Source organism: Gnatocerus cornutus, chromosome 4, assembly GCF_029298725.1.
Source record: "Gnatocerus cornutus isolate USDA-ARS CGAHR chromosome 4, icGnaCorn1.1, whole genome shotgun sequence".
NCBI lineage: Eukaryota > Metazoa > Arthropoda > Insecta > Coleoptera > Tenebrionidae > Gnatocerus > Gnatocerus cornutus.
Genome location: NC_142236.1, coordinates 1,134,475 through 1,611,586, shown reverse-complemented (window position 1 = coordinate 1,611,586; position 477,112 = coordinate 1,134,475). Strand labels below are relative to the sequence as shown.

The following is a 477,112-nucleotide window of genomic DNA, read 5'->3' as shown; positions in this document are numbered from 1 at the left end:
AATAAAAGTAATTGAACCTACGATGATTTAAAATATGACTTTTTTGGAAAATGCATTGTTGGTTTTCGTTTTCATGAGCAAATTTTTTTCGAATAAAATTCTCTTCCGCCGAACTTAGTGGACATGACAACGTTTTCAAAGTAGAAGGAAAGTGCAGAGCGTGTGTGAAAAATTAAACACGCTAAAAATCGTTTCTGTTTTAATCTAATCTCAATTAAGCAACAAACGCGAAAAGGGCCGTTAATGGGGGCACGATAAATCCGCGTCGGAGCATTTTTTTTATTGATATTTAATTAGATAAGTGCTTGATCATTTTTCCTTTTATTGCTCCCTTCGCTATAAATATGTAACTCGTATTATTGAAATTCTTTCTCGGAGCGAAATCGTCAATTTAGCGTTGAGTTGGGCTCCTTCGAGACATGTTTATCTGACAAAGCCGATGAAATTCAGCACGGACGCAGAAGTCTGTTTGATAAACGAGACACGTACGAACTGCAAAGGCGTCTAAGGGTTGAACATGCGGTGCTGGATATCGAGAATAGCGTCGACCAAATATCAACAGATCCAATTTACATGCGAAGTGGTTAAGACCTGGAGCGTCTTAATGACGATAAAATTCAACTGAGGTCAATTAAGTATAAACTCTCAGTAGTAAATTCCTTTTAATAAGTAGCCCCTGCGGGCGCGGGCGTAAATACGTACCTCTATTTAAGAGCTTACACTCTCCCCCATTCGTTATAATCGATGGTCGCTCCTAAATGACCCGATGAAAGAGAATACGATAATTTATGCAAGAATGTAACCTCGCAAATCAAAGGGGTGGACTTAATAAGTTTTCTGACGCAAAATCAAACTTCCCGTTATCGAGTTCTTTTTATTTTCCATCGAGAGATTGTTAACTCAACATTGATTCGGCAACAAACAAGCCGACAAGAACACACTAACTTGCGGATGCGAACTAGTGTTTGCAAACTATCTAGCAACAACTGCTATGCAAACTGTTTTTGCGTCCATTATCCCTCGGGATCCGTACATATTGGAAAGCCACCGTGAGGGGGGAATAAGCGAATTTGCTAACTCGGGTTGTTTAATCCGAGCGGTGAAACTCTGAGTTTCAATAACAGGGACAGAGAAATTTACTTTGGTGGAGATGTCGAGGGATCGACGAAGGGGTGAGAGACCAAAGTGGAAACCGACATATAAAGAAGTTTCGGAAATCCAAATTCACGAAATTAGTGGATCTAGGAAAATCTAGAACAAAAAAATTCCTGGGTCTATTGATGCTGAGTTTATTTTAATTCACGTGGATGAAAATCTAGCGTTTTTTTCTTTTAGAGTTTTAGATTAATAAAGTTAAAAAGCAGATGGAAACTCGAACTCAACAAAGGCCTCCAATTCGTACCAATTCCAGCAAAAACTTCCTTTTTAATAAACCAACCATGTTTCGTTGAAACGTCTATTTTTCTTAGCTGCTAGCAAAAAATTCGAATTGTTTCTTCGAAACTCCAACCTCCTCGAAACTTCTCTTATTTACTCGTGACAGCAACGACTTCCATATTGGACTTTCACCTCTGACGTCTCCAACAAAGAAGCCACTTGTCTGAAATATGCACAATATTCGTTGTGACTTATTTCCAATTTTCTCGGATATCGAAAATAGCTTCAATCATATCGGAGACGGCGAAAAATAATGTATCTATTTATCAAGTTGAGAAACTTGACACTTGTTTTTCTCTGTAGGTTTATTTAGGTCTGCGCAAATAGTTACCCTAATTTCAAATTCAGAGGGTTGCTTTATAATTCAAAGCTGGGATTCTGTTATTACAGTCATATTTATTTTCTGACTGGGATCACCTAGTTTAGCTGGGCATTTATCATTATTGTTTTATTCGCTGGAGTTGTATGTGTGGGGGTAATTAGTTAATAATAATTGTATTCTCGTCGTTTTTTCTTTGTTTGTCCCAGTTTTGCGGCGTAATCTAATGAAAAATGTAGCGACCAAATTTAAGGAACAAGGAAACGCTGGTTGCTTAATTAAACAAATTTAGCCCAGATTCTGAAACAAAGCGTCTTTCTCAACATGTCAACGACTGTTTTTTAACCCTGGAATCTTCTTATCTATTCCAATTCCATTACGATTTCCCAAATCAGGTATTCAGCCCATAATTTCCATCCAAGTTTCTATTCACATAGAGATAAGGTTTGATCAAGATAATTATAAGCGTCAGGTATTACATCCAGCTCTGTTAGCGCCATTTTGATTAAAGCTGATATTCCCCATTCTAATCCACCCTTTAGCTCATTGTTAATTGATGAAAATAGCACATTACATTTACGTCAATCACTCCTTGATGGGATTACATACTCTGGCGCTGGCTCAAAATATTTGTCATGTAACAAGGGAAATAAATAACTCTCAAATCTAGTTAATTATTGATATTAACTAAAATTGTCGCGTCGAATTTTACAATTACACCTTATCGTGTTTTCAATCTCGAAAATTCCAGTCTGGGGACTTTGGGAAAATCTTAAATAAATACTCTCTAGGTTTCAACCCTCGCCTGAACTGAAATTTTATTAGTATCATCTTGATTGGTCTCGCAACAATAAGCGTATTATTGGATTTATTGGAAAATTGGGGCGTGAACAAATATTACTTTTTATACTCGCCGACATTTGATATTTTCGTGTAACAAACACTTTTCCGCCGTGGAAATTGTAACGGATATCAAATTTTGTTTTTCTAGTTTCCAAAGAGAATTTGGAAAATCTGGTAAATGGATAAAATATGAAGAATTAAAAGGATTTAAAAAAACAGTTTAGTGACTAATTCCCAATCGGTTACCCACAGCAAACCAATCGCCGAAAAACCTATTAAATCAATTTAAAACGTTTGTATTTGTAATTGAGATGAACCCTCATTGTGGCTGATACGCTTTGGAGCATATTTGTTACATGAGAATAGTTCGGAGAGGAAATTACCATCACACTCCATATTTTACACTTTGTGTGGAAAAAACACACAAAGGAAAGCCAACAAAAGCATTAACAAATAAAAAAATGCACCCACCTTCAGGATTATGTAAAGAAAAACAACTTGTTGTTGACTAGTCTATATAATTAAATGATAAGACCGCCGCTAATGTGGTATGAGTCATATTCTTCGTCATTAATTGCATTTTTCGTGTTTTCAACAATTTCGCCGTCATAACTGTGGGATCATCAATCATAACGTCGGAAATCCTAACTGGGTCAACAAACTTAACCTTAGATGCAACAAAATCGCAATATTTACCTGCGTGTACTACGCCGTGTTATTAGGCATATTTCACAGTATAATGAGCCATTATTACACTATTTATCTGATATCAACTAATGCAACACTTCAAACAATTTATTGCTTTCTAACTACAATCAACCTTGTTGAAAAATTTAGTTAGCGCTACCGAAGCGTTGAAGACACCCGAAAATGAGGTAATTTCTTACATTTTAGTGGTCAATGACATAATTTTACTTTGATTTATAAATGTGAGGAGGCGAGACTAGACACAAAGTCGGAAGTGGCGAAAATTAATGCCTTCTTTCGAGCTTGTGAGCGTCGCTAATCTAACTATTAAGACCGGATTTTGCTGACAAAAATGATGAAGAACTGTTTTTACACTTGTTGGTAAGTTCGCTCGGTTTTTACAATTACGAGGATTCTACTAGTTCTTTTTTTGAACTCGTTGTAATTAGAGTCGGATGGAAATCCGTCGATAATATCTTCATCTGGCGTCTAATTTCCAATCTGCTTGCCGGAGCTTTATCCAAGAGGTTTTTAGTTTTAGATTAAGAAAATCCGACGTGTAATTGGAAGACAATGCTAATTTTAGACTGAATTTAATAGGCATAAATACTATTAGCTCGGTAATCACAAATAACGGTACATTAAAAATTAAATCATTAAAAAAAAAACGTTCGTGTTTAAGTGCTGGATGACTATGCAGTGTAAATGACCCTCTTCCGCGCTATAACAACAAAATAACACTTTATTTGACCCGAAGTCCTTAACGGTTGAAAATTTGAGCAAATAAAAATGAACCCAAGTGTTACATTTAACACAACCTTGTCCCAGGGTCTCATCAATTTTCGAATTTGACATTGACCGAGCTTAATTTGCCGTAGCAGCAACAAAAAGCTAATGTACCCGAATTATTTGACACAATTGTTAATCTCCACCAAAATTTCTCACTTGTCCTTGTTATTTCTTAACGTAGTCATCACTTTGTGCATTGGCCACGACCACACGCGTCAAACTTAACCAAAAATTAACTTGAGCAAGAAATAATAGTCCATTTCCCGGATTGAGTTGACATGTGTTTTAGGCGTATCGTTTCTTGGTATTCCACCGTCTAATTAGCGTCCAAAAAACGATTTTATTGCAGGTTGTTGCTGTGGGGAATTAATCCAATTATCGGACGGTAAAGATTCGAAGAATTTCAGTGCGAAAAGCTTTTTTGTAAGGTCACATGTGGTGTCAAATTAATCGGGCAATGGACGGACGCGTTTGCTTTGTCCGGATGTGTGGCTTCAAACCGTGACGTATCCGGTAAAAATGACCACAAAGTGCCCACCGAATATCTGCTGGACTTTATCTATTTCCCAAGGTTCGATGCTACTTGTTACCATAAACAATAAATATTTCACCTTCTAACATCAAACGCATCCATGTACTTGTCATTATGAAGGATAGTGCTGTTGGTTTTTATCTTAGGTATTGTGGAAAAATCTCGGTTATATAACATGAAAAATTGCGATTTGTTGGCGAAATGAATATTCCGAAAATTTGTGGGAAAATGCAGATTTTACATGGGGCCAACTCGAGAACAACAAAAATGAGGTAATGCCGGAGGAAATCGCATACATTTAAAATCATTAATCACGTAACTCGACGTTTGGACGCAGAACGATTTCGGAAAATTCCACAAAAGAATCCTAGATAATCTAGAGAAACCAGAAAATTGCAACAAAATTCTAGAAAAACCTGTCGTGGAAAACAATTTGGCAGCAAAACGTGTGGAAATATTCCATCGCATTTGTTTCCGTTTTCTCACAATTATTGCAACAAAATAATCAAACTCAACCTTAAAACTGATTGGGTAAATTGCGTGTCCTAACAATAAACTATAATTACCGAAAAAGTAGCACAAATTTTATTTGTTAAAACTCCGCAAAAATGGATCGCAACATACACGTTATAATTATCCAGCCAAATGTGTTTATCATGTCCGGAATATCTTTTTTCCATTTACTGTTATATTATGCACGTAAAGGACGAATTTTAAGCAAATTAATTAACTTTAAATCCGAAGCAAAAGCACGTTTTTTGTACAGTTAGATTTAATGAATTTTTTGCGCTCTTTTGAAAATTATGTTCCAATTAGTTCATTATAGGAAAAAATGGTTCTGACGGATAAAGAGATTTAAGCCGGCAAAGAAGTTTTCAGCTGCTAAACTTGAGATAAATGAATTTCATCAAGTTCTCGAGTTGTAAACAATGTTATAATTAAAACATTATTTACGTTGTTCAGTTTTACTGTAATTAGACTACGTTTCGCTGCGATTTAGTAATTTTTAATTGCTAGAGATTACTGGCTTCTTAAATGATGAAACACGAAAAACAGACTCTTAATTAAATGACTCCATCTTGTAATGCAAAGGATTGTTAACAAATCGCCCCATTATCCGATTAATTTAAAAAAAAAACTGGATTTTGTGAGTCACACGAGTTTGATATTTCCAAGACTTCTTTCCTTCATAAAAATGTTTTACAGATAATTGCTTCCTTTGACGCCGAACCATACATTTTATCGTTTCATCGCTAAGTCGTCCTTTTAAAGGATAGCAATTTCTTTGTATATCTTACAATGTACTCTGTGGCTCTGTATAAACCTTCCACTTTTATTAAATCGATTTGGAACTTTATTGTAAAATTTGAAAAGCGCTTTTTTTGTTGGGAGTCATCGTGCAGTGCACCAACAATGGTCCCATTATCCGCGTCTCCATCTCTTCTACCATGACAAGGTTACCAACGCTGACCCATGGGCAGGCGATACGCCGTATAAATCACAGACAATAACTTACCATATCCACTCGATGGTAGTCCACACTTGTGATCTCGTGGTAGTTGCTGTAGTTCGTCCAAATAGTTTACAGTGGGTGAATGTTTCTCTGATATCTTCACCATGAGGTGGCAAGTAAGTACCTGGAAAATTAAATTCATTATTATTAGTAATTATAATTCAAACATGTTTCAGAGGATTTTTTAACAAGTTATTGTTTAATTAAAATAGCGCTGCTGCGACCTTCCCATCTTCATTTACATATTTTCATTAAAAACTGTTTTGAATATTAATGGCTTAGTTTGAAATTTTGCATTGTAGCAACATTGTTGAGATAAAATTTCCTAAAAGCTCGTCCCAGTAATAAAATTCCTCTTACAATAAAAGTCGATATTTTTCAGTTTTTTGTTAATTTAAATGTATCATTTTAGTTCAACGCTCTTTTTGTTAAACAAATCTCGCATAGTTGAAAAAACATAATAGTACACTTACAAATTGTTGGATTAAAACAGAATTTAATTTCCGTATCCGGTTTCACCGCCGCTCACGGTTATTAAATATTCCGAATGCCATGCAGAATTTTATTGTGTATTTATTTAATGATATGTTAAAAAATACAGTTTTTAAAATTGAAATCGTGGAAGCGGATTGCATGAAAATTATTTCTTTAATTGGAATTTTGTTGCGGTTTCATTGTTTAAAGGACAATATGAAATGTACAAACTAAATAAACAATAGGCGAATTTTGTTCACTCGCTAGACACATTTGGGTGCCCGAGGACATTAGTTCTACCTGATTCTCACTTAAAATTTTCCAACTTCTCGTGGAATCATTGATCTGAGTTTTAAAAATTCGGAGTTAGTTTGGTACACGTGTTTCTACGTCTAATTTAAGTTAATTTTATTAGTTCTGCAGTAGTTTTAGTTGGGAAGAAAAATTTAATGTTCACATTGAAACCACTTTTAGCTCTAAAATATATTTTTTTAATATAAAATGATGGGTAGAACGCTTCTGTTAGATTTATGTCAATTAATTTCACCTACAATCAGCGCAACAATTAAAATTTGAATTTCACAGAATATAGACCAAATGTGGAAATCAATCATCCATTATTTGTTAATTAAATTTCAATGAAAACATAAAATCTACTTCGTTTTTTCATTGACGAATTAGCCGACGTTAATTAAAACGGAAATTATCGAACTACCTGATTCAAATATTAACATTTGATAATTTTCAGCACAGCTTCCTCCGTCTTTCGACGATTTCGCTCTTGTTCCTCCTACCATCAACCAACAGCGCCTCTGTCAAAGACGTCTTTACCTCCAATCCTCTCTCATCTCGTATACCGAGAGACAACAAATATTACCCCGGTCGCTACAGTTCCAGTACATCGAACCTCGGCTCCCTGAACAGAGCCATCAAACCCGAGGATTCCCCTGAGGCGCACGAAGCCACACAAAATCCCGTCGAAAAGAGATGTACTCGGTGTGATTCGACATATTCGGACGGCCGATATCCTGCCGATTATCGGGCGAGATATGATGAACGGAGATATCAAAGTCGACCTTATGAGTATGATGACAGGAGGTCATACGATCGGTATGATAGAGATCGGTTTGATGATCGGAGGTATGATGATCGAAGATATGAAGAACGGAGACCATACGATCGGTATGATAGAGATCGCTACTATGATAGAGATCGGTACGATCAAGGGAGGTACGATCGGGATAGATATGATAGATACGATCGTGATCGGTATGATAGATATGATCGCGATTATGATCGCGGGTTTGGGTATGATAACAGGGGGTATGATTACAGGGATCGGGGGTATGGGGATTATCAAGGGTTTTCTAGTGGGGGGTATGATGGGTACAGAGGTGGAGGAGGAGCAGCAGGTGGAGCGAGACCGGAAGCGGGAGGCTATTGGGGAGGGACGGGAGGATATGCTAGTGGATGGAACTATGGAGGTGGCAGAGACGATGGCAGAGATCGGTGAGTGTTCCTTTAAAAAAGGCATACCAACAGAAATGAATTCTCCTGAATAATTTGATTTCCCACTTTCCTCCGACTGATGAGGTATTTAATTCCATCCCTCAGTTTATTAAAATTCGATGATACGTGCTCGTTGCAAATGACACTGTTAAACTCGCCTGTCGCAATCGTTAAATTCAAACCATTTATGCAGTTGGCAAATTTTGCAATTAAACGGATATCGACTCTGATGCGAAAAGCAATTCATTTTTATTATAGGCGTGGTGTTGACCACATTGAAACCACTTGTGTTTTTATTCGAGATCTTTACCCCCCCGAAGGTAATTATCCGTGAGTTAACCCCAAGATTATTACATCTCTATAGGATATTCAATTAGGGGTGCGTGCAATGCATTAAAATTGATTTATTCTATTAGTGTGCACCCTCCTTATCAGTAAAGGGGTGCGATCAGAGATAACGTGCTTGTAGGACGTACGATTATGATGGATTCAAGCCATGGGATGAGACGTATAGAGGCTTAGCCGGATGGGATGAGCAAGGAAGAGGATTTTATTTTGCAACGGGAATCCCCGAAGTTGGGGCCGAACATTGGGGGAGTAAAGGATATGTGGATAGAGGAAAGGATAGGGACAGGTCAGTGAGGATGACCTTTAGTAGAGGGAGTTAGGGTGCTAACACAACATTAACCTAGTTTGTAATTTGGTGGAGTACGTAGAGATGGATGGGGGGATTCACTGGAGATTTATTTATGATGTTATAGGGTGTGTTGGGGTAAGAATGGTAGAGAATTAATATTTAACAAGATTCGGAGAGATGTTTGATAAATTTATATCAAGTCAAGATAAAGTTTACTGCGACGCCAAAACGACTCAATTTTATTTATCCCAGAACTACGCTATGAAACTAATTAATTAGACGACGTTTTAGTTAGTCCAATTTGCATTGGTTTCCTCCAATTATTAACCACAATTAAGTTTTAATGTTTTAAATGGAATTCCTATGTTCACGACGAGTTGTATCTCAATTTTAATATAAATTGAGGACTCTAATCTGATTGCAACTATATTCGTTCCAAGTTGACAGAACTTCCCTTATAAATTCGTGGTGAATCAGCACGTGAACTCACTTCCGTCCATGTTAAAAATGACCGGAAACCCAATAAAAATAAAATCGTTGATTTCACTTTCAGCTTACATATTCCTCATTTGCATTTCAATCCTCGGGATTTCGCAACAGAAATTCCATTTTTGTCCAAATTACGTTATGATAATTCTACCCGAAAATCAATCAAATTGCACTCGTTTTTCTGGGTCAGAAGTTCAATCTGAGAAACATTCCTGTTTTATTGTATTTCCTGTCATTTCCGTTCGAACTATCTAAATTGAAACGATACTGAATTTATACCGAGTGTCTAGTTTTCAATTCTTTCTCTGTTACTTTCTCCCTTTAACCCTGACACAGATCTATTTATTTTTTCACGCAGAACTCGATGTAAGAAAGTGATGTCATTTCCGGTGTTGTTGAATCATTTATATCGGCGCTTTTAGCTTCAATAATTTTGCTGAAATTTGTATAAACTCATTTTAGGAGTGTTGGAGTCTGTTGGGGAGACCTTAAATTGCGAATAAGCTCAGGATTGTAAAGTTGTTCCGGTAAAGATATATCGGCGATAAAAGCTCCTGCATAGCGGCTTAAGTGCGCCGCGCTATTATGTTCAGCCAGAGCTTGAGGATGCTGCATTTTTAGTTCTGGAGAGATGTTTAATGAGGGAAGTTCTGAGAGCGCGCGCTTGGAAAATGGGTCAAAATTTTGAAAGAAAATAGAAAAATTATTATAAATTCCTTTTCAATAAAAAGAGATTTAGAGAAAAGGAAATTGAAACAGCCTGAAAAAGAGAAAAAAACAATTCTCGAAACATCAAAATGATCTGAAGAGAAAGAGAAGCCCGAGAAATTAAGGGATCAATAGAATACAAGAAAAAGAGGAGTCAAGGGAATAATACAAGAATTTAAAGCATCGAAGAACAAAAAACCTGGAAACTTAGAAATGGTGTAAACAACAAAATATGAAAAATTCACGTTACTTATCTAAAAAAGGATCTAAAAACAACAACAAATTTAAATTTAGAAAGCCGAATATTTAGAGGATTTAAAGAATCTGCGGATGCAAAGAATTTCAAGAATTGTAAAACATACCAATTCAAAAGCAATTTAAAAAAAGTAAAAAAACTTTAATATAAAATTTTTTAGCACTGCGGAAGTCTGTATTCTGCATACCACTTTACTAATTTGAAGTTTCATCGTTTTTACCATTAAAACAGACCAAAACACTTTTCCCCACATTTTTTTAAATTTTGTCCTTCCTGAAAATGAGTTTTCCTCGCAACATCGTGTCATTTTAGACATGAATAACTGTGGCCAATTGCGAAACATTAAAACTCTTGCACCTACAATTTCCATCACTAATTTCCATTTTCCTCCATTTACATACAATGAAAACACAGCAACGAAATTACTCAACGCATACGAACATGAAAATCCAATCTGCCACTCTAGCGTTAAAAGCAAAAATTGTCCTCTAAATTTCGTAATTTTTGACTGTTATGATTATCGTGTTGTTTCGCAGTTATGGTGGTGGTGGAGGTGGAGGAGGAGCAGCAGCAGGAGGAGGAGGAGGAGATTATTACCGCCGTACCGGTCCGTATGACGGCTACAGAAGTACAAGTTATTTGTATGCAAGACCTTCGTCGACGACTACTGACAGACCTTCCAGTTCTGGAAATAATGATTCTGCTACTCAGAGTTCGCAACAGGAAAACACTTCTGGTTAGAAAGGAGAGTGCAATTTAAGTTATTCTATTTTTAAAAACTGCCTTGTTTAGTTTGTATTTTTGTAATTTAATCACGGATTAGTCAACCAAAGATTTTGACTAGGATTCAGGTTATTATTTAATGTCGATTTTATAATAAAGGTACTTCAGAAAGAGTCTTTTATTTCCGTCTCTCCCGCTAACAAACCTTTGAGTCTTTGAAACCAACCAGTTTTCATTTGTAAAGTGCAGTCTCTGAAAGATTTTAACTTTGCAGTTTTTGATAAATAGTGCTCTGAAAAATATGATCTTTGTAAATAATACATCAACCGTTTCAGACAGAAAGATAGCAAAAGATTAATGATTTGTTCCGACTGAAAATAATGCAAACTAAACAAAATCAAACAGATTTTGCTCGTTTCCGAACTGATAGCGCAACCGGAGCCATTTTAACAGTAATGGCTACTTAGCCACCTCACTGGAATGAATTCAAACAAAGAAAACGAGTCCATTTGGCGTAATCTTTAGTACAAAAGAGTTGAAATTTCAGAGACTTGCTTAAAATATAACATCAATCAAGGCCTTGTCGCTGTTAGGATGGAAAAGTTTTAAGAAATTACAGCAGAGATAAGAAGTTATTCGTGGCGTGCATGTGGCGAAGTTAGGAAGTTTGGCTATTTATAAAAAAATGAAAGAAAAATGAATTGGATCAGGCAAAGTTGTAATCTCAATCGTTGACAAGTTTACACGTTCTCTGGTCGGATTTGAAACGCACCCCTCTGTACATTATTGGTTGCCTATCCTGCGATTCCACAATGATAATAATAAAAAAAGTACATTTTTCCGTTGTGCTGAAATTCCTCTATAAAATGCCCTCTTCGCGTCTAACGAACCTGTTAGATCAAAGAGCGTCTCCTAACCAACTCGAAATCTCGTAGATCCCGTAACGAATTGCCCGTCGTCTATTTTCTCATCCTTGTTCTTGAAATAGTCTTCCGTCGCGTGTTACGAACTCATGAGCTCTCGAAACGACCGACAAATATATGTGCATAGATTACCACGGTTGCAATTTGCACAACTAGTCTTATTCATTCGTTATCCCTGAAAGATTGTCTCGCCGAACAGAAAGAGACAAGATCCTCGTTACGGCTGTGATTTAAATTGAACGAAATTCTTTTGTGGCACATCTGCCACCTTCCGTGGTAACTAAACAAACTCCGAATTACTTTCGCTATTCCGTATCTATCATTTTGTTGCCCTCTGTTGTGTGCAAACAGTATATTTGAATCCCTGCAGCAATTCCTCTCCACTTCAATAAACCGATTATCGTTCAGCCACTTATCGAACCAAGTTCGCCCGTCGATAAGTTAACTTCAATTTGGTTCCAGTTTCTGATTTACAGTTTCTATCGGAGCCAGGAAATGAGCAAATACGCTACATTTCATTTTTGCCCCAAAATCAATAAATTGATTCAGTTCCATACAAGTTGATACGGTCCCGTCAAAAAAAACTCGTTTTTCTCCAACACCGAAGTAATTAAATAAAAAGTGTCATAAATTAGCGCGGGGACACAACGACTACTCTAAAATTACTGCAGGTGGTGGATACATTTATTATGAAAGTTGTTTAATGTTCCAGACTTCGACTTTCAACTTTATTGCGCACTTTTTTTATTGATTTATGGATTTAATTATAGTTGGACGCTCAAAATTGCGGGACTTTTTATGGACGATGCCGTTTATGGTTGGGATTGAATTTTGCGAATTTTAAAGCTCTCAAGCTCGCGGGCTTCAAGTACTAAAGTTATTATGCCCTCAAATTTTTAGATTTCTAGATAATACGCTACTCAAAAGAATCTTGAATTCAAATCAAATCACAGGAAACAGATACAAACTTGTAAGAAATTGAACTTGGTAGTCAAAATAATTAGTGTCGATATGAGAAACAGCAAAATCAAGTGTTAACTTCCCGACTTCTCTATACAACTCGGAAGTGGCTTGAAAGCTTTCAGAAGTGGCGCAATTTCAGCGATGGAATCTATTAATAGCTCTGGAATATTAAAGTCGTACTTAGTTTTGAGCTAAACCTCCAAGCACAAATTAGTAGTTGAAAATACCACACCTACCGAAATTAAACCCATCGTAAAGAAATTTCATTTACTGTCTCGTTATTGTTTCCTTGAGTTAAAAGATCTTGTTAAATCCAGACATTCATCATAAAGCTACATTTTTTACGTCTTTAAAAGCTGCTCGCGACAAGACCGAAAATTATGGTTATTGATCTCTTTCCGTTTTTCTTTTATTACACAAAGAACACCAAATTCCCTGTAGTCGATATATTTACTGGGAATTTACAGCCTCCTCACTGCGAAGAGAAATAAATCCTTTTAACCAATAATAAACGTAAAAGTAACCGCGAAACGTATCGATTCGGTAACCAAAAAAAATTTCAAATTTACGTGGAGCAAACAGCAACAATTTCGTGAAATTTAGGTCGCTTCTGAAATACATTACGTTCTCGAAATCTCCATCATATGTACGGCGACGTTTGAGTAATTTATGGCAAACAACACAGAGACCGAGCTTGCAACTTGCCATGAAAACTTAAAATGTCATCTATCCTCGTCGAAGGTTCCAGCTGTGGTTCTCCTTAATGCATTTCGCGGTAATAAAACCAAATCGTGGTCTATGATTAAAAGAAAACAAGAAAGAAGAGTTTTTCCAGTCTAGACGCAAATCGAGAAAATGAAAATTTACAGGGACGAAGATATTTATTCCGGGAAATTTATGTGACATCCTCCGGCAATTACATGCAGCTTTAAGTAAATCCTTCAATTAGGAGTCGCACGTAAATCGTATTTAAATTTGCCTTTCGGTTTTAGTGTTGGATCTAATTCGACCGCTCAGGAACAAGCAATAAAGCCAGGAAAACAGCGGTAGAAAAATAGTTCTAAAACAACCAAATCATTGAAAACACCAACTGAAAACTACCTAATTCTTCTTTTTTCTCTACCTCGTTAATTCCTTCTTCGTTTTTAATGGAATTTAAACCGCGACTAAATACATAACAAAGTTCCCCCGTAAATTGCAACTCTCTCCATCAACAATTTAATTACCCTTGCTTAATTTTATTTCATTTAAGTCCGAATGCTGGAAGTTGTTGTTTAGTGTCACGAGTATAAATTGTCACCGGTGGGGTTAAGGGTGAATGGTTACATGCAAAGTTTGCAAGTTGCTACCTGTCATGTCAGAAGTTGAAGGAGGAATTAATCTCGGCGTAAGTAGAGGCGTTTATTACGCTCGTCTCCGTAATTAAATGTTAAAGTTAAATTCAGAATTGTAATAACAGAGTTTTTTAGCGACCTTCCGGGGGTTGTACTTTGTTTTTATCACCCCAAACGGAGAAAACACCAAAGAGGACATTTGACTTTGCAGAAAAATTCGACATTGTCATCAATCGCAGAATTCCACAAAAAATCATGACAAATACCGCAGAGAAAGTCAATTAAAAAAATAAAAAATAATAAAAAATGGTGGATGCGCCGGGTCTTTTTTTCACTTCAGCCGTGTTATCCCGCATAATTACACTCGTGTTCTACATTTGTTTAAACGATTTTTCTAGGGGATGATTTCACGGTTTATCGCCGCTTCCATCCCGGAAAGCATTTAAAAATCTGTCCATTTCCGTGGTCACAATCTCCCATGCCGAGCACACGCTATCCTGTAATATCATCTTGTAATCCTGTCCGTTGCGCCATTAGACTCCATTTAGCCGATGTCGGGCCAATATCGAGCCAGTTCTTGTTCTGAATACGGAACGCATTTTATTCGACGACCGGCAACTATTCGAGAAACCACGTAAATGAAAAATTCTTTTCGTACTTATGACTCTATGCTTTATATAGCTTAAAAGCACGACTTTCGTTTCAGTCTCAGTGCATTTGTCAAAGTCGCTTTCGTGCGAAAGCTCTCTCTTTCGGATTTTAATCAGCTTGGAGTTGTGATGAATGAGGATTATGCAAATAATAAGAGGTTTTTTCTTTTTCGGGGATTTACCGACGGATCTGTTCGGAATTGTGAATTTATAAATGAGAGCTATAAGCTAGTCGATAAAAATGGAATTTACTGGTTGGACTAATAGCTTTTAGCGCAAAGTAATCACAGGTTTGTTTATTGGTTCAGTTGTCAATTTTTTACAAGATTAAAGCCGAAAACGCTCGTTCCGTCCCTGTAATTCACATGTACTTCACTCGGCTCGTTCCACCAGACATCATCTGGTTATAACTAAGTTCTCGAACTCAACCTATAACTAATAGCTAACGCTAACCCGTAACACCCAAAATGTCTAATGAAACTCCTCAACATCTCCAATACCCAACAGCTCTTTATTAACAAATTACCGCTCGAGGCTTTTTCTTTGGATTGGAACGAGGAGACACTCATTCTTTTTTATTTTCTCGAGAGTGTACAATATTCATGGGAACGGCGTCGTTTGGAGAAAGTTTCCCGTTTTGTCAGCAGAAAAAGGTCTAGCACTTAGCTTTTGTAATAAATAAGATTAAAAGAACGTCACGCACTAACAAAAAATCCAAAACTTAAAATTCACCCATGTTTTGAATAATAAACTGAAACGAGTTTCATGAACCTGAAAATCGTCGTCTACACAGATTGCGCTTTATTGGGGTCGGGGTAACGTAATTGTGCTTACATGCGCTCTCTGAGAAAAATGAGCTGGATTTCGATGGGATTTTTTCCCCGTGGCGTTTTACAAAGTCGTCATTAATAATAAAAAGGTTCAAATCCAAATGGAAAATTAATAATGTTGAGCTTGCAGAGACAAGTCATTATGTGGTGTAATTGGATTATTACACAGAAACTATTCCCAAGTTTGAAATTATGGAGGATTGAACATCCATTTTAATTGTGTGGTATTGTCGGTTGCAAGATGTCTGATTATGTAGAGCGTGCGAATTGAGCAAAGGCTAATTTATGTAGTGGAGGCTAATGGGGACATCAGACGGCGCAAACTTTACCATTGCAAATTCATCATTTTATTGTTAAATCGTCACACTTTGGTCTAGAGAAAACAGTTTCAAACTTGAAGCCTGAAGAAGAAAATATTCAAAACGAGATAAATATGATCATATCTTCGTAGATACTGTAGCATATTTTCCGCTGCTTAGTCGTCTCTCATATTTATGAATTCTAAGGCAAGAACTGGTGCAGATGATTTAGCTCTCCTCGGAGTTAAAATAAAAGCTGCATATTTCCTGCAGATCGTAAATAATTAAATATCCTTCCAAACGAACAACTTATATTTTCCTTCGAATTGTTTCACAAAGTACACTGCAGCAATTGCTGAATCTTTTAAAATAACGCGAGTTTCGAACTGAACATGTAAGTCTCCAGGATTGTTATCCGGGACTCGAATTCTAAGTGCAGGAGGTGAGAACGCCACGTAAATATAGAGCTTTTAAAGGAAATACGAGTGGAGGGGAAATTTTATTGCGGATTTTCTTAGAAGGATTTCGGAGGTAATTTTCCTTAAAGATAAAGTGCGTCCTGGAGATTCATTAAGAAACAAAAAGAACTCTAAAAACAGTTACATTGGTCGGTCGGAAAAACTTGCTTGTGAAAAAATTTGACCTATAGGAGAATTTTCTCTACAGCTTCTAATTAAAGTTAATTAAAAGTTACGACGCCACCAGCTTCCTTCTTTAATATTTCAATATTTTCTTACTACGGTAGTTCATTGTCCCGAGTCGTATACATCTTAATTTACCCTCTATTACGGGGGTTCAATGAAGATAAACGGAAAACCAAGAAAACCAACCTTTATAATTTCCCGACTTTTTTTTCCTTGGAATCTTTTCCGCATCAACGACAGTTTTTTCGTCTTTTATGTGGCGTTTTTATTGACGAAACATTTATTTAAGGAAACATCAAACACGCACACAAGAATGTTCTTAACTGAATGTGTTACGATCCTATAAAGTCACATCGGAAAATAGGGAAAGTTGTTCAATTATACACCAGCATAAAAACTTGGAAATTTTCCGACGGGAAATACGATCCCCGACTTTAAATTAAACGGAATTCCTGACTCCAAAAACAAACAAGTTTGTGTCGATACTGTGGTAATTATTCGCTTTTTAAGCTGAAATTGTTAATAAGAGATTCATTTTAATTGCAAATGGCGTGGAAGAACGTAGCGACTGAAATATCAAGAATTAGTTAAGGAAAACGAAATGTTTCTCATCAACACCACCTTGTGGAGGCTTTAATACGGCGTTTAATTGAACACCACGTACAATCCTGAGATTAAAAATCAATTTCGGGCCAAAAATGAGTTCCTTCTTTAATCATCTTCATCATAATGACTTGTCAGAATTCTTCGCAATAATTAACACTCAGCAAAGCAGCGAAACACATAATGAAAATCATTTAGCAAACTTGGAAGTAATTTAAAACTTTTATTAGGTAGATAAGTGGCGCTTTCAGATGGAATTCGTTTATGTCAAGTTCGATAACTTATAAATTGATAAAGTTGTCGAGTCTTTTTATCGCAAAGTTAATAACAATTTGTCACGTGTTCGGGAAACTCATAAATGTTGACACTATAAATATGTATGAGTGTTTTAATGACCGGAATTCGTGTCCTAACAATTAATTTTGTAATAATAACTAATACGTGATTAATAGAGGTGGTACGCTACATTTAGTAATTATTTTATAGGGTAACGTGACAATGGCATGTGTTGTGGAATAATGCGGAATCACGGGTTGCGGAATTTGAATAATCGCAGATAAATTGTTATTAATAATGTATGAAAAAGGGTGCTAAATTCACGTGGCTAAAATGTGCGTACGTGAAATTTCTTCAATTTCTTTACCTGAATGCAATTGGTGACTTAAATTTCTCATTATTCTCCTCCCCGAAATTAGCAATCAATGCCCTTGTTTATCCATGTTAACAATACCTTTAATTTGCACACGTGCATTGTAAACTGATCCAAAGTCCGTTGAGCTGTGATATTTACCAAGAGGTTAATTCATGCATTGCCCGTTTGAGCAAACACGTAAATATACAGAATGATCTAAAATATTGACCCAAGCTCCGCTGCATAATTAATTAAACACAAAAGCTGCAACACTTGAAGCGCAGTTTTTGCATATGACCTGTTTTTAGAATTTTCCAGTAAGTTTGAGCTTTAGAACGGAGCTTTTAAGACCGTGCTTTAATTAACGACTTCATCAATATTCACGTGCACTTTCTGAAACCGGTAATAAAGAAAAACGAATGAAATTAATTCGAGCCACAAAGAAAAAAAAATCGTTCTGGAGAATAATGGTAGTTTCTTTGCCACTCCACAATGATAATTCACTCTTACAAACTTCAACAGCAAAAGCTTATAATTCAGTTCAGACCATCCAGAGCGGGATTATAAGTGAAATTAAAGTTAATGAAATCATATACTTAAAGATTTCGAGAGAAACGCTGAAAATTTAGATCTCGCCCTCCGTTTCTCGGGGAAATTTGTAGGATTCTAATTAAAGTTCTGTCCGATCCAGAACAATTCCTCTCATTAAACATCTCCTTCCTTGGTAACAACTTAATTACTTTCTGAATGTTGGTACGCACCTACTTTTGGACGCTTTTAATGCTTTTGCTATGTTTGCGACCAGAATTCTCTTGTTCGGCGTTTTATACAATAATCTCATAAAAGATAGAGACAATTTAAACGACGTCGACTCCGGCAGTGTTTAATTAAACAAATTTCAAACGAAACGGAAATATTTTTATTGGCACGAACGGAATTAAAGCTGTACCTTCCAATAATTGTTGGAATGCAACGAAAAATTTAAGCAATGCGAAAGACAGTTAACCCTCGCTATCCCCGTCATTACCCCATTTCCTTAACACAATAAAAAATTCACAAGTTCAACAAAGATTAAAACTGTTCATTTGTAAAGTCCCTCTTGAGTTAGAATGGAGAATTAAGACTATATCTGCTTTATTTCCAAGAGTTTAGCGCCATGGGAGACCGACAGTGATAAAAAATTCAAATTCGGCTCCTCCTCCCGTCAAAATATGTATTGTCTGATTCAGAGCCAGATTTTTTAGGTTTGAATTTTTAACTTTCTTTTGAGATATTGAGACACAGTTTTTTTTAATTTTAACTATTCAACTATTCAAAGCGGCATCCGTGATTGGAATCCCTCTTAATCAGAAAATGCAATTAGATCAAATCTCCACACGGTGAAATAGTGAAATAAAACTTGTCTCCCTCTCCTCGGATAAAGAAAAGCCACATTTCAGCCAACGACGTTTCCTGACGATCAATTCAAATTAAGTAAAGTTTCAATTGAAATCTCGATTGGAAAGCTGTGTACATTTTCTTCTTTTCAATTAAAGTAGATCGAAAATTCTCTCAACGTCACCGTAAATTATTCACTTTAACAGTGGTAGATAAAATCCCAACTTTATTTAGATAAATAATTCCAAGGTAAAGAATGTGCACAAGAGACTGTCGTTAGTAATTTAAGTTGAGCTTTCTTATTATAGTAAGTGGGTGCTAAGTAATTGCGCAACGTTAATCTACAAAACACGAGCTTTATTATCCACTTTGCAAATTAGATACTTTTAAAACTCTAATTATAATAAATGTATTTTTTTCTCGATGATTCACTGACTCTTGATTAAAATCATAGTGGCTTTATTAGTTAAATCAAAATTATACGGGTCACGTTTGGTAATAAACCGATACGGGTGCCACGTTTTTACCACGTGGGGGTGTTCAACCCTCGAATACAACCACCATCTAACCATAATTCCATTGATGAAATAAAAGCGCTGTTTTTCTACACAAACGTCTTATTAAATTTGTCACGTTTTCTTCTTCTTCTCTCGTTTTATGCTTTAACGCTCTCGGGTTTTGGTTGCTTTGAGGCGTTTTCACATGTAAAAAAAAACGCGAATTCGACGGATGCAAATAATAAATTACATAAAATGCTTGCTCAGCTTGAAAGAATTGGAATTGGGTTTAATGTGAGCAAACTTCTTTTGCGTATGTCAACATCATTATTATTCTTGTGATGTTAACGTTAATTGAGGTAGAAATCTAATTTGTGGTACATTCACAAGTTGTGCACTTCGAGTTAGTAATTGCATATCAAATTAGCTCGGATTTTCCAAACATGACATGTGCCGGCACAAGAAATAGTTGCTAGTTTACATTCACACGAAATTCGGAAAGTTAGGGCAGAGATTTAATTTGAAAATTCAATGGGAAATTACAACAAAATTCAAGGACAATTTTGCAATAAAAACCGAAACTCCCTTTCTTACCGTCGCGTCGGAATTCCGTTGAAAAATTTTTGCATAACTCGTAACTTTCGACCACGGAATCACTTCCCATCCGCAACAACGGCAAAGTTCGGCTCATTTGGTAAATCCCTTAATATGGCCGACTCTGCCGTTATCCGTATGAGTGAACATTAGAACCTCTTGATGTTCATTTCAAATATTCCGGTTGGTGTAACCGTATTCTCTTCGAAATTATTTAGTACGTTATCCTGGGAGCCGGACAGGATTCATCCTGGGGGAGTCCATCTTGGCGAACTGGTTTCTCAGGTGAAGACCCGTGGGAAATATGACTATCCGACAAGATCGATTAACATTGCATAACGCTCTGTTATTGTGAATCAACTCTCTATCTGATAAGAATATTAATAATGATAACAATTTTCCGGGAATCCTCATCGAAATAACTTGCATAAATCTTAAGAACACGTGCCATGAAGCGACCAGCTGCGCAAGCAAGATTTCAAAATCAAAAATACAATCGAAGAAGGGAGACTTATAATACGTCTTTCATATCACCTGAGGTAGAAGCACGGGCCACCGATGGGACAGCTGCACTTCAGCTTCTAAAGGAACTCATTCTTTGCCAAAGATTTACGCTGGTTAGCGTCTTTTGGGGTTACTCATGTGATGAGGAAGGGTGCGGAAAAGAAAGCGACAAAGAGGGGAAGAAAAGTTGATAATTTTCTGCACGCATGGAACTTTCTCGTCTTTTCCAAGTTCGATGCTAATAAACCGAAAATGAGGAAATAGGAATAATTTATGGTAACGGTTACTGGGAGTGCATATGCTCATTTAACTTCATTATAAATTTACAATCCTTTATCCACGATCGCATTTAGCAATTACAAGCTTAGTTAATGGTACACTTATGGTATAATGCGCTTAAACGTTATCGATACCAATTATGACGAAAGTTTTTGAAAATTCTAAAGAGAAGAAAAAACGAAATTTTACAGTTTCGATTTTTTATAACGTACAACCACTTCAATAATTCAGTAAGTTTTACAGTTCGTTTCCAATAAAACTGCATTCTAAAAACAACAAACTCTGCATAATAAATAAATAGCACTCGCCCTACAACTTTAGCTTTCCTAAAAAATTGAAATTTCCCATTCGAGCTATTCACAGCATGAAGATCAATAAAAAATGTGGAACCACACTTTTCCATTTTACGCCAGAAAAAGTCTATCCCCAAATTTTTTGTACCTAAAACCCATTCCATAAAAGATTCAACCCAATTGTTAACCCTCTCCCGATATTATTTATTCGATTCGACCCGACTCAATACGGAAATTTTAGCTCCATTATGGCATCCAACGCTTTCAACCCTCTCACTATTTTGTTTTTTATTATTAAAGGAATTGTCAGTGACGCATTAATGTAACCGACATTTTCATCAATCATGTTGACCAAAAGCGGCTCCGCTATTAGCGGTTTTATTGTTTATTGCAAGTCGATAATTGCGTCAAAAATCCAGATTGGCATGGGAAAATTAGATTGTGTATTGAGTAAGGGTAGATTTCAGACTCAAGGTGTTGCTTAAAGCCGTGGGAAAGTCGATGTGTGAGGGAATGTGACCAGGGGTAGCCCGTTCAGGTGCTGTGGGGTCGTATTGTGAGAAATTAAATTACTGGGATCCGAGAAATGCAAATTTTGCTCTACTTCTGATGGATTCAGTTTACAATTAAGCCAAATAATAATCAGAGATTTAATGAAAATTGACCAAATCAAGTTTTCTCGCAGGAAATATAAAAGTCCTTAAGGATTTAAGAACAGGTTTTAAATGAAGATCTAGTCTAGAAAGTTCTAAAACCGCTCAAACATGTCCTGAATTCAAAAAATATGTCTCGAAATCTAATTCGGTCGATATCTCGCTTATTTACAAAGCAATCTTACTTTATTGGCGCTTATAAGTTTTCATAAGGTTTTCACCATCGTTTTTCTCGGCTTTTGTTACATAAGAATAAAGTCCTAACTCAAATTCGAAAAATTTTACCAAAAATTTTAAAACCAAAGGTAGCTTACCTTATGGTTTTCGAGACTTTTTTTTCGATTTTTGGACCTAAATATCTCCGGAACCATGACAGATATTAAGATGCGGTTTTCACCATCGATTTTCTCGCGTCTTTTTACATAAGAATAAAATCCTAACTCAAATTCAAAAAATTTTATCAAAAAGTTTAAAACCAAAGGTAGTTAACTACCTTTCGAGACTTTTTTTTTTCATTTTTGAACCTAAATATCTCCGGAACCACAACAGATATTAGGATGCGGTTTTCACCATCGATTTTCTCGCGTTTTTTACATAAGAATAAAGTCCTAACTCAAATTCAAAAAATTTTACCAAAATTGTCCAAAATTTTTGTTTTTTTGAGGATGAGGATTTCAACTTTCAAAAACTTCTTGACCGCCTTCTAAAATATCTTTGCAATTTTGTAGAATTACAGAAGTAAGATAATTGCAACGCGTAATTGGATTTGAAATCATTACAAGAATAACAAAACTGATGTAATTCTTTACCAAATAGATTCATATTCCGAAAAATAAAAGTTTCAAAATTTTCAAATCTAATTCGGTCGATATCTCGCTTATTTACGGAAAAGCTTTTAAAAAATGAAAACTCTTACGACTCTAAAGACGTAAAAATATAGAATCTGACTTTCTAACAATTGAAATTAATTTCTGAGCGTTTACCTAAATTATTCTTTGTCGATTACAACCGACATTACGTACCTCCCAAGATTAATTTAAACCCTTATTACAAATCCAACCTACCCTAATTAAATCACGTAGGACAAATCTTCTAGAAACCCTCCAGCTGCCATCCCAATCTCAACCTGTCCTTTTCTCCATGGGAAGATTTCTTTACACCAAGGGTCGCAATGTTTGTCAGTAAGGGGGTCTTTTGTATGACAATAGTCAATTGTACGCCTTGAACCCGTTTCAAAATCGTAGTAGGGGACCGAACCCCACCTCCATGCCCTTAATCATATAAAAACCCTCCGAATTCACCAAAAACCATCATTCGCTTACTTGTTGCTGTTACGTCGAGTTGCCCTTTAAGGGCTCCTCTGAAGTTGTTTGTTATTTTGGTGTCGTGAACGCAACGCAAGGTACGTTTTCTCTACTTAAATTTATTTCGACCATTCGAATTCAGCCAAGTTGAAGTTGTGATTCTTTCTGCTCTAAAAATCTTATAGTCAAATCGAGTTAGTTTCAATCACTTGGCAGGATTTCAAAAATTGTAACAGATAAAAAGATTCCTGCAGCACTAAACGTTTTATATTGTTTCAGATGACACGGAGAGCGACACAATTGTTACGTTACGTTAAGTTTAAGGAGTCTATCTTCTATCATCACCGACACGAATTAAGGTACGTTCACATGATTTTATTCCAACGCAAGCTGACGTTAGTTTTTTACAGATGACGTTGAGTTTTTGTTTTGTTGCACCAATGACGTTAAGTTTTTGTTTACGCCTCCGTCGAGCTTTAAGTCTCACGTTACGTTAAGTTTCTGTTGATTTTGTTGTTATGCCGCATAGAAGAAAACAGACTTTGTTACGATTGTTTTGTTAAGTTTGTTGAAAAATCTCGTTACTGGACATCGCATCAAAAGTTTATTTCATTGTTGTTAAGTTTACAACCACGTTACGTTTAAGTTTATGTTAAGTTTCATTGTTTGTTGTTGTTTTATTTTCATTTTTCTTTTTTTTTTTTAATTTCCGTTTTTTACCAAAAGAACCCCAATTGTAAAAAAACACAAAAAAAAATTGTAAAACACAAACATTTAGAAAACTCACAAAATTTCCGTTACAAATAATAACGAAATGTAGTAGTTAAGAGCGTGTTGTAGACTTAATTAGTGCCTTAGTTTGTAATTAATTGTAGGGATTAGTTATAATTAGTGTGCCCACCTAATTTAAGTGTACTTTTGGTTACCTTACGTGCCTTAATTTGTAATAATTTTAGTTTGAATATTCAGTTGTTTGAGCCACTTTACTCAGATTCCCTGGAATTTGTACGACTCCCAGGAAACTTAAGTACCTCTCAAACAACCGAATGTCGCTCCATTCGACTGTTTTTAGGGGACAGTACACTTGGTTGAGTACAATGCTGAAACAAAACTAATTTTGACAGGTTTGCTTTTGTACTATGCTGCTACTTTTTGTTTTATTTTTGTTGAGTTTTAGTTTCCTTTTTATTTTTATTCCCCATGTAAATATGTACATAAATGAATAAAATGCTTCATTTTTGCAGTTGAGATTTTAATTCCGCTCCTAACACAAACTATAAAATTAAGTTAATAAAATGGAGTGAATTCGACAAGTTTAATGCGTTTTTCATTAAAAGTTGGACATAAAAAGTCGTTTGCTGTACACGTATTTCAGGAGTTATTGCGGTGGGAACTAAGTAATAAAGAATCTCGGACTAGCACAAAATAAATTTAGTTGTTGGGGAGAAGTAGAGAAAAAGCAAAAGAAAGAAACCGGGAATATTGGGCGAAGTTGTTGTTGCTAAGTTGCACCTTTCGTTGATGTTTATTTACACCACAAATGGGGAAACGTGCACTTTATCTCCCAGCGAAAAATTCGATGTTCTTTTCAGTGAATCATAAAGATATTTTTTAAATAAATAGTGAAACCGTAAAATCGACCGTAAAACTATAAGATACGAAGATAAAGAATGTTCGATCATTTATCACGAGATTGAGCAGATAAATTTCGGTCTTGAAACGCCCTCTATGCATCAATGGCGACATTAATTGCAGGAGTCTGCAGGAAAACAAGATTTCTGTCTATTTCAAAAATAGTTGAAAATTTTCACTTTTTAGTCTAATCTCCCATTTTTTAACCATGAAATTAACGTTCAAAGCAAAGTGATTTTAATCGCACGTGTAAATTATCAAATGTCAAATGTTAGAAGAGGAATAAAAAGAGAAAGGAAGCAAACATAAACATGTGCTGAGCGGTATTGATCAAAAGACGCGACGCCGTTGCCACATCCTCCAAATTTCCTTATTTTCCACCGTCAAGAAGTAGATTTTCCGTTCAGCCCGAAAAAAGAACCTTTTCGCTCGTTTTTTTTGGCGACGCGACAACGTGGCCCTCGCGCATGAACCGCCACAATAATGGCGCCCCGAGTCTTCTGTTTCCTTCAAATTTCTTTGCCCAGCTTAGTCTCCACGTTGTTCTCTCATCATTAAAACGACAACATCCTATTTGTCAATTCCGTTGCGTAAACTCCACCGTGATGTCATCCAGTGTTTTAAAACGAATGCCATAACTTTCACCGGTGCTTTTAAACAAACCGTTTGACAAATGATTAAATGAGGCGACGGTGAGTAGTCGAAGGTGTGTCGCGGAAAATGCGAAAAATTTATGCTAATTTGTAATAAATGTCACGATTATTCCGAATGAGATGATTAGAATTGGAGTTGAGGTTTGGGCAGAGGGAGTGTTAATGGCTGGTTGTGGCCTAAAGGTTTGTTTTCGCTCATGTTGTGGCCTTTGGATGAGGGACAGTGTGATTTTTTAGATTAGCGACTGTCGCAACATGTGGTGATTTTATGTGCTGCGCCAGTCCATTACACTCGGTGGGTTTTATGGCTGTTTGTAGTTTATGAAGGCTTTGTTCGTTCTAATTTGATGGAACTTGATAAAAATGAAGGACAATCACTTGTCGCTTATATCGGTTTTTAGCAAATACAATCGCGCTAAAAAATGAAATCAATTTTTTTCTATTCCTTATCAAATTAGAGTAAAAAAAAAATTGAGAAAATCTAGAGCTTAAAAACTGGACTAAGCACTCCCAGAAACTGCAACTTTAAAAAAACGAAAGTGACTTCAATGTGAACAATGCGAAATAAATCTCCCAGTCAAAATGTTTTCCTTCCACTTGGAGATGCCTTGTTTTGAAACGATGCTAAGGTTAACTCGTTTCAAGACAAAATTAGCCTCGAGTGTTATTAATCAGATAATTCTAGTAGCTGAAGAAGAAGATCCATGCCGTATAAATTTAGCATCGCGTTTCACAACCTACAAATGTAAACACGAATTTTAATGTTCTGTTGAAATAAAACATAAAGCTGCTGTCTCTTCTATGACCACAAAGTTCGTTTTTGAAACAAAACCATAACTCAAAAAAAATCTCATTAAATGCAGCCGCTACAGTCGCTAATAACTCACAAAGAGTTATAGCTGCTACAAAAACACTTTCATTGTAAAACCATTAATTTTAAGTAAGGAAACTTAGACCAAAGCAGCGATAATCACTTAATCTGTGTTTTCTCATAACGGAAATTAAGCGCTTGAAGATTCCCATAAAAATCACATGAGCTGAGTTAATTTCAGGTTGCTGCTGCGAAATTACTGCAATTAATGCAATCTGGATAGCAACCTTGAAATCGGCACATTTTCATTCATAATTTAATTACAGGTAGCGAAGATTGTGGGGAAATCGATTCCCGCCTAATCAAATTAAAAGATGAGCGTGGAAAATGAAGGAAATTCAGTTTCTAGCTGAGGATAATTTACAATATTGCAATATAAATATAAATAAGTATCGTTGCGTTCGGTTTTGCATCAGAACTATAATTATTTCACAATTTATGTGCTTGCATGCCAGGTTTGACTCTAATCGTTTTATCACCTGCTGTTAATCGGAATAAATATCTTTTACCAGCCTTTTGTTGTAAGCAATTTTATTTCGAGATTTCCGCAATTTTTCGACCGGCGCCTCCGCCAAAAATGTCACCAAGCAAAACAGATTTTTGTCTCTTACAAAAACCATTTCCCCATAAATCCCCATTTGAGATTGTAATAAATGCACGTATTTCAATTTCAGCACTGAATAAAATGCCAAAGCAGATCCTGATCAATACTGCATGCAAGTCCGAGCTCGGCGAAAGCCGTTATCTATAGCTTTCAGCAGGAAACTTTAATACCCCGACAGGATTTTCTTTGTACGAAATTTCAACAATTAAAATTACGACTTGTCACGATTAGCGACAAAGTCATGAAAATCGTGATTGAATAACAATGCGATCGGCGTTTTGAGATATTCATCACGTTTTCTGCTGACGTAGCAACGGTTTTAATTGACACTGGGAATATTAGTTAATTTAGCTGCAATGAAAACTGAATTTGAAAGTTGATATTCCTGTTATGTTTAATTTATTGACAGGTGGCGTTTGTTTTGTTTTAATTTATTTCGACAAAACAAAAGTCTATTCAGTTAGCACCCTTTTCTCATTACAATGCTGCCAACTTAAACTTTGCGTGCTTTATGGGCTGTCCGTTTAATTAACATTCATTTAAATTGCAAATTGAAATTGTTCTCTAGCACTCTAGTACCAGATGATCGTGTACATCTCCCAATCACATTTTACCTTTTTCTGTCGCGAATCAGAGTGGATTTTTCATTTTAGTTGCAAAAATGCAAACAGACTGTACAATAGAATTTTAGATTGAATGTTTACAATTCGATTTCTTCGGATTGGACTGATTTCCAGGCATTCTGTCTAAGTGGATTGAATGTGAACAATGCGAACAAATGAAAATGTATATTTTTGGTTTCACGGCCGCTTCATTGCGAATAGCTCTCAGAAGACGTAACATTTTTATCGAATCAATGTCACGTTTTTGCCAACCCAAAACCCCAACAGTTATTTTTAAATCCTTGGCACTCACAGCATTTCTACCTCTTCTCGGAAAATTCCGACTAATCCACCCAGCAGCCATCAACCTCCAAGTTTACTTTCATCGTAATTCCATAAGCAAAACGTGTCACCCACTATAAATTATTGTTGCGAAAGCACAGGATCTCCTCTAGCATTATTTTTGTTTTATGATTTTGAACCAACGAATTTATGCACACCTTGAACTGGAGTTTATGGACATATTTAGAGGTAAATTTTAAATTTTGATGAGGTCACTAGAATTCTGGACGTAATTTTTTTTATTTTTAGGTGCGCGGTTAGTCTGAAAAACTTCAAGTGCATCTGCTGTTATGATTGTGAAAATTCCAAGTATGAGCGCGCAAGTCGATCGCGTGTCTCTAATTCTACTTCAGTTCCTCTAGTGACCAACAAACGACGCGTAGGAGTAGAACCATGCTCTAAACGGTGTTAAGTTTGCGGCTTTTATGAAATATTGTGACTAAACTTCATAACTACCTGTGAGATTTTCAGTGGGTGAACGTTTCGGTAGGTAAAATGGGAAAAAATTTGAAAATTATTCACGTAATTCATGCTAATGAAAATTCATATAATTTGCAAATTATTATTTCCACAAACCAGTCACGAATTGCGCTTCGTTTTTTCCGAATTTCTAAGTGGTTGCACAGATCCCTGAAAATCTAGACAAACTAATGCCAATATTTGGGTAGTCTACATAATTTGTCAGGCAGAATTTGTTTGTATTTACAAAATGTTTACACTGAAATTAACAACAAACAATGGGTCTTCACAGTTTGACACGTTTCTTCGCAAATTTTAACGAAATAAATGCTAATATTTCGTCTCCGAGCTTTTACATTATTGGGGAAGTTCAAAGACAGAAAGGTCCAAGCTTTGCACAACAAAGGAACAACATAGATGATAAACAGAATTATTAATAGGATGTTTGAAAATGACATAAAAAAGTGATGAAAGAGGAAACGCGAACGTGCAGCTAATAGCATAGCACTAAAATGAATAATAATACTCCTAATATTTAACTATTGTTTAAACATTGATTTGTTAAAAACGAGTTCAATTTTAGTTACAAAATGACAAATCAGAGAGGAACAAATCCTGTTTTTTACAACGTGAAAAAAATCATTTTGCTGCACGTCATGTTCCATTCTGAGACAGCAATAATTTAATCAATCATTGCCATTTCAGCCACCTCTCCATCATTCTCTTTTCACACTTCACTAATAAAACTCGAAAATTTCATTAACCCTTAAAAACTTTTCTCTGTATGAAGACCCTCGTCAGCATCAATTTTCCACAAGCGTGTGATGATGAACTTTGAAAAGCTGTTCCAACCAAACACAATATTATTCAGAGTAAATGAAACTTCCAAAAATCAATCCGACAGGAGTCCTTTGAAAGCACGAATTCCTTAATGAAGCGGTAATTAAGTCCAGCAATTATTCTTGTATCGCGGCAGCAAAACAGACGTTTTCCCATGTCCATTTAGCTCACATCTTTTTTATTTTCCAGCTGTCATCAATTAAATTCAATTACCGCCGTTCCGAAAACCAGTGGCGTGCACCTCCATGCGTCCGTCTATTTTGATCGATGATCGTATTTCGTCGCATCATCGTGGATTGTGCGAGTGATCGTGTTGGCTTCGGCCCAACTGGCGTCGCGACGCCGCCGATGTCCACGAAGCCATGACAACTCGCGAAGTTGTCTTGGACGGAGGTTCTCCGTGGGGGTTTCGGTTGCACGGAGGCGCCGACGTCCATCAACCACTGCGAATTTCGAGGGTAAGTCTCCCCTCGTGATCTTAGCCAGCTCTTGCTTTATTTTAAGAAGTGTTTACTGACACGTGACAATTAATGCGTGGATTGTTTATGTCTGACGCTGCGCGGTATTTGGTGGGAAATTGATGGGAGCTGAGCGTTTTGAGATTCGTGTCGGGGAAGTTGTGGCCATTTGTTGGTTTGAGGGGAAAAATGCGTTTGTGCAATTTTCGGACGGTGGGATCTAAAGTTAGATCGATGTCATCTGAATGCTTGTGGAATTTCTTTTTTTAGGTGTTGCTAAAAACAATCTTTCTAGTTTCTTGTATTTTCCAAACTAAATACGCATAAAATACGAATAATGATGACATTTTTCATTTCCGTTGAATAAACAGATAAATCATAAATCCAAGCACACCTGACATGATATTATTATTCTGTATGGAATTTGACACTGGCATTAAACCGGCAGTCATAATTCCAATAGTAGCAACACCTCTGGAATAAATTCCCCGAGGGAATTAGTTTCCTGGATCTGAACTTGAATCTACCACCAAACTCCTCTGCATTAACCTTTTCCGTCAATTCCAAACATTTACACTTGAAAATTTACAACCGCGAATGCTGATTACACTCTGCAAATATTGAATTTTGTTTGCGAAAAGTAACCAGACAAATATTGATCGATATGAACTACCATGAATTTGTTTTGTTAATTCTGTGGGTAAGTAGGTAAAGAGTGCGAGTCTTAATTTAGCGGTGTTCATACAGTTTGGACGCCAACAATAAAAATTGCGGATTTCTTGGCACGTTACCACCGGGGAACAAAGTGAAAAAAGTGACTTTTCACTAAACCCCGTCTCCATTTTTCCGCCGTTAATGAAACCGACAAAATCACATGTGATAAATCCTGTCACGATAATATAACGTTTTCATTTCCCCTCTTTCCACAAACGTCATCAATCAAAGACCAGATTACATGTAAAAGCGGCTAATTTCGCTGAAATACGACATCTGGACGTATTAATCCTGCAGGATAACGTCAAACGTTTGTTTCACGTCTAAACATATCCGTTCCTGCGGAATTTTTCTTTAATTAATCTCGGAGGAAAATTCTCTTTGTGTTATTTAAACGACTCTCTTGTTTCGCTGCCAGGTGCTTTTTGTACGAGGATTAAGCCACATTGTTGAAGAAAGAACACTCATGTTTCATTCAGAGCTCGGACAAGAACTGTTTGTTCAAAATACGAATTAAAATTTATGAGAAATGTGTAACGACTAATAAAATTAAAACACTTTATGGAGTTGTAAATATATTGACTTAACTGTGAAACCGGAGATAAAACTCTCGAGTGGTTTTAAAAAGTACATAAAAACTAATTAATAGACCGAAATAACTCTCGAACTAGTTCAAATTTTTGTTCTCTCTAGTTTAAAAGTTGCCTTGACACCAGTTATTGCCGATTTTTTGCAATAAATTTTAAAACCAAAGCGGTCAAATTGCCCAACCAATTCGTTGTAAATTATAATTAATTTAAACGTTCTTTTCCCGGGGTCAAAAAGTGCTAATTACAACGTGCACGTTTACGTGATTAAACGCGATTCTAATATCTTATGAAAATCTGGAATTCATTACATTTGCCTTTCTTACAGCTGTTTTGCATAGAAATCGCATCCTAGCAGGTCAACTTTTAAATGGAGTGTAATAAAGTTGAGCGAAATGCTAATCGTTGCAATAAATGGCCTGTTCATTTTTAGATAATTAAAAAAATGGTATGTTAATTGGTTTAGAAATTAGATTTTTTGGAAATTTTTCGGGTTACTGCACTTAATATTTCCTCATCGTATAATTAATGTCACAATGCTGCTATAAATGGTAAGTGGCTTGAATGTAAAAATTCGAATCTTCTTATTTTAAATTTGCTCCCCAAAGCGAAACTTTCCTCGGTAAATCTAAATTTTCTCTCCCAATGTAAAACACATTCTTAATTCATGTTTATGGAGTGTAAAGCGAGTCCCGTAAATAATAGTAGGAAAAGACGGGAAATGATTTAAGTGCAGAATTATTCACTTAAATAAAATTCAAAGATTGTCCTTAATGACCATTTGGCCATTTGGAAGGGAAACCACGTACTAAAAAACTGTAGTTAGTGTTACCAACAGCGCCTAATTTCACATTACTTGAAGTAACCTCACGTTTTGACCTTCTCAACGTCGATGAAGAAAAAATGATCGTTATAAACAGTCACCATTCATCGTCGGTTTTATCTGATTCAATGGGATTTATTCATACAAATTACACTCTCGAAGAAGTAAACAACTTTCATTCATGTTGATCAGTGATGTAATGTGTGATTAATGTGGATTTGATTAACTGGACGATGGTATTAATTAAAGATGTGATTTCCATGATGGGTTTTTGTTAATTAAGCAGAATTTTAAATGTCGGGGACGATTTCAATCGCAATTCTTCTCGAGTTTAAGTTAATTAGAGACGATAATCAAATGCAGACGTGGGTAAAAAATTCGGGTCCAAATTCAATTTACCCACCGCCTGAAACTCACCTTTGAAGATGTCATATTTATGGTAATAAATGTACAGGAGCAGCATGTAATGGAAATTCAAATTAGTTTAGAAATGTCACGAACATTTTGAAGGTTACACTGCAGTTTTTTAATGTCTGTGATATTTACTACAGGAGGGTAAAATTCACCATAAACGTTCCAAATCCAAAGAAACTCTTCTAACGCCCATTGTTTCAATTTAAACAATTCTCCCTTTGTTCACTACGTCGTATAATTGAATTGAGAGCTTGAACTTAATCTGACGGAAATAAAGCTGAAATTAAATAACTCTGGCTGTAATAATAGCTCTCGGTAGTCGGAACAAATTGTTTTGAATTGAGGTTAATTTTGAAAGACAGGTACTGAAATTAGAAGGTGGATTTCGAATCGTAGAGAGGATTTAAATTAATTTTCCTTCGTGTCAAAATCTGTCAAACATTCATTCTTATCCAGAGAGAAACTCCAAAGTATGATTTAATGTCAAAATTACACGAATTTAATTGATACTTTGATTGTGATAAAGCGGTGACTAATCAATCATGCCAAATTACCGATAATTATTAATCATAAACATAATTAATTACGAAATATCTACTTTTAAAAAGGTTGCGATGATTTATTAAAAAACGTGTTTGGTAATCACCAATTGATGATCATAATAATTGATACTCAAATAAAAAGAGATCGATTGATGTTTCTAACTAAAAATAACGGAAAATTACGTTATTTAAAAAAAATATGTAGAATATAAAGTATAAAAGTGCTAGATTTTTAATATTCGGTTCCATTAAGCTGACTGCAATTTTTGGACCAAAATAAATTCATGGAAATATGCAAATCGATAACGGAGCTGCAACAATATTATTTTACATTAGGATAATATCTACAATTAATTTCCAAAATCAATAGTGCAGTTAATTAATTCTGTAACATAAACACATAATTGCAAAATTGCCCTTTTACGCAAAATCAATAAACAAGCTTTTGTTGCACTTCTAAACAGTTAACTTCACTTAATTAGAGCAAGACCGATAAAAAAGCTCTTCGGCCAGAACAATAAGTTCCACGGTTCCAATCAATTAACAAAACAATAATCGCAATAAATCCTCGTTTTATACTTACACAAAACAATAAACTCTACATTTAACGTCTACTTCAAGTACTTTAACGACGTAAAAAGCGCCCTTATCTCCCATAATCACTCTAATACTTTCCTCCTATCGTTTTATTCCCAGTAATTATCTGACAAAGTGCAGCCCCCAGAAAACCAGACCATGAGGGCGTCTCCTATCAAATATCACCATAAAAATGAGCGTTTGAGTTGTCGTGATAATTCAACTTGTGTTTGTCCAAGAGACCGAGTGCATACTAATGCTGTGTTAATATTAACATTCTTAAGCACCCTCTGTGATAGTAGAAAGAGGGCTCTGAATGTTAATGAACTGTGGGCAGTGGTAGAAGCGGCAGTTTTTTCGAGAAACAACACCGAGCGGTTGTCGATCGATCAATATTTATGGTGATTGCGAGAAATCGGAAGTGATGTTGAAGTTCTGTTCGCCTCAGAGACAGAAGGAGTTTGGGGTTCAAGTAAATTTACTTTATTTTAGATAAGGGGTGTGTGAGGAAATGAGAGGGAAGTGCGAAAAGAATTGGTCTTTTTGAAATTTTTGCAAGAAAAATGCGCAATAAGATTGCATTTCGAGATAGGCAACTTTCTACACAGACGTGTTTTGATATAGGTAAACCCGGGCAGCAAAGCGGCGCTTCGAGGCATCAGAGAAGGAGATTTCATCACATCGATTAACAACCAATCCACAAAAGACATCTCCAACGCTGAAGCTCATGCTTTATTGAGGAATTCAGGAGATACCCTCAAGCTCGGATTAAATGAGTGAGTAACTTTGTGGTCAATTCTTCGCGTCTGCAGATGGCGCGCTTGTAATTCAACTACAAAAATTACGCGGTAATTCATTAATAATCCTCGACTGTTGATTAACCATTGTTCTTACATTACTGTCATCAAATTCATATCGACAGCAGCTAAAAATACCAAACAATGAACTTCAAATAATGCCCATGACATCACAACATGCAAATATCGACAACAACCAATAATTTACTAATTATCTGCTTCAATCTCATTATCGAATCGGTTTTCTAGCCCTTTTCGTCGTAAAAATAAATAAGGTGGCATCGTCATGTGCCCACATGTTATTGCCTCGCCTTGTCCGTCACTCCCGATGACCCTAAAACTTTCCAAGCAGAAATCCTCTGCTCTGAGTGACATGACAATGTCCGACAGAGTAACAGAACGAAATAACAATTACGATTGACAGGGTATCGATTACATAATGTGAATTTTGCAGGGACGGCGGATCGCCCAAGAGGAGACAATATAGGACGGTCCATCAGGAGACGCATTCGGAAACTGTCAGAAGTGAGTGGCCAAAAATAGTAACCTATTAATGTAACAGTAATAATTTTTTGCCGACTTTTTTATTAGCATTCAGAATATTAAGTTTTGGATGAAATTTATTCTGGAGCAATAGAAAGTTATTTTTAATGTAGAGTTATTGTCTTCTTATTCTAAATGATGGAGTTTTGCTCCATTAAGTCAGGGACGGATTTAAGAAATTTTTATTTTCAAGGCGGTCTAAAAGTTTCCAATATTTTGCATTTGGACCTGTAATTTTAGTAGATTTGAATGAAATTTAAAGAGATTACCGGTTGTTGAGTATCTAGCCCAAATCTCAAATTTTTTTAGTAACAGGAACGGATTTTAGAAATTTTTATTTTCAAGACAGGCCAAAAAATGAAAATATTTTTAATTCGGACCTGTAACTTTAGTAGTTTTACCGTTAGCGCAATAAAATTTGGTGAGGTTACTGTTTCTAACTTGCTGACTGTACCAAATCTCAAATTTTTTGAACAACAGAGACGGATATTTCAGAAATTTTCATTTTCAAGACAAACTAAAAAATGCAAATATTTTCATTTCGGACTTGTAACTTTAGTAGTTTTGACACTATTTCTAATTTGAGCCATTTGAAACTGAAACGACTTTCACCTAATTTGAGCACATTGAAACCACTTTTCCGCACTAAAAACCGAATTAAACATAATAATAACTACAAGATTTTAGCCAACTAACAAAAATTTCAATTCAATAGCAATTTTTATGTCTTCATGGCAAAGCACTTCACAATTGGCTTCCATAAAACCTGTCGCCGCAACAACGTTTCTGCAATACCAACCATTATCCACACTTCACCACGTCATGCATTCCTGAAAAATCCCGCTTCAATCAAAAGAAATTCCTTCTCACTCTGGAGAAAAATCTCTTCACGGTTCACCAACCTTCATTCTTAACACCGTTCGTTCGAAAATCATCTCTTTCAAGAAGATTCCGCAAACGCCGCTTATACACTTCTCAGTGTGACGGAAAAATTACAAGACAATTCGTTTCACTGGGGAAACTTTACAATTCGGTTTTTTACAGGATCGAGCACCACTTCTTACACGACAGTAACTTCATCGAAAACTATTGACACGTCCAACGAACTGGCATCGAAAGTTAACGGAAGTACGAGAAATTTGAACGGTGAGTGAAAAAAAAAAGGGAAACGCACCCTTTCATTATGGTTTTAATTAATATCCCATTACGCTGTGTGCTTTATGGAAGGCGAATAATTTAAAGCAAACATCGCCTCGTTATTTTCGTTTTCGAAAGCTTGAATATTCTCAAGCCGCAACGTCTCTATAAATCCAATCAAACCAGTGAAAAACAATAAAACGAAGGTGTGTCAGACACATTAGTTCCACCAACTTCACTAAGTTATTAGAAACGATCCGGGCACAGGAAAAATCCATACTAGTGTTTGATCAGTTTCTTAGTGCAATGAAATTCCGGTGGTTGGTCTGTTTTGATAAGCTCGCCGAAAAAGGGACTTGGAGGAAACGGCAAAAGAGACGTAAGTTTAACAAAAGGTTAGCGTTACATCCTGAGTTATTGATTTTAACAAAACTCTTTTGATTTTATAATTCAGCATGTTTCCACGTTTCAAGGTTCGAATTGAGGACTTTTCGTTCAGTTTCATCATTTCCTATTAATTTTTCAGAGGATCCATTATGCATGAAATCGATAGCTTTGGAAAAACTGTAATTAAGTTCAAAGTTCAAGCTATTTGTACAATTTTTATTGGTGGTCCTCGTTAATTTTTACGAGCTTTTTTTAATTACATCGCCCACGCATTACTACAGAATATCCTTTGCGTAACCCGTTACTTCCCTTTATTGTTACTACCTGAACAATCAATCGGATTACGCAGATTGTGTAACATTAGGGGGTTATTATGCAAAACACGTTGTTATTGTCAAATTTTAAGGAGCGGACTCCGGATACGCTCCGGTGCTTGGCGCTCCCTCTCCGGAGCCGGAAGAGTAGTGGGACATATCCTATGATCTGTTTTGATCGACGACCAGATAGTTTACCACATCCAGCGTCGGCATGGGTTGGTAATTACCGTGGTCGTGGTAGTGTTACAAAGGATTGTATTCTAACACCGCGAAAGTCTGTAAGTTGAGCTTTTTTATATTAAAGGGATGAAAAATGAATAGATTATTATTATCAAGAAAGCTATAAATACACCTCCCATTGTGTTCCTTTGCAAAAATTGGCGGTGATGCTTCTATTGTTGGAGTTCTGACCTCAAAGAGTTTAATAAAACTACTTTTTAAGACCGACTGATAACATTTTACAGCCGGAATAACAAATATTTAAATATGTAATTATACGATAAGACCACTTTGACTATTAAGTTTTATTTAATTAAGTGTTCCAACGATAATGGAGAGCTGTAAGTAGTAACTGATTACAAATTAAAATAGTAAATTCTGAATATTCTACTCTCATTGTTAGAATTCCAGGGACGTAAATAATACAGTGTACTTTCGACATCAAATGTTTGGGTCCTGAAATTAACACATTCCTTGGATGTTAGTATTTGAAATATTTCGCTAATTTCTTTGTCCGTTGATTTGGATGTGTACACTAAATACCAACACTGAGAAACGCGTGCTTACAAAGAACGTTGTGTCTTCTAGAGATATATGTTAACACATGTGTTGTCTTGACAATTTGTTTTTATTATAGAGGTATTATTGTGCTGGACAATGGAATGAGTAGTAGGTATTCAAAACATTCACGAGATTTCCGAGCTATCAGAAATTAATACTAGGAGCGTTTAAACAAGTCTAGATATCATAAATTTCTACTCCAATTTTTTAAGCCTTTAGAAACCTAAAAACACTAAAAATTTGAGGTTTTTTTTATTAAAATTTGCATATAAAGTCGATTACGATTTTTTTTAAATTTGAATTTCCAATAAAAGAACCAAAAAAAGTAAAACTCTGGGAAATAAATCTCGCGGAATTAGAACATCAAAGAACACCAAAGTGAGTTTTGTCAAAACACTTCCAGAACCTTCAATTTCAGTTATTTAATATTGTCAATTAGTACCCTAAAACAACAATTACATGGTTACATAATTGAATTAAATTTATAATTAATTTGGATAGTTTACTTTACCGCATTTCCATTAAGAGCTACCGTGAGATTAACCGACAAAGCCTTGATCATATTTGTATACAGAGATAATTGCAGCTTAAATTAAAACAGCAAAGAAACCTGACATTGTCCGTATTTAACACTTTTTACATCTATTTCAGACCTGTCAGTTGAAGGTAAAAAAAAATGCAAATTCTTTCCCCATTATTGCAAACCGCGCGCCACTCTGCTGTTTCATTAAATTCCTGGCGAATTTTAATTTTAACAACACAATTTTGCAAAAAACTAGTGCAGAACCATCTCCATGACCCTCGCAAGTTTCTGGTAACCACCTTGACACCGACAATTCCGCGGAAACAAGTTAATTAACTTCAATAATGATGGAACGCATTATTCAATCGCTGCACTTGACAACCGTTATAATCGTGTATTTCAGTGAAATGAAACGTTACCAAATTACCGAAAACAATCGACCTCGTTATGCTGGGAATTTATGTTACAGTGCGATTTACATAAGTAAACAATATGCGCGGTTACGTAACATTGTAACAAATTTCCAGGTGAGCCCCCCAACACCCCAGCAGTCCCCCACAGGTCCCCATTATCATTGTCGTCGAGCTCATCAACATCAACATATACATCGTTGACGTCACCATCAGGTAAGTCGCAATATCGCTACATTAACCGTAATTAGCTACATGCGAGTTCAAGTGGACTCAGCTCGGTCGTAATCAGTGGCGTTTTACTCCTTCCGATTATTAAAATTTCCTTATCATTGTTAACGCAGTGTTCTCACAGTAAATTGTTAAAATTCCCGCTTGCGTTCCCTCAGTGTTGTGTTTGTGTCAGTGCAAAACAGACTAACGTGTTACGTGAGTGGTTTCTAACACTTCCTGTTGTCTTCTCCTGTCCTGTAATGTCTCCGTCCGTCTCGTTTAGGAACTGATATGGCTGATAACGCAAGGTCGCGCCGGAAAAGAGGTCGCAACAGGAGAAAAGCGAAAGTGAACGCCACTGAGGTAATCATTGAAGAAACCGAACGTTGCGACTCTCCAGGCGACAAGAAGGAATACCGGGTGGAGTCACCTCAGCGAGTTAAATCTCCAGAAGGCAAAAAGCCCGTTAAGAGTAGAAGTTTGGATGATGATGACGTCAAAATCCAAGAACTCTCAGAAGTCAGCGAGAGCGAGGATAAATCCGAGTGTAAAGCGATAGTGTCGGAAGCAGAATCAGACGTAGAATGGGAAGTCACAACCACCATGGAGGACCCCCTTGTCCAAACCGGTACTATAAGTACTCTCTCCTTGAACTTAGACCTTTGTACCACCCAGGAAGTCTCTTTAATCTCACCAGAAGAAGAACTCACCCTCCGCAACTTCCTCGAGGGTTTAAACTTGGTCAATTCTCCGGAGGACGCATTCAGACAAATCAACGAAATCAGTACTATGGAAAGTGTGAAAAAACGACGTGCCCGAAAACGAGCCGCCATAGAACAGTACTTTTCTCCCATGGTACAAAACCCGCGATTCCTCGACGTCATCAGCGAGGAAACGAGCGATTTAAGTGACCGCGAGCAGTCTTTCACCCACCATTTAAAACAAGGTACTCCAGAACCAGACGTTCCACAGTCACGACCAAAAAAAACTAGACGTGTGGTGGCAAATCCAACCATTCTAGTTGGCACGAAAATCATCGATGTCCCTGCAGTCACCCATGAAATTTCCACAAGCAATTTACCGCAATCCACAGCTGAAGTCGTCTTCTTGGATGACAGCTCCAACAGTACCACGCCGGACCCCAAATCAGAAGACGACGAGAAGATTACCACTGATGATCTCTTATCAAGTGCACATTCAAGTTTCGCAGACATCCGCGAGTCGGAGACTGCCGAAGAGAAGAAACAAGTGACATTTGTGGTGAAGAAAGACGACGTGTTGGTTTCAGAGGGTCAGAGCGTGGAGTGGAACGAAGAAAAAGCGATCGGAGCAGAACTTACACCTCCTCCAACTCCTGACGACGTTTCTCCAAGAAACGAAACGAAATGTCAGGAGGATCCTCAAATTCAGAATAGAGTAGTGAATATAACAGTGGAGAGAAGAGATGCTCAAGACAAAGAAGAGATGTCCATTGATCAACCAAGGTCAGAAGAAATTGAAACTACAACCTTCAAATCAGAAGTTTCGTTTTCAAGTGCACCAAAAAGCTCAAAAAGTACGCGGGAAAACGAAGAAAAAACGAGAAAGGCAGAAATAAAAGCCGAAGAAGAGAAACAGTCCAGTTCTTCCGCGGATCATAGTGATTTTTCGGAATCTTCTTACAAAAGTTTTGAGACTGAAAGAATAATACCAATTAGTATAGAAAATAGACATAACATTGCTCAAAACGAAACAACTAAAGAAAAAACAAAAAGAATCATACCAGTTACAGTAGAAAAAGAAGAAAAGAAAGCTCAAGAAGTAGATCACGAACTTAAGGAGAAATTTTTGTCTTCACCTTCTACTAATCCGAGATCTAACGTCGAAAGAATAATCCCAATCACCACAGAAGGTGAAAAGAAAAATACTCAAACTTCGGGTGAACTCGGTTCAAAAAAACTAGAAGAAACCAAAGAAAGAATAGATAAGTTTTTTACCTCAGTATCCGAAACACCAAGACCTTTAACAAGCAATGCAGAAATAATAATACCAATCACAATAGAAACAGAAGAGAAATCTACTCAAAATAAACTTAAAATTATTTCAAAGAAACTCGAAGAAACGAAAGAAAAGTTATTTGAAAAACAATCTCAAGTACCAATAAATTCAGCAGACTCTTCAAGACCTAAGACAGAAAGAATAATTTTGATTACGCTAGAAAACGACCAGAAAACTAATCTACACGATAAAGATGTTGCTTCAAAGAAGGTAGAAGTAACTAAAGAAAGGGCGGATCAAAATTTTTTATCATCTACATCTGAAGCACATATAAATTCAACTGTTGAAAGAATAATTCCAGTCACAGTCGAAAGAGAAGAGAAAATTGCTCAAAATGATGAACTAATGTCCAACAAACTAGAAGAAACGAAAGATAAAATTGTTGACGCTCCAAGTCCTAAAGACTCAAGATCTACGACTGAAAGAATAATACCATTTACGGTAAAGAAAGATGAAAAAACTAGTTTATATAAAAAACTAGAAGAAACCAAAGAAAGGATAAATCAAAAATTTTTATCGTCCAAATCTGAAGCACCTGTTGAAAAAATAATAACAGTTACAAAAGAAGATATCACCTCAAGCAAAATAGATAAAACTAAAGAAAAGCTAGCTGGTGATAATTCTTTTTCATACTCTGATTATTCTAAATTTTCGGAAAATGCAGAAAGAATTATACCCGTTGCACGAGAAAACAAATTAGAAGAAGCCAAAGAACGCATAATAAACATAAAAATTGAGAAAGAAACTGAAACTCAACCAAACAACTTTGCTCAAACTGTTCCCAAAAAGTTAGAGGACAGAGTGATAAACGTAGAAGTTGATAAAGATTGGAAACCAAAGGCTGATGCAAAAGAGAATCCAAGCAAGGAAAAAATAGTACCTGTGAGAATAGAGGAGAAAAGCTCCACAGATACTCAAATTTTCAGGCAAAGCTCATATGAAAAATCAGAGTATAGTTCTTTTTCTCATGGTTCTTCTATCGAATCAGCCGCCAATCAGGTTCCCAAAGAAAAAATAATAAATGTAGAAGTAGAACCTAGATCTAAAAAACTAGAGGAAAAAAATGTTAAACCAACAAAGCAAGATAAAAGAATAAAAATCACTAAAGAAATAAGAATACCAGTCGAAATAAACGTGAAACCTAAACCGACACTTTACGATTACACCAAGAAATCTGAGGGCAGCAAGGAAACAATAATACACGTTGAATTGGAAAAATCACCTCCCAAATCCGACAAATTCAAAAATGAAGAAATTAGCGAAACACAAGACACGAAAGATTGTCCGGAAATTGTTAAACTGGATGACATGAAGCCACCTGTGGTTGTAACCCCTTCCAGTCCCAACCCCTTTTCAAAATTGCTCACATCAGAACCAGAATATAAACAGTTCAACCCTGCCGACAGTGAAAAAAAAATAGAACAAAAAAATAACGCAAGACAAGATGATCAAGATTTAAAAGTAGAGCATGAGTCAACACTGAAGCGTTTTTTAGATGAGGAAAATGTTCAAAGCAGTTTATTAGATCAGAAAACTGAAGAAAAAGAATCTCCGTCCAAAGAAGTCGAGTCAATTTGTGGTGTCCCTCGTCCAACAACCCTCTTCTACTCGAATGTTCTGAGCCCACCGGCACCCTCGCCGTCTCCGTCTCACAGCAGTGGAAGTTCTTCTCGCGCCACCTCTCTCTGTACTGTAAAAAACAGCTCCACTGCTGATTTAACTTCAATAGACGAAGAACCTACGAAAAAGGAATATCCGTTGTCTCTTCGCGAAATCTGTGTCAACTTCCTAGCGACTCAACCGTTCGGAACGGACATCTTGCAAGAACTAGCTGATGTGTCTTCAAGCATTGAACATTTAACCCAAAATCTCCTAACCCCAACCCCTAATCTGCCGGCTTTCATGAAAAAATCGAATGATAGTGTTGAAATTCCAGCAATGTCTAAAGATTGGGTTGGTCTTCCCACTGAAGAAGATCCTCGAGTTCTGGTATGTCTCTCACCCACGCAGAAGCTTCAATTGGATAAGAGCAGGAAAATGAGCGATGAAGCGGCCAAATTGCTTGATTTGCACGAGAAGTTTATTTATAGGACGACTTATCACGACGCGGTTGAAAGACAAGTTAAAAATGAAGTCGAAATTACCGCGATTAAGCCCGATGTGAGTAACAGATTGTTGGCAATCATCCGAGATGCACAAGAACCGAAATTTCGGAAGTTCAGTACGCTACCACTCAACATGGACAGTGCGCGATTGAAAGCGAAGGACCTGTCAGAGTGGCTAAAACTCGCCAGAAGTAAAAGCACCGACGACGAAAATAACCAAAACGTTGGAAATGCGCAGAGGCGGAACTCTTTACCACAGGAATTGTACAAACAACAGATGGAATACTTGCAGGAGAAAGAGAGGGAGATCCAGCGGGAATTGGAGATTTTGGAGGAGGAAAAACGAAACCTGGACATGTCGAGGAAATTCCGACCTGAAGATTACCACATCTCCAAAAAGGGCGACTTTGCAACGAGGAAAACGCGACCGGTGTCTATGCCAGTGGCGACAGAGTTCTTCCGACAACAAATGTACGAGGAGTACCTGGACCAGATCGCCGCGAGAGAAGAACGAAAACAACACAAAGTCATCAAAGTGTCGATGGTGGAAACCTCTCCAATCATCAAAGCCTCCACTGGAATCGAAGACGAATTCATGAACAAAGTGAAACAGAAGCAGGAATTGGGGAAACTGAACCGGGAAGACAACACTGACGATGAGTCAGACGACAAAGTCCCCAAACACTTGCAGGAATTCCTGGACATTGCGAAAATAGATGCCGATGGTGAGTGATGTGTTGTCACCCCATTGTTGCTTGGCTTTTGTGCTCATACGTGTTGTGACGTCTAAATTTAAACAGTGGGAATTAGGTTGCGCGTGCTAGGGGAACCCGGGGAAATCACCTATAATCCCCAAGTTCCCCTACATTTTACATAATATCGCATGACCTTTAGGTGCGCCGCCTTGCATATGTCACCGGAAGTGTTGTAAGGATGCAAGAAGGATTAACAGGGTCCTCAGCAAAAACCGACCGCATAAAAACACCAGTTTACTACACGAAATTGATTCGGAACTCGTTGTAGCAAAAGGGTTTTTGCTTTGTAGAGGTTGGTGATGCATCTAATTCAAATTAAGGACTGTAATTACGCCTGCACTAACCAGCGATGTCTGATAATGGAATGCTAAATTTTGTCTTAACATCATGAATGAACATGTGGTAATAAAATAACAGATGACTAACGGCACGTTATTTGTTCGGTGTAAACACCGCATCGTCCATTTTACAATTCATGGCGGGTTCAAAAGGAATTTTGTTGTAAATTAGACGATTTGGCACGCCTTTTGTTTGTTGATTTTAAAAATTCGAAGGGAATTGGCAGTTCTGTCGATGATTCTGATTTAGAACAAAAAAAGAACAGTTTCTCTATTTGTACTATTAGCGCGCAGGAAGTTTAAATGGTTGCCTACAAGCCTACTTCCTCCGTACTCACTCAATTAACCTTGAAACAAAGCAAGTTAAATTTAGCACCCTAAGGTAAGACTTTGTATCTCTTACCCAGGTCAGACTGATTACCTGTGAGGTCAATGAAACATTAAAAGAGTTAATTCCCACATTTCCGCGCCCAATCAATAATCCTCCAGTCTCAGTCTCTCATTCTCATTAAAAATGAATCCTCTTGTCGGACAAACGAGCTTTTATGCTCCTCCGCTCATAAATCCCTAGCTTCTTTCTTTTAGCCCTCCCTGCCGATTTTTTTAGCATCAAATTAGCATAAACACATCCGCTGATTAATCGTAACACGTCCATCAAAACGTCAAATAAACAGTCCTAAATCGATTCGTCAAATTTAGTCGGTCAATCGGTAGAAACGACGACTTGGCGAGATCTAAATCCGTAGCGTCCCGACGCTACTGGTGGTTGTCGACGTCGGTGCCAAGACTCCGTGCAGTTAGCCACAGACCCTGTGCCGTAGCACGTGTGTTATGCAGTGATGTAGTGAACATTTTGGAAAATGATAGCACCAGCGCCTACTTTCAAGGCCACAGCGCCGTCACCAAGTAGGTCCCTAACTTCACCCCAAATTGTTTCTTTTTCTTCATTGTAACTCCACGATTAAGCTTTGATTGAATTATTGTGAACAGTGTGTAGCAAATTTTGATGATTGCTTAAAAATAAGTCCGGAAAGTCAAGGTTTTAAAGCTGATCTAAGTTACTTTAAATAAGTCGAGTGGCCGCTCAATTAAATTTTATTTTCGGTTTTGTATTGCGTGGAGTTTGTTATTGTTCGAATGAGTAATAAGTTAATTTATATTTTGATAAATAATTTGTCAGCAGGCAATTAGGATCCGAATACAAATTATTTTAAGAATGATGTTAATAACCGAAGCTGTCACACGAAATTTACATCTGGTTTCGAAAATTTAAATCAAGTATTTTTGGATTGATTCTAAATATAATTAATAGGAACTAATTCATGGTAAGTTGAAACAGAACAAAATTTATGACACAATGGAAATTTTTATTGAAACGGCCAGAAGTCAATTTTAATTGCGCGATTAACTAATCACAGGTTAATTTTTAGAATAAAGTCGAAAGGATTTTTTTTTTATTAAATTGTCGAGTAATTATTACCGAACGACAAACATTACTCATAGAATACCACTAAAAATAGCCACACTTTATAACAGTATTAACTATCTGACATAACGACCGAACGTAAACAAAAATTGTTTTGAAGTTTCGACGTTTTAGCTCGTTTTAGCTGAATTTTCATACACAAACTAGCAAAACCTAACTAAAAATAATTTTCGCGGCGAAATGATTTATGACTGTTTCTTTTCGTCACTCCTCCCCTCTTGTAATTAAACGAAATTTCGTCCGATTTGTTGCCTCCGTTGGTATCGGATTTCGTAATTTTCCTGTCCGCAAAAGTCTCGTTTCGTAAGTCCGCTAATTTTAAAATTAATTTCGCAGGTAAAATACGAGCGAGTTATCAAAATGTGGTTCTTTGATCTTTAATTCCTCGCTGAGTCAATCTTGAGGTTCGTTATTTAATATTTGAAAATGAAGTTTCTTAATTTCCACCGACTTGGCAAGCGACATAAGCGCACAGTTATTTCGGGTTAAATTAAAAATGGACTTGCACAACACCGGAAGTGGCTCTATGATATAAGCGGAACAGCGTTATTTTGCAAACTCCGTCACAAAAGTTTTGTTAAATTCTAAAATAAGTTTGATGGTTCCGTTTCGACAGGAAGACAACAGATTTGTCCACATGGTGTTTATAACGAATTTGTCCGAGTTTCTATTTTTACCTGTCCCTCTTCAGTGACTCATCTTAGTAGGAGTATCTAAATTAAAAGTGGAACTAAAATACGGAATTAAAAACACGCCCTACAACTCCACCCACATGGTCCATTACTAGAATCATTCAAATAGACCATCAAGGTCTCATCAATGAAATGAAAATTCTGTCCTAGATCTCACTCTAAAATTATCTGCAGGTGTGTGGTCGCCTGGCCAAAAACAAGACGCTCGACCCGAAGAAGTGTCCCGCTCCAAACAGGGCAATAATGAGCCTATTTCGCCCGTTTGGACTCCCAAAAGTGCCACTTCAAGTCCCACAGTCGAACGAAAGGAGTTTCGACCGGTCAAATTCGAATCTCCGGTTCTGAGCAGAAAAGGTTACAGAAACGACGAAAGCGATTCCTCCCAAGAACCCCCGTGGAGAGTACCAGACACCAGCAGCGATACTGGAGTCGTCCTGTCATCTACCCTTGAAAAACGTCTTCCGACTAGTCACTCTTCGCCGGCTTCTGGATTCAGTGATTTTTCAACGACACGATTGCCGAGGGTTCAGAATCCGACGATAACTCTTCTCCAAAAGGCTAGAGGTACGTTTTATTATTCCGTTGCGGTTTTATGGGGGCTAAAAATATTCTCCCGAATTTTTCGAGTGTTTGACTTTCAAAGCTTCGTTTCACAGAAGCGCTATTTTCAGGAGGTCTAATCGCCCAAATTATGAATTTATCGCGGTAGATTAAAAGACACCGTTTGATATGTCAGTTTACGATCAACATTTGAATTTAGCATGCATTAAAGTAGAGAGAGTTTTAACGTGGCAGTTTATAACCGTTTTATGGAGATTACACGTTTCGGGGAGTATGGAAAAAGCACATATCTACAAACATCTTTCACGTTTTGGGGATAAATTTTTCATGATTATTGTACTTCTGTTGGTTTTTAATTTAGTTCAGCCAACGGAAAACGAGTTAGTTTTCCGCGAGTTTCACCACATTTTAATAAACAACATAAAAACAGACCTCGAACTTAATGAATAGATACTAAAAAGTAAAACACACGCATATAGAAAAATAAACACGTAAATAAAAAGTATCTGCAACACCTTATTAGGGGCCACAAAAGTAGATAAAAACCACGGAAAATCCAGATAAACCCGCCCCCCGAATTCTCGATGATTTATGAATCCCAATCGTGCTCTATCTACCTACAATCGCATTAAAATACTTTATCTCGCTGATAAACCTGAGAGCATCCTCTCAGATCACGCCGGAATTCTATGAACCCCAATTTGTTACAGAAGGTCAGCTACCGAAAGGCGCGCTGTACATAGAACAGGACCAAAGCGTGAAAAGGACAAAACATGAGAAGCCAGGATTCGTAGGACCCGGAGAAATTTGTACGTTTTTTTCCTTTTTTCTTAATTTATTTTCAAGACTCGTCTTTCAGTGTACAAAATTAAAAACGAATACACCAGCGAATCCGACAGCGAAAGGCCCCGAAAAATGGCGGATCTGGGCCCCAGGAAGTTCGAAGGAATCGGACCAACTACAAGAGATGGCATGCCGATGATCCTCAGATCGGTTAGTATCAAGGTTATCGCCGAGTGATAACCAAAATAGTACAGAATGTGTACTTACAAGTGTTTTAACAGGAAGTGAAAGACGCCAACCAATCAAAATGGTACAAGAAGATGTACGATACCATCCACAAGCAGCGACCCCATCGAGGTAAGACGTGGTTTCTACCTTTAACACTGCTAATGTTTATGTTCCAGACGAGTTTGTTACCGTGCGATACAAGCAAAAGAGAGGTAATTTCCATTAGTTAAAAATAGCTCGTTTGCTTCGAGTTTATCGTTAAATTTTAATAGTAGCCTTCGCTTGCCCCTTCTACTGATAAGATAACGCTTAGTAGTTGTCGTGTGTTTGTTTAACACCCTGTCAAATCCGTGTTCCAGGACAATATCCATACACTTCCGGCTATTTGTCGGAACCGGAACCCGGAGCGTATGACAGCGACTTCACCGATTACAAATACGCAACGTTAGATCGAAGACGGATTAGGGATAACGAAATGTCTTCTACGATGCCGAGAAATGCACCAGATAAGTAAGTAGATCCGGTGTCCGTCAATCAAGATTTGATTGGGGGTTACAGGGTCGGCGCGAGCGTAATCAAGCACGGCCACGACCCTTATAAGAATCAGCCAGGTCGGATCGAAAACTACATTCCTGGCCATTCGTCCATTTCCGAGAAAGAAGCCAAAGAGGTAACTAATTTTTTTTAATGTAGGAATCCAAAGCTGAGCTTTCATCAGTGGTTAAAAACGTGTAACGCATGATCACAGTTACCAGATTTTGCTTGTAGACGCTGTCTTACTAAAATGTTTTCCATTTTTAGTGGTGGGACGAAGTCATGGACATATTCGACGGGGTAGGATATTTTTTGATTATCATTTTTGGTTAGATTTCACCTTATTGTTAACCACAAAGCGTCTCGTTGTGTTAATTTCCTCCAACGACACGTTTTTCTCATTGGTGTTGGGTTTGTCACTAACATTCTTTTTTAACAAAAGTGGTTGGACGACAATTCGGCACTACCAAGCTATGACTATATGTTCTCCAGAGCTCTAGCCAGATCTGTAAGGACAATCTTTCTTTTACACGACACAGAGACCGCATGATGCATGAGCATGTTACACTCTTTCACGACACTCGGACTAATTTTGATTTTTTCTAGCACTTGGAGCAACAAAAGAGAGTCCCCCAGACGAAGAGCTTCATCAATCAGTAAGTATGAGTTTTCTTCCCTCCTCCAGGTGTAACAGTTTTTCTTCAGAGCTCTCAAAGAATCCGGGTATGAAAGCGACTCCACTCTTGTTTTCCGACGAAGGGACGACACCGCTCAACTTCTCAGTCCTACTGAGCAAAAAGAAGCGTACAAGGCAATCCAAAAAGGAGGAGATGTCCCTCTGTATGGACTCCGAAAACCCGCACCTGAACGTCCTAAAGGTCAGTATGTCCACAGCCCATGAAGTCTTCTTAAAACAAACTAATAGAGGTAATGGTGATGCATGCACTACTCATTAACACGGTGTTGGAAAAAGGTTTGTTTCATTGTCACCAAAAGTGTTTGAACTATCTCTTCCCCACACAACACACTTCGTTTCTGGAGCACACGTTACACTTCTTCTTGAAGATGCTAATGGTGAAGAATTTCCAGAGGAACCAGAAGTGGAGTTCTTTCCCATATCGCCGACCCTGACACGTATACGAGTACACAAAACCGTGAAACCACAAAAAGAAATTCTCTGTTATCCCGTCACTGTCCACCCACACCCATCGACAGTTTTCGCCCATTACAAAAGAACAGCACCTTCCGCTGTCACTCCCAAACCCCCATCTCCTCCAAGGAGACGATCGTCGCGGAATAACTCAACTTTACGATTGATTTCGACCATGAAAGTCAAAAGCGAAAAATCACCGATTTGTAGACGCCACGAAACGTGTTTCACCACAACCTCAAACGTCGACAACACCAAAGTGAAGTACTTGAGGGACAAAATCACTTGCAAACTATCACCAGCGCGCGGCAAAGACACCAAACCCAAAATTCGAGTGTCCAAAGTGGTCACCGCGTCTCCAGAATTGCGATCTAGAATCGTCTCAACTTTGACCACAAGCAAAGATGCAAAGACTAGAATCCAAAGTCGTACCAACATCAAAAACATATGCTGCCGCGCTGGAGCCAAAAAGTGCAAGAAATGCGCTAGTAGAGCAGAAACAAAGATCGCACCTCCGCAGACAAAGACTTTCGGTACGGAAAAAAGAAAAGTCGACCTCACTCTTCCGAAAATCCGAAGAACCACAATTGTGAGTTCTCCCGACTTACTCTCACCAACTGAAGTGAAGAAAGCTGTGGAGACGCAGAGCCGAACTCTACCATCCGGTGCTGTTTTCAAGAGGACCACGGCGGTGTTGACCAACTCCAAGGACGCCGTCTTACCGATCAAAGTCGGAATAACCGATAAAGGAAAGAGTCTCCTCAGGAGTACCATTTATAAACCACCGAGTCCCTCACTAAAACTGCGCGCAAAATCACTCTCACCAGTTCTGAGCGAGAAGCCACAACACAAAATATCCCTAGAATCTCTACGATCTCCACTCGGTACCAAGAGAGTTATCTCGACGACCGGACGAGCTCCCTTGACTAAAACCTCGAAAATCACCAAGCCTAAGACAGTATCCAGTACGGATTTAAAGAGAGTCAAGTCGACAAAAGAGCAAATCAACGGTGACATCAAAAAGAGTACCAAAACCAAAGACACCAAGTGCGCAGGTCGTGCTGCAGGCACTGAAATAGCAAAGAAACTCCGCGAAATGTCCGACGAATTTGGATCAGCGGACCTTACAGAAATCCAAAAGCAGAAAGAAGCGATCCAAACCGACTACTTCTTTCAGCATCTTTTCTTACGCGATTTACCATCACCAACGCCATCGATGGCTAGTCGCAGCTCTTGGCTACTAGAAAGAGCGTACCAACTCCAGAAACGGAGATCGTCAACTGAACCAACGATAAGCGCCATGAAAGTGTACTTGAGTCACACCAGACCGGTGAGCGACTCCAAGTTCCGTAGTCTTGACTTGGCGTTATCACGTTCAAGATCAGCGAGTCCAAGAAGCGTCACTTGGGAGGTTCCTCCAGTTCACCATGTGGAAAAAAGAAGTTCGAGTCTTCCTCCGAAATTGGTGTTTTCACAAACCAGTCGCCCTGTATCGCCGAAAGTCGAGAGAAGATTCAAATCGCCAACGCCACCACCGTCACCGCGATTGATTCGTTCTCCGTCATCGCGAAGAATCATGCAGATGAAGAATCAAATTGAGAGAATCAGTGAAGGGTCCGAGAGCCCAAAGAACGAACTCTCGATTTACACGTGTCCGAGTATTTGCCACAGTACTAGTTCTATTGATTCGTACGACAGAAAAGAGTACCAGAACTACGTCAAAGAGCTGTTGAGATCAAGTACCAGAAGCAGCAAATTCAAGGATTTAAACGACTTTTATTCAGCGATTGAAAAGTTCGGACGTTTGGAACAAACGGCGTCTTCGTACAGTTTGAAACCCAGAGGACGCTTCGAGGATGAGATAATCGACTACGACAGATGGCGCGAGGTTCGTACCAGAGAACGCGCGGAGAAAGAGCTCAAGAGTTTAATAACGCAGCTCAAGAAAGACGCCAAAGAAAAAGGTTTCGTGTTCAGTCCAAAAGAGGTTGATTCGTATCGATGGAAAAAAGAGTACGACCGAGGGTTACGAATCAAAGAAAAATCCGTCGATAATATTAAAGAAGAGTTTGAAAAGTTGAAAGACGAAGAATCAGAACGTGAGAACGCAAAAAGACGCGAACTTGCGAGTCTGAAGGACACTTACAAACCTCTGTGGAGAGGAGATTCTGTCTTGAGCTTGGCTAACAAGATGGTGGAACGCCGATCGCAATCAGAAGGCCGCGTGTCTTCGGCTCGCCAAAAGATAATCGATTCTGAAGCAATGCTAACTCATGGGATTGGAAGTAGAATCTGGAGCAGTTTATCCAGCGAACAAGTCAACATTCTCAAGAACCAGTTGTCGGAGATCTACAGTCAAAACTTGCCAAAGAAAGAGACTCTGGACTACTCCATTCAAGTCCCAGAGGAGAGTGTCTACAGATCGCCTCTTACAGTACGTCGCAACTCGGACTCCCCACCTAAGAGTTTATCCGAGAACGACAAGAAGGTGTTGTCCCACTCTATAAGCAAAGAAGTGTTGGAACGGCGACCGGTCCTACTTGCCAAAGAAACCAGAGGTGCTATAGCGGCAGCGATGTCCAAATCCTGCCCTCCAGAGTTCCACGAAGAACCTTGCAAAGCGTTGGTAAAAACCGACGCAACAACCTCAAAGCTCGTTTCCGCTAGTGAAACAGAAAGTGGAAGCACCGACGAGTCCACAAAGACAGTCATCCAAGTCAAAGACGAGATTAAGAAGAAAGTGGAGTACTTTGAAACCGTGGCCGAACAAGAAAAGTTTGCACCGACCATCTACAAACCCGCTGAAGATTTCGACGACGCGTCTTCGATTCAATCACCCACGTTCAAGCGTCGCTCCATCACCTCCCAGAGTTACCAGAATCTGAAGGAGTTCTTCGGTGAACAAGAACTCATGAAGTTTGCAACGGTTCCGTTGTCAGCGACAAGAAAAGAAGTTTACGTTTCGCCCCAGCGCCCGCAAGCGCTGGGTTCTTCGGCTTCAGAAGCTACCATGAACGGTAGCATCTCCAGAAGTCGGAGTCTTTCACCCGAGCCATTGACTGTGGTAAAAAGCGGCGAAGTTCGGAGATTGAAAACTCAATTCGAGTCCCCCGAACGTCCGTATCCTCCGAGAATGACGTTTTTGAAACCCAGAAGATGTCGTAGCGACCCCAGTTTGTACAAATACAGTCAGATTTGTATCCCCGGACAGAATCACGGGGACGTGGAGTTGTTGAGGTGTAAGTATGAATACCCCGCGCATGCAGGAAGAGGGCGCAGTCGTCATAGACGTGGGGGAGTAGTCTCGCCTACGTTTCTACGCGCGGAAGACCGATTCATGCCCCACATCAACATTATAAGCAAAATCGCGAATTTGTACGCGAAGAAACACAATCCTGAAGAGAAATCGCAGAGCATGGAAGAATTGGCGAACATTCTCGGTTGCCCTGTCGGTGAAGTCGAGAAACTCCGCCAAAAGTTCGACGCGTACGGTGGTAATATTTCTCTTCTTGGCCACATGTTCACCTCATCCCCCAATATCAAAGAACTTCGCGACATAGCTCCGTATCTTGCAGCCTCTTGGATGGCGCATCGTTACCCGAAATCTGAAGACAACACGCGTTCTTTGTCGTCTCCGGAGAGTTCCTTAGCCTCTCGTGACACTAGTTTAGTCCGTCGCCAAAGACCCAAATCCTGTTCTCCTCCACCGAAAAAGACGATCCTTAAAGACGAGAAGTTTGATGCGAAGAATCGGTACCAGCCTGAACCACTAAGGTACAAATCGTGGTGGAGTTCCACACATACCAGACCCTCAGTTTCATTTAAAGGTGTTGTATTTAAGTTAAGGAAGACACATCATAGTGTTAACGGGCACACATTTTAAATAGTTCAAATGCTTTTTCATTGCATGCAGCTTCATTTTTTTACAATGTTCTTGGGAGTGTCTCGAAACATTGAGTTTTATTAATGTCATGCTCATGTTTGCGATGTTACGTGTAGAACCAGAGCCGCCACTGCCACCTCCAAAGGGACACCACGACGTAAGACATCTTCAGCAAGGTAGAGTGTAGAGTTACGAGTGTTAACCCAACGTTGGGCATTTTTAAGGCAAATTTGCTATCACAAAACCAACAAAACCGCCTTTCTCATATTTGCATAATCTCTTATCGCGTTTCTCACATCGTTTATCGATCTGGGTATTGTCTAACGACACCACTTAAAACCCCGCAGTCACATTTCGCGGTGCCACATTCCAATACCATCGACGCATGACCTAACTGTAACCACAAATCACAAATATATCAATCAATATAATGATAACGTCATGGTAATCACATCAGTTACGCGTTTTTTGTGCACAAGTGCGTTAGTGAATCATGAGCACTGCAGTGAATCTCCGCAGGAAAACGCCGGGGCAGCTTGCACGGCAGGAAACGGCCTTGTATCGACACACCATAGCTAATCTTCCGATGGTTTACGGGCCCATACCGTACAGTTAGTACCATAAAAAATTTTGCTTTCACACTGATTATTTATGCATCAATGATTATTTCATTTGAATGTGGGAAAAGCTCTTTCACTAGGACCCGGGGCTACGTTACAACCTGTTTCGCGGAGGTTTCACTTTAGTTCGTTTCCACACTAATCCGCTAAATTAGCGTTATCAGCGGTGTCGGTGCAGTGATAAAGAGGGAATTCCTGCGATATTCGCTCAGATTTTTTAATTTTTTTATTTGCTTTCCATGTAAGGGACAATGCTGGGCGTTACGACATTTTACACTTAAGTGACTCACTAACACAAGAATAATATCGCCCATGACATTGTACGATGTAATAAAATGTAACACAACAATTGCGGCGACCTTTAACCACACCATATGGGTACAATTTCACCTGCTGTCGCGACCATCTCCTATACGTCTTCCCTACTATGGTCAGTGGGGACTCCTAAAGACCGCCGGAGTCAACAAACGCGCTCAGTTGATAAAATGAAAATGGTGCGAGCGCGCGGAACGGAAATGAGAAACCAAAAATAAAAAAAAAGTGGCAACTTCGGTCTCCGCGTTACAAATTTAAATCAAATTCGATGGATTTCGGTGAGTATGATTTTCCAACTTCCGCTTCGTGTTATTGACCACGTTCTGATTGTCTTCGTTACGATTTTATGGCTCGCTTCAGGTGTCACTAACACGAAGAAGGTTAGTGTGTTCTTTAAACGGTTTATCAGTCGCTGTGCTGAATTTAAAGTAGTTTTTTGAAATTGCCTTGGAAATGCCCGGAATACCCGTATAACACAAAACCCCACATAACGGTCGGCGTTATTGACTTTAACTCTCAAATCTCCTCGTATTTACGCATCTAAAACGATTTTCCGCTTCCAGAATCGCCAAGAAAATATGTGGAAAACGAAGTGACAATCCATTACAAAACTCCCGTTCGCCAAGAAATCAAAGAGTACCTGAGCGAAGACGAACTCGCGTATCGACAGGCGGAAGCAATGAAGAAAATCTACCAAGAAGAACGGCGACGAAAATACCTTCAGGTTAGCAAGTCGTTACAAGTAAGTCGATTATAGAATATACAGAGTGGCGCTGGAACTGTAACGCTTGTACGTATTTAACACAGTGCGAATTAAAGAACAAACGAAATTGTTTTCCGACCTTCGAGAAATTATTATTACCTACACGGCCTTGGATAATTTTATCTCCGATTGCTCATTAAATTTATAACTACGCAATGAACATTTTTATTTAGTGGAGCCGCTTCTGTATTTTTGCCATGTTGCCATTATGCTCATTTACATATCACGACTTGCAATTTGCATATTTCCGTTGTGCTGTAAGTGGTTTCAATGTGATAAGTATGAATAGAAATATGAATTTATTATAACCACACTTAACAAAAAACGAAATTTCTAAAATATCTCCAGAGAAAATCATTTCAATCAGATTTTTTTTCTAAATTTGCATATTTTTTTTGATCGTGCTAATTGGCGATCTTGTGGAACGTAAATATGTACATATTCATGAATTTTGGCGTCTTGGCTATTTTAATTCATGGAGCTAAAAATAGCGTTCGTACTAACATTGTTTGAGAAAATTAACACTGAGCTCCATTCATCTTTTGCTCTTTGCTTGTTGTAAACGCAATGCTGTTGTTACTTTAGGAGCTCCAAGACTTGAACAATCGCCGCCACACCGACAACTTTATTCCTTCGCAAAAGTCGCCAATCCCCCTGAATCGTTACGACGACTTCGACGATCTCGCCCCCCCGGTGAAGCCCCGGCCCCGATCCCCCGAACCCCGCCTAATGGCGAGAGCTCTCTACAATTTCGTCGGGCAAACAGCACGCGAACTGACCTTCCGCAAGGGAGATCTCATCTACGTCAGAAGACAGGTGGACAAGAACTGGTATGAAGGAGAGTTGAATGCCATGGTCGGACTTTTCCCCGTCAACTATGTCGAGGTTAGTAGGTTACGCGCGCGGAAATTGGAGAAAGTTCCATTTTTATGGGTTACATCATTCCAGATCGTCACGTACGACACTGCCAAAGCCACCCCTCGAAAGTCCCATGAAGGCCAAGCCAGAGCCAAATATAATTTCGTAGCCCAAACTCATCTAGAGCTGTCTCTTGCGAAAGGAGAATTGGTTGTCGTAACCCGGCGGGTTGATGACAATTGGTTCGAAGGGAAAATCGGAGGTCGTAAAGGAATTTTCCCCGTTTCGTACGTGGATATTTTGATTGATCCCAGCGATCCGCCGTCTCCTAGTGCTAAACCAGTGGCGGCGCCGGCGGCACACTCTCTCTTACTAAACGGTTCATCCGGAGGCAAAGAATCAATGGGAAGTCACAGCTACACACCAAATCTCTCATCAAATCAACTCACTTCAAGTTACCACGCCAAACCTGTACAAATCAGCGGAAGTTACGGATCGCTGAATCGGGGGGCCAAAAATCCTGTTAATCAAACCCTGCATATCGAGACACAGGCTGAACCCATCCCGTAAGTAAACCGCCAGGTGTTGGAAAGTCGCAATTATCTCCGTTTTCTAATTAATCTCTCTGAGATGACCTACAGACACTCCATCCGAAGATGCACAACTCTTATCAATATAAATATTGCATGTTTACTTTTGCAAGTCATGTTTGAATCTGACGCAAGTTCTTTTCCAGATACCGAGCGTTGTACAAGTATCTCCCGCAAAACGACGATGAATTGGAGCTTCTTGAAGGAGACACCGTATACGTCCTGGAGAAATGCGACGACGGTTGGTACGTCGGGTCCAGCGATCGAACAGGAGCTTTTGGGACGTTTCCCGGAAACTACGTCGAGAAGATTTAGCGATTCGACTAATTTCTGTACAAAACGGTGTGAATCGGAGACGCACAGATGATATTGAATCCGTCAGAAAATTGCAACAGAAATACAACACAACTGAGCTAACTATAAACTACATTGCCATACCAAAAAAATCTCTAATAATAAGGTTTCTGATTACGTATCTACATTGCAGTTGCAATTTTCGATTCTAGTAGCGCTTCTAGATTGTAAAAACGATAGGTTAGTTAAGCATCTAGTCATTAGCCAAATAATCTACTTTAGGGTCATACGATTGCACCATCAATATCATCATCATTGTTCTTCCAAAATCTAAAATTTTAACTTCCTTCTCGTCACGAATTGTAGACCTAACGTGTTTATGCGTAACCCCTCTATTATAAGACTTGAATATAGGAGTGCCTTTGAATACAATACCTTAACCTGTTATTATTTACTGCATCAAATAGTTATATTTACACTTAGACCAAGTGATATTGCTTTGACAGAGCGCGTATATTGATGTTCACTTAAGTTTATTTATAACATTGTTTTACAATAAATGTCACGTTACAAAAACACTCTTTTTCGTACCCCACAATAAAAAAGACAGTATTACATCAGAAGAACCGACGGAGGTCATCTTTTATCCGGTTACTTATCGCAGAATGTGCAATCGCGCGAGGAAACTGGACACAGACATGTTCAAAACAATTTTTTTTAGGGCTTTGGGGCGTTAAATTTATACTTTTTCATCAACTTAGCGAAAGTTTCTTAACAAAGTACATAAGAAATCTATGAAAATTCAAGAGAATAATAAATTAGTGAAATTAAATACAAAATTCACAACCAAAAATGTTAAAGGAGGCGTTGGAATCAAATCAACCTCAACTCCCAGCGCTGCCAACATGACAAACAATCAAAGCCTCTTATACTTCGTTTGGAATTTTCTAAAAAAATGATTTAAGTTATCAGTATTATGTAGAAATTAATTTATAAAGTTTATCTCTACGTCACCCATTTCATAGACATTTTTAGGGCTAATTAGTTCAAGTTAACTGAGCTTTTTGTTAGAAAGCTAATCAAAAGTGGTCACATTGAACAAAAAACGCCAACTAGATGAATTTACAGTAATGTTAAAATCTGGAAATTCAATTAAAAAATCGCGAGTTCGTGAGCGTATTGGATAAGAGCTTACTCGCTTCCGGTGGTTTCAAAAGCTAGTTTTTCATACTTTGGGAGTTAAATACTGTTTTAATTTACACAGAAAACACGCCACTACGCCATTTTCAATTATCACGGTTGCTTTTACCTTTTCATAGGTGGCTTTGGAAAAATAATTTTAGCAAAAAATTTCGTGATTTCAAGGAAATTACAGTTAAGTAACTCAGCAGAAGCCCTGATATTTGAGCTTCTTGTCAGAAAACTCCAAGAATAGTCCAAATTCGCCAAAAAACGCAAAAAAATTTGAATTTAGAGTCACGCCATTTCTTGAAAATTATAGTCAAAAAATAGCGCGCTTCCATGCGAATTATATATGAAAAGAAAGCTTACCAGTTCCGGTTTCCGGTTTTGAGCACCAACAAAGACAGTTTTTCACTTTTTGGGCACAAACTCACTTTTTCACTTCACAAAAAACACGCCACCAACACCAAATGTCACTTTCAATTGTCACCGCCGCCGCCTTCACTTTTGGAGTTGGTGGCATCGCAAAAAAAAATAATTAGGCTACAGAATTTTGAGGTTTTGTGTAAAAACGAAGAAAACTGTTTAATAAGAGCAATGAAAATTAATTCCAACAGGTGCGTTCGCAGATTTAATTTTAATCGGGTTTTCTAGGATTTTGAAGACTAGGGGATTTTGGTGATGTAAGTTGGTGTGCATAGTGTCCCTAAAGGGTGTCAAAAAAGTTTAAAAGTGTTTAATTTTTACGATTTTTTTGTTAAAAATACAGGAAAACTCGCGAGTTCTGTTGGTTTTTTATGAAAATGTAAACAGAAGGCTCACATTGGGATCACTTGAGTACAGATTTTGGGGTTTTTGGTGCGGCGAAAGTGAGGTTATATTAACGCTTTGTCGTTTGAATTTTTTTCGAAATTCTGACTGAAAACAGTCAATTCAGACTGTTTAGGTGGTAAAAGAGGTAAAAAGATAACATGTGGTTAATTTTCTCTTATTTTTTAATTCATGTTAGATAAAAGAAGTGCCCCCAGGGAGCTCCTTTGGACAAGACCCCTCCTTTTATAAGGAGACGCAACGGAAATTCTCTTCTGATCCAGAAACTCGGATGTAGTTAGAGTTCCAATTTGGAATATTGGAGTTGGGGCTTCTGTTTCTTCAGAGCTCTGAGGCAACACACTGAGTCGTAGGGGACTCTCTTTGTTTGCTCGAAGAGGAGAGAAACCAGAGTAAGATTCTAAGCTTTAACCTGAAGGGATCGCAATTTTGGGGCAATTTTGAACGTTCAGAAATTCGTAGATTCTGAAAATCTGGTTCATAAAGTTATAAATAAAATATTATCGCTATTGTTACAACAGAGCCGAAATTTTACCATTGACCTTGGCAAAGAGTATGTTGACCACTTGCTGCCAACGGACTACAAAACAACAAACTTGACGTGATTTAGGGCTCCATAAAATGTTGTTCACAAGCACAAAAAAGTCAAATTTTTATTCAGAAAGGCAACCAAAGGCACTTTCCTACCGGATCACCTCATAATTGTTTGCTCATTGTTACCACACAAAAGTAATCAGAAATGTTTTGGAGATCATTGCACAATTACTTACAAAATATAGCAATTTCGTGAATCTGGAATGTACCAATTGATATCCTCCAGAAAGGTCAGTAAAAACCGATTTGCTATTAAAACAGAAAACAAAAATTGTGAAATAGAGAACCAATAAGTGCATGGAAACAGTGAGGTAACCAAAAATCCAACATCTTAGCGCGTCAGTGATTGAGAATCGATTTGAAAAACAACTTAAGACAGTACCGAAATAGCGTGTTAGCTACGTCGCATTGTGCCCCATTTGTCTCCATTTTTGCAATTGAAATACGTTTATTTTTACAGCTTTACCACAATCAGTTAAGCACAACAAAACCAAGTCTTTCATCATCTCTAGATGAAATATAAAAAGCCGCGATAAGCTCACCCTTTGCGACATTCCAACACAAGAGCTCGCTCACGCTCTACGCTCCAACGTTCTAATTAGTGACCAGTGATTCGTCGAAGAAGCGATAACCGAATCTGCTAAGTTCTGCAAAAACTTTGAGTAAGAGAAAATTACCTCTTCTTTCTACATTTAACATTTGATTGGGGACTTAATTTCAAAATTTTATTTCGAAAAAAATTCTGCGAGTTTTGGCTTGTAACGAACCCTCTAGTGTCTTCGCTTCTTTTTTCCTATGAGTGACCAAAGTGGTTACCGGCGAAAAAGAACCAGCTTCTACCGGTAATCACTTGGAAGTTCATGACCTCCAAACTTTTCGGTGGATAACCCCAAAGGTCGGATTTTTTTTAAAACCAATTTATTTCGAAAATATTAATGTAAAATATATTATGTGATGTAATGTAAAAACGTACAGTGATAACCGAATGGTTAAGAAACCAACGATAAACGGAAGTCCGATAGCCTTTGAAGGTGATAAAAATTTTGAACACTACTTGCAGCCATGAATGTAAATAAATTGATATCTTGAGCGTTTGAGGACGAATTTTTGAATTTTTGCCGAGTCATTTGTTGACTGCAAGAGTTAGAAAATGTGTTAGAAGAGATAACACTATCTAGTTTTAGTTTCTACAGTGTTTTTTGCTGTATAATTCTGTAATTTGACACAAATGTTAAACGTTTTTTGTCTTTTCCTTCAATGAAAAAGTTGCGCAACAAATTCGTTGCTACATTTCGTTTGTTTTGTGTGTTTTCGTTATTAGCGTCCAATAATTGATTCTTTTTTGTTCGTGACTTAATTAGCGTAGAAATGTGTCCAATCAGCATTTGGGAGTTCTAGCCAATAAACAAAAAGTTACGCTGGAGTTGGGTGTGTGTGAGCATTTGTTTGTTATAAAAACTACTTTAATAAGAACGGAGCCAGCCAATGAATAATTGTTTTTTGAGTTTTAATTCGATTTCAATGAGATTCTCCATTTTGTTGTGAAGAAAGGGAGGATCTTTGAATAAAAAATTCTAAAATTTGCCTCTTCTGTCCATTTTTAATTCTGCGAGTGCAAAGATACCAAACTTGAGCTTCATTGCTATTAAAATTTTTTACTTTTAGATTACATTGCTAAATTTTTGTGTTATTTGGATTATTTCTATCAATCAATCAACAGGCATTTTGCGCCATAAGTGTGGATAATCAAATCTCACGAATTAAAGTGAGTAAAATTTAAAAATGACCATAAAAAGTTTCTATTGGTTACTGTTGGTTACAACATCAAAAAGCACATCAAACCTACATCAAACCTAATTCATACAAATTGTGAAGCTACACATGCCGAAACTGCAAATGTAAATAAAGAAAATATGCACTCTTCTGAAGGATTTATAAATATTTAGAATTATTCAGTTGTTATAAATGATTAAATCAATAAATCATAAATAAAAATTAATTAACTTGTAAATTTAATATCGCCTAAAAAATCTTGTGTGTGATCACGGCCAAAAAGTGCCATTTTGCCCTCGCCTTCTTTCTGGCCTCGGCCATTAAAAAAAGGCTCGGCCAAAAAAGAAATACTTTTTGGCCTTGGTACACAAATAACTATTTTAGTGGCATACATTTACCAATGTTAAAAAAAAATCTTTTTCAATTATTTCAAAAACCGATACCAATTTGGCATTTTTGTTATCATAACTGTAGATTAAGCCAACTCAGCTTAACTAGAAATGATGCAAATTACTAATGGCAGAGAAAATTATTTTGAAATTGTTGCCCAGTGTTATTTAAATTTTAAGTTCTTTATTTAGTGTTTTTTCCATCTTTTCTCATGAACTAAATTATTGATTTTTGTTGTATTTAGAACTAGGAAACGATTTCGAAGGTTTGAGCGCATGAATCACATTTATCAGCATGTAAACAGAGATATTAGGTACTTTTTGCTTGGAACAACAAAATATGAAATCCTTCGTTGCAGATTTTTCCATTTTTATTATTTGTGTTTATCTGCCATTGTTCCATTTTTCAAAGTCATCGCATTTTTCCGCGATTGTGGCATCAGCAAGTCCTAGAAACCGTTTGCATTGAACTATATTTTCTGATGAAAGGTCAATTAACCCCCGTTTCCCCAAACCCAAACAAACACCCTCCGCGCATCCCTCTCACGCACAATATCGATCCACCTCCACCCCTAATTTCCCGTCCAAACAAACCATACATCACCACCGACTGAACTCTCTAAATTTCAGATTTCCCGCTGGTTTCAACCAACCAGATCGATCGTCAAGACCACGTGAAGACGCACGAGTTATAAAAGTACCCAACTCCCTCCATCGCGTTCTCTTTTCCACAAAAGTTGTAGTAGGTTGTGTCAGTGTTGGACCAAGGTTCAGTTTAGTGCAAGAAATGCCGGAAACGTCGTTGACCAACGGTTATACCAACGGGCATAACAGCATGTACGAATTGGAAGATGGCTCGAATTTCCTTTTCACATCCGAATCCGTGGGCGAAGGCCATCCAGGTTGGTATATTTTTGTTTTCAAAGAACATGGCTACCGGCATGCACGCTTTGCGCAGAGGCCGTTTCAACACTTTTCCGGACCCAAAAAGGGGAGAAACAACGTTGCGAAACAATAACAAACTGATCCGGCGGAATCCGGACTGGCCTTACCCAATATTAGACAGAGTTGCGAAACACCGCGTGGGGTTGGCGCGTCCATGGCGGCGCTTCCACCACGTGGAAAATAAAAAAAACAATTTTTTGCAACTACGCATTAACCTAATCGTACGTAAGTGCGGTTACTTCCTTTTATGTAATTGTGGGGAGGTTGCCAGGGGGGGGGTGTTGCCCCCAACCCTTAATAGCTATGACTCCGTTAGGAGGCCCCCATGGTTTTTCACTCGTGTAATTATAAGTTTTGCGGTTTTCTTCATATTTAGGAAACATGTGGTCGTCTCATGTTTCTGGGGTTATACTGTAATGATGTATTGTGGGTTGCATACGCAGAGGGGGTTTCATGTTAGAATTTGAGATTTTTAACCGATTTCAAACCAGTTGCGCAGGTTCTAACACGTTCAGAAATGTGTTGTTATTAACAAAAGATTTTGCTCATTGTAAAAAAACTTGTTCGGTCTTGTCCAAACAAGTTTTATGCAGAACCGGAAATGAAAAAACGATCGGAAATTCCACAATTTTCGTTGTTAGAAATTGTATTTTGTTGTTTGTTAATATTATCATTGCGGATATTTTACGATTGTCCTAGATAGAGGATTATCGCCGCTTTGCTCGCGAGATTTTAGGTCAATATCGGGCTATATCATGTGATTTTAATTAGTTTATTGTCTTTGATCACATTGAAACCACTTTTTGATTTTCTTGTATCCACGCAGTTAACTTATTTTGTTTTTTTTATCCGAAAAAATTAACAGTGGCAGCCTAAATCAAGCGGGACATTTTTTCAAAAATTGAGCTGTGTAAAACGAGCTTTCAAAGAAGGGATAATGTTAATTATCGCAGTTTTAACAATGACATAAATAAATCAAATGAAAAAAATGACAATTATGCATACTTCAGTTGTACTTATTCAGTGATTTGCTTATTTTCTTTTACTTTTTTAAATGCATGCTAAATTTACAAAACACCTTTCCATTGTAGGCACAGATCACCTCTTGTAGGTTAATAATTATCAAGTGTCTATTATTGGTAGTTCTAACGTCCTATTAGTAGTTCAACAGTTTAATTTTTGGATTACCATGTCGTTCAATAGCACCACTTTATATTGGCCGTCACTGTATAAGCCCAAGTTTGGAAATAATGAAAATTCGCACATTTTCTTTTTTTTTTTCCTATTTATTATGACCTTTTGACGTCTACAAATTGGTGAAACTGACGAACCTGGACCATTTTGAGTTTTCAATTTCATTTTCAAAACATTCTAGTCATGAAGAGTCACGTATTTAATTGTTCTTCAAATTTGTCAAGCTTGTGGAACTTGACGACTTTTTTGAGTCATAAAAGGCCAAAAAATTTAAAACAGTTCATTATTTCTTCTCTAGACTTACCTGCGACCTTTAGATTTTTTTAAATCGATGAAATTGACTTCATTTTGTTTTTATGGGCACAAAATTCGCAAATGCGTTAATTAATTTCTTCTAAAATTGTCTCCGTCTTTCAGATAAATTCAAATTTTTGAACTAACAGAAGATTTAGATTGAAATGTTATGATTGGCCACATTTTAAACAACGCAAAAGTTGCGCAACAAAACTACGGCTCAATTTATTTTTTTTTCGTACCCTTCTTGTCATAAGCATCCAATGATTGTTTTTTGTGCATAACTTAATTAGCTCAGAAATTTTTCCAATAAACGAGCATTTTCAACATCTAGCCAATGAGAGAACAGTGGGAATGGAGTTGGTTATGCGGGAGCGTTTTTTGTTATAAAAAGTGTTGATAGAGACGAGGCGAAGCAATCAATTAATTCTTTTTGGGATTTTAATCAGATTCTCAATTTTGTTGTAAGGAATGGGTGGATCTTCCAATAAAAATTCCAAAACTTTTGTTTATTTCGCCCTAGAATTTTGTGAGTGGGCACGAAAAACTCATTCTCTTATCAGTTCACGGATTACGTTTATTATTGTTGCCCCAAAACGTTATCACAGGTATCAAATAATCTAAAATATTCACGATGCCACTCTAATTAGCGAGGTAGTAATAACAATTTCATTCATTATTTACCGAGACACTGCTAAATCAATCGATTAGACAATTATTTATTGCGTCTCGGCGTTTAAACAACGTAAATTGTTCGATTGATTCTCATTTCACACACTATTTCGGCCGATACTTGCATAGCGCCAGTATCCTTGGAAATATTTTTACTGTAATACTGACCAGAAGAGTGCCAAAGGCACTGTGCCAATGATGAGAAACCGTTGCACCCACTGCTATTTTCGTATCGGCGATGGAATGAATGTCGGTCAAAAAACACCATGGAAAATGAACCATCAGACTCACTTTCTTTGTTTTTGCAGATAAAATGTGCGATCAAATCAGTGACGCGATCCTGGATGCCCATTTGCAGCAGGATCCTGACGCCAAAGTCGCTTGTGGTAAGTTGAGGGACTCCCAGCTTTGACTTTTTTCTTAATTTTCGTTTTGTAGAAACGGTGACCAAGACCGGTATGATCCTCCTCTGTGGAGAAATCACCTCGAAGGCAGTCGTGGATTACCAGAAGGTCGTCCGGGACACTGTTGAACACATCGGCTATGATGATTCCTCCAAAGGTAAGTACTCTCTCCTGTCTTCTAACTGCCTCTTCCCTTGTAACTCCTATAAACGCTAACGAGATGCATGTGTGAAATTCTCGAGAAAAGATGATTAGTTTCCACTTGATTAGGCTTGGACTGGCGAACTCTCAATGTTCTGGTGGCAATAGAACAGCAGTCTCCAAACATAGCAATCGGTGTTTTCCAAAACAGAGAAGAACTAGATCTCGGTGCGGGTGATCAGGTATACCAACTCAAAATTTGGAAATTAGGGGAAATCATGACTGCTTCTCATGCATGTTTGGCTTGTTCGCTTCGTGTAATTTTCCATGTTCTGTACTAATTTCGACTGCAAGACGGTTTCCATTAATGCATGCCCGGTTTTACGCAGGTTTTGATTACAAGACGTGCAATGTGTTGTTGGCCCTGCAGCAGCAGTCCCCAAATATAGCAGCAGGTGTTCACGAAAACCGAAGAGAAGAAGAAGTCGGCGCTGGTGACCAGGTGAATTTCCCTTGCAGTCATGTAGATTTAGATCGGGTTTGGAATAATAACAGCATGTTACGCAGTAAAGTCGGATTTGTCCGAACAAAACGATTTTATTGGGGCTTCATGTGACAGTCGTCTTAAGTTGAAAAGACCAGCTAGCATTCCAGCTTATCTCATGCGATTGTCAGCTCAACATAGGTTATCGTTTTGCACATATCAATGTCCACATTCCTGTGCTCTCGATGCGCAGGAATGTACTTTAAGTGTGCAAAATTAACTCGGTGGCAATAGGCGTTCCTATCTAAACGATTTTAGACAAGGGCAATGCTCATCGGACATCATCACCATCGTTAACTCCCCCAGCTAACTCTCTTTTCGCTAGGGCTTGATGTTCGGTTACGCCACAGACGAAACGGAAGAATGCATGCCGTTGACGGTCGTTTTAGCGCACAGACTTAACCACAAGATCGCCGAGCTGCGAAGAAACGGACAGTTTTGGTGGGCGCGTCCGGATTCCAAGACACAAGTACGTTTCTGGAGGTCTTTCGATGCACGTCTCACCATTAGTTTCTAGGTTACTTGCGAGTACTCCTTTGACCACGGCGCCTGCATCCCCCAAAGAGTCCACACAGTGGTAGTCTCAGTACAACACAGCGAAAAGATCTCCCTCAACGAGCTCCGCGAGGAAATCCTCAACAAAGTCATCAAATCGGTCATTCCTGAGCAGTACCTGGACAACCAAACAGTAGTGCATATCAATCCATGCGGCGTCTTCATCATCGGAGGTCCCCAGGTCTGTATCTCCCCACTTCTCTTCTATTGTTACCATCAGATGATGTTCTTAAGTATTTGCTACTCTTGACTGCGATGATGTCAACACCAATCTGATGCGTCTGGTCAACTTCAATCCTCACCTTTGTGTGTCTTCGTGTCCTCAAATTTGATTGTTTCAGAGTGACGCGGGCCTCACCGGTCGCAAGATCATCGTCGATACTTACGGGGGTTGGGGTGCCCATGGTGGTGGCGCGTTCTCCGGAAAAGACTTCACCAAAGTTGACAGATCTGCGGCGTACGCGGCTCGCTGGGTCGCCAAATCTCTCGTCAAAGCCGGACTTTGCAAAAGATGCCTAGTTCAAGTCGCTTACGCCATCGGAGTCGCTGAACCTTTGTCGATCACTGTCTTTGATTACGGAACTTCCAAACTGACGCAGAAACAGTTGCTCTCTGTCGTGAAGAACAACTTCGACCTCCGACCAGGGAAAATCGTCAAGTAAGTTCACGTTTATTTCCGAGTGTTTTAACTCGCCTATGATGCTCTTTTATTTGCTACTTTTGATTGCTTGTGATGTTAACACACCATTCTGAGGTGTCGTCGTGTGAAGTCACGTCTTTTGTGGTTTGATTAGGGATTAAGACGGTTTTTCTTGCAGGGAGTTGAACCTTCGGCAGCCAATCTACCAGAAGACGAGCACGTATGGTCATTTCGGCCGCGACGACTTCACCTGGGAGAAGCCCAAGGTTCTCCGCCTCGATTGACGGCCTTCGACCTAACCTTCCTCCCTTAACCGTTCTTTCTCTGTTGTAGCTCTCCTTAATTCTGTAGTTCCTCCAGTCCAGAACCTGTTGCGGGTGCTATTGGAAGTGGCACTTGTTTAAGGATACGGCGGTTACGGTCAGCCTGTACAGATCACAGTAGTGACCTCAGTTGGTACTACTGCAATATTGTGTAGAGTGAAAGGTTCTGTTCCCGCTAGACTTGTTTTCACTCGACACCTTGTGTTGTGTTTACGAAAAAGAATCTATTTGGAAAAGAGCATTTGCGAAAACACTCCGATCTGTGCATGTCTGACCTGGGGTGCGATTGGTTTATGTTTTCAACTAAATTAAAACATAGTACATGACTTAGGCATTTATCAAGCTGCCACTGAACTTTCTTCTTTTATAGTGTTCTAATTGTTAATTGACCATAGATGTAGATCTGTAGATTTAGATTATTGTATAGACTTAAAGTGAATATTTAAATTATTTATAAAATGTAATAATGAAGTCATTTTTATGATGTCTTTGTTTCTACAGGTTCCATTTGTTATGTTAATTGCGATTTCATGAAGCTTTTGTCTTTATTTTAAACAGTAAATATTAGAAAATACTTTCAGGGTTTTACGTCAAACCTGTCTTGATCCTACTCCTATTGACGTCAGAACAAGTCAATGATCCTTTGAATTCCAAGAGATTACGTCGGAATCAAATTTCCTATGACGTCCAAATTTGGAAAGAGCTCAGTAAGTTACTGTTGCGTAAAACCGAAACGAGCTCAAGGTTTTTCATTTTTAGAATGAAATACAAGATTTTGGAAAGTTACGAACACAACTTTTTCTACTAGCTGTGTTGCAGAGTTGGGAAGGAGCTGCGCCGGTAAGTACAAACTTTTAAGTCGATATCTCGCCTATTTACGTGTTAACCGGAAACTATTGGTGCTCATTTTGCACAGATTTAAAATCTGTGCTTGAAATTCACATCCGGTAACAAATAACCGAGTTGAGAGCGTTTAAAGCTTCGACTATGTGATTTTCATTTTTCGAATATTTAAAGCTCGATATCTTCGAAACTACAACAGATGAATAGAAATGGTTTTCGACATCGTTTTTCCCGCGATTTTTCAGCTAAGAACTCGTTTTTAGGTTTTCCAAAAGTCAAAAGTTGGAATTTTTTTGAAAAATTGATTACTATGTTCAAATTCCGAAATAGCTATATCTCTTACTTTTGGAGCAATATTAAAGTATAAAAAAGTAAAATTCGTTAAGATCGGTCCAAAAATAACTGAGTTGTGAGCGATAAAAATTACTACAAAAGATTTTTTGAAACGGTTTCACCAGCGTTTTTGTCGGTGCATTTTACTGTAGAATCCGCCCTCAAAAGTCGAAAATTCGATGGTCAATTTTTTGGGCAAAAAAAAATGTTCGACTCAATCGATGAAAAATTTTAATATTTTTGTTTTTCGATCGCCCCTCGTACACTATTTGCCCTATCGATCTGATATTTGGCCAGTTGATAGATCTCAAGCTCCTCTTTCGAAATTTTATTTTTTTAGTATTGAAGTCCAGTAATTCCTCTAAATTTTATTGTTCTAGAGTTAAAAGTACCAACATTACAATTTTTGATAAAGAAAGTTAAAATTTCAGTTCCCCCTATAAACAAAATAGACAACAAATTTACAAAATAATTAAACGAATATAGTATCAAAGTATCAAAGTATTACTCGCGGTATTTAAAAGCTTTTTAATTATGGAAAAAATAAGCAATTGAAATGTACCTTCCTATAAGTAGCAGCACTACTAGGTACTAAGGTACTAAGGAAAATACTAAGTTTCTGCCTTTTTGGTTAATTTACGTATCTTCTCAAGAAACTTTGCTTTTTGTTCTATAAATTTGTATGTTGGCACAGTGGAAAAACAAGTAAAAAAGTAACTCCCTTAAATTTCATTGTACTGGCGCTTAAACTACAAAAATTACTAATTAAAAAAGTGGCAAAATTTTGACTAGTCTTCAAAATATTTTTATTATTTCAATTTAGAACTTAGCTGCCTTGCGGTCTCTAATTCAGACACGGTCACTATCTCGCTTAATTATGCAGCAATATTAAAGTATGGTGCTTATTTTACGCAGAATTTTACGTGGTTTCCAAAACTGGGCGAAATTTTGCCGTACGCCAATAAATAAGTGAAGTAGAAGCGTTTAGACTTCCGGAAAGTGAATTTTCAGTTCTGAAATTTTTAATTCTGCTTTAACACCTAGAGTTTGAAATTTAGAGTTGCTGAAGCCGATTCCAAGAAGAATCTCAAACATTCAAAGGATCGATGAAGACCAGTTTTCCAGTTTTTCTTGTCAACTTTCCCTTTCCGGAATTAGTGGAAAGTGCAATAAAATCGCAGCTATACGGGTGGAAATAAAATTGTCGCATCATGTTGGTTCCGAGTGAAAAGACCGCTCTGAAGTAGGCCTATAAAACAGACTCGTTTGAGATGATTAATTCATGCTCTTCGAACTATAATTAGAAATGTCGCCTCTTCCGAATTTCTCCATTTTCCGCTCACTTGCAACAACAAATGTAAGAATTTAATACGTTATTAACGCGATAATAAGCCCATCTCAGCAGCCATTCACTCATCAGTCACATAATATCGAACGATAAATCTGAAATTGTTTAGAAACCGAGGGAAAGTAAAAAAATTGAAAAATGTTGGCATCTTAGTTATGAAATTCTCAGTTTGTAGAAAGTAAAGCGGGCGATTTATCATGCTATTGTTATTAATACAGATATGATTGTAAAAAGTAGTTTAACTGGTTGCCTACTTACCTAAATATTTCAGTGCGATTTTTCCTGCTGTGCGAATGAAAAATGACTAACCCAAATACTCAGTACTTACTTACGCAAACTAACACCTGTCCAAAATGTATTATTCCACTTCAAGCGTAAAATTTCTCCCCAAACTCGCTGCAATTAAACAGCAATTGCTTAACCATTTTGAGAGTAACTAATCATCTCTCTGGCAGTAATTAAATCCACTTTTTTAGCTTCTAATGAGGCAATATCTCAATTTGCACTCCGATTGACCCAATTTCGGAGTGACTTTTGTCGATTTTTCCGACACGAAACGAGTTCGAATAGACCTGATTTTTCTACAGGTGTATGTTTAGAATTTCAATTGAACAATCGCGAACCTACGCGTCGATTGGGTAATGTTCAATACGATTCCTCGTGCCCCAGTTGTGTGTCTGGTTGGCACTTTTGCAGGCACACCTACAAGTTTTGTAATGGAACGAATTAGGGCCGATAATTCCACCCGAAAAGGAGAACGAAGTTTCCGCGGAATTTCAATTCTTGGCTTGAGTTAATCCATTGTTACAACGTGTGGGATATTCATTTCTTGTGCAAGAATAATTAGAAGCTAGTTCTTGAATCCAGAATCTCGATTTACACTTTCACTGTTTTATGTGCGGCTCGGATAATTGCCAAACGTGCGAAATCGATCTTGGGGGGTTTGCGAAAAATGCGTGCGTTTCTGGGTCAATTGCATGGGCTTGAGAAGAATGCAGAAATAACAAAACCAAAAATATCGAATGAACCACCTACGTGTCTCTTCTAGTTTCGTGGTGAAATTCCGAGATGAGAGAGTGACCGGAAATCGTCGCTCGAAAGCCATATGTTTCGGAATCTGATGTAATTTTTGCGGATTGCGCCAAACTCTCTTGCAACGCTTTTTACAATAATTAGAAGTGATTTTCAGAGGATCCTTGCGTAATTATCATAATTGTAGAGTGTTATTTGAGACCATGAAGATTTTAATTACTCCTTGAGTCAGCTCTTGGTCAAATTCCTCCAAGCACAGTTATATAAGAATTTACCCTCCGGAATCTGGCGCAATGGAGTCTCATTGTTTTACATTAAGAAATCTAACAGCACACGCCGTTTACTAGTTTCACATCCTTAAGGCTCAGAATGCCCATTTTGTGACATAATCCCAGGGCGTATCACAGTTGCCTTCTCAGAAGTCCGGTTGTCGAGGCCAGCCGACGTAACACCGGATTTTTACGTCCACGGAATGATTTATTTATAAAAAATCAACATTTCGTAGACTCTCCGCGTTCTGCATTTTAAAGGTTATACGGTGCATTTTGTAATCGTTATGTAAAGTGGACCGAAATGTGGAGATTTGATGGTTCTTTTGATAATAATTTATTGGACAATTATCTTCCGATAAGATTTTTACTTGTCATTTATATGGCGCATCACGAGCGAACTCCTTTCACTCTTTTCCATCATGTGATTCACAAACGGTGCACGTTGCACCATTTATTGAGCAGCTATTCCGGTTGTAATTTAACGAGAATGTGGAATAATTATGTTGTTGCTGGAGGAGAATTGAAAAAATCGCATTGTGGATTATCAAATTCGGAGCAATCGATTATCATAAATTTGCAATTTTAGTGCTTTGGCTCAGTTTTCTTGGTTTTACTGCAGTTACATTTTTAATTAGTGTAGGTATTAAGTATAATTAATTTATTAATCACGACTAGTTTTATAGAAATCAATTCGAGATATTGCGGCAACAAGAATATTATCAAACGCGTATTATGCAATTGTCACATTTCTTTGAAATTTTGCTGTTTTATTTCAAATAGTCATGACCACATTGAAGCCACTTAAAATTGTTTTTGAAGATTCGTTGGAGATTTTTCCTGGATTACTTGGAAATCCCTCGCTTTCGTAAAAAATGTTTTATAGGTTTTCTAATCCTGTGGAAACTGAAAATTTTTTATTTCTTAGAAATTTTTCTGCAAATTTTCTAGAACTTATTTAAGGTTTTATACGATTTTTTAATTCTTTGAAGTATTTTTGGAGATTTTTCATAAATTCCTTGAAAATTATTTGCGGATCCAGAGATTTTCTGGAGGTTTTTTGAAATTCCTTGAAGATTCTTTGGAGATTCTTCCAAAATTTTCACAGATTTCTTCTAAACTTTTTAGGCATCCTTTAAAGATTTATTTCTTGGAGCTTTTTTAGTCTTGTGAAGATTTTTTGTGGATAACTTTGCTTGTTGATTTTTTTTATACATTCTTTTATACATTCTGGAGGTTTTCTTATTCTGTGGAAATTCTTTAAAGAAATCTTTTGGCATATTTTGTAGAAATTTTTTACTTTTTGTCTACGATTTTTTAATTTCTTGAAGAGTATTTTGAGATTTTTCTTAAATTACTTGGAAATTCTTTATAAAATTTTTACAAATTCTTTTTAAACTTCTTAGGCATCTTTTGAAGATTTATTTCTTGAATTTTCAGTTCCATGAAGATTTTTTGTGGATAACTTTGCTTGCCGATTTTTTTGTGCATTGTCTGGAGGTTTTTTAGTCTTGTGGAAATCTTTTGAAGATTTTTTAATCCTTAAAATTGCCCTCCAGGTTTCTTAGAAATTTTTTACCTGTTCTCTACGATTTTTTAATTCCTTGAAGTAAATTCGGAGATTTTTCATAGATTTCTTGGAAATTATTTGCTGATCTTTATATAAATCCTGGAGGTTGTTGAAATTCCGTGAAGATTTTTTGGAAATTTTTCCTGGATTATGTACTTGGAAATTTCTTATAATTTCTTTGGAAAATTTTTTTTTGCGGATAAATTTGCTTGCCGATTTTTTATACATTTTCTCTAGGTTTTCTCATTCTGTGGAAATTCTTGGATGATTTTTTATTTTTTAGAAATTTTTTTGCAGATTTTTTAGAAATTTTTTACTTGTTCTCTACGACTTTTTATTTCCTTGAAGAAAATTCGGAGATTTTTCATTGATTTTTTGGAAATTATTGATGATCCTTACAGATTTCCTGGAAATTTTAATTTCTTGAAGTGTTTTCGGAGATTTTTTTTTAATTTCTTAATGATTCTTTGAAGATTTTTCCTGGATTACTTGGAGATTCCTCTTAAAATTTTCTGATTTCTCAGCTATCTTTGGAAGAATTATTCTTTTAGTTTTTTTCGAATAAATTTACTTTACATTTTCTGAAGGGTTTTTAATTCTGTGAAAATTCTTTGAAATTTTTTTTTTTTTGTAGAAATTCTTTGGAAATTCTGTAGAATTTATTTTTTATTCTTCGGAGATTTTTATTCCTTGAAAATTATTTGCTGATTCTTACAGATTATCTGCAGCAGGTATGTTTAAAATTCTTTGGAGTTCTTGAAAATTTCTTACAGATTCCTTGGAATTGATTTACAGATTCTCTGGAGGTTTAATTTTTAATTTTTTAGAGATTCTTTGGAATTTTTTTGTCCAGTACATTTTTGGAAATAATTCACTGAAGATTCTTTGGAGGTTTTTCAGATTTTTTTTAATCAAACTCCAGATTTTTGGACGTTTCATTCAATGAAAATTTCTCACAAATTCCACAAATCTCACCAATTTTACAACAAAAATCGCACTTTACAAAAATTTTCAGTGGCTCCAACGTGATCATCGCGCTTTTCGCTCATAAATTTAAATATATCTCAATTTTAGAACACGCACGATTAAAGTTAAGTGTCTGAGAAAATAATTAATTATTACCTGAAGTGTTTACTTTTTTTGCTACATAATTAAGTCAATGTTGCGCCCACGGGACATAAATTCTTGATGAGTTAATGCGTGTTTTAAAAATATGCTAATAGATCTTTTCAGACAATTAAAATTTAAATAAAACAAAGAAAAAAATTAACGACTACATTCGCAGTGCTGATGTTTACTATCAATGCGTATCTTACGTAAATGGCCGTAAAATCACATTCTAACATTTAGATTTATCTCAAACCCATTAGATAAAGCTGTTAAATAAATTTATACCCTACATAACTTACGAAATTCTCAATTACTTCGAATTGATATAATATTTCATATCCAACCGCGTGGTCAAATTAATAGTCATAACCACCATGTGGAAACAGCTAAATTTCTAATCGTACGTCTTGGCGGAATGTAGGAAAATCAGCTTCACAGGATGAAAAATATTTTAGATCATCCTCTCGCTTTCTCCGAGATTGGACGAGTCCTTTCTTTGTTCTTCAGCTTGTAGTTTAATTGAACAAGATTGTATAGAAAGTAGAAAAATTGTGGAAACCGCATTTTATTGAAAAAGACCGGTCAGACGAAAAATTTGATTCATTGCAGGCTTTCTAATTGTACTTTATGACTCCGATTCTTGTAGTCATAACTGTCTTAAAAGCTCGACCTTATTTTTACTCTCTATCGACATCAATCAATTCCGCCGAAAAAATTAATTATTAGATTCATTTAAAGTAGCTACAACAATGACACTGCACTTGTCCTTCCGCCCAAACCGACAAAATTAGCATTTATGCAAATTCTTCGCAAATATTCCAAATAAATTAAGCTGTTTAATCATGTGTGTCAATGTTACCTCAAACTTCGCCTTGATTAAATCGCGAAAAATTATCATAAATTACAAAATCATCAACGTCAAATTTAGCTCAGTGAAAGAATTTAACTTCCTGGGAGTTTCAACCATCAGAAATATGTTATTGTTTTTCATCACAGTTCCGTTTCCGTGCAACTTTTGAGTGAATGTTCTTTTAATTGGATTGCACCGCCGATGTTGTAAGACTAATTGTTCTTTGATCGGGACCGAAATGGAAAAAAATTTAAATTATCTCGTAGACAAGCCTTTAATCACCTACAACACGTGTTCCCAATTACATAATCCGCTATAAAAATTAATAATAATCACAAATATTATAATGATCGCCCGATACGGATCATATACTGCCAAATTCGTTGCACCATTTACATTTAAATGATATTATTTCGCAAGTGTATGAAAAATGCGCAATTTCTTTTGCAAGAAATATTTTATTTATTGTAACACAACACGCATGGAACTTATTGCCTTCATTACAAACGACAGGACATAACGAGAGGCGATTTCGCAAGGTTCGAGCGTGTTTTAGGGAATACTGTCATTAATTATTTTAAAAGGAAATCGATATCGACTCGATTAGTGTTCAAGTTAGCGACTCTCCTTGTAATTTCTTCTCTTAGTTATGTAGTCTTCAAGTTTTCTTTATAGTTTTTTAAATATTTTCCTTGGTTTGTTTAAATTTTTATTGATTTTTTTATTTTTAAAGATATTTTTTTAGAATTTTGAAATCTTAGAGGCTCGTCCAAAAAATAAAAATTTCTAAAAGCCGAGTCTTTTGGACCAAAATTTTGAAATTTGGCACAATTAATAAATGAGTTAAGAGTAGCAACCCCCCCAAATTTCAACGCAGTGAGACTAACACACCCAAAGATACAATTTTTTTATCAAATTATGAAACTTTTGGGTTCCTCCCAAAAATGAAAATTTCAAAAATTCAAGTTTGTAGCTCGAAAATTTTGAAATTTGGCGCAGTTAATAAATGAGTTAAGAGTAGCAACCTTCCTAAATTTTGACCCTGTGGCATTAACTCACCTAAAGTTACAAATTTTTATTTAGAATTTTGAATCTTTTTGGATTCGTCCTACAAATTAAAATTTTTAAAATTCGACGCTTTTTCTCTAGAATTTTGAAATTTTGCACAGGTAATAAATGAGTTAAGAATAGCAACCTCCCCAAATTTCAACGCGGTGGTACCAACAAAACCAAAATTACATTTTTTTTTGAATTTTAAAACTTTTGAAGTCGTTCGAAAAATAAAAAAGAAATTTAAAATCTGAGTCTCTTGATCCAAAATTTCGAAATTTGGCACAGTTAATAAATGAGCTAAAAATAGCAATCTCCCCAAATTTTATCGCAGTGGAATCAACACAATCAAAAATACTATTTTTTTTTATCAAATTTTGAAACTTTTGGGTTCGTTCAAAAAATGAAAATTTTTATAATCTGAGTCTCTTGCTCCAGAATTTTGAAATTTGGCACAGTTAATAAATGAATTAAGAGTAGCAACCTCCCCAAATTTCATCGCTATGGCACCAACACAACCAAAGATACAATTTTTTTTTAGATTTTTGAAACTTTTTTTCAATACTGCAGATTCTTGGAGCTTTCTTACATTGACAGAACATAACGAGGTTTGCTTTCGTAACACACAAGCGCGTTTTCGGGGAATACTATCATTAATAACATCTACAAGGAAACCGATATCAACTTTTCTCTACTCGATTAGTTTTTAATTTATTGATTCCACTCGATTTTGTAACGAGTTTTAATTAAAGCAATCATCACTACGGATTAATGTTGTTGGTATTAATAAAATTAGATTAATTAATCGAGTTTCTAGATATGTCGTTGACTTATGTAGGTGGCAGTTATTATTATTCCTATAAAAAAATTAGGGCTCTTGAAATGTCGAAATGATCACATTGAAGCCACTGACAGTATTGCGTCACATCCTATTTTCCAAAGATTTTTTTTCTACGAAAATCAAGTCCTTATAAAAATGCAAATTGGCTCCTTTTGCGCATTTACATAAAGCCCCCTTCACAGAGGTGTGTCTGCATCCTGCACACCAAATGAAGATAATTGACAGCTTCTCCACTGAACAAGAACCTCTCATTAAAATTTCGAAAGCAAGGACAATCCTCAACAAAACCTTTTTTCTTGCCATCCTTGCATATCCCGGAATTCTTGACAATGTTGGCGCACTAATTGACCAATTTAGAGCACGATTAAATAACACTTTGGTATTTAAGACAAGTGGTCTCCGAGCGCCTACATGGAAGAATTTCACAATTCAGACAATAGCGTAATGGCTCATAAAATCCTTCGACTTGGGATCGTGTTCATCGTCGCACTTGTCGCCCAAAATTTTTCAAACAAATCAAATTCCGATCTATTAAAGTTGCAACACCGATCAATAATGATTTCCCCATTCTCTGTGAAGATTTCGCATTCACACGTGAAATGTATCCAAATCCGAAAAGTTTACTTTCCAATTACCTTGATTAGTACCACTCTCAAGGTAGTACTCTACGTAATTGTAATAACACGTGACAACGTAACCTCTTTAAATGTCATCCGAATCCAACTCAAATTTGGAATCATAACTGAGCTAATCAAAGTGCAATTAGCTGATTTTTCTGTGGCGCAACCTTGTCTGGTTAGAAACTTCGCCTCGAGGAATCTTAGACAATAGATTTAAAGTGGTACTTGCGATTTTAATAAAACCGCAGAAAAAGAAATGGATGCGTGTTTCGACTGCGATCATTATGAAGTTTAGTGCCTTGAGGTGTAGAGATTGAGATGTTCGGGCCGCATAAATATTATGATTATGACTGTGGGAAGACGCAAAAATTAATAAAAACGCAGCGCGACTTTCTAAGAAAAATTCTAAGTGGCTTCAATGTGATCAGAAGTGTTAACAATAGCGTCCTTTAAACTTGACCTTTAAAAAGAAAGGGAAGACGCGAAAGAAAGTCTATTTTTCACGATCAAATTTGTTATTGTGGATCGTTAAATAAATCTGAACGTTTCTCTTTGGAATATGATGCGTCGATTTTACCTTAAACTTTGTCTCGACATGTTAACCTTGTCAGAATTTCTTTTTTTGAATAAATTGTGCAATTCGAAGAGATTTATGTTTCACGTGACGGAATTAGGGCGCTATTGTTCCACATCTTGTCTTCGTAAATTCACTTCGGATAGAATTTCACACCCATTTTATTAGTTTTGGAAAAAATGGGACAAGGTTCGATTTTATTAAGGAGTTGTCAAATTTATTAATTTCGTTTTGTTTCGGCGCGTTGTGTAAAACTGATTTTATCGTTTAAACGATTCGTGTAAGTGATTCGATTCGAGTTAAAATGTTTTTTTTTAACCCCAATTAACCTCGCGTTTGATTGTTTTTGAGATAAATTAATGAGAGCTACACGTTTTGGTTTATTGCAATTTTTAATTTGCGGTTTTCGTATTAACTTTTTGGGTGTGGAAGCTAATAGAATTTTTGTTGGCAACCCTGCGCGTCAAATCTTTGTTTGCATTTTCCCATAACTTGCAAATAATTGTCCTAATCTTTATCACATGACGAGGAGAAAGTTTTCGAGATGATTTGAACGGCAAATAAAAACGCATTTTCATTAACAATTGCGGATCACATAACTAGAATCGAAAGTCTTTTAAATGACACTAAACAACTAATCATTTGATATTATTTGATTTGCGCTCGTAAAACAATGCTAATTTATGGCGGTCTTTAACCGAAATTACAAAATGCCACATTTTTCAGTTGTGAAAGATGAAAAATGGTCAATTAAAAAATCACCAAACAAGACAGAAGGTGTCGGATCGGCCTTGTCCAAATGGCAAGATAATTTAGTGTCCGTTGCGCCAATTCGCATTGTAAATGTGTCGCAGATACCAAAGTGAAGTCTGAGATTAATCAAAGAACTGGTTAGAAATTACCCAACTCCCATTTCCGCTCAAGATTCGTGAATTTCCAACGAAAATCTCCACAATCTTCATGCGAATGATTGTTTCTAAATGACTTTCACTGATACAATTAACGTAAAAATTGAACATGTTAAGTGACGACAGATGTTGCGAATACAATTAGGGGAATTCTCGGTTTCAACATTGGCGTTTGCACCATCAGATTCGAATCTGTGCGTGGGCGGAACACGAAATTTAGCCCTAATCGATTAAAATCAATACTTGAAATAAAAAACGAATGATCTAATAGTAGCGCTCGTGGGCAGAAAAAGCTCTAGACACCCCAAAATTTCCTCATTCACTTTCACCTCCACCAAAACATCCATTGCTGTGTCTAATTAGCCCAATTTCGCAAGATGGTCTCTATATTTTGATGTAGGCCCTGACCGAGTACAAATGGAGGGGTGCTTCTTTCTCTTCAAACTACTGATAGTCTCTAGTGGAATAAGTGACAGTGCAAGCGATTGACCCTACCACATCCGACCTGGTTGGTCTGTCGCGAAAGAAGTACCTCCTGAGTGCGGGTGTTGTGTTGTGTGGTGATTAACTATTTATTCAAAGTGTGTGTGCCATATTAGCGTTTTATGATGGGCTGCAAAAGGTAGGGTGGATTTTTTGGTTTTATTTAAAGGGCTAATCTGCGGCAAAATTTTGCTTTTGGATTGGCTCTGAAATTTTCTTGGCTTTCTGTACTTTCTCGCCTGTTTGTGCGCTTTTTAATGTTCTCTGCAGTGTCAGAAAAATTATTGCATAGGCAAATTCAAATCTTACCTCTAAATCTAATTTTTAATTTCTTATTTTCGTTTTGTATTAATTTTTATTAAAAATTTAAGATTTGAAACTATAAATTTTAAGTCAATAATGTCTTTGGGACTAAAATCTGTTTTTGTATTCTCTGCCGAATTTTTCACTTACTCATCTTTTCTATTGCTGCCTAATTTTATTATGTTCTCTTTTTTACAATTTTCTATTGTTTTTTGTATGACCTACGGATTCTGTTTTTCTCTTCTGATTTTTTAATTCTATTTTTTATTATTTTTTATTTCTCGATTAGTTTCTATAGGTTGCATCGCAAAACTAGATTTTTCAGAAATTTTTATTTTCGGAGATCTAAAAATTTCAGATAAAACAGTAAAATTTAGACAAGTTACTACTCCAGACCGGTTTCATAACTGTGCTAAGTTAGAAAATTTTAGAACAATTATGTGAATTTTTAGAATGTTTTATTTTTTGGGTGAACAAAAAGTTTTGACTGTTTTATATTAAATTACGTAACGTTGGCAGTTTTGAGTTTAAAGCAATAAGATTTGGCGGCGTTACTACTATAGACCTGTTTACCTACTGTGTTAAATTATAAATTTTTAGATCAAGAAATGAAATTTTTTAAAGGGTCGATTTAAAAATTCTTAATTTTTATCTACTAAATTCTATACCTTTTGCAATTTTGATCACAAAACAGTGAAATTGGGAGGAGTTACTACTTTAGACTAGTTTTATACGTGTGCTAAATTACAAAATTTTAGAACGAAAATGTCAATTTTTAGAAATTTTTATTTTTTAGATGAACGAAAAATTTCAACCGGTTTTCACTAAATTTCGTAACTTTTGCAATTTTGACTCTAAATTAGTAAAATTTGGCGCAGTTACTATTTTAGAGCTGTTTATCTTACTGCGTTAAATTACAAAATTTTAAACCAAGAAATATGATTTATAGATTTTTTTTACGGGGCGATCTAAAAATTTTCAATTTTTTTCTTTAAAATTTTATAACTTTGCCAGTTTTTATTATAAAACGGTAAAATTTGCAGGAGTTTCTTCTGTAGCCTAGTTTTATACCTGCGGTCAGTTTAAAAATTTGAGAACAATTTTGTGAATTTTAGAAATTTTTAATTTTTGCATGAACAAAAAATTTTGACTGTTTTATATTAAATGACGTAACGTTGGTAATTTTGAGTCTAAAGCAATAAGATTTGGCGGCATTACTACTTTAGACCTGTTTATCTAATGCGCTAAATTACAAAACTTTAGACTGAGAAATATAATTTTTTTTAATTTTTAAGGGGCGATCTAAAAATTTCTATAAAATTTTATAACTTTGGCAGTTTTGATTATAAAACAGTAAAATTTGAAGGAGTTCTACTTTGGACTAGTTTCATAACTTTGCTAATTTACAAAATTTTAGAATAATTATGTGAATATTTAGAAATTTTTATTTTTTGGACGAACAAAAAATTTCAACCCATTTCAATTAAATTTCGTAACTTTGGCAATTTTGGCTCTAAAGCAGTAAGATTTGGCGGTATTATTATTTTAGACCTGTTTATCTACTGCGTTAAATCACAAAATTTTGGACCAAGAAATAGAATTTTTAGATTTTTTTTACGGATCGATTTAATCTATTTTTTTTTCTACAAAGTTTATTAATTTTTATTTTAATTTTTGGACGAACAACAAATTAACTTCTAATTTTGGCAATTTTAATTCTAAAGCGGCGTTACAAAATTTTAGGGCAATAAATAGAATTTTTAAATTTTCAATAATTTACAGGTTTTTCTCCTAAATTTCCAAACATTTTTTTGGTTTTTTTATTTTATACTAAGGTTTTATTTCTCGTTTCTTATTTTCTAAGCAACGCGTCGCTTTTTTTATAAGAAAATATTATTTTTTGAAATCTTTGACTTATTTCAAAATTCTAAATCAGAAATTCTATGGTTTGAAATTTCGTGTTTTAATTCTGAGGCAATTCTTAGGTTCTTTAAAGAAATAGAAAACGCCAAAGCTCGATAAATTAGAATCGTAACAAAGAGGAATTTAAGGAAAACAGCAAAACTGAAAGACAAAAAATGCAATAACGGAATACTAAGAAGCAAACCCCAGAAACGGAAAAATTGAATTAAAAACAATTGAAGAAATTTTGCTTACAAAAAAATCTTTTTCTTTTAATTTTGATTGTAGAAGAACAAAAACAGGAAATTTAGAAACAGAAATAGAAACCGGAATACTCGAAGAAAAAGAAATTAAAGTGATCGAAATTGGAGGAGGAAATAATCCGAAAATTGTTATTTTTTTTGGACCGCTGGCGCCAGATACAATCAGTTCCACTTTTTTCTCTTTTTTTACACCGCTTTTTCCGACATTCAAAATTTATGTCTCTTTTTTATGTACCATGACTGATAAAATCAGCTAACAGCAGCCTCTGGTCGATTCCTATCTTGTCAACGACTTTATTCTCCCCAAGCAATCAAAAATAAGCCTATAATTGGTCAATCACGACAAAGTGATTGTTTTCTTTCATTCCACCTGAAAGGTCTGAACGTAATTAAGCCAAGATCAAATTTGATTCAAGCCTCGACATTGACTTAACAATAGCAATTAATTTTTGTCTAATCACGCCGTTTTTTACGCTCTGAAAGTTGACGTTTATATGTGTTAAGAGACTTTTCACGTTCTGTAATCACGAACAATTTCGCATTTTTACTTCCTTGCTCATCCAGTGTGTGACATTCGAACTGAGGTAGCAATTTTCTTCTTTTTGTGCGGCGAAAGTAGGAATGGAACAATTTGAAGAGGAAAGGAACTTGAACCGGTTGTTTTGGTGCTCTAGTAACATTTACTTAATTACGTTAGATTTACGCAAAGTGAGACGTTTTAACGTGACATAAGAGCTATGAAAAAACTCGATGGTTAAGGTCACAGTTGATTTTTCCTCTTTATGTAACTTTGGTAGGTTGCGAAAGCCCAATTAGAACTATTTTAATTAATGGGAACAACTGTTACTAAAAGCCACAATTGATATGGATGTATGCACAGGCAATTTATTTTGTTGAAAACGGCTGCGGTTAATGTGTCGATAGTTGCTAATTTTCTTAATAAATTATTAGTGCTAATAATATCATTTATAATAATTACACCAAGCATTCTGCACCGACTTCCGCAAATTTTAGGAAAGGGAAAAACTGCGAAAAAACTGTCCACCGTCTCTCTGTTTAATTTATTTATAATAATTTCATTTTATAAATTACTCCAAGTAATTGCGGCTGATGCAATTACCTTTCTTTGAATATATTATTCCGAGCTTTGTTGTTTCCGACTCCAGAAAGTCTTCTGACCCAATTTATCCAGAAGAATTACATAACCGAAGATAAAATTCTTGGTTGTCACTTCAGACAAAGACTTGCCTTATTTACTTTTGCCTAACTAAACATTCCAAACAATGCCTCAATTAATCAATCATTCTGAAACCCGAACAATACACAAAAGAAGTGAGCACCAAATAAAACCTCCAGGAAGCTTCACTTCACCGATTTTTCTCTAGCCTTCAATTTATCATCGTATTTCCTACATGTAAATTCCACGGTGGATAAGGTTACGGTAGTTTGATGGGTTATGCTGGTGACCATTTCCGCGGATTCCTATAAATATTTATTAGAGTTGGGGTGATTGGTTAACATTATGAAGAGCGAAAGGAAGACTTTCACTCCGTGACCGCATCTCTACACTGTTTCTTTGACCTGAAGAAGCAGATGACCATGTCATGGGTTAAGTAGGTGTGCGAAAAGCACACTACCGAAATTTCTGGGTCGAAGGAAAGTTTCATGGAAAAATCTCCGGTTTTGTTCATACATATTTATGACACTTGTTGAAAAACTATTGAACGGTAAATGCTGATGCAAATTATATAATGTTTACTTGTTTTTATAAATGCCATAAGGTGTACTCAATTAATCGAGCATCGAGCACGACGTGTGAAAGTATTTTTGTTGTTCGATATAATAAAAATGTGAAAGCAAATTAATAGTTTGTTTTCGTCTTTTCATTTAAAATTGTACTTTGAATACTTATTAGTTTTTGTGATGTATTACCTACTGACCCCCATCGGGGATTGAAATGACCACGTGTAGCCACGTGGCCCACAAAGAACTGCATTCTTTGGAGGTCACACGAATTTTACATAAAGCTAACTTATAAAACGAATTGGTAGTATTGGTAATTAACAGACTTCTTGGCAATTTTCACTGGATAATTGAAATAATCGGTGCTTAAGTAGTGACGTTTTCACTTCCTAGGAAGCTTGTTTTCGGCCGTGAAGAGGAATTTTACATGTGTCGGATTATCACTGTGTTTCTTACATAATTTTTATTGCTTGATAATTTTCGGTTTTAGTTTTATTTTTCCTTTGGCATAGAAGCTGATTTATAGAAGCACGTATAAGAAATTTTAATCGTTTTCTATTAAATTTTGTAACCTTGGCAATTTTGATTTTCACACAGTCAAATTTAGCGACATTACTACTTTAGACTTGGTTATCAACTGTGCTAAAGATCCAAATTTTAGGACAAGAAATACATTTTTTAGAAATTTTTGTTTTTGGGGTTCTAAATATGTTTAGACTTTTTTCTAGTAAATTTTACAATTTAGGCTGTTGTAATCTTAAAACTGTAGGAGTGATTTCTTTAAACTAATTTTATAATTGTGCAAAATTACAAAATTTTAGAACAAAAATCTGAATTTTTAGATTTTTTTTAACTCGACGAACAAAAAATTTCAACCGATTTCCACTAAATATCGTAACTTGGACAATTTTGACTCTAAATTAGTACAATTTGTCAGAGTTACTACGTACTTTATACCTGTTTATTTATACTGTGCTAAAGAACAAAAGTTTCGAACAAGAAATAGATTTTTTAGAAATTTTTTTCTTCTAAATTCTAAATATTTCTAGATTTTTCTACCAAATTTCGTAACTTTGGCAATTTTATCTCTAAAGCAGTAAGTTTTGGTGACGTTACTACATTAGACCTGTTTGTCTATTGCGCTAAATTATAAAATTTTAAAACAAGAAGTAGAATTTTTAGAATTTATTCATGAATCGTCCCAAAAGTTTTTTTTCTATCAAATTTTATAACTTTAGCAATTTTAACCCTAAAACTGTAGAATTCGTAGGAGTTTTTACTTTCTACTATTGTTATAATTGTGCGAAATTACAAAATTTTAAAACCAAAATGTGAATTTTTAGAATTTTTTTTAACTAGATGAACGAAAAATTTTAAGCGGTTTCTATTAAATGTCGTAACTTTGTCAATTTTGTCTCTAAAGTATAGTAAAATTTGGTGAAGTTTCTTCTTTAAACCTGATTATTTACTGTGCTATAGAACAAAATTTTAGAACAAGAAATAGATTTTTTAGAAATTTTTATCTTTAAAATTCTAAATATTTCTATACTTTTTCTACTTTATTTTATAACTTTGGCAATTTTACTAGTTACTACTTTATATTATTTTGATAACTGTGCAAAATTACAAATTTTTAGAAGCAGAAATAGAATTTTTAGAATTTTTTTTGCGAAACGATCTAAAATTTTCCAGTTTTTTTTTTCCGAATTTAACTTAAAATAAAAATTTTGAGGAGTTACTACATTAGATTCAAATTCCAATTTTTAGAAATTTTTATTTTTTAGACGAACAAAAAATTTCAACCGATTTCTACTAAATTTTGCAACTTTGGTAATTTTGACTCTGGCGCAGTAAAATTTTGCGGCGTTACTACTTTAGATCTGTTTATTTACTGCGCAAAATTACACACTTTTAGAACAAGAAATTAATTTTTTTTAATTTTTTTTACTGAACAAAGTAAAATTTTTCGATTTTTTTTACTAAATTTTATAACTTTGCCAATTTTGATCACACAACTGTAAAATTTTAAGGAGTTACTGCTTTAGCCTAGTTTCATAAGTGTCATAAGTTACAATATTTTAGAACAAAAACGTCAATTTTTAGAAATTTTTATTTTTTGGAGGGACGAAAAATTTCAACCGATTTCCACTAAATTTTATAACTTTCGCAATTTTGACTCTAAATTAATTAATCTTGGTGTATTTACTACTTGAAATCTGTTTATCTACTGTGCAAAATTACAAACTTTTAGGGCAGGAAATATAGTTCTTAGATATTTTTACGGAACGATCTAAAATTTTTCATATTTTTTCCACTAAATTGAATAACTTTAGCAATTCTGATCATACAATTGTAAAATTTGGAGGAGTTATTACTTTAGACTAGTTTTATAAGTGTACTAAGTTACTAAATTTTAGAACAAAAACGCGAATTTTTAGATTTTTTTATTTTCTAAACGAACAAAAAATATCAACCGATTTTTTACTAAATTTGGCAATTTGGTCCTGAAAACTAAGAAAAGTAGAGAATCTAAAGAAAATGCAAACTGAATTTTTTTTAGTTAAGTATCTCAAATTGAGCCGCAACGACCAAAACTTTGAAAGTGGCTTAAACGTGATCATTAATTTTTCTCTCCCATTCCCCGATTCTCCCAATAATTCGCCATAGAAAGTCCCTCTAAAACTCAGCTCGAATCGATCCGAAAATCGATAAATCAAACCTCTGCAGCAGGTGGTAATTATCTTCTTCCTCCAACACGAGAAGTTCCATATAATCCAAACGCCGCTTTCTAATCTTTTTGTCAACAAGTGCGTATGTTATTTCTCGAAAAAAACTCGTTCTCAGTTTCCATTTCATCTAGACAGAAATTTATATTCTTCGTATTGCACACCATTTGCTCAAGCGTAAACAAACATGGTACAGTTACCTAGATATGTCAATGAATTCTAGATAGTACCGATACGATAACCCAATAGAAAAACGATTTGTAACCCACGTAGACACCCATGTCTGGTACTACCGTTGTGGTGCTAATTCCGGTACGACCTTGCCTCTCCTGAAATAACGGGAAAATCGCTTTTCCTTGTAGGATCAATCAAGGCTGAATAACTGACGTAACGGGATTTTAGTTTGTTTTGGGCGGAAGTGATGGGATTACTTCAGGGGTTATGTAACAACACTTTGACTATTGTATAAGCGAAAGAAGCTCTATGAGAAGATTGTCTGTTACTTTTACTTTCGTAATATGCTAATAAGAGTACTAAAGTTAAGTCAATATTTACAATGCGAATAAAACGTGATCTTTATATAAAAAAACTGCACTTGTTACGGTAAAGTCAAGAACGAATTCGCGCGTTTATTTCGACATCTGCTTTTTATCGTTTCCGTGTGCAAATCTTATTTACCAAAAACAGGCAGATTTCTTACGAGCTGGTTAACACAATCAGTTGGCATTATTGCGGTGAAAGTTGCGATTTTGTGTTCTAATCATAGTTATTTAGCAAGTTGATCGAAACGAAAACTCAAAATTTGAAAAGTGGCTTCAATGGGATCACTGCGCCCGTTTCTCCTTTGTTCTCACATTTTTCTTCTTGGGATCGATTTAACTACTCTATTAGAATCAACTAATAAATTTTCTAATTACTTTGTTAGCTTTGAATTAAATTAGTCTTTCTCCGCATCACGGGTTTATTGACATCATCATCATTAAATTTTCAAATTCATTCACATGCTTCCATGGAAGGCCAACCACTATTGTTATCCTCATTAGCAAATTCATTCGACAATTATTCAAATGATCGTTTCATTCATAGATTTTTGACACCTGTAATCGGTCCATTTAGAACCGAATTAAACCGTGAAATCGCCTAAGTAGTTCTCTGAAGCAAAAACTAATTCAATTACTTGAGCTGTCAAACGCTTTTCATTATCCTGAACAAGTGGACCATCGCGAATTGTAAAAATGCAACAACATTGCGTAATTGAAAGTGTCTCATTCTTGCATAATTTTCGATATGTCTTTTTGTAATAATTTGAAATTAAATTGTAGTAAATAAAACGGCTTGTTTACGGTTTACCAGACCGTGAAGGACGTGAAATGGAAGGCGTTACGTCGAAATTCGGCCCGGAAAAGTTCCTCATCTCGCTTGTAATTAACATTTTCATCGGCCAAGTAAAAGGAGTGTCTACGGCATTGCCCTATTTATTACATGTATGCGAGTATTGTGTAATTCCTGCAGCTCTTTGTACCTCGAGGTGAAATGCAGAAACTGCAGTTGTTATGGTTGTTCAGAGATCTTGTCTCTTACTTAAGTCATATTGACACAAATATCGAAGTGACCATCAACATGGTTTTCCATTTGTTCGTTGCGTTATTAATTGTGCAAAACTACTAATTGAATTTCCTTGTTTGGAAAGGATTTCAAGTCACGGATGTAACAGCCAACAAAATTCTTCCGGTTCACGGTCGCTAAACCTTGACACTTTCAAATCGGGGCTAATCCATCAATTAAAACAGTGCTAAAAGAAATGTTGCGCAAACAGCTCCAAATCGATTACAGTTTCTAGGTGATCTCTGATTATTCCACTTTCGTCAATGTCAAATGTGTAGATTTCAGACGGATAAATTATGAAATTTCGTTGAGTTAAACATTAATAACATCCTGTCAGGATCTAGACAAAGATTTACATTCACTTGGCTGTGTTATCAATTTATTGGTGCACGATTTTGTATTAATAGCGCGCTGTGTAAATCTGTTTGATTTGTATCGGTGTGAAGTTAGAATATGAGATGTTGAAACTGCAGAAGGCGCGCGGTGTGCAGTTCCGGCTCGAAGGACACGTTGGAACAAAGGCAATTTCAACGTCTTTTATTTCTCTATTTCCTTTTGTTCTTTCTTTCGTCCAATTACCATACCAGGCAAATTTGGTCACATTACTACTTTGCTTATCAACTGTGCTAAAAGACAAAATTTTAGGACAAAAAATAGATTTTTAAAAAAATTTATGTTGGAAATCTAAAAATTTCCAGATTTTTTCTACTAAATTTTATAACTTTGGCAACTTTTATCATAAAACAGTAAAAATACTTCTTTAGACTAGTTTCATAGATTTGCAAGTTACAAAACTTTAGAACAAAAATGTCAATTTTTAGATTTTTTTTTCTAGACGAATGAAAAAATTTCCATACCTCGACGATTCTGCTAGACAGAGCATGAAAAATAAAAATTAGCGTTCACTTTGGATGCTTGCAAATAATCCTTCGGTGTAATTGTACCTCTTGAGGTCAACTACTCGCATTTCACCGAGATGAGTTGCTGAAACCGTTTTTCTTGTTGATATTTTCCCTAATTTGGCTAATTAATCCGCGAGCTTAATTACCGCGAACTCTGAATTAGGAGAATGTCACCGGAGCGCGTAATGTAAATTAATAGAAAAGCGTTTCCTGTCCAAAAATCAATCAAAAGAAAGCCAAACTCAAAATTGATTTATATCCCGACAACTCCCTTCTAAATTATTCACGCTGACATAATCGTTGGTAATAACCTTTGAGAACATTGCAAAAGCCCCCAATAGATCTCCACGGAAAATGCAAATTTTTTCTCGCGAAACAATCCACGGAATCTCATTAACTCTTGCTCTACATTGTGTAATTGTCGCCCTAGTTTGGACAATACGTAATTGTAACCACACGTGTCGAAACTACTCATATCAAACTAATTAACGACCGTCTTAATTTTCGTTTTCTCGCCTCATCGCGCGTCGAAGTCTCCGAACGCCACGTTCACTTGGACAATACCAAAGGCGCCAAGGTCGCTGAAATTAGAAAGTTGCAACAAGATGAGCAGAAATATCAACTCGGCTTTCTTAATTAGCGGAAAATCGGTAGATAACGCGAAACTCTCACCGAAAATCGCGCAACTTCTCAAGATTTCGATCATGGGAGCGCGTTTGATTAATGTTGTGTTTACTTTAGGCGTATAATTAAATAGTGTTGTTACGTGGGCTATTTCAAAACGTTTTTAGGTCTTGAGATGAGATGGTTTTACGTAACTAGAGTTGCGGTTAGTGCGAGAAAATCGCAAATTCAAGTTGACTTGCGTCACCGCTAATAAAATTTAATTGCGGCTCTTATCCGAGATATCAAATTACCGTTATAATTCCCCATTATCGTTATCAATGTTGCAAGAACTGCACTAACTTAGTCAAGAACCCTTGAAACACACCCAAGACTTTCTTTGGCGCAAAGACATAATTTACCCCGAACTAGATTCAACAGGGAGAAAGTGCAGGTCGCCTATAAATTAGCTAAAATAAGGTTTAGTGAGACAAAAATAACCCATAAAAAGAAAAGTTTCCTGTTGTTCCAGAGCCATAGTCTCTTTGTTCTGGTGGCTGGCGGCGACGTTCTTGCACCAGATCGACCTAAATTGCGCTATTCAGTACACACCGGTGGATCTCGCGGACCAAGGTCATGGACAATGTGCGCTGCTCCTCAACGGACCGGCGAAGAGCAGTCAGTTTGATTACACCTTGAACTTGCTGAGAGGGTCTTCGTTGTAAGTGACGTGGTGGACACTACTTAGAAGAGCTAATTTTGCGTTGCAGGGACTACAATGGAGCTCAGACTTGTATTACCTTTGATGCCGTTAATGCCGCTTACCTGGACGCTCGCAAACGAATCCGTAAGTTTATAATCTTCGTAGCTTCAAAAATTAAGCTAATGTCTTTAGATGTCGCCGAACCCCACGGAGATTGGAAACCTGAACAAGTGGCCACAGTTGGGGAACTCCTTTTGGACATTTCCATCAACTTAGCAAGAACGTGAGTTTGTCACCGAACTCCTCCACGTCGTTCTTCTAATTTTCGTCTTCTAGGTACGGTTTGAGTTATGAAGAAATCGAGAAGGGCTTGCCCTTGATCGACACCAGCAAGACTCTAATCCGCGAAGTGTGCCCGCCTTACTTAGCAAACGTAGAATGTAGAGCAGGAAAATACAGGAGATTCGACGGTCTTTGCACCAACCTGGAGCACCCGACCTGGGGGGCCGTCAATACTCCATTTACAAGGTAAAAACAATTCATTGGCGGTAATGAGTAAGTCACGATCAATTAAAACGCCGCTGGACTCGTGCAAGGTCGGAATGGTTGGTTCGTCTCCGACAGTTTGCCCCCGACAATTCGTCCCCCGGTCAATTTGTCCCCGGCTTTTTCGTCTCCCGGTCAATTCGTCCCGAGTTCTTTCGTCCCTAAGGCAATTTGCCCCAAGTTTAATTCATTCCGGTGCGATCTTTGATAATAATTGAAGAAGTAAGAATTTTAGAATTTTTAATATATGGGACCAACTCAAAATCAAAATTTGTCTATTAAATTTCGTAACTTCGACAGTTTTAAAGTTAGAACAACCAAATTTGGTATATTTACTACTTTCAGGATGCTTATTTACTGTATTGAATTATAGAAGTTTGAAACAAGAATTAAGAATTTATTAGATTTTTTTTTATATGTAGAAAGGACAAACTCAAAATTTGTAACTTAAATTCCTTAACAAAACTCTTAATTCTTTAAGGGACGAACTGTCGTAATCAAAAGCAAATTGTAATGGTTGGTTTTTCAGACTGATTGGTCCTCTGTTTGCCGACGGGATGAACGCCCCTAGGATCAGTGTGACCGGAAAACCTCTACCTCTGTCCCGCGTGGTCTCTCGCACCATGCACCCTGACGAAGGTTACCACGACCACGCCGGTACCGTCATGGTCATCGCTTGGGGACAATTCATGGATCATGATTACACTCTCACCGGCACCCCGTTAGATCCGATTAACAGAAACGACCCTGAAGAGTGTTGCCACCGGCCTCCCCATCTCAAGCATCCTTATTGTAACGAGATCCACATCCCCGAAGACGACTATTTTTACAGATTGTGGAATGTTAGATGTCTTGATTTCGTGCGGGCGTTCCCTGCGGCGAGACCTGGGTGTCGGTTGGGCTCCAGAGTACCATTTAACACCTTAACTGGAGTTTTGGACGGGAATACCGTGTACGGCACCAACGAGAAGTTCTCCAGGAAGCTACGAAGCGGCTTCGGCGGGTTGTTGAGGATGAACCCCGCGTTTGAACAGTACGGACTCAAAGACCTCTTACCTCTGAAGTTGGACATCCCTGATGAAGGTTGCACGAGACCTAACAGCTCCATGTACTGTTTTGAAGCTGGTGAAATCAGAGTGAACGAGCAGTTGGTGCTCACCTGCATGCACACTTTGATGGCTCGCGAGCACAACAGAGTCGCGCGAGGACTTGCTCAGGTAAACCCTCACTGGGACGACGAGACGCTCTTTCAAGAAGCCAGACGCATCAACATCGCCGAGATCCAACACATAACTTACAACGAGTTTCTTCCGATTCTTCTGGGAAAAGATGTCATGGAGAAGTTTGGACTTCTTCTCCAGAAAGACGGGTACTGGGATGGGTACGACTCCAACGTCAACCCCAACGTGATCGACGCGTTCGCTTCTGCTGCCTTCCGGTTCGGCCACTCTCTCCTCCCGACGGCGGTAGAGCGGTGGAGCAAAGCCCACAAATTCATCGGTAATCAATCCTCTCCTCTTATCACTAACTGGATTGATTCTTGCAGCTTCCAAGCGTCTCTCTGATTTGATCCGCCGCCCGTACGACCTCTACCGCGCGGGCGTCTTCGACGAGTATCTCATGGGTCTAATGAACCAAGTAGCCCAAGCCATGGACGACTCCATCACTCAAGAAGTAACCAACCACCTCTTTAAAAAATCCGGCGCTCGCTTCGGCATGGACTTGGTCAGTTTGAACATGCAAAGAGGTCGCGAGTTTGGAATCCCCGGCTACATGGAGTTCCGCAAATTCTGCGGACTCCCCGGAGCCAACTCCTTTGAGGAACTCTTCGGTGCCATGCCCAACGACACCGTCCGCAAATACACCACAATTTTCGAGTGAGTCGCGTTGTACAATTGCGTCCAAAAATAATGCACCATAGTATGAATTTTATTTACAACACACTCGGCAACTCATGAAGATTGAGTCGACTAAACATCATGGTTTGAAGAACATTGAAAGATATTTTGAATCAATGTTCGTATTAAGATGTAATTTTTCATTTCTATTTTATTTCTTAAAATTATTGATTATTTTAACGTTCATTTTTCTTCATACAATTCTCTTTCGTTGCTAAAAAGTAAATTTTAAAACAATTGATTTTTAATTCTGATCAAATTACAACAAAAAATAACACTAGTGCTAACATTTGGCAACAATTCTAGTGTTGTAAAATGCGTCTTTTCATAACTTCTTGATTTTGCTAAGCTGGTCACATCATGAATACTTCTTAGTTATGGCCAACTAGCATTTATAATTTTTAAAGGACCAATTTATACATTTTCTCGAGTTTTTGTTTTTTCAAACATAGTTTTTCAGATGTAAAAAATCCCTAATAACGTTATTTGGTTTTTGCAAAAAATTTTTATTTAAATTCAGGATTTAATTTTGTTTCTGTAAACCGGGTGTATAATTTTTTTTAATTATTTTGCTCTAGCTATAAAATATTCTTTTTCCAACTTTGACATAAAAATACATTTTCTGTCATTGTTTGAGACCTACGAAACTCAAATTTTCTTAATTTTTTCACTAGTAATTAACTTATGTTTCTACTAACTAGTAAGTGAAAAAGTTATAAAACAAATGCAGCGGTTTGACATGTCAAAATTGACAATTTCTACAGTAATGAAATTTGGGAAAAGTACTTGTTTTAGTTTCTTTAATGACTGTACGAAGAGCCGACCAAACAATTTTTGGAATTTTTTATTTTTAGAACGCACCAATTGTTTTCTGTATTTTATGTTATAGGCAGTAATTTTAGTAATTATAATTATACTGCAATCAAATTTGGGGAAATTACTTCTTTTAGTTCCTGTACTGACAGTACGAAATTACAAAATTTTAAAGCCGACCAAACAATTTGTGGGATTTTTTATTTTTAGGTCGTACCAAAATTTTTCAATGTTTTACGTTAACGGCCGTAATTTTATTAATTTTAATGCAACAACAATGGAATTTGGGAAACTTACTTATTTTAGTTCCTTTATTGACTGTACAAAATTACAAAATTGTGCAGCCGACCAAACAATTTTTGGAATTTTTTATTTCTAGGACGGTTCAAAATTTTTCAGTGTTTTATGTCAAAGGCCGTAATTTGAAATTATTTCTTTTAGTTTCTTTATTGACTGTACAAAATTACAAACTTTTGAAGCCGACCAAACATTTTTTGGAATTTTTTATTTTTAGGTCGCACCAAAATTTTATTGATTTTAATGCTATATCAATGAAATTTGGAGAAATTACTTCTTTTAGTTCCTTTATTGACGATACAAAATAACAAGATTTTGGAGCCGACCAAACAATTTTTGAAATTTTTCGTTTTGTGGATGCACCAAATTTTTCAATGTTTTACACAAGAGGCCGCAACTCTAGTAATTTTAATGCTACTACAATAAAATTGGGGGACATTACTTGTTTCAGTTCCTTTATTGACTGTAGAAAATTACAAAATTGTAGAGCCGACCAAACAATTCTTGGAATTTTTTATTTTTTGGACGGTTAATAATTTTTCTTTGTTTTACGTTAACGGCCGTAATATTAGTAATTTTAATTCTACAGCAATGAAATTTAGGGAAATTACTTTTTTTAGTTTCTTTATTGACGGTACAGAATTGTAAAGCCGACCAAACATTTTTTGGAATTTTTTATTTCTAGGACGGTTCAAAATTTTTGAGTGTTTTATGTTAAACGCCGTAATTTTAGTAATTGTAATTCTACAGCAAAGAAATTTTGGGAAATTATTTCTTTTAGTTTCTTTATTGACTGTACAAAATTACAAAATTTTGAAGCCGACCAAACAATTTTTGGAATTTTTTATGTCACACCAAAATTTTTTAGTGTTTTACGTTAACGGCCGTAATTTCAGTAATTTTAATGCTACAACAATGAAATTTGGGGAACTTACTTATTTTAGTTCCTTTATTGACTGTACATAATTACAAAATTGTAGAGCCGACCAAACAATTTTTGTAATTTTTATTTTTACAACGGTCCAAAATTTTTCAGTCTTTATGTTAATGGCCGTAATTTTAGTAATTGTAATTCTACAGCAAAGAAATTTTGGGAAATTACTTCTTTTAGTTCCTTTATTGACTGTACAAAATTACAAAATTTTGAAGCCGAATAAAACAATTTTTGAATTTTTTATTTTTAGGTCGCACCAAAATTTTTCAGTGTTTTACGTTGACCGCCGTAATTTTATTGATTTTAATGCTACAACAATGAAATTTGGGGAAATTACTTGTACTAGTTCCTTTATTGACTGTACAAAATTACAAAATTGTAGAGCCGACCAATAAATTTTTGGAATTTTTTATTTTTAGGACGGTCCAAAATTTTTCAGTCTTTTATGTTAAAGGGTGTAATTTTAGTAATTGTAATTCTACAGCAAAGAAATTTGGGAAAATTACTTCTTTTGGTTCTTTTATTGACTGTACAAAATTACAAAATTGTAGAGCCGACCAAACAATTTTTGGAATTTTTCATTTTGTGGATACACCAAATTTTTCAATGTCTTATGTAAGAGGTCGTAATTCTAGTAATTTTAATGCTACTACAAAATTGACAATTATATTTTTATTTAATTTAAGCGAAATTTGAAAAATTTTATACTGCACTTTTAAGATAATTAAAATTTTAATCATTCGTCGACTCTATTTAAAACAAAACTCAACTTCAGACGTTGAGTAATCTACTATTGTATTTGTCTGTATGTCCTGAAACTTTATTTCCAAATATTTTTATTATTATTTTGAATTCTAGTAAAGTGAATCAACAAAAAGCCTGTAATTTATTGGGGATCAATTCTGGTCATCAGACAAGACCCACCACTTGAGGGTGATTATGTTTATAGGGTCTTGCAGTAAGTTTGGTGGAAACTGTTTAAAAAGTTAAAGCCATAAACGTACTACAGCATTTATACGTTTCTTTTACCATCACAGCACAGCAAAATAAGATCTAAATAATTTAGGGTTTTGCAAATATTGAAGAATAACCATTTTATGATTTTTTCGATGGTGCATTATTTTGAACCAAATTGTACCAAAACGAACGAACTTAACACTTCTTTGTAGTCACCCCAGCGACGTCGATCTGTGGTCCGGCGGCGTCTCCGAGCGTCCTCTTCCCGGTAGCATGTTAGGACCAACTTTCGCCTGCGTCATCGCCACTCAATTCAGCTACTCGCGACGTGGTGACCGCTTCTGGTACGAACTCCCGAACCAACCGTCGTCGTTCACTCCGGAGCAGCTCCAGGAAGTGAGAAAAGCGAGATTAGCCCGGATTATTTGCGACAACACGGATTTGATCGACACCATTCAGTTGTATCCGATGGTTTTGCCGGATCACGAAATGTAAGGACGATTTAGTTGGAGGTTTTATCTAAGTTTGGTTTTTAGCAATCCGAGAGTTCCTTGTCGCAGCGGTGTTATTCCCGGAATCGACTTCAGCAAATGGGCGGAATTTCCGGATGTCCGGAGCAACACGTTTTACAATCACAACGCGTACGAACCTTTAGTGGGGAAAAAATAATTTAAGTGTATAGATGCCATTATATTTATTAATGCCAACCGGATCAACATAAATTGTGTAAATATTTTAAGTCATATCTCATCTATTTAATTAGTTTTGTATATTTCTACTTTTTTGTATTACTAACTGCATGAGGACACTTTCATACGCTCTAAAATGGAAATCATCGTAATTTTATAAGTTGTTTAAATTTTAGAGGATTGAAATTATTTTGTATATATTTTTGTTGTAATTTATTGAAAGCTCATGTAAAATTTCTTTCTTCTTTATTATATATTTTGAAATACATGCGTGTTTTATTAAGTGTCGTCCGTTCCAAAAAAATGGAATTAAAGTCGCCTTAGCCACATTGAAGTAGGTCGGTGATAAGTGTTACTAGTGACACTCACCAAACATTGGTGACATCTACGACATAAGTTTGGGAGCCACAGCTGACTCAATCTCTTTTTTTGCAAAAAGGTAACAATTTAGATGAAATTCTAAAAAACTTCTAGTCTGGAAATATATGTATAAATAATATAAAGTTATAAATTATGAAATGAATCAATTGGAAAGTTATAACAATGTCATAATAAATGGATTAGCAATTTATATAAAATTTTATTTGCTTTTTATTGACAGGGGTGCCATTTGAAGTGGCTGGAGAATCTTTAGGGCGTTTTGTTAATGACAAGACAGTGCCAAAATTTATTCATTTGGAGCCAATTCTCTAGTTATTTGTTGTTTTTCGCATGTTTTTTACATTCTTCTTTATCTTTAAAAAGGGCAATACGTAAAGCCTCAAAATTTTTCAAATAAAAATAAAAATTTTTAATGTTTTTTGTTCTAAAACTTTGAAATTTGGTACAATTTATAATCAAATCAAAAATAGTAAAATCTCCAAATTTTATTGTTTTACAACTAAAATTGCTAAAGTTGAAAAATTTAATAGAAAGATGTGATAATTTTGGGTGTCTTCAAAATGAAATTTTTTTAAAACTTTTGTTTCTTGTTCAAAAATTTTGAAATTTGTCACAGTTGATAATCAAGTCAAAGATAATAAAATCTCCAAATTGTACTGTTTTATGACAAAAATTGCTAAAGTTACGAAATTTAATAAAAAGAGGTAACAATTTTTTGTGTCTTTAAAATAATTTTTTTTTAAACTTTTGTTTCTTGTTCTAAAATTTTGAAATTTGGTACAATTAATAGTCAAGTTGATAGTGATATTTTCAAATTGTACTTTTCTACGACTGAAATTGCCAAAGTTACGAAATTTAATAGAAATATGTGAAAATTTTTGGTGTCTTTAAAATAAAATTTTTTAAAACTTTTGTTTTTTGTTCTGAAATTTTGAAATTTGGTACAATTGATATTCAAGTCCATAGTAGTAAAATTTCCTAATTGTGCGGTTTTAGGACTGACATTGCCAAAGTTGCAAAATTTAATAGAAAGAGATAATAATTTTTGAGAGGTCTTCAAAATAAATTTTTTTTAAAACTTTTGTATTTTGTTTTAAAATTTTGAAATTTGGTACAATTGATAGTCAAGTCGGTAGTGGTAAAATCTTTAAATTTTATTGTTTTGCTACTAAAATTGCCAAAGTTATAAGATTTATTAAAAAGAGGTAAATATTTTTGGTGTCTTCATGATCAACATCTTCGCTCTCTTGGCTCCCTTGCGCTCCGGTAACCTCAAAACGTCACACCTGTCAAACTGACATTGGATTTGGCTACTTCGAATTTTTTTCCCGAACATTTTGCAAATGCCAACTACCCTAAAATTCCCTAGATTTCGAAATCAAGTTTTTTCGTTTAAAATAAGGCGAAATAGAAAAAATAGCGTATGATACTTGTTCATAATGCATTTTGCCGCACTTACTACTTTAAAACGTTAAAACTTTAAAACGTTAAAAACGTGCGTGCGGCAAAATGTTCATTATGAAACGCGTTTCATCATATACTATTTTTAAACTTCTTTTTTTCGTTCAATCATGTTATACTTAAACAGTTGAAAAACAAGTAAAAAAAAAGTAGTTTCCATTGCTTTATTTAACGATTTAAAGCATAAACTATCTTTATCACAAAGTGAAACTTTGATTATCACAGAAGTTAAATTGCTGTTGAAAAGAAAAAAACTTTTTATTAATGTAGTCTGAAAAATGCAACAATTATGGGTATAGATAAAAGTAAAACACAGATCCGCCTCGCAAATCTTTTATTTATAATTGCCACCATTATCATAGCTTTCATATTATAATTCAGTCAAATCCTTGTCGAATCTCGAATTCTCAATCACATTGATTTTAAAGAAAATCTCGTTTTAAATATTCGAGATTCGCTGTTCCTTATTAAATTATAAAATTATATTATAAACGGTTCATTAAAATTGCCACTTTACATCTCTTCAGAGCGTTTTTTAACATCCAATAATTTATGTTCCACCCTTAGATCTGTAAAACTCTTCAAACTGTCTTCGCTGACTTCAGTCTTACCTAGCATATCTAAACTTTTAACACCCAAAAAAATAGTTGATGGAGTCCTTACCAGAAGGTCCAGAAGAACGAAGAAATTCCAGATAACCGCAACCTTTGCACAAGTATAAACAGCAGAAAATGCAGAAAACGGCACTCAAAAGTACAACGCCAAAGAAAAAACTTTCGTAGTTTTTCATTCTTACCAGTGGAATTGGTGGATGCGCCGGGTAAAAGCAACTTCTTTTGTCTGCATCTCGGCACATGCATCTGAGCCTGCGTCATTTCTACGATTATTTTAGAGACTTTAGAAGTTTGCAGCTGTTGACACAATCCCGTCAAACTTCGAACATGTGTCAATAAAATCTCACCAAATTATGGATTTCCACATAAAAATTACCAGTTAACAATACAAAAATGAAACTAATTTTACTCCTCCTCAGCGCACTTCTCCTCCTAGGTAAACCACCGAAGTGTTAACGCAATTGATCGTTTTTTCAGGTACTGTAACATCTTTTTCTGTGAAAGTAAAAATGTTAAGTGAAGACGAAGACGAACTTCCTATGGAGACCACCATCGACAACCTCTCGTTTAATTGCAAAGTCGATCAACTGAGGACGAGAATTTCTGTGGCTTTCGGGATACATTCAGAAGATGCACACACTGTTTTAATTCACGACAGAAAGACGATGCTTGATGGCAAAAATCTTGGGTTTTATGGGATTGGTGAGGGATCTACTGTTATTGCAGAACAGGTTCAAATAAACTGATGAGTTTTAAGTTACTTGTATTACGGGCTGCCTAGCTCAATCCACGTTGCTTTCCACTTCACTGAGCTGCTTTGTTCATCTTTTTTACTTCAAATTTCCCCCCTCGGAAATCTCCACCACTGCAGAGACCCACCACTCCCATATCTACTTCTCCAAGTTCTTCTCTTTCAAACACCAGCAGAAAAACCAACTCTTTGTATAAGGCAGTGGAGTCCCCTAATTGCGCAGTGGTGCCAGTTATTGCACCAACTGCCAGAGTCCACAATCTACAACCGCGCATTTAACGTACAGAAGTGGTGGCGTAGACCTCATACCCTCGGTGGTAAAGACACGTGTTTCGATCGGAAATATTTGTGTACGACATTCAGCGATAAAGTGAAGAAATATGATCAGTTTTTAGTTGCAACCTCAAGTGTAAGTGGAATTCTTCCGTTTCAGCAGATGTTTCGTGCTCGTTTATCTTCTAAGAATTTGTATTTGGGGACGACGGAAGTATGCGTTGTCATGGTAACGGTTAGAGGGATTACCGGTGTAATAGCACATGTGCTTTTTTATTATTCGTGTGTTTTATTTATTCGCTGATTTTTGAGGAAAAAGTGTTTGCAGGCTTATCTTTGCCTGTCGGTCGCCGATAATTGCGTTTTGTTTATTTTCGATTATTTTTGCAAATAAATGACTCGTTTTTATTCAATATTTATGCACGGCACCGTATTATTATTTTATATTTATGTTGAAATGTTTTCTTATCATCAAGATTTATAGTTTTGAAAAGAAATGCTGTTATAACTGTATCGAATTGTGTATTGTGCATTTTTCTGCATTGACATTGACATTCTTCACGTGTAGATAAAACAAATAAAAATATTTAGAAACATAAATAAAGGTCAAGACTGCCTTATCAAGTGACCTATTTAGATCACGTTTTGCTAGGTGCAGTTCGTGCAAAAATATAATTTCTGTTTAATTTTTAGTTTCGAAATGTTTAATGCTTGATATCATGGAAACTAAGTCGAAAGTTTGAGTTTTTCGGAAAAAAATGTGACTAAAACTTTGTCAAAGTTCTTAAATTGATATCTCACTTATTTGCAGAGCAATAGTAAAGTATGTGTGCTCATTTTACGCAGAATTTCTCGTAGAATCCAAAAAAGTGAGATTCGTTAAAATCGGTCTAAACATAACTGAGTTATGAGCGATCAAAGTTTCGGATTTTGATTTTTGGGTTGGAAAATTTTTAAAGCTCGATATCTCCTAAACTACAAGAGATTTTTGGAAACGGTTTTCACCAGCGTTTTTCTCGGCTCATTTTACTTTAGAATACGCCCTCAAAAGTCGAAAATTTGATGGTCAATTTTTTTAACAAAAAAATTTTGCACAATCGATGAAAAATTTTCAGCTTTTTGTTTTTCGATCGCTCCTTTTGAACTACTTGCCCTATCGATCTGACATTTGGCCAGTTGATAGATCTCGACCTCCTCTTCCGATCGACATATAATTCAATGGTACTAAATGCAGTTTTTGCCCCGAAACAGCTTCTTGAAAATGATCGCCAGAGTCAAAATTTTGGAGGTTCGAAAACGATTTTGCTCGATATCTCCGGAATTAAACCAAATATTAAGAAACTGTTTCCGGAATCGTTTTTCCCGAGATTTTTTAGCTTAGAAATCGATCTTCGATAGTTCGAATTCGAAATTTTATTTATTTTAATGTGGAAGCTGCTTTTTGGTCTCTAATTCAGACACGGCCGATATCTCGCTTATTTATAAAGCAATATTATAGTATTTGTACTCATTTTACGTATAATTTTACGTAGAATCCAAAAATGTAAGATTTGTTAAGATCGGTCCAAAAATAACTGAGTTATAAGCGATCAAAGTTTCGGATCTTGAATTTTGGGTTAGAAAATTTTCAAAGCCGATATCTCCGAAACTACAAAAGATTTTTTTAAACGGTTTTCACTAGCTTTTTTTTCGGCTCATTTTACTTTAGAATACGCCCTCAAAAGCCGAAAATTTGATGGTAAATTTTTTGAGCAAAAAAATTTTGCGACTCAATTGATGAAAAATTTTCAATTTTTCGTTTTGCGATCGCCCCTCGTAAACTACTTACTGTATCGATCTGAGATTTGGCAAGTTGATAGATCTCGAACTGCTTTTTCGATCGATATATAATTTAATGGTACTAAATGCAGTTTTCGGCCCGAAACAGCTTCTTGAAAATGATCTTAAAAAAACCCTCTGTAAATCTAATTCGGTCGATATTTCGGTTATTTGTTAAGGAAATTTGAGTTGCATGGTCTAATTTTACGCAGAATTTCGCGCTGAATTCAAAACTACCCTTATTTTTGTCGGCAGTCAACAAAGAACTGAATTAGAGGCGTTTGAAATTTTGGGTTGTCGCCAGAAGGCCAAATTTTTGAAGGTGAAACAATCTGTGATCAATAGCCCGGAAACTACAAAAGATCGATAAAAACTGTTTTCGCCATCGTTTTTCTCGCGAGTTTTTAACTTAAACGTTTTTAGATTTTTCAAAAGTCTAAAATTGGGGTTTTTCGGAAAAATTTATGATTAAAACTATATCAAAGTTCTGAAACCGATATCTCGCTTATTTTTTCAGTAAACTTGCGTTATTATAGCTCATTTTACGCAGAATTTTGCGAAGATTCCAAATCTGGGCTTGAAATTCACATCTGACGACAAATAACTGAGTTATGACCGATCAATGTTTCGGATATTAAATTTTCAGTTCCGACATATTTAATCTTCAATATCTTCGAAACTACGACAAATATAAAGAAACGGTCACACCATCGTTTTTCTAGCGCTTTATTTTTATTTAGAATTTGCTCTTAAAAATGCAAAATATAATTTCCATCCCAGATAGGCCGTGCATTTTAAACGTGTGTCGACTTCTTACCCGAAAACCCTCAAATCTCTCACAAAATTCAGTTTTCGAACATCATTGGTTCTAGTCACGACATGCATTTTTTCCCCAACCAACTGCAAATCGAAATTTAAATCCTCAGAAATTGAACCTCGATATTAGCAAGAGAAAGTTCGTAAAGGTTAATTGTTATAATCACAAAGCAGTGCAATTAGAATGGAAATATTCCAATCGAAAAAACAGGTTCTTTGGAATATTTTTAGCTACTTTGAACTTTGACGTTGCAATAGAAGTTCTATTTTAATCTCCTCTAAACTGATAAGATTTAGCCACTTCCTCTACTTTCGCACTGATTCCGCTAATCCGTATCTACCAGGATTTCAGCTTTTGTGCGAACTTCCTCGAGTTTTGTTAAGTCATCGATTTTTTTTACACCTCAACAGTTAAAAATAACTCAGCTAGATAAAAATCAGAGATTTATTTTGATTCCTGATAAAACTGTGGGGAGTTTAATCTTAATCCAGTTTGTGATAATGAGTGGGGTATATTTCCCTTATTTTGACGGTTTCCCTGTAGAATTGACGACAGTGTCGGTGGTGACAGTTCGCTGTGAAGCTAGACAGGAAGTGAGTTTGAGAAAATTCGCGCCTTTTCACTTCGCAGTTTTTAGTAGATCCGGTTCGGAATTTTACAGCCTTTCAAATCAGATTCTCATAATCTCAGACTCGCAGGTTCAAGTTTAAGTTCAAGGATTTCAAGTTCTCAGGTTTCTGAGTATCGAAATTAACAATTCGGGGATCTCAAAACTCTTCGTGGAAGTTCTTACTTCCTTCTAGTTTAAAATCGAAATCTACTGAAGAGTTTCTTCCAGTTTCCGCCATGCCTGAACGCAACGGAGGCTCCACCGTCCCGCGCCAAGACGACGACGATGTCGTCGAGCTCCGCAACCTCTCAGGCGACGACAAAAGAACCCGCTTCCAAGTCAACAGAGTGCGGAGCGAAAGCCAAAACGCTGACGGCAAAGATACTCATTCTGAAGACGACCACACGGATGACGATGATCTGCATTCGGTCACTGACAGGACGCGGCTCAACTCGGAGCATGTTAAGAGCTTCAGGTGAGAACGAAAATTATTCCAACCAGGTTACTGACTTCGGGCTGGAGATAACGGCAGTAACCAGGCTAACTGTAACGCGTTTGGATAATTCTATTAATAGAATTTCGTGGATTTCAAGCGGATCAAAATTAATAATCTCATTGTTTTCAATCATGCGAAAGATTGCATAACGTGGGTGCATCGATTGATTGATTGATCGATCACCGGTTTATGCGGTTAAACCCACGGATAATCATCTGGGAATTTTTTTTAGGCACTTGACCAGGGAGGCTCTGCCAAGATTGGACAATTACAGGAATATCATGTCGCTACAAGCCGCCAATAGGCCAACATTGGATGATTTGCATAATGCCACTCTTCCTAGTAAGGTAAAACCGAATTTTAAACAACTTTCATTTCGTTGACAAACTGGGCTTGTCTCTCATTGTTCGGATGACAATGATATGAATGCACAACTACGAATTAGATTGGGAAAGTCACGAGGGAAATTCGAGGAAACGTTTACAAGGTCAGGAGTGCATTCGGAAAATTGCGTATTGTTTAATGTGACTGGTTGTGTTAAATAAATGTTTAGAGTTGGTCGGAGCGCTTTGATTTGAAAGGTGTTAAGTTTATAATGTTTACAAATTCTTAAGAGATTTAACATGCTAAACATGCTCCCAAAAATCTTAAATCTTTAACAAGGATGCTCTGGCATTAGTAGAAACATGTCTGATTTTTTTTAAGTAATTTCTCGACTTCAACTATGTAAATATGCGCCGGTTAATAACCGGCTTATTTTGGGAGCAAATTTGCGTTATTTGGTCTCATTTTACGCAGAATTTCACGTAGAATTCAAAAAGGTAAGATTCGTTAAGATCGGTCTAAAAATAACTGAGTTATGAGCGATCAAAATTTTGGGTATTGAATTTTGGGTTGGAAATTTTTTAAAGCTCGATATCTTAGAAAATACATGAGATTTTTTGAAACGGTTTTTACCAGCGTTTTTCTCGGCTAATTTTACTTTAGAATTCGTTCTTAAAAGTCGAAAATTCGATGGTCAATATTTTGGGCAAAAAAATTTTGCGACTTAGTCGATGAAAATTTTTCAATTTTTCGTTTTTCGATTGCCCCTGGTAAACTATTTGCTCTATCGATCTGAGATTTGGCCAGTTGATAGATCTTGAGCTCCTCTTTTGATCGATATATAATTCAATAATACTAAATGCAGTTTTCATTTCGAACTAGCGTCTTGAAAATGACCTTAAAAAAATCCTCTGAAAATCTATTTTGGTCGATATCTCGTTAATTCGTTCAATAAATTTGAGCTGCATGCGCTCATTTTACGCAGAATTTCGCGCTGAATCCAAAAATACCCTTATTTTTCTTATCGGTCAATAAATAACAGAGTTAGACTCGTTTGAAATTTCGGGTAACCGCCAGAGGGCCAAAATTTTGATGGTTCGAAAACGATTTTTCTCGATATCTCCGGAATTAAGCCAAATATTAGGAAACTCTTGTCGGAATCGTGTTTCCCGCGTTTTTTTAACTTAGAAATCAATCTTCGATAATTCGAATTCGAAATTTTCATTTTTTCGATGTTAGGAGTTAGCTGCCTTTCGGTCTCTAATTTAGACACGATCGATATCTCGCTTATTTTTGGAGTAAACTTGCGCTATTATAGCTCATTTTACGCAGAATTTCACGTAGAATTCAAAAACGTAAGATTCGTTAAGATCGGTCTAAAAATAACTGAGTTATGAGCGATCAAAATTTTGGATATTGAATTTTGGGTTGGAAATTTTTTAAAGCTCGATATCTCAGAAAATACATGAGATTTTTTGAAACGGTTTTTACCAGCGTTTGTCTCGACTAATTTTACTTTAGAATTCGTCCTTAAAAGTCGAAAATTCGATGGTCAAAATTTTGGGCAAAAAAATTTTGCGACTCAATCGATGAAAAATTTTCAATTTTTCGTTTGTCGATCGCCCCTCGTGAACTATTTGTCCTATCGATCTGAGATTTGGCCAGTTGATAGATCTCGAGCTCCTCTTTTGATCGATATACAATTCAATAATACTCAATGCAGTTTTCACCTCGAAATAGCGTCTTGAAAATGGCCCTAAAAACATCCACTGAAAATCTATTTCGGTCGATATCTCGTTTATTCGTTCAATAAATTTGAGCTGCATGGGCTTATTTTACGCAGAATTTCGCGCTGAATCCAAAAATACCCCTATTTTTCTCATGGGTTAATAAATAACAGAGTTAGACTCGTTTGAAATTTCGGGTAGCCGCCAGAGGGCCAAAATTTTGATGGTTTGAAAACGATTTTTCTTCATATCGTCGGAATTAAGCCAGATATTAGGAAACTCTTGTCGGAATCGTTTTTCCCGCGTTTTTTAACTTAGAAATCGATCTTCGATAATTCGAATTCGAGATTTTCATTTTTTCGATGTTAGGAGTTGGCTGCCTTTCGGTCTCTAATTTAGACTCGATTGCTATCTCGGTTGTTTATAAAGCAATCTTTTCGTATTAGGGCTCATTTTACGCAGAATTTCAAGTAGAATCCAAAAAAGTAAGATTCGTTAAGATCGGTCTAAAAATAACTATGTTATGAGTAATCAAAATTTTGGATATTGAATTTTGGGTTTGAAAATTTTCAAAGCTCGATATCTCAGAAACTACAAGAGATTTTTTGAAACGGTTTTCACCAGCGTTTTTCTCGGCTCATTTTACTTTCGAATCCGTCCTTAAAAGTCGAAAATTGGATGGTCAATATTTTGGGCAAAAAAATTTTGCGACTCAATCGATGAAAAATTTTCAATTTTTCGTTTGTCGATCGCCCCTCGTGAACTATTTGTCCTATCGATCTGAGATTTGGCCAGTTGATAGATCTCGAGCTCCTCTTTTGATCGATATACAATTCAATAATACTCAATGCAGTTTTCACCTCGAAATAGCGTCTTGAAAATGGCCCTAAAAACATCCACTGAAAATCTATTTCGGTCGATATCTCGTTTATTCGTTCAATAAATTTGAGCTGCATGGGCTTATTTTACGCAGAATTTCGCGCTGAATCCAAAAATACCCCTATTTTTCTCATGGGTTAATAAATAACAGAGTTAGACTCGTTTGAAATTTCGGGTAGCCGCCAGAGGGCCAAAATTTTGATGGTTTGAAAACGATTTTTCTTCATATCGTCGGAATTAAGCCAGATATTAGGAAACTCTTGTCGGAATCGTTTTTCCCGCGTTTTTTAACTTAGAAATCGATCTTCGATAATTCGAATTCGAAATTTTCATTTTTTCAATGTTAGGAGTTAGCTGCCTTTCGGTCTCTAATTTAGACTCGATTGCTATCTCGGTTGTTTATAAAGCAATCTTTTCGTATTAGTGCTCATTTTACGCAGAATTTCACGTAGAATCCAAAAAAGTAAGATTTGTTAAGATCGGTCTAAAAATAACTAAGTTATGAGTAATCAAAATTTTGGATATTGAATTTTGGGTTTGAAAATTTTCAAAGCTCGATATCTCTGAAACTACAAGAGATTTTTTGAAACGGTTTTTACCAGCGTTTTTCTCGGCTCATTGTACTTTCGAATCCGTCCTTAAAAGTCGAAAATTCGATGGTCAATATTTTGGGCAAAAAAATTTTGCGACTCAATCGATGAAAAATTTTCAATTTTTCGTTTGTCGATCGCCCCTCGTGAACTATTTGTCCTATCGATCTGAGATTTGGCCAGTTGATAGATCTCGAGCTCCTCTTTTGATCGATATACAATTCAATAATACTCAATGCAGTTTTCACCTCGAAATAGCGTCTTGAAAATGACCCTAAAAACATCCTCTGAAAATCTATTTCGGTCGATATCTCGTTTATTCGGTTAATAAATTTGAGCTGCATGGGCTTATTTTACGCAGAATTTCGCGCTGAATCCAAAAATACCCCTATTTTTCTCATGGGTTAATAAATAACAGAGTTAGACTCGTTTGAAATTTCGGGTAGCCGCCAGAAGGCCAAAATTTTGATGGTTCGAAAACGATTTTTCTCGATATCTCCGGAATTAAGCTAAATATTATGAAACTCTTGTCGGAATCGTTTTTCCCGCGTTTTTTTAACTTAGAAATCGATCTTCGATAGTTCGAATTCGATATTTTCATTTTTTCAATGTAGAAGTTAGCTACCTTTCAGTCTCTAATTTAGACTCGGTTGCTATCTCGGTTGTTTATGAAGCAATCTTAACGTGTTAGTGCTTATTTTACGCAGAATTTCACGTAAAATCGGAAAAGGTAAGACTCGTTAAGATCGGACCAAAAATAACTGCGTTATGAGCGATCAAAGTTTCGGATATTGAATTTTGAGTTGGAAAATTTTCAAAGCTCGATATCTCCGAAACTACAAGAGATTTTTTGAAACGGTTTTCACCAGCGTTTTTCTCGGCCAATTTTACTTTAGAATACGCCTTTAAAAGTCGAAAATTCGATGGTCAATTTTTTGGGCAAAAAAATTTTGCGACTCAATCGATGTAAAATTTTTAACTTTTCGTTTTTCGATCGCCCCTCGTAAACTATTCAACCTATTGATCTGAGATTTATCCAGTTGATAGATCTCGAACTTCTCTTTCGATCGATATGTAATTCAATAATAATAAACGAAGATTTCACCCCGAAATAGCGTTTTGAAAATGACCTTAAAAACATCCGCTGAAAATCTATTTCGGTCGATATCTCGTTTATTCGGTTAATAAATTTGAGCTGCATGGGCTTATTTTACGCAGAATTTCGCGCTGAATCCAAAAATACCCTTATTTTTCTCATGGGTCAATAAATAACAGAGTCAGACTCGTTTGAAATTTCGGGTAGCCGCCAGAGGGCCAAAATTTTGATGGTTCGAAGACGATTTTTCTCGATATCTCCGGAATTAAGCTAAATATTATGAAACTCTTGTCGGAATCGTTTTTCCTGCGTTTTTTTAACTCAGAAATCGATCTTCGATAGTTCGAATTCAAAATTTCCTTTTTCATATCTCGCTTATTTTGGAGTAAACTTGCTCATTTTATAGCTCATTTTACTCAGAATTTCACGTAGAATCCAAAACTGACCCAATTTTTTTCACACGTCAACAAATAACTCAATTAGAAGCGATTGAATTTTCCGATAGTCACCAAATACCTAAAATTCGTAAAGTTCCGGAAGTTTCCCAGCTCGATATTTCCGGAACTTGAGCAAATAAAAAGACGCTATTTTCACCATTGTTTTAATAACACACGATAATAACTCCCACCACCATAAAGAAAAATTCAGAGCCGTCATTTAAACCAGCAATTCCAACAGTCCAGCGATTATTGAAACATTCAATTTATTGTAATATAATTAAAAATAAACAACTCAATCCTCTCTAATTGATCTAAATTATAACAATTTGACCTTTCACACTAAAATTTCAGTCATGATCCCTCTAATTGCGCAGTCTTTCATTTAGTCCCCTTATCTTATGCAAAATTTCACTGCTCTACTTCACACCTTGTAATTTACGTGCCCAAGCTGCGAGTATCCTTGTACCAATAAGTTCAATACATAAATTAAAGGCAACCAATGCTACCAACCTAAAATAATAATAAGACTTAAGTATGATGTATTGCACAATTTACCAATTGTCTGTCTTTATTGCTATTGCTATTAGATAACTTTTGCTGGAGCTGGAGCTGGACAGGGATTTAATTGGATCTAAATTTAGAGCGCGATCTAATTTTAGAAGAGCTTCTAAAAATAATCAGAGACTGATCACTGAGATGGAAACAAATCAATCGTTTGCGATAAGAATTACCTAAAAACGTGTCTTAATTTCGATACCTTTTACGCGATAATTACCACATTAAGAGCTGTTAACCTCGAGAACCGCTCCAATAAACTAATTGACCTAGGAATTAGTCATCGCTTTGAAATTTCGTTAATTACAGCGATCTAAATCTCTTAATTGCAGACCACCTCCAACCAAAACCTCAACGGAAAGCCTGAAGAAGTCGAAGGCCAACTAAAATTCGGATGGATCCAAGGAGTCCTCATGCGATGTCTCCTCAACATCTGGGGAGTAATGCTCTTCCTCCGCCTGTCCTGGGTCGTGGCGCAGACTGGAATTGGCGAAACCATCCTCTTGATTATCACCACGACCATTGTCACCTCCATAACATCTCTATCAATGTCTGCAATTAGTACCAATGGGGTTATTAAAGGGGGTGGAACTTACTACATGATCTCTCGGAGTTTGGGGCCGGAATTCGGGGGCTCCATCGGTCTGATTTTCTCCCTAGCCAACGCGGTGGCTTGTGCGATGTACGTCGTCGGTTTCTGCGAGTCTTTGGGCGCGCTGTTAACCGCCAACGGGTTGAGTATCATCGATGGAGGCGTCCAAGACGTGCGCATCGTGGGATCCATCACCATTGTCGTGTTAACAATAGTGGTCGTCGTGGGCATGGAGTGGGAAGCCAAGGTACAAATCCTAAGATCTTAAGACGATCATAAGACGTTTTCTTACAGGCACAGGTGGGTCTTTTAATAATCCTCCTCGCGGCAATTGGAGACTTCTTCATCGGTAGTTTCATCACACCAAGCGAAGATAAGAAATCCAAAGGTTTCGTCGGTTATAACTGTAACTTGGTAACAAAGGAGAAGAGCAAAAGTCAATGTTTTGCTTTCAGTAACTGTGTTAAAAGAGAACTTCTATCCGGACTATAGAAAGTCCCAAGGTGTTGACCACGACTTCTTCACAGTCTTCGCGGTGTTCTTCCCTGCAGCTACCGGAATTCTTGCAGGGGCCAACATCTCCGGCGACCTCAAAGACCCCCAGAAAGCCATCCCCAAAGGAACCCTCCTCGCGATTGTTATCACCTCGGCATCGTACATCTTGATGGCGTTCGTTTGCGGCTTCACTGTGATGAGAGACGCCACTGGGATCATCCCCGACTTTAACACCTCTTTGGAAGCGAACTCCACGAATCTAACACTTGCTAATGCGACGAAAATCTCGTACCCCTATGGTCTCCACAACGACTTCCAAGTCGTGGAGTTGGTGTCTTGGGTAGGACCTCTTATCTATGCCGGGTGCTTCGCCGCAACTTTATCTTCAGCGCTGGCATCGCTCGTCTCCGCTCCCAAAGTCTTCCAGGCGCTGTGCAAAGACAAGTTGTACCCTGGGATTGAATGGTTTGCCAAAGGCTACGGGAAGAACAACGAGCCTTTGAGGGGTTACGTCCTCACGTTCATCATCGCCGTCGCTTTCATTCTCATCGGAGAGCTCAATGTGATCGCGCCGTTGATCTCCAACTTCTTCCTCGCTGCGTACACTCTCATCAACTTCTCCACGTTCCACGCATCGCTGGCCAAGCCCGTGGGGTGGAGGCCCACTTTCAAGGTACAATTTCGTCCAAAAATAATGCACCATGTCGTTTCGTCGACTCAATCTTCATGAGTTATCGAATGAGTTGCAAATAAAATTTGGCTGTCCATACCATGGTGCATTATTTTTGGATTGTACCTCAACTCCTTAGTTGCCGCAGAATCTCACTTTTCTTGTAGTACTACAACATGTGGCTGAGCCTCCTCGGCGCCATCATGTGCGTCCTCGTCATGTTCTTGATCTCCTGGTGGACCGCCCTGGTGACGTTCGCCGCCGTACTCGCTCTCTACGTTATCGTCTCCGTCCGAAAGCCTGACGTGAATTGGGGTTCCACCACGCAAGCTCAGATCTACAAGAACGCCCTCCAGGCGGTCCACCAGTTGAACAACGTGGAGGAGCACGTGAAGAACTACAGACCGCAGATTTTAGTGTTGTCGGGGATGCCGAGCGCACGTCCGGCTCTAGTGGACTTCGCGCATTTGATCACGAAGAACCAATCGATGTTAGTTTGTGGTCACATCAACACAGTGAGTACGAATTGCGGAGTTTTCGGTGGTAACTGGAGGTTTTAGAGTCGCCTCCCTCAAAGAGTCCGTAATGTCTTGAGCTACAAAGCCAACAGTTGGTTGCGGGCGTACAAACTACGCGCGTTTTACATGCAAGTCGATGGATTGAACTTCGAGGATGGTTGCACAGCGCTGTTGAAAGCCTGTGGGATTGGGAAGTTGCGCCCCAACATCTTGCTTCTGGGGTACAAGTCCGACTGGCAGAAATGTTCCAAGGAGGATCTCGACGAGTACTTCGGAGTCTTACAGTACGTCTTCCCTTCTTTCTTCTAGAAACTAACGAGGATTTGCAGCAAAGCCTTCGACTTACATCTAAGTGTTGGGATTCTACGACTCCAGGAAGGATTGGACTTTAGCCAACAAGAAGTCGCGTCCAAGATTAAGAACAGCACCGAGTCATTACCTCGAAACCAATCTTATAGTCAGATGTCGCAAGCCAGCAGCGCCAGTGATGATATTTCCGTCCCCAACACCCCAATCTCTAGAAACAGAGAAGTGGTCAACATCTGTCCGAGCGCTGAAGACACCGCGAAGAAACCCAAGTCTCTAGGAGGCTCTATAAGCGAAGTGGGAATCGACGAGTCGTTCGAAGTCCCCAAACACCGAATGAGCCAAATGTTCCTCTTCCAGAAGAAGCAGAAGCGAGGAGTGATCGACGTCTGGTGGCTGTACGACGACGGAGGCTTAACTCTTCTCCTTCCGTACATCATCAGCACGCGCCGCAACTGGAGCCACTGCAAACTCCGCGTCTTTGCCTTGGCGAATAAAAGAGACGAGTTGGAATTAGAACAACGAAACATGGCCGGTCTTCTGGCGAAATTCCGAATCGATTACTCCGATCTTGAGGTCGTCTCTGACTTTACCAGTAAACCCTCGGATGCGAGCTTGCGGTTCTTCGAGGATTTGATTGCAGAGTTCCGGAAACCGGAGAATGACGAGAATCCCGATTCCGGTAAGTTACACGACTGAAAAATGAGAATTTATTGGTTGTTTTCAGCGCAAATTATCGATGCGGAGCTTCTTGCGGTGAAAGACAAGACCCATCGGCATCTACGTCTTCGGGAGTTGTTGTACGAGCATTCTTCTGAAGCGAACATGGTGGTGATGACTTTGCCTATTCCGAGGAAGAGTATCGTTTCGGCGCCGCTTTATCTGGCTTGGTTGGAGGTTCTCACGAGAGATATGCCGCCGATGTTGCTGGTTCGAGGAAACCAGACTTCCGTCCTTACTTTTTATTCTTAATTTTGTACAATACTCGGGTGCGAGGCATCGAAGAAAGACGAGCTTTATATTTTTGTATTCGGTGGAGATAAGGAGGAATTTTATACACTTGACGATGAAGTATTATTATGTCTTAACACTGAAGTATTATGTTTAGGTACTAAGTTTTATTTAAACTGTATTTGTCAATAAAATGTCCGTTTTTTATTAATCTAGCTCTTCAACACCCCCAAACTACATAATTTTTATAGATCGGTGAATTTCCAAGGGGTTGTAGACTGTTTCTTTGCTTCCAGAAGGTGTTGAAAATCTTTTTAAATATTCTTATTTTGGCGCCTGTTAGGTAGGCAACACACAATACGATCAGTTTTTATTACTTTTTGTTGAAAATCCTTGTCAAAAAACAAAAAAAGTTTTGCAAGTTAATAAAGAATTAAAAAAGCGTCTAATTATAAAATTGTCAATAGATTCTAAATTTTAAATTAATTAATTGTGGTAAAAGTCTTAACTAATTAATATCCAAGTTTCAAACCAGACTACTAGCGTACCTCTTCAAATGGCCACGGAAATTAATTTGTGACCGAATTTGGCACTTTTAAGTCAATTTCTGCCGTTTGTTTTTTAACTATCTACAATATTTTCCAAAAAAATCTATTTTAACAAATGACAAGCACGTGACAGAAGATCGAAGTGAAGTGCGTCATATAAACTAAAAATTTAAAAAAAAATGATAAAAAAATTGATAAAAAAATAACAAAGCGCTCAATCAATAAATACTCAACTGATTCTTGTTCCTGAGGTCCGAATTGATAAAAATAGAACTACCAATTTTAAATTTAAATTATTTTTATGTGTGTATTATTGGTTGCCCATATAATTTTAAAATTATTTATTATTTTGAGGCATTTGAACAAAATTAGTAAAATTTATAAACTAAAGTTAAAAGCCCTAAAATTTCAAATCTGATTAAAATCCTTTAATATGAGAAAATTTTGATATTTCTCTCGTGTGAAACCGGGTTGAAGTTCCAAGGTCTACCGCAATATGACCACCAAAATGGCGCTTCGATCAGTCCAAAAAAGCTACAAAAAACTGCAAACCGTCAATTTTGTAGTGTTTTGTGGTTTTTAAGCAGTTGTAAAAGTTGTAAGTTATAGAAAATAGTATTTATAAAAGCGCAAGGACCGAATTTCTTGGTTTCCTAGTCAAAACTTCTTCACAGGTGAGCTGGAATCTATTTTATCAATTTTTCTGATAACTTGAAAATTTTAGGTTATGTTGATTCTAGAAACAGTTTTGGGTCTACCGAACCCCTCAATGCAACAAGAAGCGTAGGGTCACATTACAACACAAGAAAGTATGACAAAAAGATCACTTTATTCTCAGAGGTTTAAATTTTTGTGTTTACAACTCCAGCTAACTACATTCCAAACACTTTTAAATGACTCGCGGCTGCTGCATTAATTCCTGCCATAACAGGACCCACTTTGGAAAGGACCGCTGAGCCTTCTTCAAATTCCCAAAAGTACTTTTAACTTCCAAGTTCCAAACTCTTTTGTAAGCGCAGTTTTGTAGGAGCAGTCCATGCGGGATCTGTGGATGAAAGCCGTAAAACCGCATCTTGGCAAAGGAAGAACCACTCGAAAAATCTTGTATGTTTGCGAGTTACACTTTAAACCCGAACAAATCGAGAAATACTTTGTCACGAATTTAATAGACGGATCTGTGAGCAAAATTTTGCGAGGGAGATTTCGTCTCGCTCCGTCGAGTATTCCCAGTATTTTTACTGTAAGGGGGCTGTAGTACCTAGAAGCGAACTTATGTTGTATTTTTAGAAGAAACTTCCAAGAGTTTCAGTGAGAACAGATCTTGGAATTATTGAAAATGAGGTGGAAGTTGTCAAGTCAGAAAATCCCAAGACTGCGGTGCTACCTGGAGATGTAGTCATCAAAACGAACACGTTTGAAGTTAGGTTTCCTTCGGAGACTCCAGGGACTGTTATAGTGAGTCCCGATTTCCGTCTTTATGGGAAATAAAGAAAATTTTACAGATCAATGAAGAAAAACCGTACGATTTCGACGACTTGAAGTCCGATCTTCGAAAATTGCCCCCAGGGAGCCTTCCTATTAATTGGGGGTTTGCCGAGGCTCCCCACGCCATCTTCTTTCTATATTTAGACCAGAATTTCACCAAAGCGATTGTAGTCAAAACGGACTTGCACACAGAGGTGTTGACACGAATTTGTCGATTTTTTTATACCGAGTGTTTTCAGGTCCGGGCTAAGGGAAACCTCGTCGAAGTAGAGGTGGTGAAACCGTTCATTCGTAACTTCGAGGACGTTTTATCATCGATAAAGAATCTTAATAAGATGTCGTTTTGTCAAGGTGTGGATAATAAACCTTGTTCTCGGGGGTTTTTTCACTCGAAATTTGGTTGGAAGGTGGGGCGGTGCCCCACTTGCCGGGTTCAGCGAAAACGGGAACAGGATCGCGCTGCGAAGAGTCAGAAAAGGGCGAATATCAGGGAGAAACATGCGCTAGTCAAAGATCGGGAGAGACGGAGGGAGTTGAAGAACTTGAGGAGGTGTTACTTGCGGCTGAAGAAGAATGTGAGTCCTTTAAGACACTTTGGGGGTTCTCACATTTATTTCAGTTCTTCAGAGAGATTATTTTACTCTTAATCCGATTTCTTTGCAGTTGGAAGCCGCGAAAGCAAACATAGAACAACTGAAACAAAGTCTTGCGACAGCCTCTGAAGACGCCGTCGCCGAAGCAACCAGAGACTTCCCCCGACCCCAACAACAAGCTTTCAACGCCTGCATAACCGCCGCCAAATGCCACAGCTCCAAAGGAATGCGCTACTCGAATGCTTGGATTCTAGAATGCATACTAATTCGAATCCAAAGTCGCCGAACTTACCTCCACTTACGCAACCACGAGATTCTACCTCTCCCCACCTTAAGTACCCTGAAAAACCACATGAAGAAGTTAAAGCCGTCTTTTGGTTTCAACGAAGAAGCATTTTCGTTGCTGCAAAGGAAGGCGGGGGATTTGCAGCCTCAGGAGAAACGCGGCGTGCTGGTGGTGGACGAGCCAACCTCCCCTGAAGACTCTTCCTCCTTTTTCTTCCAACCATTCCAGGGAAATTGGGGGGAGGACCTCGGACCACTTGTAAAAAACCGCGACGTTCTCCATAAAGTAATCCTGGAGTGCGTCATTCTCCTGGAACATTCAGGAGTTCACGTGGACGTGGTAACGACGACGTGGAACAGCACCACGTGGAAATACTTCGGATTGCGGGAAAACGAAAATAGCTGCGAACATCCTTGTCACGTTGAAGATGTCAAGAAGAAGAAGAAGCGGCGGTTGTGGTTTTGCTGCGACTTTGCGCACCTCGAGAGGAATCTCAGGAGTTTTGTTCTGGCGGCTGAAGAGACTTGGGTACTTGTCATTTCTGGGGTTTCTTTAATCTGAGGGTTTTTGTAGACTCCTGATGGTGTGATCAATTTGAAGCATTTTCGACCCATCGTAGGTTGTGGGGACCATGACCACGTTTACACTAAACAAAACGAGTTGCCGCAAGTACGAATCTAATGTTTCTAGATCGTCCTCTGATTACTTTTTTTTAGATCTTCTCAAAGGAAGTAGCCACAGCGATGGAACTGAATAGAATTTTTCACAAGGATCTCCGCGATTGTGATACATCACTGAAGTTTGTTCAACGGATTCACAACTTCCTGGAAACGATGAATTCGAGGACGCTTTTAGCTTATGATACTGAGAATTTTGCGGTTTGTTTTGTCGAATTTTGTATCAGCATATTCATTTCATTTTTCAGCTGTTGAAGGAGTTTATTCAATATCTCCATGATTGGTACCATGGAGCTGCGAATGTGGGAGCTCGCGTGATGCCTGAGAATACTTTTTTGGGTTTTCGTATGTCTTTAAAGACGTTTGTTGAAGTTATGGGATTTTTGGCGCAAGTGGCTGAGTTTGATGGTTTGATGACGTATCGTTTAAATCGAATTGTTTAGGTATAAGGGCTGTGTTGGCAATTTTGCTAGACTATAACGTTTTTAGTTACAGAATTGAACATTTTTCTGATGTTTCTTGCTGTTCAACACTAACAAAAACAGTTTTTATTCATGTTTTTGAGTTTTACTTCCACGAATATGTGTCGTTAGATGGCGCTGGTGCGTCTGATAGGCAACCAACAATACACACAGTTGTCATTTGGATTTGTTTAAAATACTCTTCTCTGATTGGTCAACTTGCATGATTGAGCCGAGTTTCAAACCAAACGAAAGTAATTTTTCTGTTATTTTCGTTTTAGGACGATTTAAAGTGAGTTTTTCAGCTAAAATGAACATCTTTTCCTTCTTTTATAACCTTGTTGTAGCGTCTGCAGGTGAGTTAAATGTTAAAAGTTTCAAATGTAAGTTTACTCTTTTTTTTAGGTTATGCTGGAAAGAAGAAGAATATTCGGCGTTTCGACAGAAAAGAAGAGTTATTTCATGGTCTTCATGTATCTCCATGTGTTACGGGACACTTTTGTCAACAGCATCACCGCTGAAAGAAGAAAAATTGTTTCATACATGTTTATGCCAATTCCTACGACATGTTTTAATAGGATAATTTTACGTTATTTAGGTAATTTATTCAATTTTTAATATTTTGGTTTGTTAAACTGGAGTCCTGATTTTAGTAAAGGTTTGGAAATTTCAAATTATTGTCATTACGCGATTTAAATTTCCCTCCAGTTTTTCAAATTCCACTAAACTTATTATAGGCGAATAAAACTTGCTTCTGATTGGCTCTTTCGAGGTCACAAGTCGCTGGTAACACGGGTGTATTGTTGGTTGTCTACATTCTGAATTTAGGCGCACATTTTATTAAATCTTTTGTGTTACTAGGGAGAAGAATTAATTGGTGACTGTTACTCAAATTTGAAAACTTTCAACTCAGGGAATTTTTGGAGAAGAACATCTTGCAGTTAAGTTGAGAGACCATAAATTCTAAAATGGAAGTTTCTGGGAAATGAGAACTACTTGCAGCAATAATTGTTTTCTTTGGTAATTACCAAACATGTGAGTCACTTAAATGCAAAACCTGACATCTGCATTCAACTATATTTTTTGGAGAAATAGAAATAACTATACTAGCCCTTCTAGTTTTAATTGTTGGAAGATCAAATTTTGTCCGTTTGTGGTAAAAAGCTTAGAAATTACGAAGGTGAACTCTTTCACAATCGGTATAGAAGCAATTAGTCACAATTACAAAATTTATATTGTATCAAATTTCGGTCTGAATTGCATTTAGGCGACTGATGTGTTCAGTTATGTAAGTTTAGAATTGAGCACAAACTTTGCTAACTTTTCTGTTTTTGCAGACAATTTATTAATGTGGATGAGGGTAATAAGAGAATTCTTATCGTTTTTGTGGAATCTCAACGTCCATGCATCTCGTGTATCGACAATTACGCGGAAATTCGGACCCTTCTGACTACAGCATCACTTCTTGTGCAAGAACATTAGAATTGTTTGACGTTTGTTTATGTTATGTCTTGCAACATCGTTGGATTTTTTTGTTTGGCAAACTGGTGGAAAGATTAGTTACTAGTTTTAGCTAGAACATGCCGAGCAGGTGGGCGAGGAGCCCCCATGGTACTTACAGAGGTAGAATTTAAACTTTGGGGCTCATGAAAGTTACACAACTTTGTTACAGGTGCACTGTAAGCTCACAGAACTGATGCTATGAAATCTTACATCACTTTCCTTTCTGAATTTGCTTTTGCCGTCTTATTAATGCACTTCTCAGTTCACTAGGAAATGACAATTGGTGATTTATCTTCATCGCGTGAAACATCTCTTTGCCACAGGTAAAAGTTGTTTCCTTGTGAAAACTAGTTTTTTAGCAAAAAGGGAGTTTTTTCTTTTTACTTGTTAGGGAAAGTTCTGGCTTGAAACAAGAAATGGGTGTCGTGAGTTTGTCTACATGGAACAAAATGCTGTTTCTACAATCAAGTTCTGGCTGAGGGCGTTTAATACAAGGTTTGTCTCTAATCAATGTATTTTCATTGGGTTTATCTCGTTTTTTAGATGTTGGAGGAACATGAAGCTGGGAATATGGGGATACACTTCTCAGAGAAATACCGTTGTACGATTTTTATTGCAACAGAATGGATTTTAGTGCTTGATGACATTTCAATCAAAATCTTTAGGTAAACAGGCTGTTATTAATTTTGCGGGATCTCAGCGCGTCTAATTAGATACTAAATTACTTCACAGCCAATTTTTATTACTAAAAATCGATAAAATTGATTTTTTTATTGTATTTTGAACTTGTAATTTTCTATAGATGGATTTGTGCTTGTTATAGGCAACCAACAATATAGGCATTTAAATTTTCGGGTTTTACATTGGCGCAGCTAACTTCTCTTACTTCATTTGAATACTCACTTTTGATTGGTTGTTTTAATTTTTGAAATTCTTTGTTGCGATTGGTTGATTTGAATTTTAGAAATCCTTGTTTTTGATTGGCTGTGAATTGTTGGTTGCCTACATTTTCTTATTACAAGAAACTTTCGTTTTTTCATTTTCATTCCAATTTCAGAGGAAACTGAAAGCACCAAACACCGCCACTGTCACTGCCAGCTCCGGGAACAGGAGAAATTGGAGTTGTTTCCAGATGAGTTCCAGTTTGCATTACCTCTGAAGAGGTTCTCCAGGAGCTCCACGGGACCTGTTTTAAAAGCAAGTCGAATACACTGGCAGGTGAACAAGCTTCCTCTGGTCTTGGTGGAGGTTTCCTACGTCCCACGGGAACCGTCTGTAAGGTTTCAAGAATGGTTGAAGTCATCCTCGTGAAGGTGAAGAATCCTACAAGGACACGATACTGGCACGCTTTCATCATTCCGAGACAAACTGCAACATTAAACTGCACTACGTGAAGTGTGTAGGGGAGCTGTTTTCATTACAAAATGTTTATGAATTGTAAAGTCTAATTCTCATCCTCATTCAATAAATTGTTGAATTTGTAGTTTCTTTTTTTTTCTTAATTTCCGAGTCTTTGGAACAAATTATAAAATTTTAATTTAATTGTTTTGATTATTAAAAAATTACTACTACCTTAAACATTTTCTGTTGGACATATTTATTACAGAAAAATGTAACAAGGAAAAATTATGAGAATTCAACGAAAATTTTTGTTAAAAAAATTAAATAAAAATACGATTGTGGCGCCATCTATCAACGGGTAGCAAAAGCTCAAAAAGAAAACTGTAAAACATCAATAATATAATAGACACTTTCGTGTCTATTATATTATTAACATTATAGATAATAAACACTCTCTATTATTATATCTCTCATATTAACATCACAAAGAATAGACACTTTCTTATTGAAGCTTGTCGGATAGTGGAGGTTGGGGTCCGGTCCCCACCACCCTTTCCCCATTTTTTTTAGCACTCTTTTATAGTTTTGGAGGAGTCAAGTGTTCGGAAGAGGTAACAATTAGCGCCATCTATTATCGACTTTATTAATTAACCAGGTACAAAAATTAATTCAAATTTTAACAATTTTCAATAGTTTCTCGCCGCGGTTTTGAAGAAGAACACCAACTGCTGCGAACGACGAACTCCTCTACAGAGCGGCACACTCCAGGTCCCAGTTCTCAAAGCAAAAAACAAGTTTTTGAGACACTGAAACAAAATACATAAATTAGAATTAATTTATGGACTTTTTCGGAAAATTTTTCAATTATTTGATTCTGCGGCTCGCGATAGACAAATTGCGACACTTTTTAGATTAAAACAATGTGACAAAAGCGCGAATTTCGTCAATTTCAAATTGACAAAAGCGAAGTTAGCGATTTAGACTAAAAGCAGCGATAGAGCGATGCAAAAAAAGAGACAAGGGCGCGAATTCGAGGATTTTAAGTTTAGAAACGCGAAGTTAGCGATTTAGACTAAAAACAGCGACAGAGCGATGCAAAAAAAAAGGGACAAGAACGCAATTTCGAGGATTTTAATTTGACTAAAGTCAAGTTTGTGATTTAAACTATAAACAGCGACAGAACAATGCGACAAAAGAGACAAAAGCGCGATTTCGAGAATTTTAAAATTTCAAACGCGAAGTTAGCGATTTAAACAAAAAACAGTGACAGATTGATGTGAAAAAAGGGACAAGAGCTCGAATTCTAGGATTTTCAATTTACAAACGCGAAGTTAGCGATTTAGACTAAAAACAACGACAGAGCGATGCAAAAAAAAGGGATAAGAGCGCGAATTCTAGGATTTTCAATTTACAAACGCGAAGTTAGCGATTTACACTAAAAACAGCGACAGAGCGAAGCAAAAAAAAGGGACAAGAGCGCGAATTCCGGGATTTTAAATTTAGAAACGCGAAGTTAGCGACTGAAACTAAAAACAGCGACAGAGCGATGCAAAAAAAGGGACAAGGGCGCGAATTCTAGGATTTTCAATTTACAAACGCGAAGTTAGCGATTAGACTAAAAACAACGACACAGCGACGCAAAAAAAAGGGACAAGAGCGCGAATTTCGAGGATTTTAAATTTAGAAACGCGAAGTTAGCGATTTAAACAAAAAACAGTGACAGAACGATGTGAAAAAAGGGACAAGAGCGCGAATTTCGAGGATTTCAGATTCACAAACGTGAAGTTAGCAATTTAGACTAAAAACAACGACAGAACGATGCAAAAAAGGGACAAGAGCGCGAATTCTAGGATTTTCAATTTACAAACGGGAAGTTAGCGATTTACACTAAAAACAGCGACAGAGCGAAGCAAAAAAAAAGGGACAAGAGTGCGAATTCCAGGATTTTAAATTTAGAAACGCGAAGTTAGCGACTGAAACAAAAAACAGCGACAGAGCGATGCAAAAAAAGGGACAAGGGCGCGAATTCTAGGATTTTCAATTTACAAACGCGAAGTTAGCGATTAGACTAAAAACAGCGACAGAGCCACGCAAAAAAATTAGAAAAAAAAGTTTACCATTTAGTATCTTTTTGCCGCTCTAACAACGGTTTCTTTAACAACTGGATTCCTGTTATTTCCACATTGAAAACAAATTTCGCTGAAGCTATCCATCCACCATCGTTTAACTCTTGCCAATCTGTCCGTCAATGCACTTGGTAATTCCCAATCCACTCATCAAGTTCCTGAAGGTAATCTGGAATAGAACCATTTGAATTAATAAATACCTAATAAACATTTGTTGGAATTTTGTAACTTTGATTTAACTCCAGCTACTTTTTGGACCTGTACAGTTTTTGTTGCAAATCTGATTGACTTTACCACTTTTTTCTAATCTGTTAATATTTGTTAGCAGTCAGATGAGAAATGTCAGTTAATGTTCACAAGTTTTTTTCTGATATCTAAAATGAAAACAATGCAATTTATTCTTACTTTTGTCAATTACTGGTGTTGCATTTCCGAAAAGTTGATACAGAAATCAACCGTAAACGCATTTCCCAACCATTTTCCAAAGTAATAAATTCACGAATGTCACAAACGTCAAAATTTTTAAATGCAACAAAATGCCTAAAAGTCCATAGTAGGTACAATTTCTGGTAGGCACAAAAGTACGTTTTTCACTGAACCAATCAAATGCAAGAATTTTTGCCTATTGTACAAGTCCAGTGGAAATTTATTTGTGCAACATGGAGGAAAAAAAAAATCATTTTATTAATAGCAATTACTTGAAATTTGCAATTTTAATGTCTTCCCTCCAGTTTGACAAACAAAAATTAAAGAAAATTTGCAAATTACCTAATAAAGGAATACAAATCTTCCAATAAAGAGATGGCAGAAGACGACATCTAAAACATTTGCATTAAATTGATCAGTGTTCACGTTATCAGTGATATCTCTTTAACTTATTAAGCATTTATTTAAAAAAATGGCAGGATCTATTAAAATCATTTCGGCTTGTTAAAATATTAACTCACTTCTTTTTTATACATGATAGAAGATGTTTAAAAAAATCGCAAATCAAACAATTTAAATTTTCACAAAAAATCACTTAGAACCTTATAATTCTCACGTCGCGACATATTGATAAGACCCTGGTAATTTTTATCATGTTAAATTGGTGATTTGGAAAAATTTCGTTCAACTAATCAAAAGCAAGCATTTTTTGGCTATCTGAAAAGCAGTGAAAATTGAAAAACCGAGGGAAATTCAAAATCGAAAATTCACTAAGAAACCTCAACTCAACTCTGTCCAAAATATGTCTGACAACAATCTTAAAAATCCACTTCAACATTCTCTAATTGCTTTCAAATGGCCAGTCCATACAGCTACTTCAAGCCTTCCCAAACGATTTCAACAAATTATACCAAATATACACTTTTAACAAGTATGTTGGCCATACCACTGTGCCCCAAAGTTGATTTCCCACCTCCACGTCCGACATTCTTAGATTTCTTCATGCCCTTGTAGATATCCAACATCTGCACAAAGTCCAATTGAATTCAAATTCAAACAGCTGCACTACAAGTGTTTGTTCTTCTCCTCCGTCGCGATTTTTGTCTTCTACACCATGAGATTCTTGCTTTCTTGTAAACAAATGCATTCATGTTCTTCCTAGAAACACAGTTTTTTAATAGATCACCTAATTCACATTCACAACAAATTTGACTACACAAGCGCCAAAGAACAAAAGCACACCTCAAACAATAGTCAAATCTCAGCCCATACTTTAACTGTTAAATTACTTTCCATCTTAAAAAACATGACAAGATCGCAAAAGCTAAAAAAATCCTGACTTACAGAATGCTCACTTCCTGACCAAATTTGAGAATCCGCTTGGTAATCCTCCATGTGGCATCTCTTCAGTGCACTTCTCCTCCCTGAAAAAACATTCAAAAATCAATGAAAAGTTGAGACAGCAGCAGTAGCAACTTCTAAATTAAAAAAACTAAAAACTAACCCCATCGCTTAGGCTAGCAGCTATGAAGGTGTTTCTTCACTTCTTGATGATGGGTTAAAAACTCCTTCATTAGCAAATTAAGAAGTTGGTCCGCTGCACAACTCCAAAATCCGCGAAGTACAATATCTAGTTGCTTTCTGAGCGATCAGCTTGGCTACAAAAGTCTTAGACTTGGTTTCTTTTACTCCAGATAACTTCACAACATCCATTTCCTGAAACATTTAAAGAATTAGTTGATAATCAACGACAATACAGATCAGATTTCAGTTTTTTTCTTACAATTGTACTAAACAAATAATACCTGTGGCACTCATTGGTAACTTTTGTTTTCTTAGGTTGACAATCTGTACACACTATTCACGCAACCAATGAGAAAAAAGGATTTTTTTTGATTGACACAACCAATCAGAAAAAATTGTTTCTTTCTAAATTTTAATTTCAAAAGGAATCAAATTAAAGTTTCACCTGTTCAGACAACCTAATTTACTTCATAGAGGGCCCCAATTCACGATGTTAAAACCGCATTACCTCAATGTTTTCAGTCTTTGAAGTTTCAACTTTCTCCAATTCCCTTCACTTTCAAATTACAGCTTCTTACAGTCATGTACTTGAAGCCTGCATCCACATTTTCATCAGATTAAGCGAAAAATAGCTCTTAGGACTTGGTAAAACATGAAAATCTTCCACTTGCAACACATTGCCTAAAATTGTACAAAACATACCAAAACTATGTTTTAAAGACTTGTTCGCATACTTGGGTTATCCAAAAGTAGCTGATTGTCCCAATAACAGCATAATTATCAATTGAAACCGTTTTTTCGACACTAAACACCATCAAACACAATTTACTTCGAGTGAAGTTAGCTGCAAATTGTATTGACATTACAGGAATTGTATGTACCGACTATGTGTAGAGATGGGCTCACTACGAAACATTTGCTGGTTATTTAACTTACAGAAAAATAACAAGCGTTACTAGCGAGTTGTTCAGACACAGGCAGTAACTTTGCCTTTATTTAATAATTACTTGCAAAAAATTATAAAGTGACATTTGAAATGTATTACTGGTGGCCTACCTAATTTTTAATTATTTATTAAAATATTTTGCAGATAATTAAAAAAAAACGTAATATGCCAAAATTGATAGACTAAACTAGAACTCGTAAAGCTTCAATTTTTTTTTAAATCTCTTAAAAAAGGAGAATTTTGATTTCTCTTGTGTGAAACCGGCTGCAAGTTTGATAGTTTACCGCAAAAAAACAGCCAAATTAGCGCTGCAATCAGACCAACAAAACCGCGCGAAATTCAAACAATTTAAATCATAATAAGAGTTTTCGTGTTTTTTATTTCTGAATTAAGAGCATAAAGAAGTAACAGTGTTGAGAATAATAATGTCAACACAAACAGAATTTATTAATAAATTACTTTACATATCAAATTAAATTACTTCGTGGGTTTCTCAGGGCTGCTCGGTGTCGCTTGCAACAAATTCTGTATTTCACTATTCGACAACACCGAAGAAACTCCTTCATTCGTCCACTTTACAACATCTCTTGGTAACTCACTCAAGAACTTAAAAGTTGCAATTACTCCTTTATTCCAATACAAGCTAAGAGTATCAGAGGGGCGGCCAGAAATCGAAGTTTCAGGTAACTAAAATCACAACAATAAACAAGGAAATTTAGCCTCTCCACTTACTTCAATCGGAATCTGATTAGAAACTTCCTTAACATAGGGCCCCAGGACTGTATTTAGCCGATCGTACACCTTCAGGGACTCCTGACTGTCTTTCCAAACCCCTTCCTTATTCAGATAGTAGACAGCAGTACCGGCAATCCCTGCTTTGATAGCAAATCTAAAAAAGTTATGTAACATAACCTCACTTGCGTGGGGGCTGCCGCAGCCAAAGTATCAGACGGAGAAGTCTTACCTGAACATGTTTGTGTTGTTGTAACACCGAAAAACTCGAGGAATGAGGGGAGGAACTGCTCGAAACGAGTAATTTTGAATTTGTGTTGTCGTAAAAAGTTTTGACAATTGACAGGTTGTAATTTGATTCTTCAAGGAGCGGGAGATTTAAAAAAAAATGTTTATTTGTGGATCTGGAGGGAAAAGTGCGAGATATTTTAAATATACTTTATTTTTAAAATACATTGTAATATCGCATTCATTCAAGCGTACAAAAATATATTATTAACACATTTACACTTTTTTTTATTTAAATATAATTTACAATATGAGTTGCAATAACAGTATCTAATACAAGTGAATTTTATCTGTGGGACTTGACCATTCGTTGTTGAGAAAATATCACGAAACTGAGTATAACTGAAAGAAGGTGTCAGTTTATTGCTAATTTAGTAAAGAAAAGTGTAGAATTAAGTACTTGATGAATATCCCACAGCGAAAATTCCGTAAAGAAGTCTGTTGGCTACAAAATTTAAACTAGCAGCCTCTCACATCAGACTTTTCGGTAAAATAAAATATTAAATAATATCGGATGGACATACAATATATTTCATAGTCAAAGATAAAGCAACTAAACGAACTAAAATGCCCTGAGACATAACATAAATATTATATATTAGGAAAATACTTAAATTACTGTAACATTATAAGTGAGGTAGATTTAAATGCATATAATAACTATTTGAACAACTTGGCTTTAATGAATGAGGGTCTATTGCTATAATTTGGAATGTAAAAACGGTAACCTAACATATGTTAGCTGTTTCCATAATACTTAATATTGTCTGGAGGAATGTGTTCCGTTTTTAAGGTGCAAAAACATAACAAAAATAGGTAACTCTAAAATAACCTTAAGACAATATGTACAGCAAAAAAAGATCGTTGTTTTGTACAATATAAAGGCACAAACCACATAGCGTTGTGACTGAATAAAGAATAATTTTATAAACAATTTTGTACAACAATGGAATATTCATCTTTGGGTATATAAATAATAAATACGCTTTGTTGGTAACGTCGATAAAGAACAGTTAACATTGTAGAACCATCTAACATATATTAAAACACTGTAACAACCAGACATAAACACGCATTCATTCTCAATCACACTGTATATGCTGTACAATAACATTTCATTATACCTAAGCTATTATATGTAAACGTTGTCAGGTACCTGTTGTAACTATAATGCTAATTAAAAATTACAAAACTCCCCCACCGACGCCCCAATTTTGAAAAGTCGTCAAATCAAACTCGTCCGAACTGATAAGTAAAAAATTAAGTCGCGTCGGTGCGGTCAAATAAAGTTAAAGGTATTGAGCAATTGAGTTCTTAAAAACCGTAGCCTATTGCGATACTGTCGTCAAATCAAGCGTAATACTTCAACTATTGTCGAGGAACTCTAAGAAAAACCTGTCGGATCAAATAAATTAAACTAAACGAGAGTGTCTAGAATCTTCAGTCATCCATTATTGAACTTGAATAACAATTTTCAGTTAAAACGGGATTGGTCGTGGTATTTCCTATATTATATTGACTAAAACATCGACCGGTTTATCCATTAGGTCTAACATCTTTAAAGTTGGAGTTTTGGAACTCGCGGTTGAATTTTCCGGGGTTTTTCAACTGAAAATTGCACTGGTGGTTCGGTTCGGAAACTGTGACTATTTTTGAATTCTCTAAAAGACTGTGCAAGTCGTGGAGTTTGGAGGTCTTCAAATTCGAATTCGAATCCTCTTCGTAAGGCTTCCCGTTGCATTCCAGCGCATAATACTACAAAAACACTCATAGAAAACTCATCGAAACCCTCAAATCTCTTACTCGAGGATTCTCAGTGATGTGAACAACTCCGTTCGCCACGTGGCCGTTCATGTAGGGCTTCGCAGAGCCGTTTATGTGCCCATTTGGAAACCCGTCACTCCCCTGAACAAACAAAACGTGAAATCAACGAGCGAAACTCCCCAACTATACTCACTTTGGTATCTAAATGCGCTGATGGATCCGGTGGGATATTCGAGCCATCATCAGTCACCAAGTGCTCGACTTCGTGGACGGCGGGGTTCTCCAGTCGCACTTGCACTGAACTCCCCTCGGAGGCGTACTGCGCCACCGCCGGGTAGTAGTTGTTCGCCGCCGCCATCCGCGCGCGAGAAAACGCCCGCGAAAACGCCCTCTTCCGCATGAGAATGGTGAAACTCACGCAGAGGATTATGCAGAGGAGGGTGATGGTGGCACCGGTGATGATGCCTAAATTTTGATTGTAGTCCTCGTTTTGTGACTCTGATTGTTGTTCCACGTTTTTGATGTTCTTTGTGTTGATTTTGATCGGATAAATGGGGTTGCCGAGGCCCACTTCAGACGCCGCTCGGACGTACACGGTGTACTCTGTTCCGGGCTGCAGGTCCAGGAGGAGGGTGGAGAAGATCTGGTCGTCGGAGGCGCCCGACCAACAATCCTGGAAGAAAACCACAGTCAAAATCTGGATTTTCTTTAGGAAAACTTACCTTTAACTTGTCATGGGTGGTTGACACCGACTTGTTGAACCAGTCATCCAAAGGCCAATTTGCATTCGGCGTATAAAGAATCAAATAACCCGTCAATCTCCCGTTTTTGTGTAAAGGCGCACGCCAATGTAAACAAGCTGTAGTTTCGTTAACAACCTGATAATTCAAGTTTAAAACCTTTGAAGGCACTAAAACCACAAATCTTCAGTTTTTACCACACTAATAAGATCAGACTCACCATCAGCAGGAGTGCGAATTGTGGTAAATTGAGAAAATGGACCAAAATTCCCGTAAAAATTGTGAGCTCGCACTTTAAAATCGTACGAGCAATTGGGTTGTAAATCAGTGATCACTAAATAATTGAAAGCACTGCAAGAAAATCGTCAGGAGGTGTCTCCTCCGGCTATACGAACCTTTTGAGTAAATCCTTCTCGTCGCAGTCTAAAACCTTCTTACTCTCCACCATACAAATCGAATAAAATCGAACATTCTCGCTGTTATCACCCCACGTCAAGTTAAGATAAGTGGGGGCGATGTGGTCCGCCTGCACCCCTTCCACCGCCAGGGGGATGGAATTCGTCGTATTCTCACTATTCCGATTGTGGTTCTTCGGAACGAACGCCACCCATGGAGACCCATCGGATTTCGCCCACGCTGGTATCACCCTAAACTCGTACTCCACCGAGGGACTCAACCCGGAAATAATGTGTGAAAATTCTTCGGAATGCTCCGAGTGTACCGAAGACCGTCCTTGGCGTCTCCACTGTACTTTGTAAAATTGTTTTGTACCATCGCAAGGAACATCTGTGCTTATTTTAGACCATGATAATTCGATGGAAGTTTCGTTCACTGGGATTACTTGGAGGTTGCGTCGGCCTTTTGTGCCTAAAACGGGGTTGGTTAAATAAAGAGGGGACGGTAGAAAAGGCTTACCTGTCTTGCAGGTGACTTTCTCGGACTGGTCGCTTGCTACGCGTGAATATAGGCGAATGTAACACGTGTAATTTGTACTACCGTTAAGACCAGATGCTAGATACTGCGTTTTGTTTGTGACGTAGTCGGCACCTGGAAATTCACGTCCCATTGCTAGAAAAAACAAAAGAATTGATTGGTTTTCTGGAAAAATTCAATAGATTTCAGCTTCTCAATTAGTCAGACTCTCACTTTTCAGGCCCTTTAGCTTAAAGTGAGCTTACATCTCAATTTGTGAGATTCTCACTTTTCAGACTCTTCTAACTTCTTAATCCGTCAGAATCTCACTTTTTAGACTCTTTTAGCATCTCATTTTGTCAGATTCTCACTTTTCATACGCTTTTACCTTCTCAATTTGTCAGATTCTCATTTTACAAACGTTTTTAACTTCTCAATTTGTAAGATTCTCACTTTTCAGACCCTTTTAGCTTCTTAATCTGTCAGATTCTCACTTTTCAGATACTTTTACCTCTTCATTTGATTACATTCTTACTTTTCAGACATTTTTAGCTCTCCTTTTTTCGGATTCTCATTTTTAAAATGCTTTTAACTTCTCACTTTTCAAATATTTTTAGCTCTTCAATTTATGACATTCCAAACATTATTTCAGGCATTTTCAGCTCCCATTTTGTGAAATTCTCACTTTTCAGACACTTTTTTACTTCTCAATTTGTCAGATTTTCACTTTTCAGAGCCTTTTAGCTTCTCAATTTGTCACATTCTCACTTTTCAGACACTTTTAACTTCTCACTTTGTCAGATTTTCACTTTTCAGAGCCTTTAAGCTTCTCAATTTGTTAGATTCTCACTTTTCGGACCCTTTTGTCTTCTCAATTTAACAGATTCTCAGTTTACAAACGTTTTTACCTTCACATTCTGTCAGTTTCTCAGTTTTCAAACATTTTTAGTATTTGATCAGATTTGAACTCTTTAGACGTTTTTAGGGTCTCACTTTGTCAGATTCTTAGTTTTCGGACTCTTTTAGCTTCTTAACCTGTCAGATTCTCACTTCTCCTCATTTTATTACATTCTAACTGTTCATAAGTTTTTAGTTCTCATTTTGTCAAAATCTTATTTTGCAGATGCTTTTAACTTCTCATTTAGTCTAATTCTCACTTTCCAGACAATTTTAGCTCTTTATTTTATGACATTCCAACTTTTATTTTGTCAAATTCTCACTTTTTAGACCCTTGTAACTTCTCACTTTGTCTGATTCTCACTTTTCAGACACTTCGCTCGTCATTTTATGATATTCCAACCTAATCAGGCGTTTTCAGCTCCCATTTTGTAAAATTCTCAGTTTTCAGATGACTTTAACTTATCCATCTGTCAGATTCTCACTTTCCAAACTATTTTGACTTCTTTCTTTGTCAGATTTTCACTTTTCAGACATTTTTAGCTTCATAATCTGTCACATTCTCACTTTTCAGACCCTTTTAGCAGCTCAATTTGTCAAATTCTCACTTTTAAAACGCTTTTACTTTCTCGATTTGTCAGTTTCTCACTTGTCAGACATGCTTTTAACTTCTCATTTCGTCTGATTCTTACTTTTTAGACACTTTTAGCTCTTCATTTTATGAAATTCTAACCTTTTCAGGCATTTTCAGCTCCCATTTTGTCACCTTCTCAATTTTCAGAAGACTTACTTCTCATTTTGTTAAATTCTCATTTTTCAAACGCTTTTATCTTCTCATTTTGTCAGAGTCTCACTTTTCAGACATTTTTAGTTCTTTATTTCATCACATTCAAACTTTTGCAACATTTTTATCTCTCATTTTGGCAAATTTTCACTTTTTAGATGCTTTTAACTTTGTCAGACCTTTTTAGCTTCTTTATCTGCCAGATTCTCATTTTCACACTTTTAGTTCTTCATTTCATGACATTCAACCTCTTCAGGTTTTTCAGGAATTTTCAGAAGACTTAACTTCTCATTTTGTTAAATTCTCACTTTTCAGACGTTTTTAGTTCTTTATTTTATCAGTTTTCAGATGTTTTTAGAGCTCATTTTGTCAAATTCTCACTTTTCAGACCCATCTAACTACTCAATTTGTCATATTTTCACTTTTCAGACGCCTTTAACTTATTTTGTCAGACCCGCTTTTCAAACACTTCTAGCATCTCACTTTCTTAACCCTTTTAGCTTCGTAATTTATCAGATTCTCGCTTTTCAGGCGGTTCGAGCTTTTTATTCCGTCAGTGTCCTACTTTTGAAGTTTTCAATTTATCTTAATTTTCACCAAACCCCAAATCACACAACTAAACTCCAAAACCCGGCGTGTGCACGACAGTACAAAAACCTCGCTACCAACATAAAAAAATCCCAAAGCCTCCAAACTTTCGCCACCGAAAAAACCCAACAAACTTTCGAAACTAAATTTCCCAAACTCCGATATCTTTTATATCGAGTTATTACTTCCTCCTTGCATAATTCACCAACTTACTCCAAGTTTAATGTAATCGATTTCACGCCCAATTTTTCCCACCAACCTGTATAATAGCAGTAGATGCTGTAGGCCGTAACGGACACATTCCTGGGCGACTCCCAACTAAGACAAATACTCGTGTCGTCAAAAACGCGACATTGTACATTTTCAGGGGGACTAGGAGTGTCGAGAAAACTGTTCACCAACTGAGCTGCCGCCCAAACTCTACCCGCCGCATTGACAGCGATGCACTGGTAGATTCCTATGAAGAAAATCGTTAGTTTTGGTGGAGGCGCCAAGGAGGTACCGACCTGAATCTGAAGTAAAAGTGTGACTAATGACCAATCCTGTGGGATTCTTCTTTAGTCTAGCCTCGTTGGGAAGTGGTTCTCCGTTTTTTAACCAGTAAATTTTTGGTTTGGGTGTCCCCAACGCCTGACAATCAAGTCTGATTGTCTTGGCAGGGGGGTACGTTGTAGAAATTGGTGTAATGTTGAAATATGGTTTTTGTTGTACGTCTAAGGTGTAGATTTTGGTGGTGCGTCCACCAGAATTGTAAGCTATACAAGTGTAGTTGCCGGCGTCACGAAAACTTACATTATGGATTTGTAAAACACTCGAGTTACTTATAACAATACTATTACCTGGAACCGAAGATTAAGGGAGGAAATTCAACGGAGCGACTTACTATTAAGCCATTGTACTGTAGGAATAGGCCATCCATTCACAGCGCAATATAAATTTATGTTGTCTCCAATCAAAACTGTGGTATTCGGTAAAATATCAAGAGGTAGAAACGTCGGTTGAACAGTCTGCATCGGAGCTGTAGAAACCGTTAGCTGAACTATCTTACTATGTTTAGTCTTTTTAAGTAAATTATTGGTTGCAATACATCTGAAAATTCGTTTAAATTTCAGACAACTGAAGGATGTTAATTAAAACAGGGTTTTACCTATATGATCCTGCGTCTGAGGAATGAGTTTCTGTAATTAATAGAGCTCCCGTCGGGAGAGGAACGTATCTAGAAAAAAACTTGTATTAAATCCATGAAAACTGACCACTAGCTCACCTTTTATTATGAGGTAGAGGTTTGGTATTCTGCTCCCACTTAATTTGTGCAGCAGGAACAGCACTAATCTTGCAGAAAATGACTGCGGGTTGAGATTCTGGAACACTCAGATTACTTGGTTGCTTGTCGAAATCGCCCAAATCTGCAAACAAACACAACTGAGGTCAACCCGCTGCTTTGTTTATCCAATTAAGAAGAAGAGGAAACGGACTAAAAACTGATGACTGATAAATTATGACGGAAAAACAAACAAATTCAAGTTCATTCTTATTTAGTCTACTTACAGACGATTTTTAATTTGGCAGGATTAGAGAGCATCGAAACATTTTGAGCGGACGCTCGACATCGATATTCTCCACTGAAGTGGTTCTTTTTGCTACCACCGACTTTGGGGAAGTACAGAGACCCATCGCTCTGTATGTATCGTTTGGTGTCGTTGATTTTGATTTGTATGTCATTGTGAAACCAAGTTATTTGGAGGCCAGGTGTTAAGGACTTTGCATCGCATCGCAGGGTGGCCGATTGTCCTCTACTCACTGTTACATCTTTTGGGTCTTTTAGTTGAATCGAGAGAGGGATTTTTGGGGGGTCCACGGCTCCTGCAAGCGCTGAAACAAACACAATTATAATTACGATTATATCAATTTAGAAGTTTTTTGTTTTGTGCAGCAATAAAAAACTGGGATTCAAAAAAAAGTTTCTGAGATATGACAATAGAGCATTTTTATAACAGTATAACTCTGGTCATTTTAACGCATTCAAATTTGAGCGAAATAATAATATAGACTTGGTTATTATATTCGCAAAATTTCAAAATTATAGAGCAAAAGAGACAAGTTTTGAAATTTTTTATTTCGAGGATAAACCCAAAATACACTTTTTTATCAAAAAACGTGTGACACAGGTAATTTTAACATCACAGCAATTAAATTTGGGGAGGTTAGTAATTTAAACTCGGTTATTAACTGTGCCAAATTTCAAAAAAGTAGAGCAAAGAAAACAAATGTTAGAATTTTTTATTTTACAGATTAGCCCAAAATACATTTTGTTTCTATCAAAAAACGTGTAACTTTAGTAATTTTAACGCCACAGCAACGAAATTTGGGAAGATTACTAATTTAAACTTGGTTATTAATTGTACCAAATTTCAAAATTATAGAGCAACAGAAACAGATTTTGGAATTTTTTTATTTAGCGGATTAGCCAAAAAATACATTTTTTTTTCTATCAAAAAACGTGTAACTTTAGTAATTTTAACGCCACAGCAACGAAATTTGGGAAGATTACTAACTTAAGCTTGGTTATTAACTGTACCGAATTTCAAAATTCTAGAGCAAAGCAAGCAGATTTTAAAAATTTTTATTTTGCGGATTAGCCCAAAATACACTTTTTTTTATCAAAAAACGTGTAACTGAAGTAATTTTAACGCCACAGCAATAAAATTTAGGAAGGTCACTAATTTAGACTTGGTTATTAACTGTGCTTAAATTCAAAATTATAGAGCAACGGAAACAGATTTTGGAATTTTTTATTTTGCGGATTATCCCAAAATACATTTTTTTTAATAAAAAAAAACGTGTAATTTTCGTAATTTTACCGCCACATCAACGAAATTTGAGGAGATTACTAATATGGGGTTAGTTATTAACTGTACCAAATTTCAAAATTATAGAGCAATAGAGACAAATTTTAAAATTTTTTATTTTGCGGATCAGCCCAAAATACATTTTTTCTCTATCAAAAAGCGTGTAACTTTAGTAATTTTAACGCCACAGCAACGAAATTTGGGAATATTACTAATTTAGAGTTGGTTATTAACTGTGCAAAATTTCAAAATTATAGAGCAGAGGAAACAGATTTTGGAATTTTTTATTTTGCGGATTAGCCCAAAATACACTTTTTTTTATCAAAAAACGTGTAACTGAAGTAATTTTAACGCCACAGCAATAAAATTTAGGAAGGTTACTAATTTAGACTTGGTTATTAACTGTGCTTAAATTCAAAATTATAGAGCAACGGAAACAAATTTTGGAATTTTTTATTTTGCGGATTAGCCCAAAATACATTTTTTCTCTATCAAAACGCGTGTAACTTTAGTAATTTTAACGCCACAGCAACGAAATTTGGGAATATTACTAATTTAGAGTTGGTTATTAACTGTGCAAAATTTCAAAATTATAGAGCAAAGGAAACAGATTTTGGAATTTTTTATTTTGCGGATTAGCCCAAAATACACTTTTTTTATCAAAAAACGTGTAACTTAAGTAATTTTACCGCCACAGCAATAAAATTTAGGGAGGTTACTAATTTAGACTTGGTTATTAACTGTGCTTAAATTCAAAATTATAGAGCAACGGAAACAGATTTTGGAATTTTTTATTTTGCGGATTAGCCCAAAATACATTTTTTTTATAAAAAAACGTGTAATTTTCGTAATTTTACCGCCACATCAACGAAATTTGAGGAGATTACTAATATGGGGTTAGTTATTAACTGTGCCAAATTTCAAAATTATAGAGCAATAGAGACAAATTTTAAAAATTTTTATTTTGCGGATCAGCCCAAAATACATTTTTTCTCTATCAAAAAGCGTGTAACTTTAGTAATTTTAACGCCACAGCAACGAAATTTGGGAATATTACTAATTTAGAGTTGGTTATTAACTGTGCCAAATTTCAAAATTGTAGCGCAAAGAAGACAAATTTTAGAATTTTTTATTTTGGGGATTAACCCAATATGCATTTTTTTCTATCAAAAAACGTGTAAATTTAGTAATTTAAACGCCACAGCAACGAAATTTGGGAAGGTTACTAATTCAGACTTGATTATTAACTGTGCCAAATTTCAAAATTGTAGATCAAAAGAGAAAAATTTTGGAATTTTTATTTCGAAGATGAACCATAAATACCCCTTTTTTTATCAAAAAACGTGTAACTCTAGTAATTTGAACCCCACAGCAATCAAATTTGGGGTGGCAACCGTAAATTTGCCAGTTTTCCATCGCAATTTCTGCAGTCCTGCCAACACGTGAAAAAATTCAGGCCTCCTACCCGCGTCGAACATCTTGGAATTATTCTAAAATTTTCCATATTTCCAGGTTCATGACCTCCAATAAAAAACAAACAATGAAATATTAATTTTTTCCAACCGAATTGCTCAGAGCACGCTCATTTAACTTCTTGTTTACAAACACCAGTGCACATTTTTTTTTTCTAAAAACGAAAGACAATAAAAATCCAGGATTTAGCCCAGTCTGCGCATGAGCTGCCAAAGAAAAGAATCAAGTATCTGTTATTAAGTAAGAGGTGAGCCTAAAGGGGCCTCCATCGGCCTTGAACGTCAACGCATTACCGAAATTAGCGCTACGCACCAAATACCCGACTTCCTACGCATTGCCAACCGCAAAACAACAAAGTGCGTGACCGTTCATACTTTGAATTGTATTAATTTGACACTACAATGGGACACACATTCATTGTACGACCTAAATGAAGAGGACGATCTTTTACGAAGTTGTTGGCTACAAATAGCACCAGAATGCGGACATCGACAGGTGCTGGAATTGTTCTTCCGATCAACGCCTTCAGGCGGTGGAAAAATAAGTGGAAAGTTTCAATTATGGAAATGGATTGCTAATTAATTGGAAATGATGTAACCCTTTTCATGGGTCCAATAATAAATTGATAAGGGCACAATTTTTTAGTTTTAGTTAATTACGTAATCGAGGTTCGTAAGGTTTTTAATTTTTAAAACCAGTTTTTACAGTTTCGACAAAACTTGAAGAAAATTAATTAACAGTTTCCTCGACGACAATCAAAGAAAATAATTGTCTTCCAAACGAATAAAAACAGACACTTAATCGTGCGTCCAGCATATGAACTGTTAGAAAATTACAGAATTATTCGAAATGCGCCTTCCACGAATGCACTCGGTGCATTGAACTCACTGCAGTATGTCCTAGTGAAAAAGCAATAGAAGTTCAAGTCGATATTACTCATTGTTTCATCCCAACCCAACAACACAAAACGACAAAAAATTCGACAAAACTCCAAACTTCTGAAGAAATGAAGTCATGTCCGCAGTGCAACTACCTGTTTGACTTCTTGCATTTCATTCACCTCAATTTTCTCACCATTCAAAAACGTTTTTATGAATGTAGATAAACATAAATAAAAGTAGTAAACAAACTAAATATGACAGGAGAAATTATTATGATTGTCGCTTTACCACATGGTGTGTGGATTTTTTTTTAAATTTCCACTTTGAATTTGTAAATCGTAATTTATGATAAAGCTTGATGAAATTCCGCCCACGTGAGATGGTGCCAACAAACCGCAGTTTGAAAACAGTGATGAACGAAAATATCATCCAATAAAATGGTTGGAGGCGATCTGCAGACTTCACTTGCGCAATCTTCGCATAAATGACGTCCAATGGAAGATTTGATGCGTTTGCTTCTGGTTTCTGTCTTATGGGGGCGATTTTTATTTTATTTTTTTGTAATTGAACAATCAAATTTAGGAGGATTACTAATCGAGACTTCCTTGTTAACTGGCCCAAATTGTAAAATTTTAGCGCAAAAGAGACAGATTTTACAATTTTTTATTTCGCAGATTAACCCAAAATATCAAAAATCGTGTAACTTTAGTAATTTTAAAGCCAAAGCAACGAAATTTAGGGAGATTACTAATTTATGGTTGGTTATTAACTGTGCCTAATTTCAAAATTATAGAGCTAAGAAGACCGATTTTAGAATTTTTTATTTTGCGGATTAGCCCAAAATACATTTTTTTTCTATCAAAAAACGTGTAACTTTAGTAATTTTAACGCCACAGCAACGAAATTTGAGGAAATTACTAATTCAAAATTGTTTATTAACTGTGCCAAATTTGAAATTTGTAGAGCAAAGAAGACAGATTTTAGATTTTTTTATTTTTCTGATTAACCCAAAATGCATTTTTTTCTATTAAAAAACGTGTAACTTTAGTAATTTTAACATCACAGCAACAAAATTTGCGGAGGTTACTAATTTAAACTTGGTTATTAACTATACCAAATTTAAAAAATGTAGAGCAAATGAGACAAATTTTAGAATTTTTTATTTTACGGATTAACCAAAAATGCATTTTTTTTTATCAAAAAAACGTGTAACTTTATTAATTTTGAGGCCACAGCAACGAAATTTGGGGATTTTACTAATCAAGACTTCATTATTGACTGTCCCACATTTCAAAATTGTAGAGCAAAGAAGACAGATTTAAGAATTTTTTATTTTGCGCATTAACCCAAAATAGATTTTTTTCTATAAAAAAACGTATAACTTGAGTAATTTTAACGCGATAGCAATGAAATTTAGGGAGGTTACTAATTTAGACTTAATTATTAACTGTCCCATATTTCAAAATTGTAGAGCAAAAAAGACAGATTTAAGAATTTTTCATTTTGCGCATTAACCCAAAATGGATTTTTTTCTATAAAAAAACGTGTAACTTTGGGAGGTTACTAATTTAGACTTAATTATTAACTGTGCCAAATTTCAAAATTGTAGAGCAAAAATAACAGATTTTAGATTTATTTATTTTGCGGATTAACCCAAAATGGAATTTTTTTCTATCAAAAAACGTGTAACTGTAGTAATTTTGACGCCACAGTAACGAAATTTGGGGAGTTTTCTAACTAAGACTATCAAATGTACCAAATTTCAAAATTGTAGAGCAAAGAAGACAGATTTTAGAATTTTTAATTTTGCGCATTAACCTAAAATGGATTTTTTTTTATCAAAAAATGTGTAACTTTAGAAATTTTAACGCCACAACAGCGAAATTTATAAAGATTACTAATTAAACTTGGTTATCAACTGTGCCAAATTTTAAAATTATAGAGCAAAGAAGGCTAATTTTAATTTTTTTTATTTTTGCGGATAAACTCAAAATGAAATTTTTCCTATCAAAAAACGTGTAACTTTAGTAAATTTAACGCTACAGCAACGAAATTTGGGGAGATTACTAATTTAGGGTTGGTTATTAAGTGTGCTAAATTTTAAAATTATAGAGCAAAGGAGACAGATTTTAGAATTTTTTATTTTGCGGACTAGCCCAAAATACATTTTTTTCTATTAAAAAACGTGTAATTTTAGTAATTTTAACGCCACAGCAATGAAATTTGAGGAAGTTACTAACTTAGACTTGTTCATTAACTGTGCTAAATTTCAAATTTGTAGAGCAAAGGAGACAGATTTTCTAATTTTTTATTTTGCGGATTAACCCGAAATGCATTTTTTTTTATCAAAAAACGTGTAACTTTAGTAATTTTAAAGCCATATCAATGACATTTGGGAAGATTTTTCAGTTGGACTTGCTTAATAACTGTACTAAATTTCAATATTATAGAGCGAAAGAGACCAAGACTATTTACCATATTAAGGATCGTATGCACTGATTTTCTAAAAGTCTAAGTTTTCATCATTTTTTTAGAGTCCTTCAGGATGTTCAGCAACGTTTTCCAGAGATTCTTTAAGATTCGTTTCGCAGGATTATCTAGGACTAAAATATCAAAATCAATAACAGTTCTACCAACATCCCGCCCAAAAGCAGAGCCAGTCAAAAGCAGAGCAAAGTGCGGTAGTGACCACGAAAATTAGTGGGCAACTAGATATTAGAACCTAAAGATCATTATTGAATGGCACTTTAGTCTTAGCGTATCATATGTAGTAGAATAAGTTAGACCAAAATTGCTTATTGATCACATCTATGATCAGATTGTAATTTTATAAACACTGGCAATGGTGTTTATTTAATAAAAAAAAAAAAATCCCGCCCAAGACCAAGGCCTCCTCGATAATTAACAAATTCGCGATTCTTTCCGAACTTATCTGATCCGAATCAGCAAAAGCAAGAACGTGCAATGGCATTCAATTACAATTCGGCATTCAAGATTGAATAAGGTGGCACCGCATCGTATTTCCAGACGTAAATGTGCAACGGTTTGCAGTAACTGACCTCCTCTTTATATTTTGGGTTTCGTTACTGACCCAGACACTACATTATTGTTACAGGGGGGTCACGTATTCTAAACACACACAACCAAGCTTGTCGGGGACCAACGAATGCAACATTGGATCGTCTCAAGGACTTGACTAAAACTGTTAAGTTACGAAATGTTTATATGCAAAAAATGGCACAAAAAACGGAACACCAAACGAGATTCTAGTGTTGACATCACATCTGGGTTTCTTTCCGCTTTAATCCTAGCGACTAAAGTTATTGTTGGGGCATTCAAGTGGTCGAGACAATTATAGATGAAGCTGCGGAAGTTTTTTTAGCCACGTTATGTAAGATAACATTTTGAGTTATCGGGAAATTTTACTTGCTAATTGTAAGAAAACTAGGGAAAAGCTTTTACGAGCTCTCCGAATATTTGCTTCAAGGCTAGGAATGTGATTAATTAGTCGAGAATGCTGATCCTCGGCCAAGAATCTCTCTAGCAGGCCTCGAATTATATCAACGTGTTGGTAACACTGGCCAACTGTCAAATTCCCGAGCCTACTTTAGTTATTTACTCTTCTATTTCGAAAGCTTTAAGTGGTTATTATCACTCAAATCCGTTACCTCAACAACAAATAAATTAACAGAAAAGATAAAGTTTGAAAATTCGAACGAATTTTCCACGCCAACACAGAACAAACAGTATTTTACGACTACAGCCCACAAAAACGTTTTTGTGTAGTTGCAAAAATTATATAATGCCGAAGGTGCGGTGTGACCGTCATAAAACGAAACTCTTTGTTGGCGGAGACGCCAAAGGAGCTGTCAAACGGACGAAGAAAACGTGGCCGGAAATCACATAAAATTGCAATAAAAATATTAATTAACCCTTTAACTGTTGAAAACATATATATACGGTTTGCCATTTTTCTCAGAAAATGCAATACAAAGAATTTGAAATTTTAGGGACAAAAATAAGCAGATAAAACGAATAGAATAAATAGATCCACAACTTGCTTATTTTAAATGAAACATCCTATATTTTTTTTGCATTTTTGAATTCTACATAGTATGTGTTTGCAATTGCTATACCTTAATTGTATCATTTCTCAAAAATCTTAATTTTTCAAAAAAAAAAATTAAATTTGCATTACAAAAAAAATATTTACACAAAATTTTTAGAGATTTTTTATTTCTATTAGACCACCAAATTTGTTTATAAAAAATCTATATAAAATTGAATTGTAACTATTCCAAAGCATGCTTAAAAAATTGGAAACTTCTTTTTTCCATACTTTTAGTAGGAAACATGTGTCCAATACATAAAGTTTAACAAAAAATTTTATTGTACGTTTGTATTGTGATTATTTTCCTATTAACGTGTCACTTTTGAAATAAATCATAGGCTGCTTGTCTCGGAAAAAAAATTTTACTTCTGTTGAGCAATTGTTTTTTAGAAAAATCAAGATATCTCTGAAATGGTTCAATTAAAGTATAGCATATTATATCGAGAGATCAAATAAAAACTCATCCTTCCGCTTTGAAATTTCAAGTCATGTCTTTGATTGAACAAACAGGTTTTATTTCTGTCAAGTAATTTGACGTCAAACTGGAAATTTTATAAAAATGTTAATGAACGATTTTGACAACGTTGTCATGTTTAATTCACATTACAAAAAGTTCTCTTATGAAAAACTAATCAGAACACGAACTTTTGCTTTTCAATTTTTGCATTTCAAGACAGTTTTCATCTTATAACCTCAAAATTGGCAGCTGTCAAAGTGGCAATTAAGAACAAGCTGTCGAATTCCAAAGGTAACTGAGGATGAATTTTTATTTGATCTCTTGATACATAAAGTTAATTTGAATCTGAAAATGCAATAATATATGGGGTGAAAAAATGTCAAAACGTATAGTTTATACGTTTACAACAGTTAAAGGGTTAATAACAGACAAAAGACATGTTGGTAGCACTGTCATTACGTTGAAATTGGTGCTTAGCAGGGATACCAACATAAAACTGCAAGTCTAGGCCGCCCAGTATAAGATGTGTGCCAACGCTTATTAATTCATGAGAATGTTGAAACTGATACACCCTGTATATGTCGCTGTCGAAACGTCGATTGAAATGACTTTCCCACGAAATGTATCAATTTCGCTTCTACGCACCAGGAAATTCGGCGTTTTAAAGAAAGTCACGGTCACGTATTTATATAGGCGACGTTTCGATGGTGCCATCCTCAGGAATTAGCTGGTAAAAGTGGGTAAAAACGGTAGCGATATTTGATAGCGTCCCAGGAAATCGATTTAGCAAATAGGGTAAAAAATGTGCATAACAGGTAGATCGAATAAAACGTAATATGACAGTGTGACAGTAAGCATGGCCTCACGTTTTGTCATTGTCAGTATCACTGCGTATAATTTCCGGCATGGCCAACGTGATGCATTATCAGTGAAAAGTGATACTTTTCGTATCATGTGGAAATCTTAAGAGACAATCTAAACACCCGCCATATTGGTACACAATGTTTTCGATGTTTTCGTGAGGAAAGTGGATTTGTCGATACTTACGCGATGCAGGGCCGAGAAAATATCCTATTGCAAACACAATGCCGAATTGAAGTATTCGTAACGCCATAAATAAGTACTCATTTGGGAACTTTGTACACTCAAGACACAGTCCTTAACACAACACTTTGCGAGAACTATCAAAGCACATCGACGTGAACGATGTTTTCTAGTCAGCTCGTTCCATACAGACGAATAACCAACCATTTAGCATATACGTTGTCGTCATGCGCACTCCTTTGCGATTCTTCATTAAAAAAAGTCATCATGGCAAATAATAAACCTCTTCGGAAATCAAGATTTATTACATCATTATGTTATGTTATGTCACTACCCTTCTGATCGCAATGCACCAATGCACCCTATTTATCATTCTATCGAGGGGTACTTACTATTACGTTATCATCATAGTGGGCTAGGACTGTGGTAGTAAACAAACTTTATGAATGAAAAACCACTCGCTTTAGATAATTTACAAAATAATCACACGAGTACTAAATATCTTATCACGAGTGTTATTATTATTGTTTATAAATTAATTTAGTTACGACATTCCGAGATAAAAAAATTCACACGATTAACTGTTACACTCACTATAAATAGATAAGCAAAAATTATGGTGATACTGGAGGCTCTACATTTTCTACAAGTTGGTAAAACTACCCTATATCTCCCGCAACTTCTTTTTTTTTATTTTTTCTGCGGATTGGAGTGGGAAAATTTGACAAGTGAAGCTCTAGTAATACAAGGGTGTGTTCATAAAGTAAGACGTCAGTTGGAGCGTGTGACGTCAGAGTGATGTGATTAACACTCTGAGATTCGCCAGAGTGTTGTTGCGTTTAAGAACGGTTTCCGTGGTTATTAAATGTTCGACAAATAGGTACATCACCTACATACAAAACGCAATTTTCGCGAAAATTCATGACAAAAACTATACCAAACTTCTGATATCGACATCTCGCTTATTTTTTCGAGTAAACTTGAGTTATTATACATCAGTGTACGCAGAATTTTACGCAGATTCCAAATCTGGGATTTAAATTCAGATCCGACAACAAATAACTGAGTTATGGCCGATCAAAGTTTCGGATAGTTGATTTTCATTTTTTCTCATTTTTCCCAATTTTCAAAGTTAAATATCTCGGAAACTATTAGAGATATTGAGATGCGGTTTGCGCCATCGTTTTTCTCGGCTCATTTTACGTTAGAAAATGTGCTTAAAAGCCCAAAATTCGATAGTCGATTTTTCGCGAAAAAAAATTGCGACTCAAACGATAAAAATTTTTCAATTTTTTTAATTTTTGGCCATAACTCGCAAACTATTTGTCTTATAGATCTCAAATTTGGCCAGTAGATAGATTTTGAGCTCCGCTTTCGACTGATGTATAATTCAATGCTATTAAACGTCATTTTCATTTTGAAAACATTGATTGAAAATCGCCCTAAAATGATGTTTTTAAAACAGTTTTTGGCCAATACCTCGTTTATTTATTAAGTAAACTCAACAAATATGGCCTCATTTTACGCAGAATTTTACGCTGAATCCAAAAATATAATAATTTTTTAATATTTGTCAATAAATAACCGAGTTATGGCCGTTTGAAATTTTGGGTTGTCGCCAGAGGGTCAAATTTTCGAAGGTTCGAAACAATTCATGCTCGATATCTCGAAAACTATTTGAGATATTGGAATGCGGTTTGCGGCATCGTTTTTCTCGCAATTTTTTACATAAGAAATCGTTTTTATATTTTCCAATAGTCGAAATTTGCAAATTTTCGCGAAAATTCATGATCATATAACTATACCAAATTTCTCATATCGATATCTCGCTTATTTTTTAGAGTAAACTTGAGTTATTATACATCAGTGTACGCAGAATTTTACGCAGATTCCAAATCTGGGATTTAAATTCAGATCCGACAACAAATAACTGAGTTATGGCCGATCAAAGTTTCGGATAGTTGATTTTCATTTTTCCCAATTTTCAAAGTTAAATATCTCGGAAACTATTAGAGATATTGAGATGCGGTTTGCGCCATCGTTTTTCTCGGCTCATTTTACGTTAGAAAATGTGCTTAAAAGCCCAAAATTTGATAGTCGATTTTTCGCGAAAAAAAATTGCGACTCAAACGATGAAAATTTTTCAATTTTTTTAATTTTTGGCCATAACTCGCAAACTATTTGTCCTATAGATCTCAAATTTGGCCAGTAGATAGATTTTGAGCTCCTCTTTCGACTGATGTATAATTCAATGCTATTAAACGTTATTTTCATTTTGAAAACATTGATTGAAAATCGCCCTAAAATGATGTTTTTAAAACAGTTTTTGGCCAATACCTCGTTTATTTATTAAGTAAACTCAACAAATATGGGTCTCATTTTACGCAGAATTTCACGTTGAATCCAAAAATATGATAATTTTTTAATATTTATCAATAAATAACCGAGTTATGGCCGTTTGAAATTTTGGGTTGTCGCCAGAGGGTCAAATTTTCGAAGGTTCGAAACAATTCATGCTCGATATCTCGGAAACTATTGCAGATATTGAGATGCGGTTTGCGCCATTGTTTTTCTCGCGATTTTTTACATAAGAAATCGTTTTTAGATTTTCCAATAGTCAAAATTTGCAAATTTTCGCGAAAATTCATGATTAAAACTATACCAAATTTCTCATATCGATATCTCGCTTATTTTTAAGAGTAAACTTGAGTTATTATACATCAGTGTACGCAGAATTTTACGCAGATTCCAAATCTGGGATTTAAATTCAGATACGACAACAAATAACTGAGTTATGGCCGATCAAAGTTTCGGATAGTTGATTTTCATTTTTTCTCATTTTTCTCAATTTTCAAAGTTAAATATTTCGGAAACTATTAGAGATATTGAGATGCGGTTTGCGCCATCGTTTTTCTCGGCTCATTTTACGTTAGAAAATGTGCTTAAAAGCCCAAAATTCGATAGTCGATTTTTCGCAAAAAAAAATTGCGACTCAAACGATGAAAATTTTTCAATTTTTTTAATTTTTGTCCATAACTCGCAAACTATTTGTCTTATGGATCTCAAATTTGGCCAGTAGATAGATTTTGAGCTCCGCTTTCGACTGATGTATAATTCAATGCTATTAAACGTCATTTTCATTTTGAAAACATTGATTGAAAATCGCCCTAAAATGATGTTTTTAAAACAGTTTTTGGCCAATACCTCGTTTATTTATTAAGTAAACTCAACAAATATGGGCCTCATTTTACGCAGAATTTTACGCTGAATCCAAAAATATGATAATTTTTTAATATTTGTCAATAAATAACCGAGTTATGGCCGTTTGAAATTTTGGGTTGTCGCCAGAGGGTCAAATTTTCGAAGGTTCGAAACAATTCATGCTCGATATCTCGAAAACTATTTGAGATATTGGAATGCGCTTTGCGGCATCGTTTTTCTCGCAATTTTTTACATAAGAAATCGTTTTTATATTTTCCAATAGTCGAAATTTGCAAATTTTCGCGAAAATTCATGATCATATAACTATACCAAATTTCTCATATCGATATCTCGCTTATTTTTTAGAGTAAACTTGAGTTATTATACATCAGTGTACGCAGAATTTTACGCAGATTCCAAATCTGGGATTTAAATTCAGATCCGACAACAAATAACTGAGTTATGGCCGATCAAAGTTTCGGATAGTTGATTTTCATTTTTCCCAATTTTCAAAGTTAAATATCTCGGAAACTATTAGAGATATTGAGATGCGGTTTGCGCCATCGTTTTTCTCGGCTCATTTTACGTTAGAAAATGTGCTTAAAAGCCCAAAATTTGATAGTCGATTTTTCGCGAAAAAAAATTGCGACTCAAACGATGAAAATTTTTCAATTTTTTTAATTTTTGGCCATAACTCGCAAACTATTTGTCCTATAGATCTCAAATTTGGCCAGTAGATAGATTTTGAGCTCCTCTTTCGACTGATGTATAATTCAATGCTATTAAACGTTATTTTCATTTTGAAAACATTGATTGAAAATCGCCCTAAAATGATGTTTTTAAAACAGTTTTTGGCCAATACCTCGTTTATTTATTAAGTAAACTCAACAAATATGGGTCTCATTTTACGCAGAATTTCACGTTGAATCCAAAAATATGATAATTTTTTAATATTTATCAATAAATAACCGAGTTATGGCCGTTTGAAATTTTGGGTTGTCGCCAGAGGGTCAAATTTTCGAAGGTTCGAAACAATTCATGCTCGATATCTCGGAAACTATTGCAGATATTGAGATGCGGTTTGCGCCATTGTTTTTCTCGCGATTTTTTACATAAGAAATCGTTTTTAGATTTTCCAATAGTCAAAATTTGCAAATTTTCGCGAAAATTCATGATTAAAACTATACCAAATTTCTCATATCGATATCTCGCTTATTTTTAAGAGTAAACTTGAGTTATTATACATCAGTGTACGCAGAATTTTACGCAGATTCCAAATCTGGGATTTAAATTCAGATACGACAACAAATAACTGAGTTATGGCCGATCAAAGTTTCGGATAGTTGATTTTCATTTTTTCTCATTTTTCTCAATTTTCAAAGTTAAATATTTCGGAAACTATTAGAGATATTGAGATGCGGTTTGCGCCATCGTTTTTCTCGGCTCATTTTACGTTAGAAAATGTGCTTAAAAGCCCAAAATTCGATAGTCGATTTTTCGCAAAAAAAAATTGCGACTCAAACGATGAAAATTTTTCAATTTTTTTAATTTTTGTCCATAACTCGCAAACTATTTGTCTTATGGATCTCAAATTTGGCCAGTAGATAGATTTTGAGCTCCGCTTTCGACTGATGTATAATTCAATGCTATTAAACGTCATTTTCATTTTGAAAACATTGATTGAAAATCGCCCTAAAATGATGTTTTTAAAACAGTTTTTGGCCAATACCTCGTTTATTTATTAAGTAAACTCAACAAATATGGGCCTCATTTTACGCAGAATTTTACGCTGAATCCAAAAATATGATAATTTTTTAATATTTGTCAATAAATAACCGAGTTATGGCCGTTTGAAATTTTGGGTTGTCGCCAGAGGGTCAAATTTTCGAAGGTTCGAAACAATTCATGCTCGATATCTCGAAAACTATTTGAGATATTGGAATGCGGTTTGCGGCATCGTTTTTCTCGCAATTTTTTACATAAGAAATCGTTTTTAGATTTTCCAATAGTCGAAATTTGCAAATTTTCGCGAAAATTCATGATCATATAACTATACCAAATTTCTCATATCGATATCTCGCTTATTTTTTAAAGTAAACTTGAGTTATTATACATCAGTGTACGCAGAATTTTACGCAGATTCCAAATCTGGGATTTAAATTCAGATCCGACAATAAATAACTGAGTTATGGCCGATCAAAGTTTCGGATAGTTGATTTTCATTTTTTCTCATTTTTCCCAATTTTCAAAGTTAAATATCTCGGAAACTGTTAGAGATATTGAGATGCGGTTTGCGCCATCGTTTTTCTCGGCTCATTTTACGTTAGAAAATGTGCTTAAAAGCCCAAAATTCGATAGTCGATTTTTCGCGAAAAAAAATTGCGACTCAAACGATGAAAATTTTTCATTTTTTTTAATTTTTGGCCATAACTCGCAAACTATTTGTCCTATAAATCTCAAATTTGGCCAGTAGATAGATTTTGAGCTCCTCTTTCGACTGATGTATAATTCAATGCTATTAAACTTCATTTTCATTTTGAAAACATTGATTGAAAATCGCCCTAAAATGATGTTTTTAAAACAGTTTTTGGCCAATACCTCGTTTATTTATTAAGTAAACTCAACAAATTTGGGTCTCATTTTACGCAGAATTTCACGCTGAATCCAAAAATATGATAATTTTTTAATATTTGTCAATAAATAACCGAGTTATGGCCGTTTGAAGTTTTGGGTTGTCGCCAGAGGGTCAAATTTTTGAAGGTTCGAAACAATTCATGCTCGATATCTCGAAAACTATTTGAGATATTGGAATGCGGTTTGCGGCATCGTTTTTCTCGCGATTTTTTACATAAGAAATCGTTTTTAGATTTTCCAATAGTCAAAATTTGCAAATTTTCGCGAAAATTCATGATTAAAACTATACCAAATTTCTCATATCGATATCTCGCTTATTTTTAAGAGTAAACTTGAGTTATTATACATCAGTGTACGCAGAATTTTACGCAGATTCCAAATCTGGGATTTAAATTCAGATCCGACAACAAATAACTGAGTTATGGCCGATCAAAGTTTCGGATAGTTGATTTTCATTTTTTCTCATTTTTCTCAATTTTCAAAGTTAAATATTTCGGAAACTATTAGAGATATTGAGATGCGGTTTGCGCCATCGTTTTTCTCGGCTCATTTTACGTTAGAAAATGTGCTTAAAAGCCCAAAATTCGATAGTCGATTTTTCGCAAAAAAAAATTGCGACTCAAACGATGAAAATTTTTCAATTTTTTTAATTTTTGGCCATAACTCGCAAACTATTTGTCTTATGGATCTCAAATTTGGCCAGTAGATAGATTTTGAGCTCCGCTTTCGACTGATGTATAATTCAATGCTATTAAACGTCATTTTCATTTTGAAAACATTGATTGAAAATCGCCCTAAAATGATGTTTTTAAAACAGTTTTTGGCCAATACCTCGTTTATTTATTAAGTAAACTCAACAAATATGGGCCTCATTTTACGCAGAATTTTACGCTGAATCCAAAAATATGATAATTTTTTAATATTTGTCAATAAATAACCGAGTTATGGCCGTTTGAAATTTTGGGTTGTCGCCAGAGGGTCAAATTTTCGAAGGTTCGAAACAATTCATGCTCGATATCTCGAAAACTATTTGAGATATTGGAATGCGGTTTGCGGCATCGTTTTTCTCGCAATTTTTTACATAAGAAATCGTTTTTAGATTTTCCAATAGTCGAAATTTGCAAATTTTCGCGAAAATTCATGATCATATAACTATACCAAATTTCTCATATCGATATCTCGCTTATTTTTTAGAGTAAACTTGAGTTATTATACATCAGTGTACGCAGAATTTTACGCAGATTCCAAATCTGGGATTTAAATTCAGATCCGACAACAAATAACTGAGTTATGGCCGATCAAAGTTTCGGATAGTTGATTTTCATTTTTTTCTCATTTTTCCCAATTTTCAAAGTTAAATATCTCGGAAACTGTTAGAGATATTGAGATGCGGTTTGCGCCATCGTTTTTCTCGGCTCATTTTACGTTAGAAAATGTGCTTAAAAGCCCAAAATTCGATAGTCGATTTTTCGCGAAAAAAAATTGCGACTCAAACGATGAAAATTTTTCATTTTTTTTAATTTTTGGCCATAACTCGCAAACTATTTGTCCTATAAATCTCAAATTTGGCCAGTAGATAGATTTTGAGCTCCGCTTTCGACTGATGTATAATTCAATGCTATTAAACGTCATTTTCATTTTGAAAACATTGATTGAAAATCGCCCTAAAATGATGTTTTTAAAACAGTTTTTGGCCAATACCTCGTTTATTTATTAAGTAAACTCAACAAATTTGGGCCTCATTTTACGCAGAATTTTACGCTGAATCCAAAAATATGATAATTTTTTAATATTTGTCAATAAATAACCGAGTTATGGCCGTTTGAAGTTTTGGGTTTTCGCCAGAGGGTCAAATTTTCGAAGGTTCGAAACAATTCATGCTCGATATCTCGGAAACTATTGCAGATATTGAGATGCGGTTTGCGCCATTGTTTTTCTCGCAATTTTTTACATAAGAAATAGTTTTTAGATTTTCCAATAGTCGAAAGTTGCAAATTTTCGCGAAAATTCATGATTAAAACTATACCAAATTTCTCATATCGATATCTCGCTTATTTTTTCGAGTAAACTTGAGTTATACAGGGCTAGTCACGAGAAGATTACTTCTGAAAATTATATTTCCGCAACCCAAAATACAAATACCCTGAACTACTCGATACTGCCAGAATTAGAAATAAAATGCTAAATCCACGATTGCTTTGGGGTCATTTGGGGTGGTCAATGTCACTTTGACATTATTTATTTTAATTTCGTCTTTATTCTTAATTCCGTTCCTTTAGAGCCCCATTAGTTCGAAGTACCTTTATTAATCTGTCCTATACCGAAGCTGTAAGTGCTCGACCAATAATTTTTCTCCTTAACACGCATGGTATGTTAGGTTGAGTTGAGAAACCCGTCACAAAGTCTTATTCAAATGATGAGAAAACTGACATGATTCTCATCTACGGAGAATGCCAAATAATGCTGTAGCTGCTGCGGACCTTTATCGTAAAGATATCCACATCGAAACTGAACTGGGTTGTCTATGGACACTCACGTAACCTCTTTTTCCGTAATTGTCAAAGTGAGACTGTCAAAGCCTAAGCAATCGTGGATTCAGCATTTCATTTCTGATTCGGGTTGTATCAAGTGACTCAAGAAATTAGTATTTTGGGTTGCGAAAAAATCATTTTCAGAAGTAATCTTCTCGTGACTAGCCCTGTATGTTACATATTATGTAGATCGAAAAAATAAGATTTTTGGAGTGAATAATTTATCCTTACACTCGAATACAATACTAGATTTTATCCCAACCTCTGAAACGTGGCATAATTTTCTTTCAAATGTTTAGAGAGTAAAAGAGTACTTTATTTGTCTAAAGTGAGTGAATAAAGTACTACTTTATTAGTGCATTTTGGATACATTTTTTAAATATTTCGCTGTTTTGCTTCAACTTTCAAAATTACCGCGTCTCGTTAATAAAAAAGTTCTGGGGTCTTTAACCTTGATCTTGCCACAAACTTATCTGCATCTTTTTTATCTATCGCCGAAAATGACATATCATGACATCACTGACGTTTGTTGTCATCAAACGTCAACAATGACAGAAACTTTTGTAATATCATGAAACATAAATTAATACGTAATTATTCGAGACGACAATGTGGTTTCTAACTTATATTAGTTATTTAGCAATAATAGTTCAATTGATCTTCATCACGATAGCCATAGGTAAGCCACAATCTCAATTTTCTTATTCTAACCTCAAAACATGTAGCCGCTGGACTTTACTATCTCGCCGAATTAGTAGAAGAGTATTCCAGTGTTGCGAAAAAATGCATTTGGTGGATGAACGCGGTAAGTTCTTTAAATTTTTCTTCTAGATCTTTAGTGGTAAGTTTCAGGTGGTGACGGTGCTCTACGTCTTCTTGTGGTTATTTGAAGATTTTCCGACGACCCTCATCGCGTTTGGGGTTCTTGCTCAAGTCTCCCACTTCTTCATTCTAAGACATTTCCCTTCGGTAGCTCTGACGTCGCTGGAGTTCATAGCAGCTGTGGTTCTTCTGGTTTTGAACCACTATTTTGCCTTCCAGTTCTTTGCAGAGGTTCATTATGCGTTCTCAGAAGTGATGGCGTACTTTGTGTTGTGGCTCTGGCTCGTACCTTTTGCTCTCTTCATTTCATTGTCGGCAAACGACAGTGTTTTACCCACAGTAACTGAACAGAGTGGTAAGTTTAAGATGTGGGGGCTCCTGAATTTATTCTCTGCTTCTAGATGGTGATGTTATATCAAATTACTTCTCCAAGAAGAAGAAGTATGGATTGCTCACTTTCTTCAATTACGCGAAGGAGTCGATACTGCCTATGAGGACAAAGAAGATTTTTTAATCGCCCCAAAGAAATGTTACGTAATTTATACCCAATTTTTTATTGAGTTTGAATCCAACTGTTAATACATTGATAACATCTAACATTGTAAATAATTAAAACTTGTAAATATTTAATCTTGTACAGTAAGTCGCTTGCTGGCTTGATGCGCCTGTAAAACCGCCACGGCCTCTTCCACTTTCGCCTTTAACGAGTCCTGATTGTTGACCAAAGCCTTCAGCTCACTAATATCAATCTCTAAAAGCATCCCAGTGATCTTCCCGGCGATTTCCGGGTACGTTTCCTGGATCACTTTGTACATTCGTTCCCCCAGGACCCTCTTATCATCGTTGCACACATCCTCAGTGTCGCCCCCATTGCCCACAGACACATTCACCGGTCTTACCATATTGGTGTTGGTAGTATATTTACTATTAGGCCTTGAAATGGGGATTTGTGCCCCCGTAATGGGCCTCGCCAGCACGTTGTTCCTCGCGTTGTTAATCTGAATCGCCGGTCTCGAATTGGACCTATAAGCAGTAGTTGGGAGAAGAGGCATATTGTAGGTACCATTCATCCGTGGTAAATTCTGGGTGCTCCATCGAGGAGTCGGCCGGATCTGCGCCATGTGGTTGTAAAACCTCGGACCTTGCGGGAGACTAGGGATGAGAAACTGGGGCGTGGTCAAAGGCGGAGATAACGTCTGATGGCGAATCCGCTGCATGCATTGCGCGCTGAGATAGGCGCGGCGGTCTTCGTACCTCTGCGCCAAAGCGACGTAGATTGGCTTGTTACCAATCATACGCCCGTCCATCTCGGAAATCGCCTTAGCCGCCTCCTCGGGGGTGGTGTAACACACGAAGCCAAACCCCTTGCTCCGCCCAGCTTCCATCATGACCTTCGCGGAGGTGATGGTACCAAACGGAGTGAACTCCTTCCTGAGCCGCTCGTTGTCGAACGAATCATCGAGATTTTTAATGTAGACGTTAGCGCCTTGGATGCGGTTGTATCGCTCTAATTTCATCTGTTCATAACACTTCTTGAGTTCTTTAACGCGCTCGGATTTCTTCTGCGCGCGACCGACGTAGAGGTTCGAGCCACTCCACTCATAATTGTTCATTTCAATGACCGCCTTCTCCGCAGAGTGGGGGTCTTCAAAGGCTATGAACCCGAAGCCTTTGGAGCTCCCGTCGGGGTTCTTCATGATGACACAAGACGTGATTTTACCAAACTTCGAAAACAAGTCGTGGAGCTGCTCCTGGGTGAGGTTCCTCCCGAAGTTCTTCACGTACACGTTGGTGTACTTCTTCGTTTTTTCCCCGATTTCCTTCTCGCGCTCCGCGCGCGGAATGAACTTCCCCACGTAGACTTTCTTACCGTTGAGCAACATCCCGTTTACTTTCTCTATGGCTTTGTTGGCCGCCTCTATATTCTCGAAGTGGACAAACCCGTGGCCTTTGGAGAAGCCGTCTTCGTCCGTGGCCACTTTACAGGATAAAATATTCCCGAAAGCGGAGAAAGTGTCGTACATGGCTTTATTATCGATGCTCTTGTCCAAGTTTTTAATGAAGACATTCCCAACTCCTGACTTACGTAGAGAGGGGTCCCTCTGACTCCACATGATTCGGATCGGCTTGCCTTTCAGCAAGTCGAAATTCATCGTGTCCAGAACTCTTTCAGCCTCCACGGTGTTGCTGAAGTTAACGTAGGCGTAACCGAGCGACTGTTTGGTGCGGGAGTCTCGGCATACTCGCAGCGAGAGGATTTGACCTGCTGCAGAAAACTTCTCGTATAACAGGGCTTCGGTCACATCGGGGTGCAGGTCACCCACGTACAGGGATGTTAAGGGGAAGAGAATTCCTTGGCGGGTAGTCATTCGTCACGATTTTACTTTTACACGGTTCAACTTAAAATATCAATACTTAAAGACTATGCGAATTTTTTTATTTTTTCAGAAATAAAAGTTGTTGTTTGGCACCTTAGTAACGCGATTTTCATGGAAGGACTGATTTGTTAGAAACCGCCAAAGGAATTATTTACCCACAAAGTTGGAGAAACTCAAAATAATTAACTTGAGGACCTAAAAATATAACATAACTACATTTATTTAACTAAATTATACACGTGAGAATTAGTCCCCACGAATTGATTGCAGGTAATCGTAAGCTTCACGTGATATTCTGTGATATTTTGCCATAACAGGTTGGTAATAATACGCCTGATAATCCAGTCTGTCCCGCATAAGCGCCTTAATCTTCTTCTCTAATTTCCTGATCTCCTTTTTCTCGTTTTCCATAAAAAGATAACTCAAATACTTCTCATATTCTTGTTGGGGGTTAGTTAGAAAGTATCTTGCAATAAAACGCGTGATGGGGCTCTACAAAAAACAAATAATAAGAGCAGCAACACTCTTCCCCCCTACCTTGTAGTACTCCCAATATTTAGGCGTGTACCCTTCTGGTATTTCAGAAAGAGTTGCAGGACCCACAAAAATGTTGGCATAGAGAGTTACAAGACTCAAAGGAATGATCCCTAGCATCGCATAGAAGTGAAACATGTCCTTAAATTTGTTCCATTGCCACCTTGAGGGTTGTAAGGGGAAAACGCGGTGATCCGACATGGTTCTTAACCCTAGGGCTACCAAAACAATGTTATGTAATAAGGCTCCGCAATGTTACCTGTAGGGGATCTCGTTAGTAAGGGGGTGAGCTTGCTTAGGATCATCGTGGGGCCTCGGGTGGTACTGCAAAAGCTATTTTAGCTGTATTGTGCCCCCAGGAACTGAACTTGTGGTTATTGACAGGTGACACTGTTGACCTCTGTTGACAGCACGAAATATTGACAGATGAGAATTTAGTTAATTTACTGTACAGTATTGTATTACTGGTTGCATATAAAACCTGTAACAACAAAAAAACTGCTAGAATATTGAGTTTGCTACATGATGTATAGTATAAATAAAATAAGATATTATGCAGAATAATAAAAAAAAATAGTTTTAAAATCGGCCTATTATTACCTTTACAAAAATTGCATTTAAAGCAGGCAATCAACAATACAGTTGTCTATTATACAAGTTACAGTCGAATTTCGATACGTCGTCTCACATTAGTCAAAATTCCTTCGAGAAATAGGATTTCGCACGTTTATTTAAATTTTCGCGCAAAAATAATGACAACAATGTGGCGGTCTTAATTCACCGACGAATAAACGCGAAGGGCAGTTTTTACCGAGGTTTCGTAATTACTTTATCCCTTTGTTTAATTAGTTGAACGCTGCGACTTGGATGAGTCGGATGTGTTTGTGTATGTGAAGTGAAATTGTGCCGTTTTAGGATTTGAATTAAAAGGTCGGTGGTAAATGAGTTTATTTGAGTACAACGCAGTGCTGAAACATTTTGTGGGACTTTTCATAAATGAGTTTTAAAATTCTACTATTGTTTAAACTAAGACGTGCTTAAGTATACTTTAATGCGCAGCTTAGTTGATATAGCTTTAACTTAACTTCTTTTTCTTAGCTTTAAGATTTATCTTTTGCGATCGTATTTAATTTCGCGCTTTTGAAATTGAACAGTTGCAGGGTATAGTACTAGCAGATAATTTACTTAGAACCGTTTCAATTTAGACATTTCCATTTCGCATTAATTTCTTCGAACTTTTTGTTTAATAGTTTAAACAATATTGCTTTTGTTGAAAAGTGGATAGTTACAGTAATTTCCACGAAACATTCGGTTTATTTCCTTTTAAATTTCATGATTTTAGGAGTGCAGTCGTGCCTTAGCGAACAATTTTTTGTGCAATAAGAAAAACAGTTAGATAATCACGAAATCCCATTTAACTAGTTGATCGGGTGTCCGGGGCTTTGTCTGCATCAATTAATTTTTTGGGAATCACGTAATCGCACCTATTTATTTATATGAGAGGGCAGTTGTGCAGTGGCTCTCATCGAAGACACACGTGTTTGTAAATTGTTTCCAGAGCAGAAACTGCAGGAGTTCGAGGATCTCTCAAGAGGTTCGTGGATTCCGAAGTTTCCGAAGATGTGCCTACAAATAAAGCGATAAGTTTCTAACCATTTCTCTTTTAGGTTTGGAAAGGTTGAGTGCTGCACCCAATTGTACCATTTTTTCTAATTATTGTTGATTTGTTTTGTGTTGTGTTATTTTGTTTCAGATGGCAGAGTTCTGCAGGGTTCCCTTGGTCACTTGTGGAGCGCTTGCGCCCACTACACCAGGGCCGGCCGGTTAACAGATGACAACAGTTCGAGCCTCTCATGCATCGTCTACAGCTAGGGGGTAGAGACCCCCGGTGAGTGTACATTTCTTTTCTTCTCCGTCACAGATGAAACACGTGTTGTTCTCTTTAGTTTCGAGTCAATATCATCGCGAATACAATGCTGGAGGACCCGGTTAGGCGGATTAGACGATTCTTCTTCCTACTCTTGGATTCAAAAGTTTGTTCAAGGGCGACAGTGTTTAACATTGTAAAATTGTAAGATTGTAAAGTGTATTATCATAATTAAGTAATTTTTAAATTATACTATGAATGCAACTCTCTCCGAGTTAATAAAATGTGAACACAAATTTACAAATTTTGTTTTATTTCCTTTACGTTAAAATTAAAATTACAGTAGAATCTCGAAACAGAAAACACTAAACTAAAAATTTATAAAAGTCTCAAAATAATTTTAAACTTTATAGCATTTTTCGCGTTTTTTTACATAAGCTGCTGAAAAATTGTAATTTATGTATTCCCAAAAAATTGCTTTAGAGGCAAAGTTGTCTAAAGACAAATAATTTTTATAGGCTTGCTCAAGAGTAAATTTTATAAATTACTTATGAAAAATGGTGAATGCGCCGGGAAATTCAACATTTTATTCCTGTATTTTTTTAAATTGTGCGCCAACTATAAAGTGTCCTCCCCATGATAGACAGTGCTACCAACCAAAATTAATCACACTAAAGTTACGCGGTTTTTACAGAATTCCTGTAGAATTAAGTCCCAAAGTGAAAAAGACGCGGAGTTTTAATAAAACGAAATCAAAATATTTCTGTAACTTAACGTTTTGTTATGAAAATAGTGTATTGGTACTTAAAAACTCCCTAGTTCTAGTAACTTTAGTTTTGCAGTTTACTCTTCCGCCATCTTGTTTGGTGCTTGTATCCAGCGCCCAAACTTGGCATTTTTGTTTTGAAAACTTTCCAATTACAGTTCTGTGAGTGTCTCTTGTGTTCCAACAATCTCTGATTCCTCTCTTGTAGCTACCATGTCGATTAGCGACCACGATGAAGGCTACATCGTGAAACTGAGGGGCTTACCGTGGTCGGCGACCACCGAGGAAATCCTCAAGTTCTTCAAAAACTGTAAAGTTCAAAATGGGAAGCACGGAATTCACATGACTTCCTCCAGAGAAGGGCGTCCGAGTGGTGAAGCGTTTGTGGAGTTTGAGTCTGAAGATGATTTGAATTTTGCGTTGAATAAAGATCGGGAGCACATCGGAAGTCGATATATTGAAGGTAAGATTAAGGGGGTTTTCACGTTGGTTTTAACTGTTTTTTTTAGTGTTTAAAGTGAACAAGGCTGAGATGGATTGGGTTATAAAGAGATCAGGCCCCACTTATGGAATCAATGATGATGGGTGTGTGAGGTTGAGAGGTCTGCCTTTTGGGTGCTCAAAAGAGGAAATTGCGCAGTTTTTCACAGGTATGGGCTTACATTTTCAGCGAGATAACTACATGTTTTAGTAACAATACCTCGGAAATGTCGCAGTTGCACCAACTGACATTTTTAGGTATTAAAACCTTAAAGCAACAGGAAATAATTGATGTTGAATATTGTGTGTTATTAGAGGTACAATAATTTTCTGTTGATAAGGGTGATTCACTTTAGAATGTTTGAGATACTATAAGAAACTGTTGAGTTCAAGGGTTGATTGGGTTATTTGGGTAGGGTTGGAGATAGTGCCCAACGGAATTACTCTACTGACTGACTACTCAGGGCGGAGTTCTGGGGAGGCTTACGTTCAGTTTGTTAACAAAGAAGTGGCAGAGAAAGCTCTGCTGAAACATCGGGAAAAAATTGGACACAGGTGGGGCATGGGAGGGAAAGGGTGATCCTCCTTTTCTTGAAATGATTTATTTTTATACTGTTCACTTTCTGTTGCATTCTTATTGTTCAACAATAAGAATGCAACAGCTCCCAAGGTAAGTTGTTCTTTTTGACCTCAGCAACTCAACTTCTTGGGTTGCTGACAGTATTAAACAGATGAGAAGATGCCCTGATCTTGGCAGAATTCACAAGTGTTGGTTTTAAGATTCAACATTTTAAAACCACGTAGTAACGTTTTCATTTTTTGAGCACTTTCAGATCCATCTTGCATCACAGGCGACACGCGGGACGAATCAAATTGTCAAATTCCCCATAAAAAATCGATTTCTCCCGAGTGTCACCTTTCGTTAGCTCTTCCCCTCGTCCCCATATTACTTTTGTGTTGCTTTTCCCCGCAGATACATTGAAATATTCAGAAGCAGCCTCTCTGAAGTGAACAGTGTCTTGGGCTACTCCGGCCGAAGAGGCGCTGCCAACTCTGGCATGTACAATTCCCGGCCAAGTCCCTACGACCGCGGCGACAGATTCGGGAACTCCAACCGGTTCCAATCCCGCAATTCCCGGAATTTCAAAGGAGCCAACTTCTCCAACTCGGATTATAACAGTTACGACAGATCTTCGAATTGGATGAGCAACAACCACAACGGGAGTGACTCCCGTGGGGGGCGCAGCCCTTACGAGATTGATTCGTGGGGCGAGTCTAATCAGTCGACGGGTGATCGGAGCGGCATGCATTGCGTCCATATGAGGGGGCTGCCGTTCAAAGCGACTACTTCCGATATCGCTGATGTAAGTTGTGGGACGTGGTGGTGTGGTAACGTCTTTGTAGTTTTTCAAGCCTTTGGTTCCGGTTAATGTGAGGTTGCTCCAAGACCATACTGGAAGAGCCTCTGGGGAAGCCGATGTGGAGTTTGCTTCGCACGATGATGCCATGCGAGCTATGAGTAAAGACAAGGGGCACATGCAACATCGGTACATCGAATTGTTTTTGAATTCCGCTGATAATGGAGGGACCGGTTTCGGGAGGAGAAGAATGTAATTCGGTTTTTTCTCAGGTTCTGTTCAGTAGAGTGCCACTAGCTATAATTTTCTACCGTATGTTAACAAAGACTTAAAGTATTTATGTAGGTATATATTTTTTTACTTAAAATCTTATTTTTGTATTGTTTTCAATGAAACGTACAATGTTGAGGACCGGCCACTGAATGTTTGAGTTGATTTTTGTTTTGAATGATAGAGTTGTGAGATACCCTCCAGTTTTAATTTATATAATGGACTGTGAATTACGCAGTAATAAACGAGTTACTTCTGGTTGTTTGTGATGGTTTTTCGAACGAAACACGCCAAGAATTGCGGAAGAAGTTTATTAATTCTGAGGTCAAACATCAATACAAAGGTCTGGCATTATGAACGTGTATATTGATTCTAAAAATACTCTTTTATAAATATACATGATTCTACGTCTACAAAGGGTAGTTTCGATCGATGAAGCAAGCTGACAAAATTCGGGCAGTAACGTATAAAAAGAGGCTCTCAGGCCGACTAGAAATAAATCCAATAAATGTTTTATTGTCAATAAAATACAAAAAGTCCCAACCTAACTTTAGGCTTAAAACAGGGAAATAAATAGAAAAATTGAAGCCTCATACAAGTGCGTACAAAATTAACAAACACTGATAAACATTGAAACAATAAACACGCTTGATACTTATATTTTAAAACTATTTGCTTAATCATGTTGCCTACATATGGTTAAGTGCAATAAATAAGTTACTTAAGTACAAACAGCGCCACAAATCGTCATTCCGTTAAAACATACCCTGTGCGCATCCTATGCTTTGTGGCGCCATCTGCACGTTGTTATTGCCTTGTCTGAAAAAAATACAAGCACTAAAGAGATACATAAAAGCACAGACGTGCGTGTTCATCGGGCTTCTTTCGCTGTTAGTTTGTCGATCAATTCTTGAAGAGGAGCCTGCTCTCGTCTTTCTATTAAACTAAATTCCTACAAAAACGAGTCATTTTGTCTCTTAACCATCATCATTATTATTACCTGAACAAAAAATATGAAGTGTTTGAAGGAGGTATTGAGATGCGCTTCCTCTCCTAATTGCACAACTTGACTAAAGTGCTGGTGGTAGATATGTGCGTACACTCTAAACAATCTCTTCAGAATGGTCTTGGCTATTGATAGAAAGTTTTTTGGAAAAGGAACCCCTAAAACCAAAATTGAGCACCTCAAACTAGCACCACTCCTCCAATTACCAATTTTTGAAGGGAAGAGAGTCTCATCATCTAATTGATCCTGCACCCACGTCATTAAATAATCAATATATTTAGGAGCCGAGCACTTGATGGGTTTTTTGACCGTGTGTCCGTCAGCCCAATGGTACTCGTATTTGGGGCCCGCGGACATGATGGGACAACTTTCTTCTGTACAAAATTCCGTAATAGTGCCATACAACATGTTGATTTGATTAAAGAAATCAACCGCTAGAAAAATCAATCAGTTTGGGGGTGGATAAGGGGTGGTACGTACTATTCACCGCCACCCACTCGTTCAGATCTTCTCCCTCTGGTAACATAACAGCGAGACGTAAATTTCCAGAGCCCAAAGTCGCTGCTGCATGTTTCATCAACTCATATTGATGGGTGCCTTCAGGGATGTTCTTCTTTGGTTTAAATGTTTTGGAAGAACGGCTACCACTGTAAGGTGATGGTAATTATACAAAGAGGAGAGAAATTTCAGTTTGTACTTACAACAGGAAACTCATATCAAATGCCAGGATTCACAACAAAAATAAACAATGGTAATATCCAGGGAAGTGGGTCTAAGGCTCAGAGGATGCAGATCACAGACTTTTTTTCAAAATAGGACACAATCACAGTGCATAAACCCATAATCTATAGAGCATAAAGAAATTATTCACAAGAAAGTTCTTATCGGTTCCACACCATTTTCGATGACCTCTAAACATCAGCTGTCAAAATATACACCAACCAGAAGCGCGCACGCCGCGGGAAATTCAAACCTACCGACAACAAACCCAATTTTCTCCGACAAACAACACAGAACCACATCCTCACCCCTTGGAACTCCTTCAAGAACCTAATAGCACCACTTTCCGCAGTTTTTCCCTTCAAGACACGACGTGATACGAAAATACAATATCCCTGGTTCCTCAGCGCGGTGGTTGGCAGCTCTACATTTGATTTTGTTTTGTTGGCACGACAACTAACCTTACTTTTTGTCCATATTTTAAAAAAAGTGCCGTGTCTTGCATTGTTAACTTAAAATGTGTATGTAGGTCTGTATTAAAACCCGGAAATGGCATCGGAGTCTGGTTTAAAGTTTGTGTCGAAATTCGTGGTTTGCCCCCCGGACTCGGAGCTCAACAGTCTCATAGAGGAAATGAATGAATGCAACAGCGATTCTGGCCATAAGAATTTAATTGATAAGATTGTAAGTTTTGCAGGGGCTTGTCTACGCTTAAAAGTGTATTTTTCTCGCAATATTCACAATTTTTGTTTTTGTAGCTCGTCAGGTACATCCAGGACTTTGCGGGGCCGAGCGGCATCTACGTCCGCAACATTTTAATTGAACTTTTTATAAGAACCGGCCATCGGAAGAACCTGAGGAAGTACATGTATGAAAAACTGAACCTGCCGTCTGTTCAGAACACAATTCTGTTTGAGTACATCATCAATAGCTTAACTAATGAAATCCAAGAGAATATCAACAATCTAAATATTTTTAAGATCCGGCAATGTCACAGAATATTAAGTTTTCTCTCCGCTTTTATCGATCATTTAAGTACTAAAGAAAAGTACGTTTATTTGTTGGAGAGGACGTTTTCTTTTTACCTGTGTATTTTGGAAGTTTGTACTAGTCAGTTATTGTAAGTAATCTGAGCATCTTTCGACATTCTTATTGTTGTTTTTGTAGTAATAGTAGTTTTTGTCGCGATGGTTGTGAAGGAAGAACTATTTTAGAATATGAAGATTGTTATACAGTATTACATATGGTTTTAGAACAGTTGTCTCAAACCCTACCAAAGGCACAATTCGTTAAAACTTTAATTTGTTACTCCGTGAAGATGGTCGTAATGACCCACGAAGTTCTCCAGTGCCACCAAAAGCTCAAATTCGATACCATAATGAAATGTGCAATCGTCTTCTCCTACTTTTCGGTCTGTCTCCCCCGAGAGGAGCGCCCCTTTTTGGTAAGATCGCCCCAACGAAACCCTTTAATTATCCCCAGAGTTGCAGAAACATCAAGACCACCCCGTTCTAGACTTCATCGACAACCCCCAGAACAACTTCTGCATGGTTTTGAAGACCAAAAGACTCACGAATTTATTCAACACCGACACCATGGAAATCATCCTTAATCTCACGGCGTATTACTCAGTGGATCAGGACAAACTCTACGTCATCGAAATCATGGGAAAACCCCTGTTGGAGTTGCTATACCTCAATCTGATCGAACTCGGGATAAAGTAAGATCCCGTGGGAACTCCCCAAAACTCACGATTTTCATTGCAGGAAGACGAGCTGTCCAGATCACGTCACTCCGATTACGCGAACTCTGAACGCCATAGCTCAGTATTTAGGGAAACTGAAAAACTACGATAAGATCTTTGAGCGCGGAATGGATTTTGCCTGGTTGCATCTCGACCACTTTGTCGAGCAAGTCGTGATTAGTACAAAGTCGTTTCTTTCCATTTTGACCCGGGAGGCGATGTGTCGTTACGAAAACGGCGAAAAGCACCACATTGAGAAGTTCCTCCAGATACTTAACACTCAGAGTGTCTTCGGGAAGATGCGTCTGAACGCGCTTCTTTCAACTTGCGACATTATTAACACCAACTTAATCTTAATCAGTTGTCCTCAAGTTCAGAGTCAGTTGTTGACTGTTGCTGGAGTCTCTCCGGATCGAGACGCTGTTAGTAATGGTTTGTTAAGTCTTCTAATCTCTCAACTGTCTTTTGTTAGGCCGGTCATATCTATGTGAACTTAATGATGGCGCATTTTCGCTCGTCCGTTTCCGAGGAGGAGATTATAAGGATTTGGCTGCGCCCCGTGTTGCTCACACTTAAGAACCCCAATGTTAAATACCACACTGTTCTTCAGGGGATCATAATCCTGGCGTTCCAGAAGAGACCCACGATTTTCCGGAAGTTGTTCAGTCCGAGAACCGCCTCCGTGGCGGAAACTGAGTGTATCGTCATTTTGAAATGTGTTCACTTTGCCCGGATGCATGGAATTGAGCTGCCGATTGAAGACAACGAGAACGTCGATGAGTACTGGAGGACTCTGATCATGAAGGCAAAGTTGGACTTGTATATGATCCACCAGGATGACGAAGTGAGTAAAATGGTGGATGCGCCGGGACACTTTTTATTGTCGTAGGTGCGCCTGAACGTCCTCCAAGTGGTGACGGAGTGTCAGAAGCCCAGTGAAGAGTTCACGGAGTGGGAGCTTGTCTTCTTGATTAAATACTTTGAGTACAACGTCGCCCCCCAACTCACTTCGACGCGAAATAAGATTTTTAATTTCTACAAGAAAATTCTTGTTCGTTACCAGTCCACACATTCCAACTTGGTGAAGAAAATGAGCGCCATCCAAAAACTCCTGGAGGCGGAACCGGAAACCCAAGCTCACAAAAAACGACAGAAGGAAGCCAACGAGGAACTGAAGAAATTCATCTATATTTTGGACTACTACAACAATTTCTTACTCCACTTGTTGCAGCTACTGATTTTGTATCTCAGTCCAGACGCCAACTTCTCCAGGAAGTCGATTTGTTTGGAGCTGCTTCTCTTCCTCCAGGCGTACATTGATGAAAACGACTGGCAGTGGTGAGTTTCCAAAGGGGTGACTCCAAAACAACCCTTTATTTCCAGCATGTTTTCACAAGACGAAATCAAAAACCTCAAGCGAATTCTCCATGATAACTACGAATCTAATAAGGCGATGGCGGTGGCTCTTCTTCGCACGTTGTCTTCAGAAGCTGTCGGTTTCAAAGATGAGAGAAGCGCGTGTCAGTTCTTCCAAACGTGTCTCTCCATGGCTTGCGATATCCGACCGAGTCAAAGTTTGACTGCTAGTTATATGTTTCAAGTTCTTTTCGTTTCGGAGCACAACTTCGGAGTGCGCCAAGTCTCCAACCTCGCCTTAACTAATAAGAACCAGTGTCTAGTTCTAGTCGGGATAACTAAAAGATTGCAGAGCATGTTTTCGGAGAATAAAGGAAATGTAATCGAAGCAGCGAAATCGACGCCACTGTATGGCCTTCTGTTGAGCTGTCGAAACCTCCTCCAGAACAGGGACGTGCGGTACGTGCGACTTTTAATGAAACACTCTGTATAACGTCTTTACAGGGATGATAACGAGACGTTTTCGATGTTGTTCCGGAAGTTGGCAGAACTGTGTCTCCAAATACAGACACACATCATGCCGGTGGTGTGTAGTCCCTCACCTGAAGGCCACGTCCCCGATGGTGAAGACTCCGATGACAGTTTCGAAGAGACTGATCAATCCTCCAAAGCCCAACAAATCATGGTCTACTCCTGGAAAACCATGAAAGAAATAATGTTACTACTCGCCGAACTCGCCAACCAAACAATCACTCTAGAGAACATCTGTTTAATGCTGCCACAAGACTACCTCTTACGAATCGGGGAGTTCTTCATGGATGTCTTCATCCGCAGTAAACACCGAGGAGTCTTTGAACAAGCTCATGCCGCCTTTACCACAGTCTGCAGGAGTTTCACTCAGTGAGTATCATCTTTTATTGATTGAAACACCTTTCAGGAGACTCTTCCAGTTCAAAGTACGAGACTCTTAACAATTTGACGGTGAAGTGGCTGCTGGAAGGAGTCGGTTTCTGCACCGGAAGTAACAACCACGCGGAGTTGTCCCCCACGCGCCGCAGCGCCGGGTTGCCCTTCCTCATTCTGGTACGTTAAATCCCCTTCATCCAGGTCAGGACGAGTTTTTCTTCCAGAGTATAGTCCCGGTGCTCGCCGAAATCAACACCGACTACGTCCATCGCACTGTGGATCTCCTCATCAAAGCCGCGAATCAAATCGAGAAACTCCGCATGCACTCTCTTAATGTCCTCCGGTTTCTCTTCAAGAACTCCAAGTTGAGCGAACACACGAAGCCGTTTATTGAACGTGGGACTTTGGCGGCGTTGGAAGGGTACAGGAGTCGGATGTGGGGGGTCCGAAACTCCTCCACTCTTTTGTTGTCCACCATGATCAATCGGATTTTCGGGATTCCTAATAAAACGACCTCGGATCCTCACCCGGAAGAGAACCGGCTTCCGGTGGCGGTGTTCTACTTGCGGTACCAAAAGCTGTTCCACTTTCTGTTGAAAACTGTTAAAGATGAGTGTGAGAAGAACGATAGTCTTATTCTTCATCCGGTTCTTGTGATATTGTCCCGGTTGAAACCATCGCACGATGAAGATATTAATAAGAAGATTAGAGACCATATTCCGTTTATAAATGTCTGTATCAAAAATCCTTCATATCCGACGAGGGATTTGGCGGCGAAGGCGTCGGTTTCGCTGATCGGAGAACATTGTCATCGAGAGCAACTTCATAGGAATTTCACGAGGATTCAAAGTGACAACTTGAAGGATACGGAGTGCCAAGGGTTGCTGCTCCAGGTAGGGGAGTCTCCACAAATCCACACCTTTTGACGTGTTTTTCGTAGATTTGCCACATTCTCCATTACGCGAGCATCACCGAGGATGACATCACCGAATTCATGAAGAAGAGCCTGCATTTATTGCTGGGAGTCGGTCGGAATTACAGCCATCTCACTGTTACTTTGTTTATGGAGATCGTCTTCATGATTCTTACTAGGCACCGCAGCTACAAGAACCTCAGCATTCTCAAGCACCTCGTGTGCTTCCTCAGTTCCAACCAGCCAACAAACCGGATTACAACCTGCCAAACGTCCTTCTCCTACAGTCGCTTCCAGTTACTAGTCTATGTTCTTCTTAACACGTTCCAACACGTCGCTCAAACCTACGAAATTGTTAACTCTATCATACTCACTCATTTGTACAGTGACGACACCGAAATGAAGAAAAAGTGTCTTCACTTCTTAATCTACTTAAACCAAGAGTACAGTTTGGATCGGTACAAAGAACACCCTCTAATCACTTCCGGGGACGTCGAAATTTGTCCACAAATCAAAACACTTGTCCATTCCCTCGACTTTAAGAGCAAAAAGGAGTTGTTGACGTACACTCACCCTCACTTGATTGCGTTTTTCCGCGTTGAACTCCAGGGCAAGAGTAAAAGTGATGCGGTTTTGATCTTCTTGCTGCTGAGGTTCTACCCGTGCTTCTTTAGTAGTCACACCAACAGAAGTACCCAGCAAGTGTTGGATTGGTTGTTGAGATTACCAGAGGGTGCCAACGAAGAACTTGCCGCAACAATTATTTCTTGCGTGAAGACTTTTATAACCACGCTAGCGATCGCCGAGTTGAAAGAACTAGACTATGGAGGTCTAATCCGGCTGTTGATGGAGTCAGCATCACCGAACTCTGCGGATTACCGAAGACTTACAGTGGCGCAGTTCTTGATCAGTACTCAGGTGTTGTTTAAGAATAAGATTCTTACAGGTGAGGCTCCACTGTTGATGGTTTCTTCTAATTGTTGTTTCCAGAGTTTGATAGGTATAATGTCTTGAATGTTATCATGGTACTGTTGGAGGACGACGAGCCCATCGTCCGGAACACCATGAGTCAATTCCCTACAAAACAAAACAGAGTCACTCTGAGTCTCTGGAACGTCATTCCGCACAAAGCTCGCGCCACACTTCTCGTCACCAGCATTTCGGACTTCAGGAATGACATCGGGGTGTGTTGTTTGGCGTCCTGGGCGCTGCGACGTCTTCCCGAAGTCTCCAAGGATACTTCAGAGGTGAGGCGAGGTTGCTTTGGGGAGATTTCAACGAGAGTTTGCAGGTTTACGAAAGAGGGGAGTTGAACACGTTTTCGGAAAACATCCCCATAACGGAATCCGCCAGTAGTGTGCTTCATGCCGTGCTGTGGAGGCTAAGCAAGTCGTTGAGTTACGAAGATAAGAGTATTTTCTTAGAGGAACAGACTCTTCTCGTCACGACGATTGTTCTTGACTCGCTGATTAAAGTTCCGTCGCCGATGATGGACAAGGAGACTAAATATGCTGTGATTAGTGTTTTTCGTTGTATATCCAAATTTTTAGAAGAATGTACAATAGGCAATGACTTCCGGAAGAACTTTACCACGTTTTTTCACTCGAGGGTTTTGAGGTTCTTGAGGAGTAGCGTGGATGTTGATTATTCGGCCGCGAAGGCGTTCTTGATGTACTTGTACAATCCGTTGTTAAACGCACGATTTAGGTTTCCCGAATAGTTTTCTTTTCTAAATAAAGTCTATTTTGCAGTACCTTGGCTTGTTTGGGACGAGGGAGACTTGAGGATAAAAGAGCGATCTTAGAACCACTAAAATATTTTTATTTTGACCAAATGAAGGTAAATCCTATAAAGACGAATATTAAAAAAAAAACACAAACACTACAATTTGGTTTGTACAAGATCAGTCGATACCAAACTGAATTATCATATGAAATAATCGTCATGTACCTAATTAAATTGATAAAAAGAATATTGTAAATACATCGTATTATGGAGATATAGTGTGTTTGTAAGAAAATATTTTAGCGGCGATCTCTGGAATCTGATCGGCTTCTTCTGTCCCTGCTGCGTGACCTTGATCTTGGAGACCTGGACCGTCTTGGTGACCTAGACCTAAAAAAATAAACATGTTTTGAATGAAAATCAGTCGCAAACACGGGAAAACAACCAAAAAACCGTTTGCCCACTACCGCGTAACGAAAAAACAAAACAAAAGAAAGTGTTATCTATAATACAAACTTCTGGGAATAATTTGTTTCAGGCACAAACATCTCTCGTCGTTAGACAATGAAAAAAGTGACTAAAAGTGACATACACTGATATACTGGGATGTTCGAAAATGATTGACTGCCACGCTGTGTAAATATAAGTGATACTTTACCGGCCAATCATTTTGCGACACTCCGTATATACTCGAACGGAAAAAATGTTTCAATTATCCCACCAATAGAATGAAGAGACGTTTTTGGAAGGAGAAATTATAGTTGGTTTTGCGCCTTGCTATGTTGCATGTTGTTTTGAAACTTTGAGCTGGAATTTTTTCAACCACACGTTGATTTTTAATTGTAAAATGCAGCTGGTGAGTAGTCGCGCGGTCTCGTTATTAGAGTTGATTGAGGAGGGCGGTCACCACAGATGGTGGATGTAGCTGTAGTTGGGTGTGTCGATGTAAGATGAGATGTGTGGCCGGGGAGGGGGTGGGTCTCAGTCGGGGAGAGAAAACAACAGCAGTGGCGCTGCCCTGCAACGTGCGCCAAAGCACTTTAACTGCTGCCGCCGAAAACTTTCACTGTATTATTAACTCATAACAGAAAAATCTACGCTCCTCGAGGCTTTGCAATCTCAACTATGCTCCTACCAACACACATACTTCAAATTGCAAAGCTCTAACACTGCCCCACCTGTTCTAAATTCTGCCTTGATCAGTTATTTAAGAGCGGTCGCACCCTAGCCTCCGCTGCAGATTTAGGTTTCGGCAGTGAGCTGTCACAAAAATGGGTCTAATAACCGCCACAAAACAATCTGCTTAACATAATCAATTTTTCATAGCAAATTGTAGAACCTAGAAATGTAATTTCTTATTTGTTTCTTTGGCATTAAAAAATACCGGAATTTTTTATAAAGTAAGATGCATTTTAACATGAGAGCACAAAATTGCCTAATTTATACACTAGTTTTGGCGTATAATAGCCAAATATAGTCTCTGGGTTTTTATTATCTCGATATTCAACCTACCCGTCCTTGTCACCCCAAACGTGACAATATCAATAAAAAAAACGTTTTTGAGTTACGATCATTCCAGTTTACATTGCATTCCCCATAAGCATTTTAGGGTGCGATCGCTCTTAAGCTCCTAATACAATCTATAACTTTGTCCCCCGCTATATCCACCTGTCGCTCGACCTTTAGATACTTGACCACCCCGCGCAACTTTACTCCCTTTCAACGTAAAATACTGTTCAGCGCCGAGACAACCGATGCAATTTCCATACATTTCCCCGTCTGAAACGTATAAAAACGCACCACAGTTCCCTTATGAGTTAACAATACATCAGCTTTAAAATCGTCTAAAATTCTTCATTCCACGTCTTTACCACAGTCCTCGTACAAACCTCGAGTATCTCATGGGGCCTCTACGTCCGCCTCCTCGTCTTGACCGTCCATTGGACATCTCCACCCGTACACGTGTCCCACAGCAACGTCTAAACAGAGTAAACAGAACCCCCGTAAGACTTTAGCCCAACAATCTCAACGAACTTACGTTCCATCTAGTCCCCTCACTGCGTCTTCGGCGTCTCTGGGGTCTTCGAATTCCACGAAAGCGAAGCCGGGGGGGTTCCGGGCCACCCACACGTTTCTCAGGGGGCCGTACTTACTAAAGGCGCTCTCGATTTCGTGCTTGCTGGCAGAGGAGCCCAGGTTTCCCACGTAGACTTTGCAGGATAGATCCCATTCACGGTAACGCGACATTTTCTGTGGAAAGGTGCCCCCAATAAAAACGAGCGGTTTGGGGGTGTAATACTCACTTTTGAATCCTAAAGAACTGTAGCAACTTTCACAATTTATGCTTATTTAGTTTAAAATGTAAATTTCACGCTGATAACGCAAGAGCGTCTGCACTTCACAAGATGGCTGTCTGGCGGCGAAAGACGGACCTGCAACGCGCAGGCGCGCTGACATTTAACCCGGCGGGAAATTCAAACACCACTTCAACTTCTTATTACTTATTATAATTTTAATACAAAACTTAGATTTAACACGTCTACACATCAACGGGGGCGTTCGAGACCTCAGCTAGATCTTGTTTCTCCTTTAGTTTCTCCCGGATGAGCTCCGCCATGGCTTTCTGAGTCCTCCTCGCTAATTTCTCCAGTTTCTTCTCAACGTCACGTTTCAAGTCCCAGTCTGGCTGTCTCGGCGCCAGCGATGAAATGTCTAATTGATCAATAACAGTGTTACTCTTGGCAAGCTGTAATAAGTCCTTCACTTCGTTTTGAGCGTCTGCAATGTCCGGTTTCTTCAGAACGAAGTCTCCGAGGCCCTTATCCTGGGGTTTGTAACTTCGAAATTTGGGCCTGAAACGTATGTGCAGATTGAGGGGCTTGAAAGGGGTTCGTACCTGGGGAGCGTCGCCTGGGGCTCTTCGGTGGTCGCATTCTCACCGGTTTTCTCCTCCCGTTTGCGCTTAAGGGATTTGAGTCTTTCTTGGCGTTTTTTTGCTTCTTCTTCAAGACTTGTTTCGCTCATATTTGTTTATTATTCTCGGCAAACTAACCTAAAAATGATAACAGTTGGCACCTGAAATTCCCCCAGGTGGTGTCAGTTCTTCACTTGTCTTTTTATTAAAATCTAGCAATTGTGGTTGTATGTTAGTTGGATAATAACTGCAGAAATTGCTGTTTTTGTACGAAAATCCCGACCATTAATCCAACATGGATAAATTTGATATTTCGAAAAACTTCTCGTCAAACTAACCTAAAAATGTAAACAGTTGGTACCTGAAATTCCCCCAGAGAGTGTCATTTCTTCACTTGTCTTTTTATTTAGCAATGGCGGTTGTGTTAGTTGGATAAATAACTGCAGAATTTGCTGTTTTTGTACGAAAATCCCGAGATAATCCATTAATCCACCATGGATAACGCCGGAACTAGCGATGAGGGTAAGTTTTACTATAAAAATCAATTTTGAGAGTCATTGGTTTCTCTTAGAATATTCCTCCAAGTCCAATTCGAAGCAGAGCAACGTTTTACCCTTATGGGGCAACGAGAGGACGATGAACTTGAATCCCCTGATTCTGACAAACATACAGAGCTCGCATTATTTTAAGGGTAAGTCAAAATTGTGCCCAAACAGATGTTTGGTTTTTGGGGTCGAGTTTCCGTTTTTTTTTGGGGTTTTGGTTGATGAGATTTGCTTCCAGTAAACCTGTACGAGCTGAAGACTTACCACGAAGTCGTCGACGAAATCTATTACAAAGTGAACCACTTGGAACCGTGGGAAAAGGGGTCCCGCCGCACGTCCGGCCAAACCGGGATGTGTGGGGGCGTCCGTGGGGTCGGCGCCGGGGGTATTGTATCCACAGCGTATTGCCTTCTTTACAAACTTTTTACATTGAAACTGACCAGAAAACAAGTCAACGGCCTTATCAACCACTGCGATTCCCCATACATCCGCGCTCTAGGATTCATGTACATCAGATATACTCTTCCGCCCAAAGACTTACTGGAATGGTACGAAGACTACTTAGAAGATGAAGAGGTGCGTAGAAACAGGTAGAGTGCTACTATCGTAACTTTCGGGGGTTTTCTTGTAATATTGATGATGGTAATAACGAGAGTGTTGCAGGAACTTGATGTGAAAGCAGGTGGCGGCCAAGTGATGAATATCGGGGCGATGTTGCGGCAATGGTTGGTTAAATTGGAATGGTTTTCGACGTTGTTTCCTAGGATTCCGGTGCCTATCCAGCAGAAGATTCAAAAGCATTTAGAAGTTCGTATTAGTACGATAATTCCTGACACTTCAATATCGCCTCTTTTACAGGAAAGATTTCCACCTCACACCATGCAAGCAGCGGCTGCAGCGGCGGCGGCAGCCGCAGCTGCCGCCGCCACAAATGAGCGACCTCAACGGAACGTCGAACGAGAAAGAAAAGAATGGCCGCGTGAAAGGGAACGTCACGTCAGAGAGGACGTAAGAAGAGAGTTCCTGCGGGATAACGAACGCGACAGGAGGAATGATCGGGAGAGGAGAGACAGATATAGGGAGGAAGGGTCTAGACATGAGAAGTTCAACGAACGTAGTCGGGACAGGGAGAGGTACCGGGAACGGGAACGAAGTCCGCACAGAGATAGGAAACCCCAGACTAGTTCTGAAAGAGAATACAGTAGTAAACATAGGAAGGGCCATCATAGATGAACGAATTTGGGTTTTTCACTTTCACAATAGCTTACACGAGTCCAATTTGCAGATTTATTTTTGTTTGTGTTTCTAATAAAGTTTTTTTCGTACTTCGGCGTTTTATTCTTACCAATCCTTCCCCTGAGAGTTAGGCAACTCATTATACATCTCTACTTCTTCTATTTTAGGGATTTTTATAGTAACGATTGGCACCATACTTTTTAATCAAATGCCGGAATTAATAATCATTTTTGGGGTCTCCACCTCAAACCCGAGGACTCCTAATTCAAACAGATTTAAGACAACGTAAAGTTTGGCCTTCACTGATTTAATAGGCGGGTTTGAAAACTCGGTACGGCGTGGTTGGCAGCCTTGCAGCATTTGTGTTTGTGGTGACAGCGCCCTCTATCTTTGTTCAAGGTGTCACCAGTTAAAAATGTCGTTAATTTTGAAAGCATTGGCTGTAGTGGTGCAATTTTCCCGTGAATTTTGAATAAACCTCCTTAGTTTGACGCTCCTAAAGTGAAGCCCCCCATCTCTTCCCCAATTTCGCGTTTTCTCGCTCCGAAACTCTAGCCTAAAATTCGACATTAGGTTTGGCGCGCTTTGAACAAACAGTTGTTTTAATGGCCGCAAATGTAATCGCTCTCGATGGATTCCACTGAGTTCCACAGGTAACCCCATCTTTCCGTACTCATAACTCGTCAATTTCCCAGTACAACGCTCGTGTTCCAGTGAGGAGGGCCCTCAGCTTGAGGGGTTTGCGCCAATCCTCGCGTCGGGGGCGATGTAGGAAGCCCGTGACCTGGCGGCACAAGTTGGATGTCCACGATGACGTCCATGAAGGCCAAGGGCAGAAGGAGCAACGCGGACCTCGAAGAAACCGCCGTGCCTGATTCGACCACAAAAGAAGCAGAGTTCTGCCCTGGTCAAGATGTCTTGCTTAAACAGAAGGACGGCAGGTATTATCTGGGGACGGTGGTGGAGGTGGACGGCATCAGAGAGCAGTGTTTGGTTAAGTTTGGGGACAACACAGACAGTTGGTCCAGCTTCAAAGACTTGACCAAGTTGTCAACGCCACAACAAGAGGATTTGCTTTGTGTGGTCTGCAAGAAGTCAGCGCCCAAAAACAAGAAGGAGATCACAGTTTGCGATAAATGTGGACGGGGGTATCATCAGAAGTGCCACCATCCCGAAATTCCACCAGAATGCCAAAAAGAAGGTGACTACATTTATTAACATTGAGAATTTGAGTCTTTCTATAGCACCTTTTACCCTTTTCTTGGTTCTGCAAGACTGACCATCACTTCTTGTTTCTGTTAGTTGAACGGAGACAAAAAGAGGAAATTCACGCCTCACTGATTTCCCTGAGTTGCCCATAAAATATCATTGTTTGAACCAGTTGGAGGGTTGGGGATGAACCCACCGCTTTTAGAAGGGTTATAATGACATATTATTACTTTAATAACGGGTTAGATGCACCGGGTGTTCCACCATTGAAATTTTGCACTTCCGCTTCTTAATTTCCGTTTGTTCAACAGATCTGATCTGGATGTGCAGAAGATGTCTAACCAGCGAACCACATAGACTGAAAAAAAGTGATTCAAAGCATCTCAAACGAGAGCCTCCTCGAAATACAGCTTCATCAAGTAGTGATAGTTCATTTACAGCCCCCATTACAAAAGTATTACCTTACGATGTAAGTCTTTTTTGAGTACGAGTCCCAAAAAACAAGTTTTTTTTTCCAGTTGAACTCGCTCAGTTGGGATACATATCACCGAGTCAACAGTGAGCACACGTATTGTTACTGTGGAGAGAACGGCGAATGGTACAAACAAATGTTGCAATGTGGAAGGTGCAAGCAGTGGTACCACGAGCGCTGCTTGGACTGCTTACAATTCCCGTTGTACTGTGGCGACAGGTAAAGCCCCATTTATTGTACCTTCCTCTTAACACTCTTCTGCAGGTTCTACGTCTTCGTTTGTTCCGTCTGCAACCACGGCAAGGAGTTCCTGCGCCGCTTGGAGATGAAATGGGTTGACCTCGTTCACTTGATGTTGTTCAACCTGACTGCCTACAATAGTAAGAAGTATTATGATCTGGACACCATCGTCATACCGTACATAAATGACAACTGGCACGCCTTACAGCTTCCACCAAAGGTTCGTCGTTCGCGTCTTCGAACGTGTTTTAATGTCCCGTTTCCAGATCGCATCAGTGAGTAAAACCGAGCGCCGCGACAATATCCTCTCAATCTTGACCAACAACCGCAATCGCTTCAAATGCGGTCGCGAAATTAAGAAACGCACAACAATTTGGGGCCTCCGCGTGCGTCTTCCACCGCCCGCTCCTACAGTAACGCTCAATTTTACCGGACGAGTGTCCGACGAAGAGCTTCGTGAAATGTGGCAGGGTAATCGTCGCCTCCAGTTTCTTTCCGCAAGTAGTGGAATCGTTCCCTGTGATAACCACATGCGTGGGCTCATGATGGGGCTCGCTTATCAACAGAGTAGTAACCCGTCAGAGACCGACTCGCCTTGTCCCAGTCCGGAAGTGGAGGAACCGCCCCATATTCTCACCGGTTGTGTGAAGAAATCAGTTCCGTTCTCCAACATCAGCGTGCAGAGAAGGAAGAGGTTGTTGTCTGCAAGCGGCCGCGATAGAGAACGGGGCCGTCCGAAGCGAAGGAACACCAACGATGGGGTTTGTCGGAATGAGGCAGAGGGCGGGTACCTCACAAGACTCAGTTTAGATAATAAGAATTATAAAAATAGCGAGTCACTGCCATTGACTCCACCGACGTCCGTTTCGGCGCCGCCAACCCCACCGGCTTCAGGGTCGAATTCTTTGTTATCTGACGATTTCTCGGAGCATACAGGGGTGAAAAAAGCGAAAGAGAACGGTGGAGAAAACACCCCCTGCGACACGTCAGGGGATGAAACCTCCTCGAAGAGCACTCTGGATTTGATTATACCACCACCGAAAGACTTTGAGGGGAAGAACAACCCGTTCTTGGCGTTATTAAGAGGAGGCGGAGAGGAGAGAACGAAGAGAAAGAGTAAAGATTCAATCACTTTACCATTACCTTTAACTGCTGTGATACCGGGCAAACCTCTAATGAGACCGACCAAACGTCAATTGAGTGAAAAAGACATTTTTATTGGACCAAACGGAGAGGTGAAGAGGAGGAGATTGAGGAGAAACAACAGGTGTCATCAGGTGTATGTCGCCGGACAGACGGCGAGCAAGACAGCCGCGGTGGTACCGGTGAAGACCGACGCGAAAGAATGGGGGCAGAGAGGAATGCAGCCGGGGACCAGCCAGCTCAACGGATGTGTGGACTACGCCTTGAACGGCAGAAGGTACCAAGAAACTCTCTTCGAATAATTAAACTAGTGTTAATTCGCAGATTGCGTCAGCGCCCGGAGAAGCCGTCGGACAAGGAGAAGCAGCCCCCGCCGCCGCCTTCAAAGCCCAGTCCGGTGAAACAAGAGCCGGACATCAACATGGACGACCTGAAGAGCTCAGTGAACATCTATTTCGGCGCCGCCAATAGGATCGCCGCCGGGGAGCGGTTCGCCGTCAAAGCCAAGCGCATCGGACCTTCAGGAAAACTCGAGTTTTTAATAGAATGGGAAGGAGCAGGGAACGGAATGACTTGATGTAACTGATTTTTTTTTTATTGTGTTCATGTGACCATTTTTATATTTTTGTCTCATGGTCAAAACGAACTTTATTTATTTTTGTTTAGGCGTAAAGAGCGGCCATCTACTGGTTATTGTTGTAGAGAGAATTGTTGTTGGTGGAAAAACTGTGGTGCTTTGTAAATAAAAACGTGGACGGACGGCTACTTGTATTGAGGCGAGTCCACTTTTAGTTCCTCAGATTTGAAATAGTTGGACTACATTAAATTAATGTTGCCAAAGATGGAGATATGGCGGCCGTTGTTTTTTTTTGTTTAGTTGCATAGCTAAAAATCAAATGTATATAGTCGTTTACCGTAACTTTAACTACTGCCAAACTATATTATGAGTCACTGCCATTGTTAATAAACAACATAATTGAGTCCTAAATGTCATTAATTTGGTGTTTTCTTTAATTGACACTCGTGTCGACAACTGGAAAGTGTATCTGTGTAGATTGACGATGTACATAAGAGACACTTTAGTGTAATCCAACTGAAGTTGTGATATAAAAACGTTAGGAAATTTTTATTTAAACTCGCCATGAATCTACAATGCTGCAACATGGCCTTATTTCTATACAAATTACGAATAATCTTAGTTGGGACATTATATTATGTTCGCCACCTCTTATATTAAGTATGTAGTTAATGAGACTGAACTTCTTTTATTAGTTTTTATCCGGCATGGAGACACTCCTTTGTATAAAACTTTTTGTATATAATTTGGCTTACGCCTGTCTGTATTTTTTGGAGTGTGCGTATGACGCCACCTTCTTCAGTCAAAATTTGTATTTTTATTAATAACAATAATTGTTAATAAAGAAAATTGTATTAACTTTCATTTTTCTTACAACACCGTCCCTCCCTTTCCGACGCCACTGCTTTTTCTTTAAATTTACATTTCCAATTGGCTACAAAAAGTCATGTCGTAGCTAACACCATCTCAACCGTTTTCGAACAACAAGCCGACATGCTCGAAATGCATAGCCTGCTTAGAATCACAAAAAAACTAGAGATCCGTCTTTTCTCCAAAACAAAATGGAGGACGTGACTGCGATCGGTGAAAACGCAAAAAAAGGAAGCTCTCTGATTGGCCCACGTTATCTTTATCAGAGCTGCCTTTAAAACAAAAAACGCACAAACCTTTTAATTGGTTAAACCCGCCCAACTGTTACAATCCTAATCAAATTAGTTCAAAAAACAATCAATTTATTGGCTGGGACTGATAACAAAAACTTAGCAAAACAATCCCACTCGAGCTCTAGATTTGCTGTACGATTTTTAATTGGTTCTGCGTAAACAGCTTGTTTCAACACCCGAAGATTTAGTTTCTCTTTGGCGGCAATCGAACATTCTTCCTCCTCGACTTCGCCTCGGTTATTAATTGAGCTTGCCGCTTCAAATACGTCCGAGAAGGAACTTCTTCTTCGTCTTCGGAACCTGGAGGAGGTGGCGGAGCTGGTGATCCTCCAGGTTGAGGGAGAGGAGTGCGCCGCACTAAACCACTGTACGGCGCCGGCAGCCATTTCTCCTCTAATCCTTCGACCGGAACGCTTTCCTCAATGTTATCATTGCTAATTTTCTCGAGGACAATCCCCAGGTCGCGTTTGATCGCACCAACCAGGTCCAGGATCTTCTTCTCGGGCATCGCCAGAGGGTTAATACAGACGTGGAGGTCTTGAAGCGCCGCTAAAATCGTCTTGATTGTCTTGTCTTTCATGGCTTTGATGGTCTTGACGTCTCCAGAGCGTCTGTGCTCTTCGTCGATCAAATTCTGGAGGTGCTCCATCCGGGAGGATTTCCTAAAAACTAGTGAGAAACGTGGATTTCAACACAAGAACTGACTTCTCGCTGTCTTTAACTTCGGCGTATTTGAAGAACTCGAGCTGCGAGGTGAGGTCCTCCAACTCCTCCTCCAGAGTTTTCTTCTCTTCTTCCGAGGAGACTCTCAGCGCGATGAGGCGATCAAGCGTCTCCTTCTGCATGCTGAACTTCTGCAACACCTCGCCGGTGTTCGTCGCCCCCGTCGCCTGCTTTAACACTTCGAAAGCCCTCGAAAGCACGTTCTCCGGAGGCGAAGGTGTCTCAGGAGCTTCATCATCAGTCGCTTGAATCTCATCAGTCGCCCCAGTGGACGGCCGCAGCGTCGTTTTACTAACTTGAAAGATTCGTTTTTCTAACAATTCCAACTCGTGTCGCCGCTTCGTCACAAGACGACGGCCCTCAAGAGTCTGGCGATCGCGCGAGTTGGCTTTCGACATCGCCATTTTCTCTTCGCGGAGGAGGTGACCGCGCGCGGTACCTCGCTTTTGGGTGGCTTCGCTCATGACCTGAAAGAATGAAAATTACGCACTTCCGGCCTCTTTACTTACTTCATGCAGAGCGTTGATGTCGCTTTTTTGCTCTTGAAGGTCTTCTTCGATTTTTTTAATGTTGCTCTCGAATCGTGCAGAGTCCTTCATCAGCGACTTTTTTATGTCTTTGTAACGGGCCGAGATGTGATTTGCTTCACGCAATTGGACCTCGACGGCATGGATGCTGTTTTGTAAGTCGCAAGTCGCCTGAAACTAATCTGTACCAAATTGCTCTTAATGAGGAAAATTGGGGACTTTTCGTGTCGGTTTGTCCACTTTTTCCACGACTTCCTGGAGGGTTTTTTCCGACGTAAGAAGTTGATACTCTTTCCCGAGCTTCCCCAAGAGATGTTGCCTCTGGAAAAAAAAAGAATAAAACTAAGTTACCACCGCGTTCCTCACCTTGGTAATCCGGTAATTGATGAGATTCAACGCCTTCGATTTGTCGATAATTTGCAAATCTAACAGTTCTTGTATCTGCGCGATGGTTTTTTCGTCGCAGGGCCCCACTGTGCGCTCCAAGTTCTTCAGAAATTTCACTCCAGCAGTTGGTTGCGTTTTGTTTTTTAGTTCTTTAACCAGTTCCGTTAAATCTTTTTTTAGCTTGTGGATTTCTTCAATGTTTGCCTTTCTCTCCGTTTCGCAGTCTTCGAAAGCTGCTTTTCTTTGGCCTTCTGCAAAAAGACGAAACTCCGGTTCTTATCAATTCGTTTCATTGCATTGAGACAATATTTGCATAGCTTTTAACGCAACAACCACGCCTTTTCCTGTGTGGATATTAGACGAGTTTTGACGCTTACCAGACAGCTGAATTTTCTTTTTGATTTCCAACATTTGTTTGTTAATGTTGGCAGTGATTGGAATTGACTGTTCTTGGTCGGTTTTCATTTTGCCTGGAGGACAATGCCGGCGGTATTGATCAAACGAAATCGTTTCTATGACAAGTGACCCTGCATTTTGAACAAACTGATTTTGCGTAAAAAGTCAATAAGGCGCTTTGTGATGACAGATACTGCTACCAACCGACAAAAAATTCTAAAGCCTCCTCGGTCACTTGTCTTAGATATTAGTTTGACAAAAAGGAGTTTTGTGAAGCTAGACAGTGCTACCAAAGGATATAAAAATTTTAAAGCCACTCCGAATACTTCAAAGCCTTATTTTACATATTAGTTTGACAGAGAGGCATTTCGTGAAGACGGACAGTGCTACCAACGAACATAAAAGTTCTAAAGCCTCCTCGGACACTTCAAAGTATCTTAGATAGGTACCTATTAGTTTGACGAAAAGGCACTTTGTGAAGACAGACAGTGCTACCAACAGACATAAAAAATCTAAAGCCTCCTCGAACACTTCAAAGCTTTATCTTAGATATAAATTTAACTGACTACAGTCAGTGCTACCAACGGGCATAAAAATTCTAAAGCCACCTCGGACTCTTCAAAGCTTTTTTTTAGATGTTAGTCTAACAAAGAGGCGTTTTGTGAAGACAGGCAGTGCTGCCAACGCACATAAATTTCTAAAGCCATCTCGGACGCTAATTTCGTCAGATTAGTTTGATTAATTATCCACGTCATTCATTCAAATGATATGCGGCCCAGGAGATGGAAAACGGGTCAATTATCCTCAAGTTATGCTAAATTCTTGCATAAAAATGCGGAACGCTACATTAGAATGCTTTAAAGAACTATAATAAATCGCGAAAACGTTCAATTTTTGAATAGTTTGATATAAATACTTTTTTATTGATTAATGTGGAATTGATTTCCGTAACTCAAGATCCATTAGAAAGGACATAATTAGCTGGAATTTAGACAGAAGAGAGCAAAACATTTCCAACATTTCTTGTTGCAGTTGAATTGTGTTGACAACGTAGAAAGTCGGTAGATGTCACTGCTGCCAACACGCGGAAGACAAATAAAGCCTATTTTTATTTTTTCACTCTAATTCAATACCAAAAATAGATTTTATCATTAAAACACTTCATTGATAACACAGTTGAGTGTTTATTTATTGCAACCAAATATTTACCGCGATTTTAATCTTTTCCGCGCTTTTTATTATTAATTTTAGTTTGATCTCTGGGTAAGGCCAAAGCAAATATTCTCAGGAGTCTAGATAAATATTTTTTTTGTTAAAAGCCTCAAGATTTCGATGATGTTATACTTTCAATTCTCTCTCCATTAGAGGGTGTCGAAGAAAAAGTGCTCTTATTATGAATAAATCTGTCAGACGACAAAACATCTTTCACTTCTTGATACTCCATTTATTTCTTCCCCCTCTTTAACGGTACCGATAACCTGAAGACAAAACATGTTAGCGATCCGGAGGTGAGCGACGTGCTCTTGTTTTCCAATTGATTTGACCCATCATTGACATCACCGCGATATCTAATCATCATCAATAAATTATTAGAAAATGATCAACTTATCACGAAATTATCAATTGATAATGACTTTGTTTTGATAAATACAGTTGCAATGAAACTAATTCTTCTCTCCTATTGGTAGTTCGGGAACCACCGGTGGGGTTGCATTCCAACATGTTGCAGCGAAAAGTAGTTCCATATTAATTTTCTCACGAAAGTTTCTCAGTTCGTGGAGCTTTTTACGCAACGGAACGGCAGTTGGTGGATTGTTGGTGTTGAAACGAAGAATTGTGATCAAATTTGGAGTATTTAATAACCGAATTGTGGAGATATTCGCGAGATGAGCCGCGTAGGAATACAAGAACAGGTTGGCTGCCATCTTGGCGCGTCTTAAACAAAGCCCCCTCTTCAGAGCGGAGTGTGCTGTGGACGGTTGTGTACGAGTGCGGATTTCAGCGCTGAAAACTGCTTTTTTTCAATGAAAAACACAGAAAAGTGCTAAATTTTCACGGAAAATGTGTTCTTCTTAGTGTCTTCTAGTGCTTTTAAGTGATTTGAGTGATTCAGATGAGATGTGTTGAGTGCCCCATGAGGGAAGTTACACTAAAATGTGGATTACTAACAGGAAGGATTATGGTTTTCGGATTATAGTGACTTCCTTGGGACTTCTCTTCTTGGTGCACACAGCAACAGGTGAGGCTACTTGTTGAGGAGCCATTGCTCCAACTTCTTAAGGTCTTCACCTAACACCGGTTGAAAGACGAGATTTTCGAGGGTTGCGACCGCAATAACGGAAATCCTTCGGGAACTCCTTCAACAGTTGACAAAGCACGTTCTGTTGTCATTTTCAAAAGGCTTTTCCTTCGCAGTAGGCCGAGATTTTCAAATTCTGACGTTTAACCAGATCAAAATGGCGCCGCACGATTAACTCGGAGCTTTCGGCTCACAAATTTTTAATAGGGGGCTGTGATCAATTGACAGTAAAAAAAAATTCTAAAACTGTTTGCAGCCACTTCTTCCTTGTCATTTTTAATGTCAAAATGCGTTCAAACAAAAAAAAAAAACAGTTGTGCGCTGAGGGGAATTGCCAAAAACAGTCAAAATGACAGACTCAGCCAACTTAGTTTTGATAATTTGATAACGATCAGTTGAACTTTGCGCTCATTTTTTAGGTTTGTACAGTTGCGAGCGATAAAAGTCGGACACCAATAATTGGAGTTCTTCGAAATTCTAAATGAGCTTTTGTTGATTGACAAAGATAAATAACAGGATTGAGCTACAAACAAACTCTTCTCTGTGTGATATTCGCAGAAATGCCCCACATGTGAACTGTCACAGTGACAACAGAGCTGCCAACACACCCACATTTCAAAGCCTCCTTGGACGCTTTTACTCATATCTAAGTTTATACAGTTGCGGGCAATAAATCTCGGACTAGCATAATTGTTTTAGTTTTTACGGGCGTCAAATGTATGATGTTCGAAATTTATTGCCCGCAACTGTGTGGTTGTTTTGGTTGTTACCATGAGCGATGAGCATCAAACTGTCAAACGGCTAACTGAATTACTAACACACTATTCATAACTGTCAAATTGGCATATCAAAAGTTAACCTCAAACTGTCAAATATACGCCAGAGCTACCAACACGATATAGTTTTCAAAGCCTCGTGGGAGCAATGATTTTAAACTGTTTAATGATTCAGTCGTAAAATGCTTAAATGTGTGTTATTTCTTAAAAGATGACGAAATTTATTGTTTTTTAGGGTGAACGGCCTTGTACAGTGTTACCAACACACTTCTGGTTTTCAAAGCTTGATTTGATTCCCTCGTTCGATCACGCAATGGCGAGCTATAAATTTTCGACACGTTTTAGTGCTCTGCCTTTGTTTACATCCAACGTGACATTTGGATTTGTAACATTTTCCACGCTTGACATTTCTAATACCAAAACAATCGTAAAATGATGCAAGTACGTCTAAAATTGACGTTATTGGGCTTAATCTCACATTGTGAATCAGGGTTGCCAACCCTCTTTAAAATTTTAGGCCTGTTTTGATTGTTTCGATTTAGATTTGAGAATCATGTTGACCAATATAAACAATCAGGTGGCGCGAAATTTGAACTGTTAAACGCGAGATAAAACGTGCAATTCTTCCACAATCTAATCATCAGTGTGTACAGCTGCAAACGTGACGTCACAACCTCTCATCCCCCTCCTTTTTGTTCGTAACGGTTGTGACATGACAGGTGGTGCTCCGCCACTGCCCTACACACAAATAGGGGAGAAACAAGTCCCCGCCAAGTCCAAACGAAACCGTTTTTTTTTACTCTGAAATTACCGAAGACTTGAAGACAATAATTTCTATTAAAATTATGGTATTATTCCCTAGAGAAACTCCACGAAATCTTCGCTGGAAACAAAGTTGAGTAAAAGCTCTGGGAATATGAGACACTAGATGCAGATTGCGTGAACTAAATAACTGGTTTCATGCAAGTTCTGAGAACTCGACTAATTAATAAATATTTTATAGTTTATTGGTTCCGGAGCTGGGAGAAATTGTTGCACACACTTTGTTAGTTTGAATTTTTACGACGAAATCAAAGGCCCAAAGTCGCCAGAAAAACAATGGTAACCTACGTTATGTCATACCTTAATTGGTATGCGTTCTCACCGATCGTTGAAATCTTTCAGCAAAAATAATGCTCGTTTCACACACAACAGCGCGGAAATACAACCTGTTCGTTACAGTTAGCAGTGCACGTCATCTTATAAACTTGCTTAATTACCGAGATCTTATTCAATTAGCATTCGAATTTAACGCAGTTGTCCCCAGTCCTACCAATTCATTCCAATTTCTAATAACTCGCCAATTAAATGTAATCAAGCATCTTGTTCGAACTTTTACGAATTTCGTGTTGTATTGAATTGAACATGATTATATAAGTGACCTAGGAATAAACACATCCCGGATGAATTCATTAAGAGTCCATGGCGTGTTGCCGAGAGTTTCTGACACTTGTACTGACTAGGATTAATATCAATTGAGCGGCGTACATTTTTCATTTCGCCTAATCCAAGTCGTGGAAACAACGATTAAACTTAACCATGCGTTAATTACGGATTACCGCCCCTTCTAGCGGAGCGTGGAAGAGATATGTATATACAGGGGGCCATTTTCGAATTTCGCGCTTCTGTCAGTTCATTGCTACCAACTGTGGTAAAAAATCAAGGCCTCCTCCAGGAAGTGGCGTATTATAACTTTTTCTTTGTTCCAGCCTTCGTGTCTTGTTCTCCAAGCCCTTGCAAGAACGGCGGAGCATGTGTGTCATCACTGAAAGGAGACTCCTACTGCAAGTAAGTGTATAGTGCATTAATTTGATTAATTTATCTCCACTTGTCCGCATCGGATCAATTGTATTTCCCTAAACTAACAATAAGGTCCTTTGGGATCGTCGGGATCATAACATGTGCACCCCCTTAATCATCATATTGTTCGCATTTCCTATAAAACCCCTCGTGACATTGTTACCTTTTTTACTCAAAGGGTGTTCTGTTTGTTCACTTGCCCACATGTTCACACCGAAAAAACGTTTTATCAAACATGTGGTGTAATCGTCACATGGCGCTCTTACAAAAACAATTTCTTGTAATGTTTGTAACATGGGAAGTCGGTGATTTTATCACGTCAAAATCTTCAATTAGAAATAATTATCCATTAAGCGTATAGTTCATGACTTGCAGAATCTTCGCGTTGGAAACAAAAGATACCGATCTCTTATCATGACTCCTCAGTTCAATTTTTACAATTAATTGCTAATTGGAGTGAAGCAGCATAAGTGCACTTAATTGAAACACGCCCAAAGTGCGGTGTTTATTTTTGTTGGCGCGAGAAGTGTTGTTACTTCTGATTATTTGTTCGCGGTTTTGTTTAACATTCTTTTGATACAACAGGAAGTCCGGATAGGGCGAAGATTGCACAATTTTGTTTCACTTCACATAGATATCAGCTGTCTAAACGCCTTCGGTGTTTGGGGGCAATCTTATCTTTTGTTTACGTTCAAATAGTTGTTCAAATGAATCGTAAGTTGACACTGTTTTTGTAGATATCACGTCTTGGAAAAATCTGGCGTTGGCGTCACGTTTTTTTGGTCTACGGGGCTTGGATTTTCGCAGAGCTGTTTGAATCGATTCTTTCTGGAGTATTTAGATTGTTCCCTTCTTGGTTCACTTATAACTTAATGGGTCGTCTTTCTTTAGTTTTAGATTCTCTACTTTTTTTAGGGTCAAAATCGCCAAATTTATAAAATTCAGTTGAAAAAAATCTCAATATTTTTACATCGTTTCGAAGAAGAAATATCTAAAAATTATATTTCTTGTCCTAGATCTTTGTAATCTAGCAAATTCTACAGACTTTCGATCAAAATTGCTAAAGTTACAACAATTGGTTGAAAAAATCTGAAAATTTTTAGGTCCTTTCAAAGAAAAAAATTCTAAAAATTCTGTTTCTCGCCCTAGAATTTTGTAATTTAGCACACTTATTAAACTAGTCCCAAGTAGTAATGTCTCTAAGTGTTATAGGCTTTCAATCAAAATTTCCAAAATTACAACATTTATTTGAAAAAATGTGAATATTTTTAGAAAGTTCTGAAGAAAAAGTTGTAAAAATTCTATTTCTTGTCCTAGAATTTTGTAATTTTGCATGATTATTAAACTAGTTAGAAGTCGTAGCACCTGTAAATTCTACCGAGTTTGGATAAAAATTGCCAAAGTTAGAAACATTTATTTGAAAATTTCTCAATTATTTTAGATCGTTCTCCAGAAATAAAATTCTAACAATTCTATTTCTTGTCCTAGACTATTGTAATTTAGTACAATTATTAAACTAGTCCGAAGTAGTACCGTTGCCAAGTTTTATAGACTTTTAATCAAGATTGCTAAAGTTACAACAATTAGTTGAAAAAATGTGGAAATTTTTAGATTGTTCTGAAGAAAAAAATTCTAAAAATTCTATTTATTGTCATAGAATTTTGTAATTTAGCACAGTTATTAAACTGGTCGGAAGTAGTAACGTCTCTAAATTCTACAGACTTTCGAGCAAAATGCCAATGTTACAACAATTAGATTAAAAAATCTAGAAATTTTTAGATCGCACCGATGAAAAAATTCTAAAAATTCTATTTCTTGTCCCAGAATTTTGTAATTTTGCATAGTCATTAAACTAGATGTAAGTCGTAACGCCTGTAAATTCTACTGAATTTGGATAAAAATTGCTAAACTTAGAAACATTTAGTTAAAAAAATACGAAATATTTTAGATGACCCTTCAGAAAAAATTTCTAAAACCTCTATTTCTTGTCTTAGGATTTTGTAATTTAGCACAGTTAGTAAACTAGTCGGTGGTAGTAACATCTCCAAATTCTACAGACTTTCTGTCAAAACTGCCAAAGTTACAACATTTGGTTGAAAAAATCTAAAAATTCTATTTCTTGTCCTAGAGTTTTGTAATTTTGTACAGTTATTAAACTGGTCGGAAGCAGTAATGCTTCCAAATTCAATAGACTTCTGATTAAAATTGCCAAAGTTAGAAACATTTAGTTAAAAAAAACTCAAATATTTTAGATCGTCTTCAAGAAAAAAATTCTAAAGTTTTTATTTCTTGTCCTACAATTCTTTAATTTAGCACAGTTATGAAACTAGCTGTAGTAACGCTTCCAAATTCTACACATTTTTGATCCAAATTGCCAAAGTTACAACAATTAATTGAAAAATATAGAAATTTTTAGACCGTTCCGAAGAAAAAAAATTTAAAAATTCCATTTCTTGTCGTAGACTTTTGTAATTTAGTATAATTATTAAACTAGTCGGAAGTTAACGCCTCGAAATTTTACAGACTTTCGAACAAAATTGCTAAAGCTACGATAATTAGTTGAAAAAATCAAAAATTTTTAGATTATTTTGGAGACAAAATTTTTAAAAATTCTAGTTTTTATTCTAGAATTTTCCAATTTAGCACAATAGTTTAAAATAGTGAGGCCGACAAATCTTTTTATTTTAGGTTCTCAAAGCTACCAGTGAATAAGAAGATTAAAGACGATTGAAATTTTTTATTCGACTATATGTAGATGAGTCTAGAATTCCTTCTAGATTCTTTTTAAATTTACTTTGGTCTCAAAATTGTCTTCATCTTTCGCGTGGATTTTTGCTAAAACCTCTAGATAGTCTTCAGATCTTCCTTTTGATTCTTTTTGCACACCTTTCTCTAGATGTCTGTTTAGGATCCACTTTCCAAATGTCTATTCCATCAGCAATTCTCCCATTAGCTGGCTCATTCTTCTCGGTACCAGCTCCATGACTCACAAAAATTCTCCTCCCGTGTCACTCCGCAGCAAGCAACCCAACGCTCCTAAATCAATGGTTAGAACCGCAGGTATATAATGGGTCGAGTCGAACGTGGGCAGGATGGGTTATCTATTATCTGATACCATGGCATCGCTCGGAGCACGAGCGGCACACCCAGCCTCTCTCTTCCACAGAATTTTTTCCCTCTAATATGACATGTTGCACGTTTCATCCTGAAAAACACATGCCCCATCGAAACCGTACAAAAAGCACACACAGAAAAAAATAACATACAAACCAGTGGCAGCGGCAACGTCGCACCGCATGCTGGAAAGTGGATTGCACTCTTTCATCTCGCTCTATCACGTTGAAATGTTTATGTAGAAAAGCGGAAATAACGTCGAGAAGTTTGTGAACATTGTATGAGCGTTCCCACGAAATGAATCCGCTTCTGGCAATGCTGCAAAAAGGTTCGACTCTACCACGCGATATCTTCATTTCGTGTGTGTGGAACGGACGACCTTCGCTGGAGAATTTCGGATGATTGACGGGTTTTGGATTCAAAGTACGCGCCTAATTGATCTGCGAGGGCGGGAGGTTTGAAATGGCCTTAGTACCAAATTTCCCATGGGAGTTTCCGACCAACGCAACGGTACCTTTTCCTGATAAGGAGCTTTTTTGCCTGCCTTTGATTAATCTTTCGTTGAAAGCTTCGCTTGAACAAAGGAAACCGTCTTTTATTCCGTTCATAATAAATTCCCCAGCATCTGTTTTGCACATGGACGTTATCTGTGAAGAGTTATTAACATTTATAACCATGAAATTATTCGTTGCCATTAAAAGTCTCGAGTTTACGAACTCGCGCGTATTGTTCCACCAAAACTGATCGTGAAAGATCAAATAACTCATTTCCGAAATTATGAAACCACTTTGAATAAAATTCGCTGAAAAGTGAGAGTATGAAAATAAAAGTGTTCAATAACTTGAAATCAGTTTTCTTATCGTGACACCAGATCTCTGTGGGAAGCTTGTTTCGTTCAGATCATCTTTCGCTCTTCACCAATCAAGCTTCAATGGACCCACATTTAAAGAGTTTTATTCAAGATGGCCGTCTTATTATAAACACGTTAACCTGAGCTGACTCTTGAACTTTCTATGAAGTAATCAAATAAGAACACTCAATTAATTATTGCACTCGGACATGTGCTCACAATAACTTAACCTTTGCCTGATGAGATGATCGAGGGAACGTGGAGATTTTTTATGATTTTCGCATCTTACCCATGACAGGAAATGCTCTCTTTCTTCGGATTCTATTAAATTTCAACAGTTTAGACCGTTTCGAAGAAAACAAATTGTAAAAATTTTATTCTTGTCCTAGAATTTTGCCATTTAGCACAGATACAAAACTAGTCCTTAAATTCTACAGACTTTCGATCAAAATTGCTTAAGTTACAACAATTTGTTGATCTAAAAATTTTAAGACCATTTCGAAGAACAAATTCTAAAAATTCTATTTTTTGTCCCAGGATTTTGTAATTTAGCACAGTTATAAAACTAGTCCGAATTAGTAACGTCTCTAAATTTTACAGACTTTCGATCAAAATTGCCAAAGTTTCAACAATTAGTTGCAATAATGTGGAAATTTTTAGACCGTTCCGAAGAAAAAAATTCTAAAAATTGTATTTTTTATCCTACAATTTTGTCATTTAGTATAGTTATTAATCTAGTCGGAAGTCGTAACGCCTCTAAATTTCACTAGTTTTGGATCAAAATTACAAAAGTTATAACATTTATTTGAAAAAATCTCAACATTTTTAAATCTTTACGAAGAAAACATTTCTAAAAAATGTATTTCTTGTTCTAAATATTTGTCATTTAGCACAATTATTAAACTAGTCCGATGTCGTAACGCCTTTAAATTCTACTGGGTTTGGATAAATGGTCAAAGTTATAAAATTTTATTAAAAAAACTTAAAAAACCAATTTTAGATCGTTACGAAGAACAAATTTCTAAAAACATTATTTTTTATCCTAGAATTTTGTAATTTAGCACAGTCCGAAGTAGTAACGTGTCTGAATTTTGCACACTTTCGATCAAAATTGCCAAAGTTACAATTAGTTGAAATAATGTGAAAATTTTTAACCTTTCTGAAGAGAAAAATTCTAAAAATTGTATTTCTTCTTCTAGAATTTTAAATTTTTGCATAGTTATTAATCTTGTCGGAAGCCGCATCGCCTCTAAAATCCACTGATTTTGGATCAAAATTGGCAAAGTTACAACAATTAGTTGAAAAAATCTGAGAATTTTTTGACAGTTCCGAAGAAAAAAATTCTAAAAATTGTATTTCTTGTCCTAGAATTTTACAATTTTGCATAGTTATTAAACTAATCGGAAGTGGTAACGTCTGTAAATTTTACTTTATTAAGTTGGAAGTCGTATCGCTTTAAAATTCCACTGATTTTGGATCTAAATTGGCAAAGTTACAACAATTAGTTGAAAAAATCTGAAAATTTTTAAACGGTCACAAAGAAAAAAATTCTAAAAAATGTATTACTTGTCTTGGAATTTTGCAATGTTGTATAGTTATTAAACTAATCGGAAGTGGTAACGTCTGTAAATTTTACTGATTTTGGATAAAAATTGCCAAAGTTAGAAACATTCAGTCTAAAAAATCTGAAATATTTTAGTTCGTTCCGAAGAAAAATTTAAAAAAAATTCGATTTCTTGTCTTCGAATTTTGTAATTTCGCACAATTATAAAACTAGTCTGAAGTAGTAACGTCTCTAAATTTTATAGACTTTCCATCAAAATTGCCAAAGTTAGAACAAATAGTTGAAAAAAGTGGGAATTTTTAGATCGTTCCGAAGAAAAAAAAATCCAAAAATTCTATTTTTTGTCCTAGAATTTTTTAATTTAGTACAGTTATTGAACTAATCAGAAGTTGGAATGCTTCTACATTCTACACACTTTCGATCAGAATTGACAACGTAACAACAATTAGTTCAAAAAATCTGGAAATTTTTACATCCGAAGAAAAAATTCTAAAAAATGTAAGTTTTCTTGTTCTAGAATTTTGTCAATTATCACTAGTCGTAACGCCTCTAAATTGCAATGGCTTTGTATAAAAATGCTCACAATAACTTAACCTTAGCCTAATGAGACGATCGAGGGAACGTGAAGATTTTTCCTGATTTTCCGCGACAGGAAATGCTCTCTTTCTCCGGATTTTCTCAGTCATTTAGTGCGTATCCGTGTAAATACCATCATCGAGTTACCCACATTGTTGTGATGCTTGTTATTCCCAACTCTGAAATCGTTGAAAAGAAAAAAACTCCAATCAAATCCGGTTTGGCGAGATAAGTTCCATATCAGTTCTTCTCGCCAACATTTCATTAATCACCATCCGAATAATATCTAGAAATACAGCTGATCATAAATCATCAATTTGTAATAATTCTTTTGTTTCAGCTGCACCTCGAAGTACGTGGGCGAGTACTGTCAGCACCTCAACCCCTGCCACACCGGACCGGGACCCCGCTGCCAAAACGGCGGTTCCTGTTTAGTGCGCGTTTCTCCCGGAGTTTCCCCTAGTTTTACGTGTCGGTGTCCTCTGGGATTTAGTGCGTCGTTGTGTGAAATACCTATCGCGAACTCCTGTGATCGTCGACCATGTTTGAACGGAGGGACGTGTTCTTTATTGTCATCTTTAGACGCGTACCAATGCTCTTGTGCCCCAGGATATACGGGTAAAATTTTGTACTAATTTGAACACCTGCTTTGGAGAAATTCGCGCAGAAATTATAATTGGGGACCACAAACTGTGATTTAAGCACTCAATCACGACGTCTTTTTATCAGGATTTGAGCGTAATTTATGTAATTCGTTATCTATCCGAAATTTCTAAACTTGGCCGAACTTTCCATAAATAACGCTCGCTGTAATGGCGCAATTCCACGATGGCAAATCTACACAATAATTATAGGCTTAAGACGATGTCCTCGGGCGCACAACTGTAGTGTCAAAGAACATTTCTAGCGGCCGATTTCTTCGCTCAATTTGAGATTTTCTTAAATATTTGTTGTTGTGATTGATTAATGAAACACTCGGTATACGTGGGTGGTCTTATCTAATGATATTAGACTACTAACACTGAGCTCATCCGTCATTTTTGGTTCAACAGGATGTAATCGAACGACTGCAATTTTAATTTGAATATCGGGATGGGAGTTCTTCGAAGACAAATGGAATGTCTTGGATTTATAATTGTCGTTTGATTGAGTGAGAAAGTCATGGATTTATTTCAAGTATTTTTGTTCTTAATTAGTTCATTCTGGCCTTCGTTAGAAATCTTGATGGTAAATAAATTAATGCATTAAAAATGGCGAGCGTGAGAAAAAAGAAACTTGGCGGATATATTGTAATTTAATTAGTTTATTAATTGCTTTTGTTTGGTTTATAAAAGTCTTGGTGCTGTTATTTTGGTGCTTGCTTACCACAATTCAATCTTTAGGAATCTTCGTCGCTGGCGGTTTTGAGTACAATTTTTTTTTCCTTTGGGTCTATAATTTCGTAGTTTGGCACAGAAGAAAGGCAAAGAGATTGAATTTCAAAAATTTTAAATCCTTATTTTTAAAACTTTCTTTTATAAAAAGTACTGTTGAATTTTGCTCCATTTAAAACATGAAAATTTCTAAAAAAAAATTGGTAGGCTCTATAATTTTGAGATTTGGAAGAGTTCATAAGATAGCCGAAAAGGGTAAACTTTTAAAATTTCATTGCTCCATCATTAAAATTACTAAAATTACAGCGTTTTATAAAAAATTGTAAAAATTTTGCTTGACAGCAACAGAAATTTCTAAAATTTGTCTCTTCGGCTTTAGAATTTGGTGGTTTCTTACAATTAAAGGGAAGGTCAAGAGTACCAACTTTTAAAAATTTTATTGCTTTAGTGTCAAAAGTACTAAAATTACTTTATTTATTTTATTTACTTAATACTTACTTACTTTTTATATACATTATTTAATTATTTTTTTTTAAAGTAGGGATCGTTTTTGGTTGACTCTAAGAAAAAAAAAATTCTAAAATTTGTTTTATTGGCTCTATTAATTTGTAATTTGCTACAATTAATAAGAAAGGCGAAGAGGATAATTTCCCAAAATTTTATTGTTCTAGTATCAAAATTCTCAAGGTTACAGCGTTTATTAAAAATTTCTGTCAAATTCATTCGAAAGATGAAAATTTCTAAAAAAAAAAATTGTTAGGCTCTATAATTTTGAAATTTAGCACACATAATATGAGAGCCGAAGAGGCAAAACTCTCAAAAGTTTAAAACTCTACTATTAAAATTATTAAAATTACAGTTTTATAAAAAAAATGGTTACATTTTGGTTGGTATTAAAACAGAAATTTCTAAAATTTTGCCTTTTGGCTTTAAAATTTCGTTGTTTGACACGATTAATGGCAAGGTCAAAAGTACCAACGTTTGAAAATTGTATTGCCCTAGCGTTAAAAGTACAATAAATACAGTTTTTTTTAAATGAAGGAAATTTTTGGTTGATATGAAAAATAAAAATTTCTAAAATTTGTTTCATTGGCTCTATTATTTTGAAATTTGGCACAGTTAATAAAAAAACCGAAAAGAATAAACTCCTAGAAATTTATTACGCTACCAATAAAATTACCAAAATTACAGCGTTTTATTAAAAAATTGATGAAATTTTGGTTGGCATCAAAATCAAAAATTCCTAAAATTTGTCTTTTTGGCTTTAAAATTTAGTGATTTTACACAGTTAATGGAGAGGCTAAGACTACCAACGTCAAAAAATTTTATTGCTCAAGCTTTAAAAGTACAAAAAGTTCAGTTGTTTTTAAAAAGATCTGAAAAATAAAAATTTCTAAAATTCGTTTTGTTGGCTCTATTATTTTGTAATTCGGCGCAGTTAATAAAAAAGCTGAAGAGGATAAACTTTTAAAATTTCAATGCTCTTTCATGAAAACTACCAAAATTACAGCGTTTTATTAAAAAATTGGTAAAATTTTGGTTGGCATCAAAATAAAAATTCCTAAAATTTGTGTTTTCATCTTTAAATTTAAGTGATTTCACACAGTTAATGGAGAGGCCAAGACTACAAACGTCAAAAAATTTCATTGCTTTAGCGTTAAAAGTACCAAAATTACACCTTTTTTTTAAACTGGAAGAAATTTTTGGTTGATCTGAAGAACAAAAATTTTTAAAGTGGGTTTGGTTAGCTCTATTATTTTGTAATTTGGCACAGTTAATAAGAAAGCCGAAGAGGATAAACTGTCAAAATTTGAATGCTCTATTATTAAAACTACCAAAAGTCCAGCGTTTTATCAAAAATTTGCTAAAATTCCGGTTGGCACCAAAATAAAAAAAAAATAAAATTTGGCTTTTTGACTTTAAAATTTAGTGATTTCCCACAGTTAATGGGAAGGTCAAGAGTACCAACTTAAAGAAATGTTGATGCTCCAGCGATAATAGTACCAAACTTACAGCTTTTTTATAACAACGTGTCAAATTTTTCGTTGCTTCGAGAAATTTCTAAAATTTGTTTCATTGACTGAATTTTTTTGTACAATTTCACCGATTTTGTGGTCTCCAAAATAAACTATTTTTGAACCTCACAGATCTTAAATCTCTAATTTTCCAGGCAAACACTGCGAAAAGGAAGACCACTGCGCCTCCCAACCCTGCAGAAACGGCGCCGAATGCACCTCAGTAGGAGACTCTTACAAATGCACATGTGCCCCAGGATTCACAGGTCTCGCTTGCAAAGATGACAAAGACGAATGCCGCCACAAGCCTTGCGTCAACGGCAAGTGCCACAACACACACGGCAGCTACACGTAAGTTGGATTTTGTAGTACCCATAATTGACAATTTGATTGATGAATGAGACGTAATTTGCAACGTGAAGGAGAACCGCTGCGGTTCCAGTGATTGGGTTACATTCGATATTGTGTGGTACCAAAAGTTTGGGGTAATTGCGTGGTACTCTAATGAAAGGCAAGGACAGGAAAAAAAAGCTTGCATGTGTGTATAACGGGTTTAATTAACAAGAAACAATCAGGCTATTGTATATTGATCACTATATATCCTCCGGGAAGGTCGTACCAATTCATAACAATTTTTCCAGTAGCCTCGAGTATGATTATTTACTTAACCGGATCTTTATTAGTGTATTTCTTTGAATAAACCCGTTATGAATGACTTTCGCTCGTTGCAATATTACATACAAATATAGAAAACAAGAGATTTGCTCATACATGGAACATAGATCGTAATCAATCTGGCAGAAGATTTGTACAAGCCACAATTGAATGCCACAGAGGTTAAAATCATTTGTTGGTCGTGATCGCGATCGTCGTCCGCTTTTGAGGCGCTCCCGAGGATGAATTCTTTTTTATTTCGACAATGCTGAGTTGGAACTCGTCCGGCCGCCATGAATCCTGGCTGGATTTTTAGCCAAATTGACCCAATTGAGCGATGAGAGGCCAAAACGCGACTACAGACAACCGGTTGTTTTAACTCCGAACCGGAACTATTAGATGGGGCAAGATGACCTTTGGGGTCAGAATGGGACTGGTGTGGTCCGAGCGAATTTTGGGGTCGTTGCACTGCACAAAAGACAATCTGAAGAGAACTCGGTGTTGGTACCACCGAGACGTTACATTTTTGTAGACCCGGGTCTATGTTTGTCGTACTTATTTAGTGTTCCTAAGCTTTTGTGTTTGGCTTGACAATTATACCTCTTGAGATACCATCGAACAGGTTTGACCAGCGAACCATGTTTCTGCTTTTTACTGTAATCATGTTGGGAAGACGTCGGGGATTTGTCATTTAACATTTTACATTTTTTGGTGGAATCGACGCAAAGAAACCCAAAGAAAAAATGTCAGAAATTCGATTTCAGTTCGTACAAACATGCAGAGGTGTGTCTAAGCTTATTCACTTTGACAGCTGCTTAAACTGGCTGATTGAGGTGTGGACAGACTCTCAATTACTCTTCAACAAATTTCTATAACATTCCCACGGTTGACATTTCTTGATTCCTCATCATCTCATCAGCGACTAATTAATTGAATTCTTGTTTTAGGTGCACCTGCGATGAAGGCTACACAGGTCAAAACTGCGAAAGTGAATATATACCATGCGATCCAAGTCCATGTCTGAATGGTGGACAGTGTCGACAACGTGACAAACATACATATACCTGTGACTGCCCAACCGGTAAGTCATTTCTTCGTCGCTTAATTAATGGGCGAGGAAAAAATGGAATAATCTCTCGGTACACAAGATTTCTGCAAGAGTCAGATGTAGAGTTAATTGGTTTTTTCGGGCAAGTTTCCGTGTCGGAATTCAAACAGATTGGTTCGTTTTTATAACACTTTCTATTGAAATTCTATGAGAATAAAACCACAGTTGAGTTGTGAGAAGTATTTGGTTATCCAATGATATCGCCGCGAGCCAATACTGGACTAATTAATTAATAAAGGGATGTTTATGTAATGACTTTATGGGCAGTAATTGTCTATCTGAAACCAGTAAAAGTTTATAGCTACACGTTACAATCATTTTGTGCAACTGCAAATTAATTGGAAATGCATTTTATTCTCATTTTTTCTTAGAACTTTATAGTTAAAAAATGTGGTAACGATGTTTCAGCTTATAACGTTCAATAATTCAATTCGATTTCGATCGATATCTCGCTTACTTGTGGAGTAATCCTAAAATATTGGTAATTATTTTACGCAGAATTTCACGTAGAATCTAAAAAAGTAAGACTCGTTAAGATCGACCCAAAAATAACTGAGTTATGAGCGATCAAAGTTTCGGATATTGAATTTTAGGTTGAAAATTTTTTAAAGGTCGATATTTCCGAAACTACAAAAGATTTTTTGAAATGGTTTTCACCAGCGTTTTTCTCGGCTCATTTTACTTTCGAATTTGCCCTTAAAAGTCGAAAATTCGACGGTCAATTTTTTGGGCAAAAAAATTTTGCGACCCAATCGATGAAAAATTTTCAATTTTTTGTTTTTCGATCGCCCCTCGTAAACTATTTGCTCTATTGACCTGAGATTTGGCTAGTTGATAGATCTCGAGTTCCTCTTTCGATCGATGTATGATTTAATAATACTAAACGCAGTTTTCACCCCGAAACAGCGTCTTGAAAATGACCTTAAAAGTACCCCCTGAAAATGTAATTTGGTCGATATCTCGTTAATTTCTTCAGGAAATTTGAGCTACATGGACTCATTTTACGCAGAATTTCGCGCTGAATCAAAAAATACCTTTATTTTTCTCGTCGGTTAACAAGTAACCAAATTAGAGGGGTTTGAAATTTCGGGTAGTCGCCAGAGGGTCAAAATTTTGGAGGTTCGATAACGATTTTGCTCGATCTCTCCGGAATTAAGCCAAATATTAAGAAACTATTCGGAATCGTTTTTTTCGCGATTTTTTAAGCTTAGAAATCGATGTTCGATAGATCGAATTCGAAATTTTTATTTTTTTAATGTAGAAGTTTCGGTCTCTAATTCAGACTCGATCGCTTGTTTATGAAGCAATCTTAACGTATTGGTGCTCATTTTACGCAGAATTTCACGTAGAATCCAAAAATGTAAGAGTCGTTAAGATCGGTCCTCAAATAACTGAGCCAGAAGAAGAAGAATTTTTAGTTCTTGTATGAATAAACCTCGATAACTCCGAAACTGTTGCGTTTATTACCATCGTTTTTCCGATCTAGTTAATCAATATAGGGTTGTTCAAATAACGACTGTGTGAGCAATAATTGTCAATCTGAAACCAGTAAAACTTTATAGCCACACATTACAATAATTTTGTCCAACTGCAAATTTATTGGAAATGCATTTCACTCTTATTTTTCTTTTAACCTTTATGGTTAAAAATTGTTGTAACGATGCTTCGGCTTAAAACGTTGTAAGACTCATTATTCAAGCAGTAATAAAATTTTATTGGTTGACGTTTTTGTTAAGGTAGATTAAGTTAGTTATCCGCCGCGGCCATCACAACTAGTACTGTAATTTTCTAGTTTATTGCGATATAAACTTGGAGTGGAAAAATCGCATGTGACATTTTTAAGAACTGTCCCGTTGCAGGTCGGGTGATAAAATCTTCACGACTTCATCTTTGTGGCTTTCTAATGCTCACCCTGTAGAAACTGCGTAGTAGAGAGACAATAAATTCCCAAATTATTAGCTTGAGCTCCTTCAAAATCGTCTCTACTTTCTAAAAGTGTTTACATGCAAACCCACCCTTTGCCAGTGCCCCAGTTTCGCCCAGCGATTTCCATAATTTCGCTTTTGGGTGCCAGCAGTATTTCACCCAACCAATAATTATAATAATTGGCCAGTATCCACGAAACTGTGACCAGATAATGACCGTATCGGCAGTTTATTGACTGGTCGGCGCGGTGTTATAAATTGGTCGTGGTGTGCTCAATTGAAATTGAATTAAAAGATTGGACTTCCTGGATCATGGCAAAACATGTTTTGTTAACTGGTTATGACAAGAAAATTATAGGCGCACCGATCGAGGAATGTTTGCCGTGATAAATTGGCTGAAATTAATTAACTCGGTAATGAGTTTAATTTCGAATTTGGCGCGTCACGGCGACGTGTGGGGCGGGAAATTTGAACGGCGCCGACTATAACTCTTGCACGTTTTTTCTTCTTGGGTTGTTGGAGTGGTAATCAGAGGATTTTCTTCAGCAGCTATCAAAACACGTGGTTGTCATCAGTCATTGCAACAAGTGCTCCTGCTGTGGTGCGCGCGTTCGTCGAGTGCCGCAAGGTGAAGAAGCACGACTGTGGGAAGGTTTTCCACTTCTTCATATCCCCGCCATCTTCTTTATTATCCTCGACTGCACAATAAAATACATATCTGTATAATTGTGTTTTGGCGGAGACTCTGTCCCTTTTGGCTCTCAAGTTCAAATTGACTATTAACTCATCTAATCTGTATGTCAGATGGTAATGGTTTGAAGAGGTGTTTTGCCATAGTTTCGTTTTGCGCTGTATCTGGAGCGATTCGCTTTTCCCACGGTTACTATCTGCAGCCCACGCTCTCTTTCTCTCTCGCTATCGCTTATCGAGAGATATTCTTTGTGGTCTGGTTTCCGGACGTTTTTCAAATGAAGATACTCACCTAGATGGACAACACTTTTCGCTCTGCGTTCATTTTTTCGACTCCAAAGTCGCCAATTTGTACAGTTGAATTATGAAAATCTTCGAACCCATCAATAATGAAGGAATGTCGGAGTTGTGATGTTGTATTGTGCGGGAACCACCCGGGGATAGCACGCTTCGTATACGGTTATTGAGTAACCGTTTGACCCCGATCACTTTTTCTAAGCATTTGCAACAACTCGAGGAGGTACTTTTTTAAAGCAACTTGCTATTTGAAAGGTTCTTTGTATGGAAAAGGTGGAGCAAAAAGAGCCACAGTTTAGACAGGAAGTTTCTACGATTATGTGGGAACAATTGGCGGATTATTGGAGCTAATTGAGGGACAGTTTTGTTGGACAGTTTCCGGGTTTATTATTTATGGGATTGTTTAATTTTTCGTCCGGTTCAAAGCAATGCTCAACAAACCCCGAGCTCGCACTCAAAGCCAATTTGTTTTACCTTCAAAATTTTGAAGGTCTGGAAAGGATTTTTCTCGATATCTCCGCCAAATATTAATATTAGTATTCAATTTACAATAGAAATCCATCTTCGATAGTTCGAATTTGAAATTTTTATTTTTTTAATGTAGAAGTAGCTGCCTTTCCGTCTCTAATTCAGGCTCGGTCTATATCTCGCTTATTTATGGAGCAACCCTAAAGTATTGGTACTCATTTTACGCAGAATTTCATGGGGATTCTAAAAAGTAAGATTCGTCAAAATCGGTCTAAAAATAACTGAGTTATGAGCGATCACAGTTTCGGATATTGAATTTTGGGTTGGAAAATTTTCAAAGCTCAATTTCTCCGAAACTAGGAAAGATTTTGAGAAACGGTTTTTACCAGCGGATTTTTCGGCTCATTTTACTTTAGAATACGCCCTCAAAAGTCGAAAATTCGATGGTCAATTTTTTGGGCAAAAAAATTTCGCGACTCAATCGATGAAAATTTTTCAATTTTTTGTTTTTCGATCGCTCCTCGTAAACTACTTAGTCCATCGATCTGAGATTTGGCCAGTTGATAGATCTCGAGCTCCTCTTTCGATCGCTGTATAATTTAATAATACTAAACGTAGTTTTCACCCTGAAGCAGCGTCTTGAAAATGACCCTTAAAACACCCTTTGAAAATCTATTTCGGTCGATATCTCGATTATTTGTCAAGGACATTTGAGCTACATGGGCTCATTGTACGCAGAATTTTGCGCTGAATTCAAAAATATCTTTATTTTTCTTGTCGGTCAAGAAATAACTGAGTTACAGGCGTTTGAAATATTGGGTAGTCGCCAGAGGGCCAAAATTTTGGAGGTTCGAAAATGATTTTGCTCGATATCTTTGGAATTAAGGCGAATATTAAGAAACCCTTTTCGAAATCGTTTTTCTCGCGATTTTTTAGCTTAAGAATCGATCTTCGATAGTTCGAATTCGAAATTTTATTTATTTTAGTATGGAAGTTGGCTGCTTTTTGGTCTCTAATTCGGACACCGTCGATATCTTCCTTATTTATGCAGCAACATTAAAGTATTGGTACTCATTTTACGCAGAATTTCACGTAGAATCTAAAAAAGTAAAAGTCGTTATGATCAGTCCAAAATTTACTGAGTAATGAGCAATCAAAGTTTCGGATGTTGAATTTTGGGTTGAAAAATTTTCAAAGCTCGATATCTCCGAAACTACAAGAGATTTTTTGAAACGGTTTTCACCAGCGTTTTTCTCGTCTCATTCTACTATAGAATACGTCCTCAAAAGTCGAAAATTCGATGGTTGATTTTTTGGACAAAAAAAATTGCGACTCAATCGATGAAAATTTTTCAATTTTTCGATTTTCGATCGCTCCTCGTAAACTACTTGACTTATCGATCTGAGATTTGGCCAGTTGATAGATCTCGAGTTCCTTTTTGGATCGCTGTATAATTCAATAATACTAAACGTAGTTTTCACCCTGAAGCAGCGTCTTGAAAATGACCCTAAAAACACCCTTTGAAAATCTATTTCGGTCGATATCTCGGTTATTTGTTAAGGACATTTGAGCTACATGGGCTCATTTTACGCAGATTTTCTCGCTGAATCCAAAAATACCCTTATTTTTCTTGTCGGTCAATTAATAACCGAGTTAGAGGCGTTTGAAATTTTGGGTAGTCGCCAGAGGGCCAAAATTTTGGAGGTTCGAAAACGATTTTTCTCGATATCTCCGGAATTAAGCCAAATATTAAGAAACCCGCGATTTTTTAGCTTAGGAATCGATCTAGAATAGTTCGAATTCGAAATTTTCAATTTTTTAATGTAGAATTTAGCTGCCTTTCGGTCGATATCTCGCTTATTTACTAACCCATTAAAGTATTGGTGCTCATTTTACGCAGAATTTCGCACAAATTCCAAAACTGGGCGATATTTTCACTTACGTCGACAAATAGCCGAATTAGAAACAGTTAAAGTTGCGGATAGTGAAATTTTAGTTCCTTTTTGTATAAACCTCGATAACTCTAAAACTAAAAGACATATGAAGATGGGGTTTATACCATCGTTTTTCTCGTTCTTTTGCCCATAAGAATCCTGTTTCAAAGTTTATTATTAATAAGATTCTTCAATTTTTCCTCCGGTTCGAAGCCGTGCAATGCTAAACAAACTTCGAGCTCGCACTTAAAGCGAACGAACTAATTAATTTTACCTCACTTAATTACCTGCGAAATTTATCCAATAACCACACTAGACTTCAAACCAATTGTTTTGTGCGTTTTTTGTCATAAAAACCTCACTGATAAACCCAATTCAAGCCAATCGAACGAATTCTTTTTGGGTTCGTTCAAATTCTCCATTTTACCACGAAAATTTGACTCATCTGAAACCCCAGAAGCCTCGTTGCACTTTCTCCGCGTTCTTCTGCTTTTTCCCTAAGTAAATCTCTCCACATTCTGTACCCGTTTCGCGTTTCGTGGTGCGTTTTTCTCCCTGCCAGGGAAAGTGGTGATTAAATGAAAAATGCGTGTTTGTTGCAGGTTTCCGCGGGACCAACTGTGAAGAAAACATCGACGATTGTCCAGGCCATCAATGTCGGAACGGCGGTACTTGCATCGATGGCATGAACTCATACACATGCCAATGCCCCCCAACCTACACAGGTCGATACTGCACCCAAGATGTAGACGAGTGCTCCTTGCGGCCTTCTGTATGTCAAAATGGTGCCACTTGTACCAACAGCGTCGGAGGATTTTCTTGTATCTGTGTTAATGGATGGACGGGCGCTGATTGTTCAGTTAACATCGATGATTGTGCTGAAGCTGCTTGTTTCAACGGAGCCACTTGCATTGATAGAGTTGGGAGTTTTTACTGCCGATGTACACCAGGAAAAACAGGTAATTGGCTCGTTGACCCGCCATAATTATTGTTTGTACCGAAAGGTGCAATTTAAATTAATTTCAAAGGCAGAATTAGTTTTATACAAGCGCGCTCATGTTGAGGAATCTAATGGATTGATTAGATTTATGGCACTCTTTTGTAGATTTATACTTATGGTACCTTACGTGCGATGGATCTCATAAATTTTCCAATGGTAAAAACGAGCGTTTGTTACAGGTCTACTTTGCCATCTCGATGACGCATGTACCAGCAATCCTTGCCATGCTGATGCCATATGTGATACAAGTCCCATCAATGGATCGTACACCTGCAGTTGTGCTTCAGGGTACAAGGGAATCGATTGTTCCGAAGACATCGATGAGTGCGAGCAAGGTAAGTCTTTGTCCGGACTTTTTTACCATTTTACTATTTAATCAGAGATAACAAAAACGTCCAGTGCCATTGCAAAAGCACGGATCATTGACCTGGTCACGTATTAAAATTCGTTGCGCTATTGTGGGCATGAATCTAAAATAAATCAATGCACTATTTGCTCAAGCCCATCAGCTCTCGACGTTAATTCAGGAAAAAACATCTCCATGACAGTGTACAATTGACTAGAGCAATCTACTATGTAATTTATAGACGTTTCTCTGAAATTTTATAGAAGGTGAAAGCCGAAGCGTGATTTCTTGGATCAGATTCTTCTCTGTTTTGACTTTGAACAGAATCAGCTTCGCCTTGTAATCCAAGTCACACAAGCACATAATTAAATAAATTTTCACACATCTGATTGCCGCTATGCATAATTTGAACTTAAGAATAGCAGCCTGACCTTCTCCATCATCATTAAATGTCAGTAAAACCAATCTCGCGATTAAAATAATCCATTTTTTGCAAAAATCTCTCCGCGCTCCGCCGCTCAACAAACATCCGCTCTCTTTCGTTCGAACAATTTTCGACACTTCTTCTAAGTACTTGCGGCACTTTTTTAATGTTATTAGCTCTCACGATTATGTACCACCTTGTCAATGACCGTAATTTTTCCGTTAGCGGACGAGTTATTCAGAATCGGCGCCTGCAAAAGATGTTGAGTCAACCACGTCTATGCAAATTAGTGTCAGCTTCTGGACAAAAGGAGTTATCGGCGCGTCTCCCTGATTTGACACCGATTGCTAAACAAGTCCACCTACGTCGCATCAGAAACGCGCCTCAGCCGGATGCAAATTAGTCTCAAATTCGAAATTTTAGTCATTTCCGGATGGCAATTAGCTGCTTTTCGGTCTCTAATTCAGACACGGTCGATATCTCGCTTGTTTATGAGGCAACATTGAAGTATTGGTACTTATTTTACGCAGAATTTTACGTAGAATCCAAAAAAGTAAGATTTGTTAAAATCGGTCCAAAAATAACTGAGTTATGAACGATCAAAGTTTCGGATATTAAATTTTGAGTTGGAAAATTTTCAAAGCTCGATATCTCCGAAACTACAAGAGATTTTTTGAAACGGTTTTTACCAGCGTTTTTCTCGGCTCATTCTACTATAGAATACGTCCTCAAAAGTCAAAAATTCGATGGTTGATTTTTTGGGCAAAAAAATTTTGCGACCCAATCGATGAAAAATTTTCAATTTTTTTGTTTATTGATCGCCCCCCGTAAACTATTTGCTCTATCGACCTGAGATTTGGCCAGTTGATAGATCTCGAGCTCCTCTTTCGATCGATATATAATTCAATAATATTAAACGCAGTTTTCACCCCGAAATAGCGCCTTGAAAATGTCCCTAAAAACACCCTCTGAAAATCTATTTCGGTCGATATTTCATTTATTTGTTATGGAAGTTGGAGCTACATAAGCTCATTTTACGCAGAATTTGGCGCTGAATCCAAAAACATCTTTATTTTTCTCGTCAGTCAATAAATAACCGAGTTAGAGACGTTTGAAATATTGGGTAGTTGCCAGAGGGCCAAAATTTTGGAGGTTCGAAACTGATTTTTCTCGATATCTCCGGAATTAAAGCGAATATTAAGAAACCCTTTTCGGAATCGTTTTTCCCGCGATTTTTTAGCTTTGAAATAGAGCTTCCACAGTTCGAATTCGAAATTTTATTTTTTTCAGTATGGAAGTTAGCTGCCGTTCGGTCTCTAGTTCAGACACGGTCGATATTTCGCTTATCTATGCGACAATATTGAAGTATTGGTGCTCATTTTACGCAGAATTTCACGTAGAATCCAAAAAAGTAAGATTCGTTATGATCGGTCTAAAAATAACTGAGTTATGAGCGATCAAGGTTTCGGATATTGAATTTTGGGTTGGAAAATTTTTAAAGCTCGATATTTCCGAAACTACAAGAGATTTTTTGAAACGGTTTTCACCAGCGTTTTTCTCGTCTCATTCCACTATAGAATACGTCCTCAAAAGTGGAAAATTCAATGGTTGATTTTTTGGGCAAAAAAATTTTGCGACTCAATCGATGAAAATTTTTCAATTTTTCGTTTTTTGATCGGCCCTCGTACACTATTTGCTCTATCGACCTGGGATTTGGCCAGTTGATAGATCTCGAGCTCTTCTTTCGATCGATATATGATTTAGTAATACTAAATGCAGTTTTTACCCCGAAACAGCGTCTTGAAAATGACCTTCAAATCACCGTCTGAAAATGTAATTCGGTCGATATTTCGTTTATCTGTTACGGAAATTTGAGCTACATGGGCTTATTTTACGCAGATTTTCGCGCTGAATCCAAAAATATCTCAATTTTTCTCGTCGGTCAATGAATAACCGAGTTAGAGACGTTTGAAATTTCGGATAGTCGCCAGAGGGCCAAAATTTTGGAGGTTCAAAATCTATTTTTCTCGATATCTTCAGAATTAAGCCAAATATTAAGAAAGTCTTTGCGGAATCGTTTTCCCGCGATTTTTTAGCTTAGAAATCGATCTTCCATAGTTCGAATTCGAAATTTTTATTTTTTCAATTTAGAAGTTAGCCTTTCGGTCGATATGTCACTTATTTGCAAGACAATCTTAAAGTATTGGTGCTCATTTTACGCAGAATTTCGCACAGAATCTAAAACTGGGCGATATTTTTACTTGCGTCGATAAATAACCGAATTATTAGAAGCTTTTAAAGTTGCGGATAGTGAAATTTTAGTTCTTTTTTGTATAAACCTCGATAACTCTGGAACTAAAAGACATATAAAGATGGGGTTTATACCATCGTTTTTCTCTTTCTTTTGCCCATAAGAATCCTATGTTTCCAAGTTTATTATTTATAATATTCAATTTTTCCTCCGGTTCAAAGCAGTGCAAAACTAAACAAACTTCGAGCTCGCACTTATAGCCAATGAACTAATTAATTTTACCTGACTTAATCACCTGAGAAATTTATCCAATAACCACACTAGAGTTCAAACCAATGAAATTATGCATAGGAAATACGCTCCGGGTTGGTTGTTTTGTGCGTTTTTGTCATAAAAACCTCACTGATAAAGACAATTCGAGCCAATCGAACGAATTCTTTTTGGGTTCGTTCACATCCTCCATTTTACCACGAAAAATGTGTGGATTTGACTCCTCTAAAACCCCAGAAGACCGATTGTAATTGTAACCGTCGCGTCTCCCAGATTTGACACCGATTGCTAAACAAGTCCACCTACGTCGCATCAGAACCGCGCCTCAGCCGGATGCAGATTATCCCCAAATATCATTGCGCAACGCGAAAGAATCTGAAATGGCAATCTATCACTATTATAGAATGATTAATGGTATTCAAATCGTGGATATTCGTTCAAGTTTGTAATTCCAATAAGAAGAGAAAGTCGCTACTAACTAAATCCCGAACGAGTCCCGTCTTTATTACAATATTATTCATAGGATTCGTTACAATTTACGTAATGATTTAAGTCATTTCCACTGCTTCGCGTAATAACTGGTTACTCGAGCTAATAACACGATCAAGAATATTTAAACTCACCATAACATCATCCTGAAAGATCCTATTAACTTAGAAATAGCCACACAGCCACGCTACCGATCATTGTCCTGCGCCAACAATGCTGAGAAATTGAAACAGGGTTTCGTCTGATTGCGACAACTCGTGCGTTAAATTTCCCTGATTGTACAAATTTATTGTTGCTATTAGTTATTAGGACTAATCTGGACAAGTCCCCATATTTCCGCACCGCACGTTTCCAGCTAGAAGTTATTGTCCACGCGATTGCGATTACATTTTTCCGTCGTGAGAACCGCTAAAATCTTCAATAAATTAAAATAATCTCTGCAGTAATCCTCAGTTTCTTTTAATTAATTTCGATGGTTTTTAATCCTCCTGATTTAAGGGAGATAACGCCAATTTTCAGCTTAGACACCGCTCAAATTACCAGTTTAGATTACAAGAAGCCACGACCTGTAACTTCATTTTTTTTTAAGGTTCCCCGTGCGAGCATGATGGCATCTGCGTCAACACTCCTGGCAGCTTCGCCTGTAACTGCACCCAGGGCTTCACAGGGCCCCGTTGCGAGACCAACGTCAATGAATGCGAGTCACATCCGTGCCACAACGATGGATCCTGCTTGGACGATCCTGGAACGTTCCGCTGCGTCTGTATGCCTGGTAAGTGGAGACTTTTTCCGCAAGAACCCAATTAAACGAGGTGGAAGTCGCTCGGCGAGTTAATATTCCATTTATGGCACTGGTTCGGGAGCACCTTTTCTCGATTTCTCAATCTAAACAGCGACGTTTTGTCGATGGTAACTTTGGAGAGGGAAAAACTCGTCGTCGGGCGGGTTTTTGGTGGAAAAATGTCGCACTCGGGCGATAATTAAACCGTTTTAATGGCCCAGAACCGGTGTCAGTGTGCAATGCGTGCGTTTGAAAATCTTCATTTTAATTACCGCGAGATGCATATTCGCATACAATTTCAGTTATGCTGAGAATGGGGCAAATTACTATCCAGACTAAAAACACCCCCTGAAAATACATTTCGGTCGATATCTCGTTTATTTGTTAAGGAAATTTGAGCTTTGTGGGCTCATTTTACGCAGAATTTCACGTGGAATCCAAAAAAGTAAGATTCGTTAAGATCAGTCTAAAAATAACTGAGTTATGAGCGATCAAAGTTTCGGATATTGAATTTTGGGTTTGAAAATTTTTTAAGCTCGATATCTTCGAAACTATAAAAGATTTTTGCTATTTGCTATTTGCTCTATCGATCTGAGATTTAGTCAGTTGATAGATCTCGAGCTTCTCTTTCGATCGATATATAATTCAATGGTACTAAATACAATTTTCACCCCGAAATAGCGTCTTGAAAATGAACTTAAAAACACCATCTAAAAATCTATTTTAGTCGATATTTCGTTTATTTGTTAAGGACATTGAAGCTTCATGGGCTCATTTTACGCAGAATTTCGCGCTGAATCTAAAATACCTTTATTTTTCTCGTCCGTCAACAAATAACTGCGTTAGAGGCGTTTGAAATTTCGGGTAGTCGCCAGAGGGTCAAAATTTTGGAGGTTCGAAAACGATTTTGCTCGATATTTCCGGAATTAAGCCAAATATTAAAGAACCGTTTTCGACATCGTTTTTCTCGCAATTTTTTACATTAGAAATCGATCTTAAATAGTTTGAATTCGAAAATTTCAATTTTTCAATCTGGAAGTTAGCTGCCTTTCGGTCTCTAATTCAGACTTAGTCGATATCTCGCTTATTTATGGAGCAATATTGAAGAATTCGTACTCATTTCACGCAGAATTTCACGTAGAATCAAAAAAAGTAAGATTCGTTAAGATCGGTTTAAAAATAGCTGCGTTATGTGCGATCAAAGTTTCGGATATTGAATTTTGAGTTGGAAAATTTTCAAAGCTCGATATCTCTGAAACTACAAGAGCTTTTTTGAAACGGTTTTTACCAGCGTTTTTCTCGTCTCATTCTACTATAGAATACGTCCTCAAAAGTCGAAAATTCGATGGTTGATTTTTTGGACAAAAAAAAATTGCGACTCAATCGATGAAAAATTTTCAATTTTTCGTTTTTCGATCGCTCCTCGCAAACTACTTGACTTATCGATCTGAAATTTGGCCAGTTGATAGATCTCGAGCTCCTCTTTCGATCGATATATAATTCAATAATACTAAACGCAGTTTTCACCCTGAAACAGCGTCTTGAAAATGACCTTAAAATTACCCTCTGAAAATGTAATTCGGTCGATATCTCATTTATGTCTTAAGGAAATTTGAGTTACATGGGCTCATTTTACGCAGAATTTTGCGCTGAATCCGAAAATACCCTTATTTTTTTCGTCGGTCAATAAATAACCGAGGTAGGGCCGTTTGAAATATTGGGTAGTCGCCAGAGGGCCAAAATTTTGGAAGTTCGAAAATGATTTTTCTCGATATCTCCGGAATTAAGCCAAATATTAAGGAACCGTTTTCGACATCGTTTTTCTCGCAATTTTTTACATTAGAAATCGATCTTAAATAGTTTCGAAATTCGAAAATTTCAATTTTTCAATCTGGAAGTTAGCTGCCTTTCGGTCTCTACTTCAGACTTAGTCGATATCTCGCTTATTTATGGAGCAATATTGAAGAATTCGTACTCATTTCACGCAGAATTTCACGTAGAATCCAAAAAAGTAAGATTCGTTAAGATCGGTTTAAAAATAGCTGCGTTATGTGCGATCAAAGTTTCGGATATTGAATTTTGAGTTGGAAAATTTTCAAAGCTCGATATCTCTGAAACTACAAGAGTTTTTTTGAAACGGTTTTTACCAGCGTTTTTTTCGTCTCATTCTACTATAGAATACGCCCTCAAAAGTCGAAAATTCGATGGTTGATTTTTTGGACAAAAAAAAATTGCGACTCAATCGATGAAAAATTTTCAATTTTTCGTTTTTCGATCGCTCCTCGTAAACTACTTAACTTATCGATCTGAAATTTGGCCAGTTGACAGATCTCGAGCTCCTCTTTCGATCGATATATAATTCAATAATACTAAACGCAGTTTTCACCCTGAAACAGCGTCTTGAAAATGACCTTAAAATTACCCTCTGAAAATGTAATTCGGTCGATATCTCATTTATGTCTTAAGGAAATTTGAGTTACATGGGCTCATTTTACGCAGAATTTTGCGCTGAATCCGAAAATACCCTTATTTTTTTCGTCGGTCAATAAATAACCGAGGTAGGGCCGTTTGAAATATTGGGTAGTCGCCAGAGGGCCAAAATTTTGGAAGTTCGAAAATGATTTTTCTCGATATCTCCGGAATTAAGCCAAATATTAAGGAACCGTTTTCGACATCGTTTTTCTCGCAATTTTTTACATTAGAAATCGATCTTAAATAGTTTGAATTCGAAAATTTCAATTTTTCAATCTGGAAGTTAGCTGCCTTTCGGTCTCTAATTCAGACTTAGTCGATATCTCGCTTATTTATGGAGCAATATTGAAGAATTCGTACACATTTGACGCAGAATTTCACGTAGAATCCAAAAAAGTAAAATTCGTTAAGATCGGTTTAAAAACAGCTGCGTTATGTGCGATCAAAGTTTCGGATATTGAATTTTGAGTTGGAAAATTTTCAAAGCTCGATATCTCTGAAACTACAAGAGTTTTTTTGAAACGGTTTTTACCAGCGCTTTTCCCGGCTCATTTTACTTTAGAAAACGCCTTCAAAAGTCGAAAACTCGATGGTCAATTTTTTGGGCAAAAAATGTTTGCGACTCAATCGATGAAAAATTTTTGATTTTTTGTTTTTTGATCTGCCCTTGTAAACTATTTGCTCTATCGATCTGAGATTTGGTCAGTTGATAGATCTCGAGCTCTTCTTTCGATCGATATAAAATTCACTATTGCTAAACGCAGTTTTTATCCCGAAACAGCGTCTTGAAAATGACCCTAAAAACACCCTCTGAAAATCTAATTCGGTCGATATCGGGTTTATTTGTTAAAGAAATTTGAGCTATATGGGTTCTTTTTACGCAGAATTTCGCGCTGAATTCAAAAATGTCTTTATTTTTCTCGTCCGTCAACAAATAACTGAGGTAGAGGCGTTTGAAATTTTCGGTAGTCACCAGAGGGTCAAAATTTTGGAGGTTCGAAAACGATTTTGCTCGATCTCCGGAATTAAGCCAAATATTAAGAAACGGTTTCCGAAATTGTTTTTCTCGCGATTTTTTAGTTTGGAAATAGATCTTCCATAGTTCGAATTAGAAATTTTCATTTTTTCAATGGAGCTCATTTAACGCAGAATTTCACGTGTGATTCGGTGTCCGTTGCACATCAGTATGCAATGCATGCGTTTGAAAATCTCCATTTTAATTACTGCGAGATACATATTCAATACCCATCCAATTTCAGTGGAAAAGATCGCACCGTTATGCTGAGAATGGGGCCAATTACTATCCAGACTTGTTACAAAAGTAAAAAACCATCAGCGCTATGGCCACAGAAAACCACTATGCAAATGAATTCGCTCTACGGAATTCGCCATGAGATGATTTTTATTATTTTTCGTAAGCTCACTTTTCTGCGCAAAGACTGTAATTTCGCCGACGATTTAAAGACGTTTCTATGTCATTGAACGCGGATTCTAAGCGGCAACTTATTCAATTACAGGTTACAATGCTTGTGCGTTTGATTGTGTTTTAGGCGGCGTCATCTTGTCTTGAACACAGCGAGATGCATATTAATTATTCATTTATAACGTGATGAAGCATTTCTTCGCTCTTCATTTTTATCTACCATCTAATTCGCTTGATATTCAAGCACAAAGCGGTTTTGTATATTTCGGACGTTTCAATTTGTCTAGTAATGTGAACATGCTTAGAGTTAACGTGGGAGTCTTTGAAAAACATACCAGAAGGTGTACCTATACCGTGAAAGCTTCGCTATGGGCGTGTTTACAAGAGACTTGGTTGCACAACAACCGTTACCGATATATTGTAAAGGTTTATACCTAATTCATAAGGCGGTTGCGGTCTGCATGCGAGATCGACTCAAGTTCGAATGGAATGGGCACGAGCAAATGTTAACATAGATAAAAGTCGGAGGTTCACACAAATTGGACTTCAAATAACCATTTCCGTTGCAAGAGGAAAAAACGAAACGATTCGGCTGTGGAAAGTGAGATTGAAAGGCGGCGGTTATGTAAAGATTCTTGGGCTTTCTGCTTCGTTCTTTACATAGTAATTTTAATTCTTCGTCCATAATTAATACAGGTGTTCCAGAGAAAAAAGGCTTATGAATGCAACAATTTTTAGTCAAAATTTCAAAAGAAAAAGTTTCTAGCTCAAAAACTAAGACAAAAACCAGTAGCCAATACGGAAGCTGAACAGAATTTGAAAATCGGTAACTATGGACACATGCTATCGTCCATTGGTCAGATTCTCGTTGCCTAGGAAATTGGGATGGCCTTTTACTCCACCTCTAGAATAAGCTTTTGGTATTGGTTGTTAATTTTGTATCCTTTCTCGATATCTCCGAAAGTACAAGAGATTTTTTGAAACGCACGAGCAAATGCTAACATAGATAAAAGTCGGAAGTTCACACAAATTGGATTTTTGGGCTTCGTTTTCACATGATAATTTTAATTGAATCTTCGTTCTTCGTCCATACTTAATATAACGGCGAACTTCTTATCACCGCCTTGAAAAAGTGGCTTTATCGAGAAATCGCGCATTCTCAGCGTCACTTGCATCTCTGCTAATTGCATAAATTATGTCTCGGCAACCGAAAAAAGTGCATCATGCATTTCGTGTCACTCAACGTTTCCGTTACACCATAATAAATCCAAACCGGACAAATGCGGAATGGTAATGTTGCCACGGTCCTTTTATTGGCTATTAGTGTAATTGCAACTCATCCTAGTTAGATGGACTTGAATGTGGTCAATGATTTCGTTGTGTGGTAGTCTATGGTATGTGACCCGCCCCAGCCATTAAGTGGCTAAGGTCACATATGTGGGCTAAGCGCTCAACGTCCATCGCTGACCCACGTAGGAGTGGAAAGAACGAGTTAGTTCTCTACTAAAAGTAATTTTTCCCCAGGTTTCACCGGGCTCCAATGCGAAATCGACATCGACGAATGCACCGACAAACCCTGCCTCAACGGCGGCGTCTGCCACGACCTCATCAACTCCTTCAAATGCAGCTGCGCCATCGGCTTCACCGGCTCCCGTTGCCAAATCAACATCGACGACTGCATCTCGAGTCCTTGTCGCAACGGCGGGATCTGCCAGGACTCCATCGCAGGATACACCTGCGAGTGTCCTCCAGGATTCACTGGAAAGTCCTGCGAAACCAACATCAATGATTGTCAATCATCGCCTTGTCTCCACGGCGAGTGCTTAGACGGCGAGAACTCCTTCAGTTGTACGTGCCATCCAGGATACACGGGGTATTTGTGCCAACAACAAATCGACGAGTGCGAATCAAATCCCTGCCAATATGGAGGACGCTGCCAGGACTTGGTCAATGGGTACCAATGCCTGTGTAAAGCGGGGACTTCTGGGCCGAACTGCGAAATCAACGTCAACGAGTGCTACAGCAATCCTTGCAGAAACAACGCGCGGTGTGTCGATGGGATTAACAGGTAACACTCTCACCCCATTCGTACCATTTCCACTAACACTCTTTTACTTACATGCACACAGTAGTGACCCCTTTGATCTGTAAGTCCGCGTGCTTCACCTTTTTGTCCTCCAGGTACTAACCGAGTTCTTTTTATAGTTATAACTGCGAGTGCATTCCGGGTTTTACCGGGAAACACTGTGAAAACGACATCGACGAGTGCGCCTCCAACCCTTGCGCAAATGGGGGTGTCTGCATTGATATGATCAACGGGTTCCGATGCGAGTGCCCCCGTGGTTACTACGACGCTCGGTGTCTCAGCGATGTCGATGAGTGCAGCTCAAACCCTTGCAAACACGGAGGAAGTTGCGAAGACGGCGTCAACCAATTCATTTGCCATTGCCTTCCGGGTTACAGCGGGAAGCAGTGCGAAATCAACATCGACGAGTGCGCCTCCAATCCGTGCCAACATGGAGGGATCTGTCGCGACCACTTGGCCTCCTACACCTGCGAGTGCATTCCAGGTACACAAACCCCCATTTTCTTCCTTCAGTGTTAACGTTGTACCTTCAGGATACACAGGAGTTAACTGCGAGACTAATATCGACGACTGCGCCATCAACCCCTGCAAGAACCGCGGCACTTGCATCGACCAAGTCAACGACTACAAGTGCGTCTGCGATTTACCCTTCACCGGCCGGAAATGCGACGAGAAGTTGGACCCCTGCACCCCCAACAGATGTAGACACAACGCCAAATGCACCCCCAGCTCGAACTACAAAGACTTCGCTTGTACCTGCAGTGGGGGCTACACAGGCCGCTTCTGCGACCAAGACGTCGATGAATGCGTTGTTTCCAAGCCGTGTCGCAACGGGGCGACGTGCAGGAACACCAACGGGTCGTACCACTGCATCTGCGCGCGAGGCTACGAAGGCAAAGACTGTTCCATCAACACCGACGATTGCGCTTCTTGTAAGTAACTCCAAGGTTGTGATTCCAGGATAATAATGTTTGTTTAGATCCGTGCCAGAATGGGGGTACCTGCTTGGACGACATCGGCGACTACACCTGTCTCTGCGTCAACGGATTCGAAGGGAAACAATGCGATGTCGACATCGATGAGTGTCTTTCCAATCCTTGTCACAACGGGGCCACGTGCAACCAGTACGTCGATTCATACACGTGTACTTGTCCGCTGGGATTCTCCGGTATTAACTGTCAGACGAACGATGAAGACTGCACTGAAAGTAGCTGCATGAATGGGGGCACCTGTATCGACGGTATTAATTCGTACACCTGCACCTGTAAACCGGGTTTTACGGGCTCGAACTGCCAGAACCGCATCAATCTGTGCGACAGTTCGCCTTGTCTTAATGGGGCCACTTGCCAGGACCACACCACGCATTACACGTGCCATTGCCGCTACGGCTTTACTGGGAAAGACTGCGGAGAGTATGTTGATTGGTGCGCCACGAACCCCTGCGAAAACCAAGCGACTTGTAGACAACTCAAGAACCAGTACACGTGTCTTTGCGGCGCTGGATGGACGGGAAAGGTCTGCGACGTGGAAATGGTGAGCTGCAAAGACGCCTCGCTACGCAAAAGCGTGTCTTTGCGTCTACTGTGCAACAACGGCACCTGCGAAGACATCGGAAATTCCCACAGGTGCCACTGCTCCGAAGGCTACACAGGCTCCTATTGCCAGAAGGAAATAAACGAGTGCGAATCCGCTCCGTGTCAAAACGGCGCCACTTGCAAAGACCTCGTTGGATCCTACTCCTGCCAGTGCGCCAAGGGATTCCAAGGACAGAACTGCGAGCTCAATGTGGATGACTGCAAACCGAATCCCTGTCAGAATGGAGGGACGTGTCACGACTTAGTTAACAGATTCTCGTGTAGCTGTCCCTCGGGAACTCTTGGTTTACTCTGCGAGATCAACATCGATGACTGCAGACCTGGGGCTTGTCACAACAACGGCACCTGCATGGATAAAGTCGGCGGGTTCGAATGCAAGTGTCCTCCGGGTTTCGTGGGGCCGCGCTGCGAAGGCGACATCAACGAGTGTCTTTCTAATCCTTGCTCCAACGCCGGGACACTTGACTGCGTCCAATTAGTCAACGACTACCACTGTAACTGTAAAGCGGGCTTCATGGGGCGCCACTGCGAATCCACCGTCAATTTCTGCGCGAATTCCCCTTGTCAAAATGGGGGGATTTGCACCACGATCCATTCCGGGCATAAATGTAGTTGTCCTGAGGGATATTACGGGAAGAACTGCGACTCCAGCGGGTACGATTGTGAGCCCAATCCTTGTCAAAACGGGGGAGTTTGTCGGATCTCGGACGGGGAAGGATACGTGTGTGATTGTCCTGTGGGAACCACCGGGACTAACTGCGAAATTGATTCTTTGAATGAGTGCAACAGTAATCCCTGTCAACATCCAGACGCTATTTGCCAGGACAAATTGGGCGACTACGCTTGTTATTGTCCCTCCCAGCGCACAGGCAAAAATTGCGAAATTTACGATAAGAACTCACCAGGAGGTCTCGGGAACGCCGGGATACCGACGATGGACATCGACAGCTTCTACATGAAGGACTTGGTAAGACGAAAACTCCTTTAAATAACTAAAATTTTCACACCATTTTTTGTTTTCCAGGAAATGCAGCGCCAGAAGTGCAACCAGAACAAGTGTCCTCGCAAGCGCGGCAACGGCCGCTGCGACGAAGAGTGCAACACCTACGCCTGCGAGTTCGACGGTAACGACTGCTCTCTGGGTATCAACCCTTGGATAAACTGCACCGCGTCCATCCGCTGCTACGAAGTCTTCATGGACGGCATCTGCAACGAAGAGTGTAACAACCCGCAATGTCTCTTTGATGGTCGCGACTGTGAGAAGACTCTGCAACCTTGCAACCCCATTTACGACGCTTATTGTCAGAAGCACTACGCAAACGGACTGTGCGATTACGGTTGTAACAACGCCGAATGCAACTGGGACGGTTTAGACTGCGAAAAAGCACCTCCAGAGCTTGCAGAGGGTGTTATTACCATGGTCATCCTGTTGGATATTCAAGGGTTTAAGAAGAATGTTGTGGCGTTCTTGAGAGATACGAGTCACCAGTTGCGCACCAACGTTCTGGTGAAAAAGGATCAGAATGGACAAGATATGATTTATCCGTGGGAAGGACTCGGCCCCAGTGGTTTGCAGGATAGTTACTATCTTACGAAGCACCACGTTGCGCACACCCAGCAGTCTGGGGTTAAAGTTTACCTGGAGATTGACAACCGGAAGTGTACCACTCTTTCTGAGAGCTCCGAGTTTTGCTTCCAAACTGCGAGCGCCGCGGCGGAGTTTTTAGCCGCGAAGGCCTCGAAGCACACTCTTTCACAATCTTTCCCGATTTACCAAGTCAATGGCTCTAGTGGTGTTGACGATGACATCGACAATCCCACCAATGCAAAATACGTCGTAGTCGGAATCCTTCTGGTCTTTTGCATAAGTGTGGCCATCGGTGTTATTGTCACCACGCAACGAAAACGCGCTGCTGGTATCACCTGGTTTCCTGAAGGATGGACTCTTGCTACCACCGGTCCAAGGAGGCGCTCCCGGCGACGAGGTCCCGAAGGACAAGAACTTCGCAACATGAGTAAAAACGCGTCCATTCCTGGGATGGAAATTGATAACCACGGGCAACACGGACATGTTATCCAGTGGTCGGATGACGACTCCGACATGCCGCAGCCGAAGAGGTTCAGAGGCTTGGAAACTGGCTACGCGAGCGACCACACTGGAATAACAGACTACGAAGAAGCGGAACCTAGAGTGTGGTCTCAACAACACCTAGAAGCCGCGGATATTAAGCCGGTGTCGATGTTAACACCTCCTCAAGGCGACATCAGTGATATTAATGCAAGAGGTCCGTGTGGAATGACTCCAATAATGGTCGCATCAACACGTGGGGGAGGAATGGACACTGGTGAAGACGACGAAGACGATTCCGCTGGTGCTGTTATCCAAGAACTCGTGGCACAAGGCGCGGAGCTCAACGCGACAATGGATAAAACGGGAGAGACTTCTTTGCATTTAGCGGCGCGGTACGCCAGAGCTGACGCGGCGAAAAGGTTGTTGGATGCCGGAGCCGACGCCAACGCGCAAGACAATACGGGAAGAACACCTCTGCATGCTGCTGTCGCTGCAGATGCTCTTGGGGTCTTCCAGATTCTGTTGAGAAACCGAGCGACTAATCTAAACGCGCGAATGCACGAAGGAACAACACCGTTAATTCTAGCCGCTCGACTGGCAATTGAAGGAATGGTGCAAGACCTCATTAGCGCCGAGGCGGATATCAACGCTGCTGATAACTCCGGGAAGACGGCGTTACATTGGGCTGCTGCTGTTAACAACGTTGAAGCTGTTAACGTTCTTCTGGCGCACGGGGCGAATCGAGACGCTCAGGATGATAAAGACGAGACGCCGCTGTTCCTCGCCGCCAGAGAAGGCTCCTATCAAGCCTGCAAAGCGCTGCTGGAAGCCTACGCGAACCGCGAAATCACAGACCACATGGACAGGCTACCCAGAGACGTCGCCAGCGAGCGACTTCACCACGACATCGTGCGACTCCTCGACGAACACGTCCCGAGGAGTCCCCAAATGGTGAACGTCATCCCTAATTCGTCCATGATGACATCACCGACGGGTCAACTCCAGCTGCAGCAGCCCACTGTTATTGTTCCTAAGCGCCAAAAGTCGAAGAGGCCGAGCAAGAATAACGTGTCCATCGATCCGACGAGTCCTGAAATGGATTTGGTCAACACCGGGAGCATACGAAGGAAAGCCAGCGTGAAGAAGTCGACCAAGAAAAACCAACAACACGTGGAGATCCCACAGAGCGTGGACTCCATCACGTCCACTCTCAGTCCGGTGGAGTCGCCAATGACGAATCTCCCGAGTCCGTACGACACCGCGTCGATTTACTCGAACATGGGGCTGACGCCGCAAGGTTTGGAGAGTCTCATGGGGAGCAAACAGCCCCCGAGCTACGAAGACGTCGTCAAGAACAACCCCCCAATGCACAACTTAGTGAATTTAGACAACTACGCGTTCAACTTGGGGAGCTTCCACGACGCTATGATCCTCCAGCAGCGCCAGTTGCAGCAGCCAAACACTTTGAGTCCTCCTTACTCCAACCAGTCCCCTCCTCATTCAGTGCAATCTAACATGTCCCCTCCTCCTCAGGCTTACAATGGTTCACCATCCCCCGCTAAAACTCGCCCGTCTCTGCCAACGAGTCCCACTCACATCGCGGCGATGCGCGCCGCCACTCAGCAAAAGCACGGTGGAGTTCCCCAAGCCCAGAACCTCCAAATGGGCTTCGATTTCAGCCAAACCGGCCTGGAACTACCGTTGGCGTATCCTACAGGGTTGCTTACAAACACGGCGCATATGCAGCCGCAGCAGCAGTATCAACAGAACTATTATTTAACCCCGCCGTCGCAGCACTCGGATCATTTATTACCGGAGAATTTCCCCACTCCGAGTCCGGAAAGTCCGGGGCATTGGTCGTCGAGTTCACCGAGGTCCTGCAACTCTGACTGGTCGGAGAACATTGCCAGTCCTAATACCTACAGTTCGACTGCGGGGCATCAGACTAATAAAGGATCTGACGCTATTTACATATAAGATGTTCAACATCTCTCAAATGGTCTCATTTTTTAAATGCCAAAATTTAACAACTGTACCTAGAAAATCCATCTCGTGCCTTTGCATTTGTTGAAGTTGTAATATTTTATAGATTACTTATGACAACTTGTACATATTTTAACTATATATTTTTTATTAGTTTTTTTATCTCCAATCACATGACATTGATGTAAACATAGTTAAGTAACTTACATTATATCGCGGAATTCATGAATTCTCATTAGTTAGCGTGTCTGTGATTCAGATAACGAGCGGTTTTTTACTGACTCGTCTCAAACTCAAGTGGTAAGTTATTAGCTCAAAGAGTGAGAGCTTGGGGTGGTCAGTAGCCTACCGCTTCGACAGAAGTATGACAATATTCCATGAATGATATTTTTAGATTTGTTAATATTTTTGATAAAGATATTTAGGTATTTTTAAAAATCCATTTTAAGCACATTCCTGTTACAGTTTTAGACGTCTTTCAATAGTTGTTATTGCATTGCACATTAAATTTCAGTATGTATTATAAACCAGTTGATAGGTTAATTGTAATTTATGCATCATTTGTATTTTTTTTTATCCGATTTTTGTAAAAAGTACTGATTAGATCACTCATGATGGATTATTTTAAGGTTCTTTTTAATTCAGACACCATTACTTCAAAAGAAGCATGTGGATAATTCTTATTTTAGTTTTAAGGACGCAAATGCTTTTGTACTATATACATAAATAAATCATTTTTTAAGAACTCTGTGTTGAAAATTTAAACCTGGCGCCACGTTTCTCTCTTTGATTGGCCAAAACCGATTGGGATTTTGAAATAAAACACGGACATTGGCCAAAACCGGCGGGAATTTTGAAATAAAACTTGGACGTGCTAAGAAGTGGATATATTTAGAGGTTACTTGGAATGATCATTCAATTGTCTGCCAAATTTCAAGTTTCGATCTCAAATTAAAATAGGGGTAGTTTTTGTTAATCAACATGTTGCATATCAAACGTCGCAGATTGACTTGTAGATCCCAAATATATATAATATGTTAGGTAAATTATCTATAGTTTAATTTTTATCGACGATTTAAAAAAAATGTGTTTATTTTTGGAGGTCGTGTCACGCAAATTAATTTTTTTTTAGATCTACTGTTTCGGGGATATTTGCGGTAAAACTTTACTTTCCAACAATCATAACGTTGTTAACCTCTCACCTTGAACTCAATAAAATTATCAAGTTTGAGATTAGTGAAGTTCAGATAGTTCTCGTTATTTAGCTCAAGTGATTTACGAAGAACAAAAATAAAAAAAAATTGAAAAATTGAAATTAGTTGATTGCAGGCTAGTAATCTGGCCTATCATATAACTTTAGGATGTGATAGCTTCTTCGGTCGATGTATTTATTCTTGTTTCACCCAATTGACATTCTGGCCCACATTTTAGTTTGAATTGCAATTAAACTTGTATGATTCAAAATAAAAATAAATTTGAATTTCGCGCTTTATTGTGCTTCAATCGTCAGTGGTCAGAATTTGACAATTGACAGTACTGACATTTAGTTTTGACAGTTTTTAACACTTTTTGAAAAAGTCAGTGTTTTTAATACACGTAAAGTGAGTGTTTCAGTGATTTGCTCCTGATTTTAAAGTTTTACAACGTGACGTTTTCGTCGGTAAGTACAAAAACTGCTTTCCAAGGCGCAAAAATTGAACTTTTAAATATCCCATGATTTGATTTTTTTTTAATATAAAATGCAACCTGAAAGTGAAAATTACAAACTGAAACGTTCTCTGCTAATGTCGGCCGACTAGGTAAATAATTCAATTTCATTAAAACTACAATAATATAAAAATACTGTATTTTTACAATTTAAAGCTCATTTTCCTGAAAAATCACAGCGAACCACTACTGAAACTCAACCATAGTAACCGGCAACTGCATCTGAACTTTCTCCACTTTATGTTCTCTCTTGAGCTTCAACTTGGGAAAAATCGGCACGTTTGTCTGATCTACGCCTCTACTTTTAGCAACAATTTCATCAACTTTCCGCGAATTTGAAATAAACGTATCGATGACACTTTTCGCGTTGATTTGTTTACTCCTCTTTGCTGGAATAACTTTATTTTTGATCAAATTCGATCGAAGCGCCATAATATGTCGCGTGGTTTCACTCCACCACTGTTTGTAAATCGGAGCTTTTGGTTTTTCTTCATCCGAGCCACAGCGAGGACACTTTACAACGTCACACGTGTCTTTGGTGTGTCTCAAAAAGGCGTGAGTGGGGGCTGCGATTCTAGCAACCTGAAAGGAGGGTAATTAGGGACGGACAAGTAACTAATTGGAGGAGTCACTTCAGTGTCTTTGATTTTCCGTTTGGTCCTCAAAGGGGGTGTCGGGGGTTTGTCTTGTTTTTTTCTTGGCCCTTTGCTTCCTTTCGCTCTGGTGCTCGAGCTAGAGGTGCGCCCGAACAGCCCCCGGTTTTCCGCCATGAGAATCATGTATTTATTATCCAGTCTGATGACTTCCTTTCTTTGGACCAGAGCGAGGTAACAACCTTCTTTGGTGTAGTTGATACAAGAAGTCTCACTCGGGCAAAGTTGCGGCAGATCCGGGACATCGAAGATGTCCGTTTTTGGTACCTGAAACTCCTCTAGAATCGCTAAAGACTCTGAAGGAATCTCACCGGAATTTTCTCGAAGAGTTTTTCGTCACTCTCCATCGACAGGCGAACAGTTTCAGGCGGGCAACCACTCAAGTCGCTTTTCTTTTCATCAAACTTTTCGTTGTTGTTGATTTCCTTCGCGGGGTCTTCAGGATCCGGGAAAATCTGCACGACCAACTTCCCCTGTAAAGTGGCGTGGTGCAACTTGGCGTTCTTATTCACCTCTCGGACTGTTCGTTCAATCATTCCTCCATTCTCTTCTTCAATCCCCGAGTGGGTTTCGTACAGAACGAACTGAATCTGAAAGTAGAAGTGAGATTGGCAACCACCGCTGAGTCGTACATAACTTGGTTATTTGTTGTCGTATGTTAATTTCTTTTATTTAATTTTTGCTTACAATAAAGTTTAATTTTTTGTTTGTTTTCTTTTTTGAGTTTTTCACATTCAACATTTTATTCACTTTAGAAAAACCAAACTGAATCGTGAGATTTTAGCAATTAAAACTGTACCTGAGGCCGCGACATGGCAAACCGGAGAGTCCTCCTCTGCTCGTCCAAGATCTCAAACACTCTCTTTCGCCCCTCTTCACTTTCCTCCGCCTCAGTGAGAATCTCCAGCATTGAAAGATCTCCTCCTCGGCTACAAACCAAGTCAATAGGATCACTCACAGCAGAGTAGCTATTCGGAGGAGTCGCAAACACTGCGACGACGTCCTCCATGTAGTTCGCGTCGGGAGAGACATCGATGAGTCTGTCGGAGAAGATCGCCACGTTGTTCATCCCCAACTGGTTCAAGTACGAATCGTACTCTTCTTTGCGTTGGCCGGCGCTGAACGCCATCAACCTCTTGATCTTATCGTTCTGCGAAAGAATCGCAGCGAGGTACGCCGTCGTCCTCGGGGAGTTAATATGGGTCTGAATGACACTCCCACTGAGTTCCAACTCGGTGACGTGCTTGGAAAACGTCGCCGGGCCTAAACAAAACGACTTGTCTTGGACGATGAGTTTGTGGTTCTTCACGAAGCTGCTTCTCGCTAGATTCGTTCTCATCGACCCGTGGAAGGCCATTATGTTAGGACAGTGCTTATCGAACTGATAGGTGTTGGCCCCCACGCTCTGCTCCGCCACCAAAGACACCCCAAACTCTCTCTCGATGTCGGTTTTCAACTCGATGGTGCTCCTGAAACTCATAGTAATGATAGTGAAGTTGGCAACAAGCTACAACTTTATTTTCTTCACGTTGATCCAACACGTCACGGGGTTGGTACTGGCGCAGCCTTGAATCTTATCCGCCCTCAGATGAATAGGAAGAAGATCGCTTAAAGATAAAGCGTTGTGTTGAATGCGGAGACGGGCAACAGCAGCGGCGAGTTTCACGCGGAATTCCCATAAGGCGCGTTCGGCTTTGGTCAGACCGACCTCTTGGAAGAGTCTGGTGGCTTTGGCGGCCACTGCGGTCTCGCGCTTCTTGAAGCCGCGGTGGTAGAGGTCGTAGAACAGCAGCCAGATGTGGCACACTGTCGATTCCAACTGCAATTAATAAAATGAGGCAAGTCTCCTGAAACCAATTAGTTACATTGCTGCATAATAGACCAGGGTGGGTAATTTTTGAAAGCAAAAAAATAGTCGTTGGATGAAACCCATTGGAAATGGAAGCAAATATAACAAAAATTGAAGGAAAAATAAAATACGAGAAGCGGAAGGGGGTAAGTTTTAAGGGTAAAAAACGGTTTATCGCAATTTCTATGGAAGTTTTATGGAAAAAAGTTAAATGGCAACCGAGTTTTTGGTTTTAGATTTTTATCTTCAACAAAAAATTTTTTTTAGGCGACTTAAACTGAAAATGGAATTTTTAGGCTTCAAAAGCGGCCTAATAGTAAGTTTTCTCTGGCCGCAAACATTTTTGGCCGGTCTATGGTGGCGCCATCTATCCATAGTTTTGCTTGCATATTACATCAAGATATTAATATTACCCCCAATTTTATAATTATTTGGGTAAAATCAAATCAACAAACTGCTGTAAAATGCAACAAAGATGTGTTGAATTATTGCTACTGAACTTGTCTAGCAGTGCTGCTGCAACAACATCAAAAAGCACATCAAACCTAATTCATACAAATTGTGAAGCTACACATGCCGAAACTTTTCTAAGGATTAATAAATATTTACAATTATTCAGTTGTCATAAATGATTAAATCAATAAATCATAAATAAAAATTAATTAACTTGTGTGTATCACGGCCAAAAAGTGCCATTTTGTCCTCGCCAAGAAACACTTTTTGGCCTTGGTACACAAATAACTATTTTTTTTACAAAATTTTTTGAAAAGTTAACTTTTTATGTCCCAAACACAGTGTAATTAATTTCGGTGCGCTTTTTGTTTGTTGAAATCTCTACTTTCTGATGGTGTGAAAAAAAATATACATTACTCAGCCAAATTTTCTCAGAAAATGCAAAAAATGAAAAAACGCGAATTCGAAAATTTTGTTTTTTATCATTATGTAAAATGTTTATTAAAATTTATATTTAGGTGTTTAAGGTTATGTGAAACAAGTGTAAAAACAAAAGTTGTTCTTGTTATTAACATACCTACAACTTTGCCATTTAACTTTTTTCTATAGAACTTATAGTTTTGCCGAAAATCGCGATAAACCGTTTTTTACCTTTAAAATTCACCTCCTTTCGCTTCCCGAACTCAGATCGACAGTAATTTATTTTTCCTTTCATTTTTGTTACATTTTCTCCCATTTCCAATAGCTTTCACCCTCCTATTATATTTTTTTCTCACTTTTTAGCATTTTCAAAGGCTTCGATCCTGGTCTTATAACGGCAATAAAACCAAATAACTTGTAATAACTTCGTGCAAACTACAGAAACTCTATTAAATATTAACATTTCTTTGCCAACAATTAGCGCAAACACGCGAGCTCTCCCATTACATACCTCCGGATAGATCAGGAAGAAGGTAATGTCATTCAAAGCTTGTGTCAGGACATTCTTGTCTGCAAAACACAATTATCGGTAAATCGAACTGTCAACCACAAAATGCAATTTAATAATGTGATTGTCACGCTGCCAAACACGAAAACTTACGCCTGAAAACGTCGTAAATTAATGTGTAAACTCTTCGCATTTCTTGTTCGTCATCGAAATGGGTTGGAAGCGGAGGATTGGTGAGAATACAACCAGCTTTGGCGATGTCGCTCACCGTCCAAGTGATGGGACCCGGACCGACGGGTTTCAACGACCTCTTCTGGGAGTTCTTCGCGGGTTGGTGGCACTGGATTTGTTTCTTTTTGGGTTTTATGATCCAATCGTGGAGTTTGGGTGCGCTGGGTTCCTGCAGGGTGGGGAACATGCTGGGAGACAAATAAATGGAATTTTGAAAGATGTAGGGGACATTGACACTGTTGCTAATAACTCTAGTTGTCAGAGGGCCGAATTTGAAAGTTTTTTTGGTCATGAAAGGAAAGTTTACGACGACGTAAGATATGGAAATCACCAGAAAAATAAAAATCCAAAATCGCCTGACTAGCGTTAATAAAACCCCGTGGAAATCCCATCAACTTCCTGTGCAAATAAAAAGAAAATAGCTGGCATAAAAATGGGTTTTGCCTGGTGGTTCCCAGGCCAGAAGTAGACCATCAAGATTATAATAGTTCGAGTATTGATTGGAATCTTATAATTATCGCAACTATTTGCCCATGGCGCGTTAATATTAGTTTATCGACCGTGTGTGGCACAAAAACCCCCAAAAATTGTTCAATGTCGACACCAATTTTTCACTCACTCTTCCTCCTCCAGAGCGTCGGCGAGCCTCTGCTGCTCCACCAGCTTGTAGTAGATCTTCGTCTGCCACTCATCATCACTGGGTAAAACAAAATCGTACGACTCCTCGTTACTAAAAATGCCATTCCCGCCCTCCACGTCCATCATCTTCCTCATCAACTGAGGAAGGATCGCGAATATATTGCCATCTCCAAGAGAACTGAGGTTGACCCACAACTGATGTTCATTTTCCTGTGCGTCGCCCATCCTTGCACCACCTACAGGCGGGCCAAAAGAAAAAACATGCGATTACAACGGAAAGAATTAATGGCAATTGGACACGCCACGCATTCTTAAGAAAAATTACCAAAAAGAGTGACTGAAATAAATGAGTTAAGTGCCTAGATGTGGATCTCCAACGATTTTTTTTTCATTTCTTTAAAAAGTGGTGGTAGTTTCGGACCGGCTGTGAACCGATGAAGAAATGTGACTTATTCACGATTCCCATCGACTTAATTTAATGTCAGGCTGATATAAATGTCGTGTATTGGTGGATATATAATTTGGCATTGATTTCCATTCAGAATTCATAATTCTGTTTTTAATAAAAGAATTTTACGACGAAGTTCATTCGTTGCGACACGAACGATGAAATCGAAATTGTCAAACTGACAATCGCCATGCATTGTCCACTTTTCGTCCTCACCCTCCTCAGTGTCTTCTTCGAGTTGTTGCCACCAGCTCTCGCAGCACAGTCGTGCATTTTCTGTGCAGATCTCACACAAACCTGCTTGCATCAACACCCTGTGACGATGGAGTGCGAGAATTTCTGGATCAACGACGAATTTGATCGAACTAAATACATTCACATCCCTCCAAATTACGCCAATATGACCAACGAGATATTTTTTCGGTTTCCGCTGAAGAAACAAAGAGAAAGGACGTTTTGTGTCTACTTGAACTACACAGATAACGTATGGATGTTGATCACGCCATGTCTTTAAGTGTTGAGTTTTTTAGATGCAGGACTACACTATCAAGAGTTGTTCGTATGGTTCCATTGTTGGGCATTCGCATACCTGCGACTACTATAAGAAGATTTTCTCGGATGCTGAGGATTTCAGTTGCCGCACTTGTGTTTTGACTGATTGCAATAGCTCGAAGAGGGACTTGGTGGATGCGGTGGTGGTGCTGGTGGTGGTTATTAATCTTTGGCGGGTTGTCAGTGATCAATAAATTACTCAATTTGATTTGTTTTTGGAATCTGCGCGAAATTCTGCGTAAAATGAGCCTACATAACCCAAATTTCCTTAACAAATATACGAAATATCGAATTAGATTTTCAGAGGGTGTTTTTAGGGCAATTTAGTATTATCTATCAACTGGCTAAATCTCAGATCGGTAGGGCAAATATTTTACGAGGGGCGATCGAAAAACGGATAATTGAAAAATTTTCATCGATCAAGATCTTACTTTTTTGGATTTTACGTGAAGTTCTGCGTAAAATGAGTACAAATACTTTAATATTGCTCTATAAATAAGCGAGATATTCCATCCCGGCTATGAACTAATTTCTTTTGCTCCTGACTGTACCTGACACGTTCAATTCAGAGCTGTCTTCAATCATTTTCCGGAAGAATAAGCAAAATAATAACCGGAAAATAAACAAAATGACTCCTGCAGCTCAGTGTATTTGAACACCCTAAAATAACATGTCACTTTCCCTTTTTCTCGTCTTGAGTTTATCATTAGTGCATCCTCACACCAGTTTCGAAACCAAACTCTTCAAATTTTTCCAACAATTCCGTTCCTACAACACTCATGATTACCACACTTTCGGTTTCATCGACAAAACTCCCGACAAATGCGCGCATTTATTGGATCCGATCATTGCGATTTTTCAATCTCCGAAAATCATCTCCTCTCACGACACCAGAATCAGCGAATATTTCATCTTTCTGTCGACTTTACAAGCGATCTCTACCTCCGCGTGGACGAGTCACAAAAAATTTAATTTTGTAATTTGTAACCAAGTTTCCAATAAATCTGCAATTTTGAAGAATTTAGCCCGCGCGTGGAAAACCAACGTTTTAAATTTCGTGTTCATTTTTGTGGAGGACGAGCTCGAAGTGGTGAGTTTTGACCCGTTTCACCGGAAAATTCTACATTTGGAGGGTTTTTCACGGTTTCCCAACAAACTGAAAAATCTCAATCGGTACAAAATTCGAGTTTCCATCTGTCAGAATCCTCCCGTGTTGAGGAAAATTGCCGGAAAATGGTTCGGAAAAGACTTTTCGTTACTTGAACTGATCATTTTCGCCATGAACGCGAGCTTGGTTGTGGTGGAAACTCCGGAAAACTCCGATTTTAATGGCATCACCGAAACCCTCAAAACGGGCCAAGTTGAGTTTTCCTTCATGGGACTCATCCAGAGCTCCGATTTCCCCGAGTTGGACGTCCTGAATCCTCTGATTCGCGACGGGATTGTGGCTCTTCTCCCTTTAATAAAGCGCCAACAGTTGACCATCTTCAGGAGTTTTAAAGACGAAGTTTGGGCGGTGTTGGTCTTCCTCGTCCTGTTATTCTTGATCTTAAGAAAATGTCGGTCGGAACTGTTGACACTTCTTTTTGTGACGTCATGGACGATGATCCTCACAATGTTCCAGTCGAACATGATCGGGACTCTCACCCAACTGAAATCCTCCCAGGACGTCACCAGCGTGGAAACTCTTTTCGGGAGCGACTACAACATCGTCACATTTCCCCGTTTCCGGGAGATCATCACGAAAATTTACGGATTTTCCCACAGGATCCTCACTGTAGATAAACGGGATCTGTACAAAATGATTGGGGAAAACCACGACGAGGTTTTCTTACTCCCGTACTTCGTCGCGTTGGAGTTTAAGAAATCCAAACGTGGGGAAATTCTCAACGAGTTTTTGGTTCCTTCTCACCGGATTTTCCTCTTCCCGAAGAACTCCCCCTTCCTCGAGGAAATTCGAAACGTCGCACTGCGATTACGAGAGGCCGGATTACTCCAACGGGTGTATTTCGATGAGAAAACCGCCAAATTTACCACCTCCGGGCTCTTAACTCTCACGAATCTCCGCAGCGTTTTTTGGATTTTATTCACAGGCTATGGTGTGGCTCTCCTCATTTTTTTAGTGGAGATTTTCCGCTGGGTTATAACACCGTTTTTTACCTGGGAGTGAAAACAGCACGAGTTTTATCTTCGGCGCGTTCGCACCAACTGTGAGAATTCCGAAACGGCGACGTTTCCAACACCTGTTATCGCCACCAGAGACACGCACCACCCGGCAGAGTACCATCTTTGTCTTTTGGAAAGTCGCATCTTCACAAATCACGCACGCTATCCTACTTTAGCTAAATAGACGAGCTTTTGTCACGTAACTTGCTTCAATTTTACATAACGTCAAGTCGTTTCTGCATCGATTGGGGTAAACCGCCAGGAAATTAATAATGGGGGCAAAATGTGGTAATTAAAACAGGAGGTTTGGGGGCGAGGGAGTTTTTTTAGATAGTTGGGAAATGGTGGATGCGCCGGGGGAAAAATCAATGTAATTAAAGCACGAGTGACTTTGGAGAAATATATTTAAAAATTTTGTACAACCTTCAGACTTTAATTACCTAGTTTTTACTCAGTTCACTGGTCCTTTCTTCACTTAATAATAATGCGTAAAGCAACAATAAAAACAGACAAAACTGTTGACACTTGTAACAAACAATATTGTCAATATGACCCGCGAAAAACGCTGGTAAAAACCGTTTCAAAATTAGTATATTATGAAACGTGTTTCATAATGAACATTTTGCCGCACGCACGTTTTTAGGACACGACGAGCGCAGCGAGGAGTGTCATAAAGTAGTAAGTGCGGCAAAATGCATTATGAACAAGTATCATACGCTATTTTTACTATTTCGCCTTATTTTAAACGAAGAAAATTGATTTCGAAATCTAGGGAATTTTAGGGTGGTTGGCATTTGCAAAATGTTCGGGATAAAAATTCGAAGTAGCCAAATCCAATTTCAGTCAGTTTGACAGGTGTGACGTTTTGAGGTTACCGCAGCGCAAGGGAGCCAAAAGAGCGAAGATGTTGATCATGATCATGAGGGTTCTCTTGCATGCAAAGAGTTTTTCTCCGATGAATTATTAAGCCAAGTACAACAAGAAATAATGGTGTATTGATCGATTTATCATGGTTTATCAAAACCAAAATCTAAATTGTCAACGTTGATGGCAGGTTGACGGTTTGTCTGCTGCAAACCTAAGAAAAATATAAGTTCCTGTAAATATTGGCACGGGATTGGTCCATTACGATACCGAAATACGCTCAAACGCGCATCGAAATATCTTCATTATGAACGCGAAATAGAAAAAAATCTCTTGTAGTTTTGGAGATATCGAGTTTTCATAATTTTCCAACCCAAAATTCAATATTCGAAACTTAACTCAGTTATTTTTGGACCTCATTTATTTTGCTCCTGAGCATTTGCCACGTAACTTGCTTCAATTTTACATAACATCAAGTCGTTTCTGCATCGATTGGGGTAAACCGACCAAGAAATTAATAATGGGGGCAAAATGTGTCAATTAAAAAAAGGGGTTTAGTTTTTTAGACAGTTGGAAAATGGTGGATGCGCCGGGAGAAAAATCAATGTAATTAAAACAGTCGTATTTTGAAGAAATATATTTAAAAATTTCGTACAACCTTCAGACTTTAATTACCTAGTTTCTACTCAGTTAACTGGTCCTTCCTTTCTTCATTTAATAACAACGCAACAACAAAAATCAACAAATTACAGACAAAACTGATAACACTACAACTTAACTTGTAACAAACAATAAAGTTAAAACTTGATCTAAAAAGGCACTTTTTTCATTTCTACAGAGATTTCCTAAATTAAATATCCGTGGCAAAATATCAGCTTGCGATCAACTCGTCTTTCTTCGCAAAATACTCTTTAAATCTGATTTCTGCGTACCTAAAACAGGCATTGAAATCTAGTTGAATCATAAAGGAGACACGTACCCTAAAAAATCGAACTCAATGTAGGAGTGCTCGGTCTGGATCAGCGCCCAAACTCCCCAGAACAAGTGTGAAACCAAAACAAACTTCCCAACTTGCTGGTAAAGTTTTTCAACATCTCCGTCCGTGAAACTCGTTTGGAACTCCTCGAGATAGACCCTCAGCCATTCTAATTGGAAATCTCTGCTCGGATATTTGCTGTAGTCGACATTCTCAACACCGGCGAACTCCAAAAAATGGTTAGCGATATCATAAGCTTGATAATTACAAGCAGCATACTCGTAATCGATAAAAGTGACACAATTTTTCTCTTCGGTGTAAATCACATTTCCTAGTAACAAATCGTTGTGACAGAAAACCACCGGAACTTGACCATCAGCTAATACCCTCTTCAAGAAATCGATTTCGGATTGGAGTCTCACCTTCGAGAAGCCAAGCTCGATGAATCTAGATACACCCATTAAAAACTCCAGAAGAGGAATCTTGTCTTACCTTTCGTTTTTACACGCGTCGGTGAAGTTCTCAGGAACTAAGTCTAGAAACTTCTGGAGTTTGTCCCAGATGAAGGGCTGGGGCGATGACACGGGGACTTTGTGCAATTGGGCCATTTTTGACGCAACGAGGGGGTAAATATGCCGGTGTTTTACTGTGGTGGTTGTGAGGGTGCATCCTGGGACGAATTCGTAAGCTAAACCGTTAGCGAAAGTTGCGTAGAGTTGCGGGGCTAGACTGAGTTTGCTCAGAAGGAGGATGTTTCTGTAAGAAACGAAATTATAGTTTCTCTGGTGGGCGAGAGGTACTAGAATTGTGGCCCTTAAACTAGAAGACTTTTAGAGTTGTGGTTACAAGCTTTGGCATGCCAAATTTTATAGTCACAGGTCTAGAGGTACTAGAAGACTTTTAAAGTTATAGTATCGAGCTTTGGCACGGGTAGTAAGCATGCCAAATTTTATAGTTGTAGCTCCATAGTTACTAGAATTATAGCCTTGCGAGTTAAAAAAATGTCGATTTTCGTTCCTCATCGAAATCAAATGCTGCAATTTCGTTAATTTTCAAGCAACAACAATGAGCTTTGGCACGGATAGTAAACAGACTTTACTTAATAAATCTGTCAGATCTCACAATAGAAACTACGTCAGTGAAAGAAAACTAGTCGCGATGTAAAACGCAGAAAACAAATTAAAATTACAAAAGTAATGAATCATGGAACTAATTGAGCCAGAGTCTCCGCTGCATGTACGTAAACAAATTAATGTAAATTGCCCGTACATTAGTCACAGTCCCATGCAGCGAAGGCTTCTTAATCGCAAATCGTTCCTATTAGATTTCACTCACCTAGTTTCGGCTTTTCGATCGATGAGAAGGTCAGTTTTATTACCATAAACTCGCACCAAAACAGTTTCAGCAACGTCCACGTCCTTGTGACGACATCCTACCAGTTTATTCGTAATTCCATCTGTCAACAGCTATTCATATTGTTTATTCCATAACAATGATAACATTTCTAGACAAATAATTTGACTGTGCTCACCTTAAACTCGACATCTTCACGTGTCCAGTTGGGGCGAATGTGTGCTAAAATTTCACAAGCGCCGGTTTGGATATCGTTTATCGTGATGGCAATGTGTGGAATCTTTGATTCTTCTCCCATTTTTCTACAGCGACACTACACGTCCGCACTTGCTGGTTGTACTTGTAATAATGCCGAGAGATAACAAGCGGAATTTTATTCAAATTAATAAATTGCTAAGGACGTGATTTTATTGGGGTCATTATCGTTATAACGAAGAGATCGTGATAAAACTGACTGTGAAGACTGAAGACTCGTTTTTTTTTAAGAGAGGATAGATAAAAGAGTTTTTTGTTATCTCTCGCTGGTATTAGAGAAGCTTCATTTCGAATTTCGAGAATAATTCGGGGATTAGGTGCGACTTGCGACTTCAAATGCGTTTTATTAAGATTGATAACGAGTTTATCATTGCGTTACGATTATTTTGAGGCGAGCGTATTGATCCGCGGACGAAACCTGAAGCGCGACATCTGTTTGCTTTGACACTAACAAGCAGTGATAACAAAAAATACAATTTAATGTTATCTATGTCAGAAGAACAAGGATGGGGCTGCTTTTACTCTTCATTTTTGTTGTTTCTTCTCTTTTTCTTTATCCTAAAACGAACTTTTACTTTTTGTATTTATTACGTAACGGTGTCATAACTTTTCAACTGGATTTCAAGTAGCGAAAGTTGTGCCACACTTGAAGGTGAACCTGGATCAAAACAAAATCAAGTAAATTGTCTACATTTTACTGTCTGGAGATCAAAACTGTCAAAGTTACAAACTTTTATAGAAGACGGCAGAAGTTTTTGGTAATCTAAAAATTAGAATTTTTAAGAATTCGGCTTTTTGCTCTAAAATTTTGGGATTTGGCACAGTTAGTAAACAAGTCAAAAGTAGGAAAGCCTCCAAATGTTCGGGGACTAAAACTGTCAAAGTTACAAAATTTTATCGAAGACAGCAGAAATTTTTGGTTCATCCGAAAACAAAAATTTCGAAAAAATCGGTTTTTTGTTCTAAAATTTTGAAATTTGGCACACTTGATTAACAGCTCAAAAATAACAAAACTGTTTATTTTACAATCTGGAGTTTAAAACTATCAAAGTTACGAAATTTTTGGTTTATCTAAAAACAAATATTTCAAAAAATTTGGTTTTTTGGTCTAAAATTTTGTAATTTTGCACAGTTGGTAAACAAGTCAAAAATAGTAAAGCTTTCAAATTTCACAGTCCGGGGACTAAAACTGTCAAAATTACGAAATTTTAGCGAAATCAGCAGAAATTTTTGGTTTTTGCTCTATAATTTTTAAATTTGGCACAGTTGATTAGCAAGTCAAAAGTACCAAAGCCTATAAATTTTATTGTCCGTGGACTATAATTGCCAAATTCTGCAGAAATTTTTGGCTTATCTAAAAACGAAAATTTTCAAAAACTAGGTTTTTTGTTCTAAAATTTTGAAAGTTGGCACTCTAGATTAACAGGTCAAAAGTAGCAAAACCCGTAAATTTTACAATCTAGAGTCTAAAACTGTCAAAGTTACGAAATTTTATCGAAATCGGCAGAAATTTTTGGCTCGTCTGAAAACAAAAATTTTCAAAAACTAGGTTTTTTTGTTCTAAAATTTTGAAATTTGGCACAGTTGATTAACAGCTCAAAAGTAGCAAAACCTGTAAATTTTACAATCTGGGGTCTAAAATTCTTAAAGTTCCGAAATTTTATTGAAGACGGTTGAAATTTTTGGTTCATCTAAAAGTAAAAATTTCTAAAAACGCGGTTTTTTGCTCTATAATTTTTAAATTTGGCACAGTTGATGAGCAAGTCAAAAGTACCAAAGCCTGTAAATTTTCCTGTCCGGGGACTAAAATTGCCAAAGTTACAAAATTTTATCGAAACCGGCATACACGAAGACCAGCCAAACTCAAATCGTCCTCTGAAATGCGCGTAGCTTCCTGACCGAGAAACGTGAAATTACCGGATTGCTCCTCGGTTACGAAACAACTATATTTCGTAAAAGAAGTTTCCACCCTCTTGCGAAACTCGTTGTCACTGCTACCACACTAACAACACGTCTTTAACGCCACTCCTTCCTCTTCAGTACCCATCATGGAACGTAACTCCAACCAACTCTTCCTAGTGTGGTCGAAAATCTTCGCGTTTAACTCCGCGAAGAACTGCACCACCTTCAATAAACTCCTTCTTTTGTACACTTGGATTTTACTCGGGTTGTACATCACAACTCTTTCCTTTCGTTTCATGGAAAAACTCCGCACCAAGTCGACGGAAATGAACAGAATTGTTCTCAATCTTCAAATTGCCTCTTACATCTTCGCCGTCTTCTCCAACGTGATTTCGAACTGGTTGAACTCCAAGTCGTTTTTAAAATGCTTCAAGGCTCTGAGTGGATTTGACGAGAACATGGCAAAATTGGGGTTTGTTTTGAACCATAAGAAAATAAGAAACGTGTTTTACTTCTCGTTCTTCGCCTCTTTGTTGTTGTTTCTGTACGTCGCCATCGTCGAGTACGTTTTCTTCGTGGTGTTGCAGACAATCACTTCTGTGGCAAATTGGCTTGCTTTTTACATCCCCGTCGCGATGGTGTTCTTCGCTACGTTTTTTATCACCGTGTCTTTATATCTTCTCAGTGAGCGCTTTTCGCTTCTGGTTAAGTTTTTGAAAGCGCATTTTAAACAAGAGTTTGAGAATATAAAGTCGCTGAAGAGCTTCGTGAAGATGTTTATCGACCTGGTGAACATTACTAACACGATGATTCCTCTTTTCTCTTTGCAGATTTGTGCTCTTTTTGTCTTAACAGCTATCACGGTGACAAATAATCTCTTTCTAGCAATGAAAGGAAAGTTTAGTTTCTCGTATTATTTAACACTGGTGAACGTCTCGTTTTTACATATTTTTGAATTGATTGGTTTGGTTTTGGCACACTATCAAATCGATCGTCAAGTCAATACCATCAATTCTTTGGTTTCTATGATTATGGCCAACAGATCTGGATCCTCTCAGTCTAGCAATGAGGTAAGTCTTCTTCGACTTCAACCCTCTAAATCGTTTCTTGTAGTGGATAGAGTGCCACATGCTCGTTGAAAGCAATAAATTGGACGCACAGGTTTTTGGGATGTTCAAAGTCAGTCCGGCGACTCTTCTTGGCGTAAGTTTGATGGGTTTCGGAGGATTAAAATAAAGAATTGTTTAGGTGACTACATGGATTGGGTCATATCTCATAATTATGATTCAGTTTACACCAGAAATTTCCATTGAGGCTCATAATTGGCAGTCGCATGCCCCAACTTCGAACTAAATGTGTTTTTTTGTGTGTTTTGTGTCGATGTTTTGTCTTTATGGAGGATAAAAGTGAGTCTTTTTGTATTTTACAGGCACAAGACATTGAGGTCGATTCTTTGACCTTCAGGATTGCCTGCACTGTTGTAATGCTTCTTATTATATTTTTTAATAAATTGTCAAAGTTGACGTTTTATTTCAAAGGGTTTATAAGCAATTATAGAGTCTTAAAGATTCTTTTTGAGCATTAAAACACAAAATTAAAAACATATTTCTATTTTGATAGGCAACCAATAATACACCGATAATTTTGAAAAATAATAATTAGATCTAGTAACTTTAGACTTTGACACTTTGAGTTGGCTTTTGAACTAACTTCACACTACAGCTTCACACCACTTCACACGTATCTGTGGAACATAGATTATAGAGTTACTGTGAAATTTACGACGTGTTTACGACTTGTCAAGATTTGAATTTAAAGCGAAGCGTCTTTCCCTGAAAAATTACTTCGATTTGGGTCCATTTGGTTAAAATTTCAGCATTGGTAAGTCAAACATTGTTTACTGCGTAGTTTACAGGTCTCATGTAAATTTAGGTTTTGTTGGTGAGTAAACGTAAACGTGTTTCTTGCGTTTCAGCTCCTAAAGGCGACACGCTCAGTTCTAATTAATTACGTGGAATTTTGGCTCAAAACTTTGGAGAATATTGGGGGCTCTTCGAAAATTTTAACTGGATGTTGGCATGGATTCTAATTTGGAAGTTTCTGGAACATAAAAATTACTGGTAGCTTTCTAAGAAATGGTTTCAAAGTCACTAAATGGAGAATTTAAGGTTTTTTCGTCTTGGAACTTTTCTCTGTTTTAATTTGATGCTTTTTTAGAAGATGATGGATTTTTACAGTACCAATGGATACAAAACATGAAAATATGCGTGGGAATGCATTTCAGAGTTTCACATAGACTGGAGTCATTCAATTTAGGTGAGTTGCCACAAGTGGAGTAATTGATTATGTCTGATTAGAACTTGTTTGTAAATGAGTGATTTTTGAACATTTTCTTTAAGGTGGATTACAGCACCTCTATTTATGGAGAGGATAAATTTCTAATCGACCAGAATGAGTGGAAGCTGGAGAAAATTCCATTCTTTGAGAAGTTTGATTTAACTACAAGTTTTCATTGAACGCTAAATGGTGTTGAAGAAAGTTTTCCATTGAGGTAGGCAACCAACAATGTCAGATTAACTATATGAGTTTCGAGGAATCGGCAAAAATACTTGTTTGTCAAACTGGAAGACCTTAAAATTTGTGAATTTTAAGTAATTACTACAAAAACGTTTCAATTTTCTTCCATGTTGTACACTCGAATTTCCACTGGACTTGTACAAAGGCCAAAAATACTTGCATCTGATTGGTTGAGTGAATAATTGATTTTGTGCCTACTAATCGACTTTTAGGCATTTTGACGAATTTAAAAAAATGACATTTGTGATTTTAGTTCGTTGGAAAATGGGGCTTCGGCTGTTTTCTGTATCAATTTCCCGGAAATGGAACACAAGTAATTGGTCAAAGTAAGAACGCGTTTTCTCTTTTTGCAATCAGAATTTAAGAATGAGATTACAATGTTCATTCACAGCTGGGACAAACTTGCTTGAATGTGAGATTTTGTAACGACACAGTTTGTGTTATCAATGACATTGTTTTGTTGCCTTATGATTCAATTAGACTTGTACTGATTTGCAGAGTGTCGACTTGTTCTGATATAAGGGTTGATGGGGTTTTTACTATGAAACTGAAAATTATGAACTGTCCTGCTAGGTTATAATAATTCTTACATTGATAGAGATAATGGAATTTGTGTTGTGTTTTCGAAACTGTACACACAAGACTTTTGGTCGCTTGTTTTTGCACGGGTTCATTGCGATGGATTTTTTTAAAGTTACGCAACTGCACACGATGTAATTTAGTTATTTTTCGTTTGGCTGGTATTGTTTAGTTGTTGTGCTAAAATCGTTTCATTAATTGGTGTTTTCTTGTGGATTTAAGTTGTTGTTACGATAATTCTCTTGTGTAAGAACGTCTTTGGATAGGAAATTTCATCTTTTGTTATGACAGTAATTTTCACATCTTTGATTTTTCGTTTGTCAAACTGGCCACTCCATGTTATTCAAATTTCACTAAACTTACATATGGCCAAAAATTGTTTTAAAGTCGCTGATCTCCTTGTATTCTTGGTTGTGATTTTTGAATGTTTTCAGGGAAGAGCAGTGTACAGAATAGACGTCTTAACGGCCACTTGGAAGATTTTTTGCAATGAGAAGAAATTCATCATTTGGAAACTTTTGCTGTCGCGTTTCTTAAGATACAAATATGATTTCCGCCGTTTTGGTTGTTGATTGAAATCGTGAAAATTCAGCGTTCTTGATTGGGTAATTTGCACATTTTTTTTAATTTTTGTTTTTAAACTCGAAGGAAGACATTAAACTTGCGATTTCAAGTAATTGCTATAAAAAAGTTTCAATTTTCCTTCAAGTTGTCAAAATAAATTTCCACTGGACTTGTGCAGTGGGCAAAAATACTTGCTTCTGATTGGTTCAGTGAATTATGTATTTTTGTGCCTACTAGAAATTGTGCCTACTTTCGACTTTTGGGCATTTTGATGCATTTTAAAAAAATGACAGTTGTGATTTTAGTACTCTGGAAAATGGTTGGGAAATAGGGCTGCGGTACACTTTTGCATCAAATTCTCGGAAATGGAACACCACTGATTGCGAAATGTAACATTTCATTTTTTTTCATTTTGGATAATAACGTGAACATTTACATGTTTTGTATTCAATTTTACTTGTACAAATTTCTGAATGTAAATCTTTGGACTTGTGTGGATATTTCTGGTCTAACTTCTGACAAATATTAACGGAATAGAAAAACGCGCCAAAGTAAATATGACTTTCAACAAAAACTGTATTGGGTCAAAAAGTAGCAGAAGTTAAATCAAAGTTACAAAATTCCAACAATACTTTATCATCTAATAATTCAAATGATTCTATTCTAGATTACCTTCAAGAACTCGATGAGTGGAGTGGGAATCACCAAGTACATTGATGGATAGATTGGCAAGGTGGGTGGATAGCCTAAGTGAAAGTAGCAGGAGTCCAGTTGTTAAAGAAACCGGTTTTGGAGAAACCAAAAGATGATAAACAATGGTAAACGTTTTTTCTTAATTGGTGATCCCAATAACTAGTAGTCTTATTCCAGATTCAGATTGCTGCGGAAATCTTAAATTGCTATGTTTTCATACCCTACTTTTGCCTCATTTCTGTTGATATTTTCTATATTCTGTTTTGCCTTTTTGCAATCTCTTCTTTTAAATTAGATCTCTATCAAATTTTGAATTTTTCTTTTTTTATTTTGATAAGGCTTGTAAACTCAAGACATTGTATTAGCTTGGTATAGAAGTTAAGAAGTTAGGCTCGAACTTTATCTGTAGGGGGCTTAGGACACTGAGCTAGGATCGGAAGTTTTAGTTAGTTGTCGGTAGAAACACAACTGCCCTTCTTCACAAAACTAACATAGTTGCAGTCAGTATAGGTTTAAAACCTTTTTATTTATAAAATGATTATGTTAGCATTGTCTAGGAGTGTAGACGCACTTTACGGGATACCTTGGTCAAAATGCTCACCCACGGGATAGGCTTTGTCTGAATACCGAGGGCCGAGTTCATTTTGGGTTCACCAAAATCTCCTACGGTGCTTGTGTTCGCGGGGGTTGACTTTGATACACTAAAATTCATTCTGTCCACCATTTCTATTGAATTTCTCTATTCATCGATCTTCATTATGCCGTGCAACGTGTTGGAAACTTCAGGAGTTGATGAAGAAGAAGAAGAAGAAGAAGAAGAAAGAAGCGGTGGCACTCCTAGGCTCGACATTCTGTCGGTAGAAGGTTTGTTTCGCTTTTTCAAGTTTAGTGTGTTTATAGTTTTATTTTTTAGATATGGCGAACTCTTGAAAATGCCTGGATGATGGATAGCTGTGAAACTGAGGTGAGCCGGTTGGCTAAATTCTTTGATCTTGTATAAATTGCCGAAATTTGCGCCCTTTCTTTTTTTTTGTATTGTCTTGTCGCTGTTTTTAGTCTAAATAGCTAATTTCGCGTTTGTAAATTGAAAACGAATTTGCGCCCTTGTCTTTTTTTTTGCATCTCTCTGTCGCTGTTTTTAGTCGAAATCGTTAACTTCACGTTTGTAAATTGAAAACACTCGAATCCGCGCCCTTGTCCCTTTTTTGCGTCTCTCTGTCGCTGTTTTCAGTCTAAATCCCTAATTTCGCGATTGTAAATTGAAAACACTCGAATTCGCGCCCTTGTCCCTAATTTCGCGATTGTAAATTGAAAATCCTAGAATTCGCGCCCTTGTCCCTTTTTTGCGTCGCTCTGTTGCTGTTTTTAGTCTAAATCCCTAATTTCGCGTTTGTAAATTGAAAACACTCGAATTCGCGCCTTTGTCCCTTTTTTGCGTCTCTCTGTCGCTGTTTTCAGTCTAAATCCCTAATTTCGCGATTGTAAATTGAAAACACTCGAATTCGCGCCCTTGTCCCTTTTTTTGCGTCGCTCTGTTGCTGTTTTTAGTCTAAATCCCTAATTTCGCGTTTGTAAATTGAAAACACTCGAATTCCCGCCCTTGTCCCTTTTTTTGCGTCGCTCTGTCGCTGTTTTTAATCTAAATCTCTAACTTCGCGTTTCTAAACTTAAAACCTTCGAATTCGCGCCCTTGTCCCTTTTTTTGCGTCTCTCTGTCGCTGTTTTCAGTCTAAATCCTTAATTTCGCGTTTGTAAATTGAAAACACTCGAATTCGCGCCCTTGTCCCTTTTTTTGCGTCGCTCTGTCGCTGTTTTTAGTCTAAATCCCTAATTTCGCGTTTGTAAATTGAAAACACTCGAATTCGCGCCCTTGTCCCTTTTTTTGCGTCGCTCTGTTGCTGTTTTTAGTCTAAATCCCTAATTTCGCGTTTGTAAATTGAAAACACTCGAATTCGCGCCCTTGTCCCTTTTTTTGCGTCGCTCTGTCGCTGTTTTTAGTCTAAATCCCTAATTTCGCGTTTGTAAATTGAAAACACTCGAATTCGCGCCCTTGTCCCTTTTTTTGCGTCGCTCTGTCGCTGTTTTTAGTCTAAATCCCTAATTTCGCGTTTGTAAATTGAAAACACTCGAATTCGCGCCCTTGTCCCTTTTTTTGCGTCGCTCTGTTGCTGTTTTTGGTCTAAATCCCTAATTTCGCGTTTGTAAATTGAAAACACTCGAATTCCCGCCCTTGTCCCTTTTTTTGCGTTGCTCTGTCGCTGTTTTTAATCTAAATCTCTAACTTCGCGTTTCTAAACTTAAAACCTTCGAATTCGCGCCCTTGTCCCTTTTTTTGCGTCTCTCTGTCGCTGTTTTCAGTCTAAATCCTTAATTTCGCGTTTGTAAATTGAAAACACTCGAATTCGCGCCCTTGTCCCTTTTTTTGCGTCGCTCTGTCGCTGTTTTTAGTCTAAATCCCTAATTTCGCGTTTGTAAATTGAAAACACTCGAATTCGCGCCCTTGTCCCTTTTTTTGCGTCGCTCTGTTGCTGTTTTTAGTCTAAATCCCTAATTTCGCGTTTGTAAATTGAAAACACTCGAATTCGCGCCCTTGTCCCTTTTTTTGCGTCGCTCTGTCGCTGTTTTTAGTCTAAATCCCTAATTTCGCGTTTGTAAATTGAAAACACTCGAATTCGGGCCCTTGTCCCTTTTTTTGCGTCGCTCTGTCGCTGTTTTTAGTCTAAATCCCTAATTTCGCGTTTGTAAATTGAAAACACTCGAATTCGCGCCCTTGTCCCTTTTTTTGCGTCGCTCTGTCGCTGTTTTTAGTCTAAATCCCTAATTTCGCGTTTGTAAATTGAAAACACTCGAATTCGCGCCCTTGTCCCTTTTTTTGCGTCGCTCTGTTGCTGTTTTTAGTCTAAATCCCTAATTTCGCGTTTGTAAATTGAAAACACTCGAATTCCCGCCCTTGTCCCTTTTTTTGCGTCGCTCTGTCGCTGTTTTTAATCTAAATCTCTAACTTCGCGTTTCTAAACTTAAAACCTTCGAATTCGCGCCCTTGTCCCTTTTTTTCGCATCGCTCTATCGCTGTTTTTAGTCTAAATTGCTAACTTCGCGTTTGTAAATTGAAAACACTCGAATTCGCGCCCTTGTCCCTTTTTTTGCGTCGCTCTGTCGCTGTTTTTAGTCTAAATCCCTAATTTCGCGTTTGTAAATTGAAAACACTCGAATTCGCGCCCTTGTCCCTTTTTTTGCGTCGCTCTGTCGCTGTTTTCAGTCTAAATCCTTAATTTCGCGTTTGTAAATTGAAAACACTCGAATTCCCGCCCTTGTCCCTTTTTTTGCGTCGCTCTGTCGCTGTTTTTAATCTAAATCTCTAACTTCGCGTTTCTAAACTTAAAACCTTCGAATTCGCGCCCTTGTCCCTTTTTTTCGCATCGCTCTATCGCTGTTTTTAGTCTAAATTGCTAACTTCGCGTTTCTAAACTTAAAACACTCGAATTCGCGCCCTTGTCCCTTTTTTTGCGTCGCTCTGTCGCTGTTTTTAGTCTAAATCCCTAATTTCGCGTTTGTAAATTGAAAACACTCGAATTCGCGCCCTTGTCCCTTTTTTTGCGTCGCTCTGTTGCTGTTTTTAGTCTAAATCCCTAATTTCGCGTTTGTAAATTGAAAACACTCGAATTCCCGCCCTTGTCCCTTTTTTTGCGTCGCTCTGTCGCTGTTTTTAATCTAAATCTCTAACTTCGCGTTTCTAAACTTAAAACCTTCGAATTCGCGCCCTTGTCCCTTTTTTTCGCATCGCTCTATCGCTGTTTTTAGTCTAAATTGCTAACTTCGCGTTTGTAAATTGAAAACACTCGAATTCGCGCCCTTGTCCCTTTTTTTGCGTCGCTCTGTCGCTGTTTTTAGTCTAAATCCCTAATTTCGCGTTTGTAAATTGAAAACACTCGAATTCGCGCCCTTGTCCCTTTTTTTGCGTCGCTCTGTCGCTGTTTTTAGTCTAAATCCCTAATTTCGCGTTTGTAAATTGAAAACACTCGAATTCGCGCCCTTGTCCCTTTTTTTTGCGTCGCTCTGTTGCTGTTTTTAGTCTAAATCCCTAATTTCGCGTTTGTAAATTGAAAACACTCGAATTCCCGCCCTTGTCCCTTTTTTTGCGTCGCTCTGTCGCTGTTTTTAATCTAAATCTCTAACTTCGCGTTTCTAAACTTAAAACCTTCGAATTCGCGCCCTTGTCCCTTTTTTTCGCATCGCTCTATCGCTGTTTTTAGTCTAAATTGCTAACTTCGCGTTTGTAAATTGAAAACACTCGAATTCGCGCCCTTGTCCCTTTTTTTGCGTCGCTCTGTCGCTGTTTTTAGTCTAAATCCCTAATTTCGCGTTTGTAAATTGAAAACACTCGAATTCGCGCCCTTGTCCCTTTTTTCGCATCGCTCTATCGCTGTTTTTAGTTTCAATCGCTAACTTCGCTTTTGTCAATTTGAAATTGCCAAAATTCGCGTTTTTGTCACATTTTTTTAATCTGAAAAGTGTCGCAATTTGTCTCTCGCGAGCCACTGAATCAAGTAATTGAAAAATGTTCCCAAAAAGTCCATAAATTAATTCTTATTCATGTATTTTGTTTCAGTGTCTCAAAAACTTGTTTTTTGCTTTGAGAACTTGGACCTGGAGTGTGCCACTCTGTAGAGGAGTTCGTCGTTCGCAGCAGTTGGTGTTCTTCTTCAAAACCGCGGCAAGAAACCATTGAAAATTGTTAAAAATTAAATTAATTTTTGTACCTGGTTAATTAATAAAGTCGATAATAGATGGCGCTAATTGTTACCTCTCCCGAACACCTGACTCCTCCAAAACTATAAAAGAGTGCTTAAAAAAATGGGGAAAGGGTGGTGGGGACCGGACCCCAACCTCCACTATCCGACAAGCTTCAATAAGAAAGTGTCTATTCTTTGTGATGTTAATATGAGAGATATAATAATAGACAGTGTCTATTATTTATAATGTTAATAATATAATAGACACGAAAGTGTCTATTATATTATTGACGTTTTACAGTTTTCTTTAATGAAAAATTTGAGCTTTTGCTACCCGTTGATAGATGGCGCCATAGTCGACCTTTTATTAAAAAAAAAAATTGAATTTTAGTTTTTGAAAATTTAAAATTTCAAGAACAGTCGAAGTTTTGTTTAAGTTACAAATTACAATCATTATCTTCCTAACTTTTGCTACCCACGTGTTGATGGCGCCACAAAAATTGTATAAAAAAAACACTCTAATTTAATGAAAAATTTGAGCTTTTGCTACCCATTGATAGATGGCGCCACAGTCGACCTTTTATTAAAAAAAAAATTGAATTTTAGTTTTTGAAAATTTAAAATTTCAAGAACAGTCGAAGTTTTGTTTAAGTTACAAATTACAATCATTATCTTCCTAACTTTTGCTACCCACGTGTTGATGGCGCCACAAAAATTGTATAAAAAAAAACAAACTCTAATTTGAAAGTTTTTTTATTCAAAAATTTGAAGAAATGAAGAGAAAATAAATCTAACAGTTTATTATATGAGAGTGAGAAATAAAAGCGATTGATGGATGGACTTGATGGAAGAAGTCGATTCCCAGCAGGTGGGTTTTCATGCGAAGTAAAGGGGAGACGTCTACAGAAAACGGCAGTCTCGATGAAGGTTAGACGAACGCTGTTATCATTTTATTAGGAAGACACCTGGCTTGGATTGGTCTCCCAGACAGGCAGGCCTGCTTGCATCTGGATGCACCTACTTCATCGTAATCAATGGCGAATCGAAGATTTTCCTGCGTCGACAGAGAAGATATACCCACTGCCATCTTTCCCTGATGACGGTGAAAGTCGAGTTACTTGTCGATGATGACTCCCACATTTCAACTTCACTCTTTTCGTGGTCTTGCAGCAGTCTCAGAGGCGGCTGACAGCTTCCTAAAGGTTCGCGTTGCCATCTGCTGTGTCATCTGTGCAGTTGGCTAACAACGTTCTCTATCTAGGGGTCCTGAATTTGCGGTGTAACCCATGTCTGATTACTCCTGGAGGGTTTCGTACCATTCCCAGAGAAGTGAGGACGTTGACAGGAAAAATGTTTGTAGCTTTCTTGTCAAAGCAGCGTTTCAACTCTGAAACAAGTCCTAATAAGTAAAAATTTCTACGCCTGAACATACATCGCATAGGCAACCAATAATACAAATTAGTGATTTTGTCTAGTATAGTAAATTTTGTTTTCTAAGGATGATGACAGATGACACTTCGTTTAACCAATCAGAAGAGAGAATTTTTGTCCACTTCAAGTCTAGTGGAAACCGAACAAATGGAGGGAAATTCAAGTTGGAAATGTAGTAACAACACTTAAAAGTATTCTTGAAACTCACCATATTAAAAGAAATCAAATCTTCCGAAAGAATGCTGAACTTGTTAGTTTTAAGAAAGCAAAACAAACTTTCTACTTGTCGGTACAATGGGCCATCACAACTTGCTTAGTTTCAACAAGGCCGTTGAAATCACCTTTCTACGTTCACATCCTATTATTCCATGTCCTTTTTTCCTTTCTCCTTCCTACAAAAAGTGTAAAAAAATTTGATTATGAACATGTTTGTTATCTAACCTGCAAAAGATTCTCGTTTCTCAAGCAGAAGCAACTCTGACTTTCTCTGCAATTGCTGAGTGATGACGTTAAGTGAAGCCCTCAATTGATTGCACCTGCTTGTCTTCTTCAGCTGTTATTTAAGGACATGTGCAAACCACCTAATCAAAATAAAAAATAAGCAAGTTTTGTCTACTTCAAGTCTAGTGGAAATTGAAATTGCGAATTTCAAAACATTTAAAATTATTTTTGAAACTCACTCTTTTGCATCTCGCATTTCCTTTTGACTTCAGCACTTTGGGGCACTGATTCGACTTTGTGTAGGTTTCAGTGACCCCCTCTTTCTTCTACAACTTTTTGACATCACTTCCGTTCTTGTCCCTAAAAGCAGAAGAAACGTTTATAGGTAGCATGGTTTCTTATTTATGTTTTTCCTAACAAAGTTATGCAAAGACCTTTCATATAAAACCGTTTTTCGAGATCTAATTAAGTTACGTTGAATCACTTCGATTGGAAAAACATAAATTACTTCCACTTGCTACACATACACTTTTTAAAAGTCCGAAATCCCCAATAAAACTAATAATCAACTTGAAACCGCAACTCAAAACTGAAAACATGTAAATTTTTGTACTTTTTGATAAACGCCACCTAGCGAAATAAAGCCGAAATTGTTAGTTGACGCGTTTTCTCATCAGAGGGCTAGAAGTTTTTTGAAACTTGACTAACCGATTTAGCTTGAATTTTTACCACATTTTAGGATTTAAAGAGACAAATCTTCGATTGCATCACAAAAAATACAAAAAGCTTTGTTTTATATTGCTGTACTGCAATTGTCATTTCACCAATGACTTGTTTATGCCGACAAAAACGTTTATAGAAAATACGGAATTATCTAAGCTCAAGGAAAAAGCATAAAACAAAAAAAAGATTCAAAAATATATTCAGTTTCGCGGACATTGTACCCTTACACCCCTCCTGTGATATCAATGGTAGCTCCGTGCACATATGAACTCTTATCTGACGCTAAGAAAGCGATAACTTCACCCACCTCTAACAAACAATGTTATCTCAAAAAGTGTTAACCATGTGACTACCTTCTGGTTTCCCGAATCGTCCCAAAGGAATCAGTTTGATGGCTTTGTCCCTAACTTTATCAGGAACAGCATCCGTCATTGGGGTTGCTATCATCCCTGGAAGCACACAATTGACTCTAATCCCGAATTTCCCAAACTCTTTAGCTGCGGTTTTGGTCAACCCTTCAACTCCTGCCTTGCTCGCGCTGTAATTAGCCTGTCCTATGTTACCATACTTCCCTGAAGTACTCGCTATGTTTATCACAGAGCCCCCTTGTACGCCGTGTTCGACAATAGCATTGGAAAAAGTTTGAATGATCATAAACGTCCCCTTAAACTCCTAGTTTAGCAAACAAAACAATCAAAATAAAACTACTTTTAAGTTGATATTGAGGACATCATCAAAGTCACTGTGAGCCATTTTCAACAAGAAGTTGTCTCTAGTAATCCCAGCGGAATTGACGATTATTGACGGTGGTTTTTTGTACTGTTCGAGGGCAGAAGCCAGTGCTGTTTTAATGCTTCCATGGTCCCCCACATTTAATTGTAACGGAAGGTGCTCTTGGGAATTTGCAATGGTACTTACGGTGTCTTCAGCTCCTCTCAGATTAAGATCCGCAGCTATAACAGAGGCCCCCTCGCGTGCAAGAATGTTACAAGTCGCCCGACCAATTCCAGAACCAGCACCTAAAAATTACAATAAAGACACTGAAATCGAGGTAGAAACGCACCTGTGACGAAGGCTAGTTTCCCGGCCAAACTTCCAACTCCAGCCATCGTGTTATCTTATCAATTCAGAATTTTGTCGAATCATGAGAAGTTGAGGTTAGGAGTGTCATTCCGGTTTCCACCCCTCTTGTGTCGGTGGTATTGACCAATCAGGTTGATTGTTTCAAGGTGACTCCCACAAGTCCGGTACGAAATGAACTGTCAAAATACCACTCGTGCACCTCCTTTTTAACTAAAACTAGCAATGGCAGCCCCAAATCTGAAGAAATTCCTCCTTTTCGGCTCCTTCGGAGTGTCGAGTTTCCTCGCGGGGGCTTACGTAGAGCGCAACTTGACCCCTCAACCTAACCTAAAAAGCTACCCAGGTTTGCCCCTTTTCGGCACGGTGTCAGCAGCCTCGCCTGTCTCGCCCGTGCCATCGGAAAGCAACGCCGGTAGGATATCACAGATCATGAAATTCGGGTTTCCCAGCCTTGACAATATCCGTTCCTTTGACAATTATGTTTTAAGTTACGACAAGAGGAACAGGGTGGCTCATTGGGTCTTTGAGCACATCACAGCGGAGTCTTGCAAGGCGAACGACCAAGTCGATCGGAATCTGTGCCAGTTTAAACCCGACGAGAGCATTCACGAGTTCTTCAGGTCTCTTCCACTCCTTAATTTAGGAGTTAATAAAGTTGGATTTGCAGGTCCCAAAACTCGGACTATTTTAAATCGGGGTACGACAGGGGGCACTTGGCGGCGGCGGGGAACCACCGAGGCAGCCAGAAGCTGGTCGATCAAACGTTCTACCTCTCCAACATGGCCCCACAAGTGGGGGTCGGTTTTAATCGCGACTCTTGGAACCGCCTGGAGCGCTACGTAAGAAGACTGACTAGAGTACACCGAAACGTGTATTGTTGCACCGGTCCTTTGTATCTCCCAAAGTAAAATCGCCCATTTTTCTCAACCCAGGACTGTAATTTAATTGTAGGAAAGAGTCGGACGGGAAAAACTACGTCAAGTACGAAGTTATTGGAGGCAATCATGTCGCTGTTCCCACACACTTCTTTAAAGTTGTGGTATGTGAGACACAGACGGGGGCTTTGGAGATGGAGTCGTACGTCATGCCCAATCAGGTCATCAGTGACGATGTGCCTTTGACCAGTTTTCAGGTGCCCCCTGAGAGCGTGGAAAGAGCAGCGGGGCTGTTGTTTTTTGACAACATCTCCCGGAGTAAAATCAGTAAAATCAACGGCAAAAAGAACTGAGTTTTAACGTGTTTTTTAAGTGTAATTAGTCCTGAATAAAGTTATTAAAAATATAATTTATTCCACCAAATTTCGTCAAAAAATGGTGACGTGCGTTTCGATAGGAATGCTACTATCATCAGAGCAATGATTAAGATAAGAAACTTCAAAACCTAAAACACAAATTTCAAGAAAAAGTTCAAATCATCAAATACTTGAGACAGAAAGAATGCTTTTATGTTAAGGCTGATAAAGGTAACAAGGTTTTTATTTTAGACAGAAAGGATTATTATAAAAGGGTGAACAACCTAAGATGGTCCTTACCAATCACTAAAGAAAAACCCAATGTCCAAACTGATCAGAGAACTTTGAAAAAATGTAACAACCTTATCACCCTCAGCTTAAGTTTAGATTTCCAACCCGGTTGTTCCAAAATTGTTTTGTTTTCCAAAAATTCATAAACCGGGGAAGTCAGTGCGACCAATTGTTTCGACCATTAATGCACCACCAAGATTTGATCCAATAAATTTCTTTGCTGAATAAAGATTGTTATTGTAAAAAGTGTGTTTTTTAAGAATTTATTTAATACGAAAACAAAACAATATTTGCAGATTTTTAAATACTTGATAATTAATGAATAATTCTACTAACTGTTCTATTATGATACACACACGAGGCAATCACAACCGGTCATCACAAGTCGGTGGACAAAGAACGGCCAATCATGGACAAAAACCAGAAAGTCTTCGTTTCCACAAACATTTGTGTTAAACAGCCAAGCCCGTGGCCGCAGTATAGAAAAAACTGGAAGGGCCGAAGGTGACGGGCGTCTTGGGACTCGCGCATGCATAAATAAAATCATCGGATTGGATCTGGGTTCTGTTCATGTTTGGTTCCGAAGCGGACCTGTTGATCTTGGGTTGATTCCTCAAGAGCAGTACCAAAGAAGCATGAATCTGTCTAAACAAAGGCCTGTCCTCCCTATCAAACTTGATGCAGTCTTCAGTCAGTCGTTTTAAAGCTTTAGGGGTGTCTGTCCGCAACTTGGTCAAATCCGGTTTGAGAAACCCGCGTCCCACCATAAACAAGATCTGATCTTTGTTGTTGATGTGGGAATAAGGGAGTTGCATTGTCAACATCTCGAACATGACGATCCCGAAAGCGTAAACGTCGGATTGGAAGCTGTACGGGCTGTCTTCCTGCATGCGGATGACCTCTGGAGCCATCCAAAGAATAGAACCGGTGGGTTGTTTGTGCCGGGGGCCTGACCAGCGGGTCTTGGCGGCGGCTAAACCAAAATCGCCGATTTTCACGGTGAGATCGTCATGCAAGAAGATGTTGTTCGACTTCATGTCTCTATGGATGATGTTTTTGGCGTGAAGATAGTCCATCCCTTGCGCAGTTTGCCGCCCGATTTCTATCAAAGTAAATAACGCGAATCTCGTCTCGTGGACGTGGAGATGCTTGTACAAACTCGAGCCCTCACACCACTGCGTCACGATTGCCAACTGCGGCTTGCTAACACACCCCATAAACAATAAAATATTAACGTGTCGCGTCTTCCTCAACACCGCGACTTCGTTTTTAAACGCTTGATACTGTGCCACACTGGGGATTTTGACGTTTAGAGTTTTAACCGCGACAGGGCCGTGCCAGTGAGCTTTATAAACCGTCCCGAACGAACCTGAGCCCACACGGGGTCCTACCAGTATCTCGTCCGCTGAAATCTCCCAGTCTTCGATGCTTTCTCTCGGGGCCAGAAGAGGTTTGCTCTCATCAGCAGAACGAGCTCGTGGTCGTCTCGGTTGGAGCGAACCAGTCGGAGATGCTTGAGTGCTGCGGCATTGTGAGAGACAATCAGTGTCGCCGGTGCGGCTCAACGAGAGGGATTTGGGGCAGTCGTCTCCTGAACCTTTGACGTTGTTTAGACAGACGTTCGGGGCGGAACTCGACCGGTCGTGGTGCCCCAAAGTTCCGGGGTGCCGTGGCTGACGGTGGGGGAGGCTGAGCGCCGCTTGGCCCGGGTGCAGGATGCCGGCGCTGAAGTCGGGGGGGCGCGCCAGGAGCGCTCTGTAGTACGCGTCGGTCATGCGGACCTGCGAAAGGACGTATTATTTCCTGTCATCAAGCGATTTCATTTTCTAAAGGCTAATCGGGGGGGGTTGACATGCCTCCAAAATGGGATACACCTGATTTCCCCTGATTTCTTAGTGACTTCCGTTGATTTCCGCTAATTTCTTAGTGAGTTCCCTTGATTTCCTATGATTTCCCCTGATTTCTTAGAGACTTCTCTTGATTTCCCCTGATTTCCTAGGGAGGCCAACCCCTCGAGGTAAAATGAGGGATTTGACCAGTTCTCGCTTTAGAAACAGATTTGAGCCTCGTTTGTTGGAGTTTTTGCGCCTAAATGCGTAATATTTAAACTGAGATAAGCACAAAAACCGCAATGACATCATGTAGAGCTTGATAATAAGTAAAACAATTAAGAGAGATATGAAAAGTGGCATTTATACGTACTTGATGGCAAAGCGAAGGGACTCCGCTGGCGCACCGTTGGTGGAACTTGTAGCCACAAGTCCTGCAGTAGAACCCTTGAAACAAAAGTCTCCGACAGCATTCACAGAAAACCAAAGAGAAGAACGTCTTCCTAACAAAGTTATGCGAAATACTAGTGGGAATAGGAAACTTGTCGATAATTTTAACAGTAATTTCTTCACAATTCAACATGGAGATGTCCGAGTCCCAGTTAATGGTGATGTTTGTATCCCCGAGATAAACACAGCACATTTCACAAATGAGGTTACGTAATTTCATTGCTTTGGCTAAGGCATCCCGCAACGTGAGCCCCTCGCGTATCTGCACGCTGGTTCGTTGCTGGTTGGGCAAATGCGCCCGAAGAAATCTAGGTCGGGGGTGCGCATCGCTGCTCGGTTGCGAAATCTCTCTGGGGGCCTCGGCTTCCATGCCTTCGGGGCTCTCGCGCCCGTTGCTGAGCTGCTCAATGAGTTGGCGCTCTTGGAGCTCGAACTCGTGGAGTTTGCAAGTGAGGTCTTCATATTCCATCAAGTAGATCGCTGGAGGGTGCTGGAAGTCGGCGAACTTGGCGTTAAGGGCGTCGATGTTGGCACGAGTCAAGTTGATAACGTTGATGATGTTCTTGAGTTGCTCCTGGATGTCCAAGTCCTCGTCGGTAGACATGGTGCCCGCTGATGTTGCCTGCATCAGAGAGCGCGATTGAATTCCCATCCAGAGTGATTTCGTTGCAATTTATGGTCCTGTCAAATTCTGTCAATGCATCCATTGCACTTGCCCATTTTCGTATTTGTTGTTTCCTTCATTTCGGCCCTTTTGGACTTGCAACTGCACCTGCGTGCACCATAAGGTTGGCACTACTAACATTGACATTCGGAACGACAAGGGCGCCGAAAGTTACTAGAATCGATAAACTCCAATACAGAACACTGTAAAATCAATTTCACTTTCGGTTGTTGGCTTCTGCGTCATACTTGCAACATTACCTTTAATCCAAACACGAATTTTATCATTATAACCACATTTCTTCACTCGTACAAACTGCTGATAAACTGACACTGACACACGGCTCCCAAAATCCCCACCTTCAAGTCCGTTGCACACAGCAAAATTGCTAGTGACCGGCTATAAAACGTCGGAAAACTGACTACGTTAAAAATCTTCAATTATTAATACTGTTAATACCAACAATACACTACTGTTAATTCTGACGTAAATAAAGCCGCTTCGATAATGTTTGACAGGACAGTGGCGTGCATCTCTGCCAACGCAAAATGCGCGGATGTATTGTTGGTTGCCTATGGGGTATTCCATGTCTACTCGCTAATTTTGACCAATTTTTTATTTGGCTGAAAGTATTTACCTTTTTCTACTCTATAAAAAAGTTCTCCGATTTTTTTTTATTCCTAACCCAAAAAAAGTTGTAAATTTTTACAAAAAATGGCTTTTATATTTTTAAAATGCTATAACTTTGAAAAAAACGTCCCAATAAGCTAATTTTTGCAAAAGTTATAGCTATTTCAAAATATAAAAGCCATTTTTTGAAAAACAAAAATTTCATAGAGTAGAAAAACAAGAAAAATTTAGCCAAATCGAAAAGGATCGGGGTCAAAAGTGGTCGATTTGGTATGGAATACCCCTAATACAGCACCTTCCAGCAAAAATAAATAAAGTACAATTTTCTACTTCTTATAACTCGGCAAGCCCCTAATTACACAACTTTATATTTAAGAGTCGGGAACGTCTTCAGTCTTAACAACTCCAGCTCGGTCTGCAGCATAAGCAGCTCGTGGTGGTTGTCTTGCACTTTCTGCACCATCTGCGTCCTCTTTATCAACGTCCTTGTTCTAAAACAATATTGCAAAAAGTGAAAGAGCGCCTCCAGATGTTACCTCTCGTCTATAACAGCTTTTTCTTTCTCATCCAACTCGTGGTCTTTGACCAGATTCAAGTCGCACACGTCGATATTTAACTCTGCTATAGTCTTTCCAATCTTCTTGTCATGGGTTCGAATCACCTGAATCTGCTTCTTCATTCTGTTGACAGTGTCCTTCCTGTCTTGAAGGGCATTCTCGTAGGAGCCCTTAATCATATCGACTTCTGTCTCGAAAGGAATCGTTTTGGCTTTGTCTTTGACTCTCAGATACAACTGCATTTCTTTGGTAAGCTGGAAACAACCCCCTAGAACAGTATAGATCCTCCAGTTAACTTACTCTGACTCCATCAATATCAATCAACTTTTCTCTGAGATCCTCTATGAGCATTCGCAGTCTGCGATGGTTCCACTCGAGCGCTAGAATCTTCCGCCGGAAGTTGATGGCTTGTTGCAGAGCTTTGATCTTCTTCTCCCCAAATTGCTACAACCCCTTCTAGTGTTAAACAATACAAGATTCGCACCTACCAAAATAATCTTGTTGATTTGTTCAACATCACTCCGACAGACCATCACAGCATCCTCAAAGTTCTTATAACATCCAGTCAAAGCAATTTCTACCAGTCCACGTGGTAAGACAATCTGCAGATCCACATCAGTAACGTGTCGCACGTGTTGTCTTCGCAGCTCCACCAAATCATTCTGTAACTTCACCGCAAGCTCCTTCTTGTTCTGGAGCCTCTTATGGAAAGCCGACGAAGTCGTCTCAGCTTCTGTTAACTCAGCTTGGGCAGCACGAAACTACAAAACCACTGAAAAACTTGTTTACTCATCTTTAACTTACTTTAACTTCGTATTCTATTCTTAGCCTGCGGTGTTTGCAGATGAGAGCAAACGTGTGCTCGTCCACCAAACTCGGAACTCCCACAAACAAATCCAAGTTATCCACTTGCTTTAAGAAGTCCAAGCATTCGGCGCTGAGCGTCGCCGGAGGTTTGACGTTCGACAACACGCATTTAGCGACTTCGTTGAGCATTGTCGCGGAGTTAATAGCGCGAAGATTCACTTTCGGACGCCTCTTGTACAGTTTCGTCGCTTGTTCTTGAATGACTATCGACATCTCTTGGAAATCCTTCTTGAAAGCGCGCTCCAGAAACTTGTCTTTCGTCTGAAACGAATCGACGAAGTTGCGACACTCCGTTAACATCTCCTGGAGAGAGTGCATGAGTTTGTTTAAGCTCGCGATGATTTCTTCATTGCGGGCAATGTCCTGTCTGGAAGAAAGTGTGAAAGGACGCCATCACCAGCGAGTACTCACTGTATCTTCTTCTCGGCGTCAAACATGGTTGTTCTTTTGTGTTGAAACAGCTTCATTCTGTTGATTTTGAGACTCTCTTGGCTCATTGCTGCGTCCACTTGGAGTTTCAGGTGGAGGAGGTCGCCGAGTTTACCATTGAACTTTCTTATGTTTTCTCGGACGGAGCCGGCGAGCTTTGCGTACTCTGAGCGAAGAAGTGTCTTGTAGCGTTCTCTTTCGCTCTGGAGGAACTTTACTTTGTCTTCGTAGTCTCGAACGGCCTTCAAGTCGTCTTCGTTGTAGTTCTCCGGCACTTTTTCAATCTAAAAACGCATTTACAGTGGAGGAAATTCACTGAAAAAGTGACTTACCATGCATTTGGGAAGAGGCACGTCCTTCCGGAGCTCATCCTCCCACCGCACCTCCAATACTCCGTTCATCATCGCCATCAAAGCCCTCTCTCGAAAGTCATCCGCCAGAAGCAACAATCTGATTCTTTCAGCCTCCGCGGCTTTGGCGTCAAGAATCGCTTGTTCGCTCGGCGACACGTATGGAGTTATCGGCACTTCTTCGTTCTTCACCTGTGTGATAAGAACTGGATCTTCGGTTTGCGCCCACTCCGGGTCTTCAATCCTCATCGTAACTTTCTCCTCGGAGAAGTAATTCAACTCGGAGACGATATGTCGAAGACGATCATTCCTCTGCTTCAAACTGCTCATTTCTTTAGTCTTCTGCACCATCACCTTATCAAACCGCTCGTTGAAGTACTCCTTCAACTTCGAGCAGTCGCTCTTCGCAATCAGCCACTGAAGCATCGCTTGGACGTAACTCTGCACTTCGTTTTGGTGGTAGTGGCCAGGCTGGATCTCGATGAACCTCGCCATGTCCGACCCATAGAAAGCAATCTTTGTTGCGACATCCTCCTCCTGTTCTTCAGACTCCGGAGCGTCGATTTCCAGCGCCAAATGCGCGTCTTTCACAGGGACGCAAGGTCGTGCAGCCAACAGCTTAACGACGTCTCTACAAAAAACAACAGTTGAGGAATCACAGTGTTGGATCTTACTCTTCAGGCAGAGGCTCCCATGGACGAAACGGCCGCATGTCGTTGAGGTACAACTCGATCTTTCGCACCTGCTGAATCAAGTCGACCTTCTTGTCGTGTTCGGGCTGTGGAGGCTTCAGGACGTAATTCATCACCTCGAAGTTGGCAAAAATGGCTTTTATTGCGGTCCCATGCACCCTCATCTTCTCCCAGAAGTTGCTGATCATATAATGAGAAACTCTATTCTGCGCCTCTATTAACTCCAGCAGGTACTTCTTCGTTGCCTCACACAACTTCTTGTGTTCCACTGCTTTCTCTTCGTACAACTTCGTGTGCAAGTTAAACTCACTCAACTCAAGACGTTCGTTTTCAGGACCTTCTAAATTCGCCGTCAACAACTCCTGGAGTTCTTTGCGAATCGACCGAAACTCGTGTTTGATTGCATTTCGGTCGTAGCGACACTGAGCTTGTTCTTTTTCGATTCGCTCCAGTTCTTGGACTTCGAGGTAACACTTACCTTCGTACTTCCCCTTTGGAACGTACCCTGTGGTTTGTCGCGAAAACAAAAGCTTGAGGTCGGCGGAATCATGAAACAGATGGAGTTGTTCTTCCAGAATTTGGTTGATCTCGTTGGCCATCAAGTTCGTGCAAGCTAACACACCCTCCCGTCCCAAAGACACGACGTACTTCTCCAGAGGATCAATGCGGGCTTTTTTCACACCCCCCAGCATTCGGTGGTGAGGTAAGGCGAGACCCACGTGCTTCTTAAAATGGGAGCTTCTGGCGACGACGAAGCCGTCATAGCCCCAGGTGAGGGCGTTCCTCCGGTCGAGTCTAAATTGGAAATCGCAGAGTTGATGGCCTGTGAGGATCGTGGAGGTGATTCTAGCAGTGACGTCCTGCGAAGAAGTGTTAACAGTGGGAATAAGCGGCGGAGTTGAGTACCCCTCGTTTGATTTCGACCTCGCTGATGGTTTTGCCGTCGAACGGGACTAAATAAAACGAGCGGTCTCTGTTGCTACCGAAAGAACTGACGATGTGAGACCACAAGTGCTTTCCCTCAAAAGAATACTCTTTGATGTCGGTACGACTGCCTTTGATCACGCAGTACCGCCGGACGACTTCACCAGCGAGGTACTCGTTGGAAGTGACCGGAATCACGAAGATTCTGTAACAGTTTTGGGAGAGTACCAGCATCTGGTCGGCGATCTGGCAATGCGTGTTGACGTTGGCGATGATGTGCATGGTACCACCAGGGAGGCCCTAAAATTGTACTATTATTGTGACGATCCAACGTGGTACTCACCTCGAGTATGAAGAAGTTACCAATGGTGAGGTTTCCAACGACGAAGACAGTACCGCACTCGTTGAAACAGATGCTATCGATCGGGTGCCTCATCAGGAAGAATTGCGCGAGAATTGAGAGTTTCTCCGCGTGATAAGCAGCGATTAGAGTGACCATCCCGCTCTGAAGACCCAGCGCCACGTAAGGAAACTTCGGGTTCTCCACCATGGTCAAAGCCTCTTCCTCCAAAGCCAGAGTGCTCACCATTTCCCCGGTCGCCACTTTGTACAAATTCAAGTTGGGGCCTTCCTTTAGACTCAGAAGGTAGTGCCCGGTGGGGTAAATCAAGCAGAAGTTCTCGAAGAGATTCTCTTTGTTTCTCAAATATTTACATTCGTGACCCGGAAGGACTTGCAAGAGGTTGAAGTTCTCCGTTATGGCGACCAAGAATTCGAACCTGGAGACGAGTTTTCTTGTCGGTTCCTGTGGGATCACACTCCAGTCCATCGTCCACGTCCCGGACTTTTTGTAATGCTGAAATCTCAACTTCTTGTAGAAAGAGTGTCGAGGTGGTGGTACTTACCCGGATTTCGTTCCCAGGACCTGCGACGGCAATCCCGAATTTGTACCACACGAAGCTGGTGCGGTGGGGTCCTGGTGGAGGAGCTTCAATGACCTTCTCTAGGTGGTGGTCGGGGAAAACCGTGTAGACACATCCCGCGGCGTCCAGAACAAAGAGTCCTCCTTCCGAAGTCCACAAAACTCCAGTGAAGACTTCAGAGGCCTGGTGAACCTTCGCCACGTGCTGCGTTAAAATGCACTTTTTCCCACAGATGAAGATGTCCCACACGTGTAAAAGCATCGTCTCGACCCCCAACTGTGCGAGGACCACCGGACTCCCCAGGTTGCACTTCACAATCTGCGCCCCCATAAAAATCCCCCCGTCGTGGGCGGCGATTTTTTCCCCATGTCTCCAATTCCACACTGTGATCCTAAAATGGGGCAACTCGCCGATAGTCACCAACAGTGACGTCTCTGAGAAGGTCAAAGCGACGTATCCTTTCTCATCGGCGTCTCTCAGCGTGTAAACCTCTTCGAAATTCGGAAAGGTCTTGAGAAAAACCGCCGCGTTGGTGCGTCGCTCGGCGAATGCGAAGATGTTTTGGGTGCGATGGCCGATGAAGCATTTAATTCCGTCGCCGCTTTTCGCGGTGTTGGCGGTATAAATGAGCTCTTCGCCGGTTGACAAGTTGAGGAAGATGAAGTGACAGCCGGAGCCGTAAAAGAGGACTTCTTTGCCGATGAACGAGACTTCGGCGATTTTGCCGATTTTCGCCCAACTGTTAAGAGCTTCACCATCAAGTAAATAAATTATTTAAGACTTACCGAGTTTCATTGTCGGTTACTCTCATCTTAAATTTGCGATGACGTGAACTTGTTTGGGGAGTTGCTAAGTTACCTATTTGGTCGATACGCTGGAAGTTGGGATTCTTTGGGGAATTTCGGGACTCCAGGAGAATTCTCTGGAATTCTCGAGGATGAAAAACTTTAATTCTAAATTCTACAAGTTACAATGTTAAATTAGCCTAATTACAACGCTTTCACGGCCATTTAGTGTAATGAAACGCATTTATTCCTTCGCTAATCCTCCACATTAGAGCCTTCCTACATTTTAATTTCTGTCATCGAAGCAAAACAACAATAGCAGCCACCTAGTTTTCCATCGACATTCATCTTTTTCACAAGAATTCATTATAAGTAGGACAAAAAGTTAACAATATTTTAAAGTGACAGTGATGAATCGCCGCGTAAGTGGTACATTTCCAAGTGCTAATTACTCGTTGAGATCATCTTTCGTTACCGCCGGAATGAACCCGTAAGGCGCCGCAGATGCCGACTTGTTATTAATGGTACTTGCTGTACCTTTCGACGATTTGCTCCCTGAATTCGACTTGGATCGTATCGTCGGTTTGACGTCGCTGCTGAAGTCCATGAAGGCCCTCATTTCGATTCTTAGCGCCTCGCTGAATGGTATCTTCGCCTTTTTCCCAACTCGGTAAACTGCCAAGGTTAGATCAAAGCCGACTACCAGCACGGCTAAGATGGTACCGACGATGGTAACATAGAAGACTCCTTGGACGTTCTGCACGCCTAAAGGCGGCGTTTGGTCGTCGCTGGCGCCGGCGACACATTGACCTCCGCCGCGTTTTTCTTCCCACCACTTCCTCTTGAGGGTGTCTATCGTTCCGGAGCTTTGGAGTTTGAGGATTGCCGTGCTGAGTTTCTTCCGGTAGGTGGAATCTGTAATGAAACCAACTAAGTGGAAGATTCGGAGTTGACATACTTTTCTTCATGGCGATGCCGTAGCCTTTGTCGTCGAGGAGTTTCCCGTACTGTTGGAGCTCGCAGTGTCGTTGAGTCTCGTATTCTATGGAGATGGACTCCATGAAGAACGCGTAGGTTTCGTCCTCGGCGAGTTTAACACCGTCGCGGTTCTCCTTGACCATGTCTTCGGGGTGGTTTTCCATGTGCTTGGCGATGGCTTTGTACACTGGGTTCTCTTTCCCTTTGAAGAATCCTTCGGTGGCGCCGTTCTTCTTCGCCCCCAGTCTTATATTAAACTTATCTTTATTCTCAATTAGGGAGTTGACGTCGGTGAACAAGTGAATGGGGTTTTCCGTTGCAAGAAACGCGGCTAAACTGGCGGTGTAGGAAGACACCATGATCAAGACGAAGAACCACCACATCCCGGAGACCATGCGAGTGGAAATGGCTCTGAAAACCCCAACTCAGCTAAGAAGTGGAGGAAATTGAACTCACATCGGAGCAATTTCCGTTCCTTGCTGCATGAGCGCCCCCATGGCGAACCACGCAGAGTTCTGCAAACTGAACTGGTTGATGAGAAACTCCGGTTCTTCGATGCAAGGGTAAGGATTGGTCCACTCCTCTTGGCAGAGTCTCGCTAAGATAAAAAACGACAAGGAGACGATGGCGTAGGCTATCCCAAGCATGATCCAGGTGTCGATGGCAAAAGGATCAGCAAAAGAGAAGAAACTCGGAGGAGCATTTCCCGGTTTCTTCGCCAAGATGCTGATCCCGAGGTTCATAAACGGCGAGGTGAAATCCACCGCTTCTTCTCTCTCGGCGGTGATGGTCAAATCCGTGATGGCAAACTGCGCCACCTGAAAAACCCCTCAGTGAAGACACAACACTGTTAAATCTTACGTCGTTCATAACGTCTCCGATCATTCCGGACCAGACTTTGGTGACTTCATCTTTAGCGCCGTTCTTCTTGTCTTCGCGGATGATGAACGTGTAGTTGAAGCCTTCCATCATCGCCAGCTCGTGGATCAAATCGATAGCAAAGCCTTCAAAGCGCTCGTTACCAAAGAGTTGCACCGATGACTCTTTCAGCATGCAATAAGGATCGGTCTAGAGACAACTTATTAGATTCGCGTCTGAAGACAAGGGATCTTACCAAACACGTTATGATGACAAAAGTCTTGTTGCGGAGAACCCCATTGTCCTCGTTGTCATTCTCCACCTCCGGATGGATCGTTGTTAAGCCTTTGGAGGAGTTCCACGAGCCGATCCGATTAATTCCGTTCTCTCTGATGTCGATGATGTCTAGATTAAAGTTGCCTCGAACGCCCGTGCTGTCGAACTCGATTCCACCGGTGATGCCTTGCATGTCTTTGGCCTAGAAGCAAAGACGTGAGCTCTGGAGGCGCTGCCGACTCCACTCACTGTTATAACGTCGCCAAATATCGAAACTCCATGGCGTGGTAAGTTCACAACTTCACACCCAGAAGTGTCAATTTTAATGTCTTCGACGTTGATCTTCTTGGAGATGATGGCGGCCAACCCCATCACAGAGTCGATGAGGAGCGCCGTTTCGGTTTTCATTTTATTGACGTCAAAGTCGGGGTTAAAATTCTGGGATTTTATCATCTGGGCGCGGGTGTTGACGAAATCGCTCGAAGGGTCGAAGATTCGGATCTGTAGAAGACAGTTGTTATTCTACTAGTGGCGGTTAATAGTACCTACTCCTGTGATGTTGGCTTCACTGTACTGAAACGGCTCCAAGTCGATGGTCTGCAGATCCAAATTCGTTATGAAGTAGTTGTAGTGGCTCGTCATCAACCCCACTTGCTGGGCTTGTCTTAAAACCTCCCCCAGGATCTCGATGCTGCAATCAACCACGTAGTTCCTTTCCCCAGAATGCACCGCGTCCTTCAAAGTGGTCCTGAAGACGCCATCGCCGACTTCATCGAGTTGTTTCACCACGACAATAATCCCTTCGTTCTTTGCCATGTTTAGAAGATCTCCCAACCTCAACAAACTCTCGTTGTCTTCGTAAAACAGAGTGAAAGTCTTCCACTCCGACAATTTAATGATGCTGAAGTAAGCAGAAGTGAGGTACCCCGAATGGGGGTACAAATTAATGATGCTCCTATAATCAGTCGCTTGGTACATCCATCGGTTCACAACATGCGCAATCTCTTTGTTTTCGCAAAGAGAGTGGACGATATCGACGTCTTCGATGTGCTTCGGGCCGAAGATCACAAAAGCTTGTTGATCAATCAACGCACAACTCGACAGTTTCGCCTTGAAAGGACCATGCAGGTGGTCAAAGGGCGTTTCGTAAACTGCTTTAAAGAGAAATCCGGACTTTTCAGGCTCCAGGTTGGTGTTGGCGAAATGAACGGCAAATCTGAAGGCTTGTTCGTCGGTGAGGGTGGAATTGTCTTCATTCTCGAAGGGTTCAGAGAAGAGACCACCTAGAAGCACAAATGAGGGAATTATCACCTGGAAGAAGTCTCACCGAAGACGATCTCTCGGAATTCTTGTGCGAAGGTCACTGATGTTAGTATCACACCAATTAAGATGAAGAGTTTCAAGCACATTTTTATTTGCACATTATTACAGAGGTTCACTCGTTGTCAACAGTCGTCTATTTAAAACTATTCTTAATATTTGGCAGCGGTTTAAACACGGCCAGTGGGAGCTAAAATTAGATCAAAATATAAATAAATGCAAAAAGAATGCACAAACTCGAGTGATGGCAACATCAAACGAGCTTGGAAAAGTCAAATTAAGTTAAGCGCTCTTTGGAGATGAATCCATAAGGTTCCGGTTTTCTCTCTTCTTGTTCGCTTGCTTCCTCGTGTTCGCGAACAGGTTTTACCATCGCCGAGGTTTTAAAATAGAACTCGAGTTCTTCTATTAATAGGAGTTTGAACGATTTTTTGGTCAACAGCGAGCGTCTCATGACGTGAAGAAACATTTCCACGAAGACGAAGATGAGCGATAGGAGCGTCCCAATGACTGTCACCCAAAATACGCCTTCGACGTTCTTGAGGTTGAGAGGAGTAGCTTCGGTGGATTTCTCCGCGTTGTCCTGTGAAAATGAACACTACATTAACTCCCTCAGGAGTGAACTTACTGGACACAGTCCACCGCCTCTGCGCTCTTCCCACCACTTCCTCTTAATCTTAGCCAAAACTCCGTCCTCTTGCAGTTTTAAAATCGTAGTACTGAGGGCCCACCTGTACGAAGAATCTGCTTAAATTAAGTCAGTTAGTCCTGAAGAACTCACTTTTTCTCATGGCAATTCCGTAGCCTTTCTCATCTAAGTTATTGCCGACCGACACCAAGTTACAACGTCTTTGCGTCTCGTATTCAATGGACGTCGTCTCCATGAAAAACGCGTAGTTTTCTTCGTCGGCTTTCAACACCCCCAATTTATTGTCTTTAACCATCACCTCCTCCTCGTGGTCTTTCATGTACTGATATATCGTTTTGTACTCTTCGATGTGTTGAGAGTCCCGGAAGAACTTCTCAGTGGATCCGTTAATTTTCGCTCCGTATTTAATCCCTTTTTTCTCGGCGACTTGGGCCAGCTCGAAGACGTCGTTGAAAGCAGCGTCGGGACTCTCCGTGGTGAGAAAAGCGGCCAAGTTCGCGGTGTACGAAGACACCATGATTAGGGTGAAGAACCACCAGAAGCCTGCGAGGAGTCTCGCTGGAATGGAGCTACAACCACACCTAGAGGACTGTTCAATCAAAACTCGAATCTTACATTGGAGCGATTTCCGATCCTTGCTGCATCAAGCTTCCGGTCATGAACCAAAAACAGTTTCTTAGACTGAGTTGGTTGACCAAATACTCCGGTTCTTCGACGCAAGCATAGGGATTTTGCCACTCGCTGGGTGAAAACCTCCCGACTATAAAGAGTGCAATGGAAACTCCAAAGAAAGCAGCCGCGAGGAGTTTCCAGACGTCCAGAGCGAAGGAGTCGGCGAAGGAGAAGAAGCTTGGAGCTGCTTTCTTCGGTTTTTTGTACAGAATACTGATGCCGAGGTTCATGAAAGTGGTTGTGAAATCCACCGCGCCTTCGCGTTCTGAAGTTATGGTCAAATCAGCGATGGCGAGGTCGGCTCTCTGGAAAAACAAAGACAATGAGGGGGTTTAACAGTGGGGAGGTTTTACCCCAGAGATGACATCTCCGATCATCCCCGTCCACTCATTAGTGGTTTCGTCGTATTCACCATTCTTTTTATCGTCGCGGATGATGAAGGTGTAGTTGAAGCCGAGTCTCTTGGAGAGTTCGTCGATGAGGTCGATGGCGAAACCTTCGTACCGGTTGTTACCGTACAGAGGAACTGCAGACTCTTTTCTCATTCCGTAAGGTTCAGTCAAGCACGTTATCACAGTGAAGGTTTTGTTGATCAAACTACCTTCTGGAGGTGCTGGAGTCGCTGAAGAAACAAACCTATTGAGAACCAGACCTTCGGAGGAGCTCCAATTGGCGACTTTCGTGGCGCCGCCTTCCTTCAACTCGAAGATTTCCAGCGCGAAATCCGATCGGTACCCTTTATTGTCAAACTCGATGACTCCAGTAATGCCCGGGAACGTCATCTGCAACCCCTTATTAAGACAAACCTCAGGAGCAGTCACTCACCCCTCTAATAAAATTAGTGAGAGTCGTCCCGAATTTCCACGAATTGCTATCAGAGCAATTGATTGAAGGCACCGAGAAGTTCTTCGGGAGTCGACTTAAAGCCTCCCCGAACATCTTCACAGCATCGACAACCAAAGCAGTTTCCAGTTGAAGCTTCCACGCGGTTATAAACTCGAAAATCTCGTCTTGGAAGTTTTCGTTTTGGAACAGTTTCCTGGATAATGATCGAATTTCCGGAGAGTCCGGATCGATGAAACGGAGCTAAAATTCTAAGATTACTCTCTGGATGAGTCTCTTTGGTCGTACCCCAGTGATGTTAGTTTCGGCGTATTGAAACGGTGTCAAATTCAGGGTGTGCAGGTCCAAGTTTGTGACGAAATAGAAATGTTTGCTGGTGACGAGTCCCACTTGTTGGGCTTGAAGGAAGACTTCTTCGAGGATTTCGATGGAGCAGTCCAGGACGAAGTGAGTCGCTCCGGAGCGCCAGACTTCTTTCAGGGTGGGTCTAATTAATTCGTTGCGGAAATTAGAATTACGAAGATTTATAACTTAATCTGATTATACAGGTGTCCCAGAACTCATGACCCATAGCGTGTGCGCCATTTTAAAGAACTATTTCTTTCTGACAAGTCATCTTGTCATTAATAAGAAATCACTAGAACATCAGAGGAAGTTAGACGAAATAGCAAGAAAATCAGGGAAACTGAAACAAAATTACAAGGAAATTAGGAGAAGTTAGACAAAATCACAAAGAAATCAGAAAAAGTTAAACGAAATCAGGGGAAATTAGACGAAATTACAAGGTATTCAGCGAAGAAATCAGGGGAAGTTAAACGAAGTCACAAGAAAATCAGCAGAAGTTAGACGAAATCAGGGGAAATTAGACAAAATTACAAGGTATTCAGCGAGGAAATCAGGAGAAGTTAGACAAAATCCCAAAAAAATCAAGAGAAATTAGACGAAATTACAAGGAAATTAGGAGAAGTAAGACAAAATCACAAAGAAATCAGGAGAAGTTAGACAAAATCAAGGGAAATTAGACGAAATAGCGAGAAAATCAGGGGAAGTTGGGTGTATGCCATTTTTTAGAACTATTAACCCCTGACCAGGATCATGTCCTCAATAAAAAATCACTAGAAAATTAGAGGAAATTATTTGAACTTCAGGAGAAGTCGGACGAAATCACAAAGGAATCAGGAAAAGTTAGACGAAATCAGAAGAAATTAGACAAAATTGCAAGGTATTCAGCGAGGACATCAGTGGAAGTTCGACGAAATCACAAGGAAGTGAAAAGAAAATCACAAAGAAATCGGAAGAAGTTGGACAAAATCACAAGAAAATGAAGGGAAATTAGACAAAATCACAAGAAAATTAAAGAGAAAATCAAGTATTAATTCCTGACAGTCATCACGTCATACGACAGCAATACAGATGGTAAATTTCAAAACAAAAATTGATTTTTGATTGAGTTTTAGAGTTTAATAATATTCGAGAAAGAATAAAAAATTAACAACCAATCCCGAAAGCTTATTCTAGAGGTGGAGTAAAAGGCCATCCCAATTTCTTAGGCAACAAGAGTCTGACCAATAGGCGAAAGTATTTATCCATAGTTACCGATTTTCAATTTTTGTTCACCTTCCGGATTGGCTACCGTTTTTTTTTTGTCTTAACTCGAGAATTTTTTGAGCTAGAAAATTTTTGTTTCAAAATTTTAGTAGCCTTCATAAGCCTTTTTTCTCTGGATCGCGAGTTCTGGAACATCCCTGTAGAAGTAGTTATTTTTAAACTGCGGAATTCAGAGCGGAAGTGGTAAACTTCTAGTTTTATTGGCGCCATCTGTCCCCCAATGTAAATATTCTCTCGGGTTTGGCAAAAATCGCGATAGGATTCTCACTCTTTTAGTAGAATACCAAAGATTCTTTATCGAGATTCGAATTTAAATAATAAAAAAGGAATTTCGAGCGCGGCCATAAATCGCCCGATTTTAATTTGACACTTTCATTTCAAGTATAATTGAACAATTCCCACTCAAGCCCCCGCGGCCAGAATTTCTAAACTTACTCCCGCTCTGTAATATCTATATTTATTCATTGTCATAAACTTCTTTTATAACTGTTAACATCCATCATCGTCCAATCCTACAGATGTTTGGATTCGTTTCAAACAAAAATCGTATCAGAAATTGCCACAAACACTGAAACGATTGAATTTGTTTATCCTTCGCAGCTTTAGTTGTGGAAACCGTTGGCTCTCCGCCAACTAGGAATCAAACTCACCTGTAGTTGCCGTTATGGTATTTATCCAGTTGCCTGACGAGCATTTGGTAGCCTCTATTATCATAAAACTTCAACAATTCTCCGACTCTTCTCAAACTCTCGTCGTTTTCGTACAAAACGACAAAGTTTTTATAGTCCCAAACCTCGAGCAAATCGATGTAAACCTGAGTCATCACGTTTTGATACGGATAAAAACTGACCATCGGCATTGAAGGATAGTTAAGCCATCGGACGTCTAAAAGAGGAATGTCTTTGTCGTCACACACCGTTTGTACCATATGGGAATTTTGATGGGTCGAAGGCCCCAAAATGGCAACAACACTGTCGCTCACAAGACGACAAGTGGCTATTAAGGCTTTGTATGGGTCGTTGGGTGGAATATACTCGACCAAACCAGAAATGGTACGATCGTAACATTTTTCGTTGAGTTCTTCGATAGCCAGATGGAACGCTCTTTCGTTGATTTGGTTGCCGGCGTCGAAAATAGCACCTTGAGGAAACGAATAGAGAGAGGAAGTTGCCGGGGTGACTTACCGATTTTAATCATTTCCGCTTGGAAGAGTTTGCAGCAAATCAAAGAGACGAGAAACACAGTCACTTGTGCCATTGGGGGGCTGCGGTGCATCTCGCATGGAACTCGACTGGTGTATGAGCGGGTGCTATTTTCGGAAACAAAAATACATTCTATTTTCTTGCATGTGCGGCTCGAATTCCATCAGTTTGATTAAAAGGAGGGTCTGCACCCTCGGGAGAGAATGAAAAATATTAACTCTTCGTTTATTGACGCAACAGAGTAACATAACACGTCGTTAATTATATAAGTCTCACTTTAGTTTCTTTGTATGGTTCGTCAATGGTGTCGTTAAAAACAATAACAGTTATGTCAGAAGAAAGCGAAATTATTTATGTTTAAAAGCGTGTAATTGAAGTAATTGCGGTTTAGCCTCCGCACACTAATGCTTTTGGCAAAGCAAACTTTGCACGAGTACCATTGAGACAAGTTCAAACACTTTCACTCGGAAAATCCGTTATTTGCACACATGTACGAAATCTCCAATGATTCACTTGGACTTTCGTTCGATTCCCATTGAAAAAAACCCGTGAAAAATGAACCAACCTTGATCTGATTTTCTCCTTCTTTCCGTCGTTAATTGGATTGTTTCTCTTCTAATTATTATTAATTAAGTTAGAGCCGTGCGTAATTAATTTTTATTAGACTTGTCTCAGATCGTAAAATTGAGTACTTTCCAAGCATCATTCCGATTAGATTTATTATATTTCTAATCTAAATAAATTAACGTGCAATACACAGCGTTGAAAATGAAATTGCTCTTGAGCGTAAATGGTCTTTAATTAGTGACGAATAACCTACAATTATACTTACAGCTATCAATTACGAATAAATATGCTAAATGGGCAATTTCCATAATCATTTCAGTACATGAAATTTTTAACACCACAAAAAGCAGTTTGGATTGTGGCTTCAAATTTATATGGCTTTGGATGATTGTTACCGAGCCCCATCCACATGCTTTCTTATTAAAAATGAATGAAAATGATGACTACTCAGATAGCTTCGATTGCGCTTTATTAAGTGGTGCCAGTCATCGAGCAGTTTTTTACTTTTTAGTCTACGTCGAAAATTAATAATCATTTTAAAGCGAAAAGAATTTGAAGAATTTCAATGAGATAATTCAGAATTATCAAAATTCAATTCAGAAATGTACTTCCGATGTCCATTTTAGAACCTTTTGTGAATGCAATCGGATTAGAATACAAAAAAGAATTCATCATTGTCTTTCATTGTCTTTATCATAGTGGTTTTTATGATAAAAAACGGATTCGGACAACCAATTCGCTTATAGCTTGTCGTTCATTGGCTGTTTATTTATTGGATATATTTCTAAGCTAATTAAATAATGGATAAAAAAAAACAAATTAATTCATTGAATTTTGATAACAAGAAACGCACAAAAAACAAATTGAGCGCTGGATTTGCTATGAAATGTTTCCATTTTTTTCATTGGCTCTTATCTATTGGACGGAAAAAATAAAAAAACATAAAAAAAAATTACTTTCATTTTCCTGGACTTTTCTCTAGGATTCAAATAATTTCTCTGCGGTTATTTACGGTTATCTACAGTTTTTAAGATATTCTAGGATTTGTCAGGATTTTTTAGTATTCCTTAAAATTCTCTTATCTAGGATTATAAGAAGAAACTAAATTCTAAAACACCAAGAGGCTCTGAGAAAGTCCCGAAAAATCCTAGAGACACTGGGTTATCTTAAAAAACGGAAAAAAATCCAGTGAATCCCTCAGAATTTCAAATCTCAGAAATGCTAAATAAATTTTCACTTGGGCTTTTTAGGACAATTTTTAAAATATTCTAATACTAATAAACATTGAAAATCTTGGAGGAATTTAAGAAAATCTTCTAACTCCCGGAACATGGTCGGGAATTTAAAAAGAAACTTGGAAAAGCTGGAACAAACAAAATTCATTTCTGAGAATTCCAGAAATTCCAAAAAATCTTACAGAATTTCAGGTAGTAACAAGGAAAGACTAATTCTCCAAGGGAAAGAATTCCTGCTAAACTGGCGAGTCGTGAAATATCCCAAAAAAATTAGAAAGTTCCGAAATATTCTGGAAGATCCCAAAAATAATAAAAAATCCTGGAATATTGTAGAAAATTTTAAAAAATCCTGGAGGAACTTCTAGAATTCCAGAGAATTTGGCAACTGTCCAAATAAGTTTTGTAAATTGTTAAACATGCCTGCAGGACTCAAGATCTGGGGAAGAATTTTGGAAACTCTCAGAAAAACGTATAAAATTTTACAAAATTTCGGATAGTTCTCGGGAATGTTAAAAAAATTTCAATTCTGCATAGAAAGAGTATTTTTTTTAAAATTCTGGGGAGAATAAAAAATCCTGTAAAATTTTAAAAAATCCTGCAAACTCACGCAATATTGTCGGGAATTTTAAAAAGTCCTGAGATAGCTTATAATTCAAAGGCATCTCAGAAAATTTTAAGAAATCCTTCAGAAACTTGGAGTACTAAAACAATCTCAAAAAGTCCTAAAAAATCTAAAAAAAACTCTAAAAATCTGAGGGAGTTACAAAGAATTTCAAATAGCTAAAAAATGCTAATTTTATGAAGGATTCCACTCACGAAAAGTTCAGCAAGATCTCAAAAAATCTTACAGGTTCCTGGAATACTCTAGAAAAGTTTAGAAAATCCTGGAGGAACTTCTAGAATTTCAGAAAGTTTGACAACTGCCCAAATAGTTTTATAACTTATTAAACATTCCTGCAAGAATCAAGTTCTGACGCAGAATTTTGGAAAAATCTCAGAAAAACGTACAGAATTTTACAAAATTTCGGATAGTTCTCGAAAATGCTAAAAAAAATCATATTATATTTTTTAAAAAAATCTGGCGAGAATAGAAAATCCTGGTTAATTCTAAAAAATCGTGCAAACTCCCGAAACATTGTCGGAAATTCTAAAAAATTCCAGGATAGCTTATAATTCAAAGGCGTTTCAGAAAATTTTAAAGAATCCTTCAAAACCTTGAAGCACTAAAACAATGTCAACAGTCCTGGGAATCTTAATAAACTCAAAAATTTTTGGGGGAATTCTAATTCTACGTAGAAAAAATCTTATAAATTTCTGGAAAATCCTGGCAAATTTAGAAAAATCCTACACATTTCCGGGACTTCATTCAGAGTACTGAAAAAGACGCTGCAGCTTTTTCTGGGACCCTCCAGGATTCTCTGTTATTCTGTGGGATTCCTCATCTTGGAGAAATGAAGAAACCTGAAGAACCTCCTCACATATTATTTAATATTTCCATTCCCTGCCTCCACCTCCTAATAAGATTCCACGACGTATTCCATAATTGGCTTCTTCCCACGTCCCCCATTGATTTACGACTCCTTTTTCCAATCCCTCATCTCAATTTCAATCAGAACTAGATCCCAAAGCGATATCGGCAACCTCACTTGTAAACACATATTTATTCATCAAAACCTGTCACCGGCAACTCCAAAGAAATTTATTGATCTGTCCATTGTGCGTGTTTTTTGGCGAAAAGTATTCAGCGCACGCAAACTTTCTCCTGAAATCCTCCACTGATTCGGCCGAATTGTTTCAATGTCAGTGGTCCAAGGGTGATCGATATATCGATAAAAATTTCCACTATTGTTTGCAATTTACTGGAGGCGAAGACGTGTTGTCACCACCAACTAGTACAACTTTCTTTGTACGCGTATCTCGACTTGTATCTCCGGAGATAAAATCACAATGCTGGAAATATTTTTATGAGGTTTTCATGATCTGCGACTAAATTCGCTCTTGCTTTCGCGGATCTGAATTTAATTCGGCGATTGATTGGGGAGATAAGAGGCGAAACGAGATTCTCACAATTAGACGCGTCAGAATCTGCCAACTTTCGTTGAGAAATTAATCGAAAGATTTAGTAATCGGAACAAATACGAATCGCACAATAGCAAAATTTCTTTTTCCCGAGCGCAAAGAGTAATGCAATAATTTAAAATCGCAAGAGAAGTGATTATGCCTTATAAGACACGAAATAAAAGGTGCCGTCTGAAAAATCACTCATATGGAGGCATTTACTTTTGTATCGGATAATAACGAGTCTTATCACGAAACGTTTATCCCAGAAACTTCACATCAGGAATGAGAAAACATGCGTTTCACCTGAGATTACCAGTTGATTTCTATAAAATTAAAAGTCATGCTCTTGTCATTAACGAAAATACAACACTCCTTACTTGGAGCTGAAATGAATTTTGTGAGAGACTCACTTTTGAGAAAAAATTGACCCCGCAAACGAGTGATGGGTCATTCCGAAGAAATTTTGTGCTGACTCAGAAAAATCGATGACTCAGGATGGGAATGACACCCTCGTTCAACGACCGGTATAAAAATGTTAATTGTGGTGTGAAGAAAGCGAAAAGAGACTGTCGAATATCAATATTTGGATTCTCAAATTTGAACTCGGGGTTTGTAGGTAACCTAAAAAAACAGTAACCATATAAGTAATTCATACATTAGAGGCAGTCAATACTGTCTTAAACAATCTCATTTTCGTCACACGCAAGTTACCATTAACCAGAGATTGTAATGCGCTTTCAGTTGAAACACTTTCCTAATGCAAATAAATCGTCTTCTTTCTCTTCTGCCCCTCGGTACATCTCAATCCGTTGAAATTTCGCGCACGTCCTGTATAACCAATAATAAATATTGTGTTTGATGGTTGGCTGATTTAGCAGCAGGAAGACTCGGTTTAATCTTTTCTTAATCTCTTCAATGCAATCCTAACACGAGATATTCGATATGATGCACCGTATGCTCGGAATTAATTGCTCGGCGTATAATAAAACGTTTTTGTGTACCCAAGTAGTAAGTCGTAAATTTAACTTGCTCCTTCTCACTCGTTTGATTAAGTGGGATAGGATTGCACTTGTGCGTTTCCTGTTGAATATGACGATTTGGGAAAGCGGGCTCGGATTTTGTGCCAATTAGCTATTTAGTCCGCTAAACGATTATTTAGTTACAGATACCAAAATATCGAAAGCTGGAAAGTTTTTAAAATACTCTGTTATGCATTAAGAATTTTACCATCAGTCAACATTTTCGTACAAGTAAAACACACTTCTGTGATTTTGTGTATAAAGAATTGGTTAAATATTTCAAACTATCGTTCTAGATAAATAAATCACTATGTTATTACACTATAGACGGATATATAGATCTTAGTATTAAAAAACTTTTGAATAAATATGTTAAGAGCTGTAACTCTGGTAATTTTAGCGCCATTTTGATCAAATTTGGAGAGATTACTCATTTAGGGTTGCTAATTAACTGTGTTTGCAGAAGCGTAGGTCAAACAAGACAAATTTTAGAAATTTTTAATATCAAAATGACCAGAAAATTACCAAAAAAAAATATTAAAACTTCCAATTCTGGTCATTTCTACGCCACGTCAACTAAATTTGGGGAGGTCACTAATTTAAACTATTATATGAATTGTGTTACATTGCAAGATTATAGACCCAAAAAAAAAATTTTTTTGGAATTTTTTACTTCAGGGATGAACCAAAAACTTTTGAAAAACAATTTTAACGCCACAGCAATCAAATTTAGGGAGGTTACTTACTTAAAATTGCTTATTAACTGTCTTAAATTGCAAAATTGTAGGTCAAACACGACAAATTTTTAAAAATTTTAATCTGAAGATAAACAGAAAATTATCAAAAAAAAATAAAATTTCTAACTCTGGTAATTTTTACGCCACGTCAACTAAATTTTGAGAGGTTACTAATTCATACTGTCTTATTATTGTACTATTTGTACAATTATTGTACTATTGTACTATATTTCAAAATTATAGACTGAAAAAAACAAATTTTGGAATTTTTTATTTTACAGATAAACCAAACATTTTTGAAAACAATGTTAAAGGCTGTAACTGATAATTGGAGCGCCACTTTGATCAAATTTGGAGAAGTTACTCATTTAGGGTTGCTTATTAACTGTGTTAAATTGTAAAATTGTAGGCCCAACAAAACAAATTTTAGAAATTTTTAATATCAAAATAAACAGAAAAGTACCAAAACATAATTAAAACTTCCAATTCTGGGAATTTCTACGCCACGTCAACTAAATTTGGGGAGGTCACTAATTCACAGTATCTTATTAATTGTGCCAAATTGCAAAATTGTAGACCAAAAAAGACAAGTTTTGGAATTTTTTTTGGAATAAACCAAAAAATTTTGTAAAAATATGTTAAGGGCTGTAAGTCTGGTAATTTTAGCGCCACAGCAATGAAATTTGAGGAGGTTAGTCATTCGGAGTTGCTTATTAACTGTCTTAAATGGCAAAATTGTAAGTCAAATAAGACAAATTTTAGAAATTTTTAATCTGAAGATAAACAGAAAATTTACCAAAAAAATATTAAAATTTCTAACTTTGGTAATTTTTACGCCACGTCAACTAAATTTGGGAGGTCACTAATTCAAACTATTTTATTAATTGTGCTAAATCGCAAAATTATAGACCAAAAAAGACAAATTTTGGAATTTTTTATTTTAAGGATGAACCAAAAACTTTTGAAAAACGATGTTAAGGGCTGTAACTGTAATAGTTTTAACCTCACAGCAATCAAATTTGGCGAGGTTACTAACTTGAAATTGCTTATTAATTGTCTTAAATTGCAAAATTCTAGGTCAAACAAGACAAATTTTAGGAATTTTTATGACAACTTGTTTAGAACAATAAAATGAACGTTCACACGAAAAATCATCCGTATGCGAATTATTCCGAAGTTCATGTTTAATTTGCCTGGACTAATAATTATTATGAGTTATGATTATGGCGCTTCGAAAAAAAGTTCAAAGGAGTTATTGCTGCATACCTGCGTTTAGACATTGGAGGATTATAAATAATTTTTATTAAAATTTATTTGGCGGCCGAGACATATATTACAATTAAGGAAAAGTCGAAACCAGTTTTTATTTCATTTGGAAATTGGCCCGTCCGTTTTACGGCAATATTTAAGCTTGTTGACGATTGCGACTCTTTGTCGGCTTTGGCAACTGCAGACAATGTAGAGGAATCGAAAAAGGACAAAATAGAAGAAAAGTGTGGTTAACGAGGAGCGTTATCATCGCGTCGAAGTGGTCGCATACGGCACAAAGGGTGTCTGGGAGAGAGTTTCCACTGACCCACTTGTCTGCAAGATGTATGCCATCCACTGTTCTTTGAGCCAGTCGGTAGCTGATTGTCGTCGCGCGCGCCGCGAGATCTTTCACCGGCATAAGTTTCCTTCTTCGGACAACGTGACTCGTGGTAACGCCTTGCACTGGTGAGGTCCTGATAGTGATGTATGAAGATGAAGCTGCGTCGATAAACGATCAATAGGTAAAGATCGCACTGGTGTTGGAAAGTTCGCCCTTGTTTGCAATAATGACAAAAACGGCGTCCATAAATTCCAGCTTATTAAGAACGATCCACTTATTTTTTAGGTCCACCTGTCAATGCGAGATAAATTGCTCAAGAACTTCCCGATCTCATGAATGAAAGAACAGTGGCGGTCTAGTCGACCGGTGGACATAATTTTCTTTTGATGCTACAATAAAATTAAGTGCTTTAACAGGACTCTTCGTGGGTGTCAATTTGTGCTTTGTTTGACGCTTAATTGTGCGAATGGATTGTAGTGGAATCACGTTTTGCCAGCGTTAAATACACCGAAACTTAATGGGTAAGTGTTAGCTGATAGTCTCTACCAACGCAGATTAAGTAATTAACGCGATTATGCTAATCACAAACGAGAAGGTTAATTGCCACTTGTCTACCAGTCCGAATTATAACAAACCGTGACCGGAAATCGACATTTTTCGCACATTTATCACTCGAAATTAACAGGCACGAATTCCTTCTCAAAATTTGGCAAGCTGTAATCATTGACTCTATTGATGCAACGATGAAATTAAAAGATAAGCTTCTCATTAATACGCAACATGGCTCGTTCAAGCTGATTATGATTCAACATACTGAACATAATAATATATTATTGTACGCTTCGATTTGAATTAAACTTTAATTGGGAATAATTTTAGATTAGGGACTAAATATGGGATCATTAAAACTAGTTCCGGGAATGGCGAGCAAAATTTTATTAAAGTTACTGCCAGAAGCTGCAGAAGCGCCAGGAAATTGTAATGCTTCCGAAAAAAGACAATTTGATGTTCTAGGAAATTGAGAAATTTCTAATAACAGCCCAATCCTTTTATAAAAAATTCTAAAATTAGTCTTTCGTTCTATAATGTTACAATTTAGTGAAGTTAACCGACGACTCAAAAATAGCAATTTCCCAAAATTTTGTAGATGTAGTACTAAAAGTGTCAAAATTACGAATTTTTGTCAAAAATGTGGAATTTTTTTGTATCGTCCTAAAAATAAAAAAATTGTTTTATTGACCCTACAATTTTGCAATTTGCTGGGGTTAATACAAAACTCAAAAATAGCAATTTTTCAAAATTTTGTAAGTGTAACACTAAAACTGTAAAAATTGTGAATTTTTATCAAAAATATCGAAACATTTTTTGTCGCTCGGAAAATTTCTAAAATTTGTGTTTTTCGCTCTACAATCTTGAAATTTGGTCGAATTAATACACGATTTTCAAGTAGTAATTTCCCTAAATTTCATTGTTTTAGCACCAAAATTAGCAAAATTACGAATTTTTGTTAACAATGCCGTAAATTTTTGCTTGGTCTTAAAAATAAAAATTTCCAAATTTGTGTCTTTTGCTCTACAAGCTTGCAATTTGGTCGAATTAATAAACGACTTATAAGTAGTAACATCCCCAAATTTCATTGCTTTGGCACCAAAATTACCAAAATTACGAATTTTTGTCCAAAATGTCTAAAATTTTTGCTTGGTCTTATAAATAAAAATTTCCAAAATTTGTGTCTTTTGCTCTACAAGCTTGCAATTTGGTAGAGTTAATAAACGACTTATAAGTAGTAACATCCCCAAATTTCATTGCTTTAGCACCAACATTACCAAAATTAGGAATTTTTATAAAAAATGTCAAAAAAATTTTGCTACGTCCGAAAAATATGTTTTTTTTTAAACTGAATCTTTCGCTCTAGATTTTTGCAATTTGGTAGAGTCAATCCACCACCCAAATATAGGATTTTCCCAAAATTTCGTAGATCTAGCACTAAAACTACCGAAATTACGAATTTTATTGAAGAGTGGAGGAGATTTTTGCTTCGTTTTGAGTTTTTTTAATAATTTTCGCAATAACGAAATACAAATCTAAAATTGAGAACTTAAGAATTTAAGAACCAAATAAACTGATACGACTATGATCACAATGAAACCACTTTTCCAAATATTCAATCCACGATATTTGCACTTTTAACATAATTAAAATGAAAAGCGATAATAAATTAAATTCTCACAAGTGACAAATTGCGCACCGACCAGCAGTCACACCTTTGATAAGATCTAAGCATATTTAGTGTCCACACTAATTCATTTACCTGCCACTTCGATTTTCATTACTGTCTAATTAAATTAATAACGGTGCCAGCAAAGAAAGTCAAAATTTTATCCTCATAAAAAACGAAACTCTTGAAAACGAATCAATTTGCGTGGAATTAGTTTCTCATTTTAATAATTAATATGCATAGCCAATTTAAGCGCGGACAAAATAAATAATGAACAAACCTAGCGGGGATATCTCATAATCGGAAATTAATATCGTTGATATCAGTCCCGTTGATTTTATGCCTGGTTGCGACACTATCAGCCATTGTTGCTCGTGGAAATTTCAAGAGTAAACAGACCGTTCTTTGTCACTTGGTCACAGTCAGGTCATTCTCAATATCGATATGATTTTGGCTGGAAAAGCACGCTCTGTAAGTTAAGTAATGCTTATGTTAATTGGGTCATACAATTTCATGTGAAACCTGTGATTATGCATGTAGTTGTTAAGTGTAACTGATTCATACATTCAGGTTAAAGGAAGGCATGTAATTATCATCGAGGAATTTCGGTTGAGGAAACGAGCCAAAAACGACAAACTTTTCTGATTGATAAAACCGACGGATGCTATTAATTATCACGTGCAAATATGAGACTATCAAAACTGATAAATTGCTTCTCTAATCATAATAATTAATGAAGGAGACATGATGCTCAAAAAATGAGTCGTTCTATGGGTAATTACATGTGGATCGGATGATGAATGATCAAACTCGGAGTCGAAAATTGATAAATCCACCGACACACTTTTTTCTCCAATTAAGACAAAATTCGTTCACAACTCGTAAAATAATAGAAACCAGTCGTAAAGTTTTGTGATGGATGTCTGGAAAAAGTAGATTTGTGAGACATGGACGCTTTCTGTGATCTTAATGTGATAAATGGGCGAGACGCTATAGATCATAGATTGATCGAGGCTGTAATCTCTCAGCGAGCGAGTCGTGAGGAATAATATCAATAACCTGTCTGAAATGGACCGATCATTTGATGAATAATTGATAGAACATTCGATTTTTTTACACGGAATAGGAAATTGATGGAGGAGAGATAGGCCAAAGCATGTGAGGAATGTTTGCATTCAAATTGAGATTTTTCTCTATTCAAATTACTTTGCGGAAAATTAATGTTGTCATCGGAGGGAATTGAACCAGTTCTGGGAACATGTGCATGTTAGATAATATTCTGATGGATTTTTAATTAAACGAGTTTAATCAGACTTAATTGTGATAACTGCAGCTTTCACAACTGTGGAAATCTGATGAAAAGTTAACATGATCGTTGACCAGATTCAATTTTGATTAAAGTGCTCAACACAATTTTTGTGGCGGTGGATACATACAATCGATTTTCTCATGGTTATTTTTTCACTAGGTTGGAAAATGAAATTTTTATCGAAAATGAAGTATTTTTGTTGTTCTAAAAATAAAAATTTCTAAAATTTGGGTCTTTTGCTCTACAATCTTGAAATTTGGTAGAGTTAGTACACAACTAATAACTGTCTCAAATTTCATTGCTTTAGCACCAAAATTACCAAAATTACGAATTTTTATCTAAAATATCTAAATATTATTTGTCGTTCTAAAAATAAAAATTTCTTAAATTTGTCTTTTGCTCTACAATCCTGAAATTTAGTAGAGTTAGTACACGACTCATAAGTAGTGACTTTCTTAAATTTCATTGCTTTAGCACCAAAATTACCAAAATTACGAATTTTTATCGAAAATGTCGAAATATTTTTTGTCGTTCTAAAAACAAAAATTTCTAAAATTTGTGTCTTTTGCTCTAAATTCTCTAAAATTAGTAGAGTTAGTACACGACTAATAAGTAGTAACTGTCCCAAATTTCATTGCTTTAGCACCAAAATTACCAAAATTACGAATTTTTATCGAAAATGTCGAAAAATTTTTGTTGCTTTAAAAGTAAAAATTTCTAAAATTTGTGTCTTTTGACGGATTATGGAGTTTAAAATTCAGTACTGCCAACACTACCGAAGCACTAAGACTCAATTCCTCATCGTCTTTAGATTCTCAGATCTCCAGTTACACCAGGCAGTTAATTTTTGACAGAAAAAATGAAATTCATCGCGTTTAAATAAAAGCAAAGCTAGAAGAAAAAATGCGATTACACAAGTAACTACATAATTAAATTGTAATAACCGGATGAAAATTTGCCATTCACCGGAAAATTGGAAATTGCGAGGCAATTTAGCCTTTTTTTATTCAGAATTATCGATTCTCTTTCGTCCGGTTATTTACCTTTATATAACGTCTGTTTAGGAAGAGAAAACCTCATACATTTACGTATTAATGTCATAATTATAAAAGAATAGATAATTTTCGCCAGCTTTAATTGGGTCCTAAATCAAATAAAAGCACACACGGCTTACTTTCAGCGTCGTGTGTGGCGGAGACTTGAACGCTAAATCAGGACACCAAATTTCCCGATTTTCCTCGACTCTCATAATTAGTAGTGCACACTGTTCAACTTTGATTGACAGTAGTTAATGGCCGCACATTTCTAGATCAACAATCAAAACCTTTTTCTTTAATAAACAGGTGGATAAACGTAGAGGATCAGATTTCTCTTCACCTTTTTGTTTTCTTTTCTAATGTAACGACGCTGCAGCGGATTTCTTTCCAAGACAAGTCGATAATTGTCACCACATATGTAATTGTAAGCGGTAGAGAAAATTGCGCCAATTAACGCCGAGTGGAAATTCGAGAGAAAATTGTATTAATCCGCTTCGAGGCCGAGTTGCCGTAATTTTTGCGCAATTTTGCGATTGACGATGGCGAACAATGCTTCGTCATTTGCTAATAAAGCGAGTCGTTTGTGCACATCGCCAAACTATCAAAAACAAAGACGTTGCTACATGCAAAGCTGCATCTCTGTTGAAAGAGTCGGAGGCCACTAACCGGTTCCACTTTTCCGACTTAAAACAATAAGTCACGTTAAATTGTATTGCGTGAACGTTTTAATATACATTTTATTGTCGCAACATCACTTTCACCGCCAAAGTCATAACATAATATCCGAGACAAAAGAATGATCGGTGCCCATTTCTAAATTTCTTTTTCGCCGGAACGTTGTTTATTTATCGTGAGAAGTAATTGAATGGGGAGTTGTTGGGCGCATTTATTATTAAAGCACAGATAGTGTGGAAGAATTTGCTAATAGTTTATCGGATGGTGGTAATTATATGGAATGCATGCGCATTTATTTCTGACATGATTTTTTCGCTCTTTGATTTATTGGCTTGTTTAATCGTGTAGGTTTCTGTAATTTCTGAGCTATGAGATGTGCGCGGAAGATAACCGGATGAACCCAACAAAAGGAGAGAAAATGGCGAGAATTTCGTCTTCTTCGATGTGTGGTAATGGGCGAAAGCTGGGCAAACAGTAAACTTAATTAACATCACATTCTAACTCAGGGAAAAATTATCAGCGAATACTTTACAGTCGACACTATTTAATGTGGATTTGTCTATTGACAATCATAAATCTTTGTAGCTGTTAACGTCAGACGCTGGATTATCTTAATTTGAATCTGACGGATTTTAGCTGGTTATTTATTATTTGTACAAACATACCACGCAGTTAGGAGAGTTTCTGATTATCCAAAACAACGATTGAGTTGTACAGTTTTTCCAATTTTATTTCATCATAACGTGTTAGTTTCTACACTTTCTGGGCCAGGAACGTTTGTTAAAACTCATCATAATAAAAACAGACTATGATCCTATTAGAAAATCCATTTATCTCTATTAAAACGTTAAACCCGCGACTGTACAAGAGTGCCGACACGAAATGAGCACTTCAACTTCTTCCAGAGAATATTATAAATATGTAAAAGCTCACGTTTCATACTAATTTATTAAAAAATTCTCATTAAGCGGCACTCCTGAAATTCTACACCGGTTTAACACATTTATAAATAGTTTTCTGCCTGTCTTCATCCATAACGAAAATTTCAACTGAAAAGATTTTTGTTAAGTGGAACAAGTAAGTCACGATGTGAGTGAGCCGCGATTTTTTTCAATCACTCCATAAGTATAAAAATGATTGTCCTAAATCAATTTAAATTGACAACCTGAACTACTATCGGCATGTTTATTAATTGAAGATGTAGGTCTAATTTAAATATCGCTTCCATCTGAGTGATTTTGATAGTGCTATTGTTTTAACTTTGCGCTTTCTCTTTGATCAAATCTTTATTTCAAACTTTACAATTCTTCGAAACTAGTCAATTGGCATCGCTTTCGTTCCACCGCTCCTCTGAGTCTGTGGAGTCCCCAAGTAACACCATGAACCGCCACAGTTCCTATCACTATAAAACCGCACTTGATCAGTGTCACCCCGGGCCGCCTCCAGTCCATAACTCCGTAGATAAAAACATCTCCATTTCTGCTCTCTCCGCCGGCTGCGAAGTAGATCAAAGTAAAAATTCCGTAGCTGGTGAAGAAGGCTAGAGGGTACCAAAACTGGAGGAAACGAACGGGAAGAGCGACGACGAAATAGTCGAGCACCATCAACACGCAAAGAACCACGTGCTGTAACAAGTTGACAATATCCAGCGTGTCTTTCTTCGGGTCGTAAACACACAACCAGTAGATGAGTGTTATCATAATTGCACCATCGGTAGCTATGACGTTGCTCACCCAATACAACTTGTACCATGAAGGACGAGGCTTTGACATGAAGACACTTAAAACCACTTCAAAGGTACACAGGAGGTAAGTCCAGTTTGTGACGTAGATGAACCACTTGGCCTGGAAAGAGGTTGATTTGGCGTGGTCATTCACGAAGAAGAAGACCAAGGAGGCGAGGAAGAAAAGGGCAAAGATCCAACGGTACGTCAGATAAAGGACACTTCGGTGCGAAGGGAAAATTTTGAGCTCTTTCTGCTCGGATAACAAGTTCATTTTTATCTTCACTGGTTAGTGGTAGCGACCGGACTAATTAAAACACTGATTATTCAAATACGTAGTTGCACCCACAAATTGGAAATTATTAGGTTTCACGTTTCCGTCCAGCGAAATTGATAGTATAAAAAAAGGAAATGAATTTAGTTTGTCTCTTCCTTTCCGGTCTGTCATTAGTATTTGAAGTTTAATGAAACTGACGCCACATTACGGTATTAGTTAAGTGTTTAAATGCAATCTCCAAGGCTGTCACTTGTAAGGCATGGTTGGGTTGATAAGAGTATCTTTCGAGGGTCAACGAAAAGTCCTTCACGTGATTTCTTTTAATTCAGAATGTTGAAGTCCTTTTACTCCTTGAATATTTCAGATCCTCGCCCGCACCCGTCTTGCTTTCTCCCCTACGTCACCAAAGAACTAATATATAAAATTAAGCAAATTGAAACGGTTGCTGATCGTGCTTTACTAAACTAATTTCCAACATAATAGCAGACCTCGCCTTGGACTGTCTATAAGTAGCACGTGGAAACTCCAACGCCCACGTTGTCGAAGTCTTCGCCCTCAGGAGACGATTCCGCTTCTATTATAATAAGCATTTAATAAGCGACTGCCTTGAGGTACCATCGGCAAACCGGAATCGAAGTCGCGAGATTTTAAGATCAAGGGCTGTGCTCAATGCAGCTGATGAATGAAGAGGCCGCAGGTTGGAAGTTACAAGGTTTTAGAGACATCCGAATTCAAACTGATAAATATCGCAAATGGTAAAAAATAAGAATAAATTGGACTTCCGTTTAAATTCTTACAGACTGTACATTTTTAGGAAATCACTAGAAAATTAGGGGAAAAGTTAAAAAATCTCAAGATATCATAAGAAAATCAAGGGAAATGATTAAGACATCAGGGGCAATCAATAGGGAAAATTAGAGGATATCACTAGAACATAAGGGGAAGTCAGACGAAATCAAAAGGAAGTCAGGAGAAGTAAGACAAAATCACAACGAAGTCAGGAGAAGTTAGACAAAATCATAACGAACTCAGGAGACGTTTTGACAAAATCACCAACAAATGAGGAGAAGTTATACAAAATCACAAAGAAATCAGGAGAAGTTAGACTAAATCACAACAAAATCAGGGAAACTGAAACGAAATTTTAACAAAATTAAGAGTTAGACAAAATCACAAAGAAATTAGGAGAAGTTAGACGAAATCAGAGGAAATTAGACGAAATCAGAGGAAATTAGACGAAATTACAAGGTATTCAGCGAGAAAATCAGGGGAAGTTACACGAAATCACAAGAAAGTGAAAAGGAAATCGCAAAAAAAATAGGAGAAATTAGACGAAATCGGGGGAAATTAGACGAAATAGCAAGGAAATCAAGAGAAGTTGGGTGTATGTAATTTTTAAAAACTATTAACCCCTGGCAAGTCATCATGTCATCAATAAGAAATCACTAATGCATCAAGGGAAGTCAGACAAATCTACAAAAAAATCAAGGAACTGAGAAATTAACAAGAAGAAAGAAAAATTACAAGAAAATCAGGGGAAGTTCGACGAAATCACGAAATTCAGCGAGGAAATCAGGGGAAGTTGGGTGTATGGCATTTTTAAGAAGTATTAACTCTTGACAAGTCATCATGTCCTCATGTCCAGGGAAAGTCAGACGAAATCACAAAGAAATCAGGAGAAGTTAGATGAAATCAGAGGAAATTAGACGAAATTACAAAGTATTCAGCGAGACACTCAGGGGAAGTTACTACTTTTAGAGAAGTATTAATTCCTGACAAGTCATCACGTCATGGGACTGTGCCGACAGCAATACAGATGGTAAATTTCAAAACAAAAATTGATTAAGTTTAATAGTATTCGAGAAACGATAAAAAATTAACAACCAATCCCGAAAGCTTTTTCTAGAGGTGGAGTAAAAGGCCATCCCAATTTCCTAGGCAACGAGAGTCTGACCAATGGACGATAGTATGTGTCCATAGTTACTAATTTACAAATTCTGTTCAGCTTCGGGATTGGCTACCGTTTTTTCGTCCTAACTCGATTATTTTTTGATCAAAACAATTTTTGTTTCAAAATTTTGCTTCGGAATTATCGCCTTTTTTTCTTTGGGCCACCTGTATTTTGCGATTACTAAATTAAATTTGAACTTTAGCTGAGAAGCCATTTATTATCTCTTTCAAATCCTGCATAAACAAGAAGTAGGAGTAAGAAACAGAAAAACAGTCGAATTTCGAACGCAAATTGATTATCGCAAAGCAGCTAACCGAGCATGAAAGCTTCTCCGAAGATGCTTCATGCCTGTCAGAGCCGCTCATTGTCAAGCGGATAAAATATAGGGCGAATTTTTCGCCTAGCGACTCCGCCTCAAAAAAGCAAATTGGACAAATTACTAAGAATGATTGAAGAAAAACCGCATAATTACGGCCGACAATTTAATAAAATAAAAAACACCGTTTGTGGGAATGAGAATGCTCAATGATAACAGTTACATTTCCTTGTATTCTCCGGCGATGTAACAAAGCGATACTGAAGATTCGACATGGAAACCAACATTATAGTCCGATCAATAAATAGAAGCTGTCATTGGCATTGTGCCGACCGTCGCCTTCCGACACATATCAATTTACACACAAGCTACATTTGAATCCCATTCATACATAATTAATCATTGTGTGAAAGTAAAGCTAATGTCAAGGTTGGACAGTGAAAATCAATTACTTTCTTTGGATGTCATCCTCTTTCTTTAATATCAAAGTCGATTAAGTGGAAATGTTCTGTCGTTACTTTCCAAACGACTTTAATTGCATGTTGTGGAAAAAGTATCAATCAAAACATCAATTGTGGCTAATGAAGTTGTTTGGAGTCTTTACTAATTTGTATAATGCAGGCCGAAAAGCGAACAAATCTGACCTGTTTATGGAGAAACGAGCTCGATGGCAATTTCGTTGTCAACTTCGAACACATATTAATATCACAGTGCGGTAAGCACGGCCGATAACGGTTCTGGGCGATGGCTCCTCCAACGAACCATTGAATTTCCTCACATTTAAATTGCTACTTTCCAGTGTCACCCATATAAGACCTCAACAAATAAGCAGTAAATTCGGTTTAATACAGTAAATCAGCATGTGGATTCACGATAACTCGGATTTATTGAAGAAGGTGTAAGTCACGATTATTCACTTGTCCTGAGCAGACGTACTCACACTCTATTTACCACGCCTGATGTCGAAAACCCACATCCGCTATTTATCTCGTGACAGGACGAGCAAACTTTTCAACAAATCTCCATTATTCAGACGTGCAATTAAACGCAAGAGTCTGTGGGTGGCAGATCTAATTTTTATCCGCGGTCAAAAACCGAATTTCTCGTTGTTTGTTTTGACCACCTGTAGCCGTGCGACAGAGAAATGAATTATTCTTGGGTTAATTAACATTTATTTATGCACAACTGTACCCGCGACAGACGTGGAAAAAATTCTAATTAATTACAACACGTTTCTTCTGCCGAAAAGTGATAACTCATCCGGACGGGCGAACTATGTCACCAGAAAATCCTCGCGTGATCTTCTTCAACAACGCAAGAAGAAAACGCATTATTGTAATTGGAGGCTGCTAATAATCCGGATTAGTGTTACTCGTTTTTTTACATTTTTGTGTTAATGTGCCACAGTGCTCCGGTTTAGGGGACAATTAAGCGCATTTTTCGGGCGAAGGAGTGGAATGTTCACCGACAAGTTAACTGGAGATTTTATTTTCAAAGATTAATATCGAAGAGTTGGAACCCGAAAATCACAGAAATGAAATCACGAGGATTTGGAATTTTTATATTATGACTTTCTAGGTGAAAACCGTAAAAATCTAATTCAGTTATTTGTTGACGGACGATAAAAATTATGGTAGTTTTGGATTCAGCGCGAAATTCTGCGTAAGATGAGCCCAAATTTCCTTAAAAAATAAGCGATATAGAAACCGAAAAGCAACTTCCATACCAAAAAAATAAAATTTCGAAAAAGGTTTTTTATATTCACCTTAATTCCGGAGATATCGAAAAAAATCGTGTTTAGTATACGCTCCCAAAATTGCTATTTTACGGACTTATTTAAATCCCTAAAATACATCTTTTTCGGACTCAATCAAAAAAGTTGTCATGATAATCTAATACAATATTTTGCGGACGCATTTGCGTCAGTAAAAATTAGTCCGGAAAACCGCATTTTAGGTACTTGCAACAAAAAATTTAGGAAATTTAGGAGCTCGGGGGCTTGAATTAAGAAATTTTAGAAACAAAAGCGAACTGGAGATTCAGAAACTTAGTAACTTTCAAATAAGATGTAATTCCGACTGTCGTCACCTGTCGATAAAACCCGAAATTTGACGCGCAATCTGCATTTCCCCCCAATTTTAATAAAATTGATGACACTCTGAAATAACAGTTTTAGCAGGACACGGCTTTTAATGCGTGGACATCCAATTTGGTCGCCGTTCAAGCTCACAACTTTGATCATATCGCCACCGAAATGGGCAATATCTGTACTGTCACAGCTCCTGTTCATTAAAACGCGTCGATAAGTCGAAGAATTTTGGGAATTCTCCGATTGAAACATCGAAAATATTCTCGGCAAAAACTTGGCTAATTTATGGGCGCAGGTTTGAAATCCGTGTTAAGCCGATTTTCGTGTGTCTCAGTAATTGATTCTCCGTGTGTGGTCATGATAAATAAAATTTTGATCAGCTAATTAGTCAAGATGTTCATTTTTTAATTGCTTTGGTCGTAATAATTAAATAAAGTTACCGTTAAGAGATTTACAGTGGCTATTCAGAGGCTAATAAAAGTAAAACTCTTTTACTGTTTTGTAATGTGCAACGAGCTTTGCAATAAAACGTAGAACATGTATTGTAAAGAATCAAGTCCGGCGAATGCAAAAAATCTCCACCGCACCATTAAATCAGCCAATGCCCACGTCCCTTTTATTTTTTGACCAGTAACCCACTTCCTTCCTCGGGACGCGGAAGCCGCTCTTGAAACTTGTTGGTATGTCCAGCATTCGGTTAGCACGACTCGGAAATACCTTTCGGCCATTCACAGACATCTCTCTATCTTTTGCGGTAGCTGGAGGAGCGCACGTGAGGGCACGAACGCTGCCCATCAATGGTCTTCGCTCGATGGATTGATGAAACAAATTGACCAACTGGGAATGCTGTGGATGGCCGCTGGCGGCGCAACTGCTGGGCGAAATATATGCAGATGGTTGAAGTTACGAGTTTTTGTCAAGTGGTAATCTCCTTTTTCTGCGGCGACCATCTAATGGAAAAATAATGTCAAGACGGCGGTTTGACGGGGTTATCTTATTAACCCCATCATTTTCAAAATGTATCTAGTCCTAGAGGCGAAATCAAGCTAAAGGTAAAAATTCCATCCGGATCTTATCTCTGACATAATTGCTAAAGTTATGTGCTCAAGAAAGATACCATTATTTCATTCTTTGGAAATTTTATACTTCTCGGAATTAAAGTCGCATGAGCTTGTTACTAATAGATAATTATGGGCATTATTACCATCATTACCCGACTCGTCGAATTCTTTTTGGAATTCACAGTGACAACAAAACTTTATTTCATCATTTTATTGAATGAACCCACGTCTTGAGTTTGTACAGTGCCCAAGTACCACAATGAACCACCACAGTTCCTGCCAGAATAGAACCGCACCTTATCAGCGCCACTCCGGGTCGCCTCCAATCCATAATACTGTAGATAAAAGTCTCTCCACTCCGACTCTCGCCACCGGTTTGGAAGTAGACAAAACTAAAAATTCCGTAGGTGAAGATGAAGCCCACAGGGTACCAAAAGTGGAGGAAGCGGACGGGATGGGCTACAACCAAATGGTCGATCAGCATCAGAACACAAAGAACCGCGTGTTGTAACAAGTTGACCACGTCCAACACGTCTTTCTTCGGGTCGTAGACGAAGAACCAGTAGAGAAAAGTTATCACCATTGCAACATCGGTGGAAATGATGTTGGTTACCCAATACAGTTTGTACCATGATGGACGAAAAACTACCATGATGGCATTGAGGATTGTTTCAAAGGTGCAAAGGAGGTACGTCCAGTTGGTGATGTAGATGAACCATTTGAGTTGGAAAGACGCGGATTTGGTGTGGGTGCTCACGAAGAACGAGACCAAAGAGGCGATGAGGTAAAGGGCCAAGATCCAGCGATACACCACGTAAAGGAGGCTTCGATTGGTGCGTTGCCATTGTGAAGACACGAAGATTGAGGGATCTTTATGAGCGAGCCACATTGTTATTGTCGAGTGCCAAAATTAATACTGAAGAACTGCTAAATATTTTGAGGAAATGGAATGACAATTGTTCTAATTTTAGCCTTTTAACATCACTTGTTCATTATGCTTTGATTTAATTGTTTTTTATTTGCATTTTAACACGGAAAACATTAGCGTCATCGGGTTTTTTAATTTAGGGCCCCAAGGCCAATCTTAATTGAGTTGGAAGAGACTTGTAATGAATAATTTAATAAGAATGTCCTATAGTCTAGGCAAAGTAAACATGAACCTCGGAATAATTCGCATAGAGCTGATTTTTGTGTGGACTTTCTTTTTATTGTTCTAAACAAATTGTCAAAAGTCCCCATCTAGAGATGTGCTGCTAAAAAAGTTACGCGCTGGTAAATGTAAATGTAAAGAAAACAAAAAATGAAATTAATCTTCTGCAAATTCTTTTTCATGGTACTTATTTTGAAGAACTTCTTTTAGTTTTTAAGAGTTCTCAAAAGAACAGAATGAATTTAATGTATATCTTTGTTGAAATCGTACAATTTAGACTCAGTTACTTAAGATTCAGGTGAGATGGGGACTTTTGACATTTTGTTTAGAACAATAAATGAACGTCCACAATCAGCGTTATGAGAATTATTCCAAGCTTTTGAAATTTTTGTAATAGTTTTTGTAGCAAATGCCAATTTCTCCCATTTTCCACTGATTTGTGTCCATCGTTGTTTACATTGTTCGACCGCCACGTTCTACAAACTTTTAATGAATTCAAATTTATTTATTAAAGCACAAACCGAACGGTATCTTCTGCACGAAATTTCCCCACACTCGCGAGTTAATTTCAATTTGAATTACCGAGATAGCACGCTCCATAATTTTACTTATACGATTTCACGCTCCTTGAAAAGCCATGAATACAACTCGCGAAATCCATCAGCACTCATCTTCAAATTCATACATTCGGCAATGATTTTATACAGTTAGTGCAATAATAAAAATACTGTTAGACCCCGACCACCAGTATTGATTGATGTTTTTCAAAAGTTGCGTTTTTTCTCGAGGAAGAAGGAACTCGAAGCGCAAGAAATCCAACTGGATCAGAGAGTTTCACTCGAGGCCGTTCCGTTAAATCCCTGATGGTGCAATCGCGGTCTGCAGAACTGTTGAGTGGTGTCAGTGTCTTCTCAGTTGGTCGCCAACTCGCATGACAGCCAAAGCGCGAAGTGTTTGGTGGTGGTTTGGTGATACGTGAAATGTGCTTCGAGTGAAGAACGATTTTACAAAATTCGGGTTTCGGGGGCGATGCTTGGTCAAGACACGTAAACTGGTGAGGAGGCGCCCCGATCAATACTCATTTACAGCTATTGATTGTGGTAACGGTTATTTCGGCGGCAAAATTTCGTTTCTTTCAACTGAACAATACGAAAATTAATCTCGGAATAACGCTACGTTTGTTTTTATACGCGTTTGATTAATGCAGATTTACCTTTACGTGGAGTGCTTTCATAAATGTTTAATTACCACGTTTCATTTGAATAAATGCCACAATCGCTTTGGAAAAATTTAATTCAAGTAATAACAACTTCCGGCATGATTTCCACATAAGTTACAACGCGCTGAAAAAGCGACTTATTACAAATGGAAACACCATTAATGAAACGTTGTCAGATTTAATAATTAACTCTGGCAGAATGGATGCAAGTGGAGAATTAGCTTTAACGGTTTTCGCAAGTACACCCCGTTAATAAGAAGAACGTCATCACTTTTAATTAATATTTTCACGCGAATCTCTAATTGGCACTTAGCGAATTGACACTGCCATTTTCAGGTTTCGTTGGAAAACGGCTCTGGCGTCTGCAGGTATGATTAGATCCAATTAAATGTAATTATGTCTACTATGTTGAATGCAAAGTGGCAGTGTCACACTTAAAGTGTCATAAGATAATTAGCGATCTTGTCCTTATTTTTGATGAAATTTATACAATTGGGCTTAAATTGCCGTTCAATCAAACTGAGCCGTTATTATCGCGGGTTTATGTCACTTTCAATATGACGATTGTGCACAAGGATAATGTTCATTCAATTACTGGGAAATTCGAGATCGGAATCAATGGTAAATGGTAGTGCATGCAGAACTGGAGGCTGGATATTAAATTTGAATAAATACAATGGCGATTGCGGGTAATAAGGATTTAAACAAAGCTTTCGCAGTCGGTTGATTGACGTGAATCACGTCGCATTGCTTCTTAAAATTGATCTTCAAGTTTGGATTTCTTCGAAGCTTTTTCTGGTTCTTTTCGTTCGACTTTTGGGGATACTCAAGCTTTTTTGTTTAAACAGGCTGGATTTGGAAGCTGCGTAAAATTCTGCGTAAAATGAGCTATAGTTACGCAAGTTTACTCCAAACATAAGCGATATATTCGACTTCAGAACTATTAAAGATTCACGTTCGGTAGAAGTGTAACTAAATTTGGTAACTTTTATTTTTGAGCTGTGTAACTAAGGTTCTAATTTTTCTAGTGTAATGTCTTGTAAAACAGATGTCATCCAAATGACAGTTTTTGGTTTGTCATTAAAAGTAAATATTAATTTCCAAACGAAAAAGAAGAGCTCCGAATCAGATTCAACTAAATCATCGATTTCATCTTCTGAATCTGACTTTGTTAGTGTTACAATAATTGGTGGAATATTGTCTACAGCTGCGTCTCCCATGAGTGCTGTCCAGTCTTGCCTAATTAATTTTTCGCAGTGTGAAACAAAGTTTTTCCAGTTGTTTGATGTGCTTTGCAAAACTGATATTAACCATAAATTTCTGACTTTCTTCCTTCCGATCCTGTTTTCTTCCTTTTGAAACTGCTTGTCTTGTAATAGTTTGTTGATTCCATCTCGTTGTATTGTCAAATTTGAATGACAAATTTATTTGATAGACAATGATGCCAATGTTTATTTCCTAGTTATTTCAGAAATTCAACGTAGCGACACAAAAGTATCTATATAGTTACTTCTACCGAACGTGAATCGCTAACAGTTTTCGTCGTGTATTTTTTCCAAAAAAATCACATTTTTGACTTTCGAAAAGTCTAAAAACGAATTCTTAGCTAAAAAATCGCGAGAAAAACGATTCCGAGCAGGGTTTCTTAATATTTGGCTTAATTCCGGAGATATCGAGAAAAATCGTTTTCGACCTCTGGCGACTATCCGAAATTTTAAACGCCTCTAACTCGGTCATTTATTGAGCAACGAGAAAAACAGAGGGTGTTTTCGGGGTCATTTTCAAGACGCTATTTCGGGGTGAAAACTGCGTTTAGAATTATTGAATTATATATCGATCGAAAGAGGAGCTCGAGATCTATCAATTGGCCAAATCTTAGATCGATAGGACAAATAGTTTACAAGGGGCGATCAAAAATCGAAAAATTTAAAAAATATCGATTGAGTCGTAAATTTTTTTTGCCCAAAAAATTGATCATCGTATGTTCGACTTTTGAGGACGTTTTTTTAAAGTAAAATTGCGGATGTAAATTTCGAGCCCAGATTTAGAATCTGCGCAAAATTCTGCGTAAAAAAGGCCACAATAACGCAAGTTCCGAAAAAGTCCAACTTTTGACTTTTGGAAAATCTAAAAACGGCCAAAACCGTTTCTTTTCATCAGTCGTAGTTTCCGAAATATTGAGCACCAAAAACTCGGCAGTGAAAATGTGGTAAATATTCCCTGTGAGAGTAAGAATTCCGTCCGCAATTGTAATCGAAGAGAAACTTCCATCTTCACTTATTAATACTGTTATTAACATATAAGAAAGATGAAACCGTCTGAAATTCACATAGTAATTACCGCCAACGTCCATAAAATTCCGTAATACTTGGGTACCTGTTCTAAAAACAGGTATTCAGCCACAACTCGCATCATTTTACTGAAGACGTAAGCTACTATCAACATGTACCCTTTACAGTGCGCACAATAAAATCGAAATAAAATAACTGGTTTACTGTACAACTCATTAAGGATAATTTATCGGCACAGAAAACAAGCAAGGTGTGGATTTCTTACATAGTCTTTATTTAATTTTAACAGTGGCAATAAGGAAATAATAGCTGTGGTCAAAGAACTAGTTTTTATACATTATAACCTTTCCCGTAACTTTACAATAGTTCGATTGCAAAAAAAGCGACGACCTAATCATCACTAACTGGAAATCCATCATCGACTTTTTTCCCGGTCGACATCACCGTGGTCATTATTTGGATCAAAACGGACGGTAAATTGAGACGACAAAAATCGAGCATAAATTACGCAAGAGCACAGCTCTGTAATTATCAAATCACTTCCTACTGGTCGTGAGATTACCGGGGAAAGGAGAATGCGAGCTTCATAAGCAATTAATGTTAGCGGACTCTCGGAGCGTTTTCAGGAATGATAATGTGATAAAAGCACAGATTGGCCATTTAGAGATTACACGTGGTGTTAAAATTGAGTTCGATTCTCCATCCCGCGTGGAATAAATCAAATCTGTCCGAGATCGTATTTATGGAAATTATGTCGGCAATTATGACTAAATTATATTTCCTATGGTAATCCGCGTACTTTTATTATCATAATTAGAAGAAAACTGGACATAAATATCAGTCAACTGTATCAAAAATGTCTTATTCTCCGTTTCCACTCTCATTATCCCGTGATAAATCGTGTCTTGCTCCGGCATTCAAGTCTCCGAAAATCCCGAACGAGTGCTCGTAAATTATCCAAGGTTTCGGTTTGCGCAAGGCGTTTTCTTGCACAGTTTATTCGATACATCAATAAATTACCTAATATGCATAAATAAACAGTCTTTAACATATGTAAACACTTGTAATAATAAATTAATAGCACTAAACACATTACTTACAACATTCCTTGTTGAAACCTCGTAAAAAACCGATAAATCTACACACTGTTATGCGAATACTTTGTTGTGCCGACGTTTCCACTTTTTCGTTTTTCAGAGCCTATTCAGGCAACAAATGGAAAAATGATGGCGCCGTTTCAGCTGATTTATAAACGTCTCTCCCCGAAAACAAGCAATACTAGTTCTAATCCTGTCAACTTAAGCCGACAACTTGAATTGAATTGAGCGGTTTGAAATTAGCGCATAAACTGGATTAGCGTGGGAAATCTAACTCGAGCGACTACTTAATCCAAGGATTCAAAATTAAAATTTGAAAGTTCCAACGAAACTAAAAGAGCCCCGACAAAGTAATCTAATTAGAACATATCAATTTAATGCTTGTAATCGCATAGAAATTGGATAATAAGCGGCGAACAGTGAATAGCCGGAAAAAATCGCCGCGGCTTTTCGAAAGTAAATGAAATGGATAAAAGCAATTAAAAAGTAGTTAAGACGTGTCATTTGCATAATAGCGGATGCAAAGTATTGTTTACAGATCGGAATGTTTTGCATTACGCAAATGACTGAAAATCATTTGCACATGTTCATCTAGGTCTGCACGTTCTTAATTAATTGCAACATGTGTCTACATCCTCAGAGCAACCTTTTTGCCCGTAGAATTCTCTCTCTACTACATTTATTTAATTAATAATTATGAGGCCTCGACTCAGGACGTGCGTTTTTCCTTTTAGAAGAAATGTACTACTTTTCTTGGTGCCGAATCGCATCTGAAGCTCCCACAATTCGATCAATTTCGTATTAATTAACCATCCGGTAATTTATGTTTTTTCTATTTTGCTCTATTTAGTAGTGACTAGGCGAGGAAGTAGGTTAATGGCCTCCGAACAAAATTGCAAGTGTAATTCAGTCGGACTTTTCCTCTCGTTCATCGCCGCTAATTGTACAAAACTCTACACGATTTCATGCACCAGTTTCTGCTAATAAATAATAAAAACGTCTGGATATTGTTTCTCGTCTTGTAATTTAATTAGAACGACTTGTTTTCGTTCCGATTTCTTTCCAACATCTTTTAGAAGAAATTCCACTGTTTTTTGATACTCCGGGCCATACGCGCTCTCGATTTGACGGATTTTTTCACAGATCGACATCTCTATTGATTGATACGTCTAGGAATTTTTTTTGTTCAATTGTATACAGAAACAATACGGAAACACAGTTGTGTTAATAGTTGAAAAAAAGAAAAATCCGAGGGGCCGTTCACAATGGAAGGTCGTAAACATCGGCGCGGAGTTAAAAGACTTTACGACTACTTGTGTTAGTGCCATTTCTAGGTCGTGTAAACAAAGACATTTTGCATTTGAAATGAGCTTGCCACGGTGCAAATTGGGCACGATAAGCGATGCCGAATGCTGGTGCGGCAAACCAATTGAGTCTTTAGCATTGGAGAGTTTTCACGGCAATTTCAACAAGACAAGAATCTAAAGGTTGGCAAATGTCGGAGTTACGAAAAACCGGATTCTTAACAACAAAACTGTGAAGAGAAACTCCGGCGACTCCGGAGATCAACAATTCCCTTAAGCACTTGGAGCTGAGCATCCAAGATTTCGAGTCTGGAAATTGAAGAAACGAAGATTCGGAAAAATGTTCTTCCAGACAATGTGAGATACTTGAAGAGTTCTAAAAAATTTTAAAATCAAATTTCTGGAGACAAGATTCCAGAAAATCCGGTGAGTTACGCAGATGAAAAATTGGGAAAAATAAAAACATAAAGAGAAACTCCAAGGAACATTTTGACCTCTGCATCCGAATTCGAATTCGAATCTAAAAACTAAAAAAATGTGAATTTCAAGAAATATTCTTTCTAACTATGAGTTACTTGAAGAGTTCAAAAAAATATTACTGGAAAACAGGTTCCAAGAAATCCGGACAGTACCGAAGATGTGAGAAATTTGAAGACTTTAGAAAATGGATTTTTAGCAACAAAACTCCGAACAGAAATTCCGAGATTTCTGAAGTTTTTTCCCGGAGTCTCCGGAGTATATGTGAAGCGCCCATAAAGAAAATTATCAAGCGAAATACGGCTGGAATCTCTTCAAGCACTGGAAGGATCTAAGCATCCAAGAATTCAAATCAGAAAACTAAAAAAAGTGAAAAAAGAAGTAAAAAATGAACAAAAATATTAAAATTAAGTTACTGAAGAACAAGTTCCAGAGAATCCGGAGAATAACGAAAAAGTGAGAAATTTGGAGAATATAAATACCGGATTCTTAACAAAGAAACTTCGAAGGGAAATTCCGAAAATCTGCCGGGGTTCCCGGAGTTTATGTAATGCACCGAAAATTCGGAAAAAATATCGACTGAAATATTTACAACCTCTTTTATAAACAAAATTATCAAGCATAATTCGAATGAAAAGATTTTTTAGCTTAAGAAACTTGAAGAGTCCCAAAAAATATTAAGATTAAGTTCCTGAAAAATCCAGAGAGTAACAAAAATGTGGGGATTTTGAAGAATTTAAAGATCGGATTCTTAACAATTAAACTCCGAACAGAAACTCCGGGGATTAGCAAACGACATACAGCTAGAATCTTCTTAAGTAGTTGGATAGGAGCATCCAAGAACTCGAAATTGAAAATTGGAAAATAAAGATTGCAACGGGTTCCAGAAAATCCAGAGAGAAACGAAGATGTGGAAAATTTCGGGACTTTAGAGACCGAATCCTTAGCAACAAAACTTTAAAGAGAAATTCCGGGAATTCTGAAGTTTTTTTCCCGAAGACATTTGGAGCACCAAAAGTCGGAAAAATATCCACCGAAATATCTACAGCGTCTTTTAAAAAAATTAACAAGCGAAATGTGGCTCGAAGAATTGTTCTTTTTAAGAAACTTGAGGAGTCCTAAAAAATAATAAGATTATGAATTCCTAAAAAAAAGGAACCAGAGAATCCAGAGAAAAATGAAGTAGTGAGAAATTTGGAGAATTTAAAAACTGGATTCTTAGCAACGAGATTTCGAAGAGAAATTCCGGGAATTCTGAAGCTTTCTGCCAGAGTCCCGAGAGTCTATGTAGAGCCCGAAAATTCGGAAAAAATATCCACCGAAATATCTACAGTTTCTTTTATAAACAAAATTATTAGGAGAACTACGGCTCGAAAAATTGTTCTTTTTAAGAAACTTGAAGAGTCCTAAAAACAATAAGATTAAGTTATTGGAGAACAGGTTGCGGGAAATTTGGAGAATTTAAAGATCAAATTCGTAGCAACAAAACTTCAAAAAGAAATTTCTGGAATTCCTAAGTTTTTTCCAGAGTTCCCGGGGTCTATTTAAAGAACCGAAAATTCGGAAAAAATATCCACGAAAATTCCTACAGTTTCAATTTTAAACTAAATTATCAAGCAAAATACGGATGGAATCTCCTTCTGCGCGGAAAAGATCCAAGAGTATCCAAGAATTCGAGTCTGAAAACTGAAGAAATGAAGATTCAAAAGAATATTCTTCCTAACAATGAGATACTTGAAGAGTCCCAAAAAGTATTAAAATTAAGTTTTTGAAGAACAAGTTCCAGAGAATCCAGAAAATAAAGAAGAAGTAAGAAATTTGGAAAATTTAATGACCGAATTCTTAACAATAAAACTCCAAGAAGAAAATCCGGGATTTCCAAAGTTTTTTCCCGGAGTCCTCAGAGTATATGTGAAGCACCGAGAATTTGGAATCAAAGCCTCGTTTATACACAAAATTAGTACTGTAAGAATTTGAGCACCTAAGAATTCGAATCAGAACATTGGAAAATGAAGATACGAAAAAATCTTCTTCTTGAGAAAAAGTCTTTCTAAACTCTAAAAAAAAACCCTGAAAATCCTGTAAGAGTGCTACTGGTCCCTTAGCTTATTGCCACAATAATAGTTTTCCGCAACCGCGCCTCGCTTCTTCCACTCCTCGACTTTATGGAGCATAACGTACGCTTTTCTTCAGAAAACACATTAAAACCATAATTGTGGAGCTTATGACCTCTCATAAACCACATTTCAACTAGTCTCTGATTAACCCACGATAAGTACGTGCCAAGTCACACTTTTCGAAGCACCGGAAACGTTGCCACCACAGGAGGCAAATTTTTCTTGTTTTCATAGCCCCTGTTGTTTGATGTATGGTAACAACACGAGCAAACGACAGCTCGGCAAGTTAGAATGCCAATTAGTGTTTGTAGCAAAAAGTGGTGTTAACGTTACCTCTTGTAATTATAACTTTGTTAAGTGATTAATGAACAAGACCAAGGTCGCGAAGAAGAGAACTTTTCAATTAGAGTTTTCTTTGAACCAATTAAGAGAAAAAATTAGGTGATACAAATTAGCCGATAAATTCTTCCTCGTGAAAGTTGAAGGCAGGAAGGATTTTTTGTCGGCGTTGACGTTGACACGAAGAAATCGGCAGCGGAAGAGCGCACGATGGTTAATTGACGATTGGTTTTAATCGCGCGCGATCAAGGTGCGATTTAAAAATAGAATCCAAAGAGCTTCTGCTAATCCATCTCGACTTATATGGAGTGGAATTAATTTAACATGCGAAATAAATTCATCTACTTTAACACCGTAATGACTATCATTAAAGCATTCTTCAATAATAACAGCAGCAATAAAACGATTGCTTCATCGACAAAAATGATGTCGTAATCTAAACCGAATGTTTCTTGTTTCAGGCTCAAGCATGCTCTGGATGGCCATCCTTGGCGCCGTATTGGTGTGGTCAGCGGCTCCTGGTGCTCCTTCGCGCCGTGGTCAAGGTGAATTTATTCTTCTTAATTAAAATCGCGAGAAAATTAATAAATTATTTCCTTCTAACTGTAATTGAGCCAGTGAAGATCGCTCCCTTTGACGGTGAAAACAAAACCGAACAATATTAATGGGATTGCAGCGTGTTCAATGGAGTGTAAAAATATTCCGACTCCAATCCGTCAATTTAACAACCAAATTACAGAAAATTTCACGGAAAGTAGCACACATAACCGAAGTGATAAATTCCTATGTACTCAATCCAATTCACAAAAAACGAAACAATCAAGTGTAAACACAAACGGACCACTTTCCGGTGTGATTGATCGCCTGATTCTCCGGAAAAATTCCCGTACTTTCTAGGGTAAATTGGGTGATTCAGCACGACGGTCACTACAATAACAAAGTGATTAAATAATTGTGCGCCGGTACAAATTAGCACAGGAATCGAGTCGGAATTGTTCAGTTCAATGAGCACGACCGAGCTGTTATTCCAACAGGTGAATAACTGAAATGAGCATTTAAACTGATACATAAAAGATCGGCCGAGAATGCTATTAAAACACTTCTTTTTTGTCTAATTAATATTTGCTCTTTTCATTTTTGACGCTCCTCGATTGGTTCCGCTCTTGTCTATTTTTTCGTGTTCTTCAACCAGTCCGTTTTCATTAGCCTCGTTGCCGCGCCTAGACTTTTTCCACGTCATTTTTCTTGTAAGGCACCGAAGAAGGTCATTCCATGCGAAAATGACAGGAACACACGGCTCTATTCCAGTCGCGGTTTATTAGTCCAGGCAAAACATAAACCATAAAAACTTTACATTTTATTAATTTACCATTTTTCTATAATTTTGGTAGTTTTAACGCCAAGACAATCAAAATGGAAGTAGTTCTTACTTTTGACACGTTTTCTAACAGTGCCAAATGCCAAAATATTAGAACAAGAAAGAGCAAATTTAGAAATTTTTACTCTTAGGAAGATTAAAAAAGTCAGCATTTTCTAAAAAAGTACGTAATTTTGCCAGTTTAAACGCTAACACAATAAAATTTGTCGACACTATAATTTACAACACACTTATTAACTTTACCAAATCTCAAAATTTTAGAGCAAGAAGGACCAATTTTAGAAATTTTTTCATTTTTGGCCATAGCTTGTAAACTATTTGTCCTATAGATCTCAAATTTGGCCAGTAGATAGATTTTGAGCTCCTCTTTCGACTGATGTATAATTCAAAGCTATAAACGTCGTTTTCATTTTGAAAACATTGATTGAAAATCACCATAAAATGACGTTTTCAAAACAATTTTTGGCTAATGCCTCGATTATTTATTAAGCAAACTTAACAAATTTGGGTCTTATTTTACGCAGAATGTCACGCTGAATCCAAAAACATGAGAATTTTCAATTTTCGTCAACAAATAACTGAGTTATGGTCGTTTGAATTTTTAGGTTGTCGCCAGAGGGCCAAGTCTTTATAGTAAACCCAGTTGACATATACCTAGTAAATTTTATGGCCACATTATGAGAGGGTCGGGCAGTACTAATGTTTGCGATTAGGGACCATAAATGAGCACGAAATGAGTCCGGGCCTATTCAACCATCGGTCAACCCTCTACCTAGAAATTTGTCGGCTGCAGTTTACAACACCCAGTTTTATTTCTATGGATGGTTTGACTTAAGCCATAAAATGTTTACTAGGTATATGTCAACTGAGGTTACTATAAAGGTTCGAATCTCGGAAACTATTTCAGATATTGAGATGCGGTTTACGCCATCGTTTTTCTCGCGATTTTTTACATAAGAAATAGTTTTTTGATTTTTTTACAGTCGAAGTTTGCAAATTTTCGCAAAAATTCATGACTAAAACAATGCCAAATTTCTGATATCGATATCTCGCTTATTTTTTCGAGTAAACTTGAGTTATTATACATCAGTGTACGCAGAATTTTTCGTAGATTCCAAACCTGGGATTTAAACTCAGATTCGACAACAAATAACTGAGGTATGGCCGATCAAATTCTCATAAAGTTGATTTTCATTTTTCCTAATTTGTCCAATCGATCTCAAATTTGGCCAATAGATAGATCTCGAGCTTCTTTTTCAATTTAGGAATTTGACCAAAATCATTGGTGCGGGAGAAGCTGGTTGATATTATAAAATGTACATTTTTTTAATAAACAAAAATTTTTGAAAAAAAATATTTTTCTAAACTAAAAAATTGAAGCACAATTTTCAACGGGGTGCGGAGACCTATTTTCACGTTCAAAGGGGTGCGGCTCACTTGAAAGGTTAAAAAACAATGATTTATGGCAACAAACATTTGACGTGCATTTGAAATCCAACACATTGCGCATGCGGAGCGTTTTTCATCGGGTTTCTGAGTGCGGCGATTTTCGAGCACTCTGTGCGTTCTTAGCGTGGTATTTATGAACGTTCAAAGTCGAGTGACAGAAAGCATTGCGCATCTTTATGAACGCTTTTGTGTCATTTTACACAGAGTGATTTTGATGAACGCAGCCCAGAGGTGGCAAAAGATGCCAATTTGTCATTGCTATGTTGCCAACACAAAAAATTCCCCTAAACGGACCGTGCGTTTTACCCGTGCGATTTCTTCTCTCTAGTCCTTACGCACGGCTGTGCTTAGTGACACACTTACAAGGCAAGTAGTAGGCAAAAATGCATACTTACGCTAGTATGAGCAGAAAAAGGATTTTACAGTGACGTAATGGTTAAAAGTGTTGTGCATTACCAGTTTTAATGTTGGTAATGATTAACTTTATTATTGCTAATTGTTGCTGAAGATAGACGTAAAGACTAAAATAAAGTTTAGAAGGCAATTAAAACCGTGTCTTCATTTATTTCAAATAAACTAGTGAAAATTTATTGTTTTAATGATGGTAAAAGTTATAGTTTTAATTTTGCGTGAAAAGTTAAGTTTTATTTTTCAACAGCTTGTGGTAATTGCCGCGGTTTATCTTACCTGAATCTTAGGTAAATGAGTCTAAATTAAAATAAATAAAATCCATCCTGTTATTTTGAGGACTCTCAAAAATAGAAGAACTGCTTGAAGAAAATAAGTTCCATAAAAAAGAATTTGCAGAAGATTAATTTCATAAGTTGCTGGAAAATTTCGTGGGTTAAGTTCACTAGATGCTTCCTCAATCTAAAAAAGGCACTAAGTTCTATGTTTCGACTGTGCGTGGTGCAGAAAAGAATGAAATTCAAAAAAATCAGCTTTATGGGAATTATTCCAATCTTTTGAAATTTTTGTGTCTATTTTGCCTAGACTATAATAACAAGCTGAAATAATACACATCGCAATTTCATTTGATAGCTTTATTGGCGCCCGGAGGCTTAGAGGAATATCTAATGACGGTGAACATAGTTTCTTTATTTATAAGCGTGTTTCCTTTTTATTTTCCCCGCTTCCGATTCCAACTTCTGTCTCACGCGACTAAGAAATTCCCTGTTTTTGCCCGCAGCGTACCAAATCAGCCCCAAGCCCTGCTGGGTCGACGGTCAAGAAGGCACGTGCATGTTCGTCTACGAGTGTATAAAATCCGAGGGTTACCACATCGGCATGTGCGTCGACACCTTCATGTTTGGTTCCTGCTGTGCACACAACGCTACCGACAACAATGTTGTGCCTTTGCAACACGACCAACCGGCGGTGCTCTACACAGCTCCTAGTCATCATAGTCATACCACTAACAAGCCAATTAGTCATAGTAGGCCTAGGCCGACAAGGTAAGCTTGATTTCACGACGAAATTTATCGACAGGTGCTTCATTTTTCCCACAGCTGTGGTTACTTTCACGGGTGTTATATGAGAGAGCTTTAACGTGTTCAGATTGCTTTTTATTGGAATTTCATTAAGATAGTGCGTGTTGGTGCTTGGGTCGGTGGAAATGGATTAGGTCAGAACGAGAAGCGAAAAAAACAACACTTTGAGACAGAGGGTCGGCGTTGGTGCGGTGTTGAAGACACAACGAGTGCGGACCTTCTTTCGCTTCGTCAAATTTAGGAGGCGCTTCAGTGTCGGGATATTCAAGAAGCTGCAGGACAACTCCAGTTTGTCAATAGTGCAGTTCTTCCCACAGAACCCCTTTTCAAGAGTTTTCACGGGATTCTTTGTCAACACGATTCTAAGGAAAGTGTGGTTCGTGAAGACACCACTGGGTACCATCTTGATGAAGTTCCCCTTCATGTCCAAGATTATCTCCTTTGCTGACATCCCCGAGAAAGCAGCTTCATTAACATCCGATATCTCGTTGTCGTTCAACGAAATTAAAACAAGGTCGTTCTGACAAAAACTGAAACTATTCCGCTGGAGTCCTTTCAGTTTGTTATGTTCAAGCTGCAATAGGTACAACTTGGGCACCGTCTTGAAACTCTCCGGAGCAAACCTCTCCAATTGGTTGAAGTTGAAGAAAATCGACACCAGCTCTGAGAGATTAGAAAACGCCTCTTTTTCTAGTACTCTGAGTTTGTTGTCGTTAAAAATCAAAGCTTTCGCTCGAATATTCCGAAAAGTCCCCGTTTTGATAGTCGTGAGCTCATTCTTCTCGAAATTAATTTCGCGCACATTTGGTACTCTTTCTGAGAAGCATTCCGATTCGATGTCTTCCAGGCCTGTACTCCCAAAATCCAGACAGTTCAACGCAGTGTCTTCGATGTCGATAAAATCGCAACACAGCACGGAGAAGGTGCTCATAAGTCTTACCAACATGGTGTTAGGTGGAGGTGTAATGACCGAAGCATTGACAGTGTTCTCTGTTAGGTTTTCAGTGAGCATCAAGTAGGTGAAAATAGCACCAGAATTGGGGCAGTGGGGCCTCACTGCGACGCCATACGTGATGAAAATTTGTAGACATATCTTGAAGGTGTTCATGGTGAGACTGGCAGTGGTGAAGTCCAATCGATTGGTTTAATACATTAGAGGGATTAAGGTTGCATATTGGAAATGAGGTAACGGATATTACAGATGATTACGACACATCACAGAGACAAGTTAAAACAAGCAAGAAATCGCCACAAAAACAAGTACTTGGAGATCCTTAGCCAATTCCTGAAGAGCTCGGTTACCACAGTCGGTCGACAAACCCAAATCTACGTCGTTTTCACCAGCCCAATTGGTAATTCTTCGCAATTCCGTCTTCTCCAAGTGGTCACAGCTAAAATCCATACACTTGATGACGCAGTTTTTTCCACAGAATCCCGTCTCGAACACTCTAATGGGGTTCAGTTGTAAAAGTATACATTCAAACGTGTTGCTATTGAAGATGCCTGCAAGAATTGTCCCAATGGAGTTGCTTGTTAAATCCAGGAATACTTCCTTCACGTCCATTCCTTCGAAAGCTGCTTCATTGATATACGAAATGTTATTATTCGAAAGAAAAATGTGCGCTTGGTTAGACTTCCAGAAACTGAAACTTCGCCCCTGAAGCCCCCTGAACTTGTTGTACGATAACATCATGGTTCTGAGCTTGGGCACTCTGTTGAAACAGTCTGGAGAGAGTCTCTCCAACTGGTTGAAATCAAAGATGACCAACTCCAGTTTCGCCAAATTAAAAAAAGACCTTTTTTCGAGAACTATAAGTTTATTGTGACTTAAAATCAAAGTTCTGACTGGATTATCTCGAAATGTTCCCGTTTTTATAGTACTGAGCTCGTTCAGCATCAAACTAATCTCGACGACGTTTGGGATGGTCTGCGAGAAGCACTTCGCCTCGATGGTTTTAATACCACTCATAGTGAGACTTAAGACTTGTACTGTGGCTTTTATATCAAGAAAGTGGCAACATAGCACCGACAACTTTGTGTTTGAAAGTTGTACAATTTCGGCGTCAAAAGGTACTCTGATCACTGAAGTACTCTTAAATACACTCTTCAGATTGCCGTTGAATATTTTGTAAGAGATGTTGGGCTCCGAATTGGTACATTGGCATTTTGCACCAACAAAGAGTGGGATTAAAAATATGCAGATGTTCATGATTATAATAAACTAGCGCTCGGTTGCTTTTGACGCAATTTGAATTATCGTCGATGATAAGGCGCTCGAGCTAATTCGAATTTATTGAGAAAGCTGTTATGCAACGAATTAATAAATTGGAAGAGTTTTGATCGGCTCATTTCCATGAGTATAATTATTGTGGCATTAATAAAAAGTGGGGTTAGAATTTTTTCGACAAAAGCAGCTCTGGTGGAGGAAAACAGCGCAAAATGCGAATTAGAGTCGCCAATACCCCTCCAAACCCGAGCCAAATCGATAAAAAAATCAATAAAAAACTAACCTCAATCTGATCCTTCCTCGGCTCCTGATTGGCTGTCCATGACGTAACTCCACACGTAATGTGGTCACAAAACTCACCCCCATCACAATCTAAACGTGAATTTGCAAGTTTTGGTACCACTGACACCACCAAAAGGCCACCCCCGAACACTTTTCCTCCCCCAGAAAATTTCAAAAATTTGTGGTTAAGAACAGTGAAAACACAACAACGCGATGTTTGGTGGGTGGAAAATCACTTTCACTGCACGAAACGAGGGTTTTCCGGAAGAAATTGGTCAAATTGGAGGCGAAAAACGGGGTGGCATTTCAAACACCATGATAATCGAGAAGGTTCGAAATCGTCAGAACTGCCAACTTATGTTTAGTGACTTTTGGGGTTTTTCGACCAAAATGAGAATTTGAAAGGATTCACTAAAAGTGAAGAGTCTAGCAAGAATCCTATAAGAATCTTCAAACTTTGAAGATTTGAATAAAATGCGGATATTTAATCAAAAAGTGGGGTTACAATTTTTTACGACAAAAACGGATCTGGTGCAGGAAAACAACGTGAAATGCGAATTATAGTCGCCAATATCCCACCAAACTCCAGCCAAATCGATAAAAAATCAGTAAAATACAGGGTGTTCCATTTAAAATAAGCAAGTTGACTGCGACTTCCGGCACAACCGGAAGTGTCACGTAAATGTGAATCTATTTATTCGATTCGTCTTATCCGCTTATTTTTGGCTCCAAAATTTCAAATTCTTATCATTTGCATTTTTAATAAGTTAAAGGGTTAAAAAAAGATTCCTAAAAGGGAATCTGGGAAATGCAAGGAAGCCTCCAGAGAATGTTGAGCACCTGAAGAATCTAAAGAATTAATAGAAGCTCTGAAATAATAAGCACACTCTAAAGAGCTGCCAACAGTCCTAAATTTGCTAAAATATCTAGAATATCAAAAAATAGAGAAAATTTGAGGTCTAAAGATAGAGAAACTTTTAAAATCCTATAAAACTCGTTAGATTCTTTGAAAAAAAACTAAAAGAAACGCAGTAATAATGCACAACAGCAGTCGCCTTTAGCGTCGTTTCGTGTTAAATTGAAAGTTTTCTCTTTGCCCACATTTCAACAAAAATGTCAGTGCTAATGCGGCCCCATTAAACCATTTTTGTGGAAGCGGAAACGAACCGGTATTTTCGCCTCAACAAGCCAAACATTATGCAAATTTGGCAAAGACACATATTTGCTTCTTTCGTTAACATGGTAATTTCACGTAATTGTCGCTCCATTGTCATAATAAAAGCGTCTTTCCAATTTCGTTCCAGTCATTCACACCTAAGTCACTCAACAAAAAATCAAAATCGTCCTGCGACGCCGCCGACGCAAACGGTGGCGGCCTCTGTCAACGTCAAGCCGAATTTCGTGTCGAAGCACCCGACGCAGCCGCCGCGACACACCGATGCCCTCTCTGGAGGCAACAGCATATCACTAGGAGTCTACACCAAGCCCGGATGGCAGTCCACTACAGAGCCCGGATTCATAACATCGCATCACCAGAGCGGTTCGAAGCCGCAATGGGAGTTGACCACCCAGCCGGGGTTCGTCACACGGGTCAAAGCGAAACCTAGCAGCTTCAAGCCGAAGCCCAAACCCACGAAGAAACCGATACAAAATACGACGAAGGGGAATAAGGTCACGACGAAGAGGTGAGTGCTGAGTTTCCGGGGAACTGCTGGTCGCATTGGAAGGAATAAATTAGACTCGTTGCTTTTTACTTCTGTTCCCGACAGTTTACAGGGGTGTATTGATTACAGGCCAACTCCAGAGAGTCCTGTCACTGAGGCCACGGTACAAAAAGTTTCTACAGCTCCAGATTTGATGCAAACATCCACAATTGGAAATGTCGCGTCAGCACCAATCTCTGCCAGAATTGGTAAGCGCGTTAAAGATTCCAATCGGGAAGAAGCGAGAATTTATTCAGAGAAAAACGGAGCAAATACTCCGGTCAAAATAGACATTTCAAATAACAAAAATTCCGACAGAGCTGCATTTTGGTAGAAACCTTGGGTATACCTGTAGAAATAAAGTGCTAAAAGTCCCTAAAGATCCCATTCCAAGAAGTTCAAACAAAAATTTCTGACTTCTAGTAAAATTAGTAATTTTAGTAATTTAAGAGCTACAGCTACGAAATTTGGGGAAGTTACTATTTTTTAGTCGTGTATTAGCTCCACTAAATTTCAAAATCATAAAGTGGAAGACACAAATTTTAGAAATTTTGAAAGTCTTTTTGGCATGATTTAATTAGTTAAGAAATCGATCCAATAAACAACAGCCAATGAATGATAAGTTACGTTCGAATTGGTTGCTCGAGTGCATTTTTTGTTATAAAAACTTATTTTATAAAGAGAATGCCAGCCAATGGCACGAATTCTTTTTTTGGTTTAAATCCGATTGCAATCACATTCTTCATTTTGTTATGAGAAAAGGGTGGATCTTCAAATATTAATTTTTAAAAAGTGTCTCTTTTGCTCTAAAAGTTTGTAATTCGACACCATTATTAAGCAAGTAAAACTAGTAACCATGGTAAATTTCGTTACTGTAGCATCAAAAGTAACAAAATTTATAATTTTTTTAGATCTTGAAAATTTACAGCAAAGCAATAAAAACACAAAAAAATAGAAAATGTGTATCGAATCTAAGCACCATAATAAATGAAAAATAAGAAAGAATCCACAGCACTAAATAATTCAATAGACCGCAAACAACTCAAAATAGTTATTTGTGCACCAAGGCCAAAGTGTTTCTTTTTTGGCCGAGCCTTTTTTTAAAGAAAGAAAGAAGGCGAGGGCAAAATGGCACTTTTTGGCCGTGATACACTCAAGCTATTTTAGGCGACATCATTACATTTACAATTTAATTAATTTTTATTTATGATTTAGTGATTTAATCATTTATAACAACTGAATAATTGTAAATATTTATTTATTATTTAGTTTATATTTTCTTTATTTACATTGGCAGTTTCGGCATGTGTAGCTTCACAATTTGTATGAATTAGGTTTGATCTGCTTTTTGATTTTATTGCAGCAGCACTGCTAAACATGTTCACTTTCAATAATTCAACACGTCTTTGTTGCACTTTACAGCAGTTTGTCGATTTGATTTTACCCAAAAGACTTACTTTTTGGCCGCTTTTGAGGTCTAAAAATTCCATTTTCAGTTTAAGTCGCCTAAAAAAGTTATTTCATGTCAAAAGCGAAATTTTTTGTTTTTTTGGCTTTTTCTTGAAAACGGTGTGTTTTATCCAAATTTAGTTCAGATAAAAATAGTAGATCATAACATTATCTACAAAAATGATCCTAATACTTTTTTCCTTAACAATCATACGTTCTAAAAGTTGAAGAATTTACATTCTACCTGATTTCCATAAAAAATGCAATACCTAGAAGCAGTAAGCAGCTAAGCTAAGCTATATTCTTGATAAAACTTTTTAAAACTTTTTTTTTAAACCGTTTTTGAGAGTAATCCAAAAAACCAAAAATTTTGACTGTTGACCTTAAATAACTTTTTTAGCACACATGGAATCCATGGGGACTTTTGACATTTTATTTCTACTAGTGTACCCAAGATCTCCACCAAAATTCAGCTCTGTTGGAGTTTTCGTTATTTGATCACTATTTTTATGTTTATTTTAACCGGACTAAAACTGTACAATTGTTTGCTCTAGTTTTCAGAACGCGAACACGAAAATTCTTGTAATTTATGGGGGTACGATATGATACATTTCTTGCTCTTACTCCGGTGATTTATATCTCAGTCGACAATACAAAGGGAATAAAATTAGGGCGCAGGTAAATACAGTACGATTTGGCCCGCTCCTAATTGCTCCTTCGGCTCGGCGAAATTCAATATTTTCGCAATCACAGAGTCTTTCTTTAATCTCAACTTTACACTCGAAGAATCGAACTCTTTGTTGCTTGAAACTCTTGGATGACTTTCGTTTTTTATTTGCCTCGACGGCTTTTCTTTATCATTGTTACGAGGTTATTGCTGTTTCGCGCCGGAGGGTGAAGGCCGTTCTTTGAAAACATCACGTTTCATCACCTTCGACAATCTCGGCAGACGGAAAATGCGGGAAATGGAGGTAACGACTTGCAGGAATTATCTAAAAAGGGCAAAGATCCGAAGGATGTGTCCTGAAGGATCCAGAGAATATGGAAATTAAAAAACTAAGCTTCTAGCGGATGCGGGGAATCCGCGCAATTCGACAATATGTAAAAGGAGTCCCATTTCCTCCAAGAATGCCGTCTCCGATTCCCCGCGCTCCACCGTAATGAGATTGCCAAAACGTACGTTACAATGTTGATCAAAAATAGACGAGATAAAAGCCGTTCCTGCCGTAGCAAAGTGACTCTTGTACCTGCGGTCGAATGTAAATTAAATTGCAATTAACAGCACAGGAAGAGGCCCGGGAACGGCAACGTAACCGCGACACTAACTCGCTTCATTATAGTTTCCACTTTGCCACATCACACTTGTAGCGATATTTTAAAAAGCGCCCGGATCCCATTTTCTAGGAAATCTCCCCCATTTGTTACAAGAAAGTGAAATCCATATAATGTTTTTGCTCTGTAATTTGTAGAATGCGGTGTGTCTAAGATGTTAACGCAGCCCCAGTCGAAAATCGTTGGCGGTAAGAACGCTCCGTTTGGCCGATGGCCCTGGCAGGTAAGATAAGAAATTACGGATGTTCTTTAAGCTTCTTTTCCTTCTTCTTACCCTTTCCGGGCTCTGATACTAACTCACATTTATCTAGCTTTAACGTTGTGTACACTTTGCTCAGATTATTTTTATTTACGTTTGAACAGACTCGAGTACGAACGTAATTCCTTGAGCATTTTTCATCGATTGAGTCGGAAATTTGGTTGCCCAAATAATTGACCACCGAATTTTCGGGTTTTGAGGGCGGATTCTAACAAAAAAACAGTAAAATTCTGCCTAAAATGAGCACGAGATTTCTCCATAATCAACTTTTACATTGAAAAAATGAAAAATTCAAATTCAAACTACCTAAGACCGATTAAAAGGAATTAACTCGATCTGATTTGTTTGTTTTAAGAACTAATTGGATTTGTTTTGTTAGGTGTCGGTGAGGAGGACGTCGTTTTTCGGATTCTCCAGCACTCATCGATGCGGCGGAGCTGTGCTCAACGAGAATTGGATCGCCACAGCCGGGCATTGTGTGGACGAGTAAGATTTTTATCCTTCCTCATTCTAAATATGTCAGTGCTGACTCGCTCAAACTGTTACCAACCAAGTGAATGTTAAGTTAATTTGTCCCCAAAGTTGCCTGAGCCGTAAACTTAATTTGAGTTTCGCTTAAGCAGAGGTTTTAATTAAACCCAGGACTGTGCTCATGCATATCCGAACAAAAAAGGGCTCCTAGTTTATTCGGCGATTATTATAATTTAATTAAATCGTAATTTCGTTTGATTTTGTTTCAGTTTGCTCACGTCGCAGATCCGTATTAGGGTGGGCGAATACGACTTTTCCAGCGTCCAAGAGGAGTTTCCGTACGTGGAGAGAGCCGTCGCGAGGAAAGTCGTCCATCCCAAGTACAATTTCTTTACATATGAATACGATTTGGCGCTGGTACAGCTTGATAAACCGCTCGAATTTGCTCCACACATTTCTCCGATTTGTTTGCCTGCCTCCGATGATCTGCTTATCGGGGAAAATGCCACCGTCACCGGCTGGGGGCGGCTCAGCGAGGGCGGCACCCTGCCATCAGTTTTGCAAGAGGTGAAAATATTGGTCCCGTTGTAATTTAATTAGTTGCGCGTTTCCCACTGAAACAAATCGATTCATAACTCGTGATGGATCTTGAATTATATATGTCTGAGTCGTGGCGTCTCTCCAATTCCTCCAAAGCGATATTTCATCTTTCTCCCAAATCCTTAATGACCGTAGAATCGTGAAAGTTTTCTCGATCACCACTGAAAGTTCCAGCTCGGCAAGTGTGGACACTACTCGGAGGGATAATGGATTTTTTTTACATCCTTATCTGACAAATCGAATGGGTTTGTTTAGGTTAGGGGTGAGTTTAGCGCTTCGGGGTGATGATTAAAATTCCAGTTTCGGCAAACTTCGTTCGTTTTGCCATCGGAAATCTGTCGGTAACTTTTCGATTTGTTGAGAACATTTTTCATCAATTGAGTCGCAACATTTTTTGCCCAAAAATTGACATCGAATTTTCGACTTTTGAGGGCGGATCTAATTAAAAAAACAGCGTAATTCTGCGTTTCTCCATATTCCGCGAGATATCGACCGAGTTTGAATTAGAGGCCGAAAGGTCAGAAAAATTGAAAATTGCGAATTCGAACTATCGAAGATCGAATTCTAAGCTAAAGAATCGCGGGAAAAACGATTCAGAAAAGTTTCTTAATATTTGGCTTAATTCCGAAGATATCGAGAAAAATCGTTTTCGAACCTTTATTGACCGACGAGAAAAATAAGGGTGTTTTTGGATTCAGCGCGAAATTCTGCGTACAGTGAGCTAAGTAGCTCAAATTTCCTTAGCAAATAAATGAGATATGGACTGAAATAGATTTTCAGAGGGTGTTTTTAGGATCATTTTCAAGACGCTATTTCGTGGTGAAAACTGCGTTTAGTGTTATTGAATTATACAGGGTGTCTCAAAATTAGCGAATTCTGAATTCAGAGCGCGGTAGGAGGAACCCAGTGGTGCCCGTAAATACCTAAAAAAAAATTTTTTTCGCACTTCCTAAAGAAGAAGTGCTTTAATTTTGTTCAATGCTACAACATTGCAAAGCTCACATCCTGACTTTTCTTATGATTTCTATTTGTATTGCTTAGATACGTTCGAAACCTCATAACTGACATTGTCAAGTAATGTCAATTTTGCCACTTTTAAACAGCTTGCCCACTAAAGAAAGATGCAAATCTAACTGACGACCCAAGTTTCGTGTGCTAATTTTTGGATCGTTGCGGTAAGCGGCAAGAATGTGCTATTCCATGTGTGGAATAATTATAATGTTTGCACGTCCTGCGACAAAAGACTCCTGGAGTTGGATTGGGCTAGCGCTCATGGTACAGGCGAATAGCTACCACAGGTCTGTTATCTGATGCCTCCAAAACCAAATACATGTCTATGTATTCATTATTTGAATAGAAATCCATCGTTTGAATCAAATTTCTAGCGGGGTGACAGATTTTGACAAAATTTATAGTTGCCTGCATCCATAGTAACAGACTAATTTCTAGCCACGTTGCAAAAATTAAGATTTTTTTTAATCCCAAATAAAGCAAATTATTCAAGAAATTGTTTTACATTATTGTTATCCACAATCATCTACACCATAAATAACAATAAACACTGGAATTTTTGCCCTGCAATTGAAGAAAATACAGTTCAAAGAGTGCACATTCAGATCAATGTATCTTTGTGGGGAAGTTCCGAATCTTTATTTTTTTTTTGTTTTTGAACTACTGAAATGATTCTCTACAACGCTCTGAATATCGATAGAAAAAGGAGCTCGAGATCTATCAACTGGCCAAATCTTAGATCGATAGGGCAAATAGTTTACGAGGGGCGATCGAAAAACGAAAAATTGAAAATTCTTTATCGATGAGTGTAAAAAATTTTTTGCCCATCAAATTTCGACTTATCTGACCAATCGCATGGGTTTGTTTAGGTTAGAGGTGAGTTCAGCGCTTCGAGGTGATGATTAAAATTCCAGTTTCGGCAAACTTCCTTCGTTTCGCCATCGGAAATCTGTCGATAACTTTTCGATTTGTTGAGTCGAAATAGTGCGAAAGTTTCCTAATTTCAAACAGAGCTTTCATTTCTGAAGCAGCTGCTTGAGTACAATTTCGAAAATAAATCGCGCCCTTTAATGCCGTTTTGAATTCCGCAGGTGCAAGTCCCCATCGTCAGCAACGACCGCTGCAAAAGCATGTTCCTTCGCGCCGGAAGACACGAGTTCATCCCGGAGATCTTCCTGTGCGCCGGCCACGAGACCGGAGGCCGTGACTCTTGCCAAGGTGACTCCGGAGGTCCCCTGCAAGTTCGAGGCAAGGACGGCCACTATTTCCTCGCCGGGATAATATCCTGGGGGATCGGATGCGCAGAAGCAAACCTCCCAGGAGTTTGTACACGAATCTCCAAGTTTGTCCCGTGGATACTCAAACACGTCACGTAGAAATTTGTACAGTTGTACAGTGTGATGTATATTTTGTAAGAAATGTATTTTGTATAATTTATTCTAGTTGTAAGTCAATGATGTGATATCTAGTGAGGTGAGGACGAAAGTTAAGTGTTAAATTTTTGCCCGGAAAATTTAATTTTTTAACTGGTAGCATTCGTTTATCTCTAGAAAATCCAATTTTGCGCCCCCTGGATTTTAACAACGCTAAATGAAACACCGATTTAGCGTTTAATACAGGGCTTATCTCGGCCGAAATCCAGCATAAAGAACTAGCATTTTAACGACCACCTTAACATTAATTATTCCGAGTTGAATAAACCGCAGCCTGTACACTGGGGATGTAGCGTTTATAAACGGATTATTCCAAATGAGGAAATTAAGAAGGAACATGACGCAAGGAAACGGCGAAAAAATCGCGAATTGCTCTGCCAGTCTGCGCGCCGAAGATAACTCTATTTATATTGCATTACTAGTAACACTAATCAGGGCTATTCGTTAAGATTAAACTACTTAAGTTACTTCTAAGTTGTACAGAAATATATTCGATGTAGTTTACTGTAAGATTAAATAAACACTATTTTGTATGTTTCCAAAGATGTATTAAATATTTTATTAGACGCAGTTTCTGATTTTTTGGACAAGAGCAGCAAATACAACGTCGCGTTGTGTTGTTAACAATAAAATGGAGGATAATTGGGTTTGTTGAGAGGCGAAACGAGGTCAATTTTTTCGTTTTATTCTCTTCCTTTTTATCAGATTCTTTGTATCTAATTCTGCCGAAAATCTAGGACTTTCTATGAATTCTGAGATTAGTCTTGAGGATTTCAAGAAGTTCAAGGATTTTACAGGACTTTAGAAACGTTCATTTTGAAGTCCAAGCAAAAAGTTCCGACATCCTTTAGAAAAATTTGTAATTTTGGTAGTTTAAGAGCTACAGCTACGAAATTTGGGGAAGTTATTAGTTTAGAGTTGCGGATTAACTCCACCAAATCGCAAAACTGTACAGCCAGACACAAATTTTGGAAATTTTTATTTTGAAGTGGAGCAAAAATATTCGCCATTTTTTAGAAAAATTAGTAATTTTGGTAATTTGGGGAAATTAGTATTTTTGAGTCGCCTACTAACTCCAACAAATTGCAAAATTCGACAGCCAAAGACACAAATTTTAGAAATTTTGAATTAACCACAGTTTTTTGTGCATAATTTAACTAGCTAAAAAATCAATCCAATAAACAGTTTTGGCCAATAAATGAAGTTATATTCGTCTTTTGATATGGACTTGCATCCATATCAAAAATGTCTTTCAGATTCCCTCAATTTTGCATTTTTCGCCCCAACTTTAATTCTCTGCTCTCTTCAGCTCTAGAGTCTCCAGAGCCCACCACCTCCCTTTGCAGCCCCATTTTGTTTGTAAAACTCCGACTTTCAGTGTTTCGCAAACCATTTCCTTCAGCTCCCACTAGAATTAATTAAACTGTCAACCACAAAAATCCAATATTGATCACGCACCCGATAAAGCAAATTTATTTTAATTTGAATTGTAAAAGCGTGTGGAATGGAAAAAAAGGTATTTCCCTCGAATAAAATTTATTTAAAAACATTTAAATAATGACTACGATGTTACAGTAATTACAGTTGAAAGCAGGTAACGAAAAATATTTGAGTTTATACAGTTAACACACAATATAAATTTCTCTATCCAGAGACAAAAAGTCGGTTTCCAGATTTATTGTCCGTGTCTATAAACAAAACGATCTACGATAAAATGATGTGTTGTTTTGTAACAAGTGCCTATTGTCATGCAGGTACAACAATCTTGAATTCGAAACAAAATGAATGAAGAAACATGAAACATTCATACAAAGATGCGTTTGATTGTACTAAGTTTAAATTAATTTTTACACACTTTTTTGATTATTTTATCACTGGTAAAGACAGATTATTGTTTGATTCTGTTGGCTTCTTTGAAGCGTTTCTTTTTCGAGAGTTTTATGCTTTTCTGTGTTGTGGATATTTCGTGGTTGACGTCTTTCACGCTGGGATCGATAATCGGAGTTCGAAGAGAGGAACATTGCAAACTGACAAGTCTCGGATCAGGAACTATTGATAGCTGCTCTAAATCGCCCTGAAATGTCACAGAAAAACAAGCTATTAAGGCGGCGGGCGCGAAAGGGGTTAATTGTGCAAATGAGCCAAAATCTTGGGGGGTTGTTTCACTAATAATTCATTAAAAATTCGAGGTTCGTATAAACACAAACAATCAATTCCGTGTTTTTCGCCGGAACAGTGGAGCCGTTTCATGCATTCATATGGAAATTGACTGCGACGCACATCCATTATAGAAATATTTTCCTCTAATGGGAAAGCGTCTGGCAGTTTCTCTCAACAGACGCCTTAGTCCGGTCAAAATAGACATTTTCAAATAACAAAAATTCCGACAGAGCTGCATTTTGGTAGAAACCTTGGATACGCCTGTAGAAATAAAGTGCTAAAAGTCCCTAAAAATCCCATGTGTGCTAAAAAAATATTTAATGTCAAAAGACCAAATTTTCGAATTTTAGAAATTTTTATTTTTAGAGCGAGAATTTTTTTTCGACATTTTCCATAAAAATTCGTAATTTTGGTGCCAAAGCAATGAATTTTGGCAAAGTTACTACTTATAAGTCGTTTATTAACTCTGCTAAATTGTAAGCTTTTAGAGCACAAAACACAAATTTTAGAAAATTTTATTTCTAGAGCGAGAATTTTTTTTTCGACATTTTCGATAAAAATTAATTTTTATTTTGGTGCCAACGCAATGAAATTTGGCAAAGTTACTACTTATAAGTCGTTTATTAACTCTACCAAACTGCAAGCTTGTACAGCAAAAAACACAAATTTTCGAAAATTTTATTTTTAGAGCGACAAAATGTTTTTTTCATTTTCGATAAAAATTCGTAATTTTTGTAATTTTAGTGCTAATGCAATGAAAATTAAAGAAATTAATAAGTCGTTTATTAACTCTACCAAATTGGAAGCTTGTAGAGCAAAAGACACAAATTTTAAAAAATTTTATTTTTAGAGCGACAAAATATTTTTGAACATTTGCGATAAAAATTCGTAATTTTGGCAATTTTGGTGCTAAACCAATAAAACTTGGAGAAGTTACTACTTATAAGTCGTTTATTAACTCTACTAAATTGCAAGATCGCAGTCAAAAACACAAATTTTTGAAATTTTTATTTTTAGAGCGACAAAAATTTTTTCGACATTTTCGATAAAAATTCGTAATTTTGGCAATTTTGGTGCTAAAGCAATAAAATTTTAAAAAACCACTATTTATAAGTCGTTTATTAACTCTATCAAATTGCAAGCTTGAAGAGCAAAAGACACAAATTTTGGAAAATTGTATTTTTTGAGCGACACATTTTTTTTTTGACATTTTCACCATGCTTCTTTATAAAAAATGCAGTACCTAGAAGCAGTAAGCAGATTTTAATGAAATTTGCAGAAAAGCTTTATTTTAGCATGAAATTGAAATGATGAAAATTTCATCAAGATATTTCAAATGGTTATGTTTTCCTTAGGGTTTCTTGCTTCTTGAGACAGTACTTTTAAGTGTTTTAATTGGAAAAAAAAACGATTTTTGACAGCAAAATTCAGCTCTGTTCACGTTTTCGCTATTTGATCACTATTTTTATGTTTATTTTGACCGAACTACTACTGCGGCTATCACTACTAAAATCTAGCAGAAAATTATTGCAACAAAAGAAAAGTGGTCACACTCATCAATTGATTTTCCGCAACATTCTCTTGGAGCTACCAGTCCATTTAATTCCATAAGCACACCCCAATTCAGAGGGATATAACGTTAAGCTCGGGGGATAACGTTAATTACCGTAAACAGATAACCGATGATCAGGTCGGAATCGTCGGGGATGTCGAGAGTGTGAGACCTCAAAATGTCAGTTCTAGACCATTCGCAATCCACGTAACTATCGACGACACTGTCATCTCGAATACTGGAATTGATTCGGTAGAAATTCTGGTGACTTTAATGCGGTTTAGTTACTTTATTGCGATCTGGTGCCAAAGTCCGTCGCCCAACTGGCACGGTATCCTGACGACGTCGGTGCCGTTGGACGCCGCATGAATTAGCTTCAAATCAATCCCGGCGATTTCCAGGGATAGATAGGTGTCCTGGCGGCGGCGAGAGCGCAAGCTGAAAATCGTCCCCATTGTGCTTTGCTAGAAAGGAATATAAAATTTCAGATATACATCAAGTGCTGTCGTTACACCGCTCCGAAGAATAATAGAATAAAAGTAGAAAAACGACGCCGCTGCCGGTATGATTGATGAGTCTCTAAGAACAAGAGGAAGGACAATATCGCAAAAACGGCCCGCATGTGTAGAGTTCCTTTATCAGTGATAATAGAATAGACTAAGATGAAAAGGGCAACATAAAATCCAATGAAGATAAATCGTTTTTCACCCGAACATCATCTTTTTGTCTACTTACATTCTGGACTCTCAAAGTGACGAATAGAGCGAACTCTCTGGGAAAAGGTCGCATCTTGGCGTCGGGAAACAGTTGCATCGATGGCACCCATATATAAGAATTGGGCTTGAGACGCCAAGCTGTCGGTCTGTTTGGCACCGTCTGCCAACGATCTTTCGACGGATGAAAGAAACGAGACTCTTCCAGCGCCAAAGGGTTCACTGTTATGTCGCAACTGCAAAAAGCCCCAATTACACAAACCCCTCTCTTGATTACAAAAATGCACTCAAGAACTTTAATTAGTTTCTCTGCACCTCTTAATGAGAAAAGCAACGAATTGTGGTGGCTGGAATTGAAGCATCCGACGGGGGCCATTTGTACTACACAAATCCCCATTTTTATTACGAAACAGTCCAATTTATTATCTACTTAACGTCGCCCTAAACCCAGTAGACCCGTGGAAAAAGCTCCGGACTCTTTCGGGCGCGTAATTTTTTGTCACAGCAAACAAGTTAAGCCAAACGGTTAGCGCTAGTAAATCCGAAGAGCAAACTGGTTGTAATTACAAGTTATAGAAAGGCGCAGATGTAAATTCTTTCAGATTATCAAGTCTATTTCCTCAGAAGCATAATTTTTCGCTCCATTGTCCTCGAAGCAAATCCAAGTCGATGCACAAAGCCGAGTTTAGACATAATTAAGCCCTAATATAATACACAGCATACCCAAATAGATTACAGTGTCGCTGTTCCACGTTGAAACCGGGACAGTTGGTGAGGAGGCAGAACCGGGTGCGCTGTTGTATCCCGGAAGAGCAGCTCACACTGCATGCAGACCAGTCACTCCAAGAGCTCCAACCTGGAAGTCAACCGGAAATGGGATTAATGAACGTACAATACCCTCTCCCAGATTACTCGGGATACAAATGAGAGATTCTTGGGGTGCTGGAGAAATTATTCCGGTTACTTTTCAACTATTTCACAAATTAATTACAATCCTGAAACAACGTAATTTAAACAAAGTCTGAAAGAGACGTCTTGAATTAAATAATTTCATCCTTCGGAGGATCTTTACGGCGTCAATGCTGTCTTATTAGTAAGTTGAGACGAATTCCAATTTCAGAGGTAGAAATTTTGGTGCGACTCGCAGAAGTGGAACGATTTTTTTTAATGAAAACGCCCTGAAATAAAATTTCAAGTTTCACCTAACAAAGCCTTGTGAAAATTGATTTGAAACCGAGCCGAACCAAAGAAAAGCTGGAAATCGATCTGTCAAAACAATACTCCGTTTCACAGCAGTTTAACATCAAACAAAGAGATTCAATACGAAATTAATGATTAGAGATAACAGCGGTGCGATGACCTCTCCATTTAGCAACATTGGTGGATGCGCCGGGCGCAAAACTAAAATTTCGGTGAATAGAGGCTATAAATTTTTTAATTTCCCGATCCGCCCTCTTTATTGTCCGGATAATTAACACAACCAAGTTTCCTTAAAATACAAAACACGAAAACACAAACAAAAGCGATAAACTCATTTAATTATTTTGCGTTAATTTAGTATTGTTCAATCTCGTCCTTAATGAAATTTGCTTAACTCTCTCGACACAACAATGTATTTTACGAGGACATAAAGCATCGAAAAGGCGGTCTGGAGGCGGGTAATTGGGACACTGCCGCGACATTTTTCGATTCTTTCATTCGACGAATCAGAACGCGAATTTATATGAAAATGATGATTAAAAAACGGGTAAAACAACACCGGAGCTGTTTAAAAGCTCGTAAATAATTTCGTTAAGCAGCTGAGGGTGCTTGCTACCTCAGTGAAAACGAAATTTACGAGCAAAGAAGAGATTAGTTCATTTTTTTAATTGCACACCTACGCACATTTTGGTTGCGACATAATTTAACAAATCTCTTAATTTAAAATAATCAATCACGAGATGCCAACATGGCGCACAATTAATTCAGATTCAGCGTTGTATAATTCCTCAACTTGTTCCATTTCCTGTTTCTTCCCGAATTAAACGGAAGATACCAAAATAGGTCAGAGAAAATTGCCATTAGAGCGCGGTTGATACGAAACATAAAGACAACCTTCCACGTTTTAGCTGCCACAATAAATCTGCCTTTCATAAGAGAGCATTCCTCCCTGATTTTTTTCAGGATGGCCTGTCAAATTTCAGGGGATCGGTGGCAGAGAGTGACACTTTGAGTGTGGTTTCCCTCGCCGACAGTAAAAAGCTCTCCGTTGATCTTTTGTCTAGGAAAACAAAGGGGCGCTCGGGAAATAGATTTCACTTTTAATTACCCGTCGCTGGGAAAATCGCAATATTCCACCTTCAGTTCTAAATCAACAAAATCTTTCAGTACTGTTTATTCAGACTTGCAAAGCACACAAACAAGCTGCAATCGATCGCAATAAATGGAAATCCCACAGCAGCAATAAAAAATATTCCCAATAAAATTCGGGAGACGTTTTAAACACCGGCGAACCGTAAATATGGAAAACGAGGAAATCCTGTAATTCCTTATGTGCAATTATCTTGTATTGGAGCGTGGAGATTTTCCGGCACAAAGCTCATTAAGCTCTTTTTCTTTGAATCTCTTGTTTACGACGAATTCGACGAGTTTCGTTTCACGTGTTGTTTTTGATTAAAGGCGGAAAAAGAAGATTAGAAAGTAGACGACAATAAACATATTAAAGTTGATTTAGAAGATTGCGCTCAAAGAATATTAAGTGTGTCGTAAAGGATAGTTCAAGATCCGCTTAAATTGCAATAAGAAACTTAATTAAAGCGGCGTTTCCGGTGCTCGCGCATAAAAATCCCCTCCGATTTTCAACAACGCAATTCCCAAACTATTCAAATATCCAACTAAACGAGGATTTACTCGAATTTCCATCGAAACAATAGGTCAGCAGGATATGCCCCCATGACAAGCTGCAGTTTATATAACCAACCGGAAATAAACCAACTGTCATCTCATCTGTTTATGTAACACGCTTTTATTCTTCCCTTATCGCATTGCTCCCTCTAGAGTAACAGAAATTCCACGCACGTCGAACGCCGATTTAGATCTTTAGATGGCAAGTGAAGAATCGATTATATAAAAAGATGAGACTCACCCAAAGCTGCCCACACTCTTTGATCAGCGCTTTCGTCCCATTTGGCCACTGATGTCGCTCGCAGTTCGTCATTCTCGAGATTACAAAATATGATGTATTCCCGAGGGACATCGCCGCCTTCAGAGCAGTCTCCTGATGGTCGTGTCAGGAATGTGACATTCAGTCGTCTAAAAAATGGAAACGGGCGGTTATTAACCCATTAACGCCCAAAATAATAATTGTTTTTTCATAAATTTTACATGTTTGTCTTCTATTTTTTCTAAGCTGTCCTATTCAGGGCGAGACAAGCTTGGCAGTCCTTCTGTGACGCTTCTATAAATAACTGTTTTATATTTTTGAAAAAGTGAATGTATACATCTGAATAAAATGCATATCTATAAGTTAATTTCAGTTGTTAGAAGTGCACCATTTTCAACTTTTTTCTTTAAATGCAACTTAACACTTTTATTTTAAGATTTTGATGAGTTTTTTATTAAACTATTCAAAACTATCAGGTTTTAAATTTTTGATGGCGCCGGTGTCAAGTTGTTAATTTTTTTCCGAAAATTCTTAAAGTTGCAGTGTGACTTAAAAATTTACAGCACCATTACCTTTCGAGATATGAAGATAAAACTTGACACGTTCAACAACTAAACTATGCTTTTTCTCTTGATTTGACCAGAGAATAATTTTATGCTTAAATGTAAACAACAGAAGATTTTACTTTTCAGGATTTACAAATGACCAGAACTTGATTTTTTTCAAATGGAACCCCCTGTAAATTGTTAGTGTAATGAATTTAGATTTATATTTATCAATGGTTTAAAGGGATAAAGAAAGTCTTTATTTGAACGAATTTATTTTTTTGAAAACTGTCTGAATTATTTACAATTAAACAACTGAAAAACTATCAACTTGACCAGCCTTGTTGATTCAACAAACTTCATTCTTTACTGCGACATACTGCCACAGGTTATTTATAAATGCGTCACAGAAAGACTACGCAAGCTTGACTCACTCTGCATATTCAGTTGATCATTTTACAGCAAAAAAATTAAATACGGTGAAGTGACAAAAACACTGAAAACCGAATTTTTAATTTTTTTTTTGCTCAAAAGTGAAACAACCATTTGCTTTAAAAAAATGTTAATGGAAAGTCAAAAGAGTGTAGTTTATGGTAAAAACTTAAACGTACAGAAAAACAATTCTTAAGTATACTTAAAAAAATTGTAAACTGGCTGTCCTACATATATGGGTTAAAACGATAATTTTATTTGAAACCAGTCCGCCTATTTCAATCGAATATGCTGAATAGAGTGTCAATCATAAATGAACAACAGTCATTCATTCATTAATTATAAACAACAAAAGCTTCGGATACATAGCTGGAATTAAAAAAGATGTGAATTTGCATTGTACTCCCTTACAATGTCTTTTTAACAGCAGCAGCAGCGCCAATATTGTCACGACGAACGACACATGTTGGCGATGATTGATTGGGTTTGTGGCTTCAAAACAAATAGCCAAGGCTCGCCCAATTACAATATTGACTCGGTGAATGCTTAAGATAATCCCGCCGGAAAAACTACAAAATCCAGCCAGAAACCCGTTTAATTAAATTTAATACATTTCCACTATTGTGCTCCCACTGTATTAGTTCATTATGAAACTCGTAAAATTCGCGCAAAATGGAAATCACTAAGGGATTTGTTCGCACGAGCTTTGATATAAATTGATGGAGTTATCACATGGTGGAAATTAAGCCTGTTAATGTTAAATTTTGTTATCGGTGAGGACTTGCCTCTGTCGTTAACACCTCCAGCAATAAAAACTTGTGATTTATTGGTTTCACGATACAGCAATTTAGTGGAGGAAGGTGAGTTATGACGGTGTTCTTTTTTAATAATAATGTTGGCTGGTTGATGAATCGGCGGCTTTTACTGTTTTACGGACTCATGTAGGAATTCGCTAGAATCTACCATTAAAATCGGCCTGTTCAAAAATGTTAATTTCTTAACTTGGCAAAAAACAGCCGCAATCTTCTTTGTTGTAACAACTAAAAGCAAAATGAAATATCTGAAAGCTTGAAGCCATCTTCTGTATTATTTGTTCATCTTGAAATCCGTCTCTTTGTAGAAGAAAATCGATTCCTTTCTCAAAATCGCATCAAACGCTCATAGCATCCCCAAATCCCGTTCTTGCATATTTATCGATCGCCCAGCCCGAATATTATAAACTAACAGCAGTGCTCAAAGCTAATGACAGTCTCTTAATTAGCGCAACAATGCATCGCAAATCAACGCTCAAGAAGCGCGAAAAATACCTGTTACTATCGGCGCCCCAAGTCTCCAGCGTCTCGGCGCCTTTATAAGTGTTTGTTAGTTCAAAGTAGGCCGTGAAGACGCCTCGTGCATCATTCGGCGTCGCCTCCGGAGTGATCGTGAATCCCCTAAAAACGATCTGCGACGTCGAGGCGCTCTCTTCGACGCTCACTTGCTTTTCACTAAAGAAGTGTTCCAAGTCACAACAGTTTATGAAAGACACTAATACGGTCAGGATAAAACACTGAAGGAACACCATCCTTGACTTATTTTGATGGTGTCTGCATGATGATCGCGATGATTCTGAAAGAAATCGTAAAATGCTGAGTTGTCAAGGCGAACAGGTAAATTGAGTAAAGTGCCACGAATCGGTTAATTGAAGGAGTGCGTCATGATTTGTTTGCGAAATTTAAAATAAGAATTCGCGCGATTTACGGTTGTTTACTCATTAATGCAAATACAAATCGCTCGTGCTGATAAGTCGTAGAACTGCTTTGTTGCGCTTGACTGGAAAATCAATGAAAACCATTGACTATCCACGTCACAAGTGCATTTCCACGAAAATGACGATCTTTTTATAGTTGCGCGCTTATATTATTAATAGCATTTCGAATTCAAGCCGGCAAAAGACCAACTTTCAATTCCTCCGTTTAAAATTTAACGAGACTTACTTCTATTGTTGAAATTGAATCCAGATAAAAATGTAATTTCTGTCTATTTATTTATTCAGTCGGCATCAAACTCAATGGAATTAATGAGACGTCGGCGAAATTCGTTGTTCTTCCACTTTTGGATTACAGTTCAGAGTGATTTTAGCGTTGTTTTAGATACGTTGCTCGGGGGCGGGCGCTGCTAGAAATTAATTATCGTGGCTTTTAAAGAAATTCCAATTAATGGTGCGGAGATCAAACGTAAAAAGCAAATAAATTGCACATAGGAGGCTTTATGTAGGCAAATTCATTGGGCTTTGCGGATTTTCAAAGGAAAAGATTTGATAATTAAAAAGTGCCAAAAGTTCCACGCCGAGCTTATTAATATTACATAGACCGAGATTTCCCAAGTTAGTGCATGATTTATAAATATTCATCGATAGCGTTTAAATATGCATTGATTTTATTAATATTTTAGCGCTTAAAGCTCCGCGAAATTGAAATGAAGCTCACACGAAGAAAATCTTGAAACACCTCCATAAATAGAAAAAATCGAGTGCGAAACTGTGAGAACATTTTAGAACCGGAGAGCTCGAAAATAAAACTACAATGTTGATGCCCATTACTTCAATTGCTTGAATTTTCTTTTATTTCCAACTACAAGTGTCCTGAAAGCTTTCAGATGAATAGTGGAGGTTACGTCGTACGAGATTATTCCACTTGTATTGTTTTACGACGTACAAGTTCATTGTTAAATCTCACATCAGATTCCTAATTAATTAATTTCGCAACTTTCCAACTGCGAATTACACATCAGTTGCTGCAAATTACGTTGTTTTCGTTGGAAATTTTACCTGTTCTTTGTAGAAAATTGCGAAAACGTGCCCCGAATTCAGAGCACCTGTGCCGATTGTCACCGCGGCAATTATTCGAAATGATACAGCAATTCGCAACTAAAAGCAGATTTATCTTGTCGCAAACCACTTCCATCATTACCGATTCGAGTCCGCACTTTACAGAGCAAATATAATAACAGAATTTCAACCTTCGTCGCTACATCAACAAGGTCGGGAAACTCAATACGAAATGTAAATTCGGGTCTGTTTATACCGAAAGTTTTCAATAACAGGTGGGTCATTGTCCGAATTTCCCCCGAAATTAGCAATTTAAACAACGAAAAGAACTTACTCAGCTTAATTACGATCCGTGCAAATTACGGAGTTTCTTGACAAGCTCATTAAAAGTCGACACTTCACGTGAGCTTTTGCTTTTGAGCTTTGGTGACCGTTCCGAGTTGAGCTTAACCGCGCACTGAGCGAAGGATGGAGAAAGAGTGGAAAGGACACATGCGCTCTGAATTCTGTTGACACGTCGGGAGATAAAGTCGTTTTTTAAATGCTGTTATTTCGGGCAATTGTCAATTAATTGTTATTCAGGGCTGAAACGACTACTTTTTGTGTTACTACATTCGCATCTTCTTAACGGCACGAGGGTGGAATACGCAACATTTGGGTAAAGTGGGGGCGGCGACTCGGCAAATACTGGGGGGTACATTAAGTCATTATTGCTTCCTCCAGGTGCATGCTAAAAAGCTTTTCAATCAAGGAGATAGTTCGGGGGCCAAGTGCTGAGTGATGAATAGTGGAGAACACGGAATTTGACTTTGCCGTTATTGACAGGATCCGACTTTCAGTTTTTACTTGTAGTCCGGTTAAAATAAACATTTCAAATAACAAAAATTCCGACAAAGCTAAGTTTTGGTAGTTTACATTTTCGATAAAAATTTGTAATTTTTGTAATTTTGATGCAAAAGCAATAAAATTTAGGGAAGTTACTACTTATAAGTCGTTTATTGACTCTACCAAATTGCAACCTTGTAGAGCAAAAAACACAAATTTTAGAAAATTTTACTTTTTGAGCGACACCATTTTCATGGATTTTTGAAAAGAATCCAAAAAAACAAAAATTTTGACTTTTCACCGGAAATAACTTTTTTCGCACACATGGAATATATGAGGACTTTTGGCACTTTATTTCTACTAGTTTACCCAAGATCTCTACCAAAATTTAGCTCAGTGAGGTTTTGTGATTTGATCACAATTTTTATGTCTATTTTGACCGGCCTATTGTACGTTTTTTAGGTCCTTTCGGATTAGTTATGGCGGTTTTTCCATTGACTTTCGACTCGGGCGTCTCATTAGAAACAAATAAAGCTGACGTGAAATTCTCATCACCCTCTTGAAACGCTTTGTTCTCGTTTCTTCCGTTTTTCTAATAAAACTGGCCTTTGGCGGTGTTAAGAAAATGGCGTAATAAAAGCAAATCCGTCGTTGTTAATTTGTTTCTTCGGTGAAATACCGTCTCATTATTATTCATAATTTGTCAGTCAGGTGTGGCAGATGTTGTGGTAATAAAAGCAAATTATGGATCCAGAGAAGCTAATATATGAATAAAGTTCAACAAGTATCAACAAAGTTTGTTAGAAACTTGGTTGAATATGTGGAAAAGGTAAACTATTGATCACAGTAGCAACTAACCGATCTGACAAAATTTTCGGCGCGTTCGTTTTTACAGCTTCTTATAAAGGTTGTCATAAATCCGCTCGGCTATTTCAGTTATAACATGTATTAAATAAGAATTTAAAAGGGTCATATATCCTCACAACTTTACTTTATTCGCGGTGCCAACGAGACAAAACTAATGTAGTCTCTCGGAAATATAAAACTTTTCTCTATTTGAGAAGCCATCAAAGTCTGTTATTTCTAAAAGACTATTGATCCTTTCCGATTAAATGTTGTGCTTTGAACTTTATTTAACTCCAATAGTGGATATCAAATTTCAGTGGTTTCAATGTGATCATTGCAGAATTTATTTCGCAAACGTTGTAATATCAGAGCAACTATCAATTTTTCAGGACGAGGGAATAAAACTAAATAATATCATCCGACGGAAATACGATTGAGATTCGAAAAACAGAAACTTTTGCAAGTATCCAAGTCGGGCTTATCTCAGAACAGAACGAAATTAAAGTAATGGAAATTGTAGTTTTCTTTCAAGTTCAATCAAATTAACTCGAGTTGTGATAATTTTTTTGTCCTGGAAAGGTCGCATCGGTAATTGCGTGTTGTTTGTGGTAACAAGACGCGTGAAATGAAATATAAAACTCCCCACAGGACGTTAATTAATGCCCCTAAAGTTCCGAAAGTAGGAATCTAGAATTTTCGCACTGACAAGCTCAAGGCAAAAGTCAACATAAATTCCTTATCTCCTTCATTAACATACGGTATAAAACCACAAAAAAAGTGTCCAAATCTCCACGAAAACAAAATGAAGTTCGCGACAGCTCTACTACTCCTCGCCACTTTTAACCTGGGGGAACCCCGCCCCCAGACTTTGGCAAAACTAATTGCTGTTGAGCACAACATCGTTAGTATTGTTTCCGGTATAGATCAAATTATTACAGGAATCCAAGGCATTGTACAGATGTTTGTAACCAAGGCAAGGTAACTATTTCGCACCCTTTTAAAACGCTGTGATTACGAATTTTTTACAGCAGCCCCTTCAACGATACAGCAGTGAGGTGAGCCCTCAAACCAAAAAAAAACATTTTAATTTGTATTTTGTAGCCCCATGGAGCAAATAACGACGAGGTAAGACAGTAAAACAATAAACAAAACTGTTTTTTTCCATTTCAGCTCGTGGAAGATAGAAGTGACGACGAGGTAATTTAATTTTTTTTAAACTTGATTTAATTGCGATTTTTACAGACCGGCAGAAGGGAGCGCCTCCAACAGGTAAATTAAGTTTTTTGTACGTATTTAAAGATGTGAGTAATTTTTGTAGCTCGGACGAAACCATGTCGTTGAGGTAATTATTTGAGGAGGTTTGAGAGGGGTAAAAATGGTTTTTGCAGCCCTTACAACGGCAGTTTGTTGATCGATTAATGGGACATTACCTGCGGCTCAATTCGAGTTAAAATTGTAATGAAATTGTGTGAAATAAAATAGAGTTTTTCGTACCGCTTTGTGTCATTGAAAATAAGTAGCAAAAATGTTGTTACCATTAAGTAGATTTAAACATAAAAAGTAATTTTATGGTAAAAATACAGCGCAAGGCCAAAATTGTAATAATTTTATGACGACATTTGCGTTTTTTGTAATAAATAGCGTTTAACGTCATTTTTAACTCCTTCAGATAAGATTAAATGAAATGAGCTCAAAGTCACTCGTCCTGAAAAAGAGACTTTAAAACACTCAAAATGAAGCTCGTGCTGTTCTTTTCCTGCCTTTATCTTCTGTCTGTGGATTCAGCCAGCATTGTCGACAGAGTTAGTGCTATTGAAACTGGCATAAAAGAAGTATCTTCCGGAATCCAAACCTTTTTTGGAGGTGTTCAACGCATAATTGCCATCATTGAAGAATTGAGAAGGTAGTGTACTGTTAATTCAACAAAAATACACGAATTTAGAAATTATTTTTAGCGAATTGGCCGAGAGTGAAGACTTGCAATTGGGTTCGATGGAAAATAAAAGAAATTAAGTTGATGTAATAAAGTAAACAATAAATTAGTTATCAAGTGGCTTAAGAGGCAAATTTCTGGGGTCCTAAGGCGTCCATCTCAATTTTTCCAAACCCCTTGTTTACCTAATCCCCGCTTAACATCTAAATTATTATCTCCCGTCCGCCTATTCCAATCACGTCCTAATCACGAAACACATCATGTTTAAGCATTCAGCTCTTGCCATGATTATTCGCCAAAGCCGCTTTCAAAGCTCGCGCTAACGATCAAACTGAGCATTCATATCCGATCAAACAAATACGACTTGAGAATATTTGCGAAAATCAATGAAACGATACATTTTTGCAACAAGCAGAGGTCATCAGTTAAAACGAAAGCTGGCTTTACAACCTTCGCTGATTGCCGGATTTAAACATTACAAGAACTCTGGTTCGTTCAGACTGAGCGTAATAGTCTGGCGTAGATGATATGAAGCTTTAGAGTGTATAGGATAAAAGCTTAGAGCTTGAACCACTAAAGCACTTTAATGGGCTTTGGGGATTGAAATGTGCTTTGTTTATATGTTACGATATAGGCGGGGTGTGTTGTGTATATTGATATGGGGAGATTATTCAAATTTTAACTTTGCGTAATAAAACTAACTGGAATGACCCGAGAAGGTACAATTTGTGAGCCAACGATTTATGCCAGTTTTTATCAAAAAGGGGTACTTGAATACAAACTCGATTTCCAGAGATTTTCATCAAATATAATCTCCTAAAAGCTTTCGGGTTTCTTTGATTTATAATGACCGCAAAAAATTATTCGCCAGACATTTGGTTTTATAATTTAACGGACATTAAAATCTGGGCCATGAATTATTTAACACACACGCTTAGAATTTTCCAAAGAGAAAAACATGTCAAAAGCATTTATTCGACGATGTCAGTTACACAATGAAAAAATGCCGCTCGCATTTGCGATTCTATTCGAAAGACAACGGTTAAATTGAAAACGGCACAAACTTCGGTCCATAAAAATTTCTCCAACAAACTGCGAGAATAACATTGGCCGAAAATATTTTTTTTATTTGTCGTGGTTCCCGAGATATCGAACAACAAAATTTCCGGAACTTCAAAATTTTTGACCTCAACTTTCGACTTTTAGAAAATCTAAGAACGATTTATTATCTAAAGAAACGCGAGAAAAACTGAATCTGAATTTAAATCCCAGATTTGGAATCTGCGGAAAATTCTGCGTACACTGATGTATAATAACTTAAATTTACTGCAAAAAATAAGCGAGATAACGATATCAGAAGTTTGGCATAGTTTTAGTCACGAATTTTCGCGAAAAACTGCAACTTTCGACTTTTAGAAAATCTAAGAACTATTTCTTATGTAAAAAAAAGCGAGAAAAACGATGGCACAAACGGTTTCTCAATATTTCCAATAGTTTCCGAGATATTGAGAGAACCTTCAAAAATTTGTTTTGGATTATGCGTAAAATAAGCAGCAATAATTAAAGTTTGCTTCGGAAATAAGCAAAATACCGGAACAGACTGACATCATTAGAATAAGAAGTTTTTTTGAAATCCTGGAATACGCTTAAACCGATCCTGCAGCTGTCACTGTAGCAAACAGGACTACCAACCCGCCTGCTCGTTATTGCGTTAGGTGCTTTCTTACCATCGATCGATTTCTATTTATAAGTGCACAATCCAATTTGCGTGTGCATAAAAGCAAAGCTCGCTGTTTTCTGTACTTGTCGAAATATTCCGGGCAAATGATCCGTAAAGTTGGTCTTTATGGTATATTAATCAACGTCTTTCTTCAGTGAGCCTTTTATCCGACGTGCGCTTCGCATTTGTCATTTTAGCGTTTTTCGTAATAATTTTTTAAAGACGCATCGATTTTCTAGTTTCCAGGAAAGCCAACGATTCGGATTTTGCGCCATAAAAACTCAAAAAGCAATTTCCTCACAGTGTGCATGCAATATTAAGGTAATTGTAATGCAAAGCCAACGGTTGTTTAAGCTCAGGAGTGTATGAATATTAATGAAATCTTGAGCTGTGTCATTTCAAGCTACTCTAGACGTTATTAGGATAAAGAAATTTCAAAGTAAAATAACCTCAATTGAAGTGGGAATTTTACTCTACTTTTCAATGGAGTGCAGCACAAATTGACTCTGCATAAATATGCGAATCGATTTCGAAAATAGAATGCAAGAATGTGAAGCCACAGTTCAATGAAGGGAGTGAAAGTATTTCGGGCGAAATTAATTTCATATTGTACGTGCGCGTTTTATTAAAGGGAAAGCTCGACTGTAATTAACAAATTTTCGCTGTTTCTGAGTGCAATTTAGAGCACAAATATGTGTGGCAATTAATTAATAAAAATGTTTCAATTTTCATATTCCCACGAGTCTGAAATCCAAGATCGAACCTGTGCGAAATATTGATAGGCTGGCCCAGTTTCTTCTTAAGCTCATTAGCAAAAGCTTCCCGTTCATTCACCTTGCGAAAATTCCGAGCGATTTTCTCACCATCGAAAGAAGAAATGGACTTTCGTCCAATGAAAAGTGCCTTCAAAGAACTTGTTTGGTTTGATTAATAAGGTGGAAAATTTTACTTAAATATTTAGTAACAGCAATTTTTACTTAACACAAAACATGAAAACTGGAAACGACTTCCACCCCTTTCATCTCCTCCAAAAACACCCTCTCGTCCTCGCATTTGATGGGGTTGAGCTCCATCCTCAGCGTCTTCAACTTAGGAAAACTCTTTCGGATCTTCCTAGCATCAAAACTCTCAATTTTGTTGTCACCAACGTCCAACTCCTCCAGCTGTGACAACCCTTCAAACTCGTCCCACGTCAATCCTGCAATCGCATTATCTCTCAACGAAAGTCGTCTCAACTTCTTCAGATCGCGAAAAACTCCAACAGGAATCCGCTCCAGGTGAATGTTGTGCACGACTTCGAGCTCCTCCAGGCTCGCGAACTCTGAGAAGGCGCTCCCGTTGATTTTCCCAACGTGAATATTCGATAGTACTAAAGAGGTCAATCCACTTTTTTCCAACAACAAAAAGTCGTGGTTCAACTCCGGGAGTTGAAGACTATCAACAGCCAACACGCTCAACTCCAGGTTTTCCAGCGCATTGCGATCGATTTCTGATGGATTATCGTAATCAAACTTTAAAAACAGTTCGTCCAGTTTGCAGTTGTCGAACATGGATTTCGTTAAAGTTGGGGGATTTTTGTTTCCACTCAAATCTAATTCGAGGATTTTTAAAGTTTGGGACGGACAGAGTGCTCCAGGTTCGATGGCTGTTAGTCGGTTGCGGATGATTCGGAGCTCGGTGGCGTTGCTGAAGTTAGATAAAGAGTCTCGGAGGAGAGTCCCTGTTAAACCAGTTATTTGTACTTGGGGGGCTTCGTGGGGAGATTTTTGCATTGTATTGGCTGAAATTTCGAGAACGGAGGGCTCCCAGAGGCGCCGGGGGGCGGCCAAATTGACGAGGAGGAAAAAGCAAAAGTACGAAAAAGTCTCCTGGAAATTGGAATTTGGAATCGGAATTTCGGAGAACCACTTACCATAGTGAAGAACTATTTGTTGCAACTGAGCGATAAGTGTGCTCAGCAGCATGATAACCTTAAGCCGGTTATCAGACGGACCAGAACAAGAATGTTCGTTGTAATAATACGCACACATTTGATTTAAAAATTGGTTTTGGCAGCACTGTAGAATCAATAAATCCTATTTAAAATTTTATTCACAATCAGTCAACAATTGTTCATTTTCTAACTTTTCGTAAGGTGGAAAGTGAGCTGTTACTACGGTAATTTACTTCCCAACTCGCTGGGAAGTGACCTTTTCCCGACCTCCAAATGCCAGATAACTAGATTTTGATTTTGAGGCCGCTTTACTGAATTTGACATTTCTATCTTATCATTTGGCGTCGAAGTTGCTTTCAAAAAAGGTGTGAAATGGATGCTGTAGCTTCTATACCGTTTAAAAGTAGTACATTTTCCGGAAAATTTTACAAAAAATGAGAAGAATGTCAACATTTTAAGAGGAGAAACAACCTCGTCTCGTTTGACTGCAGGAGTTTAACTTTTTAAGTGAACAACTGAAACAAGGTCTGACACTATGTTGCAGGTTATGATCACTCTTCGTTCACATTTAACATTAACGGTGTTCCCTCTAATATAATTTAACTTGTTAGTTTTAAGTTTCGTTAGTTAAATATATTATTCATCTTACTATTCAAGATATTTATAATAATAAAGTTGTATTGAAATCAAAAATTCCTAACCTGAAACTTCATGAATTGACAGTAGCGACTTTGGTAGGAGGGTGAACCAAATTGAACTACTTATTCTCTTGATGCGTGCGCGTGTGAAAAAGTGTTAAATATATCCACTCCAGATGAGTCATTTGGTAACAATCATCAATTTGGTAACAGTTTTTGGAAGCAAATAAACGTTTAACAATATTGAACTTTTCACTTTCTTTATAATTTTTTTTAATATGATTGTGAATAAAATAGTATACAAACCTCGGTAGAAGTTCCTATCTCTCCAGAAATTATGCGTCGTCATGTCCACTAAATAATATGATGAGATGGTGTTATAGTGTATCTAGTGAGATAGATTTCTTTAATATCACTTTTCATCAATTTAAAAGAAGATTATATAATTTTTGTTAACAATCGTTTAATTATTTTTGTATTTAATGTAAAGAACTTTTTTTGTTCGTAAATAAAGCAATTATTATTATTATTATTATTATTGTCCACCTCGGCTGACGCCTCGGTGACAAACTTTTTCTTTCGAGAGGAATCAGGAACTTCCCACCTCGGTATGTAATCTACTATTGTTTGTAAAAACGGCAACAAATAAACCCGACTTGTTCATTTCGCACAATCAAATATATTAGATAGAAAAACTAAAAATTCTCGTTACAAAGCGCTAAAATTGCATAAATCGATGTCAAAAGTTTGGCATAGTTTTAGTCATAAATTTTCGCAAAAAAATGTTTTCGACTTTTGAAAAATCTAAAAACTATTTCTTATAAAAAAAATTGAAAGAAAAACAATGTATACAATAATAATGCAATAGTTTCCGAGACCAGAACCAGAACAAGAATGTTTGTTAAAATAATACGCACAAATTTGATTTAAAAATAAAGGTTTTGTCTGCACTGCAGAATCAATAAATCCAATATGAAATTTTATTTGTAAAACGTCAACAAATAAACCCGACTTTTTCATTTCGCACAATCGAATGAATTAGATATAAAAACTAAAAATCCTCGTTACAAAGCGATAAAATTTCATAAATCAGAGCTGCCCACGTTAGGTTTTGCGGTTGAAATTGGATTTATCAGCCCAAAGCTACAATTTTAATTTCAGTGCAGTCTAACTGCACGTGTTTTCAATAGATTTGACTTGGATGGACGTGAGTGCGTTTATTTCTCGTTTTCGTTTCATTAGTCCTGAAATAACTATCGCCGGATCGCCGGATCCCCGGATCCGTTGTGTTTTTTGGCATTAGCACAATCATATATTACAACTAACGTCCGTGAAATTCACTTCCATCTCATCGCATTAAGCTAGATTGGTAAATCTGCTGTAGGCTGGCAGTTTCATTGTGAAAGATGCTTCGGCTTTGATAAAAGCTCCGGACTCCCGATAGGACTCCAATTTAACTTGTCCTATCAAACAGTAAATGTATGGGGTGCTATCGCTTCAGGAACTTGTATAAAAGCGATCTAATTATGCCAATACGATGGGATAATTCAGGTCCTTCTCAACATATTGTGAAATAAGCGGTTTTGCTCGATGACTCCTTAGGGAGGGTGGTTGCGGTGTCGGGCCTAGATAGTGGCGCATAATACAAACCCTCTTTTCATGCGTCTTTTCCTAACGACGAAACTTCCAACGGTTTAACTAAATGTAGACGGTTGCGTGCTTGTCTATCTGCATTTTCAAACGGAAGTTGAGGAAACGAGATTACAAAACTTTTGACTCGGAAGAAATGTGAAGCAAACAATTCGATTTCATTAAAGTGGAACAAACTCTTATCACGAAGTGACCTCCGCTTATCACCGCGTCAACTCAAATTCTGCTCTTCCTCCGTCATGTCTGCACGACTCCTCATCTTCATTACTCTTTTACTGAACGAATCCGAGGGGTTTTTCGACCAAGTTTTCATTGAGGTGGCCCCCAGAAATCTCCACTTGTACCGCGACTTCTCCAGCTTACAACTCCGCGACTTGGAAGGGAGTCTTCGCTATGAAACTCTTTCGCATCTCCGGCGTGTGAGTAAACTGAAAATTTTTCGAAACCGATTGACTGGTTTAGAACGTGGGGCTGCTTGTTCACCGCCGAATTTGCAGAGTCTTGAGTTGAACTTTGCGGGGAATCCTCGAGCTCCGGTGTTAACCAAAGAAGTGTTTCAACAGTGCCATCTGCAGCTCCGGGAGGTTTTTCTGCGGTTTGATTTCGACCACCCATCTGTGGTTGAAGACAACGCCTTGGAGGAGTTAAATTTGACCACTTTAGGCCTCCAGTGCTACAGAATCGGAGTGTTGAAAAAGAACTTTCTTGTGCTAAAAACCGTGGGTTTAACACGTCTTATTCTCTCCAACTGTTTCATTCGCGGGATCGACACCGATGTTTTTGACGAAATGAGCAATTTAGAGGAGCTCGAAATTAGTTACAATCCGGAACTTGTGCATCTCCCGGAAGACCTCTTCCTCAACACCCCAAAACTAAAAAAACTGTCTTTGAAACACAACAGAATCAGAGAGTTGGAATGGGACGAATTCGATGGTTTGAGCGAACTTGAGGAACTGAATTTAACAGGGAACAGATTGGCGTTCTTCGATGCTGGCAAAATCTCGCTGGCTTTCCCTCAGTTACAGAAGCTGGAGATGTTGAAGAACGTGTGGCCTTGCAAACTCAAGGAAGTCTTCGCGGAGGAATTGGTGGCGAAAACGAACCACTCAATTGACGTTATCTACACCACGAGTGGTTGCAGAGAGTTTTAATTTCTGCACGACACGCAACTAAATCGGGTTTTATTAAAAGCGATAAAATAAACCTGTGCCGGGCGAAAATTTATTTCTTTCCTTTTGATGCAATCCTGCAGTTTTGTCGCACCCAACTAATTCCCGATTCAAAATGTTTTATTAGAAGAAAAGTTCCCGCAAGATTTCCCATTAGAATTTTCTCTTCGTACAAAAATTAAGTTTACGAATGTAAAGTTTTTCCGTGATATGTGAGCCTGCAACTTTGCGCTGCATTACATTGAAACTCTTCGAGTGCAATAAATTAAAGATTAACACTGAAACTGAGACAGTTTTAGTCCGAAACTTTATGTGATGCGATTGAATTTTAACGCTGGAATTTATGTTTAGGCTTAGACTAAAAACGTGTCAACTTGTGAATTCCCGAGCTCTGCGAGTAAGATAGTCAATACTGGAGTTGGTTTATCACGATTGAAGTTATTCCTGTGGGAGCAGAGGCCCCAATATAGTGACCAAGTTGAGGCATAATTCAGATTTGGGGAGATATCAAAGTAATATCGCGTTTTACGAGACAATATGTAAGCTGTCTGGGGGTAATTTATGCTGGAAATTCCTTGATTAAACAGCATTTTCGTGGAAATTAGTTGCGTACTTGCAACGGGCTGGTTCAGGAGGAAGTGCACGGCATAAATTTCCTCTAATTCGACTAAAAAGTCGCGCTTTGTGGAGCTCATGATTGAAGAACCTGTGGGGAGTCAATAAGTTTACCATTGAAAAAGTTTCCTAAGATTCATTTGTCTTTGTTAAAACTTCCGGGCTCTCATTGGTAGTTCAACTCTATAATAAAAAGTTGTCCCTTGTTTTCGTCTTGGAAAGTTGTAAAAACTGTTTGTCCCTCGGGATCATATATTTTAATCAAACCTTTTGGAAATTATTGTTTGCCAAGCTCGGAAAGGAAATGTAATTATGACGGGAAATCTAAATAAAACGCAGCTTTTATGAAACCCAAGACAAAGCTCTAGCAAAAATTCCGATTTCAAAGAGCTAATGATCCGGAGATGTGTGCCTGTCACCACGGGCTTCCCTCATCATCCTTTGAGATCTTTGCAGGTTGAAACTTTGTAGTTCATATTCATACGCACAGTGCGTGGCGGAGACATAACACTAAGAAATTATGTTCCTGGAGGTTACCAACCAGTTTTAATTAAAGTTTTAGATTTAACTGGCCAAGTTGTAGTCTAGGCAGAATAAAGATGAACCTCGGAATAATTCGCATAAGGCTGATTTTTGCACCTCTAATTTCCCTCTATTTACTCTAAAATTCCGTAATTTTAGTAATTTTAACGTCAGAACAATCAAAATTGGGGTAGATACTATTTTTGGCAAGTTTATTTACTGTGCCAAATGGCAAAATATTAGAGCAAAAAAGAACAATTTTAGAAATTTTTATTGACAATATAGACCAAAATTTTTCTCTTTTTTGTAATGAATTCTGTAACTTTGGCAGTTTGACCGCCAATTCAATAAAAATTGGACTAAATACTACATTCGAGTTTATTAACTGTGGTAAATGCCAAAATATTCGAGCAAAAAAGAGCAACTTTAAAAAAAATCCGAGCCGTCGCAAAATACGAAAAGTCACAATTTTACAACTAGCAAAGCAAAATTTCTCTCCCTCAAGGTCGGAGTGTGGCACGTGCCACCCACTCCAGGTGCACTACCGGTTATTGTTGTTGTTTTGATTGAAAGAAGTCGACCTTGATGGAAATTAGGCCACCTCCAACCACCTGCAGAACTCGTTTCGCGTGGTCCAACAGCGGCTCATCCCTGCAAGGGTAAAGTTGTAAAACTAGTAATTGAGAGTCGCTCCCCCGAGATTGATCTTTGAATCGAAGCTGTCACCTGGCCGTTCTCCCCGAATCATTGAAAAGAACAATATAAAAGGAATTTCAGCGTCGACTAAAAGAGGGATCGGAAATTGGGAGCTGATTTCACGCCTGGCGCCCACGGAGACCGCGGAATATATATGAGAAAATCACGACATCAGCGAGCTTTCCTGCAATGTCAGAAGGTGCACAAAGAGAAACGGAAACCACGACTTAATATAACCGAAATTGAAGTAGTGGAGGAACTTCAAAGCTCCGTCGCTGCATTCTCTCCAGATTAACGACAAAAGCGAAAATTATGTCGGGAAATTCGGTGACGCCACCTGTACATTCCTTCTTTTTCTTCGGAAACTCTCTTCGTCTGTCAAGCCTCATTAATGATGAAAATGAGACAGCCAAGTTTTCGCATTTGTTTAGAATTTGAGGCGGTGAAAAGCTGTTATGGAAAAGCCGCGAGGGAAAAAAGTTACTTCAAAGTCGAAAAAACTAGACGAGGAGGGAGATTTGCATGCTGAAATAGACGCGTTTTTCTAATCTGTTTATCGCGAAAATTAGAAAAAACTTCTTGTCTTCTCGCCACTTGTTAAAACCTATTAAAAAAGTAATGAAACGAATGTGACTTGCATGTCGCCCCCTTTATTATCTACCTTCTTGTGAAGAGGCCTCCACTGAATTTTAATGAAGGGATTACCATAGAAAATAAAATAGACAGGGGCCTTGGCAGCCCACAATACAACGCTGCGCACAACTGGTATACAACGCGTGCTGAGCAACTCGAAATTCTGTTGTTAATTTCAAGGCAAATAGTTTATAGACTTGTATTGATTGTTGGTATTACTGCGTCATATTTGGCAATAATGCAGAGATAACTGATCTAGCTGGATAATGGCGTGCATTTTGATGTCTGTAGTGGCAGAACTGCGAAGAATGACGACTATTAATGCTCTAGTTTAGTTATTACCATCCGCAATTCATTAATTGGAGGACCGAGTGGCAGGCTATAAATTTATTAATAAATTATAACATAAATTTCAAGCATTTAATTGTATGCAAATTTGGTCATGAATAATGTTTTTTTTACAACTGCACATACCAAATTTTAATTCGAAATTATTATTATTTGTCATTCTGCAATTAATTCGGATTTTTTTACGAGGGGCGATCGAAAAACGAAAGATAGAAGATTTTCATCGATTGAGTCGCAACATTTGCCCATATCTTGCATTTTTAGATTCCGCGTAAAATGAGCACAAATACTGCTTTATAAATAAGGGTAATAGGGACCAATTCTAAAGGAAGCTAACTTCTACATTGAAAAAATGAAAATTTTGCATTTGAACTATCTAAGATCGATTTCTAATGTAAAAAATTGCGAGAAAAACGACCATTGAATTGAAGAACAATGAGGTTCTCTAGGATATTTTTGTATTATCCCAGACTCCCAGCGACTCAGATTCATCATGTTCTTCTGGACAGTTGAAAATTCCCTGCAGGATTTTCTGGACTCTTATCAAATCTTTACTCAACCTCAGACAAACCGCCATTCAAATCGCTTCCTGAAAACCAACACCCCGTCTCTCCTATTAAATTACGCACTTCTCGCATGTCACTCATCTAGTTGGGGGCACGAGCGAGACCATCCCCGTCCTGTTGAGTGAACGAACTCGCCTGTAAGTGTAATAAAAACAGCGCGAGAAAAAAAATACGAACTTCCCATGCTAAAAATAGGCGTCGTGAACGAAACGTTAAATATATCCATGGGGGCCATGGGGCGCTAGTTCGGGTTTGGAGGGCTGAGACGACAGTACCTCCCGCGAACATGTCACTAACGGGGCCGTCGGGGTGCTGTGCAGTGATTCAGATTTATTAACAAAAGTGGACGCTGAAATTGGTAAGTTTTTGCGCACTGGAACATTTCCAAATTTAATGAAACTATTCTCAATTTATTTGCGGCGGCTTCCGGCCGCTTTTATTGTTTTTCATTCGTTTCGTTAAAAATTTGGGACACAAATATAGATGCGATTAATTCGATTGGTCACTAAAAGCAGGTTCACAAAGGCTCAGTTACGATTACATTATGACAATAAGCTTTGGCAAGCACGTCAATGATCGAATTGAATTATTTAAGGACACTGATAGTTATAGGATAATTATTAATAACTAATCGGATCAGTTAATTGTCTGTGAAATTAACCTTTCAATTTCTAGTTTGATCTGAACCAGTCTGACATTTTCCACGTTTGACATTCAAACTGTTAATGTTAAAGACGAGCATAAATGTCGATCAAACTCCCAGTAAAGTTTGATTTATTTTATTTGAAACTGACGGGAACGGAAGACGAAATTTCGCGTCTTTTTGGTCTTTGAGTTTAATATTTAATAAAAACTCGTCGAAATTGTAGTAATTAGCTTTCGCGTTTGATGCCGGCCGCCTGACGATTTCAATGTCAAATTATGTAGCATTTATATTTCACATTCGAAAAGGGAATTTATAATAAAATCTTCTCCGTCGGTTTTATTTAAATATTCGGCGCAAATTACTTTAGATTGAATCGGCAGTTTTGTAACACGTATCAGATAAAAGCTTTAAAAAGTCAAAAAGGCGAGAACCGATTTCTTCCATTTCCATGATTTATGCAATCGATAGAATCTGGTCTAGTTCTTACATGCAGCGAGCACATATTGCTTTCCGTGATTCATTTTTCACATTGCAAAACTTACCATCTACTCATAACTCCAAATATTTACATGAGAAAAATGAAAATGTCATCTTTTCTTGTAAAAATCTTCCCTTACCAACGTTCAATATATATGCTAATGGCAGCAAAGCAATCTTGCGTGTCTATTTACCAGTTCTCTTGGAGATAATAACGTTTTTATATTCAGATTTATTTTTAGATCTCCTGATTCTCGGTAAATACGCCGTTTTATTCGTCAAACTGATTTTAACGGGTCCACAAAGACGTGACAAATTTGGACATGAAAAGGTCACACTATGTGCGACAAGATATTTTGTTGAATCATTTGTTGTGAGAGGCAATTTCTACAGTGGAAGCACGTGCGACCACTTACAGAGACTTTGGTCGAAACTCTAAAGCTCTTTGGCGGAGATATATCCTTTGTGGCTTATGAAATGTTGCAGGGACGCACTTGGAGTAATTCGCACCTCGGGCACAAAGGGACGGACTAATGTGCTCTTTGATGGAAGAAACGCCTCCATCAATCTCTTCTGCCGGCAAATATTAGTGTTGACCAAAAATTAATTCGTATTGACATTGCTAATTGGGCGATTTGATTAATGTCGAGGGTAGGTATCATGACGTTGCGGATGGATGTTGCAATTACAGCGTGTGGTTCTGAACTAATTAGTCCGCATTAATTCGTAATTCGAAATTTAAAAATGATTCTATGCGATTTTTCATTAAAATCTCTCTATCACAAAGCTAAATGGAAACGAGAGAGGAGGCGTTAATTTAAAGACTACATAGCCTCAACAAAAAGCCATTTCGAAGATCAAGTCATCTGCCGGCTCCATCCAAATGGGGTGAGTGACATTTAAAATTGGAGAAGGATGTAGCACGCGTTCCATTTCCCCTCTTATTTCAGTCCCATTTTTAATCACCCATGGCTGCGAGTTCCGATTCTCATTATGAAACTGTTCCTGTGTTGATAGATTTCCGGACTATGCGAACGGAATGAAAAGTTGCCTTTTCACGCGAAGAATAAATTCAATCAACGACAATTTCATTTGATGTAAAGTTCAATGTTCTGCACCCTCCAGATGTCTCGGATCTTTTTCTCATCCGGTGCAAGACGTTCGGCTTGTTTTTATTTATCACTGGATCGGACATGGGGTTTTATTTAACCCTTTAACGCCCGCTACCAGTTTTTTTTTTTCATAAATTTTACATAAGGGGTTTAGTTTATATACCTGAGTGATGAATTCATCTATTTTTTCTAAGCTGTCCTATACAGAGTGAGTCAAGATTGCGTAGTCCTTCTGTGACGCTTTTATAAATAACTATTTTACATTTTTAAAAAAGTGAATATATAGGTACGTCTGAATAAACTGCATATCTGCATATCAAAAAATTAAATACGGTAAAGTGACAAATGCACTGAAAATCGAGGTTTTTCGAATTTTTTTGCTAAAAACTGAAACAGCCATTTGCTTGAAAAAAAAATGTTAATGGAAAGTCAAAAGACAGTAGTTTATGGTAAAAATTAAAACATGCAGAAAACACTATTCTAAAGTACTTTAAAAAAATTGTAAACTGGCTGTCCTATGTACAATAGGACACTGGGTGGTAATGGGTTAAAGGGCGCAACAGGTGCATTTTTTAGTAAAATTAACGTTGCCATTTTCATCTAACCTCGTGTTTCGAGAAAGATAACACAAAAATCAATCTTATTTCCCCGCACGAAATTACTAAAATTTGTCAGGAGATAAGTTGAGACGAACGAACGAAAGAAAGAATCCTTTCCCTCACGCTCCATTAGCCTCGAACAGAAATAAATCTGAGGGTTGAGTTCGGGGATAAAGTGACAGTTTTTCGTATAATACTGATATATCTAGCGAAAAGTTTAGACGAGAAAGCATAATGATGAGGGAATAAATATTTACAAGATATAGGTATGGGTTCACACTGCACTTCTTTGATAAAATGAAACGTCATTTTTCATACGTATTTTCGCACGGTTTAATTTAATTTTTCTCCGCCGTCTGCCGGAAAATTAGGGACGAAATTCGGATGCAAATACGGACATTTCCCAAGCTCGTCGTCTGAGCAAAAATTCCTAAAATGTCATAGTTATATTTCCCATTATGTTTGTGCAGTAACAGAATGAAATTACAGTACAAAAGGACACGGGTAAAATAATGCGACGTGTTTTACGATGACATTCCGAGCTTACCGGAAAGACAGAATTCCACAGGATGTGACGTCAAACGGCGCGACCGGAGTTTCCGCCAGGATGAGCGCCGTTCGCGTTCTTGATGACAATTTTCTCGCTTTTTCAATGAAATTTGTGTAGCGGGGGTCATTATTTGTTGACTTGTGCTATTTTCGATGCCGCCGTGTTTAGACAGAGGGTCCTGCATTATTAATCGTCTTGGAAAGAATGTCGAGCTTTGCCCACAAAGGTAAATAAAACGTTTTTTTTCTAAACTGATTTAAATTTGGCTGGTTTTCCACAAACCGAGCAACCCTCGTCGTTGACTGTTTAATATTAACATGGTTTCATAACACGCAGCTTTCAGACCGCCTATTATTAAATTAATGATGAAAGGGATATTTTTCCAGAGCGCGGCATTAAAATTCCCAACCCAATAAAACCGAGCTTTCCCGGTCTTAACTTTTGCTTCAAAAATGCGTAGAAAATAAGATTTTCTGGTGAAAAGGGATGACCTCGTTGTTCCACTACATAAATCGCAAACTGTATTTGTTTCTCGAAGACACTGGAGCCAATATTTGCGAATTCAGGGGGCACATTTCTTCCCTTTTTCTTCATCTATGGGTGATGTGCTGTGAAATTGAGTTATTTTTTACTAAATTGAGGGTGATAACGCATTGTCACTCTTGTTCGTATTAATTGAAGACTGCTTCTAATTATATTAACATTTTTTAAGAGCGAGCGCCACATGTGCTCCTGAAATGTCACTGCTCTATGAATAGACGCGTCGTTAATCTAAATTTCAGTGGGCATGGTCGCAAAAACTCTTGAATGATTGAAATTCACTATTTTTAGAAGCCGCAATTTGAATATTTAAGCTCCTTGTCCCTTCAAAGATTTATTTTTTCTCATTTCGCGACCGGTCCGCATTTCGTATGAACGCCGTAAAACCAGATTGGGTATAGATATCTTTGTATTTGATTTTACGCTTGTCATTTAGAAGCTAATGCCCTCTTTACCTCTCCAATTTCGTTCGAAATACTAAAGGTAACCCGAGAATCTCACCAATGGTCTAAAGTTCGCTTTAGCTAGATTTGAAATTAAAAAGTCGGCGATAATTAAGCTCTTCAGAATTTTAAACTATTCTGTAATATGCAAAACTCCTGGGATTCCCACAGGAACTATTTTAAGGAATATGACGACACACCGGTGTCCAAGAACTCGTGAACCAGAGAAATTAGGAGAAGTTACACAAAATCACAAAGAAATCAGAAGAAGTTGGACGAAATCAGGGGAATTTGGACAAACTTACAAAGAATTCAGCGGGAAATCAGGGAAAGTTAGGTGTGACAAAATTACAACGAAATCAGCGAGGAAATTAGGGGAAGTTAGGCAAAATCATAAATAAATCAGGAGAAGTTAGACGAATTCACAAGAAAATCAGAGGAAGTTAGACGAAATCACAAAGTTTTGTTCGAAATACTAAAGGCAACCCGAGAATCTCACCAAGGGTGTAAAGTCAGCTTTAGCCGCCCCTAAAGACGAACGAATTTCGGCACTCATTGAAACATTTCCAGTTTGAGTTATTCACAGATTAGCCCCACTATAGACGCCTAAAACGCATTAGCTGCTGGCCATTTATCAGGATATGAGTGATTTAGTGACTTCTGATTCCTGCGTGAATAGAAACGCGGCAGGACAGTCAACAGTTTGCGATTGATCGGCCAAACAATATTAATTCGAGTCAATATTGGAGGAGCAAAAACTTACACGCATAATTCAGTTTATCTAGTTCTCTATTGTAGTAAAGCTCGCTCAGTCTACATAAAATTTAGTTACATTTACATAAAGCTTTGTTTCACCACCAAGACACAACAATGAAAACGAGTTATAGTGTGTACGCTCGGGATGACAACAAAATAAGCTTAAGCAAGTTTATGAATTTTATCAAAGTTATGTTTTGTGCTCTTGTTAACTTGCACGAGAGCCAACAAATACAAGAAACTTTTACTGATAAGATAGAGCGAAATTAGTCTCTTGATATCGGGGAGAAACAATCGGAAGCTGCAGGAACGTGAGGAAACAGAACGTGGCGAAAAACCAATCGAGGATTTTGTTTAATGTTAACTACGACGAAGAGGTTTGTTTGGTATTGTGCAATTTTAATTAACTGCCTAGAATAGATAGTTTCCGAACTTTAGACCGAGAGTCCGCCAGCAAAATTAGTTTATGTAGTTTCATTGGTCTGATTAAAATAACTTGATTTTCCCCATTTCGTCCGCGTATTGATTTTGAATTATTGCGGTTGTATGAACAGAAAAGACAACTTTTTCGTGTGATTTTGGCGTCGTCATGTTCAAAAGTCCTGTTATCCAAAGTTCGCCGAACTTTCCATCCCCAATTAAAACTTTTACCCCGAAATAATTTCCATTGAAAAGAATCGCAACTTCTTCGGCAACCATAAATCACCCCACAATAGACATTTTTACCCACAAACCACCGATGCGATGGTGATGTATTAATTGAGGATGATTTCGATAAAATATGATGGATGGAGTGTGCATAGCGCGCCGCGGCAGTAAAACAGCGTCTCGACGCCTTTAACGTTATAAATAGCAAAGGGAATTCCTCTCGCCTAGACGCTGCTATAATTAGTCGCCCCCCTGCGAACTTTTACGCACGAAGAGAGCGTGCTATTTTTGAACTTGTGCCAAAACGAGGAGCAGGAATCGTCCTTTTAAAGTGACCTTTTTCGTGGTGATGCGAAAAGCGCCCTCTGGCTCGGACGCTTCTTATTAAACTCGCTAGAAAGCGCTAAGAACAAGAGCTTTGATTTTGTTAATAATGATAAATAGAGTCGTCCTTGCAGTGATTTATCAATACAATTTAATTAATAAATATGAAAGTGTACCGCTATGAAGTAACATATCAAATAAATTGGCTCTTATAACGGAGCTGAACTCAAATAATTTGTTAACATCATATCGTTCATTAAAATGAAGAAATCGTTGGATTTATGGCGCGGGTTCCCGTCAATTTAACGGATGAATAAAGTTGCTTTGAAGGACTAATGAATTATTCAATTAATTGGTAATTTGAGGACTGGAGGATGGAATTACCTCCCGGAAAAATTGAGGTGTTTCAGTTTGTTCTTAAATTACCACCAGATAATGTTAATGGCGCTCGTCTCTATCTCAGTGGTCCTGATACTATCATCGCAATGACAACAAATAATTGCTTCAATTAAAAGAAAAAATTCAATCAGGTCTTATCTCTCTATCATTTTTTCATCGCGTAACTCGTTCGTTTAATTGGTCGAGAATAATTTTCTTAGACATAATAATTAACAATTATGACTACACTGATACGAGAACCAGTTCTTCAGACCAGACGCCAATACTTTTAATTCTAGTTTCAGAAATGGCGATCCGAGACAGCATGGATTTCGACAGTTTCATGGAGTGCGAGAGCATCGCCGCCTCAACTGAAGAGATTCTCTGGTCGGACGATGAAACCATCATTGCAGAACAAGAAACCATTTGGCATCAAGGTAAGAAAAACGAGACGATTTTGCACATAAATGCGCCATATTAAACCATTTATTTTGATTGTGTAAAAAGCTCGCCACAATCAAACCGCATTCTTACAACCAGTTGATGGCGGCTTTTTTCTACTAATGAACGAGATTAAACAATTATGGAACATCCCTTTGGTGGGAAATCTGTTGGATGATTTGCTTGGTGGTTTGTTAAGTTGTTGCGATGATGGCCGGGGGCGGTAATCAAACAGAGCGGGCTTCTGATTGCCCCTATTATACCGCAAATAAGTCACTAATGGCAAACAGGTGAGTTGGAGAATGGCTGAGTTTGATTAGCAAAGAAAGGACTTTTTTCATTTGCTGGGTAATTAGTTTAATTGCAGAGAGGAATTATTGTTTTGCGTAATAGTGCATTGTGAAATTGCATTCTTATTAGCACGAGTTCAAGACAATACATTTGAAATTAAAGAGTTGGCGATAATTAGGCTCTTCAGAATTTTAATTAAACTATTCTAATATGCGGAACTTCTGGGATTCCCACAGGAACTAGGTTAAGATATATGAAGACATGCAGGTGTCCCAGAATTCGCGCCCCAAAAAACTTAGAAGAAGTTAGATAAAATCGCATAGCAACAGGAGAAATTGGACGACATTACAAAGAAATCAGGGGAAGTTAGACAAAATCACAAAGAAATCAGGAGAAATTGGACAAAATCACAAGGAAATCAGGGAAAGTTGGACGAAATCACCAGGAATTCAGCGGGAAATCAGGGCAAGTTAGGTGTGGGTCATTTTTGAGAAGTATTAATTCCTGACAAGTCATGTCATCAATAAGAAATCATCACTATAAAATTAGAGAAAATCACCAGAAATCACAGGAAATTCAGGAGAAGTTAGTCGAAATCACTACAAAATCAAGGGAAATTAGACGAAATCGCTAGAAAATCAGGTAAACTGAAACGGAATTACAAGAAAATTAGGAAAAGTTAGACAAAATTACAAAGAAATCAGGAGAAGTTACACGAAATCAGGGGAAATTAGACGAAATTTCAAGGAAATCAGGGAGGAAATCTGAAGAAGTTGAGTGTATGCTATTTTTAAGATCTATTAACCCCTGACAAGTCATCATGTCATGAATAAGAAATCACTAAAATATAAGGGAAAGTCCGACTAATTCACAAGAAAATCAAAGAAACTGAGACGAAATTACAAGAAAATCAGGAGAAGTTAGACGAAATCACAAGTAATTCAAAAAGAAAGTTGAACAAAATTACAAGAAAATCAGGGGAAGTTAAGCGAAATTACAAGGAAATCTGAGAAAGTTAGGTGTGCGCCCGAATAGTTGCCACTAGAAGCTCTTTCTTTCTAGGGCGTTCGTTCTGGGCCACACTGTATGTATATGAAGACGCTGAGGCCCTAAATCGAAGAATTTTGCTTTTCTAACTCCCGCCTACGAGAATAGCACGACGGCGGTGGTCTTCAAAACTCATTCTTTTAACTCCACCGCTAAAGCTAATAACACATTTAAAGGTAAGTATTACTTGACGTTTATAAATGTTCAGCAGGCTGGAGTCCCTTCTAAAAATACGCTCGAAAACAAAGAAGAGAGACTGTAAAAAAGGATTTGCATCTACAGAACTATCAACTTCTGTGGGCTGTAAATCGTCGCGTAATTGTAAAGTTGGGCGCTTTTATTAACTTTTACGATCGGCGGTAGTTATGCTCTTCTTTAAATCAAGCTGACAATAACTTTAATAGATTATGGTTGTATATAGTCGTAAAGTCTTCGAAATTAATTAGGTTAGAGGAGTTTTCACGAAAGGCCACATTGCGACAGCAATAATTCGATAATAACAATGATTTCAGGTTACCTATTTATGACATCACATCCAAACTTGTTCCGAAATATCTGGTTTCAGAGAAATTGATGATAAGATTTATGCTTGCATTACATAAAAACCGTCATTATCGATAAAAATCTGAGCATAATCACTTTAAAAAGCTGTTATTATAGCTTGATATAATTAATAATAAAAGCAATAAAAACGTACGCGAATTCCCGTTATTTCACGCGCTACGATTATTATAAATTTTTTGGTCCGTTCAATTTTACGACGATCGTAGCTATTTTTTCACGTAATCACTCGATAAATATTGGAAATTAATTTCTGAATGGATGCTCGTCACGCCACCCGCAGGGAGAATAAAACGAATTTCTCGTACTCCTTTTCTCAGGTGTTTACCAACGATTTAAAAGGGTAACACAGAGCCGAATAAATGCTAATAATTCCGATTATGCTCTCTAATTAAACTCCTGCTGGGAACTTGGTTTCAACTAATAAAATTCATGAAAACGCTATAATAATATATTAAGGCCTGTCCGCCGCTTTTACTGCAACACTTATTTTCAATATTCGAGGACCGTTGCGCGGCGCATTTCGGAGCTTTTGTACTGTTGTAACCAGTGAGTATTACAAATGTAAGCCATTGATTTACGACGTATGAATTGCTAAATTAATTGATATGCACGACTGGCTTGCCCACTTTTACCAGCGATTTTCCGAGAAACAATCAATGGGGCTTTGTCGATGAAGAGAAAGGAAATTTATGCAACTCGGGGGTGTTCGTGAATCTCAGATTTCTAACTTTGAAGACCCATTATCACTGGCGTGTAGTTTCATCGTTCGAATCGCCTTAAATTAAACTTGTCCCGAATTTGTCAAGCAATTACTGCGTGATTGCAGGAGGAAGAAAACGCGATAAATTACTGTTAAACAGGCTGAATTTTTAAGGATTTATTGACGTCTTTGCGAAAAATTAAACCGGCAAAGGTCCAAAAGAAGGAATAAATAAATCAACGCGGTCTTGTAGATTCCATCAGCAATACCAGGGAAGTAATAAGCTACAAATGCAACTCGTGAATTATTTGCGGGAATAATTGTTAGTTTGTATTTTGATACCACAATAAATCTTTAGAAATAAATTGGCTGCTAAATGGGTTCTTTCGATAACGATTTTTAATTAAGTAATTTCGCATTTACGCGCCAAAATGAGGAGATAAGTAGAGCGATTATTTGCAGATTTATCACCGCGAAGAGAACTGAAGCTAAATCCTCGTAATATAAACATAAATCATTGTAGTAAATCTTATTCAATAAATCGCACTGGGCTTGCCTTTGCCTTTAAATTGCAATGTCGTAACATCGCCGTAAGGTTCCTATTAAACTCCTTTTTCCCCAACATTCAATAAACACAGCAAAATTGCATATTGCGCTTTAATGACATCAAACATGATCCTAGTCATCTTATCACTTCTTCTGCGTGTTATTTGATAGCCGTTTTCAGAGTTCGCAATTGCATAACAGCAATGATGTTCTACTTACATTACGGTAAAGTTTAGCATTCGCCAATTAGCTGTAATGAAACGAAATTTATGGACAATATTTATTATGTACAACCGTTAAAGAGGAAAATATTTTCACGGGATTTTTGGTTTAATTACAACACATTCGAGGCCGGAATTTATAAGGTGGCACAAATTGTAAATTTTAAGCCGAAAACAACGTAATTGCGTTATTTATCAGGGAAATGGCTCAAAGGCAAATATGGAGAAAGTCCGCTAAGTCCGATAAGTCCGAAACGGAGCGACTTTTTGAAGAAGTTTTTGCAAAATCTCAAATTGCAGATTCACGGAGTTTAATTTTTGGCCTGGGAATCTACGTAATAGAGAAACATGAGAAAGCTAAAATTGCTTCTGAAAAAAATGCAAAGTTATTTAACAAAGAATTTAAGGGTCACAACAACAATTTTTATATTTTACATAAATAGAGATTCTCTGGATATTCTGTGGAATTTAAATTCTCTTTGTTTCTTCCTTAGATCCTTTAGATTTTAACTTGGATTATCTAAATTCTTTTAGGGCCAGTTTACACAAGAGTTTAATCCAAATTAAGTTGAATTTGTAACTAATTTGACAATTTCTGACATTTGATTGTCGAAAAAACAGTCACATGTCACTTTAACATGAAGTTAAATATTTAATAGAAATTCAAAATTCTGTAAACCGCCCTTTAAGTTTTAGTTTCTTCTATTTTTCTTAAATATTCTAAATTCTCTACTTAGATTTTCCTTAGATTCTCTTTAAATTTTCTTTAGTTTCTACATTTAATCCTTTATAGCGATAACTTAAAAACTATTTAAAATATTTATCTGAAATATTTGTACGTTATTTTTAAAACTTTAGACTATCGGAATATGCAAAAAAAATTAATCGATTTTTTCAAAATTTCACTTGAGCAGAATTTTAGGGGGAATCTCAAAGAATCGGTGAAATATTAAATCAGGAGACAATTTAGACAGTTTAAGGCCTCCAAAACCCAAATTTGGAACCTTTTTCTCGAGTTTTCCGCTTTGTTCGCCGGTCATCGTCCCCAGTCGATTCCAAAACTGAATCTTGTAGATGATTGTTTGATTGCAAGTGTTACAATTTAACTTGTGCTATCAGATGGAAACAACAGGACAAACTGTCACCACTTTTTGCCGTTGTTATCAAACGCGTTTATCCAACTTGTTGTGTCATAAATCAGCGTGATTTATTCGAAAACATATTCGGACGAGTGCAAGATAACTTTACCTCAACTCTAATAGTAATAACGCGCGAATTTGCATGATCCTCCGACTGTATGAAGACATTTCAACAATTATCTTTCAAAAGTGTACAAAGCGAACGTGGTTATAAATAGAACGCCAATGTGAGTTTTTGAAAAAATCCGCTTTCTGCTATCGTAATTTACGGATATAGCCTTGACTACTTTAGACAATTACGGCAAAGAATGCAAATAAATGGTGGCGATGGATGGTAATGGTGGCTGCGGAGTACAATTAGCGTGCAATAATTCTTGAAATGTTTTTATTAATGGAACGAGGGCCGACCTGCAACGCCTCGTTGTAATTACAAACTGCGATCTGAAAACGCAAAATTTTGAAGATTTTTTATGTCCTGCAGGTTCGGCTTTCGTCTAACACCACCAAAGTAATTAGACCTCCGAAGCCCACGCACTCATCCTTCCGTCCTCTTAATCTCGGAGGTAATCTAAACTAGATAATTCCGATTAGTTTTATCTGGTGAACAATCTTCACCTCTCTCTTGCATTGTCGAGTGCATTTCACGGTCGCCCTACCACGATACCCGACGACTATGGAACACTTGCAGCTTGCAGTAACCAAGTGCATTAGTGCCGGTGCACTGAGTGAGCGCGGAGCAGTTTCGTGGTGTTGTGACCGAAGAAGTTCTCCATTTTTAGCGGTGTTTTACTGGCTGCATAGAAGCAAGTCCAAGAAAAAAAATCGTTAAACTGGCCCGGAAGTAACACGGCCATAATTTACCTTAATTCCAGTACTTATCGGGAGGTAATTACCGGCCGCTAATTTTGCCCGTTATTTTCGTCCGTAAATAACGCGACTTTCCAAAAATCTCCCGCCAAAGTCTAAATTAGGATCTGACAAATGCGGCTATTGTTTATAAGACGATTAGAAGATAGGGACGTAGTTAAAAGTGCACTTTTCGCGACAATGGGATCGTTTTGAGTGTCGTTTCGGAAACAATGAGCGGTAAAACTCATTACGAACCGGGAGCAAAATGTAATCATTCAAGTTGAAAAAATTGGATGGAAAAAGTGGCCGCTGTGTAATAAAAGACGGTAGACTGTAATTGTTAACATGCCCTCGGGAAGCAACTCGCGCAATAAAGAAGATTGTGTTGATGATATTGCAGGTAAGGAGTTTAAAAGAGTATTTTGGGGTTTTATGAGCGCTTTCATGACGAGCTCTTTTCAATTTAAATTGTTTTATCTCGTGCTTTCGACCGCAAATTCTTTACTTTAGTTCCACTGCAAATTATCGATAAATAACTCTGTTTTAATGTATTCGTTAATGACATAATGCACGCGGCGTTAACACATTCTCAACAAAAGCTCATTAGAAACTCTTTAACTAAATAGATAATCATCACATATAAAAGCTCCAAAATCCTGAAAAATTCTCAAATTTTCACCAATTTTTTGTTTTGGAGGATCATTTCCCATTACACTTCTTGGTGGTCGATTTCTCTTTATTATCGTTCGCAGACGTGGAGGACCTGTAAATAATTTCGAATTTTTCCAAAAAACTCCGAAATTTGAGACGACGATCCAGTCAAGAGTTTTTCCAGAGCCGTTCCTCCACGTTAATTATTCATTAACGACATGTCACATTATCCTCCAACGCATTACGCTTTGTTATTAAGCTCGGCAGTTCTGTCTCAACTCTCCAAGATGAACCTGTTAAAACTTCTTGCAGCGGTTGACCACTTGCGAATTCTGCAATTTTTCGTCGTCGATTTCTACAAGTTCAAGTTAATAAAAATCTATTTTCTCTTAATTCGTCTTAGTTTGGCGCTAATATGGCTGATTCAAGGGTACGAATTTTTGCGGACTTTTGACCTGGAATATTTTATTCGTTACGGACCATTCTATCTGTTATTTCTTCACGTACGTAAAACTCTTCAAGGACTTCGGATGACTGTAATTTTAGGTGATGATCCTCATGTTTTATCAGCCTCTTTTAACGGACCTCAGTGAAAACGTTTTAAGAAATTTCCAACGTCTTGAACTGGAAAACATGGGAAATAAACCGGGAAAATCGCTCCTCAATCCTGCTCTGTATACTGTTTACGTTGTAGTAACATTCGGACTTATTGTAGTGGCTTCTGTCGTTTTTGCAAGACGAACCGAAAACGATTCAAACATTTTCTTTCATTACAAAATTATAGAGATCTACTTTCCCATGCTGGCAATTCTACTTCCAAAATTTGAAGTATTTGTAACATTTCCGACAATCTTCGTGTGCACTTTCCTGCCGTCCGTTAATTTGTTTTTGTTCTGTGTTGTTGCCCACCCTGCCTTAGACAGATCTCTGAACTTTTTTAAAAACACCACCACACCTCTTGAGGATTTGTCCAATGAAGAGTTTCACAACGAAATCACAAAGCGATTGAAAATCTTCGTCAAGTTTCTCACCGATTTGAGTTGGTAGGTACAAAAACTTTTCGTTTTGAAAACTAATTTTTTACCAAGGATGGGTCGTGAAAGCTGCCGAGGCGCCCAAGTTCACGTTTTGCCCATCCAATATGGGGCGTGCATCGCATTCTTCAGTCTCGTAATTTTCGCCTTTTCCTTACTAGTCGGTATAGTCGCTCTAGGGACATTTTATCACAACTTCTTTCAGGACTTGTTAACTGATCAATTTCCACGAATCTTTGTCATCGCAGTCATAGGAACTTTAAACTTGATGCTAACAGTTTGGTCCGGGCAAACCATCGAAGACACTGTAAGTTGTAGAGAGCGAACCATTTCATTTTTTTCAGTCAAATAAAATTTTCGATAATTTGCTGCAATTGGAGTGGTACAATTGGAACGAGAGCAACAAAAGGACTTATCTGATTTTGGTGACGAATTCGTTGAAGCCTTTTCGCATTCAGTTTTCCGAAAATATGTCGGTGAATTACGCAATGGGAATGGAGGTACGAAATGTTAATTGGGATTAAGAAATTGAGCGGGTTTTTAAGGTGGGACGAGCTTTCTTGTCGGGGCTTTCGATCATGTTTCAGTTGCGACAGAAGAAGGCGAACTAATTCTGCGGTTTGGCGGAAGAAGAAGCACCAGACACTGCTTAATCACGCGTTGCATTTTTTCCACGCTTGGGCAAAAGTTTGCAGTTTATACTTAAGGATCTTATAAAATGTTAAATAAAATAAAATCGAGCACAAAAAATGTGTTTTTTCTAAGCTTCCAAAGCCGAAAAATGACCAATTTCTGAGCAAAAGTTAAAGAGAGAATCAGGAAGAAAATATAAGAAAAGCTTTTAACTTTTAGAGGCATTTTAGAAAAATTTTAGAAAAATGGAAAAAAAAATCAGAGAATCGCTCTTCATCCGTTTAGTAAAAATCACCGAAATTAAGACGCTCAGTATAGACACCACCACGATGAAAACTGTGATGAAATTAGCGACTTTTGAACGAGATTTCTTCGGTGCGTTTTTGAGCTGAAATAATTCGAATTCTATGACAAAAAAACTCGGAAATATCTGTTATGAAGGGCTGGGAAAACATTAGGATCATCACCTAGAATTTCGATCAGTCAGAGTGCGATAATGACGATTACGTACGTGTAAGAACACGAAATAAAAAGGGCCGTAACGAATAAAATAATTCAGTTCGAAAATTCGTACCCTTGAAGGAGCCAAACCACCGCCAAACTTGTACGAACAAGCAGGAAATAGCCTTTGAAGAACTTAAACTTGTACAAATCGACGACCAGGAATTTCCATATTTGGAAACGATCAAAATTCGAGATTTGCAGTTTTTTTAGCACGTTCATAGCTCAAGAGGCGAGTGTCAACTGCGCGATTGTAGGTCACTGTAAAGATTTTTCTTGGAAATTGTCGTTTAATCGTCGTTAATGAATAAATAAATAAATAAAATGTGGCGACGGCACTGCATGTCGTAACGATACAACTTTAGCCATTATTGGATAATGGCTGCTTTATTAAAAATTATGTTTACTAAATTAATCAAATCTTACGTGGCGGAGCGTTTTCATATTGAAGCCGCTGAATTGGCAGGAGCTCCCGTTTCGTTAATGAATAAATAAATAAATAAAATGTGGCGACGGCACTGCATGTCGTAACGATACAACTTTAGCCATTATTGGATAATGGCTGCTTTATTAAAAATTATGTTTACTAAATTAATCGAATCTTACGTGGCGGAGCGTTTTCACATTGAAGCCGCTGAATTGGCAGGAGCTCCCGTTTTCCTTCGCTACGTTTCGTTTACCATAAATTATTACCTGCTGTGGTCTGATTAATGATAAATACTTGGAACTTGTCATTGACACCTTTTGTTGTTAATTAATAAATCAATGGTTCATTCTTAATTAACGCCGAGCTTGTAATTGTCTGTCTCGCACTTCTCCCGGATTTCTCCGGACTCTTTGGAGAGTCTGAGAGGAAACTCCCTGACTTGAGAGTCCGGGTTCTGGAGTCGCTCTTCAATTTATTCAGTGCTTTATTTAGTTATGTAACTATTAGCTCTTATTAGACCAGAAGTTGTCTCAGTGGGTGTAATTTCCAATCACCAATGTTCCCACCGGTTAAAAGCCGTCGCGAATTAGTGAAATTCCCTCGCGAAGAAATTAACATTCTTTCTTCGACAAGAAATGATAGTGGACCGCACTGGAAGACATTTTTCAACAAGGACAAAGAACCGGTTGGGGTGATTATTAGCTCATCTCCGTATTAGCAGTCACATAGAAATAATAAAATGACGACCTCATTCGTTAGAGCCATTTTGAAAAAAGACTCAATGGCGCAACGAAAGCTAACTTTATCTCAACATCACGTCTCGTTATCTGACTGTGATATTTTACCAGCATAAATATTAATGTGGAAGTTACGGGACGTCAAACTGAAAGTGTATGTGTTATGTGTATGCCAAACGCACTGATTTACTTATAATAACTTCCATGGTATATTGAAATGCAAAGCGTGATTGTAGAGGCCATTTTACGATGTTGCAAACCGACTTCGTTCCATAAGACCATAATAGTGTGGAATCGTAGACAAGACCAATGTGGAATATTGATGGATAAAGTGCTTCGACCAAAACGTATTGCGGGTATGAATCAAGAGCTTTACGAGACGCAGGACGAAAAAGGAAGAGATAACAGGCTGTAGAGACACCCTGCCGTTCCCCAGTTTTAATTATTCATTAATAGTCCCGGCTAAATAGACACAAAAATTTCAAAAAGCGCGGAATAATTCTCATAAGGCAGATTTTTTGTGAAGACGTTCATTTTATTGTTCCAAAAAAAAGTCAAAAGTCGCCATCTATAGGTGTGCTTCTAAAAAAGTTACGCGGTGGTAAATGTAAAAAAAAAAACAAACAAATATTTGCAAATATCTTGTCACTGGTGATTCCAATGGCAAAAATACTTTTTATGAAAACTCTTACCACCATTAAAACAATAACTTTTCACTAGTTTATTTGAATAAATGAAGACGCAGTTTTATTGCCTTCTAAACTTCATTTTAGTCATGTCTGTCTTCAGCAACAATCAGCAATAATAAAGTTGGTGATTAACAATATTTAAAAATGGTAATGCACAACATTTTTAACCATTTTGTCACTGTAAAATCCTTTTTGGCCTCATGAATTGTAAACGTCAAATTAACATTCAATTGACATCTTCGGAAACATTATATTTACAAGCGCCCTGGACGTTTACACACGCCGTGCGGTAAACATTGCCCAAATCGTCTGCTCTTCAGATGCGTTAATAAATTAAAATCACTTTATCATAATGAAGATTAATCACAAAAAAAGTGGAATCTACCTAAACTATTATCCCAATTAAGACAATATTTCGATTTTTAAAGTCATATTAAAACTTTTTTTATACAGCGCCATCTTGTGTACTTTTTGTGCACCAACTACAAAATTCACAAAATTGACAGATGATGAAATTTATAAATGTCAGATGTGACAGTTCTCATGAATTTTGAAAAACCCAATTTTTTCAATTAAAATGTTTCGGCCAAAAAGTTTAATACAACTCTTGTGCGTTAACCATTTTACAACGCTCAATCATTAAAGCACTCCGGCTACGCCGTCGTGCTTCAAACTGATTTTGAACTATTAGAGTTCTTAAAAGCAAATATGGTTTTCGACTATTGACGATAAAACTAGCAAAGTTACGGAATTTTATAGACACTGGTGGAAATTTGATTCGGTCTCAAAATAAAAAATTAAAAAATTGCTTTTTTTCGCTCTAAAATTTTGAAATTTTTTTGAGTTGATGAGCGTAGCGTAGGAAATTATAAAGTCGACAAATTTTATCGTTTTAGCGTTTAAACTGGCAAATTTGTGTAATTTCTTAGTTAATAAACTTGATAAAAGTTGTAAATAAAATATTCCAATTTTTATTATATTGGCGTTAAAACTACCAAAGTTACGGAATTCAATAGAAAAAAGAGAAAAATTTTACTCTATATTGTCAATAAAAAATTATAAAATTGTTCTTTTTTGCTTTAATATTTTGGCATTTGGCACAGTAAATAAACATGCCAAAAACAGGAACTACCCCAATTTTGATTGTCTTGACGTTAAAATTACCAAAATTGCGGAATTTTAGAGTAAATAAAGGGAAATTTTGACTAACCCTATTAATAAAATTTTTTAAATCATGTTTATTTTGCCTGGACTCTAAACTAATTAAGCTTTATTGCTTTGATAGACTAGAAAATCTAAAATCTAAATCTCCCAGATTTAGTGGTTTCAATGGGAAAAATGCGACTGTCCCAGATCTGCCTTATCGCGTTCGCTAACAAAAACAGAATAATTAATTACAGTAATAAAAATGTTTGTTATTGAAATTTTATACGTATAATTTGTACACTTATCAAAGCATCAAAAAAAAGGTGAACCTCAAGCCAACTATTTCTCCATATCAGCTCTGTTCCACTCTATTTCATTTTGTTTAAGGCAGTCTCATATGCATATAAATAGATTTTAATTATAATTCTTTGTTTGAAGAGAATGATACCTAAGCCATTGCAAAAATGCCACCATTTTACTAATTTCTCGTCGTTTTTTGTTGACCCCGTTCTCTGTGCGAACATTGTCCCCGATAATATGTCGATCATTATCGTATTTCGAGTTTGACATTCAATTTTATTACCACTTTGGGATCGTCTGATAAATGTCTCCGTTTCGATATTATGCACATAGAGAAGTATGTAGGCCAAGACGCGTTTCTGTCATTTCCGCGAGCTGGTTCAAAGGTCAATAATTTTCGATTTCGATTTCGGTTGTTGAAATTACGTATCGAATTCCCCAAACAGAATGAAAGACGATCCAAAAGATTCGACCGCAAAAAACGGTAACTGTAACTTTCCAAGGAAACTCGATAGGATCTAAGTCTGACTTACAAACGTCAACTAAATCTCAGGTGAATATAAGAAACGCGGTAACATAATCTTTGTCGTAAAAACGAAACCCTTGGACCTATTTTTGCTGAGATAAAAGCGTCAGATTTCTCTCGTAAAATGTGGATCGTTTTATTGATTATAATAATGACACGGTCCATAAAATAATGCGCGTTTAAAGAAAAGGCCATCGTTGTAATTACAACTTGCCCGGAATATTACGCACACGTTTGGAGAAATTTAAATTTATGCGCTTGTTTTCCGTATCGTTTCTACCTTGCATACGTTTAATTAATTCGATTTTTCGGACTGCATGCTTTATTACACAACGACACTTTCAAAAACCTGAAACACGTTATCTGACGACACAAATCACTTTTCCACCCTTCTTGCCACCATCAGATAAATCTCACATAAAATTTTATTATAGGCCCTCTGCGTGAGAAATTTAAGTGGCTTCAATGTGACCACAGCACCGGAAAGAAATTTTGTGGTTGTTCACTTTCAAAAGGAAATTTTGAGTCCACACCGTGACAATGGTTGTAATTTGGTTCGATAGTTTTGATTCGGAGAGAAATTTGTAGTGTGAGAAAACGGCTTTTTATTGACTTAAATAGAGCTGTAATATGCAAATGGTTTCCGGAGAAATTTTAAAAAACGCGGTAATACCATGTATTGAGTGGAAAAAAAGGGTTTCAACGTGATCAATGCGAGCGGTGTTGCTCAAAGCTGCAATTTCTTCAAGAGGAGTGAAGCTCTCGCGATAATTTTTAGACCTTCTGGATACGCCAACATTTTCTGGATCTCTCTGGGATTTCCTCAGATTTTCGATTTTTTGTGGAATTCTGCAGGATTTTGTAGAAATCTTGGATTTTTTTTTTAAAGAAAACTACTGCATGAAATGTTTTAAAATTTGGAGGATATATTTTTACATAAATAATAAGGAAAAATTGAAATTTTATTGAGCTATTGAGTATCTACCAAGTCACCAAAAAAAGACCTCCACTGCTGCAGTGATTGCGGCCTTCACCGTAGTTGAAATAAAATAAAATAAAAAGATTATTAAACTAGAAGATATTTCCCGCACGATGACCCTCGATAGTGGAAGAATTTTGAAATTTGACGAAATGGCGGAGTTTTGAAAAAAAATGGCGAATTTTGCTCGAAAACTATTTACAATATTTATTTGAAATTTTGTGTGTTATTTTTAAAGGTATCGACTATCGAAATATGCAAAAAATTAATCGTTTTTTTCAAAATTTCCCACAGGTTGTGCCCCTTAAGAATCTTTGAAAAATCTTCCCGAAACCAGCAGGATTTCTTGGGTTTCTTTGAAATTTTCGGGATTCTGCGTATTTCAGTGCGATAATTCAGGATTTCCTCCGAGATTTTCCGGGAGTTTTCCCAAGTTGCAGAGTGTGCTTGGCATCGCCGATTGTTGTGTCTGACCTCCAGCACGGATGGGTGAGTCAGCCGGAGCGCCAGCCAGAAAGTCTGGGTCTTGGCAGAGCCGCCGGCTGTCGCACCAAGTACTAGTTCCAACCTTATAAGGACTCCATGTCGAGCTCTTTTAATTCCTTGACCGGCGAATGTGCCGTAGATGTTTACCGTAATGCTTATCAGTACCTCACGTACGTTGCAAATTTATCAAGAGAATTAATAACGTAGTTATGCAGAAACGCCAGTCCTTGTCAGTACTTACCATTATCATAATAATAATAATTCGCGAAGGTAAATGCACGACCGTGAATAAACGTTTTTCGGGAAATTTCACTTTACATGCAAATTGGGCGCTACTTTCGCTTGAGCAGGCCCAGAGGACGGGAAAGGATGGAAGAGTGAGAACTGTACCGGTGGTACTCTTGTTGCAAATCATTGCTCTTTGTACGTAACAGCAAGCATTAAATTAGTAATTAATACAACCGCGGGTTCTATTCAATATTCATGATTGTATCTACAACACCTGCTATCATTTCTTATCCACCTCCACGACGTAAATGTAACATGAGGACATTTTCAATTAGACGTTTGGATATTTGTCATCAAATCCCACGTGATAGCTTTGACTATTTTTGGTTTTCATTACTAAAAATAGCCGCGCGGACAAGAGGATGTTGCCCACAGTCCGCGTACACCTGCAACTAGCAAAATCTCGCCTTGAACAAAGAAAAATCCAACTCTCACTACCATGGAAATTGGAATTATATTGACATTAAAATGTTAAGTGCAGTTGAGACCGCATTAACCTGGAAATTCGTTTTGCAATCGGTGACAGAGTTCAGACCACAAAAAATCCAAAACTGTTCGATATCTCCAGAAAATCGCACGTGAGCTGTTATTAACTCCCACTTTTCATTAACCTCCGACCTGACATTATCACCTATACCGATTCGACCACAACCCACTTGGTCCAGACCACGTTTTCCTTCTCGTTTCCTCCACGTTGCCGAGACTCACAAGAACGCGATGGAAACTCTATAAAAATTCTCGTTTATTTGTTGTCGAGATCGGCTCGACGGACACACCAAATGCATGTTTATAGATTCGATCCGCCTCACGGTCACGATTCGATTCTTCCGGAAAGCTTTCAGGCGTCTGATGATTTGTTTATCGACTGGCAATATCGCAATAATGATGTTCCATTATTGGGACTGTTGCTTCGTTTGCGAATTTTGTTGGGTGAAATATGGATGGAAAGTTGATCAGCGGCATTGACGGTGATGATGATAAATGATGGGAAAAGAGTTTCCCGAAATCCGAAACACAAAGAAATTTGATTGATCGCACGACTTGCAAAACTGAATTTATTACAAAAGCTCGCAGATATGAAAGTGCAATAAATATATGCGATGACGGAATTAGACCGATCATGGATACCAACATCAGAAAACTAAATCGGGGAAGAGCACCGAATATTGGATACTTTTTAAAAAAATATATTAAAAATGCAGTAGACTCTCGATAATTTGAAGTTTTTTCCCGGTCCCTTCGATTTCACTCGATAAATTGAAAAATTTCAATGTATTTTGGTCCCCTGGTTAATTTGAAGTAAAATCGACAACTTTTTTCCCGCCAACACTCTATAATTTGAATTTTTCACTCCCGAACTCTCGTTAATTCGAAGTCCCTCTCCTGGGCGTCCAGGAAAAACAGAAAACTTCTGAACAGGCCATTCTCAAAAATTCCATGGCAACTTTAAAATCAGATTTTACATTTTTTTACTTATGTCATTAAATAAGGAGTTCTAGGAAGTTTCGTCGTTACATAAATCTGTTTTACCAGAAGAATTAATAGCTGACAAAACATAAGTTTTACGATATTTCGTCAAAGTGGAGTTAGTGGATTTTTCGCTCTCTTCTCTGATTGGTTTGTTTATTCTAACTATTGTCTGTTTGCCTTTAAACTCTCGTTTATTTGAATTTTTTCTACTCTTTCTCTCGATTATTTGAATCACACTATATTTTGAACTTTTTGCCAGGTCCCTTGAGTTTCAAATTATCGAGAGTCTACTGTACTTGCTTTTAAATTGCATTAATTATTATTTATATTGAGTTTGAAATGTTTACTTTATGATCTATACGTTTAAGTTACAAAAAAAATCACAATAACTCAAATTTTATAATAAATAATAAACATATTTAACTCGAGTAAACAAAATATTCAAATTAGCACAAAAGACTTTAGTGTTGTTATTTTCGCCAATATTAAGCAACCATCGAATATTGGGTGCTCTTTCCTTACTAAATTTCAAAATGTTTTCTCCTTTCCGGGCCGTAATTCAAAACAGCCTCGTAAAAATCCGACTTTTATTAAATTCGGTGTTGATATTGAGATTATAAAGCGCCTTAAATTAATCTCAACTTAAGAATTAAGCACCTGTCACATAAATCCGCATTTTCCCAAGATAATTATCCGGAGCCTCTTTCATAGGAAAGGTGTTAATATAAAATTAAATTCACACTTACGCAATCCCTCGATAAAATGAAATATCCGTGAAAGGTCGTTCTTCTTCTGAAGTTGAAATTTAATAAACGACAGCATGCACCTACTCGCTCATTAAAACAAACGAGAAAAGATTAATAATTACACCCCGTAATTTGGAATGCCCTGACCGTGTAGAGTCGAAATTCGAGTTTTTTTCGTCCTTTTTACCCTTCGCGCCGACAGAATGGTAGCTATTTTTACGATGCAGTCTGGGCATGTGAACGAGGGATCTTCAGTAGACCAGACATTGAGCAATTTAGAATAAAAGAAGTTAGATTCGATACGCAAATGAATTTTGATTAACTGTTAAAGCGTCATTTCCAATAGCAATTAACTTATTACCGGGACGAGAGGTAATTAAAATGATGGGATTTGTGGGAGTGTTTGTTTAAGAAAAAAAGATCTTGATAGGATAAAAAGGTGAAACTGTCTCAAACCAACAAGGGTAATAAATAATGTAATTACACTTTCCTCTTGCACGACGTTGGAGATCTTTAAAAACGTTTGAAATGTAAAGTGTTCAATTGCACAACGCATATAAATGTTCAATATTAAAATGGTAAAAAATGCAATCGCGTCGATCCATTTACTTCTTGCTCGTCCGGATGACAGTCGTGAAAAGTTATTGGAATTGTTAAATTAAATAAAATATCGCGGGGAAAATAAACAGACGGAACTAAATGATTTGCATAACTATATACCTTGTAGTTATTACAGTTGAAGAGTGCTATCTAATTTTAGACCTGGAAACGACTGGCGGTCATTAAAGGCCGAAGGAATGTGGTACTATCTACTTAATAATTTTATTATTAACTAATAATGAAATGAAGCAATTGTACTAAAAATATTTTGCAATCACGGAGCTAATTGCTCTGCCATGGACTGTTAGACAGCGCAAGAAATGCAAAAAAGATACATATCCTGTTGGCAAGTCTTTGATTTCTTCCAGCGTTTAGTGATGGTGCGTTTCCATTATTTGTCAGATGGGGAGTTTTTGCGCACCATGTACGGTCGATATATCATCAGCCAGTCAAACCAGATAAGAGTTCGTTTCTTCTTGGTACAAGCATGGCACTCCAAGGAGGAAGATAGGTACGAATTTAGCCCGAGAAAAATGTTAATTTAAAAATTCCCTACCAGTTCGTCAACCTCCCGCGAATTCCAGAAATTTTGCACTTTGCTAATGAGCGCCTGCATCTAAATTCTGTTCAATTCCGCCAAAATAAATCAAGCCGACCTTTGAAAATAAAGATAGCATCTTGAAGCAATTCATGCTTTGATCCGAAGATAAAATTCTGGGAAGTTTACCATTGCGACACGTCAACGATTTATGAGAAAAGTGTGAATACAACCTTTCACACTAGAACCGAAGCGAACGCTCCTGATTCTTGCGCAAAAACTTCCGATCCAACAATAATTCATCTCAATTAAAAAGTGTGATTGTACCGTGTAGGCGAAGAGATTTTAATCGATGTGTCAGTCTTAATTTTATAACCTCAATCTGGAAATTGCGATGGGCGTGGGAGGAGGAATTCCCTTCTCTCACACGGAAAAATCTCTTCCTGGTACGAAAACGTGGATGTTATCTTTTCGATATTAATATGCACGTGCAGTACTTTTATCAGTCACGAAGTAGCTTGTTTAAAATGTAACACCATGATCGTGTGAAAACTGGCACTTTCACGAAGGTACTGTTTGTTAATTGGGTTAGATAGCAGAGGTCATCAATTGTCTTGGGTTGGATGATCCATGGAATTAATGCTGCGAGATGAAGTTGATGAAGATTTGACACAATTAATTAAGGTTTCACCGAGGAAAGTCTATTGTACGGGAGGCACCGTGTTAAAACTTCGAACTTGACCTCTGCCCCTTCTTTTGAAACTCTCAAAGATGCTGTTTGTTTATTTTAATTTCCGATTGCCACTTTCTTTCGTGATGGCAAGACTTTGTCGCCATTTTTCCCTTCTAAACGTATAAATAAAGTCATGTTAATGCATTTATCTGTTCCAACCAATTAAGCTTCCTGTCAATTTGCAGTCACTGGAATGCCATACGTTGCCTTTTTGTTTAATACAGACTGACCTTATTCCCCAGACGTTTGCGAGTAAATTAACTTTGAATTGGAACTAAAATGTGGGAAAGGCTCAAAACTCGAGACAATCTTAATATCTTGCATGTCCGACTATCATGCGCTTCTTATCTCTAATCTGTTTATCCCGTTTAACCAACATCGGAAGCAACATACTTGTACTGTTTCACAAGAATAATTATGCACTTGACCTTGGGATCACCAGTACCATTGTTGGAAGAACCACCAAGGAAGAAAAATCGGCGGCTTTTCAAAACGCGATATAAAGAATTGAGCGTGCGGCGATAAATCAGCGTTAAAGGAAGACGAAAATCCGATTTTAACTCGTTACAAGTCTTGATTGCCTTTTCGTCCTTTTTTTAGAAAAGCTAATGAAACGATACCCTTTTGCCCATTTAGCCAATGAACGATCAGTTGCTAATTTGGGTTAATTTTTTGTTAAAAACTGCAGGAATAAGAATAACGCGAGCCAATAGAGTGATTGCTTATTATGATTTCTCCATTTTGCTCCAAAGAAAGGGTGGTTTTAGTTTTTTCCGACGATATCAATTTTGGCAAGATTCCGATCAGTTCAAGAGTGCCAACCAAACCCATTTAAAAGTCCCCAAATCTGCGCAATACCCGATTTTTATGAATATTTACGACGACACGGTTCCGTACTCCAATAATTTTCACTGACAGGTGCAACACTATAAAAACTTGACCGTATTATAGAGTTTTTAGAGTCTGGTACACCCACTTGAGTGATAATAGCACAATATAAAAAAGCGGCCAATAAACATTGTTACTGTCACGTCGGTAGGCGTTCGGAGTTGTTTACTAGTTGCGAAATTTAAGCAGTGAAATTGACTTTTCAGTTTGCGTTCTCTTGTCACGAAGCTAATTATTGTTATTAATTTTTTAATAAAAATATCGACACGAGTGGATGTAGGTTATTGAATTATTTCAAGTCGTCAACTGTTGGATTTACACGCGACGAGATAATAAAAATTCTTGCAGGTTTCGGGTAAAAGTTAACAAAAGGTCATCCGAGCTCTAGACCAAATTACGAAAAAAGAAATTACAGAACGCGCGATTCGTACGGTGCATTTAATTAAATTTGATAAAAACGAGATGGAGTTTGCGGTGGCCTTAATTGAGCGATTGTCGGAAAAAGACAATTTGTGGACACTTTGCGTTTTCATAATTCATATCAAAGTGCGAAAAAGTGCAAGGAGATAATTGGCCTGCACGTGTTGATAAATATTCCGACAAGTTTAACAACCTTTCTATAGGTAAACGCTGGAATTAGAACGTTAATTTCTTTCATGCAGGAATATGAATGAAAGTTAGCAGTAATTCATTAATTAATCAATCAGTACATACATAACCGATTATGCAATTCCTAACACGACTCTTGAATGAATGTTGCGTACAAAAATTTTTCTTTGTTCTTCTGACCCATCGAATCTAGTTTAGAGAAGGAATGAGTTATTGACTTATTTAGATCGTATCAATTAATCGTTGTTTCAAAGGAAGAGATTAATTAGGAGGTAAAGTACCGTAAGATGTGGTTAAAGCATTAAAACATTTCCGGATGTTTGACTTGGCTCGGAAGCGGTAAAGTGCTCATATCGATGTGTGACAATCAATTAGTATGTCACACGGTAATATTTGTGTTGGTTATTATCGGTTTGGTACGAAGAGTGTTAAACCAGTAGAGCTGCTTGTCCCACTTTTCTATCACCTGATTAAAGAAACTCCGGTAATTACTCTGTTGGGATTTTGGCTACTTGAAAGGAAGTCGTAAACTACATAGAGAGAGATCTTCTGGATCCTTTGAAGAAAGTTGAATTTAGGACCCAAATAAAAATGATGTAAGGGTCCAACACATGTATCATTAAATTAGATATCTAAATTAAATCTTTAATTAGTTAAACTTGCCAAACTGAAGAGTCAATTAAAAAGTTTTCTGAACTCGTTTGGCAATCGACAATTTGTAACGAGATAAGAATTAATTTCTACGAACCGAGTTGAATAATTGATCTTTGGAAAGATCCTGACAACTCGCTCGTAGTCATAATCAGTTAGACGAGGACTTCATTAACGGAGCGACGACGGGGGGTGCTGGCTTTTTCCACACATTCCACCAAAAGTTTCACATCTGCTGATGTCATTACGGAAATGAAGCAAACATCAATCCGTTCTTCCATTACAGTATGCAAAATATTAATAATTACCCAGCCCCCTGCGGTGTTGTTCGAAGTCAATGCGCCTATGATGAGATAAATTTTTCACGAAGAGCTCGTAGGAGTGGTGGTACAACGGTGCTCGTCTAGACCATCAAGTATCTAAGGTATCTCGTAATTATTTGAAGACAGACCGAGCTCATTTCTGGATATGCCCGCCTACCTGTACAAAAACCCACGTATTTATTTTACCTGAGAATCAAAGGATTTGCGGACAGTTCGTCCCCGGGAGTTCGTTCCCGGCAATTTGTCCCCAACTTTTTTGTCCCCGTCAATTCCTCTCCCGGTTAATTCGTCCCTTGCAAATTTGTCCCTGAAAGCTATGATAATATGATAACATTGCTATGGAAACAAAGCTATTATAGCATTCTGTGTCGAAATGAGATATTATAGCATTGAAGACGAATGCGGAAATAGCGAAAATAACTCTGTTACAAGAGCAAAGTAGAAAAAATCGTATAAAAAACTCGTTTATGCCTTGCCGCTCCTTTTATAAACTTGGATTAGTGCCTTAAATTTTGCCTTATGAAACTTGCTGTTTCAATATACTATTTTAAATATATTTTTGTGTCTTGAAACGAGCATTTAGTAAAAATTATATAAATCAGATTCTTTAATTATTATCAAAGATCACACCGGGACGAATTAAACTGGAAGCAAATTATTGAGGACGAATTGGTGAGGTACGAATTGTCGGGGACCAATTGAGGAGGGCAAACTGGTCGAATCCCGAATCAAATAGATACTGATAACGGAAAAGCAGCCTCGATTTGATTGACGCAACATTATCTATTGATTTGGCGAACGCGCCGTGGGCGTAAAACAACTATTGTTTTATCTCATCGGTTTGTCGATTTTGAAAGCGTGATGTGTGGCTGTAAAGCGGTGAGTCATTGACAGATGATGAGGTTCTTTGTTGAGAGCCGCCTGAAAAGATGTCAAATTAGATGTTTTACCATTTACACGAACTTGGGACTCAGGTATATGGAGATGTAGCGAGGTGCGAGTCCCGGGGCACGTTTTTTATTTCTTCACGAACTGTTTGTTTCATGTCAATACTCTGTGATTTATTTATAGGGTCAGAGAAAATTACATAAAATTAAAATAATCTGCAATAAACAGTGATAACGTCTCTTATCAATGCTCTAAATGAAATTCAAGACAAACAAAGAGCGACTTGTGAAATTACAGAAGGCAGGAAATTGGTCGGGGTCAGGTCACAACGCGATTAAACGCCAGGAAGTGGGTGCTGAAGAGCGTTTTTTGGCCACACGTGTGGGATTATCCGCGATTTTACGCAGATTACTAAATTCAGTTCACTCGTAGGACTCGGTGACTTTTCAAGCTGTTAAGCCCACTGGTGTTGCGTCGGTTAGAAATTTTTTTTAGCACATCCGCGGAGTTTTTATTGGTGACTTATTTGGTCAAGGCGTTACTTAAGTCATTGATGTAGTTAATAATGACTTTTCCGAACTCATTCCGAGTGTAAAAAGTTGCGAAAGCCATTCATGAGCGTAGGAACTATGCAAACGATGCGGATTTTAGTAACCCACTTTTTCGCGTTCCTTTTTGAAAAATGTCAAATGGCGTTGGGGAAATTCGTGTTGGATATTACGCAAGGCCAAATGGAATCAATCCACTTTTCCTTTCTTCATTTTTCTGGCAGTGACGCATCGTCTGAGTCAACGTCTGGAATCCAGAACGGAACCTGTGGGTGTCCATCGATTTTTCGGCTTGCACCAGGTCGTCGCGAATCGTATTGCCCACTTGGAAGTAATGAGATTATTTAACGCCCAGTTATGTGTTTCATTCACAAAGTGTGTTCGTAGGTGTATAGAACGGGTTCTCATGCAAATGAACGCGAAAGGGAAGTCATCTGCCCACGACAGCTCTAACACACACGCTCTTGCGCTTATTTACACATATGTTGCACCATTGAATAAATATCACATCAATGGTCTGACGAATAGTCATGCTTGGAGTTTTATTCCGAAGCGCGCGGATCTGGAAATTGGAGAAAGCGAACTCGTGTTGCGTAAGGACCTGGACGGACTCCATTTTTGGAACCGAGGCTACGGAGGAAAATACTTCTCGAAAATGGTCTACGCCTGAATCCCCTGATTTTCTTGTGTTTTCGTCAAACTTCTCCTTATTTCCTTGTGATTTCGTCTAAATTCTCCTGATTTCCTTGTGATTTCGCCCAACTTCCCCTTATTTCCTTGTTATTTCGTAAAACTTCCCCTGAATTCCTTGTGATTTCGTCCACTTCTTCTCATTGTTTGTGATGTCGTCTAAATTTCCTTAATTTCCTTGTTATTTCGTTCAACTTCCTCTTATTTCCTTGTGATTTCGTGCAACTTCCCCTTATTTCCTTGTGATCTCGTCTAACTGCCCCTGATTTTCTTGTAATTGTATCTAACTTCTCCTGATTTCCTATTGATTGCCCCTGATTTTCTAGTGATATCCTAACGATTTCCCCTGATTTCCGAAGACTAACACACCGATTTCCCAGGGTTAACCCCTCGGAGGAATTCAACGCTTCTATTCCCAGATCATTACCATCTTTCCGGCCGTCAAGAGTTTGGTTCTCATATCCCCACAATTAACTGTAATTATTGGAGTTTTTCGTCTGTAATCAACCGTTTTATACGTGATAAAAAGGCTCGGCGCGGTGCCGATGACATTTCATTCCCATGAATAGAGGCCGCTGAGAAACCTATAAAACTCCTAAGCTGGTGCTTTGGCATTTGGACAGGTCCAAGTTCTGGAAAAACTTTTGATTGGATTATCATTTGGAGATCACAAAAGCCTCCGAGGAATTTAAAAAATCTGGAATTCCATAGATCTAGACAATCTAAAACTCGCAATCTGTTTGTTCAAGATAAAGGATTTCAGACAATCAATTTGAGAACTGCAACTCTTTATAATAAAATTTTGGAGTTGGTCACTCCAGCGGTCCGCAGCCTCCTCTCCAAGGCCGTTTTCCGCGTCCATCTTCTAATCTTAGTCCAGACACGCTAAACATAAACCTCCGAGCTCGGAGTTATGATGACGAAGCCCGCAATTTAACTGCCTCGTTCACTTCGCCGAGCAACCGACCGCCAGTTTTCATTCAGTTATGGTCCGAGAAGGTTGTATTCGAGTTCGGCGTCGCTTTCTCGACACCGAAAAACGTGGGAATGCTACTTGTTTGTGAGTGGGACCCATATGTGCCTTTCGAACAAATTTAGTGAAGTTTAGTGTACTTCCTGTGGATATAGTTGCGTGATTTCGTTTGATGTAAGTTGGAGTTCGCTTTGTCACTAATTCTAGAGTTTGCTGCGAATTAACTGGACGAGGGTGCATTAACGGTTAATGGACGCTTCCTTCGGGGAAGGTGGAGGTGTCAGGTAGATGACGAAAATGTGAAATTCTCACAATCAGTCGCGTTATCTTTCTATTTGTTTTTCCCAGAATGCAATATCCAGGCGCCGCATTGTTGATAAACTGAATATTAATCCCAACCCGCTTGATGATCGTGTAATTGCGTTGTCTGATTATGAAAGATCTCTATCTGAATGCTAGTAATAAATATTCATAACGAATATCTCCGGAATAAAACGCCACTTAAAATAATGGTACGAAATCTTGTTTCGACATTAGAGACGACATTCTTGTAATTAATATTAGGAAGGACACTTCTAAGGTCTTTGTCCCTCGACGGAAGATCTCAATAGAGGAAAAAGAGGATCTCTATTACCACCGTGACAATGGTCTTCATTGTTGGACGGAATTTCAGTCATTCAGTAGCACAACTTGTCTTGAGAGCCGCTTCTATTTGGCTACTAGAAACAAGCGGTTACGTTTTTACGACTGCTCTAAATTATTTCGCGAGTTTTTGACGGTGGATAAACGTGGGAACTGGGGAATTAAAAAGCGGAAAATTTGTAACGTTTCAAATGGAATTTGCGATAGAATAATCAGATCTTTGCTTGTCGCTTCAGGTTTTGGACTCTTTTATTGACTAGGGCTTTCTGTTTTCTCCGATTCTTCAGGTCTTTTAGTTCCGCACGACTCCTTCCACTTTCTCCCAGATTTCTGAATTCACGACTCGCAGACTTTTTGATCTCCAAAGTTTTCTATCGAGACATTTTAATTCTGCATGCTCAGCTTTTCGGGTTCCCCGAATTCCTCCACCTCGCTGTTTCTCCTGTAATATGCAGAAAGTATGGAGAAACCGCAGTCAGCTAATTATTCGCATCCTCCAGTTCCTTCGCAGCAGACAGTTTACAATAGCAACTCGGTGCTAAAGCTCGTGTATGTGTAGTTCAGTGCCCTGTCTTGCCATGAAACCCGATCTAGAGGACCATTAGCCACCATGACGAGTCAAGTGCACCAGACTAGACCAGGAAGTGGTCACAGCTTGAGTGTTCTAGGTGAGTTTGTAACGTCGAAAATTCACTTTCGTGTTGTTCTTCGGACCCGTTACACAATGTCGGCGCCAAGCGGCAATAATTCCTCGTTTTATCTGCGAAATAATTATTCTATTGACCTTGCAAGCTGGCACAGGTCAAGTGCAAATTAATATTTTAGGACGTTTCTCGGAATGAATGGGATTGCGTCATTGTAATGTTAGATTACTTCCCGAGTGTGTAAACATAATTTTGTCGCGATCGACAAAAATAGGAAGTGAGCGCGAAGGTTAAAGTCGACAATGACCGGAAAAAATTCGGAGTTCGTTCATCGAATGGGTCAAACCTTGAATTGACAAAAGTGGAACGAAACGTTGTCATTATTGCGATTTGAACGTGCTATTAATAATTTTCAGTCACGAATCGCCGCAACGCCAAGGCTACGTTTCCCATATTTTACAGGTAAAAATGGTGATGTAACAGGTTATTACCTGCGGGCTCGCTATTTGTAAACTATAACAGGTGAGCTGCAAAATTTCAGGTCAATCCAACAATTAACAACGAGCGCTATAGAAATCTTCTCCACTCCTTGGTGTGTGGCGCGCTCGTTCCGTTTCCTGAAATTTATGCTCTTTTCGAAAAGCGTCGTTCTAAATCAGTTTCAGAGCAACGAAGCGGATCGTGTAAATTCTGAAATCTAACTCACAAATCATATCAAAGGAAAAGAAGTAGGTCTAGTGTGAGCACGAGAAACAAGGTTGGTTCTATGTCGTGTATTTGCTCGGGAATGAATTGGTTTGCTTGTTAAACAACTTTGATGAGGTATTAGTGATAAGATTCGAGAATGCAATAGACACAGATACTTGACAGATGTGTAACATTCGGAGAAGACGCGGCCGTAAATTGCAATAAATCGACTAATTAGGACGGCGGTTTACAGCCCTCGGAAAATCAAAGAGATGTCCTTGTTTGGATGGTAATTTGTTCTAGTTTGAGCGATGAAATTCGAAACATCTCGTTTTATACAGTTCCGAGATTCACTTTCATACTGTCGCTGAAAGGGTTTTTTAGGAGACCAATCGGTGCCTTCGTGCGGAACTAATCCTCCAATTGCCTGGCTGTTGGAACAATAAAAAATCTTTAACGGGTTTGGTTACAGGTATTTAAACACTTGCAAGACGCGGAAATCGCCGCCTTTTCAACCTGGTGGATCTCTTACAAAAGTTTTCAAGTTCCATTGAGATTCTTCGTCCTTAGGGGGCTTTCAGTTTCTTTGTTTCCGAGATTCTTCAAGGTTCGAGGCTCATAAACTTTCCAGGAGTTTCTGGGGATTCTTCCAAACATTTTCAGCATCATTTGAGGGGATTTTAGGGCTAATCCTTCAAGCTCCTTTTTCCAGATTTCGCCGGAATTCTTCCGGCTTCTTCGCGCGCATATTTGGCACCGCCGATCCTCCAAGCATCGCCACATTTAGCATATTTACAAGATCACAGGTGTGTTTCGCTCTAATTAAAAAACGAGTGGCTCTACATTTTTCCTTTCGTCTCGCGAAGGTTGAATTCGTTATGGGCCTGTTTTTACCTTGTCCGCCAATTAAAATCGGGTACCATTTTCCAACGACTACCACATTACACAATTATGATGTAGTTCTACTGGAATTTTGCGTTTTTGTCAGCATTTTTAGCTCACGAAGGAAATGGAGGAATGTCGCAATCGCCTACCATCAACATTGTAATTTGTTCCAGTGATAAAACAGGCGTCGTGATAAGGAAACAAATTAATTCTCTTTTTTCACCGCGATAAAATAGTAATGTCTCCATTACAAGCAGTCGGCGCCTGTCGGCAAAAATCATCAGCAACGTTTCCTCGTTTCAACAAAATTGTGATAACGCGTGTTTGTTGTCAGAAGGTTATCTTATCTCACGTTCGATGCTGTTCGAGTCGACGATTTTTTGGCGTCTGATCAGACTGTTTGAAAGCAATTAAAGTCCATAAAAACGGCAAGTAAACACTGGTAAAACGTGCCGTCCTGATCAAACGATTTCTGTTTGTCGCAAACAACCAAAGTTGAAGTTGTTTGAGCCTTTAGACCATTTCGTCGTTAAATATTTGTCCATTGACGAGGTGTTCTTGCATGTTATGATCAAAAGAGCCAACATATGCTTGTAATGAATGAACAAAAGCAGGACTAATAACCATTGGAAGTGGCAGAGTAGACTGACCGGTCTTGGCTAAGTAGTATTGTATGTCCGTATATGTCTCGGCCGGCGATAATAATATTCCGTAATTACTGGCTGCCTAGCACCGGATAATGACGGTGCATCCGGCGAGCTAAACTCACGAAAGCCACGTTAATCGAAAGTTCCAAAGACAATAGCAGCGAGCCAACCAATTAATTACAGTCTGCGACACTGAAAATTAGTACCCACAACCAGTTTCGTGCAAGAGCAATTTTTCAAAATCCTTCAACATTCATCAGGATTTTTTCTGTTCGCACGTTTGCAAGGCAATAAATACATGGAACAGGGTTCACTTCGTTCATGTTGTCGGTCATGAATGAACAACGTTGAGATATGAATTAAATGCAGAACGAATGGACGTGGGCGATGTGAAAATTTCAATTTTATTAGTGTTGACTCGAGTACTTTAAGACTACGACATGGGAGAAAATGGGATGCGGCACTGGGAGGTTATTTATGAATGGGTCGTTTGGAGGCGAGTACGTGTGTTTGCATTCTCATTAAAAATTATGCTGGGCTCCAAGTGCGATGCCAACTTGAAGAGACAATACGTCCGAGTTTGCTTTTCTTATTGAGTTCGTTAGAGGCTCTATTTTTACGCGGGGGCAAGGACATTGCCGATTTATTGAACGCTGGAGCCGCACAAAGGCGCGAAATCCGACTTTATGAGCAGAGCCTCGAGTTATCAAGGGGGATTACGCGTGACTTTAGGGGTTTAAATTTTTGGCCTCGAAAGTTCTCCGCTAAATTCTGCGTGAAATGAGCGAAAATAATGCAAGTTTGCCTCAAAAATAGGCGAAATATCGACCGTACAAATTTGACATTTTCAAAAAAATCCAATTTTCGACTTTCGGAAAATTTTAGAACGATTTCTAAGCTAAAAAATCGCGGGAAAAACGATTCCGAAAAGGGTTTCTTAATATTTGGCTTAATTCTAGAGATATCGGGTAAAATCGTTTTTGGCCTCATGAATTGTAAACGTCAAATTAACATTCAATTGACATCTTCGGAAACACTAGGTTTACAAGCGCCCTGGACGTTTACACACCAAAGTGGAATCTACCTAAATTCTTATCTCAATTAAGACAATATTTCTATTTTTAAAGTAATATTAAAACGTTTTTTATACAGTGCCATCTTGTGTACTTTTTGTGCACCAACTACAAAATTGACAGAATTGACAGATGATGAAATTTACAAATGTCAGATGTGACAGTTCTCATGAATTTTGAAAAACCCAATTAACGGCTACGCCGTCGCGCTTCAAACTGATTTCGCGCTGTAAAATGTAAGTTACCACACGCGACTGTAAATAACTATTTCGAACCTCCAAAATTTTGGCCCTCTGGCGACTACCCAAAATTTCAAACTCGGTTATTTATTGACCGACGAGAAAAATAAGGGTATTTTTGGATTCAGCGTGAAATTCTGCGTAAAATGAGCCCATGCTGCTTAAATTTCCGGGATTCTAGGATAATAAATTCTGCAAGATTTTGGGAACAATTCTCAACGAGAGAACACAGTCGATAAATTCTCGTCATTTTACCGTTTTTCCATAACCGTTTGCAAATAGGTGCAACTGTCGCAACTAGAACCCTGGAGGCTCTCTATCGACCAACTGTCGTCTCACACTGCGTTAAATGAACCATAATACCAACATGAAAAATTCAAGTCACCAAAAGTCGCGTCTAAAAATAGCACAGCGTCATCTACCACCTGTTGTCACTTTGAAAATTTATTTTCCATCCAAATCCACCTTATTTGCGCTGAAAAGGCAGACCCAACATGGGTGCAAAGCCGATTATGCCTTCCTTTATTTGTTAAGGACTGTTTTCATATATCTGGTGTCAGCACTCGTGCATTTTGTTTATAAATCCCCCAACTTTTTTCACAGAGATTCTCTGTGTAAACTTGTAAAACGACCTTTCCGTCTCTGTTCAAATTATTCAAACAAACATCATTTTATTACCGACTTCCGTCACTTAACCCTTCTAGGTGGCCTCCAAAAACCGTAAATATGCAAATTCGTGTCCAATATTTGAAATGAAACGTAAAGATGGATTGGGGCCGCCGTTCACAAATTGGAACTAATTAACATAATTAATAGTTACATGTCTAATTTAACGATACGCGATGCATCAAACGCCGGAATTTATTCGACCACCCCGTGTATGAAATATGCAGTAAATCATGGCGACTTGTAAAAGGACCCAATCGAAGTGGGATCCTTTTGAATGTGTTAAGCGCGTAATTAATGTGAGCTTCACATTCAATACATTAGCGTGATTCACACACTTTGGGTCGTAAATTACGTTCTTTGTGATACAGGGTTGTAAAGAAATTTTATGGTTTAATATACTTTTATTCGCGTCCAGACTTTCAATTTATTTCGCGCTACTCGATAGGAGAGATTAAAGTCATATCTCGCAAAAAACACAATGGATTCTGAGAAAAGTAGCGGGGCGAATGTCGCCCCTTGTGGCACACCAGCGAACATGACGGCAGTTGCATAGAAAATTAATGATATTCCATACCAAATCGATCTCTTTTGACCCCGACCCTTTTTGATTTGGCTGAAAGTTTTTCTTCTTTTTCTACCCTATGAAAAACAGTTCTCACAATTTTTTCAAATTTTTGTTCTCAACCCAAAAAAGTTATGAATTTTTCCAAAAAATAGTTATAACTTTTTCGAAAATTAACTTATAGGGACTTTTTTTTTTCAAAAATGCCCCTTAATGAGTTTAAAGACGAGGAAGGGTTAATCGCGTGTCCAAAAGCTGCACTTCCGTGATGGAAGAGTCGACTTCCGGCGCACGATGCTATCAATTTCGAGCGTATTGTTGGGTAGAGGTCATGCTAATATTGTAACGGTTTCGAAACCTTGGCTCGGGGTGTCGTGGCTTGACCTTGTTGAGGGCATCTCCAGGTCCCAACCACTCCCGGAGCCCACTCAAGACACCCACAGCCTGCCCACGTTCACACCTGTTAAGCCGGCAAGACAGTTACCTCGCCTATCGACTCATTAATACAACTACTGACTTTCGATGTTTAAGATGCGGCACTTGGAGAGACAAATGGAAATTGGATATGCCTTATTTGGGCTCTCTCGAAAAATCTTTAGACAGTAGCATCGTTTATTATGACAGCCGATAACGTCCAACTCTCTTTTAACAACCGTATTAAAATGACCAATTAGTTTAGTGTTTGATTTTATTGCCATTGGTGATGGATTTATACAAGGTGTTGCTTTATTTACGGATAAACACCACTTAGCTTCTAAATATAAACGTTTTATCGGCGGCAGAAGGGGGCTATTCTCGGATAAAAAAGGGCGTCTATCCGTAATTGATTTTTTCTGTAACACAATGCCCGTGTCAACTGTCTTTGAGCGCGGAAACGGTAATTGGTGTCTGATCACAAAAACCTTCCGAACGCAAGAAAAGTACCGTACGAAGTACCTATATATCATATTGGTAATTACAACTTCTTACAGATTCTATTAAAATATAAACCAGAAAATGATGGCGCTGGCGTGTTGTCTATTAAATCAAGAAAAATCGAATCTAGTAATGGGACTTTTTATGCATATGTCTTAACACGCTGCTAATTGGGTAAGAAAACCGATAACTGTTTTGCAACGCCAGATATTTGTGTAAAGACCTGTTAAAGAGCGCAAACTTGTTTCCGTGAAGTGCAGCAATTTTAACAAATCATGCAATTAGTAAAAGTGCACAGAGGCGAGATTACCAACGATTGGAATTTATTTCCCGAAATTTATCGGAGCTTTTATCGTCTAAAATGGAGTCCTTCATAGTCCAGTCTTCATTTTATTTTTCTAAACAAATTTTCAAAAGTCTTCATCGATAGGTGTTATGATTATCCCCAAAATGGTACATTTTAGTCTCCATCACCGTCTTGACACTTAACAATTAATTAACAGAGTTAGAAGTCTTCATGTTTTTTTGGGTATTTTTTGTTCATTTTGAGATTAAGAATTCCTAAAATTTGTCTTGTTTGACCTACAATTTTGCAATTTAAGACAGTTAATAAGCAACTTTGACTAACCTCCCCAAATTTGATTGCTGTGGCGTTAAAAGTATCACAGTTACACCCCTTAATATTGTTTTTCAAAATTTTTTGGTTTATCCCTAAAATAAAAAATTCCAAAACTTTTTGCAATTTGGCACAATTAATAAGATAGTCTGAATTAGTGACTTCCCCAAATTGAGTTGACGTGGCGTAGAAATTACTAGAATTGGAGCTTTTTAAATTTGTGTGTCTATTTTGCCCGGACTATTAGGCCTCGCTTCTGCAATGATGAATTCCTTTTTTATTTCCATAATAAATTGCCCCCATTTAAAACGAGCTTAGTTCGAAATTCATGGTAATCAAAAGCATTGCCCACGGTTTACGTGCACCATAAACCCCCTATCGTTTTATGACTGTCATTTAAAATAACTGGACCATTCAAGACTCGTTTATTTTATGGTTTTTTTAAAAAAATCCCACTTAATTCATATTTTTTTTGTTACAGGTATGTGGTTATTAACAATTCCAAATAACCCCGCGTCTTTCTAATGGGTGAGTTAATCAAAACTAATTAAAATGGAGAGATTCTCACGTTGGTCGCTTTATTAAAATCTCCAATTACACGGAAATTTTGTCAGTTTTCGACCCGACCGACACAAAGAACGAAGAAATTGATCGTGCACATCGTACGAAAAGATAATAAAAATTAATGATCTGAAACAACAGTTTTAGCTACAAGGTATACAAATAAAGCGGATTTACAACTTCATCAGTTTCGTTTGGAACTGCTGAAATAAACAAAGTGGTGTCGTGACCGAGAATTTTTAGTGTGGGGAAATTTGTATTCATCACTTTCAACAAGAAATTTCAATTGCAATAAACTTGAGCTGCGGACAGAGGAGCCGTCACGTAGAAGATGCTAATGGAAAGTACTATTTCACGATGGAGAAATTCGCGAGTTACTTCTTTGGACCGTTTTTCAATGAAATTGACCCAAATCTTAAGTCTCCACACGTGTTTGGGGAGCACGTGTGCTGGATGGTGGCATCTGGAGCAACCCCAGCACATCGGGGTTGTTTTTTTGTGGGTACAAAAAGCAGACTGTTGACGTGAGGCGATGACGAAAAAATTTATGGCCGAGATATGTAAACCCCAGCAGGATTCTTCGAGAGCTTCCGCTGCACTTATTTAACGGTCTGCTGCATTGAAATTACCACTGCGTAAAAACCGTAATTTTCGTGCTCGAATTCTTTTCTTTTATCTCAATCGAGTCGTGATTACCAAATTCGCGCTTTTTCTCTCGTTCCATCTTCCGCTCCCTTGAAGAACTTTCCGTTCCTGAACGAGGGCAATCTGACCTCGATAATCCGTTCACTCTGGCAAACCTCGTCCATCACAGTCACCTGCATTGCCTGCTGCCTCACCTCCTGGGGCTCGGGGCCACGGCAGCGCCAAGCTGACTGCTGCAGATTTAAATGTTAGAAGTTAATAGTTCATCGGCGTCACGCGTATTGTGAAAGGTACACTTCCCCGAAAAGATTGATTTCGATTAAATTGATTCCGAGGTATTTTAATTGGATAATGGAAACTAGAAACTATGATTATTTACTCCGTTTTCGTCGTAATTGTGATGAGGATTTTCCCATAGAGACGCGCCGACAACGTTCTTAATTGTTTGAGAGGATGAAAAAGTGAAAAAGTGCCCTCTGGGACTTGTTTTTTCAGTGAGAAGAGTCGGTTGACGTGTTTCTGGGCACCGATTAGATAATTCAACGAAAGAGCGACATTCCTCTAGATGAATAAAACTTTCAGAAACTCGATGAATGAGTAAACTCCAATATTGACTCACGCCCAGTTGTTTAAACGTTTGCTCAACATAATTACTCAATTTAGTTTGTTTTTCTGTATTTAAAGAATTGGTACACGTGGAAATTTTGTAATTTTTTTCTGGTACCGCTACGGCAACAAAACTGTAGTTTCAAGAGTCTTTAACCTTTCACACTCATTTCAATTTTTTTCACATTTTCTCCCGTTTATTTACACAAGTGTCTACTTTTAATTAATTCATCTTTGTCATCGTGAATCATCACTTAATTTTTCTCGATTCCATCTTTATGCAAATCGAGTGAAATTAGGACACGTCAATACGTTTGGGGGTTTCACCGAACCGTCTCGTGCAGTAAATAATTGCACATTAGAAGCCATCTCTATTACCATACCTCGTTAATGGCAAATGCGGTACTTAATTGTTGCCTTTTATGTGAAGACTTTGCCGACAAAAAATAACGTTATTAAATCACTGCTTGTGATCATTCCGTGCAATTAAGCGTTTCAGAAATGCGTACCGGTTGACTTCAGGTTATGACCCCATAAATTCTCATTTTACTACATATTTCAGAGATTTATAGGGCCGCTGACGTCACCGCGAAATTTGGGTTGCCTACTCCTCCGCCAAAAATGGTAGTCGTTGTTGACACACTTGAAAACTACTCCGAGGACATCGGAAAACGATTAATATTCATCGGGTCTGATGTAATCGTCGCGCTCGCCGCTCTTCCGGAGGTTTGAAGATGGCCGATGATAAAAAACGCATTTGCATAGTGAAGGCTAATTAAATGATCCGTTAGAATGCAACTGAAAGGGGAAAAATGACTTATAATATTGTCGAGAGAAATTATGGGCTCGTGGCTCGAACATGGGAGATGTTGCAAGTGACGCTGTTATGATAAGGAAAAGGTTGCTGGAAAGTAGGCCGACTTGTGGGAAGATTCTTCAATACGCGGTTTTGAAGTTTCAAAAGCGGTGAAGGGACTCTTCAGGGGTTATTACACCTCAAAAATAGCATATACCTGACTTCCCCTAATTTCTGAATGATTTTTTTGTGATTTCGTCCTTGTTATTATTGTCTTGTAATGTCATCTAACTTCCCCTGTTTCTTTTTTGATTTTGTCCAACCTCCCCTTATTTCCTTGTGATTTCGTCCAACCTCTCCTTCTTTTCTTGTGATTTCGTCCAACCTCTCCTTATTTCCTTGTAATTCCGTCTAACTTCCCCTAATTTCCTTCTGATTTTGTCCAACCTCTCCTTATTTCCTTGTGATTTCGTCTTTTCGTCTAACGTCCCCTGATACTCTTGTGATTTTGTTTAAATTCCCCTGAAAATTCCTCTGATTTCCGTGTGATTTCGTCCAACTTCCCCTTATTTCCTTCTGATCTTGTCTAACTTCTCCTGATTTTCTTGCGATTTTGTCTAAACTCCCCTAATTTTCTAGTGATTTCATATTGATTTCCTAACGATTTCCTCTGATTTCCTTAGACTGATACATTGATTTCCCAGACCCCTAGACACTCTTGTTGTAAAAGATTGCAGGTCGTGATTATTTAGTCTTCGACTTCTCATACATTGATTTCCCAGACCCCTAGACACTCTTGTTGTAAAAGATTGCAGGTCGTGATTATTTAGTCTTCGACTTCTCACATTCTCAAAGAAACTGATAACTAGAGAATCTAATCGCGCCATTCGTTGAGACTGATAATAAAAGTGAAGACAATACGCGCACATGCAAATATTAGCATTAATTTCCATAAAATTAACTTTTTCACGTTCATGCGGAAGTCATAACAAATTTAAATATAATTGTACAATCGCGTAAACTTTTTATTAAACTTCCTCGTCATATCAGAGAATCTAGTAATATTTAAATTTGCGTTATTACCACACATATAAAATATTTCTTTGTCGCGGCATGCAAATGAAACTTATAAACAAAGCTCGTCTGACCTCAGACTATTTTAGATAAAGATCCCGCGATCGTAAAACTAAAATGTCAACAGGTGTGAAATTGACTCCTCATTAGTCAAAGCCGAGCACTCATAAATCAGGTCATAAAGTCAATTTCACCCTATAACCACGTCGTGATAAAACCCGATAAAAATCCGAACCTGTTTCCACGCTTCTTCCCTTATTTTTCCCAGCGCAAATTTCATTATGAATTATGAGTGTAACCTTGTTACTGACCTGGGTCATTTTAATTTTCACATGACCTACGCAACCTCTGCATTTTTGCGATGAAGTTGACGTAATAAAATTTATTGTTATTGTTAGACAGTGCGGCTATTGTCTCGAATGTTAAATTAAGAAGGGAAATTCGACGCAGTTTTCTTGGGATCGAAACGCAGGTGTTCGCATTACTATGCAAATCGCTCAAGAAACAGTTTGATTACTTGTGTAACTAGTAAAAGTACCCATCGATGACCTTTCGACACGAATTAATTAAACTCGCCCATTTTAATTACCATGCAATGAAATTGAAAGCGTGTTGACGTTCTTGACGTTTGCTTTGGTCTATTTAGAAAGAAACTTTCTATGGCGGAGATTTTTACTTTCATTGATTTTTAGTCCAATATCGAGTTGGTAATTTATAGCATCCTGTGGCATATTTCCTTTAGAAAGGATAATAATTACAATTATTATGATTTATTTTGTTCTAGGCTAAAGGGAGCAATAATTATAATTTATTGATTTATAACATAATAAACATCACCTGGCATATCAGGACCTGTGGAAAAAACCGTCCAAAAGGTCACGAATAGCATTTAACCTAATTCTCGCTAATTAAATTTCCTCTATCGAACGGTAAATTATTATTGCAGAGGATGTGGTCTGATTTTCTTTGAGCCTTTATGATACGGTCCTCGCTCCATTAGCAATTTTCTTCCCTAATATTCTTATGATTTTGACCAACCTCCCCTTATTTCCTTGTAATCTCGTCTAACTTCCCCTGATTTTCTTGTGATTTTGTCTAACTTCCCATAATTTCCGTGTGAATTTCGTCTAACCTCTCCTTATTTCCTTGTAATTTCGTCTAACTTCCCCTGATTTCCTTGTGATTTCGTCTGATTGCCTATCGATTTCCTGATGTCCTAATGATTTCCCCTTATTTTCTAGTGATTTCTTATCGATTTCCTACAGATTTCCCCTGACTTCCTAAGCCAGATACACTGATTTCCCAGGGAAATTAACCCCTCGAGACTCTTGTTGCAAAAGATTGCAGGTCGTGATTCTTTAGTCTTCGACTTCTCACATTCTCAAAGAAACCGATAAATTTTCTTTTTCAATAAGCGCTTGCCAGCAGCCGGTGGCTTTTCTTCATCCACAAAGTGGAGTTAATTGCGCCTAGATAAGCGCTGGGGCTCAAGATTAGCTTAATTAGTTGGGTCATTTACCGAGCAGAAATTCGTATTTAGCAAAATCAGATACTGGAAGTTGTGCAACTGTGACGACGAGATAAAAGAATGTCATTTTTGGCATTCAACGCGAGCACGGCTGTTGTAAATACATGTAAAGGTTATTAGTTCAAGGAACATCAAAAGCGCATTATTATAATGAAGTACCTTTATCTGACGTACGGTACTTTCAGCTTTTTCCAAATGCAGAAAAGGAACAAAAATCGCAATTAATTACTGCCAGGGAACACGGTTGGTATTTAAAGTTAAAAGTGCTTAAAAACGGTCATATATTATGTTAAGTGCTTTTGTAATGTTGAATTTATGTCAACTAAATTTTCAATAAATTCTTGATTACCGTAATCTTGGAACGGTCGGTTTGATACGGTTGAATTGCGATTTCTTTTCGTTTCTCTAGAGATTAATTCCGAGCAAGAAAAAAAACACACGTAATGCGGAAATGCAATATTAACGAATCTCCCGGACTTTTTAGAAAGTCCACAAAACCAGTCCGTAATCCTCCTAACACAATAATCTGAAAATAATTGCGTCTCGAAATGATCCTCCATCCCCACATTATATAACGCGCTTACAAAAATGCAAGTCATAATAAAGTGTGCTCGTTAATGCTACATGCTCTTCGATAATCCCACCAAAGTCCAACCTAAATCACTTTTATTGTAAGTGTGAAGACGTAAATTGAAGATTACGGTACTAAAGCTGTTGTTGAAATTATAAAAAACGAACAAATTGATCGGCAAAACAGCGTGCACTATTGCCGAGCACGCCGACTTTCACTGCTCCACTAATTTCAAATTTAATAAAAAGCGTAATTGGCGGATGACTTGCACCCAGTGGCGACAGTCAGAAAGCAGAACAAGAAGTAGTGCTACCAGGCTTGGGGGCACAAATTAAAAAAATTGATCACTTCCCCACCGTACAGGGATGATCGGGGGATGGAGTGCACCCCAAAGAAGAACAAAAAATGAAGAAGCAACAGAATGGGGGGGCTGGTTCTAAGGAGATGACCCAAGAACTCGCAATGAAGAGTGAAACAAATGAAGTGAGGGCAAAAAAGACCACCGGAAGTGGAGAAAAACGTGTCTGGACGGCCAACCCAACCTAATTTCTCTTGTTTGTTTGAAAATATTTAAAAATAATAACAAGAAAAGCTCGCAGCTTTCGCGCGCCTGGGAAGTATGCAACCAACCGAGCACGACGTTTTCTGTGGTTAATTCAAGTGGAAATAAACGTTTTGAGCCGAATTTTTGCGTCATTTTGCGCAATAAATAAATGTGTAAACTTACCCGACAATCAGGGGGCCTCTGGGTCATTGCTCTTTGGGGCACCGCTCCTCTCTGGGGTTCCATCGGGCGTCACGACGGCACTTCTGTTTTTGTCCACTTTTCGTCCACAGCACTCACCACCACTAACCAGACCTGAAAGTGAAAGTTTTAGTCATAATCACCACAAACACCACCACGAAACCGCCCCCAAAGACTACTTGCGCCCCCCGAGCGCTTGTGTTATCCGGACAAATTTTGAGGTTAAGAACAGGTGCAAATACGGAATTACGGTGGAAAATCGGTTTGACTACACACAATGGGGGCTTTTCCGGTGGAAAACTAACAAAATGAGGAAAACTAACGTGTTTACAAACGCGGCGTCACTTTGGAAAATTCGGAAGTACCAACCTAGGGGCGCTAAAAGCACCAACACGAAGATAGCCGATGGTGGTCGAAGGTGCAAAACGCGGTCTTTTTGAACGTGGCCGTGGCGTTTTAAAATTTCTTAATTTGATTAGTGGCTAATCTGCGATCGAAATGCATCCCGACAGGTGAGAATAACGTTTTTACGAGGCCGCGCGGTTAACGGGACCCTTTTATTAACTGAAATGAACGGCTATAATAATTCCAGGTCGGTGTTTATTGGCCATATCTGACTGATTGAATTTTATTGCAGATCTGGCAGCCATCAGAAGGCTACTGGATACCGAGAACACTACAGGGACCTGTCCGAGTTGCGATATGCCGTTTGATAAGGGCAAGAAACGAAGACTTATCGATAATTGCGGCCATGAACGATGTTATTCTTGCATGTTCACGAATGAGGCTTGTCCTTTGTGCAGTTTGGACGCTCCCATCCATGGTAAGACACGGCGCAATTCCAGAAGAGCCTAAAATCGGAGCGATGGGAACCGAGAAGCGAGCTGTCAATCAAACTGATGTTATCTTCATGGCGATCGACAGCTCGCATTACGGTTCTAAAGTGAGCTTTTCAAGCGCGAATCAATTACACAAACCGTTAAATTAGTAAGTGAAGAAGACATGAGAAGGGTGATCTTGGAGATTGTTAACTTTCCGACCCACCTGCAAGACACTATTAATAAATGCTTGCGTTAATAACTGGACATTGGCTAAAATATGACCAACACGAAAATATAAATATACAAGTATGAATACAAGGTAGCTTCGTGTAACGCAAGAATTTCAGACCCCCTGGGAGGATTCTCGTATTTATGTACTGAACCTCCTGGTGGTTATGTGAAATTAAAAGGCTCCAAGTGAAAAAATGTGTAAAAATTCAATTTCTGAAGACGGGAGAGTCCGTTTTTATTGGAGGCCCACCGCCGAGTTGCGAAAGTTTGATTTATTTCCAAATTGCATTTCAAATTTTTACCTACCTTAAACATAAAAATTTATAAAATCCGACTCCGTTGTTCCATCATTTTGAAATTTGGTGAACAGAATAAATATGTTACAAGTAGCAACCTCCCCAAATTTGATTGCTGTGGCACCAACACAACCAAATTACAATTTTTTTTATAGAATTTTTAAACTTTTTTGAAGTACCCTGAAATAAAAATTTCTAAAATCGGACTCTGTTGTTTTACAATTTTGAAATTTGCTGCACTTAATAAATGAGTTATGTGTAGCAACCTTTCTAAATTTCATCGCTGTGGCACCAACACAACCAAAGCTACAATTTTTTTATGGATTTTTTTAACTACCCTGAAATACAAATTTGTAAAATCCGACTATGGTGTTTCATCATTTTGAAATTTAGTACCCTGAATAAATATGTTCCAAGCAGCAACCACCCCAAATTTGATCGCCGTGGCACCAACATAACCAAAGATACAATTTTTTTTTTATAAAATTTTGAAATTTTTTTTAATTACTCTAAAAATGAAAATTCTTAAAATCCGACTTTGTTGTTCTACAATTTTGAAATTTGGTACAGTTAACAAACAAGTCAAGAATGCCAACAAATTTCATTGCTGTGATACCAAAACAACAAAAGATGCAATTTTTTTTATAAAATTTTGATTTTTTTTTAATTACTTTTAAAATAAAAATTTCTAAAATCGGACTCTCTTGCTATACAATTTTGAAATTTGCTGCAGTTAATAAATGAGTTTTGTATAGCAACCTCTCAAAATTTCTTCGCTGTGGCACCAACACAACAAAAGCTACAATTACAAAACACTGAAAAATTAATCTTCCATTTTCATTATCCATGTCGAAACCTTTGTCCCATGATCCCAATGACTGAATTTCGCAACAAATCCACTTCAATAACGAGAACCAACGCAAGATCCTTCAATTATCTCGACTCTACCATTGATAGACATTGATTTGTGGCGTAGAAAGTTCCAAATGATGTAATAATTAAACCGATTTTTACGATCTGTTTGTTGAAAATAATTGATCTCTGTTAAAATCGAATTAATTATCATTTTTCAAGTTGCCAAATAGCTACCGAAATCGACGAGCGACCATTCATAACTCTTGACTTGTTAATACGAAAGGAGGGGCTTCCACTCTAATTCTAGCCTTCGCCGGCGATTCCTATCAGTGACAAGAATTTGCGAATGATCGCGTAATTACCGCGATAACTCACTGGTGGTTTTTGACCGCGAATTTCGATTAATTTCCTTCTATTTAACTAATCGATGATTTCCATAGACACACCTCGCCAACTAGGCTGCATGGGTCTTCGAGGCTCCGAGATCACACTGTATGGAGAGAGTCCCGTGGAAAAAGACAGAATCCAGCCCAGGACTAAAGTGAAGACCAACGGGCACTTTACCACGTTCATGCAGGTAAGCGCGATTCCAGTCCTTCCGCCTTCTGTTTAATTACGACGTGCTGTATAATTTCGATTCGGAAAAATGCACCGACATTTAACAGTCTTGTATGGCATGGACGGCGTGACGGAACTAATGAATTATTTATACTTTTTCGGTGTTAAAACGTGTGTTTTGGAATGGGAGACGTTTTGTTGTCATTCTTGGGTCTATAATGAGAGTGTCGTTTGGCTAAAATTAAACTCGTTGCCGCCTAGTCTAATGTCGTTGCACGGGGTGGTAATTAATAATAATTAAAGGTAATTAAGTGGGAGATGGAAGGATCGGATCTCCACCCCTTTCTTGGTAGGAAAATGGAGAATGGCATTAGAAGACAAAGAAGAATTCGCTGATTGGCTGGCGTTATCTTTATCGCAGTAGTTTTTCTGTCAAAAAACGCAGCGAAAGAACCAATTCGATCGCAACAAATTTAACAAATTTAAAGAGAATCTAAAGAAAATCTAAGTAGAGAATTTAGAATCTTTAAGAAAAATAGAAGGAACGAAAACTTAAAGGCCGGTTTACAGAATTTTCCAATCCAAGTAAAAATTTAAAGAAACTCAACGAGGATGTGAAGAAGAAACAAAGATAATCTAAATTCCACAGAATGTCCAGAAACTCTAAGCAGAATTTCAAGAAAATTAAATGAGATCTGAAAATCGTAAGGATCTAAAAGAAATTAGAGAATCTTAAAAAACTCTAAAGCGAAAATCAGCAGTTTCTATTTATCGAGACGTTCCAATAACAATAGAGATTATTTAAGGGAAATCCGATGAGAATCTAAAAAAATCTAAATTGATGAAATGTGTAAAAGAATTTGAATAATGGAAGTAAAATCTAAAAAATATGTAAATCTAGAGACTCTCAACGGAATCTAATGAGAATTTGAGAAATCGTCAGACTTTTGTTTAAATTTGGTGACACAACTAGCTCCTTGTCGTGCTGATTTTGTCTACAAGAGGTGTGAAATCCACGTCTTATTAACGCTAATTGTAATTATTACATCTCCTTCAATAAAGAGACCAAAGTTGAGACCATTAATGTGAATAATGCATCGCGCACAATTACTAATACCTCGTTTGAGCTGTTCATAATTATTAACTTTTCTTAAGCTAACGCGGCGTGATTAATAATCCAATCCGTCTTATTTTCTTTGTGCGCTGATTGATTAATTAAATCCTGATAACCGGAAGCGCGTTTTTGAGCACTTTCCAACAATGCCGGGGCATTTATATCAACCAGGAACACATTTCCGAGAGTATCAGTGGTCGATTAATCATCTTTTCAAGCATATTGGAAAATATCCAGACTACAGAGACCAGTGTCACCGGTATTAAATCATGACTTTCTTTTACAAGACTGCAATTTACGATAATAGCTGGTAGACTATTTATGACATCGCATATAATTAGCTACCTGCTGTGCGATGCCTATTATCGAAATAAAATATAAACTTTAACAAGTTACAAATCCACGGTTATTGATGGATAGCGGAAACGCCGATCAGAAGTTTTATTAACGTCAGATCTCGAGGGAATAAAGCAGGCAGGATTCACGTCCAGCGCATTTTTCTTATCAATTACAACGCGATAAAACAAAACTGGGAGATTACTGGAATTCCGGGAATGCTGACATCATTACGCATTTATTTCTAGGGTCGCCAGGACTTGTCCGCGTCCGGAGTGGAGTTGGGGCACCCGGAGAAGCTCCCCAAGACACGACCCTCCAACCCCCGCCAAGGAGTGATGACGCAGAGTTGTCCAACCCCGCCGCAGACTCGCCGCAAGTTCTTCTTGAGCCCCAAAGCACTTCGCAGTCCGTTTTCTCAGCGAAATTCAAGACAGCCTCCGGTGGACTCGGCGTCATCCGGTAAGTTTGAGGGCGTCACGTGGGCAATATCCGTTCGTGGCGCGACATTAGATGTGGGATGCTAAAAATACTAGTCTGTCTGGAGGGGTGACAATGGGAAAGGAGACACTTTACTGTACTTTTCTGCAGCCGCCATGACGTCGTCGACCACGTCCAACGAGGGCCGCCACTGGCCGAGCGTCGTTTTGGGAAAAATCCGGTCTTTGTGGTCGGCAGGAACTTCCGGTCCCAGTGCCGGACTGAACCAACTTGTGGCAGGCAGGGGTCAAAATGACTTAACGCATGATGTGTCACAGTTTTTTTTTTAGTTAGCTCCGCATGACTTAGCACAGTTTTTTGTTTAGCACCATTTTTAACCCGTGTGCTAATCACACATCGCTTCCGTTCCTCCTTTATTTTAATTAAAATGATTGGTGTCATTATTTCCTTTTTTTAATTGCAATTTTTATTTGTCTGCTGAGTGTAATTTAATTGTGCTCACTCCAGGAAGGTGTTTAATTAAACGCAATTTGCAGATGATGAAGGTGGAACTGTTAAGCCGATTTCCAATAAAAAGACCGATAATGATATGTACATGAGACTTGGACTGCTACTGGGAGACGGTGCTCGAAGAACCAAGCGAATCCAAGGAAGGAGCAGTCATGAGTCGTGCTCGTCTCTTGCGAGTTACGACGCCGCCGCCATGTTATCCACGAACACGAGTCCGGTTTCCACCTTGACTGGCAGCTCGGAGGACCAACACCGCATCAACCCCAGCTCTGATAGCGTCGGCTCCCTCATCTCCATGTCCATGTCGGGACAGAGCAACTGCAGTTCCAGCCCAGTCAGCAGGAGGCACAGCGTCACCACGAGCCAATCGGGCCACGGCGATGATCTCCACATGTTCCGCAACAGAAGAACATGCATCAGGCGCTCGGCTCGTTCTGGCACCATCAAAGGACCCGTGGACCCCAAAATACGCTTCGCGCAGTACCGCGCGCCCCAACTAACCCTCAAGCCGCTGTTCTTCGAAGTGCCGCTGCAAGAACCCGACCCGCTCTTCCTCGGCAGGCACTGGTTGATCAAGGAAGTGGAGGACATAGTTGGTAAGCTCCTCCTGGCTCGCTAATTCCGTCTTCTCACCTCTTTGTTATTAGGTTCGTCGAGCCCTGGCGTCCTCCTGACTGGTAACCCCGGAACGGGGAAGACCGCGCTCATCCTCCAGCTCGTGGAGCACAGTTGCTTCGGCCGCAGAAAATCGGTGCACTCACCCGAGCGCTCCATCAGCCCCCAAAGCATCTACTATCAGATTGACATGATCTCCGAACGCTTGAAACCGCTCGCCAACAGCGTAGTCGCCTACCATTTCTGCCAAGCCGACAATAACAACACGTGTCTTGTACCTGACTTCATCCATTCGATCGCTGCTCAGTTGTGCCAAGCGCCACAGCTCTCCGGGTACAGAGACCACCTCCTCGGCGAGCCGCACTTGCAATCCGCGCTCTCCCTCAAAGAGTGCATCACGAACCCCGATGCCGCTCTAACTCGCGGGATCCTGGAGCCTCTGGCTAGCTTAAGACGCGTCGGGAAACTCGAGAATCTCAACTGTGTTATCCTAGTGGACGCGCTGTGCGAAGCGGAGTACCACAGACCCGACCATGGAGACACCATCACGTCGTTTTTGGCGCGACACACGCCGAATTTCCCCTCGTGGTTGAAGGTGGTGGCGACGGTCCGCACTCAACTGCAAGAAGTAACGAAGCAGCTGCCGTACACGCGGATTAGTCTCGACAACACCAACTCCAACGAAAACATTACGAAAGACGTGTTGAGCTACGTCAACTTTCGCCTTCAAAACAGTCCGAGCATTCAGAGCAACATCACTTCCTCGACTTCCGGGAAACTCGAGAGCGGAAGTGTGTCTCAACACAAATTCTCGCAGCATTTGTTGAATCTTAGCCACGGGTCCTTCCTCTTCATCAAACTCACTTTGGATCTCATCGAACGCGGACATTTAGTGGCGAAATCGAGCGGGTACAAAGTGTTACCAGTGACTCTAGCCCAGATTTATCTCTTGCATTTCAATTTGAGATTCCCCACAGTGCGTTCCTTTGAGAAAGTCGCCCACATCTTAAGCGTGTGTTTGGCGGCTCTCTACCCTCTGACTCTCCTGGAGATTTACTACTCGGTGAACTCGCTGTTGGTGGACAAGTTTCTGCCATGGAACGAGTTCTTCCAGCGGTTTAAGCTCCTCTCTGGGTTCCTGGTGAAGCGTCTGGACAACACCTACATGTTCTTTCATCCGTCGTTCAGGGAGTGGCTGATTAGACGCGACGACAACGAAAACACCAAGTTCTTGTGTGATTTGAGATCCGGTCATTCCGGAATCGCCTTTAGATTGTCGCGGGTGCAGGCGCCTCTCGACGAAGAGAAGACTTTGGAGTTGGGTCACCACATCCTCAAAGCCCACGTTTATCGGAACATGTCGCCGAGTCTAACAGCGCGCGATCTGCAGGCTTTCTGGGTGTCTGAAAGCTCCGACAACGTCTCCTCCGCCGTGTGTAACCTCCGCAACATGTACAGTCCGAATGTTAAAGTGTCGCGACTTCTTCTGCTAGCTGGAGCGTCACCGAACCACATCACCGACTACCTAGGCAACGCCCCGGTGCTGTGCGTGTATGCCAACGAAGGAATCGTCCCCATGGTGTCGCTCCTCCTCGAATTCGGTGCCGATCTCGAACTTACCAACAGCCAGGGGTCTACAGCTCTGTCGCTGGCAGCCGCCAAAGGACACTGTGATATCGTGCGACACCTCATCGCCGCAGGGGCAAGTCCAGGCCATGCCGACACCGCCGGGTACTGTCCTCTAGTGCACGCTGCAAGAAACGGCTGCTTGAACGTGGTGGGATACCTCCTCGCTTGTGACTGGATCACCAAAACCCCCGAAGACGTGGAACTGGGAGAGGCGGCTCAACAAGCACTGGTGGCTGCCGCCAGTCAAGGCCACGTCGAAATCGTCGAATACCTCCTGGACATGGCGGAGGTCAATGTGGACTCAACCGACAGCATAACCGGAGAAACCGCTCTCACGGTCGCCGCCTCCAACGGTTGTCATGGAGTCTGCACCACGTTGATCGGGCGCGGCGCGAGTTTGTCCGTTTGCAACAAGAAGGACATGGCGCCGCTGTTGTTGGCCGTCAAAGAGGGACATTGGGCGGTGGCCGAACGACTCATCCAGAACCACGCCGCGATTGAACAAAGCGACCATCTCGGGCGCTCGCCGCTGATGCTGGCGGCGTCGGAGGGCCACGTGGGGCTCATCGAACTCTTGCTCAACAAAGGTTTGTTCTTCGGTTCGTTTTACACGGCAGCGTTACTGTTTTTTTTCCTTCCAGGAGCTGAAATCAATAAAGAGGACCGCGAGGGGTTGACTCCTCTCTGTTGGGCTTGCTTGCGCGGAAAGCTCAAAGCGGTGCAATGCTTGATCGAGAGAGGTGTTAATCTGAACCACACTGATAAGACTGGGAGGACTCCTTTGGATCTGGCGGCATTCCAAGGGAGCTCCAACGTTGTTCAATTACTCATTGACAATGGAGCTTTGATTGAACACGTCGACATCAACGGAATGAGGCCGCTGGACCGAGCCATCGGCTGTCGAAACATCCAAGTGGTACAGTGTTTCCTGAAGAAGGGGGCGAAGTTAGGACCAGCCACATGGGCCATGGCTTCAGGCAAACCAGACATACTGTAAGTATTACTTAGTAGTTGAGTCTCTTCTTTATTGCAACGTTACTTGCAGGCTTATCCTCCTGAACAAACTCCTTGAAGACGGCAACACTCTGTACCGCAAAGGAAGACTCCGGGAGGCGGCCCACCGCTACCAATACGCCCTCAAGAAATTCCCCGGTGAAGACCAAGCCGAGCACAACAAACCCTTCCGACAACTCCACATGAACTTCCTTCTCAACTACTCCAGATGCAAGCGAAAACTAAACGTGAGTTTCGCATAGAGAGTTTGCGGAGCTAAACGTGTGTTGCAGGAAACCGAAGAAGCCATGGAGCTAGCGAACGAAGTCCTCACCATGAACCCCGACTCGTACGAAGCGTACTACTCCCGAGCCAAGGCCAAACTCGATCTGAAATTGTACGAGCACGCCTTGTCCGACATGAGAGAAGCCTTGAAATTGGCGCCGCCACAAAACATCGAAGTTAGAAAAGTGCTGGCGCACCTCCGCGACGAAATCACCAACAAGATGGCGTGTCCTTCCGGGAGGATTCTGAATCATCGGGATTTAGCAATGTCCGTCGATACTTTACATGAATAAGATTAGTGCCTTTTTGAACAAGACTGATTTTTGACGAAATTTGTGAATATGTTAGCTTTGTATATAATTTACTATTTGAATTAATTTATTTTTACTGTTATTTTGGGTTCATCTTATCATTCCCATGGATAAAATATCCTGATTGTTGGTTATTTATTTTAATTGATTTTCCTCATTTGTTGAGTTTTACAATGGTGGTAGACTGCTATTATAGTCAACGCTTTAACGAATGCCTTCCAGCGGTTGTAGTGACAACGCGACAATAAACAACACTGCAGACTAAAATGTATAGTTCCTTACGTAATTCGATTAAATTAATTCAATTTGTAACTGTGTTTAAAATATTTATTTATGTTTGAATTGTGTATTGAAATCGATTTCTTGCCAAGCATGTTATTTATTGAATGCAGTATTTTAATATTTATTCCTTCAGCAGTGCAACTGTTTTTTGTAGCCGGCCCCAAATACCGTGTTTATGACTTAATTGAGGTCCTAAGGGACAAGACCACTGCAGTAGTTGATTCTTAAATCTTCTAATTTATGACACATTTGGTGCCGGCAACTGTAATTGTGTGGAAAATGTAACGAGAATGAAACAATAAAGGTGCTACTTATGTTAGAGATCATATTTTATGTCAATGAAGAAAAATATTTGTAATAAAGCTATGAAGAAACGCAGTTTGTTTTCATTTGCGAAATTGGGATCCGATAAGTAAAAATTAATATTCCGACGACGCCGTTTTCTTTACCGTTAGACTTTCTCTTATTAATTTAATTAATTTCCGCACGCAATTTGCATTGAATCCCTCTGAGAACTCGCCATTGTAAATAAACTTTTAACTTTCAAAACGAAAATCTCAAATTTCCCCGCCAAAGAGTCACAAATTACCTCGTTTTTTCAAAAGTTTGTGCGCTGTTGAAACCCGATATTACACTGGCCGACAAAAAAAAAGTTAAAACAGTCGTCTTGATAAAAATGTATGTAATTTTGATCGGAGAACACGATGGTGACCCGGAATTTTTTCCAGGACGTCTAGTTCTTGAAATATGAAAAAACTGCTAATTTGAGTGCAAAAGCATCTAAAATCATATCAAGATAGTGGGGGTAAAATATTATAGAAACTGGTGAAACCGTTTTTGAAAAATAAAGATTTTATGGTAAAATTTCCAGAACTAGATATACATTTTTGTCGTTTTCATTCATCTAACTGTCTGGATGTCTTAGTTATAAATAAAAATAATTTTTTAATAAAGAAAAAAAATATGTAAGGTAAGTTGGGCTAATATGAGACGCGAGGTAAAACCGAACGAGGCTGCATAAAATTTGTAGTGGGCTGCCCACGTTTGAAGTTATCTTTGGCACCTACTCTCTTGCCTGCTAGTTTACCAAAAAGTTCTTTGTGTCAGAATTAATCGTTTCCTTCAGATTGGATTTATATAAATAAGTACATGAAATTAGTAGTAATTTAAGTAACCTTTGTACACATCAAAGTTATGATTCCTTAAATTTAGTTAAAATTGATCCAAATATCTAAATTACAGTTGTCATAGATCACAGTAACAATGAAAAGATTCAAAAACACACTTATTACATTTATTTTTTACTTTTTTTTTTGAACTTTTTTCGGAACATCTTGATACTGACAGTGATAAGCATGATAACAAAAATTTTGTTGCTTTTTTAGCACACCAAATTAACAAAAAAACATTGGATTTTTTTCTATTGTATAATTTTTTTTTCGAAATAAGGTAAGTTGGGGTAAATTTTTTTATGAAAAAATTGACATAGTCATATTTTGAATGTTATCTAATAAATTTTCACATAATTATGAGTATCAGAGTAACAAAAATATATTCAGTTAACCATTTTTGAGATAACTAAACAAAAAAAAAATTGTATTTTTTATATGTTCTATTATCCTGATTATCGATTACCGGGATGACCTTTGCAACAATTAGTCCGAATAATCGAGGTTCTACTGTATCTCAAAAACTGGGGGGTCCCAGAGAATTTTCAAGGTCCATCCTGATTACATAAGAATATCAACATTTTACGCCGCAAACAAAAATCGTGTTGACCAGTGTTATTAAATTAAACGCCGGAATAATCAGACGGCTATAAAATGTGCAAGCCATGGAACTTAATAATCTTATTAAAACATTTTTAATCCAGCAGGATCCGTTACCAGCAGTTGGAAATGCAAATAAACACTTCTTGTACGCGGAGAATAACAAAGTTTAACAACAGGCGTGAGCGTTGTTTTCTTTGTAATGAAAAACAGTGGAGTTTACATTACAGCGCTGCGGTCAACAATGGTTTAATAGAGCGTTGATTGCGATAAAAAGTGGTGAGAAAACCTCCCGGAATTGAACAAACTCCAGAAGTGGGTTATCCAGTCTCTTCTGATTTCCTGCTCGTCTCTTCTTTTCTGCTGGTTGTAATTGCTTGAAATTTCAACTTCTTGACCTCCCGTGTTTATTTCGAGGTCCCGACCGCCTCCCGCTGACGTCAAACTCTTAAATTTCCTCTTTGTCTACCGCTCGATACAGGTAAGCGTCGGCCCCGAAATCCCCAAAGCCCCGCAAACGTCCATTTCCACGTCGAAAACCACGGATTAATTACAAAAACTGGTCATTGCATATAAACAAACATTACCTGTACCGTTACCATAGTCTGCGGCAGCAGCGACCGCCACTTGGAGCGAGACCGCATCACCTTTCTCCATGCCAAAGACAAAGAGAGCCGCTCCGGTGGTGGGAGCTGTTGATACCTGTAGAGTTCAGCGGAGTTACTCCAACAACTGCCAACGGAACGGAAGGTGCAGAAGCTCGCGGTCACAGACGTGAAGTGTGTGTTCGTGCTGGTGGAGTTCTTGTGATTGTTAACGGCGTTTAAATCTCTGGTTTTGTGCGAAAATGCAACCCACTTGAACGGGGAGCGAGATCCACATGTTGGGGAGGATTTTCAGGGTGGACGACATGTTCAAAGGAAGGTTGGTAGCTCTATTTTGAGGTGAATAGCCCCCATGAAAACTCGCGGATTTTCAATCGTTTACATACAAATTGTTATCATTTCGAAGGTCAACAGGAAATCGAACCCACGAGTTATTTAATAACTACGAAAGCACAGGCGAAGCCTGTGCTTTCGTAGCGACACACATCTCCAAATTTTACAGTAAAATTGCGTTACGCATCTGTGAAGGTGCGAAAAACCTAGACTATTGTCTTATCGTTTTAATTTTAACGTTCGCTGAGGCGATAACTCGCACAACCAATGAAACTGTCAGGTTATATTGACTTGCAAATTTTATAGGCTTTCGGTTGTCGAGAATAAAAACTATAAAACTGTCATGTTACTGCAGCGATGATTAAGTTTTTATTTCACAGCCAAGTTACATAATTCTCGTGTCACATTTTTCACAAAACTGAACGTGAAGTTGCTGCGACGTTAAATGAGTTTGTGCAAAAACTTGTAGTAAAAGAGTGGACAGGCATTCCGCAGGTTTCACTTTCCATCCGTGAAAAATGCGAGCTTTTGAAAAGTTCGACGAAAGCTCGACAATGCGGCCACGGGATGAATGGGCGTTTATATCCGACGCAAATTACAAATTTCTGTTTGGCACCTTTAAAACTGCAGCACGTGAGGCTTGCAGAAGGCCGAAAAGTAATTGCAATAATTAAAGTCGAAGGGAACCTTGAGCGACGAGGTGGGTGGATTTGCCCAAAGTTTCAGCTTCCATTGTTGATTAAAATAGGTGTTCGTAAAAAACCGATTTGGAGTGGCAAGGCTGACCTTTCAGACAACCGGATTATGATTTCTTAAAGTGGCTAAGACAAACACGTTACTTTCCATAGAAGGTGTAATTAAACGCGAGATTTTTCGGTGGTAGAAATCGGAGTTACTTGCGATTTTTACGAATCGAAAGTGCTACCGAATCGTGTAAACAAGTCACTCGAAATCAATGAAAGTGAAAACTATTAGTGAATTATGCATGGAACGACGGCGGACTTGGAGCAGTTTTCTTATTTAAATTACAGTGCGAATAGAAATTTAAAACAGGCCCGGGAAGAAACGAATCAAAATTAATGTGCGTCGAATTATTTCTAGCATAATTTTGCCAATATTTCGTTCCCTCGGGATGTTATTGTAACGTTAATAAACACAAAACAGAACAAATTAAAATGCGCTGCGCCTCCAATATTAAACATTCCTCTTTGGAAGCAAAAATGAAAACTGTTTGCAACTTCACAAGTCAATTTTCCGAGGGGTTGGCCTCCCTGGCAGATCGGCCTTAGGAAATCATTAGGAAATCAGGGGAAATCACTAGGCAATCTGGGGAAATCACAAAGAAATCAGTCGAGTAAAATTATTAGCAACAAAATCAAAGAAAATGTCTAAGATGTCAATGAAGTTTCTCAGGATATACAGTTGTATATCCCAACAATCTGTGGACAAAGCATTACTCTAATACGATTAGGAATTTTTCAAATTGAAGTCTGCATTAGTAGAGAAAAAAACTTACATTTTTTAAAACGCTTTTTAACCTGCAAAACGTTTTTGAGAGTGTAAAAATGTTGTTTGACATTTTGCATTTGGCGACTCTCTTTATTAAATTAAATGAATTAAAAAAACTTGTCTTGGCTCAGTTTGGCTGAGTTTAAAACGATCCATAAAACTGCCACACAATGTCCTATTAAAAAAAAACATAAGTTTAATGCGCCGCTTAGTATATGAACACTCTATATATGTAAAAATCTTTTTCAGTTATGAACGTTTCTGATTAACAAAATTCTCAAGACTATGCAGGATGTTGATTAAAAGGCGCCCATGAGTGGAAACCATTTCAGAAATGAAAACAAAATTAATCTAAACCAATTCTTTGTTACAATACGGATTTTTCTCAAAGGAAAAAATTGGCAATGCTGCTCAACACTTTCTAATAAAATTTTACATTCGGCAGTCTTCGTTACTAAAAAACTAATACTAAAAGCTTTACAATGTTGCAACATTGAAAAATTTTCAACACAGCCAAAAAATGGTACTTTTAAAAGTTCAAGAAATTGGAAATTGGTCTAATCTCTAACAATGAAATTGTTATAAATTTTTTAACAAAATAAAGTTTGATTGTTTAAAGAAGAAAGCTTCCATCTATCGTTTTCAATTTTGGGCTTAAAAAAAATCAGCTGCAACATGGTAGGTAGCATGGGCGCCTTTTTTTTATCACCCTGTATAGGCGTTTATAGATTGTTAGGACACCTTTATGATTATAATAGGAATAAATACACTGGTCAACACAATTTTTGTCGTCGGCGTAAAAAGTTGATAATCTTATGTAATTTGATCCCCTGAACACGATGGTGACCCTGAAAATTTTGCAGGACTTTTGAGATATAATGTATAAACGTAATTAGTTAAAAAGTCTCAGTCTCTATTGGCTAGAAACTAGGATCAATTTTAACTAAATCATAACTTTAATGTGTACAATTTAGTGCACCTACTTATTTATGCAAATCTAAAATCGAATAGTCTTTGTTAATTTACAGTTGATTCACTAGGAAATCAAAGGAAATCAGTTATTTTGGAAATGAGGTGTCCGCCATTTTGGAGACATATCAACCCATCGCAATTTCCACAAGCGCGTCTTTTTAATAATTTCGATTTTGTGCGGAACTAAACCGCCTGGGACATGTATTATTCATAATAACCAAATTGAAATTAGCCATTGTCTGAAACCGTCATGCTTTGATTTAGATCCAATATTCGCATTGTCGTGTAAAGTTGAATTGAATCCCATGCAAACGTGCGTAATGTATTCTCGGACTAGTCCGCCAAACTGGGCTGAAACAGAGCTCGTTTTCAGGGTGTTAACACCGCGGTAACACTACAACTCTTGCAGAACATGAGTCACGGCCAACGGGACAACTCAGGAAACTATTAAGAACATAATACTTCCTTCCAGGAAACGGATTGTTCTTCATTTGCCGTTTTAGTCTGCGGTTTTCATTTTTCTCCATCGAAAGTTTCCCATTCGGTGACATCAAATAATTATTCAATCGTGAGGAAGTTTTCTTAGAAAGTGAAGAGTTTATGGCAAGTTTTGAGGAAACTGTGCTATTAATTGTCGCATTTTGTAAACGGCGATTTCATGGCAGATTTCACTGTCGGATCCAGTTCGCGTCACAACGTCCTACAAAATCATCTGCAAGAGCAGAACATCCATTTGATGTGGTTTCGCACAATGCCGCTCTTTGTCAACGGGATTCCTTCGGCTGTACGAAAAAGCACGCCACTTTCTATTTTCGAAATAATTAATTTTTATTTTCTTTCTGAGCATTGTCTACATTTTTCTCTAATCCGACTCGAGGATAAATTTAATCTTGTTATCCCGTCTCTTTAGAAAACGCAATCACTGCCGTGAGAATTAAATAGATTTCCTTCGGAATCTGTCTGAACGCGGTGGGAAAATTAAAAGCTGCATATTAATATCAATAAAGCGACTCACTCAGACGCAGCACGAAAAATTCAAATCAGGAAAATTGTCCGAGGCATTCGGATGTGAAAATAACATCTGTAAATTCGTTCGGCTTGAACTTGAAAGGGAAAACTTTATAATTAAACGCCAATAATTTGTTTGCTGCACTTTGGCGTAATTAGATTCCGCTTAGCTGAGCTTTTAAGCTCCGAGGAGCAATATGCACTTTTATGAGCACTGATTTTTCCCAGCGAGCTTTTTGTTTACGAGAAATTCGAGAAAATTGAGATTTTCTAAAGTTTCCGCTTCGAGGGAAATTGGAGATTTCGTTTCAAAGGAACAGGACGCTTAAAAAACGGGAAATTCTTGTTATCCACGACTGTATTATCCAAATTTTGGCCCTCTTTTTCCACTTTCTTGGCGCCCCAGTTAATGGCGCATAATTGCAACTTAAATATTCTCTTTAATTGTAGCCTTTTACCTGTAATGACCAGCTTAGAATAATTATGACATCATCGAGGTTACGAATTTTCAAATGAGGGTTATTCCAGGTCATTTGCAGGCACTTTCTTGTTATCACTCGCGGGACTTTCACTGCATTAGACCCAAATTGCATTGATTTGGTCAACGAAAACGGAAAAGAAACGAGGATCCAGACTTTCTACGCCTTATCATTTAATCGCACGTGTTTTGCACTAATTACCATGCATCAATTAAAAAATTCACATTTTATACAATAAATCGTTCGTTAATGACGTGATTTATCAAATTAATTAAAATTGAAGAAAATAACGAGAAGAATTAAAATCGATGACTTGGGTCTTCCACCAGCGCTCTTGCAGCCTTCTTGCAACTTTGCCCAGTCGCTGATTTTTGGTAATTCGTTCGTTTTCTTCCACTTGGTCCAATCTTCGACGCAAAGACAAGAAATGGGATTATTGGTAACAACAACAGAGCGAAATTGAGTCCGGTTGAACACCTCCGGAGCTACGCAAGTCAGAAAATTATCAAAAAGATCAATTCTAGCGACTTTCGTCCTTCTGAATGTCTCAAAGTACATCTGCGAGATCTTATTATGACTCAAATCGACGAAATCGATGGACTCAACAGTGTCGAACAAACCGGGCTCCAAATGCACCAAAGAGTTGTTTCGTAGATCCAGAGTAACAATATTTTTCACCCCTTTAAAAGCGTCGGGGTCAATCGAAGAAATCTTGTTACTACTCAGAGTCAGATTGATGATGGTGTCCACGTTAAAATGCCAGAGGAACTCGAAGGCGAGGCGCGGTAACATCTCCAGAAGGTTATTCCCCATGGAGATGGTCTCCAGAGGGGTGCCAACAAACCAGTCACTTCTCCACCGTGAAATTCTGTTGTGGTCAATAAACAAGTATTGCAACTGGAGGTTGTTGAAGGCGTGGTCCTCGATCCTTGCAATTTTGTTGTTCTCGAGGTACAACGTCTTGATTCCGAGCCCGCTGAACACCCCATCTTTGATCTCCTCCAGGAGGTTTCCACTCAAATCCAATTCAATCAGTTTCGGTAAATTCTGAAACGCCCCCGGTTCGATCGTTTTCACTTCACAACTCATCACTTCCAAATGCGTGACTTTCGGTAGGTTACTGATGGACGTCGTCACCAGCGCGGGGATCTTCTGGTTCACTAGGTCCACTTCGCCAAAGTCGCCTACGTACCTCTTGAGGTAATCATCGGAGATCACCTTCACTGTCTTCGTGTCTTGTGAGTGAGTGGTCCATTTCAACGTGAGCACGACGTCTTCGAAAGTGGCACTGTTAATCGGCGTGAAGATGGAGAGGAGAAATATGCAAAGGAGGCTCATGGCGTTGTGATCGGATTCCGGGAGACGCAAATGTGTGGGCTATTTTATTTTTAGATTCGACGTGAGAGAAAGCAAGCGGTGCAGCGAAAGCTAAAATAGGATTGCAAAAATAGCTGATTGATGAGAGAGACCAGAAGCAGGGGTTAGTACTTTTGAAAAATGGCCTACACTTGACTTCTCCTGATTTCCTGGTGATTTCGCCCAACTTCCCCTTATTTCCTTGTGATTTCGTCCAGCTTCCCCCTTATTTCCTCGTGATTACGTCCAACTTCTCCCATATTTCCTTGTTATTTCGTTAAACTTCCCCCGAATTCCTTGTGATTTCGTCCAAACTCTACTTATATCCTGGAAATTTCATCTAGTTTTGGCCCGACTTCCCCTTATTTCTTTGTGATTTCATAAAACTTCCTTTCATTTCCTTGAGATTATGTGCAACTTCTCCTTATTTGCTTGTTATTTCGTAAAACTTCCCCTGATTTTCTTGTGATTTCGTCCAACTTCCCCTTATTTCCTTGTAATTTCGTCTAAATTCCCCTGAATTGCTTGTGATTTCGTTTAAACTCTACTTATTTGCTTTGTAATTTCGTCTAGTTTCTCCTTATTTCTTTGTACTTTCATAAAACTTCCCCTGATTTCCTATTGATTGCCCCTAAGTCTTAATAATTTCCTCTGATTTTCTTGTGAATTTCTATTAATTTCCCTGATGTCACCTGATTTCCTAAAGACTAATACACAGATTTCCCAGGAAGGTTAACCCAAAATAAATTAGATGGGTTTCAATGCCCATCAAAGGTTTCTACTACAAGAAATTTTTATTTCAATTTCATGCAATCTTCCCCTAAATGTCCTGATAGCGTGGAGGCCCAGGCTGCTGCGTGTTGCACCGATCCTCCTCGCAGACCGTGCAAGATTCCACTTGACCCTTCGACACTTGCTTCTTTAAATTTTCACAGGGCTCTTCACTAGAAGGGTATACAAGACACCCTCTATAAATACCATCGTTCCCACCATTATCTGCAAACAACCCTTAGAAACAACCCCAACCACTCATACCCTTACTTGATTTGTACTGAATGGAGAAACACGTTCTCTTCGGGGGTGTTAAAGCCCTCAATTGGATGTTGGTGCTCGTGTGGTCACAGAATGTGACTTTGGCGTTTCGCTTAACTGGATCGACGCACTCACCTTCAGTTGTTGGGTCACAGTCGTAGCACTGGAGCGACTCCACCAGCAGCGCAACTGTTAATAATCTTGAAAAATATGGAGGAGACAAAGAGACTCACCTGAGGCGAGGACGCAGAGAACCGACACGCAGAAGAGCTTCATTGTGTTTGAAACGAAAAAACGACGCAGTGGATAAGTTTTGCGCTTTGACCTTTTGTACGAGGAACTCTTATCAGCAGTGTTAACTTTATTGATTCTTAGAGCTACATTTTTATACGAACAAATTGTTATCGGATTTTGGGTACATCTCCACGCATTCGCTCTCCAATCTCTTCATGTTGTACAGAACCCACGTGCTCTGTTGCAACTGGAAATCCTTCCACATCTCCACGCAGGAGCAGCTGAGTCTGTTCCCGTCCAAGAAGACGTAGTTGATTCTAGAAACCTCGAAGACGTCCTTCGGGAAACAGTTCAACGAGTTGTTGATTAGGATGAGTTGGTGCACGTTGATGTTGTTGAAAACTCCGTCGATGTCCCTAATGTTGTTGTCGCGGAGGTCCAGAGTGTTGACGTTCTTAACCGTACGGAAGACGTCCTTCGGGAGCTCTTCGAGTTGGTTGCCTGCCAGGCTCAAATAACCAAAAGTGTTGATGTGTTTGAAGGCGTCTCTATGTACACTTTTGATGCGGTTGTGGGAGAAAACAACGTACCAAAGCCCCAGAGGAACGTTAATTTTTTTGAATTGGTGCGCGAAGGTGAAGGCGTTGTCAGGAACGTCTTCGAGGAGGTTATTCTCCATGTAGACGGACCCCAAAGGAGTACCCATGAACCAACCACTGTCCCACCTGGCGATGCTGTTGTTACTCAACGAAATGAACGTCAGAGTCATGTTGTTAAACGCCTCCCCTTCAATTCTTGAAATTTTGTTACTATTGAGATACAAACTCTGGATTGTCAGTCCGGTGAAAACCCCATTTCGGATCACCTCGATGGCGTTCCCTTCCAAATTGAGCCCGTCCAACTTCGGCACGTTCTGGAAGGTCCCCGGTTGGACCTCCTTAATCTCGCTGGAGATAATCGACAGATGGACAACACTCGGGAGATTGGAAATGGAATCCTCCGTGAGCTCCGGGATGTACTCATTTCGAATAGTCACCACCTCCAGAGGTTGGAAGTTGATGTACTTTGACAAGGTGTCGGAGGAGCGGATGTAAATTTTCGCGATCGGTGGAGAGCCGTCCAAGAAGAGCTTGTTGAGTTGCGTGGTGAGCAGCACCGTCACATTTTCGAAAGTTGCACAATTGGCAAAATTCGGAGAGGCAACAACGAGGAAGAGACAGAGGATTTTGAGCATCGTGACTTCAAATTTGAGACTGAAGACAGAAGGTTCACTTTGGAGTGACCCCGGAGGAGTTATCGCTGTTTTTTTGGGTACGACCTATATTTTGAGCGATATGGCTTCCTGTTTGTTGCGAAAGACAAAGACTCGTGATGGAGTAGACGGAAAAATCAGGTTCTGATAAGAGGAGTTTCGTTATCAAAAACATGTTTAGAAGTACATAACTACTTTATCAAAAAGGTTATTCACTGGCTGTTTTATTTACTTTAGAATTACACATTTACCCTGGCAATATTACATCGGTTTTCGGCGCACATTTTGCAAAAAGTAACATTGCCGCCGGTCAGCTGCTTCTCCAGATAATCGCAAGGAAGTTGAGTACCTCTCACTGACAAACACCCTCTGTAAATCCCACTGGCGTCTTTTTCGTCGCCTGGAAATAACACTCAAGAATTCAAAAATTGAAAACTCTGCTGGTCGTACCTGATTTGTAATAAATGGAAAAACACATGGGCATATCATTCGCATCAACGTCTCCACATAATGTCACTCTGGCGTCGTCAATTTCTGGGTGCAAACAGTTTCCAGAGGACGGTGGATCACAGTCATAACACTCTAAGGCGGTTGCAACCAAACCGCAAAGAGCAATAATAAAAATTTGGGCGGTGTTCATGTTGGAGACGCGTCACGGAATAAACGATCTTGAAAATCTTATCAGTTGTGAGCAATCTGTGATAACTGGCTTTGTGAGCAATCTGTGATAACTGGCTTTCTTCAAAATCTCAAGTTTTGATTTGATTTTTCTTAGATTATCTTTAGATTTCTTCAATATTCTCGCTGGATTTTTTGTCTTTTTGTCTAAATTCTATCGAACTTTTTCTATTTTTTAAACCGTTTAAATTCTCTTCAGAATTTCCAAGTTCTTGTTAGATTCTTCTTAGATTTTTGTAGATTTCGTTAAAACTATCTGGTATTGTTTAGATTTTCATAAATTTTTGGATATTTCAGATGTTTTCCTCAGATTTTATTTTCTAAATTCTTGTTAGATTCTTTTTAAATTTCTCCAAACATCTCCCTAAACTTTCTCGACTTTTTTGTTCTTTTTTCAGATTCTCTAAATTTTCTCTGAATTATTGAATTTTCTTTGTTCAAAATTCTTGTCTTCTTTAATTTTTCTAAATTCCCTCAAAATTCTTGGATTTTCTTCAAAATCTCCAAGTTATTTTATTCTTTTTAGATTATTTTTAGATTACATACTTCAAAATTCTGATTTTTTTTCTAAACTTTCTCGACTTTTTTTGTTCATTTTGTAAATTCTCTAAACTTTCTCCAAATTCTTGAATTTTCTTTCTTGGCAGAATTTTTTGTGTTTATGTGTTCTTTAAAATTCCTAAATTTTTTCAAAATTCTTGGATTCTCTAAATCGTTTAGATTTTCTTCAAAATTCTCGCCGCAAAATGAGCACAAATACTTTGATCTTTTTTCATAAATAAGCGTGTCTGAATTGGAGACCGAAAAGCAGCTAACTTCCATTCTGAAATAAAGTTTTTGTTTGATTCTTCTTAAATTATCTTTAGATTCCTTTAGAATTCACTCTATTTCTGATTTTTTAGATTTTCTCTAAATTCTTTAGTCAAACGGGTCAATTTCGAGTCACTTCGTTAACGCAAATTTGCAACCGTTGCCAAGGTATGTGCAATGTGATTGGCGTTGCTATGTTGCAAATGGGATTTGCAGTAACGCAAGTCACACTTGAAATCGACCACGCATATATTTATATGTTTAGGTTTTCCTCAGAACCTCTAAATTCTCGTTAAGTTTTCTTAGATTATCTTTAGATTTCTTTAAAATTCTCGCAATTTTCCCCTTCTTCAAATCGCCTAAATTCTCTCGAAATTCTCAGATTTTCCAAACCGCTTAATTATCATCATTAAGAATTAAAATGACGGGAGCACGAGGTTATCAAACAATCACACATCCAAACACTTTATCGCAGGCAGTTTCTCTCCAAGATGCAATTATTCCGTTTATTAATCCTGTTAACAGCAGCGAGCGCCGGCAGCTGCAAGTTCGTAAAAAGTGGCGTTTTCGACAACATAACAATCGTAACAAAATCATCCACAACTCAAATAATCCACATTGATTTTGACGACTCCTTAACCAAACACGTCAACAACCCGAAAGAAATCTCCATAGTTGGACAATTCGTCCCGAGACTCGAAGCCGACTCCATTTCGAACTTGACCAAACTCGAGAACTTGACTTTTGTGCAGAACGGACTGCGAGAAATCCGTCGAGGAGCCTTCAAGAACTTACCACGTCTCAAAGTGCTGAATTTGTCCAACAATGCCATTGAGGAAGTGTACCAGTTCATCTTCAGCGAGGTGGAGCTGGAGGAGTTGTACCTGGACCACAATAAAATCTCGCGAATTGGCTACAAGGCCTTCAGCGGCTTGCATCTGCGAAAACTGTTTTTGAATAACAATAGGATTTCCCGGTGGGGAAAAGACTGGTTTGCCAAAACTTCCGTGCTTTTCCTCGACATGAGTTGGAACCTAATTGAAGACTTGCCACCGAATTCGTTTCATTTGATGTCAGAACCGGTCAATGGCAGCATGAGTCTTATCTTCAGTCGTAACCAGCTGAGGAAGATTAACAATCACGTTTTTAATGGCTTCGAGAAGTTTGCGAGTATTTTTCTCGATGGCAATTTCATCGATCGTTTGGATACAGGTGCTTTTAACGGCGTAAAATACATAAATACAGTGAATTTAAACAACAACAGCTTAACGGACATCTCCGCTGATGTTCTTCGGAACACTCGAGTCGACATTCTGATGGTGGAGGATAACAAATTGAAGTGTCTATCAACCGATCTCTTCCATATGGAGGAGCTGGACGTTGATGGAAATCCGATTACTTGCTTCTGCGTGAAAACTTGGTTGGATTGGAGAGACTATCATAGCGATCCGGCGATTTACCACATCACTAATTTAGAACAAGACTGTCTTTGAGTTGGAAATAAAAGTTGGAGGAATAAAAAGTGCTAGAAATTTGCATAACTTGGAAAATTTGTAACTAATTTAACTCTTGGTTTGGCTACCGCGGCAAACTTTATATCCTTTGAGGAATAAATTGCAAGCGCCGCTTGTTTATGGCGAGTTGAGATGAGTCGAGAACTTAAAAATTCGAGGGTTCTTTTCATTTAACTGAAATTAAATAACTGTGAATTTATTAATCCTCGTTATTTGCCGGATAAGGTTAATGAAACCGCCGATCAATCGAATAGGAAATCGTTAGCAAGTACTTAATGGTAAAGTAGAAATGCAAATTCTAATTAAAATATGGGTGGTCCCATCAAGTCGTTTTTTTCCAGCACTGCAGTGACCCAGAGACACACATGTTTTTTAATGGCTACGCAGAAATTCTCCGGAAATTGCCCAAGAGTCGTTTGTAATAATAATATAGACACAGGAAATTGAAAGCATTCGTGTATTAACAGGTACAAATGATTTGCTAACGGAATTAATTACGGAGATGTTTGGAACAGAATCTTACAAAGAGCCAACCACCCCAAGCACTTTCTGATAACACGGTTTAGCTTACCCGCAAGAAATAATTAATGGAGACAGCGAAGGTCGGAAAATTAGTAGTCAGAGCACCACGGAATTTATTGTCTTTTTTGGGCCCAGACCTGCAGGGCTTGATTGATTTTCGCATTGAATGTTTGGGTTTGTGCTCGTTTCTGACGGTGTTTATTGACGGTGCGGAAAAAATTCGCTAAGTTTTGGATTCTGCGTGAAATGAGCGCAAATATTTTAAGCTTGCTCCGTAAATAAGCGAGATAGCGACCGTGTCAGTATTAGAGACCGAAAATTCTGCGTAAAATGGGCGTAAATAACTTAAGGAATAATAAATAGCGGCAGCGAAAATCCGAAAATTAGTAGTCAGAGCACCACGAAATTTATCTTCTTTTTGCTCCAGACCTCCGGAGCTTGATTGATTTTCACATATGAGTCCGTGACAAAGCAAAAGTTGGTCGAACTCGAAGAGATTTTTACAGGTAATTGGATTACAGTATCGCCGTTCATGGCGTTTCTATAGCTTCATCTTGAATGTTTGGTATTGTGCTCGTTTTAGATCGACATGATAAGATATTCGCAGGAACTCTGAAGAATTGCTAACCCAAATAAGCAAGAGTTGTACCCATCATTTGAATAAATTATCATCGCCAAAGCCCACATAAGATTCCGTGCTTTCTAAAGTCGACATTGTATAATTTATTTTTTTGTTTCAGGTGAGAGCGTTCGCAAGATTAGCAGTCACAGCTACGTACTAAAAGTCCGATAAGTATAATTTAAGAAGGAAGAATATTTTGTGATTGGTTACGTCAACACTGCAAGAAAAACGCTCTTTGACCCAACACGTCCTTCCGATTTTCATAAGTGAAAGTTGGATGATATAAACTTTTCGGTCGCTGCACAATATGTACTGAAAGGTCAAGAGCAATTCGCATTCTAGGGTCAGCTATGTTGTGCAAGCAATCATAAAAATATCCACGAGAACTTGACTTTCTATAATTGATGGTTCTGGAGCTGGTAAAAAATGTGCGCAACCAAGCATCCGAGATGGGATATTATTGTCATTAAATGAGATTAGGCCGGTGATAATTTAGATGGAGGAGACGTTAGTGGGTGCTCGGATAATAATTAGATTTGCTGATAAATTACAAGTTACTTCTAAGAGAGAATACAATTCATGATTGAAACGAATGGACGTTTTGATCTTTAAATTCTTGAAATTCATAGAATTAAATATCCCATTTGCATAAAAGGCGAAGAGTTGCTTCCATTGGTTTAATACACAAACTTTTTCTGTGCGAACACGGCAGCTTACAAGACCAAAAAACTCCACGTTTCATTTAAATGCGTGCAGCAACTCTGCAAATTACGGCTTTTGCAATGTGGGTCACGTCGAAGCTATTCAGTTTTCCGTCGAAACTAAAAAACTGAAGTTTCAGAGAAAAACTAAAAAATTCTGTAGATTCCAATCGTAGAAAGTAAAATCCAGCGAATTACAGTAATCGTGTGTCCCATTGTTGCGTGTTTCGCAAATGAAAAAACAGCGGCTTTCCACATCGCATCTGTTCCTGTCACAATTTTATTGGACACAAAAATTTGATTTGTCACAGTCATCAATAAAACGTTAAAATTGAATTACGCAGAAACAACAAAACGCAGTTATCGCCATTAAAAATGCAAAATAACCTCAAATAGAAAGGAAATGAGTTTTTTGTGCCACGATTATTGTTTAGTCGTGGAAGGCAAGCAAACAATGATGAGCAATCGCTGAACATTACATAATTCGTTCCATATTACCACACACAAAGTAAACACTTGCAAAAGTAATTGAAGCGTTCAATATACACAAAATTCAAAGTTCCGGATGAACAATTCAATTTAATAAGCCGTGACTGGGATTTTTGGAAAAACTACTTTCATCTATCACGAAAAATCGCGGTGTAATTACGGTAATTAAATCACCTCTGTGATTATCTAGACAAGACCTCGAACTCTCGGGTTTCAACAAATTGGGCGCTGAAAGCAATTTGCATATTTCCTATTAAATGTATCGCATTGTATCTTCCGTTATTATATTTTAGCCGGTTGCGTATCTTGCATAAATTTGAATAAATCCGCTCTCTCTTAAGAGAATTATGGTGTTATTGGCGACAGATTGAGATTTCGTGTGAGGAAAAAGTCGCGTAATTAATCGAGACGCAATTAAAACTCTCAAGGCTCGAAAACGCACGTCTTGCCATTTTGTTGAGGGAAAAACAAACAGTGGATGAAACAACGCTTTTTACCGATTTGATTGGTTTACGGTTTAACCAAATGTAAAGTGTACTGTTATTCTTTAACGTCATATAATAGCGCTGTGGGTATTCTATTTAAATTACAATACCTGCATGCTACAAAGTAACTGTATGTGTGTTCCAAATGGATAAAAATCAAGGAAAATTCACAGATGCTACCGGTAAAAGCGCATTTAGCGTCGAAAACAACAAGTTTGAGCATCATTCATCGCAAAAAAGTTTAAACATGTCGTAATAAAAATTTCTAAAAAATGCCTCTTTTGCTCTAGAAGGTCGAAATTTGCAAAAATTAATAAACACGCTGAAAGTATTGAGCTTACCAAATTTCGTTACTGTGGGATTAAAACTGCCAGAGTTACTTTTTTTCAAAATTTTTAGTCGCGCGAAAAAGAAAAATTTAGAAAATTTGCCTCTTTTGCTCTAGAAATTTCCCTTTTAGTGCAGTTCAAGAGAATGTTAATAGTAGTAATCATCCCAAATTTTACCTCCATGGTGTCAAGGCTACGAAAATTACAAGTGGTCCAAGTGATTTTTTGGAATTTTTATTTTTTTTTTATTCGATCCATACATAAAATTTTCAAACTCTTGTATCGTTTGCTCTATAATTTTACCGTTTTGCACAGTTAATAAGAATAACAAGATGAGCGTTTTCCCCAAATTTCAACCTACAGTATAAATGCAGTATAAATTACCCCAAAATTGAAGCCTCCAGCTCCTGCAAATTCTCCAGCTGCTTTCCTGCCGATTTGAAAAGTGTCGTAATTGGAAGCTCCAACATCCTAAGAATAATGAAATTAAGCTCCTTTGAATGCTAATAGCCACACTGAACTTCAAACAACAAATTTCGCATGAAATGGAGCTTTCAGCCCCTGAACTTTGATGCAGTTTCATCTGTCGCACAAAGCAGAAAGTAACAATTCATCCGTTTGAACTTTCCATCAAAAATCTATACCTCGTCCTCGTCGTTCTTTTTGTGATGTAGCTTGAACCCGAGGTGAGAAGATTAAACCGAAAACGTGTCTTTTTAAGCTGTATTGATTGGACAGGTGAAAAACTGCAACTCGCGAGATTAACATCATAAATAACCGCGTCGTGTGGCGAAAAAATCGGCCAATTAAAATTCTAAATTCGTGTTTTCATGCTAATTGCTAGTAATCAAATTAATTTCGATTTGTGTGCGGTTTTAATTAGACGTGATGCGCGGAAATGGTCTTGGAGAGCCATGGCAAGGATTAGATTTTATTACCGGAGTTTGGGATTTGTGGAGGATTCAGGTCACAACTATCCGATTGAATGCATTAAGTGAGTTAATGGTGATGAGGTACATTATGGCGGGCGCTGGGTATTGATTCTCTGTGATAATTTCGATGGGAGTGATAAAAATGAGCAAGACCCGGATTTCATTCATCGAATAAAACTTGAACAATGCACATTCCTATAAACAACAGTTAGCTACTGGCACAGTTCCAACAAACCACATAATACTCATAGAAAATCCCGCATTTCCTGAAGACACTGATGCAACTAAGATAAGGCTTAACTGTACCGCGGGCCCCCATTCGCCAAGAATTGGTTCAAAATGGCAAGGCCATTCCAATCCTGGCATTAACAACTAACTTTTGATTCTTTTACTTGCTCTTACTTGCGGCCTTCGACGAGAGAATGATCGACCTTGAATTAGTTTTTATTCAAGTAGCGGAATGACATGAATATAGTCATGTTGGACATGTATTGAATTGTAAATTTTTCCCAACAATGCTCGTGTAAGCGTCACTTTATTACGTGCATTGTTTCGAATTTTTCACCAAATACGAACGCGTTCGAAGAAAGTTGTCTTTGTTAGCTTGTTTGCACGTCGGCGGGACTAATTTTATTTTCTGTGAGAACTGGAGAGAATCTTGTTTGGAGTTTTGTTTAGAAGCTTGTATTTCGTGGTCAAAGTGGACATATAAGGGGCGAGCTTAATAAGGCCGCAGACGATATTTTATGGGTGTTTTTCTCGGCTCTTAATGGAACTCCAACTTCGAGTTTCTTTCCATGAGGAAGCAAAAGCGCAGAGGGATTACGATTCTATTAAATACGCAGCTAAAAGCTGCTTTATTTGTAGGCGCCGAATTTTAAATTCCTGCAGAATGTCAGGGCAGATTCGCAGGAATTTCATTATAACTTTGTTTTTTCAGTTGCTTGTGGAGCCATCTATTAACTAAAATTTAAACTTATCCCTTTCAAATCCTGCTGCAAAACTTTGATAATTCGAAAAAACTTTTGTAAATCAGTTATTATTTGGGCTATCACATTCAAATTCGCTGAAGATAATGCGCCAACTTTACTTGTTTTGTCCACCAAATAACAAAATCCTTGATTAAGCGAGAGAGATTTTGGAAATTTTTGTAATTCAGAGTAATTCACTTTGCAAAATAAAATTTAATTACCTAGTTATTATTTGGACTATAACTTTGAAACTTGGTGACAATAATGCGTTGAACTTGCTCGTTTAATTCACCAAATTACAAAATTATTGCATAAGCGAGAAAATTTTTAGAAATTTTTGGAGTCTAGAATTAGCAAATTTTTGGCAATTTGAAAAAACTTTTGTAAATCGGGTATTATTTGGAGAATAACTATAAAATTTGATAATTTGATACGTTGAACTTGCTTGTTTCATCTAACAAATTTCAAAATTTTTGTATGAGCAATTGTATTTTGACAATTTAAAAAAATATAAGAAATTAGTTATTATTTGAACTATAATTTTAAAACTTGGTGAAGAAAATGTGTTGAACTTGCCCGTTTTATTCACGAAATTACAAGATAATTGAATAAGCGAGTCAAATTTTGGGAATTTTTGGAATCTGGAATTAGCAAAATTTTGACAATTTGAAAAAAAAATTGTAAATCGGTTAAAACTTGGACTATAACTTTAAAACTTCGTAACGATAAGGCGTTAAACTTATTTGTTGAGACCTCAAAATTTCAAAATTATTGAATAATCGGGACAGATTTTAGAAATTTTTCTAATTTAGACCAAGCAAAATTTTGACGATACGAAAAAACTTTTGTAAATCATTTATCATTTGGACAATAACTTTGAAATTTGGTGAGGATAATGCGCCAACCTTGCTGGTTTCATCCTCCAAATTACAAAATAATTAAATAAGCGCAACAGATTTTATAGATTCATGTTTAAAATTGCTTTTAATATCCCAAATTTTTGTTCGGCATTCTTTTAAAATTTGAACTCTATATATGACACTTTTCATCGAGCAATAAATGGCATTTGGATTGTCGATTTCCCGGCTTAATTAAAGCCCAGGAATTTGAATCCACTCTTCATTTCTCATCACTTCCTGCAAACGAAAGCAACAGTCCCTGATCGTTCGTAAATCACTGTCTAGAAGAATTAACAGTAGCAACGATGTCAATGCTGCAATAAACGACAGTGACTTCAACAATTTGTTATACTGAAAGCTCATTACCATGTTCTTCTCACGGCAGTGACAGAAATCGATAAATTTAAATGAAGGTTTTTGTGGGGTTTCTGAATAGAACTTCATTTCTGCTCGCAGGACAAAAGAAAAAGATTACGAATGTCTGAAATCCAGCCATTTCAATTATTTTTTATTTTTAATGGTTGGTACGGCAGTGTTTTAACGTCGTGAGTTATTGCTTCTCATAAAAGAAAATGAAACGGAAAGTTTTGTAATAAATTCAAAACAGCGCTTTTAAGTGCAACCATAAAGCGGCTTTTAAATTTGTACAAATAAAATAAAATGTCTTTGAGAGTGAGATGTTGGAGTTTATTGCAAATTAGCTCCAAAACTAAATATTTTCTTCATTTCTGATATGTTGCCGCGTCGGAATTTCCTTTGTATAATTAATTACCGAGCGTTGAAATCTATAAAATGCACTCGTGGAACTTGCCATGCATGACAAGAATTTTTCCCCGCTTGTGATCATTAAAGTGAACAAAAACTCCGGGCAATTATCCGATTTTTCTTCCATTGACACGAACTAGTGTCGTGAAAATTAAGGGAGTCGACCAAGCAAGAAAGAAGAGAGTTTACAGCATGCACGTCTGCCTCCAGGATGACTTTAATTGTCTGCTATTAATCAGAGTTTTGCTCTATCGCGATCATTATCGTAAATAATTTGCGTCTATTTATGAATGACTGCAAAAATCTTTAAGCGGTGGTTATTTTTGAACACAATGGATAATCCTAAGGGGCAACATCCTCCGGAGATTTATTGCGATTTTACAGCGCAAAACTTGTTATTATTGGTAAATTGAGCTATTAAGATTGGTATTGTGGCAAAGCTGATACTGAGGGCATTAATCGTCCCCACTCTCCCCTACATCCTAGAAGAAGCGATAACGCCACATTTTTCGATATAGTTTATAGTGGCAGCGGTTAATTGCAAAATGAGAAGCAATTAAGAAGACTCTAGTCACGATTACCATTATTATGATGGTAAAGACTATCATAAACATGACTTCAGAAATCGTGAGAACATTGCTCTGCTTTAACCTCGTTTTTTGCCATCTTTCATCCACGCATCTTTTTTCGCGAAACTTTTACTTTCAAAGAGGCTCAAGACTGACTGAAATATTTTAACAGCGATATTATAAAATCATAAATCGTTTGGAAGTGGGTGTTGGAAACCGCTCGCCAATTGTAGGCCGACAGCAACAAGGAACTGAATAAAACATAACACGTACCAGGAATAAGTCGAAGAAAAGAATGCGATCATAATCTCGCTCAAACTTTGCAATTTCCACCTACGAATCAAACGTTACGACTGGAGCTTGCAGCAAAGTTTCGGACACAAAAGAAGATAAACGATGGGAATTTCTAAGAGGAAACTATCGTGTTAACTTTTATCGAATTGGATGATTTATTGGGGCGACACAGGTAGAAGGAAATTTACATCTGAATGGAGTGTTGATTTCGTACCTATTTTTAAAATGCTGCGAGATGGAATTTACCGAGAGTTGACAAAGACGGATTTTATGAAAAATGTTTGAGTTGTTTATTTTGCTTGCTTTTATATACTGAACTTGAAAATAGTCACAATATTGGTGTTATTAGGGCTATAAAACACGAAGGAAAAAGGGTGCTTACGCTTTTCAGCCAATAAGACACGAGTGCAGTACAAAATTTTATCCGTAATAAACTCAAAATGACTCTTATTGTCGTTTCCTTAGATTTATAAAATGTGACACAAAGATATGAATAGTTCAACAATAAACGCTGGCGTATTTCTTTAATATTAATAAAAAATTAATTACTATTATTAATAAGACACGATATGAAGCAGTGGTGTTTTATTATCCTCATAAGACGTCTCTAAACAGTAGTATTATGGGCTTATAATATATCGGACGTGGATATAAAAATTATTGGGAGATTGGTGGAGGCGCCAAATTTCTTATTCAACAAAATTAATTCGCAATTTCTAATTAGAACTGCAATTTTACGAAAAGCAACGATTTTTATTTAAAATTGGTCTAACTAAAGACAGAAACAAGAAATTTTCAAAAGCCCCAAATTTTCTAATTGGAGCTGCAATTTTACAAAAAGCGAACGATTTTTCTTTAGATTAATTATTTTCCCATCATATTTACCACTCTTAATCAAACAAGTGACCATTTAATTATACTAGAAGCGGCCCCATAAACACAGCCTTCCACTTAGACGTAATGAAACTTGTCCTTTATTAGAAGTCCGCAATAGACTAAATTACCCAAAGGCTTTCCCATCAACCGCACACATATAAATCTCCCAACTTCATATTTTACAATACACAACATAGTCTGATAAAGACGCAATTAATATTTAATGATCAATTAATTCCTAATTATGTAAATGCCGTCAATAAATTTAAAACGTAAAAAGAAACACAGCGTGCAAAATCTGAGATAGATTACAAGATTACTGGACGTTAAAGTGTCTCATTATCCCTAATAACAGCCGTGTTTATGTGGAAAAAATCGAACGAAACAAGTTCGTCAGTTTGTTGGCCTATCAACCAAGCGTGCCAACTTAATTCCGACTAGATTCGCCAGGTTGGACAATGAGAAAATCACCAAAGCGTATTCTGTCACAACCAAAAATGGAACCGATAAATCAACTCTGATAACAGCGAGCGTGGGATAATTATTATATTTATTCAATCGTAATCAGTTGGGAAAAAACTAACAGAGTTTTTCCACTTTGTTACCTGGCATGAAAGTGGATCCGAATTCTTCTGTGCACATAAACGTACAATTAGAAAGCAAAATTCTGCCATTGTTACCTTTTAAATTACATCGCAAATATTACGTGATGACCCGCGACGAATTTTCTCGTGAAACTAATCCAAAATTAAGCGTGAAATGGGTAAACTATTGGGAAAAAAAAACGAAAGCTGAATGCGGCTAATTTCTCATTTTCAGAGGTTTTTTTATTAACCCAAGCACCGTTAGCTACTTTTATTTTCCAGACTCCGAAAATTAACTCGCCATTAAGTTTAACTATCAGAAATTACCAGAGATGGCAACGTGGACCACGCAATGTAATAACATTTCTAATTTTATTGTCGCTCGTAAATTTTCAGTTCCATACAAATAAATGCGAATGGTTACGTTTGAATGGGATTTTTATCCTCTGCCAAAGACGCGAATTTTTCTGTATTTCCAGCACTGAACACACAATCTACGTGCAACTAGCAGTTTCAACGTTATCAAAGTTTCGAGCCCTCGAGGCAACATGAGTGTATGAAATTCGATGCACAGAACGTGCAACCTTTTCATTACAAGTCTGCTTTGTTTTACCTCCGTATCGGGCATCTCCTCCAAATTCAGCTTCGATCTTGATAGCGCTTATCTCTGGCATCTTCTTGCTCTCGGGACGCGCTAAGAATGCTCAACATGATGTAATTGTTTTATTGCATTTTAATAAATTGCGCAATTCTGTGTGTTATTTATTGTTGCATTGTTGCAGGTATGCTTCTGTCACCTGTATCTCAACTTTCTCGTTCATTCCCAGGTTTTATGTAAGTCGTTATTACAAAAATTTTTATTTAGTGCACTTTCCTATCGTGCATTACCCAGCAAATGCAAATAACTACCGGAAAGTGAACGGCACGATAGATATTGCGTCAACCTCGTGGGACAAAGACAATTGCCCAACTCCACTTCCGTTCGATTTTAATGCAAAACGCCATCGAAAGCGATATTTGTATTAGCGAAGATGGAATCTGATTTCCTTTCATTGATGGAATCTGTAACGGAGGAAGTCGACGATTATTCAAATCCAGACGATGTTATCGAAAAGTTGCACAAAAAGTGGGCTTTTGCAATCGAAACGTCCAGTTTTCCTCCGGGCGATTCACTACAAAAGTAAATTGCTGTCAATTTCGTAATTCTAATTTCAAAAGCTCGAAATGATTTAAATAAGGCTGATTTTTTGTGTGGACGTTCATTTTATTGGTCCAAACAAAAAGTCAAAAGTCTCCATCTATAGGTGTGCTGGGGTGTGTTCATAAAGTGAGACGTCTGTTGGAGCGTGTGACGTCAGAGTGATGTGATTAACACTGTGAGATTCTGAGTATTGTTGCGTTTATGAACGGTTTTCGTGGTTATTTAAATGTTCGACAAATAGGTACATCACCTACATACAAAACGCAATTTTCGCAAAAATTCATGACAAAAACTATACCAAATTTTTAATATCGACATCTCGCTTATTTTTTCGAGTAAACTTAAGTTATTATACATCAGTGTACGCAGAATTTTCCGCAGATTCCAAATCTGAGATTTAAATTCAGATCCGACAACAAATAACTCAGTTATGACCGATCAAAGTTTTGGAAAGTTGATTTTCATCTTTTTCTAATTTTTCGCAATTTTTAAAGTTAAATATCTCGGAAACTATTTGAGATATTGAGATGCGGTTTGCGCCATGCTTTTTCTCGGCTCATTTTACGTTAGAAAATGTTATCAAAAGCCCAAAATTCGATGGTCGATTTTTCGCAAAAAAAAATTCCGACTCAATCGATGAAAATTTTTCAATTTTTTTAATATTGGTCATAATTCGTAAACTATTTGTCGGATTGATCTCAAATTTGGCCAGGAGATAGATTTTGAGCTCCTCTTTCGACTGATGTATAATTTAAAGCTATTAAACGTCGTTTTCATTTTGAAAACATTCATTGAAAATCACCCTAAAATGACGTTTTCAAAACAGTTTTTGGCCAATGCCTCGTTTATTTATTAAGCAAACTTAACAAATTTGGGTCTCATTTTACGCAGAATGTCACGCTGAATCCAAAAACATGAGAATTTTCAATTTTCGTCAACAAATAACTGAGTTATGGCCGTTTGAAATTTTGGGTTGTCGCCAAATGGCCAAATTTTTGAAGGTTCCAAACAATTCATGCTCGATATCTCGAAAACTATTTGAGATATTGGAATGCGGTTTGCGGCATCGTTTTTCTCGCGATTTTTTACATAAGAAATAGTTTTTAGATTTTTCAATAATCGAAAGTTGCAAATTTTCGCAAAAATTCATGACTAAAACTATGGCCAAATTTCTCATACCGATATCTCGCTTATTTTTTAGAGTAAACTTGAGTTATTATACATCAGTGAACGCAGAATTTTACGCAGATTCCAAATCTGGGATTTAAATTCAGATCCGACTACAAATAACCGAGTTATGGCCGATCAAAATTTCGGATAGTTGATTTTCATTTTTTCTCATTTTTCCCAATTTTCAAAGTTAAATATCTCGGAAACTATTAGAGATATTGAGATGCGGTTTGCGCCATCGTTTTTCTCGGCTCATTTTACGTTAGAAAAAGTGCTTAAAAGCCCAAAATTCGATAGTCGATTTTTCGCAAAAAAAAATCGCGACTCAAACGATGAAAATTTTTCATTTTTTTTAATTTTTGGCATAACTCGCAAACTATTTGTCCTATAGATCTCAAATTTGGCCAGTAGATAGATTTTAAGCTCCTCTTTCGACTGATATATAATTCAATGCTATTAAACGTCATTTTCATTTGGAAAACATTGATTGAAAATCACCCTAAAATGATGTTTTTAAAACAGTTTTTGGCCAATACCTCGTTTATTTATTAAGCAAACTCAACAAATTTGGTCTCATTTTACGCAGAATTTCACGCTGAATCCAAAAATATGATAATTTTTTAAAATTTGTCAATAAATAACCGAGTTATGGCCGTTTGAAATTTTAGGTTGTCGCCAGATGGCCAAATTTTTGAAGGTTCCAAACAATTCATGCTCGATATCTCGAAAACTATTTGAGATATTGGAATGCGGTTTGCGGCATCGTCTTTCTCGCGATTTTTTACATAAGAAATAGTTTTTAGATTTTTCAATAATCGAAAGTTGCAAATTTTCGCAAAAATTCATGACTAAAACTATGGCCAAACTTCTCATACCGATATCTCGCTTATTTTTTAGAGTAAACTTGAGTTATTATACATCAGTGAACGCAGAATTTTACGCAGATTCCAAACCTGAGATTTAAATTCAGATCCGACTACAAATAACTGAGTTATGGCCGATCAAAGTTTCGGATAGTTGATTTTCATTTTTTTCTCATTTTTCCCAATTTTCAAAGTTAAATATCTCGGAAACTATTAGAGATATTGAGATGCGGTTTGCGCCATCGTTTTTCTCGGCTCATTTTACGTTAGAAAAAGTGCTTAAAAGCCCAAAATTCGATAGTCGATTTTTCGCGAAAAAAAATTGCGACTCAAACGATGAAAATTTTTCATTTTTTTTAATTTTTGGCCATAACTCGCAAACTATTTGTCCTATAGATCTCAAATTTGGCCAGTAGATAGATTTTGAGCCCCTCTTTCGACTGATGTATAATTCAATGCTATTAAACGTCATTTTCATTTTGAAAACATTGATTGAAAATCACCCTAAAATGATGTTTTCAAAACAGTTTTTGGCCAATACCTCGTTTATTTATTAAGTAAACTCAACAAATTTGGTCTCATTTTACGCAGAATTTCACGCTGAATCCAAAAATATGATAATTTTTTAAAATTTGTCAATAAATAACCGAGTTATGGCCGTTTGAAATTTTAGGTTGTCGCCAGATGGCCAAATTTTTGAAGGTTCCAAACAATTCATGCTCGATATTTCGAAAACTATTTGAGATATTGGAATGCGGTTTGCGGCATCGTCTTTCTCGCGATTTTTTACATAAGAAATAGTTTTTAGATTTTTCAATAATCGAAAGTTGCAAATTTTCGCAAAAATTCATGACTAAAACTATGGCCAAACTTCTCATACCGATATCTCGCTTATTTTTTAGAGTAAACTTGAGTTATTATACATCAGTGAACGCAGAATTTTACGCAGATTCCAAACCTGAGATTTAAATTCAGATCCGACTACAAATAACTGAGTTATGGCCGATCAAAGTTTCGGATAGTTGATTTTCATTTTTTTCTCATTTTTCCCAATTTTCAAAGTTAAATATCTCGGAAACTATTAGAGATATTGAGATGCGGTTTGCGCCATCGTTTTTCTCGGCTCATTTTACGTTAGAAAAAGTGCTTAAAAGCCCAAAATTCGATAGTCGATTTTTCGCGAAAAAAAATTGCGACTCAAACGATGAAAATTTTTCATTTTTTTTAATTTTTGGCCATAACTCGCAAACTATTTGTCCTATAGATCTCAAATTTGGCCAGTAGATAGATTTTGAGCCCCTCTTTCGACTGATGTATAATTCAATGCTATTAAACGTCATTTTCATTTTGAAAACATTGATTGAAAATCACCCTAAAATGATGTTTTCAAAACAGTTTTTGGCCAATACCTCGTTTATTTATTAAGTAAACTCAACAAATTTGGTCTCATTTTACGCAGAATTTCACGCTGAATCCAAAAATATGATAATTTTTTAAAATTTGTCAATAAATAACCGAGTTATGGCCGTTTGAAATTTTAGGTTGTCGCCAGATGGCCAAATTTTTGAAGGTTCCAAACAATTCATGCTCGATATCTCGAAAACTATTTGAGATATTGGAATGCGGTTTGCGGCATCGTCTTTCTCGCGATTTTTTACATAAGAAATAGTTTTTAGATTTTTCAATAATCGAAAGTTGCAAATTTTCGCAAAAATTCATGACTAAAACTATGGCCAAACTTCTCATACCGATATCTCGCTTATTTTTTAGAGTAAACTTGAGTTATTATACATCAGTGAACGCAGAATTTTACGCAGATTCCAAACCTGAGATTTAAATTCAGATCCGACTACAAATAACTGAGTTATGGCCGATCAAAGTTTCGGATAGTTGATTTTCATTTTTTTCTCATTTTTCCCAATTTTCAAAGTTAAATATCTCGGAAACTATTAGAGATATTGAGATGCGGTTTGCGCCATCGTTTTTCTCGGCTCATTTTACGTTAGAAAAAGTGCTTAAAAGCCCAAAATTCGATAGTCGATTTTTCGCGAAAAAAAATTGCGACTCAAACGATGAAAATTTTTCATTTTTTTTAATTTTTGGCCATAACTCGCAAACTATTTGTCCTATAGATCTCAAATTTGGCCAGTAGATAGATTTTGAGCCCCTCTTTCGACTGATGTATAATTCAATGCTATTAAACGTCATTTTCATTTTGAAAACATTGATTGAAAATCACCCTAAAATGATGTTTTCAAAACAGTTTTTGGCCAATACCTCGTTTATTTATTAAGTAAACTCAACAAATTTGGGTCTCATTTTACGCAGAATTTCACGCTGAATCCAAAAACATGATAATTTTTTAATATTTGTCAATAAATAACCGAGTTATGGCCGTTTGAAGTTTTGGGTTGTCGCCAGAGGGTCAAATTTTCGAAGGTTCGAAACAATTCATGCTCGATATCTCGGGAACTATTGCAGATATTGAGATGCGGTTTGCGCCATTGTTTTTCTCACGATTTTTTACATAAGAAATAGTTTTTAGATTTTCCAATGGTCGAAAGTTGCAAATTTTCGCAAAAATTCATGACTAAAACTATGGCCAAAGTTCTCATATCGATATCTCACTTATTTTTAAGAGTAAACTTGAGTTATATTATACATCAGTGTACGCAGAATTTTACGCAGATTTCAAATCTGGGATTTAAATTCAGATCCGACAACAGATAACTGAGTTATGGCCGATCAAAGTTTTGAAAAGTTGATTTTCATTTTTTCTCATTTTTCTCAATTTTTGAAGTTAAATATCTCAGAAACTATTAGAGATATTGAGATGCGGTTTGCGCCATCGTTTTTCTCGGCTCATTTTACGTTAGAAAAAGTGCTTAAACGTCCAAAATTCGATAGTCGATTTTTCGCGAAAAAAAATTACGACTCAAACGATGAAAATTTTTCATTTTTTTTAATTTTTGGCCATAACTCGTAAACTATTTGTCCTATAGATCTCAAATTTGGCCAGTAGATAGATTTTGAGCCCCTCTTTCGACTGATGTATAATTCAATGGTATTAAACGTCATTTTCATTTTGAAAACATTGATTGAAAATCACCCTAAAATGATGTTTTCAAAACAGTTTTTGGCCAATACCTCGTTTATTTATTAAGTAAACTCAACAAATTTGGGTCTCATTTTACGCAGAATTTCACGCTGAATCCAAAAACATGATAATTTTTTAATATTTGTCAATAAATAACCGAGTTATGGCCGTTTGAAGTTTTGGGTTGTCGCCAGAGGGTCAAATTTTCGAAGGTTCGAAACAATTCATGCTCGATATCTCGGAAACTATTGCAGATATTGAGATGCGGTTTGCGCCATTGTTTTTCTTGCGATTTTTTACATAAGAAATAGTTTTTAGATTTTCCAATGGTCGAAAGTTGCAAATTTTCGCAAAAATTCATGACTAAAACTATGGCCAAACTTCTCATATCGATATCGATTTCAGATTCGACAACAAATAACTGTGGTATGGCCGATCAAAGTCTCGGAAAGTTGATTTTCATTTTTGCTCATTTTTTCTAATTTGTCCGATCGATCTCAAATTTGGCTAGTAGATAGGCTAGTCGAGTGACAAAAAGTATTGCGCATCTTTATGAACGTTTTTGTGTCACATTTTACACAAACTTTACACAGAGTGATTTTTATGAACGCAGCCCTGCTAAAAGTAACGCGGTGGTAAATGTAAAAAAAAACGTAATATTTTTTGTAGAAGTTACCATTTTTGAGATATGAAAGTATTTTTCAAAATTTCAAGAATTTTATTCTTTCCTGCGATGTAAAGTCGAAATTCATATAAAACCTGCAACAGCAGGACGACTAAACGAGTAGGAAATTAAAAAGCCTCATCTCGAGTCAATTGAATTCATCATTTCTCAGCGAATGAGCCGTCGGATTGATGGATGCACTGTTACACATTTCACGTAGTTTTTCCAGTTAACAGTCACGTTCCACTTCTCTTGTTCTCGGGAAAACGTATCGAGAGCTTCATACTTCGCCATCACTTTCGTTGCCCATGAGCAAACCGAAGCTTTATTGAAATTCCCATGGAGGAAGTAGCGATAAGAGATGTTGGTTCGGACGCGTCAGACTTTGAATTTATTTTAGTCTGTACGTGAAAACCAATAGCCTAGTTCCCCTCAAGCAAACTTCCTGCCTGGTCATTATTTACATGCACGTCTACCTACTGTTACGAATTAAAAATTGATACACGCTTCGGCGACTCGGCGCTATTAAATGTCAACAAACGGGGGAATTTGATGCTTTCTTTCAGAATTGTGAGGACGACTCCCCCGACTTGTAAATTTTTAATTGCGTTTTTCTATATGTAATAACCGCTTTCAAAGGCTGTTTTAATGCATCTTTTGATTTATTAATACAACTCGCAAGCATTGTTATTATAGATAGCTTCACTGCACGCACTTATTATGAAAGGTCAACGCGGAGTCTCGGCTTTTGGAATTTTGTAGATTCAGCTGCAATAAGTTCATTTTCATAGCTTAAAAGCCCATTAACTCCGCTGTTATATAATAAACGGCGTACGGCTCACATTTTAATTACCTTTCACTTGCTAATGTCATTATGTGCTTGACGGTGTCGGATACCCAACTTAAAATGTTTACGCTAGAATTGGAATGAATGAAAAAGGATGTGGATAAATGTAACACTGGAGAATAATTAAACTTGAAATTACGCGCCGTGGAACGTTGGGGGCCCATTTGTCATCGAACAGCCGGGAAACGGGGGCGGCTGAGCGGAAAAACCGCCTCTCATTCCGAAAAACCGCCATGTTTGAACTTTGCCCATCTCTGCAGGAACAAACGGTCGAAGCAGAAGCGTGAGTTTTACAATGTCGTCTTTTTATGTTGCTCACATGAAAAGCAGACTTCAAACATAAATCGGATGGGCATAAGAGTTTATCTTGTAAGTTTCAAATCCTGCACGACCGTGTCTAATGGATATCCGACTTTGCGGTGAGCGCCAAGAGACCGGAAATTTTTCCGGTTTGAATTATGCCTCTGCTATGAAATTGAAATTTAAGGTGTCCGGAAGGGGAAGTATTTTTATCGGAACGAAACAAAACCTTGGCGCTATTATCAGATTTTACAGTTTCTCCCCGTTCTGATCGATACAACATGTTTCTTATCACTGCATTCCTTAACTTCCTCAAATAGCATCAAAACTCGAAAAATTATAGCGGTTGACACGAAATTTTTGGTTCGAACTAAATGTTTTTCACATCTAAAAATTTCCTCTTCCGCTCAATAATTTAATGACAATGACAAAAAAGAGTAGTTTTTCCAAATTTGAACCCTCCAGCGTCAAAACTTTCAAAATTACAGGTGTTAAAATGCATAATTGGATAATTGAAATTTAACGTGTCCGGAAGGGGAAGTATTTTTATCGGACCGAAACAAAACCTTGACGCTGTAATCAGATTTAACAATTTCCCCCCATGTTTCTTATCACTTCGTTCCTCAACTATTTATGTACAACATGCAGCCGCGAGCATCAAGTTGCGAGCCTCATTCTTGTAAAGAGACTTAAATCGTTTAACAATTTATCCCGCATGTGTAGGTCGTTGAGTAAATGGAAGGAAGTTTTCAGATTGCTCGCTTGATTAAATCGTATTTTAAACATGATCCTGCATTATAGATAATCGCACAAAAATAGACAAATTTCAGATCAACTTTGAGCTTATTATAATTAGATCAGCTGGCATGACAATCACCACTTAATCTTTTCCCGAGACAGTTTAATGAGTGTGCCAGAGAATAATTCAATCGGCGCTCAACTCGAATGCGATTTTTTCAAAATTGATTGTGTGCAGTTGAGTGCAAGAAGAAACAGCTCAATTCAATTTCTAGCAGTTGGCATCTCTATATAGAACTTTGAAAAAAGTTTTTCCATACGTGAGGAGCCTGTTGAACTTGTTCAGATTTAATTTAAGTTAGCACCGCGAGAGGGGACAGTTTTCTCATTTTCCAAATTCTTTCCTTTGTCCTGACATAATAAAAACCGGAAATGGGGGACAGCTGTTATGCAACCGCCGCGTTTCCTGCTGCTGGTAGATCCAACCGCTGTATTAAAATTAGTGTCGTGTCCCAAATTTCTTGGCAGGTGAGATTACCGGACCCTTTTCGGCATCGACACGTGGAAAATTCGAAAAACAATCCCATTCCCGTCTGAATTATTCATTCTAAAATGTAATAACTTCGTGAGTGGCTTTTGCACTGGTGAATGTTTAATCTCGACCAACTTTGCCATTAGCAATCAATCATCGAAGATTATTTGCAGACTGTCGACGATGACGTTGCACAATATTCTGTTTGTTGTAAAGTCGAACTGCCACTAGGAAAATTTAATTAAAGATCCAAACTGCCGATAGAGGCTCATCGGAATTAGAATTTTCATTTGAACGCGCCTTGGACGGACTTCATTGATGATAAATCGATAAGTGAGACGCTGGTTTTGTGTGAGCTTTAACTCTAAAACAAGACATTTATTTCGGCTCGTAACAAATAAATGATTGTCTCCCCAAGAGCTCTAAACTGAGAGACGGCGGAGGGTTGTAAAGTTCACTTTATATGTCAGACCAAGTTATTCAATTAACGTTCAACTCCAGACGACACCGGTTGCGTTGCTGGTTTCTAAATCTCGTGGCGATTAGAAAGAAAACGTTATCTTAATTCCAGGGGTTAGGCCTTCACTTGACTTCCCCTGATTTCCTTGTAATTTCGTCCAACTTCCTCTTATTTTCTTGTCATTTAGTCTAAATTCCCCTTATTTCCTTGTGTTTTCGTCCAACTTTCCCTTATTTCCTTGTGACTTCGTCCAACTTCCCCATTATTAGCTTGTTATTTCGTTAAACTTTCCCTGAATTCCTTGTGATTTCGTCCATCTTCCCCTTATTTCCTTTTAATTTCGTCTAGTTTTCGTCCAACTTCCCCTTATTTCTTTGTGATTTCGTTAAACTTCCTATAGATTGCCCCTAATGTCTTAACGATTTCCCCTGATTTCCTAAGACTGATCCACTGATTTCCCCCCTTTTAATTAGACATTGATTTTGGTTCCCATCGTGCAAAAACTAGAACAATCGCTAACTATGGGAGACACGAGTTTCTCACGTTTGCCTGCTTGAATACACTTGTAAATGTAAATATTGTTTCGACCTGTAACGCTTCAGGTCTCCCACTGAAAACCGTGTAAAACTAATTCCCTAATTGTCGACAAGTGGAGATGAAAGGAAGTCGAACACAACCCAACTTTGCACTTAGATCGAATCCGTGTTCTCCTCCGGGAGTTTGTTTCAAGCCAACAATAGCAACATTACCAACTCTTTGTTGCACTTTTTATGTGGCGAACAAAAGGAACTCATCATGATGCACTTCCGCTGTTTCTAAGCCCAGTTTAGTCGTAATTACTTTCGTTTCGCGTGGAATGTTAACAAGCTTCGTCGTTATTTTAATGACAATTCTCGAATTTTTATGTAATTTAAAAGTTGGGAGATTGGAAGTTTTATTCCCTTATAAATTTTATAGGGGCTCGTTAAGTCGCAGCTTAATCTTTTAATCATATTCTGAAGCTTTTTCAATTTCGCCTCGAAATTCGAGCAGCTTTCAATAAGCCGCTTCAGGAGCAGAATATTACATCATTTCGGGCGATTTCTCTCAAGTGTCGCCTCGGAATGGAATATTGAAAAACATTTCAGTATTTTATCTAAAGACGTGTTGAGGTTTTCTTAAATTGTGTTGGTCCATTACGTTGATTCCGGAGGATAAAAAAGCTCTTTAGTTTATTCGCCTGTTAAACTAAAGTGCTGCTTTTCATTGACCTTATCCCCGATTCAACTCCATGCACTGCTGTAACTGTATCTTCAAATCCCATGTGGTTCTTGGGAATATCGAGCACCTCCAGTTTCGGCGAGAAATACTCCATTTATAATTCACGGCTGGAAGCTCGACGTCGTATCGACTTACTCCAACTTTGTTCCAAGACAATCTAGGCTACAATAAAATTCTCTTAGTGCTAATGACATCAGACACAAAAAGAAACAATGCGATGTTTTTACTGGAAATTCGACTAACCCACTCATGTTGAGCGTTTCCGTGCTGGTTGACCAACGGAGCTCATCAATCTCGATCCCCGTGGCGATTGGAGCCGTTTATCGATGATGATTTTGAGGAGATAATAGTGTGGTACAGTGCAAGTCGAAATTGTTTAACGGGAATTGGCCGCAAAGAACTGGGTTAAGGCTGCGGGTTTGACGGACTCGAGAATTCAGACCCATCGACGTCAGAACCAGCAGCATGGGCCCTTTTCCTCGGCTTCCTCGTCGTTCTTGTGCCTCTTCTGCGCCTTTCCGAACGTCTTCCCAGCTCCTCTCTAAGGCTGCATACACCTGATTTCCAAAATAACTTATTTCCCCTGATTTCCTAGTGAATTCCTCTGATTTACCCTGATTTCGCCTGATTTCTTAGTGATTTCCTAAGAAATTATGCACCGATTTCTTAGGATGGCCAACCCCTTGTTAAGGCCCCTCTTTGAAGCCGGTTTCTTCTTGGCTCTCCTTCAGATGAACAGTCTTGGAACTATTTTCTTCTTGTGCAGTAGGTTGCAGGTTGAAAACCGATTTCCTACCTGAGCGTCGATAAAGATCCTCGAATCTGAGAACTCAAGTCTAGAAATCTTTAATTATAGCCGTTTTTCCGCCCATCATCGTCAAATTAGTTGCGAGATTAATTAATTAAATCATTACGCAAATCGGCGCTGCGACTCTAGAAGTTAACACCTAATAAAGCCGGAGATTTGGAGTCAACGAGAACTTGAAGAAGTTGTCAAGGGTGTTAACGCAACTTTTTCGACGTTTTTTAGGGTTATGCAAGCCCCAAATTTAGAATACGTTTTGCAAAAGGTACTAACCTCGCGCGTCCACAGAAGTAGTCTCAAATTGAAGAGTGGCCATCGAGGAAGAGTTTAGAGGCACTGAAATGGCACAGTTGTCCACTTTTCACCCACTTTTGTCCATTTTAAAAAGATGCGAAGCACAACACTTGACGACGCGCCGCACTCGTGACCTTCGCAATGGACCAATCACGAGCGAGTGCTCATACATGCCAACTTTAATAAAAAAAGACATTTTGCTCGTAAAATTTTTATTTAAAATTATGAAAATGCACTAAAGAAACTATTGACAGTGGATGATGATAAAATCACGTAATTATTGCTAAACAAACAGATACACAACCTTAATTACAGCTACCTAATAAATAAAAAAACGACTAATCTCTACTCTACGATTTTAACGCTTCTTGCAGCTTTTTCCTAGCCAGGGCGACCCTGTCCTCCTGCCTCTTAATGTCCTCGTCTGAGATATTCACCGCTTGCACTAGAGGTTGCTTGGGGTCTAAAAACACCCCGGGATTCTTCTCGAGCGCGGATTTCGACCCAGTCTGTCCTGTGACCGGCTGAGTGGAGACGTGCAACGCCGTGGCAACACTCTGTATAATCGTCTCCTCGCTAACATTAGGCCCTACAGGTTTAAGCCCTTTCGGCAATTCCATGGCTTCGAATTCCGTCCCGTCCAAGTCACAGGCTCGCAGCCCTTCCAAGCGCTTCTCCCAGATGAGCTGTTTGGGCTTCTCCTGGTTCCCGTTTTTGTAGTCAGATTTGACTTTGCTCTCCTGGGTTTTGTAGACAGTCACGGGTTGTTTGAAAATGGACGCTGTTTGCCGGATTGGGGGCACCAAGGAAGCGTCGTTGCGAACGCCGCGACTGTAGTACATCACGTCCACTTTTCCCACGGAAATTCCGGTTTTTCGCAACATGTCTTCGCGCTGCCATCGCTTGGGTAACGTCGCACATTCGTACTTTGTCTTTTCGATAGTTAAACTCATTTTTATCAAGACGGTTCTAACAATTGTCAAATTTATGACAGCGTATACAAAACACAGCTGACGCGCACTGCCAACTGTTACCGAGTAAAAATCACTAGGAGTCGGTAAGGTCGTTCGCTTTATCCCCACCCGGCGCGGTCGATAAGAGTGGTCGGCGCCGGCGGCGATTCAAATTATTACCTGGCTTTTTTTAATAATAACCAATATTACTGTTTAATTGATTTTTTGTTTTTATTTATGGACGGTTGTGCGACTTTCAATTTGATTTTTCATTAGCGAGCGCCGCGTGAAGAAAGTGGGACTGAGATTATGAGGAAATGGAGTCGTGGGGAGTTTTTAGGTGGAATTTGGAGCGTTTGCCCTCATCACGACGGAACTACGGGGGTTTCGCAATTGCAGGGCGGTGTTTCGGGGCATCCCCGATTTAACTTGCAGAGTTGTTGCCATACAAATGTTTACTTTGACAGTTATTTTGTTATTTAAGGTTAACATTATTGTTTCCCCAGAATTTGACAATATGAAGATGGTTGTGTTACATAATTAATTAGCGAAGCTCTTAAAGATGTTCAAAGTGAAGTGAAATTTTCCTCAGATGCGACTGCTGTTTAAAAACGGTAACAAAGATTTACATTAATAGAACTTACACGATCGTCTTTTGTACCCCAAAACCCCATTCACATAGCCCCACCCTTGCAACATTTGCAACAGGAACGACTTACACGATAACAATTTTGAAATTTGTGACCTAAACTAGCTGTACAGTAAAATCATTTTGTTATTTCTACGTCCGGGTAATTTATTTCCATCAGCCGCGTTCCTGGAGTTGAAGAGAAGGGTACTCTCCTTCACCTTTTTTAAATATCAAACTTTTACATGTCATCGAAACAACAATGAGCAAGAACTGAAAAATCAGTTTGTGGTACATGCACACAGACGCTGGTTCTTTGTTGGACGAAGCAATTAAAATAAAGCTGGCGGCTACAAATGCGTAATTGCATTTATAATATTGTGGCCAGAAAGTGATTACTCGTAAACATTGTTTTTGCCAATTAAAATTTCGCTCGGAAGAAAGAAATTAGTTCCAAATAACATCAATGGATTTATTCGCAGTGTCGAGGGAAATAAATAACATAAACCAAAGAGACGGAAAAATTTCAAACAAGAATTGTAGCCGCGTACATTGGAGCCTAGGAGTCGAGAGACGTCTGGTATTTTATTTCTGCGAACAAGATCGTAGGGTTGATACGGCCACTCCTGCCAACTGTTGAAAACGCTAAGAAAATGTCGCAGTTTGTTTTAATTAATTCGTAGCAGTCCCGTTAATTCTGTGAGAATGTGTAACACTATATGGGGTGTTTCACACCAAATCGACCACTTTTGACCCCGACTCTTTTCGATTTGACAAAAAAATTTAGATCTTTTTTCAAAAAATGGCTTTTATATTTTTAAATAGCTATAACTTTTTCAAAAATTAACTTATTAGGACTTTTCAGAAAAAAAAATATATTAAGTACTCTATAGAGTAGATAAAGATAAAAAACTTTCAGCCAAATCAAATAGAGTCGAGGTCGAAAGTGGTCGATTTGATATGGAATCCCCCATATTGAAATTGAGCAAGGACTCCAACGACCGCACCTAATTCCCCATAAAAACTCTTAACTGATGAAAATAAATACAGTAGCTCTGAAGAGATAATTTCCAACGTCGCTTCCAGCGTCAAAGTGGAGGCTCGTGCTGGAATATATCTCAAGACTATAACGAGCCTTGTCTCCTGACATAGTGTGGTAATATTTCCAGCTGTCATACCTTAAAGAGGCCATACGAGTCGGCGGCGTAATTGCGCTTTTTGCATAGATCTGCAAAATTAACAGGTGCTGCAACGTTAGATAATAAAAAGATAGAAAGTCTCTAAATTCCCTACAAGGCGATGCTGTTCATAACCAGATCGGAATTGGCGACAAATATAGAAGAAGGTGCGCTAAGACAACACCGATAATGAAAAAATCGCTTCGCCTACACCACCTACATCGCCTTTCGCGAACGCTGTCCAGGTCAGATGATGTAAGCCTCCGCAGCCCGAGCTGCAACATTTTTCATGGATTTTAGCACAATACTCGATTAAGTCTGAGATTCGACCTTAATTACTTGCTTTGTTCTCGAGAAAAGCGGACTTTCAATGGGACTTTTTTCGACAGTTTGAAGAGTGTTTTCTTGGAGACTAAACCAACTAGTAATTTTGTAATTACGGGTAATAAGTGGGTGCGAGGTAATGACTGCCTTACCGCCCGATTGAGTTTCCTTCAAGACTTGCATGTGCTTGATTCATTACTGGGAAGATCCCGCTCTCTGCGGAGGAAAATTAATAAATTACTAGCTAACTTCTTTGTTACGACACATTCGTACGATTGGACTTTATTAAAAAACGCTTTTTGTTGTGAAGAGGGTTCGCTTCATAATGGACCACCTTCATTGTGGCAGTTTCAACGGGAATTTTGCTCCAAAAGCACAAGTTTGAGGTAGAAACTCGCACAATTACATATTTCATGTTTACTGTGTTCAAACATCACAAAGCGCGGTACGGAATTCAGATAATAGAGCCGTTTGAAGTGGTGACACCCGGAAATCATTTACTATTATAACAAAAAGGGCGGTGGCTGGGTTGTTCTGAAGGCAATCTGGGTCAGATTAGGCCCTTTTTACGCGGAATTTCACAAGGGTTTTAGTGGTGCGATCAAATCCGGTGTACCATTATTAATAAGTAAGTTGCAGCTTCTGGAATGTTGGGGTGTCGGACTCCGGGAGTTTTCGGGGTCTCGTATCTCCGGAACTAGAGGAGATATCAAGACGGGGTAAGCGGGGGTGTGTTTTTGAGGTGCCCAATGACAAGAATCGTGATAATGTACGTTTTAATCTAGGAATTTTGAGCGAAAAAAATGACTTTTAAGTGGGTTATAAAAAAAATCTTTATTTTTGTTTTTTTTTGGTGGTGCCACTGGGACAATTGGGATGATTTTCTGCAGGATTGTACACTTTGAATTGCTCTTTCGATTCCTGCATAAATTGACTACATTACACTTGATATTTATGGGAAAAATGGGGTTAGAATATGCACTACAACTCCGGGAGTTTCCGGGCTCTTATAACTTCGGAAATAAAAGAGATATAATGGTGTGGGAAGCGTGGGCGTAATTATGAGGTGCCCAATGACCAGAATCGCAAGTTTGTTCGATCCAAACTGCAAATTTTGAAGAAAAAAAATGTTACTTTTTAGTGGGTTAAAGAATCTTCATTTTTATTTTTTTTTGTTGGTACCAGTGGGGCAATTGTGACGATTTTTTTGCAAGATTGTAGACTTTAAAATGGTTTTTCGATTCCTATAGGATTCAACCAGATCAAGCCTCGTTTTATGGGAAAAATTGGGGGTTAGAATATGCACCTCCACCATTTTTCCCGATTCTATTTTCTCTTAAAAAATATGTTAATACGTGTCCAGAAGTGAGAAATTTGGGCTTCTTTGCAGCAAAATTGAACAAGGATTCTAGTGGTGCGATCAAATCTGACGTACGACCACAAATAAGTACGTTGCAGCTTTTGGAAAATTGAGGTGTTCGACTCCGGGAGTTTCCGGGGCTCATATCTCTAGAACTCCGGAACTAGAATAAATATAAAGACGGGGTAAACCTAGGAGTGTTTCCGAATTGCCCAACGACCAAGAATCGCAATTATACCTATTTCAAACTGGGAATTCTGAGAAAAAAAAAATTAAAACCTTTAACTTAGAGGGTTAAATAATATTAATTTTTTTTTTGTCTGAACCGTTGGAGCAATTGGAACGATTTTTTGCAGGATCGTAGACTTTGAGTTGGCTTTTCGATTCCTGCAAAATTCAACCAGATAGGACTTCGTTTTTATGTGAAAAATTGCGTTGAAATATTGCATCTAGACTATTTTTGCCCTCTTTTATTTCTCCTTATAAATAAGTTAAATATAAGTCTACATATAGGGAATTTGGTCTTATTTTGTCCAGAATTTAACGAGGAATTCATAGATGCAATGAATTCTAATGTGCGATAACAAATAATTAAATTGCAAGTAGAAGAAAGTCTTCTCAATTACAACTGAATGTTCTAAAGAAAGAAATTTACACCAAAGTTCTTTTGCTTGTACGTCTCGTACTATCGCTCTCATCAGGATGAATATATCCGAGTTTATACTCTTTAAGACGCTCTTTCGAATGGTACCAGCTTCATCCGGATCTTGATGAAAGTGCCCTTAAAAATGGAACTTAAACGAAGCTAAGAATGCAAAATTTGAAAATTTAGTTTGATACGAAATGCGCGCCTTGTTCTGCTCGTTTTGATATTTTGAAATACTTTTTTATCCACACTCATTGATCGTGTTCACTGGAATGACCGCTCCTGTCCGCGCCAGAACCTGAATTTCATAAAATAAATTGAAACGTGATTATTATTGCACCACAAACAGGAAAATTGTGACAATATTTCCACGTCTGCTTTCTGAATGCAAACAAAGCGAATTACAGTAATAAATATCTAATTAACGTGTGCAGCAACTAACTAAATATTCATTGTCAAGAGCGCCGAGTGCAGAAACATCCAAAACAGGCACATTCCCACCTAATTAACGCGCGACTTGCAAAACAAATTTGCATTTCACTAAAATGTCACATGTTGCATAAGGAAGGTCGCCGGAATGAATGAACACGTTCTGTTGCGAAAAATTCCCACAAGCGAAATAAATAACTCGTTGTTTCCAGGTCCGGAAGTTTGGGTTCTGGAAGCGGCGAACGAGCGAAAAAGGAAACGGATGTTGCAGCTATGGCCACCGCGGATATCGACAGTTTAGAAGACGCCCGGAAATTGGTCAGGGATCTCCGGCAGAAGACGCGAGCTCAAGCGCAACAAATCCTCGCGTGGAGGCGCGCCTGCAAGATGCAGGTAAGTCCAGCACGCATCTGAAGCTTCAAGTGGTAATTTTGTTGTTAGGAAATCCTGATTGCGCGGCTCCAAAGGGAAAAATCAGACCAGTTGAAGTTCTTGAGCTCGAAACTTCTCCTCTTCCAGTCGCGGCTCATCAGGAAGCAGAAGGATATTTCCGCCATGTTGACGCTCCGAGAGAACATCATCCACAGACAGAAGATTATTATAGAGACTCTGTCGAATCGCTTGACGGACAACGGGCTCGAGGTGGAGGTGACGGACCTCGACACGACTCTCCCAGACTTGGACTCTTTGAATGATTCAGACAGTGCGGTGGTGATGGAGGATATCGACTCGGACAGCAACATCTTCAACGTGCCGAAATTCCGGTCGGGGAGCTCCGATGGCATCACCGTCGTGCGGTCGATTTCCGACGCCATCGACCCCAGCCTCAAGTACACTTCCATGCGAAGAAACAACGGGTTTCTGCGGCGGCCTGAGATCCTCGAAACCGTCTACAGCGTGGAGGAGGACGCGGATGAGAACCAAGACGGTAAAACCGACGCCAATAAGAAGCGAGACGCGTTTGCTTTGCGGGGTAAATCCTCCGGGAACGTGGTGGAGGGCGAAGAAGCGGCGTGTCAGAAAGACCGGTCGATTGAAGAGAAAATGTGTCATGTCCCCACGTGGTCGGAGAAGACGAGCGAAGAGAGCGAGGAGGAGAAAGGGAAAACGAACCAAGTCAAAACGTACAATCGAGTCATGTCGAACCATCGATCCGTCACGAAACCAAAAGATGTAAAATACAAGAGAATCAACAAAGCCAAGTCGAAGAGTCTGGAGGAGCTGCGGGGGAGGCTGAAAAACTGGGTGGAACAAGGGAGCAAGCTGACAGGAATCACGTTGGAACACAGCCAGAGTTATGCTTAATACAGGTTTAACGTTTTTTGTTTGAAAGTTTCTTTGTGTTTGGTCATGTTTCTCGTTTTAACCACGCTCCTGTTGTTCTTCTGAATGTTTAATGTCAATCAAAAGAGATGTGATATTGTTTGCTTGATGTACATAATTTTATAACGTAGCAATCTTAGTCAATTCGTAGGGTTTTATTGTATAAAGTTAAAAGGTCTTACATATCAACTATTCGAGGGTTGTCACAAATAACCAGTTACCGCAACGACCAACCCGTTTTAGACATACTTGTGGGGGAAAACATTCACTTGCCTAAATGTATAAATGCTTTTTATTAATGATAAGACTCGAATCTTTTTGTATATAACACTATTTTTTATTACAACGTTGTTCCTTGTCCAAGTCTTGAGATCTCTCAGTTTTATCTGTACATTTCCAAAATGTGAGATTCGGCTTGTTATTCAACACAAGCTGCTGTAATGAGGTTGTGCTGTTTTATTTATTATCAGTTAAAATGTATTGTAATCAGCTAATGTACTGTTTATATTGTAAGATATGTAATGTCGGTGTAACAATAAAGACAATCAAAGTATTCAAGTTTGTTTATTTCAAAATCTGTCTCAGAAAATATTATTGCAATTTTGTGGTGAATTTCCGCCGCTCCGTTCCCGAATCCGAAAATAAAACAAAAAAAAATCTTCATTTCTCATTTAAAGAGTTTGACGTATGCAACCAACAATACACTGCCGTGATTTAAACTTGTTGCCAACCTTTAGTTACTTGCTCCTCATTTAGGGGATTTTCGTTTTTGACTCCAACAATTTCAACAAATACACCTCTAAAAACAATCGGAGCTCCCTCATAACAATTCAGAGGGGCGAAGAAGCCCCCCTTTAATCCCAAAGATTTGATTTAAACTCGATTATGGTCTCCCTGAAAATGAAAATCCCTAGATTGTCACCACAACTGTCATTCTTTTCTTGTCATATGTTCGCCTGTTGTGCTTCATTTCCATTTTTATTTAAAAAACCGTAAATAGCGTAGAAACGAGCAAGTTTTCCGTCATCAGCGCGAGCTGAGCTTTATAGCAATACCATTTCATCGGACACATCACACAGAGGTGAGCAAAGTTATTTTCACTTGTGGAATTCCAGTCATTTCTATTTAAAAACTCAATTTGTCGCAGCACAATGGGTTCGACCGAGATAACCCTAGAAGACCGACTCAAGCGATTTTTATACACGTGTAGTTATCATGGTGCTTACATTACGGGTAATTCAGAGAGGCACATTTGTAAAATCTCCAGCTCAGTTTTATTAAATTGGGCGAAGGACTCCCACGAGGCGTTTCTGAACAGTTTGATCACCGCCAGTGACGACCCCTTGTTGGTGGAAAGGTACACTCTGTTTTACACGGCGGCCGAAGTTTTACACATCCCCCAGGTCCCGGTGGAAGTGAAATTGTCTGTTAAGGAGGCTGTGTTTAAACTGGCGAAGAACGACGACGAGTTCTTCGATTTTCTCAAGTTCTTCACGCTGTTGGGGCCGAAGAAGAAGCAGAAGATCACGACGAGCGTGAAGAAGATGATCATCAAGTTTTACCACGAGAAGGAGCCGCGGGCTTTTGCAGAGAGCGTCGCCAAACAGGACAAATACCACGGTTGGGCGCACAAGGACTTGTTCAAACTCTGCCACTACAAAGCCAAGGATATCTGTAAGCTTCTGGTGTTTTATCCCAGTTTTTGCAACTCCTTTTGCAGTGTGTGAGCCCACTCTGACTTACTCCCTCTTTGGGGTGAAGAAGCTCCCAGAAGGAGGCGATCCGGAGGTAAAATCAATCGTTGAGTACCTCTGCAAAGTCCACGAGCTTCGCTCCACTGAAGACACCAAGCGAGCTGTGACTCTCATGAAAGAACTGCACGCGACGGTGGACCAAGTCAATTCAAAGTTCAACAAAAACGAAGAAATCTGGTTGGCGGCTCTTCCAGAAATGACCACCCGCGAGATCCTCCAGTGTCTCTACCGGTTTTACAAATTCGGGTTTTTGAAATCCGGCGGACAGTTCCAGGGGGCTGTCATGGGGGCCCTCACCGACGTGGAGAAGATAAAACGAGCGAATCTCCACCCAATTGAGGTGTTCATCTACTTGAAGTTCTTCGAAAGGGGCGGGAAACCCGCCGACCCCAAACTCCTCGACTACCTCCAGAAGAAGGACATCAAGGAAGACACCTTGAAGAGGATCGTAACTCCGTCGGAGCCAAAATGCAAACCAGTCATCCACAGCATCAACAAGTGTCTCATGCTGTCGTACGAAAACGCCCAAGCCACCGGGAAGCGCTTCATGGTGACCATCGACGTCACCGAGAAAGCCGAAGAGACGTGTTTCCACAATAAACGGATCAGTTTTCTGGAAGCCGCGGTGGCAATCATACGATTTCTTTGCAAAGTCGAGAAGAACGTCGTCGTCGCCGTGTTCAAGGACAATCAAGTTAATTTCGTGGATATCGGAAAATGTAAGTTTGACGAGTTTTCGGTTGGTTTTACGACTTTTGATTGCAGCGCATTCAGCTGTGGAGAAATTGCGAGAGCACACGGCGACTTACATCACCCCCGGGGCGCCGCTGGAGTGGGCGCGCAACAAAAAGAAGCAAATCGATGTCTTCATCAACTTTATGAGTTGTCGGTGGGCGTCGGCGGTGCCCACGGAGATTAGGGACAAGATGGACAAGCTGCCAGAGGCGTTGAGTAAATACAACAAGAAGATGAAGACTGAGGCTAGGTAAGAGAGACGAGGGGAGAGGACGAGGTGATAATGGGGTTTTTAGGGTTGTCAAGTTCTTCCTAGGGGGGCCCTCCGCCGCGTTTGCAGACAACAGTAAGAACATCTTGGCGATAGCTGGCTTCTCCGTGAAAGTTCCTAGAATCTTGGAGGCCTTCTGTAGAGGACAGTTCTGTTAGAAGACTTGGATACTTTCCCTCCATGCAAAGTGTTCAATCTATTTTTATTAACCACGAATTTCGAATAACGAACAACCGAGACTTTGCACTGATGTTTAGAGTTAAGTCGTAAAGTTTTTGGTTCGGCCAGAGTGGCTGCTTAGTTTTGTTACCAAATTGGCTCAGTATTTATTTTTTTTCTACTGAAGGAACTTTCTGTGTTGCTTTATTAACGATATTTTAGCGTTAGTTTGTAATCTCAACTCGAAACACGAGTTCCATACTTGTTCATTAATATAATTAGGTGCCTTGAATATTATGGAAGTCTTGTTAAGCGAATCTTTTGTAACTTTGATTGTTGACGCACAAGTTGTTTCATAGTTTTGGTGGATATAATCAAATTTGCGACTGGTGATACCATTTAATTGTCTGTGAATGCATTTTACAATTCATCCTTTTAGAATTTGGTTTTCGTTTCGTTTATTTTTATACTTGTGTCCATTATAGTTGAATATTTACAAAAATTATGTAATAAAGACTTACAAAACAACCGCACGATTTTTTTTACAAATATTGCACTAGCTACAAAAACTGAAAGCGCATTGGTCCATTCAAATTCCGCACTCGGGTCGTCCAATCAGTGCTAAGTTCGCACCAATCACAACCCTCCTACCTGGCGGGAAGTTCAAATTTACACCCAGTTTTCGTGTGTTCGATCCACAACTTCCGTCTTCACCAAAATCTGATTTGTTACGTAAACAATATTCACGTCTCTGTTATCCCGATACTGCACCGCTCCTCTGTCTTTATATTTCTTCTTCCCTTTGACGTGTCTCGTCTTGTTCTTTGGACAGTGAACACAACAGGTGTGCTCTCCACTCTTCTCCTCTTTCGGTTTCCTCACCATCTGCCTACTCCCCGTGAGTTTACTGCGGTTCTTCGGCATCCCCGCAAGAATACACTGTTGAAGAAGAAGTCGCTCTGACTCCGTCAAATCCGTGGTTTCTCTAGCGCGCGACGGCCCTCCTTGCGAGAGATTCTTATTTTTTGGCATCCCAGCGATAATACACTGGCGGAGAAGCGCTTGTTCCGCCTGAGTGAGATCTTCAGAGGGCTTCGCCGGGACAATCCTACACTTCTTCATTCCCTCCAGAATGCACTGTTGAAGAAGCGCCTTCTCCGCCGTGCTCAGGTCGCTGGATTCCGCGCGTTTCGGCATCCCTGCTTTTATACACTGCTGCAGAAGAATATTGTCGGTTTCGTACGAATCGTCGCTGAACGACGAAAGGCCGTCATCGCTGGTTTTTCCTCTGGGAACTTCCCTCTTCTTGGAGCGTTTGTTGAACTTCTCCTTCGTCTGGGCTTTGCTGGAAATCGCCGCCATTCCAAACTTGACGCATTCTTCCAGCAACTTGTCGTCATCGTCGTCGGAGAAGTTGGAGTTGACATCAGAGAAATAATTATCGGTGGTGTTTTCCCCCTGGGTTGATAACACGCTGAGATTGGAAATGGAGCCCGCGTGACTTAAACCCGCCGGAGTGTCTTCAGTGAAGTATCTTCTAATAGCGTCGTCGGTGCTTGGAAGTTTAAGAAACTCGGGTTTTGGGTAGTTGGATTCGATCCCCACGATGCACTTCTCGAGGATGTCGGCTTCTTCCTCCGTGACTTCCTTCCTGTTCGTGTCTTTAGCTTTGGGCATTCCGGAGAGGATGCACGCTTCTAAAAGAGCGTCGTCTTCAGAGTCTTCTTCTCTATCCAAAAGATCGCGCTTCTCCGCCTCCAAACTATCGTTGATTTTCTCGGAGAGATCGGAGTTGGAGCCCGCGTGGCTCAAAAGAGCCGGAGTGCCCTCGGTGCAGTACGTGCGCAACGAGTCGCTTGTAACATCGGCTTTGTAAGGCGTCGCGGCGCTCGGACTCTTGCTCTTCACCTGGCTGTACCGATTGCTCTGCATGCCGATGTTAATACACGCGGCTAAAATGTCTTCGTCTTCGGAACTCTCGCTCAAATCCAAAGTGTTGAGATCTTCTCCGTCGGGTGGAGCGATTTCCTCGCGCGACTCCTTAACATCTTTCTCTTCTTCGTCGAGACTGCTGAGACTCGTGGCTGCCGAAAACTGAAGAGGAGTTGACTCAACTTTGAACTTCTTGACGACGTCTTCAAAGACGCTGCATTTGGGGGGAGGCTTAGGGGGCTCTTCCTCTTTGAGGGGGAAGACCATGGGGGTTTTGCGCGGTCTGGGACTTGGAGGGACAGTCTGGGAGGGCGAGTCTGGGAGCTCGCTTGGGGAAATAACTCCACTGGTGAGGCGGCTAAACAGAAAATTCGTAGAAAAAATGTTGGAATTCATTGATTTTTACCTAAAGTCAGAGACGATGGAGCTCCTGTCGTCATGAATCGAGTGCTGGTCGATGCTGTCCAAAGACCCCAAGGAGCTGGACCTGGAGAACATCAACGGAGTCTCTTCAGCGTAGTTTACCACTTCTTCAAACTTGACTGCTTTGACTTCTTTCTTAACAATTTGCTCTTCTTTCTGTTCTTGTTTGGGGATGGAATTGAGGGAGCCGCAACTCGGCACCCTGGAAAAGTACCCCGGGGTGCCTTCCTCGCAGTAATTGACTGGTTTTTCCGGCGACATGAGTCCTGAGCTGAATTCCGACTTAATCTTCCTTGGAGGGGCCTCTGCTTCTTTCGTGTTAACCTCAGTGGCGTTCCCACTCTTCCTGCCTTTCTCCCCTTTGTCATCAATCCGCAGATCCGACATTGAAGTCGACGTAGAAAAGTTAAACGGAGTCTCATAAGGAGTGTCTTCAGTGCAGTACGTCTTCACCGTGTCCTGAACAAACTCCGTGGCTTCAGTCTTTGGGATTTTATTACCTCGATCGGAATCAGAGTCGTCTTCAGCGTACCGCAACGAGTAATCAGTGGGTTGATCCAAGTCAGTCTCTGCATACATGGTGAAGCTCGTATTGAACCCCTTGGCGACGCTATTGAAGCTGCAATTTCGCTCCTTTTGGCTCTCCGAGTACTTTTTACTGAAATCCACCGGTTGCTCGCCATCCTGGTCGTCGTCGCACACAGGGCGGATGAATTTTGAGGGCCTCTCTGATAGGACCATGTTGGGAAGACTTATCGTGCTGCAGTTTTTCGGAAACTTCTTCTCTTTGGAGCGCGCGCGCTCATTTATACCCAGACTTGAAAAGGCGCCTGTGATTCCCATCATTTTCACAATAAACACGAAAATTGTTTTGGTTACTAAATTGACAAGTGACAGGTACTCATGTCAAACTGTCACTGTAATAATTTGTGTGAAGTTAGCGTGTTTTAGCTGCTTAAATCCCTAACCACCAAGTCCGTTGCACACAGCCGAATGTAACGTTAACTATCAAAGTATTGTTGGTTGCCTACGTAAAACGTTAAAAATGGTAAATTAAAGTGGTGTTAATGTGGAAAATGAAGAAATTCTGGAGTTATTATGAAAAGAAATCAAAGAGTAAAAATGATAAAAAAATGTTTTAGCACTTCCACTATTAATTATTTTTCATCGATTAATAAAAAAAATATTTAGATTACTTTTTTTTATCATCCGCAAATTTAATCGCTTCTTACTCAATTACTCATTGACGTGCGTAAAAATCTCGCTCAGTTTTAAATTCTGGGTAAAATTCTCTGTAAAATGAAGCCAAATAACGCAAATTTGTTCCCAAAATAAGCGAGATCTCGACTTTGGAACTTTGACATACTTTTAGTCATGAATTTTTCCGAAAAACTCCAACTTTTGACTTTTGGAAAATCTGAGAATTAGTTTTTAGCTACAAAATGGCAAACAAAATTTTGTGGTTTTAAAGATATCGAAGTTTAGAGCCTGAAAATCCACTTTCCAAAACTTTGAACGGCCATAACTCGGTTATTAGTTATCGCACGTAGATTTTGAGCACGGGTTTAAAATCTGCACGAAATTCTGCGTGAAATGAGCTATAACGATACAAGATTACTGTAAAAATAAAAAATATTGGATGTTTTTATTGATTCAAATATCTGGTAAAAAACAAACTAAAAAGTATGAGAAACCAAGAAGAAAAAACAGCCGCCCCGCTCCCCCGCACAGCGATTATCCAATTCTCCATCGAATGTAAATTGCTTCCCCTGAAAAACTTGACGAATCCTTTTTCTCCCCATTCAGGCCCCCACGAGTTTGCAATCAGCCAATAGGGAACGCCATCTTCGGTGCCCCAACCGATGACTTTTCCATAGGTAAAGCCCATAGAACCATCAAATGCCGAGGATTGGTAAACACCTAAGTCAAATCGTAGAAAAAATCAATGACTTAAGTCATCACTCACCTCCTGTGTAATCAATATAGTCTTGATATAATACAAATCCGGTTATAACAGGCCCGTTTGTCATAATTTCCTTTTGGATTTCCGTCGCATTATTTTTAATAAAATCAAAGCTTTCGCCAAACGTTTTATTGGAATTCAAAGAAGAACCACCTTGGCACTGTTGAGGACACGCTGGGCGTTCTTTCCGAAGAGCTGATCCCTCTGAAAACGGCAAGCAACCCTAAATTAATTAGTAATTCTGTAATGAACCAACTTACTTCGCCATCAGGGTAGTCACCACCGGAAACAATTCCTTCGTCGATGTAGTAATGAAGAGAGTTTATCGCTCGCTCTAAAGCAGCGTCTAAATTAGTATACTCGCAAACCCCGCAATTTTTACAACACGATATTAAATCTTGAGGGGACAACTGATACTGTCTTTGCCCCGATGACCGAATGCAGAGAATATCGCTCATCGTTGACACCAAAGCAAAAGCCCAGTCTCCACTGCAGTTCAACTGGTTTCTAATCTGACCGATGGTGGACTTGCAGAAGGGCCATTTTTCCCTGGCATCGAAGGAACTGGGAATTTCTTCCTGGGCCCGCAACGCCTGGAGGAAGAGGAGCGCGAGGACCGCCAAAAGCACACGAGTCATCGTTCTTTCAACTGACGAGATATCTAACGAAATCTTATCTCTTTATAAGCATAACACTTAACTTTGGGTTATTGGAAACATGGTGATAAGGTTCTCAGAGTTTTATTTCACAGTAATTGTGAAAAAAAATCTGCTTTCCGCTGGTTTCGAACCGGTGTCTAAATGCTCTTCGACTTCCTCGTCCATCGCAATTTCAACGATACCTAGATTCTAACTAAAAAATCCGTAGAAAATTTCTAAACGACATGAATTTTATGTATCAAATATTTTCTCAGTTTGAATAAATATTGTCTAAACCAGCTTTGAAAATTACAGTTAAAGAATTAAATCTCTAGTTTCTCCTAGATTTGTTCGATAATTAAAAAAATCTCTTTTTCCCTGCAATACTTCAAAATTCCCTAGATTCGGAAAAAATCCCTAGCATCGGTTAGTCAAGCTCCACACCTCTAAAGCTGCGATCGTGGTAAGTTTCCCGGCGCCTCCGCCAGATGTGGCCACCGCTCGAATGTCATTTCCGGCTGAAACAAGCTGATTGTTGTCAAAGAAGAAGGATGGTTCCCATTTCGTTTCGAACCGTTTCGTCGTCAACATGTTCAACCATCAAACCATTTTCGATCGCGACCACCTGATCGATTCATCGGTTAATTAACAGTAAAAAACGAAGAGTATTTCAGCAGCGAACACAACAAACGCATGCGCATCGGTGATCAAAGACAAAGGTGCTGTGTACAAGCAGAAGAGTCAGCTGAACTTTAGGAATGGCTTAGTGGGTTTTGGGTGTGTTTTTGTGGTGTTGTGGGGTTATTTTGTGCAGGACAATGTTTAGTGAATGTGTTTATTTAACCTTCTTTCTTTGCTTCCTCCCCCGGATTGAAAGTGGTGAGTTGTAGGTTTAAGGGTTGAAGGGCGCCCCCTGACTAAGTAACTAAACGGTGGTTTCTCCCTTGATGCACGCAGTTTTTTAATTGGGGCAAGTAGATGGAATGATTGCAAGAATTACACAACCACATTATCATTATTTAATATTTACAATTGGTGGTCCATTAACAAGCAGACAGACAGTATTTGATTCAGTAATAAGTCGTCACGCTTTCCGGGAACGTTCGATTTTGTAACCGACACAACTTATTGCACTCAAACACCGAGGAAAATGTCGTAATTTAGACAGCAAAAACAAATCGATATTGCAGAAGAAATGTAACATTTGTGTTTTGAAATTGGCCGTTCCGAGGAGGCTTTGGTGGAAAAAGTCGGTTGGCAGCATTGGATATCGGTCACTCTGATTTAGAGGATTTAACAAGTGAGGATAACAAAAAGGAACTAGGATTCATAGCCGTTTTGTTCCCTTTTGGCCACGAGATAGTTTTCCAACTCAAAATTATAATAAATATTCAGAACTTTGATCGCCCATAACTCAGTTATTTGTACACTGATTTTAATGAGTTTGAATTATTTGGATTTTACGTGAAATTCTGCGGAAAACGAGCACCATTTCTTTAATATTGCTTCATAAATAAGCGACCGAGTCGGAATTAGCGACCGAAAGGCAGCTAACTTCTACATCGATAAATAGAAAATTCCCAATTCGAACTATCAAAGATCGGTTTCTATGCTAAAAAATCGCGAGAAAAACGATTCCGAAATGGGTTTCTTAATATTTGGCTTAATTCCGGAGATATCGAGAAAAATTCTAATTTAGAGAGGGTAACAAAAAGGAACTAAATTCCAAAGCCGTTTTGGCCACGAGCTAAAACCCCAGCTAATTAAATTTAGAGTTTAATCAACACGTATGGATAATTTTATTGTAATTTCTACTGTTTAGTTGGGTGCCGTTGGTGGAAGCGAGATGGTAATTATCCTCTCCCTGCGTGCATGTGGTCTTCTATTAATTTAATTTGGTTAATACACCTATATCGAACCTGGAGCGTTTACGTCACATGTTAATATTCCCCCGTAATTAAATTAAGAGAAATGAAGAAGATGGTTGTCGCTTCAGGCCCTCAAAACCTCTCGTTCTTTTGAACTTTCTCGATCCGCCATTTATTTTTAAACTCAAAGACACTAGTAAAAATAACGTAAACGAAAATAAAGTGGTGATTTGTGTCTTGACATACGCTGGAAAAAAGTCAATAGCAACTACAGGTTTATTTCTAATCGCTTCGAGTTTGTTGGAATTCTACGATGAAAGAATACTGATTAGGAGCGATACGGAATTGGAAAAGCGCTGGAAGCTGGAATTGTGCCAAAATGAAAATTTGTATGGGTGCAGTGGTATAAACATGGAATTGTTTACGTTTATGGGTCGTCATTCAAACGGGCGCTAATTCTATAGGAATTCCAAGAGGGAAATTGCAGCTTTGGAATCTGAAACGTGGTGGTTTTAGTGCTTCATCAACTCTTGAAATAAAAATGGACATGTCGAAACGGTATAGAAAGCGTGTTTAAGCAAGACCACATTTTCCGCAATTATTTGGTTCATAATCGTTTTTATCTCCGATTGTATAATATGCTGTTTTACGATTTCGTTCACCTCCGCATTGATAAAGTAAAACGGCCGCTTCTGTGTCAAATAATTAAAGTGGACTACTTCAGGCTAGTTCAGGCGTAACACTAAAACTTTGTCTTTCCTACAATCGAACATAAAGCCTTGTACGTAATTCGCACATAATTAGCCCAGGGCATAATACTTCTCAAAAATGGCGTACACCTCATTTCCTTGTGATTTCGTCCAACTTTTCCTTATTTTCTTGTGATTTCGTAAAACTTCCCCTGATTTCCTTATGATTTCGTCTCACCTCTCTTTATTTTCTTGTCATTTTGTTTAAATTTCTCTGATTTTATTGTGATTTTGTTCAACTTCCTCTTATTTCCTTGTGATTTTGTAAAACTTCTCCTGATCTCATTATGATTTTGTTGAACCTTTCCTTATTTTCTTGTTATTTCGTCTAAATTCCCCTGATTTCATTGTGATTTTGTCCAACTTTTCCTTGTTTTCTTGTGATTTTGTAAAACTTTCGATTTTCTAATGATTTCGTTTCACCTCTCTTTTTTTCTTTGTCATTTCGTCTAAATTCTCCTGATTTCATTGTGATTTCGTCCAACTTCCCCTTATTTCCTTGTGATTTTGTCCAACCGCTCCATATTTTCTTGTTATTTTTCTAAATTCTCCTACTTATCTTGTGATTTGGTCCAAATTTCCCTTCTTTCTTTGTGATTTTGTAATACTTTCCCTGATTTCTTTGCGATTTTGTTCAATCTCTCCTTATTGCCTTGTGATTTCGTCTTAATTCCCCTGATTTCCTTGTGATTTTGTCAAATTTCCTCTGATGCCCTAATGATTCTCCTGATTTTCTAACGATTTTGTAACGATTTCCCCTTATTTCCTAAGACTAATCCACCGATTTTCCATGGAGGTTTACCCCTCGTAATTAGCTTTTGTAGACTCGCTTTATTTATAAACTATAGGGCTCGTACACCAACCTAAATTGGTTCCAAATTTTTGAAGTTTTCATGTTTTTTCCCACGTTGGCCCCACTGTTTCAGACCTGCCAACATTGAAATTCCACCACTGACCACATTGTATTTACATAAAGTGGTTTCTAATCGTTATAACTGCGATTGTTTGATTCATGGCTATTATCGATTCCTCCGAGCTATTGATACTTTCTTATATTCACGAGCATGAGTCATTAGAATCAAGGTCATAAATGTCAGTGATAACGCATTTCCCGATTTTCCTGTCCATGCTTGTGTTATTTGCGTCGTTATTTTCTTTAACGATTTTGTTTGTCTCAGACAGCGGCACTTTACATGTTCATCGTGCTAGTCCTGATTGATGCCGCTGGAGGTCAATGTTTATTTAATTATGATTGGAGTTTTTTCTTGTTTGTTGAACAACCTGTTTGTTGGAAAAATGCGATTTTGATTTTTCGTATCTTACCTTTGGGAAGGCCAGCGAATAGCTCCCGCCATTGTTGTCATTTAAGCCCAGTTTCGTGTAGCTTGCATAAGGTAATCTCATAAAATCTTTACAATTGCTCCAGCAGGCAAAAAGAACATTTGGAATCGATCCGTTCAGACAATGAAGCTATTGACGACTAAAATAACACAATAATGAACCAATCGTTTATTGGCACCTAGTTCTATAAAATTCAAAGCGGGCGTTACGACAAATATTTATTCAATCAACTTCCGATCGTGAGTTTCACATTTTTGATATCACCAAGGTTGGATCATGAGTCACAGCAGGAACTCCCCATGTCAGTGGCCTCTTTGAGGTTCTCTCATTCAAGTCCGCGCTTATTATCGTTGCGAAAAAACAAATAAAAAGCACGACCGTATCATGTAACTTTCATTTTACTGGCCATCATGGAATTAAACAAAACGAGCCGCTGTTTTCCTTGGATTACCTCTTTTATGCGTAATTATGTAGAAATGATGGCTGTAGGGAAATTCGCTGCTCATTCCATCCGAAATATGTACGTGAAACTTCATGGGGTTATCGCCCAGTGCTTCTCTTTGTTGACTCGGAATAATTTTCCACAAGTGTTCTTTTTCCCGACTTTATTTCGTCCAGATTACCGCAAAAAGTCGATTTGATGTTTTCGCCCGCTTCCTAATAAAAGAAACGTCTAGACGGCAGACGTAATATTTTAGCTCGCATTCCTCCGATTACCACAACACAATTACACCTGCGAATTAGAAAGAAAAGGTGGCGAAATTAACTCCGATCGAAACGCGCAGATACAAGTTGTTTAATTTTATTAAACGGCATAAAAATCGCAGAATCTACATCTCGGCTCAACTTTACAATTAACTTCATTATGCAGTCGAACGAGGTTCGGGAAACTCTCAAGTCATTTGCGTATTTCAACGCACCAGGAAAAGTGAGGCTCCTTCAGGACTTTTCTCTCACCAATAGTCCGTCATGTGGTCTCATTTATTAGTTAAATTCTCCTGATATCCTTACGATTTCGTCTAATTTCTTTCCATTTTGTCTAAATTCCCTTGATTTCATTGTGATTTCGTCTATCTTCCCCTTATTACCTTGTGATTTCGTAAAACTTCTTCCGATCTTATTGTGATTTTGTCCAACTTTTCCTAGTTTTACTTATGATTTCGTCTCATTTCTTTTTTTCCCTAGTCATTTCGTCTAAATTTCCCTGATTTCATTGTAATTTCGTCTAACTTCCCCTTATTTCTTCGTGATTTTGTTTAAATTCCCCTGATTTCATTATTATTTCCTCTAACTTCCTCTTATTGTGATTTTGTAAACCTACTCCTGATCTCATTGTGGTTTTGTCCAACTTCTCCTTATTTTCTTATTATTTCGTCTAAATTCTCCTGATTTCCTTGGGATTTCGTCTAACTTCTCTTTATTTTCTTGTTATTTCGTTTAACTTCCTCTAAATTCCTTATGGTTTTGTCCAACTTTTCCTTATCTCTTTGTGATTTCGTAAATCTTTCCCTGACTTCCTTATGATTTCGTCTCAACGCTGCTGTTTTTCCTTGTTGTTTCGACTTCCTCTTATTACCTTGTGATTTCGTAAAACTTCTCCTGATCTTATTGTGATTTTGTCCAACTTTTCCTAGTTTTACTTATGATTTCGTCTCATTTCTTTTTTTTTCCTAGTCATTTCGTCTAAATTTCTCTGATTTCATTGTAATTTTGTCCAACTTCCTTGCGATTTTGTAAAACTTCTCCTGATCTTACTGCAATTTTGCCCAATCTCTTCTTATTTTTATGTTATTTCGTCTAAATTCCCCTGATTTTATTGCGATTTCGTCTAACTTCCTCTTATTTCCTTGAGATTTTGTCAAAATTCCCCTGATTTAATTATTATTTAGTCCAACTTCCCCTTATTTCCTTGTAATTTTGTACAACTTCTCCTGATCTCATTGTGATTTTGCTGAACCTGTTCTTATTTTCATGTTATTTCGTCTAAATTCCCCTGATTTCATTGTGATTTCGTCCAACTTCCCCTTATTTCCTTGTGATTTTGTAAAACTTTTCCTGATCTCATTGTGATTTTGTCCAATAGTCCGTCATGTGGTCCCATTTATTAGTTAGTCACGCCAATGCATTATATTGTCGCTGCTATCAATTTAAGAGGAAGCTGGTGTCGTTCAACAGGAAGTGCCTAACGATTCCGAGCAGAGTCAACAGACGCAACAAAGTTTCCGCGCTGAAATTAGGCAAAAGGCGTTCAAATTTTAAAATTGATTTTCCTTCGTTCGTGTGTGGAATCAGTTGGCGCGTTCTTTGCCGCCAGTTGAAATTCTAAAAAAAGCATTAATTTATTCAGCGATAGCATAATGTTGGTCAGATATATGGCGTAAATTAAAAATTAATTTGCAAACTAGCAGCGACCTTAAGGCAGGCGCACGCGAAAATTTGTCAGAGATTGGAAACGGTCTTGAAATATTTAAGGGCGTGAAAATATCTTTTTTATTGGGTAGATATGGCAGAGATTTGGTTTTAATGCATTCATGAAATTTTAGAGCGGGAAATTGCTAGGTAGTGATAAGGGAGCGATGCTCTACGAATATTGTGATTTGTGACCCGGATAGATTTACATATTTTTTAATAATGTTGTGATGCTATCTTAATTAATAGTTTTAATTTAAGCGACGTTTGACACAGATTCTATCAGTGTAATTAGAAATTTGCATACAGATAAGAACTGGTGGAATTAGGACTGACGTGTTTGTGTCACACGGCTTCAAAAATCCCTCAATTAAGGAAACATCCCCGCAGTTGCACTCCGAAAAGCGCACTAGTATTAAAACACGATTAAAATTCCTTCAGGACCTCCTAACGGGAATAAAGGAGAGACACCGATCGATTTCCCACTCAGCTGAGTTCGGGCAAGAAGGTGAAGGATAATAACAACGAGAGATAATGGAGGAGAGACCGATCTGCATGCCTCAGATTTAGCAGTGGTATTTGCGGGAATTTACATTCAGTTTCAGCAACAAAGAGACTCCGCGCTCTGGAGTTTTTACAAGCAAATTTCAGTTTATTTAATATGGACGAGGATGTGGTTTGGAGCGATGGACGGCGGTTGCATTATTTATTGACCCAGTCATGTTAGTGTGCAGTGTAATTACAACGAGCACTAAAAAAGAGAAGTGTTTAGAGTATTGATTTGTAATTTTTTTTTAGGCCTTTAGGGCCGGAATCATATCGCGCCCAAAAATGAAAACAATGACACTGCGTCATGCTCTGACGTCTTCATACGTCGTCATCTAGCGTTGCAAAACGCCTTCATTGTGATGCAGTTCATGAAATATTGGTCATTGTCTCAAGAAAATTATTAGGCGTCGCTTTCATCGCTATAATTTCGTTTTTAAGGGTCGGAAGTAATAAATTTGATTAAAATTGCGTAGTCACGCGGCGGTACCTTTTATCGTTTCTTTAATTCCAGTCTTTAACAATAATAATTATTATTACTCGAACCATGAAGGTTGTGTGGTAATGTATACCCGGAGATTATCGTAATCACGGATTTAATTCAACGCGGACAGGAAGAAACCATAATGAAGAAAAAGTCGAGTTAAAAATGCATGAAACTGTCGAACGACTCGTTATTTTACAAAAACTGATTAAACGAGAAGTTTGTTCCAAAGTCTTTTACGCCGAGTTTGTTAATTAGCGGCCGACGAATTTTTAATCTTCTTTTATTTTAATATTTTAACTGTTTTGACAGGGAAATTGCCAACAAAGGGACTTTCATTTATTGAACGCTGTGGCTCTGATAAAATATACAGTTTTTAATTACCCAACTGTCCATCTCCACACCCTTGTCACCAAATTCTAAAACAGTTTCCCCCGGTTTTAATAATGGAGGAGTTAAGCGACGCTCCCAATAATTCCCTCGAATTAGCGTAATTGACCCCCACGGAAAACGTGCTCGAAACTCTCGGTTTTTCATGAGTCACACTGTAGATACGGAAGAGATTTTGCTGAAAAAGTTGTTTGTATACCAAGGCCAAAACGTGTTCCTTTTTTGCCCGAGCCTTATTTTAATGCCGAGTGATTTTGTTCAACTTCTTCTTATTTCTTTATGATTTCGTCTAATTTCCTTATGATTTCGTCCAACTTTTTTTTTATTTTTTGTGATTTCGTCTAAATTCCCCTGATTTTCTTGTGATTTTGTCCAATTTCTCCTTATTTTATTGCGATTTCGTAAAACTTCCTCTTATTTCCTTGTGATTTCGTAAAACTTTCTCTCATATCGTCCAACTTCTCCTTCCTTATGTCCTTGTGATTTCGTTTAAATTCTCCTGATTTCCTTGAGACTTTGTCCAACTTCCCCTGATTTCCTATTGATTGCGTTATGATTCCCCTGATTTTCTAGTAATTTCCTAACGATTTCTCCGGATTTTCCTAGACTAATACACCGATTTTCCAGGAAGGTTAACCCCTCGTGTAAAACTTTCCGAATCCTGACCTGATGAAGCAAATCGGGCTTTGTCAAAATTGTTTAACTAGTGCTATCAGACAGCTGTTTGACAATCCAACCGTGAAAATGCAGGTGCGAGTCAAAAATGGCACTCAAGTGGGGAACCATTACGAAAAACTGTATTACAACCGATTTGCAGAGCGATAGAATTGTGTTTAAATGAAGTGAATTGAAGAAAACATGTAAATGCCACTCGTATTTTTTTCTAACCTACTTTAACCCCTGGCAACCCTGCTGTGTACTTAATTAACACTTTGTGTAGGGCGTGATGAAATAAGGGCAACGGCAAAAAAATGTTGCTAGGGCAATTAAGGGCGACAAAGGGCTGGGATAATTTATTTTGAGGGTTTTATTGGGTGGACGTCACAGGATCACTCCTTGAGGTCCTTCAGGCGATTTTGTTTATTTCATCTGACCGTGGAAAGAATCCAAGAGTGATTACATATTCCTGCTCCACTTACAAATCGCTTGTTTACTTATTAACAGTGCAAACCAAACCACCGGCTTATTTGAGTGTTTCAACATTAATTTTTAGTTGCGGCGCAGCCTTTCCGGGCGTATTTATCTTGACCATGCCTAATTAAACTTTAATCAAATCCGCGTCAGTCTTCGGATTTCCATCACAATCTAAATCCGATCCGACCTGAGTAAGCACGATCCAAACCCCGTTATTGGTAGCGACTTTCAGGAATGCAATCAATAAACCGACAACAAAACGAGTTACAAGTAAACAGTTCAATTTGTTATCACAATTCTCGGGAACTTGATAAACACCGCGCAATTATCAGGTTCCTCCAAGAATCCATCGACCGAATTTACTACCCGGAATTCTGATTCATCGTGCTTGGAATTGTAGCCGTGGCTTCAACTAGTGAAATTTGCGGGGTTTGAAAAACACTTTCGGCACACGTTTTGACTAAAACGCGACAAATTGGCGAGTTTGTTGCCGCAAATTGCGGATCGTTTGGTTAATGTGGCGCTTTAAGTGCACAAGCGAAAAAATGTTCAATGAAGTGGAAGACACTGATGAGGAGGGAACACGGTGGAAACGCTAATTATGATAAATGGACGCATTTAATTTTTAGAACCGCCACTTTTGGAGTAAATCAGCTTTCCTGTATTTAATTACCGCGGATGGTGGAAAGTGCAGTGAAAACTTCTTGCACACGAACGACAATTATCATCAGCCAACACCTGCAACTATTCAATTACGTATTTCGCTTGTGTTGGCGACACTGCAACGCTGACTTGTTTTAATAACAATTAATAGAGACAATTTAGTTATAAATTGAGTGTATCCGGCACTCGCACAGCTCGTTAATTATCTCAAATCGATTGGAAACTGGACGAATAAATAATCGATTTCAAGACAGGGAAACTCGCAATTTGGGGTTGTATCGAGGGCCAGTTATTTACAGGCGTAATCCGCCACAGAAACCAGAGGACGCCATTCAGTCATTATCTAAGAGATTTCAATGGCAGATTGCGCGGATTTTTCTCGGTGTGGCTCGATTTTTATTATCTGAGCTTTTTCAATTCTTCAGCGCTAAATGTTTTATATTGCGTTTGAATTATTTGGGTCAGCAGCTTCAGGAATGTTTAGGATTATTGTCGTTGTTGCGAGGAGCGCCTTCTGAAGGCTAACGTAAGCGGAAACTAGACAAGATAATTCTGGAGATAAGGAATGGAATGGAGAAAGAAGTCCAAGATTCTTGCAAAATCTCGAATTCAAAAGTTAAACTTTTGGTGCTGTTTTACGCAGAATCCAAAACTGGGCGATATTTTCACGTGTGGGAAGAAATAATCGAATTAGAACCATTTAAAGTTGCGGATAATGAATTTTTAGTATCTACATGTTTAAACCTGTATAACTGCGACACTAAGCCAGATAGAAAAATGCGGTTTTTACCATCGTTTTCCTTGGGCTTATTTACATAATTTGGCATAATCAATAAACAAATCAAGGTTTTTCAGCTTAATAAATTTTATTTCTAGAGGGTCGAAATTACAAGAGTTGCAAAAATTCTGGTTTGAACTTATAATAAAAATTTCTAAAATTGTATTTTGCATAACAAAATTTTGTATTTTGACACACTTTACACACAACTCAAGACCATTATCTTTCTAAAATTTAGTTTCTGTAAAGTCAAAATCACAAGAGTTACAATTTTTACAATAAAAACTGAAAATTTCTGGTTTGACCTGATAATAAAAATTTCCAAAATTTGAACCTTTTGTTGTAGGATTTTGTAATTTGACGGAATTATTAAACATATCAAGACCTTTAAGCTTTACAAATCTCATTTCTGTAAAATCAAAATTACAAGAGTTACAATTTTTACAAAAAAAATTAAACATTTCTTGCAATTTTATAAAATTTGTATTTTTTATAACAAAATTTTGTAATTTAATTTACTTCACCGGAAATTCAAGGCCCTTAACGTCCTCAAATTTTATTTTTGTAAAATCAAAATTACAATAGTTACAATTTTTACAAAAAAAAATGAAAATTTCTGGTTTGAGCTGATAATAAAAATTCCTAAAATTTGAACCTTTTGTTGTAGGATTTTGTAATTTGGCGTAATTAATAAACAAATTAAGACCATTGAGCTTCATAAATTTCATTTCTCTTGCGTGAAAATTACGAGTTATAAATAACGGAATTAGAAGCATGTAAAGTTGCGATAATTCCGAAACTAACACAGATAGAAATATGCGGTTTTTACCATCGTTTTTTGTTGGACTTATCTACATAAGAAACAAAGAAACAAGCATTGAACCAGCTCCCGAATTAACAATTGTTGAGTTGCCACTCCTGGATGAATTAACTTTGTAAAATTTCCCGGAACTTTGAAAACGGCTTTTGACGTTATCTAGTCTTTTGAAGCATCGCAGAAATTTTTAATTAACTTTCTGAAAGAAGTGCTTCAAAAACCTGCATCGTCTTTTTACAATCAAGTCGTTACGACGAAAGACATCAAAGAATATTATGCATAACAATATTATGGTTGACGTTAAGGAAAACAGATACGTATTCAGGGTCGGTTTTATTTTCCCACAGGCCACGTTCCAAGGTCTAACAAAAAAGTTCCTTCAATCCGAAATTAGCTTGTTGTACGGCACGTGGCGAAACAATCACAACTTCATCATACTTTTCGTCTTTCCACTCCACGCGTGTTTCATAAATTGCGGATCTCGTTTATCTCACAATTTGCTACTTTGCTGTAATCCACACGAAAGAAGGAAGCTCTCGCAGACAATCGATCGCTTGGTGGATAAATCTGTGGTGAAATTACAGCGTGTTTGGCAGGTTTACTAATTAATTGCGCGCCTCGCCTGCGATGGACACTAATAAACTAGAAAGAGTTCAAATTGCTTAAGCGCATTTTTTTTGTTCCAGATAAGTTTCTTGGAAAAGGCTCCACGCACCAGACATTCTTCAGAAATGGGAAAGGTGAGTTGAGAATTTTATCTAGCTGAGCTGGGACTGTTATAAAAGCGTGAAAGGATCAAGGATGTTTTATACACATAAATAATGTCCTTCGCTGTAAATCCAGTCGTAGATTCAGTGCGATTTTTAGTCGGGGAGCTCTAATAGGATTGTCCACAATGGTGGATGCGCCGGGATTGAATTCTATTAATTTTATTTCGTCCGTCGCCCGTCGTTCCGTTATTTTAACCAGCAATTATAAATCAAAAAACTCCTCGATTTAGAATTGTAACCTCTTCGTTATCGCCGATTGTTTATCATTCACGTCCATTTTCCTGCTGATTCTGCACTGGTGTGCATCCCGGGAAAGTGTTTACCCTGTCAAAACTCCATTCCTGAAAAGTGAAAAACGACAACACCGTTCATTGCCACGAGTGCACTATATTGGAACTGACTGGATGATGGTCCCAGAGCTCCAAGAAACGTCGCGTTTGGGACTGAGCGCCGGAATGAATGGAGGAGGCTTTAAAAACAGCTCTTGTCTGAGATGACCTTACATAATTAACAAATTGCCCTCATGAAAATTGAAGCAACGATATTTTACACCCTCGTCATGCAGAGTGTAACCTTTCTAATTAGTGGCGTTCAATTCATCATCGTTAACAAAACAAGCGGTCATTTATTTTTAAAACTAATGAAAATTTCTAGTTTGTTTCTTTTGTAGTTAAATTTTTAATTTGACACTCTTCATAGGCAATTCAAGACCATTAACTTCCTAAAGTTTCATTTCTGTTAAGTCAGAAGTACAAGAGTTGCAATTTTTCCAAAAAAATGAAATTTTCTGGTTTTATCTAATAATAAAAATTTCTAAAATTTGAACCTTTTGTTGTAGGACTTTGTAATTTAGCGCAATTAATAAACATATCAAGATCTTTAAGCTCCACAAATTTCATTTCTGTAAAATCAAAATTACAAGAGGTATAATTTTTACAAAAAAAAATTCTGGTTTGTGCTGATAATAAAAATTTCTAAAATTTAAATTTTTTTGTTGTAGGATTTGGTAATTTGCCGTAATTAATAAACAAATCATGACTTTTAAGTTCCATAAATTTTATTTCTATAGAGTCAAAATTACAAGAGTTACAAACAGTTTTAAAATTTTATATTTGATTTTATAATAAAAATTTCTGAAATTTGTGTTTTTAATCACAAAATTGTGTAATTTGATACACTTCACTGGAAACTCAAGACCCTCAACCTCCTCAAATTTCATTTCAGTATAGTCCAAACTACAGGAGTTACAATTTTTACGAAAAAATTGAAAATTTTGGGTTGACCTGATAATGAAAATTTCCAGAATTTGACACTTTTGTTGTAGGATTTAGTAATTTGGCTTAATTAATAAACAAAACAAGACTTTTAAGCTCCACAACTTTTATTTCTGTAAAGTCAAAATTACAAGAGTTACAATTTTTACAAAAAAAATAAAATTTCTGGCTTGATCTAATAATGAAAATTTCTAAAATTTGTATTTTTTATCACAAAATTTTGTAATTTGACACATTTGACCGGAAATTCTAGGCCCTTATCCCTCTCAAATTTTATTTCTGTAAAGTCAAAATTACAAGAGTTACAATTTTTACACAAATTTTGAAATCATCTGGTTTGACTGCAAGAAGCGAGCGAACCCAGCTTGACCGAGCTCGCGAAAAATTCATATTAATCCTTCCCTGTTGGGACGACACTGATATGTTAGCACTTTCGCCCGCCTGAAATAAGATATTTTGGAGTCTCCACTTGCGAAGGCTGCAAGACGAAACGAGGTGTTTGGATATTACGTTAACTAGCTTAATTAGACTATTCACTCGATCAAGGACAAAGTAATGTAATTAAAGCAGTAATCATCACGCTTCCTCTGTTAACTGAGAACTTGTCGAATCGATTACAAGACGGGAACAACAACGGAATTACGAAATGAATTAATAAAGCAAAAAAGAAGCGAGGGATATTGATCGAAATCGGTGCATTTTTTATCATCTGTCTGCCTCCTTCCTGTCTTAATTATATTGTTCTATGGATACACAGACAAATGATGTGTCTAGACTGAACTGAGATGCTCAATTTGTCCCTCCAGGAGGTGATTGTCGCGTTTTATTTGACTGAGAGATTTCGGTTTTTTCCCAAGTCGAAATTTTGCTTCACAATTGATTCAAAACTAAAGAATCCTCGAAGAATCTAGGATTTCTACCAAGTATAAGGAGGAATTCCAGAAATTATGAGAAATCAGAATCGGAGAATTGGATCGTCACGTTTTCCCCTTTCCACGCGAAAAGAACGGAACAAAACCAGTAAAACCCAATCGTAAAAATAAAATTCCCTCATTTGATAACACTCATTTATGTAACCAATTCAAAGAATAAACGTCAACTCAGGTACAAGAACGCTGGAAATTTCATAACTGCCGTGTAATAATGTTCCAAGAGGCAATTTCCAGTCTGGAGAACACCACTCGACTCGGCGAGTGATAAAAGCAGACAAACAAATACCCGCTTTCATTCGGAATTAAACATGGCGGCCGTTTCCCCCGGAAAAATCGAAATAAATATGTAAATCGGTGCAAGTTATTCGACCCGTAAACTCCAAATTACCGACGATAAATCTAAGCGACTTTCGGCTCATTGCGTCGGATTTAGAGAATTTAATTACGATTAAACTAAGCGGTTTTAAAAAAAGGGTTGAGAGGGCGCGAGGGATGTTTCTTTAAACTTGCACATAACGTCGTTAAATTACACATGTTTTACAAAGAACGAGACCTCATGCATCACCGCGTCGTGGCTTTCGCTTTCGCAGCGTCGCATGTTTCTGCAATTTAAGTAAAATATTACCTTTACAAAAAGCAGTGCAGATAAGGGGAAAAATGGAGTCGAGCCCAAATAATCCAACGCATGAGAAATGTGGCAACATTTACGAAATGAAGAGACATGTGTGATCGATATCGTGTGTTGAACATGCGACATTAATTGGATCGTACATGTGTGGTAATGAATTTGGTGTATTCATCCACCATGACACGGTCCCATCAGAACCATCGCCGTTATGGAGATGTATGCGATTTTCATCACAGGAAACGTCCAAATGGCCTTTCGATGCACGGGCTTGTAACATTTCTACACGCGTAACTTCTTATCAAGAGAAAACCAATTTGACCCGAACATTAAGTCAGATGCGTGGCGTCGTAAATTCTGTCACAACCAATTTGAGCAACGCTAATTTTGGGTGTAAGCGGGCGCTAATAAAAAATGGAGCAATGAGGAAATATGGGGTGGTCCGGCGCATCCACCATTTTTATGAGGACTTGGCGGCGATGGAGCGCAGTCTTCATGTGCAAGCAACTGGAATTTTCGAATTGGAATCAAAATTAAGTGTTTCAATTGATTTAAAAAAATATTTTATCAAAATTAAAAGGGCTAAATTTTGAGTTGGCTATAAAAATTTAAATTTTTAAAATTTGTCTCTTTTGCTCTATAAATCTGTTATTTGGCACAGTTAATAAACACGTTAAGGGTGGCATTCTTCTCAAGTTTCTTTGCTGTAGCTCTAAAATTGTCGGAATTACAGGTGTTGATTTGAAATTGAGGAAATTTTGAGTTGGTTTTAAAATTAGAAATTTCTAAAATTGGTTTCTCATGCTCTAGAATTATGACATTTGGCACAGTCAATAAACGCGTTGAGAGTAGCAAGCTTCTCAAATTTCATAGCTGTAGCGTTAAAATTGTCAGAATTAAAGGTCTTAATATGAAGCCTCAAATACAACATTTTAAAAATTAGTTTTTCTAGCTCTAATAATTATGTCATTTGGCACAGTTAATAAACGTGTTAAGGGTAGCAATTTTCTCAAATTTCGTAACTGTAGCGCCAAAATTGTCAGAATTATAGGTGTTGATGTGAAGTTGTGGCAAATTTGAGTTGGTCTTAAATATAAAAATTTCCAAAATTGTTCCCTTTGGCTCTATGGTTATGTCATTTGGCACTGTCAATAAAGACGTTAAGTTTGGCAATCTTCCCAATTTTTTTTGCTGTAGTGTCCAAATTGTCGGAATTACAAGTGTTGATTCGAAGTTGTAGAAATTTTGAGTTGGTTTCAAAAATATTTTTTTTAATTGGTGCCTCTGGTTCTATAATTATGTTAATTGGCACAGTCAATAAACGGAATAAGGGTAGCAATTTCCCCAAATTTCATTGCTGTAGTGCCAAAATTGTCAGAATTACAGGCGTTTATCTGAAGTTGTGGAAATTTTGAGTCGGTAAAATATAAAAATTTCTAAAATCGGTTTTTCTCGCGCTATAATTATGGCATTTGACACAGTCAATAAACACGTTAAGAGTAGGAATCTCCCCAAATTTAATTGCTGTAGCGACAGAATTGTCGGAATTGTGGAAATTTTGATTTGATTCTAAAAAATACAAGTGCTGCAGAAAAAAATTCTTCGAGTTGAGATATCAGTAATCGAGATTTTTTGCTAATCCTAGTAAGAACTGACAACAACAAATATCGAAAGTTTTATAATTTTTAAAAATCGCTATTCTGGAATTTGATTGTTGTCCGAGAACTTTCCCAACAAGCTCATGATGTCGTAAATGAACGAAACTTGGCTATTAGCGCAAATGCCTGATATTCTATCATTTACGAGCACAGAACAGACGGATAACATTAATTACCCCTTTCAGATTATAGAGGTTGTTGCTGGGGGCTGCCCAATCAATATTTAAATTGCTCGCTAGAATAATTTCATCGAATTGCAACGAAAATTGGGCAATGTCATTTCGATGAGATCCAACAGAAAAAAAAACGTTAAAAATGATCCGTGACGCTCAAAAAGCAAGTGAAACTAAACCTCCCAGCGTCACAAATTTGAATGACAATAACCAGTGGTCTCATTACAACGCTTTCTGACTTGGATTTGCTGCAACTGATTTGCATAAACCCTCGCAATTTTCGGTCGTCCTCTCGTAATCTATCGAAACGAAATCGCCCTGTCGCGCAACACGAAAACAACTTAAAGTACAATCTAAATTAAACGAACGTAATCTTGGAAAGCGAAACCAAAACGAGGCAAGTTGTGCAATTATAGTGAGTGGCTTCCGCCGTTTTGGGGTTAGTTAGGGGGTACAATAACCCTCCCCTGCGACGAGAATGTGATACTAGAAGGGGCGAATCGGTTACGTTATGAAAATGTCGGCTTGTCTCGCGTTTGTTCGCTGCCGGAAAATCCTCTTTGGAATTCCTGCTGCACAGTTAATGGCTCATCTTCGAGCAACAAGCGAGTGACAAAATTTTCACTTTCGAAGAGAAGATCAGTTAATTTCAATGCAGGATAAATGGAGTTATGAGTTTATCAGAACAAATAGTGGAGTTAGTTCGCGAGCACAAACGTTTTTAAACGAACCAAATTGAATTCTAGGAAAATGTGCTTTGCAGGATGTTAAATTGTAGCGTTTGTTAGCAGGCTGAATCGGGGATTTATCATAATCCTGCATGCGTTGAATGGAATTTAATATAATTTCATTGAAACATTGGCGTTCACTACGCGTCAAAAATTTCGGCATTCAAAGCCAATTCTTCAGCTGTTGATAATTTTTCCATGTCCGATTGATTCCTAGTTGCGCAAGAAGTCCTTTAAAAGAAGACTTCGTTTTTCTGGTTCGCTTAATTTGGCTCTAACTTTCTACACCAGAGCTCGAAAAAAAAATTACCACTGCTGTAAACTCGTTCGTCATTATTATTCCCAACACGAAGCAAACTGAAGGCGGACCTAATTACTTCGTACCGCTTATTGTCTTCCGTTTTTGATCTCGCTTTCGGTTTTGATTGAATTTGTTTATTTCGATGCGAAAACAGCAGTTTCCTGTAGCTTTTGGGAAACCCCGGAACCGTAAATCCTTCGTTTTTGCCAACTTGATATTGACAGGTTTTAATTAGGATTAGTCATGCACAAGTTGCTTTTTCAAGGTCTAGGAAAAATCTTACATTATCTTGGTTACAAAAAAGCGATTAGTCACGCTGATCCACTAGACCGTTTCGTCCCTGACGGGTCAGAATGAGGTCTAGTTTCGCAAAACAAAGAGAAATCAAAGTTTTGGGTCCCCGCAGCTCTTCAGTTTGATGCGTGGGCTCGAAAAATAATTATCCGCTGGATGAACAACGAACCGTATTAATTCAAATTTAATGTCATTATATCCGATTAGTTTGGGTTAAACGTTTGAAGGCTACAATACGAATTTGCAAAATCCATCAAAGCACCTCTCGGCTTTCCCGACATGTCGCTCTGACTGGAAACGAGCAGGAAAAACAGAAACAGCTGACATGTCTGGCTTTGAAGCGACACAGCGGTCACTCACCTAAGGTCTCTAACCTGCCAGCGGCCACCCTTTGACTAGAATTGGACTAGAATCTAATTGCTAATTTAAGCAGATCTTGATGTCTTCTTTGAGGGTTTTTAGGCACGAAAGGGCCAAAAAACTTGCAGGATATTGATTTTCGGGGAAAAAGGAGAGGAAGGGCGGTTTTGAATGTTAATTCGATCGGTTTTAGGGTTTGGGTTGCATGTTGGTACTAATTTAGTCGTGTCGACCAGAGGGGAATATTCTGATGAAATTTATGGGTAAGTAATAACGAGTGTAACTGTCCTCTGTTTTGATAAGAAAAATCAAATTTTCGTGTTTGCAGGTTTGGGGCCTGATATAGCCTTTTGGAAAAATCAAATTTTAGATTTCCGGAAAATCTAAGAACGAATTCTAAGTAAAAAATTGCGAGAAAAACGATGGTGGAAACCGTTTTATTCGATCTGTCGTAGTTTTTGAAATTCAACCCAAAAATTTAAACGGCCATAACTCAACAATTTTTTACGTACGTTAAAAATTCTCCCGGTTTTAGATTCTACGTGAAATTCTGCGTAAAATGAGCATTAATACTTTAAGATTGAAATAGATTTTCAGAGGGTGTTTTTAGGGTCTTTTCAAGACGCTGTTTCGGGGTGAAAACTGCGTTTAGTATTATTGAATTTTATATCGATCGAAAGAGGAGCTCGAGACTGTCCAAACTGTCCAAATCTCAGATCGATAAGACGAATAGTTTATGAGGGGCGATCGAAAAACAAAAAATTGAAAAATTTTCATCGATTGAGTCGCAAAAGTTTTTTGCCCATAAAATTGAATCTTACTGTTTTGGATTCTACGTGCAATTCTGCGTAAAATGAGCACCAATACTTTAAGATTGCTCTATAAATATGCGAGATATCGACCGCAAATCTTTGACATAGTTTTAGTTATCGAAAAAAAACCAAATTTTCGACTTTTCACGATTTTTTTTGTGTCGCTTATCTTGATAACCATAGATTCAAAATTTTAGTTTTTCATTCCACCGGATTTTAAAAAAATCAACATGGTGAACGACCAACCACAGACCCGCTTTTTAAATTCGGCGCTTGCAGAAAAAATTAGTTTTCAAATGATATCGGTGATTTATCGGTTGATACAATGAAATTCCGATCCCGCCACTTAATTTCGCCCAGTTCTAAAATTCCCGCGCATGAAAAATAGTCTTCACCGGTTTATCTTCCGAATCGTAACTCTCCCGTGCAATATTTCATCGACGGAATCCGATAAGATCAAAGCATTTTCATCAAAACGGTGGAGCTCGTGTAATTTCCTTCCTCCATTGTAATTAACGAGCGATTCCTCTGCATAAGAACGCGTCAGTATCGCAACATCTCAGACACTCCTCCGGGAACCGGTAACTTCTCTTGATTTATTGGTCAAGCAAGCGATCTCTACACCCGGACGAGTGTGTGATTAATTTTCCGGAAGCCACCGTCTGACAAATTATAATGGATAAAAGGACCATTGAAAAATCCGGCAATTCCGGTGGATTTTTCAAAAGGAAACTTTAATAATGCGGTCAGGTCAGTTGTAGCAACAGGTTTCTCGGTGGTTAATTGAAATTTTTGATTCCTTGTCCGGCGTCTGGAACTGAAAGCCACTCATCAATCATGATCTTTGAAAGTCAACAATCCAGCAGCAAGGACTCTAAATAAATTGTTGGATTGGTAAAGTTGCGAGGAAATTGGATGTTGGGGGGATAATTAGGTCTTGAAAAATAATAAGCGCATCACTCCGACACCTGTCACCAACAAAAGGGAATTTATAATTAAATCCCAACTGGGATGCAACGCCATTTATGCAAATACTGCCCACTATCCGTTCCGTTTTGACTGCATTTCAAACTACAGACATATGCACAATAGAAAATTAGATAATGCCCGATTGCATTACAAATAATTCGAGCTGCTCTGTAAAATCGGTCACAAGATGAATGTGAATGTAAGACAGATGTTTGGTGTCGGCGAATTAATGGGAAGGCACACATGTTGCGGAAAAAGTAAAAAGTGGAGAGGAAAATGAGCGCCGCGCATACCTGCAGACTCTTCAATTATGAATTTAATTGATTATGAACGGACTAGAAACTCGTCTGATTGCATCGTCTTCTTTTGAGATTTCCCCTTGTCCATTTTGGCAAAAGTGCAAGCTCCACGCAAAAAGCCTCCAGTTGCAATTCCGCTGAAAGCGCATTCTGAAAAATCAATAATTCATAAGTTTGAAAATGCACAATCCTCCTTTCGAATCGCCCATTAAATTTCATCCAACTTTAAATAAAAATTTTTTACCCCGTCAGAATAAACAGGAAAAATGCCTCGGAAACATTTATTGAACACGAACGCTTTTCCGCTGGATATTTGAAATAAATGTCGATTAGAAAGCATATTTTAGCCCTTTGTGAAAAGGTAAAGTCAGCACATATCGCAGGAAATCGGCGCACGTACGGGCTCAAAGTTGACCCTGCTCACACAATCTTTTCAGGTCAGTTTGAACGATGACCGTTCTTTGTGTCGATCCATTCATGTGTGTCCCGAGCGTTCCACGGTACTGTCTTCAAAGAAGAATCGACAACATTCAACACTAATTTTATTACCGACATAAACTGGATTTCGGGCTAATTGAGCCGAATGCCCCGATTGAGTTTACAAAGTTTTATTTTGTTCGTGTCGGTGCCAGGATCAGGGAATTTCGGTCATATCAACCATTGAAGTATTTAGTTTAGGGGTCGGGCACCCTTTTCACATAAACACCCTTCATGGGAAAAAAACGAAACGCTTTTTGCCAATAATAAACAACTGTTGCTAGAGTTCAATGCGACTTTTATAACCGAGGCTGTAAAATGTTGTTTTCCAGTTTGAAGCTGCAAATGAGAGCGTGTGGATTTATTTTATTTTCTCCGCGTCGAAACTTTTATCTGTCATAGTTGGACCGACTGTGTTCAAAAATAAAACATTTTTCGCGTTCGAGGAGAGAAATTATCTCTATCCCAGAAGCCTACTTACAATCGATAAGGGGACGCTTAATTGGAAGCTCGGAGCAATTGTCGTTTCTCGTCCATTGAAGAAAATTGCTTGTTCGCTGCCAACATCTGCCACGAAAATAAAAACAAATTAAGTGAGAATAATAATAATAATTGTGAAAGCGAGTCTAGTGTTGCGAAGTACAGTTAGCAGCTAAGGAAATGCGCTCATGGGCTCTTAACTGTGTCGATAATCTGCACCCCCATAAAACAAATTTGGATATTTGAGAGCGAATTGTAAAGGAAAAAAGCGTGAGAAAAACGATAGTGTAGACAGTTTCTTTTTATCTGTCGTGGTGTGGAAAATATTGAGCATTAAACATTTTGGAATTAATTTATTATTCGAAAGTTGAATCGGCCATAACTCAGTTGTTTGTTATCAAATGTAGATTTTGAGTCCGGATTTGAGCCTAAACAACGCAAGTTTACTTAAAAAAGCGAGATATCGATCTCAGAACTTTGACATAGTTTTACTCATGTATTTTTTCCGAAAAATTTAAACTTTCGACTTTTGGAAAATCTAAGAATGATTTCTAAGCTAGAAAATCTTGAGAAAACCGATTCCGAAATTGGATTCAGCGCGAAATTCTGCGTAAAATAAGCTCATGTAGCTTAAATTTCCTAAACAAATAACCGACATATCGACCGAAATAGATTTTTAGAGGGTGTTTTTAAGGTTATTTTTAAGACACAATTTTGGGGTGAAAACTACGATAAGTATTATTGAATTATATATCAATCGAAAGAGGAGCTCGAGATCTATATACTGGCCAAATCTCAGATCGCTAGGGAAAATACTTTACGAGGAGCGATCGAAAAACGAAAAATTGAAAATTTTTGAGCGGTTGAGTCGAAAAATTTTTTTGCCAAAAAAATTTACCATCGAATTTTCGATTTTTGAGGGCGTTTTCTCAAGTAAAATGAGCCGAGAAAAACGCTGATGAAAACCGTTTCAAAAAATCTCTTGTAGTTTCGGAGATATCGAGCTTTGAAAATTTTCCAATTCAAAATTAGTTATCGGTGGACCGATCTCAACGAGTCTTACCTTTTTGGATTCTACGTGAAATTCTGCGTAAAATGAGCTATAATAACTTATTTTTGCTCTAAAAATAAGCGAGATATTGACCTCAGGAATTTGACATTCTTTTAGTCATAAACTTCAAATTTGACCAATTCAAATTCTTTTGTGATTTTCTATGTTCCGAGCCGAATTTTTGCATTCTCAAGCTTCTTTTAATTGCATTGTATCTCTTTGTTCCAGAAACCCGCCTCAACGAATACATCCGCCACTACGAACCCCTCAGCTATGAGCCAAGCCAAGTGCATCAAGCTCACATGCGGGCCAAACGTTCCGTTATAAGGAACAATTTGGTGCACGTGTCCTTCCAGGCACACGGCCGCGATTTCCATCTAAGACTGAAACGAGACCTTAGTGTGTTCAGTGATGCGATGGAAGTCCATGGTCCCGAAGGACGGATAGACGTCGACACGTCACACATCTATAAGGGGCATCTTTTAGGTCAGTGCGGTTCTGGATCTTCCAGAATTATTAATAGGACGATGCGGGCGCAATAGTGACTCTTGTTAAATAATAAGGAGACAATATTTCATTTCGTCTTTGTTCCAGAGTTAAATTACCACTCGGAAAAGTTATTCGAGCGCTCGGCGCGGAATAACACAAATCGCGAATATACCATTGTAAAAGTCAGAAACTCGCACCTTCTTGGAAGTTTTTGTTGGAATTGGAAACATTAGCAGACGTTTAAATGTTGCTGGAACTTTGTTCGAGTCTCTCTTTATGATTGATGGCAATTGGTAGTTTTTCCTTTATCTGCCATTGATTAATGTGTTTTCTCTGCCAATATCCGAGGCATTTCCAAATTGTACAATTTATTATTAATTCTCGAAAACTTTCATTATTTATGTCGGGGATGTTGATGTATTAATGGAATTGGAAATAATTACAACGGCGATGATGTGCAGGTGAGCCGGGGAGTTTGGCGTTCGGCTCCTTAATTGATGGAGTCTTTGAAGGGAAGATTGTATCACCCAAGGGCTCGTACTACGTGGAGAAGGCTCATCACTACTTCCCTCTTGACACGCACCCCAACAGAACATTCCATTCGGTCATTTACCACGAGGATCACGTTCAAGATCCGTATGAGGATGTGAGAGAGGGTGAGTTTGCTTACTGACATTTCCGACTTTAATTATATCTTTTGATTTATTGTCCGTCCTTGATGGCGCGTTTACATTTTCCGTTAGCTTGTGACTTCAAAGCTGCACAAGTTTTCAATAATTGACGAGTTGCATCAGAGACTTGGTTTTAGTAGTCAAAGCCGGCATAAATGGTTTAATGGAGTTCAAAGCATCTCGAATTTTCTTCGAATTAAACCGGAGGACCGAGCAGATTCTCGGGTGAAAAGCGATTAAAGCGCGGTGATTTATCAGGCCATTTTTACTTGTCCCGACTTGTTTTCAAACTAATTAAAATATAGCCCGTGCAAGTTTATTGATTCTTCAAGTAGTTTACAATTATTTTCTTCATTTTCACGCGATCACACTTGCGGTAACTAAACTTAAAATAGGCGGAGCTATACAATAGTGGTCCCATTATTTGCGATAAGGAATATTTTTATTTGTCCAAACGCCCGTGACAAATTAATTGATTGGTTCCCATTGTCGTTATCAGCGGAGTTTTTACAACAAAAAACGCACGGAACATCCAATTAATTCCAGCGTAACTTCTCATTGGCGAGTTGCTTTCATTGGAGTAATTAGTAGACAAAAAGTGGCCTTATCAGTAGTAAACGCTCTTTATAAGCGGTCCAAATGGACGGGGCACGAAACATAATTTTTGACAGTGCTACCAACATATCAAAGTAATCGATGACGTATTTATTTTATTTATAGTCCAGGCAAAATAAACATGAACCTCGGAATAATTCGCATAAGATTGATTTTTTGTGTGGACCTTCATTTTAATGTTCTAAACAAATTGTCAAAAAAAATTGTGAAAACTCTATTTTTTGCTCTAAAATTTTGAAATTTAGAACAGTAAATTAGCAAGTCTTAAGTAGTAAAACCTCCATATTTCACAGTTTTAGGATAAAATCTGACAAAGTTACGAAATTTCAAGTAAAAGTTACGAAAATTTTTAGTTCGTCTTCGAAATAAAAATTTCTAAAATCTCTATTTCTTGCTCTAAAATTTTGAAATTTAGAACAGTACATTAGCAAGTCTAAAGTAATAAAACCTCCAAATTTCACAGTTTTAAAATGAAATCTGACAAAGGTGCGGAATTTTATTGAAAGTTCATCTTCGAAATAAAAATTTCTAAAAACTCTATTTCTTGCTCTAAAATGTTGAAATTTTGAGCAGTAAATTAGCAAGTCTAAAGTAGTAAAACCTCCAAATTTCACAGTTTTAAAATTAAATCTGACAAAGGTACGGAATTTAATTGAAAGTGATAACAATTTTTAGTTCGCCTTTAAAACGAAAATTTCTAAAAATTTCTAATGAAAAAAGTGGAAATTACTCAATGACGCACTTATTTTATTTATTAGAGATTTAAAAACATTTTCACGTTTTGACTGATGGTAAATGGAATAAATGCAATATTTTTATTTGGAAATAAATGGAATATTTGTATTTGTCCAAACGCCCGTGACAAATTAATTGATTGGTTCCCATTGTCCTTATCAGCGGAGTTTTTACAACAAAAAACGCACGAAACAACCAACTTATTTTATTTATTGGAAATTTAAGAACATTTCGACCTGAAATAAAGCGAAATAAAAATTCCTATCGATTTTATGAGTAACGTCCACGCAATGTCGATTAGCGCAATTAATAAAACTGTTTATCGCCTTCATTTTTCTGTTTGTTTCACTTACAAGTGTAAAATACGTCGGTGAGTCAGCTGACCCAGAAAAAATCCTTTGTCCATACCTCGTTACGTTTATCTTTCCGATTCATAAATATTTATACTCCGCTGAAAGATAACATTGCGAAAAGCAAGTCATTTCTTTGTTTGATCACTCTCGATTATGAATATTCAGGTCAATTTGATTTCCTCCAGGTCATTCCGCTGGTTGCGGCATCAACGAGGATGTCATCCAGTGGATGGAACGCGTACAGAACTCTGGTTTAGATGAAGAACCGCCTCCGTCTCCGCCGCCTCCATCCAAAGAAACATTCCGCAAGCGTAAAAAATACAGTGATAGTGATAAGGTGCAATTCAAATCCGTCGATAATTACGAGGACAGTCTTAGCAAATATTCCAAAGAAGCGAACGAGAAGGAGAAAACGGAACATGTTATACATAAACGGGCGACGCGGAGAGATCATAAGAACAATACTTGCTCGTTGTACATCCAAACGGATCCGCTCATTTGGCGGCACATACGAGAGGGGATTCCGGAGGTACGAAGGAATTTTTCGCTCTTTGAATCTTCATTTTTGTGTTTTAGCACGCTGATGTCAAGAAGAAGAACGAAGTGAATGAGAAGACTCGCGAGGAGATTCTGTCGTTGATCGCCCACCATGTCACTGCCGTTAATTATATCTATCGAGACACCAGATTCGACGGCAGGAGCGAACATCGGAATATCAAATTCGAAGTCCAGAGGATCAAGGTAATTTCAATTTGAAGAAAACTGAAGCACGCGCTCGAGGGGTTTTTCCAAACTAACTGATTTCCCCAGATTTCCAGATGATTTTTTCTGATTTCCTAGTGATTTCCTCTGATTTCCTAATGATTTCCTTGGAAATGTTTGTGAAATCAGAGGAAATCACAAGGAAATCAGGAAGAATCAACTGTTATTATCCTAGATTTTTCGAAAATTTTCAGGAATCAACTTTCTTAAAACCTGATACGAGAAATCAATTGATTTTAGACCTTATGCCTTCATAACTAGTCTAAGTTACGTTTGATGATCTTAACTCTGAGTAAACAACTGAGATTCTGTTGTCAAGGACACAGTTAAAAAGATAAGATGAATGTGTCAGTTTTTTTTAAACAAAAATTTGCCTTAGTTACCTTATTAAAAAAAATAATTATGGAATGGATTTTTTTTTAATTTGTTATGCTAAAAGAATAACAAAATTTCTAACATCATGTCAGTATCAAGATTTTCCGAAAAAAAGAGTTCAAAAGAGAACTAAAAAATAAGTGTAAAAAGAATAAGTAATAAGAATAAGTTTTTTTTTAATTATGCGAAATTTTGAAATTTTTCTTCATCAAAATGATCTTTTAATAGAAATAAGTGATAATCTTGAGTTTTTATATGTATCTTAAACAAATAAATATTTTTTTAAATATTAAATTAAAAAAAATTAAATATTTTTTTCAGATACAGTTTTTCCTTTTTTTTTAATTGAAAATTGTGCTGCAGTATTATCAAGCATTTTAAAGTTATTTATAAAACAAATGGAGCCAAATCAAGTTTTTTTATTGCCAATTTCATTTAGTTTAATACAGAGAGTCGCCATATGCAAAATGTCAATCAACTTTTTTTAAACATTCTTAAAAATATTTTTTACTGCAGAGTTTTAAAGAAAATAGAACATTCATTGACCAATTTCTTTAATCTAAATTTTTTAACTATTTTATCAACAATGTTGGGATCGAAACCGTTACACCTGGCAGCATCTTTAATTTTTGTCAACACCAAGAATTGATCCAACAAATTTTCTTTGATTTCTTTGTGATTTCCCCTGATTTCCTAGTGCCTTCCCTTGATTTCCTAGTGAATTCCTCCAATTTCCTAGTGATTTCCTATGATTTCTTAGTGATTTCCAAATGACTTCTCAAGACTTTTCCCCTCGCACGCGCTATATGTGATCGCTGTGCTGAATAGGCTTTCAACGTGGAGTGTTTCAAAGTCACGCGTGCAGACGCACTATAACCCCTTTTAGAAGCTCTCGCTGTTCTGCGATGACGTCTTAAGTGTGCTTGAATGTGCTTCGAGTTGACACTGTTGACGATGTGAGAATGCGGAATATGACAGCTCGATTGGAGGAGAGATTGCTCTTTTACTGTTTAGCTTATTGCCGCTCGTACTTTGTTGCATTTCCGCGATATTTTAGTCTTCGGAGTAAACAGGATGGACTGCCATAAACTCGGTTTATTGGAGCGTTTGAAATATGATATTACAAAACGTTGCAATGTCTTTGAATTCCTTTATTTTTCCTTTTGCAGATTGACGACGACTCCACCTGCAGCTGCGGCCCCCGCAACTGCCCTGACATGAACCAATTCTGCATGGAGAACATCGACGTCAGCAACTTCCTCAACATCCACTCGTTGGGAAACCACGAAGACTTTTGCCTCGCGTACGTCTTCACGTACCGTGACTTTACCGGAGGCACTTTGGGTCTGGCGTGGGTGGCTTCTGCGTCGGGGGCTTCAGGTGGTATTTGTGAGCGCTACAAGACCTACACGGAGACCATCGCCGGGATGTACCAGTCCACCAAGCGCTCCCTCAACACTGGGATTATCACCTTCGTCAATTACAACAGTCGTGTGCCTCCGAAAGTGTCGCAATTGACGTTGGCGCACGAAATCGGCCACAATTTTGGGTCACCGGTAAGTTGGTACGGACCTGGATGAGATGAGTTTAACTCTTTGTGTTTGTAGCATGATTATCCTCCGGAGTGTCGACCTGGAGGTCTCAACGGGAATTTTATTATGTTTGCGTCGGCGACGAGTGGGGACCGTCCGAATAACAGCAAGTTTTCGAGTTGCAGCATCGGCAACATTTCCAACGTGTTGGACGCCATCGAAGACAACAAGAAGAGGAGTTGCTTCACCGCGTCCGCTGGGGCGTTCTGTGGAAATAAGATCGTGGAAGCTGGCGAAGAGTGCGATTGCGGGTACGATTACAACGAATGCAAAGACAAGTGTTGTTATCCGCGCCGCGTCAGCGACCAGGACAAGGAGGAGAATCCGGCGGCGGAGCGCTGCCACCGCAGGAAAGGCACCGAGTGCAGGTACGCGTCCCCACGTAAAACGTAAATTAAAAGATTAATTTTTTTGGTTTTTAGCCCTAGTCAAGGCCCGTGCTGTGACGGCAGCACCTGCAGCTTCGTCCCCCTTTACGCCAACGAAGTCTGCAAGACGGAATCCGAGTGCTCGATGTCGTCAAAGTGCGACGGGCGGACGGCGGAGTGTCCGGAACCGCAGCCGCGACCCGATAAGACGCGCTGCAATAACGGGACACAATTGTGCATTAAAGGCGAATGCTCGGGATCGATATGTCTCGAGTGGGGTCTTCAAGCTTGCTCCATTACGTCGCAGGATCACCCCAACATCGATAAGAGGAAATTGTGCGAGTTGGCCTGCCAGAACGGCACGGACATCTGCAGGAGCACCAGCGAGTTCGCCGAGAAGGTCGGATTGCCGCCGGGGGGCATCAGTCTGCGGCCTGGGTCGCCCTGCGACAACTTTCAGGTAAAATCGAGTCTTGTACGAGTGAGTTTTTAGTGCCGAAATTCGAATGTAGGGCGTCCTTATTCCCTTATTATAATTATCATTAACAAAGCGCTCTTCTCCAGTTAAATTAATTCGGAAAGTTGCAGAGTATTAGGTAATATCAGCCTCAATCTGCATCCGAATGCTGGATTTGAAATGGTCGATTAGCTGTGTGTATTTCCTGCAACGACAAAGAGAGCATCCAGTGAAGTTGCATCAAAAGAAGAAGTTGAACCACATCACAAGGAAATCAGGGGAAATCTTACGAAATCACAAGGAAATAAGGAGAAGATGGACGAAATCACAAGAAAATAAGGAGAATTTGGACGGAAATCACAAAAAAATTAGGAGAGAGTGGACGCAATCACAATGAGATCAGGGGAATTTTCACGAAATCAGGCAGAAATAAGGGGAATTTAGACGAAATCCCAAGGAAAAAAGGAGACTTGAGACGAAATCATAAGAAAATCAGGGGAAGATTTACGAAATCACAAGGAAATAAGGGAAAGCTGGTCGAAATTACAAGGAAATTAGGGGGACATTTAGACGAAATAACAAGAAAACAAGGGGAGGTTAGACAAAATCACAATGAGATCAGGGAAAGTTTTACAAAATCACGCAAAAATAAGGGGAAGTTGGAAGAAATCTCAAGGAAATCGGGAATTTAGACGAAATCAAGAGGAAGTTAGAGGAAGTTAACGAAATCACAACCAAATAAGGGGAAGTTGGACGAAATTACAATGAGATCAGGGGAATTCTTACGAAATCACAAGGAAATAAGGGGAAATTGGACAAAATCACAAAGAAATAAGGAGAAGTTGTACGAAATGACAGGAAAATCAGGGGAATTTAGAGAAAACAAAGCGCTCCTCTCCAGTTAAATTAATTCGGAAAGTTGTAGAGAATTATTATAGTTAATATCAGCCTCAATCTGCATCCGAATACTGGATTTGAAATGGTCCATTAGCTGTGTGTATTTCCTGCAACGACAAAGAGAGCATCCAGTGAAGTTGCATCAAAAGAAGAAGTTGAACAACATCACAAGGAAATCAGGAGAAATCTTACGAAATCACAAGGAAATAAGGAGAAGTTGGACGAAATCACAAGAAAATAAGGAGAATTTGGACGAAATCACAAAAAAATTAGGAGAGATTGGACGCAATCACAATATCAGGGGAAGTTTCACGAAATCAGGCAGAAATAAGGGGAAGTTGGATGAAATTTCAAGGAAATCGGGAATTTAGACGAAATCACAAGGAAAAAAGAAGACTTGAGACGAAATCATAAGAATATCAGGGGAAGATTTACGAAATCACAAGGAAATAAGGGAAAGTTGGTCGAAATTACAAGGAAATTAGGGGGACATTTAGACGAAATAACAAGAAAACAAGGGGAGGTTAGACAAAATGACAATGAGATCAGGGAAAGTTTTACAAAATCACGCAAAAATAAGGGGAAATTGGAAGAAATCTCAAGGAAATCAGGGGAATTTAGACGAAATCAAGAGAAAATAAGAGGAAGTTAACGAAATCATAAACAAATAAGGGGAAATTGGACAAAATCACAAGGAAATAAGGAGAAGTTGGACGAAATCCCAAGAAAATAAGGAGAAGTTGGACGAAATTACAGGAAAATTAGGGGAATTTAGAGAAAACAAAGCGCTCCTCTCCAGTTAAATTAATTCGGAAAGTTGCAGAGTATTAGGTAATATCAGCCTCAATCTGCATCCGAATGCTGAATTTGAAATGGTCCATTAGCCGTGTGTATTTCCTGCAACGACAAAGAGAGCATCCAGTGAAGTTGCATCAAACTATTACGCTCCTCGCAACTTTATAATATATTAACATGTTTTCTCATTACTCCGAAATTGGTTTTACGTCTGATAATTCTATTGTCTCGCGCAAAAACCGGCGCAAATTCCAAATTTAAACTTGAATGCGGTGTAGCTGCCACACAAAAACTGCAAAGTTTGTTAATCATATCGAAAGTTTTACACTGAAATTGGAATTGTTTCAGGGCTATTGCGACGTGTTCCTGAAATGTCGAGCGGTGGACGCCGACGGCCCCCTGGTCCGCTTGATGAACCTCCTCCTCAACAAGGAGACTTTGCTGAGCGTGGCGCAGTGGATAACGAATTATTGGTGGGCCGTCCTCCTGATGGGCATCGCTTTTATCATCTTCATGGGTCTTTTTATCAAGTGCTGCGCCGTGCACACGCCATCCTCCAATCCAAAGAAACGGCCGGCGCGGCATCTGAGCGACACGTTGCGGCGGCCAATGAACACTCTTCGAAGAATGGTATTGATGTGTTCTGGTTTTGATGGAGTTTTTAAGGGTTTTTTTTGTAGCGTCGTCAGAATGTGCCGCAACCAGGTCCATCTCATGCTCCTCCTGTAAATAATCGACCTCGAGCAGAGAGATCTAGTCGGCCGAGTGCTAGTCAAGGGCCAAGGGCGGGTTATGGGGAAGGGAGAGGACATTACCACGCTCCCAAAGGTAAGGTTTAGGGCGCATGGGGGCGACCACTGGCTTGGCTTTGTTTTGTGGAGGTTTAATTTTCCGTAACAGTTTTGTTTGCATTAACAGTACACACGACTAACACTGGTGTTTTCCCTGATTAATAGAATATTCTCCACTAGCCACAGCTCCTCCGGTGAATTATAACCGCCAAGGCAACCACCCTTATGCAGGGGCGTACGACCGCAACGCGTACGAAATGCGCCACAAAGTTTGACAAAACGAACAAGTCGGGGGCGTTCGGGTGTCTCCACCGCCTGAATATCCCGACACTCCGATGGCCAACATCCAATTCGACGGTCCGATGGCTCAACTGACGAACCACTCTCATCGTAAAGAGGCCGCCAACGTTCGCGGTTGTTCCACTTGATCTTTGAAGAGAGAAACGGACTCGATTCAAATTTGGCCAACGTGCTCTGTGATTGAATACCATTGCCACGATAACTTTACAGTGCGTGTGATAATAATTGAAACTGATGACGATTCAGATGATTGAAAACGGGTGCATTACAGTACAGTCACCTTTAATTTTAGGATGATTTTTATGGATTTGAGATTGTAATTGTTTTAGCTTCCTTTGAGTCAAGGCTGATCACGTCCGAGGAGGCGAATTCCGCCTCCTCGGCTTTACCAGGATCATTTTATTCAAGTTCCGTTGTAGATATATATTATCAACTTACTTTTAAATTATTTATTTATTTGCCATTTCTGCACCAAATACATAGTTTTAACAGCGCCCACTCTGATCGTTTCTTCGCGAGTTGTCAAGAGATGGGAATTCCGAAGGCTCAAATTTCCACAGCAAGTTCGGAAGCTACGGGTCCCTCTCTGTCTGTAACATATCAAAACTTGTTTGTCTCATGCATGTCGTCATGTTTTATGGATGAATTGAATCGATTTGGTTTGGGATTTTGATTTGTCCATAATGCATACATTTGTGTTTTAAATGTTTTTACGGTAGTTTTAAGTACTTTCTGCCGGTTTGTTTCTCTCCGGAAGAAACGATTCCAGTGGGCGATTTTTGACATCACGTCTTTTATTTTCCTCCGCCTGTGAATCAAAGAAATTTCCAATTGTGCAGAGATCTCATTACGTTTGTCCTTCGGAAGTATTTATAGCTATTTTTATATCAAGGACACAGTTTTATAATGTTTTCGGTACCATTGTTGGATTTCAGGAAATTGTGATAAGATATTATAATTTGCTGTTTTGAATTGTCTCAATGGAGAAATCGTTTATATTTGAAACTAAATCTGTATTAATGAATTTGTATAATAATATATTATATGTAAATATTGGAATAAACTTACTTGTTTTATATGAAATCTGTATCACGTTTTTCACTTTTGTTTTAGAGTAGTGGATCTTACCTAACTCTAGCATTTCTTTTACTTTTCTTGGACGATTTTCGAGGTGAATCTTGTAACGTTTTGATGCTAGTAGGTAATATCCATCCTCGACGACCAATAACTGTCGTGCATGTCGCTTACATGTACTATAAAGTCTCGCTGGACTTTTATAATACTGTGAACAAATAAATGTGTTATTGTCAAATGTAACATAAAATAAAGTCATACGTTTTTCATACACTGTACTCTCATTTTAAAGACACTCCCAGCGAGGGGAAATCACTAGAAAATCAGAGAAAGTTAGACAAAATCTCTAATCTCAAAGAAATTAGGGGAATTGACACGAAATCACAAGGAATTAAGGAAGGAGAAGTTGGACGAAATCAGAGAAAGTTTTACGAAATCACAAGGAAATAAGGGGAAGTTGGACGAAATCACAAAGAAGTCAGAGGAATTTTTACGAAACCATAAGGAAATAAGAAGAAGTTGACGAAATTATAAGGAAATCAGGGAAATTTAGACGAAATTACAAAAAAATAAGGAGAAGTTGAACGAAATTGCAAAAGAATTAGGGGAATTTAGACGAAATCACAAGGAAATCAGGGGAATTTAGACAAAATCACTAAAAAATGAGAGGTTCGACGAAATCACAATGAGATCAGGGGAAGTTTTACAAAATCACAAGAAATTAAGGGAAAGTTGGACGAAATTATAAGAAAATTAGGGGAATTTAGACGGAATCGCAAAAAATAAGGAGAGGTTGGACGAAATCACATGGAAATAAGAGGAAGTTGACGAAATTACGAGGAAATCAGGAAAATTTGGTTGAAATTATAAAAAAATCAGGAGAATTTAGACGAAATCACAAGGAAATCAGGGCAGTTTAGACCAGTTATCCTGGACTCCCAACGTCCTGCAGAGTCCCCAACCTTCCAGAATGTTTGAAGATCCCTAGAGATTCCCCACAATTCCAGAAAAAAATCTTGAAGAACCAGGAAGGAAATGAAGCACAAGCAAATAAATATAAAATACTTTATTCTATTAATAGGTACTATAAAAGGTTACATAAATACCTAAAGTGTTAACAGTAACTGCTTCAGACTGATCCTTGAAAATTGTAGCGATTTCTACACTTGAATATATAAAAATAAATAGACTTTAAAGAAACTAAACTTGGCACAAATAAAACATTAAGCCAACATCTGTTCCTGCTTATAAACAGCATGATAAGCGTTCCGGATAAGCGCGTACGGAAAACAAGACTCCAACAAATCCATCGTAAGAAACGGCGATTCTTGCACAATCTGATCGAGCAACAAATACACGCTCTCTCTATTCTTCGTGGCTTCCTTATCAGCTTCCTGTCCTAAACGCAACAGGCTCGATGAAGCCAACGCGAGGAATTCCTTCATGCGGTCCTCCATGTCTCCCTGGTTACAAATCGTAAATAAAGCGCCGAAGATGTGGTTGACTGCCAACGCCATGCAGTGGATGTTGTTGGTGTGGCCTTCCAAAGACGCCCTGTAAAACGACTGGTCTTGTCGCGCCAACTTCGGAATTGACACCGCCACGAAGACCATCAAGAGACAGACAAACAAGTGCTCGTCAACGTCCGTTTCCGGTTTCTGCAACTTGAGAGCGTTGACTAAGGTGGGGTCGACTTTACAAGGAATACCAGCAGCAGTGGTCATCTCGCTGACGACTTTCAGAGGGTCGCCACTAGGTAAATGGTGGCGGAAATCGAGAATCGAACTGAGCAAAAACGGAATTCTTTGCTCGAGGACGTCGGTGAGACACGACTGGGAGAGTTGCCGGAAGCTGAGGATCACCCCGACGATGGTCATCCGCTGGAGGACGTTCTCCACGTTCGTCAGTCTCTTAAACTGCTCTTTCATAACTTCGGGTTTGTCGAAGTTGGTGCGCAACGAAAGCAACACTTCTTTGTTTGCTTCGGCGAGCTTCTTCAGCTCCACCACTTGGCTGGCGATGTGCCACATGAGAGTCTCACTCAACTGTTTCATTCCGTACGGTCCGATCAACTCCGCCAAAGCTCGGAGTTCGTTCACGTCTGAGTATTCTTCAGGGTTGAAGGGAATCGCCGCTTCTGCTGTTAGACACACGAAGGATCTTTGGTTGGTTGAGAAGACGATATTTCCGGCGCTCACTCGGCGAAGGAGCACCTCAGAGTACCACTGAGTGTAAATAGCCGCGATGGTCTTATCCCCGTGGCTGTCCATGGGCTGGGTCTGCTGAAGAAGGCAGTTATTGAAGACTCTGGTGATGTCGATGTGGACGTAGTTCTCCACGGTTTGGAGGACGTTCATGTAGGCCCTCACGCTAACCAGCAGCTCCGAAGGCTTCGCGATTTCGTTGGTGTCGGGGTTGTACATCACCATACCCACCAAAGCGCGCGCGAAGCGGCTTTCCAGGTGCTGGTGGAGGTACTCGCGTGGAGCAAAAGTGTACTCCCACACGTTAATATTGGAGAAGTAGTTGATGGCGTAGCACAACTCCGTCAGCGCCATGTGGAGTTTGTCCATCGTCGTCAAATTCTCGCGGGTTTTCCGGTAGCTCTCTTTCCCCGGTTTCTCAATCTCCACCGCATTCTTCTTGTTCTTCTCCTTCTTCTTCCGGTTGATCTGCTGCGAGATCAAATGCGCGCAGTTCTTAGGAAGAAGCTTGTCGCTCATTTTGCACTGCGCGTCGCAAATCGCCGTGATGATGTTCTTCGCCTCCTTCGCCATCTCGTCGAGGAAGACGTTCACCACCGAGAGACTCCGTTCTCTTATGTGGTGACGCTCCTCAGGACACAGCTCGTGGGTGCAGTTCTGAAAGTGCGAGCAAATCGACGGAAACGCGACAATGAAGCGATTCTGCGCCGGAAACTCCAAACACATGTGGAATTGGTCCTCGAAAATTCGATTATAAAAGCAGAAAATCGACAAATCGGACGTCTCCACCAACATCTCGTCGAGGTTGTCCACCATCTTCGTGTGGAACTGCACCGTGTCCAAGAATTGGGCCAAGTCCCGGTTATCCATGACCTTGAAATGGGCGTTCCCGTGGGACATGTACGCTTGCAGGCGGAACCAGTCTAATCGGAAGACGAAGAAGTTGAAAGTTTCGTTGTCTTCCACTTGTTTGACGGAGAGGCCGGCGATGGTGTTGCACAAAGACGATAAAATTATACACTCGTCTTCACCGACGGAGTTGAAGTTCTTCTGGATCGTGTCTTTGAGCGCGAGGGCGTCGAAATGGGAGAGGTACTGCACGTAGTATCTTTGCATGACTTGGCTGTATTTTCGGACCAAAACCCGGAGATCTTCCATGTGGAAAAGCAGCTCTGGAAGGTGGCGGTCGACGAGGTCCTCAGTGGACTTTCCTTTGCTCTTCTGTTGGGGAGGATTGTCGTTGTGGCGCAACAACCAGAGGACTTCATCCCTGGCGTAACAAAGACCCATGAAAACCATCAAGGCTTTGGGGCCCAATAACCCAGGTTGGTCCATGAAGATCAGCCCCAGCTCCTTCAGGGCGGTTCTTAGGAACTTCCGGCGCTCCCTGTGTTTATATCCAGCTTTCTGGATGGCCTGAGTCTGACACTCTTTAACTTCAGAGACTCTCTTACTGTATCCCTTAATGGTGTCAAAATAGGAACAAATGTACTGATGGGTGTAAATGACTTCGTCGCGAAACAGAGGGGTGACCCATGACGACTCCAACGCGTTGATCCAGAGTTTGTTCAACTGCTCCTGTTGGAGCTGTGGGTGTAGCAACAACAACCCGAAAATCACCCATCTCTCCATGGTATCCAGAGATAAGTGCTCGCAGGACATCCTGTCGGCCAAAACGGGCTTTAACAGCGCCGCTGGATTCCCCACTAGACTCAGTTTGAGCTCGGATCTCCACTTGTCAGCGGAGACGTTCCTAGTCATGTAGATCACGGCGAGGGAGCTCACCGCGCTCAGAAGGAGGCGCGAATGGGGCACAAACTCCTCGCACAGCTTCTTGAAGGGGATCTCGTACTCCATTATCATGTTCCCGAGTCTGGGGAAGCTGGAATCAGACGAAGAGTGCACGATTTCGTACGCGGCGTTAAACAGCCCCAAGACAGCCTTCCGGTCCTCCACTCTAGACAGCAGGACCATCAAAGACACGTACGTTGTTACCAAGTCTAGGTAGTGCTTGGTCAACTCAAAGTTCACGCTGATGTCCAAGTCGATCTGGAGGGCGCTCATGGTGGTGAGCAGGTCGCAGACGTGGTCTTTAAAGTCGAGTAAATCCACAAAGGTGTAGTAATACAGCGACAAGGATTTGATTATCTCATTGCGTAAGCCCTGGATTGCAGTAAGATTCTTACTGTCGACGTTGGGGAACCGCCGAACTATGCTTTTGATTGACGACTCCAAATTCTTATCAGAGAGAAAACCAGGCTTGGATTTAGCGTCCCCACACGCCTTTTTAATATTGTAGATCCGAGTCAACATCCCCACGCCTCTATCGTTCAGAATAATCAGCTTTTCGGCGATTTTCCGCTCGCTGGGAACGAATTGGCGAGACATGGCGTTTGAGTGGCTTCCTGTCAATTAAAGTTTTAATGAGGGGCGTTTTCCTACCTTAATACGCACCTGGTTGATCAAAATCGGCTACTTCTTCATGTAGAATCGAGTTTTTATAGCGGTCGCGTTAATTCCAAGGCCTTTTCGTACAAAACATCACAATTGTTGGTTAGAGTTAAATGTCAACACAAACGTCAAAATCAAGGCGGTGACGATGGTTATTTTCGGGCGTATGGGTGGCAGCACTGCGAATTGACGTAACAAGCTAGCTAGATTCCGCGGTGCTTTGAATGTGGAAATGAAAATCTGTTTGGGTGAATTGTGGGAAATTTTTGCCTGCGATTTGTGATTTGGGTGTTTGAAGTGGTAAGTCGTGTGCCCGGGCCCCATTGAGCCATTTTCCTCAATCAAAGATTCACTTTTAAACGTTTGGTGATCATTTCATTGCTAGTCCCCCAATTTCAGTATTTGTGCAGTTTTCTCGTTGATTTTTGCCCTCAGTTCCCCACAATTTGCTTTTCTTTTTGCTTTTGTAACTAATTTTGCGGAAGTGCCGTCAGAATTATATTTTCTTAGAGCCACACGTCGTACCAAAAAAGTGGAAAAAATGTGATTTTCAGTGTTTTGTGGACAAGTTTGATGGTTCCAACTTCCAAAAAAGTGTTTTGAAGGCACAAGCAAAAATCAGCCCCAAATTTAAGGTTAGTTTCCCAATTTTAGGAATTTTTGAAATCGCACCGGACCGGTCCATTTTGGACGGCGTCAAGGGGCGGCTGCACCAAAACTTTTTGTTAAATATTTGCCTTCCAATTAATTAATTTCCCTCTATCACACGCCAAAACTTCTAATTTCGAGTAATTATCTCTATTTTAATCGAGTTTTGATAAATATTGGATTTTTTTTTCGATTTAATTTTGTGATTTGCCCGCAGGTGGCGCTGCAGTCGCGATTTTCACAGTGATCGAGTGGTGTGGGTGTTTTGAAAATGTGGACAAAAACTGATTTTAAGTGTTTTGTGGACAAGTGTGGTGTTTCAAACTCTCCAGTGAAGTGTCCTGAACGCGCCAGGAAGAAAGCAACAGTGAATTTAAGGTTAGTTCACTTAATTTCCCGATTTTCAAATTTAAAGTGGACCGGTCCATTTTGCCGCAGGACCTGGGGGGAGGACGCGCTCGAAATTTTTTTTAATTGCGGAAAAATTTATTAATTTTCTTTATTAAAACACGTGCGATCTTAATTTGGAGCGTTTTGTACACCTTTAGTTCGATTTGATCCAAAAGTGGCAAAAAATTGAATTTTTTTGCAATTTAATTTTGCGTAGCTTCGCGGAGGTGGCGGTGAAATCGCCATGTTTTTTTCTCCCGGCCAAAAACCAGTGTTTCAAAACGTGTTTTTCCTTGTTTTAACCACAGTAGTGGTGCTTCACAGTGTTCAATCAAAGATTGAAGTAGGGAGCAGGACCGAATTAATGTATTTTTCACAAATTTTCGCCAATTTTGAATTCAAACAGGACCGGTCCATTTCGCTGAGGGGTGGTCGCATCACCCAATTTATAATTTTATTTGAATTGATTGAACTTTAATCATAGTGGCTATAATTAAGCACAAAACAATCAAGTTTGAGCTTCTTAAGACAAATGAAACTAGTAGATAACACTCAAATATGCGGAGGATTTCCTTGGATTTTCTCTGATTAAATTAAGCATTTTCAGTGATATCCAACTTTTCCCACCATTTCAGATTAATTTGTCTAATTTGCTCCCGATGTCTGTCTTTAATTTTCTCCATTATAACGCTATCACAAAACGACGTTTCCACTTCTTTGCATTGTTCCAACTTGGTTATAGCTTTTAAATTCGTGGAAACTTCATCAATATTGGAGCATAACTTTCTAATTTGATTCTTTTTCTTTAAATTGGCTTGCAGTTTTCTGTAGAACAAATTTACTTCCTCTAGTACTTGCGTCCGCAATTTTTCATCATCTCCCAACTCACTAAAACTAAAGCCCGTAAATAATTCCAAAGTTTAACAATTTAATATGTCTTCCACTTACTTGCAATTTTTATCGACGTCGACAATTGATGAATGTTTGATGGTCTTTTGATTTCTTTCTAAATATCCCCGGAACCATCGCTGTATTATTAAAGCCGCTTCGTCGTCTTTCATGAAAAGGTAGATTTTTAAATATTGACAGAGAAAATGAATAGATTTAGAGGTTTAGCACGGTGTTTACTTATTACCTACCTTGCAGGAAAACACCCTGCGCTCGAATAATTGACAGTTGGGTTTGTTTACAGCGCTGTTGCTAAGATACGCATAAATGATGGTCAATGAAGAAACCAAAGTGGCGCCGTAAACTTTTATAATGGAGGTAAAAACACGGTTTTCTCCTGAAACGAATAAAACGGGGAGGAATTAAACCGACATCTCGGGGAAAATTTAAATGCCAAAAGGCCTCAATGGCGAGATTTGTCTAAACGGAAC

General features: G+C 38.3%; 48 protein-coding genes and 5 long non-coding RNA genes across 82 annotated transcripts; 26 read left to right on the top strand and 27 right to left on the bottom strand.

The window, feature by feature from the left end:
- The first annotated feature begins 6,141 nt into the window (after positions 1 to 6,141).
- LOC148175787 (uncharacterized) lies at positions 6,142 to 11,089 on the top strand. 2 transcript variants are annotated; one of them, XM_088033611.1, is made up of 4 exons: positions 6,142 to 6,236; positions 7,343 to 8,103; positions 8,573 to 8,737; positions 10,730 to 11,089. In XM_088033611.1, the coding sequence occupies exons 1-4, from the start codon at positions 6,225 to 6,227 to the stop codon at positions 10,932 to 10,934; spliced, it is 1,143 nt and encodes a 380-aa protein (XP_087889737.1). In that variant the 5' UTR covers positions 6,142 to 6,224; the 3' UTR covers positions 10,935 to 11,089. The 2 variants fall into 2 exon arrangements, with proteins under 2 accessions (XP_087889737.1, XP_087889738.1); XM_088033612.1 differs by lacking the exon at positions 8,573 to 8,737.
- Positions 11,090 to 28,341: 17,252 nt separating this feature from the next.
- Positions 28,342 to 56,630, top strand: CAP (Cbl-associated protein). Its single transcript, XM_088033608.1, has 24 exons — positions 28,342 to 28,484; positions 29,487 to 29,755; positions 34,036 to 34,187; positions 34,663 to 34,733; positions 35,796 to 35,897; positions 38,423 to 38,521; positions 38,802 to 43,385; positions 46,106 to 46,495; positions 47,203 to 47,301; positions 47,352 to 47,485; positions 47,557 to 47,632; positions 47,680 to 47,715; positions 47,863 to 48,013; positions 48,062 to 48,173; positions 48,305 to 48,337; positions 48,480 to 48,545; positions 48,644 to 48,693; positions 48,743 to 48,915; positions 49,127 to 53,014; positions 53,187 to 53,246; positions 54,569 to 54,747; positions 55,354 to 55,653; positions 55,717 to 56,192; positions 56,363 to 56,630. Exons 2-24 carry the CDS (start codon positions 29,660 to 29,662, stop codon positions 56,529 to 56,531), a joined length of 11,496 nt encoding a protein of 3,831 aa, XP_087889734.1. The 5' UTR covers positions 28,342 to 28,484; positions 29,487 to 29,659; the 3' UTR covers positions 56,532 to 56,630.
- A 2,884-nt stretch (positions 56,631 to 59,514) lies between these two features.
- Positions 59,515 to 67,565, top strand: Sam-S (S-adenosylmethionine Synthetase). Of its 2 annotated transcripts, none has more exons than XM_088033610.1 (9): positions 59,515 to 59,779; positions 61,910 to 62,181; positions 64,693 to 64,770; positions 64,823 to 64,945; positions 65,319 to 65,431; positions 65,799 to 65,942; positions 65,991 to 66,209; positions 66,370 to 66,686; positions 66,847 to 67,565. In XM_088033610.1, the coding sequence occupies exons 2-9, from the start codon at positions 62,067 to 62,069 to the stop codon at positions 66,950 to 66,952; spliced, it is 1,215 nt and encodes a 404-aa protein (XP_087889736.1). In that variant the 5' UTR covers positions 59,515 to 59,779; positions 61,910 to 62,066; the 3' UTR covers positions 66,953 to 67,565. The 2 variants fall into 2 exon arrangements, with proteins under 2 accessions (XP_087889736.1, XP_087889735.1); XM_088033609.1 differs by lacking the exon at positions 65,319 to 65,431 and adding an exon at positions 65,059 to 65,171 and having other exon boundaries at positions 59,516 to 59,779.
- Positions 67,566 to 78,786: 11,221 nt separating this feature from the next.
- On the top strand, positions 78,787 to 95,972 carry cysu (peroxidase homolog). 2 transcript variants are annotated; one of them, XM_088034488.1, is made up of 9 exons: positions 78,787 to 78,961; positions 89,402 to 89,590; positions 89,640 to 89,716; positions 89,765 to 89,855; positions 89,909 to 90,100; positions 90,648 to 91,618; positions 91,665 to 91,995; positions 95,230 to 95,508; positions 95,554 to 95,972. In XM_088034488.1, exons 1-9 carry the CDS (start codon positions 78,945 to 78,947, stop codon positions 95,684 to 95,686), a joined length of 2,280 nt encoding a protein of 759 aa, XP_087890614.1. In that variant the 5' UTR covers positions 78,787 to 78,944; the 3' UTR covers positions 95,687 to 95,972. The 2 variants fall into 2 exon arrangements, with proteins under 2 accessions (XP_087890614.1, XP_087890613.1); XM_088034487.1 differs by having other exon boundaries at positions 89,381 to 89,590.
- Positions 95,973 to 97,900: 1,928 nt separating this feature from the next.
- Positions 97,901 to 98,419, bottom strand: LOC148175783 (uncharacterized). The gene is made up of 2 exons (XR_015769909.1): positions 98,212 to 98,419; positions 97,901 to 98,159 (listed from the first exon to the last, which is right to left on the bottom strand). It is a non-coding gene; the product is annotated as an uncharacterized LOC148175783 (long non-coding RNA).
- A 71-nt stretch (positions 98,420 to 98,490) lies between these two features.
- LOC148175782 (uncharacterized) lies at positions 98,491 to 98,991 on the top strand. The gene is made up of 2 exons (XM_088034011.1): positions 98,491 to 98,598; positions 98,640 to 98,991. Exons 1-2 carry the CDS (start codon positions 98,556 to 98,558, stop codon positions 98,906 to 98,908), a joined length of 312 nt encoding a protein of 103 aa, XP_087890137.1. The 5' UTR covers positions 98,491 to 98,555; the 3' UTR covers positions 98,909 to 98,991.
- On the bottom strand, positions 98,832 to 99,188 carry LOC148175781 (uncharacterized). The gene is made up of 2 exons (XR_015770082.1): positions 98,924 to 99,188; positions 98,832 to 98,876 (listed from the first exon to the last, which is right to left on the bottom strand). It is a non-coding gene; the product is annotated as an uncharacterized LOC148175781 (long non-coding RNA).
- Positions 99,189 to 99,229: 41 nt separating this feature from the next.
- Positions 99,230 to 112,281, top strand: Ncc69 (sodium chloride cotransporter 69). The gene is made up of 10 exons (XM_088034010.1): positions 99,230 to 99,322; positions 102,660 to 102,906; positions 103,160 to 103,274; positions 108,871 to 109,377; positions 109,425 to 109,536; positions 109,586 to 110,298; positions 110,463 to 110,810; positions 110,856 to 111,097; positions 111,143 to 111,801; positions 111,847 to 112,281. The coding sequence occupies exons 2-10, from the start codon at positions 102,668 to 102,670 to the stop codon at positions 112,089 to 112,091; spliced, it is 3,180 nt and encodes a 1,059-aa protein (XP_087890136.1). The 5' UTR covers positions 99,230 to 99,322; positions 102,660 to 102,667; the 3' UTR covers positions 112,092 to 112,281.
- Positions 112,282 to 113,134: 853 nt separating this feature from the next.
- Positions 113,135 to 116,216, top strand: LOC148175779 (uncharacterized). Of its 3 annotated transcripts, none has more exons than XM_088034437.1 (12): positions 113,135 to 113,292; positions 113,343 to 113,427; positions 113,487 to 113,595; positions 113,646 to 113,858; positions 113,906 to 114,073; positions 114,121 to 114,297; positions 114,343 to 114,678; positions 114,767 to 115,510; positions 115,556 to 115,651; positions 115,699 to 115,860; positions 115,908 to 116,102; positions 116,155 to 116,216. In XM_088034437.1, exons 4-11 carry the CDS (start codon positions 113,655 to 113,657, stop codon positions 116,100 to 116,102), a joined length of 2,082 nt encoding a protein of 693 aa, XP_087890563.1. In that variant the 5' UTR covers positions 113,135 to 113,292; positions 113,343 to 113,427; positions 113,487 to 113,595; positions 113,646 to 113,654; the 3' UTR covers positions 116,155 to 116,216. The 3 variants fall into 3 exon arrangements, with proteins under 3 accessions (XP_087890563.1, XP_087890564.1, XP_087890565.1); XM_088034438.1 differs by having other exon boundaries at positions 116,149 to 116,216; XM_088034439.1 differs by having other exon boundaries at positions 113,909 to 114,073; positions 115,908 to 116,216.
- Positions 116,217 to 116,290: 74 nt separating this feature from the next.
- On the top strand, positions 116,291 to 119,106 carry LOC148175778 (uncharacterized). 3 transcript variants are annotated; one of them, XR_015769992.1, is made up of 8 exons: positions 116,291 to 116,374; positions 116,426 to 116,476; positions 116,526 to 116,718; positions 116,982 to 117,140; positions 117,458 to 117,743; positions 117,793 to 117,946; positions 118,015 to 118,118; positions 118,167 to 118,259. It is a non-coding gene; the product is annotated as an uncharacterized LOC148175778 (long non-coding RNA). The 3 variants fall into 3 exon arrangements; XR_015769991.1 differs by having other exon boundaries at positions 116,322 to 116,476; XR_015769990.1 differs by lacking the exons at positions 116,291 to 116,374; positions 116,426 to 116,476; positions 116,526 to 116,718 and adding an exon at positions 118,681 to 119,106 and having other exon boundaries at positions 117,006 to 117,140; positions 118,167 to 118,288.
- Positions 119,107 to 124,414: 5,308 nt separating this feature from the next.
- QIL1 (MICOS complex subunit MIC13 homolog QIL1) lies at positions 124,415 to 125,092 on the bottom strand. The gene is made up of 3 exons (XM_088034342.1): positions 124,951 to 125,092; positions 124,719 to 124,875; positions 124,415 to 124,673 (listed from the first exon to the last, which is right to left on the bottom strand). The coding sequence occupies exons 1-3, from the start codon at positions 124,956 to 124,958 to the stop codon at positions 124,464 to 124,466; spliced, it is 375 nt and encodes a 124-aa protein (XP_087890468.1). The 5' UTR covers positions 124,959 to 125,092; the 3' UTR covers positions 124,415 to 124,463.
- A 50-nt stretch (positions 125,093 to 125,142) lies between these two features.
- LOC148175776 (protogenin A-like) lies at positions 125,143 to 141,736 on the bottom strand. Its single transcript, XM_088034276.1, has 14 exons — positions 141,510 to 141,736; positions 132,240 to 132,563; positions 131,956 to 132,097; positions 131,839 to 131,907; positions 131,575 to 131,780; positions 131,198 to 131,530; positions 130,951 to 131,148; positions 128,426 to 128,578; positions 127,906 to 128,377; positions 127,731 to 127,861; positions 127,493 to 127,680; positions 126,964 to 127,443; positions 126,810 to 126,911; positions 125,143 to 126,761 (listed from the first exon to the last, which is right to left on the bottom strand). Exons 1-14 carry the CDS (start codon positions 141,574 to 141,576, stop codon positions 126,543 to 126,545), a joined length of 3,084 nt encoding a protein of 1,027 aa, XP_087890402.1. The 5' UTR covers positions 141,577 to 141,736; the 3' UTR covers positions 125,143 to 126,542.
- Positions 141,737 to 150,336: 8,600 nt separating this feature from the next.
- On the top strand, positions 150,337 to 151,324 carry LOC148175775 (protein TEX261). Its single transcript, XM_088034266.1, has 4 exons — positions 150,337 to 150,551; positions 150,598 to 150,677; positions 150,725 to 151,049; positions 151,096 to 151,324. Exons 1-4 carry the CDS (start codon positions 150,482 to 150,484, stop codon positions 151,206 to 151,208), a joined length of 588 nt encoding a protein of 195 aa, XP_087890392.1. The 5' UTR covers positions 150,337 to 150,481; the 3' UTR covers positions 151,209 to 151,324.
- LOC148175774 (polyadenylate-binding protein 1-like) lies at positions 151,225 to 153,180 on the bottom strand. Its single transcript, XM_088034265.1, has one exon. It carries the CDS (start codon positions 153,061 to 153,063, stop codon positions 151,321 to 151,323), a length of 1,743 nt encoding a protein of 580 aa, XP_087890391.1. The 5' UTR covers positions 153,064 to 153,180; the 3' UTR covers positions 151,225 to 151,320.
- Positions 153,181 to 153,274: 94 nt separating this feature from the next.
- On the bottom strand, positions 153,275 to 154,040 carry ND-SGDH (NADH dehydrogenase (ubiquinone) SGDH subunit). Its single transcript, XM_088034267.1, has 3 exons — positions 153,866 to 154,040; positions 153,610 to 153,824; positions 153,275 to 153,564 (listed from the first exon to the last, which is right to left on the bottom strand). Exons 1-3 carry the CDS (start codon positions 153,909 to 153,911, stop codon positions 153,319 to 153,321), a joined length of 507 nt encoding a protein of 168 aa, XP_087890393.1. The 5' UTR covers positions 153,912 to 154,040; the 3' UTR covers positions 153,275 to 153,318.
- Positions 154,041 to 156,305: 2,265 nt separating this feature from the next.
- On the top strand, positions 156,306 to 158,605 carry glo (heterogeneous nuclear ribonucleoprotein glorund). 2 transcript variants are annotated; one of them, XM_088034668.1, is made up of 6 exons: positions 156,306 to 156,396; positions 156,448 to 156,702; positions 156,749 to 156,889; positions 157,136 to 157,274; positions 157,693 to 158,083; positions 158,124 to 158,605. In XM_088034668.1, exons 2-6 carry the CDS (start codon positions 156,453 to 156,455, stop codon positions 158,331 to 158,333), a joined length of 1,131 nt encoding a protein of 376 aa, XP_087890794.1. In that variant the 5' UTR covers positions 156,306 to 156,396; positions 156,448 to 156,452; the 3' UTR covers positions 158,334 to 158,605. The 2 variants fall into 2 exon arrangements, with proteins under 2 accessions (XP_087890794.1, XP_087890792.1); XM_088034666.1 differs by having other exon boundaries at positions 156,306 to 156,401.
- Positions 158,606 to 158,847: 242 nt separating this feature from the next.
- mats (MOB kinase activator-like 1) lies at positions 158,848 to 160,294 on the bottom strand. The gene is made up of 5 exons (XM_088034670.1): positions 160,055 to 160,294; positions 159,834 to 160,000; positions 159,560 to 159,787; positions 159,348 to 159,511; positions 158,848 to 159,299 (listed from the first exon to the last, which is right to left on the bottom strand). The coding sequence occupies exons 1-5, from the start codon at positions 160,066 to 160,068 to the stop codon at positions 159,219 to 159,221; spliced, it is 654 nt and encodes a 217-aa protein (XP_087890796.1). The 5' UTR covers positions 160,069 to 160,294; the 3' UTR covers positions 158,848 to 159,218.
- A 234-nt stretch (positions 160,295 to 160,528) lies between these two features.
- THADA (Thyroid adenoma-associated protein homolog) lies at positions 160,529 to 166,742 on the top strand. The gene is made up of 14 exons (XM_088034665.1): positions 160,529 to 160,757; positions 160,832 to 161,193; positions 161,241 to 161,517; positions 161,564 to 161,793; positions 161,840 to 162,239; positions 162,290 to 162,661; positions 162,707 to 163,155; positions 163,201 to 163,632; positions 163,678 to 164,073; positions 164,124 to 164,256; positions 164,304 to 164,972; positions 165,020 to 165,938; positions 165,983 to 166,239; positions 166,284 to 166,742. Exons 1-14 carry the CDS (start codon positions 160,623 to 160,625, stop codon positions 166,710 to 166,712), a joined length of 5,460 nt encoding a protein of 1,819 aa, XP_087890791.1. The 5' UTR covers positions 160,529 to 160,622; the 3' UTR covers positions 166,713 to 166,742.
- A 50-nt stretch (positions 166,743 to 166,792) lies between these two features.
- LOC148175769 (RNA-binding protein 1-like) lies at positions 166,793 to 169,162 on the bottom strand. Of its 2 annotated transcripts, none has more exons than XM_088034672.1 (4): positions 169,021 to 169,161; positions 168,756 to 168,967; positions 168,607 to 168,696; positions 166,793 to 167,107 (listed from the first exon to the last, which is right to left on the bottom strand). In XM_088034672.1, the coding sequence occupies exons 2-4, from the start codon at positions 168,962 to 168,964 to the stop codon at positions 167,017 to 167,019; spliced, it is 390 nt and encodes a 129-aa protein (XP_087890798.1). In that variant the 5' UTR covers positions 168,965 to 168,967; positions 169,021 to 169,161; the 3' UTR covers positions 166,793 to 167,016. The 2 variants fall into 2 exon arrangements, with proteins under 2 accessions (XP_087890798.1, XP_087890799.1); XM_088034673.1 differs by having other exon boundaries at positions 167,031 to 167,735; positions 169,021 to 169,162.
- Positions 169,163 to 169,202: 40 nt separating this feature from the next.
- Positions 169,203 to 169,803, bottom strand: LOC148175768 (coiled-coil domain-containing protein 12). The gene is made up of 2 exons (XM_088034671.1): positions 169,614 to 169,803; positions 169,203 to 169,569 (listed from the first exon to the last, which is right to left on the bottom strand). The coding sequence occupies exons 1-2, from the start codon at positions 169,739 to 169,741 to the stop codon at positions 169,257 to 169,259; spliced, it is 441 nt and encodes a 146-aa protein (XP_087890797.1). The 5' UTR covers positions 169,742 to 169,803; the 3' UTR covers positions 169,203 to 169,256.
- Positions 169,804 to 169,987: 184 nt separating this feature from the next.
- LOC148175767 (pre-mRNA-splicing factor 38B) lies at positions 169,988 to 171,501 on the top strand. Its single transcript, XM_088034669.1, has 5 exons — positions 169,988 to 170,153; positions 170,203 to 170,322; positions 170,415 to 170,752; positions 170,840 to 170,983; positions 171,035 to 171,501. Exons 1-5 carry the CDS (start codon positions 170,126 to 170,128, stop codon positions 171,407 to 171,409), a joined length of 1,005 nt encoding a protein of 334 aa, XP_087890795.1. The 5' UTR covers positions 169,988 to 170,125; the 3' UTR covers positions 171,410 to 171,501.
- A 278-nt stretch (positions 171,502 to 171,779) lies between these two features.
- Positions 171,780 to 175,911, top strand: LOC148175766 (polycomb protein Pcl-like). Its single transcript, XM_088034092.1, has 7 exons — positions 171,780 to 172,065; positions 172,127 to 172,613; positions 172,933 to 173,090; positions 173,140 to 173,312; positions 173,358 to 173,553; positions 173,600 to 174,753; positions 174,801 to 175,911. Exons 2-7 carry the CDS (start codon positions 172,214 to 172,216, stop codon positions 175,051 to 175,053), a joined length of 2,334 nt encoding a protein of 777 aa, XP_087890218.1. The 5' UTR covers positions 171,780 to 172,065; positions 172,127 to 172,213; the 3' UTR covers positions 175,054 to 175,911.
- A 402-nt stretch (positions 175,912 to 176,313) lies between these two features.
- Positions 176,314 to 178,319, bottom strand: LOC148175765 (outer dynein arm-docking complex subunit 3-like). The gene is made up of 6 exons (XM_088034094.1): positions 178,231 to 178,319; positions 177,833 to 178,104; positions 177,686 to 177,787; positions 177,449 to 177,637; positions 176,922 to 177,406; positions 176,314 to 176,878 (listed from the first exon to the last, which is right to left on the bottom strand). Exons 1-6 carry the CDS (start codon positions 178,316 to 178,318, stop codon positions 176,401 to 176,403), a joined length of 1,614 nt encoding a protein of 537 aa, XP_087890220.1. The 5' UTR covers position 178,319; the 3' UTR covers positions 176,314 to 176,400.
- A 1,861-nt stretch (positions 178,320 to 180,180) lies between these two features.
- Positions 180,181 to 217,667, top strand: N (neurogenic locus Notch protein). 2 transcript variants are annotated; one of them, XM_088034787.1, is made up of 14 exons: positions 180,181 to 180,488; positions 183,073 to 183,151; positions 189,608 to 189,885; positions 192,811 to 193,006; positions 194,257 to 194,390; positions 200,334 to 200,690; positions 200,911 to 201,066; positions 205,101 to 205,283; positions 210,712 to 211,255; positions 211,317 to 211,334; positions 211,393 to 211,757; positions 211,807 to 212,205; positions 212,253 to 213,835; positions 213,893 to 217,667. In XM_088034787.1, exons 1-14 carry the CDS (start codon positions 180,404 to 180,406, stop codon positions 216,914 to 216,916), a joined length of 7,401 nt encoding a protein of 2,466 aa, XP_087890913.1. In that variant the 5' UTR covers positions 180,181 to 180,403; the 3' UTR covers positions 216,917 to 217,667. The 2 variants fall into 2 exon arrangements, with proteins under 2 accessions (XP_087890913.1, XP_087890914.1); XM_088034788.1 differs by lacking the exon at positions 211,317 to 211,334.
- Positions 186,262 to 186,651, bottom strand: LOC148175764 (uncharacterized). Its single transcript, XR_015770064.1, has 2 exons — positions 186,430 to 186,651; positions 186,262 to 186,368 (listed from the first exon to the last, which is right to left on the bottom strand). It is a non-coding gene; the product is annotated as an uncharacterized LOC148175764 (long non-coding RNA).
- Positions 217,668 to 218,582: 915 nt separating the features above from the next.
- LOC148175762 (uncharacterized) lies at positions 218,583 to 223,690 on the bottom strand. The gene is given in 8 exon segments (XM_088034623.1): positions 218,583 to 219,211; positions 219,262 to 219,623; positions 219,659 to 219,872; positions 220,082 to 220,751; positions 220,797 to 221,101; positions 222,516 to 222,574; positions 222,666 to 222,931; positions 223,363 to 223,690. Coding segments are annotated over 8 exon segments (2,517 nt in total). The 5' UTR covers positions 223,608 to 223,690; the 3' UTR covers positions 218,583 to 218,815.
- Positions 223,691 to 228,034: 4,344 nt separating this feature from the next.
- eas (ethanolamine kinase 1) lies at positions 228,035 to 230,039 on the bottom strand. 2 transcript variants are annotated; one of them, XM_088033831.1, is made up of 5 exons: positions 229,920 to 230,039; positions 229,724 to 229,854; positions 228,881 to 229,144; positions 228,392 to 228,835; positions 228,035 to 228,344 (listed from the first exon to the last, which is right to left on the bottom strand). In XM_088033831.1, the coding sequence occupies exons 1-5, from the start codon at positions 230,037 to 230,039 to the stop codon at positions 228,284 to 228,286; spliced, it is 1,020 nt and encodes a 339-aa protein (XP_087889957.1). In that variant the 3' UTR covers positions 228,035 to 228,283. The 2 variants fall into 2 exon arrangements, with proteins under 2 accessions (XP_087889957.1, XP_087889958.1); XM_088033832.1 differs by lacking the exon at positions 228,035 to 228,344 and having other exon boundaries at positions 228,458 to 228,615; positions 228,668 to 228,835.
- Positions 230,040 to 230,366: 327 nt separating this feature from the next.
- Positions 230,367 to 237,070, top strand: LOC148175760 (uncharacterized). Of its 4 annotated transcripts, XM_088033828.1 has the most exons (10): positions 230,367 to 232,968; positions 233,012 to 233,101; positions 233,147 to 233,779; positions 233,874 to 234,066; positions 234,116 to 234,214; positions 234,298 to 234,449; positions 234,729 to 234,801; positions 235,489 to 235,659; positions 236,286 to 236,436; positions 236,489 to 237,070. In XM_088033828.1, exons 1-3 carry the CDS (start codon positions 232,045 to 232,047, stop codon positions 233,249 to 233,251), a joined length of 1,119 nt encoding a protein of 372 aa, XP_087889954.1. In that variant the 5' UTR covers positions 230,367 to 232,044; the 3' UTR covers positions 233,252 to 233,779; positions 233,874 to 234,066; positions 234,116 to 234,214; positions 234,298 to 234,449; positions 234,729 to 234,801; positions 235,489 to 235,659; positions 236,286 to 236,436; positions 236,489 to 237,070. The 4 variants fall into 4 exon arrangements, with proteins under 4 accessions (XP_087889954.1, XP_087889955.1, XP_087889953.1 ...); XM_088033829.1 differs by lacking the exon at positions 234,729 to 234,801 and having other exon boundaries at positions 234,119 to 234,214; XM_088033827.1 differs by lacking the exon at positions 234,729 to 234,801.
- A 4-nt stretch (positions 237,071 to 237,074) lies between these two features.
- Positions 237,075 to 240,959, top strand: LOC148175759 (uncharacterized). The gene is made up of 3 exons (XR_015769896.1): positions 237,075 to 237,175; positions 237,225 to 237,275; positions 240,921 to 240,959. It is a non-coding gene; the product is annotated as an uncharacterized LOC148175759 (long non-coding RNA).
- An 820-nt stretch (positions 240,960 to 241,779) lies between these two features.
- Positions 241,780 to 244,854, bottom strand: LOC148175758 ((3R)-3-hydroxyacyl-CoA dehydrogenase). 2 transcript variants are annotated; one of them, XR_015769889.1, is made up of 7 exons: positions 244,703 to 244,854; positions 244,348 to 244,658; positions 243,993 to 244,302; positions 243,156 to 243,276; positions 242,917 to 243,056; positions 242,684 to 242,867; positions 241,780 to 242,431 (listed from the first exon to the last, which is right to left on the bottom strand). XR_015769889.1 is itself a non-coding variant. In XM_088033666.1 (4 exons), exons 1-4 carry the CDS (start codon positions 244,746 to 244,748, stop codon positions 243,863 to 243,865), a joined length of 753 nt encoding a protein of 250 aa, XP_087889792.1. In that variant the 5' UTR covers positions 244,749 to 244,854; the 3' UTR covers positions 243,822 to 243,862. The 2 variants fall into 2 exon arrangements, 1 of the variants encoding a protein (XP_087889792.1); XM_088033666.1 differs by lacking the exons at positions 241,780 to 242,431; positions 242,684 to 242,867; positions 242,917 to 243,056; positions 243,156 to 243,276 and adding an exon at positions 243,822 to 243,948.
- Positions 244,847 to 246,006, top strand: EndoG (endonuclease G, mitochondrial). Its single transcript, XM_088033665.1, has 3 exons — positions 244,847 to 245,342; positions 245,390 to 245,626; positions 245,674 to 246,006. The coding sequence occupies exons 1-3, from the start codon at positions 244,945 to 244,947 to the stop codon at positions 245,948 to 245,950; spliced, it is 912 nt and encodes a 303-aa protein (XP_087889791.1). The 5' UTR covers positions 244,847 to 244,944; the 3' UTR covers positions 245,951 to 246,006.
- Positions 246,007 to 246,607: 601 nt separating this feature from the next.
- On the bottom strand, positions 246,608 to 249,228 carry Raf (serine/threonine kinase raf oncogene). The gene is made up of 2 exons (XM_088033664.1): positions 248,447 to 249,228; positions 246,608 to 248,025 (listed from the first exon to the last, which is right to left on the bottom strand). The coding sequence occupies exons 1-2, from the start codon at positions 249,173 to 249,175 to the stop codon at positions 246,697 to 246,699; spliced, it is 2,058 nt and encodes a 685-aa protein (XP_087889790.1). The 5' UTR covers positions 249,176 to 249,228; the 3' UTR covers positions 246,608 to 246,696.
- A 792-nt stretch (positions 249,229 to 250,020) lies between these two features.
- On the bottom strand, positions 250,021 to 255,421 carry LOC148175755 (cilia- and flagella-associated protein 43). The gene is made up of 12 exons (XM_088034658.1): positions 255,345 to 255,421; positions 254,542 to 255,298; positions 253,980 to 254,492; positions 253,619 to 253,936; positions 252,695 to 253,572; positions 252,003 to 252,651; positions 251,653 to 251,954; positions 251,179 to 251,608; positions 250,863 to 251,135; positions 250,675 to 250,818; positions 250,354 to 250,628; positions 250,021 to 250,308 (listed from the first exon to the last, which is right to left on the bottom strand). Exons 1-12 carry the CDS (start codon positions 255,368 to 255,370, stop codon positions 250,173 to 250,175), a joined length of 4,701 nt encoding a protein of 1,566 aa, XP_087890784.1. The 5' UTR covers positions 255,371 to 255,421; the 3' UTR covers positions 250,021 to 250,172.
- Positions 255,422 to 255,487: 66 nt separating this feature from the next.
- Positions 255,488 to 258,954, bottom strand: LOC148175754 (glutamate receptor ionotropic, kainate 2-like). The gene is made up of 8 exons (XM_088033637.1): positions 258,784 to 258,954; positions 258,006 to 258,739; positions 257,706 to 257,957; positions 257,437 to 257,658; positions 257,184 to 257,390; positions 256,779 to 257,140; positions 256,303 to 256,733; positions 255,488 to 256,259 (listed from the first exon to the last, which is right to left on the bottom strand). The coding sequence occupies exons 1-8, from the start codon at positions 258,863 to 258,865 to the stop codon at positions 255,793 to 255,795; spliced, it is 2,757 nt and encodes a 918-aa protein (XP_087889763.1). The 5' UTR covers positions 258,866 to 258,954; the 3' UTR covers positions 255,488 to 255,792.
- Positions 258,955 to 259,036: 82 nt separating this feature from the next.
- On the bottom strand, positions 259,037 to 264,667 carry LOC148175753 (glutamate receptor ionotropic, kainate 2-like). 2 transcript variants are annotated; one of them, XM_088033638.1, is made up of 9 exons: positions 263,733 to 264,667; positions 263,199 to 263,688; positions 261,229 to 261,427; positions 260,923 to 261,183; positions 260,451 to 260,879; positions 260,041 to 260,402; positions 259,558 to 259,994; positions 259,405 to 259,520; positions 259,037 to 259,359 (listed from the first exon to the last, which is right to left on the bottom strand). In XM_088033638.1, the coding sequence occupies exons 1-9, from the start codon at positions 263,821 to 263,823 to the stop codon at positions 259,054 to 259,056; spliced, it is 2,691 nt and encodes an 896-aa protein (XP_087889764.1). In that variant the 5' UTR covers positions 263,824 to 264,667; the 3' UTR covers positions 259,037 to 259,053. The 2 variants fall into 2 exon arrangements, 1 of the variants encoding a protein (XP_087889764.1); XR_015769888.1 differs by having other exon boundaries at positions 259,268 to 259,359; positions 259,405 to 259,507.
- A 6,308-nt stretch (positions 264,668 to 270,975) lies between these two features.
- Positions 270,976 to 309,264, top strand: Sb (serine proteinase stubble). Of its 3 annotated transcripts, XM_088034427.1 has the most exons (10): positions 270,976 to 271,141; positions 271,246 to 271,481; positions 294,072 to 294,155; positions 297,627 to 297,891; positions 301,741 to 302,121; positions 302,230 to 302,348; positions 305,058 to 305,143; positions 305,559 to 305,665; positions 305,920 to 306,217; positions 308,353 to 309,264. In XM_088034427.1, exons 2-10 carry the CDS (start codon positions 271,478 to 271,480, stop codon positions 308,635 to 308,637), a joined length of 1,629 nt encoding a protein of 542 aa, XP_087890553.1. In that variant the 5' UTR covers positions 270,976 to 271,141; positions 271,246 to 271,477; the 3' UTR covers positions 308,638 to 309,264. The 3 variants fall into 3 exon arrangements, with proteins under 3 accessions (XP_087890553.1, XP_087890554.1, XP_087890555.1); XM_088034428.1 differs by lacking the exon at positions 270,976 to 271,141 and having other exon boundaries at positions 271,178 to 271,481; XM_088034429.1 differs by lacking the exons at positions 270,976 to 271,141; positions 271,246 to 271,481 and adding an exon at positions 285,639 to 285,820.
- Positions 309,265 to 310,217: 953 nt separating this feature from the next.
- LOC148175751 (uncharacterized) lies at positions 310,218 to 320,522 on the bottom strand. Its single transcript, XM_088034445.1, has 8 exons — positions 320,382 to 320,522; positions 318,546 to 318,846; positions 316,244 to 316,410; positions 313,843 to 313,975; positions 313,142 to 313,355; positions 312,695 to 312,870; positions 312,521 to 312,644; positions 310,218 to 310,768 (listed from the first exon to the last, which is right to left on the bottom strand). Exons 2-8 carry the CDS (start codon positions 318,800 to 318,802, stop codon positions 310,583 to 310,585), a joined length of 1,257 nt encoding a protein of 418 aa, XP_087890571.1. The 5' UTR covers positions 318,803 to 318,846; positions 320,382 to 320,522; the 3' UTR covers positions 310,218 to 310,582.
- A 1,993-nt stretch (positions 320,523 to 322,515) lies between these two features.
- On the top strand, positions 322,516 to 323,215 carry LOC148175750 (uncharacterized). Its single transcript, XM_088034622.1, has 7 exons — positions 322,516 to 322,696; positions 322,747 to 322,773; positions 322,820 to 322,843; positions 322,889 to 322,915; positions 322,961 to 322,987; positions 323,037 to 323,060; positions 323,107 to 323,215. The coding sequence occupies exons 1-7, from the start codon at positions 322,521 to 322,523 to the stop codon at positions 323,135 to 323,137; spliced, it is 336 nt and encodes a 111-aa protein (XP_087890748.1). The 5' UTR covers positions 322,516 to 322,520; the 3' UTR covers positions 323,138 to 323,215.
- A 2,763-nt stretch (positions 323,216 to 325,978) lies between these two features.
- Positions 325,979 to 327,373, bottom strand: LOC148175749 (podocan-like). Its single transcript, XM_088034989.1, has 3 exons — positions 327,284 to 327,373; positions 326,354 to 327,239; positions 325,979 to 326,297 (listed from the first exon to the last, which is right to left on the bottom strand). Exons 1-3 carry the CDS (start codon positions 327,284 to 327,286, stop codon positions 326,020 to 326,022), a joined length of 1,167 nt encoding a protein of 388 aa, XP_087891115.1. The 5' UTR covers positions 327,287 to 327,373; the 3' UTR covers positions 325,979 to 326,019.
- Positions 327,374 to 329,816: 2,443 nt separating this feature from the next.
- LOC148175748 (uncharacterized) lies at positions 329,817 to 330,801 on the top strand. Its single transcript, XM_088034454.1, has 2 exons — positions 329,817 to 330,011; positions 330,090 to 330,801. The coding sequence occupies exons 1-2, from the start codon at positions 329,832 to 329,834 to the stop codon at positions 330,741 to 330,743; spliced, it is 834 nt and encodes a 277-aa protein (XP_087890580.1). The 5' UTR covers positions 329,817 to 329,831; the 3' UTR covers positions 330,744 to 330,801.
- Positions 330,802 to 334,367: 3,566 nt separating this feature from the next.
- On the top strand, positions 334,368 to 388,223 carry rols (zinc-RING finger and ankyrin repeat domain-containing protein rolling pebbles). Of its 8 annotated transcripts, none has more exons than XM_088034792.1 (11): positions 334,368 to 334,499; positions 340,914 to 341,051; positions 379,209 to 379,394; positions 381,215 to 381,351; positions 383,031 to 383,244; positions 383,374 to 383,502; positions 383,760 to 384,329; positions 384,381 to 386,564; positions 386,619 to 386,970; positions 387,023 to 387,218; positions 387,264 to 388,223. In XM_088034792.1, the coding sequence occupies exons 2-11, from the start codon at positions 340,922 to 340,924 to the stop codon at positions 387,546 to 387,548; spliced, it is 4,383 nt and encodes a 1,460-aa protein (XP_087890918.1). In that variant the 5' UTR covers positions 334,368 to 334,499; positions 340,914 to 340,921; the 3' UTR covers positions 387,549 to 388,223. The 8 variants fall into 8 exon arrangements, with proteins under 8 accessions (XP_087890918.1, XP_087890917.1, XP_087890916.1 ...); XM_088034790.1 differs by having other exon boundaries at positions 334,422 to 334,499; positions 340,920 to 341,051; XM_088034793.1 differs by lacking the exons at positions 334,368 to 334,499; positions 340,914 to 341,051 and adding exons at positions 364,548 to 364,640; positions 365,668 to 365,776.
- LOC148175747 (uncharacterized) lies at positions 346,826 to 349,595 on the top strand. The gene is made up of 5 exons (XM_088034799.1): positions 346,826 to 347,566; positions 347,610 to 348,106; positions 348,152 to 348,404; positions 348,442 to 348,597; positions 348,643 to 349,595. Exons 1-5 carry the CDS (start codon positions 347,282 to 347,284, stop codon positions 348,706 to 348,708), a joined length of 1,257 nt encoding a protein of 418 aa, XP_087890925.1. The 5' UTR covers positions 346,826 to 347,281; the 3' UTR covers positions 348,709 to 349,595.
- Positions 388,224 to 390,404: 2,181 nt separating the features above from the next.
- LOC148175741 (uncharacterized) lies at positions 390,405 to 430,062 on the top strand. 2 transcript variants are annotated; one of them, XM_088034133.1, is made up of 4 exons: positions 390,466 to 390,541; positions 411,220 to 411,271; positions 428,399 to 428,579; positions 428,628 to 430,062. In XM_088034133.1, exons 2-4 carry the CDS (start codon positions 411,222 to 411,224, stop codon positions 429,489 to 429,491), a joined length of 1,095 nt encoding a protein of 364 aa, XP_087890259.1. In that variant the 5' UTR covers positions 390,466 to 390,541; positions 411,220 to 411,221; the 3' UTR covers positions 429,492 to 430,062. The 2 variants fall into 2 exon arrangements, with proteins under 2 accessions (XP_087890260.1, XP_087890259.1); XM_088034134.1 differs by lacking the exon at positions 411,220 to 411,271 and having other exon boundaries at positions 390,405 to 390,541.
- Positions 394,675 to 398,459, bottom strand: LOC148175745 (uncharacterized). Its single transcript, XM_088034478.1, has 10 exons — positions 397,303 to 398,459; positions 397,145 to 397,253; positions 396,921 to 397,100; positions 396,717 to 396,875; positions 396,645 to 396,660; positions 396,509 to 396,579; positions 396,267 to 396,269; positions 396,200 to 396,206; positions 395,944 to 396,097; positions 394,675 to 395,900 (listed from the first exon to the last, which is right to left on the bottom strand). Exons 1-10 carry the CDS (start codon positions 398,377 to 398,379, stop codon positions 394,791 to 394,793), a joined length of 2,886 nt encoding a protein of 961 aa, XP_087890604.1. The 5' UTR covers positions 398,380 to 398,459; the 3' UTR covers positions 394,675 to 394,790.
- Positions 398,574 to 399,106, bottom strand: LOC148175744 (uncharacterized). The gene is made up of 2 exons (XM_088034270.1): positions 398,848 to 399,106; positions 398,574 to 398,797 (listed from the first exon to the last, which is right to left on the bottom strand). Exons 1-2 carry the CDS (start codon positions 399,035 to 399,037, stop codon positions 398,637 to 398,639), a joined length of 351 nt encoding a protein of 116 aa, XP_087890396.1. The 5' UTR covers positions 399,038 to 399,106; the 3' UTR covers positions 398,574 to 398,636.
- Positions 400,329 to 401,467, top strand: LOC148175743 (uncharacterized). Its single transcript, XM_088034136.1, has one exon. The coding sequence runs from the start codon at positions 400,377 to 400,379 to the stop codon at positions 401,376 to 401,378; it is 1,002 nt and encodes a 333-aa protein (XP_087890262.1). The 5' UTR covers positions 400,329 to 400,376; the 3' UTR covers positions 401,379 to 401,467.
- MBD-like (methyl-CpG-binding domain protein 2) lies at positions 422,864 to 423,694 on the bottom strand. The gene has a single exon (XM_088034160.1). The coding sequence runs from the start codon at positions 423,619 to 423,621 to the stop codon at positions 423,019 to 423,021; it is 603 nt and encodes a 200-aa protein (XP_087890286.1). The 5' UTR covers positions 423,622 to 423,694; the 3' UTR covers positions 422,864 to 423,018.
- Positions 430,063 to 430,403: 341 nt separating the features above from the next.
- LOC148175740 (RNA-binding protein RO60) lies at positions 430,404 to 432,956 on the top strand. 2 transcript variants are annotated; one of them, XM_088034111.1, is made up of 5 exons: positions 430,404 to 430,590; positions 430,657 to 431,183; positions 431,230 to 431,982; positions 432,029 to 432,248; positions 432,295 to 432,956. In XM_088034111.1, exons 2-5 carry the CDS (start codon positions 430,661 to 430,663, stop codon positions 432,425 to 432,427), a joined length of 1,629 nt encoding a protein of 542 aa, XP_087890237.1. In that variant the 5' UTR covers positions 430,404 to 430,590; positions 430,657 to 430,660; the 3' UTR covers positions 432,428 to 432,956. The 2 variants fall into 2 exon arrangements, with proteins under 2 accessions (XP_087890237.1, XP_087890236.1); XM_088034110.1 differs by having other exon boundaries at positions 430,404 to 431,183.
- Positions 432,814 to 435,721, bottom strand: LOC148175739 (adenomatous polyposis coli homolog). The gene is made up of 2 exons (XM_088034107.1): positions 434,767 to 435,721; positions 432,814 to 434,718 (listed from the first exon to the last, which is right to left on the bottom strand). The coding sequence occupies exons 1-2, from the start codon at positions 435,627 to 435,629 to the stop codon at positions 433,098 to 433,100; spliced, it is 2,484 nt and encodes an 827-aa protein (XP_087890233.1). The 5' UTR covers positions 435,630 to 435,721; the 3' UTR covers positions 432,814 to 433,097.
- A 693-nt stretch (positions 435,722 to 436,414) lies between these two features.
- LOC148175738 (cathepsin B-like cysteine proteinase 3) lies at positions 436,415 to 437,452 on the bottom strand. The gene is made up of 3 exons (XM_088034137.1): positions 437,007 to 437,452; positions 436,750 to 436,969; positions 436,415 to 436,703 (listed from the first exon to the last, which is right to left on the bottom strand). Exons 1-3 carry the CDS (start codon positions 437,382 to 437,384, stop codon positions 436,429 to 436,431), a joined length of 873 nt encoding a protein of 290 aa, XP_087890263.1. The 5' UTR covers positions 437,385 to 437,452; the 3' UTR covers positions 436,415 to 436,428.
- Positions 437,453 to 437,883: 431 nt separating this feature from the next.
- kuz (zinc-dependent metalloprotease kuz) lies at positions 437,884 to 469,267 on the top strand. 2 transcript variants are annotated; one of them, XM_088034102.1, is made up of 12 exons: positions 437,884 to 438,263; positions 449,250 to 449,303; positions 459,995 to 460,252; positions 460,717 to 460,911; positions 462,815 to 463,158; positions 463,206 to 463,370; positions 464,936 to 465,322; positions 465,374 to 465,726; positions 465,781 to 466,186; positions 468,224 to 468,505; positions 468,556 to 468,703; positions 468,832 to 469,267. In XM_088034102.1, the coding sequence occupies exons 1-12, from the start codon at positions 438,203 to 438,205 to the stop codon at positions 468,939 to 468,941; spliced, it is 2,763 nt and encodes a 920-aa protein (XP_087890228.1). In that variant the 5' UTR covers positions 437,884 to 438,202; the 3' UTR covers positions 468,942 to 469,267. The 2 variants fall into 2 exon arrangements, with proteins under 2 accessions (XP_087890228.1, XP_087890229.1); XM_088034103.1 differs by having other exon boundaries at positions 437,885 to 438,263; positions 468,847 to 469,267.
- A 1,824-nt stretch (positions 469,268 to 471,091) lies between these two features.
- Positions 471,092 to 474,789, bottom strand: Hem (Nck associated protein 1 Hem). Its single transcript, XM_088034101.1, has 2 exons — positions 474,699 to 474,789; positions 471,092 to 474,649 (listed from the first exon to the last, which is right to left on the bottom strand). The coding sequence occupies exon 2, from the start codon at positions 474,630 to 474,632 to the stop codon at positions 471,264 to 471,266; it is 3,369 nt and encodes a 1,122-aa protein (XP_087890227.1). The 5' UTR covers positions 474,633 to 474,649; positions 474,699 to 474,789; the 3' UTR covers positions 471,092 to 471,263.
- Positions 474,790 to 475,862: 1,073 nt separating this feature from the next.
- LOC148175735 (uncharacterized) lies at positions 475,863 to 476,894 on the bottom strand. Of its 2 annotated transcripts, none has more exons than XM_088034139.1 (2): positions 476,682 to 476,894; positions 475,863 to 476,627 (listed from the first exon to the last, which is right to left on the bottom strand). In XM_088034139.1, the coding sequence occupies exons 1-2, from the start codon at positions 476,792 to 476,794 to the stop codon at positions 476,327 to 476,329; spliced, it is 414 nt and encodes a 137-aa protein (XP_087890265.1). In that variant the 5' UTR covers positions 476,795 to 476,894; the 3' UTR covers positions 475,863 to 476,326. The 2 variants fall into 2 exon arrangements, with proteins under 2 accessions (XP_087890265.1, XP_087890266.1); XM_088034140.1 differs by having other exon boundaries at positions 475,863 to 476,621.
- Between the last annotated feature and the right edge of the window lie 218 nt (positions 476,895 to 477,112).

Excerpts from the sequence above, each read along its gene's own strand:
- LOC148175766 (XM_088034092.1), top strand. The coding sequence starts at position 172,214 with ATGTCCACGATGACGTCCATGAAGGCCAAGGGCAGAAGGAGCAACGCG. Across the intron at positions 173,313-173,357 it reads CCGTTGTACTGTGGCGACAG|GTTCTACGTCTTCGTTTGTT; the intron begins GTAAAGCCCCAT and ends ACTCTTCTGCAG. Across the intron at positions 173,554-173,599 it reads CCTTACAGCTTCCACCAAAG|ATCGCATCAGTGAGTAAAAC; the intron begins GTTCGTCGTTCG and ends TCCCGTTTCCAG.
- kuz (XM_088034102.1), top strand. The coding sequence starts at position 438,203 with ATGTTTAGTGAATGTGTTTATTTAACCTTCTTTCTTTGCTTCCTCCCC. Across the intron at positions 438,264-449,249 it reads CCTCCCCCGGATTGAAAGTG|ATAAGTTTCTTGGAAAAGGC; the intron begins GTGAGTTGTAGG and ends TTTTTGTTCCAG. Across the intron at positions 465,727-465,780 it reads AGGAAAGGCACCGAGTGCAG|CCCTAGTCAAGGCCCGTGCT; the intron begins GTACGCGTCCCC and ends TTTGGTTTTTAG.
- QIL1 (XM_088034342.1), bottom strand. Across the intron at positions 124,674-124,718 it reads CTAATCAGATTCCGATTGAA|TTACCTGAAACTTCGATTTC; the intron begins GTAAGTGGAGAG and ends TTGTGATTTTAG.
- N (XM_088034787.1), top strand. The coding sequence starts at position 180,404 with ATGTGGATTACTAACAGGAAGGATTATGGTTTTCGGATTATAGTGACT. Across the intron at positions 189,886-192,810 it reads TTGTGCCCCAGGATATACGG|GCAAACACTGCGAAAAGGAA; the intron begins GTAAAATTTTGT and ends CTAATTTTCCAG. Across the intron at positions 200,691-200,910 it reads ATGTACACCAGGAAAAACAG|GTCTACTTTGCCATCTCGAT; the intron begins GTAATTGGCTCG and ends CGTTTGTTACAG.
- EndoG (XM_088033665.1), top strand. The coding sequence starts at position 244,945 with ATGGCAGCCCCAAATCTGAAGAAATTCCTCCTTTTCGGCTCCTTCGGA. Across the intron at positions 245,343-245,389 it reads AGCATTCACGAGTTCTTCAG|GTCCCAAAACTCGGACTATT; the intron begins GTCTCTTCCACT and ends TTGGATTTGCAG. Across the intron at positions 245,627-245,673 it reads GGTCCTTTGTATCTCCCAAA|GAAAGAGTCGGACGGGAAAA; the intron begins GTAAAATCGCCC and ends ATTTAATTGTAG.
- LOC148175769 (XM_088034672.1), bottom strand. The coding sequence starts at position 168,964 with ATGTCGCGTTACCGTGAATGGGATCTATCCTGCAAAGTCTACGTGGGA. Across the intron at positions 168,697-168,755 it reads GTGAGGGGACTAGATGGAAC|ACGTTGCTGTGGGACACGTG; the intron begins GTAAGTTCGTTG and ends TACTCTGTTTAG. Across the intron at positions 167,108-168,606 it reads GGCCCCATGAGATACTCGAG|GTCTAGGTCACCAAGACGGT; the intron begins GTTTGTACGAGG and ends TTATTTTTTTAG.
- LOC148175765 (XM_088034094.1), bottom strand. The coding sequence starts at position 178,318 with ATGAAAACCGACCAAGAACAGTCAATTCCAATCACTGCCAACATTAAC. Across the intron at positions 178,105-178,230 it reads AAAGAAAATTCAGCTGTCTG|AAGGCCAAAGAAAAGCAGCT; the intron begins GTAAGCGTCAAA and ends GTCTTTTTGCAG. Across the intron at positions 176,879-176,921 it reads GAAGTTAAAGACAGCGAGAA|GAAATCCTCCCGGATGGAGC; the intron begins GTCAGTTCTTGT and ends ACTAGTTTTTAG.
- THADA (XM_088034665.1), top strand. The coding sequence starts at position 160,623 with ATGGCATCGGAGTCTGGTTTAAAGTTTGTGTCGAAATTCGTGGTTTGC. Across the intron at positions 161,794-161,839 it reads CTGATCGAACTCGGGATAAA|GAAGACGAGCTGTCCAGATC; the intron begins GTAAGATCCCGT and ends TTTTCATTGCAG. Across the intron at positions 164,257-164,303 it reads GGTTGCCCTTCCTCATTCTG|AGTATAGTCCCGGTGCTCGC; the intron begins GTACGTTAAATC and ends TTTTTCTTCCAG.
- LOC148175741 (XM_088034133.1), top strand. The coding sequence starts at position 411,222 with ATGCTTCTGTCACCTGTATCTCAACTTTCTCGTTCATTCCCAGGTTTT. Across the intron at positions 411,272-428,398 it reads CGTTCATTCCCAGGTTTTAT|GTCCGGAAGTTTGGGTTCTG; the intron begins GTAAGTCGTTAT and ends CGTTGTTTCCAG. Across the intron at positions 428,580-428,627 it reads GGCGCGCCTGCAAGATGCAG|GAAATCCTGATTGCGCGGCT; the intron begins GTAAGTCCAGCA and ends TTTTGTTGTTAG.
- LOC148175750 (XM_088034622.1), top strand. The coding sequence starts at position 322,521 with ATGAAGTTCGCGACAGCTCTACTACTCCTCGCCACTTTTAACCTGGGG. Across the intron at positions 322,916-322,960 it reads AAGATAGAAGTGACGACGAG|ACCGGCAGAAGGGAGCGCCT; the intron begins GTAATTTAATTT and ends CGATTTTTACAG. Across the intron at positions 323,061-323,106 it reads GACGAAACCATGTCGTTGAG|CCCTTACAACGGCAGTTTGT; the intron begins GTAATTATTTGA and ends TGGTTTTTGCAG.
- LOC148175774 (XM_088034265.1), bottom strand. The coding sequence starts at position 153,063 with ATGACTACCCGCCAAGGAATTCTCTTCCCCTTAACATCCCTGTACGTG.
- LOC148175768 (XM_088034671.1), bottom strand. The coding sequence starts at position 169,741 with ATGAGCGAAACAAGTCTTGAAGAAGAAGCAAAAAAACGCCAAGAAAGA. Across the intron at positions 169,570-169,613 it reads CCCCAGGCGACGCTCCCCAG|GCCCAAATTTCGAAGTTACA; the intron begins GTACGAACCCCT and ends CATACGTTTCAG.
- LOC148175753 (XM_088033638.1), bottom strand. The coding sequence starts at position 263,823 with ATGCACCGCAGCCCCCCAATGGCACAAGTGACTGTGTTTCTCGTCTCT. Across the intron at positions 260,403-260,450 it reads TCGGAGATGTCATCTCTGGG|AGAGCCGACCTCGCCATCGC; the intron begins GTAAAACCTCCC and ends TTGTTTTTCCAG. Across the intron at positions 259,521-259,557 it reads CGGAATTGCCATGAGAAAAA|ATTCTTCGTACAGGTGGGCC; the intron begins GTGAGTTCTTCA and ends TAATTTAAGCAG.
- glo (XM_088034668.1), top strand. The coding sequence starts at position 156,453 with ATGTCGATTAGCGACCACGATGAAGGCTACATCGTGAAACTGAGGGGC. Across the intron at positions 156,703-156,748 it reads CGGAAGTCGATATATTGAAG|TGTTTAAAGTGAACAAGGCT; the intron begins GTAAGATTAAGG and ends TGTTTTTTTTAG. Across the intron at positions 156,890-157,135 it reads AATTGCGCAGTTTTTCACAG|GGTTGGAGATAGTGCCCAAC; the intron begins GTATGGGCTTAC and ends TTATTTGGGTAG.
- LOC148175739 (XM_088034107.1), bottom strand. The coding sequence starts at position 435,629 with ATGATGGGAATCACAGGCGCCTTTTCAAGTCTGGGTATAAATGAGCGC. Across the intron at positions 434,719-434,766 it reads TCCATCGTCTCTGACTTTAG|CCGCCTCACCAGTGGAGTTA; the intron begins GTAAAAATCAAT and ends TTTTCTGTTTAG.
- LOC148175779 (XM_088034437.1), top strand. The coding sequence starts at position 113,655 with ATGCGGGATCTGTGGATGAAAGCCGTAAAACCGCATCTTGGCAAAGGA. Across the intron at positions 114,074-114,120 it reads AGACTCCAGGGACTGTTATA|ATCAATGAAGAAAAACCGTA; the intron begins GTGAGTCCCGAT and ends AAAATTTTACAG. Across the intron at positions 115,861-115,907 it reads ATGATACTGAGAATTTTGCG|CTGTTGAAGGAGTTTATTCA; the intron begins GTTTGTTTTGTC and ends TTCATTTTTCAG.
- LOC148175767 (XM_088034669.1), top strand. The coding sequence starts at position 170,126 with ATGGATAACGCCGGAACTAGCGATGAGG. Across the intron at positions 170,154-170,202 it reads CGCCGGAACTAGCGATGAGG|AATATTCCTCCAAGTCCAAT; the intron begins GTAAGTTTTACT and ends GGTTTCTCTTAG. Across the intron at positions 170,323-170,414 it reads GAGCTCGCATTATTTTAAGG|TAAACCTGTACGAGCTGAAG; the intron begins GTAAGTCAAAAT and ends ATTTGCTTCCAG.
- LOC148175776 (XM_088034276.1), bottom strand. The coding sequence starts at position 141,576 with ATGGCGTTACGAATACTTCAATTCGGCATTGTGTTTGCAATAGGATAT. Across the intron at positions 132,098-132,239 it reads TGCCAAATTAAAAATCGTCT|ATTTGGGCGATTTCGACAAG; the intron begins GTAAGTAGACTA and ends GTTTGTTTGCAG. Across the intron at positions 128,378-128,425 it reads GAAAGTCACCTGCAAGACAG|GCACAAAAGGCCGACGCAAC; the intron begins GTAAGCCTTTTC and ends ACCCCGTTTTAG.
- LOC148175743 (XM_088034136.1), top strand. The coding sequence starts at position 400,377 with ATGCAATTATTCCGTTTATTAATCCTGTTAACAGCAGCGAGCGCCGGC.
- LOC148175745 (XM_088034478.1), bottom strand. The coding sequence starts at position 398,379 with ATGCTCAAAATCCTCTGTCTCTTCCTCGTTGTTGCCTCTCCGAATTTT. Across the intron at positions 397,254-397,302 it reads AATCCGATAACAATTTGTTC|AGTTCCTCGTACAAAAGGTC; the intron begins GTATAAAAATGT and ends ACTGCTGATAAG. Across the intron at positions 395,901-395,943 it reads ATCCTATTTTAGCTTTCGCT|CCCACACATTTGCGTCTCCC; the intron begins GCACCGCTTGCT and ends AAAATAAAATAG.
- Sb (XM_088034427.1), top strand. Across the intron at positions 302,122-302,229 it reads AATAAGGTCACGACGAAGAG|GCCAACTCCAGAGAGTCCTG; the intron begins GTGAGTGCTGAG and ends TATTGATTACAG. Across the intron at positions 306,218-308,352 it reads TGCCATCAGTTTTGCAAGAG|GTGCAAGTCCCCATCGTCAG; the intron begins GTGAAAATATTG and ends TGAATTCCGCAG.
- Ncc69 (XM_088034010.1), top strand. The coding sequence starts at position 102,668 with ATGCCTGAACGCAACGGAGGCTCCACCGTCCCGCGCCAAGACGACGAC. Across the intron at positions 102,907-103,159 it reads GAGCATGTTAAGAGCTTCAG|GCACTTGACCAGGGAGGCTC; the intron begins GTGAGAACGAAA and ends AATTTTTTTTAG. Across the intron at positions 109,537-109,585 it reads AGGTTTCGTCGGTTATAACT|TAACTGTGTTAAAAGAGAAC; the intron begins GTAACTTGGTAA and ends TTTTGCTTTCAG.
- LOC148175744 (XM_088034270.1), bottom strand. The coding sequence starts at position 399,037 with ATGAACACCGCCCAAATTTTTATTATTGCTCTTTGCGGTTTGGTTGCA. Across the intron at positions 398,798-398,847 it reads TTCCATTTATTACAAATCAG|GCGACGAAAAAGACGCCAGT; the intron begins GTACGACCAGCA and ends TGTTATTTCCAG.
- LOC148175735 (XM_088034139.1), bottom strand. The coding sequence starts at position 476,794 with ATGAAAGACGACGAAGCGGCTTTAATAATACAGCGATGGTTCCGGGGA. Across the intron at positions 476,628-476,681 it reads GACGTCGATAAAAATTGCAA|TTTTAGTGAGTTGGGAGATG; the intron begins GTAAGTGGAAGA and ends TACGGGCTTTAG.
- mats (XM_088034670.1), bottom strand. Across the intron at positions 159,788-159,833 it reads CGAGTGGGTGGCGGTGAATA|CGGTTGATTTCTTTAATCAA; the intron begins GTACGTACCACC and ends TGATTTTTCTAG. Across the intron at positions 159,300-159,347 it reads ACTTCATATTTTTTGTTCAG|GAATTTAGTTTAATAGAAAG; the intron begins GTAATAATAATG and ends TCGTTTTTGTAG.
- LOC148175782 (XM_088034011.1), top strand. The coding sequence starts at position 98,556 with ATGAAACTAATTTTACTCCTCCTCAGCGCACTTCTCCTCCTAG. Across the intron at positions 98,599-98,639 it reads CAGCGCACTTCTCCTCCTAG|GTACTGTAACATCTTTTTCT; the intron begins GTAAACCACCGA and ends TCGTTTTTTCAG.
- LOC148175751 (XM_088034445.1), bottom strand. The coding sequence starts at position 318,802 with ATGGTGTTCCTTCAGTGTTTTATCCTGACCGTATTAGTGTCTTTCATA. Across the intron at positions 313,356-313,842 it reads CGACACTGTAATCTATTTGG|TTGCGACATAACAGTGAACC; the intron begins GTATGCTGTGTA and ends GGCTTTTTGCAG. Across the intron at positions 312,871-313,141 it reads TCACTTTGAGAGTCCAGAAT|CAAAGCACAATGGGGACGAT; the intron begins GTAAGTAGACAA and ends ATTCCTTTCTAG.
- ND-SGDH (XM_088034267.1), bottom strand. The coding sequence starts at position 153,911 with ATGATCCTAAGCAAGCTCACCCCCTTACTAACGAGATCCCCTACAG. Across the intron at positions 153,825-153,865 it reads ACTAACGAGATCCCCTACAG|CCCTAGGGTTAAGAACCATG; the intron begins GTAACATTGCGG and ends TTGTTTTGGTAG. Across the intron at positions 153,565-153,609 it reads AATATTGGGAGTACTACAAG|AGCCCCATCACGCGTTTTAT; the intron begins GTAGGGGGGAAG and ends TGTTTTTTGTAG.
- Raf (XM_088033664.1), bottom strand. The coding sequence starts at position 249,175 with ATGGGAATTCAATCGCGCTCTCTGATGCAGGCAACATCAGCGGGCACC. Across the intron at positions 248,026-248,446 it reads TCCCTTCGCTTTGCCATCAA|GTCCGCATGACCGACGCGTA; the intron begins GTACGTATAAAT and ends GTCCTTTCGCAG.
- LOC148175747 (XM_088034799.1), top strand. The coding sequence starts at position 347,282 with ATGTCACATTATCCTCCAACGCATTACGCTTTGTTATTAAGCTCGGCA. Across the intron at positions 347,567-347,609 it reads TCTATCTGTTATTTCTTCAC|GTGATGATCCTCATGTTTTA; the intron begins GTACGTAAAACT and ends CTGTAATTTTAG. Across the intron at positions 348,405-348,441 it reads GGCAAACCATCGAAGACACT|TCAAATAAAATTTTCGATAA; the intron begins GTAAGTTGTAGA and ends CATTTTTTTCAG.
- eas (XM_088033831.1), bottom strand. The coding sequence starts at position 230,039 with ATGGGAGAAGAATCAAAGATTCCACACATTGCCATCACGATAAACGAT. Across the intron at positions 229,855-229,919 it reads GTGAAGATGTCGAGTTTAAG|CTGTTGACAGATGGAATTAC; the intron begins GTGAGCACAGTC and ends CAATATGAATAG. Across the intron at positions 228,345-228,391 it reads ATTGAGTTCGATTTTTTAGG|GTACGCAGAAATCAGATTTA; the intron begins GTACGTGTCTCC and ends TGCCTGTTTTAG.
- LOC148175758 (XM_088033666.1), bottom strand. The coding sequence starts at position 244,748 with ATGGCTGGAGTTGGAAGTTTGGCCGGGAAACTAGCCTTCGTCACAG. Across the intron at positions 244,659-244,702 it reads GAAACTAGCCTTCGTCACAG|GTGCTGGTTCTGGAATTGGT; the intron begins GTGCGTTTCTAC and ends TGTAATTTTTAG. Across the intron at positions 244,303-244,347 it reads TCCTCAATATCAACTTAAAA|GGGACGTTTATGATCATTCA; the intron begins GTAGTTTTATTT and ends TAGGAGTTTAAG.
- CAP (XM_088033608.1), top strand. The coding sequence starts at position 29,660 with ATGACAACTCGCGAAGTTGTCTTGGACGGAGGTTCTCCGTGGGGGTTT. Across the intron at positions 47,486-47,556 it reads TGCCGATGATCCTCAGATCG|GAAGTGAAAGACGCCAACCA; the intron begins GTTAGTATCAAG and ends GTGTTTTAACAG. Across the intron at positions 56,193-56,362 it reads ACACAGGCTGAACCCATCCC|ATACCGAGCGTTGTACAAGT; the intron begins GTAAGTAAACCG and ends GTTCTTTTCCAG.
- Sam-S (XM_088033610.1), top strand. The coding sequence starts at position 62,067 with ATGCCGGAAACGTCGTTGACCAACGGTTATACCAACGGGCATAACAGC. Across the intron at positions 62,182-64,692 it reads CGTGGGCGAAGGCCATCCAG|ATAAAATGTGCGATCAAATC; the intron begins GTTGGTATATTT and ends TTGTTTTTGCAG. Across the intron at positions 65,943-65,990 it reads GTCCGGATTCCAAGACACAA|GTTACTTGCGAGTACTCCTT; the intron begins GTACGTTTCTGG and ends ATTAGTTTCTAG.
- LOC148175738 (XM_088034137.1), bottom strand. The coding sequence starts at position 437,384 with ATGACTCGTGTGCTTTTGGCGGTCCTCGCGCTCCTCTTCCTCCAGGCG. Across the intron at positions 436,970-437,006 it reads GTGACTACCCTGATGGCGAA|GGTTGCTTGCCGTTTTCAGA; the intron begins GTAAGTTGGTTC and ends TAATTAATTTAG. Across the intron at positions 436,704-436,749 it reads CTATATTGATTACACAGGAG|GTGTTTACCAATCCTCGGCA; the intron begins GTGAGTGATGAC and ends GATTTGACTTAG.
- LOC148175754 (XM_088033637.1), bottom strand. The coding sequence starts at position 258,865 with ATGTGCTTGAAACTCTTCATCTTAATTGGTGTGATACTAACATCAGTG. Across the intron at positions 257,141-257,183 it reads TCGGAGACGTTATGAACGAC|GTGGCGCAGTTTGCCATCAC; the intron begins GTAAGATTTAAC and ends GGGGTTTTTCAG. Across the intron at positions 256,260-256,302 it reads CGGCATCGCCATGAAGAAAA|ATTCCACCTACCGGAAGAAA; the intron begins GTATGTCAACTC and ends GTTTCATTACAG.
- LOC148175760 (XM_088033829.1), top strand. The coding sequence starts at position 232,045 with ATGGAACGTAACTCCAACCAACTCTTCCTAGTGTGGTCGAAAATCTTC. Across the intron at positions 232,969-233,011 it reads CCTCTCAGTCTAGCAATGAG|TGGATAGAGTGCCACATGCT; the intron begins GTAAGTCTTCTT and ends CGTTTCTTGTAG. Across the intron at positions 233,102-233,146 it reads GTCCGGCGACTCTTCTTGGC|GTGACTACATGGATTGGGTC; the intron begins GTAAGTTTGATG and ends AGAATTGTTTAG.
- LOC148175749 (XM_088034989.1), bottom strand. Across the intron at positions 326,298-326,353 it reads TTCCAGTTTTCATGTTTTGT|CAAACCAAACAAGTTCTTTG; the intron begins GTTAAGTAAAAA and ends CACCTTATTAAT.
- LOC148175755 (XM_088034658.1), bottom strand. The coding sequence starts at position 255,370 with ATGAGAGTAACCGACAATGAAACTCG. Across the intron at positions 253,573-253,618 it reads AGGTCGAAATCAAACGAGGG|GACGTCACTGCTAGAATCAC; the intron begins GTACTCAACTCC and ends ACTTCTTCGCAG. Across the intron at positions 252,652-252,694 it reads TGGGAGCCTCTGCCTGAAGA|AGACGTCGTTAAGCTGTTGG; the intron begins GTAAGATCCAAC and ends TGTTTTTTGTAG.
- cysu (XM_088034487.1), top strand. Across the intron at positions 89,856-89,908 it reads TCCATCAACTTAGCAAGAAC|GTACGGTTTGAGTTATGAAG; the intron begins GTGAGTTTGTCA and ends TTCGTCTTCTAG. Across the intron at positions 90,101-90,647 it reads GTCAATACTCCATTTACAAG|ACTGATTGGTCCTCTGTTTG; the intron begins GTAAAAACAATT and ends TTGGTTTTTCAG.
- rols (XM_088034792.1), top strand. The coding sequence starts at position 340,922 with ATGGCGATCCGAGACAGCATGGATTTCGACAGTTTCATGGAGTGCGAG. Across the intron at positions 381,352-383,030 it reads ACTTTACCACGTTCATGCAG|GGTCGCCAGGACTTGTCCGC; the intron begins GTAAGCGCGATT and ends ATTTATTTCTAG. Across the intron at positions 384,330-384,380 it reads GGAAGTGGAGGACATAGTTG|GTTCGTCGAGCCCTGGCGTC; the intron begins GTAAGCTCCTCC and ends CTTTGTTATTAG.
- LOC148175775 (XM_088034266.1), top strand. The coding sequence starts at position 150,482 with ATGTGGTTTCTAACTTATATTAGTTATTTAGCAATAATAGTTCAATTG. Across the intron at positions 150,552-150,597 it reads CTTCATCACGATAGCCATAG|CCGCTGGACTTTACTATCTC; the intron begins GTAAGCCACAAT and ends CAAAACATGTAG. Across the intron at positions 150,678-150,724 it reads GCATTTGGTGGATGAACGCG|GTGGTGACGGTGCTCTACGT; the intron begins GTAAGTTCTTTA and ends GGTAAGTTTCAG.
- Hem (XM_088034101.1), bottom strand. The coding sequence starts at position 474,632 with ATGTCTCGCCAATTCGTTCCCAGCGAGCGGAAAATCGCCGAAAAGCTG.
- LOC148175748 (XM_088034454.1), top strand. The coding sequence starts at position 329,832 with ATGTCTGCACGACTCCTCATCTTCATTACTCTTTTACTGAACGAATCC. Across the intron at positions 330,012-330,089 it reads CTCTTTCGCATCTCCGGCGT|AGTCTTGAGTTGAACTTTGC; the intron begins GTGAGTAAACTG and ends CCGAATTTGCAG.
- LOC148175740 (XM_088034111.1), top strand. The coding sequence starts at position 430,661 with ATGGGTTCGACCGAGATAACCCTAGAAGACCGACTCAAGCGATTTTTA. Across the intron at positions 431,184-431,229 it reads CTACAAAGCCAAGGATATCT|TGTGTGAGCCCACTCTGACT; the intron begins GTAAGCTTCTGG and ends CTCCTTTTGCAG. Across the intron at positions 432,249-432,294 it reads AAGATGAAGACTGAGGCTAG|GGTTGTCAAGTTCTTCCTAG; the intron begins GTAAGAGAGACG and ends TGGGGTTTTTAG.
- MBD-like (XM_088034160.1), bottom strand. The coding sequence starts at position 423,621 with ATGAGTTTAACTATCGAAAAGACAAAGTACGAATGTGCGACGTTACCC.
- LOC148175787 (XM_088033611.1), top strand. Across the intron at positions 8,104-8,572 it reads AGAGACGATGGCAGAGATCG|GACGTACGATTATGATGGAT; the intron begins GTGAGTGTTCCT and ends ACGTGCTTGTAG. Across the intron at positions 8,738-10,729 it reads AGAGGAAAGGATAGGGACAG|TTATGGTGGTGGTGGAGGTG; the intron begins GTCAGTGAGGAT and ends GTTGTTTCGCAG.